Here is a 576,716-nt window from a genome sequence, read left to right as displayed (position 1 = left end):
TACTTTGGAAAGTTCAACATAAATGAATCAACAAATGAATGAATGAATGAATGGTCACTTTAAATGCTTTTTATTAAGTGCTTACTATGTGCAATGCCCTGTGCTAGGTCCTGGAGACACCAAGAGAAAAACAAGACATTTCCTTCTCTCAAGGAGTTCACATTTTATTACAGGTTGATTGTGGGGTTCCCCAACCTGTGGGGGCCACACAGGAAGGGGTTCTCCTTTGTGGTAGGACCCGAGGAGAGATAGGGAATCTGAGAACCAGGGTGAAGAATGACAGACACAGACAAATCAGTGTTTAAATAGGGCAGGCAAACCCCTATGATATTCTCCTTGGAAGGAAAATATAAGAATTATGGAACACGAGGTAGAGGAGGAGATTAAGGTAGAGAATATAAAGCTGAGAGGGGCTAGAGCCTCGGGTGAGGAGAAGGTTTACTAGAGAGAGAGAGAGAGAGAGAGGGGTTCCTAGAGCAGAGTGAAGATTCAAGAGAAGAGTCATGGGGCTGCCCTCTGTTTTTATTCCTGAGAGATCAGGGAGGTGCTTTCAAGCACGTAGCAATCACGATACAAAGCATAGACAATTAAGATTGGGTGGCAATGTGAAGGTGGTACCTTTTGGGCATGTACCTTTCAACCCTCGATTTCTCAGAGGACTCTGAGCCAAAATGTTAATGAGTTTGTCTTAGGCAACAGGCCGCATGGCTAGGTCAAGATTTCACTCACAAATATCAAAGTATCACCTTGTATCTGAAGACACAGTAACCATACAATCATTTATGTTTCATAGATGTGAATATGCTTGGAATGCTACATTGATAATACATAAAGGAAATTTCTGCTCATTCTTAAATTCTCAGGGCAAATATTTACACATCAAAAATGGACAAATACCACAAATTGGGGCTTAATTCATTGTTTTGTTGACTTATGGGTTTAAGAAAGTGATGGAGGGGGCAGCTGGGTAGCTCAGTGGATTGAGAGCCAGGCCTAGAGACGGGAGGACTTAGGTTCAAATCTGGCCTCAGACACTTCCTAGCTTTGTGACCCTGGGCAAGTCACTTGACCCCCATTGCCTAGCCCTTACCACTCTTCTGCCTTGGAGCCAATACACAGTATTCACTCCAAGACAGAAGGTAAGGGTTTAAAAAAAAAAAAAGAAAGTGATGGAGAACATTTTAATAAATCAGATTAGGCTTAAAAGTGTCCTTAGGGTGAAGCAGCAAAGCAAGTGGGTAGTAACACATCTTTAATGTCATTTCCATCGTTCCTGATATTGAGTCATTTGACAGTGCCAAGGACTTTGGAAGAAGTGCCAACAAACAATATGACTTAAACTTTAATACTTTGATAGCTCTGTGGTTTCATTGGTTTGGGAACACATAACTGCAAAGAGTCCAAAGTCTGGTAGAAGGGGAAGGGGAAATTTCAGTACTCAGTGCCTATACACCATGGAGGGATGAATCAGGGAAGCATCTTCCCACAGCCATTTCCTTCCTCTTCTTTCTTCTTCTTTCTGGCCTCCAACACTTCTTTAACAACACCAGCCTAAGAGGGTATCTCTATGCCATGTGCTCATACAGATTGTCCTAAAACAGACAGAGTTTTCTAGGTCCCAAAATGTGGGAGTTTGGGCAGAATTCCAGGTGGACTCATTCAATGGGCTGCTCATCCAGTTGTATGCCTTAATAATAACTAACATTTAGATAGTACTTTAAAATTTGCAAAGTTCTTTACAAATATTATTTTACTTGATCCTTATATCAAACCTGGTAGATAGATGTTATTGTTCTATTTTTATAACTGAGGTACACAGACTTTAAGTGATTTGTCCAGGGTAACATGGCTAATAAGTGCCTACGGTCATATTTAAACTCTTGGTCTAGCCTGATTCCAGACCCAGTTCTCTATCTACCAAGCCACCTAGTCTGGTCAACTTGTTTTTAATTCTCTTTTTTCGCCCATAACAGATATATAAGCAAGATTGCATTTTGCTGTAGATTTCACTGAGATAAGAATCCTGGGGTTCAGGGCTTGATGCAAATAACAGTGTAATCGGTGAATAGGAGCATCAAGAGGACCTTGACATCAACAGGAAATCCTTCTATTTAGACTCTGCAGGAAATCTTCCTTCATAACAGAAAACATCTTAGCTATTTCTCAGTCCTCATAACTTCATGATCTTTTTGTAATGTCTGACTGTTAACCACTCCCTCTTCCTGGATACTCTGTTTTCCCTCTTTTTCCTGACATTGCTTCCTGAATTCTGTTTCTCTTTCTACCTCTCTAACCAATCCTTTTTCAGTATTTTCAAGATCATTATTCATGCCTTGCTCTTAGTTTATGGATACTTTGGGAATTTATGAAGAATCATTTACTTCTGAACCCTTTATACTCTACTCTCTCCTTTGCTTACCTCATCACTTTCCATAGATTAAACTATAATCTCTGTTCACGATTGAGCCATAAATCCTTTCTTCTTTCCTGGGCTGGAGCCCTACTTCTCCAATTGCCGGGTAAACATATCCACTTGAATGTTCAAAGGGACTCTCAAATCAAATATGTCTAAAGCAGTACTTATTTTCTTCATTCCTAAACCTACCATTCTCCCTAAATTTTCTTTTCTTTCTTTTTTTTTAAGACCCTTAGGTTCTGTCTCAGACTCAATGCCATAAGGACTAAACAATTGGGGTTAAGTGACTTGCCCAGAGTCACACAGCAAGGAAGTGTCTGGGGCCAGATATAAGCCCATAGAGTCCCATCTCTAGTCATGACTCATTATCCATTAAGCTGCCCTGACCCCTGTTTTTGTCAAGAGCAATACCATTCTTCCAGTCACCCAGCTTCCTATCCTAGGCATCTTCACTCTCACTTATCTCTCATTTCCAATTAGTTGGCAAGTCTGATTAAGTCCAAAGCATAGTCCCCTTCTTTCTATTTATATGACCACTACTTATTCAGATCTTCATCACATCTGGGCCACATAAATGGATCATATATATTTCATCTCCACCCACCCACCCTTTCTCCACAGTTGCCAAGCTTAAGTAAGTTTGATCCATTACTCTCCTGCTCAAGAAGTTCCAGTGACTCCCTATTATTTCTAGATTAATATACAAATTCAATATTTGCATTTTAAATTTTTTTTTAATTTTGCATTTAGAGTCTTCTCTACGACCTAGAACATACTTGTCTCTCTCAGTGAAGCATATTCATCTTTTTCTAAGATCTACTTGCTCTTCCTTCACACAAAATTCTGTCTCTCACTCTCTGCCTTTCTACAGACCATCCACCTTACCTGAAATGCACCCTTTCCTTCCCTTTACCTTTTCAAGTCTCTAGTTCAGGTGCCACCTTCTAAATAAGACTTCTTGATTCCTCATTTTAATGCTTCCCTGAAATTACTTTGTATTTCTTTTGTAAACATTTTGAATTTATATATTTTTTGACATTTTGTTTCCCCTAAGCATAAAGTAAGTTCCTTAAGGGCTGGAATTTTTATATTTGTATCCCCAACACTGGAAGATAGTATGTATTCATTCAACAAATGCTTGTTAAAGCTTGGTCAGGGAGAAGAAATGAGAAAAAGCAACTATCTTCTTTTGCCACATAAGTGGAGCACTGAGTCTAAACCATTGTGTGGACCAGCTTTATTGATGGATTGGCTAGTTTTACTTTATTCTCCTTTTTCTTTTGTTTTGTTTTTCAAACTCTTACTTTCTTAGAATTTATATTAAGCATTAGTTTCAAGGCATGAGAATGGTAAGTGCCAGGCAACTCAGGTTAAGTGACTTGGCCAGGATCGCACAGCTAGGAAGTGTCTGAGGCCAGATTTGAACCCAGGAACTCTTGTCCCTAGGCCTGGCTTTCTATCCACTAAGCTACCTAGCTGACCTTCTTTAATTCTTTGTTAAAAGAGATGAGTAAGTTGGATAAGGGAAGAAATATACTGTTAGTTAAATAAAGGTGATATAAAAACAAAAGATATTAACTATTAAAAAATAAATACATATTTTAAAAGCCAGAATTATATCTTCCCCGTCTATAAAAAGAAGGATTGCATTAGATGGCCTTTAAGGTCCCTTACAGCTCTATCTATAATCTTGTGATTCTCAAGATACAACCCACCACAGGCACAGAGGACTGGATATGTGACAGGTTAGAAGGAATATTTAGATGGTTGGGTTGTGGTTTGGTTACTTACTAGTGAATATCATCATTCCCTATGGGCTTGTATGTGAATCCTGTCATTTCCATTAATTTGTAAATAAAACTGTTCATGTTTTGAACCTTGTTAGCCTCTGTGCTTGTAAGGAGAATTGATGATTGTATCGTAGGGAGGGGAAGAGATAATATAGAAGCGGAGGTCCCCAGATCACCTGGGTTAGCAACAACTAGCCTGAAAAGTGAGAAGTCCTCAAAGTGTCCTGTGCCCTTGATAACAAGAAGGTGCCCCAACCTGATGATTACATATGCATATAGTATATGCAGCAATAGCAACAATAGTAAGGGCTTTTCAGTTCATTTAACCTAAGAGCCCAACACTGCATGCAAAAATATAAAAGCTAATTTGGGGGAATATAAAACCCAGAAAAAAGACTCTGACAAGTCATGTTTCCTAGTTATTGATTCATAGAATATGGTTAGCATAGAAACATACATTGAGTTATATTTCCTTTTTTTTCACTCCCTGAAGTGCATGTTGGACACCAAAATACTTGGTGGATAATTGAGAAAATCTTATTACGAAAGATTCCATTTACAGAAGGCATCTCATACCCCATTGGATGGCCAGTACCAATATTTTTTTGAACTGATGATAGTTCTCTATAATAAATAATCCTGTACAACAAAGGTTTTTTTCTGGTACCTGCCACCTATATATCAGCCTCTATTTCTAAATAAAATGCCTGATTGCTTGCTGTTGTACTGTAGGCAAAAGGAAGAGAGAGATCTGAATTCTAGCTCTTCCAAGCTCCACCTATTTTCTGTGAGCCTTAATTAACCTTGTCTCTTCCTTCTCAAACGGATAAATTACCTCTTCTTTTTTCTCTTTCCTCAATCAAATACATTTAATTTCCTCATGAGGGAAAAAACCACAGCTTTCAAGGCAACCCAAAAGTTTTAAAGGGAATTGGGTAAGGATGAAAAGAAATGCACGGTGCTTCTATTATTCCCTAATTGAGCTCAGAGCACTTCTTATTTGAGCATCAACTCTGATTTACCTCCTGTAGATTGGAAGGAAGGGTCCAGATGGGTCTTACTCAAATGAAAACTACTTAGAACCATTTAAAACCATTAGGACCATTAGCTCTGGCTTGAGCTAAGTACACTGCACAGTTCCATGGGGAACTTCTGGTGTCTCCAAAGTCTGAATGTTATACAAATAGTTTCTAATAGGTTTGATTGTTTTGTTTGGGGCACATGCATCCTCTATGAAAATGTATTGACACCAGTTCATTTTGAATGGTCTTAAATGGTTTGGTGTGGAACTAAGCTGGCCATTTGTAGGTAGTTTCCATATTGCATTGCCATTACAAATTAAAATTCTATTGCAACAAAACAATTTGAATGCATCTGAAGATTGACCATTAAGCATCCCTTAGTATACCTAGATTCCTTTCATGTCTAACATTGGCCCAGAAATGCAATGAGAGCCCAGGTACTGATCAGCACCTTTACTGTTGCAGGATTCCCTGACCTGTAGCCCTCAGGGAAATAGAGTGACTTTGGGAGTCTTTGAGATCAACAAAAAGTCCTAAACCTGGAATAGGAAAAAGAAGGTCCCAAGAACCTGTAGTTGCCTAGGGAGTTCACTTCTTTCTGAGGTCAGGGTTTGGGAATGTTGTCTGGGAGACTCTCCTGGGAACCTCAAATCAACTGACTGTGTCCTTTTGGCCAGAGGGCCTCTCTTGCAATTTTTGAATACTTGACATAAACTCTTTGTCATCATTTCCTGAGAATAAGTATTCACATTTAATGAGTATTTACAGTAACTGCAATAATGAAATAGGAAAGAATGACAATAAATAAATAAAAAGCAGGGCAGCTGAATGGCTCAGTTGATTGAGAGCTAGGCCTAGAAATGGGAGATTCTGGGTTCAAATTTTACTTCAGATGCTTCCCACCTGTGTGACCCTGGGCAAGTCACTTAATTCCCATTGCCTAGCCTTTATCTTTCTTATCCCTTAGAACAAATTCTCAGTATTGACTCTAAGACAGAGGGTAAGGATTTAAAACAAACAAACAAATAAATAAATAAATAAAAAGGAAACTGAATACTGTGTTGATCTCTCTTGACCTGAAAGAAGTAGCAGGAGATTGTACTTTGTTCCCTTCTTTGTAGAGGTGGATGACTATGCATATGGAGCACTGCATATCATTAAACTTGATTTTATTTGTTTTGCTGAACTACAGGATTTTTTTAGTGTGTCTTTTTTTTTTAAACCCTTACCTTCTCTCTTGGAACCAATACTCTGTACTCCCTATTGGTTCCAAGGCAGAAGAGTGTAAGGGCTAGGCAATGGGGAATAAGTGACTTGCCCAGGGTCACCCAGCTGAGAAGTATCTGAGGTCAAATTTGAACCCAAGACTTCCCATCTCTAGGCCTGGCTCTCAATCCACTGAGATACCCAGCTGCCCCCTTTGTCTTTTCTTATAATTTATTATAAGGGATGACTCTGGTTAGGGGAGAAGCAAAAAAGAGTTCAGCTCTCAACCTGCTGTTAATTTTCACCACAACCACTACCCCCATTGGGTGAAAAATAAAAAAAGGAAAGCTTTCATAACAAGTGTTCACAGTCAAACAAAACAAATTCCTGCATTGATCAATTCCAAAAAAATAGAATGTGGAGAAGCACTAGCCCTAAGCTAGAGATGGACCTTGCAGACGAAAAATATGAGATCTGGGGGCTCCGGGGAGAATGTTTCTGTTCTATATTTTGAGGAACTTGTCATTTGAGGCAAAAAAAAAAAACCTATTTGTGAAGAAGAGAAAACCTTCTAGGCAAGGGTCAGGAAAAAGCAGACAATTCATAATGTTACAAAAACAGAAAGGATTCCCTGCCCCCATCCTTACAGAAAGTTATTGTTTTTTGTTTCGTCTCCAAGTTTAAGGCCTGGGTATGTTTCTGCTTCTGCCTTTTTTGATAAGAAAGCTGTCTCAAGGAAAGTTCACAGGCTTAAAATGAAAAGAATCATGGTGGGCCTATTCAATCTCCTTTTGCTAAGATAAGGAGTTGAGCTAACAGTGAGGAGCAGAGAAGCTTTCCTACAAGGTGTGCCATTTGGAACCAAGCCTGGCCTCAGCCAGCAGTGCCCTGGGAACTTGAAATAATGGAAACAAAAGAAACTATGTGCAAGTGAGATGAATGGCCCAAAGGTCACATGGAAGCAAACACACCATAATCCAGAGGTGTGAATAGTTTTCAATCAATCGACAAACATTTATTTCATATTTCCTATGTACCTACAATTATGCTAAGCTCTAGGGTTACAAAAAGATGCACAAGTCAGACTCTGCCTTCAAGTTGCTCACAGTCTAATGGGTTAGACTATTAGAGGAGTCTAATAGGGAAGACAACATGTAAACAATATATAAAGAGACAATATACAAAGCAAGCTCTGTACAAGATAAATAGGAAATGATTAATAGAGGGACGGCATTGAATTAAGAAAAGTTAGAGAAGACTTCCTGTAGAAGCACCTACTGTGTGCAGGCATTCTGCCAAGCACTGGAGATACAGGACTAAAGTGAAATATTTTTGAGCTTCCATTCTAACGAGGAAATGAGACGGAGACAAAAAGAGGAGGATGGAGGGATGGATGGATGGATGAGTGGATGGATGGGGAGATGGATGGATAGCTATGAATATATATGTGAGTTCATATGTGAATACACATATTCATAATGTTTATTATACATGTATGTTTGTAGGTAGAAAACACATGGAAATTAGATAAAAGGTAACCTTTGGAGGGGGGAAACCAGAAAAGGCCTCCCTGCAGATGACGACCCCTTAAGCAGAATTTTGAAGGCAAAAATGGAAATAGAATTCCAAGCAAGGAAGCAAGAGATAGAGGTCGATGTTTGCAGAATAGCCCGTACATAGTACAAGGCATGGTTTGCCCCTTCCCGATGTACATCCTAGCCATGCATATTCCCTATGTACGAGCCTCTCTATGTGTATGTAACTATGTTCACTCTTCTCACTGATGATATTATATATGGGATAGGATACCCCATATTTAAGAGGGAATTATTTTATTTCTTCTTTTCTTACTATGGGATTTCATCAAATGCATTTACCTTAATTGTATGGGAAGCAACTAGGTGGCTCATTGTATTGAGGGCCAGGCCTAGAGATGGGAGGTCCTGAGTTCAAATCTGTCCTCAGACACTTCCTAGCTATGTGACCCTGGGCAAGTTGTCTAGTCCTTACTGCTCTTTTGACTTAGAACCAATACACAGTATTGATTCCAAGATGGAAAGTAAGGGTTTTGGTGGTTTTGTTTTGTTTTGTTTTAATTTAAAAATAACCTAATTGAATCCTCTGGTTCTCTTGTAAAGATAAATATAGTAGTAGGGATATTAAGGGTAAAATTAGTGTTGTTGACTGAATATATTATACTAGTGATCGCCAGGGATTAAAATTCAATCCCAATAAAATACTCAAGTCAGTTTGGGATTTTTATAGTGGTTTAATTACAATAGTAGGAAGAAATTAAGAAAAAGAGGAATTGGACTGCTCTGGCAAGCCAGATAGGAGTTGGAGATCAAGGAAAGGAGGAAAAGAGGAATCAGTCACCTCACCAAGGTTGCTCAGGGAAGACGCCTCACCTAACCCACACTACAACTTCTCCCAGTCACCTCACTGGCAAGCCACAAACACCAAACCACTGCCAGGAGTTCCCAATCTCCAATTGGAGAGAGGAAGTGAAGCAAATCATATAGACCGTTATTTACATCACTTCTTACATCTCACATGTACCAATGGTACATGAAGCAGGTTAATAATCTATGGCATTGATTTACTTTAAAAATACATCCAAAAAGACACAAGATATACAGAAGATTCCTCCATTCCAAAATACATCCCAAAAGATGCAAAATGCCAGTTTTTGAGATATCTACACCTTATGCCAAATCAATATTGCCTCTTAAAACTACTATTATCACTACTGCCACCATTATCCCTACTGTCACTATCCCTACTGTGATAACTAAATCTGATGACAAGGATGCTGATATGGTATGAGGCCCCTTTATACACAGCCTCTGGGCCCTTAGATATTCTCACTGGTTTTGAGCAATCAATTATGCAAATCATGGCTCAAACTTCCTATTCACAAACCACAAATCGAATAGCAAAATATCTAATTAAGAGAGAATAACAAAGGAAGGCATATTGAAAAATAGCCAAACAACAGAAGGAAAAAACCACCACTCTAAGGTACTTCATGTTACCAGTGGTCAAAATGGATTCCAGTATCAGCACTTAGATTTCCATAGTCCCTTGGGACTAGATTAACTCCAGCTGTTGTGACAGAGGCTGGCACTAGAGAAAAAGTACCAGGCTGAAGAATATGTGAAATTGATCACCTCCATAGAGGTGGGGCCTAGGAGTTTGGAATCTTGAGGGGGAGAAGACTCTGGCTGGAGAGGTGAGCAGCGAGGCATTCAGTCCAGAGAGGTGGATTAAAACTTTCTCCTGAGGGTTACCCATCTTTCCTGATGGTGACTGGAAATCTTTCCCCCCAACACTTCCCAATTGAAGGGACTTTCTGAAGAGAAACCTGAGCACACTTTACCTCAGTTCCTATTGCCCAGGGGTGAGTCAACCTGACTTTCTCTCAGGGGGCTCAGGCTGCCAAGGTCTGAGTCCCCCCCCAAACTTGAGGACGGAGAGGAAAAAGGTTTAGATAGAGACAGGGACCCCCTTTTCCCACATTCCTTTCCCATTTTTCCCTGCCTGTTATTCCTTTTGTATTACCTGATTGAGTTGACATTAAAAGTTATCTGTTCCCCAAGTTGAGTGTGCGTGAACAGATCTAGGGGAGACCCTTTGATCTCTAGTAGTGGAGGGGGGATAAGAGGGACAAGAGCAAATTGGGGAGAGCAGCCTTAGCTAAAGAGGGAAGGCAGAAGGGGGGAAATCTTCAAACCCCCCTCCTCTCTCTGAGCCAACCCTAAACATTAGCTGTCTCCCCTGTACCCCACTTTGAGAAGGGAGGGGTCTCCTCCCTTTTCCCCTCTCTATACTGAAAGACTGAACCTCTATTCGGGGTACAACTTAATCCCCCCCTTTTTTAATACATTGTCAGTCATTCTAAGCAGAGTTGATCTCCTAAGTTCCTATATATTATCGTCTCTGAATCACAATCCCTATCATAGACTCTAGAACAATAAATCACTTGTTCAGTAAACTGTGTCCCACAACATCAAACTTCTCTGATTTGACTCTCCATTGAAGTCCATTCCAGGACTCCACAAACATGGGACCTAATCACCTTTCCATGTCAGATTACTTCAATCTCCCCTTCTAAAATGCTAGTCTCTTTACCTCCTTACACAATTTCAGTTTTCTAACATGAGTCATAAAACTTTTTGATATCCTATGGCTTCCCTCTATGAAAAGGTTCCATGGTCTCATCATTAGAGACACCTGAAACTATGCTGGAGAACTACATTGTAGAAAAAGTCTTTTGTGCTCATATAATAATAAAAAGCTTTTACCAAAAAAAAAAAAGCCAATCTCCATTTTCAAAAGTTTTTTCTATCTTTAAGGATTATTGTATGGCCAACACTGAGTGCCATTTTCCCATTAACCTTACAACTTTCAAAATAATGTAAAGTTTAGAAGGCAGAAGGCTAAATTAAAATCTAGCACATAGGAATGTGTCTTTGCATTTGACTTTTAAATTATGTCACTTCTAGATTTTTACTCTTGGGAATTTAGTCACTGCAATGTTTACCCCCCACAAAAAAAATCATAATTTCAACACTGTAGGCACTCTCTCCACTGGTATAAATGTGTGTCCATCCATTCTTTAATAGCCTGTTTTATGAATTACTATGATCAAAAACTTCATCATTTTGTGGCAATCCTCAGGCAATCACAGATAAGCTGGTCCTCTGTTGACTGAGGCACAAAATGGCCCCCATTGAAAATAAAAAAATAATGGATTCCTTAACCAAGAATGCAGTACACCCAAGGACAACTGGATTTATATATATATGTGTGTGTGTGTGTGTGTGTGTGTGTGTGTGTTTACATGGAAATATTTGTCAGGAGTTAGGCAGATCTATTCAAGGGGATTTTAAACTGAAAAAGGGAGAGGAAGGAGAAAACTACTCATGGCATCCATTCATGAAATCACAGTCCTATTTCCTCACCTGCAGGGCTGGACGAGGCTCTGGCCCTCCTGCAATAGAGGAGTGCCTAGAACCTATTACCAGACACTTTTAGCACCCTGAAATATATAGCTATGGCTTTACTCACAATTTTTCCCTCTATGTACTTTTGTGAGACTTTATTCTCAGCATTAAACAATATCAAATCCAACAAAAGAAACAGATTGACAGATGACATTACTAGTACTTGCTTGGGCTTGAAGTGTACAAAATATCAACCTTCAATTGAAGATTTAGTCAATGAAATTCAGCAACAAAAAAGTCACTAAAAGGCAGGTTTATTTAAAGAATTCCCCCTCTACCTCACTTATGTTAGTTCATGGCACCCCACACAAGTTAAATAATATCAAGATCAACAAAAGAAACTGACTGACAGATGAACAAAAAAGTCACTAAGCAGGTAAGCTAAATAATTAATTTAATTAATTAAAATCAAATAAATTTTGATTTATTAAATACAGTTATATATTACAATTATACATTTTGTTATTTAAACTATAAATATCATGAAATTATTGTTTTTCTTGAAATGACATGCCACCCAAGTTATGCTCAGGTTTTTGGCGAATTTTGACACACCAAGATCAAAAGGTTGCCCATCACTGGAATAGAAGCAGAGCCTAATAGTGATGAGGGGCAAGGCTTCAATTATCTAGACATCTCATATAGATTTTTACCTGCCAAAAGTGGAGCAACTAATGAATTCTTGGCTTTCCCTAATTATAACAATAGCTTTATCATTCATATGGTGGAAGAAGTGAAGGGGAATTCCTATTCTGGACTTGATTCTGATCAACAAAGAAAAACTAATTGCTGAAATGGAAAAAAGGAACCTTTGAGAGGAGTGGCTGTTCTATCATAGAACAATGTGATATGCAAGCTAGATTTGGGGAGAACATATTTCAGAGTTCAGGGAATAGGATAATTAAGATATCATGTCTTTAAAATCTTGGGAGAGATGAGACCCTCTTCTCAAATGAAATTTTAGACAGAAATAAATCAAGTGAGTTGGCAAAGAAGTTCTATTGAGGAAAAAGGGAACATCAAAGAAAGTATAGGAGTGTTGTAGCTGAGGTTAGATGGAATGATAAAAGATAACAAGAAAAAGGCATGACTATAGTCTATAGTCACACAATTATTATTTTTCTATTTTTCTCTGCTAAGAATTATTTTTGGTCTAGAAAGGACAGAACAAAAATGACTAATTGAGAGTTGAAACCCAAGATAAATAAGGAGATAATTAAAAAGAACTCAATGGCACTTGATAAAATCAGGTCACTTAGTCCAGATAAACAATATCCTTAGGTTGTAAAAGAACTGGAAGATGTGATATCTAAGTCATTTTCATTTATCTTTGATTGACAATAGAGTTGTGAGAAGTTCTGTAGGACTAGAAAATAAATATTGCCCTGATTTTCTTAAGAGGAAAGAAAATAGAATTTATAAATGAATGAGTGCATTCATTCATGTATGCATAAATAAAAAGTATTTACGGGGACTTCTGGGTAAACATGGCTGCAATCTAGATGCCACTCACTTCTTCTCCCCGGCACCAAACGAAATAGACTACTTCAAAGGAGCATAAAAATCACCTTTGGAGGAACGGAGGGGCTCACCAGTACCCCCAAAGAGGTGAAGGTACGTGGGGTTTGAACATTTCCACACTATAAGAAAGAGGAAAAGCTTGCAAAGAAACGTGAACTGAGCCGCCCTTCCCCCCCCTCCACCTCCCCAACCAAACCAGAGTGAGCTATCAGAGCGCTCATTGGGACAGCGAGTGAGTGGGGAATGACTCTGTCTGCGGGGGCACACCACGGTCCTTGGGATCTGGGGACTGCCAGGAAACAATGTCTCAGGGCAGTTTCACGAGAGATTCCTGCGCTGAGCACAGAGCTGAACTCTGGGCAGTTGCACTGAGCACCTGGGTGGAGCTAAACATCAGGGGCAGACCACGCGCTGAATATCAGGGCGGAGCTGAACTCCTGGGCTGTTGGGCTGAGAGCAGGGGCCCGCGCTCTAAGAAACCTCGGAGGCTGGGAAGAACTAGTCTGAGGCAACCTAAATTCACAGAAAACCCACCCGTATCACCCAGACCCCAAACCAAAAAGGAAAGGGGAATGGCTCGCACGGCCCAAAATCAAGCATCCAAGAAGAAAGGGGGAAAAAGGTGACTATTGAAAACTTTTATGGTGGGAGTACCCAAGGAAAAGAAGAGAATGAGGATGAAATCCAAAAAAAAAATCAGAACATGCCTCCCAAAATGGAAACTATCAACAAGCTCTGGAAGATCTCAAACTGGAGCTTACCCAAAAGATGGAAATCTTCTGGTAAGAAAAATGGGAGAAAGAGATCAGTAGTCTGATAGACAAGACTTCACAACTGGAGAAAGAGCTAGAAGCATCCAATAGAAGGGCAAACAAAGCTGAAAAGCAAAACCAGTCCCTAACGACCAGAATTAAGCAACTAGAAGAAAGTGAGATCATAAAACAGCAAGAATCAATAAAGCAAAGCCAAAAAATTAATGAATTAGAAGAAAACATAAAATATCTCACTGAAAAGGTCACAGACTTGGAAAAACAGAGGAAGAAGAGACAACCTCCGAATTATCAGTCTCCCTGAAAAACCAGAGATAAACAATAACCTCGATGCTATTCTACAGGAGATTATAGAAGAAAATTGCCCACATGTTCTGGAGCAAGGGGGCAAAATAGAAATAGAAAGGGTTCATAGAACACCCTCTATACTAAATCCCCAAAAGACAACCCCCAGGAATGTAATTGCCAAATTCAAGAGCTTCCAAGAAAAGGAGAAAATCCTACAAGAAGCCAAGAAGAGGAGCTTCAGATATAGGGGGGCTCCCATAAGGATCACACATGACTTAGCGGCTAACACACTAAGAGACCACAAAGCATGGAACACAATATTTAGAAAGGCAAGAGAGCTTGGTCTCCAACCAAGAATCAACTACCCAGCAAAACTGACTATATACTTCCAGGGGAAAGTATGGGCATTCAACAAAATAGAAGATTTCCAAGCATTTGCTAAGAAAAGACCAGAACTTAGCGGAAAATTTGATATCCAAGCACAGAAAGCAAGAGAAACATGAAAAGGTAAATATGAAAGAAAGGGAAAAGGAGATAAATCTTATCTTTTTCTTTAAGCCAAACTCTCTTCTATAAGGTCTACATTTACATCAAATTATATATATTAATATGTGGGGAAAATGTTTTGTGTAACTTGTATGCATCATAAGAGTAGTTAGAAGAAACATGCATAGGGAAAGATTGGGGCATCGAGAAGATTTGGTGAAAGTGGGGGCAAAGAAAGGAAAAGGGAGGGGGGAATCGTCAATAATACTAAAATTTAATTCAAGAAATGGGGGGGGGACTAAATAGAATAATCTTTCCCATATAAAGATACACATGGGAAGGTGAGGGGAAGAACTCTCATATGAGAAGGAGAGGAAGAGAGCGTGAAGTGGAATTACTTAAACCTTACTCTCAGTGAAATCAAATCTGAGAGGGAAGAACATCTAGATCCAGTGGGATCCTGAATTCTATCTTATCCAACAGGGTAAGAAAGAAAGAAAAATTAAGGAGGGGGAGGGGGAAGGGAGTATAAAAAGGGAGGGAAGGAGAGAGGGGAGGGGAAGGGAGCATAAAAATGGAGGGGCTAGAAAGGGAAGCACATCAAGGGAGGGGACTAGGGGGACTGGCCTAAAGTAAATCATTGGTTCAAAAGGATATAGCTAAAGAAGAAAGGTCAGAACTAGGGGAAGATATCAAAATGCCAGGGAATCCACAAGTAACAATCATAACTTTGAACGTGAATGGGATGAACTCACCCATAAAACGTAGACAAATAGCAGATTGGATCAGAACCCAAAGCCCTACCATTTGTTGTCTTCAAGAAACACATATGAGGCGGGTTGATACTCACAAGGTTAGAATTAAAGGTTGGAATAAGACCTTTTGGGCCTCAACTGATAGAAAGAAGGCAGGAGTTCCAATCATGATATCTGACAAAGCCAAAGTAAAAATATACCTGATCAAAAGGGATAGGGAAGGTAAATATATTCTGTTAAAAGGGAGTATAGACAATGAGGAATTATCACTAATCAACATGTATGCACCAAATGGTATAGCATCCAAATTTTTAATGGAAAAACTAGGAGAATTGAAGGAGGAAATAGACAGTAAAACCATATTAGTGGGAGACTTGAACCAATCACTATCAAATTTAGATAAATCAAACCATAAATAAACCATAAAAAAAAAACAAAAAATAAACAAGAAAGAGGTAAAAGAGGTGAATGAAATCTTAGAAAAATTAGAGTTAATAGACACATGGAGAAAAATAAATAGGGACAAAAAGGAATACACCTTCTTTTCAGCACCACATGGCACATTCACAAAAATAGATCATACACTAGGTCACAGAAACATGGCACTCAAATGCAGAAAAGCAGAAATAATAAATGCAGCCTTTTCAGATCACAAGGCAATAAAAATATTGATCGGTAAGGGTACATGGAGAGCCAAATCAAAAATTAATTGGAAATTAAATAATATGATACTCCAAAATCTGTTAGTTAGAGAAGAAATCATAGAAACAATTAATAATTTCGTTGAGCAAAATGACAATGGCAAGACATCCTTTCAAACCTTATGGGATGCAGCCAAGGCAGTACTTAGAGGAAAATTCATATCCCTGAGTGCATATATTAACAAATCAGGGAGGGCAGAGATCAAGGAATTGGAAATGCAAATCAAAAAACTTGAGAACGAACAAATTAAAACCCCCCAGAAGAAAACTAAACTAGAGATCCTAAAAATTAAGGGAGAAATTAATAAAATCGAAAGTTATAGAACTATTGAGCTAATAAACAAGACTAGAAGCTGGTACTTTGAAAAAACAGACAAAATAGACAAAGTACTGGTCAATCTAATTAAAAAAAGGAAAGAATAAAGACAAATTAACAGCATCAAGGATGAAAAGGGGATCTCACCTCCAATGAAGAGGAAATTAAGGTAATCATTAAAAACGATTTTGCCCAACTATATGGCAATAAATATACCAACCTAGGTGATATGGATGAATATTTACAAAAATATAAATTGCCTAGACTAACAGAAGAAGAAATAGATTTCTTAAATAATCCCATATCAGAAAAAGAAATTCAACAGGCCATCAAAGAACTTCCTAAGAAAAAATCCCCAGGGCCTGATGGATTCACCAGTGAATTCTATCAAAGATTCAAAGAACAGCTAACTCCAATACTGTACAAACTATTTGACATAATAAGCAAAGAGGGAGTTCTACCAAATTCCTTTTATGACACAAACATGGTACTAATTCCAAAGCCAGGCAGGCCAAAAACAGAAAAAGAAAATTATAGACCAATCTCCCTAATGAATACAGATGCAAAAATCTTAAATAGGATACTAGCAAAAAGATTCCAGCAAGTGATCAGAAGGGTCATCCACCATGATCAAGTAGGATTTATACCAGGGATGCAAGGCTGGTTCAATATTAGGAAAACCATCCACATAATTGACCACATCAACAAGCAAACCAATAAAACTCACATGATTATTTCAATAGACACAGAAAAAGCATTTGATAAAATACAACACCCATTCCTATTAAAAACACTAGAAAGCATAGGAATAGAAGGGCCGTTCCTAAAAATAATAAACAGTATATATCTAAAACTATCAACTGATATCATCTGCAATGGGGATAAACTAGATCCATTCCCATTAAGATCAAGAGTGAAACAAGGATGCCCATTATCACCTCTATTATTTGACATTGTACTAGAATCACTAGCAGTAGCAATTAGAGAAGAAAAAGAAATTGAAGGCATTAAAATAGGCAAGGAGGAGACCAAATTATCCCTCTTTGTAGATGACATGATGGTCTACTTAAAGAATCCTAGAGATTCAACCAAAAAGCTAATCGAAATAGTCAACAACTTTAGCAAAGTTGCAGGATACAAAATAAACCCACATAAGTCATCAGCATTTCTATATAATTCCAACACAGCTCAGTAGCAAGAACTAGAAAGAGAAATCCAATTCAAAATTACCTTAGACAAAATAAAATACTTAGGAATCTATCTCCCGAGACAAACACAGGAAATATATGAACACAACTACAAAACACTTTCCACACAACTAAAACTAGACTTGAACAATTGGAAAAACATTTAACTGCTCATGGGTAGGACGAGCCAATATAATAAAAATGACCATCCTACCCAAACTCATCTATCTATTTAGTGCCATACCCATGGAACTTCCAAAAAAATTTTTACTGATTTAGAAAAAACCATAACAAAGTTCATTTGGAAGAACAAAGGATCAAGGATATCAAGGGAAATAACGAAAAAAAATACAAAGGAAGGGGGCCTGCAGTCCCAGATCTCAGACTATATTATAAAGCAGCGGTCATCAAAACAATTTGGTACTGGCTAAGAGACAGAAAGGAGGATCAGTGGAATAAACTTGGGGTAAGTGACCTCAGCAAGACACTATATGAAAAACCTAAAGATCCCAGCTTTTGGGACAAAAATCCACTATTTCATAAAAACTGCTGGGAAAATTGGAGGACAGCGTAGGAACGATTAGGTTTAGATCAACACCTCACACCCTACACCAAGATAAATTCAAAATGGGTGAATGATTTGAACATAAAGAAGGAAACTATAAGAAAATTAGGTTAACACAGAATAGTATACATGTCAAACCTTTTGGAAGGGAAAGACTTTAAAACCAAGCAAGACTTAGAAAGAGTCACAAAATGCAAAATAAATAATCTGGAATACATCAAATTATAAAGTTTTTGTATAAACAAAACTAATGTAACCAAAATCAGAAGGGAAGCAACAAATTGGGAAACAATCTTCATAAAAACCTCTGACAAAGGTTTAATTATTCAAATTTACAAAGAGCTAAATCATTTGTACAAAAAATCAAGCCATTCTCCAATTGATAAATGGGCAAGGGACATGAACAGGCAGTTCTCAGCCAAAGAAATCAAAACTATTAATAAGCACATGAAAAAGTGTTCTAAATGTCTTATAATCAGAGAGATGCAAATCAAAACAACTCTGAGGTATCACCTCACACCTAGCAGATTGGCTAACATGTCAGCAAAGGAAAGTAATGAATGCTGGAGGGGATGTGGCAAAGTAGGGACATTAATTCATTGCTGGTGGAGTTGTGAATTGATCCAACCATTCTGGAGGGCAATTTGGAACTATGCCCAAAGGGTGATAAAAGACTGTCTGCCCTTTGATCCAGCTATAGCACTGCTGGGTTTGTACCCCAAAGAGATAATAAGGAAAAAGACTTGTACAAGAATGTTCATAGCTGCACTCTTTGTGGTGGCCAAAAATTGGAAAACGAGGGGATGCCCTTCAATTGGGGAATGGCTGAAAAAATTGTAGTATATGTTGGTGATGGAATACTATTGTGCTAAAAGGAATAATAAAGTAGAGGAATTCCATGGAGACTGGAACAACCTCCAAGAAGTGATGCAGAGCGAAAGGAGCAGAACCAGGAAATCATTATACACAGAGACTGATACATTGTGGTACAATCGAAGGTAATGGACTTCTCCGTTAGTGTCAATGCAATATCCCTGAACAATATGCAGGGATCTAAAAAATAATATCCATAAGCAGAGGATAAACTGTGGGAGTAAAAACAATGAGGAAGAGCAACTGCTTGACTACAGGGGTGGAGGTGATATGACTGAGGAGAGACTCTAAATGAACACTCTAATGCAAATACCAACAACATGGAAATGGGTTCAAAACAAGAACACATGTGAAACCCAGTGGAATTGTGCGTCGGCTATGGGAGAGGGAAAGGTGGTAGGAAGGGGGGGAGGAAAAGAAAATGATCTTTGTTTCCAGTGAATAATGTTTGGAAATGACCAAATAAAATAATGTTTAAAATTTTTTTTAAGTATTTACTAAGTAGGGAGGAAAGGGACAAGCATTTATTAAGTACCTACTATGTGACAGGCACTGTGCTAAGTACTTTACAAACATTATCTAGTTATATAATATTGTGTACTATTCATATGCCAATGATCTTGACTTTGATCTTGGCAAAGTATTAGAACATGTTATTAAAGAGATGATTATTGAACATCTTGAAAAGGAAGCAGCATTCACAAAGAGACTTCATATCTCATTCAAGAACATGGTATACCAGGGGGCAGCTGGATAGTTCAGTGGACTGAGATCCAGGCCTAGAGATGGGAGGTCCTAGGTTCAAATGTGCCCTCAGGTACTTCACAGCTGTGTGACCCTGGGCAAGTCACTTAACCCCCATTGCCTAGCCCTTACCACTCTTCTGCCTTGGTCCAATACACATTATTGATTCCAAGATGGAAGGTAAGGGTTTAAAAAAAAAAAGAACATGGTATACCTGACCAACATCATTTCGTTTTTTATAAGATTATCAGTATAGTAGATCAGAGTTTTGTTGTAGATGTAGTTTTCAACATCTACATGTGGATTTTTAGAAAACATATTAAAGTCACCTATACTCTTTTTGAAGACAAGATGGAAAGATATAGCCTAGGTCATCATATAATTAAGCAGATTTTTAACTGATTTAATGACTAAACCCAAAGAATGACATCATTAATATATTGATGTCAATATGATCTTTTGTAGAGTAATACAGAGGCTTATGTTTGACCCTATGTTGTTTAATATTAATAAGTGTAGTAGTGGTTACTCATTCCATTGACTACCTGTATGTAATTACCTAGTAATGCCTTGAGTTATGTTTTTTCATCCTAGTCCCTCCTCAGGAACAATCTTACTCTATCTCCTTCCCTCCCTCTCCACTTGCTAAAGATTAGATCCTCCACATACCATTTGCCCTGGCCTCTACGTGAACCCTGAAGATGGACTGCCCATGGAGAGATAAACCATACATTGAGTCTAGGAGCAGATTTGTTAGCATACACATTCAGCCAACTCCTATTTGGAAAGAGGAAGAACATAATACAACTTGCTTCTCTCTCCTAGATAGCACTCACATTTTATTAATTCACAATGACAAAATCTATTGATTTATATACCCATGCAACTGACCAAACCAAAAAGGGAGATGAGTCTACATCTGCTCATCAGTCTGGGGATCTTTCCTAAATGATCAGATCAATATGGAGTCAGCATGAGGATGCATAGTTCAAGAGAAGAACCCCTTGAGAACCAATCAAATACTGTTACAACAAGTGATCTGGACTGGCTGTTACTGTCTTCAGGGATCAGTTTTCCTAAGTGAGACTAATGGCCAAAAAGGAGATGCCAACCTGGCTGACATCAGGACAGCGTCCTGCCTAATACTGAGCAGATTTGATATCAGTGAAGCTGGCAGTATACCTTCAGGCTAAATATCTACAGTTTCCCAGATGGAAGGAAGCTTAAGCTTTGGTACAACAATCCTGAATATTGAATCTGCCACTTTCAGAGCCACTGGGAATGGATCTTGGCAACAGATCCTTCAACAAGCATCTCTAGCCTCATTAGTCTCTCTCATTATGTCATTTTTAGCACTTTGTAATTTGAACCTGAGCACTGTTTAGCTGATCTAATACTGCTAATACAAGTGGCTTTTAAATTAAAAACTAGGACATTCTTAGATAATATATTTGTCAAATTTTCATGTAACCAAGCTAGAGAAATCAGATTCAGTCTTATGCATTGTTCATTGAGGGAAAGGGATTTTTCCCCCATCTTTGTATCTCTCATATCTAAGATAGCAACTGGCATATAATGAATGACTAATAAATCCTTGTTGAGTTAAACTGAATAGAAAATATATTGGATACAAAAGGATTTATATAGGATCAACCATTGGGATCAGTCCCAAAAGATGAACATTTGATAGTGATTGTCAGAAGGCCTACTCTAATGTCAGCATTCCTCTTAGTTCAGGTTTAATGTTGGAACAAAATGAATCACTCAAAAGTCACTGAGCATTTAACCCAAGGAGGTTTACTTTGCCCTAACACAAGAAGGATTTCTAGCAAGGATACAGTGGCACTTAGCTTCCCTGGAAGTAGCCTCCTTCATCTCCATATGGAGATGCATCTGTCTGCTCAGCAAGACAGGGCAATTTTACTTAAGGAGATTTCAGAAATCCACCAAGTCCAAAGGGTCTAGACTCTGCATAGCTAGGACTTTTTTTATGCCCTTAGATGACCAGAAAACTGTGTCAGGGAAACTGAGGTCTAGCAAGCCCCAGGGACAGTTTTATCATAGACCTACTCTGTAGTAGGTAGGTTGGGGAAGTGGGATAAAAGTAGGATAGAAGTTTCCTCAGGAAAGCTGGAGTCAATCATTAGGTCTAAAAGCTTTGACTTCTTTCAAGCAAAATTTCTTTACGTTGTTGGTGAGATAAAGAAAATTATATCAGAGAAATATTTGTCCTATCACAGTGATTAATGTAAAATCTTAGATCTGCATTTTAAAAAGCACAAGACAGGGAAGGTGTGGCCAAATAATTCTTCATCTGAAAAATAAGGAGGATGAGGAGAATGGATTGCAAACTCAAGATATGTAAACAGTGTGAAAAAGAAACCAAAAAAACAATGTGATCTTAGATAACACTAAGACAAGGAGGGTGTTTCAACCAAGAAAAACTATACTATACCCTAATCAGACCCCCTAGAATATTGGGTTCAGTTCCAGACACCACCCTATAAAAAGGTCATTGTTAAGTAGGGTGACCAGAACAGTGAAGGGCCTTGAGATCATACCATATGAGAATTAATTGCATGCTTAGATGTTTAGCCTGAAGCATAGATCATAGGAGAGAAAGTTTAAAGGACTGTTTGTTAGGAGGTTGCGGGAGAGGGAATTATAGCCCTTGTCAAATATTTATCTTCCTTGACTCTAGAACATGGTGAGTGAAATTTGAAGAGAGGGAGATTTACATCTGAGGTAAAAGAGAAACTTTCCAACAATTAGAGGTGCCAAAAGTGGAATTGGACTGGCTTGGGAGCCAGGAGTTCTTATTAAAGCTCTTTAAGCAGAAGCCAAATAGCCCCTTGTTGGGTTCTAAGTATAGGAGATTTGGTATATGTTAGACAAGATGGCCCATGAGGTTCCTTCTAACTCTGAGATTCTTGATTCTAAAATTCTGTCCTATCAAGTTTGGTGGCAACCATCAGTGTTCCCTCAACAACCCAACCATCAGAATGTGATGAGGCTTCAATATAGGACTTTTGTGTCAATTTTAAGAAGATATAAGATATTAGTAAACAGAATCAAAGAGATATTATGCCTATTTTTAATAAAAAGATGGAAAACCAGTTTTAGAATGTAATTGCACTCAAGTAATTTAGAAACATTTTCAGATTCCTGTGCTATTTTAAAAGGAATTTATAATCCAGCCTCCCTTTTCAGGCTGGAATTCTTAAGACTGTCACAAAGTCTCTCAATACAAAGCCAAAATATCTGGATAAAAAGATAAAATTCAGTCAATCATCCATCAGCTTACTCAGGTATATTTAACAGCTGGTGGTTTCCTGACATAAACTAGAGTATCTGGACTAATTGATTTTATTTTTGACTCTTTAGTTAGATGTTTCATCCCCAAAACATTCATAATAAAATCAAACTGTTGTATGGATTTTCTTTTATACTTCATTGCCTTAAAGAAGCAAGAATGGTGATGTTGCTAAGTAGATATGGTGATCATAATTCAGTTTGGTCATTTGATGACATTTTTGTGGCTGAAAAAAAAGAATGGACAAGTATAAGAAGTAATGGATATGATGGGAGCAGGGATGGGAGCCTGGGGAAAAATATGCAGAGGCAGAAAAGAAATTCATCACAAAAAAGGGTAAAATCTTTTTTGGTTTCCTAGCAACATAATTTCTTTAGATTTCTCAGTTATTTGTAATTGCTGCATTTACTATTTAAGTCAGGGTAAGAAAAAGATTTTTAAAGGATGACTTTGTAATCAATTTAGTGGTAATTTTCAATTATCTACCCCTGTGTTATCCACAATAAATATTTTCATTTGGAAATCTTGCTTCCAACTTCTTCTTGGAATACATCATCAACTCTGCCTTTTAATTAAATCCTTTGCTAAGGATATCATCTTCCCTTTTCTTCTTCTCATATGAAATATACAGACTAAAAGGAACCCAAAGGGGAAAACCCTTTAAACCAGATTATACAATCATAAACTTAGAAAAGACCTACAAAATCATTTAGCCCAACCTCTAAATTTTACATATGAATAAACTGAGACCCAAAGAAGGTAACTTGCCCACAGTCACACAGGTGGTAAATACTAGAACTGACATTTCAACTAAAAGGTCTTTTAAATCCAATGTTCTTTCTGGTTTTATTAGGAAAAAGAGTTAAGCGGGATAGACATTGATTCTGGTACAAATATGAGGCTAGTAATGAGAAGATTAGATTAATTCTGTATCATTTCTTATTGATTCTATTTATGATTAATTAGTTATGTCCTGTAACTGACCAAGTTATGATTCTTTGTCTCGTAACTTATTCAGAAATTCAGTTGATCTGTAACAGGTTAAGTTCAGAAATTCCACTCTCTTGCTAATCAGTCTTCAGTTGTGTTCTTTGTTATAATTTTATAAAAATGGAGCTGGGTCTCCATCCCAAGGTCTTTAGCTAAATTGAGGCAGTCACTGACTCATTCTATTGTTGAACTAATAAAATGTCATCTTTCTCAGAGAAAATGTGCCTCAGTTTCCCTTTGTTGAAATACCTTTGTTGAAATTCACTTGCAACAGTAGAAAGAAGTCATGTATTACCAAAGAGCCACAAGACAAATACTCCCAAACATTAATTAAACAGACCCTAACAACATATTGCCAATTTGGCTTCTTGTTCCTCTCAACCTTCTCTGCCTCCAAGGCAAATGTCTAAGAGTAGCACATGAGATTCCTGAATGCTGCCTCTGGTTCAAGACACATCCTAAGTAAAGGTTAGAATCCCTAAAACCATAGCTGAAGGGCCCTTTTATCAAGATAATCAGGGGGTAGCCAATTGGCTCATTGGCTAGAGAGCCAGGCCTGGAGTTGGGAAGACTTGGGTTCAAATTTGACTTCAGACTTAGCTGTATGACCTTGGCCAAGTCACTTAATGCTAATTGCTCCTCTTTTGCCTTCGTATTAATTCTAAGGCAAAATATGATTAAAAAAAAAGATGAGCACACATTAGTTCAAAGGAAAAAGATATTTAGTCAAATGGCACAGAAAATTGTGATATGAACAGATTTTTCTCCCTCTCTCATATTAATATAAGCAGAGTGCATATGTGATGAGAATATATGAGACAGCATGGAAAAGGACACAGGATTTTGAGTCCAAGGACCTGAGTTCAGTTCCTTCTTCTGTCACTCACTATTTGTGTCAGCCTCTCTGCACTTTCGATTTCTCATCTATAAATTTAAGGAATTGAATACAATGTCTTCCAAAGTCCTTTCCATCTCCAAATATAAGATTCTATTTACTGCCACAGAACATGATGAAGGGGCGTACATGATTGAAAGAGTATACACAAAGAGTCAAATGTAACCAGGATATATACACACAGCTAAAGGTGACTCACACCTCCTCCAATACTGCAGAGTTCCCATTGTCCTCTGGTCATTTCATCATGCTACTATCTTCTGGATGCCATGTCTCTGCTATCTGCTGGGCACTGTGTCAGCTCCACTGGAATGTCTCTGTTGGTCTCTATATACATTGTTCATTCCACTAACATCTGCTGTTCTTTAGCCCCTTCAGGATATCTGCTATTCTCTGCTACCATCTACTAATATACTGTGCAGTGATATGTTAGCGCTGGCTCAGACTGGAATTGCAAAGAAAATCAGCAAACACTACAAATCAAGGTTTCATTTGTCATTTAGTTGATTGTCTAGCCTCAAGAAAGTAATAGAGAAAATGTTAATAGTGCCAATTAAATTTAAAAGGGTGTTATGGATATATGATGAAGTTTTTTTCTTCTTCCACAGAGCTGATTATTATTTACCTGCACACCCTTGGTACAGTTTCTCTTAACAAGGTAGACTATTGTTTCTCTTATGTAACTAGCTTTAAACTCTGACAAACAATAGCCCAGGATTAATTTCTTTTGATCACTCTTCTACTGCAGATCACAGTCCTTGACCCCAGGCAACTATATGACTTGAGATTAGAAAGTTTATTTGAATTCCTGTAAAATCCTGATATCTTCTCAAATCACATGGAAGACAACACCCAACAGCAAGGTCTCTTGAAAAATGTTTATCTTTCACCAAAGCTGGAAGAGGAATAAATTCTATCTATAAAACTATTGGGGCTCAGGGAGCACTTTAGAATAGGGATTCCAAGAGTTCATATAGAATAGAGATGGGGGAGAACAACAAAACCAACAGGGAACTCTGAGAGGCCAGAGGGACTAGGCTTTCCCCAGCATTCTTTAATGCTACTGGTTAGCTACAATTAAAGCTGGAGACAAAAGCAGAAGGACTAGGTAGAGCCAGCAGAATAATTGAAATCTTTCTTAAATCTTCCTTTATACATTTCCATTTTTGTCATTTCTTCCTGCCAGCTATTGACTCCTTGATCTTTAATAAATATTTCTGATGAGGAAACACTCAATGGTAATTCTATATGAGCATTTCACTTCAATAATTTCTCTAGAGAAGAATTTCTTACATTCATTAGTCACTGTCTGGTAAGGACTATGGATCCCTTCTTAGAATGATGCTTTTAAAGGTATAGAAAAAAAATTATAAAGGGAACCTAGTTTTTTGAAATGCAGTTATCAAAATATTTTTTAATTCCATAGATCCAGGCTAATAATTCCTGCTCTAGAGTGATCCTGTCCCACCCTGCAAGTAGTTATAGAAATAGAAAGAATTTATTCTTCTCACAACCTTGGTGAAAGATAAGCTCTTTCCTGGAGAACTTAAAAGAAAGAGTCTTTGCAAAAATCCTCAAAGACATCAGTTTGCTTAGCACACCACAGTAATGAAGAAGCTATATAAACCCCTCCTTCTTGTCAGGCACCTTTAAACACCTTTAGCCAGGATAGGGGCTTCCAAATAGTCTAACACAATAATGGAAAACTGAAGAAATTAATTCCAGTAGTCAGGCTTGGAGCATCCTATGTGGATGTCTCAGTATTCCTCTCTTCTGGACCAACACAGATTTGCTCCATCACTGTAGCTAATGAGACCTAGGGACACAAGGTTTCTTCTAGCCTTGACTATTTTGAGTAATATCACTCCTACTCATTCAACCCCATAAAATGCTAGGAAAGGTGTGTTTTGATGCAAAGAATGGGTGGAATATGATGATCCCACCTATGGTAGGAAATTGGCAATGTTTTCCTCCTTTTCCAGGAGTAACAGGGGGTGAGATTTGCCCTACCTTGAATCATTACCCTCCAAGCATCTAGAAGAATTTGATGGCACCAAGTTCATGCCAATGCCTGAGAAGCCCTCCTCATTCCACAAATAAGATTCTCGAAACCAAGGTACAGGCACTTACCCTTCAACAGGAATCCTTCAGCAGGAACCTTTTTTTCCAGCCCACAGAAAAGAAATTTCTCCCTCCCAGTGTGGTTCCTCAAGAGGAAAGAATATCATGGGAGTTCTCTTCCATATTATTATGTTTCTCTATTCTTTGACTCAGCTAATCCCTTGGGGTCTAGCTTGTTCTCAAAGGAGTCTCAGAAGTCTGAGAGAGGAAATGATCTATCTCTAGTAAGGAGGAGCGAGAAGTTGGGCAAAGGGTGAAATGAAGTGGCTAGACAGTTGGCCAGCTCTTCCTTACTTGGTCATTCATAGTATAATTATCTTACCTGAAATGGGAATTCCCAAAATATTAGACACTTTAACTTGAAAATATAAGAATTAAAGACACTGCACAAGTAATGCTAATTGGCTAGCTTGGAGATTTTTGGTTGGGCACTCTGGGGAGATCTCATTTTGTGAGATCAGAGGTTCTTAACCTGGGGTCCGTAAAGTATATTTGTATATACTTTATCTATTTATTTTAATATATTTTTAAACATTTACTATCTAACCAAGTATTGGTTCCAAGAGAGAAAGAATGATAAAGGCTAGGCAGTTGAGATTAAGTGGTTTACCCCTAGTCACACAGCTAGGAAGTGTCTGAGGTCTGACTTGAACCCAGGACCTCCAGTTTCCAGGTCTGACTCTCTAGCCACTGTGCCACCTAGGTGCCATTATTTTATCATATTTTGAAATTATGAGTTCCAAATTCTCCCCCTTCCTCGAATTCCTTCCTGCCCATTGAGAAGACAAGCCTATAGCCTGTCAGTAGTATTTGAACTAATACATTTCTCAGTACATAAGCCTTCAGTATAAAACTATTGTTACTTGTCAGTCCCAGCCCTTCAATTAGTATCTAAACCAGCATCACAGCAGTAGAAGACACGGAGGAAATAAAGCAAGGAGATTCAACAAAGATAGCAGTAGGAGAAAAGAAATTCAGAGTTTTCATAACTTTTTTAAATGGCTGTGGGAAATTTAGTTTTAATTCTCCTCTACTTTTTTCCATCATCCCAGAAAAAGGGGTATTAGCTTTCCCTATGTATTTTACATCTGGAAATCAAATAGAGAACAGATGGAGACAATCCATGGGAGCTCTTTGACATCTTCCTCCTGCCAACATCTTGGAAAATTAAGTTGTCTAGACAAGGCTAGGTAGGGCTTTGCATTTTTGAAAAACAAATCCCTTTATAGAAAACTGAGCCAGAATGTTCTATGAAAAGTGATTTTGCACTGTGATTATTATTGAAAAGATCTTTATCACCTCCATGCACCATCTTTTTATTCTCATTACAGCCACATGTTGTTAAAATATCCTTTGTTTTGCCCAGAGCAAAACTATAAAAGGGTGCTTAGCAGGAGAACTCATTCAGACTCAAGTTGAAAAAAATAGCATAGATTTTTCTCTTTAGCAAACAGAATCCTAGAAGAACTCAAGAGGTGAACTGATTCTCTTGCCTTTGGATCACTAAAAATCTCTGGTAAAGATCAATAAAACTGACATGTACATATTTAAGGGTTCTAACAACAGGTTTTTAAAAAATTATCGCGGTTATCATATGGAACACTCATTCTTATCCAGACAAGATGGAAGAAAGATAGCCCTGTGCTGAGTGCTATACACATGGAGGGAGTCCTGAATCCTGATTGGTTAAGAGAATACTGGGACAACTGGTGGCTACAATAATTGGTAATTCATAGTACACTTACCTTATCTGAAATGTTATTTCCCAAAATATTAACGTGTAACTATAAGAACTAAAGATACTTCACAAATAGTGCTAATTAGCTAGCTTGGAGATTTTGGGTTGGGCATTCTGGGAAGATTTCAATTTGTGAAATCAGAGTTTCTCTGGTTACAGTGACACTTTGAGGGACTTTAGCTTATAACAGTAGAGTGGTTTTACTTTTCTTCCCAAAACCCATGTAAATATCCATCTAATATATATTCTGGCTCAGATTAGCAATGCCTTTTTAGTCTCAGAAATTTTCAGAAATTGAGGTGAAAGATGGAGAGTAAAGGATGAAAGAAAGAGTGGAGTGTAAGGGAGAGAAGAGCAAGGAGAAAAGGAAAAACAGATAATCTTGGGATCTTCCTTAACAGGAAGAAAAATAAAAGTACTCCATAGATCAATTTCTAGAAACTCTGAGCATGTCACTTTAGCTTTTACATCTGCCAGCTCCATATACAATTTATAACTACCTTTCACAGGGTGCTGCTGGGTAGCTCAGTGGATTGAGAGCCAGGCCTAGAGATGGGAGGTCCTAGGTTCAAATCTGGCCTCAGACACTTCCCAGCTGTGTGACCCTGGGCAAGTCATTTGACCCCCATTGCCTAGCCCTTACCACTTACATAGTATTGACTCCAAGACAAGAAGGTAAGGGTTAAAAAAAAAAAGCTACCTTTCACAAGTGATTTTTTTCAGTGAAACCATTGTTACAAGAAAAATTTTTCTAAGACAATTTGGTGTCAAATAGTACAAACACTGAGCAAAATTCTGAAGTAAGTGATGCTTTCCTTTAGCTTCTTTTTACTCCATTTAGTGTTGTAGTTCAGTCATTTCAGTTGTGTTCTACTCTTTGTTGACTCCATTTGGGGTTGTTTTTGTGGGGGTTTTGGCAAAGCTACTACAGTGGTTTGTCATTCCTTCTCCAGCTCATTTTGCAGATAAGGAAACTGAAGCAAATAGAGTTAAGTGACTTGCCCAGGGTAACACAGCTAGTAAGTGTTTGAGGTCACATTTGAACTCAGGTCTTCCTGATTCCAGGTTCAGTTCACTGGGTCACCTAGCTGCTTCATTCAGTGTAATTCCACTCCTCCCTCTCCCCCCCCCCATGTTATTTGCATTTTAATAGGGCATGTCAGACAGAAAAATTTCCTACATACAAGAGAATTCATTTCTAATGGTGGAACTTCAGGGCCCACAATAGTTAGTCAGGGGAAGATTGAGCAGATGGCTCTGTCCATCCCCTCTTGAAAAACACTGGGCGCTCCAATCAATGTCTCAGTATTAATAAATCATAATTCACCCTCCCCAAAGTCATAAATGCAGACTTAGTTGGAGGAAACATAAGAATTTAAATCTGTTTCATTGTCATTCCAACAAAACATGACAGATTGTGGTTAAGCTTTGGATGGAATTACTACCCACATATTGGGGTTTCTTCTCTCCTGTGCCTAAAATGACTTTGTGGTATAGGTCACAATAGTAGGGTATCATTAGGGCGAACAATTCCCTACTGTCGGATGGAAGATTTTCCAAGCCCCAGACAAAGGCTCATCATAATGATGCTTTGTTGATCTGGTTAAAACTAAATTTCCAAAGAGGAATCATTTAGTAGAGAAAATACTTTCTCCTGTCTGTTCAAATTATAGTCTTTAGAATAGGGGGAAATGTCAAAAAAAAAATTAAATGCCTGACATAGCACAAGAACAAGTAGGATTTTCAGCATTCTGGAAAGTTGTGACAGAGACCTCTTTCCTCTAACTCTCCCCCTCACCCATCTATTACTCACAGAAGAAAATAAGAGTGCTTTCTGGGCAGGTCACTTTAAAAAATAGTGAACAAAAACAAATGAGAATTGAAAAATAAAGGAATAAAATAAAAAATGAATGAAAATAAATATAAATTTAAAATAATTAAATCTATCAAAGAAACCTAAAAACAGGGTGAGAGGACATCCAAGCCAAGGTACACGGCCCTACCCCCTTGTCTTATTTTAGCTCAATTCAACAAATATTTATTAAGTGCCCATCACTGAGTTCAGTGGGGGGGGGGGGAACAATAAAAAGTCAGTCTCTATCCTCAAGGAATTGGGGTTTTACTGGAGGAAAACAACATGTACACTAAGTCTATATAAAACCTATACCAAGTAAATACAACGCAATTCTTTGAAAGTACTAATAAGTAGGAAAATAGCAATAGCCAGCATTTCATAGAGCTAGAAGGTTTACAAAGTGCTTTTCTGCAAACCTCACAACAACCCTCCGTGGAGGATGCTATTATGATTTACAGATAAGGAAACTGAGGCACAGAGGTTAAACAATTTGCCCAGGGTCACCTAGTCTCAGGTATGATTTGAACTCACGCCTTCCTGACTTCAAGTCAGGCATATGATGCAATGAGCCACCTACCTATTTAAGGAATCAGAAAAGTCCTCCTACAAGGGGCACTTGAGAAAGTTTCCAAGACATTGAAGAATTCCAAGAGGTAAGAAGGGAGAGAATTCTAGACAAAGGAAATTAATGAAGAACTATTAGATAAGAAAAAGTTTCTTCATTTTTTATTATTATTCTCTTTCCTTCACAACTAATATTCTGAGGGGAGAAGAGGAGGAAGGAGAAGCAGTGCAGGGAAGAGATAAGGAGGGAAGGGGAACATTGTTCTCCTTGCCTTTCTTGCTATGGGGCAACAATAGTACTACCTTGTCAAATTATTTTTTCAGCTAAAATTTCATTACCACAAAGCACTTTGAATACCCAAGGAGTTCATTTGAAAAGGATTTAGAGGGGCAGCTAGGGGGCACAGAGGAAAGAACTTCAGGACTGGAGATGGGAGGTCTTAGATTCAAATCTGTCCTCAGACACTTCCTAGCTGTGTGATCCTGGGCAAGTCACTTATCCCTATTTGCCTAGCCCTTGCCCTTCTGTCTTAGGGTTGTTACTAAGACAGAAAGAAGGGGTTTAAAAAAGGAAAGAAAAGCATTTGGCCTAAGGAAATAGTTTTGATTTTTACAGCCCAGGAGGGTGTCATTTTCCTGATGCTGGTATAGTTTATGCCATGGTACCACTGGGGCTCCCTCAGGGCTTGAATTTCTACCTAAGAATGTTTTAGTAGGAGTCTTCACACTGCCAAAAAAAAAAAAGAAGAAGAAGAAGAAGATGAGGTGCCCTTAGTTTGATCCAAACATATAAGAAAGTAATAAGAAATAATTCAATAATAAGAAAAGAAAGTACCTGTCTAATCTCTTTCTCCAATACAGATATGGTTTTGATATCTAAACCAGGGAGAGACCACAAAGAGAAATAAAACTATAGCCTAATAACTCTAATGAATATTGATGCAAAAATCTGAAATAAAATATTAGCAAAAGGACTATAACATAATAGAAAGTTTATACACTATTACTAGGTTGGGTTTATACTGGGAGCACAGCAATGTTGGTTCAATGTGAGGAAGATTATGAATATAATTAACCAAGGTAATAATATAAATTATGTAAAAACTATATGATTATTTTGATAGGCACTGAAAAGGCTTTTTGGCAAAATCCAATACTGATTTCAATTAAAAATTTTAGAAATCGTGAGGAAAAAAATGAATCTTTCCTTAGGATAATATAGTATCTAAATCCAAGAGCAAATATTATAGATAAGTGAAAAGTTAGACATCTTTCCAATAAGATTTCTCACTCCAATCCATTCTCTATTCAGCCATCAAAATGATTTTCCAAAAACTTGTCCAATCATTTCTATTCTTTTCAAAAAACTCCAGTGGTTCCCAATCACCTCCAGGGTCAAATACAAAATGTTCTGTTTGGCATTGGGCCAGGTGGCACAGTGGATAAAGTGCTGGGCCGGAGTCAGGAAGACTCATCTTCCTTAATTCAAATTTGGGCAAATCACGTAACTGTATTTAACTCTGTTTTCTCATCTATAGAATGAGTTGGAAAAGAAAAGGGCAAACCATTCCTATACCTCTGCCAAGAAAACCCCAAATGAGGTCACAGAGTCAGATATGACTAAAAACAACTGAAAAAAAACCCTCTGTTTGGCATTCAAACCCTTTCACAAACTAGGTCCCTCCTACTTTTCCACTCTTTCTTATACTTTACTTGCCTACACACTCTTTTCTATCTAATTGTACTGATCTTCTGGCTATTCCACAAACAAGACACACCATCTCAGCTCTAGATATTTTCTTTGACTGTCTTCTATGCCTAGAATGATCTCCCTCCTCAATCCCATCTTTTGACGTCTCTATCTTCCTTTAAATCCCCATAGAACTAAGCTTCAAAGGGAAACAAGTTGGGGGGAATTTTAATAACAAATTTCCCTGATAGAGGTCCAATTTCTCAAATTTATAGAGAACTAAGACAAATTCATAAGAATACAAATCATTCACCAATTAAACAAGCAATTTTCAGATGAAACATCAAAACTATCCATAATCATATAAAAAATATTCTAAGTCATTCTTAATTAGAGAAATGCAAATTAAAACAACTCTGATGTACCACCTCTCACTTATTATATTGGCCAATATGAAGGTAAAGGAAGTAATAAACTGGAGGGAATGTGGCAAAATTGGGACACTAAATTCATTGTTGGTGGAGTTGTAAACTGATCTGACCAATCTGGAAGGTGAAAGGGTGGAGCCAAGATGGCAGCTTAGTAGCAGAAAAAGCTGAAACCTCTCTGACTATTCTTCCAAACTGATCTTTAGAAGATACCTCAAAATAATAAGAGTTAAAGCGGGACAAAATGAGAGGGTAGGAAGAGAGAGGTGATTTTCATTGGATAAGGGGGGAATCAGAAGCAAAACTACAAAGAGAGGAGTGCTGGCCAACCACCAACCCACACCAGATTCAAAACTTGGGCATGGGCTTACTTTGGGAGCCCAGGATGTAACCTGCACAAGCAAAAGAGAACCTAGACCCTACCCCTTTGAGGTCCTGGGCCCTCACACAAGTCCACAGTGATGTCTTGAAGTCCATAGTGCTGGGCTCTTGAAAGTCTCCACAGCAGTGAAGACAGGCCCAGCGCAAATGTCAGCAGAGGAGAAAGAATTGGCAAGCAGCTTTTGTAGTTCCCAGTCAACAGACAAAAAAAAAGGCTAGAAAGATGAATAAATAGCAAAAGAAACATTTAACCCTTGAAAATTTCTATGAAGAAAAAGAGTAAAGAACAGGACCAACAGGAGATGATGAAATACAAGCAACCACATGCAACATTCCCCCCCCCCAAAAAAAATGGGAATTGGTCACAAGCTCTGGAAGAACTCAAAAAGGAATTCAAAAATCAAATAAGACAGGTTGAAGAAAAATGGGGAAAAGAAATTAAAATAATGCAAAAAGAAAATAACAGGTTAAAAAGCAAAATTGGTCAACTGGAAAAAGAGGTACAAAAATCCAATGAAGAAAAGAGTGTCATGAAAAGTAGAATTAGCCAAATGGAAAAGGAGGATCAAAAGGTCATGGAAAAAATTCAGTCATTAAAAATTAGAATTGGGCAAATAGAAGCTAATGATTTTACAAGACATCAAGAAACAATAAAAACAAAATCAAAAGAATGAAAAAATAGAAGAAATTATGAAATAGCTAATTTAAAAAACAATTGATCAAGAAAATAGACATAGGAGAGACAATTTGTGAATTTTGGACTACCTAAAAGTCATGACCAAAAAATAAATAAATAAATGAATGAAAGCCTAGACATCATATTTCAAGAAATTATCCAAGAAACTTCCCTAATAATCTTGAATAAGAAGATAAAATAGAAATGGAAAAAATCCACAGATCACCTCCTGCAATAAATTCCCAAATGACAACTTCCAGGAATGTTATAACCAAGTTCAAGAGCTTCCAGATCACAGAGAAACAAATCAGATATCATGGAGTCCCAGTCAGGATAACACAGAATCTGGCAACTTCCACATTAAAGAACCAGAAGGCTTGGAATATGATATTTCAGAAAGGCAAGGGAACTCAGAGTTTACAACCAAATATAACCATGTCAGGGGAAAGTATGATAATTTCATAAAAATAGAAGATTTCCAACCATTCTTGAAGAAAAGACCAGACTTACACAGAAAATTTGATGTCCAAATACAAAGTTCAAGAGAAGCATAAAAATGTAAATAAGAAAGCAAAAAATGTTAAGGGGAGCAGCTGAGCATCTCAGTCAATTGAGATTCATGCCTGGAAATAGGAGGTCCTGGGTTCAAATATGACCTCAGACTCTTCCTAGCTATGTGACATACTGGGGAAGTAACTTAATCCCCATTTCCTAGCCCTTACTACTCATCTACCTCAGAACAGATTGGTTCTAAGACAGAAGGCAAGGGTATATATCCCAAAGAGATTAAAAAAAAATAGATGGAGGGGAAAAAAGGGCCTAATGTTTAGGACCAAAAGGGCAAAAATATTTACTGCAGCTCTTTTTGTGGTAGCAAAGAATTGGGAATTATGGGATTGTCTGTCAATTGGGGGATGCCTAAACAAGTTGTGGTATATGATTATGATTGAATACTATTGTGCTATAAGAAATGAGAAGTAGGATAATTTTGGAAAAATTTGTAAAGATTTACATGAACTGGCACAAAATGAACAGAACCAGAACACTGTACTCAGTGATAGCAATATTTTTTGATAAACAACTGTAAATAACCTATTTATTCTCAGCATTGCAGTGATCCAAGACAATCCCAGAAACTCATGATGAAAAATGCCATCTACCCTGCTTACCATCTCAAGGAGGGAGGAAAGAGGGAGAGAGGGAAAGTGGGAAGGAAGGAAAGAATTCCGAACTCAACATTTTAAAAAATTAACGTTAAAAATTGTTTTTACAAGTAATTGGGAAATAGTAAAATATTATTTTTAAGAAACAGCTGAAATAACTAGTCAGTCAACTGGCAGAAATCAGGTTTAGACCAGTATTTCATATTATAAACCAAGATAAACTCAAGATGTACTCATGTCATCAATAAAAAAGATTACATCATAAACAAATTAGAGGAGCAAAGAAGAAATTACCTTTGGGATCTATGAATCAAAGAATGAATGCCTGAACAGATTAGAGAGGATCACACAAGATAAAATGGACTTGATTATATCAAATTTTAAAACTTTTGCATGAGCAAATCTATTATAATAAAAACTGGAAGGTAAACTGATAATTATAATAAAAATCTTTGCAACAACTTTTTCTGATAAAGGTCTCATATCTGAGACATATAAGGAACTGATTCAAAGTTTTAGGACCAAGAGTCATTATCCAGTAGATAATGATCAAAGGACATGGTCAGTTTTCAAAGGAAGAAATCCAAGCTATCAATAATCATAGGGAAAATGTTCTAAGTCACTAATAAGCAGAGAAGTGCACATTAAAAGAAGTCTGAGGTTCCACCCCACACCTTTCAGACTGTCAAAGATGACCAAAAAGGAAAATGACAAATATTGGAGTGGCTGTGAGAAAATGGGTACATTAATACACTTTTGATAGAGCTGTGTAATTCAACCATTCTAGAAAACAATTTGACGCTATTCCTGGAAAGTTACCAAACTGTTCATACACTTTGATGAAGCTGTCATTGCTAGGCTTATATCCCCAAAGGAATTAAATAAAGAGGAAAATGATCTCTATGTACAAAAATATTTATGGCAACTCTTTTCATGGTAGCCAAAAATCACAAACAAATGGTTGATGTAGGAATTTGTTTAGCCATATTGTGTAGATAAGTTTTAAAGTGTTTGAGTTTTTTGGTTGTTGGTTTTTTAATTTGCTCGGTGGAAGAAAGTTAATAATTTTTAAAAACCTTATTTCTAAAAAGTAAAATAATGAACTATTTTTTAAACGAAAGAGATTTAAGGATCACAGTGACCACAAGCTAAACATATGAGTCAATAGTGTGTGTAACTACATGACGACAAATGTCCATATGAATAGGGACTGGATGGGTGATTTCATTGGTGTAGGGAGCCCCTGGAGAAAGCTTCCTGGAGAAGAAACCACCTTTATCAGTACAGACTAAAGCCTTCTTTTCACTTCATAGTCTCAGGCCTTTGCATTGAAGGTGAATAATTTGCAGGTGCACTTGCACTCATGTCTTCCTGCTTCTCAAGCTGGCTTTATCTAGTATTTCAGGCTGCTGGTATAAAACTGAAAATTTTAGTCACCCATCTTAGTGTTTCCAAATATCTGGATGTTTGGCATCTAAATGAGTCGCCTTTTTTTCCACAGTTTTCATCCAATTAAATCCTGTATCAAAAATTCAAGCCTGATCCTAAGACATATAAAAAGGAACATGGTATCATTATGTATAATTTGGTAAGAGCTTCACTATTGTCCATCTGTAAGCAGCTCAGGAATATTTCCAAGCTGTGTTTACATGATGCCAAACATCTGGGTAAAAACTAAAAAAATAATCAATTTGAATTGGAAATAAAACAGAAGTACAAAACCACAGCACATCTGCACTTGGAATTCTCAATGTGATCTGAACTTCATAGCTCAAGAATGGCATGGAGGGGCTAGAAGAGGTCCCGAGAAAACAACCAAAATGATCTAAGCAATAAAGATAGCCTTTTTTTTTTTTTAAGGACTTCTAGTATGCTCAGAAGGGATGGGATAGGATCACAGATAAAGAGCTAGAAGGGACCTTAGAGGCCAACTGATCTTACATTTTCATTTTACAGATGAGGAGAGGGAGACCCAAGGAGATTAAAAGATTGTTCAAGGAGTCTCACATAGTTGAACTCAAGTTCTCTAACTCAAGAGGTTATTTCCACTGTACTATAATGTCCCTCAAATTGGCTATGGCAGGGTTAGTGTGGACTAGCTTTAGTGTGTCACCTTCCAACTTTAGGCATGTATCAACCTGCATGGCCTCAATTTCCTCACCCCAAAAATAAGGGTATCTGATTAAATAATCTCTAAAGGAACCACTGGTATTTTGAACACATTCATCAAGTTAGGGGAGAGAGGAAGGGACTAATGTATGCTGTTAGACATGGAATCAGGAAGAAATAAGTTCGATTCTTATTTCTGTTACTAATTTGTATGACTAAAAGCAGATCACTTCACTTTCTTGAGCCTCAATTTCCTCATCTGTAAAATGGAGATAATAATATCTGTAGTAGTTAACTCAGGGTTATGTTGAAGCACCATTTATATATACACATCAGCTTTTAGTAAACTAGAATTAAGGGACATTCCTTTCAACTCTGATTTTGCCTTAACTCCATAAACATTTGTTGATACCCATTATGATCAGAAGCAGGGTTAAGTCTGAGGGCTATATGAATTAGCTCAATTTTAAAATAATTTAATAGATAATTCTTAGAGAATTGCCTGAGGTTTAGCAAAGATGTGACTTATCCTTCATCACAAAGTTAAGTGTCAGAGGGAAGATTTGAACCCATATCTTCCTGACTCCAGATCTACCACTCTATTCACTAAGCCACATTGGTGATTATTATTCAGCCGTTGTGCCTTACTTTTCATGATTCCACCTGGGGTTTTCTTGGCAAAGATACTAGAGTGGCTTGTCATTTCTTTCTCCAATGGATTAAGGCAAATGGAGGTTAAATGATTTGCCATGCTAAGGTCAAATTTGAACTCAGATCCTCCTTACTCCAGCCTCAACTGAGTTCTCTAGCTGTATTGGTGCTACAAAGATGAAAATTAAATAGTACTTGCCTTTGAAGAACTTGTATCTCCTGGAAATGTTATATTCTCCTGATGCCACCAAATGGTGCCTGGATAGAGTATTGGGAAGATGAGTTCAAACCTGACCTCATACACTTTCTAGCTGATGACTTTGGGTAAGTCACATAGGCTTTGTTTGCTTCAGTTTTCTCAACTATAAAATGGGGATAATTATAACACCTACTTCTCAGGCTGGTTGGGAGGAGCAAATGAGATATTTGTAAAGTGCTGATCTTGGGGCTTCACATGTAGTAAACATTTAGTAAATGCCTATTTCCTACTTTCTTGGAAGATATAACATGCACACAGATAACTAAATGCCAGGTCATTTGAGGAGAGACAAAATGCTAATCACTAGAGAGATTAGGAAAAAATTCTAGTAGGAGACATTGTCTAAGTTGAGCCCTAAAATAAACTAAAGATTCTGAAATGTGGAGATAAGGAAAGAACTCGTTCTAAGGGATGATCCAAGAGGAGAGGACATGTACAACTTGAAAAATAGCAAGGAGAACAGACTGGCTAGAATGTAGAGTGTATGTATATAAAGGGGAGTAAAAACACAAGTAAAACTAGTCCGGAAAGTTGCAGGGAGCCAGATAGTAGACAGCTTGCAAATATCTAGCAGAGGAGTTTATATTTTTCCATAAGGCAGATGGGATCCACAGACAATTTTTGAGGAGGAGAATGACAAAATCCTACAATGCTTTCAGAATATTTATTTGGCAGCTGGATAAAAGATGGAGGTCCAGGCCTCCATCCCTTTTTTCTCTCACTTGTCTTATTGTAATTGCCAAGTTGTGTTGTAAAAGGTTTGTAATTCTGCTTCCAAATTCTTCCCTGACCACTCTATCCTTCACCCAGCTGCCTTGCTTCCTTCCCCCTACCTTTCAGAATCCTTAGTTTCCTTCAAGGCTTAGCTCAAATGTAGACTCTTACTGGCTATTATGAAAGGGAATTCTTTATTCTTTTGTCTATGTTGAGCTAATCAACCAAAAACTTAAAAACACCCTTACCTAACACTAAGTAAGGGAGTTCACATTCACTTAATGGGAGAGCTCCACCCTTTTTACTCAGTCAGAAACTTGTGAATCCTTTGATAAGAGGTTATACTTTCAGAGGCTGAGAGGTATGGATCCCAAATTTGTGAATCCTATGATCAGAGTTGACACCTTCAGAGGCTTTTGATAAGAGTTGATACCTTCAGAGGATGAGAGGTGTGAATCCCACAGACACTGTCCCATGGGCAGGGCTAGACAATTTGGAAATTGTGATTGGCCCCTGTGAAGAGGGGAAGGAACAAGAAGTCACCATAAAAAGCAAGCCCTGAACTCCCTCAGAGGAGATTGTCTATGAGAAGATAGTCTAAAGAGATTGTCTTCTGGAATATGTAATTAGAAAATCTTGAACCCTTGGATTCCATCTCCCAGAATTCTTTTCTTGTCCTAAGAATCCTTTTCCCTTCATTCACATTAGTGTCATTATGTAAGGCAAATGAAGGAAAAGGGATTCTTGGGACAAGAAAAGAATTCTGGGAGATGGAATCCAAGGGTTCAAGATTTTCTAATTACACAGGAGATAGTCTTCTGACTGGGTAGAGTCTTCAAGGGAGCTTCGCTGGAGACTGTGGCTTGGATCGTGGGCTTGGAGGTTGTTTTCTATTTAGACTCTGACTCCTGTACTACTTTGTTGAGTTAATGAAAGGCTGACTCCTTTCCTAGTTTCCTAAGAGACTAGCTTCCATCCTGGAGGAGGCCACGTGGTTACTCACCACCAGCCTTCCTGGTTGAGAGCTAATTAATCTCTGCCTGGATTAAGCAGACCTGGAGTAAATATTTAGATTGATAAATAGATAACTTCTCTCTCCCCCTCACATTTCTCTTCTTTATTGTTTCCTCTCTATTTGTAAATCAATTTCTGACATCACAAAATTATTGGTTTGGAACTTGAAGAAACCTTGGAAGTCAACTAGTTTAACCCCCTTATTTTACAGATGAGGAAATTGAAGTTCAATGAGAATAAGTGACTTGGGGTCAGGTCAGAGCTGGCGTTTACTGTTTTGGAAGTAAAATCAAAATGACTAACCAAATGATGATATGTTAGGGGGTAGGGAGGGGGACTTACAAGAATGACCCCAAGGTTACAAACCTGGATGACTAGAGGGAAGGTAGTGCCCACAACATAAATAGGGAAGCTTGAAGAATGGATAGGTTGAAGTAAGAAAATAATGAATTTTACTTTGGACATATTGAGTTTCAGATGCCAATGAAATATTTGGATGGAAATATTCAATAAGATGCTGGCTAGGCAGTCTGGTTGCTCAGGAAAGAGATTTGGCTGATTCAGGATGGATTTGGAATTGGAGTTTAGAGAAATCTGATAATCAGTCATCTGTGGAACAATGATAATTGGAGTCATGGGATCTGATGAGATGCTGAGAAAGAACAGAGAGAAAAAAAGAGACCCCGGATAAAGCCTTGGGTAACACCTAAAATTAGTGAGTAGGAAATAGGTGATAATCTAGAAAAGAAGATCAGAAAGCATCAGTGAGATTAAAAAAAAAAAAGAACCAAGAGGACTTTGCCAAGAAAATGATGGGAAAATTGGTATCTAGGAAGCAGATAGGCCATGGGGAAGAAATGATAACATCAGAAGCTACATTGAGGGGGAGCAGCTGGGTGGTTCAGTGGATAGAAAGCCTTCAGTCTGGAGACAGGGGGTGCTGGGTTCAAATTTGACCTCAGGCACTTCTTAGTTATGTGACCCTGGGCAAGTCAATTAACTTCCATAGCCCAGCCCTTACCACTCCTCTCTTAGAACCAATACATAATATTAATTCAAAGATGAAAGGAAAGGATTTTTTTTTAAAGCTACATTGAAGTCAAGTTGTTATACTGAACATGTTTATAACTTGGGTTATATTGAAAGCCCTATTGTCCCTGTAGTCATCCAAGTTTGTAACTTTGATATGTAATTCTTTATAAGTCCCCCCTCCCTCACCCCTGACATCCAATGGACTGATTAGTCATTTTGAATCTATTTGCAAAACAGCAAACACCAGCTCTGACCTTATCCAAGGTATTTACACACATATAGCAAATGAACAATGAGTTAAGCCTAGAATTATTCAGGAAGAGAGCAAATTGAATTACCTTTGGAAAATTGTAAAACTCCCTTAATGACTCCAAATCTCTCCCCGAAACAAAGGCTCATTTTAAAAATCCATATATTTTACAGAAGTTATTCCATGGCTAAGAGTCATGAAAGACAACAGTCTCTGAAGAACTGAGAGTAACCATCAGTCAGAGAACAATGAAAAGATATATGGTGATCATGGAGCTACCATAACATGTAAGATGGAATGACGAAAGAGAACAGAAGTAAAGGGCATCATCTAAGAAATGCATAATTTTTTTCAAAAGTTGTATTGGTCACAAATGAGAGGGAAGAAGGCTTCTCTTCCATGTGCTCCACTAACAAATATCTTTGTGAAGTCAATAGAAATCCAGGAAGGCCACCAGTTCATTCCACCTCCATGATATCACCAAATCATTTGAATACTTGAGTAATGCCATTCTCCCATTGGACAAAGGATCAAAGCAGATAAACAAAGGAAGTAGCAAAGGGAGACTTAATAATCATTTCAAAAATCATTCTAACTCATTAAGATGCAGAGAGATGCAAACTAAAACAACTTTGAGGTTTCATCTGACACAAAGCAAATTGGCAAGGATCATTAAAAACAGTGAAATTCAGTGTTGGATGTGATTGTGAAAAAAGTTATACTATTATACTGTTGATGAAGTTGTTAATTGGTGCAAACATTTTGTAAAGCAACCTGGCAATATATAATAAAAGCTAGAAAACTTCTCACACCCTTTGACCCAACTACCAAGACGATATTCTAAAGGTGTTATTTGAATCTGGGGAAAAAAGCAAATGGAGCAAAAAATATTTGTAGGTGCTATTTCATTTTGTATTTATATCCCTAGCACCTTACACAGTGTCTTGCACATAGTACATACTGAACAAATGCTTTTTGGATTGAATCAAATTAAACTGAATTTATAGTGCTTTTATTATATGTAATAATGAAAAATAAGGAATAGTTTCTATGTAAAGGGATTGGGAATTGGCTGCAAAGATTGTGGTAGAGCACTATAATAAAATATCATCATGGCATTAAAATGACAAATGTGAAAAATGCAGAGAAACATAAAGAGCTGTGATGTAAAACAAAGGAATAAAAAATCAGGGCCAGATACATTGATTATAAATATATAAAAACATGACCAATAGGGACACATCAATAAAAAGATGCTATAATTTTGTTAAAGTTTATGTATACAATTCTTTTTACTTTTAGTAAATTAGAAGTCATTTTATGTTTTTTTGTTATCTATGTTTTTCCTGATTTTGTTTATTTTGTTGATGGGTATTAAATTTGTATTTTAAGATTTTTAAAGCAATGGGACAGCTCAGTGAATTGAGAGCCAGGCCTAGAGATGGGAGGTCCTAGCTTCAAATCTGGTCTCAGACACTCTCCAGCTATGTGACCCTGGGCAAGTCACTTAGCCCCCATTGCCTAGCCCTTACCACTCTTCTGCCTTAAAACCAATAGATAGTAGTAAGGGTTTTTACAAAGAAAAAAAAAGATTTTAAAGCTCCATGATGTTGGTATTCTTACTCATTGCTAATATACACTCATATACATATATGTATTTATGTATGCATGTATATCTATGTCCTTGACAATGTGGTAGTTGATGGTCTTTAAGAACAACAGTGACCAAAAAAAAAAATTATCATTGGTAATGAGACTCTCTAGACCTAGTTAGCCTGGTCTTCTTATGATAGACATAGATTCTACCATTGAGTTCATCTATACTCTTAGCTTCTCCACCATGGTAGGAAATTGTCATACAAGACCATAAGGAAGCAGTACCTCAAGGACACTGCACATCTAGCACAGAACTAATTGTGTTTTGTGAATCTTAAAAACTACTCAGACTATACTTTAGAAGATTTTATTTAGCTATTTCCTTATTGTAACAATGGAGATACTTGGTCTAACAAGAATCAGGGATGTCTTGGGAACTTTACATTACTCCACCCATACTTAGACATATTTTAGGGAAAGATAAAGTTGTAAACTCCTGATGGAACAATGAAGGTACTTAACTCATACCTTATAGTGAAGCTAGAATGGTAAGCTAGGTCTATTTTTACATCTAATACAAAAAGGTGTTAAGTACCTGTAAAGGTTAAATTAACCACAAAAAGGTCAAGTAACTCACAAAAGGAAAACAACAAAGAGATGTGAAGTACTCAGAAGATATAATCTAACCAGAGAAGGTGAGAACTAAAGAGTGGTGAGAACTAAGAATGGGCAGTCCTGGAAAAAAAGTGTCTACTGAGATTGGTAGACATAAAAATTTAGGGGAGGTGACATAAGAGAAAATTCTCTTTAAAAGAAGGCTAAAAGTCAGTTCAGAGTAGTGATTCTGAACTCAGTTCAGGAGATTGAGTTCAGTGGAGGACTGGAACCCAGCTTGGAGATGGTCTTGTGGTGAGTGATAAGACTGACTCCCTTTCCCTTAGGCTCAGGGAGGCCACTTTGGCCAAGACCTTTAACTACTGCCTTCTCTCTCTCTCTCTCTCTCTCTCTCTCTCTCTCTCTCTCTCTCTCTCTCTCTCTCTCTCTCTCTCTCTCTCTCTCTCTCTCTCTCTCTCTCTCCTCCCTTAATTCCTTCTCTCTATATTAATTAAATTCTCTATAATTCCCAGCTGACTTGGGTATTTTATTATTGGGGAATTTTCCCTGGAGATTTAAGTTAAATTTAAGTCAAATTTAAGTCAGATTTAAGTCAAAACACTAAAATTATCTTTATAGTTTTCAGTCTGGTCAGGAAAAATAAACACATCACAGGGACTTATGAGCTATGCTAGAGTGGATATGGACGCACAGAATACCTTGAACCTGAAGTAGCCTTGTCTAGAGGTCCTACATGCAAGCAGAAGGAATGCCACCTAGGTGCTGCTGCTGCTGCTACATACACACACACACACACACACACACACACACACACATACACACACACACATCTAGAGATATATAATGTCTTTAATGTTTTTTAAAGGATGGGACAAATTTTAAGTCAAGACTTAAAGCACATAAATTTCCATAAAGGAAATGAGAAGTCAACTTAGAAAGAAGGAATGAGAACAAAGGCACTTTCAAAGAGAGAAATCCAGACATGTATGAAAATTAAGGCAACTGGAATGGATCCCTAAAAGGAACTGTGTTGGTTCTTACTGTGAAATATAGTTGTAAAATAAAGTATAGACAATTGATAGAAAATATTAGATATTGGGCCAATGAGTTTAGAAGAAGATACTATATCTACTTCAACCTTTTCATTTTACAGATGAGTGAGGAAATTGGTCCAAAACTACACAGCAAATTAATGGCAAAACTAATACAGGTCTTCTGACTCCCTGTCTAATGACTCTCCACAATACCACATTTCTTTTCTGTGCTTATCATTACTAGGATTAGCTATAGGAAGCCGCAGTGGGTTTCCAGAAGAAATAATATCACAGTAAAAATATGTCAGGAAGATTTCACTAATATTTGTGGGTAAAGGATGGATTTGAATTGGAAAGAGACCTATGATAGAAAGACAAGCTCAGCAGAACTTTTGCAATACTCTAGATGCAAAGTAATGAAAACATGAGCCAGGGTTATGGCTGTGGATATGGAAAGGAAAAGAAAACACCAAGAGAAACTGGGGAAGAAGAAGTAGTAGGACTTGATGATTAATGGATGGGGAAGAAGAGTAGAGATAAGTAAAAAATAACCTCAAGACTATGAACTTGAAGGACTAGGAGAATATTAATGTCATAATGACAGTCATTTTTCAGTCATGTCCAATGCTTCATGTCCCCATTTGGGGTTTTCTTGGCAAAGATATTGGAGGGGTTTACCATTTTCTTCTCCAACTCATTTTATTAATGATGAAACTGAAGCAAGCAAGGTGAAGTGACTTGTCCAGAGTCACAAAGCTAGTGAGTATCTGAGGCCAGATGCAAACTCAAGAAAATGAGAGATACTTTCATAAGTGGAGATTTTGAACCTTTGACTTCATTCCCCAGACGCCCTTAGTATTTCTCAAAATTCCCTATACTCTCTTCTATGTCTCCACATGGGTGAGATCACATTATTGGTATTTAACTAGATAGATGTAACTCCTCCTGTGCTTTTTTTTTTTAACTTGTCCAGGCTGAATTCAGGTACTTCCTTTTACTTTAGTTATTAGTAATAAAATGATTAAAATATAATACTTGGTTATTTATTATTAATTTTAATCTTTACAGACTCCAAGTCTGGCACTCTATCCACTGAACCATCTAGCTTCCTCCTATAGTGACAGAGAGGTTCAAAAGCAGAACTTAGTGAGAGGCAGCAGGGTTGATGGAGGAAAGCCAACCTCAAGCATAGGAAGTCTCAGGGTCAAGTCCTGCCTCTGAAACATACTAATTGTGGGATCGTGGCCAAGTCCCTTAACTTCTCAGTGATCTAGAACTACAAGTTGCAAAGAAAGAGCTGACCTTTGTTTGAAGAAAGTCTTCTGAGCTTATAGGTTCCTTATGGTAATGAAATCACAGATCCTCAAAGAAAACCAGACTTTTGGGAGCCTGGAAGAAGACACCTGGTAGGCTGGTGTGATGACAGTAGAAAAGGTTAGTTCTGATTTCTAAGATCACTTTCTTTCTCTTTCAGTAATTTCTTCTCTCCTGCACACCACACCTTCCAACAACAATAGTATCTGTATTGGTGGTGGGGAAAGAGTAGAAACCCTCCCATTTTAATAGAATTGGAAATGAACCTTAATACAATTGCAATAAGAGCCATTTGGTTCATAGACTGGAAAGCTATTAAGAAAAATGAAAGGTCTGGATTATAGCCCACTAAAGAATATATAGAGAACTGGGATTCTTAAATGGAAAGGGAGCAACCAAGAATTTAGAAGGATCAAAGAATGCAATTTTGCTAAAAGGAAATACGATGATGATATGTCTACTCTCCAAGCCAAGAGATCATCCCAACAGGATCACAGACACAAGTATTATTTTGCAATGATGATATAAAAAGAGACTCGAATAAAGTAGTGTCAGGGAACTTTTAGATATAATGTAATGGGAAAAGTTTTAATATCAGCTACAAATCTGAATGGAAGTCAAGAACATGAGTTTTTGAGAAGGTGGAAATTCCCCTCTGAAATAATATCAGAATGATAGGTTGACCTGAAATAAATTTGAGATCTGGGGCTAGAGAAAGACTGGTATTTAAGAATTATTGGGATTTGGGAGGGTTGGTCAGGATATTCTGATGTTGTTGTTCAGCCATGTCTGATTCTTGATGACCCCTTTATGAGGTTTTCTGGGCAAAAATACTGGAGTTGTTTGCCATTCCTTCTCCAGCTCATTTTACACATGAGGACCTGAGGCAAACAGGGTGAAATGAATTGTCTTTTAAATAGCTGAGGCTAGATTTGAATTCGGGTCTTCTTGACTCCAGATCTGGCACTCTACCAACTGTGCCACCTGCCTGCCTGCCTACTCTGATATTCATCTTCAGAACCAATACCCCAAAGAAGTCTAAGGATCTACAGTAAGGTATTCAGTATAGTCCTCTGTTCCACAAGAGTGGTCCACTCTGCAGTAAGCCACAACTTTCTTCTTTTTTTCTTCTTCTTTTTTTTTATTGTGAACTTAACTTTAAATATCAACAAGACCAATTTGCAACAGTATATTTGAATATATAATATATATAATAATGTGTTAGTTATTTTGTGTCTCATTTAGCTATATTTTTGTTCATTTGTAATATACATCAATATCTATATACAAACCTATAGATATAGATATAAAACTTTTATATTGTTACAGTGTATATTCTGTCTTGGTTCTTTCTCCACCTCACATTATTCCATATAAGTCTTTCTAGATTTCTGTTCCAAGTCTTCTCTCTCCTCAAATCCCCTATGCTACCCTTTCCTCTCATCTTCTCAGAAGACTTCACCTATACTTTATTATGAAAATAGATCCCACTTACCTGTGAGGTTCCTATCTTATCCCTTTCTCTGCATCTCAAAATTGCATGAGGTCATTTCCTAGTCTCTCTTCCTTTACTTCAGTATCTAATGAAGAAGTGGCCCTTCTCCTTACCAAGGCCAATCCCTCTACTTGGCACTTTGATTCCACCCCTTTTCTTCTATGTTAGCCCTCTTCTCTCTAATCTTTCATTTATCTACTGGCTATTCTCTGTCATCTACAAATATGCCTGCATCCCCCCATTCTTTAAAAAAAAAATGAAAAACAACTAAATCTTCATTTGGCCTTACCATTTCCTTAAGCTATCAGTGGATATCTCTTTTACCTTGTATAGTCTAACTCCCAGGAAAAGCTGTCTACATTCATTTTATCCACTTTTTCTCTCACTCACTTCTCATCACTTTCAAGTCTGGCTTTTGGCCTTAGCACTCAACTGAAACTGGTCTGCAAAGTTACCAATGATCCTGTATGTAACAACAACCAAAACCTGAAATGTCTTCTTTTTCCATCACCTGCATTACTAAATATATCCCTCTTCCTCCTCCCAGAGAACCAACCCTTAAAATAAAGTATAACCCAAGTCCCACCCATTGGGATGGGAGTCTCTCCTCACTGATGGTGATCACTGCCCGTCACCTGTGTGAGAGCAGAGTAGAGTTGGCTAGTGCTGGAAAGGGAAAGTTCTTGGTTTTCTTTCAATCATTTGAGTTTCTTCAAGTTCTACAGTCACTTTGAGCACTTCTCACTTCCAGCTTTGAGTAAGAAGATGAAAGATACCAAACCCTCTTCAGGTTGCTGAAAGAAAAGACTCTGAAGAAAGGGACATGAGAGGAGCTGGCACTCTTCATTTTATGTCTTTATTCAAATGACTCTCTCTCTCTCTCTTTGTTGAACTAAGTTACTTCACTCCCAATGGGAGAGCTCCTGTATTCTATATTGTCTGATATCTATTCTCCTATGCACACTTTCTCTGATATCTGCTTTGCTATGATTTGGATATAGAGGTTTCTTTGCCACTTCTTATATATGTTCATTGTGGAATTGATATTTGCTGGGAGGAGAATCAAACTTTAGATATGAAGCTTCAGTTATCTTCCCCCCCAATGTATGAAAACAATAATCAGAAGTTTAGCATCAACCTGAAAACTACATCTCCTAAATTGATAGTATTTAAAGTAGCAGATAGATATAATTCTAGCCTCATACTTCTTCTCTGAAGATATTATTGTGATGAAAGCCAGCACAAGCTTGCCCAAGAAACTGGACCTAGTGAAGGCTCCAGAGAAGAAAGCCAAGAAAAAGCAAATTGGTAGCAAGAATCAGGCTCTTCATCATAGACCCTGCTTGACTGTCTGGTCCTGTGGCCCTGATATCTCTGATACTCCAGGATGTTTGTAGATACACATGTGGTGAGAGCTTTATTAGAGGAAAAGAAATGTGTTTCTCTTCAGTCAGGGATTTCCCTGTCATCTCTCCTTTTCCACCACAAACTCTCCAGCCTCAGTTTGACCAAAATGGTCTACAGAAGCCTGCAGCTTCTCAAATCACCTGAAGAGTATAATGGGAAAAAGTAGAGGCCTTCTCAGTGTGAACCTGAAAAAATTCTCAGACCCTACTTCATAAGGTTTGGTGAAGACCATTTCCCACTTTAAACAATGAAGGGACTTAGATCAGGAATGTGAGACCTCTACTCCACCCCTACTTAAGCATACTTTAGGGGAAGAAACTCCTTGCTGAACAATGAAAAATACTTAAACCCATACTTATAGTAAGGCAAAAGTTCTTAAGCTGTGCCTATTTTTAGATCTAATACAAAAGGGTGCTAAGTACCTATAAAGGTCAGGCAACTTGTGAACTTGCAAAAGGCAAAGAGGTGAGAACTTACTCAGGTGTGAATTACTCAAAAGTTTAGACTACTTAGGTGTGAATTAAGAATGGTCTGTCCTTTGGAAAACGTCTACTGTGATTGGTAGATGTAAGAACTTAGGGGAGGTGACATAGGAGAAAATTCACTTTAAAAGGAGCTCAGAAAGGGAGCTGAGGACAGTCAGCTGGGAAAAGCTGAATTGGAGGAGGCAACTGGTGTCTCTCTGAACACTAGAATCTTGCTTGGGACAAATCTTGTGGTGAGTGGATTGAAGACTGACTGATCTCTCTCTCTTAAGGCTGGCCTAAGCTGGCCTAACCTTTTTTCTCATTATTTCCTTTCTCTCTCTCTCTCTCTCTCTCTCGCTCTCTTTCATTAATTCCTCATTTGTATTAATTAAAATCTCTATAAAACCCAGCTGACTTGGGTATATTTAATATTTGGGAATTTTTCCCTGGTGACCACCTTATATTTGATTTAAAACAAGTCACTGTCTTGAAACCATATTTTCTGTGGTCACAATTTAAGCCAACCACTCTTATCTGCCACAGTTTATAACCCCCACTATTTTAATCTCTACATCAGGGAGGACTGAACATCTCCCCGCCTGACAGGAGCATGGTACTGTCTGCAGCAGCTCCCAGAATCACTTCAGCCTACTTTGTTTTGTTATCTCTCCTTCCTTACACCCTCTCTGAGTCCCACATCCTTTACCTAGCTTGAAGAAATAAAAAGGAAACAGTTGATCTTTAAAGAAAAAAAGGTACCTTCTGATTGCCTTCCAGGCAGGAATTAAAGAATTTAAAATATATAAATGCATATACATATATGAAAATATAAAATATAAAAGAAAAATAGAGAAGAGGCTAGAAATGACCATTCTGCCTCCTTCTGTCACACAGTACCTTCATGCTACATGTCAGGGATAGCCCTCACTACAAAAGAATAAAAAAGAGGAAGGGAGTAGAGAAGAGAATGGTTCAACAAATCTAACCAATATCTTGAAAAATCCTGACTTTATATGCAGTATCCAGACCCATAGTCTTCTACCCCCGCCAAAGAAGTAAGGGAGGGGCTTACTCCTCTCTTCATTGAGGTCAAGGCTGGTAGTTATCATTTCATGGCATTTGCTTTTAGTCATTTTGTTGTTGTTTCCATTTACATTGCAGGGGTCAGTGGATATACTGTTTTCCTCATACTGCTTATTTTATTTCAAGTCAACCCATATGTCCATGCATGTACCATATACACCAAAGAGATCAAAGAAAGTCAAGTGCAACATAAATAAAAATACTTGTAGAGGCAACTTTTGCTAGAGCAACACTCTGGAAATTAAGGACATCTCCAACAATTGGGAAATGGCTAGAAACACATGTTTGTGTTTATATGTATGTATGTAAAATAGAATATGATTGTGCTGCAAGAAATGAAGGGATGATTTCAGACAAACCTAAGAAGACATGTGAATTGATAAAAACTGAAGTGAGCAAAACTAGGAAAATGACTTAGGCTACAAAAAAACCTTTTTGAGAATAACAATAAGGAAAGACTTAAGAACTCTAGACAGTAAATACAGTGACCCACCATGATTCCAGAGGCCTGATGATGAAACTATGGTTACAGAAAAATGATAAATTCAAGGTGAAGAATGTGCCCCACATTTTCAAACACAGCAAGGGGAGAAATTGGTTTTGTTCTATGCATATTTGCTACAAAGGTATTTTTTTTTATTTCTCAGCGGAGAAAAAAGCTGAAAGCTGGCTCTCTCAAAAAAAAAGGAGGAGGAGGAGGGGTCATTGGAGTATTTTTAAACACAAAGAAGAGAGCAGGAGTCCAGAAAGAAACACAAACAAGTAGAATAGCTTTGAAAGTTACATGTTGTAAGGGGTAAATTTAGGGTTGAGACAACATAAAAATTATTGGTCACCAGGGATTTAATTTAAGAAATTAAATTAAATGAAGCACTCAAGTCAGAATGGAATTTTATGTGATTTAATTACAATAGGAGGAAGAAACTAAGAAAGAGAGAGAGGGAAAAGAGTTAATTTAAACTGCTCCAGCTCAGGCTAAGCCAGACAGGAGTTCAAGGCCTTGGCCAAGGGGGCCTCCCCTGAGAGCAAAGGGAAAAGGGAGTCAGTCTTATCACTCACCACATGACCATCTCAAGGAAGCTGTCTGAGGGAGCTCCTCCAGGCTCAAGTTCCAGGATCAAACTGGCACCCAGTCTCCTCATATGAAGTGATGAGAACTCCAAAAGCAGTTCTCTACATCACTTCCTGTGTCTCACATGTGCCAATGGTAGTTCAAGCTTGGCTTAGGACAGCCCAGGGGACAGTCAGTTTTTTCTGATTTGTCACTTGTTAGCACATGCCAGTGTAGTGTGGGTGTATACATTCCTGGGTGCTAGACTAAGCAAGATGGAGAAAAATCTAAAAATCACAATGTTGCATTTCTTGTTGTCTAGTCATTTTCAGTCATAGCTAACTCTTTATAAATCTATTTAGAGTTTTCTTGGCAAAGATTCTAGAGAGATTTGCCATTTCTTTCTTCAGCTCATTTTACAAAGAGGAAACTGAGGCAAACAGGGTTAAGTGACTTGCCCAGGGTCACACAGTTATTAAGTGTCTGAGGTCAGAATGAACTCAGGAAGGTGAGTCTTCCTGACTCTATCCACTGTACCACCTAGCTGCCCATATTGAATTTATTATATACTTAAAAGGGTAACTAAGGTGTACATGACATGGCATAAATCTGAAAGTAAAATCCTATTTTTCTGTTCTACTTTGAATGTGGAAGTGCTCATTTTATTTGTTATTTATTATGTTCGGAATAAAAATATAAAATCAAAATAGAGCTTGGAAAAGCAAAAATTTACAGATATACCTTACATGTTTCTTTGTAGTCATTTTATTCATTTCTCATAAAGCAATAATATTCCATTACACTTATAGACCACAAATTATTTAACCATTCTTCAAATAATATATATCTTCTTTGTTTCAAGTTCTTTGCTACTAGAAAAACTACTATCATAAATATTTATATGTATATGAAATACTTCTCTTTTGTTATCATTGGCCTCCTTCTGGCATTAGCCTAGAAGTAGGGTCTCTGGGTAGAAGGATATGAACATTTTAGTCAGTTTCTTAACATTTAAAAAAAATGCTTTCCAGAATGGTTGGACCAATTCAGAGTCCCATTTGTGGGCATGTTTTTCCACAATCCTTCCAATACTAATTCCATCATCTATCATCTTTGCCAATTTGTTGAGTGAGAAATGAAACCTCAGAGCTGATTTGATTTACATTTCTCTTATAAAGAGATCGTTGAAGCATTATTTCATGTGGTTGCCATTAGATTTCAATTACTCTTTTGAAAACGGTTTGTTCCTGCCCTTTCTCCAATTATCTTTGGTCTTAGATACCTCTTAGATACATGGGTTATAACTGGTAGGGGTATACAGGGTGTTCAGAGAAGACTAGTACCTGTGGTCAGAGGGTTTGCCAAGTTCTTTTCAGATTATTTCCTCCTTTTCCTCCACCTGTCACCTAGATCTCACCCATGGCTCCAAGAAGCGGTAGCATGCTCAGTGGCCTCACCCAGGCAACCCACTTCATCTGAAAGGCTAAAACATTTGAGAGTAACCCACAGGCCTCAAATCTGTTAGCAAATTAGGGGCAAATGAGAACAATATGTTCCAAAAGCCATGAAAGCATTAGAAGAGGATGCTTCAGGGCCCTTAGAACTCAGTCAGACTTTGAAGATGCCAAGGTCATCCACTGCATTCTGAACCATCACCAGTCATTTTGACCTTTATCTTGCTGCTGGGTTTTGATGACTCTGGAAGATAGGGTGAGGCTGACAATTTTGTGCTACTTTGCCTCCCTTAAATCCAATTTATGCATAAGGCAAGACACCATCAGTGTTATCCTTTTCAAGTAATTACTACTTTGCAATATCTTTTGAGATTTAGAAATGCCTTTCTCCCTTTAGTCCTATATTTTTTCATTGTTTTCCTTGATAATTTAGATCTTTTGTTTCACCAAATAATTTTGTTATTGTTCTGTTTTTGTCAATAAAAGATCTCCTTTTATGTTTGTTTGTTTGTAGTGTGTAGTTTGAATGTTATAGTACTAAATCTATAAATCAGTTTAGATAATGATGTCATTTTTATTATATTGGCATGATGCAGTCATAAGTACTGAATATTCTTCTAACTATTTAAAAGTCTTGAAGAGCATTTTGTAAACATATCTTTACAGGTTAATGATCTAAGTGCCAAATCTGATGACCTCTTCTCACTCTTCATTCTTTTTGAACAGAATTTTATATTACTGACTAACTTCTACTCTCAGATACTCTTTTCTAGGTTTCCAAAATGCTGCACACCTTGGTTCATTTATCACTTCTCTGACAACTCCATCTTGATCTTCTTTGCTACATCTTCATCTAAATCCTGTCCTCTAACTGTGTGTGTGTGTGTATCTGGCTCTTTCCTGGGACTTCTATTTCTTCACTATCTCTTCACTACTCATCAGCTCTCTATGGTTCATTGATCATCTTTGCATAGATAACTTCCAGATTTATATATTCAGTCCTATTTCCTCTTCCGACCTATCATCCCATATCATCAGCTGCCTATTATACATTTAAAACTGAATATCTTATAGGTATCTCAAACTCAATATAGCCAAAAGAAAACTTATTATCTTTCCCCAAAACCTCAGCCATCTTCTGAACTTCTCTACTTCTGTCAAAGGTACCACTATCCTTCCAGTCACTCAAATTCATTGCCTTCTTATTATCTTAGACTTTTTGCTATCACCCAATATACCCAAAACTCTCCCCTTTCCAATCCACGATCCAACAGCTGCCAAAGTAAGATTCCTAAAGCCCAGATCTGACTATGTTACTACTCTGCTCAGTAAACACCAGTGGCCCCCTATCATCCCAAGAATCAAAAGCAAACTTGTCTATTTGACATGTGAAACATCACATTCTGGCTTCAACCTTCTTTGTTAGGCTTATCATACTTTGTTGTTGCTCAACCAGGTCCAATTCTTCATGACTTCATTTAGAGTTTTCTTGGCAAAGATACTGGACTGTGATGCTATTTCCTACTTTAGTTCACTCTACAGATAAGGAAACTGAGGCAAATGGGGTTATGTGACTTGCCCAAGGTCACACAGCTAGTAAATCTCAGAGACTGGATTTAAACTCAGGTCTTCCTGACTCCAGGTCATGTATTCTGTCTAGTGCACCTCTGAGTTGTCTATTAAACTCTACTCTCCTTCCAGCACTTTATGACCAAGATCAATTAACTTTGCTATTCTTCACACATGACATTTCTTCTCCTATCATTATGCCTTTGCCTGGACATTCCTCTGTGCCTGGTATACTCTCCCTTTTCTCCTCTATCTCTTCTAAACCTTAGCTGCCCCTTTAAGGTCTCAGCTCCAATACCACCTTCTCCTACATGAAGCCTTTCCTGGTCTCCCCAACTACTAGTGCTTCTTCCTCCCAAAAATCATCTTGAATTTATTTTGCGTATACTTTTTGTACTTGTCTCCTACCATAAAATATAAAGTTCTTTGAAGTGAGAGATCATTTCATATATGCCTTTGCATCTCAAGTGCCTGATTCGTAATGGGTACTTAATAATTGCTTCCTAATTAATTGATTCCTCATAGTTCTCACACTATATCATGCTGTGTGTTTATGTGTGTTTAGTGTTTAGGATCACTGGGCCTGGAGTCCAGAAGAACTGAATGCAAAGCCTTAGACACATTCTTCCTGTGGGACCTTGGGCAAGTCACTTAAACATTGCATGCCAAGGAGACAGCTAAGTGGCTCGGTAGATAGCGTACTGGACATGGAATCAGAAAGATGGCTCCTATCTAGCCTTAGATACTGCCTATCTGTGTGAACCTGGACAAGTCACTTAACCTCTGATTGTCTAACAAAAAGATTACCTGGATTCACTGGAGAAGGAAATGGCAAAGCACTCCAGTATGCTTGCCAAAAACAAACAAACAAAACCATGGATAGTGATGGTCCACAGGGTCACTAAGAGTCAGACACAGTTGAATACCAACAATAAAATACTATTATTCTGATATACCACCATGTATTTAGCCATTACCTGATTATTGAACATTTCTGTTCTTTTCAGTGTTTTTTCTATAACAAATAATACTGCTATAAATATCTTTGAGCATGCTATAATTCCATCATCCCTGATGTCACTGACACATCTTCTCTAAAGGTACAAACTGTAACTGATACATCTTTGCTCATCCTGTGACATTCTTGTCCACATCCTTTCCCAAGTTTCCCTCACAAATGATCGGACGATCTTCCCTACATGCTGGAAGCCTGCCTTGAGGTTTCTTAATGCATAAAGGATGCCACTATAGTGCTTGGACTATCCATCTATCCATCATCAGCTAGCTATATGATCTGCTCAACTCCTTTCCTGAACATACCTTTGTTTGATAATACCTTTTATCGGAGTTGTGCTGGTAAATATTTAACAACTAGCTTTCAAAAAAATATATGGTTTACTTTTTTTTTTTAACTCTTACATTCCATCTTAGAATCAACACTGTGTATTGGTTCAAGTGACTTGCCCAGGGTCACAGCTAGGAAGTGTCTGAGGCCACATTTGAACTAGGACTTCCTGTCTCTAGGCCTGGCTCTCAATCCACTGAGCCACCCAACTGCCCCAACACAGTATACTTTTAAGTTTACTCTGCATTAACATTTTTCCATGACTTGCTTAAATCTAAACAATCAACAAAACAATAAATCAGGCCTAATTTGAGTCATTTTTTAATTTCTGAGGTATAAATTCTCACACTTAGCAATCATCTCCCACAAGAGGGATATAATGGCTTCAGCACCACCACCACTTCTGCCTTTTATATTACTTTTGTGTGGTCACTACAGACTCCTAAACCTTACTCTATATCTCTTCAGTGACCTTGGGCTCACTTACAATTTAGATTCCTTAGAGATCATGTTTTATTTCATGGCCTTAGAACATCACCAGAAAAATATCTATTTTTTTTAAAGTGAGAAGGGAGAGATTTCTGTGGCAAGAAGTTTGGAATCACTGAAAATATTGTATAGTTTCCTAAATGCAACTCAGTCCATTCTCTTATTCAACTTCAAGCCCATATGATTTGTCTGTAATAAATATCCAAGATATTTATTCTAATTAATTAATTCAATGGTCTGTCCAACTAATTGCATCCTATGATCTAGATGATACATACTCTTCATTCATTTTGTTTTTCTCAATGAATTTTAGGCCAGTGTCTTTTGAATGGCCATAGATCTCCTTGAGGATTTTATATACTCCTCTGGGACTTGATGCAATCAGCACAATGTCATCTGCAAATAGGACTCTAAAGGGAACCTCGCCATTTATAGGGGATCTCTGTTCCATTTGATTTCTGCACAGTATGTTTAACATAGATATGTATATATACATGTATCATATGCACACATATGTGTATTTATATATAACACAGGTTATACTGACCCCCCTATCTGAAGGCCAGAGAGGTCACATTTCAGCTCTTTCATAGTTTTGGGGTACTCCTAAGGATGTCAGAGGTGTCTATGTTCTCTGTAAATGGTTCCAGCCTCCACTGGTGGTGTTTCTCTAATTGTAGAGGGAGACCCCTTCCACCCGAGTTCCATTTAGCCAGCTAGAGCAACTCTTACACTGAAATCTTTACTTCAAAAGGTACAATCACATATGTTCAAACTTACTGTCCTAACAGGTGGGCATTGTGCCCCAACATTGTGACATGTGACATAATGCCTCTCTCCCCATTTCACCACCTCTGTCTCTAGGAACAGGAAAAGGCTTAGGTTCAGAGTTTAGCCCAGTTACAAAGAAGCACAATCCCATTTCCAAGTAAAAAACTCCCTTGGATCTCTAGGCACCTTGGCTTCCCAAGGCTTCCATGACAGGCTAGCTGGTTTCACCATTCCACCTGGAATCTTAGCTTCATTGCCATGGTTCAGTCTCAGGTCCAATGAGCTTTGCTGCCTACACCTCAAACCATAAGAGGCAAACCAAACAAAAACAAACACTCCCTGGCCCATTTCCCAGACCTGACAGATGTAAGAAGTCTTTAACACCCATTCCATATATGGCGGCCATGTTATGAGGGAACTGGAATCTTCACCCTCTGTACCAGCAGGAAAAAGAGGAAGAAAAAGAACAGTTGTCCAAGGCTTGCCAGTATTAAAGACCCTGCCTGTTGTAATTACACAGCCTGTCACAGGAAGCCCTCACCCAGGTAGTAGGGAAAAAAGTTTGCCTTCATGTTAAAAGATCTGGGCATTTGCAGGCAAACCCTCTTAAAAGCATCTCCATGTTAGGAGATCTGGGTATGTCTAGGCAAACCCAGGTTACACACATAAAATATTTTTTTCCCTAATACTCTCCAAATGTTTTACCACTAATTGGATCATTGGGTCAAATGTTATGATTATTCCAAAACTTTTGACTATAAACATCTCCTACAAGTTTTCTTTTTCTTTTTTTTCCCCAAAGGGGAGATAAAGTGAGTAGGAAAGAAAGCAAATAGTTTTTCATTCATTGAAAATTTTTGAATTTTAAAAAAAAGCAAATTCCTCTACATTCTTGAACTTTTAAAGTAGCATCCATTCCACCTCCCTTAATAGAATAGATAAGGTAAACATTACTTATTAAGAATACATATGCATATGAGAAGATCCCGGAACACAAGAGAAGAAATATAGTACAGTAGATTATACAAAAGGATCAATGAAGGGTGGAAAGGAGGAATGTAGGAATTTTTTCCTGAGAATATACTACTGCACCTGGGCTACCTACACACACCAAGATTCTTCCCTCCAGGCCAATATACAACAAAAGGATTCCCTTCTATATATCAACCCTTAAAATAGGTAACTATACTTCTATCTCTCCTTAATCTTTTCCTAGCCACATGAACTTGCTCAATTCCTCCTCTGACTTGGCTTCCTAACACCTCCTCATCCTGAAACTCTAGTTTGTTAATATTCATTCCCTTAAAACTGAACACAATAAAATAATGATAACTAACATTTACATACTGCTTTAAAGTTTATAAAGTACTTAGTAATTGCTATCTGATTTGCACCTCCTAACAACCCTGGAAGGAAGGTATTCTTATTATCACCATTTTACATATAGGGAAACTGAGGTAGAGAGTGGTTAGGTGACTTGTCCAGGGTCAAGTATCTCAAGTTATATTTGAACTCTGGTCTTTCTGATTCCAAATCCAACATTATGTTCATTGCACCAACTACTACTCTCAACATCTTCAGACATTATTTAGATATTAAATTGGGACTGCTACTTCGTGCTATACTCACATTAATATATTGGTGCCTTTTAGCAACGGCATCAACCTATTAGTTCATATTAAACACTTTTATTCAGCTAAAACTCCCAAATCTTTCCCACTTGAACTGCTACTAAGTCATTTTGTCCATACCCTACACCTTGGTAATTCATTTGCCATCGAAATGGGAATTATGCATTTGTCCCCGATGAATTCCATATGTTAATTTTGGTAAAATATTCTTGTCTATCAAGATAATGTTGTATATTAGGTCCTAGATGACATAGAAGTTGAAATACTGAGAATCAGGAAGTTCTGTGTTTGAATCCTATCTCAGATGCTTGCTTGTGTGATCCTAGGCAAATCATCTAACCTATCTCAGGTTCCTTATTTATTAAATAGGTATAATAATAGTACATGTTTCATAGGACTATTTGGAGGATCAGATGAAACAATCTGTGCAAAGTACTTGCAAACTTTAAGGCACAATTTCTTAATATCTTAAGTCAATATCATATAAGTCAATATGAGGCACTATATCTTAATATCTTAAGATATCTAAATACCACACAAAACAGGAAGTTGAATACCTTAAACTATCTGTTAGCTATTATTATTATTACAGCTTTATATCATTGGCAAATTTAGTAAGAATGCCATCAAAAATCATTATTCAAATCAGATATAAAGTTGTTGAACATTAACAAAGTTGAAGATCGAACCCTGTAGTACTCCAAAAGAACTGGCCTCCAGGTTAGTAGACCATTATCAAATGAATATTTGGAAAGATAATACTTCCAAAATATTCTAGATATTTGTAAATGATTTATAAAATTTGTACTATGTACCTGGACACATGGTAGGAGATTAATAAATGCTTATTTTCTTCTCTCTCCCCCCATTAATCTCCATTAATGCTAGTCTTCTGGTATGGTTGTCTCTCCAGGTATCATCCACCTAAAAAAGTAGAATCATCAGGCCAATCTACATTTGCCATCTTGTCTATAAGAACATCAAGGATGACTTTGTCACATTCATTGCTGAAATCAATTCTATTGAAATAGCATCATCAAAATATTTTAAAACAAGTTCTCAGACCTTAAATTAAGAAATCCCAAGAGATGTTATTCCCGACGAATATATAGATGATCTATTGTAACACCTCTCATACCAATCTCAACCATTGTTGTGGGGCTCAAACAAGATAATACACATTAAGAGCTTGCCTTTGGAGCTCCTTAGGTCATTATCACATTTTCCAGTCATGGTCTCCAGTTCCTCAAACCTTTGTTGCTATAGGGTCTTAACCTCAGCTTTGTTCCTTGGGGTCATCTCGTCCAGCACTTTGACCTTGGATGACCAGGTCCAGGCAGCAGTCTGTTATTGTCTGCAGTGGATTCATCATGAAGAAATCATGATAACTGAACCAGATTTTTAATAAGATTAGGAATAAAATTAATAATGGCAGCATTTATACAGTACCATATGTACATGCATAGACATATACATACATGTGTATGAATCATTAATAAAGAGACCTGTGGATCACTAATGAAGGGAAATCCCAATGAGGAAATCTCCTTTACCAATGAAGATAGGCACTGGCTCTGCAGTTGAACTCTTGGAGAATATATCATCTAATTCAAAAGCTATCAATGATCTCTTAATGTCAAATTGAATGGCCACTTCTTGATGCTGATCCTTCTAGACTTCTCTGTAGCTCTTAACACTGCCAATCACCCTCTTCTTCTGGACATTTTCCCCTCTTTAGATTTTTGTGAAACTTTTCTCCTTCTCCTCCTATCTGTCTGCTCCTTCTCAGCTTCCTTCTCTGGATCTTCTTCCAGGTTCCATCCACTAATCAAAGGCATCTCCTAAGGGTCTATTGAGGAACCTCTTGCCTTCCCTTTCCTTCCCTTTCCTTCCCCATTGGTTCCCCCATGGATTCAGTTGTCCTCTTTATACAGACGATTCTCAGATCTGTTTATCTACTCCAATCTCTCTTCTGACCTCCAGAATTGCATAACAAATTACCTTTCAGAAATTTCAAACAGAATGATCCAAAGACATCTTGAACTATATATATAAAACCATCCACAGAGGGATAAAATGTGCCTCTTTGGGGCCGGGGAGTGTTGCTTCAACCTGCACAACCAGTTTGTTGGAGCTGCTAAGTAGCACCTTGGATAGAGAACCAGGCCTGGCATTGGGCTGACCCAGGTTCAATTCAAATCAGATCTCAGATCCTTCCTAGCTGTGTGACCCTGGGCAACTCACAACTCCAATTGCTTAGCCCTTACTGCTCTTCTCCCTTGGAACCAGTACTTAATATCAATTCTAAGACAGAAGATAATAATTTCTTTAAAAAGAAACCAACCAACAACCTGGAAATCTGGGAAGGTTTTCACAGGGGAGGGAACAATTGAGCTCAGGCTTGAAGCAAGATTGGTTCTGAGAAGCAGGGATGAGAAGGGTGGCTACTATAAACATGGAAGTTAATCTTAGTGAATTCACAGAGGCAGGAGAAAGTGTTAAGAGTTTGAGGGACAATTATCAGGAAGTTCAGTCTGGCTGGAACATAGGGTTCTCTAAAGGACCATATAAATTTATATCCTTCTCTGTTAATTTGTGTAAGCCCCCTCCCTGACTACTGGGTCAGAGAATAGGGCTTGTTCTTGAAAAACCTATCATTAGCAGAAATGTCTTCACTTATGTAACAATGACCTTGTTGGATACTAATCCTTTTCTTGGCTTTCTCTTGAGAAGAAAGAATGAGCTCAATTTTTTTCTATCACATTAAGCAACATGTTCCCTGAAAAAAGAGAGGGAGGACCCATCTCTGTGCCCTGTCTCCAAGACTGTCTCCTGGATACTATTATCCCTTTGGAATCAACATATAGCCAATTAAAGTGGAGAAAGAGTGTAACTATGCAAAAAAAATAGTGCTTCCCCCTTTTTCTTCAGCTACTTTCAGAGTCCTGATTCTGGGGTAGAAACAAAGGCAGTTTAGTCAGGTAGATAAGATAGAAACAAAGAAAGCTGCCCATTACTAGACTGTCAAAAATAAACTAAGCTGGCTTCCCCTTGGACTGCCACTTTACCCTGGTGCTGGGCCTTAAGCTAGGAAGACCCATGTTCACATCTGACTTCTGACACTTATGTCCCTGGACAAGTCACTTAACCTTTGTCTGCCTTAGTTTCTACATCTATGAAATAGGAACAATAAAAGCACCTACTTCCCAGAGTTGCCATGAGAATCAAAAGAGATACTAACTGTAAAATGTCTAATCCTGTATGCACAGGGAAGATCTGGAGATGGAAGGGGCTTTATCAGTCATCTAATCCAATCCCCTCCTTTTACAAAGGAGGAAACTGAGACTTAATGATGTCAGGTGACTTGCCCAATGATGCATCTGCATTAAGCATCAGAGACTGGTTTGTAAACCAGGCTTCTGACTCTAGATCCAATAATCTGTCCATTGTTCTCAGTAAACTTCCCCATGAAGTATAGAAATCTTCTCTCTAGGACTTAAAATCCCCGAGAAAGGAATAATTGTGAAGAGAGAGAAGGGAGAAGCTGGGTTTCTCAGTGATTAGAGAGCCAGGCTTAGAGATGGGTTCAAATCTCAACTCAGACACTTCCTAGATGGGTGACCCCGGGCAAATCACTTAACCCCAATTGCCTGATCCTTTCCACTCTTGGAACTACTACTTAATATATACTTAATATAAGATGGAAAGTAAGGATGAGAGAGAGACAGAGACAGAGAGAGAGAGGGAGAGAGAGAGAGGGGGGAGGGAGAAAGAGGGGATGGGGGGCCAGGGAAAGAGGGGGGAGGGAAGGAGGAAGGGAGAGAGGAAGAGAGAGAGAGAGAGCCTCTTACTTTAACATATGCATATACAATTTCTGAGATTGCTGATGACTCATGGCAGCCACCAAGTGGGAGAGTCAGGACAAATGAATAATGAAAATGGTTTGGATGAACTAAATATTACTGTGTTGGGAGCAATGGCTCTTGTTTATTATTTGTGTTTCTAAACACCTTACAAATAGATATACTTCTCTTGCTTAGCTGCTGTTTTCCTTTAAAATATGATTTAATCAGGATAAAAAGCTACAGGAATACTTAAATATCTATGTGTCTGTTAGTAGAGTTGTGAATTAGTTGTGAATTCAGGAGAACAATTTAAAACTATTCCCCAAGGACTACAAAAGTGTGCATACTCTTTGATCCAGTAATACCACAACCATCAAAGAGATCAAAAAGAAAAAGGTCCTGCATTTTTATATCAGGTATTGTTGTGGTAGTGAGGAATTGGATATTGAGGAGATGTCCATCAGTTGGGGAATGCCTGACCAAGTTGTGGTATATGATCATGATGGAATTACCACTCTGCTCTATAAGATGATAAAGGGGATGGTTTCAGAAAAAGCTAGGAAAACTTATATGAACTGATGCAAAATGTGGTGAGCTGAATCAAGAGAACACTGTACACAATAAGAGCAATATTGTAATAATGACCAAATGTGAAACATTTAACTACTCATGAAAAGTATTATCCACCTCAAGAAAGAAAACTGATGAACTCTTGAGTACAGATTGAAGTATACTCTTTTCACTATTTTTATTTTTCTTATTTTCTATGTGTGTTTTATTCATAACATAGCTAATATGGGGATGTTTTTAATGATTTCACACATGTGATAAATATCATTTTGCTTGCCTTCTCAAGGGGTGGGGAAAGGACAAAGGAGAGAATTGGGAACTCAAATTTTTAAAAAATTAATCTTTAAAATTTTTAATGTAACTGGGAAATATTAAATGAAATAAAAATATTTTTGAGAATTAAAAATAGCCTCCTGGGATTTGTTCTTAAGGGTTTAAAGAGACCTCACCACCTGGACTTGAGCAATTTTTAGAAGAATGATGACTATCTCCTCCAGTGATTCTTGGATACTATTTTAGGAACTTCCTTCTTGCACACAGATTTTTCCATGGTGAGGATACTGATAAGGTGTTTTCCCCCAATGTTCCTCATTTCTTTGCATAATTGAAACACACATACACATGCCAATAACCGTTTCCTTTTTGCCTAAATCTCTCATGACAACGGACTATGAATGTCACATAGGAACCAGCAACAGCAGCCTTATTTGGTTAAGATTTTAGTCTTTATTGTTCATCTCCATATTCCTGGTTGCTATTATGTGTCTACTCTGTTATACTGAAATTAGTGATCATGGCACTTACAAATCACGAAAATAATTTGACATAAATTAGCTAACACTTGCTCAATAGATTTTTTAGGCTCCTTGGCCATTTCCCACAGACCCTAGCCCAGTGCTTTCACCATAATAGGTGCTTAGTAAATAAACAATGATTGATTGCTGTTGCAGTAAATGTGCTCTCTTCTTATTCTCTTTACCTTGATATGTGTTCCAGTAAATGTGGTTCCCTGTTGGCTCATTCACTGCTACATTTTGAATTAACGTCTTTGTGGCATTTCTGCATCTCTCTATCATTCAGTTTAGATTAAGCCATTGCTTTCTGAAATGCAAATCCACAGAATGTTAGGAAATGAAACCTCAACAAGAAAAGAAATGTTTCTATATGTCTTGACTATTAGATATTTGAGAAAACACTAGGGAAAATTGCTTTGCAAACTGTAAAATATTTGTATATTATTCCTAGTCCATAATACTATGTGCCTGGCACATAAGTGGATTCTTAAATGTTTGTTGACTAATGTTTCTATACATGTATAGTTATTGAAGCTAAAAATCAAACTGTTCAGAAAGGTCATTACTTAACCCCCACTGCCTAGCCCTTACCACTCTTCTGCCTTGGAGCCAACACACAGTATTGATTCTAAGATGCAAGTAAGGGTTTAAGGAAGGGGGGAAAAGGCCATTATCAAAATGATCTGGGTTCAAATTCTATGTTGGCTGTGTTACTCTGAAGCTTTGGTTTCTTTACCTGTGAGAGATTGAATACCTGAATGGAAAGGCATTTATTAAATGCTTAAATGCTAAACACAAAGGTACCTCTCCTAAAGGAATGTACTTAAAATACATTTTTAAAAACCCTTACTTCCTGTCTTAGAATCAATATTGAGAATTTGTTCTTTTTTAAAAAACTCTTACCTTCTGTCTTAGAATCAATACTGTGTATTGGCTCCAAGGCAGAAGAGTGGTAAGGGCTAGGCAATGGGGCTTAAGTGACTTGCCCAGGGTCACACAGCTAAAAAGTGTCTGAGGTCAAATTTGAACCCACAACCTCCCATCTCTAGGTCTGGCTCTTAATCCATTGAGCCACCTAGCTGCCCCCAGAAATGTACATTTTAATGGGGAAGGCCACACTTAATAGAAGTGGGAGCCTGAGAGAGGTATTTTGTTTTAGAAAAATGGTGAGTGAAGTCACTGGGGAATAGAATGATTCATCCTTTCCAGGACAGTATTAACCAGATTCTGGTATATACAGGAGGGACAGGCAGGCTCCAGAAGGAAGATGGGGGTGAGGGGAGCAGGGATAGAATGGAGCATGGGGGGAGGGGAGGGGAACAAAGAACTCATGGACTACATAAGACATTTACCAATGAAAGGAGGGAGTGTTTGAGGGGCCAAAAGGATATAATATACCTCCAAGGTGTATAAATATCTATTTTACTGTGCAGTTGAGGCACAAATGTGGTAAAGTTTGTAAAACATTCTGCCAACTTTAAAATACTATAATAAATGACAGCTATCATTATGATCTGTGTTGGGACTGTCTTTTGCCTCTCTTTGTATCCCCAGAACTTATCATAGTGCCTGTATCTAGTGGCCACTTAATAAATGTTAATTGACTGATGCATGCATGGAGAGCAAATTTCGGTTATTTGAATGTTTACCTAATAGAGCCTTTAACTACTAATTCTGGCATCCTCAGAAAGCAAACCAAAACATTCCCTCAAATTAATAAACTCATTTTTTTAGAAGATAAGTCTCCCCATCTCTCCCCAAGGGAGAGACACAACACAGCAAGACTGAAGAGATCTGTGTGGGAATGAGGAATAAGACAAAGCAATACAACTGATAGCTTCCTATTTTATCTAATTATTCAAGATAATTAAATGCAATCCTACCCTATAGGAGAGCAATGAGCATCCTCAAATTTCAGAGCCATGGACAAGTCCCTAATGGCCCCATTTTAGCTCCCTACTTCACAGCATCCCTCTCTCTCTTTCCTAACTCCTCTCTGATTCTGTCACTTCTGAAAAGTACTCCTTTCTGAGGCCAGGCAGAGTGATGAGATTTGAAGGAAACCAACAAGCTTCCCTCTCAAACTGTTACTGTGATTCAAAAAAAAAAATTTTTTTTTTACTTAAAGCATTGAAAACCCTTTAAAAATACATTTCTTTTATCTAGAGTGCCAACACCTTATGTCTCCATCATCCAATGTCACCCCATTAAAGATTTGTTTGTTAAATTACTTAGGAAGTTTCGCAACAAGCCCTTGAGGTCAAGTGAGTTTCAATGAGAGAATGGAGAGCCGGAAAGGTCTGGTGGAAGTTTTGTAGAGGCAGACTTCCTCAAATCAAGAAAGAACTTTCTAATAATTAGAGCTGTCCAAGGATAGCCTGAGGTGCCTAGGGAAGCAATGAGTTACCTGTCATTATTTTTTTTAATCCTTTTCTTCCATCTTGGAATCAATACTATGTATTAGTTCCAAAGCAGAAGGGTGGTATCGGCTAGACAATAGAGGTTAAGTGACTTGCCCAGGGTCACACAGTTAGGAAGTGTCTAGGACTAGATTTGAACCCAGGACCTCCCATCTCTGAGCCTGGCTCTCAATCCCCTGAGCCACCTAGCAGCCTACCCTACCCCCTTCCCCTTCCTCCAATCTCCCACCCCACCCCTATCATTTTAAGTATTCAAACACAAGGTGAGTCAGAGTTGAGGAATATTTTTAAAAGAATTTCAGTATTAGAAGAGAGGTTGAAGGACTAACTATATAAAATCACTTTCAATTCTATACTTCAATGGCACTGTCACATAATGATAATAACTAGCATTTGCATAGTTCTTTGAGGTTGCAAGGTATTTTAGAAGGGAAGGGAATAAGTATTTATTAAGCATTTAATATGTGGCAAGCACTATGAGAAATGCTTTGCAAATATTACCTTATTTTATCTTCACAACAATCTTATGATTGTTGTTATTATTATCTCCATTTTACAGTTGAGTAAACAGAAGCTAAGTGACTTGTCCAGGGTCACACAGCTACAAAATGTCAGAGGCTTGATCCCAACTCAGTGATAACTTTACATATTATCTTATTTGATCTTCACAACTATTCTGTTAGGCAGGTGCTATTATTATCATTTTACAGCTGAGGAAATTGAGTCTGAGAGAGGTTAAAGTATATGTCCAGCATCACACAGCTATTAAGTATGGAGGCACTCCCCACAAATTGAAGAGAAGAAATGGTGCAGATAATTCAAAAGAGGGTTATGCAAAAGTCACTGGTTTGGCTTTAGGGTGCATTATATGGTTCCATTTTCTAATTACTTTTTTGCCAAAGCCAATAAACAATTTAGTTTGCATTTCTAAGCACCCTGATGGCCATTAGCAACTTTCATAGATCTAAGCAATCAGCAAATAATTTTTTTGATGCTGACAACCCTCTTGTAAGACAAATATGTTTTGGTTAAAGAATTAGTAAGACATGCGTAAGGAAATGTCCTATAAGAAGGACCTTTCAAAAAGCAAACCTCTCTCTGTGTAGCACCAAGTTAAAGTAACCAAGAAAAGAGTGAACTTGGCTCTGGACTTATGTTTAGATGGTAGGGAAAACAGACCAGAGCTTATGTAAATACTGAAACTAGCAAAAATGCTCTATATGCGTTCAACAAATATTTGTTGAATTGAATTAAATTGAATAATTCGGCAAAATGGAAGTTCCCTGAGATTAGGAACATTTTCTTTCGTCTTTGCATTCTATGAGTTTAGGAAGTGTGCACACAGTATGCACCTTTTCTTTTTTAAAGGACATAGTGGATAGAATACTGGATCGAGTCAGAAAGATCTGCTTCCAACACTTACTAGCAGTGTGACCCTGGAAAATTCAATTAACCTATCTGTGCCTCAGTGTCCTCATTCCTAAAATGAGGGGGTTAAACCTGATAATCTCTAAATTTCCATCCGGGTCTAATTGTGATCCTGTCGAATAGACTTAAATTTCTTGAGGGCAGAATTTATTTCGTTACTGCCTTCATACCTCCAGGGTCTCTAGCACAATGTCTGGCACACAGCAGACATTTGATAAATGAATACATCCGTGCTGTACCCTCTCACAAGATACTCATCCACCTCCCGACTCTAATCTTTTTTTGTTTTTAATCCTTACCTACTGTCTTAGAATCGATACAAATATAGATTCCAAGACAGAAGAGCAGTAAGGGCGAGACTATAAAGGTTAAGTGGCTTGCCCAAGGTCACATAGCTAGGAAATGTTTGAATTCAAATTTGAACCCAGGACCTCCCAAGTCCAGCCCTGGCTCTCTATCTACTAAGCCACCTAGCTACCGCACCCCAACCCCCAAGATTCCGGACCTTTTCACTGGCCCCATAGCTAGTATTCTCTCCCTTAGCCCCCTCCCCCCTTTTTGGCTGAATATGAAAGGGAAGGGGAAAAAAGACAAGCTTTTAGAGCATAGCAGAGTTGACCGCGTTAATCATTTATTCGCAAGAATCTGGTGCTGTATTGATCAACTTTTTTTGTCCCCAGGTAAAGGGACCCTTTCTTTCCACGTAAGGACTCAGCTCAGGAGGGGTTGTTAAGTTTCTCCATTTGCTTCCACTTCGGAAAGCATCTGACATCCAGGCTGCCGGCTTAACAGTCACATTCACCCGGCTATCCTGGGACCCACAGATCTCTCACTGGGGGCAAGGGGAGAACAGGGATGAGATGGGCCAGAGGGAGAAGTGTATTTTCCATAAGAGCCTCTTACAGACCTGGCTCGGAAATTGGGAAGCGGCGGTTTCGGCAGAAGCCACCGCTCTGCCCTGCCAAGCAGCAACTTCAGCTAAAAGCAGCGGGCAGACGCGAGGAGGGGCCCAAGAGGAGGGCAGCGCTTCTGGGATATTTAATGTAAGTCTTGCAACAGGCTTCAAAGAACGTTGCTCTCTCCTCCCCGCCTCCCAACCCCCCCCACACACACACACACATCCCCCCCACATCCCCCGAGCCCCAACCCCCTCTCTCTTTCCTGTTGCGTCCCAGCCCTCCGCCCCACGTTCTTCTTTCGCTGGCACGGACTGACCCAGAGCTGCTCAGCTCTGCTCAGCTCTGCCGTGCTGTGCCCCGAGCTGCGCTGCGCTGCGCTGTGCTGCGTAGCTCCGCTCCAGAGAGCCCAGCAGCGAAGGCACGGAACTGGGGAGCCCCAGCCCTGCGCTCACTTGGATTCCGGGGCCGCTCCCCTCCTAAGCCGCAGGCGCTGCCGCCTCCGCCTCTGCCGTCTCCTCCTCCTCGGGAGCTGTGCGCACAGCAGAGGCACCCGCCGGGACGCCCTCAGCCAGCCAGACGGTCGGCCAGGCGGACCGGTAGACGGAGCCCCCGCAGGAGGGCGAGCGGCCGGAGGAAGCGCGCTTGGAGACCGGCCCGCAGCATGGATTCGGATTCCGGGGAGCTGAGCGAGGGCGAGCCAGTCTCCGCTGCAGGTAAGCCAGAAGTGGTAGAGGTTGCTAAGGGGAGGAGGGGATAGAAAGAAGGGGGAAGGAGGCGAGGAGAGAAATCGCAGGGATTTCTCTAGCAGAGGGACTGGCTCACCGAAGCCGGAATTAGTTCTGTAAGATAGAATTTTTAACCAGATGGTTGCGTGTGTGTGTGCGTGCGCGTGTGCGGGTTTGCATCCCTCTTGGCTCACAACCAACTTATTTAGTTGTAGAATGTGGCAGGGGTGCCAGTGTGGAGAGGTGTGCACTGGGCTAGGGATTACCCATGTCTTGCTTTGGACTCTTCTTCCCCTGGAAGCAGGAGGGTGGGGGGAATGTTTGGGAAATACTTGTAATGTGCTGCATCGAGGATTGCAAAATATCTGCCCTTTGAATTTTCTTTCCAAATGCTGGCTTAAAAAGCTCACCCCACCACCACCATTACCCCCCACCCCGGGCAGAAGGGCTAGGGCAGGTGACTCAAATCTGAAGTCAGAAAGGATCAGAGTTTGGAGCAATGCTGTAGGGAATGACAGTAGGGAAGTCCAAAGCCTTGTATATTGTGGCTTCTATAAATTGTTTTAAAAAAATATCCGTCTAACTCGAGTTCTGAGCTTCGGTCTATCCCAAAGCTACAAGCTGGTGCAAAAGATATAAGTGAGCACTTGTGAAGGAAGAGGAAGATGTGGAGAGGGGAGGGGGGGGAGGGGAGCAGGGAAGGAACAGACTGGGCTGAGCTATGTAAAAGCTGTGGAGGGATTGTTATCCATCCCTTTACCCCTCCCAAAGTGCTGAACAGGATGAATTAGTAAGTAACCAGCATCCTCTGGTGATCTGCTGACCATTCACCCTTTCCTGTCCACCCACAGTCGTTATCGTCTAAACCTCAATTCACTCTTCTAAATCAATCCCCATCTCTTCCCATCTACATGACCATCCTCCCACGCTCTAACTCTCCAAATCATGCTCTCTTTCACCTAGTCTACCCACGTATTCTGAGTATGAGAATATGTAGAGATCTTCAGCCCAGAGAGACTAGGACAAAAGACAGAGAATAGAAAAATCGGAGTCTCCCATAAGTCCAGGCTCCCGTTGATGTGTGACCAGGAAGATGCCTCAAGAGACCATTAGTCCTACATCAATGGACTACCTCCCAATATAAAACCTTAAACTCTCACTCCCTCAAAAGGGAAACCTTAATACTGTGGCAGGTCCCCCAAGCCCCTCCTGTTATAGACACAGAGTCCTGGGCTGGTTCAAGCTAAGAGTTAAATTAGGATCCAAAGGGATGATCCAGGGAAGACCGGGTGCCTAACAACCCCCTACTTTATCTCTGGTCCCCACACATGTGAGAGATGGAATCGAGCAGGACACCTCCCTGGAGATTCCTAGTATCTGAGTGCTGCTTGCTTTTGTATTTGATCTATATCTGTGCCACTGTGCATATATTTGTACTGAGGCATGACCATAAATTGAGATCCATCCTCATATTTAAAAGAATCTATCTCTTTACTTCATAGTCACACCTTGTATTTGGGTATATCTTTGTATGGGCCATTATGTTAGGGGATGTATGTATTTTAGGGATTCAGGAGAAGGTAGAGGGAGGAAAAAAAAAACAGGATGAGACTTAAGAGTGTTCTTCCAACCAAAGGAAAAATGGGGTGAAAGCACTGTATCTGGAGTCAGGACCTACATTTGAAATTCACCTCTGTTCTTATTTTTTGTGTGACCTTGGGCAAATCCCATTACTGACCTTTTCTTCTTCTATTAAAGGGGGAGAAGGATAGGAATGGTTGGATTAGGTGAAGTCCAAGGGCCCATCTAGCTCTAAAATCCTGTAATTTAATCAGCAAATCCTAACATTTTTCTTTCAGTCCCTAGTCCATTGAATATCTGGGCCTTTTGGCAGAAGAGGTAGTGGAAGAAGAGGAAAAGGGGGAGTGGGATCAGAAAATGAAAAAAGGGAGAGAGAAAGAAGATGAAGGGACTGGAAAGGAAAGGGTGGAGAGGTAGTCTAGATACCTAATAAGAATTCAGAAAGAGGCAGAAGACAGTTCCTGCCCTCAAGGAGTGAAGAGCTTTAAAACCAAGGTACAGAATGACTCTTTTTTGTAGGTTATGAACCTTATTGTCAAGGTCTCAGCTGATCATTAACAAACTCATTTGGGGGTTAGAGTTGGACTTCTGTCAAACATATTAATTATTTGCTTGAATTGCTTACAGTCATTGAGAATATACTTTATCCTCTTAGAGAACAAGTATACAACAGAATCCAAGCATTGGAAAGTACCTCGGAAGTCATCTCATTTAACTTGTACCGGAAAGCATGACTCCTCTAGATAACATTACTGATAAATGAATGGTCATCCACCAATAGCACGGAACTAGCTCCTTCCTAAAGCATCCTGTTCCACTTTTGGACAGCTCTAATTACTTTTTGTTTGTTTATTGAGTAAAAAATTGCCTCCTGGCAACTTCTGCCCACTGGTTCTGTCAAGCCATAAAAAAAAAAAATCTATTTCTTATTTCACATGATAACCCTTCACATATTTGTGAAGATAGTAATCACATCTTCTTCCAAGTTATCTCTTCTTCAAGTTGGATATGCCCAGTTCTCAAAATAGAACATCTTGTGACAAAATTTCAAGTCATCCTGTAGCTTGATTGCAATGCTCTTCACTCCTTGAGGGCAGGAACTGCCTTTTGCCTCTTTTTGTTTTCTCTTTGGATAGCTTAGTGCCTAGCACACAGACATTGCTAAATGAGTGTTCATTGACTGACTATGTACTGTCCCTTTTGAATGAGAAGCATCATAGTATAGTGAGTAGAAAGGACTTTGGAGACAGGTTCTGGGTTTAAATCCTACCTGCAACAAATACAAATCACTTAGCCTGTTGGTGCCTCAAGCAACTAACTACCTAAAATTATCAGTTACTGATTGTCAGTCTGCATCTTTGGAGGGAATTTCCACATTGAGATGTACACACACACACACACACACACACACACACACCCCTTCCTCCTCCCCCTCCAAAAGAAACCCATAAAATAAAATATGTCTAAAAAGATTTTTTTAACAGCCATAAAACAAACAGCTGTGAACTGTTCACATGCTTTGTGAGGACAGTTTTCATAAAGCAAACATAGAGTCTTAATTTAACAAATGATTATCCTTTAAACTGAATTTTTAAAAAGATCAAATTAATGAATTTGCTAATAAGTGTTCTCTGTTTATAAAGTATAGAATCATACATTTATAACTGAAAGGATGCTTTGAGGTCATCTAATTTAACTTCTTTTGTAAGATGAGAAACTAGCCCTCATTGTAACTTTATGTCTTTAGTGGGCTTATGGCCATTTGTACATATGATTATATGTATGTATGTCTGGCCACACATTTTTGTAGGTTATGAACCTTACTGTATTGCCTTGAGTACTTACCTGAATTATCTATGTCATCAGTTGAGTATACATGTGAGACAAAGTATGGGTCCCCTGGTGAGTGCATTCATCAATGTGTGTGTAATTTTTCACACTCCATGTCAGTAGCTCTCAAATTTTACTATGAAGATTACCTTCCTTTAATCCAATATACTATTCTTTTCAAAACCATCTAAAGGTTTTGTTGTTTTTTGTTTTTTTTTAACTTTCCATCTTCCCTTTTTTAGTGAGTTTGGGGAGGGGATATTTTATTTGTATATCATCTTCATTTCAGATTGTATCCCTTTTCCCAGGACCTCCTACAATCAGGCCTCATAATAAAGACTGAAAGGGGGGAGGAAGAGGAGGAAAAGGAGAAGGAGAGGGAAGGAGGAGGAGAAAAAATGAGGAGGAGAATGAGAAGTTGTTGTTGAATAAAAGAAAACAAATTGACAGTGTGTGACAGTATATGCAATATTACATATCCAGAATCCTCACCTCTGCAGAAAAGGAAGAGGGGTGCATTTGTTTTGACAAAGGTGAGTCAAAATATCCATAGTTCACTGACTCTTCTTTCATGTCCCTCCTCTCTGAGTATCTTCTATTCCCTAGTGCAGTAACCTTTTAGAGACAGAGTACCAGGCCCTACTCCCATCCCACCCCTAGACCAAGCACCATACCCACCTACCTCCACTGAGTGCCTGGGGCAGTGTACCCCACCCACCTTTACCCCACACAGGGGAGGGAGAAAGCACTCCCATTGGGCTGCTGGGCAGAGGGGCAGGTGCTATTAAAAAATGTGCTCAGGCATGGTGGAGAGGGGGAAGGGAGCAGTTGTGCCTGAGTCCCTCTGCCTTTCTAGTGAGGAACTGGTTGGGGAGAAGGGGAGAGCAGGCCCACAGAGAGCCCTCTGCATGCCATCTTTGGCACCCATGCCATAGGCTCGCTATCACTGCCCTAGTGTCTGTCATACAAATTTCATGTCCTGGGACTCCCTGCATCTTTAAGAAGGACTTAAAATTTTAATTTGGCATCATGTGCTATTTATCTTTCAGGAAACAGGATATTTCATAGAATTATATCCTTTTAATTAGAGGAGATCTAACACCATCAAATTCAACTCCTTTATACAAAAGTGGAAACTGAGGGTCATCAAAGAAATGAAGTGACCTGCCCAGAGTCACCTAGCTAGAAAGTGTCTGAGACAGGATTAAAACTGGTCTTCAAGCACAGAGCTTTATCTCCTATGCTTGTCATTTGGCTTCCTTTAGAGCACTTTTGTATAATCCTGAAGTTTTATAGCTTCTATGATTAGGAAAAAGCCAGGGTTTGTGGAACACTGGAGTCCTTCCAGAGACCCAACTTGGCAGTCTTCCTACCAGCAAACCCACCATTAACCTCTCAGACATGCTAGAGATTTTTAGCTTTGGGATGATTGAGAATTTTTCCTGAGAAGCAACTGAAGAATCAATATTAATGATCTCAGCTCCTTTTCTGGCTCAGAAGGATGCTATAATGTACCCCACCCCTAGCTGAGGGAAGAAGAGTGTCCCCTCAAACCACACCCCTCCCAGATTTTTCCAGGCAATCAAACATATAGCCCATTGGCTCGGCACCATCTGCTCTTTCCTACAGTGGCTGAGATGGCAAATTGGATACACTGAAAATCAGGGTATAGAAAACCTTTAATGCTGAGGCTCTGTTTGTAGGCAAGTTAGGGAGCAGAATGGTTATAGCAATGACTACTATTCCTGCCCTTACTCCACCTCAAGTCACCTACTTCAAGCTTGGCCATATGACCCAACAAGAACAAAGTGAAGAACCAGTTCTTTACCTGTTTTGGTATTGGGGGAATATAGTATTGGCTTAGTGGTTTGCATGCTATACTTTGGGTCAGGAAGGCCTGAATTCAAGTCCCACCTTAGTCAATTAGTAGCTTTGTGTCTCTGGGCAAGTCATTTAAGCTTCATTCCCCCCCCCCCCCCAATTATTTAAAATTATAAGTTATAGAACTGTTGTCCATATACATAGAAAGAGTTGCTTCACCAGCAATTTATAAAGGCCAATTAAGTCACAAGACCTCAAAAAAGTAACAGGTAATCAATGAATTCTAGGCAGGATCATATGGATTTGGAGTCATAGGACCTAGGTTTGAATTCTGGCTCTCCTGTTGAACTGCCTCAGTGACCCTGGACAAGTTACTCAGGCTCTGGATCTTAGTTTCCTCTTATGTAAAATGAAAGAGTTGGATTGACAGATTTCTAAAGACCTTTCCAGGTCTCAACCCGGTCATCCTAGGAAACACTTATTAGGTGTCTTATCCACTGATGCTATGCTAAATACTATTTGAGAGAAATACTACTCAATAGATTATTTGTATGAGAGATGTGATGATGAAGTGATTTGTTATAGAGAAACATGGGGGACAATTTTATGAACTGGTTCAGATCCTCCAAAATACTAATATGCACAATGGCCACAAGAATGGAAGTGAAAAGATAATTAAAAGAAAGACAAACAGCAAATGGAAAATCAATAAAGGACACCAAAAATAGGAAATGAAATGTGCCTACTGCATCATGATGGTGAGGTGGGGGACTAATAGGGCAGAATATTATACATGCAATGTCAAATGCAGTCAAAGTATCAGTTGGTTTTGCATAATTGTCATACTTTGTCTCATCTGGAGAGAGGAGGGAGGGATTTTTTTTTCTTTCTGTTACCAGAAATGGTTGTGATAAAGACGAATGCATCAGTTAAATGTTTTTTAAAACCTAGTTATGAAGAGATAAAACTAACACATCTGAGATAAGAGCATAGTGCTAGCTCTGGAGGCGGAGAAGATCAGTTTGGATTAGGGTTCAAAAAGCTAGAAGGGACCTCAGAGACCATCTAGTCCAACCCCTTCATTTAACATTTAAGAGGAATTGGGTGAAGCACCAGGAGATTAGGAGATGTACCTAAGGTCACCCTTAGATAGCAGTTGTCAGGAAGGATTTGAACCTAGATCTTCTGACTCTAGAACCAGTGTGCTCTTTTCATGGTGCCACCATGGGGTCCCTTGGTTGTCAGAGATGACTCTAAGGAAATGGGGACTTAAATGGGATTTGGAGAGGTAAAGGAAGAGGAGATGTGAATATCTTTAATAAAGGTAGAAGTACAGGTAATTATATGTATAAGAGGCAGTAAACAGACTAGCCTGACTGAAGCAGGGTGTGTTCCTGGGAGTAGGGTAGAAACTGGACCTGTGTTTTGATTGGTATTGAGAACTTTCCATGCCATATTTCTTTCAGCAACATGCTATAAATTCACTTTGATCAAATATGTCTCTTGAATGAGCCATCAAATACCTTTACACACACACACTCAACGAATATTAAACTCTGCATCATATACAGGGTTTTTTTAATGTACTTAAATCTGCAGTTACTAATGTCAACTTATCAGTAAGGACAGGGACTGGCCCTGTGATTTCATTAGTATAGGAAACTCCGACAAAAACAAGTTAATACTTTTCTCTGCAATGTGTAATCTTCAGGAATTGCCTAGAGCAGTGATGTCAAACTCAAATAGAAACAAGCCAGCAAGCTATACATTAGAACCCCATGGGTAGTGTAGACTTCAAAAACTACATATTGGGGCATCTAGATAGCACAGTGGAAACAATACCAGGCCTGGAGTTAGGGGGATACCTCCTAACTGTGCTACCCTGGGCAGATCACTTAACCCCAACTGGCGAGCCCTTGTCCTTCTGTCTTAGATTGTTACTAGGACAGAAGGTAAAGGTTTTAATCCTATCTCCCAAGGGGGTTGTAAGACACACATGAGATAACTGTAAAGCATTTAGCACAGTGCCTGGCATAGTAAGTTTATATAAATGTTAGCTATCATCATCATCATCATCATTATTATTACTATCATCACCATCAATAGTAGTACTACTAGTAGTAATAGTTCATCTGGACTAAAGCAAAGATATCATATAAACCAAATTAAAATATAATTGGGAAATATTTAATCAAATAAACAAAAGTACAATAAAACACAGATCACATTACATTTTAAAACGAAGTCTTGGAATTCAAGTTGTCCAGGTCACCAGCATTACATGTCAGAAAGCCTTGAACATGGGTCTTCCTGGTTTCAAGACCAATTCTACATCCACTCTGCCATACCGCCTTTCTCCAGAGAATAGCTCAGTAGATTAGATGGAAGCCTGGTCATAGAGGGTCTTGAAGCCCAAGCAGGCAAGCAAGCATTTATTCAGCACCTGCTATGTGAAACACTTTGGATATACAGATTAAAACAAAACTGGCCTCACTCTCAAGGAAGTTGTATTCTATCAGGGAAAACAATGTATTTATAGATACAAAAGTATCTGAGTAGTTATAAAAGATATCCAAGGTTATTTCAGAGCAGCAGTAGCTCAAGATCCCAAGAGGATCTTCAAATGGGGACTCCTGCCTGAGATTTGAAGAAAGTTAGGGGTTCTAAGAGGCAAAAGTAAAGGAATACAGTACATTCCAGGCATTTCTGCCATGTCCAATTCTTCATGACTCCATTTGGGGTTTTCTTGTCAGAGATCCTAGAGAGGTTTGCTATTTTCTTCTCTAGATCATTTTACACATGAGGAAACACAAACAGTGTTAAGTGAGTTGCCCAGATTTAAACAACTAGTTAATATCTGAGGTCAAATTTGAACGCAGGTCATCTTGACTCCAGATCCAGTGCCATCCACTGTGCTACCAAGATGCCCCATCCTAGGCATAGGGACAGTTTTTGTGCAAACGTTCAAAAGAGAGAGTAAAGAGGAGTCATATATAAGCTTAGGAAGTTGGAACCTGGCCAAGGAATTTGTATTTTATGTGGTAGGCAAAAAGAAAGCCACTGGAGGTTCTTGAGCTGGGAAGAAACAAGGTGGAAGTATTTTAGGGAAACTAGTCTGGCAGCAGTACATGGGAGAAGGGCACAGACAGAAGACAGAAGCTATTGCAATCATCCAGGCATGAGATGATGACGGCCTGAGCCACAGAGATAGCATGAGGATGGAGGAGAAAAGGCAGATTTCAAAGGAAGAGGTTTCAAAGGATTGACTGACAGGATATGGTGACAAATTGAATGTAGGGGATGAAGGAGACGGAAGAACTAAAGGTGATTTTGAAGATTTTAAGCCTAGGAGGATGACAGTACTTCTGACAGCAATGGGAATGATCAATTCCATTTCCGTTGTGTTAAGCTTCTGGTGATAGCAAAACATCTGAGGTGGAGGTGTCTTGTAGGCTGTTGGAAAAAAATATGAAGTACAGCTGAGATGTCTGGCCAAATGATCACAATGAAGGCATCCACAGAGTCGAAGGATAGGATTATCAGCCCACACACTTCCATAACCTATAGGGATTCTCCCCACAACAATCCCAGAAAGAAAGTCATTGTTTCCCCCATTTCTAAAGTGGGGAAATTGAAGCCCAGAGAGGTAAAAATGAATGAATGAGGAATTGGAAAACTAATGAGAAGAGCACACAATAATCCCCATGGTGAGTGCTGTTAGGGAGAAAAAACTCTTCACAAACAGGGGCAGCTTACTTTCCTGGTCTTTACTACATATAAAGGTAGAAGTACAGGCAATTATTGCTCCTCACACATTGATCAGTTTGTCAGTGTTTCACTTTTGGCAAAAATCCTGGAACAGTTTGTCATTTCCTTCCCCTTCTCATTTTACAGATGAGGAAACTGAGGCAAAGAGGCTTAAGGGGCTTGCCTGGGTTCATAGAGCTAGGAAGTTTCTGAGTTCAGATTCAGATTTGAATTCAGGTCTGCCCAAATCCAGAGCCATCATTCTATCCACTGTGACACCTAGCTTCCCATTCTAGGCATAGGTATAACCTTTCTACGAAGGTGCTTAGCAATTAATACACAGTAGGTACTTAGTAATAATACTATTTATTATCATTACATTATTATATTTCATATTATAAATAAATAATAATAAGTGCTTATTGATCATCTTCATTGTTTTGTACAGGCCAGTTCCCTTATCTGGAATGAAATGTACTCTCCTCACCTCTACCTCTTAGAATTCCTTATTTCTTTACAAACTCTGCTTGAGTGATACTTCCTCCTAGAGGCCTTTTAAAACTTCCCAGATGCTAATGTCTCCCCATTCCCAATTATCTTGAACAACTTTCTAGATGGAGGGTAGTGATGGTGAACCTTTTAGAAACAGAGTGCCAGGCCCTGCCCCCACCCCCAGACCAAGTGCCATGCCCAACCCCCACCCAGAGACCAAGTACCACACCCACCCTTCAACCCTCCTGCCACCCCAACTTGCCCCAGGAAAGGGAGGGAGGAATTACTCCCACTGGACTGCTGGGCAGAGGGGCCGGTAATGAGAGGCCTGCATGGGGAGGGGGGAAGGAGAGTGGCCCTAGCACTCTGCTCCCCTCCAGCTCTGCTCCCCTCCTGCTATGTACCATGCTGGGAGCTATGCTCCCCTCAAACCTAATTCCTCCAACCCCACGTCAGGAATCACCTTCCCCACAAACTCGACAGGCTGCCGTCTACACTGCACCCTCACACAGCATGTTGCTCCTTCCCCACCCCAGCACCTTACCCCAGACCAGGGAGGGAGGAAGCACTCTCATAGGGCTTCTGGTAGAGGAATGGGAGAAGTCAGGAATGTCCTCAGGGGCATGGAGATGTGGAGGGGAACAGCTCCTCCTGGAGTCCCCCTGGCTTTCTATTTATGAACTCTGTCAGGCAACTGCAGGTGTGCCTACAGAGAGAGCTCTGCATGCCCTTTTTTGGCATCCATGCCATAGGTTCACCACACTGATAGAGGGTGTCCCAAAAAGTCTTAATGCCATAGTTGCTTTTGTTTGTTAAGTTTGTGTGCTAGATATATAGATAGATAGACTGTTTTGTTGAAAAAAGGAATGTCACATGATGCTACAGACTATTTTGTTTTTGCCTTTGCATCATAATGCCTAGTATACAGTAAATAAAAAATAAATAAAACTGATTGAGATACAAAGAAGAAACAAAGATTGAGAATAACAGCTGAAGCCAGATAGAATTGCAGGACAGCTTGAGTCTATGATGGACTCTGTCCACCTCTGACTTTTTCTCCAGAATTTCTATGGAAAAGAAAAAAGCAAACAAGGGGAGATGATGGAACACTAGGATTTCTTAGAAGGTTAGTATAGTAAAAGAGTTTAGAATTACCAAGAAGGCAACATTCATTCACATATCTGAGCAAGGATTCTTGGGTACGGATGAGATTCAGTGGAATGAATGAGTAAAAAATAATGGGAGATGCTGAATGACAGACTGAAGGCCTAAATGAAGAAATTGGATGGATACTGAGCAAGAATGGGAGAGAAAACAAATAAGGAGGTTTGTATAGGAATGTATAGTATAGGAATATGTACTGAATTAAGTTATCAAAGAGCCTTATGGTGACCAGAAGTTTTTAACTCTCTTAGTGTCCTTTTGGCAGTCTAGTAGAGTCTCAGAATAGTATCTTAAAATGCATAAAATAAAATATGTATCATTACAAAGGAAACCAATTATATTGAAATATTATCAAGATATTTTTTAAAATGAAGGTTTAAAGACCCCACATTAAAAAGCCCTACGCTGGAGAGAGTGGAACTGTCATGGTGGTTGCTGGTGAGTGATTTAGGTTTGTGGAGGTAGAAAACAACCTCCTTTACTGCCTGGATACTTTTACTTCTCTGTCTCTCCAAAATCCTACCCAAACTTTAAGGCCTTCTTCTAGCTCAGATTATCTCATTCTTAAATGCATCATCTTTTTTTCTACTTTTGCTCATTCTGTTCACCCACCCCATCTCTAGCCTACATTCTCTCCCTTTTCTCTTCTATTATTCAAGATCTAAACCAAGTCCTAATGGCATAATAGAATGTTTGCTGCCCTTAGAGTCAGAGGACCTGGGTTCAAATTTAGACTCTGTATGATGGCAGTCAAGTCACAGCCTCTCTGAGCCTCATTTTCTCATCTAGATGACTTCTAAAATCTCTTCCATTTCTAGGTTTATAATCCTATGATAAATTCCATCTTTTCTCTAAAACCTTACCCACTTTTTAGTCATTGTTGATCCGCCCCTCCCCCAGTTCTATTTCTCTTAGCATCTAGCTAGCTCATTTTGATATAAAGAATGACCAATTCAATCTAGCCTACTAAATGATCCTGAAGAGACCAGGTTTGGAACAATTTTTCTGCTAATAAATGGCCAAGCAATCATCCTATGAATGGATTGTCTGATTAGGTATGTAGAAGAGTTCTTTGTCCCCATCAAAATTCCCCACAGAATTTTGGAGGCTAAGAGAACGAGATGTTAATATTTCAAAGCCATATTAGTATTTTTTAAACAATTTTTATGAATGGTTTTCAGGGAGAAAAATAAAGCAAAAGAATTAAAACTATTTTGAGCTTTCTACTTTATCTATTGGCCTACATATGTAAATCTTGACTTTCAAGTGCAAATCCAAAAGGGAATAGAGGGCAGAAGGAGCATTCATTTCCTTCCACATATGTCTCTTGAACATTTCCTATGGGTATATCACTGTGGGAATTATAGAAGGAAAGATGTGATTCTTTCCCCACCAAGTTTGCAGACTAGTTGGGTAGAGAAGACAGATATAGACAGTGCTGTTATACACAGAGCAAAGAGAAATTACTGCTCAATCAAAGAAAATTTCCTGAAATATCATGTCTGTTGCAGATAATATATCAAGTCAAGTTAAATCAGTGCTTTCCCTGACTTCCAGGCCACTTCTAAACCTCACTATCTCCCTTCTCTAACTATACCACCTTCTTTAAATCATTAAGTAGTATTGCCTGACTCCACTAAGATCATAAATTTGGATCCAGAAGGGTCATTAAAAGCCTTTTATTCATTTTTTAGGGATGAGAAAACTGAGGCCTACAGAATCGAAGTGACTTATGAAAGGTCATGCAGTGAGGCAGAAAGGTGTCTCAATAGATAGAGAGCCAGGTCTGGAGACTCCAGGGTTCAAATCTGGCCTCAGGTACTCCTTAACCATGCTACCCTGGGCCAAGTCACTTAACCTCATTTCCTTAGCCCCTGACCTTCTGTTTTAGAGTTGTTACTAAGGCAGAAAGTAAGAGTTTAAAAAGGAAGGAAGGAAGGAAGGAAGGAAGGAAGGAAGGAAGGAAGGAAGGAAGGAAGGAAGGAAGGAAGGAAGGAAGGAAGGAAGGAAGGAAGGAAGGAAGGAAGGAAGGAAGGAAGGAAGGAAGGAAGGAAGGAAGGAAAAGGGAAGGAGGAGAGGAAAGAGAAAGGGGGGAGGAAGGAAGATAAGAAAATCATACAGGTAGTAGACTCAGGTTTTGAACCCAGTCTTCTTTGGTTTTTTAGAATTAAACCCTTTTGACCATTCTCTGATGCTGAATATTCTACTCTCTTGACATCAGAAACGATACATATCTCTTGATTCCCCTAAACTTTCTGTCCATTTTTTCTCATCATTTCCCCCAATTCTTCAAAGTATATATTCTTTTATATTCTTTTTTTGTCCTTTCTAATATTCTCATTGTTGCAAACATTTATTCTCATTCAATTGTTTATGTAAAGACAGCTTCCAAAATAAACTTTCAAGAAGACAGACATTTATTCGTGCCTAGTTATTAAATGAAAAGCATGGTACTAGTTGCAAAGGATTCAAAGACATATACAAAAGAATCCTGGCTTTCCAAGAGCTTACATTTTATTTGAGCTAACATCTCAATCTCTAGCTTTGACCTTCCTTCAGAGTTCCTAACCTGCACCTCTTAATTGTCCTCAGGCTACTGCCACCAAGATGTGCCATTAGCATCTCTAAAGTCAGCATGTCCAAAACAAAACTATTCCTTCCTTGACCTCTTCCTTCTCCTAATTTTATTCCTTCTGTCAAAGGCACTTAATTCTTTTAGGAAACTTTGGGATTACCTTTCACTCTTCCTTCACTTATCCAAAAGGAGATTCTACCTCCATGGCATCTTTTCTGTTTCTGGACCTTCTTTACTGATACTAGTTGAGAGCCCTCATTACCACCTGCTTGTGCTTACAATAGCTTCCTAGTAAGTCTTCCTGCCCTCTTTCCTTCCCTTCATGCCACTGCTGGCATAAAGGATATCTTCCTCCCCTTATCTCTCTCCCACAACAACAATAAAAACAACAAGCAAACAAACAGAAAGACCCCTCACAACAAACACATCCAGTCCAGCAAAACAAGTTCCCACATTGGCCATTTCCAAAAGTGCAGATCTCAGTCTGGATTTTTAAGCCCATTGCCTCTCTGGTAGGAGGTGTGGGTGGTGTGATTCATCTTCAGTAAAGTTCTGTGCTTTTCTACCTTAATGCCTTTATTCACTCTTCTTATGCCTGGAATGTTCTCCCTCCCCCTCTTCACCTGTTGAATTCTTACCCATTCTTTAAAGCTCAGCCCACTCACTACCTCCTTCTTGAAGCCTTTCTTGATCCTAGATTAGTAATGAGTTTCCCTCTCAGATCTCATGTGGCACTTTGTTGTGTATGTACTACTTGTAATATTTTTTTATAGTCATCTGCATGTTTTGGGATCCTATGATTTCAAACTAGAAAGGACTGCAGGATAACCTACTCTTCTCTCATTAGAGATACCATATTTCTTGGTTCTCCTAAACTATTCCTTCTCATCCTGTCTTAGCAGAAGAGCAGTAAGGGATAGGCATTTGGAGTTAAGTGACTTGCCCAGAGTCACACAGCTAGGAAGCAGCTGAGGCTACATTTGAACCCAGGTCCTCCTTACTCCAGGTCTGGCTGTCTTAGCTACCCCTCCCAATCATTTTATAACATGTATACTCTACCATTCTGTCCTTGGCCTTCTCTCAACATACCCTCTTGTAACAAATTCATTTACTCTCTCATTCAGTTATTTCTGTAAGGGTATCTTCTATATTAAGCTCTAGTTCAAAATCTTCTTTCTACTTACTGTGCTGTCTTCCCTCCTAAACTGTAAACATCATCAGGGCAGGGGCAATGACTTTTCTCCCTCAACACCTAGCATAGTGCTTTACATAGAGTCAATGGATGGATGGATGAATGATTGAAGATGGCACAGTTAAGAGCCAGTGAAGAGGGATGCTTACCTAGGGTGAAGGTGTTTGTTGAAAGGTAGTGGAAGATGAGGGCTATTAGGATCAAAAAATAGATGAGAACATATTCAGAACACGGAATCTTAACCTTTTTTGTGTTGTGGACCCCTTTGGCAGCCTGCTGGACTCTTCTGAACAAAATAATGTTTTTAAGTGCACAAAATTCACACGATTACTAAGGCAGATGTATATTGAAATATAGTCAGGGATGTGCTGGTAAATATTTAACAACTTCCCCTTCAAAAAAATATATCTATATGTAGGAAGTGCTTTTAACTTTAATCTGCATTATTAATATATTCCCCATCTCTTTCTTAAGTCTAGACAGTCACCAAAATAGTAATCAAACCTTGATTTATAGTGATTGCTGATTTCTGAGATATAAATGGTCCACTGAAAATTTAACAATTGGTTCCCATCTTGTACAGCATGCTCTTGAATACAACTACATTTTTAAATTTTTTTAATTAAAAAATGGTTCACGGACCCCAGGTTAGAAAGCCTCTAATACAGATATAAAAGATGCTTCAGAGGTCATGTAGTCCAGACCCTTCATTTTATAGATTATGAAACTGAGTCATTAGAGATATGTTGTTGTTCAGTCATTTCAGTTGTGTCCTACTCTTTCTTACGCCAATGGATTTTTTTTTATTTTAAATTTAATTGAAATTTTTTTTCATGGTTACATTATATCTCCCTCCCCTCTTCCCTCCTCCCTCCTAGAATTGACAAGCAGTCCCAGTGGGTTACACATATTATTATCAAAGGATGTTTTCTTGGCAGAGATACTGAATGGTTTGCCATTTCCTTCACCAGTTCATCTGACAGATAAGGAAACTGAAGTGGACATGGTTAAGTGATTTACTCAAGGTCACACAGCTAGTAAATATTTGAGGTCAGATTTGAACTCATGAGGGTGAGTCTTCTTGATTCCAAGGCCAGTGCTCTATTCACCATGGCACCTGAGGAAGGTCACTCAGGTAGTAAATGTCAGAGGAAGGATTTGAACCTAGAGTGCTCCAACTACAGAATAAATATTCTCTCTATTGTACCACACTTGTTATCAGTATACTCTAGACATTCCACCATATAGACTTGGCTGTGCCTTGTCATATATGTTGTATTTCTTTCTTTCTTTTATTTTTCATTCTCTTTTAAAAATTTAAAAGCCTACCACCTGCTCTCTGAAGCATTAGGAAAACTACATTGTCATTACTTTTCACTTTATTCGTTCATTCAGCCATTTCTTTTTTTGTTTTCGAGTTACTCTTACCTCCTATTCCAATATCTATGTAAATCTCTACAAATCCACCACTTACATGATTTTATTTGATTTTTCAGTCTCTTGTCTTCTCTACCTCTTTATGTAAAAATACTTGTGTAGGTGGGTGTTTGGTCTGTTTTCAGTCCCAGTATAGAAGTGAAAATGATGAAGATCCTAGAAAACATATTTCCCTCAACAACTCAATTAAAGAGACTTTCTAAGGCAAATAAAGTCCTTTCCCCACATATATCAAAGTATGCTAAATTAAAAATACCTTTTTAAAATGGCATATGAAATGCTCTTTTTAGGCAGCTGCATGGAATAAATTCTGAGGCCTCTTTAGGAAAATGTAAAGCACTTCTTGGGTTTCTCCAGCATCATAGGCTGGAAATAAATTTGAGCCTGTTAATGGAAAATCTACTAGTGTGTGGACTGTTTAAGAAGAAGGGAAAAAAAAGGACCAGCTTGGCAGCACAAAAAGTGCTAGACACACCCTAATACAAACCAGCATTTTGTAACTCAGTTCTCACTCAAGGAAAAAAAAAATCCATACTTCAGTTGTATCCAAATTTTTAAAAGTTGCTGAAAAGCCATGGAGACAGCCCCTAGTCTCTGGGTAAAATATCATCAGTAAAATATGCCTCTTCTACTCAATTCTTTTTTAGCCCCTCCAGGAAAACGGTTTATGGTGAGTTTATCTTGTAAGACTAAACCAGCAATGGTAGCAGCTTGTATTTACATGGCAAGGCAGTCAAATTGATACCTCTGGCTTTCTAAAATGCAGGCCTAGGGAATCTCTATAATAAACCTCTAGCTCTCTCAATCCACACCTAATAGATTATAATTACAGGATAAACTTTTTTTTTAAATAGAAAGAAGTAAGCAGATTGGGTTCTCTGAGCTGATTAACGCTACGCAACTGCAGATTCTTCTCCTGCTTTGCTAATTTTTGACCCTCACCCTCACCTTGTCCTGGATCCCTTTCTGTCTAGACAGAACTAAGGAAGTCAGGGATCAGAGACAGGCTAGGGTGAGGTTTGGAGGAAGCCGGGAAGTTGTAGCAGAAGAACAGGCAGGACAAGACAGAGCGGTAATGGGAAAGACCCAGGAAGCAGCTGACACAGACTCTCGTCTTGGCCATGTGGTTAACTAGCTGGATGAGCTTGCACAAACCTCAGAATTGGCATTAGTTTAATTCTAATTTAGAAATTTAGGTCTCTCATCCTTTATCGCCAGCCTCTGCTGCTTTAAGGAAGGAAAGGCAGGCAGTATGATACAGTGTGAAGAGAGATCTTTTATGCCTTGACAAATGTGCTTCTGTAGTCAGTAATACTAGCACCAGGAGTGCTAGAGTCCTCAGCAATGCAAGCAGCAGAAGGAGACGAGTATTGGAGGGAGTGGCAGCCTTGGCCCTGGCCCTGGTTCCTATAACTGTGGCAGCCAGAGTATGGCTATTGGACAGGACGCTCAATCTGGAAGAGTCGCCGTGGGCCAGAGTCTCTGATGCTGATGATTTGCATTTTCTTGGGGAAATCACTTGAACCTCCCTGGGCCTCGGTTTCCTCTTTCATAAAATAAGAGAGGTAGTCTAGATTAGAAGTGTCAAGTATGCAGCCCACAACACTCCAGAACCAGATTGAAATATAACTGGGAAATACTTAATAAATTAAATCTATAAACATATAAATATTTAATAAATATGTAAAATAAGTAAAATATAATAAAACTTAGATAACATCAGATTTTTACAACTAAATCGGTATGTAACTATAGGGATCCTTATGTATAGATTAGTGTGGCCCCAACTTCTAGCTGGCCTCTGAAGACCCTTTTCCATCTCTAAAACTACGATGACCTCTACTAAGAGTGAACTCACAACCAATGGTCCATGACAGGCCATTTAGTTTTTTGGATATATCTAATCCTGAAGCCTTTTTTGTGTCATATACCCCTTTGTCAATAATATTTTTTTTAGATATAAAATAAAAAGGAATTCAAAGGAAACTAATTTTTTTAAACCTTTACCTTTGTCTTGGAATCAATACTGTGTATTGGTTCCAAGGCAGAAGAGTGGTAAGGGCCAGGCAATCGGGGTTGAGTGACTTGCCCAGGGTCACACAGCTAGGAATTGTCTGAGACCAGGTTTGAACCCAGGACCTCCTGTCTGTAGGCCTGGCTCTCAATCCACTGAGCTACTCAAGGAAACTAATTATTTTGAAATAAATGTGCTTTTCCCCCCCATCTAAATTCATGGACTTCCCTCCCCAGAAATCTTTCTTTGAATCCCTTGACTCAGGTTAAAAACCTTTGTTCTAGGGCAGCTAGGTGGCAGAGTGGATAAAGTGCCAGGCCTGAATTCTACAGGGTCTGAGTTCAAGTCTGGCTTCAGACACTTCCTACCTTGGTGATGCACCCCCACTCTTGCCCCTCTGCCTTAAGAATTGTTACTAATACAGAAAGTAAGGGATCTAAGGGGGGGGGGGGGGGGGGAAGAACGTTTGTTCCAATCATTAGGATACCTACCATTGACTTTAATCCCATTATTCCTGGTTCTACCCTTTGGGGCTAAACAAAACAAATCTAATGTCTCTTCACCTCAGAACCCTTCAAGTGACCCAACTTTTAAATATAGGAAACCTTCGAGCTCCAGTTCTGCCGCTGACCTCTTCTGGCCTCAGTTGCCTCATTTATAAAAAATGAGACAGTTGTACTGGGTGGTTTCTAAGGTCTCCTCTACTTTAACAGTTTGTGAGTTCTATGAGATAGGCATATATAATCAAAACCTCCAAAATGGGGATTATATTTACTTCATTTTTCTCAAAAAATCCTGCTTTCTGTCTTAGTATCAATTCTAAGACAGAAGAGCCAGAAGAGCTAGGCAATCAGAGTTAAGTGACTTGCCCCAGGGTCACACAGCTAGGAAGTATCTGAAGCTAAATTTGAACCCAGTTCCTCCAGGCTCTAGGCCTGGCACTCTATTCACTGTACTTCCTGGCTGAGTTCTTGAGAATTTTTAAAGACTTAGAGCCATGCCAAGTACCTCTTTCTTTAAGTATCCTTCATTGTGCTTATGGCATAGGGCTCCCAGCAAGGTCTAGAAATCCAAAGAGATCCCCAAATTACTCTGGAGAAACAAAAATCTAATGTCTTCTACTTCAGATTTTCTGCTTCTCACCTCACGGTCCCAAGCCACAGGCAAAGGCTCTCTCATCAACTGTCACTCCACCATGCCAGACACTACAAATATGAGATCTGTGAGCATCCAGATAATGGATTTGCCCCCTTCAAAAGTGCTTCAGCAAAATTTGGATCTCCTGTCAATGAAGAAAATGAATTACTACAGAGGATACGTAATAGGTGCTATAAACAACACATTACACATTCATCCCTTTCCTGCTCTTTGGAATTCAAATTGATTGAGATCCAAAACTGTCATCATAAAATTCAAATTTCAATAAGAAACATTAAATGGAACATTCAGTAACACATAATGCCGTCTGCTTAATTGTCTCTCGTCCAGAAGCACCTTCTGGCTTCCTCTTCATCATTTGTTCAGCTCAGGAAAATGGTAACAGCTAATGATTTATCCTTCCTTCTAGTAAAACTAGCTAAAATGAGAGGTTAACTTATTTTGTTGTGGTAGTTTCCAGGGGCAGAGGGTTCTGACCTGTGATTTCATCCCAACAACTCTGAGTTTGGAAAACTTCCCACTATTGCAAATCAGATAACCATTTTGTAATTTGTCTTAGAAAGTAGTTCCCTGCCTTCGAGAATTAAATTTTTTGTCCATGGTCATAGTATAGATAGAATGTGTCAGAGGCAGAACTCGAATCCAGATCTTTTTTAAAAAATCCTTACCTTCTATTTTAGTATCAATTCCAAAACAGAAGAGCAACAAGAGCTAGGCGATCAGGATTAAGTGACTTGCCCAGGGACACAGTTTGGAAGTGTTTGAGGCCAGATACAAACCCATGTCCTCCCCCAGATCTTTTTTATTCAGAGGAAGACTATATACTGTCTATGCCCACATTCTTTCTTCACTTATTATGTAATAATCTGAAATTAGAAAATGGTATAGCCTTTCAGTGTCAATAAGTCTTCTGGGTCTATAAGTATATATTATATTTTGAAATATGTTTTGTTTCTCTTTTGTAATAAAGGACAGGCATTGGTCCAGTTTACTGTTTAAAATTTCATATCCTGATTCCATATATAAGACTTTTAAAAGTGAACTATTTTGGCATTATTCTATTCAATTAATCCAAACCCAAAGTAGTGCATTAACAAGTTTTTATTCCTACCACTAATACAGTGCCTAGAATTTGTTCACTGTCTGATGGAGACAGGATTTTTAGACAATACTAAAGTGGGGAATTATTATATAGGAGTTGCCAGAAAGGAGTCAGGCCACTTCAGAGAATGAAAAATGTCTCTTGTGATTGCTTGCCTGTCCTGGGTGCTAAAATATCATGGAAGAGGGAAGGTGAGTGAATGAACAGGCTATGAAGGAGTTGAGCCACTGCTGAATTGCTTGTGGAATTAGAAATTTATAATGTGGGTTGATGAGATCCCCCAACAACCTAGATGATTGATGCTGTTTGTTGGGGCTACAGTAGGCAGGAAAGAGTCTGGAGCAAAGTGGAGAAAGGGTTCAAAGTCAGGAGAAGGGCTTTCTCTTGATTGTTAGAGGGCTTGGTGAAATTGCCCAGAAGAAAAGGTTTTGTGCTCAGAAAGATGTTTATACATGCCTCAGACAGGTGGAGGTTGGACGTCCAAGGAGGAGATAGGTAGGATATAGTCTTTGCTTTTAAGGAAGGAAGGTTTAAGCGCAAACCAGAAAGCCATGATCAGGAGAGCAGAAAGTGTGTTCGATTTTTTTAATTTTGTCAGGATAAATTTGCATTGGTTTTCATTACCAGAGAGAGGGATTTTTTTTTTTGAGAGAAAGAGGAGAGAGAGGATGTTACTTCCATCCTCAAAGAGAAAAATGTCTTTACCTTTGAGCCAAGTGTTGAAGGAGGAATCTGTATCTGAATAGATGGTTGGAACACAGAGAACTGGGAATGAAGAGACCTCTCCATCTTAGAATTTATGTGATAGAGAAAAGGAAAGTGGGAGTAGTATTCTCCTAGATGTAGAGAGAAGAGATTTTAATGTGCTCAAAGAATAGGTAAGATCTCATGGACTAAAATTCCACTCGGGAAGTCAGCCCAGAATGATTGGGAAAGTTTCAAGAATCAGATGCTGAACCCACAGAAAGAAACTATTTTCAAAGAAAATTGAAAGGAGCAGTCATTCTAAGGGTTTTTTAAAAACATATACAGAAGATGAAAACATGGATAAGTCAAGGAAGATAAAACATAACTCTTTAAGAAAAGTTCTTAAGTTAAGAATGAGCTGAAACAGGGGAGAAAAGTTAAGAATAACAAAAAGGGTTTCATAAGTTATGTTGGGGTCAAGGGGAGGAGTATTAAGGAATGGATAAAACCAATGCTCAAGAAGATGGAATGATAACTCATGTCAGAGATCTGACAAGGAGAGTGATCTTAGTTGGCAGAAAAAATAAAATTAGAATTTTTAAACAAGAGATTAATCCTGAAGATAAAACAGAATACAGTTGGATACAGGACAGGGCCTGGAGTCAGGAAGACCTCAGTTCAACTCTGGTCTGAGACCAGTACTAGCTGTGTGACTTTGAGTAAGTTACTTAGCCCTGTTTATCTCAGTTTCCTCATCTGTCAAATAAACTGGAGAAGGAAATGGCAAACCAATCCAAGAATATCCCAAATGGTATCATAAATAGTCAGACCCAACTAAACTGACAGAATGGCATTTATATAGCACTTTAAGGTCTACAAAGCACTTTATAAACATTATTTCATTTCATCTTCATAACAACCCTGCAAAATAGGTGCTATTATTATCCCTGTTTTACAGTTGAGAAAACTAAGACATACAGAAGTTGAATGACTTGTTCAGGGTCACAGAACTAATAAGATAACGAGGTTAATTTTGACCTCAGGTCTTCCTAATGCCACATCCAGGATATGTCTCATTGGGCTAAATCAAATAAGATAATTTTGGTTGAGGGAGAAGAGACACATTGGGTGGACAGAGGAGGATCCAGACTTGTGATTCCATCAGTGTTGGGGACTCCCTAAGTAGAAACTCCTTCCCCTAATTCAGATCAACCCCAGTTCTGTCCTATAATTGCTGAAAGTTGCCCAGGTCTCTGAAAGGTTAATTGACTTTCCTATGGTCACACAGCCAGTATATATCAGAGACAATACTTGAACCTGCACTTTCTAGACTTTTGATGAAATTTACTAGAGTTAAATTCAGAAAAATCAACTTGACAAGTCCAAGATGAAGGAAGCCTGGCTAAAATAAAAATTCATCTAAAAAATATGGGGGCTTTTATGAACTACAAGTGTAATATGAGTCAAAAGTGTGAAATGGCAGCCAACAAAGTCAGCGCGATCTTGGGCTGCATTGGTGTAGCATCCAGAATGAGGAAGGTGATAGTCATGCAGTAGTCATGCCCCCATTCAAACAATATCTGCAGTATTATGATTATTTCTTAGTATAATATTTTAGGAAGGAAGTTGGCCTAGGCTAGAAAGAAGATAATCAGGATGATACAGGGCTTCATAATTAAAACATCTGAGGATTAATTGAAGAATCTGAAAATGTAATTTCCAGGACCTCTTTTACTAATCAACTCCCAAGATTCTTTTCAGAATCATAACCTATGAGTCCCCTACCATTGTATTTATTATTTTAATCAGCCAGAAGATATGGTTAAAAAAGGCATTATTACACACTGGGAATCAAGTGTCTGTTTTGAGAAGTCCTCAGAGCTGCCTGATCCTCTCTCTACCTTTCTAGGGAATGCTTTGGTTAGTAAGCTTCTCCCCTGTGGAAAAGGGACAAAGCACTTTCAGCCAGAATTTCCTGCCTGTTCAGTACTTCCTAAGCCCTACTTGTAGTCTTCAGTTGAGGCTCTGTCTTCAGGGTCACTTGTTGTTCTATGGGCCATCCACTGGAAGTGCTGTGGTCAGTAGACCTCTCTCCCCAGGAGGAGAGGGCAGTAGCTCCTTCAGCCCACCCCCTTAGCCAGGATGCAGCAGATGCTCCCAGATAAGATCATATTACCTCTTTGAATGGCTTTTTACCCATTGGTACTCATATTTTACTTAATATCCAAAATTTCAAAACAAGACTTCTCTTGAACAAACTGAAAAACTCCTCAGAATGTTTGTTAAAGATCAAGCTTACGGGGAACCTAGGTGGCTCAGTAGATTGAAAATCAGGCCTAGAAATAGGAGGACTTGGACTAAAATCTGACCTTAGACACTTCCTAGCTATGTGACTCTGGGCAAGTCACTTAACCCCCATTGCCTAGCCCTTACCACTCTTCTTTCTGCCTTGGAATCAATATATAGTATTGATTCTAAGACAGGAGGCAAAGGTTTTTTTTTTTTAAATAAAAGCAAAATGTCTAACTTAAAGTCTATATTTCAAGGAAAGTTCTCAAAAAAGCTCTGATCCTATTAAAGGGACAGTATCAAAATCCCACACCTCTGATTTTGAGTCCTGAGCCCCTGGGGTACACTTGCAATACAAATCTCTTATCCAATGTCCCAAACAAGTGATCTAGCATTGAATGGCCTTTGATGACCTCCAATTACAGAGACGTGACTGCTCAAGACAGTGATCAAGACAGCTCTGATTATCAGGAGAGTCTTCCTTGTATGGAACTGAACCACCATAGATCCTAAGCCAAAGGCATTGTGCTCCTATACCATTGGAACCTCAGAATAAATAGAGTATGTATCAGGCCCATCCTCTACCTGGGCTATGAATTTACATACCGAACTTCAGTCCGACATTATTCATTCAATTACTACGTATTACTGCTGTCTCCCCCAATGCTTCCATTTCCTCTCTTCTCACTCACTTTTCAACCTTGTCCAGCCTGGCTTCTGGACTCCAAACTCAACTGAAATTGCCCTCTCCAAAGTTATCAGTGATCTCTCAATTGCCAAATCTAATGGTCTTTTTTTTCCCCCCGTTCTTATGCTTTTTGAACTCTCTCCTGCACTTAATTCTATTGACTACCCTTTCCTCCTAGGCATTCTCCCTTATGAACTTTTATGACATTGCTCTTCTGGTTCTTCTCCTTCCTATCTAACCACTCTTCAGTTTGCTTTGATGGTTCATCATTCATATTACCCCCTCTTCCACCATCCCCAAATAAACTGTAGATGTTCCCCTAGGTTCTGTCCAAGGGCCACTAATCTCTCTATGTATTCTCTTGGTGACTTCAATTAGTTCAACATGGGTGGTTTAATAATGTTTTTGCCAGTTATTCTCACAGATCATTAGAATATGAATAAGACAGAATTGTATGTTTCTATTTGTATTCCCAGTACTTAGCACAAGCCCAGCTCAGGAGCAGAACTGGAGCAGTCCGGGTTGTTTTTACACTGGCTATCCTACATGCCAGGAATGCACTCCTTTCTCACTTCCACCATCTCATGGAATCTCTCTTTTCCTTCAAGGTGTAGCTCAAGCATCACTTCCTACCTGAAGCCTTTACTTAACCCCCCTGAACTGCTAATCCCCCCTCTCCCAAACTACCTTGTAGTTAACTACTTTGTATTTATTCTTTTATATTTATTGTATCATATAATTTTATCTCCTTGTCATCACTCTCATTATATAAGCTCATCATGTGTAGAAATGGGGTCATTCGTTGTATTTACTCTTTCATGTAGTAACTGGCATATAATAGATGCTTAATAAATACCTGTTGATCAGTTATTTGATGCCCAACTTGACCTACCTGCTAATTTAGTATCTCATTCCCTGGTGTTTGGAGAGAACAGTTACCATACTCCATCATAGTAGCCTAAAGGATAGGAGCTCTATTTAATCAGTACTTGCCCAGTGCTATTGGTAGAAAACTAAATTCTTCTCTTGATCCTCAAATGAAAAGTTTCCATCTTCCCTGCTTTCACTCCCCACACTTCAGTCCCCTTAGCCAGCTCTTATTCTACTTCTCTCTTCCATGGTGCCCTTTGGAGTACCCCTATTTCAGCATCAATAAATTTCCTTTGATTCTGGACACTCTTCTTACAGCTTTCTTGCCTTCTCAGAGAGAAACCAGATTTTTCCTAAGACACTGCCTCCCTAGCTAATCGTCTCCAATATAGGGTATCCCCTAATACACTGGGCCATGAGAAGGGGGATTAGGTATGCATACCCATTGTCCTCACAATTTCTAGATTCTCTGCCACTATGATTCATCTATCTCTCCTCCTTTAATATTCTTCCATCTATATCACCTTGGCTAGATCCTTTTTGAAGTTGTGAACCCACTTTCAGGTTCTTTTCACTTCTTCCTCATTGAGTTCAATATCTAACTTGTAGTGGTCCTCTCCACATTTACATTTAAGGACTTCAGTATATACATAAATGTTCCCTCAAACAACTTGTCTTCACAGTTCATCAGCCTCCTCAGTTCCCATGACCTGTTCACTCCACCACAACCACCCAATGAGATAATTTTACTCTGGATTCACCCATCACTCATTACTGTTATACCTCTGTGATCCCCGACTCTGAAATTCCTCTCTTTCTCCTCTCATAACTTTATCGCCTTCCATCTCTCTTACTACTCTAGTTCTCATAAATTTATACCTGGTTTCACTGCAACTTAGAGTACTCTTTTTTAAAAGAGAATTACTCTTTTTTTTTTAATATCATAGACCCCTTTGACATTTCTGGTGAAGCCTATAAATCCCTTCTCCGAATAATGTTTTCAAATGCACAAAATAGATAAGACTACATAGGAAACCAATTATATTGGAATATAATTATCAGACTTTTTTTTTTTTAGAAGTTCACAGACCCCAGGATAAGAACCCATGCTTTAATCTCTCCAACCTAAATCATCTTCACTTTCTTCCCTTCGGAGATCTCGTAGCTATCTAATTCACTTATATTTCTCCCATTGCCCTTTTATCCTATTGTTACTCACCTTTTGCCCAATCTTAACCCTCACCATCTGAACTCCAGTTCATTTACTACTGAACATTGCTAGAGGACATCACACAACTGTACTGATTAGATCCAATACATATTGATGTTAGCAAACTTCAAATCTGGTCTCTCACAGGTACATGTCAAATTCAGTAACCATGGAAAACCTACTTAGCCTCTTTGAGTCTCAATTTCCCTACCTGGAAAATGGAGACAATAATACTTTCAGTACTAGCTTTCAGAATTGTTGTGGAAAGCACTTTAAAGTTTACAATGTACAAATGGGAGCAACGTTTACTTGTTATTTTCCCAAAGTCATACTGGTAGTCAGGTTGGACTAGAATCTGAGTCTCCTGCATTCTTATTCAATACATCTTGCTCTCTTCCTCTCCCTCCACTCACCTTGCCCAATCACAGAGCATCAAGGATAAGAGAATCATTGCTGGAGCTGACAAACCTGGTTCTCATTTGTCAATGTAGTTTTCTTGAATTTTCTAAAACTTTAAAGGAAACAGTCATTGTGAGAGAGAGTAGTAGCCACTATGAGATCAATAGAAGATGTACTTGTCCCTCCTGTTCCTTTTGATGTCCCACTCTCTCCTATTCCCCATTCTAAGGACTTCAGAACAGCCTAGGCGACAAACTCCTGTGAAAAGAGAATCCGTGTCCGAAAAGGGATTGTGACTAGGAGTGTTTGTGAGGGAGTGTGTACTGATAAGGATACTGATGGGGCTTTTGTTTGAATTGTACTTGAGTGTTTATTGAGTCTGTGTCTGGAAGCTTTATCTTGATGCCATCAGGGATCCTAAGGAAGGGATAAATGACGATAAAATCTGTAGTCTGACCACAGACAGTTCCATAGATGCAGGGAACTGCTTGTGGGGTGGGAAGAGGTGGGGCAAAGGAGAACAGCCAATTTTTAGGTATAGCCTCGGTGAATGATAGTTAATTCCATAGAAACTTTAGTATAGCTGAATTCTGTATTCTACCATTAATGATTTAGTTAACATGCAAAGCCAGGTGAGAAAGTATCATAATTAACTTTAAATTGAGAATTTAAGGACAAGCCTAGTCCAGGAGGAGGACTAGAACAATCTAGATTATGATGCCCAAGTATAAATATCTTCCCCTTGGGTGTTCTGTTCTCACTCACACAAGATAACCTGGAGAGAACTTTTTTTTTTTTCTCCACAAACAAGAGTGGCTGAAGTTAGAAGGACAACAAGATCCAGTGGTGAGTCTTTCAGGGACAATACAAGATAGTCTCCTTTTTAGCAGGCACTTTAGCCCAGATCATACCTTTAATAGAAGGGCACCCAAAGGACAGACAAGTGGAAAAATCAATAATTAAGTATGGAGACAGCTAGCTGGATCTTGAATGATAGTAGGAGACACATCGTGACTTGCCTGCCTAAATACAAAGGGAGCAAACTTGAGGATGAGGGATGGAGCCAGTGATCAAGGGACATGTGGGAGGATCCAATGATAAATGGAATTTGTGGAGGATAATACACTTAGGTGCTTAGCATCGAAGGCCACACAGGTTATATCCTAAAATCTTGTTAGCTTCAAACTCATGACCTAAGAGGCAGACAGAGTTCTGAAGCCTAAATGTCTGGATGAGCCAAAGATACAAAGGAAAATGTTTTAGAAAGAATCACAGGAAACTAGATGCCAGATAATATAAGAATCTTTTGGGGTTTCGGTAGAGCTTATATAGGAAAGCTAGGCCCTCAATACCAGGCTTCTAGTAATTTAAGAATTTTTTTAAAGGTGGCAGAACAAATTTTAAACTATTAAAATACAGTGAAAGTGACTATGAAAGCACAAACAGGAGATTTGTAGAAACCCTCAATCACATGGTTAGGAGGTAATTTGGCAGTGTAGTTGAGGAGTGCACAAAATAGGCACACTGGGGCTTATGAAACTCATTTGCCTTCCTTCTCCCCTATACAACTGAGAAGCTCTAGAAAATATTCACATTTCTCTTTTTAGATTCTAAAAAGAAAATGGATGCCTTGAATAATCAATAGCAAATAAAGATTGATATAATTAGTATTGCAGAAATGAAGTCAAAGACAAATAAATGGGACACTGTGTGGCCTTCAGAGCACAGACTGGTTGACAAGGCATAGTAGTAGAATGGATACAGTGCTGGACTTGGCATTAGTCAGACCTGAGTTCTAATCTTGCCTCCAGCACTTAAAAATTGTGAGATCCTGGGCAATTCATTTGATTTCTTTGAGACTGATTTTCCTCATCTGTAAAATGAGGAAGTTGGGACTTCTAAAGCCCCTTCCAAATCCAAATTTATGATACTTGATGAAAGGAGAGACTATGGTATACCATGATAATACTACTACTACTAATAATAATAATAATAATAAAGTCTTATTTTAATAAAAGAGTCACAGAATAGTTAGATGCAGGAGCATCTAGGCATCTATGTAGCACAGTAGATAGAGTACCAGTCCTGGGTTCAAATTTGACAGATACAAAGACAGAAGAGAGAGAGAGAGAAAGAGAGAGAGAGAGAGAGAGAGAGAGAGAGAGAGAGAGAGAGAGAGAGAGAGAGAGAGAGAGAGAGAAGGAAGGAGGAGAAAAAGAAAAAAAGTTAGAGTCAGAGAGGTATAGTAAAAAGAGCTGGGAAGTAAGAGACTTGTTCTTACCCCACCATGGCTACCATGAGTGTGTGACCTTCAGTGAATTACCTCTCTCAGCCCTGGTTTCCTCAAAATTAACTGCCTCCTTTAACTGCCATTTCTGTGCATCAACTATGCAATGTGCTGAATTCCTACAAAACTTCATTCTTATTTCTTTCTATCTCATGTTCTAGTTCTGTGTGTATATGTCATCTCTCCCTGAATAGCTTGTTAAGTTCCTTGATGGCAAAGTTCCTTTTTTTCTCCATAGCTCTTTATCCTCTGTAGGCTCTCAGTAAATATTTGAATCCAATGGAATTGACCATTGATTTTCACAACAAAATGATCCCAAAAGAACTGCAAGATCCCAAACTTTCTTCTAAATTACCAAAAACAAACTGATATTTGTTCAATAATGCCCCTTCAGTATAAGGACATATTTTACCCTATTTCACTTAAATAATATTCACTGATGTAGAAATTCATGGTCACCAGGAAGGAATCAAATATTTATTAAGCAGCTGTTGTGTCTAGGTACCATTAGGTGTCAAAGACCATATTCTAAATCATGGAAATTGCTGAGATGTCATTTAGCCAACACATATTCAGTCAACAAGCTAGCCCTATGCTAGATTTTCTAGGAATACAGAAACAGTAAAAGAAATGACCCCTACTTTCATGGGATTTCGTTATGTCTATGTAGAGAAATAAGGATGAGACAGGTGAACAATTATGGACCAAACTAAAAAATATTGTGAGCCCAACTGAAGCTTACAGAACTGCAGTATAGACTGGAGCAGCCCAGAAAGAGTGGATGGGGAAGGTTAGAATTTGGGTAGGCAGAGGGGAGGGAATATTCCAAGTATGATTGGAGTGGAAAACAGTATGAACAAAGTACAGCATCTTGTTCTAATTTAATTTTTTCCCTTTCTCTGTAGGCCCTGACTTATTTAGCTCAAAGAACCTTGCCCTTCAAGCACAGAAGAAAATTCTGAGCAAACTAGCTAGTAAAACTGTGGCCAACATGCTTATTGATGACACCAGCAGTGAGATCTTTGATGAGCTCTATAAAGTCACCAAAGAACACACCCGAAACAAGAAGGAAGCCCACAAGATCATGAAAGACTTAATTAAGGTGGCTATAAAAATTGGGATTCTCTACCGAAATAATCAGTTCAACCAAGAGGAGATGGAGATTGTGGAGAAACTCAGGAAGAAGCTAAATCAGACGGCCATGACCATCGTGAGTTTCTATGAGGTAGAGTACACTTTTGATAAGAACGTGCTTTCCCAACTCCTGAATGAGTGTAAAGCCCTGGTGCATGAACTAGTGGGGAGGCACCTGACTCCCAGGACCCATGGGCGCATCAACCATGTCTTCAATCACTTTGCAGATGTGGAATTCCTCTCTGCCCTCTATAGCTTGGATGGAGAGTGCCGGCTCAACCTCAAAAAGATCTGTGATGGAATCAACAAATTGCTGGAGGAAAAAATTCTCTGAATATTTTTTCCTCTATTTTCTCTTTCCTGATTTAAAATGACAGTCACTGAGTGTCTCTGATGAGAAACAGCAGCAACAGTAATATCAACAATGAAACAAAAACCCTGTAAAGTGTATCAATTTTCTGTCTCATTCATCTAGCGTCTGCTAGCTTCGTTCCAAGTCCAGGTGTACTCCCTGAGCTCCCTGATGTTGGATTTTTAATGTACATCTGATTGTTTGCAAGTGCTTGACATAAATGGCATCTCAGAGACTTGTTAAAGACAGTTGATGACATATCCCAGGCAGGGGGAACTACTCTGTTGAACGGCAGCATAATCAAGAAAGATTACCAATTTAGCTTTTTCAAGGGCATGAGAGGTGATTTGTTTAGGAGAGAAAGAAGGAAAGAAGAAAGTATAAACTGTTTTCTAAATGTCTTCTTCCAGGTGTGCTGATTTTTAAAAGTAATAATAATAACCTATAAGTTTAAGGAAATACAGCCTCCCTACATAGGAAAACGTACTCCCTACCCTCACCCCACCCCCAAGCAACACGATGAATGTAACACAAATCAGGGATCTACTATGAGAAGGAAATTTGCCTTTATTATTTTGGATAGGTTAGGGGGAGGCATTAAGGGATCAGGAAGAGTTTTTTCTATTTCAGATGTCGCAGAACTCCATGGGGGACAATTTCCTGGGAGTATGTCAATAGTCTCTAATAAGAGGTAATTTTCCTTCTATTACTACTCCTGAGAGATACACACATCTCATGTCTGCATGTGTGCAATCAGCTATGGTTCAAGGATACTCTGCCTGAACCAGGCACACAACCAGTAAGGGTTTATAACGATGCATAGGTGAAAATCAAACAGGAGGAATCCCTTTACTTCCTTCTTGACCTTCTCAAGTTTCAAAGCACCATTTTTTTTTGGTCCATTAAACTGAAGAACCCTTTGAACAAAGGAGGAGATTGTGATTATGATTCAGAAACAAAACCATCTGCCATGAGATGCTTTCCTAAAATAAGAACAGTGGAAATGACAAGAGAGGAATCCAGACGTCAGAACGCATGCCTCATACTCTATTCCCTTGAACAAGAATGATCGTACTGCCTCAGACTGTAGTCTGAACCAGCCCTTTAGCCAGTCTCGGACTGCAGAACCCATGCATGGTTAGATGATTTGTGGGAGGTCATGGCTGCAACATCAGCCAAAACAGCTACAGCCCAGATGCCAACCAGTCAAACTTGAATTGCTCACGTTGTCAAAGTCAATTAAACACTTCAGTGAAAAACAGCATCGTGTCCTCTGCAGGTGTTGATTTTTTTCTTTTTTAACCGGGAGAGAATGTCAGCCTCTAGAAAACAATTTTTTAAACTGATATGGGGGTAAAAGGGGAGAGGTAATGGAATTATTGATGAATTCTTCATGTTCCCATGCTCTCAAGAACTGTCATGACCTTTAATCATAATGGGAGCAAAGGGCTATGAAGTCCAGCTAGCCTGGCATCCATGGAAGCTGCAGGGAACAGGCTCCTAGCCTTTCCCATTGCACCTGCTTCCAATTTCTGCTTCACCAATGACCTGACAGCTGGGATAGTCCCATTTGAATGCCTGACTTGGTGATCCTAAAAATGCCACACAACTATCTGGGTGATCTTGAGCAAGTCACAACCTCTCTGGACCTCAAGTTTTGTCAACCATAAACTAAGAGGTTGAACTAGAGGTCTTTTCTAACTCTTAAACATTCCATTACTAACAACAGCAATCTCTGGACCATTCCTCATTGATAGAGGGCTAGCCCATACTTTAAAATAATAGTACAAGATATGTCCAAGCCTTTGTTTATTATTCAAAATAATGAGAAAAGCCAAATTCCACATTAGGACATAGACTTTTACTTAACAAGAGGACCAGATGGGGCAGTTAGGTGGCTCAATAGACAGCCAGGCCTAGAGATGAGAGGTCCTGGGTTCAAATCAGGCCTTAGACACTTCCTAGCTTTGTGATCCCATGCAAGTCACTTTTTGTCTTTATAAAAAAAGATTAAGAAGTATATGAAGATCCAAGGAAACAGCCAATTGCCTAGCCTGTATTGCTCTTCTGCCTTGGAACCAATACTTAGAATCAATTCCAAGACAGAAGGTAGAGGTTGTTAAAAACAAAACAAAAACAATAGGACCAGACCATCTAAAAACATAGAACTGGCTGTTTCCTTGGATCTTCATATACTTCTTAATCTTTTTTTATAAAGACAAAAATCAAAACTAAGAAGGGCTGACATAAGAAGAATTATTTTTTGGTATGTAATTTATTTGGTATGAGAACTCCTGTTTATTCATCTGCACAATTTTTAGGTCCTTCTTTACCAATGCCATAGAAGGACTCTAGGAGGTTCATTACGTCTCATTTTCAGATAAGAACATCGAGACCCAGGAAGTATAAGAGACTTATCTAAGATGGTACTGGTAAAAAAGCATCAAAGGCCAAATTTTGAACCCTTATCCCCTTACTCTGCAAACACTCAAACCATTTTCCTTGGTACCATCCTGCTTAATCTTAGAGGATTGCCTGGAGAGAAAGCAAATGAATCGTCCATGATTGCTAAATTGTATATCAAGAAGTATGGCTTAAGAATCAGGAATACCTGGTTCCGTGGCTAGTCTTCCATTCATTATTCCATATATTTTCTCAGGGGAATTATTTCTTACCTAGAAAGTCAAGAGAACCAACCTATAAACTGAATAAACCTACAAGGGGTTTCCTTCTTTTTTTTTTTTAAACCCTTACCTTCCATCTTGGAGTCAATACTGTGTATTGGCTCCAAGGCAGAAGAGTGGTAAGGGCTAGGCAATGGGGGTCAAGTGACTTGCCCAGGGTCACACAGCTAGGAAGTGTCTGAGATCAGATTTGAACCCAGGACTTCCCGTCTCTAGGCCTGGCTCTCAATCCACTGAGCTACCCAGCTGCCCCCTAAGGGGTTTCCTTCTAAAGGTTTCTGACAACCTAATCTCTTATTAACAAGTCAGAAACCCAGGCTTAGTTGACAAGATTCTTCCTTTTATAGATGGGAAGGGATCCCAGGTGGTGGGCATTCAAAACTGGTACATGGCAAGATGCTCTCACTGTTAGAGAACAGTTGATATTCTCCTCTCCCCAAGGATATACCGCAGGGCACATTTAAGAAAACCAGAGCCCTTTTTGGTGAAAATCATTACCTATCCTAAGAATCCCAAGTGATTTGATTATGTGTCTATAAATCTCACTACTTCTTCCTGAGGAATATCTGGCTCCCCACCAGTTAAGATAACCCACATTTCTATAGTGCTTTCTTTAAGAAAGATGTGTCAAACTCAGGCAGCAGCAGGTATACTCAACCAGAACCAGATTAAAATGTAATTGAATCTAGATAGCACATCTACATGGTGCAGTGGATTGAGACCCAGCCTGGAAACAGGAGATCCTGTGTCCAAATCTGGCCTCACATACTTCCTAGCTGTGTGACCCTGGGTAAGTCATTTAACCTTGATTGCCTAGCCCTTGCCACTCCTCTGCCTTGGTTTCAGTATTTAGTATCAATTTAAAGATAGAAGATAAGGTTGTTGTTGTTTTTTAATGTGATTGAGAGATATGTAACAAAATAAATAAAAATACAATATAAATAATATTAATTTTTGGTTTTCTGGATCAAAATGCAGCTCGCAGAGATCCATTTCTACATAAGTTTGACATTACTGCTTTAAGGCAATTTAGTGCAATGAATAGAGAACTGATCATGGAGCCAAGAAGTCCTGGATTAACCGACTCACTAAATTAATTTGGGAAAGTTACTTAATCTCTCAGGGTTCTAGGCAATTTGATTTTAAGACTATAAATCAAAGAGAAGATCCCAAATGCATTCACAGAAACAGTTGAAAAAAATTGATAGACATTTTTAAAACACACACACATAATTATACCCAAGTCAAAAACCTCACTTTCCTTCTATGGAACAACAGCTCCATAGTGACTGGAAAGGAAGGAGGAAGAGAGAAATAAAACAGAACTTAAAAAGGAACAATTCCTGAACCAAATGAGACCATCAATCACCAGCCAGCTAATGTGGTATAATAGTGATCAAGTTATTGATTTTGGGGGTCCTAAAATATATGAATTCTTTATATCAACAATGAAGTCATAGGCCTAGTCTTTGTCCTGTAATTTAATTGGAGGTTTACAAAGTTATTTTCTTACCAAGATTATTGTACGCATTGTATACTGTAGAAAACCAAAATGCAAAACTTGAAATGACTTGCACAACTAGTAAATAGCAAAACTAGGATTAAAACCCAAATTTCTGATTTTTAATTAAATTTTAATTTTCAATTAATAAGTATTAGTTTCTCTCCTTCCTTTACTAAAAAAAAAGATCAAAGAAAAGGGGGAAGGACATATGTAAAAATATATTTGAACAGTTCTTTTTGTGGAAGCACCAATTGGAAAACTGTTAGACAAATTATGGTTTATAAATGTGATGGAATATCATTATGCCATTAGAAATAACAAAAGAGGTGGTTTCAAACAAACCTGGGAATATTTCTGTGAACTGATGAAGAAGAAAGTGAGCAGAACCCAGATAATAATTCATACTCTAACAACATTGTAAACTTGAACAGCTTTGAAAAACTTCAGAATTTTAACCTCAGGTTTCTTGACTCCAAGTCAATAATCTTTCCAATATACCAAACTGTCTCCAAACACTTCTCCACTCACACCTCCTAAATCTAGTTCTTAGTTTGCCTCCTCCCTGTCAAGTTTCCATCTATCTGGCTAGTAACTTCATTAATTTACCTTTGTCACTACAAAAATAAACAAAAACCTGGTAGCTTTAATTACCATATTCAACACTTCCTTGGGTGGTCCTGTAGGAGAGGGATTAGCCTTTTTCTGCTTTCTCTTTATGTAAATAAACTCTGAAGCTCAAAGGTCCAAAGTAGTATGACTAATCATTGAATGATCTAAGACAGGGTTCTTCATCTTTTTTGGACTCCTCAGAATGTTTTTAAATGAATAAAAAATGCATAGTATTACAAAAGAAATAAATTGTATTAAAATACAGTTATCAAAATACTTTTAAAAAAATGGAAATTCATGGGCCCCACTTAAGACCTGATAATCTAGGACAGAGATGGCAAATCTATGGCATGGGTACCAAAGATGGCAAGCAGAGAGAACCCCACACACACACAGTTCATTACTAGAAAGGCAGAGGGACTCTGGAGGAACTGCTCCCCTCCCCTCCTCAACTGTCTAATGACATCCATTTTTTCACATCACCCACCTCTCTGCACAGCAGCCCAATGGGATAGTTTCCTCCCTGTGTGGGGTAAGGGTGGGGTGGGGTATAGCATTCAGTCTCTGGGGTGGGGAGGGAGGATCACAGCACTCAGTATAGGGGGTGGGGTAGGGTGGGGTCTGGCACTCTGTCTCTAAAAGGTTCTCCATCACTGATCTTGAATCCAGGGATCCAAATCCATGCATTGTAAGAAGTGAACCTTTAAGTTCAAAATGCAATGTGAAGTCAAGAAATGCATGAAGAACAGCAAGATAATTTCCTAAAAGAGTCTGTAATTGTGTAATATAAGCAGCAGCCATGAATCCATCAATCCACTGAGCACCAGAACCTGGAAAAACACTGGGTCGGCTGTTTTAATGAACCAGAAATTGTCTGTTATAAAAGAAAACTTTACTTGATTTGATTGTATTTAATAGCTAAATTTGGTGCAACTATTAATATAATGAAAGCAACATCTCATTATATTTGTATTATATTTGCAGTTATAAAGTAATTTGCCAAACATCTCAATTGATTGAATGTTCCACTTTTAAATGGAATTCACTGATAGATGACAACTTCCACTCCCATCTCACATTCATCCTAGAAGAAAATGGCAGACATTTCAGTCTTTTGACTTGGGCACATCCATTCTTTAATAAGTTGAGTCAAAATTTATGTAAAAAGCAAAAGAAGAAATTAACATTAGTTTTCTAAGAAACAGACCATTCTTATGGTGATTTCTGGCCCTTTATCAACATTACAAAAATTCCTAAATCTTCTATCTGAATAAACCATTATCCCTAAATAAGATGGTTTCATTAAGACTTGCTTTTCATAGAGCAAGAAAATCTCAATTATCCCCAAATAATAAAAGCACCAATCTCTGATGGTATTCTTCCAAATATCATTCTAGAATGACAGAGCATCTTTTGGTACATTCATGAATTTTTTTCATTTGTTGGAGAAATCACCATCAACATTCTGAACTTGAGTTTCATGCTCTGAACAGAAGTTCATGGTAGGCCTGGGTTAGAAAGCAAATAGTGAATTATCTGCTCCATCATGTATGAAGACTGAACTTTTGTCTTCTTTTTTTTCTTATCATCTTTCTGTCCTTCTCCCTTTGTTCACCACCTCCCCTGTTCACATGTAGCTCTACTATCCTGAGGTTTCTGTAGGAGATGAAGGCTACAGCCTACATTCACACACCCTTTGGCGGATAGCACTAAAACCATCTGTGACTAGTCTAAGGAGTCATTTAAACACAGAGGCTTTTATCGCAATGGGTCCAACCAACTAAATTCTATATTGTAGGTCCAAGCAGTGTCACCAGTAAGTATCCCGGACTTTTGCTTACACAGGTGGACTGGCTTTAAACATTCCTGGAGCTCCCTAGGCCCCTGGCTCAGGTTAGTCAGCTGTTCAGTGACCTGGAAATGCTCTGGCATTCCCCCAAACTAAATAAAACAGTTGCCTGGGACACAATTTACAGTTTTACAGTTGCTGCTTTTTTTTTTCCATTTGTCATCTTTCAAATATGTAAGTGCCTACTAAATTAACTATTTAGATAATATCCACTAAAATTAATGAATTGCGTTGGTTAAAGTTGCTAAATATATTCCTTAGAACCTATAACAAACACATCTAGCTACAGGGTATATAAAAATTGAGCTCCCCTAAGCATTTTTTGTACTCACTGTCCCAGTCCCTGCAATATAATTCCAAAGTGTTATGTGTTGGGCACTCTGCTAGGAACTTGGTAAAACACACTCTCCCTTCTCCCACTCAAAAAAAAAAAAGGTGCCCAATCCTTGCTCTCAAGGAGCTTACATTCCATCAGGATAAGACAACATGGACCTTGGCCTTATAAAGGTAATTTCTGCTCATTTCTGGGAAGCTGGAAAGACTGGGAAGCCACTCTGTGCACAGGCAGATCTAGAACGGAGGGGAAGGTGATGCTCTGCATTTACAGACCTAAGTCTCAGTCCCTTGAGGTCTTCCATTGGTCTGTACCAGTGTAAGAAAGAAGGCAGGCCCAAGAAGACTAGAGATTAAGGTAGTGAAAATCAGAAGAGAAGAACGGTTCGGGTATGGAGGTTTATCTCAGGGCTCAACAGTCTCCTGGGAATGGGGACTGAGGAGATAAGGAGTGGGGAGCAGTCAAAAGGGTTTCTCTTAGCTAAGTGCTTCCTGAGGAGAATGGAAATATAGCTCTCCATCATCTCAGGGACAAGTAGCAGGTGAAGATGTGATGTTTGGAGAAAGGTAGCTTAGAGATTAGTTCCTTGGTGTCTTGAGAGGAGGAAGGGCAGGTTAATTGAGAGTAACATGGGAAAGAAAGTTCCACATATGAGGGCTGGGGTTGAAGTGCAAGACTGAACCAGGTGCTCAGCTTGAGAAAGGAGGCAAAATTGCCTGGGGACTGATATAACAACCACCAGGATATAGATAGAGTGACAGAAGAGGAAGAGTGAACTTCCAAGAAGTTGCTAAGATGGTATCATAGAGAGGATCTAAAAGCAGAAATGAAATGCAAGGAGCATACATACCTTCTTCTCCTGATCTACTGTGACAGGGAAACATGAAAGAAGGCACATTTGGTATTGCAGAGAGTGGTCAGGGTTTTAGCTACTCTTGGGAGGAACCGGTTTTCTCTAAAAGCAAGAAGATGAGAAGAGGAAGGTGTTTAAGAAAAAGGGAAATTTAACAGGAGAATTGGAGTTCCAGAAGGCACAAAGGCAGGGAAGAGCAGAGCTGGAAGGAAGACTTGGAAAGTGATAGCAGGAAAAGGGAATTTTCATCTAGTCTAAAAGAGAAATGCTTACCTAGGGCAGATGACATTTTTTTCCCACCTTCTATCTTTCTCCAACAAACAATTTGCCCCAGGGGATAGAACTCCTAGTTAAACCTTGGCTTGGACTTCCATTGCTGTGGAATTATTAGGAATAATGTCTGTTCTCAGTGCCCTTTCCAGACCTATTCCAGAGTCAGAGGAAGGAGTGACAAGTCCTAGGATTCACTCCCACCTTTGTTTCTCTGGCAAAGATGACATCACTGGCTGCAGGGTTCTGGGACCTTGGAAGTAGGATGCTGCCCTTGGTCATCAGCAGGAAATGGCTCTTTATCATCCTAGACAGGGACATTTATTACTCCACAATCTCACACACCTCAGAAATGTTCCATTTTCCCTTACGTGAAACCAGCTCTGGGCCCTAGTTCAGATTAGCTGGCTGTTCAGTGACCTGGAAATAGTTAGGAGTTTTCCCAAACTGAACAAAACTGTTACCTGAGACACAACAGTGCCCTTATTCATCTGTAAGTACCCATATCCACAATCACAATCACACACACACACACACACACACACACACACACACACACACACACACAAACATGGCCTCCAATCCAACAGAATATTTAGGGAGTTAGTTTGAGAGAAGAAAAAGTTCAATCTTACGTTTCTCCTAGCTGCTGAATCTAAAGAATACACCTGTTGCCCCCTCAGCCTTAATCCAAGACCTGGCACATGGTGGAATCTAGCTTTATTTTCTTATAGTGTCATCAATCCCATTAGCAGTCTGATGAAGCCTCTTTCCCAGAATACTATATTAATACATAAAACAAAATAGATAAGATTACAAAGGAAATGAATTATATTAAAATATAATTATCAAGATGCAATAATAATAATCCCTATCAAATTCATTTTAAGTTTGTTTCATTAAAATACTCAGGTAACTCCCTCCCTAGTCTTTTATTTGTTTTGTTTTGAAACCCTTACCTTTTGTCTTGGCGTCAATTCTAAGAACAAGGAATGGCAAGGAGTAGGCAATCAGTTAAGTGACTTGCCCAGGCTCATACAACTAGTGTCTTGAGACCACATTTGAACTCGGGTCTTCCTGACTCAAAGCCCTAGTAATCTATCCACTGCACCAGTCTTACTAGTGCAGGATACAAAGATAAAAGCCAACACGGTTCTGCCCTCAAGAAGCTTACAGTCTAAGAGAGAGAATACAACACTATGCAAATAAGTGCAATCCAAAGTAAAATAAGAAAGAGCAAAAGAGAAATCGAGTGGGGAAGAAAAAGTAGAGCTTTCTAATAATGTGATTTATCTCCCAGGAAAAATCACACTAATTCTTAGGATTGATTTTAGGTATGGAGCTTAGGAACTTTAGGTATAATTCTCTACTATCGCTAACTAACTTTACTCCTTAACCCACAAAAAAAAAAAGGCAGGCTTGAGGAGTGGTATTTGGAGTAAGGATATGATGATATTGATGAAGATACATAGAACAAACAACAAATGCAGCTAGCTAGATAAATGATAGACTGACAATAGACAGAAAGAGAGGGATAAAGAGGGAGAGAGGGAGAGAGAGGAGAAAGGGAGAAAAGGGAGAGGAGAAAGAGAGACAAAGAGAGAGAGAGATACAGACAGAGACATACAGAGACAGACATACAGAGGGAGAGAGAGAGAGAGAGAGGAGAGAAGAAAGAGGGAGAGAGGAGGAGAGAGGAGAGAGGGAGGAAAAGGGAGAGGAGAGAGAGAGAAAGAGAGAGACAGAGATACAGACAGACATACAGAGACAGAAACAGACAGAGAGAGGGAGAGTGGAGAGAAGGAGAAAGAAGGAGACAGGAGAGAGGGAGAAAAAGGGAGAGGAGAGACAAAGAGAGATAGAGATACAGAGAGACACAGAGTCAGAGAGAGACAGAGACAGAGAGATATATTCTCATAGAGAACAAGTTTCTATGGCCAAAAATATTCCTCATGTGGTATCCAGGTAATGAGCTTCATTAAGCTTAGCTAGTTGGTCCTTAAATGACAATCTATTGCCGGGCCAGTTCTCAAATCCTTTTTAGTTTTTCTTTCTTTTTTTCCATAACCTTTACTTTTTGTCTTAGTACCTACTCTAAGTTCTAAGGCTAGGCAAATGAGACTAAGTGATTTATTTACCCAAGGTCACACAGCTAGAAAATGCCTTTTCAGCTTGATAAGACCTGTCAGTTCTTGTATCATATAGTGTAGAATGTGAAGTCTGGGTTTGAATCCTGTCTCCAATATTTTCTAGCTAGATTGTCTTGGGCAAGTCAGTTAAGCTCTCAAAGGCTGTTTCCTCACCAATAAAATGGGAATAATAATAATAATAATGATTACACTACATATCTCACAAGGTTGTTGTGAAGGAAGTGCTTTGCAAAGCTTAGTGTTACATAAATGTGAGCTACTACTTATTATAATCATTACTGCTTAAACTGTTTTAATACTGAAAGTATCTTAATAACAATGCCATGGCTCATTTTAGCCCATCCAAGGAAATTATGAAAACATTAGGCAGTTGGGTCTCATAGTGGTAGAGTGGCTAGACTTGGAGTCCAGAAGACCTGAGTTCAAATCCTATCTCAGGCTTAGTAGTTGTGTGACCCTGGGCAAGTATCTTATCCTTTCAGCCTCAATTTCTTCATCTGTAAAGGGAAGATAATAATAGCCCCTATTTCATAATTTGCCATGAGAACCAAAAGTGATCTTTTCTTTATAAAATTTAAAGCATCATACAAATATTAGCCCTTTGAGCCCTCCCAACCCTTTGTAAGCAGTCTATACTAAATTTTCAACAGGTTTATTAAGAATTTGCATTTGCATTTGATTTTATTACTATACAAATTTGGTTTTATTACTGCATACTTATTAGCTATGTGACCCTGGCAAATTATTTAATCTGTTTGCCAGTTTCCTGATCTGTTAAATGAGGATAATATTAGCACCTACTTCTCAGGTCGATGTAAGGAATGAGATAATAATTGTAATGCACTTAGTACTGTACCTGACACATAATAAGCATTCTGTAAATGTTGGCTATCATTATTTATTATTATGTTATTATTATATATTTATTATATTTATTATTTTGGCAGGAAAAATAAAATAATAAGAGCCCATCTCTCAAAAAGTACCTATTCCTTCTCTCAAGAGGTTCAGTCACCTGCCACCCAAAACTCATGGCACCAGTTCGGTTCTTGCCTTGTACACAGTTCCCAGAATAGGTCCAGTGTCCATTTTGCTTTTTTCTTCACCATTAACCTGCTCCTTCTCTAAAAGATCAGCTCACTTCCTTGCTCCAAAATCCATTGCTTTTATCTTGGTTCCATGTTGCTCTCACCCAACCTTTACATTCCAACAGTTCCCAGCTTGACCCAGGACTCCCATCAACACTCCCACCAGCAATCAGCACCATTACTGACTCCCATCCTTCAGTGAGGGCCCAGGCCCTGTTCTGGCCACTCCGGCCAGAAAGGGAGGGATTGACCTAATTCCTTTAAGGTCTTTTTGGCATGCTTCCTCTTGGCACATGCCTGCTACCTAATGGGAATAATAGCAAGCATTTATATGGTGCTTTAAAGTTTCCAAAACATTGATTATTTTCTGGACCACACAACCACCCTGGGAAGTGGGTACTACAATAGGTACAACTATTATTGTTGTCTTTTCTGTTGTGATTCAGTTGTGTCCAATCCTTTATGATCCCACACTATCCATGGGAGTTTTCTCAGCAGATATTGGTTTGCCATGTCCTTCTCCAGTGGATTAAAGCAGAGGTTAAGTGACTTGCCCAAGCTCATATAGCTAGTAAGTGTCTGAGACAGAATTAAACTCAGGTCTTCTTGTCTCCAGATCCAACACTCTATCCATGGAGCCATCTAGAGACCTCTGTTGTCTGATGAATAAACTGAGGCTCAGGGAGGTTAAGTGACAGACCCACTAATAAATGTCAACAATATCTATCAAGAATAACCTTTGTAATCCCAAGGTCACAGTAAAGCATTAGAATAGGCTTCTAGTGTGGAGGCCTCCTATGAGGCAGGTAGGCAGCCCAATCAGGAAGATCAGAGTTCAAATCCAGCCTCCAAACACTTACTCTGTGATTTGGGGCAAGTTATTGAACCTCCATTTGCCACAGTTCTTTCATCTGTAAAATGGGGATGATTGTGATGCCTACCTTTCGAGGTTGTAAGGAAATGAGATAATAGCTGTAAAGCACTTAGTACAGAGCCTGGCACCTGGCACACACTATATAACCATTATCTATTACTACTTTGTATTACAACTTTTGGTAATTGAGTCAACTAATATTGGTGGGAGGCATCTGCCTACATACACTGAGCTCTGAAAGTATACAAACCACAGATGTCTGATTTTCCAGTTTATTAGACATTGGGCCCTTTTTGCCTTTCAGATTACAAGGCAACAGAAATCCTCAGTTTCAAATATCAAATTTAGAAGTTACTCTTTTATTCTCCCCTCCCCTCCAAAGGTTTGCTTATGTATTAATGATCTGTCAGCCTGAGGCAGGTTAGCTGGCTGGTTGATGGTCTGGGAACAGAGGAGCACTGGCCTTGGGGCCATGAAGATCTTAATTTGTTATTATTCATAGTTATTAACTTAGTAGTTCTGTGAGCCTGAACAAGTTATTTAACCTGAGCAAGTCACGGCATCTAAGTCTCAGAATTGTTGTGAGAAACAAAGATGATATGTATTTTTATATTAGTGCTTGGTAAACCTGAAAGCACTATGTAAATATTTTATTATTATTATTTATTATTATTATTAGACTACTACAAGCTGCAAGATTTGGAGTCTTGGAAGGAAATGTCTGTTAATTAAGTATTTTTCTCAAACCTCCCCTTCCCCACGTTATGTAATGCCCAGAAGTAAAAAATCCCACTTGAGGAATAGGATTTCCCATCCTAACCCCAGCTGAAATATAAACAAGTTGATTCTCCCTCTCTCACTTTATTTCTATTAGTGAGACTTTGGACTCTTCCACTAGAAAAAGCTTTGGTCCCTTTCCAAGTCTCTTGCCTCAGCACAATAACTGCAAGACCTCAGTTCAATGTGTTTGAAAAAGCAGTGTGTTTGTGGCATGTGAATAAGGGTGCCGGCCTTGGGAATGGTTTCGGGTCCTCATTACTCAGAGGCAATGCTTCTTCTTCCTCCTTGCATAGATGTACCTCTGCCCTAGCAGTGGGGTTTTGGAGTAAAGGAATTTTGACTCTTCTCTGTGACTGTGTTTGTCATCTATGACATTATAAGCTTCTCCAAGGGAAGACTCATGTCCTCTTCCTTTGTGAGCCCTCCTCCCCTGTGGAACCAGGATGTCCTCACTGTAAGCCAGTGATGGTGAACCTTCCAGAGACCAAGTACCCAAAACACAACCCTCACACTGCATGGGAGCTGCCCACCTTACCCCAGACAGGAGAGGGAGGAAGCACTCCCATTGGGCTGCTGGGTAGAGAGATGAATGATGTGAGAAATGTCCTCAGGAGCTCATAGAGAGGAGGAGGGGAGCAGCCCCCTCTGGCACACATGCCATAGGTTCACCAGCATGGCTGTGTAAGCCTTCCTTCCCCAGGTACAGATGGCAACCCCATTAAATCTCATCCTGCTAGATTAGGAGCCTGGACTTAGGAAAACAGCCCAAATCCTTCCTCCAACAATTACTAGAAGTCACATAGCCTCTTTGATCTTAACATCAGTTTTGTCATTTATAAACTAAGGAAGTGCATATGGAGCTAGCCACTGAGCCAAGAAAGAAAAACTGACTCAAGTCCCACCTCTAATAGATACTGGCTGTGGGACCCTGGGAAAGTCACTTTAGGCAACTCTCTGAGACTATACATTGTAGAGAAGATGCTGCCAAAATTGGAAGAAACTTTCTTCATCTGGAAGTTCCAATAGCAGTGAAAAATAATAATAATAAAGAATTTACATAATATCTACTATGTGATAATCATTGTGTTCAGTGCTTCACAAAATTCACATTTGCTCCTCATGACAACCCCAGGAAAGGTAGTTGCTATTATTATACCCATTTTATAGATAAGGAAACAGAGATAGACAGTAGTTAAATGATTTGCCCAGAGTCATAGTGTCTGAAATCAAACTTGAGCTCACATCTTCCTGACTCTAAGCCATAGGTCCACCAACAATGTGCTAGTATGCCTTTCTTCCCATGACCACTACAACACAAATCACTTTTTTTCCCCCTTTAAAGTTTATGGAGTCATTGGATCTTCCTGCTCAGTAGGCAAAAGGGGAAATGGCTCAGTTGTCTTCAAAGGCACAAGAGTGCTGAGTCACACACTGCTGACAGGAAGCAGCCAGATTGTTTGTCACCCTCCAAGCACCCAGCCTTTCCAGTGCTAAGTCATACGTGTGAGATCTGCCAGAAATAGGAAGGTCAGCTTGGTGCATGCTCTGTTAAACCCCATTACCTAGATCCAGGCCATTTATTAAAATGTTAAACAGCACAGCATAGATCATAGATCCCTGAGGCTCTTCTCAAGAGGCATCAAACCATTAAAATTTTTGTGTGCAGCCATTGAAATGATTCTGAATCCCAACACACTAAAAGATCAAGATACTCTTACATTGGGCAGGGCTTTGGTAGAAGGGGGGGAGGAGAAAGTTTGATGTCACCAATAAGATTTGAACCTACAGCATGACACTAATACAGTCCCTTGTCCCACTGAAGCCAAACTAAAATAGGAAAGGATCTTTGCTAGCCACAAATTGACTTAGAAAACTACAAATTAGAATTGTGTCCTATTGTATTTTTATTTATTTTGTTAAACATTCCCCAATTACAGGTATCCCTTCCTTTCACATTACAAGAGTCAGGGATGCAGCTTCACAATCTAGAAAATCCTCACAAAATATTTTGGCCCTACAGTTAATTTTTTATACTGACCCACAATATATAAAAACCACAATGGGGAAGATTGCAGTGTGGAAAGGATACCTGTACATTTTAGCTTGGTTCCACAACACTCAGGAGTAAGAGTTTGAAACTTCAACCTCTTACCACTGTTCCATTCTGACTCTGGTTTGTCCAAATGTATGATAGAAACAAGGAACTGTTTCCTCTTCTTTCCACAGTCTCTTGATTCATCACGTAACTTCAGTCTCCAGGAAGAAACACCAGAAAATTGAAAACACAGGAGTCTCCTTAATCCTATAGATTGTTCTCCTAATCTATATTTCCCCTCAACTAAAATAGCAATAGAGTCTACTACCTAAGAAAGTTCTTTTCTATTTTATTTTGTACCCTAATGTAGTGGTCTGAAGTCCAAAGTGATGGATAAACAAACACTTTATATTACTTTATGAATTAAAAAACACCTATCTCCATTTCCTATGTTCAGTTCCTACCAATTTCATTGCTTAAATGAAAGTCTCATGACTCAAAATCAGTAGTCCTTTTGTTAATCAGTATCCCAATGTTTGTCTTACTTCTCTCTTTTTTCACTTTTACCTTATATGCAAAAGAGCTGAGGTATCGTAATCCTCTGTACCTCTAAAGTTGTTTAACACATACCTGGCCCAGTGGAACTTTCCTGAGGCTGGCGTTAGTAGATAATAGGCAATATGGGAAGTCTCTAAGAGCAGGAAGTCAACAGATTGACCAAGGAAAGGAAAAACCTGCCAATTTTGAAAATGGAGCAGGTAAAAACTTCTGTGAGATCAGTCCCAAGAGTGCTGACTGTACTTTCAGACTGGGTAAGCTAGACCAAGATTCAAATTTTTTTTAAAATTAAACTAAATAAATAAAATCTTGAATGTGGCCTACCATTCCTTTTATATCATTATAGTCATGTTTTTTTTAGTTTTTTGACAAATGAAATTTCTTTCCTTACCTCTTTAAATATCAAACTATTTACAAATAAATATCATCATTTTAGATCTTTCACAAAGTAATTTGGGTCATTATATTTATATCATGGTTCATTTTCTCTCCAAAACTACTAAACTCTCATCAGAAAACGGTTTCTTCATACACTTATTGGTCATTATTATTAAAAAGTTATTTTCCTATTCCTTTTATATATCAAAATTTTTATCCCAAACACAGCAATTTGAGAGACAGCGGGTAGGAAGGAAAGAAGTAAACATATTAAGCATCTACTCTGTGGCAGGCATTGTGCTCAAAACTTTACAAATCTTTTCTTTTAAAATGTCAGGGTTTTTTTTATTAAATGTTAGAAAATTTAAAAAAAAAAAACCACAATCCTGAGTGACAGTTGCTATTATTATACCTATTTTACAGTTTAAGAAACTGAGAGGCATGGACTCTAAAGAGACTTACCCAGGGTCCTAGAGCTAGTAAGAGTCTGAGATCAAATTTGAATACAAAACTTCCTGATCCTACACCCAGCTCTGAATCTGGATATAGTAGAAAGACTTGGTCTTACAGTCAAAAAATCTGACGCCTACACCTGTCACTTTCTCTACCCACTTGAATTACAATTACTTTGCATTTATTTTTTAGAATACATGTTTTTCCAAAAAGAATCTAAGCATTTTGTAGAGTGTCTTTTTTTTTCCCCTTTCCTTCCCTTCTCCCTTTCCTCCTCCCTCCCTTCCTTCTTTCCTTCTTTCCTTCCTTCATTTTTTGTCTTTGCATAAACAGTTTTAGTACTATGCTTGGTACTAGTGAGCACTTAATAAATGAATGCTGGGAACTGCTAGGTGTGGCTCAGTGGACAGAATACCAGACCTGGAGTCAGGAGGACCCAATCTGACCTCAGATACTTCTCAGCTGTGTGACCCTGGGCATGTTACTTACACCCCATTTGCCTAGTCCTTGTCCAGCTGTCTTAGAGTTGTTACTAGGACATAAAGTGAAGGTTTAAAAAAGTAATAAAATAAACGAATGCTGACTAAAAGTCACAAACTGTATGAGCCTCAGTTTCCTTATGGGGGTAATATTTAAACCACTTGCCTCACTCACTATGTTGTCAAGAAGGTGCTATAATAGCTAATAATTGCTAATACTTATATGGTGCTTTAAGGTTTGCAAAATACTTTACACATATCTTATTTTAAACTATATAAATATTAGTTATTGTTAAATAAAATGAGATATTGTTAAATAAGATAGGATAAATATGTTCACACAGCAATCTTCATTTTGTGTCCCAGAGGGTCTGAAAAAGAGCCTCCCCAACTCTACCATCTTGGTGGTATTTCTTAAAAAATCAATAAACATCGTTAGCTAGGCTTTCAGAATTTGTTTGCTTAACTGGTTATTGCTAGTTGGATCAATCTGACTTCTTTTAGAATCAATTTCCATGTTTACCTCTTCTCTGTAACATAGTAGATAAGTTTTAGAACGTGGCCTGGGGCAGGATTTGAACTTGGGTTTTTTTTTCCGTTTTTTTTTTTTATTGAAACCTTCCATCTTGGATTCAATACTGTGTCTTGGTTCCAAGGCAAAAGAGTAGTAAGGACTAGGTAATGGTGGTTAAATGACTTGCTCAGGATCACACAGGTAGGAAGTCTCTGGGGCTAGATTTGAACCCAAGACCTCCTATTTCTCGACCTGGCTCTCAATTCACTGAGCCACCTACCTGACCTCAAAACTTGGGATTTCTTGACTCCAGATCCAGCAACCTCCCCAATATACCAGGCTGCTTCCCTTCCCCAGATCTCTCTGAGAGGGTCAATACTACACACATTGAACATAGTTCTCATGTTTTAATTATGGGAGTAACTTAGTAGTAAAAGATATTTTCAGTTCCCATTTAAATAAAGAACAGCGACTTAACACCATAAGGGTCTATGTATATAAAGACTTAAGCTCTAGTATTTTAGGCTACAGCCAAATGCCATTTATTTATACATTGAGGAAGCACTAAACTGAAAGAAGCATATTTTTAAGGAATTTGTCCTACTTGTATACCTTGTTTTTAACCATCCTTTTTGTGCAGGTGACAATAAAATGTCCAACATCACTCTAACACAATACATGGCACATGAGTGTCACAAACAATAAATCCTTGTTGACTGAGTCACCCATAAAACAATTTGATATAGTCACAACATTTGTGGATTCATTCTCAAAAATGTTGGACTCATTTTTAACTATTTTCATTCTATTTACACATTTTTCTTCGAGTTTATAGTTTGGGTACTGATTTGGCTAAATCATGGCTGTTATCCTTTATTCAAGGATATGGAATTATCTCATCACAAAACAGTTATGAAGTTGCAACTTCTATAATACTAATAGAATTTAAACTATTCCCAATTGCAAATAAGCACATGATAGAACTAGGAAGAACTTTAGAAATTACTGTTGAACAGAGGAGGAAATTACGAGGAGGCAGAGACCAAGTGATTTGCCCAGTTAGTTGTTTAATAAGTTCATTATTTATCCAGTTAGTGGCAGAGCCAGGACTAGGTATTGGGTCTCTTATCATGACACTGATGGTACTTAAAGCATTTCAATGAATTATAGTCATGCTAGGTTTTATTTTGGAAAATGACTTAGGTGTCTACTATATGGCAGACACTATGGTAGGTGCTGGGAGTACAAAGGAATCACAAAAATATTGGAATCCTATAACCTGAGACACTGAATTTCCCTGTCCCATTCCACAGAGGAGTTTTAGAATCCCCCTAAAGTCAGGCAGTCATTAAACATTAGTAAGTACCTACTATGTGGCAGGCAGTGGATTGACTCTGGAGGCTGTCAAGACCATATTTTCAAATATGCCCCTTATCTGGTCTGACAGTGGGTTCCATTTGGACCTAGATTAGAAAGCGCAGCTGACAAAGTGCTTTCACAAGTGTGGTTCTTGAAGCTACATGTCACTTTTGCCTCTTTTTCCACTCCTGTCCTTGGCCAATTTAAAAAATAAACTTATTAATGACCTACTTATTCTTTACAAGGCACTGACCAGCATTGCTTATCCTCTCTACCATCTAGGTCTGACCCCCAACTCCCTTCTTTTTCTTTCCTCTGCCAATTCCTGGGTTCAGTCCTGTCTCTTCACAGGCATAGAGACAGCCTCCCTTCTTGGGATACCCAAGAGGTACTGCTATGCAAAGGTCAGACTTATCTTCTTCTGTTCTAATTTCAGAGTATTGGTCTTTCCACTTCTTATTTTGAACATACCTGATACCCAGTGTAGTAAGGGAAAGTAGAAGTTGCAAGAAAGATTGGCAGGTCTTAAGACTTAGAATCTTTTATGAGCTGGTTGGGTCAAAGTTCCAAAGGGGCAGTTTTCCAACTGACTCAGTCTAGAGCTGAAAGTGAAGAAGTAAGATGTGTTGCTGAGACTCCCTGAACAAACCACCTATCAAGCAACTGGCCTTGGAGGATCAACTGGCTGAGGGTGAGAGGAAAATCTCCAGTCTTACTGGTGGACAGATTGACTGGGGGGAAAGACCTCTACCTTGCTGGGACCATCTGAGGATACCACAACTTGGATTCCTGATATCTCACCAACCACTGACTCTGTGTGTGTGAGATTCTGAGTTTACTGTGGGATTTATTCTTAATAGTCTTTAGTTAAGATAGTTAGACAATGTAAGCTTAGATAATTATAGTGGGTAAAAAGTCAGATGCTATCCTTCTCCTTATTCCTTTCCCAACATCTTCCCTTTCTCTGTTAATAAACTCAAGTTATATAAATGTGATTTTCCCTTGTGTATAAACCCTTTCCCCTTTCCTAAAATCCCCATAAAAGTTTGGCCAGCCAGCTAGGTTAAGAAACCTCAGGAAATTAGGTTTATATAGGAAAACAGTTGAGTTTTATATAAGGAAAATCAGTTACAGGCTGGAAGATTTAATCTTGCACTCAGCAAGTGGAACATTCCATGGGTGAGGGGAGGTGTGGAACTCTGAAACTCTAACTGAGCTGGGAGAGGCATTTAATCTTTAAAGCCCTCTGCCACATGGGCTAGGTGGCCATATTGGAATTTTTTTTTTGAAAATTTTTAAAAAATTTTTTCCCTTTCCTTAATTGTATATATATATAAAGTGATCACAGTGAATTACAACAACACTAACTCCATTAACAATGAATGTAAGCATGTCTAGGGACATGTTAATGGATCTTTTGTTTGTTCTGTGGGAGTGTATTCTGCACATCCCATATATTGTGTTCATCCTATTCCCCAAAGTATGTTATATGGTTTTAGACTACAAGTGGATGAAATCATGTATGTCACTGACTATGGAAACTGTCTTGTCCCATGTCCCCATACTATATATTTATCTATATGTTGTATATAAGCGTAGAGTGTTGGTATTTATTATTGGCAACTGGTTCAAAGATACAATGGTATGGGTTATGAAGGATTCTGAACTTAAGCAAATGGTCATAATCATGAAGCAACAACTGAACCAGATGGAATTGTATATAAAAAACAAAAGGTTTATGAATACTGAATATGGTTGTGGGGTAAAAGAAAATAATGCTACAACTGGAAATCTAAATAGATTACAGAAGTAAGAGGCTGAAGGGATGGAACCTTTTCCCTACTTAGAGATCTCCCAGTAGTTTCAAGGGATGAGATATTCCAGGTGAAAAATGCATAAGAGATTTACACCAGAAGACTTAGAATCCATAAAAAAGAGAACACCTGCCTTTGTCAAAGAACCTAATAAAGTAATTAAAGAAATGAGAAGAGCCATTGATTTGTTTGATCCTGATTACAATGATTTTGCCCTACTAATGAAAGAACTGTTGACAAAAAAGGAAAGAAAGAAGTTCATAGATGAAACTAGGCAGGATCCCTTGTTAACACCATGGCCGGAACATTATAATGATACTGACATGAACAAGAAGGCCCAATATGACATGATGAAAGAATCCAGGCAGGCAATATAAGAGGTTATGGGTAGATATGCTAAGAGACCAAATGCATGATCTAAGTTTGAAGGTATAAAGCAAAAGGCAACTGAAACACCAACTTCATTCCTTGACCATATCACTAAAGCTGCTGAGACATACCTGAACATGGATGTTCCGGAAGAGGGAATAATAGCACATATAAAAAGAATCTTTGTGGACAATTCTATCCCTAAGATAAAATAATTACCCTGATTGGGAGGAGATGGAATTGGAAGATATTAGAAGGAAGGCTACATACTTATGCACAGATACTGAGGATAAATATGAGGAGAGATATACAGTTATAGAAGATCCTAAAAGAAAATTAAAGGAAGCAAAAGGAAAAGCTAGAGAAAGTGAGATTAAAGAAGTTAAGGCAGCAGCATTAAGATCTATGAAACCTAACAACAACTACTACAAGCCTATGGATAGAAGATCTGGTCCCCAGTGTTGATTCCTCTGCAATAGAATTGGTCATTTTGTCAGGGAATGTAGATACATAGGTCAGTTTTCCAGACAATTGAACAGGTATGGAGGATTTAGTAGGCAGAATAATGCAAATGTCAGAATGCCTGCTGTCAGAAAGCTCAAGCACCAGATCTGAGCACCATGCAGGGGATTGTATTTTAATAAAAATTCAAGATTTAAAATTCTGTTCGGGAAAGATCTTCAAGGAAAGAAGCTTGCTAACTCCTAAATCCAGAGAATGAACTGTTGCAGAAAGATGCCAGAAAACCTACACTACATCAAGAAGATCCAGAATGAACTTTGGGTGTGGTTGATTGAACTGAAGTTTGATTGAACATTTATTTGAATGTTTACTCTTATGCCAAAAGGGGACTGCCCCCTATTGATTTTTGTCAATGCGCCCAGCAAAACATTGGTTTTGCTGTCTCTCTCTTCCTCCCTTCTATTTCTCTCTTATCTCTACCTATCGTAGTTTTCTCTTAGAAAGGTAAAATTTTGTATTCACCGCAGTCAGAAGAATTTAGAGGTGCAGGATGATTATGTTTAGTGATCAATTGGGAAGACTAGTCCCCCAATCATCATCAGGAGGGATTGTGAATTTTAGATTTACTCTACCCTGCTTAGTTTAAAAAACAGGAATGTCTACACCTCTACTTAAGGATTAAGTGTTGAGAAGAATGGCCTATGACAGACATGTGCTAGCAAATGACAAATTAGAAACAACTGACAGACCCCCTAGGCTGCCTTAAGTCAAGCTTAAGCTACCATTGGTACATGTGAGATGCAGGAAGTGATGTAAAAAACGGTCTATATATTGCACGTCACTTCCTCTTTCTCTGGGGTCTTTTTGTGGAGAGGTGGCTCTGGCTCTCGTTGGGCAGCAGAGGCGGTGACTTGGAGAGGCTTAGTAAAATGGTTCAGGTGAGGCATCTTCCCTGAGCTCTCTCAGAGTTTAGGCTGATTCCTTTTTTTCCTTTACCTTTCCTAAAAACACCATCCTCCTAGGTGGCCCCTCATCTCGGAGGAGGCCTCATGGCGAAGGTCTCTGAACTCCCCTTGGCTCAGTCTAGGTCGGAGAAATCTTATACCCCCCTTAACTCTCTCTTCTTTTTAATTCTTTCCCTCTATATTAATTAAACCACCATAAAATTCCCAAACTGACTTGAGTATTTTTATTGGGATTTGAATTAATCCCTGGTGACCATAAGTATAATGTTAGTCAAAATCCCCTAAATTTACCCCTTACAGTTTGGAGCAAGGCCTAAATATAGTCAGGTTGTTAAGGGTGATCAGAACAAGGGAGCATGTTCCTTATGAAGGTTTACCCAGTGTTCTTCTGTACTTAAATAAAGGGATAATGAATTGAGAGTAAATTAAAGTGATTGTAATGTTAATAAGATTAATGAAGGCATAGATGAAGTGAATGAATCAAAGGATACTATAATTAGTGTTAATAAGTATAAGGAAAAAGAATATTGTGATGTAAAATTAGTAGAAAATAAATAGTGAAGAATATAAACTGGATAATGATAATGTGATTGTAATGAGAACCATGATACCAAGGTAGAAAGTATAAGGATCAAAGGGAGGTGTGATAAAGCTGATGATGGAGTTAAAGATGTAAGATCATGGGAATATCATGTAGTTCAAGCAGATATAAATTTGGATAGACAGGAAATGACTGAACTTTGTACTGATGTTACTGTGCTTGCACCAGCATTAGAAACATTTCAACCTCCAAACAGTACAGAACCATATGTATCTGTTACTATAGGTGATCAGATTTATCAGCTTCTGGTTGATACTGGAGCCAGTAAATCAGTTTTACAAAGTCTTCCTAACAATTGTAGAGTGATTGGTACAATAGAAGCGATAGGAGAGACTGGAAAACCAGAGAGAGTAGCTAAATTACAACCTAAAATGATTACTTTAGGACCTAAAGTAAAGAGATTCCCAAACTTTTTACACAGGGGCCAGTTCACTGTCCCTCAGACCATTGGAGGGCCGGACTATAAAAAAAACTATGAACAAATTTGTATACTGCTGTCTGGGATAGCAGAGGCTGCAGCATTGGCTATAATGGGCCTGTCACACCTTGCACAGCCTATTACCACCACCACTATACTGGGCAGCAGTATACATAGTGCGGAATCCTCTCCCCCAGATCGCTGATCACCATGCTGATGTCTTCCATTGTGCAGCCACATAATCCTTTGCGCCATGCAAAGGATTATGTCACCGGAATGTGAGCGACACCTCACTTTGCGGTGCTGCCACATACAGTGCTCCTCTCACTGACCACCAATGAAAGAGGTACCCCTTCTGGAAGTGCGGTGGGGGCTGGATAAATGGCCTCAGGGGGCCACATGTGGCCCAAGGGCCATAGTTTGGGGGCCCCTGCTTTATGTCCTTTATCTAGGGAGCATTCATTTCTTTGTATGCCAGATTGTCCCATGAATCTTTTAGGTAGGGATTTATTATGTAAATTATAAGCAGCAATCCAATGTACTTATATATATATATATATATATATATCATTACATCTACCAGAAGAATCTCTGAAAGCTTTTCCATTGCTGTTCTTAGATTCAGTCAGTACAGAGGATGACTTAGATTCAATCTATCCTATACCTGAGGATATCCCTGAAGGTTTATGGTCAAAGTCTTCTACAGATGTAGGTCTATTGAAAACAGCTACTCCAATAAAGGGTGAGGACTAAGAAAGGACCAGTTCCTTGTGTACCTCAATATCCCTTAAGTAAAGAAGCAATAGGGGGTATCATACCAATCACTGAATCCTTAATCCAATAAGAGATAATACCTTGCTTCTCAGAATATGACACCTATACTTCTAATCAAAAAGCCAAAGTTAGATCAAAATGGCAAAGTGGTATTTAGATTCATACAGAATTTAAGAGCTGTAAATGATTATGTGATAAAGACACATCCTATTGTACCAAGTCCCACTGCTATAATTTCTTCCATTCCAAGTCAGGCAAGATATTTCACCATGGTAGATTTATGCTCAGTGTTTTTCTCAATACCAATTCACAAGGATTCTCAAAAGATCTTTGCTTTTACTTGTGTGAAGATTGGATTTGGCACTCCCCTGATTGTAACAATGAAGGTACTTAGCTCTTCCTCTATTGTGAAGATTAAATTGTAATCCCCTGTCTATTTTTAGATTTTAATCCCCAAAGTGTAAACCCAGTACTCAAAGTAGATCTACCCATTTTAACCACAAAAAGGTATGAACCAACTACAGAAAGCTGTGAAATAACCACAAAAAGGTATGAACACCCATTTCATACATTGAGTGGGAGGTCTTTGACCCAAGTATGAAAGAGTGGGCAGTCCTAGAGAGGAGCGTCTGCTGTGATTGGTAGACATAAAATTTAGAGGAGTTGACACAAGAGAAAAAGGTCTTTAAATAGTGGAAACAGAGACAAACAGAAATGATCAATCACTTGGGTTTAGAGTTGGAGGAACGGTCACTCAGAGTTGGACTACAAGACAGTCACTCGGCTTGGACTCAGACTGGGAGTGAAGACAGTCACTCGGAGCTGGAGGGAAGAGAGACACTTGAGGAGAGACTGGAAGACAGATACTCAGACTTGGAGTAAAGACACTTGGATGTGGAACTTGACCCCTGGAGGAGCTCCTGCAGTATACCTCAGACTGCTTTCCTTTTAGATGGTCACCGTGGAAAGGCTGACTTCTTTCCTTGCCCTTTCTGGAGGTGTGAACCTCCAAGAAAAGCCCATAATCTTGAGACTCCTTACCCCTGACTGGTGCCTTAAATTTCTAACTGGTTCAGAGGAAGCAGGAGCTTTCTCTCTTTTTTCTCCCCTTTTCTCTCTTCCTTAATATCTTCCCTCTATTGTAAAATAAACTGCCATAAATTCCATTTACTTGAGTAATTCATTTTTGGATTTAGTAATTAAATGCCTGGTGACCACCAATTTAATATCAGTCCAACCATAATAAATTTAACACTTGGGAAAAAAACCAAGTGGACAAGGATTCATCTTCCACAAGGGTTCATGGACTCACTGAGCCAGTTTTCATAAATTTTAAATAGAGATCTAAGAACCATAACATTCAAGGAAAGTAAATTAATGCATTTTGTGGATGATATTCTCCTTGCATTCTCAAATGCTTAAGTTTGTCTCAGAGATAGCAAGATTCTTTTGATAGAATTATATAAACAGGGCATAAAATCTCCAAGGCAAAATTACTGTGGGTTTTGTCTCAAGTGCAATATTTTGGATTTGTGTTATCAGAGGGTTCCAGAAGTATCACACAGAAAAAGAATAGCAGATAGTTAGAAACAAATTGCTCCTAAAACCAAAAAGAAACTCAGAGCTGTTCTTGGAACAACTAGTTTCTGTAGGCAATGAATACATGGGTATAGTGAATTAACAAAATGTCTAACAGACTTAGCCAGGAATATAGAACCAGAACCTCTGAAACTAAAACATGAACCTCTACAAGCCTTAAGTAATCTTAAAGAAGCCATTTTAACTACTCCTGCTTTGGGTATCCTGGACTATACAAAACCATTCCAACTGTTTGTAAATGAAACTAAGGGTATTGCTTCTGGTGTACTGACACAGACTTAAGGACAAAGTTATCTTCCAATTGGATATTATAGTTGTCAGCTTGATCCAATAGCTGCTGGTACAGTTCCTTGTTTAAGGGGTGTAGCAGTTATAGCTGTGTTAGTCCAGAAGTCAGCATATTTAGTTTTGGGATATCCATTGACTGTATATTGTTCACATCAAATGAGGAAATTTTGTGCTCAAGCATATCCCGATCAATGAATATCTAAGTATGAAATTATATTCCTAGGTACTGAGAACATCCAGTTAAAGAGGTATAGTGTATTAAATCCAGCTATACTTCTTCCTGATTTACCAAAGAATGATGAACCATTACATGTGTGTGTAGAAATAGTAGATCTAGTGGATATGCTTAGGATAGATTTGAAAGACACTCCTATTGAAAATCCAGACTTGGTGTTATTCACTGATGGATTTCCATATTTGTGTAATGGAATTAGATGTACAGGTGCTGCAGTGGTCACAGAATTTTGAGATACTGTGGTATGACTCATTACCTAGTAACCTTAGTGCTCAAGGAGCAGAGTTGGTTGCTTTGAAGCAAGCACGTCTTCTAGCTGAGGGTAAAAGTGAAAATATTTATACAGACGCTTGTTATGTATTTTCTGTATGTCATGCTACAGAACAGATCTGGAAACAATGAGGTTTTATTTTTGCATTGGGAAAATCAATTGCTCATGCAGAAATAATAACTGAGTTGTTGGATGCTATCCAAAAACCTAAACAGCTAGTGGTGATCCATTGTAGAAGTCATACTTATAGCAAAGATTCAGTCTCTAAAGAAAATCATAGAGCTAATATAACTGAAAAATTTGTTGCCAGGAACGTTCCAGTGTATGTAATGAATTTGTCAACTATGGAATCTGATGATCTAGAAAAAGCTTATGTAGACTCAGAAATTCAAAAGTGGAAGGAGAAATTTGGAGCAAGGAAAGAACATGGGATATGGGGTTGCAGACACTGGAAAACTGCTGTTACCAAAAATTTATATACCTATTTATGTCAAGCCATCCACACAGAAGGTCATTTTGTTACTCAAGCTGTAATTGACTTTGTAAAGAGGCAATGGGTAGCTCCTGGAATTAGTACTGTAGCAAATAAGATCTGTACAAGCTGTTCTGTTTGCCAAAAATTCAACCAAGGGGCATTCAGACAGAAAGGTTTAGGTGGTAGACCTTTAGCATACTGTCCATTTGAGAGTCTGCAAAATGATTACATCAGCATGCCAAAAGCCAAAAGATACGAGTTTTGTCTGGTAATTGTGGACAGATTTACTAAGTTGCCTGAAGCATTTCCATCAAATACAAATACAGCTACCTTTGTGGTAAAAGTGTTGATTAAGGAAATTATTCCTAGATTTGGAGTACCACTTACCATAGACTCTGATAATGGATCTCATTTCACCCAAGATATCTTGAAAAGAGTCTATGAGAATCTAGGAATAACACCCAAATATCATGTTCCTTGGGGAAAATCTGTGCTGAAACTTATCTAAAATGCCCAGATATTCTTCCCATAGCTTTGTTTTACCTATGTACAAGACCAAGAGCAGAGTTATATTTTTCATCTTATGAAATGCTCTTTGGACATCCTCCACTACAGGCAAAGACTTGTAAGAAAGTCTATACATCTCTCTTGGGAGGAGATTGTCAACTTGCTTCTAACTTAAGTGCTTTACAACAATGACTTAAAGAATTACATGAAATGAGAGTATTTATCCAATATGGTCCACTGGATTATTCTCTCCATGATTTCCAACCAGGAGATATGTTATATGTGAAAAATTTTGCTAAAACAGCATCACAAGAGAGTTGGGTAGGACCTTATACTACTATGTTAGTTTCTCCATCTTCTGTAAAAATTTTAGGTAGAGATTCATGGTGTATCATTGTTCACACATAAAATTAGCACATGGTATTAATAATGAAAATGTACAAATAATTGAGGAAGAAAATGAAGAAGAGCTTGTAAAAAGTGAGAATCATCAGTCAAATTGAATCTGCAGTCAGAAAGATCAGTAAGGAGAGGACCTTTCCAGTGGAAGAGGACAATGCAAATCAAGAGAAGAATTCAGAAATTAATGGACATTGTTAAAAGACTGAAAACTTATAAAGGCAAAAACTTTGAGGAAATTTATAATGAAGAGAATCAAGTAATTAATGGACTAATGGATTAAAAACATATTATAACACAAAACAACATAGCATATATTTCCAAATATTCATAAATACATTTACTACTATGGAGTTGAAGAGGAAGAATTCTTCAATTAAGATAAGAGAAGGAAAGATATGGTAGATATGGTAAGTATATTACATGCAACAATAACATAACACTAAAGTAACAGTAACACTGACATAACACTAGCAAAATAACATAACAAACACAAAAACACAAGTACATGAATATGGTTAGGTTACATTGATTCACTATTTCAATAAGTGAAACAATGTATAGCTAGGGTACTAACAATGTTATAAATAACTATAAATTAGTTAGTTACTAACAAAAAATAGATACTTAGTTTAGTATAGGAATATAGGTAGGAGAATTTTGCAGATAGGGATTTAGATAGGATTGTATTTAAGATAGGTAATATAAGGTAAGATACTGAATTACAAAATGCATTACAATGTGCATTAAAACATACATTATATAACACAAATGACATATAACACCACATATCAATCAAAATTGTAAATACATATGTAAGTAGTGTGTATAATAGGATTGTAAAATTAATTATATTATAGTGAGTATGTGTATATGCAACATATATGTATCATATAGGTAAACATGAATTATATAGTCATATCATATATATGTTGTGTGTTATATGTGTACATGTAAATTTTATATAAATAGATCATTTATGTTTAATTTTATCCATTGTTACATGTATTTTGCATAAGTGTGTTTAATGTTTTGGTTTAATTTCCTTTGTAAAACTTATGCAATGTTGGGTTTATTGTATTTTAAAAAATTTTTTCTCTAAATTTGCTGTTATGCATTATAATAGTAGTAGAATGTCCTGTATTAGTTGATAAGAGTAGTATTTATGAGTTTAATGTTTACGTGAAAGTTGTGTTTTATCTTTTGCTTTTTATGTTATTTGCTTGTTGTGCTTTTGCATATGTTTGTTCTGTGTTTGAAATTTGTAATTGTTCATTATTTAATTCCCCTTTTTCCTTTCCTTGATAAATCCCAAGAATTGGATAGTATTAGATAGGTTAAGATAGTAGAGTATAGGTTGTTTGTTATTTTTGGGTAGATATTTTAGTTAAAGTAATATGTAAGTAAGTTAGTCAGTACACAAATGCCAAAATTGTGTTTTCAACACTATTTAGGCTTTGTGAAAAGGGGGTACTGTAGCAAGGGAATGTAGAAGTTGCAAGAAAGATTGGCAGTTCTTAAGATGTAGAATCTTTTATAAGCTGGTTGGGTCAAAGTTCCAAAGGGGCAGTTTTCCAACTGACTCAGTCTAGAGCTGAAAGTGAAGAAGTAAGATGTGTTGCTGAGATTCCCTGAACAAACCACCTATCAAGCAACTGGCCTTGGAGGATCAACTGGCTGAGGGTGAGAGGAAAATCTCCAGTCTTCCTGGTGGACAGATTGACTGGGGAAAAGACCTCTACCTTGCTGGGACCATCTGAGGATACCACAACTTGGATTCCTGATATCTCACCAACCACTGACTCTGTGTGTGTGAGATTCTGGGTTTACTGTGGGATTTATTCTTAATAGTCTTTAGTTAAGATAGTTAGACAATGTAAGCTTAGATAATTAAATATAGTGGGTAAAAAGTCAGATGCTATCCTTCTCCTTATTCCTTTCCCAACATCTTCCCCTTCTCTGTTAATAAACTCAAATTATTTAAATGTGATTTTCCCTTGTGTATAAACCCTTTCCCCTTTCGTAAAATCCCCATAACACCAGACCCAGAATCTGTCTGCTGTCCCTTCTTCCTTAGTCTCAATATCTTACTTATTTTGATTGCCACTGCCCATTGTCCTCAATAGGCTGGGGCGCAAGGGTTATTGCTGTAAACCCTCAGTTAAAGTAGGAGAGAGGGGGTCCAGGACCTGGATTAAGTGGGATAGGGAGGGTCATGTGAGCAAATGAAAGAAAATTAAAAACAAAAAAGAAAAGAACCTCTTTGTTCTAAAATATTTAAAGTAGTTCTCTTTGAGGTGGCAAAGAACTGAAAAGTGAAAGGATGCCCATCAATTGCAGAATGACTGAACAAGTTGTGGCATATAGTTGTGATGGAACACTATGGCACCATATGCCACCATAAGAAACAACAAGTAGGTTATTTTTTTTTAAAGCAGGGTAAGAATCCATGAAAGTGAACTGAACAGAATCAAGAGAATATTCTATACAATAAAAATATTGTTTGAAGAATGGCTTGTGTGTCTACCTCCAGAAAAAGAACTGATATAATAGAAAGAAAGCAAGACATAGTTTTATATATACATATATCTTTTTGCTAAATGATGCTTTCTCTAGTGGAGAGGGAGGGAGGAGGGAAAATACTTTTTTTGTGTACCAAACAAATAAAGAAGCACACAGACTGGAAAAGCAACAAATAGAGACAAACCAAGAATTAGTGTGATGAATGAGACACAGAAAAGAACATACAAAATGAGAGAAAGGAGAGTCCAGGAGGTAGAAAGAGAAGAAAAAAGAACTCTGAAGAAAAGACAAGAGCTTTATTCTGTCAGTAGCCACTGACGCATCCAAAGTGAAAGGCCAAAGCTAAAAAAATAAACAAATAGGCAGGATTTTGTTGTTGTTTTTTAGAACGAAGTCCCCTTTCAAAGCACTATTTGTTCAAGCATTTGGACTCTAGAGGAATAGAAACTAACCTGAAAATAATATGTGGATGGATAAAATAATTTTAAAATATTCACTATTTTTAAAAAATAAATTAAAGATCTATGTTAAGACTAAACAAGAGAGTGCTACAAAGTATTAGGTTTGAATCTAGTCTCTGTCACTACATATAATTCAGAACCTCTCAGTCACAGCTTCTCATCTTTTTTTTTGTAATCTTTATCATTTGTCTTAGAATCAATGCTAAGTATCAGTTCCAAGGCAGAAGAGCAGTAAGGGCTAGGCAAAAAGAGGATGAGTAACTTGCCCAGGATCATACAACTAAGAAATATTTGAGGTCAAATTTAAACCCATGACCTCCCATCTCTAGGCTTGGGGCTCATCTTTAGAGGAGAGGGAAAGAGTAGACTAAAATGACATCTAATGCCCCCTTCCAGACCAAACCATTGGTCTAATGAACATCCAATATAATCTGCTAATTTTATAGAGGGGAAGACAAACTAGCATTGGTGAAATAATTTTCCCATGTGGCCAGAAAATGGTAGAGGTGAAAGAACTCAGATTTCCTCAGTTCTCAAACATTTTTTAAGCTGATGCTTTGAACCATGTCTGGTAATAGAAATAGTAATAATAATAGCTAACATCTCCATAGCTCTTACTATGGGCCAGGAACTGAACTAAGTGCTTTGTAATATATCTCATTTAATCCTCACAACAGCCTGGGAGATAATATTTTACTATCTACCTAATATTTGTTGTAGGTTTTTATCTACCGAATTATCTACCTACATATTTTATTATCTATTATTATCCACACTTTACAGATGATAAAACTGAAACAAACAGAGGTGAAGTGACTTGCTCAGGGTCACACAGCCAGGAAATATCTGGAGCCACAACTGAACTCAGATCTTCCTGACTTCAGGTCCAGTGCCCTATCCACTACACAACCTAGCCCCCCCCAAAAAAAAAACAACCCCTGAACACTACTCCCACCCCAGAAAAAAACCCTGATGTAATCTCTGATTTCATCAAGTTTATATTCTAATAGGGAATACAATATGTAACTATCTAGGAACATGTAAGATACATACATGTAGCGAATAAAATGGTCATTGGAAAGGGGAAAGTATTAGTATTTTGGGAGACTGGGAAAGACAGGATTTGATCTGAGTCTTGATGGAAACCAGGAAAACCAAGAGGCAGAAATTAATGTGGGCAGAGTTCCCAACATGGGAGATGCCCAGTACAAAGGCTCAAAGATGGCAGAAGAAGTACTGAGTTCAAAGAACTGCTAGTGTTCTGACTCTCAGTCCTTTCTATTTCATCGCTCTGCTCCAAGTTATCATCACAGAATCATTACATGGAATCTGAAACAACATATTCGTGCAAAATTTTTTAGAAGATTTTTATAAATAGATTAAAGAGCCTATCCCAGGAGGAAGAGTGGCCTCACACAAGCAGAAGAGGAAACCACTTGTGTGACATTTGAAGGACAAGAAACACAGAATATCTCATTCCCCTAAACTCGGGTTAAAAGACAGCATGATTCTTGTTAAATTCTTGTTAAACTAGGAGATTCTTAATAAAATATAAATACTTCAGGGAGGGAGTAACACATTAATCCCTGGGCAGTCATTAATACCTCAAACAGATTGGTTTACTGAGTTAAGAGACTGTCCCCTTGAATGACAGACAGCAATCTGTGGAAGAACTGATCATCAGGCATGTACATTTTGATGGTAAGGCCAGAGGAGTGAGATAAGCTTGAGATATGAATTACCACCCACCAAAAGGAGGCCCAGCTTTATCCAAATAGGAGTGAGGGGTAAGTTCTGGGTTCTGAGAACAGAGAACAGAAAGGAAGGTCTAAAGAAAATCTTTATCCACTTCTTAATTTTTCCCACAATTGGACATACTTCTGGAGTTCCATGATAGATTATTTAGAATGATTTATAGTAAATCAGTACTCAGTCTAGAGCTCTTTAAAGCATGAAAGAGATGTTTAATTCATTTTCCATTAAAAAAAAACCAAATAGGGGAAAAAAGGAAGAGAAAAAAATTAGTTGTATAATCTAATATCTGAAATTTTCTCATAGCTAAAATGATTCATTTTTTAATAGCAATGAATATTTATGATTAAATTTTATAATGCTTTTGTAGGGCCTGAAGAGACTCCAAATTTCTGATTTTATCACTGTACAGAACTGCCTATATGGAATTTTCCTCCACCACTACAGATCAACAACTCCTATGTAATTTATAGTGTTATAGAATTGTGTGTGGCATTTAGAAGTTACGTGATTTTGCTCAGAGTCCCATAGTCAGTAGGTGTCTGTGGCAGGACCCACAACCAGATTTTGATGGCTCCAAGCAGGTCGTTTATCTACGATGCAATGCTGCCTCTAAAAATAAGTACTTATCTTTAAAAACTTATTTTGTTAAAAATAATTCAACACAGGAGCATCTGGGTAGCTCAGTGGATTGAGAGCCAGGCCTACAGACGGGAGGTCCTAGGTTCAAAATGGCCTCAGACACTTCCCAGCTGTGAGACCCTGGGCAAGTTACTTGACCCCTATTGCCTAGCTCTTACCACTCTTCTGCTTTGGAACCAATACACAGTATTGATTCTAAGACGGAAGGTAAGGGTTTAAAAAAAAATTGAACATGTTTTGTTGCTTTAAAATATCTAGAATACCTAATCTGGTTGTTTTAATTAAAGCAAACAATTTAAGTATTTGTTTATGCTGATGATTATCCTCTTCCTAATACAGCATGGCAAAAATACCCATAAATAGCCAACTACCCACAATTAAGTTATTGAATTGAAGATGATTCATCATGTAGGGCCTTCATAAGTATGTGTTCCAACTAGTTTGGTAAACACAATAACTAAATCATTGTTCAATTTCATTCTCTAGATGCAAAATTAATTTTTAAAAATGCAAATATATAATAATTCTTAGGTTGCCAGTTGCCTAGTACTCTGCCTCGTACTTCCTATTTCTCTCACTACCATACCATACCCTACACTCAAGACTCTCTATTGAAAATAAAACCTAGATGTGAGCACAGCTGCTCACAATTTAGAAAAGCTACATAGCCTTAATCATTGCTGGATTCATAATGGTAAACATTGTATAGAGGATACTAACAACTAGACCATGAATCACAAATGCATCCTCAAGTACCACTATGGCCATATAACTATAGGAATGCACTACCATGGGCTTCCAGATTTTATACTGGTCCACACTCACCATTTTCTCTTACACCAAAATCATACTCAGAATATAACGATATGGACTCCAACTTCTGAATTTCTCCTTACTTACTGACCACAATCACTCTCTCCTTCCATGCTCTAGGACTCACTAAGACCAGACTGGCTTTTGACTGCTCCTCATTACATACTCTAGTCCTTTACCTATGTTCTGATGCCCTAATTTCTCCTGCAGAACTACAATCATTCCATTTCCTAACTCCCTAAACTGGAAAGAGATTTAGAAAGGACTCTTACATTTATGGCAATTTCAACATCTTCCTGACTCCAGGCCTGGTGCTCTATCCACTGCACCAGCTAGCTACCCTAATATATTAGTAATGCATTGATTTGGATAAAAAAGTTACTAGATGTGACCCCAGATCTGCTATTACAACCCTGGGCAAATCATTTCATTTCTTTGAGTCTTTAACATCTCTCAGTTCTTTTCTATCCATACATCTATGATCCCTAATAATAGCATCTACCTCACAGGGCTGTTGTGCCAAATGAGACAATCTATGTAAAGTGCTTTGAAAACCTCAAAGCATTACATAAATGCTAGCCATCTCCTCACTTAACTTGAAGGTCAACTATATATTAATCATTTTGCTCTATCCTGCTTACCCCAGAAATCATCCTCTTTGGCAACTAAAAACCACAACCCAAAAACAAAGCAAAGAGTTCATTAGTTCTGTTTTTTCCTCATCACTCATTGTCTTTGTGCTATCACCACTGAGCAAGGGCCTTAGTCTTTCTTTGATCTTCCCTTTGCTTCCAACATGGATTTTTTAAGGCAGAGACTTAATTAATGATGTTTCTCTCTTTGTTTTGTTCTTATTCATTTGGACATTTAGAGCAATACATTTCTTTCGAAGCACCAGGTTGGCAGTTTCCCATACTTTGATGTGTGGTAGTTCTGTTCTGGTCATTTTCAAAATATTTTGTTACTGTTTTGATTTCCTTCATGATCAAGACAATATTTAAGATGGTAAAACATTTTATTGTGATGTTATCTTTTTCCCCTTTTATTTAAAATATTTTTCCATGGTTACATGATTCATGATCCCCCTTCCCACTCTTTCCTCCCCCCTTCCAAAGCCAACAAGCAGTTCAATGTTTTCTAAGAATGTAGAATTTCTACCTTTCTGTTTTTACTAAGTGCATCAGTTTTGCAAATGATAAAACCAACTCCTCTCTTCTATTCACTTCCCCAAGAATAGTAAGCCATCTTCACAATACCTTTTATGTCATACAGTTTTGTTTATATTGAGAAAAGTCAACAGGGAGAAAGCATTTTATTTAAGTCCTTGTTTGTCCAACATAGATTTTGCACTTAGAATACCAAGTTAAATTAGTATTTTTTCCAATAGTCTAAAAGTTGTGTAACTATTTATGAAAGCAGAAGATGCCAAAATTGATCAAATGGGAAACAGAAAGCATGAAATAATCAACCAATAACAGAAGAAATGGAAAGACACAAATCAATTATCCCTTAAAAGGGCACCTAATCCTGATGAATACACTCTAGAACTTTTTAAAATTTCAAACAAGATAAGGACCAACAAAGAAACCACAGGCCAATTTCACTCATGAGCATAAGCATAAAAGTAAATAAAATCTTAGCAAACAGAATGCAATAACATAGTGGATCCACTAGAATTTATCCTAGGAAATGCAGGAGAGGCTATCAATATAATACATTGCAATAACAGAAAAACAATTTAAAACTATTATCTTAAAGGGCTGCTCAAGAGACACCATAGCATAATGAAAAAAGGGATGGTCTTCAATTCAGAAAGACATGGGACACATCAAGCCTAGGGAGAAGTAGAATATGGTTAGATGCTTACTTGATGAAAATTGTTATACTCTTTACATTTTGGCCCCCTGGGGCAAAGCCCCTGTCACCCTCCCATACAGCTCAGCTAGATTCATCCTCTTATTCTAGTCTATTGAGATCTTTTTCACAGTCTTCCAATATATTAGGTATATGTTAACTAGGACAGATTTAGGGTTGTGAGGGTTACCTGAATTTGATCCCATGTCTGCTACTTAACTACTTTGGGTAAGTCTTCCAATATATTAGGTATATGTTAACTAGGACAGATTTAGGGTTGTGAGGGTTACCTGAATTTGATCCCATGTCTGCTACTTAACTACTTTGGGTAAGTCATTTATCCTCTCAATATCCTTGGCCACTCTCTAAGATGATGATGTCAAGTTTCAGGGAAGGTACTGATTTGTAATGGTAAAAGTATTTCCTCATCATTTTACCAATATCAATTAAATCATAGCTCCAGTCCCCATTCCTATAATTGACAAGATATTTGATCATCTTGATGACACATGTAAAACCCAGAGGAATTGTGTTTCGGCTACAGGAAGGGGGGATTGGGAAAGAACATGAATCTTGTAATTATGGAAAAATATTCTAAATTAATTAATTAAATAAAATTTTCAAAACAAAAAAGATATTTGATCATCTAAACTCTGGAGAGATTGCTTGATTTAGATTAGGTACTGAAAGCCTCTCTGGGCTACTCTGCTAGTATTATTAGGCCAATGGCCCATGGGCTCAAATTTGAAGCTTTCTTACTGGTCTTTGGATTTTCCCCTTCTTCTTGGAGGTGAATCTTCTTTTGAAATTTGAAAAGAGCCTTGCCAGTCACCAAAGTGCTCTCAGGGTAAGTGGCTGTGTCTTCTGCTCTACTTTTAGCCTAGCATAACATGTCCATGGGATGGTCTTTACTCTGTAGCCCTTTACATCTGTGATCTGCTCAAAATATGATCTGTAAAAATTCCCAGAATAACAGAAATACCTTGCTAGATCCTGTTCTATAATATTCCAAACATGCATTTGACCTGAAATAACTGCCTTAGAGTAATTTGATAGTATATACAAGTTTTGCTTTGTTTTTTAGAAGTCTTAAGTACTCTTCCCTCTTATAGAAGTAAAGAATTCGAGAACTAGAAGGGATTTTAATGGCAATCTAGTCAAACACCAAAGGAATAGCCACTATAACATACCAGACAAGTGTCATCCACCTCCTGCTTAAATACTTCAAAGAGAGAACCTCCAAATCCTTGGAGGCAGACTATTCCATTTTTGGACAGCTCTAATTATTAGAAAGTTTTCCCTCATATCAAGCTCTTTAAATTCCAAACAGTCTCTTGATTTGTACCAAGAAAAAAGTACTGAAGTATCCTTTCTGAACATAAGAAAGAAAAATATATTCAAAATTTTTAAATGATGCATTAGAACTTTTAATAATAGTTACAAGAAACAAAAAGTAAATAAAAGGCATAAATAAAGGAAAAAATTAAAATTCAGTTTTCATAGATAATATAATTGTGTCATAGAAAACTAAAAGAAATGAATTGTAAAATGGTAATGGGTCTAGCAAGATATGGGAAACTCAGACTAATGACATCCTTATACACTGGTGACCTAGCTAGAAAATATAATTTTAAAAGATTTATTGACAGCAATAAAATATTAAAATTTTGTTTATTAATTTGATCCAAGGGACTTAGTAAATATGTATTTTCCCTAAAAGGAAAAAAAATAAAATAAAGCACTGATAAGTTCTCCAGGCCTGTTTTCCTATCTTTAAGTAAATAATAATAGTTAGCATTTATATAGTGCTTTTAGGTTTGCAAAAAGCTCTAAATATATAATCTCATTTGTTCCTCAAACCTTATGAGGCAACCAGTGTTATTTTCCTCACTTTTCAACTGAAGAACTGAGACCTAGAGAAAGTAAAGGGTTTGCTCATGTTTATCCACTTTCTGTGTTTCTGAAGCAAGATCTGTACTTACGACTTCCTGATTCCAAGTCCACTTCTCTACCTACTGTGCCACAAACGAATGAGTTGTATTAGATGATCTCAAAAGCCTATGATCCTAAATGGCAGGCTGTATATTGGTCCTGACTGGGAAAAACTAAAAATACTAGAGATTAAAATACTTGATTAAGTCAAAATGTAGAATGTATATGATATCAATTAAAGTGCTAATAAGATAGTTTCTAGAACTTCACAAACTGAGTAAAATTCATCTGGAAGAATAAACAAATACAAATATTAAAAGTATTTTTAAAATATTCATGTTAGATTAAAATACTTAAAAGTATAAATTATAAAAACTATATATTGAATTCAAAATATGAGAAAAGGAATTGTTGTTACTAGGCAGAGGAGGAATAACATGTTTGCTTCTCAAACTACATCTCCCAGAAGTCGCCTTCAGCACACTCAGTTTAAAAGAGTACTGGAAATTTTGGATAGTGGGTGAAATCTTAGAAGATAAGAGTCAGGAAAAAGCTAGGAGTGTGAAAACGGAAGCTAGTGAAATTAAAGGACTGGCAACAGGATGAAAGACAATTGACAGGGTAAAAGAGGGCAACAGTACAGAAATGGACAACTAGAAACAGAGAGATGGAGAAAGTAGAGCCACTGGAAGCTCTGGTGCCCAAAGAATCAAGGCCTGCCACCTGCTGTTCCAAAACCAAGAGGTGATTGAATAGACACTATTCTAGCAGTCTAACACCCAGATGTGAATTTAAATGCTTTTTTTTTCTGAAGGAATGTGATGTATGAGTATTGCATGGGACCATGAATCACCAGTTGTCTTTTGGTGGTAATGGTGAGGAGGTGGCAGCAATTTGAGTGTGGGTACTACTCAGTAGCTCACTAATTTCCTTTTTTTACTCTACTTCGTGATTTAATAAAATGTTTTATTGGATTTATGTACTTGGCACTTGCTTAGCAATGAAGTGAACACCCAGGTTGGGAGCTTGTAAGCTGTGGATTTAAATAGCTGATCAACTCCAAAACAGTATCCAGAACCCAGGAAGTGGTAGTCTTAATGTAGTAAGAGGTAGGGGGAAGGAAAGCATACATAACTATACTATAAAAGAGAATTTAAATCTTTTTAGAGATTTAAATTGTTATACACATATACATATACATATAGATAAACATATACATATGTGAATGTATATGTGTATAAATTACTTTTTCTATTCACCAGAAGTGGTACTGAATTTTTTAGTTGAGAAATGTATGGTTAGAAAAGGAGATAGGGTACTCATGTAGCAAGAATAAGAAATAATGCAGTGCTAACAAATGCTGGTACCTACAGTGAATTAAGAGCTCAAGTAGGTAGGGTCAATCTTGTATGGAATATTTATGGGAGATCATGAATAAAATGAGATGTGGATGAGTTATAATCTATAAAATTAGAAGAGGTACACATTGAGTGAAATATTGAAACATAATGTGTTTGAAACAAAATAAAAAACTGTCACCCTCTGAAATAAAAGCTAACACAACTCAACATAAATTGAATGAGATTAGAGCTTAGATGAATTTCAGGGAATCAATTATCTAAAATGCAACATTATCCACTGCTCAATCAATAAGCATTTATGAAGTGCCATGCCAGGCACTAAGGAAATAAAACTGAAATGGTGCCTGCCCTCAAGGAGCTTACATTCTATTAGGGAAGAGGCATGTATACATGTATGTGTGTGCATATGTAAATATGCACACACATGTATCACATATATTTAGATAGATGATAGATAATTGAATAGGGAGGCAAGTTTTAGAGGAGGTGCTAACAGCTGGGTGAGCTACATAAACTTCATCTAGAAGATAGCAACTGAGCAGAGATGTGAGGGAAACAAGATAGAGATGAGATGGGAGTGCATGCTAGGTATGAGGGCACAGCTAGTGGGAAAGTACTGTTGGGAGATAATGTCCTGTGTGAGAAACAGTTAGAAGGTTGGTTTGGCTGGACAATAGTGTTGGTAAGTGTAAAACAAAAAGTAATAAATAATAAAGCTAAAAAGGTAGATTGAGGGCAAGGGTGAAGGACTTTAAAAGCTCAATAGAGGGCCTTATATTCATTTCTAGAAGCAACAAGGAGTCACTGGAGTTTGTTGAGCACAGAAATTATATAGTCAGACCTGTGCTTCAGGAAAACCAGTTTGGCAAGTGATCCATAAGTAATGTGTGCATCTTAAACTAACAGAGGAGGGCCTGCATATAGTCTAAAAAAAACGGAATATCAGAGAATAAGAATTTGCTGGCGTTGAGAATTTCACCATGATAGGCAGTAACATTCCTGATCAGTGGATAGCAATATTTGTCACTCAATCAAATAAATCAAAATAATTAGAAGCTATTATATAATATGAGGGTAGTATTCTTTTAAGATTTCTCAGTTCCTTCTACCCAGTGTGTAATTATTAATTTAGTGTTTCAAGTAGACTTCAAGAGAATTTGCTGACCAGTCAACCTATGATTATGATTATGTTGGTAATCTCCATAATTTAATAAATTGAAATTCTAGTTTATTAATCAGTTTTTTATGAGTTTGGTTACCAATAATTATTTCAGCTCAGAGCCATATCACCTCTGTATAAGCTGAAAAAATCAAATTTCAGAATCTGAAATGTTTAGGACAAGATTCTGATCCTGTGGCGACCCTGCCATGAACTGTCAATTTATAAGGCCTAGTATGTGGGTGAGTTTCCTAGGTCTTTGTCTTTTTTTTATTTTTAAACTTTATCTTGAAATCTGAACTTATGTATCAAAAAAAACAATTTCTATGCACAAAGCAGGATACAAAAAGATTTTATATGAACCCACGAATTTCACAGAGATTGCACTTTTTAAATGTATATGATGAATTCCACACATTCCTCTAAAAACTGTACTGTTTGTCTGTTCTTTTTGTATTCTTTGGTATATTAAAAAACATGTTTCAGCGGCATCACAATTGCTAAAATCCTAGCACCACATTTAACTTAGAGACAAAAGGGGATATTTTAAGTGCCACATAAGGATTGATTTGTGTTTGGTCTATTCTAGTCTTCATAGTTTCCATTTCTTAAGTAATATTTATCACTTTCTCATCTGAGCTACTTATTCTTCTTCCAAATCTTCTAAGAACCACTCAGTAGTATTAAAACGACTGTAGTATTAAAAAAATTTTTTTGATACATTTTGGATTTCAAGCTATTTTCCTCCCTTCCTTTCAACCCTATACTAAAAGAGGCCAATATTTGACACTTATAAATGTGAAACCATCTAATACATAGAGTGTACCTTGGTACTCATCATTAATTTATTCTAAAAGGTAGACTGAGACCCTAAAAGTTTGAGTACCAAATGAATTTTTCCCATATGGAATAATGTAAATTGAACTAATTATTCCAGATACTTAGAAAACCCAGATTTCATAAGGAATTTTATGCTTTAAAGGAGCTGTATTTTACTAAATAAATATTATATAATTATATATTTATGTAGAAATATATAATTACATAAATATAATACTAATACTATGTAAACATAAATAAAAAATAAGAATTAAATAAAATAAAATAATTTTAACTTATCTTCACCTGTATTGAGAGTTGTTCACAGCCTAAGGGGGCAGTGGGGAAGAGAAATATTTTATTATCTGGAAGAGGAATCCCCTTCCATAATGTTTGAGGGCAACTGTCCTTCTGGAGTTCTTCCTCTTTCTGTCCCTTATCATCATGGAGTCCTCCTTGAGATTCACTTCTAAGCTTCAAAAGAAACCTATCCAATGATGTTTGGTTTTGTCCTCCTTTCAAAATTCCTTTAAAGTGGGAAATAAACAAAAGATCAAGAATATCAAGGGAAATAATGAAAAAAAAATGTGAAGGAAGGTGGCCTAGCAATACCAGATCTTAAACTGTATTATAAAGCAGTGATCATCAAAATCATATGGTACTGGCTAAGAGACAGAAGGGAGGATCAGTGGAACAGATTTGGGGTAAGTGACCTTAGCAAGACAGTGTAGGATAAACCCAAAGATTTTGGGACAAAACCCCCTATTTGACAAGAACTGCTGGAAAAATTGGAAAATAGTATGAGATTAGGTTTAGATCAACATCTCACACCATATACCAAGAAGGAAACAATAAGTAAATTAGGTGAACACAAAATAGTATACTTGTCAGCTCTTTGGGAAAGGAAAGATTTTAAGACCAAGCAAGAGTTAGAAAAAATTACAAAATGCAAAATAGATAATTTTGATTACATTAAATTAAAAAGGTTTTGTACAAAGAAAACTAATGCATCCAAAATTAGAAGGGAAGCAACAAATTGGGAAACAATCTTCATTACAAAAACCTCTGACAAAGGTTCAATTACTTAAATTTACAAAGAGCTAAATCAATTGTACAAAAAAATCAAGCCATTCCCCAGTTGATAAATGGGCAAGGGAAATGAATAGGCAATTTTCAGATAAAGAAATCAAAACTATTAATAAGCACATGAAAAAATGTTCTAAATTTTTTATAATCAGAGAAATGCAAATCAAGGTATCACCTCACACCTAGCAGATTGGCTAACATGACAGCAAAGGAAATTAATGTTGTGGAGGGGATGTGGCAAAATTGGGACATTAATGCATTGCTGGTGGAGTTGTGAATTGATCCAACCATTCTGGAAGGCAATTTGGAACTATGCCCAAAGGGTACTAAAAGACTGTCTGCCCTTTGATCCAGCCATAGCACTGCTGGGTTTGTACCCCAAAGAGATAATAAGGAAAAAGACTTGTACAAGAATATTCATAGCAGCACTCTTTGTGGTGGCAAAAAATTGGAAAACGAGGGGATGCCCTTCAATTTGGGAATGGCTGAACAAATTGTGGCATATTTTGGTGATGGAATACTATTGTGCTCAAAGGAACAATAAAGTGGAGGAATTTCATGGGAACTGGAATGACCTCCAGGAATTGATGCAGAGTGAAAGGAGCAGAACCAGGAAAACATTTTACACAGAGACTGATACACTGTGGCACAATCGAATGTAATGGACTTCTCTACTAGTTGGAGGGACATATGAGAAAGAATGCTATCCACATCCAGAGGAAGAACTGTGGGAAAAGAAACACAGAAGAAAAACAACAGCTTGATCACATGGGTCGGTGGGGCTATGATTGGGAAAATGGACTCTAAAAGATCACCTTAGTGCAAATATTAATAAGGAAATGGATCTTGATCAATGGCACATGTTAAACTCAGGGGAACTGTGCGTCAGATACAGGAGACAGGTGGAGGGAGGGGAGGGAAGTAACATGAGTCTTGTAACCATGGAAAATTATTCTAAATCATCTAATTAAATAAAATTTTAAAAAATAAAATAAAATAAAGTAACAAGCTAAAAAAAATAAAAATTAAAAAATAAAGTGGAAAATAGTCTTGTCACTTAACAAATTTACAATTCTCTTTGTTAAAGCTTCATGATAGTGACTTTTTCAACAAAGTATTTCACTTCCACCCATTTTGCTCACATTTCTTTGATTAATGAAGTGGACATCCTTCTTTGTCTGCTCCTCCCCTGAAGAAAACTCCCCCTCCCTCCACTAAGTTGTTGTTGCTCCCTTTGAAGTTTATGCAGCTCCTCAATGTTGAGCTCTTCTTTATGTTCCTGAACTAACATGTAATCCTTTATTTCAGCTGGAGCAAGCATATGCTTCCTGAAATCTCAACGCCAACAAGTTCTAGCAAGCGCCAAGTGCCAAGCAAACCTCAAATATCATGACAACTTTTTTTCATCAAAATGCTTTGAATACCATATTCAAAGAGTTCTAAAACTATCTGACTATACTTCCATATCAGTTTTCTCTCTGGAGGTGGATAGCATCTTTCCTTATAGGTCCTTTACATCTGGTTTGAATAATCATATAACTCAGAATATTTTAGTTATTCACAGTTACTCTTCAAACAATATTGCTGTTACTGTATACAATGTTCTCTTGGTTCTGCTCATTTAGTTCTTTGTTATTTCATTCAAGTCTTTCCAGGTTTTCTTTTTTTTTTTTAAACCATTACATCTTCCATCTCAGAATTAATACTATATATTAGTTCTAAGGTAGAAGAGGATATGAACTGGCAGTTTGGGGAAGAAGAAATCAGTGTTCATACAATCATCTAAGAAGATGCTCTGAATTATTATTGTTGGAGAGATACAAATTGGAACAGTTCTGAGATACTATCTCACACTTATCAGATTAGCTAAAATGAGAGAAGGGGAAGATGACAAATATAGGAGGGGATATAGATATAGGGATATAGAACAATAAGGACACTAAAACACTTTTGATGGAACTAGCTGGACATAGTAGAACTATGAACTAGCTGGTCTAACCTCTTTGGAGAGCAATCTGAGTATAAAACTGTGAATACTCTGACCCAGCTACTGACCCTGCAACAATTAGGCTTATGTCCCAAGGAGAACAGGGAAAACAGGAAAAAAGCCTATATGCTCTAAAATATTTATAGCAACTCTCTGCAGTGGCAGAGAACTGGAAATTGGGAGAAAATTTTACAAAGTTCTCTACATATTTAAGAAAATCTTAGGACAAATCTTGCTGGATTGAGAGACAGGCCTAGAGAAAGGAGGTGCTGGGTTCAAATTTGACCTTAAACACTTCCTAGCTGTGTGTCCTGGGCAAGTTACTTAACCCCTATCAGCACTTACCACTCTTCTATCTTGGATCCAATACACAGTACTGATTCCAAGACAGAAGGTAAGGGTTTAAAAAAAATCTAAAAAAGATTTTTTTTACATTTTCTACTTCCTTTCTATTCTTAGCTACATTAGTTTTATTTGTACTAAAATTTTTTAATATAATCAAAATTATCTATTCAATATCCCATAATACTATCTCTTATTTATTCTCACAAATTTTTCTGCCCATAAATCTGAGGGATAATGTTCCATTTTCTTCTCTTTTTTAAATTTTTTATTATATACTTCATCATTATCAAAAAACATTTAAATAAACAATTGTATAAAAATATGCAAAACTACCAACTCCATATTGTTTATAAATAAGTAAATTATATATGTGTGCTAATATAAACATCCTCTGCTTTTGAGTTCCCTTTGGATTTGTTTTACTTTGATACTTTTTCCCCTTGATTTTGTGTCTGTTTTTTAAAATGCAATCCTAGTATGTATTATTCTTATTCTCTTCCTTTCATTTCTTCAAGAATTTCTCTTTTCTTTGTATTTCCAATATTTGTCATTTCTAATAACATATTACATTCAAATATCACAATCTATTCAGTCATTTCTCCCAATCATGACATTTGTATTATCCAAACAAAGTGTCAATAAATATTTTCAGCCACACACAGCTTTTAACCTTCTCAGTAATGCCTTTAGGGCCTAATCCTAGTACTGGGATCCCTAGGTCAATGAGCATGAACAGCTTTATAGCTCTTAATGTATATTTCCATCTTGTTTTATATATATATATATATATATGTATATATATATATGTATATATATATGTATATATATATACATATATATATATATATATATATATATATATATATATATATATAAACAATTCACAGCTGCTCTAGCAATGAAATATTAGGCCTGTTTCTCCATGTTTCTGTAAGCATTTAATTTAATCAATTTAGCCCATTCTCAGTTAGCATATGTTCCCAGGTCCATATTTAGCTAGACAGGTCTTTAGGCAGCAGACACAATCGATTGCCAGGACCATACTATTTTCACATCAAGTCTTTCCAGCTTGGTCATACCCAGTGGAACTTTTGTTCCAATGGTACAACTCCTCAAGAATGGATGATTACCTCCAGAGTATGAATATTAAAGATTTTTGCAGAATATTTGTGCTCTTTAAGCCATTGTTGTTCCAACAGAAACTAAATTTGGATTATGTATATGCTCAGGCACATATCTACTATTAATCTTATGTAGTTATGTGGAGATTCTCCAGATAACTATCACTCTTGTTGCCTTGGGAAGTCATGAAATCCCCCTTGTCCAATTCTAATTTCTAATGAGTTATTTTCTTCTGTGAATTTCTGAATCTCTTTTTCTATTTGCATCTTTTTTTTCCATAATGTTACTGATTTTTTTTGCATTTTTTCCCTAAATTTTCCTCAGCATCTCTCATTTGTTTTTTTGAGGTCTTTTGAAAGATCTTCCAAAAGTGTTTTTTGAGCTTGTGATCATTTGATGTTTTTCTTTGCTATTTTAGAAGTATTTTTATTTCACATTTCTCTGAGTCTGAACCACAATCTTCTCTGCCCCCTAAATAGCTATCAATATTTTTCTTTCTTTCTTTCTCCTTTCCTTATTCACTTTATTTTTTCAATTTTTGTGGCCAGGCCAATAAGATTATTAGCTTTATGCAAGACTCAGACTCTTTTCCCAGGATGTGAGGGATGGTGCCTCAGGCGTTAGGAATTTTTGTTTATTTCCTGCACCCTATTTAGTTCTCATTTCAATAATCCAGGGTCATATGTAATCCCTGGTCCCACCAGCTCAAATTAAAATCTGTGATTGACCTCAGCTGTTCCAATCAGAGCCCCCAAGCTGTTCTACCACTGCAAGAAGACAGCTTACTTCTCCCCTGTGATGGTGGTCAGGGACTCCACTCTCCTGTGGATGACTACAGTTGATAGGGCTCTAACACCTCAACAACAGCCCTCACTAGTATGTACTCCTTCCTCACTCTTTCTCTCCTGAAGCTGCCACCTGGGATAGAACAGGTATCTGGTTGGTGCCCTTGGGCCCCTGAAGTTCCTCTGTAGTCAACAGTTAACCCCCAGCTTTGGGTGAGTGGAAATCTCTAGGGCTAAGGCTATATGACCTACCCAGATGCTCACAGGCCTTGCTGCCTATTGACTCCATCAACATCTGCCACTGGGATGTAACCTCAAAAGTCCAGCAGACAATCTGAGACTACTGGTCCTATCCCCAAAGTCGGCCACTTGTTTGTTGTTAGCACTATCTGTTGAGACTGAGGCCAGCAAGACCTTTCTTCTCTTTGTCCTTGGCTGCTCAGCTTCACTTATGACTCTTATCTGGTTTTACCTCTTTTAGCATTGATTCTATGGAGTTATTTTTATTAACTTGTGGGCCAATTCAGAAAGTAAGGTACTCTCATGCCTCCATCATCTTCACAATCCCCTCCTCTCTCCAATTAATTTTTTTAAATTTTATAGTATTTTATTTGATCATTTCCATGCATTATTCATTAAAGACAAAGATCATTTTCTTTTCCTCTCTCCCACCCCCCGTTCTTGATTCAAACCCATTGCCATGTTGTTAATATTTGCATTAGAGTGTTCGTTTAGAGTCTCTCCTCTGTCATGTCCCCTCAGCCACTGTAGTCAGGCAGTTGCTTTTCCTTGGTGTTTCTACTCCCTCAGTTTGTCCTCTGCTTATGGATAGTGTTTTTTCTCCTATATCCCTGCAGATTGTTCAGGGACATTACACTGCCACTAATGGAGAAGTCCATTACGTTCAATTATACCACAGTGTGTTTGTCTCTGTGTACAATGTTCTCCTGGTTCTGCTCCTCTCGCTCTGCATCACTTCCTGGAGGTCGTTCCAGTCTCCATGGAATTCCTCCACTTTATTATTCCTTTTTGCACAGTAATATTCCATCACCAACATATACCACAATTTGTTCAGCCATTCCCCAATTGATGGGCATCCCCTCGTTTTCCAATTTTTGGCCACCACAAAGAGCGCAGCTGTGAATATTTTTGTACAAGTCTTTTTGTCCATTCCAATTAATTTTTAATCTGCTTCCACAGTCATTTCTTAAGTGTAATTTTTATTGTATCATGATCTGAAAAGGATGCATTTAATATTTCTATTTTTCTTCATTTTTAACTATCAAGTTTTCATGGCCTAATATATGGTCAATTCTTGTAAAGGTATCATGTACTTCTAAGAAAAAGGAAAATTCCTTTCTATTCTCATTCAATCTTTCCACAAGTCTATTATATCTAGGTAATCTAAGATTCTTTTCATCCCCTTGACTTATTTTTTGGGTTAGATTTATCTAGTTTTGAGAAGGGAAGGTTGAAATTTCCCACTCATAGTTTTACTATTTGTTTCTTCTTATAATTCATTTAGTTGGTTTTTTTTTTTAATTTCATTGCTACTGTTGATGGATCAAGTGATTTTGGAGGGCAGTTTGGAATTATACACAGAGAATTATAAAACTGTATATTTATATTTATATATATGTATATTTCCTTGATCTCAAGGAAAGAGAAAAAGAGCCCCTATGTTCCAAATATTTATAGCTGCTCTCTTTGTCATGGCAAAGAATTGGACACTGAAGGAATGCCCATCAATTGGGGAATGAATGAACAAATTGTGGTATGTGATTGTGATGAAATACTACCACACCATAAAAAAAACAATGAACAGACTGATTTTTTTTTAAAAACTTGGGAAGAACTACACAAGATAATGAATGTGAAATGATGAGAAAAAGATTATACATAGCCAGAGAATTAATGCTAGAAGAATAAACTGTGAATGCTACCTCCATAAAGGGAAGAGAAAGGTGAAATATTAAAGACTTAATTTATATGTACATTTTGGCCTCTAAACTCTATTTTTTGTGATGCAGGGAGGGACTGGGATGCTTGTGGATGGGATTTATTATATAGATATGAAGAAAAGTAAGCTGGACATTTAGGAAACTTGTGGTTTCATTTGTATATTTTTCTTTGTATATTGAAATACTTATTTCATGTGGTTTTGTAAAATTTGGAATAAAAAAATTTGGCTGCTATAGCATTTGGTGAATATGTTTAGTATTAATTTTGTTTCATTATCTACTAAACCTTTCAAATCTTTCAACATAGTTTCCCAGCTTATCTCTTTTAATTAAATCTATTTTAGCTTTAACTGTATCTGGGATCATGATTGCTACCTCTGGCTTTTTGTTGTTTGTTTTTTTTTTAATCAGCTAAAGCATAATAAATTTAATGCCAGTCAGTAATTTTTACTCTATGTGCTTCTCTCATTTTAAAATGCATTTCTTGTAAAAAACATATTGTTGGGTTCTAGGTTTTGATTTATTTTGCTATCCATTTCCATTTTAGGATGAGTTCATCCCATTTACATTCAAAGTTAAAATTATTAGTTGTGTATTTCCCTGCATTCCATTTTTCCTGTTTATTCTTCTCCCAGGTCCAATGAGAAAAAGGGTCCCATACTATCCAGCCTCCATTCTATCTTCCCCTCCACTGTAAGTGTTTTTCCATTCATGCCTCTTTTGTATGAGGCAATTCACTCCACTTTCACTCTCCCTACTGAATTTATAGCAGCTCTCTGTGTCGTGGCATTTGCCCAAGTGTGGTCTCTACTCCTCTGGTTCATGCCTTCATCTGTGAGTAACCTCAGGTACTCTTCTTTGCCCCTGAACCACAATGATGGACCCCAGTACCTCTGCTACCATAGAAGTACTTGCCCACCATGATCCCTCATTTAACTGTAAGCATCAGTTTGCCTTTCTGTCCTAGAACCAAAACCAGGGACTCTGTTCTCCTCCAAGTGACCACAACCAGTGGTCATTTATGCCCTTCTGCAATTGCCTCACTGGCACAATCCATATCAGTTTGCTCCTCTCACTTGCTGCCATAGACTTTATTTTTCTAAACATACTTTAACAAGTATTTTTAATCTGTCCTCCCCACCAACTAGGGGAAAACAAATCAGAAACATAAAGCCTTCTGGCAAAACAAATTCCCACACTAACCATGTCCAAAAATAAATATCTCTACATTCCAAGTCCATTACTTTGTGTCAGAAGGTGAGTGAGGTATTTCATGTTCTTTTGGAATCGTGGTTAATCATTTATAGATCAGAATTCTAGTCTTTCAAAGTTGCTTTTCTTTATAATGATATCACTGTATGAATCATTCTCTTTCTGCTCATTTCATTGTGCATCAGTTTCCTCTGATTTTCCCAGTTTCCTCTGATGTAGTTCATCACTTCTAAAGGCACAATACTATTTCATCACATTCATATACTACTATGATGGGGAGAGTATTCCTCAACAGGGCAGCCCTTCACTTGTGGTAAAGAATGTTATCCATCTCCAGAGAAGGAACTATTGGAGTTGGAATGAAGAACAAAGCATACTATTTTTTCACTTTAGTTCATTTGTGTTTTTATTTGGGGGGTTTGGTTTTATATGAGTATTCTCTTACAATAATGAACAACATGGACATATGTTTTGCATGATAATACATGTATAATCCAGATCAAATTGCTTAGCATTGCCAGAAGTGGGGAGGGAAGGGAAGAAGAGATTGGATCTTATAATTTCAGAAGATGTATGAGGAAAATTGTTTTAACATGTAATTGGGAAAATAAAATGTTTAAAAAAATAGGACACCCCCTCTCCTTCATTTCCAGTTTTTAGCCATCACAAAAAGAACTGCTATAAATATTTTTCTACAAAGATATTCTTTTCCTCTTTCCTTGATTTCTTTGGAGTATAGACCTAGTAGTGCTATAATGGATTGAAAGGATAAGCAGTTTGGCAACATTCTGGGCATAATTCCAAATCGTTATCTGAATTACTCTATCAACCTCTTTAATTCTGGGTTTGGGTTTTTGTGTAAGATCTAGGCTCTGGGGGGCAGCTGGGTAGCTCAGTGAATTGAGAGCTAGCCCTAGAGACGGGAGGTCCTAGGTTCAAATCTGGCCTCAGACACTTCCCAGCTGTGTGACCCTGGGCAAGTCACTTGACCCCCATTGCCTACCCTTACCACTCTTCTGCCTTGGAGCCAATACACAGTATTGACTCCAAGACGGAAGGTAAGGGTTTAAAAAAAAAAAAAAGATCTAGGCTCTGCCCTCTACTACCCTTTTGGGTGAGGGGGTTGGCCTTGCTTGGTTTTACCCTGGAACTCCTAGTTCTTACACCGACTTTCAGCTCCTAAGATTGGTCTCCCTTGTTCTTTGAGGTTTGGTATTAGTTTTACAGCAATCTCTGGCATCTTATAAGTTAGAATATTTGGGCCTTTAGAGACTCTGAGCCTGGGTTGTCCTAATCCATGTTAGGTATTTTATTGGTCCTTCCTGGTTGCTGAGGGTTGCTATTCGTGGGAGCTTTCAAGGTTTGACTTTCTGACCATCCCGTTTTCCCAACTCTTGTGCCTTCTGACAAAGTAGGTCCTAATTCTGGTCAAATTGGCATTTATGTTGCTTGAAGAGCCCTCTTATTGTCCAGGCATTTATTCAATTCAGGGTGGAAGATGTTACTTATTGTTAATGGATTTCTTGATTATTATTCTATCTGATATGAATTTCAAGCGTGTTTTTGGAACAGGTGAGAGGAGTTGGGTATAGCTGGCCTCTCATTCAGATAGCCATCCTGATCAAAGTGCAAGTGGTGTTATGTATGTGTGTGTGTGTGTGTGTGTGTGTGTGTGTGTGTGTGTGTGTGTAAGAAGGGTGAAAAATTAGCAGAGAAGGAGCCTATGGACAGGGAGAAATTTAAGGTGAAGAGAGAGGAAATAATGGGAGCAATCTTCTGAAGAAGAGAGTACTTAGGATCAAAGATGCCTATACAGGGTTCAGCCTTGGCAAGAAGAGCTACCTCTTTATTCATGTTAGGAGTGAAGAAGATTGGGTAGGGTGTGTTGGGGAGGACAACATATCTGAGTGGCGTAAGATAAGGAAGAGAGAGGTCAAGAGGGAACTCACTGAAAATGATCTAATTTTTCTTCCCTAAAATATGAGATGGAGTTCTCTATTGAGAAGGTGAGAGGAATGGCTGCCATGGGAGGCTTCAAAAGAAATAAGATTAGAATTATCACTGTGGAAAGTGGGATAGCAAATTACTTACGGAATGGAATGACTAATGCTGCAGTGAGGGCCTAGTTGAGAGAGATTAGGTAATATTTGTAGCAAATCCCATTGGTGTGGCTCCTGTCAGTAGCATGTGAACAAGAGCAAAGGGAAAGGTATGGGTTTGCCATATGAGAATCAAGGGAGAGAAAGAGATTTGAGAGCAGAGAACAGCATGGAGTTGAACTATTGGGATTGATCCTTCAAAATGAATACAATTAATTTAAAGCAGGAGTATTAGCTCATAGAGTAATAAAGGAGGAAGGGATTGGAGTTTCTGATGAGGAAAAGAAGTAAGTTCAAGAATGGTAAGACAAAGGAAGAGATGAAATAGAAGGTTCTGATCTGATAAAGGTTTCTGGAGTTAGCGTTTATTGAAGTGGCAGAAAAAATATATATACATGCAAGTTTTGCTTTTACTGACAAAATGTAAGCACTACCTGAGACAGAGAAGCAATGTATATTATTGTTCATCATCTCACTTTTCTTGAAAGTTGTTTCTCTCTCTCTGTTAGTTCTTTTACTCCTGTATTCGTTTTCTGGCATTATTTTAATATTGGTTGGAGGGGATCATGACCTTGAGCTTCCGTGCTTTACTCCACCATCTTGGTTCTGCCCCCAGAAGTCTGTTCATCATCTCAAAGAGAATTTTACTGACTGCTTCTTGGTTGAAGGTGTCTTAATCTCACCCAATATAAATATAGTTTTAAATCGTATCACTAAGTTCATTATGCTTTAGTCTTCAATTAGTCTAGTCTCCAAGTAATCTGTTCCTTCTACCCATTCTTCTACTGCCTTCCCCACCTAGTTATCTAATTGAATAACATTTTCCCCATGTAACTGAGTAATGTGAATGCACATTCTATTTGAGAAATGCTTTATTTTATGCCCCTTGATCTAAAAATCCCAATCCTATTATCTCCCTCATGTACTACCATTCATTCTGGATCAGTTGAGTCATTTGATGTGTTGCTTGCTCTATGTATATATTTATTCACTCACTTTTATGTGTTCTAAATGATGAAAGATAAAATTAGAATATTGTATATATTAAATTTCCATAGTCCCAAATTCCAGATCAGGAAACAGTTTGAGTAACTTAACTAATACAATTGTCTCCTTTATCTATCACATTTGTTTTCTACAGGTTCTCTCTGTACTAACCTCTACCACTACCATCACCAAAGCCACTAGAGCTTCTCTATGATGAATTCTGAGTGGATGCTCTCCTAAGATGACTGATTATATACCTTGCAGCCTTTTTTTTATGTTCTTGCTCAGCTCCCCAGGAACTCAATCTTGGCAAATAATACTAAAAAGGCTATAAGCATTCAACATAGTGTGGTATGAATTTTTGACTCAAATTCATCTCACCTAAAAAGAACTATAAATGGTGGAGTAGTTGTTGGATAAGCTTGAGTCTATCAGTTCAGAAGTCCTTTCTGTCCTTATTTCCACTAAATTCTATCTCAAATGAAGACTACTGTCTCATCTCAATTTTGCACTGTTTCAATGAGCCCGATGAAATAAAAGGATGGGGAATCATGGAATTACTGAAGCAAATGAGCCTAGATATATACTGGTGCCATCTCCAGGTCACTATAGTTTCCCATTGGTCTTCCTAATGGATGTGGAGAGTTCAAAATCCATTAAAGCTATCTAGTACTACAGGAAGAAAGCTACTACTTGGGCCAAACAAAGTATTGCTTATTCAAACCCTGAAAATCAATGCTGAGTTTCCAAGTGCCATTAGGCATCCTCAGTGACCAGACTGGGAAGATTTGTAGGAGGAAGCAGTAATATACCAAATGATTCCTAAAGGATCTTCATAGGATCAAGATTTAGAGCTGGGAGGTATTTCAGAATTCACTTTGTCCAACTTCCTCAATTTACAGATAGAAGTGAGGCCAGGCCCAGATGATCAAGTAGATAATAAATCCCAGTGCTAATAATCTAAATACTGATTTCTAATCAAGTATTCTTTTTACTATACTTTCAATATAATTTGATTTATATATTCTTGCTTCTTTGAACATAATGACACTAAATAACTCAAAGTGAACTTTATCCCATTATTTGAAGAGGGAACATGGGAATTAAATTAGTCTAAATTATCTTCTCTATGGTCAGGGAATAATAAGTAACTAGCCTTACTATCTTACCATTGCATTGGTAGAGGAAGTAAGTTATTTCCACTCTTTTTTTGTCAATACCACTAGATTTACTGTAATATTTGCTTGTTATTTAACTGCTTACAAATTAATGAATGCACAGACAAGAAACAGGTAATACGGACAATTTTATATCATTAAACATTTAATTGAATTCTTCCAAATTATAGAACCCAACTCCAAAACATGAAAATTACTGCCTGTACTATTCATTTTCACTTTCTTTCTCCAAAGTTTAACACAATAAAATACTTATAGACAAATTAGTTCAGTGCACTTTCAATAACTCACTGGCTGATAACAATGAGACAAAAATGGCTTTTATCCATGAAATACAAACAAGATAGTTCAACATTTTCAACATATTAACATTAAATAAAATAGGGTAAGGGGAATAAAACACTGTCTTTCCACCACACAGACATTTTCCTAGACGACATTAAGTATTTGAGGCAGAGTTTAGCAACATCTGATATCCTAACCAGAAGTTGGCATGCTACCACCTAAAACCTCCACTTTACAATCCCTACTCCTTCCCTACCTCTACAGCTCACCCTTACTGTATACATCTGCTATGATAGCAAAACATTCCCTTCTATATCCATCCCTCCACTGATGACCATACCATGTTCCTTCCATCACCATCACTGACCTAGAATTTTCACTACCTGTCCTTTCTTCACTCTAGTCATGCATTTCCAGAAGAGGCCCAATGTGAATATTCAAGATGAAGAATATTCATACTCTTGAGCTTCCCTGCCACCATTACTGGCCCAGAATTCTTAAGTGTTGTCCCTAAACCTACCACAGAAAATTGACTACAGCAATGAGATTGGTTCCACAAGTCAAATGTGATATCAGTCTCATCCCACTATGGTCAAAATGAATATAATGTAAAGAGGATGATCCCTGATTTAGAATTTCAACATTCAATAAGAATGATCAAGCATCATGTGTACTGTTATTGAATGCTTTAAAATCTACTAAGTTTTGTTCATACGCTGTATTTGTAACATTTGGTTTTGAAATAACATATGTAAAAAAATTTAATTATTGAAAATGTTACCGTAAAAGTCTCACAGCAGTGCTACAGTGATTAGATTCAGCTGTTTCATGAGAGAAAGCAAGTCTCCAATGGCAGAACTTCAAACAGCAGAAACAATGGTGTGAGAAACCCTGTTTGTATAACCTTCCGATCACTGGTTTCTGTACTTTACTACTGCTACAACAATTGATGGAATAAAGGGAAGATATACCTCCTTATAAATGAGGGGAGAAGAAATAGGCTTGAAATGTTCCCTATGAATGGGCCACTTAAAATTCCTCTTTGATAAGTACTTTAAACAATGATCCCAAATGGGCTCAAGAGCATAAGCTTATCCCTAGCAAGTGGAGGAAGTTCAAGTTGCCATTTGGCACGATATGCTTTTGCTCTGTGACAAAGGAATGTTCCTTCTCTACTATAGCTGTAGCAGCAGCAGAAGTAGCATGAAAGGTAGGAATAGAGTGGAGCCTTAGGGGAAGTGGCTTTGCCACTGTTGCCTCATATTCCCAGGAGCAACATATCACTGCCCTCTTTCCCCATGCCCAGACATGCGTGGAAGGGATATGGGTGGTCTCCCTCATCATAGCATGGAAAGTTCATTATGGAGAAGATTCTTTTGTCCTTTAATACTTTGCTATAAGCAGGATTCTACTGTATGATAAGATAAAAGAGGGCATAATAAAGTGTTAAATTTAAAGAAACAAGGAACTTAAAATTAGTTAAGAGAAAATAGCGTTTGCTGCTTGGAAGGCATACTCTAGAGCAATGATGGCGAACCTTTTAAAGACTAAGTGCCCAAAATGCAACCCTCATGGCTCATGTGAGCCCTCCATCTTATCCTAGACAAAAGAGGAAGCACTCCTATTGGGCTGATGGGCAGAGGGGCATGTGATGAGAGAAATGTCCTCAGTTGAGCATAGAGAAAGGGAGGGGAGCATCACCTTCCAGAATGCAAGTCATAAATTCAGCAACACAGCTCTAGAGCATACATACACACACCCAATTAAATATATCAGATCTAAGAAAATTTTCATCAGCTATGATTAGGAGCTTTTGACTTAGGTGAGTGACCATATAAATGAAATAATTAGCTAACTGCCATCTATGAGGTAAAATGTTATTACCTGAAGAATCTCCAGTGAACTATTTGAAAAATGAAATAATAACTTATGGAAGTACTTAAGACTATAAAATACTAACTCATTTTTTAACAGTAATTTACAAACTTATAATTTTGGTAACATTCTTCAGTTTAATGTTAAGCTTCTCTTACAGGTAGAAGTTAAAGTTTTGATAATGACTCTTACAGAGGTTGCTATCTACCTATGTGACAGTGGAGGGAAAAAGACCCCAACAGTTAGAAAATGTCATGTTTTACTGTAGTGCCTGTACAAATCACCTGTGTTGTTCTTAAGTTATATGTGTTCAAATTGTATCAAGCATGGATGCTTGGATTTTACTCTTAAAGCTAAATTAGCTTAAATTTCATAAGTAGTAAATAATGCCAAGATCTTTGCTGTAAATGAGATGTTTATAGACATATGTTCTTGTAGTATGCCCAATTAAGGATTTCTTTTATTTTTAAAAATATAGTCTGCATTATGATTAACTTTCAGATAAAAAAAGTAACTGTGAGAGTTACATTTTATAGTCAGTCAACTCTCAGTCCTACATTTTTCTGAATTAAATGTAACCAAGTTAAGGTCAAGATGACTTCCTCTTGTCAATCAACATGCTTCTGGACCTCCATCACCAAGATAGCTGGTGTGAGCTCAAAGAATGCAAACTAATTTTAATACTAGTCTAAGAAAAACATAATTGGGAAGATTAATCAGACAAGGCATTTCAAAACCAAATATTAATTATACTTGGGATTATCCATTTACTTCTCTTTCCTTTAGAGCAGATAACAGACTTAATCTAATCTATGAATCCACTGGTCCTAGAGTAAATGTGCTAACTAGAAAATTGCTTATTACAAAATAAAAATTTTCAGTTTTTCTACTCTAGGTTATGTTAAATCATTAACAGTTTTAAAATACTAACATAGTTAGGTCACTTTTGTGGGACACAAACACTATACAATCCTGAGCAAAGTGATAAAGGTACAGTTTCTTGGTGCTCTTTCTTTTCTAAAAAGTCCTTTAGTAAACACAAAAGTCAAAAACCAAATTATTCTTCTTTTCATTAGATGTACCATAAGTGCATTTTACTTTGGTAAATAATTTTATCTATGTAAACCTTTATAGTAGAAAACAAGCAAAGTTTTCATCAAGATTCCTCCAGCACCTTTTGACACTGATACAGTAAATAATCTGGGAGAGTGGAGCAAGAAGATCTGAACCACAGAGCTACTATTCCTGCGTAGGCCCGTAAGTGTAGTAAGCAAGGGATTGATGGAAGGAGCTGACAAGCCAATATTCCTTCATTTCCTAGGACAAAAACAAAAATGATACATTCTCAATCTCAATCAATTCAGCAATATAATAATCCAAAATATGTGATATGAAACAAAGTTCAAGTATACCATTAAGGGTTCACTTGAATTCACATAAGTGCCTTCTGCAATCCCAAGCAACAGTTCTTTATTAAGCATCTCCCCTGGGCAGGGCACTTGGCTAGTTGCCTAATGCTTTATTCATCAAACATTAAAACCCTAATTTTATTTTCAAGAAGAAAAACCATGATGGAAAATGACCCAAGATAAATGTCATTGATGTAAAACAGAAACTGTACATGTGGTGGTTAAATGTGACACCAATACTTTTAATTATTTTACTGCAAAGAAACCATGAATTCACTAATGCTATATTGCTTCCATTAATCATATCACAACTCTTCTAACATGTGGTCAATGATCTATGAGATTAGCTATGGTCAAAGAAAAGTATACCCTTTGGTCAACATGGTAATAATCTTTTTGTATATTTTGCCACAATAATAAAAATGTGTCATTATAATGTTCACTTCAACATTTATGTCTATTTCTCTTATTCTGATGATAAAAAAATTAGAACAATAAAATAATAAAAAGCTTAAAATAGATTATGTAAATAACACTAAATCGAATTTTTCCACAAATAAAGACAATAAAATAATTAGTAGCAAAATAAAAACAAAATGCTTACTAACAAAAGTAATAATACTCCAGTTACTATTCTACAAGAAAATATTCAAAGTTTAGTGTAATAACATTCTTAATGTAACTTTTTTTAAAAAGGCACTTGTAAATATGCCATGGGGTCCTCCTGACAGAAAGATGACCCAAGTTGCAAATTAAGAAATATATTTTCAGACACAAGTAATATGGAAATTAATTTTTCTGGTCTCATTTGTTGTAAAAGTTTTATTTTTCTTTTTTCTCAGTGAATAAAAGGAAAGTTCAGAGAGGAGGGCTAGGGATAAAATTGCCCTACCACCACCAAAAAAAGGGGGAAAAGTCATTAAAACATTTTTTTAGATTTTTTAAATAAAAATTTTAATAATTTTTTAAAGTTTATGGAAGAGAACAGAATGAAAGCCAGAAGGAATCACAGACAAGCAGGACAGCTTTGAAAACAACTTATACTTATCATATATTTTTTTTAAACGCAATTTCATGTACAATGCCCTCTTTCTGTTCCCCTTTATATATGGATGTGCTCACCTTAGTTGTTGAATTTTTAAAATGGAAATATAAAAACAAATATAAATGGAGTCATTGACACTATTTAACATAATTTTTCAAGTTTATAATAATTGCTAACAAATCAATATGCTTTTAAGATACTTCAAAACTGATACATTATATATCTATTTCTTCTAAAATATGAATTGAAAAGCCATAAAAGTATGTCTCTGTTTACTAAAAGCTTACCAATTCTAAATAAATCAATAAATTGAAGAGCTCCAGCTCGCTATTAGTGATCTATGATGAATTATGGTAATATATAAGTACCATGATGATATTTGTGTTAGGAACAGAATTATAGGTGCTTTTAACATGTGGCATGAGAGTATAAAGGTTAAAGAAAAGGCATTATAATTGTAAGGTTGGTTTTTAAAAATAATTCTACAAACCTATAATATCAACAATGTGCAGTCTTAGTTTCTGTTGCAGGGTCTTCAGGGCAAAAGGTAGATTAGCTTGAGAATCTGGCATCTTTACATTTTGTTTCACATCATTTCCAGAGGATAGCCAAAGTTTGCCAAAGTCTTCAGTACAAATCTTCATTGGTCTGAAATTATTTTTTAAGTTAGTACATATTTTAAAAAATTAAATGATTGCATAGTGGAGTTATGAATTGATCCAAACATTCTGGATGGCAATTTGGAACTATGCCTAAAGGGCTTTAAAAGACTGTCTGCCCTTTGATTCAGTCATACCACTGCTGCACTTCTACTCCAAAGAGATAATAAGGAAAAAGGCTTGTACAAAAATATTTATAGCTGTGCTCTTCGTAGTAGCAAAAAAATTGGAAAATGAGGGGATGCCCTTCAATTGGGGAACAGCTGAACAAATTGTGGTATCTGTTGGTGATGGAATACTGTGTTGAATATTGTGATGGAATATTGTGCTGAAACGAATAATGAACTGAAACGAATAATGAACTGAAGAAATTCCAAGTGAACTGGAATGACCTCCAGGAAGTGATGCAGAGTGAAAGGAGCAGAACCAGAAGAACATTATACACAGACTGATACACTGTAACACAATCGAATGTAATAGACTTCTCTACTGGCAGCAATGCAATGATCCAGGACAATTCTGAGGTACTTAAGAGAAAGAATGCTATCCACATCCAGAGGAAAAACTGTGGGAGTAGAAATGCATAAGAAAAACAACTGCTTGATCACATGGGTTGATGCAGATATGATTGGAGATATAGACTCTAAATGATCACCCTAGGGCAAATATCAATAATATGGAAATAGGTTTTGATCAATGACACATGGAAAACCCAGTGGAATTGCACGTCAACTACAGGAAGGTGTGGGGGGGGGGGAGGGGAGGGAAAGAACATGAAATCTTGTAACCATGAAAAAATTGTCTTAATTAAGCAATTAAATAAAATTTTAATAATTTTAAAAATTAAAAAATGTATATTCTAAACACAAAGACCTTTAAAACCTTTCAAAGGTCACTGATAAAAATTAAAATGAGGAGCTTCCGGTCAAGATGGCGGCTTAGAGAAAGCTAAAGTTCAGATCTCCTGAAACCCTTCCTTACCGATCTCAAACCGAATGCTCCTAGGACACCGAAATTCAAAATGATCAACAGCATAGACCCCGGGAGTCCTCCTCCTGGACCTGGACCTGGATCAAAAGGTACGGCTCCCCCCAAAAGCCAGAACCAGAGACCACTCGGACCTAAGGGGCAGGCAGAAGGAAGGTCCTAGGACCCATCCCCCCCAACCCAGAGCGCCAGAGTCCGAGGCAGCAGAGGCAACCTCAGAGCCCCACGGCCTGCTATTCTGAAGGCCACATCCTGAAAACAACCTAACCCAGTTGAGGGGGCACCCAGACAGCAGGGAAACAGAGAGGGACAGGGGAGCTCGTAACCCCCTGGGAGGAGCCCTCGGGGCTCCGGGAAGCCGCGGCCCCTCCCCCTCAGAGAGCAGGGACATATGGAACAACAGCAACCCGCAGGGCTGGCAAAAGGGCCTTGGGAGCCTGCTATTCTGAAGGCCACATCCTGAAAACAACCTGACCCAGTCGAGGGGGCACCCAGACAACAGGGAAACAGAGAGACGGGGGAGATCCTAACCCCCTGGCTGGATCCTTCCATCAGAATCTCAGTTCAACCCAGGGAAAGCTATTCTTCTTATCAGGAGCCCTCGCCATAAGCTCAAGGAAGGCGCGGCCCCTCCCCCTCAGAGAGCAGGGTCTTCAGAAACAACAGTAACCCTCAGGGCTGGCAAAAGGACCCCAGGGCTGGCTATTCAGAAGGCCGCTAGCTGAAAACAACCTGACCCAGTCGAGGGGGCACCCAGACAGCAGGGAAACAGAGAGACGGGGGGAGCTTATAACCCCCTGGCTGGATTCCTCCATCCCAGTCTCAGGTCCCTGCCTCAGGGTACACTCAATTCAACCTAGGGACACACCAGCAATTCCTGGCTTCCCCAGGAAGACAGAACAACAACTTCATAGAAAGGACAATCTGCCTGGGGCTAAAACCTCTGAACACCAGACAGAGATAAGAAAAGCTAATCCTCCCCACTCAGATAGAGATGGCAAACTACACTGAAGCACAAAAGCCCCCAAATTCCAAAAGAAACAAGAAGAAGGGGGCAACTTTGGACATATTTTTATGGAGCAAAAATACAAAACACAGAGGAGACAGAAGAGGAAACACAAGCAAATGCTCCAAAACCTTCCAAAGGAAATGGAAACTCTCCACAAACCCATGAAGAATTTGAATCAGAAATGATAAAAAAGATGGAAGCCTTCTGGGAGGAAAAGTGGGAAATAATGCAAAAGAAATTCACGCATCTACAAAACCAGTATGACCAAACTGAAAAGGAAAACCAGGCCTTAAAACAAGAACTAATAAAACAAAACCAAAAGGCCAAGAAATTAGAAGAGAACATAAAATATCTCACTGACAAGGTGACAGATTTGGAAAATAGAGGGAGAAGAGATAATTTAAGAATAATTGGACTTCCAGAAAAGCCAGAAATAAACAGCAAACTCGACATCGTAATACAAGATATAATTAAAGAAAATTGCCCAGAGATTCTAGAACAAGGGGGCAATACAGCCACTGACAGAGCTCACAGAACACCCTCTACACTAAACCCCCAAAAGACAACTCCCAGGAATGTAATCGCCAAATTCCAAAGCTCTCAAACAAAAGAAAAAATCCTACAAGAACCCAGAAAAAAACAATTTAGATATGAAGGAATGCCAATCAGGGTCACACAAGACCTTGCAAGTTCCACTCTGAATGATCGTAAGGCATGGAACATGATTTTCAGAAAGGCAAGAGAGCTGGGTCTTCAACCAAGAAACAGCTATCCAACAAAACTGACTATATACTTCCAAGCGAAAGTATGGGCATTCAACAAAATAGAAGATTTCCAAGTTTTTGCAATGAAAAGACCAGAGCTCTGTGGAAAGTTCGATATCGAAAATCAAAGAGCATGGAATACCTGAAAAGATAAATATGAAGGAAAGGGAAAAGGAGAAAAATCTTATCTTCTTCTTTTACTCAAACTCTCCTTTATAAGGACTACATTTATATCAATCTATGTATACTAACACGTGGGGAAAATGTAATGTGTGAATAGGGGGAAAAGAAAGACCAACTAGAATAATCTTTCTCACACAAAGATTCACACGGGAAGGGGAGGGAAAGAAAACTCTTATAAGAAAGAGAGGAAGAGAGTTTTTACTTAAACCTTACTCTCAGGGAAATCAACTCTGAGAGGGAAGAACATCCAGATCCATTGGGATCTTGAATTCTATCTTACCCAATAAGGGTAGGGAGAAGGGAAAACCAAGGGGGGAGGGGGGGAGGGAAAACAAAAGGGGAGGGAAAGAGAGGGGGGGAGGAGGAGGGACTAAAAAGGGAAACATATCAAGGGAGGGGACAAGGGGGACTGATTTAAAGTAAATCACTGGACTAAAAGGTAGAGCCGAAGAAAAAAAGGTTAGAATTAGGAAAGGTTATCAAAATGCCAGGGAGTCCACAAATGACAGTCATAACTTTGAACGTGAATGGGATGAACTCACCCATAAAACGTAGACGAATAGCAGAATGGATTAGAATCCAAAACCCTACCATATGTTGTCTTCAAGAAACACACATGAGGCGGGTTGACACCCACAAGGTCAGAATTAAAGGATGGAGTAAGACCTTCTGGGCCTCAACTGACAGAAAGAAGGCAGGAGTGGTAATCATGATATCTGATAAAGCCAAAGCAAAAATAGACCTGATCAAAAGGGATAGGGAAGGTAATTATATTTTGTTAAAAGGGACTTTAGATAATGAGGAAATATCACTAATCAACATGTATGCACCAAATAATATAGCACCCAAATTGCTAATGGAGAAACTAGGAGAATTGAAGGAAGAAATAGACAGTAAAACGATATTAGTGGGAGACTTAAACCAACCATTATCAAATTTAGATAAATCAAATAAAAAAATAAATAAGAAAGAGGTAAAAGAAGTGAATGAAATCTTAGAAAAATTAGAATTAATAGACATATGAAGAAAAATAAATAGGGATGAAAAGGAATACACCTTCTTCTCAGCACCACATGGCACATTCACAAAAATTGACTATACATTAGGTCATAGAAACATAGCACACAAATACAGAAAAGCAGAAATAATAAATGTAGCCTTCTCAGATCACAAGGCAATAAAAATAATGATCAGTAATGGTACATGGAAAACCAAATCAAAAACTAACTGGAAATTAAACAATATGATACTCCAAAATCGTTTAGTTAGAAGAAATCATAGAAACAATTAATAATTTCATCGAGGAAAATGACAATGACGAGACATCCTTTCAAACCTTTTGGGATGCAGCCAAAGCGGTAATCAGAGGTAAATTCATATCCCTGAGTGCATATATTAACAAACTAGGGAGAGCAGAGATCAATCAATTGGAAATGCAAATAAAAAAACTCGAAAGCGATCAAATTAAAAACTCCCAGCAGAAAACCAAACTTGAAATCCTAAAAATTAAGGGAGAAATTAATAAAATCAAAAGTGATAGAACTATTGATTTAATAAATAAGACTAGAAGCTGGTACTTTGAAAAAACAAACAAAACAGACAAAGTACTGGTCAATCTAATTTAAAAAAGGAAGGAAGGAAAGCAAATTAACAGCATCAAAGATGAAAAGGGGGACATCACCTCCTATGAAGAGGAAATTATGGCAATCATTAAAAATTACTTTGCCCAATTATATGGCAATAAATACACCAATTTAGGTGATAAGGATGAATATATACAAAAATACAAACTGCCTAGACTAACAGAAGAAGAAATAGAATTCTTAAATAATCCCATATCAGAAAATGAAATCCAACAAGCCATCAAAGAACTTCCTAAGAAAAAATTCCCAGGGCCCGATGGATTCACCAGTGAATTCTATCAAACATTCAGAGAACAGTTAATCCCAATACTATACAAACTATTTGACATAATAAGCAAAGAGGTAGTTCTACCAAACTCCTTTTATGACACAAACATGGTACTGATTCCAAAACCAGGCAGGTCAAAAACAGAGAAAGAAAACTATAGACCAATCTCCCTAATGAATATAGATGCAAAAATCTTAAATAGGATACTAGCAAAAAGACTCCAGCAAGTGATCAAAAGGGTCATCCACCATGATCAAGTAGGATTTATACCAGGGATGCAGGTCTGGTTCAATATTAGGAAAACCATCCACATAATTGACCACATCAACAAGCAAACCAATAAGAACCACATGATTATCTCAATAGATGCAGAAAAAGCCTTTGATAAAATACAACACCCATTTCTATTAAAAACACTAGAAAGCATAGGAATAGCAGGGTCATTCCTAAAAATAATAAACAGTATATACCTAAAACCATCAGCTAATATCATCTGCAATGGGGATAAACTAGATGCATTCCCAATAAGATCAGGAGTGAAACAAGGATGCCCATTATCACCTCTACTATTTGACATTGTACTAGAAACACTAGCAGTAGCAATTAGAGAAGAAAAAGAAATTGAAGGCATCAAAATAGGAAGGAGGAGACCAAGTTATCACTCTTTGCAGATGACATGATGGTCTACTTAAAGAATCCTAGAGATTCAACCAAAAAGCTAATTGAAATAATCAACAACTTTAGCAAAGTTGCAGGATACAAAATAAACCCACATAAGTCATCAGCTTTTCTAAATATCTCCAACACAGCTCAGCAGCAAAAACTAGAAAGAGAAATCCCATTCAAAATCACCTTAGACAAAATAAAATACCTAGGAATCTATCTCCCGAGACAAATACAGGAACTATATGAACACAACTACAAAACACTCGCCACACAACTAAAACTAGACTTGAGCAATTGGAAAAACATTAACTGCTCATGGATAGGACGAGCCAATATAATAAAAATGACCATCCTACCCAAACTTATTTATCTATTTAGTGCCATACCCATTGAACTCCCAAAATATTTCTTTACTGATTAGAAAAAAACCATAACAAAATTCATTTGGAAGAACAAAAGATCAAGGATATCCAGGGAAATAATGAAAAAGAAAACACATATGATGGGGGCCTTGCAGTCCCAGACCTTAAACTATATTACAAAGCAGCAGTCATCAAAACAATTTGGTACTGGCTAAGAGACAGAAAGGAAGATCAGTGGAATAGACTGGGGGAAAGCGACCTCAGCAAGACAGTATACGATAAACCCAAAGATCCCAGCTTTTGGGACAAAAATCCACTATTTGATAAAAACTGCTGGGAAAACTGGAAGACAGTGTGGGAGAGATTAGGTTTGGATCAACACCTCACACTGTAAACCTCAAAATTCCTTAGACTTATAAATGTTGGAAATTTCACCATTGGGATATTTCATACTTGGAAAATTTCTTACTGATAGTCTATTGGAATGGGAACTCCATTGGCATGGGAGGTTCCTTCTCTTCCCTTCTTAAGATTACTTTAGGACAGAAACCCTTTGCTGAACAATGGAAAGGACTTTGACCTATGCTTAAGCATAGAACAGGAATTTCTTTGAGTCTTGATTGATTTTAGAATTGATACAATGGAGATACTTGGAATAAATCTCCACCCTATTCAGTCCTAATAGGATTGAGTAAGGGCTGCAGCCTAGATCAAAATTTAATTATTCCAATCTCTACCATACTCAAGTTAACAGGATTTAGAAAGGGCTGGAACAAAGGAGTAAAGATTTAATCATTTGAAAAATATGACCTTCAACAGACATGTGCAAAAGCAGAAACCTCTGGGCGGTCCTGGGTTAAGCGAGAGCCTCCATTGACAGGGAAATTGATGAAGAGTGATTGGTAGATGTGAGGACTGAGGGGAGGCAACTTGGATGGTGTCCTTAAAGATAGGAGGGTCTGGAGAGGGGGAGAGGATGGAGTTTTTGGTCAGGGTGGTTCCTGGGCTCTGAGGAAGCTTGCTCTGAAGGAAGCTGAAAGTGGGGGCCTCTGAGACTGTTTCTCCATTTTGGACACGTGAGTGAAAGGGACTGATCTCTTTTCTTTGCCCCAGCTATCTAAGGGCTTGGGCCTTTTGGCCCAGCCTAAACAGAGGGGGTATTTAAGCCCTATTCCCTTCTCTCCCCTTTCTCTCTCTATATATATCTCTAATTCCTTTCTTGCTCCTATTGTAATTAAACTCCAAAAAGGCTGACGGCTGACTTGAGTTTTTCATTTAGGAATTACATAGCTGATTCCTTGGCGACCTTAAATTAATATATATCAGTCTTTTAAAGTGATTCCCTTGTAACATTGTGGCTGACCACACGGGAGTCTAAAGAATCCTCTCAATAAAACTTTTTCCTTGCCTTTTTACTATACTGTTTCACCACTTAGTCCTTTTTTTTAAAAAAAAAAAAAACTTGGCTTAAAGACACAGCTGCTAGAACACGTGAGTATAAAAAACTTTTTCTCTTTTCTCCTTAAGTTAAATTGGAATCAGCAGTTTTTTCTTTTTCTTCCCTTTAATCTTAAGGGACAGCTGGGTAGCTCAGCGGATTGAGAGCCAGCCCTAGAGGCAGAAGGTCCTGGGTTCAAATCGGACCTCAGATACTTCCCAGCTGTGTGACTCTGATAGACAGAAAACAGCTGTTTTTAAATCTCAGCAACAGGACTCTAAAGTCCTGGCTGGAAGAACTGTTTCTAAATATCCTTTCCCTTAAGGAACAACTTCCTGGATTAAAAAAAAAAAAAACCCTGTGGAAAGTTTGTTGCTTTGCCCTGCTCCCCACGTGTTTTGTGAAATTACAAAATATACATATAAAAATGAGTACTACATTCTTTGACAATTATATGGCAGCTGAAGAAGTAGGGGCATTGAGGAATGAAGGATACCTCCAAATTTTTATATTAATAGGTACTGTCATTTTTGTACTCCTCAATACTATATTTAGAGATGAAAAAATAAAAAATATTGAGGATAAAATAAAACAAAATGAGGATAAAATAAAACAAAATGAGGATAAAATAAAACAAAATGAGGATAAAATAAAACAAAATGAGGATAAAATAGAAAATATTGAGGATAAAATAGAAAATATTGAGGATAAAATAGAAAAAATTGAGGATACAATAGAAAAAATTGAGGATACAATAGAAAAAATTGAGGATAAAATAGGAAATATTGAGAATAAAATAGAAAAACTTGAGGATAAAATAGGAAATATTGAGAATAAAATAGGAAATATTGAGGATAAAATGGGAGATATGGAAGATAAAATAGGAAAAATTGAGGATAAAATGCAAGCCCAATTAGAAGATCTAAAATGTTTCTTACAGGATCAATGGGCAAACACCCACTCTACCAGAAACAGACCTGTTTCTGAACCTTTGAATGAGGAAATTTCCTTCCCTGAAATAGAGATGGAAAACACCTTCCCTATAGCCCAGTTAACAGACTGCTTCTCTCGTGCAGTGCAAATCTTGTCTGAATTTAATCCCCAAAACCCTTCCCCTGCAATCCCAGCTTCTCATGTTCCTTCTCCTACAGAAAACCAAATTCCAATGCAAGGGAGATCTTGTCCTCCTAGAGAAACCTGTCCTTGTCAAACTGACCCACAGGTGCAAAATTCAACTAGAGGCCTGTTTCCTCTAAGAGAAGTACCTGAAATAGGACGAAATGGGGATGTGGTGACTTTAAGACATAGGATACCGTTTACTCCCCAAGAAATAAATGAATTTACACGAAATATCCCCACATATGAACAAGATCCTTTTCTAGTAACAAAAAAGATGGGAGACATATTTTTTCAATATAATCCGTCTTACAAGGACGTTGAGAGCTTACTACAGGCTTTTTTAAGTGAACGTGAAAAAAATAAAATAATTGCTCATGTCAACAAAACCCGGGGGCGTAATGCAGCACATTGGCCATCTCAGGATCCCGAATGGGACTATAATAATCCTGAGGACTATCTACAACTATACCGTTGTAGAGAGGCCATCCTCACAGCCATGAAGGAATGTGCGGACAGTACAGATAAGTGGATGGAACTGGAAAAAATTAAGCAAAAGGAAAACGAAACACCCTCCAGATTTATGGACAGAATTATCGAGTTTGGGGACAGATACTTAGATTGGGACTTAAATAAAGAGAATAGTTTAAGACAAGTTAGAAGAATCTTTGTAAATAATTCATGCAAAGTAATTAAAAATTATTTTAAAACACAATGCCCAAGATGGTCAGATATGGACCTTGAAGAATTGCGAAAAACAGCTATATATGTTTTTAAGGGAAACGAAGAAAAGGAGAAAGAGAATAATGATGACATGGAGGAAATGAAGAAAAAAATGAGATGTGTAATAGATAGGATAACTAAATTAGAAAGTGGGCATGATAATGAACCAACGACAATTGCCCCTCTCCAGAAATCCAATTATCAATCCATTACTTGCCACTTCTGTGAGAAGAAGGGCCACAAAATGATGGAATGTAGAACCTTTCTTAAGATGTTTGGAAGGAATACACAGTTTAATAATGGTTTTAGAAATAATAACTATAGAAATTATGATAATGGTTATAGAAACCAAAATTCTAGAAATTATAATAATGACTATGGAAATAACTATAATGAATATAGAAATAAGAGCTTTAGAAACCAGAATTATAGAAATAGGAATTGGGAATTTAATGACAATGCTCAAATTGAAGAAAATTTTAATGATTATACTCAACAATATATGAGAAATGGCGCTCGTCCAAAAATTACTCGAGGTACTAATGACCCTCAGAGAGGTGCCCTTCAGGGGGGTGCCCAAGGAATATCCCAAACACAATGATGGTGCCCGGGGGGGGCTGGGGCACAGGAATCAGAGGATACAACCTTTGATTTCCCAGACCCTGATGTCCTACTACCCGTTGTCCCTATCCACTGCCCTCCCCATACTAATGAACCCCATGTTACCTTAAAAGTGGGTAACACCTATTATGATTGTCTATTAGACACCGGAGCTTCCTGGTCTGTATTAAAGAGAACACCTGATTTACAATGTTATTCTATTGGCTCAGAGAATGTAATGGGAGTATCAGGAATAGCCCAAAGAGTTAAAAGACTTCCTCCTAGAATGGTGTCTGTAGGACCCCTAGAGGTACAACACTCCTTCCTTTTGATGCCTGACTCCCCTTTAAATTTGCTGGGGAGGGACCTTCTATGCAAACTCAGAGCCACAATAACCTGCTCCCCAGATGGCTCATTATCATTAGAAGTACCAGAGGAATCTTTAAATTTACTCCCTGTACTTCTCTCTGAAAACCAGGAGGCAAAAGAACCTTCCATTTTTGAAATACCTAAAGATATACCGGAGTCCCTTTGGGCCACATCTTCTTCTGATGTAGGCTTACTTAAATCTGCTGTTCCTGTGCAGATAAAAACTAAATCTAGCCCACCTCCTTCTATCCCTCAGTATCCCCTCTCAAAGGAGGCAATTGAGGGTATTACACCAGTTATTAACTCATTAATAGAACAGGGAATAATAATCCCTTGCAAATCTGAATACAACACGCCCATCCTGCCAATTAAAAAACCAAAAAAAGGACCCGATGGCAAGCACATCTATAGATTCGTACAGGATCTAAGGGCAGTGAATAATCATGTTATAAAGAGACACTCCGTAGTTTCTAACATACATACTATTATTTCATCTATTCCTAGCACAGCTACATACTTTACAGTAGTAGACTTGTGTTCAGCTTTCTTTTCCATACCAATACATGAAAACTCCAGGCATATTTTTGCTTTCACCTGGAAGGGCTCACAATATACCTGGTGTCGGCTGCCACAGGGTTATGTCGAAAGTCCGAGCTTATTTGAGCAAATTTTGAGCCAAGACACAGACAATATAACATTTAAAAATAGCAAATTAATCAAATATGTAGATGATCTACTCTTGGCTTCAACAGATGCAGAAACATGTCAAGAAGATAGCAAACACCTTCTTTTGGAATTGCACAAAAGAGGACATAAAATCTCTAAGGATAAAGTTCAATGGTGTCTCCAAAAAGTAGAATATTTGGGATTCATCTTGACTGCGGGTGCTCGTTATATTTCTCCAAAACGAATTGAGAACATTCAAAAATTGAGTGCTCCTACCACTAAGAAACAGCTGAGAGCAATTTTAGGAGCAACAGGGTTTTGTAGACAATGGATTCCTTGCTATGGGGAAATCACTAAACCCCTTATAGCATTAACAAAGGATTCAGTTCCTGAACCCCTCAAATTAGAGCCTGAACACTTGTCAGCTCTAACAGATCTGAAAAAGGCTATCATGTCTGCCCCTGCTCTAGGCATCCCAGATTACAACAAGCCATTTACTTTATATGTGCATGAGCGAAGAGGAGTAGCCTCTGGTGTGTTAACTCAGACTTTGGGACCTTCTCAGCGCCCAATTGCTTATTATTCTGCCCAACTAGACCCAGTAGCAGCAGGAGCACCACCATGCCTTAGAGGAGTAGCTGCTACAGCCTTACTAGTAACAAAAACCGTTGATTTAGTATTGGGATGTCCATTAACAATAATGTGCCCACATGAGATTGAAGCATTATTGGTAAAACATAGAACACAGGCATTCTCGGATCAGAGAATTACAAGGTATGAAATAACCTTATTAAATAGTGAAAATATTACCTTGAAACGCTGTTCAACTCTTAACCCTGCCACCTTGCTTCCAGATTTACCCACTTCAGGAGAACCACTACATAACTGTGAAACATTAGTGTCCATGGCAGAAAAGCCTCGAGATAATCTCTTGGACACTCCCTTAGACAATGCAGATCTGATTTTATTTACCGATGGTTCCTCTTTTATGAGGGATGGCATACGTTACACTGGAGCTGCCGTAGTCTCAGAATTTGCCACTGAATGGTCAGCTTCACTACCTTCTAACATTAGCGCTCAAGGAGCAGAACTCATAGCTCTAAAACAAGCTTGTATAATTGCCAAGGATAAAAAGGCAACTATTTATACAGATTCTAGATATGCTTTCGGCATTTGTCACTCAGTCGGGATGCTATGGCTCCAAAGAGGATTTTTAACCTCAGCTGGAAAATCCATAGCTAATGCAGAAATTATTAATGAAGTTCTTTCTGCTCTCAAACTGCCTAAAGCCCTAGCTGTAGTTCATTGCTCTGCCCATACAGGTGGCTCTGACCCTGTCTCTAGAGGAAATGACCGAGCAGATGCCGCTGCAAAACTAGCAGCCATAGAAGGACCTGGATTAATTTTAACATTAACAACCACTGATAATTTAAATTTATCACTCTCCTATAATGAAAAGGAAGTGGAAAAATGGAAACAAAAATTTAAAGCAAAACAAATTAATGGAGTATGGGTGTCATCTGAAGGAAAACCCCTGCTCCCTAGAAGTTTCTATAACCAAATTTGCCAATCTATTCATAAAAATGGTCATTTTGGCACCCAGGGCATCGTGGACTCTGTCAAGAGAGTATGGATAGCCCCTGGTATAACTACTGTAGCCTCTAAAGTATGTTCAGCCTGCCCTATTTGCCAGGCATATAACCAACATGCATATCGTGGAAAAGCCTTTGGGGGACGTCCTCTGGCTTACACACCTTTTGAACATCTACAGATAGATTTCATTACAATGCCAAAAGCTGGACGTTATAAATTTTGTCTAGTAATTGTAGATCAACTAACCAGATGGCCGGAAGCATTTCCTACGACCCGAGCCACAGCAGATTTTGTTGCAAAGATACTTTTAAAAGAAATTATTCCTCGTTTTGGCCTACCAGCACGTATTGACTCCGATAGAGGGAGTCATTTTACCGATTCTGTCTTAAATCAAATATATTCTTGCTTGGGGATAACTCCAAAATTCCATGTTCCATATCACCCCCAGAGCTCAGGCCAAGTGGAGAGGATGAATAAAGAACTTAAGACTATGATTGGCAAATTATGCACTGAGACCCATTTAAAATGGCCTGAAATTCTCCCTCTGGCCCTATTTTATCTTAGAAGCAGGCCTAGAGGAGACTTACATATTTCACCATTTGAGATGCTTTTTGGACATCCGCCTATACAGGCTAAGCCTTTCTCCCCGGCTTATACATCGCTATTAGGGGGAGATATTACTATTGCTTCCTATATACAGGAGTTACAGCACAAACTACGTGAACTTCATGAATCTGGAGCTGCAGTACAAGCTGGACCATTAGACTTTTCTCTGCATGACCTGAACCCAGGAGATAAAGTTTATATCAAGAATTTCAAGCGAACTGGAGCAACTGAACCTTCCTGGGAAGGACCATTCCAAATATTATTAACTACTCCAACATCTATAAAGATTGGAGAAAGAGACTCTTGGATTCACTGCTCACATGTGAAGAAAGCATCTTCTGCTGAGACTGATTGACTCTATCCTATCATATGAATTGTGACTCTATCTTATCATATGAATTGGAGATAATAATCCATAGACAAATGGATGTTTTTTTTTCAAGAATATATTGAATTACTGATTTTTTTTCCTTATTTTTTCTTATTTCTTTTTATTTTTTGATCAGAATATTTGATTTTTTTTTCATTTTTGTACTGAAGGTACACATAATTAATATTAATATTTTTTTCCCTGCAGTAATACAAGTTAATATATATACTCTTGCTATAATATCAATATATGCCTAAAAGCTTTAAACTATGGGAACCTGCCATTTATTGATAAAATATTATAGGACTGTGATTAATGTTTGTGTCTGATTCCAGGAAAAGGGATAAAAACAAGGAGCACAGACTAAACCTGAATAGTGCCAATAGAGCACACATGAAATATTAAAGTGAGACTCAAGGTTGCGACGCTTAACTTATGTTTAAGTCGTAGGACTTCCTTGTATCTACACTCCTTTTGAAGTACTCAAACAAGTACAAAGCTTGATTATCATGCTGGCTCCCTATATCTCTGAAGGAAAAAAATCAGACAAGGGAATGACATTTCCCCATCAAAATAGAATTCTAATTCTTTCCTTCTTATATTATGGCAACTTCCTGTAGTCTTGGCTACAAATGGCTAAGTGAAATATTACTGCATTCTGTCCTACATACTTGTGGGATAGAAATTACTTTAAACTGGACCTATACAAGGTCTATTTTGAATTTTTCTTATGTTTTTGATTATTTTTCTATTTTTTTGATAATTGACACATACACCCCCATAACTGAACATTGCATTCTGAGCTAAACTTGATATATTTTTTTTTTAATACTTACTTCAGGGGGGATTGTATTTTAATTTAAAATCTAAGAATTTTTGAATTTTTTTTGTTTGAGATTTTATTTTTATAAAAATCCAAGACTTTTGTTTAAGATTTTACTTTTATAAAAAATTCAAAGATTTTGATTTTGTTCAAGAAAAGATCTTCAAGAAAGAAGCTTGAAACTTTTATATCCAGAGAATGAACTGTTGCAGAAAGATGCCAAAAACCTACACTTCATCAAGAAGATCAAGAATGAACTTTGGATGTGATTGATTGGACTGAACTTTTTATTGAACATTTATTGTAACATTTATGCCAAAAGGGACTGCCCCTAATTTGGCTTTCTGTCAATGCGCCTAGCAAACATTGGTTTTGCTTTCTTTTCTTTTCTATTTCCTCTCTCACTATTCTAATTTCTCTTAGAAAATTGAATATTGTGTATATCTTTAGTTAGAAGTGAATTTAGAACTACAAAATGATTATGTTAAATGATCAATGGGGAGACTAGTCTCCCAATGATCATCAGGGGGGATTGTAAACCTCAAAATTCCTTAGACTTATAAATGTTGGAAATTTCACCATTGGGATATTTCATACTTGGAAAATTTCTTACTGATAGTCTATTGGAATGGGAACTCCATTGGCATGGGAGGTTCCTTCTCTTCCCTTCTTAAGATTACTTTAGGACAGAAACCCTTTGCTGAACAATGGAAAGGACTTTGACCTATGCTTAAGCATAGAACAGGAATTTCTTTGAGTCTTGATTGATTTTAGAATTGATACAATGGAGATACTTGGAATAAATCTCCACCCTATTCAGTCCTAATAGGATTGAGTAAGGGCTGCAGCCTAGATCAAAATTTAATTATTCCAATCTCTACCATACTCAAGTTAACAGGATTTAGAAAGGGCTGGAACAAAGGAGTAAAGATTTAATCATTTGAAAAATATGACCTTCAACAGACATGTGCAAAAGCAGAAACCTCTGGGCGGTCCTGGGTTAAGCGAGAGCCTCCATTGACAGGGAAATTGATGAAGAGTGATTGGTAGATGTGAGGACTGAGGGGAGGCAACTTGGATGGTGTCCTTAAAGATAGGAGGGTCTGGAGAGGGGGAGAGGATGGAGTTTTTGGTCAGGGTGGTTCCTGGGCTCTGAGGAAGCTTGCTCTGAAGGAAGCTGAAAGTGGGGGCCTCTGAGACTGTTTCTCCATTTTGGACACGTGAGTGAAAGGGACTGATCTCTTTTCTTTGCCCCAGCTATCTAAGGGCTTGGGCCTTTTGGCCCAGCCTAAACAGAGGGGGTATTTAAGCCCTATTCCCTTCTCTCCCCTTTCTCTCTCTATATATATCTCTAATTCCTTTCTTGCTCCTATTGTAATTAAACTCCAAAAAGGCTGACGGCTGACTTGAGTTTTTCATTTAGGAATTACATAGCTGATTCCTTGGCGACCTTAAATTAATATATATCAGTCTTTTAAAGTGATTCCCTTGTAACAACACCCTACACCAAGATAAATTCAAAATGGGTGAATGACTTAATCATAAAGAAGGAAACCATAAGTAAATTGGGTAAACACAGAATAGTATACATGTCAGACCTTTGGGAGGGCAAAGACTTTAAAACCAAGCAAGACATAGAAAGAATCACAAAATGTAAAATAAATAATTTTGACTACATCAAATTAAAAAGCTTTGGTACAAACAAAACCAATGTAACTAAAACCAGAAGGAAAACAACAAATTGGGAAAAAATCTTCATAGAAACCTCTGACAAAGGTTTAATTACTCGAAATTTATAAAGAGCTAAATCAATTGTACAAAAAATCAAGCCATTCTCCAATTGATAAATGGGCAAGGGACATGAATAGGCAGTTCTCAGATAAAGAAATCAAAACTATTAATAAGCACATGAAAAAGTGTTCTAGACCTTTTATAATCAGAGATGCAAATCAAAACAACTCTGAGGTATCACCTCACACCTAGCAGATTGGCTAACATGATAGCAAAGGAAAGTAATGAATGCTGGAGGCGATGTGGCAAAGTAGGGACATTAATTCATTGCTGGTGGAGTTGTGAACTGATCCAACCATTTTGGAGGGCAATTTGGAACTATGCCCAAAGGGTGACAAAAGAATATCTACCATTTGATCCAGCCATAGCACTGCTGGGTGTGTACCCCAAAGAGATAATGGACAAAAAGACTTGTACAAAAATATTCATAGCTGCGCTCTTTGTTTTGGCCAAAAATTGGAAAACGAGGGGATGCCCATCAATTGGGGAATGGCTGAGCAAATTGTGGTATATGTTGGTGATGGAATACTATTGTGCTAAAAGGAATAATAACGTGGAGGAATTCCATGGAGACTGGAACGACCTCCAGGAAGTGATGCAGATTGAAAGGTGCAGAACCAGGAGAACATTGTACACAGAGACTAATACACTGTGGTATAATCGAATGTAATAGACTTCTCCATTAGGGGCGGTGTAATGTCCCTGAACAATCTGCAGGGATCTAGGAGAAAAAACACTATTCATAAGCAGAGGATAAACTGTGGGAGTAGAAACACCGAGCGCGGTTGAGGGGACATGATGCAAATACTAACAACATGGCAATGGGTTTGAATCAAGACATATGTGATACCCAGTGGAATCACACGTCGGCTACTGGGAGTGGGGGGGGGGGTAAGAAAAGAAAATGATCTTTGTCTTTAATGAATAATGCTTGGAAATGATCAAATAAAATATTATAAAATTAAAAAAATTAAAATGAATATCTTAACAATCACTATAAAAGAAAGGCAATCTTGCTCCTATTAAATTAATAGTAAGACAGGAACTATATGAACACAACTACAAAACACTCGCCACACAACTAAAACTAGACTTGAACAAATGGAAAAACATTAACTGCTCATGGATAGGACGAGCCAATATAATAAAAATGACCATCCTACCCAAACTTATTTATCTATTTAGTGCCATACCCATTGAACTACCAAAATACTTCTTCACTGATTTAGAAAAAACCATAACAAAGTTCATTTGGAAGAACAAAAGATCAAGGATATCCAGGGAAATAATGAAAAAAAAACACATACGATGGGGGCCTTGCAGTCCCTGACCTAAAACTATATTACAAAGCAGCAGTCATCAAAACAATTTGGTACTGGCTAAGAAACAGAAAGGAAGATCAGTGGAATAGACTGGGGGAAAGCGACCTCAGCAAGACAGTATACGATAAACCCAAAGATCCCAGCTTTTGGGACAAAAATCCACTATTTGATAAAAACTGCTGGGAAAATTGGAAGACAGTGTGGGAGAGACTAGGAATAGATCAACACCTCACACCCTACACCAAGATAAATTCAAAATGGGTGAGTGACTTAAACATAAAGAAGGAAACCATAAGTAAATTGGGTAAACACAGAATAGTATACATGTCAGACCTTTGGGAGGGGAAAGGCTTTAAAACCAAGCAAGACATAGAAAGAATCACAAAATGTAAAATAAATAATTTTGACTACATCAAACTAAAAAGCTTTTGTACAAACAGAACCAATATAACTAAAATCAGAAGGGAAACAACAAATTGGGAAAAAATCTTCATAGAAACCTCTGACAAAGGTTTAATTACTCATATTTATAATGAGCTAAATCAATTGTACAAAAAATCAAGCCATTCTCCAATTGATAAATGGGCAAGGGAAATGGATAGGCAGTTCTCAGATAAAGAAATCAAAACTATTAACAAGAACATGAAGAAGTGCTCTACATCTCTTATAATCAGAGAGATGCAAATCAAAACAACTCTGAGGTATCACCTCACACCTAGCAGATTGGCTAACATTACAGCAAAGGAAAGTAATGAATGCTGGAGGGGATGTGGCAAAGTAGGGACATTAATTCATTGCTGGTGGAGTTGTGAATTGATCCAACCATTCTGGAGGGCAATTTGGAACTATGCCCAAAGGGCGACAAAAGAATATCTACCCTTTGACCCAGCCATAGCACTGCTGGGTCTGTACCCCAAAGAGATAATGGACAAAAAGACTTGTACAAAAATATTCATAGCTGCGCTCTTTGTGGTGGCCCAAAACTGGAAAACGAGGGGATGCCCATCAATTGGGGAATGGCTGAACAAACTGTGGTATATGTTGGTGATGGAGTACTATTGTGCTAAAAGGAATAATAAAGTGGAGAAGTTCTATGGAGACTGGAACAACCTCCAGGAAGTGATGCAGAGCGAGAGGAGCAGAACCAGGAGAACATTGTACACAGAGACTAATACACTATGGTATAATCGAACGTAATGGACTTCTCCATTAGTGGTGGTGTAATGTCCCTGAACAACTTGCAGGGATCCAGGAGAAAAAAACACCATTCATAAGCAAAGGATAAACTATGGGAGTGGAAACACCGAGGAAAAGCAACTGCCTGAATACAGAGGTTGAGGGGACATGACAGAGGACAGACTCTAAATGAACACTCTAGTGCAAATACTATCAACAAAGCAATGGGTTCAAATCAAGAAAACATCTAATGCCCAGTGGACTTACGCGTCGGCTATGGGGGGTGGGGGGGAGGAAAAGAAAATGATCTTTAACGAATAATGCTTGGAAATGATCAAATAAAATATATTTATAAAAAAAAAGAAAAAAAAGAAAAAAATAAATTAATAGTAAGAAGATATAATTTCAACTTTCAATTTGATGTAAAATAATACTGGCACTAGGATATGTGCTATTCAACTCCAAATCTACAGTTCACATTCCTTGTTGATAAGTCCTCCTCAGTGAATAAAATATTTTACCTCTTAATTCTATAATAATAATAACTGATCAATGATTTCATCAGTGCAGGAATCCCCCTTATTCATATACAACAACCTTAGTAAACAGTCTTCCTGAGTTGCTGTGCCAAAACAATTCATCATTTGTTAAACAACTTTCAGATGCTAAACTTCTCTAAAATGAGTTAGGCCTGTGCCTTGAATAACAAACATAAAATCCACTTCCAGTTCTCTGCTGCAAGCCTATCAAGCTTAAAAAGATTTGTCAATTTATACCCAACTGAACCCAAGTTTATTTCAGTTTCTCAATTAAAAATGTGTGATTTTTAAACTATTTATGATTAATGCTATATCTTTGAAATGTTTTCATTCAGATGTACTTTGATTTTTGTAATGAAAAACAACAATATATATACATAAATATGGGGTCTACCAAGGATTAGGTAAAAAGCAAATGAGAACTTTAATAAAGTTAATAAAAAAATAAATGACCCTTATAACAAATATTTTACTTATTCTGTTAATGTTTGCTATTCTCTGATGTATCCTCATAGACAAAGACTATGAGTTCCTTAAAGTCATTATCTTATCATTTTCTTTCCCTCACAGGTCTAATCGAGATAAGAAGTATTACATACAAGTTTACCATAACATTTTAAGAGGGAGAGAGCAGAGGGGCAATGTAAAAATTGAGCACAACTCTAAGTGTGAGGCTTCTTAAAGATTTTGTTGTAATTTTTTAAATAGAATCCCTTATATAAATTATCAGCATTTCTATGTATTACCAATTAAGTTCTGAAACAAGGGATTTCAAGAGAAATTCCATTTAACATAACTCTAGATAATAGACGTGATAATGGACATCCTTGTTTCACTCCTGATCTTATTGAAAAGGCTTCTAGTTTATCCCCATTGCAGATGATGTTTGCTGATGGTTTTAGATATATACTGTTTATTATTTTTAGGAAAGGCCCTTCTATTTCTATGCTTTCGAGTGTTTTTCAGTAGGAATGAGTATTGTATTTTGTCAAAAGCTTTTTCTGCATATATTGATGTAATCATGTGATTTTTTGTTGGTTTGCTTGTTGATGCAGTCAATTATGAGGATGGTTTTCCTAATATTGAACCATCCTTGCATTCCTGGTGTAAATCCCACCTGATCATAATGAATAACCCTCGTGATTACTTGCTGGAGTCTTTTTGCTAGTATCCTATTTAAGATTTTTGCATCTATGTTCATTTGGGAGATTGGTCTACAGTTTTCTTTCTGTTTTTGACCTGACTGGCTTTGGAATCAGTACCATATTTGTGTTATAGAAGGAATTTGGTAGAACTCCTTCTTTGCTTATTCTGTCAAATAATTTGTATAATACTGGGATTAGATGTTCTTTGAATGTTTTATAGAATTCATTTGTGAATCTATCTGGTCCTGGGGGTTTTTTCTTAGGGAGTTCTTTGATGGCTTGTTCAATTTCTTTTTCTGATATGGGGTTATTTAGGTATTCTATTTCTTCTTCTGTTAATCTAAGCAATTTATATTTTTGTAAATATTCATCCATATCACCTAAATTGCCATATTTATTGCCATGTAATTGGACATAATAGTTTTTAATGATTGCCTTAATTTCCTCTTCATTAGAGGTGATGTAATAGAAATGTTAATCTCTGTTGCAGTGACTGATGTACTCTGGCTTGGGATTAGGAGCTGCTAAGTGTGGGGATAGAAGTACTTTGAGAGACACTGAGAGATGCTGCTACAGAGATAGAGGGATGCTGCTACAGGTGAATGCTCTGGGGTCTGCCTACTGATCTCTATTGATTGGCTGACAGATCAATCTATTTCCTAACCTCCTCCTACCCTCTTCCTCCCTCACTCCCTCCCTTAACCACACACTTCTTGAAGTCTTTGGCTTCCTCCCTTTCCCCCTGAGTTGACTATAAAGATACCTCAGGTAAGGGGTTTATTGGGAAACAACAGGATGGGAAACTGAGGAAAGAGGGATGAGGGTTTCCCTAAACTATAATGAGGGATTTGAGGGTTTGGGAAATCAGTTCAGTCACAGCTGTGACTCTAAGACAGAGGGACAATCAGAGAGATGGAGGACAACAGTTAAAATCTTCTTCTTCACAAAGCCACCAAGGACTCTCAGCCTAATTTCAGAAGCCCCCCCTCAAAAGTCCTTCAGTCTGGGGAAAAAGTTAACAAGATCAGTTCAAAGCTTCTCTCCTTCAGCCAGCCACTCTTGGTCAGAAAAATCCAGAGAGCCAAAGTCTTCTTTCTTCGTCAGTCAACCCCCAGAGAGAGAAACCAAGTCCCAGTCTCTCCCATGGTCAGCTTCAACTCCCAGATAGTCAAAGTCTCCTTTCTTGGTCAGTCAAACCCTAGAGAGAGAGATAGAACCAAATCCTCCCCCTGGCCAGCTCAACTGCCTCCTCTGGGAGCATTCCTTTTGTAAACTTCTCCTTGATTGACAGACAGATAATCACCTTGGTCTGCATGCAGGCTTGTCCTGTTCTCCTTGATTTTGCAGATCAGGTCCCCTGCTTGTTTCTTGCACGCTTGGCTTGCAAATCCTCTCTCTCTCCATGCCTCTACCACAGTGAGGTCTCCCTTTTCATCTTGGATACTGTCAATTTTGTTTTCTTCTTTCCTTTTTAAAATTAGATTGACCAGTACTTTGCCTGTTTATTTGTTTTTTTTTTCAAAGTACCAGCTTCTAGTCTTATTTATTAAATCAATAGTTCTTTGACTTTCAATTTTATTAATTTCTCCTTTAATTTTTAGGACCTCTAATTTAGTTTTCATCTGAGGATTTTTAATTTGTTCACTTTCTAATTGTTTAAGTTGCATGCCCAGTTCATTGATCTCTGCTCTCACTAGTTTGTTAATATATGAACTCAAGGATATAAATTTCCCCCTGAGTACTGCTTTGTCTGCATCCCATTGTAATTTTCTTCAATGAAATTAATAATTGTTTCTATGATTTGTGCTTTAACTAACTAATTTTGGAGAATCATATTATTTAATTTCCAATTAATTTTTTATTTGCCTCTCCATGTACCCTTACTAATTATTATTTTTATTGCATTATGATCTGAAAAGGTTGCATTTATTATTTCTGCTCTTTTGCCATGTTTTTATGCCCTAGTATATGGTCAATCTTTGTGAATGTACCATGTGCTGCTGAAAAGGTGTATTCCTTTTTGTTACTATTTATTTTTCTCCACATATCTACTAACTAATTTTTCTAACATTGTACTAGAAACACTAGCAATAACAATTAGAGAAGAAAAAGAAATTGAAGGTATTAAAATAGGCAATGAGGAGACCAAGCTATCACTCTATGCAGATGATATGATGGTCTACTTAAAGAATCCTAGAGAACCAATAAAAAGCTAGTGGAAATAATCAACAATTTTAGCAAAGTTGCAGGATACAAAATAAACCCGCATAAGTCATTAGCACTTCTATATATTTCCAACACATCTCAGCAGCAAGAATTAGAAAGAGAAATTCCATTTAAAATCACCCTAGACAATATAAAATACTTAGAAATCTACCTGTCAAGACAAACACAGGAACTGTATGAACACAACTACAAAACACTTTCCACACATTTAAAACTAGATCTAAATAACTGTAAAAACATCAATTGCTCTAGGGTAGGATGAGCTAACATAATAAAAATGACAATCCTACCCAAATTTATTTACTTATTTAGTGCCATACCCATCGAACTACCAAGAAACTTTTTTACTGAATTAGAAAAAAACAGAACAAAGTTCGTTTGGAAGAACAAAAGATCAAGGATATCAAGGGAAATAATGAAAAAAAAGTGAAGGAAGGTGGCCTAGCATTACCAGATCTCAACCTATACTATAAAGCAGTGGTCATCAAAACAATATGGTACTGGCTAAGAGACAGAAAAGAGGATCAGTGGAATAGACTTAGGGTAAGTGACCTCAGCAAGACGGTCTATGATAAGTCCAAAGATCCCAGCTTTTGGGACCAAAATCCACTATTTGAAAAAAAACTGCTGGGAAAATTGGAAGACAGTATGGGAGAGATTAGGTTTGGATCAACATCTCACACCCTATACCAAGATAAACTCAGAATGGGTGAATGACTTGAATATAAAGAAAGAAATTATAAGTAAGTTAGATGAACACAGAATAGTATACATGTCAGATGTTTGGGAAAGGAAAGATTTTAAAACCAAGCAAGAGTTAGAAAAAAAATCACAAAATGTAAAATAAATAATTTTGGTTACATCAAATTAAAAAGTTTTTGTACAAACAAAACTAATGCAACCAAAATTAGAAGGGAAGCAACAAATTGGGAAACAATCTTCATAACAGAAGAGCTAAATCAATTGTACAAAAAAAATCAAGCTATTCTCCAATTGGTAAATGGGCAAAGGACATGAATAGGCAATTTTCAGTTAAAGAAATCAAAACTATTAATAAGCACATGAAAAGGTGTTCTAAATCTCTTATAATCAGAGAAATGCAAATCAAAACAACTCTGAGGTATCACCTCACACCTAGCAGATTGGCTAACATGACAGCAAAGGAAAGTAATGAATGCTGGAGGGGATGTGGCAAAGTAGGGACATTAATTCATTGCTGGTGGAGTTGTGAATTGATCCAACCACTCTGGAGGGCAATTTGGAACTATGCCCAAAGGGTGATAAAAGACTATCTGCCCTTTGATCCAGCCATAGTACTTCTGGGTTTGTACCCCAAAGAGATAATAAGGAAAAAAGATATGTATAAGAATATTCATAGCTGTGCTCTTTGTGGTGGCAAAAAATTGGAAAATGAAGGATGCCCCTCAATTGGGTAATGGCTGAACAAATTGTGGTATATGTTGGTGATGGAATACTATTGTGTTCAAAGGAATAATGAACTGGAGGAATTCCATGTGAACTGGAACGACCTCCAGGAACTGATGCAGAGTGAAAGGAACAGAACCAGGAGAACATTGTACACAGAGACTAATACACTGTGGTACAAGGGAATGTAATGGACTTCTCTATTAGTAGCAATGCAATGATCCAGAACAACTCTAAGGGATTTATGAGAAAGAACACTATCTACATTCAGAGGAAAAACTGTGGGAGTAGAAACACAGAAGAAAAAAAACTACTTGATCACCTGGGTTGATGGAGATACCATAGGGAATGTAGACTCTAAATGATCTAGTGCAAACACCAACAACTTGGAAATAGGTTTTGATCAAGGATACATGTAAAACCCAGTGGAATTGCGCATTGGCTATGGGAGGCGGTGGAGGAAGTGGAGGGAAAGAATACGATTCTTGTAACCATAGGAAAATATTCTAAATTGACTAATTAAATAAAATTTAAATTAAATAAAATAACTCTAGACAATATAAAATATCTACTTGCCAAGTCAAATCCAGGAACTATATGAACACAATTACAAAACATTTTTCACACAAATAAAGCCATATCTCAACAACTGTAAAGATGTTAATTGCTCATGGGAAGGCCATGCCAATATTATAAAAATGACAATTCTACCAAAATTAATTTACTTATTCAGAGCCATACCAATAAAACTACCAAAAAATTATTTTGTCAAAAAAAGATTCATGTGGAAGAACAAAAAGTCATGGGAATTAATGAAAAAAAAGTGAAGGTACCAGATCTCAAACTGGTCGATGATCATCAAAGCAATGATTATCAAAACAATGATACTGGCTAAAAAAATAGAATGGTGTTACTGAATAGATTAGGTATACAATATACAGTTGTAAATATGATGTTTGATAAATACAAAGATCCAAACTTTGAGGATAAGAACTCACTATTTGACAAAAATTGCTGAGAAAAGTGGAAAACAGTATGGTAGAAACTAGGTATAGACCAATATCTCACACCCTATACCAAGATAATGTAAAATGAGTATATGACTTAGACAGAAAGGGTGATACCATGAGTAAATTAAGGGAGTATGAAATAGTTTGTGTCAGATCTATGGCTACGGGAAGACTAGAGATGGGAGGTCCTGGGTTCATATCTGGCCTCAGATACTTCCCAGATGTGTGACCTTGGGCAAGTCACTTAACCTTCATTGCCTAGCCCTTACCACTCTTCTGCCTTGGAACCAATACACAGTATTGATTCCAAGACAAAAGGTAAGAGTTTTTTTTTAAAAGTACAATATTTTTTCCCCAGTTACATGGTGAAGGAATAAATAAGGGATAGAGTAAATTTCATGGACTAGCTTTAAGAAGAAAGGGGGAGAATTTGGATACATGCCCTGGGAGAAGATTCTGACAAGGAGAAAAGGATCTTGGGAGTTTTGACTGTTTTTAACTGTCTCTCTCTGGATCTGGCTTTGAATGAGCTGGAAAGAGGATCTTTGCTCTGGCAAATCCTAATCTTGTGAAAGGGTTAGTGATTCCTGGGTTTGAGAGTTTGTCTTGGAGTATACTACTTTTTCCCTGAAGTACAGAGACCATCTGCCTGAGATCCATCAGTCAGAAATCCCCTTGGTGACAGTAAACCCCAGGGTTTGGTCATCTGGGACCATGGGTATACCTAGGAACAACCTCAGGCTTTAGATAAGGGCTCAAATACAACTGTGAGTCCTTCTTCATTATCTTTTTGATAATCCATACATAGAGTAGCTTAAGTGAATTCTCAAGAAGAAGAAATAATTCACTGTGAGCTGAAAGAGGTTGGGTGGAGATTAGATCTATAGCTTTAGGAACTTACCTATCATTTTCCCTTTACTCCTATTACAAAAAAATGAACTTTGTTTCTAGAGCCTAAGGGATTTTGTGCTTTACTGACCCTGAAGAGGTCCCTAGGTGGGTGATTATCATCCCCCATCCATCTAGGAAGGATTTTTGTTTCATTGGAATAATAATTAACATACAATTTACAAAATGATATTCAGAAAGTCTTCTCCCCTCCCTCCCTCCCTTCCTTCTCTCCTCCCTGAGATGGTAAGACATTTAATATAGGTTATATATGTATGATCATCCAAAACATATTTCCATATTGGTCATGTTGTGAGAGAACACTAATATAAAACACAAACCCCAAAATAAAACCATAGAAATAAAGTGAAAATAGTATGCTTTGATCTGCTTTCATACTCCATTAGTTCTTTCACGATAGGCAGATAGAATTTTTTATCATAAGCCCTTCAGCACTGTCTTGGATTGTGCTAAAAGAAATGATAACCAGGAATGATTTCGGAAAAGCTTGGAAAGCTTTACACAAACTGATATAAAGTAAACTGAACAGAACCAGAACATTGTACTTAGTAACAGCAATAGAGAATAGTGAATTTACTTTATAGCTTCCCACATTACCCAGAACAGTATTCTGAACACAATGGATGTTCAGTAAAAACTATTTTTTCTTGCTGATGATAAAAAAATTAAATATTCTTTAAGAAGAGATGTTACCATAAGAATTAGTTGGATCAAAGTACATTTAAAAAGATAAATGAATTATACATCAAGAAAAAAGAAACTTGAGAAATCTCACATTTAACCAAATCCAGTTAAACTGCTATCACAAATGGTGAGAAAACAATTACCTAATGAAATCCAATAGTGATATGGTTAACGAAAATTCTAGCTGAATACATGGATCCTCTTCCATCTGATATTTAACATAACCAGAAAGACCCTCCTCTGTAAAAGGTTTTTCCATCTGTACACAATGTTGGATGCTTGTGGTACTTTCTGCTTCTATTACAGGAAAAGAAAAGCCAGGATGCTCAAGAATCTGTAAAGCAACATAAGAAAGACTGTACTGAAAATCTTGAAAGAAAAAAAATTAACAGAACTCAACATGGGATAACTACCATTTTCTTTTTTTTAAAGATTTGAAATTTCCCCTCTATAAGAAGCAAAAAATAATTAAGAGAAAATGGTATGCGAATTAAATCCCATAATAAAAAGCGCTAATGCAACCAAAATTTTTGTAAAAGATTATCCAATGGTTTATTTATTCCAAGCAATATTCAAAATAAACCAAAAAAGCCTAGGTCAACCCTGCAATCATTCTAATATAACTTGTTCTATAAAATCATTCAAATTCTATTATAAATTCCAATTTGTTGTAATAGAATATTAGTATTGATTACATTTGTTGTTTGCTAGAACCAAAGTATAAACAAAAAATGACACCCCGTTATTTGATGCAAAGAAATAAATAAGCAAATTAAAAGTGCCCTGAACACTACTAAGGAAAGAGATGGTATCATTTATACATTTTTATCTCTCAGTGAAGGAAATCAGTATTTAGTGGTGACTATTATGTGCCAGGTACTTTGTTAAGGGCTTTACAAATATTATCTCATTTGATCCTCCTAACAACCTTGGGAGGTAGAGTTATTTTCTCCACTTTATAGTTCAGGAAACTGAGGCAACAGGAGTTAAATAACTTGTCCAGGTTCACACAGTTAGCAAACATCTGTGGCTAGATGTGAACTCATACCCTTCTTCCTCCAGGCCCAGTGCTCTATCAACTAGCTTCCTCAGCCACTTTTCTCCCCAAATTCCTAAATTTTAATGTATATTTTATTATTTTAGTAAATAGCTTGGATGTTTTCCCAGGTTTTTTCATAATAAAAGGTAGGGATGTCTGAAAGTAATTATTAAAGAGATACTAACAATTTAAAACTCATTTTAATACACTTTCCCCAGTTAACCTTTGATTAAGTCATTCATTTCTCTTATTGGGTCATCTGGCCTAACATTTTCACCTTCTTCAAAGTATGGGAATTCTTTTTTTCTTTTTCTTTTTTTTGTAGAGGGCTAAGAGTTGGTAGTTAAGAGTAAGTTTGTGAGCTAGTACTATGATTAAAAAAAATACTAATAAGCAAAAAGCATTTTTTTTAAAGATAGAAAAGATGCACCATCAATTTTCTTACCTTGAAATTTTCTGTAGATGTAATTTCTAAATTCATACTCTTCAGTTCCAAATTACTCTTGTTAGCAACCATCCAGACCAGCAATAAAGAGTCATCTTTCCAAATTTTGCAAGAAGATACTGTTATCATTTCATTGTTACAGAGTTCCACTAGATCTGAATGTACATGTTCATTTAGTTCTTCCAATAAGGAAGACGTCAAAGAGATTTCAGTGGCAGATGAGGAAAGAGTAGGTTGAGGAGGGTGAAAAATCTCCATGCTATTATCTTCAAATAAAGAAGATGGAGACAGGTTGCAAACTGAGAGATTCTCGACCAAATCCAATTCAGTGAGTGAATCAGATTTTAAGCTTGATTCCAAAAATTCTGAACCAAGAGAACATTTCTTTAATCCTGTGTCTCCTTTGTCTTGAAAATTGTTCAAATGATTATTATCTTCATAAGGTGCATTTGACAAAGGACTGAAAGAAGAGCAGTTAATATTATGTGCACTAGTTACTTTTCTATTTTTGGTGTCATTAACTTTTGATTTCCTTCTGAACTTGTGAGAAACAGTATCTGTTTTTCCCAGCTGCAGAAAAAAGAAAGAAGAAATTATTCTAGTGATCATGAGTTTTGACATATTCTAGCAAAATAATGACCTAAATTCTAGGCAGGTTCCAACGAACAATTTCATTAGCCTTCTGGGATTCTGCACTGCAAAGGAGAAACTACAAAAATCAGATTACATAAAATTAATAACCCCAGAAATTTATTCTTGCGATTGCACAACTTTGAACAACTTACTAAATTTCATTTTTTATTTTCAACTATACATATCATAAAGTCAACCTTAACCTAAACTTGAAAATTTCTTCAATTCTAAAATACTAGACTATGGCGCTTGACAACAGCCCTCTTCCCTGCTACAAACTGAAGAGCTGGCTAACATGGACTTAGTGAAGGATATCCTCTGCATTTTTGTATAGGATATGGCATTGCTTACATCTGGTTTACAAAGCTCCAGTTAAAGGCATGGCAGAAACCAGGCTAGTGATGCAAATCAGTAGGTTGTAGGAAATGAATAAAAATTCCCAGAATCCAAATAATGACAAAAAAGGAATCTGAAGGAATAACAGTGTGAAGTTATTCTAATTATGATTAAAACATATATTATCTTTGATTTTTTAAAATATGACATAAGATAGATTAGAAATTAGCATAAAAATTGTGCCCAAACAGAATCAATGTTAATACTGAAACTCAAATAAAATATAACTAATGTAAATGAAGAATCTAACATTTAAAAAACGAAATGTGTGTATGCCAATAATCTAAGACAATTCTGAAGGTCTTGTGACGAAAAATGCTATCCGTCTCCAGAGAAAGGACTGATGAAGCCTGAATGCAAATCAAATGCATTCTTCTTAAACTTTATTTTTCTTGGGTATGGGAGGGGGAAATCTGTGTTTTCTTTCACATGGCTAATATGGAAATGTTTTAAATGACTACACATGTATAATCTATATAAAATTGTTTGCCTTCTCAAGGGGAGTAGGAAAGAGGAAGCGAACTTAGAACTAAAAAAACACATTTTTAATGAATGTTAAAAATTGTTATTCCATGTAATTAGAGAAAAATATATTTTAAAATTTCCCCCAAAAGTATGTAGTTATGCATGCATTTACAGATAAATCCATATATACATAATTAGACAATATGATAAAACAATGAAAAAGGACTTGGACCTTGAGATTAAGAAAAGACATACATTTGAAACTTGGCTAAGACAAATGACCTGTGAAAAGTCATTAAGTGACTAGAGTATTCTGGAGTATTTTCATCTATAAAATGGAAATACATGTACTACCTAGATTACAGGGTTATTGTTAGCACCTAGAAAAACCTTAAATACCATATGTAAATATAAACTATCCATATGCAGCATTCATAGAACACGTGACCCACCTGGCCCATGTTCAGAGCAAATTAATGAAGATTTCTCATTACCTCTAGGATCTTGATCCTTCAATCATTCTCTCCCTAGTACTTAATTTTTTTTAATTTAATTTTTTTTTTCAGTTCCGAATTCTTTCCTTCCCACCTCCCTCCCCAATTCGAGGGAAAGTAAGAAAAACAAAACTTGTTCCTTGGCACTATCCTATCCTGATTCTCCTCCTATCTATCTGACCACATGTTCTCAGTCTCCTTTTTTGGATCACTATTCAGGGCACACCCAGCAAACCATGGATATCCCCCAGGATTGTGTCTCTTCTATACTATTTCACTTGGTAAACTCATTAGTTTCCATGGATTCAATACCTATGAGTCTCATATGTATCCTAACCTCCTCACTGCTAACTTCCAGACTTGCATCACCAATTGCCTATCAGACATCTCAAATTGAATGGACATCTTAAACTCAACAAGTTCAAAACTGATCTCATTATCTTTCTCCCCCAAACCTCTCCCCTTCTGAATTTCCCTGTTAGTGCTATGGAAGGCTCCACCATACTCCCAGTCACCCAGGCTTGAAAGAGGCGTCCCACCACACCCACGGACTGTTGTCAAGACTAACAATTTGACCTTTGTACTAGTTCTCCTATATGCCTCCTTCTTTCCTCAGACATTGCTACTACATTGGCCCAAGCCCTCATTACCTTAGACCTGGACGATTACAACATGCTATTAGTTGGTTCTCCACATTTTTCTAGCCAGTTCCTCCACTCAGCTGTAAAAGTGATCTTCCTGAAACACAACCTATTATACAGGCTGCCCACCAGGGAGCAGCTGGGTAGCTCAGTGGATTGAGAGCCAGGTCTAGAGACTGGAGTTCCTAGGTTCAAATCTGGCGCTTCCCAGCTGTGTGACTCTGGGCAAGTCACTTGACCCCCATTTCCTAGCCCTTACCACTCTTCTGCCTTGGAGCCAGATGGAAGGTAAGGGTCATTTAATTAATTTAATTAATTAAGTAATAAATTAATTTAATTAAATTTAAGAAATACAGGCTACCCACCACCCCCAATTCAATAGACTATCATAGTTCCCTATCAACTCCAGAATCAAATATAAAATCTTGCTTGTCATTAAAAGTCCTTCATAATCTGATCTCTTGTCCCAGCTTTCGGGTCCTCTTATCATTTACTTTCCATTGTGTAATTCAGTGACAATGGTCTCTGCTGTTCACTGAATAAGACATGCCTGACTTTGGGCAATTTTACTGGCTGTCTCTCACAACAAGTACTTAATAAATGCTTAGTAACTGACCATTAATAAGGTCAGGTCTCTCACATTTTTTTTAAACCTCTACCTTCCCTCTTAGAATAAATACTAAGTATTGGTTCGGTTCCAAGGCAGAAGGGCGGTAAAGGCTAGGCAATTAGGGTTAAATGACTTACCTAGGATCATACAGCTAAAAGTGTCCAGGGGCCAGATCTGAACCCAGGACATCATCTCCAGGCCTGGCTCTCTAACCATTGAGACACCTAGTTGTCCTAGGTCTCCCCTTAAAAAAGTATTCCCCTCATCCTTCTATCCCACTAAATCATAGTTTTCTTTTATTCCCTTCACCACAAAATTTCTTAAGGAATGATTTTACATTCAGTGACTCCAATTCCCCCACATATTACCATTCTCAACCCATAGACAATCTGGGTTCTATCTCTATCACTCACTATACTGAAAATACTTTATCACAGGTAACTAATAATCATAAGTGCCAAATCCAACTGTTACATTTACCAATGCTGATCAAAATTTTCTCCTTCTTGTCACTTGCCCATCCTTCAGTTTCCGTGACACTCAATTTCTTCTGATTTTCTAGCTACCTTCTCTAGTCATTTTTTGTCTCCCTGACTTTTTAATATTTTAATATTAAATTTAATATTAATATTTAATTTACTTTAATATTAAATTAAAATAAATGTTAATATTTTAAAGTTCTCTAAGGGTATTTCCTCAGGTCTCTTTGTTCTTCTCTGCTTACTCTCAGCTATCTTATTCACTCCACTGGCTTCAACTATTACTCTTAGGTGGATAACTGACTTGAAATTTTTTATTTCTTTTTTAAATTAAGTTTATTTATTTAATTAATTTTTGATGTTTTTTCATGGTTACATGATTCATGTTCTTTCCCTTCCCTTCTCTCACCCTCCTCCCATAGTCAACAAGCAATTCCACTGGGTTTTACATGTGTCATTGATCAAGACCTACTTCCATATTATTAATACTAAATTTTTATTTCTAAGTCTAACCTTTCTTTTGAGTTCCAAAACTACATTTTCAGCTATCAACAGGGTATCTTCATCTCTCCCTTAACACACACACATCCCATTTACAGCTAAAATTCAACAAGTCTAAGGCAGAATTTACCTTTGTTCCAAAACTTGTTCCTTCTCCTGACTTTCCTATTTCTATAAATGATTAAGGCCATTTGCTGGTTATCCATATTCAAAACCTGGGTGTTATCTTTGATTCTCCTTTTGCTTATTACCTATATCCAATCAGTTGTCAGGTTCTATTGTTTCTACGTCCATACTCTCTCTCATATATGTTCCCTCTTCTCTATCCCCACTGCTACCATCATTGTAAAGGCCTACTCATAATTTGCCTAGACTTTTTTCATGTTAAATATAACATTTTATTTTTTTTAATTAATTTACTTATTTAGAATTTTTTTCCATGGTTACATGATTCAAGATCTTTCCCCTTCCTTCCCTCCCTGAGCTGACAAGCAATTCCACTGGGTTATATATGTATCATTGTTCAAAATCTGCTTCTGTATTATTCATATTTGAAATAGAGTGATCTATTAATGCCAAAACCCCAATCATATCCTAATCATATCCCCATCAAACCATGTGATCAATTATATGTTTTTCTTCTGCATTTCTGTTCCCACAGTTCTTTCTTTGGATGTGGATAGTGTTCTTTCTCATAAATTCCTCTGAATTAGACTGATACACTGTGGCCCAACTGAATATAATGGACTTCTCTACTAGCAGCAATGTAATGATCCAGGACAATTCTGAGGGACTTATGCGAAAGAACACTATCCACATCCAGAGAAAGAACTGTGGGAGTAGAAACACAGAAGAAAAATATTTGCTTGATCACATAGTTCGATGGGGATATGATTGGGGATGTAGACTCTAAATGATCACTCTACTGAAAATATTAACAATATGAAAATAGGTTTTGATCAGTGTTACATGTAAAATCCAGTGGAATAGTTCATTGGCTACAGGATTGGGGAGGGAGGAGGGGAGGGAAAGAACATGAATCATGGAATCATGGAAAAATACTCTAAATTAATTAACCAATTAATTGAAAAATAAGTTCCTTTGGATCGTCCTGGATCATTACATTACTGCTAGTAGAAAAGTTTGTTACATTCATTGTATCACAGTGTATCAGTCTCTGTGTACAATGTTCTCCAGATTCTGTTCCTTCTGCTCTGCTTCAATTCCTGGAGGTCGTTCCAGTTCATATGGAATTCCTCCAGTTCATTATTCCTTTCAGCACAATACTATTCCATCGTCATCAGATACCACAATTTGGTCAGCCATTCCCCAATTGATGAACATCCCCTCATCTTCCCAATTTTTTTGCCACTATAAAATGTGGAGCTATAAATATCTTTGTACATACATTTTTCCTTGTTATCTCTTTGGGGTACAAACCCAGCAGCAGTATGGCTGTATCAAAGGGTATTGCCTAGACTTTTATAATCAATTCCTAACAGATATTCTCACTCTGCTCTATTCCTCTCTAGTATATATTTCAAAATGCTGCCATCTTAACCTTTCTTATTAAAAGGTACTCATGGGCCTACTTTACATAAAAATATTCAATGGCTACATAATAAAATTTATCTTGTCTAAATGATAAAAAATCCAAAAGGCTTTCCATATTCTGGTATTACCTACCCTCCCAATTCTATGTCAAATTATCCATTCCAAACACTCTAAACTTCAACTAAACTGGACTCTACCACATACCTATGTTGCACTTTCCTAACTGTGCTTTTGCTAACTCTAGTTACTATATCTAGTCTGTGCTCTCTTCCTACCCCATCTCTGTCTTTTGAAATCATGCCTAGCCTTTAAAACTTAAACTAGAATGACATCACTTTCATATTCTTCCTTAAGTAGTCTCATTAGAAACAATCTTTCCCTATTGGAGTCATAAAACATTCTGCTTGTACTTCTCATGCATCTAGATTTTATTCTGTATTGTAAGTATTTGTGAATGTGCTATATGCCCCAACTACACTATAAACTCCAAGGTCAGGACTACATTTTATTTTTCTTTTACTCCCTTCTAGCATCTAATACAATGCTCTAAAATGTAAATGTTTGCAATTCTGAGGGATTTATGAGAAAGAACACTATCCACAATCAGAGGAAGAACTGAGTTAGTAAAAACACAGAAGAAAAACAATTGCTTGATCACATGGGTCAAAGGGGATTTGATTGGGGATGTGGATCATCCTAGTGCAAACACCAAAAACTTGGAAATAGGTTTTGATCAAGAAAACATGTAAAACCCAGTGGAATTGTGTGTCAGCTACAGGAAGGGGTGGGGAAGGGGAGGGAAGGAACATGATTCTTATAACCAGGGGAAAATGTTCTAAATGGACTAATTAAATAAAATTTAAAAATAAATAAAAATAAAAAATAAAGAGGGCTCAGAAATCCAATAAAATAAAATAAAATGTAAATGTTTGGTGAATTCCTTGACTTGTATCTAGGGATGCTGGAGTAATGGAATAAATGGGTAATGTAACAAGTTTAACTATAATCTTTTTAGAAATAATACTTTTTGTGCCCATACCAATTGCCTCATTGATTCTAAATCCACAAGAAAATCTTGGCAGTCTGCTGGACAACAAACTAGAGCTGGCCAGAGATGGGAGGTCCTGGGTTCAAATCTGATCTCAGACACTTCCTACCTGTGTGACTCTGAGCAAGTCACTTAACCCCCACTGCCCTTACCTCTCTTCTGCCTTGGAACCAATATACACTACTGATTGATTCTAAGACAGAATGTAAGGAATCAAAAAAAAAAATAGAGCTTGGGTGAATCTACAAATTAAACTGCAATTCACACATTATTCTCCTGGGGATCTGGTCAGCATGGCTTTATCTATTAGAGTCGGATTATATTTGGTATAACTGACAGGTGAATGCTTAGACCAATAGAACTGAGTGAGCAGTCTCTGGGACTATATGATTTACACTTACATGACAAAATTAGATAATATTTGTAAAGTGCTTAGGACAGCCCAGCACAACACAGGAGCTTAACAAATGCTTGTTCCCTTCCCTTTTCCTATTACAACTCACCCTATCTAGATGGTTGCAACTTGAAGAGCATGGGGGGAAAAATCTCTCTCACCAAAAATAACTCATCAATGGCCTAACTTGGGGCTTGAAATTTCCACAGTTACTCACTTCTCCTTTGTGTTAAAGCACTGAAAGTAGTTGTTATTTGCAGATGTTATGTGGAATAACATTAAGCCATTTATCATCTATTAATACTTTAGTTTGAAACAAGTTTGTAAAATCCCTAGCAGTGAGAAAGACCCTAAGGATGCAACATTGGCAACTTTTTTTTTTTTTTAAGGAGGGGCAGATGAAGGGAGAAAAAAAGCTGGCACTGCAAGTTACTGCCTAGTCCCTAACAGAACACAACAGGGTACTATTTATCTCAGGAGGGGCATCATGTGGATAACAGAACTGCAGAGAGTGGCTGATAGAAAGGAAAATACCAGAAGGGGAATGGTGGGAAAGGTAATAAAAAAACTGTTTAGATTAAAATTCTTCTTGAAGCAGGCCCTCCACTTCACCATCTAGACAAGTCAGCCCTAACTGGGGATAAGGTCATTCTCTCAGATGCACAGTCTTTGTTTCCCATTCCAACACATTTTTTTTTAATGGTACAGAAAAACAAATTATTGAACTAAGTAGGGAAGTGTTGGTGAGAAGCACCAATTCAAGTCATGTCAAACAAGCATTTATTAAGCACCTAATATGTGTCAAACACTGTGCAATTCTCTATTCAGACTAGAAATAAACCTAGAAAATCAAAGATTTCCTCCCTTTACAGCCCCATGTTATACTGTTTTAAATATGGAAAGCACTGGGCTAAAAAGGAATAGTAATCAAACCTACAGACAAAAGGTGCTGGTTCAAGTCTGGCTTCAGACATTTCCTAGCTGTGTGACCTTGGGCACTTAACCTCAATTGCTTAGCCTTTAAAAAACTCCTCTGCCTTGGAACTGATATTCAGTATTGATTCTATGGCAGAAAGTAAAGGTTAAAAAAAAAAAGAAAGGAAGAGTAATAATAACATTGTCCATTCACATAGACGTTGTACTTTTTTAAGTTTACAAAGTGTTCTTTCAAAATAATCCTGTGAAGTAGCTAGAGCAAATATTATCACCACACCTATTTACAGATCAGAAACTGAGGCTCAAAAAGATTCAAGTACCTTGCCAATTTGCCTTATCATATCTAATAAGTGATAGAATTGGGCTTCAAACCAAGGGCTCAGGACTCTGACTCCATTTCTCCATCTACTACACCATCTACCTCCAAGTGCCTTGACTGATTGTTCACATTTAATTAAGTTTACAGTCTTGCTTTTTGAGAGTTCTTTGTGTTTTTCTTTAAGACAGTACTTGAGTAAATTCTTACTTTTATCAGTTGATAAGATTATATGATGTGCTTATCTTGACTTTAACCTCAAAGTACTACACAGCTACCATTGTTCAGCCATGATTCATTTGTTAGCATAGGTTTAGGGCGAACGTATGTAAAAGTCTTGTGAAAATGCCTCTAGTTGAATGGTAAGCAGTGCCAGGCTCTCTTAAAAATCCCTACATTGCTTCCTTTGCAGACAATAGTCAATGATCTTGTGGTATTAAGCAAATTGATTAGAAGCTCAATGAGGCAAGATTGTAGGCCTTCAGTTCCTAACATGAGGCAAAAATATGACCTAACCTTACACTGGACCTGGTTACTCCTTCTGCTACTACAAGCAGCTCCTTTCTTCTTCCTGGTCACACAGGGTCCTCAAATACTATTTACTCTTTTCAGGGTCTTCTCCAATAGCGAGTCCCCTCTTCTGCTATTGTTCTTCACATTGCCTAATGTCCAATTTTATTCCAACTTTACTATCTCTCTCATTTTCCTTAGCATCAACTTTTATTTCAATGTCCCAGATGGCATGTCAGTATTTGTGTCCCTCCATCATTGTTCTACAGAATGATGTTTCTGTCCAAAACACAGATAATATCAATATATAAAGAAATATGACAGACTACTTACCAAACTGACTGCACTTTCTGATCCCAGCCCAACAAATAATGTTGAAGCCAGACGCTGTTTTTCTGCCTCTTCCTCTGAATGATGAAGGGCCTGGGATTGCTCTTTCTTTATCATCATCTGATCCACATTCTCCATTAAGGTACTGTCCTGAGGAACAGGTTGAAGCTCAGGATTGTTTTTGGCTTTGTTTTCCTTTTTAGGAAGATAGCCTTCTTTTCCCCACAATTTTTTCACACCTTCCAGCTTCAGGCTATTTGTCCTAAGGAAATTGATAATGAACCAAGTCAATTCAGGACCAAAGAATTACTTTCTTAAGATATTCTTCCAAAAGTAACTCTGTTCTTGCATTTTTCTGGAAGTAACTTAGCACTAATGGCACAAAGTGTAAGTGATGCCACATAGCTGGAATAAGATTCAAGATTCTAGACATCATGACTGTGTGTATACCCTCATTTTAATGCATAAATATATTACCAGAGGTTTCAAAACTAAGATGTCACTGCTGACATTTCAGAAGTATTTCATTTGTTACTTCTAAATGGATCTTCAATAGACAATGGATTCAGTTTCAATTTATCATATTAATGATCTCTAAATCAACACTTGAGAAATAGTGCATGGCAGAAAAAAAAGATGGCGCTGGAGTCAAGAAGACATGGGCTTGAATCTTGCCTCTAACACATATCTGTGTAACTACAGACAAACCACTCGATCCTGGTATGCCAAGAATTCTGTGGCTATAAGTTATAAACAATGACCGATTTTCATTAATGAAGACCACACTAGGAGTCCCCTATACCAATGAAAGCATAGAACTAGGCCAAAACCAAAACCACCTCATATTAATAAAGAAATCCTGTAGAGAAACAAAAAAACCTTTTCTAAATGTGCTGCTTATTTGAAGGATTAGTTTTAGTTCACAATTTTCTTAATATAAACTAAATAATATATTAACTACCATATATGCATTTTGAATGAAATGACTGAGGATCAATATCTAAAATAAATATAACATTAAAATTAAAAAAATGTTAAATAAACTATTAAGAAAGAGATACTCAGAAAGGAAGAATAATAGTGATTCTTCAGGAAATCTTTGATACATCTCTTTGCCAGGAAGAAAAGTGATAAAGCAACAGTGAAAATATTGTTATTCTTTTCCTGCTTATTAACCCCAGGCTAGCAAAAGTAACCAAGTTCTAACTCTACACACTCCACGGTAAAGCTAAATTGAGGAACAGGACTTGGTATTGTCCCTACTTAGCTCTCCTAGGACAAAAATAATAGAATAAATGAATGTAGACATTACAGTTTGTTGGTTGGCATTACAACAATACTCTTCTTTTCTTGATATAGGTACATCACTTTTGGCTATGATGATCATCCTCGAAACCTAATAGATAGTTGATATATAGTAAATACTTACTGATTAATTGATTATAATATTTCCAATCCTAGTAGATGATTCTACCTCACTTATAGCTTTAAAAAAATATGGAGGGCATATAGAACTGGTGGCCTTGGACAATATATGCTCCACACAAATATTTTACTATGAGCTTCTAGTCCACACATATAGATTTGAATAGACTAGAACTAGGAGATCTCAGAGCCACCAGGGCTAAAAAGAGTATAAGGAAGCCAATCCCAAATTTGGCTGGATTTAACTAGTTAATCAAAAGGATGTAGAACTTGTTCAGTCAGTCCTCAACTGGATATCCCCTCAATTTCCAGTTCTTTGCCTCCACAAAGAGAGCGGCTACAAATATTTTGGAATACATAGTTTCTTTTCCTTTCTTTGATCTCCTTGGGAAACAGACCCAACAATGGCATCGATAGGTCTCAGGATAGCCACAGTTTTATAACTCTCTAGGCATAATTCCAAATTCTTCTCCAAAATGATCAGATCAATTCCACCATCAGTGTATGTATCCCCAACTTTTCTACATCCCCTCCAACATTTGTCATTTTGCCCTTTTGTTATTTTAGCCAGGCTGATGGTGTACAAGATGATATCTCAGAATTGCTTGTGGATCCAGAGAAAGAAGTGTTGGAGTAGGAATGTAGATGAAAGATTTATCACTTGTTTATTTGAATATATGTTTTGGGGTTTGGTTTTATAAGATTATTTACTTACAAAAATTAATAACATATATAACAAAATTCATTTGGAAGAATAAAAGATCAAGAATATCAAGGGAAATAATGAAAAAAATGTGAAGGATGGGGGCCTGGCAGTACCAGATCTTTAACTGTACTATAAAGCAGTGATCATCAAAACCATATGGTACTGGCTGAGACAGAAGGGAGGATAAGTGGAATAGAGTTGGGGCAAATGACCTCAGCAAGACAGTGTATGATAAACCCAAAGATCTCAGTTTTGGGGACAAAAACCCACTATTTGATAAAAACTGCTGGGAAAATTGGAAAATAGTATGGGAGAGATTAGGTTCAGATCAAGATCTCACACCCTACACAAAGATAAACTCGGAATAGGTGAATGACTTGAATATAAAGAAGGAAGCTATAAAGTAAATTAGGTGAACGTAGAATAGTATACCTGTCAAATCTATGGGAAAGGAAAGATTTTAAGACTAAGCAAGAGACAGAGAATATTACAAAATGTAAAATGAATACTTTTGATAACATTAAATTAAAAAAATTTTGTGCGGACAAAACCAATGCAACCAAAATTAGAAGGGAAGCAAAAAATTGGAGAAAAAATATTTATAACAAAAACCTCTGACAAATTCTAATTACTCTATTTATTCTAATTACTCAAATTTATAAGTAGCTAATCAATTGTACCAAAAATTCAAGCAATTCCCCAATTGATAGATGGGCAAGGGACACGAATGGGCAATTTTCAGATAAAGAAATCAAAACTATCAATAAGCACATGAAAAAGTATTCTAAATATCTTATAATTAGAGAAATACATATCAAAACAACTCTGTGGTATCACCTCACACCTAGCAGATTGGCTAACATGACAGCAAAGGAAAGTAATGAAGCTGGAGGGGATGTGGCAAAATTGGGGCATTAATGCATTTCTAATGGACTTGTGAATTGATACAACCATTCTGGAAGGCAATTTGGAACTTTGCCCAAGGGGCTTTAAAAGACTGCCTGACCTTTGATTCAGCCAAACCACTGCTGGTTTATACCCCAAAGAGATCATAAAGAAAAAGATTTGTACAGAAATATTTATAGCCTCACTCTTTGTGGTGGCAAAAAATTGGAAAATGAGGGGATGCCCTTCAATTGGGGAATGGCTGAACAAATTGTGGTATCTGTTGGTGATGGAATGCTATTGCACTAAAAGGAATAATAAAGTGGAGGAATTCCATGGAGACTGGAACAACCTCAGGAAGTGATGCAGAGTGAAAGGAGCAGAACCAGGAGAACATTATACACAGAGATGGATACACTGTGGCACAATTGAAAGTAATGGGCTTCTTTACTACCAGCAATGCAATGATCCAGGACAATTCTGAGGGACTTATGAAAAAGAACACTATCCACACCCAGAGAAAGAACTGTGGGAGTAGAAACAGAGAAGAAAAATATTTTCTTGAACACAAGGCTCAATGGGGATAAGATTGGGGATGTAGACTATAAAGGATCACTCTAGTGCAAATATTAATAATATGGAAATAGGTCTTGATCAATGACACATGTAAAACTCAGTGGAATTGCTTGTTGGCTATGGGAGGGGGGGTGAGAGGAGAGGAGAGAAAGAATAGGAATCATGTAACCATGGAAAAATATTCTAAATTAATTAAACTTTTAAAAAAATTAATAATACGGAAATATGTTTTGAGTGATAATACATGTATAATGCAGATTGAATTGCTTGCCAACTCCAGGAGGGAGAGAGAAGAAGGAAGGGGAACAATATAGATCATATAATTTTAGAAAACTTATGTGAAAATTTGTTATTACATGTAATTTTCAATAAAATTTTTTTAAATGAAAACAAACAAAAAAATTGTTGGTAGAACTGTAAACTGATCCAACTATTTTGAAGAACAATTTGGAATTATATCTAGAAAGTTATAAAACTGATTTGGAGATGCCCATCATTTAGGAAATGGCTAAACAAATTGTGGCATATGACCTGTGATGGAATAAGAAAAGAGGAACAGATTAATTTTTTTTAAACTTGTAAAGAGCTACATGAGAGAATTAAGAGTGAAATAAGTAGAACCAAGAAAGTATTATATACAGCTATAGATTTTATATTTGAAGAATAACTTGTAAGTGTTCACCTCCAGACAATGAATAGAGAAATAGAAACACAAAAGACATAATCTTTACATTTTGCTGGATGATGTCTTCAATGTTGTGGGAAAGGGAGAAAGAGGATAAAAATAAATATATATATATATTTTTTTAAAAGAGAGGCAATAATAAAAAGAGGTTCCAAATGAATTTTAAAAGTCTGATTTATTAACCTATAATTTTATTAAAAAGGAATAAGATGAAAACTGTTGAGTTTATTCATCATTGCATCACAATTATATTATTTCTGATAAGTGATAAGTGGTTGTTGGCTACATTCATTTATAATAGTGTATCACGGGTCTCTGGAATCTGGACTGGTTCTACTTAGCATGATATCACCCACACATCTAATATTCTGCTTAGATTCAAAAAAGTTCAAGCAACAACAAAGGAGTTAATAAAGTTTTTTCTTAAGACTGTCAAAATGGGAAAATACCTAAGAAGCAGATCAATAACTATTTGTATTTATTTTTTAAAGCCCTTACCTTTCACCTTAGAATCAATACTGTGGATCAGTTCTAAGGCAGAAGTGTGTTAAGGGCTAGGCAATGGGGGTTAAGTGACTTGCCCAAGGTCACACAGCTAGGAAGTGTCTGAATCCAGATTTGAACTCAGGACCTCACATCCCTGGGCCTGACTCTCAATCCACTAAGCCACCTAACTGCCTTCTTAATAACTACTTTTTAAAAGCTTTTTCTCCTACAGATTTCATCTAGAGATATATTATCTATCACCTTCATCTATCTTATAGAAATCCCAGAAAAGAGATGTATATATTTCAACTATTGGCAAGTAGGGTGGCAGAGTAGAGCACTGAACCTGCCAAAAGACTGGTGTTTGAACTCCAGCTCTTCCACTACCTCACTGTGTGCCTTTACATGTCACTTAATCTCTGTATGTCTCAGTTTTGTAAAGGTTAAAATTATGGTTGAGATTGAACGTAATAATTATATTTGGTCACCAAGGATTTTATTTATAAAAATCCTTAATGAAATACCCAAGTCAGCTGGAAATTTTATAATGATTTCATTGATAGTGGAGATTAAGGAGGAAGAAGGAAAGGAGTAGGTTCCCCCCACTCTCACCCCCACCCCCACCCCATCAGCCTGGCTAGAGATTAGGAGATAAGGTTTTGGAGTATGAAGGAGGAAGGAGTCAGCTTGGACTCCAAAAGGAAAGGGCTAAGCCAAGATGACTGAACCTGAAATCAGTTCCAGGGCAAAACTCACCACCAAACCCAGACAAAATAACTGCGACCACTCTAAGATTTTCAGACCACCTAGCACGTTGCTAGCCAGAGTCGCCTCTCCAGGGAAAGAGGAAGAGAGAGGAAGTGACATGCCTTATATGAACAGTTTTACGTCACTTTCCTGCGTCTCATTTGTACTAATGATCACTTAGCTTAATTTAGGACAGCCCAGGGGTCTGTCCGTTTTTCTGCACATCTTTCTGCACATTTCCTCAGAAAATTAAATCTTGAGTTTGATGCAGACCTTCCTAATCTTGTTAAACTAAGAAGGGTGGAAAAATGTAGAGTTTTCAAGACCTGATTCTCTTATTCCAAGTATCTCCATTGTTACTGATCAGGAAATAGCTAAACCAGATCTTCTAAAGTACAGTCTGATTAGGGTGTAATAGTTTTTAAATTTACATTCCCCCCCCCTGAGGAAGACTAGTCTCTGATGGGTCTTATAAACATACCAGCTATGAAATTACAATAGTTAGAGATAAGGGGGAAATGGGATAGGGAGAGGGGGAGAGAGAGAGAGATAGAAGGAGAGAGGGAGAGAGGGAGAGAGGGGGAGAGGGGGAGAGGGAGAGAGAGAGAGAGAGAGAGAGAGAGAGAGAGAGAGAGAGAGAGAGAGAGAGAGAGAGAGAGAGAGAGAGAGAAACCAATGTTTTGCTGGGTGCATTGACAAAAGCCAATTAGGGAGCAGTCCCCTTTGGCATAAGAGTGTACATTCAAAATAAATGTTCAATCAACCTTCAGTTCAATCAACCAAACCCCAAGGTTCATTCTGGATCTTCCTGTAGTGTAGGTTTCCTGGCATCTTTCTGCAACAGTTCATTCTCTGAATTTAGGAGCTGGCAAGTTTCTTCCTTAAAGATCTTTCTCGAACAAAAATTTAAAAATCTTGGATTTTTATTAAAATAGTTTCCTGATCTGTAATGAGTATAAAGCTCAGAGACTGGCCATATGTCTATTATCTTCCTAACTTAAATTTGGAAAGGCTTATTTGTAGGCCAAATGAAGGGATTAATTTTTTTGCCACAACAATATAAAGTACTTACTAAGTCACAGAATAACTGTCATCTTTGTCAGTAGAAAGAGCGCCGCCTACACTATCCAAATCATAAGGCCCCAAGTACTAAGTGAGCAAAATAAAAATAACATTTTGAATTATCTATTTCATAGGTTTCAAGAAAAAAGAACTCTGTATACCTTCATGGGTTAATGTAAATTAATCAATTTTAATAGATTATCTCCCAAGCTGATTGTGTAAAGTATTCTATAAAAGTGGATTGCTTGTTATTATTATTGTTATTATTACTACTCCTCCTCCTCTTTCCCTTTGATCTTCTCCCCTTGGGCAAAATTCCATAAATGAAGCTTAAACATTCTCCTACAAACTTGGTTTTTATTATCACTGTCTACTGGAACCAAAAGGGAGAGGGAAAGAGATAAAGAAGCAATGTTTTTTTCTCTAAGGTTGCTTTAACTTCACCAAAATCCAGATAAGAGCCCTTCACCTCTCTTATTGATTATTCAGAAAAAACATAGGAGCTGAGACCCTGAAGAATGCAAAGTAAGAAATATCTGAAATCCAAACTCAAGAACACAAACCACTAAAGCACTTGCCATTAGAAAACAGCTTGACAGATATGAGTGTTAGACCAGCATCTTATACCACATAGGATACAAACAGATATGTGATCCAAATATAAAAGTTTTTATCAGAAAAAAATGTTTAGAGAACAAAAGGAAGAAGCATTTGCAGTTAAAAGAAAAAAGTTCAAATTACACAAGGGATAGAAATTATTATTATTATTTTTTAAACCCTTACTTTCTGTCTTGGAGTCAATACTGTGTATTGGCTCCAAGGCAGAAGAGTGGTAAGGGCTAGGCAATGGGGGTCAAGTGACTTGCCCAGGGTCACACAACTGGGAAGTGTCTGAGGCCAGATTTGAACCTAGGACTTCCCATCTCTGGGCCTGACTCTCAATCCACTGAGCCACCCAGCTGCCCCCTGATAGAAATTATTATAAAAGATAGAATATAGCCTTGATTACATAAACTTTTATAAAATTCTACACAAAAACCAATGAACCTAAAATAGAGAATTGGGGAAAGTCTCTACATCAAATATCTTTTTTAAAAGTCTAGTATCTGAAGCATATAAAGAACTGACACAAAGTATGTATATGGAATGTACAAATGCCAAAGGTCAATGCTCTATAAATGGTCCAAGGATAGAAACAAATAGTTTTCAGAAGAAAAGCAAATAATAACCATAAGAAAAAATGTTCCAGTTCCTATCCTTAGCTAAAAAGAATGTAAGTTCCTTTTTTTTTTTTAAACCCTTACCTTCCATCTTGGAATCAATACTGTGTATTGGTTCCAAGGCAGAAGAGTGGTATGGGCTAGGCAATGGGGATTAAGTGACTTGCACAGGGTCACACAGCTGGGAAGTGTTTGAGGGCAGATTTGAATCCAGGAGGTCCTGTCTCTAGGCCTGGCTCACAATACACTGAGTTACCCAGCTGCCCCCAGAATGTAAGTTCCTTGAAGATTAAAGACTGTTCAGTTTTTTGTTTTTTTTTTTACTTCCAATGCCTAAAATAGTGCCATATACAGTAGGAGTGTAATGAGAAATAAGTCTCTAGTCATGAAAACTGAAAATTTAACTCTAAGATTTTGTTTCATATCTATTGAGTTGAAAAAAATTATAAAAGATAGCAATAGGCAAGGTTCGTAGGGTTGTAGGAAGACAGTACATTAATAAACTACTGGTAGAACTGGTAGGATCAATCCAACCATTCCTCAAAACAATTTGAAATTATTACGCAAAGGTAACTAAAGTGTTTCAATGTGGCCATCTGATTTAACAATCTCGCTATTGGACATAAAAACCACAAAGAAGTTAAAAACAGAAAGATTCCATATATATATATCAAAATACTCATAGAATCACTATGTCAAGTATTATCCCTCTATCCTCTCAAAAAATGTTAACAAAATAAACACAGACTGAGAAATAGGTGAACTAACCATGTATATAAATGTAAAAGAATATTTATTCCATTACTAAGAAATGGCAAATGTAGAGAATAACAAGTATAAAGAAAAACACATAAAAAAAAGACTTGTATAAAACACCATAGAGCAAAGAATGCAGAACCAAAAAAAAGTACTCAATACTTACAAAAAGAAAAATCATATACAAAAAAACTCTCACAAATTTCAATTATCCTGTTTGCCGAGTACAAAAAATAAAGTACACCTCTCAGTATAGAGTTGAGAAACCACAGGTGCAGAGTAATTAAAATACTATTGTTTTATTGATCAGTTTTGTTTAATTCTTTTTCTTTATGAGGGAGAATTCACCATTCACAGGACAGTTAATTTTGGCAAATATGATATAAGAAAATAATTAAATAAAAGTTATAAAGAAAATATTTAAAAGAAAAAAGGAAACTAAGAAGGAAGAAAGAAGCTTCTCTGTGAAATTATCTTGTATGCCTCACCTTCTAAATATAGCACATGAACTTTCTTAAGCTACCTTTCCCATGAGTAGTAAATATGTGTTAGTAGCCCTTATAAAAATACTTCAAGGTATTCAGTCCCAAATCCAATCCCACATCATGCAAAATCTGTTTTATGAATCTAAGTTAATTCATACTTAGGAATGGTGGGTTGCTATCCATTTTCTCCCTCTTCTCTCTGCTTCTTGGTACTTTAGCTAGCCCTTTCTACAATTACCACTCACATTCTTGACTCATTCTTCCAGACCAAATCTACTGGCCTCTGGCCTAGTTGAGTTGGCAATGCATAGTAAAGGAATTGGTAGTAGCAGTAGAGAAGAAAAAGGTATATACACAATTGGAATTTCTACTACTGTATTTAGTATATCATGATTCCATGTAACATATCTATTTTTTATAAGTATTTCATTCAAAGAATATCTATATGATTTAACAACTTTTGAATCACAATAATATTTAATCAACTATATAAGGCTTATACATCCAAAAAAAGCACTGACCTACAGAGTGGTAACCTTAGAAAAGGGGTTTCATAATCTGTGGTCAGTGAAATTGTTGCTGTTATTTTTATCCTTTAATAAATGTATTTTAATAAAATTGGTTTCCTTTATAATCCTATATATTTTACCATTTTAAAATATTATTATAAAAAGGGATCTAAAAGTTCATTAGGGGTTCTATTAAAGGGGTCTAAAACACGCAGAAAATTTTAAGAACCCATGCCCTGGAAGTTATACTCATGTTAATGATAGAGTCATTGCTTAAAGCACTGAAATGTGCTTTTAGAGCAAATTTACAAACCACATAAGAAAATATATTTCATTACTTTACAATCACATTTTGTTTTTAAGCTTGTTAAAACAGTACTTCCTAGTAATCATCCACCTTATTCATCAGAATGGGATCTGAATGACATTAGGATATCTCTAAAAATCAAATTCTAACACCTTCTACCATCCAACCCCACAAACTTGTACTTACTTGCAAAAGAAATACAGCATGATACAATAGGAAGATATTGGGTGTGAATATCAAAAAACTTGGGTTAGTTGTATGATCCTGGCCAAGTCATAATCTTTATCTAATCCTTAAATTAGGGATAATGCTATTTGCACTGATTACTTCAAAGGTTATTATGAGGAAAGCACTTTACAAGACTTAAAATGCTATAAAAATGTGAATTATCAGTATTATTATTCAAAAAAGAATATGCCAAAGGCTCAAGGCAATTAGGAAAAAAGACTTTGAAAACATTTTAGACACCAACACACATCGTAATTGTTTTAAAGACTACCTAAGTGATTTATCAATTAAAAAGTTATATTCTCCCTAGCTATGTGACCCTAGGCAAGTCACATAACCCTGTTTGCCTAGCCCTTGCCCTTTCTTCTTAGAGTTATTACTAAGACTGAAAGTAAAAAAATTTTAAAGTCATACTACTGATTTCATTTCATACATATACTATACTGCACTGAAATGAGATGTTATACATGTTAAAAAAATCAACTTTCTAATGATTTATATTCCAAGGACATTATTAAGTCATTAAAATGAAATGAGCTATAACAGATGTTACTATCCTTTTGGAAATTATTTGAAGACCAAGGAAATTATGTGAATAGAATTCATTCTAAACCCATTAAAATACACCAAGAAAATAAACAAGTGGAAAACAAATGGCACACCAGAAGAAAGACATTTAAACATTTACATGTTCTCACCTAGCATCTAATTTCAACAAGAAAGGAACTTACTCCTTCTGTCCTGTTTCAGCACTATTTCCGGATACATCAGAACTAAGAGAGATGCCAGCTGGAGACTGCCGTCCAGTGTAACCAGATGAAGACATATTTGAAGAAAAGGACAGTCCATATGGTTCAAAATTGAGAACTGAAATTTTAAAAAGACAACAGGGAATCACATTTAAAAACAAACCAAAAAGGGGGGGGGGGGGCAAATTTATTTTTCACTGTTTAGAGAATTAAATTCTTGGTACTGACAGATTCCTTCAATAGAAAAAGTAATTCAGGACCATAGGCTACAGTAGTAGTTCTCAAAATTTTTTTGTCTTAAAACCCATTTAATTATTAAAAATTGAGTAATTCCCAAAGAGCTTTTGCTTATAAGATTTAAAGCTATTAATACTTACTATGTTAGAAATTAATACTAGTAATCTTAACCTGAACAATCAGTATTATTTGACCTCTAAGAGGGTCTTGGGGATCTCAGGAAACCCCAGACCACACTTTGAGAACCACTGGGCTACAAGATGCTGTAAGAAAAGAATATGCAAAAAAAGAGGAAGATGCAAAAGAAGGAAATCTGATCCAGTAAAGCAAGAAGCAGCCCACATGGGGGAGGGGCAGAAAGGAAGAGACCCAAGATTCCAGGATGAGAGCAGAGGCTGAGTAGAACTCAAAACTGCCACTTCAACTCATTCCTGAGTTGAGAGCCTGACAAGAGAATCTCAAAGGCTGGAGATCTCTCTCTCTCTGGACACCAACTGCTTCCTGGTGATCCTTGGAAGTCTTTTGCTCATCTCAAACATTGTAGATTGGACTTTGAAAGAAGCCATCTAGAGAGGATTTTCCCCACCTCTCTATTCCTAGCTCAAGAGTAGGAACAACCAGTAGTTGACCAGAAGAGGGGTCAAGACTAAGGGCCTGGACTCCCGAGATTTGGGGGAGGGGGATTAGTAGCTAGTCTCTAGGAACTCCTACTACCCACTTTCCTTACCCAACTTTCAATTTCCCTTCCTTGTGTGGTTCTCTATTAAAGTGTTATTAGTTAGATCAAGTCTGCCTACTTTCTGACCAAAGAAGGGGACTGAAGATTTGGGGAGAATCATACCTCTCCCCAAAGAGGAGGACTAGCTCAAGACCAGGACTGAGGAGTGAATTCAGATCTTAAAGAGGAAAGTGGTAGCTGGGGTACTGGGAGGATCCAGAGGCAGAAAAATCTTTCCTGCCTCTCAACAATAACTAAGATCAAAAAGGGAGACAGTGGGTCATTTCCTTAAAGCCCTCTCCTCCAGTCCTTAACCTCCACCTCCCAACACCATTCTCTGAGGAGACATATTCTGTCCCTCAGGAAGACAAACTTGGGCTGTCTTTACCAAGGGGAAAAGAGGGGAAGGCCAACCTCTTCTTCCCTCTCATTCTCTCAATCCTTTCTCTTTCTCCCCAATTTTACCAGTGTAGGTGGATGTAACCTCCCTTATTGGCCTATATTACAATACATGATACATGCTATTTCTTTCTAATCTTTCTAATACAAGCTATTTCTAATCTTTCTAATACAAGCTATTCCTTTCTGACTTAGAATATTCTTGCATCCAGAAGTCATAGTCAAGAAGAACTCTGAAAGTTACATGTTGAATTTATTATATATTATTTTAAAAGAAAAAGTAAGTTCTACCTAATAAAGTTTGTCTCACATGCAATCTTCTCCTTATCTACAATAACAGAAATGTTCATATTTTTTGGTATTTAAGTTCAGAATTTAAAAAAAAATGAAAACTTCTTTTATTAAACCATCAATTACACATTACAAATGGCCAACATATAGTTCTTCTCCACATGAATGTGCAAGGGGTAAATTTAGGGGTTTTTGACTGAATATATTATACTAGTGGTTGCCAGGGATTTAATTCAATCCAAATAAAAATACTCAAGTCAGTTTGGGAATTTTGTAGTGGTTTAATTAATATAGAGGGAAGAAATTAAGAAGAAGAGAAAGAGGAAAAAGGTATAAGATTTCTCCTGCCTAGCCTAAGCTAAGGGAAGTTCAGAGACCTCAGCCACCAGGTCTCCTCTGAGATGAGGGGCCTCCTAGGAGGATAGTGTTTTAGGAAGTAAAGGGAAAAAAAAAAAGGAATTAGCCTAAAGTCCAAGAGAGCTCAGGGAAGATGCCTCACCGGACCCACACTACTGAGTTTCTCCCAGTCACCTCACCAAGGACCCTCGCCACCAAACCCAGACAAAAGCTGCAAGCACACCAAAATGCCAAGATGCTGCCACAAGCCGCACTCCTGCTGAACCCAATGTCTCCACGAGAGAGACTCAGAACTCAATGCCTCTGCTGCCAAAGAGAGCAGAGAGAGGAAGTGACACAAATATAGACTTTTCTTTACATCACTTCCTGCATCTCACATGCACCAATGGCAGCTTAAGCTTGACCTAGAACAGCCCAGGGGGTCTGTCAGTTGTTTTCTCATTTGTCACTTGCTTGCACATGTCTGTCATCGGCCATACCTCCTCAACACTTAATCCTTAAGTAGGGGTGTTTAACATTCCTGTTTGTTAGGATTTTTAAAACTAATCAGGGCATAGAAAATCTAAAATTCACAAATGGCAAAGTCTCCAGTATAAAACTTCATCTCCAAACTAAACTAATAGTAGAGCATTTCTGTGTACCAATACTGAAGTCGCTCTTTTCCCTATACTATTATGTAAAGTTGCTAGGGGTTTTTTTTTTCCATGAATATGAAAATAAATATTCTTCGTGTTTTATTAGGTCCTTCCACCAGGCTTCCTTGAACTTCCTATAATCTTCAGTATCTCCCTATTCTATTGATACTTAACATAACCAGGGTCACATACGTAGTAGATTCAGGATTCAAAGCTAAGTATTCCTGATTAGGTTTTACATCCTTGTAAGTCTAGTCCTCTTTCCTCAACTAATAAAATTCTTTTCAACACAGAAGTTATCCATTCCTAAAGAACTCCTAAATATTTCTTTACCAAATGGATTCCTTCCTGTTCTTTATATATAGTATAGTAAAAAGTTTAATTTAGAATAAATCAGACAACTTCTCTCATCATCCTTTATCTTGTAATTTAATTACCAAACATGATCTTTCAGCCACATTGATGAATTCAAGAGCCTTGTCAAGTTTAAACTCATTTGCTAAAACTCAACAATCCTAGTAAGTACTGGTTTGGGGACCTAAAAAGCAAAATTTAACCCCTTCCTTTTACTGGATTATTTTCTAGGGTCAAAAATCTATTGTGACTTCATTTTGCTCATTTCTGACCTTCATTGTATAATCATCTATGTATGTTATTATAAGAGCCAGTAATCTTTTATTAATGTTCTGTTCAAAGTAAACCATGGCAGGGATGCTGGATAGTTCAGTGGATTGAGAGCCAAGGCCTAGAGACAGGAGGTCCTAGATTCAAAGCTGGCCTCAGATACTTCCCATCTGTGTGACCCTGGGCAAGTCATTTAACCCCCACTGCCTAGCCCTTACCACTCTTCTGCCTTGGAATGAATACACAGTATTGATTCCAAGATGGAAGGTAAGGTTTTTTTTTTTTTAAGTAAACAATGGTCCTAGTTAATTTTCCAAAGTACAAATCTACGTAATTGTTTTGCTTATACCATGGTCTCAATTTATATGGTAGCTTGAGGAAAAGAACCAGATGCAATTTTTGGCAAAATTCATTGTCCTGTGTTTTCCTAACCTGGCATTCATTAATCAACAACAAAAACACAATCTGTTGGGCATCTACTATAGGCAGGACACAAACAGGTGGCGTTCTTTTTGTTTTAACTAACTTTTTTTCAATTAATAAGTATTATTTCTTCTCTCTCCAAGTCCTACATCAGTCATATTCACAAATGTCATTTGCATATTATCACTTCTCTGTCAGAATTTACAGAAAGAATCTGTAATTATGGTTGGCCATTGCACTATCAGAAATCTTCAGTCTTTCAAATTTGTTTGACATCACAACTTTTTAAAATATAAATCATTCTCTTGATTATGCTCATTTCACCCTACATCAGTTCATTCCAAGTCTTTCCAGGTTTTTCAGAAATGCATTTTGCACTCTAGACAATATAAAATATTTGGGAATTTATCTGCCAAGGCAAATTCAGGAATTATATGGACACAACTACAAATAAAACTAGATCTAAATAACTGGAAAAAGATTAATTGCTCATGGGTAGGATGAGCTAATATAATAAAAATGACAATCCTACCTAAACTAATTTACTTATTCAATGTCATACCTATCAAACTACCAAAAATATTTTTCGTACAATTACAAAAAATTATAACAAAATTCATCTGGAAGAAAAGATCAAGAATGGGAACTAATAAAAAAAATGTGAGGGATGTGGACCTATTAGTACCAGATCTTAAGCTGTACTATAAAGCAGTGATCATCGAAACAATATAGTACTGGCTAAGAGATTAATGCGTGGATTAGTGGAATAGACTAGAGGTAAATGACCTCAGCAAGCTGATGTTCAAAAAACCCAAAGATCCCAGTTTGGGGGTGGGGGGTGGGGAAAAGCTCACTATTTGATAAAAACTGCTGGGAAAATTGGAAAACATTATGGGAAAAATTAGTTTTAGATCAACATCTCACATCCCATACCAAGATAAATCCAAAATGGGTAAATTTAAAGAGTGAAATCATAAATAAATCAGGTGAACATAGAATAGTATACCTTTCAGATCTATGGGAAAGGAAGGAATTTAAGAACAAGCAAGAGATAAGAGAACAGTACAAGATATAAAATGAATAACTTTGGTTAAATTAAAAGGTTTTTGTACAAACAAAACCAATGCAACCAAAATTAGAAGGGAAGCAACAAACTGGGAAAAAATTTTTATAACATAATTCTCTGAAATGTCTAATTTCCCAAATATGTAAGGAACTAAGTCAAATTTATAAGAAATCAAGCCATTCTCCAATTGACAAATGGTCAAGAAATATGAATAGGCTGTTTTCAGATGAAGAAATCAAAACTATCAATAATCGCATGTAAAAATGTGTTTTAAATCCCTCCTGATTAAAGAAATGAAAATCAAAACAACTCTGTGGTACCATTTCACACCTAGCAGATTGGCCAATGTGATAGTAAAGGAAAATAATAAATGTTGGAGGGGATGTGGTAAAATTGGGACACTAATGCATTGCTGGTGGAGTTGTGGAGTTGTGAATTGATCCAACCATTCTGGAAGGCAATTTGGAATTATATCCAAAGGGCTATAAAAAAATGTATGCCCTTTGATCCAGCAATACCACTACTAGGTTTGTACCCCTAAAGAGACAATAAAAAAGGGTTGTACAAAAATATTCATATCCATGCTCTTTGTGGTGGCAAAAATTTGGAAACCAAAGGGGTATCCCTCAATTGGGGAATGGCTTAACAAGTTGTAGTATGTGATGGTGATGGAATACTATATGAACTATAAAGACCTCCTTGAATTGATGCATAATGAAAGGAGCAGAACCAGAACATTGCACACAGAGATTGTAACATTGTGGAATGATCAAATGTAATCAAATTTGCTACTAATAGCAATGCAATGATTTAAGACAATCTTGGTGGACTTATGAGAAAGAATGCTATCCACATCAAGAGAAAGAACTGTTGGAGTAGAAAAGAAAAACATGTAATTTATCACTTATTTATATCAGTATAGGATTTGTGGTTTTAGTTTTAAAAGATTATAACAAAAATGAATAATATAGAAATAGATATCAAGTAATAATACATGTATAATGCAATGATTATAACGGGATGGGGGAAGGGAAGAGGGAAGAGACCATGAATCATGTAACCATGGAAAAATATCTATAAATAAATAAAAATAAAGACTGAAAGCTATGTCCTGGGGATCCTAAAAGTGACTAAATGCTCAATATAAATAGCTTAAAGCATGGATTCCTCTCTACACTTCAGTCTCTTGTTTCTAGTATCCATACCATAAATGTCATATAAAAAAATTCAGGTTAGTAGGAGAAGTACTACACACACACTCCTAGACTTAAAACAATTTTTTTTAATTGGCAAGATGAGTAGAAGTGAAAGGGAGAAAATTTTACACAGAGTTGAAATGGAATGCTGGAGAAGTAGAAGTGACAGACAGGAGCAGTTGGAATGTTCAGGGGCAGGACTATGGGGAACCAACGAACTCTGGGGTCAGTTCAGTTTTGAACCCTGGAGTGAAGCAGCTCCCATTCCCATGTCAGGATTGGAAACCCACCATTTCCTGAGGATTTCCCAATCATATCTGATGCCCATAGTTACTGTGAACTGATTCTGCCTCTCTGTTAATACAAGACCTGTGTGGACTGACTGGACATTCAGTTGCCTGAGAGGGTTTACCCTGAAGGGCAGGCTGAGCCAATCCTGAAGACTGAAACATCTCCCTCCATGCCAGCACTCCTATAGACATTTGCGGTATCTTTAATACTAGATTAGGTTAGCCAGCATAGGAATACAAGAAGACAGAAAAGATTTCCAAGCTGGTCCTGGCTGTTGGCCAAATCCAAAGGACCTTCTTCAGTCTATGCTTTAGCTAAGGGGAACTCCTGTTTACCTCTTCCCTAATCTCACCCTTGTTATCCTATCCCAAATATATAGCTGTTGTTCATAATTAGCAGTCAGATCTTTAAAGGAAGAAGAAAGAGGACTGGTGGGAGAAGGGTTATTGGGAGGAAGATCTCTATTAGATCCACATTATGCCAAGTCCTGGATCAGAAGCCATTGATCTTCCTTCAGCAAGGGGTTTGGCCAGAAGGGACAGGGGGGGTTGGGGGGAGGGAAGTTTTCACAAAATTTCCTGACATTTCTCCACTCCTGTGGTGTTCCCAATCTGGTTCAGACTTCTGCATTTACCCGTGCCTCCACCTTACCAGTAAAGGACAGAGGGTAGCCATCAGCTCTTTGTCCGGGCAAGGAGGAAATACCCTTGGGGGTTAGCTCACTAGACATTCTGACTAACCAGCTTACCATCATCCCAGGGGCCCCTTCCTTTCCCTTTTAACATAAGGTATAACAAATTAAAACTGTCAAATACTTGCAGTGAACCTAAAATACAGGTAAGCATCCTTTGTAGCATCCCTCACTGAAGTCACTATGAAAATATATATTGGAGAATAGACAAATTGGGTCTCTTGTCAAAATTACACATTTACATAAAAATGTTAGAGAATATTTGAGGGGATGATCTTATTTCTGCAAAGCAAATCACCATGATAAATGTTTACAGATATGGGGTTATATCCCTCCTACCTACAAATATGACTTAAATCTGAAGTCTCCCTTACTGCCCCAGAAGAAAACTGTTGTTATTGTTCCTGCTAGTGCTGCTGTTGCTGCTTTTCAGTCATATAAAATCATATCTAGCTCCTCATGACCCTATTTGGAGTATTCTTAGCAAAGATGCTGAAGTAGTTTGCCATTTTATCCTCCAGTTCATTTTTTACAGATAAGGAAACTGAGGCAAAAAGGGCTGGGACTTTCCCAGGGCCAGATTAGAACAGAAAGACTTATCATCCTGACACCAGGCCAGGCCTCTATTCACTATGCCACCTCATTGCCTAGAACAAATGCAAAGAGTTATTATCTCTGGGTCCTGAGACTATGTAACCAAAATGAACTGAATCAAGGAACTAAATCATGGACCATGAAAAGTCATTCTGTTATACTTGTGGGCTGTTTAGTTGGTGGCTAGAATCAAGACAAATGTCCTTTTCCTATCTAGAGTACATACATAAAGTGACCTCTCAATGCCTTGAATAAAGCTTTAGAAAGTACACTTGGCAGAATGACTGCTTAATTCTCGTGGTAAGAGGGTACAGCTTTTAGAAAGAATTCTAGAAAAGCTTAAGAATAGTTTTATAACTACCGGAAATATCCTGAAGTATAACAGGCCTATAATTTCTTCAACAAGTTGGGGAACATGAAGCCTACTAAGAAATTACATAATCCAAAGAAGAGTACTTAAACTAAGCTTTTGCTTTCAGGATGACATGCAACAATGAGATAGTCATTTGGGAAAATGAAAGAATAAGAGGTCACAAGTATAAGAACAGAAATAGGAACAGCAAAAACAATGAAAATTGCCAAAAAATTTTATGAGAAACAATGAACAAACCAAAATTGACATAAGGATTTTGATAGTTAACAATTACTTATTAATAATTTGCTTTGTGCCAGGCACTGTATTAACTGCCGAGAATAATTAAATCAATTATTAAAATGGTAATCTAATGATTAAATTAATATCTAAAGTCTAAGAAAAAATGGAGAAAATTCATACCAAAATAGTATATCTGAAACTGCATCAAAAACCACATACACAAAAGACTATGTACAAATGGAGACAAAGAAATGCAATTAAGAAATGTTAAGGGAATTGGATGCAGTAATTTTCAAACTTAATACAAAAATTTTTAATGGAAAACAGAATGGAAAAATTTTAAATTTTAATAAATAAAATGAAAAAATTACGAGTATAGCATTTAGAACTAGAAGAAAAGATCCACATCATCTACTCCAGCCTGTTCATTTTTAGTAGAAGAAATTAAATCCCAAAGTGACACAGACAGAATCTAAGGGTTGAAAGCGATCTCTGAAATCATATAACCTTATAAGGCACATCTCTAGAAGACAGCTAAGCGGCTCAGTAGATTGACAACCAGACCTAGGGAAAGAAGGTCCTGGGTTCCAACCTGACCTCACACCCTTCCCCGCTCTTCCCAGCTGTATGACTTTGGACAAGTCACTTAACCACCTCCACCCCCACACTGCCTAGCCCTTACTGCTCTCTTGCCTCAGAATCAATATAATGTACTGGTTCTAAGGCAGAAGATAAGTTTTGGGGTTTTTTTTTTAAAGGAGACATATCTGGCAATATTTTTGTTGTCAGAGTAGTCATCTAACATATCTCTATATATCTCTGAAGGACCTGCACGATGGAAAATGGACTCCAGTTACTCCTTATCATCTGCTGACCAGTAATGAAGACAGGTCTACAAGTGGCCTCTAACCTTCAAGGAAAAGAGTCAGGGAAGAGAGAAGGAGGAAGAAAAAGAGTGGGGGAGGGGGAAGATAGAAACGGAGAATGAATAAGATAAAAGAGAAGGAGAGGGGATACAGGGAGAGAAAAACAGGCAGAGAAGGGGTTGAGAGTAAGAAGATGCCCAGAATGGAACAGAATACCCTGGGTTGAGTGTGGCAGAAAACAATAACCTACTTAACTCTTTTTGTCTTAATGCAGTACAAAATCATACTATTACCTTTTCTGATTGCTATAGTACACTGTTGGGCATACTGATAGTCCTTGTCACTGAAACCTCTAGATCTTGTTCCTTGAAATTGTCTTGAAAATTATTAAGTTAATTTTTTTTAGCCCAAAGTAAAGGGCTTTATAATTATCACCATTAAAATAAAACATGGGATCTTGTCCAATCTTCTTGCCAAAAGAAATCTTTCTAGATCTCAATTCTCTTATTCAGCACATTAGTTATTCTTCCCAGCTTTGTGGCCTCTGCAATTTTTATAAGTGTACATCTGTGCTTTTATCAAAATCACCAAGAAAGAGCTGAACAGTGTAGGACACAGGATGTCTTCCTAGACATAATTACAAAGATACTCAAATTATTAACATTAAATAAAACATAAATCAGGTAGACATATTTGAAGGTTTATCAACTTCACAGAGGTAACCAACAAAGATCAAGTTGAAGAGAGCTTCCCTAGCAATAGTGAGTTCCTCCAAGTATTCTTCTGTTTGCAAATGATATCATGCTGATTGTATAAAGTCTTATAATACTTCAAAATAATATTCATGAGCACTCAAGAGACTAGCCTAATAATCCATATAGATAAATAAAATGGATGAAGAATTCCTATTAACATGTATGTGAAAGGGCAGCTCACTGAGTTAGGCCATCAAAACATGTCTTCAACAGGTACTACAGATATGCAACGAGAAAGAAGAGAATAAGCTAGAGTAGTGCTGGCAAACCTTTTAGAGACTGCAAGGGCCAGAACTGCACCTTCAGGCCACCTGTGAGCCCGCCTGCATTACAACTGGGCTGTGGGACAGAGGGGCACAGCATGTGAAAATTGTCATTAAGCATGTTGGAGAGGGGGAACAGAGCAGTCCCTCTGGCATGCCAAGATACGTGTGCCATGCCTTTGCCAACATGGAGCTAGACCCTCTGGCATGCCAAAATACGTGTGCCATGCCTTTGCCAACATGGAGCTAGAGTGCATTTGGTGAAATACACAACACTTTTAACAATTTCAAGTAGTTCCAGGACACAAAAATCCATATTCTGGAGATGCTCTGTGGGCATGAACTTTGAAATGAATCAAATGGGACTAAAGAGATGGGCATAAGTAGATTTAGTACATGAAGAAAAATAACTTGTGCCAAAAAAGTAAGTAAAAGAGAAATCCAGGGAATATAAAGTCACAAAAGGAAGTAGGTTGCAGATCTTATATAAAAAGTTTATGGGAAGATGCAGAATGAAAAGGCATGAATGGATTGTGATCTGTACCTGTGAAGGAAGTAATCATGAATCTAGTAGTCTAGAGTCTGGGGATATGATAAAAAATCAATGTATACATAGAATGTATACCTTCAAAGATCCTTTTACCTCAAAGGGATATGACATGTATATAAATATAAATATAAATATAAATATATATATATATATATATATATATATATATATGATACAAGATAGATAATGGAAGAGCAAAGGAAAGGTCCAGACAAAGTGCTATGAGAAACTTGCAGAGTTAAAACCACTTTTAGGTGGGGGAGGGGGGGATAGAGAAGGGATGGGGGGGGGGGGGGTCAGAGAAGGCTTCATGAAAGAAATAGATCTAAATTAATCCATAAAAGAAGAAAAGAATTTGGACAAGAAGAAAAGCAGACTGAAAAAACATAATCTAGAACATCAAGTATAGGAAGAGGAGAAACATAAAAAGAGGCTACAAATGTAGGCTGGCATCAGATTGTGGAATGTCTTAAATGACAGACTGAGAAGTCTGAATTTAATTTTATGGGGAATTAGAAACCATTAAAAGGTTTTTGGCAGACAACTGTCATGGTCATAGATGATAGCTAGAGGCAGTTAAGTTGCACAGTAGACAAAGCATGAGGTCAGGAGTTAGGAAGACCTGAATCCAAATCCTGCTTCATATACTCACTAGCTATGTGCCCTGGGGCAAGTCACTTAACCACTGTCTGACTCAGTTTTCTCAACTGTAAAAAAAAAAATAATAAAAGCACCTACCTCAACAGGGTTGTTGTGAGGATCAAATTAGAGAAGATTTATAAAGTGCTTCGCACAGTGCCTGGCATACAGTAGGCAATATATAAATGCTTATTCATTTCCTTCCCATACCTTCAAACCTGTGCATTTGTAAGATTATTTTGGCAACTAGATAAAGGATGGGGAACAACTGGAGACAAGGAAACCAATTATGGGCCTATTACAATGGTCCCAGTAGAGTTGATAAGGGCCTAAACTAGGTAACAGTATGAATAAATAGGAGAAGCTTGATGGGAGAAATACTACAGAGATGAGAACATAGCTTAAGTGACATTATGTAGGGAATGAGAACAAGGAAAAAGGCTGAGAGGATTCCAAGGTTTCAAGCCTAAGTGAATATAAGGTTGTGGTGCCATAAATAAAAAATAGGAGGAGGAGGGGCATTTTAAAGGAATTAATCAGTTCACAGTAGAACATATTGAGTTTGAGGTACTATCAGCACATCCAAGTGGGACTGCCCAACAAACAATTAGAAATGTTTTATACTGGGGCTGAAGAGAGAGATTGAGCCTGGATATATATGCATAGAAGTGATAATCAAAGCAATAAGAATGAATACAATTTCCAAAAAATATAGAAAGAATATACAGAGAGACGAGAAAGATCATAAAGAAGAGACCCTGGGGAGATACCCACACCTGGAAAGAGAAAGGAAAGGAATTAAAGAAAAATTAAAACAGGTAGACAGAAGGAGAATTTGGAGAAAGAACTGAAGAAGTCAAGTAGAAAGTATCTATAAGGGATAGGGGGAAGCAGAAGGCATCAACAACACCAAATGGTGCAGAAAAGTCAAGGATGATGAGCACCTAAGAAAAGGTCATTGGACATGACAATTAAGATGTCATTAGTAATTTTGGAGAAATTAATGTCAGGAGAGTAGCAGGAAGAGAAGCCAGATTACAGGGAGCTACAGAGAAAATGGGCAGTCAGAAAGAAACAGTCAAATCACACTACTCTTTCTAGAAGATTAGCAGCAAAGGGAAAGATTATAAAAGACCAAAAGATAAGCAGGGTCAAGTAAATTTTTGTTTTTAGGACAAGAGAGACTCAAATAGGTCTTTAGGATGTGAGTAATAAGTTAGTAGAGAAGGAAATTTTAAAGATATATGCAGCCACAAAGGACAAGATATAGGACAACAGTTTAAGTAGTAGGCAGGATTTTATTTTTTAAAGAACAGAGGAGATTCAAGTGTGTCTGTAACAAATGAGTCAGCTGATTAAAAAAAAAAAGATTTTGAAGATCTATGAGAGTGGAAGGTGAGGGGTGAGACATATGATTGGTAGTTATGAATGAGATCAAGAGCACTAGTAGCTAAGTTATACTACTGGGTTTATACCCCAAGGAGGTTAGTAAAAAAAAGTTCTACTTATGGAAATAAAAATTTGGAAGCAGATTATGTACCTGTAGGGGAAATTTCCATTAGGGAATGGTTGTATGAATTATTATATATGATCACAATATAAAGTTACTGTACCATAAAAAAAGAACACAAATTCAAAGAAATATGAGCAAACTAGAATGAACAGATGAAGAATAAAGGAAGCAGAACCAAAAACACAATTTACACAATGACTACAATAATGTAAATGGCAACAGCGCTAAAAATAGAATTCAGGACAAATACTGAGCCCAATGATGACTCTAGATGACTGATAATCAAAACACACTTCCTCTCTGTTAAGAAATGCTAAACCATAAGCATTGAAACTTACATGTCCTGTTAATTGCAAACATCAGACAGCATTTTGCTTAGCTCTTTTTTTAAAGGGACAGTACTTAGTAGAGATCATTTTTGTGAAGTTATTTCTACATTAAGGTAAAATGTATCAATTTTTAAAAAACTGGAAGGATTAGCCTTGGCAAGGAGGAGAGCCATTTCATACTATGACACTAAAGAAGATGGGTAAAGTCAGAGAAGTTATGAAGCAGAGAGGAGGATAAGTATGGAATCTTAGAGGCTCTGAGTCAATCTTCTTGATAAAGCAGAATAAGTAAGGTTCATTGGCTGAGAGGAATGCTGGGATTTGATCTTGAGAAGCAAAAAGGTTAAGAACAGCTGCTACAATGGGAGTTAACAGGATTCACAATACATGTGAAGAGTAAGTTAAAAATCCTGAAAGTTTTACTAAGTTTTTTGTGAAGAAAGTAATAAGTAAATTATATTCTCCTCAATAAGCCTGCATTGTTTTGCTATTGCTCCTCATTAAGAAGGCAGCTAGGTGGTGCAATGGACAGAGTGCTGGACTTGCAGCCAGGAAGACAAGTTCAAATCTGGCCTCAAACACTTATTAGCTGTGTGACCCAAGGCAAATCATTTAGCCTCTATTTGCCTCAGTTTCCTCATTTGTAAAACAGAGATAACGATAACACCTATGTTATAGGTCAACTGTGAAGATCAAATGATTATATTTGTAAAGCACTTCACTACATAAATACCAGTTATTAATATGTTCTTGCTTGTCATTCATCCTTCATCACAGGGTTACATCTTAACTTACTCTTGATTTGGATTTAACTCAGCCTCATCTTCTCTTCTTGAATCATCCAAGTCTAGTGGCAAGACAAAGTCAGATTAGTGGACCATATAACCTGTGATGCAGTGAGTGGCCTTGGCAGTTTCAATGCCTGACCAAGTTCTAAACACTTCACAGCACCTGCTGAAGCTACCTTCATGGTCTTGAGAACAAAATGTTCTCACCCACCCATTTTACAGAGTAGGTTGCCACATGCTTGAGGTAAATATTCCCTTAACTCACCAAGGGGTTTGAAGCCTGTTGATTGCCCTCAACCTGGATTAGCCTGTCTACCAAGATGTTTTTGCCATATTAATACAGATATAATCCAGATCTAATTCCTTACCTACTCTGAGAGGAGAGTGGGAAGAGAGGCAAGGAAGGAGACAATTTGGATCTTATAATTTGGGAAAGCATCTGCTGAAAATTGTTATTATGCCAGGATGTGGCCACTGCACATGCTACAGCTTCTAGGTGCCCCAAGTGACACTGGATGAGAGGTGAACACCAAAAGGTACATAAGTAGCCCTGAAAGGGCTCAGCAAGCCCTCACACCAAAGGTGCTAGCCCTCCTAGAACACCACATAAAGCTAATGAGTTACCAGTCTACAACATACAAATGTGGTCAAAACAATCAATAAATTACTAAGTTACATGAAGATGCTTCCACATGTAATACTGTCTTTGTTTTACAGAATGAGGTAAAATAGACAATTCTTAGTTCAAAGCTTTTCTCAGAAGGACCCACCTTATTCATCTGTTAATTTCTGAACTTCCCCCTTTTCTATATATAGCCACCAAGAGGCCTTCTTGGGAACACATTCTAACTGACTACCATCCCTATTCCATACATAGCAGTCGAGATGTTTGTCATTTGCCAGATTATTTAAAGTTATACTTCAATGTCTTTAATCAAGTCTATCATCTATTGAAGGCAAGGAGGGTCACATCACTTTAATTCTTCATAAGTACCTGGAAGGGCATCCATGCTGTCAAACAATTCCCATTCACATTAAAGAATATCATTTTTTAAATTTTCTTTTAAACCCTTACCTTTCATCTTAGAATCAATATTGTGTATTGGTTCCAAGGCGTAAGAGCAGTAAGGGCTAGACAATGGGGATTAAGTGACTTGCCCACGGTCACACAGCTAGGAAGTGTCTGAGGCCAGATTTGGACGTAGGGCCTCCTGTCTCCAGGACTGGCTCTCAATCCATTGAGCCACTTAGCTTCCCCTAAGAATGCCACAAATAACTTGTGGAATTTTGAAGTTGGAAGATACCTCAGAATTTATCTAATTCAATCTCCCAATCGATACCATAATCTCTACAAAAGGAAGAATCTCTCCCTTAAGAGGCTGAGATGGTAGCTAGAACCAGGAAGGCCTGAGTTCAAATCCAAATTCAGTCATTTACAATCTATGTGACTCTAGACAAGCCCCTTAATCTCTGTCTGCCTCAGTTTCCTCCACTAAAAAATGGATATAAAAATCAAATGAGGTAATATTTGTAAAAAGCACTTAGCCAGGTGCCTGGCAAATAGTAGGAGCTATACAAATGCTCTCTAATTTATTTCTTTCTATATCATCCTTAACAGATGCTCATCTATTTTCTGTCTATTCAGGGACAGGTTGCTGTTTAAGAAATATGACATATGATCTGGACATGCTTAAAAGCACTGGTATGTAGGGGAAAAAAGAGAAAAACTGGCTAAAAATCATAAAAAGGAAAAGACAGAGAATAGAGAAGAGAAGAACAGGTTAAGGTTATTTTATTATCATGAGTTGAGAGAGTACATCCAATGTAGATGGGTGTTACTGTTATAAGGCAGGAAGGCTGGAAAATAATAGGAGGTCATGAGGGATGTCAGAAGGAGGTCTGGAAGGGAGCCAAGATAAAGAAGGTAGTTCAAAAATGAAGATATGGCTAGCAGATCAGAATGTATGCAGAGTGTGAATAAAAGAGTCAATAAGGCACAAGGAACAAACAAGACAAAAGTATAAAGCAATAATACTAAGAGGAATAGTACCATACTTATTGATATACCAGCAAGAAGTAGAAGGCAAAAGAATTGACTAAGTCTTAGTTACATAAGCAGTAGATGAGCAATAAAAAAGTAGAAAGGGAAGAAAAAAATAGTCAGGATGTATCTAATATCATAAATATCATAGAATTTTAGAGATGAAGGGACCTTGGATGTCAACTAGTACAAAATCTTCATTTTATACATAGATTAACTGAGGTCCTTGACAATAGTAATCAGAGAATGGAGGAAATAATAGAAAAGAGGGAAAGTAAATGAGACAGATTTACCCATAAAAACAAAGTTCACATAAGGTACACACAGAAAACAATGTTGGAGGATATAAAATAGAAGGAATAATGTATAAGGAAGCTGTGGTCAATTTTAATGTTTCTAATCATATAAAATAGAAAATACAAATGTACTATACCTAACAAAACACCCTTTAAAATTTATTAAAATTATAGCTTTTAATAAGTAATTAGTAGTTTTGTAATAAGTAATCTATAATGATATTTGAGTAACCCTAAAAACCTAAAATATCAATCCCCCAGGATTGGTCTGGATTAGATTGGGTTCAAGAGGCTAACCTGATCTAGATTCCGGGTGCTCCCCTATATTTCAGTGTTGTGAGCCAGAGGCAACGTATATGCCCACATAACAAACAGGTAACAAATGCTATGACTATGGGCATTCCTTTTGCTCACGGCTTTCCACCCATAGCTACATGTGTCAGAACACTTAGCTACTATCTACACATCAAAACAAATGCATTTTCAGAAAAGGTCAAACATATTCATTTCAGTAGTCAAATCTGGGATTCTGACAAACAGTGACTAAGCAAATGAAACACATCTGGGTGGTTTTGGTCATAGTTATTTTTGAACTTCAATTTATCCAGCTCAAAGAATTACTCATATAATTTGTTATTCATATAAATTGAATATAGATAATCACTTATTCTCTGGAGGAAAAAGTACTGGCCTGGAAGTCAGAAGACCTGAGTTTTAATCTTGGCTTTATTGACTATTCCTATTTTTGGTCATACAATCATACACCTAAGGGGAAAGGACCTACTTGAACAAAAAAAAAGATTTACATGTGTATGTGTGTGCATGTGTATATATGTATATAGAATATGTGTGTGTGTATGTGTGTGACCTCTTTTTGTGGTAGCAAAGAATTGGAAAGTGAGGGGATATCCATCACCAAAATAGCTGAACAAGTTGTGGTTTATGTTGGTGATGGAATACTATTGTGCTATAAGAAATAATAAACAGGGGGGCAGCTGGGTAACTCAGTGTATTGTGAGCCAGGCCTAGAGACAGGACCTCCTAGATTCAAATCTGGCCTCAGATACTTCCCAGCTGTGTGACCCTGGGCAAGTCACTTAACCCCCATTGCCTAGCCCTTACCACTCTTCTGCTTCTGCCTTGGAACCAATAAACAGTATTAATTCCAAGATGGATGGTATGGGTTTAAAAAAAAAAAAGAAATGATAAATAGGATGATTTTAGAAAAAACTGGAAAGATTTCCACGAATTGATACAGAGAGAAACAAACAGAACTAAGAGAACATTGTACACAGTAACAGCAATATTGTACGATGATCAACTGTGAAAACTTGACTACTTTTGGCAATGTAATGATCTGGAACAATTATGAAGAACCTATGACAAGGAATCTCCTGGAGATAGATAATTTTATGCAGATCAGAGTATACTATCCTTCATATCAATTTTCTTTTGAGCTGCATTTTGGGGTTTTGCTTTTATGAGTGTGCTCTTACAACAATTACCAATAAGAAGTTATTTTTGCATAATATATGTACGGCCCAGATCAAATTGCTTACCATCTCCAGGTGGAAGGGAGGGACTGCTTGGATTTATAATTTTGGAAAGCTTATGAAAATTATTATTACATGTAGTTGGGAAATCAAAATATCGTTGAATTTAAAAAAAAATACAACTCAGGGGCAGCTGGATAGCTAAATGGATTGAGAGCCAGGCCTAGAGATAGAAGGTCCTAGGTTCAAATCTGGCCTCAGCACTTCCCAGCTGTGTGACCCTGGGCAAGTCACTTAACCCTCATTGCCTAGCCCTTACTGCTCTTTCTCCCTTGGAACCAATACATAATATTGATTCCAAGACGGAAGGTAAGGGTGTAAAAAAAATACAACTCATATGATAATAGGCCTTGAGAAAGTCACAAATTCTTTGGCTCTAAGTTTCTTCTTCTAAAAGGAAATAAAAACTGCTTCACTAGGTCATTCTCATGGTTCACTCAACTTAATGGTTTTTCTGATAGTAGTCACAAGAGATATGGGCACTAATCACTAAGAAGAGTTACAGCTTCCCTCAAAAGCTCATTATGGACAAATCATCTAAAATTTCCCTAAATCTCTCAAGCATTTATAATCCTGGTACATAGTAGGAGCTTAGTAAATGTTTACTGAATTGAACAAAATAGTATGATGACTCCCTAATCTGGTGTACCCAGAGTTACCTATGCATCATTTCTTCTTTTTTTTTTTAATTCTTACCTTCCATCTTAGAATCAATACTGTGTATTGGTTCCAAGGCTTAGTAAGAGCAGTAAGGGCTATGCAATGGGGGTTAAGTGACTTGCCCAGGGTCACATAGCTAGGAAGTGTCTGGGGCTACATTTGAACCTAGGACCTCCCATCTCTAGGCCTGGCTCTAAGCTACCAAACTGAGCTACCCAACTACCACTCTATGCATCATTTCTTTAGAGATGCAATATGTCAGTCTTTTGGCACAGGAAACATTTATCTATAATGATTTCACAATTTTTTTCTAAACTTCATGATAGATACATGCTATGCCAATGAATTATCTATATTCTACCCTCTATATGTGGTCCTGTGATTCACACACTTCTGAGACAGCATGTTTTATTTCTATATATGTATTTAGGACATGCAATATAAAGCGAAACGCTTATAGCAAAATAAAAAATATTAAATTTTTGCAGCTGCTTAATATGATTAAAGGTAATGTCAAATTGAAAGGTGGGTTCTCCAAAGGTTTGGTCCTATAAAAACTAACAAACTATAATCACCTTTTCCCTGAGAAAGCTTTTCTTCTTGTCGCTGATGGTGAGGTTTATATGGTGCTGCTCCCTGATCCAGTCCTTCAGCCACAAAACCATCCAGGAAAGATAAAGAAGCATCTACCTATAATAAATGGACAATAAAATTAGGAATCTCTTTGAAAACAAAGCATGCAGGGAATAACCCTTTAAGTTAAGTAATTTAATTTTATATGGCAATGAAAAAATAAAGTCATTTTATGTTAATGAAATACTATTCATATAATACATATCATAATAATTATAAATAATAATTCATAGAATAAAATACATAATTCATATAAATAAAATATAATTCTATTAATTTTTTTATTAGAGTGAAATGAAATCTAAATTCCAAAACAACTGCCCAAATTAGTGATCTCTTAAGAAATCTGGTCAAAGAAAACAGTAATTAATACAACAGTTATGAATGTGATTAGCCTCAGCAAAGCCAATGAAAAAAACAGAACTGCTTACAACAGCACATTTAAGGCATGGTAGTATCAGCTTAATTATGCCATTTGAATTCAAAAAGCTCTCACTCACTTTTTTTTTTTAAACCTTACCTTCTGCCTTAGAATTTAATGCCTTAGAATACTAAGTATCAGTTCCAAGACAGAAGAGCAGTAAAGGCTAGGCAATTGGGTTAAGAGACTTGCCTAAGATTCCACAGCTAGGAAGTGTCTGAGGCCAAATTTGAACCCAGAATCTCCCCTATTCAGGCCTGGAACTCTTCTCTACTGAGCCACCTAGTTGCTCCTCTCACTCAATTTTAATTCTAGTAGTAATCAAAAGGTAGATCAGAAGTAAAAAAGAAAAGGAACTAGAGACAGTGAAAAAAGTATACAAGAGAAAAAGAAAAGTGGAAAGAAAAGAAAGCAGTACACAAGAGGATTATCCAAGTAGCCAGTCTGCCTAACCTCCAATCCAGATTAATATGACAATAGTACCAATCATCTAAAAGTGGATAACTGTCAAATCATTTATATTTTACCTTTTTCAACTTAATTTTAAATGACAGGATTCAGAGCTGGAAGTAACCACAGGGATCATTTAATTCATCCCCTTCATATCATAGATAATAGAACATAGGCCCAGAGGGGTTCCAAGTGATCTGTCCAAAGTTAAAAAAGCAATAGGCACCAGGGTTCAGGCTTGAACCACGGGCTTCTGATTCTGAATGTAGAGCAAAAGTTATATTATACTAGTTCCTCTGATATCAACAAGAGAAAGTTGATGAAGTAAAAGAACTGACTCTTCTGCTTCTTTTGTACCCTGAAAAATGTCAATGCTGTGTGAGTGCACTGAAACAATAAATGAAAAATGAACCTGACTGGGTCTCTAATTTACTTTCTTCTTCCAAATCCTTTGTTTGGCTTAATTTACAAAAACCTGAATATAAATTCCTTCTCTTTGAGAATTTTTGATTCAGACCAAAATTAGGAAAAGGTTAGAGAGGTAATTAAAAGTTTTTGTTTAAAAGACCTGAAGGGAGCAGCTGAGTAGCACAATGGTTTGGGAGGCAGGCCTAGAGACAGGTCTTAGGTTCAAATCTGGCCTCAGACACTTCCCAGCTGTGTGACCCTGGGCAAGTCACTTAACCCCCATTGCCTAGTCCTTACCACTCTTCTGCCTTGGAACCAATACACAGTAATGACTCTAAGACAGAAGGTAAGAGTTTTAATAAATAAAAGACCTGAAGAGAGAAAAGGAAATGTGATTCCCCTTGATAAAGTCTCTAATGGGGAATACCTAGTACAAAGAAAGTAGATAATACATGAAATGTATTAAGTAGATAATCAAGAAAATGCTGTATAATCTTGAACATTTAACCATTTCTGATCTCCCTACAACCTAATTACCTTGATGATAAATCTAGGAGGTTTCCAGCTGTTCATTCCTCAGTATGTTCTGCATCTATTGGTTGAGATCTATTAATTATTATAGATATAATTATACATAATCATAACATAATTAATGTTATGAGCTCCACTCCCCCCCAATTTCCCAAACACTTTGCTAACAACTAACAATTTCCCAAACAACTTGACTAAGAACTTAGAGAAACATCTTGTTATATTTTAAAATATTATCATCTTAATGTAGTAAAGATGTCTTACCACTAAATCTTCACAACTTTTATCAACTAGAAATAAGTTCTTCATAAGTTCCACATTCTCCTGCAAATGTTTTAATTCAAAAGCATGTTGTCTCATACAAGTGTCCAGAGATACACTGAATTCCTGTATTATTTTCTCAACTGTCTTAGAGGAGAGTGCTTGAGGTGTCAACTTTGTCACTGCAGCCATGATCCAGGTTTTTGTTTCTGAAGTAGTAGATTTATTCATAAGCAACCTGTAGAGCTTTGTTAAAACCATCTCTGGTGTTCCCTTATCTAAAAGGTAGGAATATTCCCCTAATACCTGTGAGTAATACACAAAGAAATGATTACATACATATATCAAGATATACAGCACATAAATCTGTGTAAACAAATCAATATTCTGATCCTTATAATTGACATTAGACGCTTTCCAATAGTGAAAACTGTCTTAAAACTGATTTCACTAGCATCTTTTAATGTAGAATATGGTAAGGAATAGAACTAAATGTTGAACATTTTCAGACATCAATATATTCTATACCTAATAGCACATCATTAAAAGATTGCTCTTTCCAGACTAATAAGTTCTGGTTACTAATTTTATCAGAACATTTATATTTCCTTCATATTCTAGGAAACATACACACACATACACACACACACACACACATTAATAATCTGTTATTTAACTGGAACAGACAAGCAATACAGAGTACAATTTCTTTTACTTAAAAAGTTGCTATAGTAAAAAAAATATCACCCTGCAGCCAATTTGGTGACAAGTCTCTGACCTTGGCTAAGCCTAGATCTCAAAAATTAATATGTAGTCTGTCACTGGATCTCTTGGTTACACTACAACTATTATTCTTATAAAGAATTTAGTCCATTTATGACAGGTAGAATTTCCCCTGGACCAGAAACAACCCCCTAGGTTGACATTTCGTTGATTCAGAGATTATAGAGTATTTGCATATTTCTAATCTAGCGCCATCAGGGTGAGGTAAAGGAGAATGGTTTAGTGAGACAGAAAAATATAAAAAGGAAGAAAAAATGGCCTTTTCTTCTTCAAGAACTTCCTCTTGTGCACCCCAATGGACCCAACCCTCAATTTGGAAAAACTTGAAATTTTCTATATTTCTTTAATAATTAATAAAAATTTAAAACTAGATGTTTATATTGTGAGGGCATTTGGTCCCTCAAAATGTAATAATTATAGGTAATGTAAAAAAAATCAACAAAAATGCATAATCAAACTATGTAATGAATCAAACTTCCACCAATTTACTCTATAGAGCCTTAAAAATAATAAAAGGCCAAAAATCTCAAGGGAAATAATGAAAAAAGTAGGAAAAAAGGGGGTAAGGTAGTACCAGATCTTAAACTATACTACAAAGGAATAATGATCAAAATAATTTGATGCTGGTTTTGAAATAGTAAATAGAATGTAGTACGCACACAATACCCAGGAGCAAATATGAGCACAGTAAAACTAGTTTTTTATAAACTCAAAGATCTTAATTAACTATTGGGGTAAAAAGTCAATATTTAACAAAAACCCTTAGGAAATCTAAAAGTAAATTAAATTAACAGATTTGTAATTATCTGAGTAAGCTATACTTTTTAATTGAATATAACAAATATTTTATGGAGAAAAAATTAACAAATTGATCTGAGACCTATAAATGAATGACGCCAAAAAAATAAGAATTGCATGAGGATTTTTTTTAATGGTCATTCCCCTCTTCAACCCCCTCACATTTATGTCTATGGTTTCAAATTTTCCAAAAATGTTACACCTCAATCTGATATATACATAATTAAATATAACAATGATCTACAAATACACAAAAACACATACTCCAATATGCCCCTACAACAGTTATTATACACAAAGAAGTTCACAGAAATTCAAATACTTATTGATAATGGTATAGATAATTCCATGAATTGAAGGTATCAAACTTTTCCATCTGTAAAAACCCAAGTGTTGTACTGGAGAAAGATTAAAATATAATTGGGAAGGAGGCAGCTGGGTAGCTCACTGGATTGAGAGCCAGGCCTAGAGATGGGAGATCCTAGGTTTAAATTTGGCCTCAAACACTTCCCAGCTGTGTGATCCTGAAAAAGTCACTTAACCCCTATTGCCAGGAACTAGAAGGAGAAAGAAGTGAATGGAGAAATTAAGAGTTAGACTGTGGGCACAGTGGAAAAAAAATGGATGATACCTGAAAGTAGCAGGGCATTGAGGTTAGGATAGCAAGCATATGCAGCTGGTATTCCATAGTTACCATAATAACCAATGCTATAAAAATTTTAAGAGTAATAGGCATAGGGGCAGGTAATGGCTCAGTAGATAGAGCCAGGCCTAGAGATGGGAGGTCCCAAGTTCAAACCTGGCCTCAGATACTTCCTAGCTGTGAGACCCTTGGCAAATCATTTAACTCCAATTGCCTAGCCCTTATTGCTCTTCTTCTTTGGAACCAATACCTAGTATCATTTCTAAGACAGAAGGTATGGGTTATAAAAATTTAATTTTTAAAAGAGATGAATAGGAGTGATCTATAATGTACTTTGCTCACCCAGCTCATGACCTGAAGAAATCTCTGTGGATAAAATGCATTTTCTATCTCTAGTAAACTAAGATAAGACTGGACTGCATAGAGTCTTAGCTGTTTGTCTTCGTTTTCATCATCAAAACCTATAAAGAAATAAGACACCGTTTATATTGCCACTGAACCACATGTGGATGTTGTAATGAAATATATTTAATTGTTAATTTCCTTCTTTATAAAAAATTACCGACCTTCTGCCAGGAGTCTCAAAAAATTATTAGGGATATCAGGATGCATAACATCTCCTCCCACTGAAAATACAGCATTCATCGTCTGGATAAACCATTCATTATCGGGAGCATATGTAGCCACAACGTTAAGAAAACATGTATTTCACAACACAACTTACTGAAATGATCTTTTCTTCTGGAATCTTTTCAAAGAAACTGGTAGCAGGTGTATATTTATTTAACTCAGAGAACAATCTCAAATACAAACAATGAGTTAGTGTATCAGTATCTAAGGTGGTTTCTTGAACACAAAAGATACTCAGTTATACTTGTTGAAAGAAAAAAATATTAAAATGAATTCATTACCTTAAGACTTAAAGATTAAATCCCATATATATCATAAAAGCCAAATATTATAGCCTATTGATTTAGGGACATGTCCACTCAGAGGTACAGAGTCTTTAGACTCACCTTTTTTCTTTTAGATTTAAAATAATTTCAGCTTTAAAAACAACAAAATCTCCTTTGTCCTCGTTATAGGCAAAATTGTCCCATTATTGATATTTCAAAAGGAAAATGGAAGTGGATAATAGAAGAATCATGTTCCAAATTGAATGTTACTATTAGGGTATCTAAGGATTATCCTAATGGAAAGGACCTTTCAAAGTCCTGTGGTGGGTGGGAATTTTGCCCAATGGATTTCAGAATAACAGAAATGAAAGACAGAATAAGATCAGTTTAGATACATGTTGAAAATCTTTGAGCCTAAATGAATGCCCATTCAAAAAAGCTTTACTTTGCTGCCATTGCCAGCAAAAAATCCTTGAAAAACAAAAAATAAAAGTTACTGCTGACATCCTGAACTTATATCCATTAACACTTAATGTGCCTATACTTCACTTCTAAGAATAAAAATATTTAATCACTTCAAATATGAAGGTAATATGTTGTTCATGCCCCAAGAAAAGGATATTTCTCAGCCAGCTCAGCTATTTTGCCAACTAAACTGATGATGATGTATTCTTCTTTGCTCTGCTGCAAATATTCAAGCATTTTCTGGACAATAACACTTACATTCTGTGCATTAGTAATTCTATAAAGAAGTTCCAATGTCTATTTAAGGAATAGAAATAAAAATATTATTATGAAACTTCATATTCAATTCACTTATGAGTAGATAATTAGCATCAAGTATCACACTGGACTATTAAAATTAATCAGATCATATTAGTTTATAACATAGTTATGTCTTTTCCTCTTGTGTGTATAATCTCCTTTTTTTGGATTATCCACAAATTCTCCAATACATTCTATTCAGTGAATGCATACTAACTCATAACAGTCTAAACAAAACATTGTTAAAAAGCTAAAAACATAGCCAAACCATTTAAATATATGTCTGTGTACATACATATATATATATACATACACTGTACTGCATTTTAATAATGTATGTCATATCAACTCTATACTGGACTAGGAACATCTCAATTTAGATAATTAAGAGCAGAAATATCTAAATTAAAGGTTTTTCTAAATTCTAAAAAAAAATTTCAAACTTTAAAGATTTTTTCCAAAAATTTAAAGATAACTATCCTGAATCTTATTTTTACATATATATGTGTTTGGTAGCCTAAATTATAAATTCACTATTAGAAATATTGCCTCCTACTTTCCCATTGCACTTTAAATTTATACTTCCTGAAAGAATGAAAACTAATGCTTTAAGAAGATAACTAGAGAGCCAGGCCTAGATGGGAGGTCCTAGGTTCAAATCTGGCCTCAGACACTTCCCAGCTGTGAGACCCTGGGCAAGTCACTTGACCCCCATTGCCTAGCCCTTACCACTCTTCTGCCTTGGAGCCAATCAATACACAGTATTGACTCCAAGATGGAAGGTAAGGGTTTAAAAAAAGAAAAAGATAACTAGAAAGACAAATATTTTTCTTCTCCTCCCCAAAAAAGATACACTATAATGTATAGTTTATGGTTAAGGCCAAAAAGTACCAGGAAAGGAGTTTCATGGTTAGAGTTCATTGATGTTCCATCTCCTTCCTGAACCAAAACAATAAAGGGGCATAAGCCCATGGTCCACAAGGAGAGAAAGCACGGGGCTATTTGCTCAGGTCCTATGAAGGGCTCTCTAACCAGCAAAGTTCCCAGACATAAGCATAATACCATTGGATTATTTCCAGAGATTATTTCCTTTATTTTAGGAGGTCATTATTCATCTCAGAAATCTCTGTGGCAACCAGTTTGTTTACATACTCAAAAGAGAATGTGCACATAACCCAACTGCCTATCTTGTCAAAACTAATCTTTTTAATGTAGTTATGACAGGATCAAGGATTTTTAGTCCTCATCACTATTTCTAGTAGGCCATAAATCCTCTTGAAAATTTAACTTCCTGGGATTTTTTTGTCGGTGCAATTATTATAAGAATACTAACTCCACTTTCTGCCACCTAACCTATCCCATTTTGATGTATTGGCTTAAAGTATATGTTATCTAAGAACTTATAATTACATAAATAAGAGACATTTTTAAGTAATGTGCACCAAATTTGTTTCCAACGTTAGCAATCTTCTTAGTTTGATATTTCAGTTTTCCCTTTGACACTTTCAGTCCAATAAGTAAATGCCACTGAAAAATCTGATAAAAATTAGTCACTGGCCAATTCTTTTTTAACCAGCCAATTCTAAAAAGTGAACTTATAGGCAGTAGCTGGGTAGATTCTGTGGATTGAAAGCCAGGCCTAGGGATTGAAGGCCCTAAATTCAAATCTGGCCTCAGATACTTCCTAGCTATTATGAATCTTAAAATTTCTCAGACTCTACCCTGGAACATTTGGTTAAGGCTATTCCCCATTTTAAACAATAAAGGTACTTGGTCAGGAATGTATTGAGAACTTTACATTACTCCACCCATACTTGGGCATACTTTAGGGGAAGATAAAGTTGTAAACTCCTGATGGAACAATGAGAAAAGTCCCCAACCCATACTTATAGTGAGGCAAAAACCCTTAAGCTACGTCTATTTTTAGATCTAATACAAAAGGGTGCTAAGTACCTATGAAGGTCAAATTAATCACTAAAAGGTCAAGCAACTTACAAAGGGCAAGCTTAGCAAAGAGGTGTGAAGTATTCAGAAGATATAATCTATCCAGAGAAGGTGAGAACTAAAGAGTGGTGAAAACTAAGAATGGACAGTCCTAGGAAAAGCGTCTACTGTGATCGGTAGACATGAAAAATTTAGGGGAGGTGACAGAAGAGAAAATTGTCTTTAAAAGGAAGGAGTTTAGGCCTCTGTAGTAGTTGAGTTTGGAAGATGAAAAGGAGCTGGTCTCTCTGAACACTAGAACTTGCTTGGAATGATCTTGTAGTGAGTGATTATAGACTGATTTCATTTCTCTCTTAAAGAGAAAGGCCTAGGCCCTAGCCTTTTTCCTATTTCCTCTTACTCTGTCTCTTTCCCTTTCCTTAATTCCTTCATTCGTATTAATTAAAATCTCCATAAAACCCAGCTGACTTGGGTATTACATATTTGGGAATTTTTCTCATGGTGACCACTTATTTTTTATTTTAAATCAAGACACTAAAATTTATCTTTACAGTTTGGGCAATTCAAAGTCTTGAAACCCACATTTCCATGGTCACACTATGTGACCCGGAGCAAGTCACTTAAACCCTCATTGATGAGCCCTTACCACTCTTCTGTCTTGGAACCAATACAAAGTATTGATTCTAAGGTGGAAGGTTAACCGTTAAAAAAAAATTTTTTTAAAAGAAAACACTTCCAAGATGGCTCTCTTGGAAAAAACCTTGCTTTATCTTGCATAGATGGGTCTGGAAGTAACATTTACTATTATTCTTAATTTGCCTTTCTATAAAACATGGCCAACATGCAGAAACCAACCCATTTTGCAAACAGACTACCCTATCTGAAAATTGGCAAGTGCTCCCCAAAGAATCAAGCAGATAAGAATATGAAAATGAAAAAAGGAAAACTTTGTTTTTAAGGAATCTTTTTACTTGTCCAAAAATAACGCATTTAACTCAAAATGTAAAAAAAATATATTTTTTAAATTTGGTTATTTTTAAAACATTTTAAATGAATTCACTATTTAATCAGAGGTCTTGGTTCTTTTTTCTTCTCCATCAAAATTTCATTAATATTAAATGTTAATAAACAAGTTTTTCTCTATATTTGGCCTAGTCCCACCTGCCAATCTGCAGAAAACTGCCCATTTGCAGGTTGAATAGTTTCTGCACATGGATCTAAACATATGTTTATAAAGACACTCAAACACATATACATATATACTACACACACACATAATATACATGCACATTTAAAAGCACTTTTACATAGGGCAGAGATGAAAGGGAAATAAAAATAAACACCTTCCTTCCAAGGAGTTCAAATCACTTTATGGATATTTTAATTTGTTCTCTCATCCCTGTTTAAGAAGTCAAGCAAAGATTAACTTCTTTTGACAAAAGAAAAAAAAAACAAGAAAAAAAATTATTTGACCTAGATTACTTTACAAATCCAAGGCAGAGGTGTGGTCTCCTAACTATTAATCCAGTGCTCTTCCCCCCCAAAAAAGGGAGGGGAAAGATTATTTTTAAATTAACTCAACAGGTAACTACATCTTAGCATTCAAAAGTATAATTCTAATACACTCCTGCTGCTACTGTTTCTTTTTTTTTTTAATATTCTTCACTGATTGAAAAGGAAAAACATTAGTGCCCAGTGCTGTTACTGAATGCTCAAAGGTTAGAAGTTTTCCCAGCATTTGAATAACAGTGAGAAGAGCTAAAGATATGGTAACACCTCACAAACACTACTCAAAATACCAATTTACCTCTCTTTTAATAATGGGATCAGGATGGTCTAAGCATTCAATTATTGTCATCTGGTGCTGAAGTGCCAGATTGGGATCCTGCTGGATAACATAGGTAAGAGCCTTTAGTCCTAGAAAAAAAGTTACAATCTACAAAGTGATTTGAAACAAATATGTACAAAATTTTACAGACTTTTAAAAAAGTACTGCTGAACTAATTAGCTGTCTTACCTAAATATTTGAGATTTATCTTTGGAGACAAAACAAATTTTCCTATGCATCTAGCAGCCTTCTCAAGCAATTCAGGTTTAGGATAGATGGTATAAATTGTATGCACACATTCAAATAAAATAGCTAGAAAGAGATAATCAAATGGCAATTAAAAAACAAACATAAGAATACATAATAAAGCATACATAATTTAAAAAGCTTATTAATCTAACTGATGGAAGGTCAGACTTTTATATATTAGTAAAAAAAATAATGTTACTATTTTCAGTTACATGCTCAGCCTCAAGAAGACTTGGGCTACCTCTAACAGATGCTGACTCTGTCACAGGTATCTGACCTCTCAGTAGCCCTGTATATGACAGGGCAATTTTTCTATTCACATTAGAAAAAACTTTCTCACAAGAGAGATCCCTACAACACAATCTTGTGGTGATGAAGAAGAGTGCAGTTAATAAGGCTAGTGATCTTAGTAACAAATATACAGAGTCCATCATCAGGATTTAAATTTAGTCACATACAATCACTAAAACCAGGTGAACATTATGCTTCCTGAGTAGTCTCAAGAATTTACAAAAGCTTCAGTTACAAAGTAATAGAATTAAATCTATATCAACAATTAATACTGTCTTTACTTCTGACTCCAACATGCAAGCTTTTTCTGGCCATAGATAGACCTTGAACTTTTGCAGATCAAACCAGAAATGTCATGTTTTAATCACAATTTCCTCAAAAATGCATTATTTTTGTCTACTTCCTTTAAATGATCAAAAGACTTTGCTATTTCTGTTCATCACTCAAAACACATAGCTTGAATTTTTAAAGAAACTCATTGGATGCCCAAGTTTTATAATTAATTCATTCAACAAATACTTACTGAGATACTAATATGTGCAAAGCACTATAGAGGTATAAAGAACAGTAAGACATGATTCATGTCTTTACAGAGTTCAACAGGGGAAAAAAAGTGTTTTGGACCTGTTGATAAGAAAGAGATCTATCATATAATTAATTCATTCAACAAAAACTTACTGAGATACTAATATGTGCAAAGCACTATAGAGGTATAAAGAACAGTAAGACATGATTCATGTCTTTACAGAGTTCAACAGGGGAAAAAAAGTGTTTTGGACCTGTTGATAAGAAAGAGATCTATCATGATATTAAAAAAGAGAAAGAAAAAAATTCTCCCCACTACTTATATAATGATAAGAATTTCATTTTAAAACATATGGCTATTTTTTCTACCTATTTAAATAAATTTTTTTTTTTCCTAGCAAATGAGAAGTAAAAGTAGACTATCAACCCACAAAGTGTATTGACTACCATTACAGAAGTAAATTTATGTGTTTCTATTTCATAAATTGCAATGATTTTATTCTTTGTATCTGTTTATCTTCTAAAAGTCAAGGACCTGGTTTGAATAATCATCTAGCCTAGTACCACATTGAATTGTGTGCTTAATAAAATGCTTTAGTGAAGAGATGATGAATACTGATTATAGATTTCACAGGTTCATATATCTAGAGTTAGAAGGGCCCTTAGGGCTTATCAAATCCAGTCCCTTCATTTTACAGATGAGGAGGACAATGAGGCCCTGAAAGGATAAGTGATTCGCCTAAGATGACTCAGGTAAAAAAGCAAAGCAAGATTCAAATTATTGTCCTGTGGTTCCAACTTCAATGCTCTCTACACTGTTTAAGCTGCCTGACATACATACAGTCTATTAAGTAGTCAGTATTCACATTTACCAAGAGATCGCTCAAAGAAGTTCTATTTTTTGGTCAAAGCAACTCATGGAACTGTGTTTTGCGGCATGGAGGGGACTGTACTCTACATTAGTGAAAGAATCCATACCACTAAAACTATGAACCCCTTTTAAAGTATGCAATTTCCTAACATCTTTCTACCTTCTGTCACAATATTAAGAATTAAATTATTAGGTTGTAAACTGCTTGAGTGAAGCACTCTGTGGTTCTTCATTTTTGTATCCCCAACACTTAGCACAGGTGTGCTTTACACATTGTAGGCATTCAATAAGTGTTTGCTGATTTGTAAGTAAAATCTATGGCATTTAAAGAATAGCTATAATATTAAGAGGCATATCTGGCTTCTATTATATTGTTATGTTACTAAATGTTACCACATATATTTACTTACCATATGTGATATTGTGACTTAACTCAGCTCTTCTTAAGGACTCATCAAGAACATCATATGTTAATTCACTTGTCCTGTTTAAAAAACAATTTATTTACAATACAGTATAAAAGTTCTAACCAATAAAACATAGTTTCAAAACATACTTCAAAATCTTTGATGGATATATTAAGTATAGGGAAAAAATTAAGTCTAACTAAGGTGAAAGTAATTTGTCCTCTCTAGGCCTATGACCTAATTTGAAAGGCTTGCGTTAGATGATCTCTCAAGTCCTTCCTATCTCTATCATTGTATAAATCAATGAATTCCTTAGGTTTCTTTTTAGCAAAAAAATCAGTACTTCTTAATTTCTAATGTAAAATAATTTTCATTTATTCTTTATTATGTATAGGTGAAATTTATTGTTTTATCAATATTGACTAGTAGATAAAATGGCTTTTATAAATTAATAATCTTTACTATTACATTTAACTGTTAAATCAAGTTTTTTAAAATTTGGTGTTAACACATAACTTCTTTTTGTAATAAAATCACTCTAGATATACATTCAGAACCATACTCAAGTTTTACTGTAAGGTTATTGGAATTAGTCTGGGCAGGGTTCAATTTAGATGTAAAGTAATTTAGATGGTCCAGGGAGATGCCTTGAAACATTACCCCTTTTCCCTACTAGCACCTAGGTATTGTAGCCCAATTTTAGTTAACATGATTATTTTAGAAGTGCTTCTGTTAAGTTTTCACAATTATCTTCTATTGCAACAATAAAACCCCACTTCTCCTGTGACTTTTATGGTCAATGTCTAATAACAATGAACTTTGCAGAGACTGGCTAAAGTTGGTTTTATATATAAATAGTGATTGATACAATGTCAGAACTTAGAACAATATGACTAGTAGAATAAGATGAAATTGAATAAGAAAAATTACCAACTTCTACACTAGAATTCACAGAAATCAGCTGCACAAGAATAAGACAGGTCAATCACACTTAGAGAGCAGGTCTTGAGTAAAAGATCTATTTTCTGAATTTCCTGCAGTTCCATAAGAGTCAATGATGTGATGCCAGTTCCAATAACGAAAGCACCGTATCTAGAATGAAGGGGGGTTCAAAGTCCTGCTGTCCTCCACTCTGGTCAGACCATATCCAAAGTACTGTGATCTCTTCTGGGCACAGCATTTTAGAAAGATCATTATCAAATCAGAGTGTCCTCCAGAGAAGGGTGACCAGAATGATGAAATAACTGAAGAAGATGCGAAATGAGAATCTACTGAAGAAACTAGAAATATTTACTGCAGAGAATATGGAGAGGAGAAGAAGCAAGCTGCCTTCAAGGAGTTAAACAGCTATCACTGAAAGAGGGCTAAGACTTGTTCTTTGTGGCCCTGGAACTTATAAACAGGATCACTAGATATTCATTACAAAGAGGTAGATTCAGGCTTCATCCAAGGAAACACTTCCTAACAAGGCTGTTTCAGGATACAGTGGGCTTCCTCAGAACACAGTTGACTGTCCTCGAGTAGAAATCTTCTAAGGAAGGCTAGATAACAACTATTTAGGAGGGCAAGGAATCCTTGTTCAAATATAGGGCAGATGAGATGGTCTCTGAGCAAATCTTTCAAGTCTGAGATTCTATAAAATAAACTGTGCCAGGCAAAAGACCAGAGAAAAAGGACTACTAAATAATGCAGAAATTTACCAGAAATATAGCATACTGATAAAGAAGTATCTGGCAGAAAGAGATGGCTTCCACAGAAAAAATGGTTCAAATAATTAAGAGATCCAGAGAGTCACAAAGAGTGAACAAAATAAGACACACTGTAACAAATAGAAGTTTCATCCCTAAGATTCTCTGAAAAAAAAAAAATTCTTGGGTATATCCTGAAAAGTGCCACATTCTTAGGCTACATTCATTCAGATTTAGAAAGGTATTTTAAAATAAGAGCCACATCTACCTTAAGAAATATATTTGTTTTCACTGCTTTAAAACAAACAATATACAGGAGGGGAAAAGGTTCATGTTCATTTGGGTTTTACTCAATTCTTATGAATGGAGTATAATGTCTAGTAAATGAAAAAAAACACCACATAGAATTAGAGGTAGGTGTACATGTGTAAGACTGAAATGCATAAAAATATCCTAAACAGATAATGACATGTATTACAAGGATATTAAAAGTGATACATTTATTTTCTCTTAATTATTATTTTTATCTGTGATTTTATTATCTAATAATCTGGCAATATCCTGGGTCAAATCCTATATTCTAAATAAAGGGTTAGCAAAGCACAGCCCAATAACTGTTTTTATACACTCTGACCAACTGAGTATGATTTTACATTTTTACTTTACAGAACAAAAATAAGTAGTGAGATTTGGCCCACTCGTCCTAGTTTGGTTGACACCTGCTATAAACAATTATTACACAAAATAAAATCCAAATATTGTATTATAGGATATTATAAGAAAGGTTGCTAATGCCAAAATAATTAAGAGATTCTACTATAATTCTTATTAAGACTGAAATAATAAATACCTAAGTTACTCCTTCAATAATAACCTGAGAGGCTATTAACTTTCACATGCCAAGAGAATGCTACAGATTCCTGAAATAACCACTATTTTCACACTATATTTATACCATGAAACACCTTTATAGAATTCCTTAAAATAAGCTTAAGGCAGAATTATTTAATTTGTAAGTCTGAACCATAGACTCTAGTTTCCACATCAAAGAAACATTAGGTGTTAACATCACAAACATTAGGGAAAAAAAATAGAATACTATAAAGGTAGCTTTTTCCTGGGCATTCTTTCAAGTGGATGGAGGCCAACAAGAGGAGGAATTCCCACAAGGTAATTAGTGAGGACATTCCTGAAAACAGTAAACTAGAAAGAAGCCACATTTCAAAGCAAAGAATCTTTAACAAATATGTCCCTATGCAAAAAAGTTTTTACCTTTGAGGAAAAACTTTAAATCAAATTAACAATTATTTGCTAGACACTCATTATGGGCAAGGCAATATCCTAAGCACTGTGGAGGATATAAAGAAATTTAAGATACAACTCCTGCCCTCAAACAGCTTAAAGTACTATGTACTTAGGGAACTTGATGTATACTCATGAAACACCAACTAACAACAAAAAAAGTATGTTATAAGTACTAAATAAATAGTATAAACACTAAGTTCTCCTGAAATGTAGAATAAATTTTCATAGAACCAGAGATCCCTATAAATTGAATGGAGATTTGAAATAGGTCTTTGAGGCTAGACAGAATTCAGACAAGCAGAAAAGGAAAAAAAGAGAACATAAGTAATAATGAAGTAACTGAAGGAATTTATATATTCCCCAAAGTAGTTCTTTTAACACTATTAAGTCACTGAGACACCAAGAAAAAAAAGAATCATTATGAAACTACTAATTGCTCTGAGTTTTGTGGTTCTTCCTATTGCAAATGTTTAAACTTTTGTCATTGATCTATATCTTTTGTTAATCACTTTTATTTCTAAGATATCCTTCCCTCCTCCCCTATCCAGCAAACCATCTATTGTTTATTCCCGATTTTTAAAAAAGCAAAATCATGTAGGAAAATTTACCTTGGATCATCTTTTCCTAGAAGTCCTAATATCCTCAAAAGCTGAATTTGTAGCCAAGGTGCTGGTACACTGTGGTAATTGAAATCCACTGGGAGTTTTCCTCCCACTACTTGCTTCAAAATTGTTACAAAACTTCCTGTCAAGTCTTTATATGCAGATGGATTCTCCTATACCAAGAGAGGAAAGAAAACTTCTTTTAAGCAAAGAAACTTATTAAAATATGAAATGAATACAATTTGTATGCCTTAAGAAAACTGATCAACTTCATAATTCAAGTTCATATATTTGAATATAATTTGCATCTAATAAAGTAGTACTCCAATTTTGCACATTTCCTTTCTTCCATAACAACAAAGGGAAACAAAGAGAGCTCCTAAGACTTCCCAGATTTATGATGAGTCAACCACAAGGATAGCCCTAACATCAGTCAACAGTTCAAAAGTTTTTGTAAGACTATATAAATCAGTTGGAAGCCTTGGCTATCAGTCATTATAATAAAACTGTATTGGTAGAGAACTAGAATACTTAAATTAACAGTAATAATTTTACTTTTGGAATGCAAATCAAATTGGGTTTCCTCTGAATTCTATTTGAAAAAGCAATTCAATGTGGCTTTTTCACCTAAAGTTTAAATAGTCACTGACTTCTTAAAGATAAAGCCAATATGAATGTTCAAATATTTAAGTGTGGTGGGGTCTGGACAGCCTCACTGAAAAAAGCTGCCACTTTTTACAAAGCATGTCTAGAGATTAAAACATAAAACTTAAAGTCAATATATAATCATTAAATGGTATACACCATAAGGCTATAACAAAGTACTAAGGAAGCCATATTATAAAAAAATAAATCTTTCTTCACTACTAGAAAACAATTAAAAGGATATGTTTTGGTCTAGACCTATGATGTCATCAGTGTAGTAAACTACAGGTGAAGAAAGTCATCCTACCAATGAAGATCTGGAACTTACCTCTCCAATTTATGCTATAAGACAGCTGCCAGAGGGGCTAAAAGATTAAATGACTTCCTATTTTCAGAAAGCTTGTATTTAATAGATGAAATATGAAAGCAAATCCCTTACTCTCAAACTAGAACTTAATTTCCTATACTCTGAGGCTTCTCAAAGTACACTGTTGTTGTTGTTGCCTTTTAGTCATTTTTCTATCGTGTCCAATTCTTTTTGTGACATCTTTTGGTGTTTTCTTGGCAAAAATACAAGAGTATTTTGGCATTTTCTTCTCTGGCTCATTTTACAGATGATAAAACTGAGGCAAATAGGGTCACACATCAAGTAAGTGTCTGAGGCCAGTTTTGAACTCAGGAAGATGAGTCTTCCTGACAACCAGCCAGCACTCTATCCAGTGCACCACCTGGCAGCCCTCAAAAGTTTGTACTGATTCATAATACATTCAACCCTAAGTATTCCATTATAACTAGGCAATATGTATTGCCACCCCCGGATAAAGCAAGGCACATTCCAAGATTGAAAACCTTGCCTGCAAAAATATTAGGTACTCTAATAATTCTTACCTATAAAGGAAGCCAATTAAACTTCATACATTGTCTATAAACACACATAAAAAATTATTTACTACACATGTTACCTACTGTATTAATCTACAAAATCCCTAGGGATTATCTATACCAGACATATGTAGTTGGCTGCCACCAGAGCCTCTCTTAGGCCCACCTTCTTTTCTGAACATCTTCCACCTCCTTTCTCCAGCCCCAGATACTTAGTATACTCATACTGCCCTTCAGCTATGCAAACTATGCCAAGAGCATTCAATTTGTATTAATATGTTTATAGATCTCATATAGAGATATAAATAGGACTTAAACTTCTCAAGACGATTAATATCTCAAAAGAGGACTTCATCAATCCAAATATAACTCTAATTAATAGAATATGTGTGGGAGATATGTTTTGATCAGGAAGTTTTTAGTGATTCTTGCCATTCCAGGATTACTATTCACTTAGATTATCTAATAGGAAGGAAAGTAAATGGAATCAGTTTTGCAGACAAACACTTATAGTATCTCTATTTTTGCTCACCTTTCCAAGTGGCCCTATACCTCAGAAAGCTTAGTAAATAGAACATCATCAAGCACATATTGGCCTTCTGTGGCTAATGAATATTTCATACTGAACACTGAAATATTTAAAATTTTTAACCATTCTTTAATACTACATTTTGTAATTAACCTCTGTAATACATCTGGTATTTCCAATAATCTACAAATTAAAATAATTACATTAAAATTTTAGAGAAATAAAAATGAACAATAGCTAGCATTTACATAGGAGTTTTAAGGTGTGCAATGCACTTTACATATATTATCTTATTTGATTCTTGCAACTTTCTGGTGAGGTAGGTACTAATTGTTATCCCCATTTTATAGATCAAGAGTAAGTGTCACACACTTAAATCAAATGTCTGAGGTCAGAGCAGAATTCAGGACTTCCTGACTCTAAGACCAACACACAATCAGAGTACTATTTAGCTGCCTAAATGATTTTAATATTATATTTTACTAAAACTTTTTATTAAATAATAATTCCTCATTAAACTAAACAACAAAAAAGTAAACAGCTTAGGCTAACAACTAATTTTCAACTCACCTTAATCATTCGAAGGTAAATGTGCAGAGAAGCAGCCATGACTCCAACATCCCTGTCACAAAGTGCTTTCCTAAATTTAACGTGAATATGCTGTACTTGATTGGGAGCAATAAGATGGAATTTGTACAATGCCTGAACAGCTTTTCTTCGTATAATTTCCCTGATGATAAAAAAATAAAATTAATTTTAAAATGCATGGTCAGGAAACCCCATTAAAAGATTCTTAACATGTACAAAATGTAGTCATCGCACTATGTTAGACAATGGGAAAGTTACAAAGAACATAAAATACCTAGAAACAAGAATCTGGAGCTAATAATGCAAACATAAATATAGGATTATAGCAAAAATAAGTTTTTAATCTACTATTGCCACAGGATTAGAACTTTAAAGAGCTGTGATTGTCAATATAGATACAACATAGCTATATCCTCCAACAATGAAGCTCATGACCCTTCTACCACCTAGTAGAAAGTTTTCAAGGATTTCTGGAGCCAAAAATTTCATCACTCCGTAACAAATCTAGGGATGAGAATTTTTCATCTGTCTTAGTCTTTGATTCCAGTTCCATTTAGGTTAATGGAAGAGTATAATAAAGATAATTATAATGATGAAACTGACATGTGTAAAGCAGTTTAGGGTTTGCAAAGCACTTTACATTCACTCATTTGATCCTTCACAACAGGCCTATAAAATAGAGGATATTATTACTCCCATTTGATAGCTGAGAAATCAGAAAACGGAAGGTGGCACATTACTAAGAAATGTTCAAGAAGGGATGTAAGCACATGGACTCTCCACTCAAAGTAATGCCCAAGTCCCAGACTTAAAGAAAAAGAAAGTTAAATTGGAGATTATAAAAAAAATTGATATATTATAGTGAAATGAGCTGTGAAACAAATTCTAACTATTAAAATGAGATTAAGGATAAAGAGGAAACAGAAGACAGTAAACAAAAGTGAAGTCCATAACAGTGAAACTCAATTACTAAGTATGTTGGGTAAGCTAGTGATATCAAGCCAGGCCCCTTCAGCATGGTCAGCCTAAAAGGATTTGTCTTTTGTTTTGTCTTAAATCTTCAGGTTATCTTAATCTTAAATCTATAGGATATTCCCAATGAGGAAACTCCCTTTATCAAGGCAGATCAGTAGTAAAGCTCTGCAACTCATTGTCTCAGGAATACTTAAGGCACTAGGTCATATAGCAAGAAAGTATTTGAAGGAAGACCTGGAACCTAGGTCTTCCTGACTCCCAGGACAGTTTCCTACTTAGTAGCACAGCATAATGCAAAGGAAAAAGGCCTTAAAGCCAGGAAGACAAAAATGAACAATATGAAAATATATTTGGTATGATAATACATGTATAAACCAGATCTAATCACCTGCCAGCACCAGGAGGGGAAAGGAAAGGGAAGGAGGAAGCTAAGTTTGATCTTATGACTTAGGAAAACTTGTATGGAAATTTGTTATTTCATGTAATTGGTTAAAAAAAATGGAAGACCTGGGCTGAAATCTCACCATTTAACACATACTAATCACATGACTGGCAGTAAAGTAACTTAAACACTTTATGGTCTCTCAGGAAACTCTCTAAGACTAAGTTAAAGAAGAAAGGTTGACATGCATTGGGAGAAAGATGTTTCCTTCCCTGGAGTTTCCTGCACTGATGAAATCATAGCCCAGTCCCTCTCTCCTCTATCAGGCTACCTCTCTACTCTAAAATACTGTATCACAACAGCACAAGAGCCTTCCTCTCACATGATAGATATAGGTGGAGAAAAGGAGCAGGAACTTTCTTATACCAGTGGTTGTGAGTTCAGACAAAAGGGCTTGAATAACAGATCTGATCCTCAATACTAAACTTGAGGTAATTTTTTTTTTAAATCCTTACCTTCCATCTTGAAATCAATAATGTGTATTGGTTCTAAGGCAAAAGAGTGGCAAGGACTATGCAATGGGGATTAAATGACTTGCTCAGAGTCATAGAGCTAGGAAGTATCTAAGGCCACATTTGAACCCAGGATCTCCCATCTCCAGGCCTGGCTCTCGATCCATTGAGCCACCAAGCTGCCACCTTCAGGTCATGATAATTAATATGAGAAAAAACATTATCAAAGATTAAAAGACACAAAATCAGTTCATTCAGATAAATTCAGCAAGGCAAAAAATATAGGCCTCAACATTAAAAGATAACCTTTAACTTAAGAGACTAAAGACAATTCTGTCCCAGGAACAATGTGGTTCCTCAGAGGTGAGGGCACATTCCTCAGCCCTCCATCACAACTGGATTTCTTTATCTTGACCAATAGGCTAAAATAGCAAAGTTAATAAAATCTGCCAACATTTTGCATAAAAGGAATATAGCAATATATATTCTGGAAAATTACCAAACTGGGCTACCTGCTAAATTACCTGTTAGGCTCTTGGCTTTATCTTCTGGGATTATGAAGGTGCTGACCCATCATATCACTAGGCTGAGAGTAGTGACTAAGTCCCTCAACAATGTCAAGTACTACTGCTACAGCTTATCCTGTTCTCATCTACCAGTTATCAGTGATAACAACTTGCTTATTTTAAATTCCAGCTCCTATCTGAGTAATGAGAAAGGAAATCAAGAAAAGAAAGCTATATTAGGTATTGTGGAGTAAAAGAAAAGTAGAGGCAGAACTGTGAAAGAGGCTGAAAAAAGAAAGACTATTTCTCAACTCAAAATTGAAGCTCAAAGTAGAAACTCCTATTTTTGAAATCAAAACTTCTCTCTGACATATCCATTGTGACAGCTGGGTAACTAAATATTCCATTTTACCTCTGAATTTATTAAGATCTGGAAAGGAAATTAAGGATAACCACAAAAAAGAAATTTCTTCCTAGATCCTTCTTTTCTACCCCACCATGCCTTAAGAAATTAAATTCTAGTGTGACCCTGGGCAAGTCACTTGACCCCCATTGCCTAGCCCTTACCACTCTTCTGCCTTGGAGCCAATACACAGTATTGACTCCAAGACGGAAGGTAAGGGTTTAAAAAAAAAATTAAATTCTATTTGCTATAAAATAATGCATATCCTTTGATCAAATAATATCACTACTAGGCCTATATCCCAGAGATCAGAAAAAAAGGAGAAAGGACCTACTTGTACAAAAATATTTACATATGTTCTTTTTTATAATGGCAAAGAATTGGAAATTAAAGGGATATCCATCAATTGGGTAACAGCTGAACAAACTATGGTGCATGATGGCAATGGAATACTACTATGGTATAAGAAATGATGAATAGGATGATTTCAGAAAAAGCTAGAAAGACCTTCATGAACTGATGCAGAGTAAAATAAGCAGAACCAGGAAAATATTGTACACAGTAACAGCAATATTGTAGAATGATTGACTGTGGTAGACAGCTATTATCAGTGTAAATCTTGAAATCTCTCAGACTTGTGAATGTTAAAAATTTCCCCATCGGGGAATTCTTAATTGGAACAAATTCCCTACTGAGAAACATTCCCCATTTTGATGTGAGAACTCGCCAGGATCAGAAATTGGAGGACCTCTACTCCAATCGTACTTAAGACTTCTTTAGGGGAAAAAACTTCTTGCTGTGGGAGGACCCCTACTCTACCTGTACTTAAGACTGCTTTAGGGGAAAAAAACTCCTTGCTAAACAATGAAAGTACTTGGACCCACGCTTATACTAAGGCAAGGAGTTCTTTGAGCCAGGCCTGTTTTTAGAATTGATACAATGGGATGCTAGGTACCTAAAAGGGGCAGGCAAGTTTTCTCTTGATGAGATTAGTTGACTCAGCTGTGTTTTCTCTCATTCAGACTTACTGAGGAGATTTGGTAGACACAGAAGCATTTTTTCTGATTCAGACTTACTGAGGAGATTGGTCGACTTAGCAGGAATTTAGATGGGCAGTCCTTTGGAAAGCGTCTACAGTGATTGGTAGATGTAGGGACTTAGGGGAGGTGACATGGGAGAAAAACCCCTATATAAGAAAAAGCAGAATCTCTTGAGGAGAGATCCTTTTGGAGAATTCCTTTTGGAGGATCTCTGATGAGGACTGCTTGGGAAGAATCTCTTGAGAGAGGCTCTGGAGAAGGGAAGCTCTTGGAGGACAATCTCTAAGGAGGTCTCGCTGGAGCTCTCTCTGGTGAAGTCAGCTGAGATGGAGCTGGCCTGGTGTTACTAGAATCCTTGTTTAGTCAGACCTTGTGGTGAGTGTTAAAAAAACTGACTGATTTCTCTCTTAAGACTCAGGTCTAGGCCATATTGGCTTGAGGCCCTTCATACTTATTCCTTTCTTACTCTCTCTCTCTTTCTTTGATTACTCATTGTATTGTTAATTAAAATCTCTATAAAACCCAATTGACTTGGGTATTTGAATAATTGGGAATATTTCCCTGGCGACCACCTTATATTTGATTTAAAAACCAAGACACTGTAGTGAAACATATTTCTGCGGTCAAATTTACTCACCCTCTCTTATATCTATCACAATTTATATCTTCCACTATTTTAATCACTACAGTTTAAGACCTCAATCATTTTAAATCTCACATCAGCAATGCAAAGATCCAGGACAATTCTAAGGAACTTATGTCAAAGAATGCTATCCACCTCCAAAGAAGGAATTATTGGGAGTTGGAATGCAGATGATAGCATATAACTTCCACTTGTTTATTTGTGTTTATATTTTCGTAGTTTGGTTTTATAAGATTGCTCACTTACAAAAATAAACAATATGAAGATATGTTTTGCACATATAACCCACATCAAATTATCTTCCAGCACCAGAAGGGAGAAGGGAAGGAAGGGAGGGAGGGAGGGAGATAAGTTCAATCATGTAATTGGTAAAAATAAAAAATTTTAAATGAATAATAATAAAAAAAGAATTCAATTCATCAACTTTAGAATATATATTAAGAATGTGAAAAGCACTATGGTGAATGCTAGAAATATAAGAACAAAAATGACACTGTTCCCACTTTCAAGGTACTTACAGTCTATTGGGAAACTAGAATTGGTATTCTAAGACTATTTATGTAGCTTGTATTTTCTGAAAAAGTAACAAATTTGGACAATAAGAAGACAGCCAATAGAAGGCCTATGGTAAAGGAATAATAGATCAAGAAAGTATAATTGAGATTAGAATGGAAAGAATCCAAAAGAAAAAAATGTTGGTCATAATTCTGATACCCCTAGTATTTGTTTTATGGCACTAATAGAATTCTTTTTCTATGAAAAGAAAAGCAGTTTAAGGAAAAATACTTGCACAAAAATCTTTATAGCTGCACTCTTTGTGGTGTAAAAAAACTGGAAAATGGAGGTGTGTCCATCAATTGGGGAACAGCTGAACAAATTGTGGTATCTGATGGTGATGGAATACTATTGTGCTGAAAGGAATAATGAACTGGAGGAATTCCATGTGAACTGAAAAGACATCCAGGAATTGATCAGAGTGAAAGGAGCAGAATCAGAACATTGTACACAAAGACTGATGATACATTATGGCACAATTGAATGTAATAGACTTTTCTGCTAGCAGCAATGCAATGATCCAGGACAATTCTGAGGGACTTATGAGAAAACACTATCCACATCAAGAGAAAGAATTGTGGGAGCAGAAACATGGAAGAAAAACAACTACTTGATCACATGAGATATGATTGGAGCTGTTGACTTTAAATGATCACTCTACTGAAAATAGTAATAATATGGAAATGGGTTTTGAACAATGATACATGTAAAAGCCAGTGGAATTGCTCATTGGCTCTGGGAGGGGGAAGGAAAGAAAATGAATCATGTAACCATGGGAAAATATTCTAAATTAGTTAATTAAAAAAAATTTTTTTAAGAGAAGCCGTTTAGTATTGAGCCCCTAGGACTGTTGGAGTTTTGTATTACTGTCATTAGTAGTAATGAGGACTGAAAGAAAGCACAAATTTCTTGTCACAGCTTAAAACATTCCAAAGCACAACCCTTAGTGACAGTACCAGATGGAGAATCAGGAAACCATGTCATCCTAGTTCAGAATTGGTGAAACATTGCTATGGATACAAAACAACTAGTCCCAACCTTGCCTTAAATTCTTCTTGAGTAGTCTGGCTCCCCCTGGCCTTCCCAAGTTTTCAAGCTCTAGAGGAATAAGCAATGGCTTTCACAACAATAGTACTTTCCGAAGTTCAAAAAGTAGTAGATAGGGAGGTGGGGGGGATGTAAAAGAAGTTGAATCACAGTGGGAAGGTTACAAATATCAATTAAAAGTTAATGTATCTTTCAGTTCTCAACCTTGTGAGATGTATCATTGATAAGTCAATAATCATGGTCATTGGAAAGCTTTTTAAGGAACAATCACATGGTATTATTATCAAGGCAAACAAAAGTAATGTTAATTAAACTTCTTTACCTAGTGCTCTAATCTAATTACAAACTTGATGCTAGCACAATTTTACCTTGCCAGTTTAAAATATTTTTTTAGCCCTATTCTAGATAATATGCAACACTACTAATATAAATGATTAATACCATTCTGGGTGATAGTAAGATAAACTTCTTAATTTTATGCAAATTAAAAATAAGGCATTAAATATAAGGTACCAGAGGGGCAGATAATCTTTTCTCTGAGAAGATTCACATTTTCAGATGTCCTTTAAAAAGTGTTGTTACAAGAAAGAAACACTGGGAAACATCATTTCAAGAAGCATAAAAGAAATAAGGTCTTAATGGCTACAATATTCATTAACAAAGATGTGATGGAAAATTGAAAGATTTTAGAGCCTAGCAAGGAAAGTTATTTTGGAAATAATAAAAATGTATTATAAATGAAAAGTGTTTCCAAACTTAAGAAAAGATAATATGAGGCCTAGACTAATTAAAAAAAAATCTTGGCCTCAAAATGAAAAAAGATTCAAATAAAAAGTTTGAGTTAAAGATGCACAAGAGAAGAGTGAAAGACCATGTCCTAATGTTTACTCTGATATATTTCTTTGGAATAGATGGGAGTGGGGGGGAGGCAGGAGTGGAATGCAGCTTTGATATAAAATAAGACATCATCAAAATAAAAATACCTTTTTTTTTTTAAACCCTTACCTTCTGTCTTGGAGTCAATACTGTGTATTGGCTCCAAGGCAGAAGTGTGGTAAAGGGCTAGGCAATGGGGGTCAAGTGACTTGCCCAGGGTCACACAGCTGGGAAGTATCTGAGGCCACATTTGAACCCAGACAGAACTCCTGTCTCTAGGCCTGGCTCTCAATCCACTGAGCTACCCAGCTGCCCCCACCATTCATTTTTATAGCACTGTACTTTTTCAAAATCTTTTCCATTTTCTCAATTAAGCTTCTATGCAACTCTGAGGCAGTGAAGGTAGGTACAATCTCCTTTTTACTGATGAATAGATTGAAGGAAAGCCTTTACTTAGGATAGAGGACTGTGCTTTGGAAAATTTCTACATTATGTTGGTGTCTGGCATCAACCACAATCACTGTCAAATTCTTACAGAATCTTTGAATCTCTAATTACAGTGCATCCTCCATCACTGACACCACTTAAAGTTATGATAAACTTTTATAAATTGAAGAGAAAGAAAAGATTAAACTATCTTTGGAAACTCATTTAAGATAAGTATCTAAACAATGAATTGACTTACTTAGAATGTTGTAGCTTCTCCTCTATAAGTGGAAGAACAGCAGGAATCATTTCTCGAGGAAAGATCTGACTGACGATCGTAAGTGCCATGCATACTTCAACCAGGTTTGTGCTCTGCAAGTCCTATTAAGATTATTAATCAAAGGAAATTATAATCATTGCAAATTTGGAAACCCTAGGTCTTAAATGAAGCTTAGTTCAAAATCATGTGAATCCTATAATTTTAATGATTTTCTGTTGATTGGTCTTAATTCATAATTCATTCATTTCATGCAAGTTTACTGGAAGCTTTTATAGGAATTTGCCATTTTATTTGCTTTAACAAAATCAAAACATAATTAGGCTACAGCTGAAAAGAAAGGAGATTGTCCTTCCCTTCCAATACTGACCAAAGTAGTATCTTCTGATTAAGACTGTGGCTGATAGTTCTTTTGAGTAAAAGTACCTTTTATAAGCAAAAAAAAATCTATAGAATCCACAATATAATAGCAGTTGAATGAGAAAACACAGGCTAATGAAAAGCTACTCTATATTGAAGAAAAAGCATATGTGACAGCTCTTAAAACAACTCAGACTAAGAACTTCAGTAGAGTAGCCAATTAAAAAAATTTAATTCCAAAGGTCTTGGAGGGAGAAAACTCCCTATTGGGAAAAAAATGAAAAACCAGTATTATATAACTTCCTACAGAAAACTCATTTTTTTCCAGTTTTTTAGTTTGTAGTAAATAAAGAACAAAATGATTGTGTTTAATCAGCATATGTATTTTAGGGCTCCTTTGCAATAAGTCTCTGGTCCCCTCAGGGTTTAGGAAGGGAGACATTATTCTAAATAATTTTCTAAACCAAAGGCAAAGATTATTTTACTACTTTCCTTTCCACATAGAAATTGAGTGTCAAACTTTGACTCAGTATTCCTAGCATTTAGAATATTTGGAAAAAATGTAGAAGAATTCAAAAACTATTTTAAATTAAGGTTAAATATTAAGGCACTGAGATTCCAGAGTTGTACACTGGAGTTATCTTGAATCTGTAGTTAACATTTTGAGCAAGTCTAGTTTCCTGCCTAAACATAATACTCACTAGAGAATTCTGATCTGTTTTGTTTTTTCCTAAATCCTAAATCTAAAATGCATGGTAATTTTACATTAAGGCTTGTTTTATAGGGATAGTGTTTTTCCTTAGGACAACACTTCACACACAATACAAGTGATTTGGGGGATGGGGATTAAAAGAGAAAATGCTGTGTATTTTTTTAACATTCTCTATATACTTCTCCTGCCTACCTTTAGATAGATGTGTTAATGAAATTTCAAATGGCCAAAAGACAGAAAGCAGGTGGAAGTAGGACAGATAATCCACAGGCTGGATAAAAAAAGAACTTTCATCAAAAAAAAAGTTATTTTTACAATTAGCACTGTATGTAAGAGGAGTTGAAACAAAACTATCTCCCAATTCCTGGGGTTTTACTAACCAATTCAAATCTACCACTATGCTGAATTATAGCCTGGAGCCCATCAAATAGACCAGCCTACATGAATAATACTTTAAAGGCACAATAAAATAGCTCTCACGTACTCAGAAGCAGACTAAAGAGTTTATAGGTTTTCTAAGGCCATCTATTTTATCTCCTATTTACTGCTTATTACCCATCACAAGGTATACATAAGAAAGATATATAGAGAAAATTCAAACTAATCAATTATGAATCAGCAGCAGTTTATTAAAAAAAAGGTTTAGAGGGGACAAAGTAGTAGCTAAAATAAAGGGATTTCAATTACCCAATAAATCTCTTTTCCCCCATTAAAAAAGATAATGGGGGGAGGAGGGCAGCTGGGTGGCTTGGTGGATTGAAAGCCAGGCCTAGAGATGGGAGATCCTAGGTTCAAATGTGGCCTCAGACACTTCCCAGCTGTGTGACCCTGGGCAAGTCACTTGACCCCCATTACCTAGCCCTTACCACTCTTCTTAGCTCCAAGACAGAAGGTAAGGGTTTAAATATATATATATATATTTCTATCAAACATTACCATAGCAGAGAAGTCTTCAAAATCTTTCCAGTTTAAAAAAAAAAAGACTAGACTAGCTTTTTTTTTTTTTTTAAATAAAACCCTTACCTTCTGTCTTGGAGTCAATACTGTGTATTGGCTCCAAGGCAGAAGAGTGGTAAGGGCTAGGCAATGGGGGTCAAGTGACTTGCCCAGGGTCACACAGCTAGGAAGTGGCTGAGGCCAGATTTGAACCTAGGACCTCCCATCTCTAGGCCTGATTCTCAATCCACTGAGCTACCCAGCTGCCCCCTAGACTAGCTTTTATGCTAGTCTTGAGAACACACAAGTACTTATCTATTCTGTAATTGGGATAGTGATAGTGGAGTTATTTCTACATATTTCCTTCCAACCAGTACACATATTTCCTGACTTTTATTCAAAAGCAAATGAGAATTAGATGAGAGTAGGGGTAGAATCCAGTAATTAGAAAATATGGACCAAATCTCATTCTCCTTCTCCTGAATTTATCTTCATTCAAAAAGCCATCTCTCATCAGGAGAAATCTCATATACTTGCTGGGGACTCAAATCATAATGATATTGCCCAAACTGGCTATGTAAATAGTACCTTTACAACCGTATTCACAAGGAGAAGCAACAGTTCATGGTTTTCATGTAGAAATAAAGAAACTGCCAAATAACCTACAAAAGACAATAAGAAAAAAAAAACCCTTCATCACTGCTCTCCAAAAATAAATCAAAATGGTTACATAAAGCAATGTATGCCAGATTTCAAGTATTAGTGATTCAAGTTGGGAGTCAAATATGAAATAAATATATCATTTTCTAAGATCCAAAGAATTTTTTTGTCAAAAAGATGAATGAATATCCTCCTTTAATAGCTCACATTTACAAAGCACTTTAAGATTCACTTTAAACTCACATTTACAAAATACTTTTTCACACTTTATGAGGTGGGTCAATATTATAAACCCCATCTTACATATAAGGAAACTATATAGAGGACAATCAAGGTTCAAGGATTTGTCCAAGATTAAACAGCTGGTCAGTACTAGGGTTTGCACTCAAACACTGGTTCTGTCTCCCAATCTCATGTTCTTTTCACTACACTCTAACTGGTCTGTCTTTGATATTTATGTTGTCTACCATTATAGCATGTGTCTGAAAAGGAGACCTAAAATTTAGTGGCTTTTCAAAGGTTCCCAAAATAGTCTACTTAAATTATGGTAAGGTATGAACTAATAAAATCGTTGGAAAAACTGAAAGAAATTTTATAGTGACTGTTGAACAAACTAATATGATGTCACTCAAATTTTTAACTTATAGAATTCAAAAATTAGACAGGTAAAACAAAACAATTCTACCAACATAATCCAAAAGGGAAAATGTCATGGTAGAAAACAGGCTGGAATCCAGAGTCTGCTTCTTAACACATAGAAGCACCTTACCAAGCCATTCAGGGACCAACAAAGAAACACAGAAAGAATTTGAGGTTAGTTGTCTAATCCAATCACTCATTTCACAGAAAAGGAAATTAAAGAGAAGTCAGGTGCTTGGTCTAAGGTCAAACAAGCAGTAAGGGGCAGAGACAGGATTCTAACCTAGTCCATATAGCTCCAAACATTTCACTCTTTCTACTAAACTATGCTAACATCATTCTTTATCTGTAAAATGGAGGAGCTGGGCTAGATGGCCTCTAAATGTCCATTCCATCTCTCAATCTATGATCCCATAAATCCTATGACTTATATTATTTTACTTCTGCCACTCTACCCAAATGGACTAGTTACCAGACTGCCTCATGGTCAACTTCCATTGACCATCATCCTCAGTTCCCTTTCATCCCTTGTAATACTCCAGGATTGTCTTTATCTTTTAATTATCTGACATTCTTAATAAATATCAAAAAAACAAGAAAGAATAGACATAGCAAACACTCTGATTTCATTACAAACTAGGAGCTGTACCTAGAAAATGGGTAGCATTTGCCCTGACATGAAAAAAGAAAAGCAAAGATATCCAGAGCCCAGGATAGAGGCTAAGACTCCAGGGATGCCAGAACTGAGGAGCAGTGAAAACTGTAGAAAGGAGTCAGTCAATAAACATTTATTAAGTGCCTACTTTGTGCCACATACTATGCTAAGCACTGGGAATACAAAGAAAGGCAAATGACAATTCCTACCCTTAAGAAACTCACAATCTAAAATGGGGGGAAGACAACACATAAAAAGAAGTTGGAAAAGAAGAAGAGGAGAAGGGAAAGAAGGGAAGATGCCCAGCTAAAGGTATGAAATCATGCAGCCAAGTAGGAAATGAAGACGTGTCAGACCTAAAATAGAGGATCTGGGAGGAACTCTCTGAAATCCACCCTCCAATCTCTCCCATAAGAAGGAAGAGAGAGGCACAAGGGTAAGGGGTAAGGAGGTGAGAGCTTCAGAGTTGATTCAGTTTTGAAGGAAAATTAGTTTATGGAGACAACAATAAAGTCAGGTGAGCAGGTAGGTAGAAAATGAAGGTCAAACAGGTTCTCCCCAAGAAGGCCTATGAAGCAAATCTCAAGTCTTCTCAGACTAACTGAAAACTCACCTCTACTCAACCTGAACACCACCTTACTCAACCCATCATTGTAAAGCCTGTGATGGAATAAGGTCAATTAGTGAAGGTAGAGAAACCTTGGTATGCCTTAGATAAGGGAAAGAGGCAATATTGCTGGTTATTTGCTATGTAACTGTTGGCTTGGACTATGCATTTCTTTCTTTAGTAAGCAAATAGGAGTAAATGGCATGATACCTCCAATCATCTCTCTAATAATCAATGGAAACTTGTTTCTTAAGGAAGCAGGTCAGTCACAAGCCATGAAGTTACACTGAAGGTCAAGACAAAAAACACAACCAGAGCTGTCCACAATAACTATAAATTAACCATCGACAATTATTTATCAAGTACCTACTATATCCAGGACACTGTGATGGGCACTGCATTAGATAGGTCCTGAAAAATCTTACAATATGAAGAAGACATACAAAGATAACAAACAATATTTAGAACTTTGAAGCAGGTAGTCATCTAATTCCTCTACTGTTTAAGATTAAGTGATCCCTCTGCTAAACTCCTATAATACCACTCCACTCTACTTCCCCAATCCCAAGCATCCTGTTTCACAATTTTTAATGCAAACTGAAAGTCCGTACTGCCTCCTCTTGATATTTTATCCTTATTCTGATCAGTCCTAATCCTCTTCAAGTTCACTACAACCCAATTTGTCCATATCCTAGTACACTTCATTCTGCCTTTTGGAACTCTCATTCTATCTTCAAAATCCCATCCATATCCATGATTTATTTCAGCCAACACTAGTTTTTCCATTTTCTCACTTTTACTGGAATCAGATTTTCCTCCCAAAGCTATTTCCAATGGAAGTCACTTCTCCCACCATCCCCTAACTTATAAGGCCATGCATGACCTTTGCACTGGTGTTCTCAAATCATCTCTTAATAACCTTTTCATTTCAAGCAAAGTTTAGAAGGTTCTCCTTGTTTTAATCCATTGCTGTCCTATGGGCTACTTTCTCCATTTTAAAAACGTCTGTAGCACCTGATTCACAGAGACTATCTCTCCAAGCCAACCTCCTGTTGATTCCTAAAATAACAACCTCCAGTTTCAACTCCCTCCTATTCTCCCACTTCAACATCATCTCTTTGCTTCATGTGCTTTTGTTTAAAACTCAACTCCATGATTCTGACAAATTAATTCTTCACTAGTCATCATTTTCTTTGATTTCTCTGCAACATCTGAAACTACTGGTCATACCTTTTCCTTTTGGATACTCCTTCTCTTGACCTCAAACACCATATTCTCCTAGCTCTATTTAACTCTGTCTCAGCTCCTTTCTATCACCTTTTCTATCTTCTCATGTTCTTCCTGACTCCTTAATTAAGGTGTGAGTAAACCAAATCTACACTTTTAGCCCTCATCTCTCCTCTCTCTAGTCCTTCTTTCTTGACGATATTCAGTCCTGTGTCTACAACTAACACATCTAGATAGATGAATTCCAAATTCTTAGTTCCAGCGTTACCTCTTTTCTGAGCTACAAACATACATGCTTAGAGTGCATGTCCTACCTGGATATTCCACTCATACCTCAAAAACAAAATGTTCAAATTCAATATCAATCTTACCCCTTAAACCTGCTTCCCCTTCTATATCACTATTTTTGCCAGGGACACCAACACTATTCACCCCAAGTTCCCATGTTCAAAATCTTCCTATTACCATTTTTTTTCTCCTCCTCTAATATCTAAGAAATTACCAAGTTTTGCCAGGACCTCTGCAATATTCCTTACATCTTGTTGCTCTTCTTTGGTCTTGGTGCCACCATCTTAGTACAGATCTTCAGAACCATGCATTGAGACTAGTGTAATAAATCTCTAACAGTTCTCCTTACCTCTAAACTCTGCCATACTTATTGTATAGACCATTCCCATACTCTTTTTTTTTTTGTTATACCTATACCTTCTGTCTTAGAATCAATACTGTGTATTGGTTTCAAGGCAGAAAAGTGATAAAGGCTAGGCAATGGGGGTCAAGTGACTTGCCCAGGGTCACCAAGGTAGGAAGTGTCTGAGGACAGATTTGAACCTAGGATCTCCCATATCTAGGCCTGGCTCTCAATCCACTGAACCATCCAGCTGTACTTCCATACTCTTCTTTATATTCATATTTGGTTATGTCTCTCCTATATTCAAGGTTCTTCAAAGATTCCCATGTAAGTTCAAATTCTTATGCCTAGCATTCAAGGCATTCCAAAATATGGCACTATCAGACCAGAGCACAGACCAAGAAAGCAAACATACCTCTCCTTAGATCATAAAACCTTGGAATAAGTGAAAACTTAGAGATCACCACAACTAGCTCTGAAAACAACTGCACAAAATATTGCACTACCTTCCCTTACTTGTCTTATTGAATATTACTCCCCACCACAAACTTTACAAACTAATCAAATGTAGCAATTCTCTATCCTCGAAACATAGTTTCAAACCTCTATATTTTTGCTCAGTGTTCCCTATTGTTGTTTCCAAACCCCTTATTTTACAGACAAATAAATTGAAACCCAGAAAAGTTAAGTGATTCACCCAAGGTCACACAGGTAATAAGTAGCAGACAGTCCTTGAAATGTCCTTCATCCCCTGTACCAATTGAGTTTGTTAGCCATCTTTTAAAGATGAATTCAAGGGGCAGTTAGGTGGCACAGCAGATAAGAGAGCCATATCTGGATTTTGAAGGAGCTGGGTTTAAATCTGGCCTTAGACACTTCCTACCTGGGTGACCCTGGGCAAGTCACTTAACCCCATTTGTCTATCCCACTCCCTTCTGTCTTAGAGTTGTTGATAAGACAGAAAATAAAGGGTTAAGAAAAAAAAAGATGAATTTAATACAGTTCCTCAGAATCACAGAATTCCCAATTCCCATTCAAAGTATCCTTAGCAATCATAGGATCATATATATATATATATATATATATATATATATATATATATATATAACTGGAATGAATCTTTTTTTTTCCTTCTTGCTAGAATGGATCTTAAGAAATTGTCTAGAACACGGGACCTTAACCTGAAATCCATGCACTTGTTTTTTAATATTCTGATAAGCATATTTCAGTATAATTGGTTTCCTTTGTAATCCTATTCATCTTATTTTATGCCTTGATAAACATTATTTAGTGGAGTTCATAAGTTTTACTAAAATGCTAAGTAGTCTGTGACAAAAAATGGTTAAGAGCCCCAGGTCTGATCCAACCTCTATTTTATAGGCAAGGAAACTTAGGCCCCAGAGAAGTTTGTGATTCATCCAAAGTTACACAGGTAGTAAATGGCAAAGCTAGTACCTGACCTCAAATTCTCTAATGCCAAAGTCAGTGCTCTTTCCATTGTCTCCCTATAAGGGACCACCCACTCTAATACCTGAAAAAAGAAAGCACACCTAAAAAATAATTATCCACTCTTTGCTTAAAGACCACAAATGAGAGAAAACACACTATCTCCTGAAGCATGCTTGGATAATTCTAAGTATGAGTAGGTTTTTCCTTACATGAAGTCTTACTCTGACTGCAATTTTCAATTGTCTTTTGGGGTCATGAAGAATAACTCTAACACTCCTGTCACATGTCAATACTTCAAATACATGAAGATAGTCATTATTTCCCCATAAGTCATCTCTTCACCAGACAAAACACCCCAATTCCTTCAACCAATGCTCATATGGCATGATACTGTGGGTCTTCAACATTCTGGCTGCTTTTCTATGGATATTCTCCCACTTATCAAGGTTATTCCTCAAATATGGAATACAATACTCTAAGTGTTGTCTTACCAAAGCAGAATATAGCAATATATTACTTCCCTTGCCTTGTGTTTTATGCCACTCTTATTAAAGCTTAAGATCAAATCAAATTTTGTGGCTTGCCATATCACAGTTTTCTTATACTGAGCTTGATTTTGTTTTAAACCAAGTATAAGACATTCAGCACTATTAAATTTTATTTTGGAAGATTTGGACCAATATTCTAGCCTGTCAAAACTTTTTGGATTCTGATTCTGTCATCCAGCAATAGCTATCTCTCTAACTTAGCTTTGTCATCTATCAATTCGATATGGGTGGAAACTATAGTTCTGTCATCATTAATAAAAATGTTAAAAAACACAGGAATAATATTAACACAAATGTTAAACAATATAAATGTCAGTTTCCTCATCTACAAAGTGGATATAATAATGGCACCTATCTCATACCTGATGAAGATAAATGAAATTATAGATCTCATTTGCTTTCCAACTCTAAAGTGATACATGAATGTGAGTAGTTGAGAAGCAGTCTATAATGTACAGTGTATATGGCTCTACTAAAGACATAAACCATGCCTGCTTTGATTCAACAGATATCTATCAATTTAAATATTAAAATACAGAAATTTACAAACATACCAACTCTCTTCTCTAAGAGGTTTCCTTGTTGTGCCAACTTGATAGCATGTATATAGCCAAAGGAAGATTCATACCCAAGCATTTCACAATATATAAGTCTCACCATACATTCTTTCATCAATCTCTGAAAAAAAAAATTAGTGTTTATAAAATATAACTTATAATGTTCTTTTATGACCAATCTACAATAGTCACTTAGAATGATAATGGCAAATACAGAGCCAAGACCTGCTACAAGATAACTATGTATATGTACAAGAATTTTATTGATGGTACAATGTTTTATTAAGGAAGTATGGTAACATTAAAGCATATAATTGTATATAAATGTAATTTATGTGTATAATATATGTATATAGTAAATGTATATAAATGTAATTACATATAAATATAATTAGCTGAATACTGAGTTAAAATTCTCATTACAGTCACATTTTTAAAATGCTCAAATATTCTAGCATTAAAATAAGTGCATTTATGAGGAAAGTATTAAAATATATTTAGTTATGAGTCCAAATGCATCCTTCTTCTGCCTCACCCTCAAGCCCTACATCCATGTATTATGCTCAAATGGCTTGACTATTAGATTCTATCCATCCAAATAACCATTTTCTCAATTTTTAAATTAATTTTCCTATTGAAAAGAAAATATTCTAACCAGCTGGCAAGCATTTAATCAATTCAACAGCTACATTTCTCACTTTAAATTAGTAACATGGTATTCTAATTTGTACTGCGCCAGTGCTTCATCATGGCTTAGTGACTCCGGGATCTCAAAAGCTCTACCAGTAGAACACAAGTTCTGCTAGTATCTACCATGTTGGAAGGGATTGGAAAGGGGCCCTTGAAACAAATTAAATCTGATTTCCAACTTTCAAAATAGCTAATGACAGAAAGGCATATCTCTGGCCATAAGGTGATGAATTCTGAACATAGTAACACAAGAAATAAATAAAAATGAAAAATGGTTCAGGCATGAGCAACTCCTTTCTGCTTCTGCAGGGATATTAGCAGAGGGGCAGGAAAGGAGACTGAAAATGTGAAAAATCACCAAAGTTTTAGACTATCAATAAACTTTTGACAGTTGGTGGTTTAAATGTAAAATGCTTGACCAATGGCCAAAGAGTGGAAATATTGTTAGAGGAGATAAAGTAAATCGATTGTGATATTCTTGCTATAAATGAAAGCAGGACATAGCAACTAAATAGAAGGTTGGCTCAGAGGTTTTCCTTTGAAGACCAAGAAATTGGGGAAGGAGGTTTTATTGTATACACAGAGGCAACAGAAAGCATTATTTCATAGAATATTTGGTCACCATATATTGCAGTACTGATGATAAATATTTGCAAAAAGATCATCATGAAAATTACTGCAACTAATGCAAGAACACTGTCTGCTATGGGTAAAGTGGTTGAGAAATTCTAGGAAGAACTTAAGAAAAGCTCCCAAATGAAACCAAACATACATCCTGAATCTTGGTGATGTCAGTGGAAAACTGGGACAAAGGTAAGGATGCAAGAAATATCTGACACAGCAAGATTCAGAAGGAAAGAGTCCCCAAATTGGAAGGTTACATTGAAGTTTCATGCCTCTCTTTTTTTTTTTTTAAACCCTTACCTTCAGTCTTGGAATTAATACTGTGTATTGGTTCCAAGACAGAAGAGTGATTAGGGCTAGGCAATGGAGGTTAAGTGACTTGCCCAGGGTCACACAGCTGAGAAATATCTGAGGCTAGACTTGAACCTAGGGCCTCCAGTCTCTAGACCTGGCTCTCAATCCACTGAGCCACCCAGCTGCCCCCCACCCCCACCCCCACCCATGCCTCTTTATACCATGAACACTTTCTTCTAAAATGGAACTGGCATCTGTTGCATGCAGAAAATACCCAATGGAGATGAAAAGACTTGCTACTGATTAAGAATCATCGTTTAGTCAGCTTTCTATGTAGTCAAACCATCAACTCTTCTGAAATAAGATAAGGAATTAGCTTTTTAAAAAGCCAAAGAAGAAGAATGGCAAATGATATAATGTACAACTGAAACAATTTAATCTTGAACTATTTAAACAAATAATTGATGTTCAAGAATGGAAAACAGACAATAGAAATGAAATTAACACAAATTATGATCATTTCAACCAGAAGTTTAACCAATGTATACTAAGAATTCAGAAAGCCCTTAAGTCAGCACATATTTGACTAGTTGCCAAAAGCACACCTAAGAAAATATGCTCATTTGCAAATGCTGACAGTATCTTCTAAAAAATCAGTGAAGGGTAAAAGCAATTTAAAGAAAGCTTGACAAGATATACAATAAAGCAAATGTCATTCCAAATGCATTTAAGAATTAAAATGGAAGTAGGACAACAAACAGAAAGAAAAATGAAAAAGATCTGTATTCTCCATTACAGATAGTAAGACTACCACATATGATACCTAATAAAATTTACAAAAGTGCCTGTAGAGGAGGCAGAAATGGCACTTAAACAGAATAAAAATGAGGAAAACAGCCAGTTTAGACGAAGCATTTATTGAAGAGTCCTGAAGGTAAGACAACTGTGACACTGTTGACAGACCAAATTTCAAGCTTTCTGAAGGATGAAAAGATGCCAAAAGCATGGAATGTTCACCTCAATACTGAAAAATGGTAATCAAGAAAACATCATTAACTACTGACCTATAGGTCTATTCTCACATCTATACAATATATTTATGAGAGTCATCTATATACAAACCAAGGGCATCCTTGATGAAGGAACTGTAGGGAAAAAGGGGGGCTTTCATGATTTTTAACTGAATCAATCTAGAGGACATATGATCTCACTGTGCTTATTTGTTGGTTATACAAAAGCAATGATTCCATAAAACAAAACAAAGCCCTACAGGCTCTTTTATAAAACAAGGTGTCTCCCCCATCTATATATCACAAACATTCAAGATGCAAAGGATAATAATAGCTGTAGAGTAAGTCCAATCACTCACTTTACATATAAGAAAACTAAGGCACAAAGGGGTTGAGCAACTTTCCTGGTATCACATATCTGTAAATGTCTGAGGTAAGATTTGAACCCAGGTATTCCTGATAACAAATTCAGTGCTCTATCCACTATACCATGCTTCTGAGTCCTTAGAAAGATGTGCTCATCAAAGGTATAAGCAAAAGGTCTTTTGGAGAAGGGATTCCCTATGGATGGTAAAGTACTTCAGATGTTCCTTTTTGTAAATAACATTGTCTCTACTGCATCAAGCCCCAGAATACCATAGAAGAGATCTATAGGATCTTTGTTTGGCCTGTCTGCTCACATAGATAAAACCAAGTATAAGAAGAATGTCTACTGGCTAGATTAAAATATGCTTTTGGTTGAACAGCATATAGAACTTATCCAAAAGTAAATATATCTGAAACAGATAGCATAGATGGACCACAAACTGGGCCAAGAATTGAACAAAAGGAGAATCAACTGTACTCCTTTCAGGAAAATGAAAAGTTCTTTTACTGACAAAGTCTCACATGAAAGCAAAGGCCCATCTTTTGAATACTAATATTCTACCTATCTTGCCTATGGAAAGATGTATGGTGAGTGTGAGCAGGCTTCAACATATAACCATTAAAGGACTCTAAAGAATAGGAGCAAAAGGTAGCATCAAGGAATTATATGATAGGAAGAGCAGAGACTGGGTCACATGGAAAGAACAAGGGATGGCATGTGGAACATCCAGAATGCTCCAGGGGAACCCTTTCAATGTCTCATCAAAAAAGACACATAGGGTTCATCTTAATTGATGAACAAGGTGCTAGATATAGTTCTAATTTCCTATCATCACTAATGGATAGTATAAAATACAAAAGAATATTAAAAATCTTTTGAAATAACTTTTCAACCTTACCAACGTAGTGCCAGGTGCAGAAACAGTTGCCTTCAGATTAGCCAGTTCCTGCTGAATTAATTTCTCTTCCTCCTATAAAAATTAAACATGTTATTATTAAACATTAATAATAATAATAATAATAAATAATAATAACTAGAATTTACATAGCACTTTAAGGTTGGCAAAGCACATTACATGTTATCTCATTTGGTCCTCAATAACCCATGAGGTAGATACTATTATTATTCTCATTTTATTCATATGAAAACTGAGCCTGAGAGATTAAGTGACTTGCCTAGATTTACACAGCTAGTAAAGGCTCTATCATTTGAACTCAGGTCTTAGGATCACAGAACAACACCAAGGGACCTAGAAGAAAGAATGCTATCCACATCCAGAAAAAGAACTATGGGAGTAGAAATATAGAAGAAAAACATATGATTGGTCACATGGTTGGATGGGTGCATGACTGGGGATTTTGGCTTTAAATAATCACTTTATTGCAAATAGAAATAATATGGAAACAGGTTTTGAACAATCATACATGTATAAACCAGTGGAATTGTTTGTCACCTCCAGGAGTGGGGAAGGAAGAGGGGAGGGAAAGAATACATGAATCATGTAACCATGGAAAAATACTCTAAATAAATAAATTTTTTAAAAAATATTAAAAAAAATAAATAAATCACAGGATCACTTTCTTTTTATTTCCTAATAATGAAGCACTGAGAAGTGCTGAAATTGTTTTTGATGATAAATAATGAATTATAATACTATTTTTTGAATCGGTTATTTTGATAAATTTGAAGCTTGATGGCCAGATTATTTGCAATAAATATGAATAAGGGCACAAAAAGTATTCAGTTCCCATAATATCTCAGGGATGATATGACAATTTTACAGAGGAGGCTATGGGTATGCACTATGTCCTAACACTCTTTATATTACTGACCACCATCAAACTCAGTAGTGGATAACCTAAACCTGATAAACCATTCTCATCTTCACCCAAATCCCTACTACCCCTCATGACATTATCAAGGTTAAATGAGTTTAATGATAAAGAATGGACAATGGAAAATAGTGAAAGAATTTCTTTCCTTTACCTGTTTCTCTAAATATGTTGCTACATATAAATACTGAAATGGCTTAGTGCAGTTAAGGAAAGAAAAGAGAAAACAATGGAGAATCTGAGGTAAGATTTTCCTGTTTATATAATTTTCACAAATACCTTTTGCTTTTACAAGTTATTTATGGATATTGTAAATCTTGGAATTTCTCAGACTTGTGAATGTTAAAAATTTCCACATTGAGGAATCCTCCATTGGAACAAATTCCCTACTGGAAACATTCCCCATTTTGATGTGAGAACTCGCCAGGATCAGAAATGGGAGGACCTCTACTCCACCCGTACTTAAGACTGCTTTAGGGGAGAAAATTCCTTGCTAAACAATGAAAGTACTTGGACCCATGCTTATGATGAGGCAGGGAGTTCTTTGAGCCATGCCTGTTTTTGATACAATGGGATGCTAGGTACCTATAAAGGTCGGGCAGGTTTTCTCTTGATGGGATTAGTCGACTCAGCTGTGTTTTCTCTGGTTCAGACTTACTGAGGGGATTAGTCAACACAGCAGTGTTTTCTCTGGTTCAGACTTACTGAGGGGATTAGTCGACTTAGCTGGAATTCAATGGGCTGTCTTTTAGAAAACATATACGGTGATTGGTAGATGGAAGAACTTAGGGGAGGTGACATAGGGAAAAAAACCCTATATAAGAAAAGGAATCTCTTGAGCAAGGGATCCTTGGAGCCTTGGAGATAGATCCTTTTGGAGGAGGCCCTCTGAAGATCTCTTTAGAAGAAGTCCCTTGGGAGGCTGACTCTGGCTGGAACTCCCTCTGGGGGAAACTCTGTTCCCCAGATATCCTTGCTTAAGACAAATCTTGTGGTGAGTGATAACTGACTGGTTTCTCTCTTAAGGCTTAGGCCTGGGTTGGCCAGGCCTGCCCTGGGCCAACCTATTCTTTTCTCATTAAGTCCTTTTCTCTCTCCTTCTCCTTTTCTTTAATTCCACATTTGTATTATTAATTAAATTCTCTATAAAACCCAGTTGACTTGGGCATATTCATAATTTGGGAATATATTCCCTGGCGACCACCTTATATTTGATTTAAAAACCAAGACACTGTAGTGAAACATATTTCCTGCGGTCAAAATTTACTCATCCTCTCTTATATCTATCACAAATTATATCTTCCACCATTTTAACTCACTACAGTTTATGGCAGACAACTATTTTAACTATAACAATATAAATCCAGCACTGAATCTTCCCTTATAAGCAAAAACAAACAAACAAACAAACCAGATAAGCAGAACCAACTAATATCATGACCATATATTTGATAGCATGTGAAACATTTCCTAAGCATATGTACTTCCTTGCCTTGGAGAGGAAGAGGTACTGTCCTCTGGGATTCAAATCAATGATTACAATTACTCAGAGTTCACTTCCTTTTAGTTTTCTTTTTGTTCTCCTGGTACTGCTTACTTCATGCTACATCAATTCATAAGTGTTTCCACACTAATTATATGAGAATTCTCTAAATTCTTCATATTCATCATTCTTTTCAGCATCATAATATTCAATATGCTCTTCTAAAATTTGTTCAGCCATTCCCAATTGATGGGCACCTACTTTGTTTCCAAGTTTTTGATATCACAAGTACAGTAATTAATTATATTTTGGTATTTATAGGATCTTTCTTTCTCTTTTTTGACGTCTTTGGGATACATGTCCAGGAATGAGATCCTGGGATCCCATCAGTATATACAGATCCATCACTTTAATAATTCAAAAAATTTTTTCAGAACTGTTAAATTTGGACTTTAAAAATCTTAAATTTTGCCAAATGTTTTAATATGTTTTTATATATCCCCATGTTATCTCTTACCCTACCTAAATGAGCCATCTCTTATTCAAAACAAAAAAATTTTAGGACTAAAAAAGATGAATAAAATGTGACTACATCTACATGCTATTATGTCTAGAAAAGAAGTTGATTCATTTTCTCAACTCTTCTCTAGGGCTAAGCTTGTCACTAAAATTAAATGAGCTTTTAAAAAAATGTTTCTTTAATACTATCTCCCTCCCATTTTCCTAAGGCATATCCCCAAAGCATATACACTGGTAGCTGTCTTTAATATAAGTTTCTTCCAGACTAACTTGTGATTTCAATTCACTTCAGAGAATCTGAAAGCAGATGCTTTATTATCCTTCCTTCTCTTATATGGCCTGCCTATCTTGTGTTATGGTCAATATTAATGTTAGTTTTAGAGTCTAGAAGACTTGAGTTTTATTCATCATACTAAACTAGGTGGGTGACCATGGGTAAATCAGTTAATTTCTCTCAGTCTCATTTTTTTTTCATCTGTAATATGAAGGGATTGAATTTTGACCACTAAGGTATTCCAGCTCTAAAGTTAAGATATCTGAAGTTAAAATTTCCAGTCATCCATTTCTTATATATCCTTTATGCCACTTGTCTATAGATCACTGCTAAGGAGCCACTATAGCCTAAACATTTGTCTTTTGGGTCACCTGTAACTTTGACTCATTGGAGAATGTGGTGTTCTAAGATTTACACTGAAAGAACACCAGTGTTTAAAAAAAAAAGATGGGGTTCTATACTGTGGAACAGCTGGGAACATTAAAAGCACTTTACAATTTCCCCAAAATAATCTAGCCCACACTTTTCCTCCTACTCAATTTTGGTCCCAATTCACTGTCTATCTGGTAATACTTTTTACACTCACCCAGTTCCCAAACCCTCAATAGCCCTTGTAACAAATACCCATTATCAAGCAAACCAAACTGCCACTTTAGCCATTTCCAACAATTTATCTCATTCTCTATCAGGTAGTGGAAAGCATTCTTCTTCATTGAAACTCTATAATCATTGTCACTGCATTCATCAGTGTTCTTAAGTCTTTTAAAATCTGTTATTTTTTTAATGCCATAAATTGTTCTCCTGGTTTTATTCACATCATCCTCCCTTGGTTCATATAACATTTCTTGTGTTTCTCTGAAACAGTACCATTCAACTTTTCTCATACCACAGTAGCATTCCACTATGTTCACTATGCTTTGTTTAACCATTACCCAACTTAAGTCACACCCATAGTTCCCAGTTCTTTGACACCAGTACTATCATACACATATGCACTGATTTACCAATTCAATGAACTGGCCATCCAACTCTATGGCCTAGTCTAGACAATATACATTTTTCCTTCATTTAATCCTTCTTTATGAATTATAAAATGCCAAACTCTTTCAAGTAATCATGGACTTCATTAAGGAGGCCTGTAATATTCTGGGGGTTTTGATACTATCAGCACAATGTGATCCATAAAGGGGTGCATCTTTTAGGACCTCAACATCGCCACTGAACCCCTATCCCACTTGAACCCTATATATAGATATAGATATAAATATTTAAAAGTCTATACATATATATGTGTGTGTGTATATATATATATATATATATATATAGAGAGAGAGAGAGAGAGAGAGAGAGAGAGAGAGAGAGAGAGAGGCACACACACACAGAGACACACAGAGAATCTCTCATATATATATATATATATATATATATACACACATAAAATCCTATACAGAACTTCCACAAAAATAGCAAATATCTTTGGTGAGAAAGCATCTCCCTGTTTTGTGCTTTGTTTCCTAATAGTATTAGCTTAAAATAGTTACCAGTCATTACATTTATAAAGAATAACGTATGCATAAACAAATTTGTGCCAGAAGAAAACTCTAAAGGTTATATTTTGCTCTACAGAGCCTATTCTTTTTTTTTGTTAACAACAAATGCAGAAGGATATAATGTTTTCTCCACTTTGAGAAGGGTCAGTACAAAATGAGATAGCATTAAACAATTGAGTAAAGAGCAATAATTCACTACAGACATCAACTCCTTAAATAATGATTTTGGGGTGTGAAACAGACCCCTTCTAATTAATGTCCTTTCTAGACCTTTTTTAATAGTTACTACAACATTCCTTCAGTGACAGCATTACTTTAATAATGAAACAAATTTTTTAGCAAAATAATTTTTTAGTTTACAAATGCCTAAGACTTGGTTCAAAATTGTACAACTTACATTTAGTACTTATCAGTCTTTTTTGCACTTAGTAAATAAACTATACCTGTCCACTGTTGTAGAAACTTCAGTTGGCTGTTTCTCAGCAAATTTCAAGATCCAATATCCTTTCATTTTATTTACCTAAAAAGTCACTAGATGGCTTAAAAGATCCCTTAACTAAGTGCTCCATACATTATTATATGTGACAATTTACAACAGATCACCTCTCACCTGAGGTAGTCTAATGGACATCCTTGGTTCCTCTATCCCCTGACCAACTCATCTCTCAGGTAGCAGCCAAAACAAATCTCTAATGCAAAGGTCTGACCTCAATACTCTTCTGTTCAAAAAATATTCATTGGTTCCCTATTACAAAATAAAAAGTATATTACTTAATCTGTCATTTAAGGTCCTCTACAATCTAGCTCCAACCTACTCTTACAGACATATCTGACATTATTCCCCACTTTCACACATTTATTTTATGTTCCAGTAAAATAAACCATTAACTGTTCCCCAATTTTATCCTGGGATCATAATAATGCTTTAATACCTACCAAATACCTACTAAGATATAATCAGATGGCCATAATTACACATTAGAAGCCCATTATCTTCTACAAACTAAAAGATCAATCATAATACCACAAAGACCTCAGAATATCTGTGAGAATACAAATAAACTGTATTAGAACTGGAAAATCACCACAAACAAAGCTGTTACCTACAATCCCCCAGAGACCGAATATTGATCTGAAAAAAAAATGTATAAATGATATTTTAATAACTATAGTCATACTGAATACTCCAAACTATGTAGAATTAAAAAAATTTCAAAATATTGATACCTAGCAAAAGAAATAATAATTATTTACAAACAGTATGAAAACACAACATCTCTATCTACTATCTTGTCTATTACTGTATTTGCCCCAAAGATACTTTCAGTCAGCCTAACGATGAACTTCCAAAATTTTTGTTCAAATTGCAAGTTACTCTAGTCATTTGCACAATGGTTCACAGAACAATGCACAAAAAGAATAGCAAAATAGCAATGACCTTTCCTATCTGAACTTTAATGAATGAAGATGAAAATAAAAATGATTATTAATAAATAATAATAGCTGATATTTATAATTTTTTTATTTACAAAGTATTTTGCAAATATTATCTCTTTTGGTCCTCACGACACTGGAAGATTCATGCTCAACGTACATTTGGTAGCTAGGTATTGCAAATAGGTAAGCATGCTGACTTGGAAAACCTGAGTTCAAATTCTGTCCAGAAACTTACAAGCTGTGTGGCTCTAAAGTCGCTCAACATCTCTCAACATCATTTTTTCCCCATCTGTAAAATGAGGATAATAAGAATACCTACTTCACAGGATTATTGTGAAAACATATAAGTATGTATGTGCAACAGTTTGGTAACCTTAAAGCACTTTATAAAAGTTATTAAATGTACAATGTTTATATATTTGTGTATATATTCATGTATGTTATTTGGTCTAGATTTGTGATTTCACTGGTATAAGAAACCCTCAAATACCAATACAGATGAAACTATTCTCCAATTTACAATCTTGGATTTTCTTGGAGTATTGCAAGGGTAAATAATTTATCCAGGGTCATAGAGACAATTTATATTTGAGACAGGACTTGAAGCAGGTCTTCCTAAGTGAAAGTCTAGCACTCTATTCACTATATCACAAGGCTTCCCATCTTTGCAAAGAAGACTCTCTGCCCTCATCTTCTTTTCCTAATGACATCTAAGATGCCACTTACACTAAGAAGTCTTCCCTGATCTATAGCCTTCTCCCAAATGAAAACAATCTCCTCCTCCTCAAATTTTCCTACTTCACTTTACTTCTCTCCTTAGAATCAGGAAATAAAGAACACTGGACTTATGAATCCAGGAGCCCTGAATTCAAAATCTGTATCAAGTGCTTATCATTTACAAATCACTTAATCTTCCTCAGCCTCATTTCAACTAAATTCATTAACCATATATTAAGTGCCAACAAAGTCCCAGGCACTGTGCTAAGCAATAAGAATAGAAATAAGGGGAATGGAGGGTGGGGGAAGAGATAATACTTACCCTCATGGTCAGGATCTAAAGGGGAAGACAACTCACAAAAGGAAGGTGAAAGGGGGAAGGGGAGGGTGAATTGTTGCCACAGACATCTGAGTTAACTCATCTATAAAAATTGGGAAAATAGCACCTACCTCACAGGGTTGTTGTGAGGATCAGTAAGATGACACATCTAAAATTCCTTGTAAACCTTAAAGTGGTATATACATGATAGCTTTTATTATCAAGTCGTACTTTCCTCTATAAGTCAATTGTGAGTATATATATATATATATATATATATATATATATATACACACACACCCATACTCTCCAGAAGACCTTAAACCCTTTTAGAGTAGGCATTTTGTCAGTTTTGTGGGCCCTTAAAAAACATTCCTCAAATTTCAAGAGAGGAGTCAGTCAACTAGCAATTAGGGAGCACCGAGTCCAAATCCTGTCTCAGGCCCATACAATCTAAGTCACAAAATCTTTTTCAGCCTCATTTCAATTCAATTCAGTGACTTTTATTAAGCATCTACCAAGTGCTAAGCGTAAACAAAGGGGAGGAGAAAAGGTCGAACGGTCCCCGCCTCGGAAGAAGCTCAGAATCAAAAGTCACTAGAGTAAAAACTAGGACGTCCCTGCCAAGGGAGCACTATGACCATCCCACTCCACGAGCTGAGGGCCCTGCCCTGGCCGAAGAGGAGAGATCATTAGGTGTGGTGAATGAGCCTTATCAGAGGGGGATCCTGGGAGGGGTTTTGGGTGAGGAGGGATTCCGAGTGATGCTGTCCAGGCTGAGGGGTATCCCCGGAGGGCCTTCACTAAAGGGGTACCCGAAGGGCGCAGCCATAGCTAGGTAGTGTCTCTGGGGGGCCCTGGCTGAGGGGGTTACCCAGAGCCCTCCGATTGAAGGCTATTCCGGAGGGGCCCAAGCTAAAGGAGGGGGCCCTAAATGGAGATCCCGAGGAGCCACCCCCTCGCCCCACCTCCCCTTCAAGGCCACCTACGTGTTTGGACGTGAGTGCGGTGATACTACGGATAAGGCTGCCCAGCCGAGAGGAAACGGACACCCTGGGCACGCCGGAGCCTCCAGCCGCCTGATGCTGCAGAAACAGGCCCGGCAGCGCCGTCAGGGTCTTCTCCACAATATCGCTCATCGCAGCCCACTAGCTTCCTTCCTCATCCCGGAAGGCCCAGCGTGCCCAGGACCTGGCACGCACTTCCTGTTTATTTGAAGAAGAAAACTTTATCCTGGCCTTCGAAGTGAACATTAACATTTTCGCTCGTCCGCCACAGGGGGACGCTAGAATCCAGAGAAAACTCTCACTGGCTGTAAATTATAAATTTGAGAAAGTATTACCTTTCAGATCCCCATCAGGCAGCCATGCCCAGGGAGCCAGCGTGGCCTCTCACGCCTCCCGGGAAAACGTCCATAAAAACCATCCCACTTAAGCTTCCCTTTCACTCAGGAAGACCTGCTTCACTCCACTCATTCCCCCAAAGAAAAAACCCAGAATAATAACATTTAGATAGCGCTTTAAGGCTCACTTTACCTACATTATCTTGTTTGATCCTTTAAAAGGTGAGGTGTGTCACAGATATTATTTTTGGTTTTATATTATTATTACTATATATATTATTGTATTATTTTATATTTTACAGATGAGAAGATTGAGGCTATAAAACCAGATATTCTTAATTACATATAGACACATTTACCCTTTCTGCCTCATTGCTATCTTCCCTTATTTCCCCCAAATTCCCAAAGCCCATATCTCTACCTCCAATCCACTAGTTTACCTATGTTGTACTTCACTTAACTTTGGACGTGTACATTTCTATGCTATCCTTGGGCAGAGCACTTCCAAATATCCTCATATCAGTAACAGGATTTTTCATATAAAATAACCTATGCCATTTTAAAACACTTTTAGGGGGACAATGGAAATCCATGGATTGTAAACTCTTGCATATCTGGGTCTTTTGTTGTTGAACTCACACTAGCACTGGACTAGACACACAGGTGTTTAGATTAGCTTTTTTTTTTTTCCGTGAATGAATAGATAAGTGAATATGTGAATCTGTAAGTTAGTGGATGAGGCAGAAATCATGAGCTTATGGGGGGGGGGGGGGAGGGGAGAAATCCATTGGGAAAAAATGTATCGAAGCATGTAGTACAGTGGAAGGAGAAATGGCTTTAAGGTCAGATAGCCTGAGTATGAAAAGCAGCCCCATCATGATCTTTGTGTCCTTGGATAAGCCCATTTAATTTTTGGAGGACTCTGTTCCTTCATCTGTATAATGGAGGGTTTGGCATAGATGACCTCTAAAATCCTTTGCAGCTCTAAATCCAAATCTAAAACCATGGTCCTGTAAATGAGAAAGAGCTGATGACATTGATTAAAGGTCAGGAAAGGGAAAAGGTGATAAAGAGAAAACAAAGTACATTCTGAATTGTTTTCAGCTTGAAAGATTAGGGGAAGTGGCAGTAATAGCAGCAATAATTCCAGACAGCCTCCTACATACTCCCTACCTCCTCCTAAGCACCTGACTAGGACAAATGCAGCCTCCCCACTCCCAAGGTGAACTAAAAGGATGACCTTCAAAAGTCCAGGAAACCCTCTCTTTCCAAGTCTGGAATGTTTTCCAGGTGATCACTGCAACCCAGGAATGCCTCTAGGATCTAGATATCTGGCCCTGAAATCATTCCTTATTTCTGCCTCCATGACTTCCACAATTTCTGCTTCTCAAAATTCTCCTCTCTCTGACCCAATACCTTCCTTTGGGCTTGTTTTCCCACTTCTGATACAAAAATCATCTCTCCCCAGAAGTTCTCTATTTCCTACCTAATAAAGATGGGAAGTGGAATAATAAAGCAGAAAGAATATTGAAATGGGAGGCCAGAAACCCTGGTTCTAATCTCAGCTTTTCCATTAACTAGCCATTGGACCTTGGACAAGTAATTGTCTTTAAGCTCAGTTTATTGATATGTAAAATAAAGAGATGGGGCTGGGTCTACAAAATTTGAAATTCAACTATTGCAAATTGTGACATATTCTGACTTCTTTGGAGCCTCATGTACCACCTGAAGACAGGGTGGGGAGTTTGGGGCAGAGTCATGAACAGATGACTTCATGAGAAGCAGGGCACCACACCACAGTGGAGACCCTAAGACAAGGGCAAGAGACTCCTGGGGAGACTAGTAGATGGGGTGGACTAAGAGAAACTCACCTAAACTCATTTTCTGGTAGCTTTCTATTTTAACTGATTATTCTTGCCTGCCAGGTGCTAGGCTCCATTGTTTCTCTACTTCTAAAAGACTGACAAGTTCTGCCTCAATTTGGTGCCTTGGGATAAAGACCCAGTGGTCCCTCCCTCGTTACAGCTCTATTTAAAGGCAAGAAGTAGAAGAGAATCAGAACTTCCCTTAGAAAGATTTATTTCCTCCCATATAAGAAAAAGACAAAGGGAATTGGGTGATGGAGAGGGAGGGTAATGAAAAGATATCCTTTCTAGACACATAAAGAGGGCAAAATAGTAAGGAAAAGACTAGAGGAGAAGCTGTTGTTAATGAAGGATTGTTCCTTCATTCATGTAGTCTTTCCTCCCAGTCTTACCTCATCTGACCTCCCCACCCATATACTTCTTAATGGAGATAAAATGCCGGAGAAAATCTCTAACACTTTTACTCAAGGTAAAATTCTTCCCCAAATCCAGAAAATAAAATGAAGGACTCAGTCAAAGGACTTTCAGGAGAACAAAGGGTGATCATCTTCTCTAGAATGGCAAATGGATTGACTCCAGTTGGAAGTCCAAGGCAGGCAAAATGAAAAGAATTACTCTCACCTTATTGGGATTTCACACCTCCCAAGGAACTGATCCAAAATACAAAAAACTTCTCTCTGACATGGCATTTACAGCATATTATAGACAGGCAAACTGTTCCCCAACATCTTAGCACACTGAAGTCAGACCTGAGTCAGTGCTATGAAATAACTATAATGTCTGTTATATATGCTAAATAGTATTCAAGTCTTTGAATATGTTCCGGGTTAACTGATGTTTTTTTTTTCCCCAAAAAAAATGGTTTACCTAATAGAAGATGCCTGTCTGATTCTCATTCCATTTCCTTTAGTCTCCCCATCATGACTATTCTCCAACCATCTCTACCCCACTGAAAAACTAGGATGCCTCTCCTGGCTTACCCCAACTCTTTTTGCTTATACTAGTAAAGTTTATATATATATTATATTATATATGTATATATATGCATATTATATTATATATGTATATATATATATATAATTTAAAAGATATTAAATCTCAGAGACTTTAAATTTTCTTCCTCCACCCTCAGATTCTCTTAGTTTATGGACTAGATATCACCTAGTCCAAAACCTTCATTTTACAGATGAGTTCTACTAAGATAGAATGAAGATAACTGGTTTTGCCAAGGTCACACAGCTAGGGGTAGAATCCAACTATGAATCTAGGACTCCTATCCCTGAAACTAGGATCTTTTCCTTTACAATTATGTTCATGAGCCTAGAGTTGAAAGAAATCTTAGAGGTCATTGAGTCAATCCCTTCATTTTGCAGAGAAGGAAATTAATGCTCAAAGTTGCCCAAGGCCACCCAGAAAATAAGTGGCACTCTTTGCCTGGAATTTTAAATATAATCCTTAATTATCAGGGGGCTCTGCTGCCTACTAACCTAATTCTATTGAACAGGAAGGTTCAGATACTTTTCCAGTCTCCTACTCACCCTAGCAGGTAGATATTTATTTCACCCCACAACTGGAGAAGTGTCAGATTCTCCTTGTCTCACAGTTAGTAGACTATTTTCTATCCCCCCAAACTTGTTTCTCACTAGATACAAGTGCTCTATCTAAGGAGGATGAATCTGCCCAATCAGAATCATCCATGAATCCTCATCCTATTACAAAACCCCAGTTCTTCCTTGTACAAATTTCTCTGAGCCAGAGTCATCTGAATTTGACATAATAATAACATAACAATAACTATAATTTATTACACTTTAATGTTTCCAAAGTACTTTGTTGTTCAGTCATTTTCCACTGTCTGACTCCTCATGATCCCATTTGTGGTTTTCTTGGCAAAGATGCTGGAGGAGTTTGCCATTTACTTCTCTAGGTCATTTGATAGACAAAGCAACTGAGGTAAACAGGGTTGAGTCATCCAGGTAGTAGATGTCCATGTAAGGCCAGATTTTGAACTCTGGAACATGAGTCTTCCTGACTCTGAGCTGGCAAGCTATCCACTGAGCCACCTAGATGCCCCCAGGCTCTTTAGATATGACAACTGATTTGATCCTCTCAACAACTCTGGGAGGTCAATGCTATTAATCTCTATTTCAGAGATAAGGAAACTGAAGTACAGAGAACTTAAATGGCTTGCCTATGGTCACCCAGAATCTGAAGCAGGATTCCATCTCAGGCCTCCCTGACTCCAACTGCCACGCTCTCTCTACTTTATCACTTATTATGATGAGTTACTTCCCCATAGGAACAGACAAAATGTGCTCAACTATATATTATGTTCTCCTCTTGGTAAAGGACCAATAAATTAATAAATAACAGAAGATCTACTGCCTTTCCTAGACCAAAGCCATTTTTTAGATCCTTGCCTTCTGTCTTAGAATATTGGTTCGAAGGCAGAAGAGCCATGAGGGAGAGGCAATTGGGTTTAAGTGATCATAGTCATATAGCTAGGAAGTTTCTGAGATCATTTTTGAACCCAAGATCTCCCATCTCCAAGCTTGGCTCTCTCTCTCCACTGAACCACCTACCTACCCCTGATCCAAGCCATTTAAAAAAAAAAATACATGCCACTCTGAATCTAGGCTCTAATATAAGAACTATCTAATTATTTGTTCAATCTCCCTCCTTAATGCCTTTGAGCTAGCCAAAAAGTATGGACTTTAGACTACAAATTGCAACTTGTGTTTGACTCATGCATTCCCTAGAGCTTGTCACTCCCAGAAGACCCAGGAACACAGCACATGGGGCCAACAGTCAGAACTCTTAACAACTGGTCTTATTCTGATCCTTATCTGATCATTCAGGGGGAGTAAATCCAATGTCATTCAATGGTAAGGAAAAAAAGCCACTGCCGCCACATCGCCTTGACATCTCTCTGTCTTTGAGTCCTTTACTTGGTAGTGATTCTAATCTCACTACTTACTACATTGTCACTTCTTATCACATTTTTAGCCCACCATAAGCCAAATATCACCACTCCACAAATCTGGGGGAAACAGACAGAGAATCCTATGCTTCCCAGGATTTTCTGATGGTAGGACTTTCTGTTTAATTCCTATTTGTCTAGGGTTTTCATGCTCTGAAATGCCAAGATTACTTCTCTTTGAAACCTAGGGCACCAGATTAGAGCTTCAGTGAAGAAGCATCATATACAATGCACAACTTTGGAATTGATAGATGGGTTCCCTCTGCAGGCAGAAAGGATCAGTACAATAGGGAAACGTCTAGAATAGACAAGTTCCCCTTGGGGTTTTTTTGTACCTACCTATATACCAAACTTGGCACCTAAGAGGCACCATGGTACTGGTACTGGGCCTGAAGTCAGGAAGACTTATCTTCCTGAGTTCAGATCTGGCCTCAGACTCTAGCTGTGTTTGGGCACGTTGCTTAACTCCATTTGCCTCAGTTTGCTGATCTGTAAAATGAGCTGGAGAAAGAAATGGCAAGTCACTCCAGCATCTTTGCCCAGAAAAACCACAAATGAGGTCATGAAGAGTTGGACATATCTAAAAAAAGATTCAACAACAAAAATATGCCAAACTCCTTTTCAGTTTTCCCCTAAGTTTTATATAATAATGAATCCCTTCCTCACTAATTAAGAGTCCTTGATTTATCTCAAATATTTTATTCCTAATCTGATTTGTGGGTCAACTTTTCTATTTTTTAGCAAAAATCTAACTTGATAACTGCCACTCAGATAGGTTGGGATCTGATACTTCAGAACCCCCTTTCCTTCTCACTTTTTTTATTTTTCCTTTAGATTCTTAACCTTGTATTCCTCTAGAGGGTTTTCATTATTCATTTTTTCCTAGCTCTATAAATTAACTCTTTTGTAATTTGATTGGTATTCTCTGGGTCTTTAAATTAAGTTAGGTAACACTGTCTTTTTTTATTATATTGGCATGATCGTGACAATTAGTACCTCTAGAGTTATTTCTGTCTTCCTTTATTTCTATAAAGAAGATTATAGTTTAATTCATATAATTTTATGTCTTAGCAGATGAATTCCCAATTATTTTATACATTCCATAGTTATTATTAATGTAATTTCTTTCTTCTCTCTTCTATCTGGGTTTTAGTAACAATCTATAGAATGGCTGTTTTTTGACTCACTTTCTTTTCATGCCACAAAGATATTCAGTTGAACATGACAGGCTGCCCATTGGTTATGCCTTACTTTCTTCATATGACCAGCCCATTCTCTCCTGATATCAGACAACCTTAACACATATTCATCATTATTCAGGCCCTGACTTATCCTATCATTATTATCTTCTAACCCTCCTTCCTTTAATCAGATTTATAGCCTGGGATGTGCCAGAGCCAGTTCTAACCACCTTCAGAGCCAATTGTTAAATTCTCAGTGTGAGCATTTCCACATCAGAAATCTAACCCTTCAAATGTCGGCTTTATTCACTGTTTTGTTAATAGTCTAGTCTTAAGCACGTGTTAATAACACAGATTATACTTTAAAATGCATGTGCATACATTATTCCAGTTGTTAAACAGTGTGTATCACCAGCACACCCTTGCTTATAGTCTCCCCTGGGGACAGGGAAGCCTACATTATAAGATATACTTAAGTCACAAGGCCTGAACACTGACACACACTTTCTAACCCTCACCTTTCTTAAAAGGAACAACTCAATTTAGCAACCCTCTAAAAGCATGTAATTCAGGGCCCATGGTAGAGTTGGAACCCGATCACAAAGAAAAATCTATTACACAATTCTGGTGTAAGATGTGAAGCCAGCTATTCTGTTTATAGCCTTATACCTGAAACCCCACCCAGAAGCAAGCAGAACTGGCTCAGTTTTGCCTTGGGAGGTATACTATCTCTCGGTTATGCACCTGTATGCTATGTAATAGAACAAGTACATTCCCACTTTTAAGTTCCTCATCCAAGGCAACACATACACACACACACACAAACACACATTCTGGTCGGCATTTAACAGCAGTAGACACATGGAAGGCACTTTTTTTTGTAATATTTAATCTGATGGGGGGAAAGGGGTATTAGAAGCAATTTTATAATTTTTTTGTTTTATTTTGCTTTGTTTTTAAAGTCAACCTTAAAAAACCTTAAAAAAGAAAGGCAAACTCATAGTGATAGTGATTTGTGGCCAACACTAAAAAATATTTGAACCCCAAAACCATGAGCTAAATAAACCATTAAGCAGAAAACTTGAGTATTCCCACAGGCATACTCTATAAATTGGCTGATCTTTGATGGGCATTAAATGTAGGACAGACATGTCCCATTTAATGTATAATGAGCAGACTGGAGCTTTGGAACATGTTTGTATTTGCCCTTCCTGGTGGTCTATAAAGAGCATGTACAAATATTTGCCTTCCTAATTCCAATCCAAGATGTGGAACTTGAGAAGCATATTTCCAGTCTCATACACAACTAAAAGGACTGATGCTATGCAATGGTTAAAAGTCTTCTGATTGGCTAGAATGGAAAGTACCATTGACTTAAGAGGTGCTGGGTCAGAAATGAGTTCACAAACAAAAGGGATGACCTAATGTTCTCTGGATTGCTTTTTCTTCCTGGAGGCATGTGAGGCAAGAATTGCCCTGGGTTGCTGGATGGGGAAGTAGTTGAATTTCCCCCACCTGGCTACCTTGTTTCTGTGAGCAATGCTGTCTCTGTTTCTTTTGTTTGTTCTTTCATTTTGCCTTTTCATTTTGCAAGTTTATAAGCTTCCATCCAGAGGTCTCCCAGGTGATCTGTCAGGTGGAGCAACAGAAGCTGATGCCAGAGGAACCACCTGCAGGCAGGTGTAGAAAGACAGTCACCTAAGGCTGGTATGTGGCTATGTTTCCATCACAGAAGGATTCACCACAGAATTTCTTTAATTTGGCAAGGTACATTATCAAATTTAGAGAGAAATCATGATATTATGGAAAGTCAGTCAATTAACAATTATTAAACACCAACTAAGGTCCAGGCTTTATGCTAAGTGCTAACAATACACAAAGGGACAAAGACTTTCCTGTTCTCAAGTTGCTTAGAATCCAATAGGTTTGAGGACAGCTAAGTGGTTCAATGGATAGAGAGGTAGGCCTAAAGATGGCCCTGGGTTCAAAACTGGCCTCAGATACTTTCTAACTATGTGACTGTGGGCAAGTCATTTAACCCCCATTGCCTAGTCCTTCCTTCTCTTCTGCCTTGGGACCAATACATAGTATTGATTCTAAGACAGAAGTCAAGGTCTTTTTTTTTTTTAATAAAAGAAGCTAATGGGGGAGACCATATGCAAGTAATTATTTATGCATACAAATATACAGGATAAAAATTGGAGATAATCAACAGAGGGAAGGAGGGCAACTAATCTTAAGGATGAGCTCCATATTTTGAGTCAGGGGACCTAGTTTCAAATCCTACCTCTATTACTATCTATCTAACCCTGATCATGTCACTTATCCTCTCTAGCCTCAGTTTTCTCATCGTATAATGAAGTTATTGAACTAGTTGACTTTTACAGCTCTAAATCTGTGATAATAGTATTTTGTTTTTCTTTATTAGTCAAGAAGATTAAAACAAAAAAAAATCCCTGAAAGATAAATGACAGTAGCTATTGGTTAATGAAAATTAATTAAAACTGATCTTCTTGGAAAAACAATTTAAGTTAATGAGAAAATTTACTCCCCAAAATTAATTTAGATACTACTATAGAGAAATGTATTTTGGCTTAGTGAGATACATATAAAACCCCTGGAGATCCCTTGATTAACAATTAGGCAATGAATTAAATACATCAGTGGTAACTGATAAAATGAAGGCTTGAACTAAATAACTCCAAAGATCTCATTGAGATCTGATGTTCTATGATACATAGTTCTATTTTATGGATCCCATCCATACCCACCCATCCTGTACAGTTCTTGACTATTCCCTCCCATAAGATCATGACAATGGATTGACCTGAAACATTAGAGATCTTCCTCAAATTCTCTTATCATCTCAAGGATAAAGGATGATCTGGACAGTTCACCAGTTGTTGCTCCCTCTCATCACTTGAAAAAGCCTATCTTCTTTTTTTATCATATATTCCTTTTTTTTTTCCCCAACCCTTACCTTCTGTCTTAGAAGCAATACCAAGTATCAATTCCAAAGTAGAAGAGCATTAAGAGTTAGACAGTCAGTTAATCGACTTGCCCAGGGTCACAGAGTGAGGAAATGTCTGAGGTCAGATTTGAACTCGGGACCTCTCATCTCCAACCTGTCTCTCTATCAACTGAGCTACCTAGCTGTCCCTCATACATTTCTTTCATAACATCCTTTATGTAACTTCTGCATAATGAGTTTTCATGTGTTTCAGCCTGCTCTCACTTACCATACATCTATTACCTTTTAAGTGACCTTCAGTTGTAGTTCTTTAGAGATGGTATTGCTCCATGTTTCCCAATCAAATTATTTCTAATATAGGAGTAATATGGAGGAGATGAACATTCAGAGGTCAAAAAGGGGTGTTTAAAATAATGCCAGAAGAACATTAATATTAAAAAGATGAACTTTTGTTTCAGAGAGAAACTTGGTCAACTCACTTGTATTGGCAATATATTAAAAATATGCCTTGCAATCCCAAATGTTTGCAACACAATAGTGGCAATAATGTTCCATCTTAAAATTGCATACCCTTAGGGTACTTGAATTGAAGACTATATCTGAATAGTTGCTTCAGTTTACTAGTAATTGCATTACTTTAATAAATAGCAAACAAATTGCTGTGGTGGCATTCATATGGAAGGTGATGGCAATATTCATTGAAAACAGGAGTTCTTAAACTTTTCTGTATCATGGCAGTCTGGTGAAGGCTAGGTACTCCTCAGAATAATATTTTACAATATATAAAATAAAATACATAGAATTACAAAGGAAAGAAATCACAACAAATTACAGTTAACAAAATAATATTTTTAAAAGTCAGACCCTGAATTAACCACTGATTTAGAAGAATCCTCAAAAGAATATGAATTCCTTGAAAGCAGAAATGATTTTATTTTTATCTTTGTATATCTGATGCCTACCTCAATAACTGCAAATAGTAAGTGTTTAATAAATGTTTGTTACAACTCTGAGGTATCACCTCACACCTAGCAGATTGGCTAACATGACAGCTATGGAAAGTAATAAATATCGGAGGGGATGTGGCAAAGTAGGGACATTAATTCATTGCTGGTGGAGTTGTGAATTGATCCAACCATTCTGGAGGGCAATTTGGAACTATGCCCAAAGGGCGATAAAAGAATGTCTGCCCTTTGATCTAGCCATAGCACTGCTGGGTTTGTACCCAAAAGAGATAATGGACAAAAAGACCTGTACAAGAATATTCATAGCTGCGCTCTTTATGGTGGCCAAAAATTGGAAAATGAGGGGATGCCCTTCAATTGGAGAATGGCTGAACAAATTGTGGTATATGTTGGTGATGGAATACTATTGTGCTAAAAGGAATAATAAAGTGGAGGAATTCCATGGAGACTGGAACGACCTCCAGGAAGTGATGCAGAGCGAGAGGAGCAGAACCAGGAAAACATTGTACACAGAGACTGATACACTATGGTACAATCTAAGGTGATGGACTTCTCCATTAGTATCAATGCAATGTCCCTGAACAATCTGCAGGGATCTAAAAATTACTACCCACAAGCAGAGGATAAACTGTGGGAGTAAAAACACCGATGAAAAGCAACTGCTTGACTACAGGGGTGGAGGAGATAAGACTGAGGAGAGACTCTAAATGAACACTACAATGCAAATTCCAACAACAGGGAAATGGGTTCGAGTCAAGAACACATGTGATAACCAGTGGAATCATGCGTCGGCTATGGGAGAAGGAAAGGCGGGGGGGGGGGGGGGGGGGGGGGGGGGGGGGGAGGAAAAGAAAATGATATTTGTTTCCAGTGAATAATGTATGAAAACGACCAAATAAAATGTTTAAAAACTAAAAAAATAAAATAAAATAAATAAATGTTTGTTAATTAATTTAACACATTTTTTAGGAAGCACTAATGATAATCTATGAGACTATGAGGAAGTTCCTACTGCTTTTATTTCTATTTCGTATTGAATTGCCAGGAATACCTGCATTCAAGCTCCACTTCTGATACATCCCCCTGCAGTCACTTAAGTTCTCTCAGTGACCTAGGCAACTCTAGAAGAGTATAGAGGAAACACTCATCTGCACCCATAAAATACAAAACAAGAAAAGGAAACACACACACACACACACACACACACACACACACACACACACACACACACACACACGAAAGGGAACGCTAGATAGAAGTAAAAGAGAAAAGTTATAGCCCCAAGTCCATGGCTTTTGAAATTGAAGTTCCAGATCCCTTGGGTGATGATAGCCGAAATCACCAGCACCAAATGCCAAGGAGACTTAGAGATTGTATTGTTCTTGGGGAGGTGGTCCCTGATTTTAACACAGTGACCCCAATCCAGATACTGTCCTGGGTTAATCAGAGGGACAAGGGCCTCCATTTACCACTATTTTCTTTCTTTGTAAAGAAGATGAAATCTGACTGATTATGATTTCATTCTAAACCTGAAAATTCAACTAGAAAGAGCCAAGTGAGGCCCTGTGGTCTTTTGGGGGGGAAGGGGCGTACCTAATACTGAAGCCAAAAGAAACTGCCCTAACCAAGACTGTTCCAGGCTGACACATGCTATTTTTCTACTCTCCCTTGGTGACTCAGACATTCAGTTCACAGAAACTTTTGCCTGTGTTTCCTTCCTTTGTTTTGACTGCTAGCCAGAAGACAGAATCTACAGCCTGTTTTCCCATTCCAGCCATTAGGTCAAGCCTGGTAAGAACCCCAGGCAGAAAAAGATCCAACTTCTTAACAACAAACACTAATACATTCTCTATCTAACCCAAAGATCTTCATGACCACTTATTCCAAGTAATATTCAACACAAGGAGGGTTCAGTCCAATAAAAGTATTTGGACACGCCCTTGGAACTCCTTTTAATAGGATTTGACCTGTATTACCTTCTTTTCCCAATGGAGCTTGAGAAGTAAGTGGTTGAAAAACAGTGCCCCTTCCATAGTTTGAGAATATTTTCCCACACTTAATTTAAAAAAAATATTCAGTTCCCAGGAAAACTTTGTAAGGACTTTTCCCAATAGCCCATCCTATCCAGTACAAGAGAGGGAAATTGGCTCCAGATTAAACCAGCAGGAAATCATGGAAGTTTTCTAAATATTCAGATAGGCAATGATCCAGAACACTGCAGGCCTTAGAGATGAATCAAGTTAGGAGGGATAAAAATAATAATTGAAAGGTATGAAAAAGAAAAGAAGAGTGGCTGTTACCTAATGGAATATAGGGTGGTCTCAGGGTATAAGATTTAGAGTCAAGTTTCTAAGATCTGTTCTAGGTCTCCAATCTCCTGATGATAACCTATTTATTTCTATCCATGGATTTCTCCCTGCTCCAATCTAAGCAATAACTTATTATGTGGGTGGGAGAGAGGGGACTGCTACTTTGTAGGAACCTAATTAAATTCAAAATCATTAATTATGCATCCACTGTACTGGGCATGATGTCAAGCATTGAGTTACAAGGGCAAAAACGAAATAAACCTTACCCTCAAAGAGTTTGCAGTCTGGAAGGTTGTAAAATCTTCCCAACCCTAGGAGGTAGGTGCTATTATTATCCTTTTATTACAGATGAGAAAAGTAAAGGAGAAATTAAATGATTTGTTCATAGTCACATAGCTGGTACTATACTAAATACTATACTATACTAGGATTATATTTGAACTCAGGGTTTTGTGGCTCCAGAGTCCTCTTAACTGTTTCACCTGGCTTTCCTCACTTCTCTTTTAGCTTTCTTGCATCTGGAAGTATTTGTACTAAATAGTAGCTCCTCTAACCATGCAGATTTAAAGAATCTTCTACACTCTCCAGATTGTAAACTCTTTGAGGACAAGGATTATTTTGTTTCTGTCTTTGTACCCTACTACTTAACACATTGCCAAGGGCATAGTGGGTGTATGTAATGTATAATAACCTAATAAATAATAAATGACATTGAATTGAATTAAATTCCTATTACATAATAGTCCTCTCTCTCCCACCTACATAATAAGTTTTTGCTTATGATAGGAGGGAAAAGAAATCTATAGATGGAAATAAGTAATCTGTCATCAAGAGACTATAGATCTAGGATTAGGCTAGGTGGAGGTAGTATGGTCATAAAGCAAGGGAGGGAGGGAGGAAAGGAAGAAGGGAGAAAGAAAGGAAGAAAAGAAGCAAGGAAGCAAAGAAATATGAGCAAGGAAATAATAAATAAAGATTCAAAGGGAAAGTGAAAGAAAGTGAGTGGGTATATGTAATATATAATAATGTATTAAATAATAAATAACTTCAAATTGAATTCAATTCTTACAACGTAACAGTCATTTCTCCCCATATGCCAAAATGGCCAAAATAGGATAACTGAACAAAGGTTAGAAATGTCATTAGGAAGAAGGTCAACTGGAGCTAAAGTTGGTGCCTAGGAATCTGGGGAAGGTAAACAGCCTCCAAATCAGTCACTGCAAATAGGGATTAGAGACCAGGCACTAGGGAATCAATTCCTTTTCACTCAATACTCACAGTGAGTAGGAATTTCCTATTTTACCTATGTATAAGACCAAGCAGTCTGACAAAGATGAAAAGAAGAGCTCCTTTAAATGATGCCTAGAAAAAGTAGCTATGGAGTTGTACCCCCAAAGCTATTAAACTTTGCCTACCTTTTGACCCAGAGTTACTACTACTACATCTATACCCCCAAAGGGATCAAAGAAGGAGTAAAAAAGATCCATATGTATGCAAATTTTTCTAGTAACTCTTTTTTGTGGTGGCAAAAAATTGGAAACCAAAGGGCTTTCCCTCAAGTGGGGAATGGCTGAATAAATCAAGTATGTTATTGGAATGGAATATGATGGTGTAATAAGAAATGATGATGAAAAGATTTCACAGAAACATAGGAAGAATTATATGAACTGATACAGAGTGAAATGAGAAGAATGATTTATTCAATAAAAAACAATATTGTAGACAAACAACTTTGAATTCACAATTCCAGAGGATCCATGATAAAACATGCTGTACAATAACTGAGAGGTGATAGACTCAGAGTGTAGACTGAAACATATCTTTTTGGGGGGATGTGACCAACATGGGAATTTGTTTTGTTTGACTATATACTTTGTAAAAGGGTTTTTCACTTTTTCTTTTTTTCTCGGTTGGGAATGAGGGACACAGTATGAAGGAAAGTAGGCAGATTTTTAGTGATTGGAAAAACAAAATTTAATTTTAAAAAATGAATGGCTGGAAAGGAGTGATTTTACAGAAGTGTCTGTGGACTATATGTTCAATAGATCCACTGGGATAGAGCTCTGGGTGGGTTTCTGTATCCTCCCTAAGGAAATGTCTCTTGGTGGTTTGAGAAATTATGTTATGTGAAGCTTATGACTAAATTCTGAGTTTGTATATGGGTTTGGGTTGTGAGGCTAGTTTCTTTTGAATACTTAAATAATGCTAATGAGGGAAAATCCTAAAATAAGGAACTGATCCTATTCCTATTCCTTCCCTTTTTTATTAAAGAATTGACTTCATATTGATTTCTATGTATTTAAAAAATATTTGGTATAAAAGTTGCATCTTGATTCCAAACATGATTCTGGCCGCTGTATAAAAGAATAAGATTAAAAGTATCTACACTTACTCTAGTGTGCTATGTCTAGGATGAACGTAATAATTTCCCAGAATATTACATCTTATTCCCAAGCAATAATGCACCTTTTCTAATCTTAAAATACAATTCAATTCAATAAGGATTTATTAAGTACCTATTATGTGCCAGGTACTGAGTTAGGTCAAATAACAAGTAATGCTAATGATAACAGGCCAGGTACTTCTGCTGGACAAAGGTAAAAACTAGTCAGAACAGATATCTTCTCATATCCCTTCTTCAAGATTTTGCTTATTCTTTGTAACCCCATACAGAAAAGACTGGTACCTCTGGTGGGAGGGCTTGCAAAACCCTTTTTGTCTAGAGATGCTTTCCTTCTTTGGTGTCCACCTGCCACCTAGCTCTCTCCCATGGCTCCAAGAAGGGGTAGCATGCTCAGCAGCCACAGCCTCTTGAGTAACCTTGGCAGTTAATCTAAACCAGATGGAGGGTAACCAATGGGCCACAAACCCATTGATGAACTGGGGGGGGGGTGTCTGCCCCCAACACAATGGACAGATAAAAACAATTGTTCTACCAACCATGAAGGTGGCAGAAGCAGGTGATGTGGAGTGCTTGGAGCTTGGTTAGATGTAAAAGAAGCCAAGATCATCCATTGCACCCTAAACCAATAGCAATCACCTTGACTTTTGTCTTGCCACTGGACTTCTTTGACTAGAAGAAAAAGTAAGACTGATAACTTTATGCTATCCTGCCTTATTTAAATCCAATTTGTGCTTGATTCAAATATCATCACCAGTGATTGTCATTTTGGTCTTCTTTGAGTATGGAGGGCAACTACCAACCACCTCTTTGTAAATTGCAATATTTACTTTGGGTTGCTCTGTGGTTATTGTGCTTTCCATTTATATTGTTGTAGTAATTGTATATACTATTTTTTTTGTCTCTCCTTACATCACTCTGTATCATCAGTTCATTGTCTTTCCATGCTGCTCTGTACTTATTCATCATTTCTTATGGCTGAGTACTATTCCATTATATTAATGTATTTGTTTAACTATTCCCTAGTGGAAGGACAACTACTTGGTTTCCAGTTCTTTGCTATCATAAAAAGTATTGCTATAAATATTTAATTAGATATAGAAACTATCTTACTATTATTGACCTCCTTAAGGTATATGCCTAGTAGTGGAATCTCTAAGTCAAAGGATATGAGACAATTTAGTCATTATTTTTGCATAATTTCAAATTGCTTTCCCCAAATGTTTGTACTGATTCACAACTCCACTAACAATGTACTAGTGTGTGCCTACCTTTCCATAATATCCCTAACACGGATTATTCCCATATTTTGTCATCTTAGGGCATAAATACTTAACTTGGGGTACAAAGAAGCTTAAAGGACATATGGATACATTTCACAGGATCTTCAAGCTTAGATGGTAATTCTTTGTATTTTCTTTTATGGATTTAAAAACATTACTCTGAGAGACAGCTAAGTAGCACAGTGGAAGAGAGTCAAGCCTGCAGTTGGGAAGATCTCTCAGACACTTCTTAGCTGTGTGACCCTGGGCAAGTCACTTAACCCCCATTTTTCTAGCCCTTACCACTCTTCTGCCTTGGAATAGTTAATTAGTGTTGATTCTAAGACCGAAGGTAAGAGTTAAAAAAATAAATAAAAACATTACTCTGCCAGAGGCAGTCCTATTACATAAAAAAGTTAAGAATTCTTAAACTACTAAGAAAAGAAAAGGCCTTGTATAGAAGGTGACATTTGAACAAAGCTTTGAAGGAAGCTAGGAATTTTAAGATGTAAAGGTGAAGAGAATGAACACTGAGAGATGAGTCAGTCAACAAACATTTATTACACATTTACTATATGCCAGGTATTGTGCTAAGTCTCAGGAGTAGAAAAAAAGATAAAAACATAGTCCCTATCCTCAAGGAGGGAAAGGAGGGAGAGAAGAAGCAAGTAATTATGTACATGTAAAATACAGACAGTGTAAAAAAGGTGCAATTTCAGAGGGATGGTTTGTATAATTTGAAAATCAACACTAGGAGGGCAGCTAGGTGGCTCAGTGGATTGAGAGCCAGGCCTATTGATGGGTGGTCCTGAGCATAGTGGCATGACTCTGGGCAAGTCACTTAACCCCCATTGCCCAGCCCTTACCATTCTTCTCCCTTGGAACCAATACACAGTATTAATTTTAATATGGAAGATAAGAATTAAAAAAAAAAACAAAGTTAAGTTTGATGATATTCAAGTGAGGAAAACAGACACAGAAGAAGGAGCCCAGGTTTAGTTGTTCTATCCCTTTAGTAATTCAAAGGTTAAGAAACCTTCAGGTTTTTGTGTTGTTTTTCCCAGGAGATGAAATGAGAGAGTTATCCTCTACTCCCTTTGCCTGGAGGCAGTATGGATTCATGAAGAGCCAGATGTAGTAACTGAGTTGGTTTGTTTTTTCCCTTTTCTCCCCAATTTTATGAGTGGGATTCATTGTTCTGCCCTGAAAGTCAGAGAGCTAGTTTTTAAGAAAGTGTCTCTTGTTTGCATGCTTGTGTGTCTTTATCATCTCTAATGAGGAGGAAATAAGCATTTATTTGTGAAATGCTTACTACAAGCCAGTCAATGGGGTAAGCACTTTTTATCTCTTGATGGGAAGTGACCTTTCACAAGTCTGTGAAAAAAATACTTATCTTAATCATCCCCCTTATCTACTACCACTTTGTGCCTTTCCTTCACTCCATAACACACGAGTGCATCCAGTCCTCTCAGGAAGAATCAGAATCCTACCTAGAAAGATTCTAATCGGCTTTTCCCTCAGCCTAAATTAAACTAGAATAGCCTAATTACAATCCAAACTGATCTTGCTTTTGGCCAGTCCTTCCAATATTATTACACTTCAAGAGGGCAACATGAGAATGGGGACATTTTACAGTACAGAACACAAATCCCCAGAGAACAAGGATATTGCTCAAGGATACAAAGGTAGCAAGCGGCAGTTCTAATTTGTTATTATTGTTGTTGTTGTTGTTGTTTTTAATTTAAACTCTTACCTTTTTGTCTTAAAATTGATAACTAAGTGTCACTTCCAAGACAGAAGAGTGGTAAGGACTAAGCAATGGGGGTTAAGTGTCCAGGGTCACACAGCTGGGAAGTATCTGAGGTCACATTTGAACCCAGGACTTCCCATCTCCAGGCCTGGCACTCTATCCACTAAGCCACCTAGCTGACCCTGACCACTTTTAGTATTAAGCTGGCCAACATTATCAACTCTTACTTGGAGAGACTTTGCTATGTCATAGAAGGATTAATAGTGATGACATTGCACCTCTTAGAGATGAGCTGAGAAATTAGAAAATGGCAGCAGTATTCCGAATCCCAAGTGGGTACCCACATAGCTGACTTCCAAACCAAGTGACTTGAGGAAAAGGAGGGAGGGGATGTCAGTAGAAAACTCCTGCTATTACTTTTAAGAAGGTAGAGAAGGAAGTGGTCAGTGTCCCAGGTTCTGATGATTGTAGGAAACGTAGGGTTCCCAGACACAACCATTTGGGAGTGAAGAAACTCCCTAATTCTCCTTGCTTGTGAAAAGAGAAAAAAAGAACCAGGAATCTAATGGAGATCATAGGAGATTCTTAGAATATCCTATAGAGGGGATAAACACACAGAGAATTTTGTCTGCAAAAGTTTCCCTATTGCCAGGCCTAGAGATAGGAGGTCCTGGGTTCAGTTTTGACCTCGGATACTTCCTAGCTGTGCAAGTCATTTCCCAGGCAAGTCACTTAACTCCTATTGCCTAGCCCTTATCACTCTTGTGCCTTGGAACCAAGACTCAGTATTAACTCTAAGACAGGTTTTTGGTTTTTTTAAATTCATCAATGACTATTTCCATTTCTTTTTTCCTCTCTTCCTTCTTCAGCCATTAGAATTGACTCAGAAATGTAAGAGATGTACAACACCAAGAAAGAGAGGAAAAAGGGGAAACATGCTGATTTAGAGAGTCTTGAAGCCCAGTAATTTACTCAAAGATAAACAAGTTTCCTTCTGAATCTTAAAAGAATATCTAACCAAATATTTCAGGAGGGCCTTTCTCCTTGGTATTAAATTTTTTCAGAATAAGCTATATGTTGGTGGTTGGCAGATGATGGTTCAGTGGATTGAGAGCCAGGCTTAGAGCTGGAAGGTCCTGAGTTCAAATCTGTCCTCAGATACTTCCTGGCTCTGACCCTGAACAAGTCACAAGCCCTTACCCCAATAAATATTATTGATTCTAAAATGGAAGGTTAAAAAAATGCTACAAGGGATCAAACCTTGAGTTAGTATTGGTTTTGACAGTAGTACCTCAGGATATTTGGCAGAAGACATGATGATTCTCTTTTTCAGCCTCAAACATTTTGGAAGGTTTAGCAGATAGGTGGCTCAGTGCATAAAAAAAACCGTTCTGGAGTTGGAAGAACCTGGGTTAAGATCTGAGCTCAGAAATTTCCTAGTTGTGTGACCCTGAGCAAGTCGCTGACCCCCAATCGCCTCTGCCTTGGAACCAAGGCAATATCAATTCTAAGACAGAAAGTAAGAGCTTTAAAAAAAAGTTTAGGAATGGTACTCCCAAGGCGTCCCTTGGGAGTTTCTTTAGTACTCTATTTTGGATCTCCTTGAATTTATCTAAACCCTCCTGGAGCCTCTTTATATTTTTAGTTTATGTCACCTCTCAGAGTATTCAGTTCCAATACCCAAGAGAATAAGGACTCTTTTCTTCATAATGTAATCTTGGGATGACAGCCTAGTTCTACACCTTTGCTCTTTGGCAATAACTCAGCTCTTAATATTTTTATATAACTGATTAGCATAAAAATATACTTTCTGCCTTACTAAAAGTGTAACAATCTCAGGCAATTTAGAAATACGTAATTTAGTCAAAGAATCCAGCAGGGCACGGCTTAATGTCGAAGTCTTAGCTTCTGTTCTTAGCCATCATTCCTGAACAAGCTGGCGTTCTCATTTAGCCTTTGTCCTTGAAGTGAGGTCAAATCCTAGATTTGGAGTTGGAAAGACCTTCCTTAGTACTTCAAACACAGCTCCCCCTTTTACTGATGGGAAAACGGAGGGACAAATAGGTTAAGTGATGAAACCATGGTCATATAGGTGGCTTGGACTGAATCTATTTTCTTTGACTAGGCTGTGAGTATGATTTCCAAATCAAGGTTAAAACTATCCTCTCTTCCATCCTTTGATATTTCGGGCTCACAGTTTACATCCCTGAATTCCTTGTTGAGTCATTCCTTGCCTAATCATTGCAAGAAGTCATTTTCCCTTATATTCTTTAACCTGGGAAAATTTCTATAGTGGTTTTTCCCTAATTAAAACAACTTTGTAATTAAAAGCCCTGATTACGTCTCCAGACCCTGAGAAGAACAGGGTGAAAATATACAGAATGGTCCTTCCACTAAAATTGCTTATTGGGGGAGGGGGAAGGCAGCTGGGTGGCTCAGTATATTGAGAGCCAGGCCCAGACTTATGAGTTCAGACACTTGCTAGTTGTGTGACCCTGGGAAAGTCACTACCCCCATTGCCTAGTCCTTTACCATTCTTCTGCCTTAAAACCAATACCCAGTATTGACAGAAAGTAAGAGTTTAAAAAAATGAAATAGCTTATGGTCTAGGCATAGAAACAGAATTCACAGATATCTAACTATTAGAGAGCAAAATCGTGTTAAAACTGCATGAATTCAGAGAAGCAGTGTGGACTAGAGTTGTTAGTGAAGGCTTCGTGAAGGAAGAATTTAAGCTGGAAGATATAGTGGGTCTGGAGTCAGGAAGACTTGAGTTCAAATTTAGACTCAAAGACTTCCTACCTGTGTGACCTTGGCAAATCACAACTTCTATCTACCTCAATTTCCTCAACTATAAAATGGGTATGATTATAGTACCTACTTCCCAGGATTACTGTGAGGATCAAAGGAAATAACATTTGTAAAGCACTTAATATAGTGCCTAGCAAATAGTAGGCACTTAAAGATTTGTTCTCTCCCTCCTTTGTAACTGGAACATAAGTTCTTTCAGGTCCTCACAAATTAAAAAGAACTTGAGTATTAATTTGAATCATATGTTCATGATCCAGCTTAACTATGTTCAGAGCCCTTCACAACACTGACCACAGGGTGATGATATTTTCAACCATAATTCTTAAAGATACTTTACCAAGTGATGGAGGGACGGGGTCACCATTTGTATCAGAGGAGGCAGGATCCATGTAGATGAAAACACAGATCTTTGGATTTATAATTATTATCTATTGGATTCACAGGAGCTTAAAGTTAGATGAGTCAGACTTCCCTATTCATACCTGAAGCTAGACCTGATTCAGAGAGGTCCAGTGAGGGAGAAATCACTATGTCATGAATTAACGCTCTCCAATTGAGGCAATTTGAATTATTAGAATGCTTTTCTTTAAATCAAGCTGCTATTTCTCTTATTTATTAGTCTTACTTTACCTCCTAAAATAGTTCAAGGTGACTTTCCTATGCCTCCTACATTAAATGTTCTGATGGCCAAACATCCCCAGTTCTCCAGACAATCCCCGTTCCACATTTGGAAATATATCAATTTCGCCGTCTTTTTTAAATGTAGTATCCAGAATTGAACGCCTCCAATCGTTTGACCAGGACTAAATTGTCCCTCCTCTAAATTCTCTTTAAAGTTTTCTAAAGCCCTCCTGGGCCAGATGCTGGCATACTATTTGATAGTTTGCAATTTCGCCAGCTCTTGCTGATTTGAAAGTTGAGTATCTCTTCTCAAAAGACACAGTGACGTCAATGATATCCAGAACTGAACACAATACTCCAGATGTAGTTTGACCAGAGTAATTATCTTTTTTCTTTTGGATACTGTGTCTCTCAATGCAGCCCAAGAGAGTGTTTGAGGGGTTGCAAAGTAATATTCTTGACATAATATCCTATCTCTGTCCTTAATGTCTTTGACTTTCGCAAGCCACTTGACCTCTCTCAGACTCAGTTTCCTCATCTGCAAAATGAGAGTTGGGCTATAAGTTTCCTTCCAGCTCTATATCTATGATCCTATGTCTCATACTGAGTTTGCAGTCCAGTAAAAAGCCCAAGGTTTTTTCCACAGAAATTGCTCTCCAGCCAAACCTTTCCCATCCTATATTTGTATGGTCAGGTTGTTTTGTTTTGTTGTAATCAGAGCTATAGGGCTTTATAGTCATCTATTCAATTGGATCTCATTATATTTGTACACACACTCTTGCCTGTCAATAATCTTTTGGATCTTGCTAACTAATCATCCCAGCTTTGTTTCATCTACAAATCTGAGCAACATGGCATCTGAGTCACTGAGACAGTGTCCTGACAACCCAGTGTCCTGGGACACTAACCTAGAGGTCTTCCACCAAACTGTTATTGATCCATTTATACTTACTCTTTAGGTGTAGTCATTCAACCCATTCTAACTATACTGTCACCTAGTTCATGTCTTCCTGTATTATTCAGAGAGATAGCAAGGAAGACTTTGCCAAATGATTTGGAAGCTTTGGCATGATTTGTTGGTTAGCTCTTAATAATTATAGCTTCACTTTACAAATACAAACTCTCCTACTAAGGCTGTGGCATCAAACTCAGATAGAAATGGGAGTCAATAAAATGTATTGACTTATAAATCTACTTATTGGGCAGATAGGTGGCTCAGTAGATAGGGAGTTAAACCTGGAGACAAGAGGTCCTGGGTTCAAATATGGCCTCAGACACTTCCTAGCTGTATAATTCCTGGCCAAATCAATTGATCCCAGTTGTCAAGCCCTTACCAATCTTCTACTTTGGAACTGATACTTAATATCAATTCTAAGACAGAAGGTAAGGGTTTTTTAAAATAACATAAAAACCACTTATTAACATCATCTATGTTTAATATTATTCTTAGTTCCCTATTCAATTTTAATCTGGTTTGGGCAGCTCTCAAAAGTTTTGTGGGTCGCATTTGCTTGTGGCCTATATTTGATATCACTAAAGTGTGTGAAGTCATAAGTATTTTGTTTTGGTGGAAAATGTACCCAAAGAGATGAAATAAATGATTGTCTTAAGTATCAGTATTAATAAGTACCAACATGATGAAAGATACTGTATAGAAAAATGTTAAAGGTCTATAATTTTGTCTACAAAAGGGACTACCATAACATAGTTCAAAACATGTGTCTGACTTAGTAAATAGATCCTGGGGAGCTGCTTGAGACACAGAGAGATTCAGTAGTTTGCCTAGGATCACATAGCTATGAAATGTTAGAAGTGGATTTTGGACTCTGGACTTTAAAAAAAAATTAGCGTTTTATTGTTGCCCCTCCTTTTTTTTACTATCATTCCCCCATCACCACCACGTCTGCCTCCAACTAACAGAATTCTCCCTTGCATAAAAACTATACCCATGCAAAATAAACCAACTCTGGCCATCTCTGACACATCCACAGACTTCTGCCCCTATGCCAAGAGTCAGGAAGCTTACTTCAGCATCATTGAACTCAGTGACTCCTGACTCTAAGACCTAACATCATGCCAAACTGCTTCCTGCTGTACATAATACAGTGTCCAAATAGAGTGACTATACATAAAATTTGTGCCTAAAGGAAAACAGCTTTGTTAAATCAACTGTTAAATGGACAAGTATCTGGGAACACATTTATTTCATAGGAGTTTTAATTTGATAGAATGAGTAGCTACAAGAACATGGCCATGTTAACAGGGGCTATTGACCAAGATATGGAAATGAACTCATTACACAGAACATGATGTTTTAACAGCGTTCATTAAGGACACAATTCTACTTTTATTTTATTACTCCTGTATAATGACTGATAGGAGATAATTTGGTTCCCTTGTTTTTAGGTTTCCTATGATTTTTTGTTCTACTGTTACTTTTTGAAATATTTGGGTCTTGTCCCCAAAAAAAGAGACCCACTTTTCCAAAACATAGGTGATCAAGTTTGTTTTTAATCATTGTGGGGATGCAGCTGAGTTGCTCGTGGATAGAGAGCCAGGCCTAGAGATGTGAGGTCCTGGGTTCAAATCTGACCTCAGACCTTTCCTAGCTGTGTGACCTTGGGCAAGTCACTTAACCCCCATTACCTAGCCCTTACTGCTCTTCTGCCTTAGAATCAATATACAGTATTGATTCTATGACAGAAGATAAAGGTTTAAAAATCATTATGGAAATAAATAAAATGAAATAATTAAACATATACAATAAGGAATAAAATATTAGAATCACTGAATAACAGAATAAAGAATAAAAAGAAGTAAATAAAAAAGAATTTTTAAAAGATAACAGAATAAAGAAGCTCAGAGCTTGGAGGTACCACAGAAGTCATGTTGTCCAACTTGTTCTTGACTTGTTGTCCCTTCAACTACACCAATAAATAAGTGGTCATTAAACCTTTGCTTGAAGTGAAAAGGAACCCCCTAACTATGCTGGCAGCCAATTCTACTCTGAGATAACTCTAATTGTTAAGAAGTCTTTTTGTCAAATTTCAATAGTAATTGTCTAATACTCTGGGTCAAAGCAGAATAAATTTAACTTCTCTGCCACATGATGATCTTCCTGTACTCAAAGATAGCTAGCATATCCTGCTAAATCAAGGATTCTTAATCTGGGGCCCAGGTAGTTTGGTTTGGTTCGATTTTGTTTGATTTTTATTTTGATCACTGCCTTTCATTGTAAGTGGCTTCTTTTGTAATCCTATGTGTTTGGTTTTATGCATTTATAAACATTTTTCTGAAAAGGGGTTCATAGACTTCAATGGACTGCCAAAAGGATGCATGACACACACCCACAAAAAAAAAAAAAAGATTAAGATTGCTCGCCCTCAATTGTAGATTCTCCAGGCTAAAAATTCCCAGCTCCTTCAACCACTGCCCTAATAGCATGATCTCAAGACGCTTCACCATCTTAGCTATTCTCTTGTGGATATTTTCCACCTTATCAATTTTCTTTCTCAAAGGAACTAAAAATAATCCAGATGTGGTCTGATCAGAAAAGAGGACAAGTGAGGCATTTGCCTTTCCTTTCTGGTTACTATGCCTCTCAATGCTGTCTAACATAATATTCACTTTCAAGTTGCCAGATTATACCACTGATTCATTAAACTTGTCACCCACTAAATTCCCCAGATTTTTTCCCATATGAATAGCATATGGGAATATGAACAGGCGCCTACTCATTCCTCTTCCATATTTTACTTGTGAATTTGATTTTCTGAACCTAACTGTAAGACTTTATATATTTGCATGTGATATTTCATCCCATTAGGTTTGGCCCAACATTCTAGCTTATCAATATCTACCTGAATTCTAATTCTTTTATTTAATGTATTAGCTATCTGTCCCAGATTTACCATTTAGCAAGAAATTAGTGAATTAACAAATAACAAATGAGTTTAAAAATTTTTGTTATGCATCTCCTTCCATGTCTCTCTAAAATTGTCACATCCTAGGGGCAGCTAGGTGTCTCAGTAGATTGAGAGCCAGGCCTAGACATGGGAGGTCCTGGGTTCAAATCTGACCTCAGACACTTTCCAGCTGTGTGACCCTGGGCAAGTCACTTAACCCCCATTGCCTTAGCCCTTACCACTCTTCTGCCTTGAAATCCAATACACAGTATCAATTCTAAGATGGAAGGGAAGGGTTTAAAAATAAAATAAAATTGTTACATCCAGATTATTTATTCATTACTTTCTTTCTATATTCTTTCCTTCTTCTTCCTTGTCCATGTCCTTTTGTTATGTAAATGAGAAAAAGCAATACCTAATTATGATGAGAGTTGATCCAAAGTAATGAACTGATCTTTTGGAGGTGGCCAAGAATTGGAAATTGAGGGATGTTCATCAATCAGAAAATGACTGAACAAATTGTGATATATGATCAAATCCAGACTTGAACCCAGGACTTTCCATCTCTAGACCTGACTTTCAATCCACTGAGCCACCTAACTACACTCAGTGGACCTTTTCATAGACTTCAAGTTGATATTTTCTTAAATTTTTAAACAATGGACTCAAGTCCTGGTTCTCAATATTAGTTATGTGGCCTTTGGCAAACCACTGAACTTCTCTCTGCTTGTTTCCTCATTGGAAATAAGGGTAATAATAGTTGCCTTACTGACTTCAAGTTGTTATAAAATTCAGGGCATCTAGATGGCTCAATGGATAGAGTGCCAGACCTAGAATTAGGAGGACCTCAGTTCAAATCTGGCCTCAGCCACTTCCTAACTGTCACCCTGTGCTAAATAGGAGTTATTATTAGGACTACATTAGTATATAATGATGATTATGATTCCTATGTGATAGCATCACATATAGTGAAAAACATAAATATAAAAATTTTTTGTGATAATACAAAATTCAAAGCTCATTTCTATGTGGAGATGAAATAGTTTATAGGGGCACTTTTATGGGATCATAGAATCACAGAGTTGGAAGGATGCTTAGAAATTATCTTATCTAATCTATTCTTGGATAGGTCCCTCCTCTCTAACATCCCTAAAAAGCAGTCATCCAGTCTGCATTAGAAGGTCACTGTTGAGGAAGAACCTACAGCCTCTTGAGATAACTAATTCTACTCTCATTGTTAGGAAGTTTTAGAGATTTTTTTAAAACATTAAATCTAGAGCTCCCTCTTTTCTTTTTGTACTATATAATAAGCCTACATCTGCTTCTCCCTACCATCTGCTCATTGATTCTACCTATTCTGGGGCCAAAAAGAACAAATTAATTCTTCTTCCACATGACCACCTTTTAAATACTTGAAGACCACTATCATGTCTGCAAATAATCTGTGATCTCATTTAATTTGCTTGTACCACCAGTGACATAGATCATAACACAGCTTTTTTGACTTTCAGGTTGTACTATTATCTTATTGTGCTTGTAAACCACTAGGACCCCCTAATATTTTTTCACATAAACTTGTCTATCCATCTGAGACTTGTGTAATTGGTTGGATTTTTTTAACCTAAATTTATCCTTTGTATCTTTTCCTAAGTAAGATGACCAACTTGATCATTTGACCAATGGTTAAATCAAGATGATTGATTACACATTCATTCTTCATACTAAATATAATACATTCCAACTGGTTCATAAATCTAATTTTTTTTGATAATGAGGAAATAGGGATGAGAAGTCTTGGGTTCAAATATGGCTTCAGATACTTCCAGATGTGTGACCCTGGATAAGTCATTTAACTCAAATTACCTAGCCCTTACTCATCTTCTGCCTTAGAATGGTTCTAAGGCAGAAGATAAGAGTTTTTAAAAAATAATGAGGAAATAAGAAAAAAGGACAATAATATATCTTTCTTAACTGTGGAGAAAAAAAGATTTTTTTTTAAATCAGTCAAACAGGGGACAGCAAAGTAGCTCAGTGGATTGAGAGCCAGGCCTGGAGACTGGAAATCCTGGTTTCAAATGTGACCTCAAACATTTCCTGGCTGTGTGACACTGGGCATGTCACTTAACCCCCATTATCTAGTGGCTAGCAGTAATTTACTGCTCTTCTGTCTTGGAACCAAAACATAGTTTTGATACTAAGATAGAAGGTAAAGTTTTTTGGTTTCTTTGGGGTTGTTTTTTTTTTAATGAGGAAATAGGGGGGAAAGAGCAATAATATATCTTTCTTAATTGTGGAGAAAAATAACTTTTTAAAAATTAATCAAACAATTAGGAAAACTATTGGAGACAATTTACATAATAAAAAGTGTTTACACAGCAACTAAGAATAGCTCTAAAATCAAAAGAAAAGAATGGAAAATTTGCAAAAAGTAATTCAGAGTAATATCTGATATCCAGGATATCTTTATATCAAATTAATAATATATTATCACTAGTGGAACTATAGTCAAAAGATATGAACAGATAATTTATAAAGGAAGAAATATAAAATTAATAGCTACATGAGAAGATATTTAAATTAGTTAATAATTAGAAAACTGAATCAATATAACTTTAGAAGACTATTTTTTGCCTACCAGAAGAGCAAAAGAAAAAATTGTATACAAATCTGGTATTGGCAGGATTGTAGGGAAATAAACACTCTACTATGTTGATATGATTACAGACTAGTATAGCATTTTTAAAGAGGCATATGGCAATAAATATGTAAGAAATGTCCCAAAACAAAACTGTTCATACCTAATGATCCAGTGATTCTATTGTTTCCACTTGATTCTTTTTTTTTTTCAGCTGAAGCTGTGATTTCATTGATGGAAACTCCCAGTTAGGAACTTCCTCTAGCAATGTAGATAGTCACCTCCTCTCTTATAATCTTTTTTTTATTTTTATTATCATGCAAAACACACTTCTATATTGGTAATTGTTGTAGGAGCACACTGGTACAACCCAAAAGTCCAAAATAAAACCATAAATACACTGATGTGAAAAATAGTATGCTTTGATCCACATCTATCTGACTCCAACAGTTCTTTCTCTGGAAGTGGATAGCATTCCCCATCATCAATTTTCCAGAATTGTCCCAGATCAATGCAGTTGAATACTGTAATGCCACAAAAATGACTAACACATGCAAGGTCACATAGAAAGAGCTATATGAAGAGATACATAAAGTAAACAGCAGAACCAGAACTCTGCATCCATTGATTACAGCTATGTTAAAAATGAAATAAAGGCTTTTCTCACTCTCTTTCCCTTTCCCTCTACTCCCAAGTGCTGCTCTGGCTGAAATAGATTTATAAATAATTCTAGTACCATTGCTGCCTACCTACATGGTCATCTACTGGGTACTCATTAATCAAGATAAGATGTTTTCCAACATCTAAAAGGTCCTGGAGATCAAGAAATGGGCATTATTTAGAGGTGCAGGAAAGATGGTCAGCAGAATACCCTTTGGTGAGAATGCCTCAATTGAATGTCCTAAGGACAAAGGAATAGGTGCCATTATACTTCCTGGAGTTGATATAGTAATGGTGAAAGTAGCTTTACAAAAGAATTTTACTAAAAAACACATCAAGAATGAAATGAAATCTATCAAAGGCAAACTTGAAGAAAAGAAACCAAATAAAGTCTTTTAAGAAGAAGGCTGCAGAACAAATCAAATATCTCTGTTGATGTAAAAAACTCCCAGATCTTTATAGGTGAAATCAACCCAGGCATCATGGTGACTTACTTTGGATTTCTGAGAAGATGGTAGGCTCCATTTATGATTTCCATTAAGGATGGCTTAGAAATGGAGAAATATTAAGAAGTTTAGCTCATTACTTTTTTTGTAAAGATATTTTATTTTACCAAGTACATGTAATAATAATTTTCCACACATTTTTTCTGAAGTTATATGATCCAAATTTTCTGCCTTCCTCCCTTCCCTCCCCTTCCTGAATTTGATCTGTCTAATTCATATATTATCAAGCAAAATGTATTTCCATATTGTGCCAAACCTCTCTCTTCAAGCTCCCAATTTCACCTTGATCCTACTCCCTCTTTTTTGATCATAGAATTATTTAGAGTTTGATGGGTCTTCAAAGATCATCTAGTTTAATCCCTGATTTCATTGCTATCTACCTGGTGGGAAAATCTGGCCATCTGTAATGAGTTTACTCATCTCACCTATTATAAAAATGGATTGGAACCCAGGACTTCAATCCCCACAAGCCTTTGCTCCACTTCCCCAGAATGCCTTGTAATCTCACCTGGGCTGAGATCGGGAAGGTATTTAACCTGATTGCAAAAGCTTTTGTGGGCTCTTTTTTGGACTTCCGTTTTGGGGCAGACATGGCTCTTTCCATAATGTAGGTGAGGTCTTATCTAGGCCTCTCTGGCCTAGGCACATTTTCCTTATCCTGTATTTTCTTTAATCCTTAATCTTCAATAAACCTCTAAAAATATAATACTCCTTGCAGAGAGAAACTAATTTCTACCTGCCTCAGTCTCCCCATATCCCTAAATTTTAATCTTTACACTATTCCACACTTGGATCCTTCTATACAGTACTTTTGAAAAGATCTTATAAGTACAGGGCTGATTCCAAGAGGATAAGAAGCGAGTTCAATTTAATGGCAGGGTTGGTTTGTTTGTTTTAAAATATTCAATTAAAGTGTCCCTGCTTTGATGCATTATAGCTTAAGATAGTATTAGTTTTTTCAAAGTTTGTATTATACCATTACATTGATCTAGAACCTATAAATCCCTTCAGACATTTTCTTCATCTTCATCTACCCTTTTAATGTTCAAGTCCTAAAGGGTAAAGTGGGCTTCATCTTTACCAAGACTAATTGATCCTGTCCCCTCTTGTTTTCTTTAATCATTTATCTTATCAATCATTTCCCTTGTCTCCCTTGAGGTTCTTCCATGATTAGGTCTCCTCTAACACAAGGTAATCAGCAGGTGCTACTTAGAAAGAAAAAAAAATGCACTGAGAGATATTTACTCCCTTCTTTAGTGGAAAGGAAGTAAAGCTGAATGCCTCATCATGGCAGGCAGACAACCTAGGTTCCTGGGTTTTGTCCCTTAGATTCCTGGGCTTTTGTCCTTGACCTTGATCAGCTTTCTGGGAAGAAGCCTTTGAGGAGGGAGAGGCTTTGAAGAGAGGCACTATCAGGATTGACTGAGTACCCTATTTTAATCATTTCTACAATCCTCCACTTTTGGCTATTCCATTCCATTCCAAGTTCAAATGATCCAAAGGCTTCCTCTTCAGCTGTCCTATTGGTTTCTTCCCAGAAACCTCTTTAAGGTCAAGGACAAGCTCCCCCAAACCTCATGCACACTAAGTAGTCTACTTGTTATAGCAATGATTCCATAGGAAAGACAAGTCCAGATCACACCTACATGTACCCCTAATAGTCCCTATAGTACCATATCCAACTCTCCAATATACATCTCTACTTGAGTATCCCAATGGCATGCAAATTCAACATGTCCAAAACTGATCCTAAAATCTCTTCCTGTAAGCCAACCCCTTTTCTAAACTACTCTGCTTATATTAATGTTACTACCATTCTCATGGATACCCAATTTTGAAATCTCAATCATCTCTAACTCTTCCCTCAACTAATCATTTGCCAGACCCTGTAGATTCTCTGTCCTCATCTCCCATAGCCGTCTATTTCTCTCTATTTACACAGCCACTACCCTAATTCAAGTTTTCATTTTCAATCCCTATGGCAGCATTGGTGAACCTTTTTCTAGTTTGAGTGCCCAGAGGGCAAAGTCAAGCTGTCTGTGAGTCCCTGCATTACCAGAGAGAGCTGAGGGAGGAAGTGCTTGCTTTGAGCAGCTGGACAGAGCGTTGGGGCATGCAAAAAGCATCCTCAGGAGCTGGGAAGAGGGGGAATGAAGCATCTCCTGGAGTGTGGCTCTGCACTTATGCCATGTCTTTGCCAACACTGCCCTAGAGGGTTATTATAGTCTTCAATTTAGTATCCCTGACTCTAGTCTTTTTTTTCTCTTGCCAAACCCTCCCTTACACAGCTGTGAAAGCTTCACCCAGTCTTCCTAAGCATAGGTCTAAGTATGTTATCCTCTTTTTCAAAAATTTTGAGTGGCTCCCTACTACCTTAAGGGCAAAATGGAAATTCCTTCACCTGACATCTGAAACTTTCAATAATCTGGCTCCAGTCTACATTTCTGACCTATTTTTCAGTACTCACCTTTGTACATTCTAGATCCCTTCATACAAACTGAACTATTAGATATTCCCCAAATTCAGCATTCCAAAACTCAACTCTGAGATTTCTTACAGTCCTAGTATGCTTGAATTATACTCTATTCATATCTTTCCCTTCAAAATTCCTTAACTTTCTTGTTGAGTTTAACTCAGACTCTGGGGCTATCTAAAATAACAATGATATTGATAACAATAAAATAACAACATTGATAATAATGATGATAATAATAACAATAAAAGTTGCCTGTGAAGATTCCTCAAAGCCCCAAGCTAATAGTGTTCTCTGCTTTTCCTCTAATATTTATGTAGTATTTGTTCTACTGAGTCTTTGGTGGTAAATGTTTAACAACTAACTCTAAGAAAACACAGGACATACTTTAAAGTTCAATCTGCATTATTAACATTTTCTCCATCTCTTTCTTAATCAACAAAATAATAAACAAAGCCTTCATCTGTAGTATTTGCCAGTTTCCAAGGCATAAATGATCCCATTGGAAATGTAGCCATCTGTTCTCTCAAGCTTATGGGAAACAGCTCTAACATGCCTTTGATACTGTCTCTTTTGCCCCACTTCATGCATTAACCAGTATCATATTCATCTTTTTGCATTTCAAATCCCCCTAGTAAAATGTAAACTTCTTGAGGGTTATATTTTTAATAACCTGAGAATCTATCACTGTATAGTAGTAATACTACTTAATAAACTTATTTTTTTTTAATTCTTACTTTTTTGTCCAAGTGACAACTCTAAGACAGAAGAGCAAGTGCTAGACAAATGGGGTTAAGTGACTTGCCCAGGGTCACACAGCTAGGAAATATCTGAGTTCAGATTTGAACCCAGGTCCTCCCAACCCCAGGATGACAACGAAGCCTCAGGCTATTATACCAGGAACACTTTCTTTGGGACAAAAACAATTAATAGATGATGGCCATAGTTAACAGAAGATCACATGATAAATAATGAATTGTACTTGATTATATTTTGATAAATCAAAAAAGACTTTTTTATGTGGGAGTTACTATAGAGTCAGCTATGATTGAATACAGTCAGATTATTGAATCATCAGATCAGAATTAATAAAAAGAAGGAATAATAATGAGGAAAAGAAAAAATTGCATAACTGAAACAACCTGAACAAGTAATTGATAATCAGAAAAGGAAAATGGAAAATTAAAAATGATGACCTCAACTGCTAATGATTTTACTTTGAATTTTAACCAATGTAAATTAATGGATACTACAAGGAGACCAAAAAAGTACAGAAAACATATTAGTCAGCAAACATCTGACTTACTTGCCAGAGAAAGTGAGGGCTGCCAAAGGCAATATTGAGCTAAAACATAAACTCATTTGTAAATCTTAAAAATAAGAATGATGGACAATTATGGGCAGCATTGTCTCAAAATCAGGGAGAAGCAACAAAGGATAAAAACTAATTTAAAGAAAGTTTGGCAAGATTTCTAGTTAAACAAAGTCATCCCAGGGGCATTTAAGGATGAAATGGGAAGGACAACAAACAGAAGAAAAATGAAGAAAAAAAATTGTAAAAATAATCATAACAAACTATTTTCTCCATCAAGGACAGTGAAACCTCTACACATGGACCCTAATGTCACAGTCCTGAATGTGTTTATAGAGGAGGAAGCCATGAAGGAAATGGCCCTAAAGAATAAAAATGGGGAAAGCAAGTGGCCTGGATGAATTGTAGAGAGGGGGCAGTTATGTTAGAAGGGTATTGAGGGGCTGAATTACAAGAAATATGAAGGAGAAGAATTCAAAGGCATGGAAAAAATCTCGGGCCTTATTAAATTAATAAAAGACAACAGAATGAATATCAATAGATAAAACCAATATGTTTATTCTCTCATATGTATATGTAATTATAATAAGATTCATTTATACACAAATGAAGGGCTTTCTCAATAAGGAGATTAAAAGGAAAAAGACAGTTTTCTTGAGCCATATTCAACAAGGGACCATGACTTTATTATTTAACAATTAACTGACAGAGAATATAAATTCTTCAAGGGGTTGGTTTTGCCCCTTGCTTTCCCTTTCCCATTTACCACAGTCACTTCCATCCAGACCCCATCTAATGAGTTTAAGCACAAAACAAGTATTTGAATTTGGTAGAACAAAACACAGCTTTAAATCCATTTTTACAAGGAAATTTTCATCCAGTCATCAAAATCTTCAAGATTCTTTGGAAAACATAACAAATATAATCTTGTTCAATAACCCTCTGATCATAGATAACAAGAAAGATATGGGGGGAGGTAGAGAAAGATACAGGAAAGGGAGTTGTAGCTCACTAAAGTGGTCCTCTGCTATGATGGAGGAAATGATGTAATGGCACAAAGTGTCAATTGAAGAGGAATCCCATATGGTTGAAGAAGGCTTCCAGATTTCAGATAATATTGTGTTTATTAAACCAATGCCCAGAATATTTCAGAGCCTCCTAGAGGAGATCTATAATCACGAAAAGGATTTTGAACTCACCATTTAGAAAAGAAAAACAGAGTGGATGATCTATTACTCTGATTACAACATGCATATGTAGTCTATCACTATATTTAGGACAAACAGATTAGGTGAACAGGTTGGACCCAGAGTTAAACAGAAGGGGAATAAGATGGGTACCATTAGGAAATTTCTATGTTCCTTTATTGATCTCACTTCCCATGAAAACAAAGGCCTATCTTTTAATAAAAACAGTCTACCACTTTTCTACATGGAATTGAGACTTGGAATACTATAATCTCTGAAGAATTAGAAGAGAATATAGTTAGTTAAAAATAAATATCATTTACAGGGAAATAGGGAAGCTTATAGTAGGTATAAGAAAGCTATATAACATAGTTTATGAAGAACTTTGTACACAGAGACTGATACACTGTGGTAAATTCAAATGTAATGGACTTCTCTACTAGTGGCAATGCAATGATCCAGAACTATTTGGAGGGACTTATGAGAAAGAGCACTATTCACATCCAGAGGAAGAACTGTGGGAGTAGAAACACAGAAGAAAAACAACCACTTGATCACATGGGTCGGTGGGTCTATGACTGGGAAAGTGAACTCTAAAAGGTCACCCTAGTGCAAATATTAATAATAAGGAAATGGGTCTTGATCAATGGCACATGTTAAACCCAGTGGAATTGTGTGTCATATATGGGAGGGGTGTGGGGAGAGGAAGGGAAGGAACATGAGTCTTGTAACCAGGGAAAATTATTCTAAATCATCTAATTAAATAATTTTTTTTAAAAACTTCAAAAAAGAAGAATAAAAGATATCACCAAGGAGTTATAATTCTAGAAGAAAACATGAATCATTTATGTGTTAAAAGTGAGGGATAACAAATGGACTTCTAGGATCTGCTCCCCTTTCAAAGCGACAAGAAAATAAAGAAGGTTTCTAGCACAGTAGATAAATAATCTATAGTGAATTTATGGAAGGATGTGGGAAAATGTCACAAGATAAAGAGGCATGAATGGGTCAAAATCTGTATTTGTAGAAGGAACTTGGGGACTAATAAGATCATAGATCCATTTGAGTATTAACATGTGAATGACAATAGCGAAAAAGCTTTTGAGTCTGAAGAGACCGTGTATTGGAGTAGGACAAAATTCCAAACATCTGGTTTGGCTTGGAAATGCCAGTCACATTGACTATATCATAGAATCATAGGCTTCTTGAACCTTCCCCTGTCTCCTTGCTCAGACCCAAACTAGGGAGGTGCAAATGCTCTTCAGGGTGTTGGCCTTTTCTCCTTGGCTTCCTTTGGCTATCTGCCCCAGTCACCTTCCCACACTTCCAGACACCATTTGGTGGTGGTAAACCTGCTGCCCCTGTATAAGCATCCCCTTGGCTCTCCTTTGCACTTTTTTCTAACTCCCAGGCAAAGTACTCCACAAAGGTCAGTCATTTGGAAAGAGCAACATGGCGACCAACTCAAGATTTTAACTCAGCTCTTTCTGACTCTAGATCCAGCACTATCAACTGTCATCTAACTGATATATAGCCTGAAAGTGATCTATTATATGTTGTCTCTCAATTAGTCTGTGAAGCCTCTGAAGGCCAGTATTATTTCTATTTTTCTATGTGTATTCCCAAAGCTTAGCGCAGTGCTTGACATTTTGCAACATTATTATTGTCCTCTTCATCATCATGAACAAGCATTATTAAGCACTTCTCATATGCCAAGTCCTGTGCTAAGCACTTGAGATATAAAGAAGAGAAAAAATAGAGTACATGCCCACGAGATTCACATTCTAACAGGGGAGACTGCATACAAACAGCTGGGTTCAAAGAAGATCTGGGGTGTAAAGGGCAGGTAAGCTTGAAGCAAGGGCACTAGCAGTTGTACAGAATCAGAAAGGCCTCTTGCAGAAGCTGAGATTTGTGATGAATCTAGAAGGAAGGTAATAGAAATGAGGAGGGAGAATATTCCAGGTATGTGAGACAGTCAATGAAAAGGCCCAGCCAGAGTCAGGAAACTGAATATTATGTGTGAAGATCTGAAAGGACAGCTAGGTAGCGCAGTGGATAGAGGACCGGGCCTGGAGTTAGGAGGACCTGGCTTCAAATGTGGCCTCAAACACTTCCCACTTCTGTAACCCTGGAAAAGTCACTTAATTTTGATTGTCTAGTCCTTGCCACTCTTCTGTCTTAGAACCCATTCTAAGATAGAAGGTAAAGGTTTGAAAAAAAACCTAGTCACTGGACCTTAGGGTATATGAAGGAGAGTAAAGTGTAAGATGGGAAAGGTAGGAAAGGGTCAAATTGTGGAGAGCTTTAAAAGCCAAATGGAGAGTTCAAATCTGTCTTCAGATACTTACTAGCTGTGAGACCCTGGACAAGTCACTTAACCCCATTTGCCTAGCCACTCTTCTTCCCCCCCCCCCCCACTCTTCTGCCTTGGAACCAATCCATTCTATATCAATCAACCAAACCAATTGATTCTAAAACAAAGGCAAGGGCTTTAAAAAAATTGCCAAAAGGAGAAATTTATATTCTATTCTTACAAAATACATTTTCTTTCATTCATTCATTATCTAGTCCAACTCTAGTTTTATAACTGAGGAAATCAAGATCTAGAGAGATAATTGATCTGGCCAAGGTCACAAAGTTAGTTAGTGAAAGAGCTGGCCCTGGGATTCAAATTTCCCAACTCCCATTTCACTGTTCTTTTCACTCACTAGCTCACTTAAAAAAAAAAACGATACAAACCGAGTCTTTCAGCCATCAAACAGTACTCAATGTGCATAGTTAGTTGATGGTGATGGATTGTTGTTAACTTTTAACCTTAAATTCATCAAAAGTCAAATGTAATTGCTGTGTACCTAAAAGTCTATGCTAATGAAAAACACCTACTCTGCTAATATCCATGCAAATGGCAAGTGAATAAGACTTGGAAGTCTACCAGCCATGGGAGAGACCCCCTGGGCAAACTTGTGGGAGAATATGAACTAAGAACCACACAGGATAAGCAAGCATAAATGAGTTACAACTTGAATCACTGAAAGGAATACTACTCACAGTGATGAGATCACAAAGCATTCTAATTTTGAAAGGTCTGGTTTTGAACTTTTAAATAAACCTACAGCTAAAAAACAAAATCCAAAGAGCTTAAAAATCCAAGGTCACACAGTGAGTTTTGTGAGGCAAAACTAGGTCGAATCAGGTCAACTGATTCCTTATCTGTTATTTTTTCCATTACAACATACTGGCACTCTGCATGAGGTAACATACAACTTTATCAATGAGCTAAATGGAATGGCTGAGACTTAAGAATATGGGAGGGAGGAAGGAAGGAAGGAAGGAAGGAAGGAAGGAAGGAAGGAAGGAAGGAAGGAAGGAAGGAAGGAAGGAAGGAAGGAAGGAAGGAAGGAAGGAAGGAGGGAGGGAGGGGAGGAGGGAGGGAGCGAGGGAGGGGAGAAGGGAGGGAGGGAGGAAGGAAGGAAGGAAGGAAGGAAGGAAGGAAGGAAGGAAGGAAGGAAGGAAGGAAGGAAGGAAGGAAGGAAGGAAGGAAGGAAGGGAGGGAGGGAGGGAGGAAGGGAGGGAGGAAGGGAGGAAGGGAGGAAGGGAGGAAGGGAGGAAGGAAGGAAGGAAGGAAGGAAGGAAGGAAGGAAGGAAGGGAGGAAGGGAGGAAGGAAGGGAGGGAGGGAGGGAGGAAGGAAGGAAGGAAGGAAGGAAGGAAGGAAGGAAGGAAGGAAGGAAGGAAGGAAGGAAGGAAGGAAGGAAGGAAGGAAGGAAGGAAGGAAGGAAGGAAGGAAGGAAGGGAGGGAGGGAGGGAGGGAGGGAGGAAGAAAGGAAGGGAGGGAGGGAGGAAGGAAGGAAGGAAGGAAGGAAGGAAGGAAGGAAGGAAGGAAGGAAGGAAGGAAGGAAGGAAGGAAGGAAGGAAGGAAGGAAGGAAGGAAGGAAGGGAGGGAGGGAGGGAGGGAGGGAGGGAGGGAGGAAGAGAGGAAGGGAGGGAGGGAGGAAGGAAGGAAGGAAGGAAGGAAGGAAGGAAGGAAGGAAGGAAGGAAGGAAGGAAGGAAGGGAGGAAGGAAGGAAGGGAGGGAGGGAGGGAGGGAGGGAGGGAGGGAGGGAGGGAGGGAGGGAGGAAGGAAGGAAGGAAGGAAGGAAGGAAGGAAGGAAGGAAGGAAGGAAGGAAGGAAGGAAGGAAGGAAGGAAGGAAGGAAGGAAGGAAGGAAGGGAGGAAGGGAGGGAGGGAGGGAGGGAGGAAGGAAGGAAGGAAGGAAGGAAGGAAGGAAGGAAGGAAGGAAGGAAGGAAGGAAGGAAGGAAGGAAGGAAGGAAGGAAGGAAGGAAGGAAGGAAGGAAGGAAGGAAGGAAGGAAGGAAGGAAGGAAGGAAGACTGGGTTGTTAAGGAATAGGTTGATTCAACTGAGAATTTATAGAAGCTTTTTGTAGCACAATTGGGCAATATGGAGTAAATACTGCAAAAATCATCATACCATCTGATCTAATAATTCCATTGTTTGGAACATAACCTAAAGATGTTTTAAGGAATTAAAAAAAGGGAGCAGCTAGATGGTTCACTGGATTGAGAACAAGGCCTAGAGACAGGAGGTCCTAGATTGAAATGTGACCTCAGACACTTCCTAGCTATGTGACCCTGGGCAAGTTATTTAATCCCACTCTTCTGCCTTGTAACCAATACATAGTATTGATTCTAAGATGAAAGGTAAGGGTTTAAAAAAGAGAGAGAGATCTCTTCAAAGAATTTTCATAGCAACTTTGTACTATACCAGTAGTAATAGTGCCTGTATTTGTTTTTTTGTTTGTTTGAAAACCCTTACCTTTCATCTTGGAGTCAATACTGTGTATTGGTTCCAAGGTAGGAGAGTGGTAAGGGCTAGGCAATGGGAGTTAAGTGACTTGCCCAGGGTCACACAGCTGGGAAGTGCCTGAGGCCGCATTTGAACCCAGGACCTCCCATCTCTAGGCCTGGCTCTCAATCCACTGAGCTACCCAGCTGCCCCCTCTGTATTTTAAAAAATGTACTTAAAAAAAAAAAACCTTACCTTCTGTTTTAGAATTGACACTAAGAATTGATACTAAGTATTGATTCCAAGGCAGAAGAACAGTAAGGGCTAGGCAACTGGGGAAAAGTGACTTGCCCAGGGTCACACAGCTAGAGAGTGTCCAAGGTCAAGTTTGAACCCAAGACCTCCTGTCTCCAGATCTGGCTCTCAATCTACTGTGCCACTTACCCACCCAAACCCCTCCACCCCCCCTACCCCCCTGCCTCCCCACTTTTAGAACCAGGATTTTTTTTCAGGGTGGTTTTAAAAGAATAAAAAGACTTTCTTCATCCTTTCTATTGTTGTACAATATTTATTCTTCCTGTTCTTTCATCTTTCTCTCTTCTGTGTATTTCTTTTAGACATGTACCAATACTTTATGGTCACACATATCATGTGAGCAGATAATTATTGCCTATCAACAAACTTATGCCCTGCATATTACAATCTTAAAAGTGAGCATAAAAAGGAGGAAGGCTTGTGTCCAAAGGTCAGAAATGCATTCTCCATATTTTATAAAATGTCTCTCTTTTACCCTTTACCTACATCCATCGCCCCATAAGGTCTTTACAGAAATTTCAGGCAAAATTTAGTCAGGTTGAGTTACATCAATGACATGAAAACCCATAATTCAGTTTTGTATTTTTATTAATCAATTTCACAAACATATCAAGCATCTAAAATGTGTTAGGCATAAAGGCAGAGTGGATAGCTTGGCATCAGGAAGACCTGGGTTCAAATCTCACTGAAAATTTATTGGCTGACCTCCTGGCAAATCACCTAATCTTCCTACATACTTCAAGCAACTTCTTAAACATTATCTATTTCATAATAACCAACAGAGAGCCTTCTCATACTAGGACTATACCACAGAGATAAAAACCACCGATTCTACACTATTCAAGGATATATACGGCACCATGCTAAGTGCTGAGAGAGGAAGCACAAAACAAACATGATAGAGCTGACCAAAGAGTTGGCTAGAATGTAGATCATATGCAGAAAGGTAGCCTGAGAGGAGGCATTAAAGTAAGTTGGCACCACGTTTGTAGGACCTTAGATACAAATTGGAGTTCATTTTTGTCCTTTATGAAAGAAAAGGTCACTAAAGATTCTTGAATAAGGAAGTAACAGGGTTGAACTTGAAGGCACTTAGTTGACACAGTGGATAGAGCTCTAGGCCTGGAGTCAAGAAGACCCAGGTTGAAATCTTGGACATTTACAAAATGTGATGTCCTGGGCAAGTCACTTAACCTCTGCCTAAGTTTCTTCTATTGTAACATAGGGATAATAATAGCACCTACTTTATAAAGTTGTTGTGAGGATCAAATGAGATCACCTTTGAAAAGTATTTAGCGATGCAACTAGGTAGATCAGCTGATAGTGAGTCAGGTCTGGAGTTGGGAGGTCCTGGGTTCAAATTTGAACTCAGACACTTCCTAGCTATATGACCCTGGGCATGTAGCTTCAATCCAACTGCCTACGTCTTGCCACTCTTTTGTCTTAGAATTAATTAATTATAAGACATCCTTAGAATTAATTCTAAGACAGAAGGTAAGGGTTTAAAAAAAAAAGAGTGGGTATGAGGTGTTTTAAAAGGCATCAGGCAGAGATTCTAGCAGACAATTGGAAGAATGTGGCTACAGTTCCAAGAAGAGAATAAATCTATCAACAGCAAACATTTATTAAGAGCTTATTGTGTTTCACACACTGTAATATAGACATGCAGACAAAAGCAAAATAGTTCTTGTTCTCATGGAAATGTTATTTTAATAGGAGAAAATATGTTCCTTTTAAGTTTAGGCAAGATACAAATGTAACAGGGAACTTTGATGAATTGGGTCCCCATCACACACCTCATGAAGTTAAAAGATGTAAGGAACAACTAATGGAGACAATGAGCATCTCCTTGACACTTTCTCCTTTTTTTTTTTTAATTCTTACTTTCTGTCTTAAAATCAATACTAAGTATCGGTTCCAAGGTAGAAGAACAGTAAAGGCTAGGGAGGTGGGGTGAAGTGACTTGCCCAAGGTCACATAGTTGTGACTTGCCCAAGGTCACATAGTTAGGAAGTATCTGAAGCCACATTTGCACCCAGGACCTTTTCTCCAGGCTTGGCTCTTATCACTGAGCCACTTAGATACCTCAAAACTCTATAGCCTTGGATTTTCATGATTCCTCTTTCTCCCGCTTCTCCTCCAACCTATCAGGCCTCTCCTTCTCAGTCTTCTTTACTGGATATTTGTCTTAATAACTATGGGTATCCAACAGGACACTTTTTTCTCTGTTTTTTTGGAGCAACATACAGTACATAGAGTGCTGGAGACAGGAAGACTCAACTTCCTGAGTTCAAATCTGGCCTCAGACACTTAATAGCTATTTGACTCTGGGCAAGTCACTTCACTCATCTTTTGCCTTTCCTCATCTATAAAATGATCTAGAAAAGGAAATGACAAACCAGTAGAGCATATTTGCCAAGAAAACTCCAAATGGAGCCCCAAAGAGTTGGACACAATTGAAACAAATAAACACCATGCCATTTCACTTGGTGATCTCATTGGCTCCTATAGATTCAATTAAATCTCTACTTAATCATCTCTGGTTTCTCTGCTGGCCTCCAGTTTATATCTCCAACTGCCTATAGAACCTTTCAAACTCCATGTCTTGTAGTCATCTTAAACTCAAATTGTCCAAAACTGAACTCATTATCTCTCCCCATAACTCCTCCTCACAACATAATTTTCTTATTACTGTTAAGGATACCATCACCCTCTCAGTGACCAAGACTCCCAACCAAGGTGTCATTCTCTACTCCTTCCTCTCTCATAACCAATCTGTTGCCAAGGCCCATGATTTCATCTTTTTAACATCTCTCATATATGCCCTTTTCTTCTCTGACACTACTCCTATCTTGGTACAGCTCCTTGTCTCCTCACCCCTGGACTCCTGCTGTATCCCACTGTAACCCACAGGTCCCTGTTTTAAGTCTTTCTCCTGTCCAACCTGTCTTCCACTCATGATCTTCATAAAGGGAAAATCTGACCATGTCAAACCCCTAATAAATAAAATACAATGACTCCTTATCACCTCTGGCATTCAAAATCCTTCATAACATGCCCCCATCCTAACTTCCAGTTTTCTACATTCTATAACTCTCATGCACTTGGATCCAGTGACCTTGGTCTTCTTGTTGTTCCTCAAACAAGATACCCATCTATCTAGCTCCAGGAATTCCATGCCAGGAATGCTCTCTCTCCTTATGGCTGCTTTCTGATTTCCCTAGCTTCCTTCAAATCCCAAATAAAATCTTACCTTTTATAGGAAACCTTTCCTGGTCCCCCTTAATTTGAATGTCAATCATTTCCAATTTATCTTGTATATATCTTGTTGGTACCAAGAGAGTGGGACTGTTTCTGTGCATCGACTTTTCCACTTAAATCTCCTTCATGCACAAGTGTTTTTGTGCACACTCATCTACATCACAGATGAAAGCACACAAAGACAATCGTCATCCTCGGTTACCGAGAGACTACTACTACACAGTTGTTTGTATGTCTACCCCATTAGACTGTGAGCTTCTTGAGAGCAGAACTTGTTTTTTAACCTGTCTTTGTATCCCTTTGGGCTACATATGGGTATATCTAATGTAAGCTGATCGTTTTTTACTGAGTAAGGCAGATCTCACATCTCTCCCATAATCTTGCTTTCCTATTTATTCTATGATGGGAGGAATTCTTTGGGTGAGGCATAAAAGAATGAGGACAGCAACCAAGAGACTGATTTGAGCTTCTAATTCTAAATTCAAATATAGAAATAATTCCATATATATTAAAAATAAATCTAATATTTTGTAACAAGTTCTCTTTAGACTTTGAGAAACCAATGTAAAAGAAGAAAAAAAGCTTACATTTCTTTATTCCCTTAGGAAGAATGGGGAAAGTTCTTCAACCAACTTGATGGACTAAATAGAATGGCTAGTCATTTTTCGACTAAAAAATTAGCCATCCTCCTGGGCCTTTAAAAGTCCCACCAAACTCTGAAAAGGGAGAGTCATCTATGGCAGTCAAGAAGAGAGCCAGATTTGGAGGAAGAAGCCAACTTTGAGAGGGAATCATTCCTTACCCTTTCCCTTTTGTCTCTTGAAGATCACAGTAACAGAAGGAAAGTTTCTCCCCATCTCCCACCTTTTTAGTGTTGAGGTCTTGTTGAGGAACAATTCACTAGTAGGAGATGCTACACAGCTAGAAAACAGGTTGAGAAAGATAACCCTGACATTTGGAAGTTGACCTTTGATGAATAGAAACCCTACAGAGCCCAGCTAAACAAACTCCCCAACAGAGAATCAAGGAGCACAATAGGAGGATATCATACTGAAGAGAAAAGTCTTCAGGAACCTGCAGCTTTGGATGTGTTAGTTCTTTGGCTGTTTGTGTTTCCTGTGTGGAATACAGAAGCTTCTAAGTGGCATGATGAATAGAGCTCTGGATTTGTAGTGAGGAAAATCTAAATTAAAATCTGACTTCAGACATTTGGTTTCTTTATGAACCTTGGAAAGACACTTAGCCTCTATCTGCCTCGATTTCCTCAAGTGTAAAATAGGGATAATAATATCTACTTGCCATGGTTATATTAAGGATCAAATGAGATGCACTTAGCACAACATTTGGTACATGGGAGGTGCTTTGTAACTGCTTGTTTCTTTCCTTCTTTCCTTGGTAACTTAATTGGAATTCCTGAATGAGGAACTTTCCTCTAACAACATCATTTTGTCACCTTGCAAAGTTCTCTATAGACATCTCATTTTATTCTAACAATAACTCTGGGAGGTAAATAAAATTATCATCTCAATTTTACAGTTGAGGAAACTAAAGCAGAGGTTAAATGATTTGCCTAAGATCACACAACTAGCACAGGTCTAAGGATGGATTTGAACTCAGATTTTCCTGACTCCAAATCCAACACTCCATCCACTGTGCCATTTAGCAACCTTATAGTGCTAATTACCTAGAACACAAAGTTAAGTGACTTGTCCATGGTCACACACCCAGTACATGTAAAAGGTAGGACTTGAACCCTGGTCTTACTGATTAGTTCTCTATTAACTATACTGTACTATTTCTCTCCTGTTACAAAGAAATATTAAAAAGTGTTATTTTTAAATTCTGCTGAATTTTTCGATAGATTTATCAAACACATTTTTAGGAGGAAAAAAAATATCCTGATGTGCTTCCATGCCAAAGGAGATTTTGAGGATACTCTTACTACATCCCGAATTGCTGGGCAAAAGAAGGAAGACTATGAATCTACTAGGCAGCATGATCTTAGAATCTACCCTTCTGGCAGAAAGACCTTCTTTCCCCCAGATTTCTTTCCTTCTTTTCTTCTTTCCATAGATTCTGATGGGCAACTAGGTGGCACAGTAGATAGAGTGGCAGATCTGGATTCAGGAAGACATTCTCCTGAGTTCAAATCTGACATCAGACATTGACTAGCTATGTGATTCTGGCCAAGGTGCTTAACCTTTTTTGTCTCACTTACCTCATTTGTAAATTGGGCTGGGAAAGGAGATGGCAAGACCATTCTAGTGTCTTTGCTAACAAAACCCCAAATGGAGTTATGAAAGAAGAGTCAAACAACTGAAAACAACTCAACAGCACTATCTTTGAGAATTGCCTTGTGGGTAACTCCTCATTTTGAGAGTTCAGGCACTTGACCTTCTAGGGAGAGAAGGGTTCTGGATTCAGTACACTTTTAGAAAGAAAAGAGTCTACATGTATTCTGCCTAGATAGCTCTTACTTGGTGTGATGACGTGTTTGAAAGCATGTTTTCTTTTCAGGGGTAGCCTAAAGTGGAAAATGGTTACTGTGAGTATGGGGAAGGCTCTTTAGGGTTCTGTGGGAAGAATAAGACTCACCAAGTCCACAGAGCTGCCCCAACAGCCCCAAGTTCAGTTTGAGAGCTTTATGCTTTTTTGTATTTGTTGAGCTCTGTGAGAGTCTTAACTCAGCTCCTGTGGAATGAAACAAAGGCTGTCCCATAACCAATTTTTCTTTTAAAAGACCCCACTAAGGGCTATATATTATTGTCCATTTCCATGTTAAGAAATCAAAAGACAGTCTTACTAGTGCAGACGAAGAAAGAGAGGGTGCACGTCATTAGGAGGTCTCTTAATATCTAGATTTGTCTTTGTGTATGCTAGTGTTCTTTATTTTTTTCTCCTTAATTTACAAAGGGCTCCCTTATCTCAGACATTCTGGTGCTTACTTGGAATTTTCTAAGTAATGTAACCTGTTAGAGTTCTGGATAGCTGTAACTTAAAACCTAAGGTGAGGCAGCATCCTAGCAAAATACATATTCTGCCAGGAATTATTGCTCAATTGCCTTAATTGAGGCACTCTCTCCTCAGAATGGCCTGAGGGGATTGGATGACAGCTGCCTTCTAATCAGTTTGTTTCACCTGCCTAAAGACTAGCTTAAAATGATTGCTTTCCAAATACAGTGACACAGCAATTTATTTCCTGAGGAGCAATTCAACAGACTCCCAGCCTAAAATGTTTACCTGGCAGTTCTAAACAGCTTTTTAAGTACAATTGACTGCCCACAGAAGGAACAAAAATGACTCTAAAGAGGTCATGTAGGGTTTTGGCCTCAACAAAGCCCAGAATTAAATATCTACCCTAAGATCCTGCATATCCAGATAGAGTCTTTACTGGAAGAAATTTTGAAAGCTTACTCTCCCTGTCTTTGGGCTAGACTGCATAAAACACATCCACTAAAAATATGTATATCTGCCCTTTTAAAATATGTCTGGGAAAATCTGGCTTCAGACACTTCCTAATTATGTGACCCTGGGCAAGTCACTTGACCCCTTTTGCCTACCCCTTGCCACCCTTCTATCTTACAATTGATACTAAGACAGAAGGTAAGGATTATGAAAACAACCCAAAAAACCCTAAAATATTTCTGGTATAATAGCCTCATGTTTAAGGATTTTTTCTTTTATTGGCCCATGCCTGTAGACCCCCTTTGGGTCTAATCTCCAGCTGATGTTCAGAATTTGAGTCATTTGGGAAATAAGTACCCAAGATTCATGGTACTCTGTGGAGCTGAACTTCCAAAGCTCACGAGCCCCTAGTGACGCATTTGCCTTCAGAGTCAGCAATGCACAATTAGCTCAAAGAAAAGGAATTGACTGAAATGGTATGATGTGAACAATAATACCAAAACATTTCTTTCTGAAACTGGAAGGATACTTTCCCAGAAAAATGCACAGCAGCCAGTGCCAAGAGTGGACACATGCCTAGAGTACATACACTAGTAGACAAGCATGCATATAAACATATAACATATAAAAATATAAAGCAAGGCACCTCTGGCCTACAGCATTGCAAAGCCTGAATGTCCTCTTTTTTTCTGGTGCCTTCATGCTGTTTCCTCAGGTAAATAATTTATTCACTTGGGGTCCTTGAGGTTTCTACTCTTCCCTGTCAATTATTTTCTGTGGATTCTCTGGGTTTGCTTTCTATTGGGAACAGAAACCCCTACTGCAATGGTATCAAATTCAATTAGAAATGGATCTCTATAGACCTATATATTAACTTAGAAAACCACAAATTAATATTACCTATGATTTATTAAATTTTAATTTATTGTGTTAGAAAATATCTCATTTACATTCTTGATTAGAAAAATGCAAATTAAAACAACTCTGAGGTACCACCTCACATCTATCAGATTGGCCAATATGGCAGTAAAGGAATATGGTAAATGTTGGAGGGAATGTGGCAAAATTGGGACACTAATGCATTATTGGTGGAGTTTGTGAACTGATCCAACAATTCTGACTACAAAACTGTGCATACCCTTTGATTTAATAATAGTATTACTTGGTCTATATCCCAAAGAGATAATTAAAAAGGGGAAAGGACCTAAGCAACACATTCTAGAGGAGGCGAAGTCAAGATAGTGGCTTAGAGACAGCAAAAGTTCAGACCTCCACAAACCCTTCCTCAAGGAATCAAAAACACAAAGCTTCGAGGGGACTGAAAACCAAATCTAACAACAGGACAGAGCTAGGGAACCCTCCTGCTGGAATCAACTTAGAAGGTACACCCCCAAAAAATACTGAGCTCTAGAACACTTGGGTTTAAGGGGAAGGAAGAAGGAAGGTCACCGGACCCCACCCCCACCTAAAGTGCTGAGCCTTGAGTGGTGGCTGGAATTTCTGGGCAGACAAGGGCACTAGTCCAGAGGGAGCATCGTGCTGGTACATCTGTGCCAGGCTCAGGGTGTTGAACACAGGCGACATAGAGGCAGCTGGAGGAGAAGCACAAAGCAGGCAGCCTAGTCACAGCCAAGACACTCCATCTCGCAGCCCCCAGCCTTCTTGAGGTTTTGGCCTCAGGGCACATCCAGCTTTGCAGATCAACTCCACCATGGCTCAATCTTTTTTTTTTAAACCCTTACTTTCTGTCTTGGAGTCAATACTGTGTATTGGCTCCAAGGCAGAAGAGTGGTAAGGGCTAGGCAATGGGGGTCAAGTGACTTGCCCAGGGTCACATAGCTGGGAAGTGGCTGAGGCCAGATTTGAACCTAGGACCTCCCATCTCTAGGCCTGGCTCTCAATCCACTGAACTACCCAGCTGCCCCCTCCCCCCCCCTCCCCCCGCTCAATCTTATCAATAGAGCAGACAAGAAGCCTTCATAGGGCAGGGAAGCTCAAGCTCCAACACCTCTCCCCCATAGACTAATCTGAGAGCCTTATTAACTAATCTTCAAGGGCAAAGGCTGCCACAAACTATAGGCAAGTGAGAATCCCAACTCCTTTTCAGCTTCTGCTGCCAGCTGGGGAAGATCTGACCTCAAGGCTCATGAATACCATTAGCCTAATCTGGTCAATCAGCAGAGCAGAAAAGAAGCTCCTTCAGGACAGAACAGCCCAAACCCACAGAATCAGCACATAATGAGAGGAGCAAGGCTACAGGCAATTACAGGGGGGAAATAAGAGGGGGAAATATGAGTAAACAACAGAAAAAGAAAAAAGAAATTACAATCAATAGCTTCTATCCAGGCAATGAAGAAAGAGCAAATGGAACAGAGGAAGATCAAGGAACACCAAGCAAAAACACAGAAACTCTAGCGAATTGGACACAGGCTTTGGAGAAACTCAAATTACCATTCAAAAAAACAATTAAGAGAGTCTGAAGACAACAGGGAAAATAACATAAAAAAACAAAATGAGTCATCTGAAAACAGAAAATAGTATCTTGAAAGCCAAAATTAACTAGCTTGAAAATGAGGCAAAGGAGATGAACGATCAAAAGGAGAAGGATGACCAAAAATCCAGGGATGAAATTCAGTCTTTAAAAACTAGAATCCAATACCTAGAAGCAAATGACTTCACAAGGAAGCAGGAAACTATAAAACAAAATCAAAAGAATGAAAAAAAAATTTGAGGAAAATATGAAACAGCTCATCCACAAAACAGAAAATCTAGAAAGCAGGCTGAGGAGAGACAACTTAAGAATCATTGGACTACCAGAAGATCATGACAAAAGAAAAAGCCTGGACATCATTCTACAGGAAATTATCCAAGAAAACTGCCCCAACATTCTAGAGCAAGAGGAAAAAGTGGAGATTGAAAGAATCCACAAATCACCCCCTCTACTTAATCCTCAATTGACAACACCTAGGAATGTTATAGCCAAATTCAAGAACTACCAGACCAAGGAAAAAATAATACAAGTTGCTAAGAAGAAGTCATTCATATACCATGAAACCACAGTTAGGATAATACAGGATCTGGATGCATCTACACTGAAGAACCAAAAGGTGTGAAATATAATATTCCAGAAAGCAAGGGAACTAGGTCTACAACCACAAAGCAACTACCCAACACAACTGACTATATTCTTGAAGGGGAAAGTATGGTCATTTAATAAAATACAAGACTTTCAAGCATTCATAAAGAAAAGACCAGACTTGAATAGAAAATTTGATGCCCAAACACAGAACTCAAGAGAATCACCAAAAGGTAATTTAAGAAAGGGGAAAAACCAAAAGAACAAAAAAAAACTTTTTTTAAGGGACCCAATAAGTTTAAATGATTTGCATACCTACAAGAAAAGAGAATATTGGTAACTCTTAAAAATTGTTATTATCACCTGGGTAGCTAGAAGAATTATACTTAGAGGGAACAGTGACAAACTGTATAGGATGAAATTCCAAGACATTCTCTCTATCGGGTGTGTGTGTGTGTGTGTGTGTGTGTGTGTGTGTGTTTGTGTGTGTGTGTGTAAAAAACAGAGGTTAATACTAAGAGAAATGGGAAAAGAGACAAAATGGGGTAAATGTATATGTCATAAAGAAGCTCATGACTGGAGTGGGGTAGAACACCAATACACAGGAAGGGTAAAGAGGTTGGAGACAGGAAATACTTCATTCTTACATGCATTGAAATTAACTCAAAGAGGGAAGAACAATCAGATCCATTGGGGCAGAGAACTGATTCATGCCCTATAGAGAAGTAGAAGGGTAACAAATGGACTGGTGGGGAGGGAAGTAATACAATGGAGGGAGATTGTGAGGAGTAGATTAAAAAGACCCTAAAGAAAAATAAGAGGGGAATAAGAGGGTGAGAAGGGAGGCAAAATAAGGGTGGGAAATAGGGGGACTGATTAAAAACAAAACACTGGTGTAGAAGGAAATAGTGAAAGATGAAAGGGTAGGACTAAGAGTGGAAATCAAAATGTTGGGAAATACACAGCTGGTAATCATAACTCTGAATGTGAATGGAATGAACTCACCCATAAAAATGAAGCAAAAAGCAGGTTGGATTAGAAACCAAAATCCTACCATATGTACTCTACAAGAAACACACATGAGGAAAGTAGACACACACAGAGTAAAGGTAAGTGGATGGAACAAAATCTATTGGGCATCAACTGAGAAAAAAAAGGCAGGACTCATAATCATAATATCTGACAAAGCCAAAGTAAAAATAGATCTACTTAAAAGAGATAGGGAAGGTAATAAAAAGGCAGTATAGACAATGAGGAAATATCAGTATTCAACATGTATGCACCAAATGGTATAGTATCCAAATTTCTAAAGGAGAAACTAATGGAGCTTAAGGAGGAAATAGATAGTAAAACCATACTAGTGGGAGATCTGAACCTACCTCTATCAGATCTAGATAAATCAAATAAAAAAATAAATAAGAAAGAGATAAAAGATGTGAATGAAATCTTAGAAAAATTAGTTAGATATGTGGAGAAAAATAAATAGGGACAAAAAGGAATATACATTCTTTTCAGCAGTACATGGTACATTCACAAAATTGGCCATGTACTAGGGCATAAAAACATTGCAAACAAGTGCAAAAGAGCAGAAATAATAAATGCCAACCTTTTCAGATCATAATGCAATAAAAATAATAATTAGTAATGGTACATTGAGAGGAAAATCAAAAAATAATTAGAAATTTAATAATATGATTCTCCAAAATTGGTTAGTTAAAGCACCAATCATAGAAATAATTAATAATTTCCAAAGAAAATTACAACAAAGAGAAATCCTTTCAAAATATGGCACATATTATCAAATTAGGGAGGGCAGAGGTCAATGAATTGGGTGTGCAAATTAAAAAACTAGAAAGTGAACAAATTTAAAATTCTCAGGTGAAAACTAAATTAGAGATCCCAAATATTAAAGGGAAAGTTAACAAAATTGAAAGTAAAAGAAATATTGAACTAATAAATAAGACTAGAACCTGGTACTTTGAAAAAAAAAAAACAAATAAAATAGACAAGTATTGGTCAATCTAATTTAAAAAAGGAAAGAAAAAGAAATTGAACAAGCCATCAAAGAACTCCCTAAAAAAAGTCCCCAGGACCAGATGGATTCACAAATGAATTCTATCAAACATTCAAAGAACAACTAATCACAATACTATAGAAACTTTTTTGACAGAATAAGCAAAAGAAGGAGTTCTACCAAATTCCTTTAATGACACAAATATGTTTCTGATACCAAAGCCAGGCAGGTCAAAAATAGAGAAAGAAAACTACAGATCAATCTCCCTAATGAACATAGATGCAAAAATCTTAAATAGAATACTAACAAAAAGACTCCAGCAAGTGATCATAAGGGTTATTCATTATGATCAGGTGGAATTTATACCAGGAATGCAAGGATGGCTCAATATTAGGAAAACCATCCACATAATTGACCATATCAACAAGCAAACCAACAAAAATCACATGATTATCTCAATAGATGAAGAAAAAACCTTTGACAAAATACAATAGTCATTCCTATTGAAAACACTAGAAAGTATAGGAATAGAAGGGCCTTTCCAAAAAATAATAAAAGTATATCTCTAAAACCATCAGCAAGCATCTTCTGCAGTAGGGATAAAGTAGAAGCATTCCCAATAAGATCAGAAGTGAAACAAGGATGCCCATTATTTAATATTGTATTAGAAACACTAGCAGTAACAATTAAAGAAGAAAAAGAAATTGAAGGTATTAAAATAGGCAATGAGGAGACCAAGATATCACTCTTTGCAGATCATTTGATGGTCTACTTAAAGAATCCTAGAGAATCAACTAAAAAGCTAATGGAAATAATCAACAACTTTAGCAAAGTTGCAGGAAACAAAATAAATCCACATAAGTCATCAACATTTCTATATATTTCCAACACATCTCAGCAGCAAGAATTAGAAAAAGAAATTCCATTTACAATCACCCTAGACAATATAAAATACCTGGGAATCTATCTGCCAAGACAAACACAGGAACACAACTACAAAACACTGAAGATTATTTCAGAAAAAGCTGGAAAATCTGTTTTAAAAATCCTATTACTACTTGCTTTCTCATGATATCATAAGGAGCCAAAAATAGTATGTAGACAATTACTAAAAATTAAAAATTATAGATATCACAATTATTGCTGTCATCAGTCTTTATTTTCTATAAGTGGGGGAAGGAAGAGGCAGGAGGTTTTGAGAAGAGACAAATTTGCATGATTTGGAGCCACTAGTAGTGGTAGTCTCTCGGTGATCGAGAATGACTATTGTCTTTGTGCAGTTTCATCTACAGTGTACCCTCATGTGTCTTTGCAGTCCAAAGGCTGAGGCGCAGAGTTTGTGGCACATGGGGCATGGGGCGCCAATTGTTACGGGAGGTGCGGTTGTGGCCTGTTGTCGGCGTTCACGCGCAGCGGCAAGACGTCGACGTTGCTCCTCTTCAAAGGTGGTGGCGGCATGGTGAATGTGGGTTTGCCAGCTGCTTCTGTCCGAGGCAGCGAGTTCTAGTTGCTTTGGTGTAATGCCAGCCCACTTCAAGTTGGACTTTAGCTGATCCTTGAATCTTTTCTTTGGTCGGCCTTGTTTCCTGAGTCCAGCTGACAGTTCGCCATAGAATACCTGTCTTGGTATTCGCTGTGGGTCCATGCGGATGACGTGTCCAGACCATCGTAGCTGGGTTTTAAGGACCATGTCTTCGATGCTGGTGGAGTTGGCTCTGTCGAGGACTTCCTGGTTGGTGATTTGGTCCTGCCATCGGATCCTCATGATTGACCGGAGAGAGCTTTGGTAGAATTGCTCCAGCTGTTTCATGTGCTTCCGGTACAGTGTCCATGTCTCGCAGCCATACAGGAGCGACCTGAGGACCACTGCGTTGTACACTTTGAGCTTCGTCGCAGCGCTTACATGCTGTGTTGGAGGACTTTGGAGCGCAGCCGCCCGAGTGCCTGGCTGGCCTTTTGGATCCTGGCATTAATCTCGTGGTCTAGGGACCCGTCGTTGGCGATGGTGCTGCCCAGGTACTTGAAAGTGTTGACATTAGAAAGCTGCATGCTGTCAATTGTAATGCACGGCTGGTTAGAGTAAGTGTAGTAATGATTTGGAGCCATTACACTTCTCTTAAAGTATACATTGAGCTAAGGAAGTATCTACACATGATATTTGATTTCTTATCATGACTTTGACTATCTATGTGACATTAAACAAGTCATTTAAGTTTTTTAAAAAGCTGGAAAGATCTGCAAAAACTGGTACAGAGTGAAATAAGCAGAACTGGGAGAACATTGTACACAATAATAGCAATATTGTATGATGATTATCTGTGTACACTTGGCTATTCTCATAAATATGGTTTATTCCTCCATATTTTCAGGGACCATGTTGTTGTTCAGTCAACTCTTCATGGCCTCATTTTCTTAATATTCTTTCTCTGTTTTTTGATTAACCAAAAAATTGAGCTTTGACAAAATGGGGAATAGAGTAATTTCAGAGTAAAATCAATTATTAAGTGATACAGTATAATTCTAACTTCCTCACCTAAGCACTGCTTTTCTCATCCTTTTATAAACTATGAGGGCTAACCCATTCTTTTAAGGAGTGTAATGTAATGATCACCTCAAATAAATTCACTCCTTTTCATCTGTTTAAGTTTACTGACATTCCAGTTGTTGATCTTTAATCTTTCCATCTCCTGTTTGACCACTTCCAGTTTACTTTCATAGATCTTACATTCCAAGTTCTGGGCAATATTTGTCTTTACAGCATTGGATATATCTGAAGATGAGCTTACTTTCTCTTTGGCCCAGCCACTCCATTCTTTCTGGAGCTATTTGTAGCTGTACTCTGCTCTGCCCCAGTAGCATAATGAATACCTTCTAACCTGAGGGGCCTATATTCTGGTGTCACCTTTTTTCTTTACAAAGATACTCAAATGATTTGTCATTTCCTTCTCCATTGGATCACATTTTGTCAGAACACTTCAATCTCACCTGTACGTCTTGGGTAAATCTGCATAGCATTGCTCATAGTTTCATTGAACTTGCAAGCCCTTACACCATGACAAGACAGTGATCCAAAGGGTGGAAGAGACCATGGTATGTGTATATATATAGATATATAGATATATAGATATATAGATATGTCTGTGAGACATAGTAGTAAAGTGGATGAGCCCCTAGTCTTGGAATGAGGAAAATGTTGGTTCAAATGCAATCTCATGTGCCAAGAAGGACTGACTGATCTGATAACTCAATTATATGACAGTGGACATACTGAGCTATATCTGAGGCAAGTGGCACAGTGATGCAGAGAAAGTTTTGGGGGTCATTCCTCAGGGAAATGATCAAAAACTGGCTTCCTACAGCAGGGACATGGAATGCTGGTGGTACCACAAATGATTACAGACCATTGACTGGCATCTTTTACTAGACTAAGTAGTGTACATTAATGACAAATTTTTATGTAGCAGTCCAGCCCATAGGTATTATGGAGAGACAAGGATTGTGAATGGGCACATGGCCATTCTGCGCATGGCAATGAACTCTGTTCCCAGCGTGGCTGGAGTTAGGGCGCGAAACCTTGCTTCCCTTTGTCTCACTCACCTGAGGTTAAAAACTCCACCTTCACCTTGTTGTAATTTGCAATTATCCAATGGCAATACACTATGTAACTCATCTATATGTATTGAGGCATTATGTAACTTATCAATATGTATTGAGTTCATTTGCGTATCAAAAAGAATAAATTGGGAATCCGTGGCCAGCTCCTCTTTCCTTGGACGATCTCACAGGTTTGCTCAACACTCTTTCCACCTTTCTCTCTCCTCTCTATCTTTACCTGAGGCCTGGCCTTTGGCCAGGTGTCTCTCTTTCTTTTCCAATGCTAATACCTAGCATTCTCTAATTCTCTCTATTAGTCTCCATTCATTCTCCCAGCTGAACTATATCATCCTCTGACCAGTGCAGTGTTAAATTGGGATCTCTGGATGGAATATAGCCTTTCAGTGACGTCCATTGATCAGAGCATGGCTGCGGCTCCAAAATATTAATAATAACTGATTACTGACTCATTATTGACATCTCAAAGGTTGGATCTTTCACACCCTTCGCGGGATCCAAAACTTCTATCCCTTTTCTATTTTCCTACCATAAGGCTTCCCGCTGGCCAGGAGGCTTTATTCTGGCGCCCAACGTGGGGCGCCAGATAAAGCTTCCTGAGGCGAGAGAAGCTTTAAGGTAGGAAGATAGAGGAAGGATAGAAGTTTTGGATACCGCGACGGGGGTGGCGGAGCCAAATTAGAGATATGAGGTGGCAGGAATGAGTCAGAAATACAGGCCTTATTAATTATCAGTGAGCCACAGCAAAACTCCGATCAGTGGACTACTCAGAAGGCTTGTACCTGTCCAGTGATCTAAACTTAATACCACACAGGTCGAAGAGATGATAGAGAAAAGAAAGTGCCTGGCCGAAGGCCAGGTCCCAGGTGAGAGAGATAGAGAAGGAATGGAATTAAAGATGGAGCTTGGCCAGAGGCCAAGCTCCAGCAAGGACAGACATCAGTGGGAGCTGAGATCCAAGAGGAAGAGAGGGAAGAGAGAAGGCGGAGCTTGCTGTGGCTGTATTTAATCTCTTTGATATGCAAATATACACAATACATAGGGATGATTATCATTGGTTAATGACAAAGTATAGGTGTGTTTTCTCTTAACCAGGTGAACACAAAGAAACTTGTTTTCCCACCTAACCTGGGGGAAGCTGGGGTCAAGGGTCAGAGGTTTTCCTAGCCAAGCGCAAGACCAGCATGCTCTCTTCTAAGACAATCTGTACATACTAACTGTTTCCCTTGCCCATATCTAGGGGTGGACTGCTACATTTTAAAAGGTGTTTAGGTTGTAAATTCATTCTGAAAGCTTAGAGATGGAGGATTTAGGGGTAGGGAACTATCATGCAGTCTGACATAAATGTGATGTGGGAAAATGGGAACACTAATGCACTATTGGTGAAACTTTGAATTGATCCAATAATTTTTTGTAGATCAATCTGGAATTATGCCCCAAAAGTTATAAAACTGTGTATACCCTTTGACCCAGAAATACCACCATTAGGTTTGTTTCCTAAGGTGAACAGAGAAAAGGAAAAGAACCTACATGTTCTAAAATGCGTATAGCATCTCTTTGTGGTGGCAAAAAACTAGAAATTGAAAGGATTTCCATCAAATGGGGGATAGTTAAGCAAGTTGTGGCATATAGTTATGATGGAATACTATTGTACCATAAGAAATAAGCATGTTAACCTAAAAAAAAAATAGAAAGACCTACATGAAATTATAAGGAGCAGAACGAAGAGAATATTATGTACAGCATTAGAAATATTGATCAAAGAATGATTTGTGCATGTCCATCTCCAGAGAAAGAACTGATAAATAGAAACAAGCAAGACATAGTTTTTATATATACATTTTGTCAAATGATACCTTCTCTAGTGCAAGGAAGGTTGAAAGGGAGGGAGATAGCTGAGAAATATAAAGTAATAATTTTTTTTAAAAAAAGAAAAGAAATCTGGAGTAGACATCAAGGAACTCAGTTTCTTAATAAACATCTTTGATATATCACTTGTATAGGAATAACTAAACCTCCCTTTGAAACATACTGGTTGCTTGGATATTGATCACAGGGAATAACTATCAGAACAGATTGCATTGTGCTGGATTTCACAGTGATATGTAGAATTTTAAAAACAATTAGCTGTCTTTCTGCTGCCCCACTCCAAAAAAGAAAATTCTACCTCAGGGTCATACTAACTGTGTGATTCAAATCAAGACATTTAATTTCTCTGGGTTTCTGCTTCCTTATTTGTAAAATTAGAGGGTTGGACTTGATGACCTCTAAAGTTCTATGCAATTCTAAATTTATGATCCTACAAAGTTTAAAAAAAGGAAATATCTATGTTGATGAATATATATAATTGAAGTAACTGCAATTTTTTCCCTATGGATTTCCCCCCTACCAAAAGGAATCACAATGATCCTATCCTAAAGGCCTAGATAATGGACTTTAAGAGATACTAAGGGGAAAATATTCAGCATAAGAGTTACTATTTAGTAAATAGTTTTTCACCTTAGCAAAACAGATCCTCAAACATCTGCCATTATGGACTATCACCATGCCTATAACTTACAAGTCAATAACAATTAATAAATTGCTCAAGGCCACAAAGGTAGAAAGTACCAGAACCTGAATTTGAACCCAGGATGCCAGACTCCAAAGCCATTATTCATTCCCCTATACCACATAGAAGCAACATGCATCTTCTTAGTTTATAGTGAAGGGGACATGTTTGCCCAGGCACATCTGCAAATTAAAAAGCAAATCTGCAAATTAAAGAGGGGAAGATAGGGAGTTTAAACAAATATACTTGGAGCCAAACAAGTCAAGGGGACAAAAAAAAAACATTGGATTCTTCAATACAAGGATTTCATTCATTTATTATCCCTAACAAGTATGAGAAAAGATAAAATTTATTTAAGAAAACTTTGTATCTCGTGACAAAGAATAGTAAGTTTGGCTCCCATTGGGTTTGCCCATTTCATGCTTCATGGATTTGGCCTCTGGTTCTGCTTATCTCTCCACACAAGCTACAAAAATTTCAATTCTAGTGACTTATTCATATTCAATATTACTTCCTCCTTCCAATAATAAGCAAGATTAGAGAATTTACAGCAATGATTCCCAAACTTCATTTGGTGGCATCCAAGACTCTAGTTTTTCTCAACTATCCTAAAATTCTCAGGGTAACTAGGTGGCTCAATGGATAGATAGCTAGATCTTAGACAGAAGGTCCTGGATTCAAATCTGGCCTCAGACATTTCCTAATTGTGTGACTCTGGGCAAGTCACTTATTCCCAATTGTCTACTCCTCTTGTGCTCTTAGAATTGATACTTAGGATTGATTAAAAGATAGAAATTAAGGGTTTATTATTTTTTTAAGTATCCTAAAATTCTCAGTGTTAAATTAATTTAAATTCCCATTATTTTTTTAAATAAGTAAATGAAATTATGAGGAATTAAATGAGCAGAATCAAAACAATATAAACAGTAACACAAATATTGATTGAAGAATAACTTGTGTATGTACACCTCCAGAGAAAGAATTAACGATTAGAAATAAACAAGACACAGTTTTACATGTACATGTATCTTTTTGTCAAATGATGCCTTCTGTAATGTGGGGAGAAAAGAGGAAGAAGGGAAAGAGTTGCCTGACCAGTTGTAAACTGGTCAAACCATTCTGAAAAGCATGGGAAGACTTATATGAATCATTAAAGAATGAAACAAATAAAACCAGAAAAACAATATACACAATGAACATAAAAAATTTTAATGGAAAGGATAAGCAAGTGAAACTGAACAGTATAATTTTAACAACCAGATTTGGCCCCAGGGAAGAAATTAAAAAATGAATTTGACTTATTTCTCATTTCTTTGCAGAGGTAGAGAAATAGAGAGGTGTTATGCTACATATAGTATCAAACAATGCTTTGGTATGATTGTTTTGATGAATCGGGGGGTTTTCCCTTTTTTTTAATTCTTTGTTATATGCAATTAATCTCTGGGTAGGAGATAGGGGAAATATAGATTTAGAAGTGAATGAAATATTAAAAACAAAGACATCAATAAAAATTATAAATGAATAAAAAAATCATGATTTAAAGCAAGGGAACCTTAAAAGCCATTGAGTACAATCCCTCATTCTACAGATAAGGACACAGGCACAAAGATGTTAAGTGACTTGTCTAGGATCATACAGCTGGGCTATATCTGAAGAATGATTTTAATCTAGGTCCTCCTGATGTCAAACCCAATGCCCTATCAAATATACCATACAAACTATTCATCTAGCACTGTTGAAAGGAGGAGAAAATTGTTCACAAGCTGTCGCAACTCTAAAAGTTTGGAAATCACTCAGAGTTATAATCTTAAAGACAGACTATGACCATGAAGTTCACATAATCCAACCGTTATAGATTCCCTAGTCAACATACTTCAGTAGTCATTCAGCCTTTGTTTGAGGCCCTCCAGTGAGGGAGTTCCCATGATCTATCAAGGCATACAATTTAATTTTTAAACAAATACAATTATCACTCTAGTTAAGATAAAATACCTAGCAATCTACTTGCCAAGACAAATTCAGGAATTATATGAACATAACTACAAAACACTCTTTACACAAATAAAACTAGATCTAAATAATTAGAAAAGCACCAATTGTTCATGGATTGGAGGAGCTTGTATAATAAAAATGACAATCCTACCTAAATTAATTTACTTATTCAGTGCTATACCTATCAAACTACCAAAGAAAATTTTTATAGAATTAGAAAAAATTATTACAAAGTTCATCAGAACAAAAGATCAAGAACATCAAGGGGATGAGTGGGAAAAAATGTGAAGGATGGAGGCCAAGTGTTACCAGATCTCAACCTATACTATAAAGCAGTGATCATCAAAACAAAATGGTACTGACTTATTGATAGAAGGATGGATCAATGGACTAGAATAGACTTGGGGTAAATTACAGCAGCAAGATAGTGTTCAATAAATGCAAAGGTCCTAGCTTTTGGGACAAGAACCAACTATTTGACAAAAACTGCTGGGAGAATAGGAAAACAGTATGGGAGAAATTAGGTTTATATAACATCTAACACCCTATACCAAGATTAACTCAGAATGGGTAAATGACTTAAATATAAAGAGGGAAATCATGAATAAATTAGGTGAACACATAATAGTATACCTGTCAGATCTATAAGAAAGGAAGGAATTTAAGATCAAGCAGGAGATAGAGAACACTACAAAATGTAAAATTAATAATTTTGCCAATATTCAGTTTAAAAATTTCTATGCAAACTAAGTTAATGCAACCAAAATTAGAAGGGAAGCAACAAATTGGGGGAAATTTTTATAATATAAACCCCTGACAAAAGTCTAATCTTTCAAATTTATAATGCAACCAAAATTAGAAGGAAAGCAACAAATTGGGGGGGAAATTTTATAACAAAAACGCCTGACAAAAGTCTAATCTTTCAAATTTATAAGGAGCTAAGTCAATTGTACAAAAAATCAAACCATTCCCCAATTGACAAATGGTCAAGGGACATGAACAGGTAGTTTTCAGATAAAGAAATCAAAACTATCAATAAGCACATGAAAAAGTATTCTAAATCTCTCATAGAGAAATGAAAATGAAAATAACACTGAGATACCACCTCACAAGCTAATAGATTGGCCAATATAACAGTAGAGGAAAATAATAAATGTTGGAGGGGTTGTGGCAAAATCAGGACACTAACGCATTGCTGGTGGAGTTGTGAATTAATCTAGTCATTATGGAAGGCAATTTGGAATTATACACAAAGGGCTTTAAAAGAATACATACTTTTTGATCCAACAATACTGCTATTAGTTTCATACTCCAAAGAGAATAATAAGGAAAAATACTTGTACAAAAATATTAATAGCTGTGCTCTTTGTGGTGGCAAAAAAAAATTTGGAAAATGAGAGGCTGTCCCTTGATTGGGAAATGGCTGAACAAATTGTGGGATCTGATGGTGATGGGATACTACTATGCAGTAAGGATTGATGATGTTTTTGTCATGATACTACTTTATTCAATAACACACAATGACTGCCTTTTCCAGTCTCCTCAGCCTACCTTCCATGACCTTCAGAAATTTGTTCCCCCATACATGTTCCTAGCTAGCTTGCAAGTTCTCCGTGGCTCTCCAAAGCACTTAGCTGGCATAGTTCTCAGTATATTAAAGACCTTCAACAAATACTTTAATGAATACTATCTTAAGAGACAATGAACCATAGTAAAGCTATAGTCCAAAAGGATACTAGTGCCTTAGTTCAATTCAAAAAGTATCTTTGAAATGCCTAGAATTGTGCTTGGAATTTCATAAATCCATTGGGGGGAAAAAAAAAACCTTTTGTTTAGCCAGAGAGAACTTACTTGACCCCTTTCAAACAAAAGAGTTAATGACAGAATCTGGTAGAAAATGAGATATTTGAAGTGAGGGATATCAAACTCTGAAGGTATTTAAAAGTTGACCTCAAGAACCTCAGAACTGCTGGTGTGTTCATTATGCCCTGAGAAACACAGGTTTGCAGTAATATATATTATGGTTTTCTTTATCTAGGCTGTTAGAAACCTTCTAATTAAGGAGATAATGGGAAAGTCTAAGCAAAGCCAAATGAGGCCAGGCTCACCTCAGACTTGAGAAATTTAAACTTAGGATGTCTAGACCCCAAAGTCATTTACATTAGCTTAACCCTGAAGACTCTGATTTGGTTTTCACCACTTACAGGGATAGAAAATGGAAAGCCCATATTAAAAAATGCCCCCTCTTTTTATTCAGCCCCAACCCAAGCTATGTGTGTGTCTAATTATAGCTTGGGGTATAATTTTACTTTTTGACTGTTTATGAGTTCTGAAGGACATGTCTAGGCAAATCATTAGGGAACCCCAAGATTTTCTTTCACTTTTTTTTGTCAATTCTATGGCTTCTACTGAAATTTCCAGGGCATGAAGTTATGTCCTTATCTTAGACACAGGTCTGGCGTTTCTGACCAGTTTGTGCCAAGTTGAAAAGATGCATTTCAAACTTAGCTAGAGAAGTTGTAGTAATAGTTTTTCCATCTAGGACTGAATACTCATGGTGTCGTGGTAGTTGTCTCTCTGCCTTTTTATGCTCAGTATAATAAGAATAAAACCTGGCATTGATATAGCACTTTAAACACTTTTGCAAAGCACTTTATACATATTACCCCATTTTATCCTTAGAACAACACTAGGAGGCAGGTCTTATTAATGTTCCCATTTTACAAATGAGGAAATCAAAGCAGTAAAAGTTGTGTTTTAAACTTGTCTAGGAAAGTTGAAGAAACAATAGTTTTAGTCCAAGATTAGACAGTCACTGTGGTTATCTGTCTGCTTTTTTATGATAAATATAAAATAATAGTAGCACTTATATAGCACTTGGATATTTGTAAAGTACTTCTTTCATTTTATCATATTTTAGCCTATTCATTTTATAATATTCTTTCATTTTTACCTTTACAACAAGCCTGAGATAGATGCTATTATTATCTCCATTAACAAATAAGGAAACACAGTAAACAGATATTAAGCAGTTTGCCCAGGGTCACACAACAGTAGTAGGTGTCTAAGGCCAGATTTGAAGTCATGTATTTTTGACTCTAGGCCCATGACTCTCTCTTAGCTGCTGTTGATCAATACCCTTAACCAGAGTCACTAAAGTGCCCACCAGTAAGAATTTCTCATGAACTATAAAGTCGTGAAAATTAAATGTAAGCTGTATTAAAACTTTGTACTCACTTCCAAAGCTATGTATTTCTGTACTACATGAAATCTAAAGGTTATTATAAAAGCTCACTCCCCATAGCTATATCATAGTAGAAAGAAACCACAAAGAAACATAAACTTTAGTACTAATATGTGTTTGTTTTTATTTAAAACCTCATGTTCTGTCTTAGAATAGATACTGAGTGTCAGTTCCAAAGCAGAGCAATAAGGGTTATATAAGGAGTTAAGTGACTTGCCCAGGTTAACACAGCTAAGAAGTGTCTGAGGACAAATTTGAACCTAGAACCTCCTATCTTTAGGCCTCTATCTCTATCCACTGAATCACCTAGATGCCCCAGTAATTAATATGTGCTATTGAAGTCTTCCCCTCAAAGGTATTAGAGAAGGGTTTTATTCATCAGGTAGAGAGATGAATGAGTCAGGTAACCTGTAAAGTCCTTTCATTTTCTATACCTCCCTGTCTTCTTAAGGTCTCTAAAACACTTTCAAAATGTTTATTCTCAAACTTTCTTGGTCCAAAGACCATTCCAACAAGGTAAAAATATTTCCTGGACTATACCAATGCCTGTTCTTTTTCAGAAACAGACAGACAGACAGACAGACAGAGGCAGAGTGAGAGAGAGGGAAGGAAGGCAAAAGGGAGGGAGGAAGGGAGGGAGAGAGAGAAAGGGAGGAATGGTGAGGGAAAAAGAGAGAGAGAGACAGAGAGAGAGAGAGACAGACAGACAGACAGACAGACAGAGAGAGACAGAGAAAGACAGAGAGAGAGAGAGAGAGAGAGAGAGAGAGAGAGAGAGAGAGAGAGAGAGAGAGAGAGAGAGAGAGAGAGAGAGAGAGAATCATCAGGATTAATGCAAAGAATGGTGCCTTTTTGATGAGAAACCAATGAGGTAATGTCTGGTTCTAAGTTTCAGTATGTCATTCTCATGTCTGATCCTATGGTGTCATAATCAGGTCTTCCTCTGCTTTCAGACTCATAAGCATTTTGAGAATACTTTCTCAGAGTTGTATATCCTTAGCTACAACAGCATTAACAGACATCTTTAGTGTTACAGTAGAGGATCTAGCACACGTGGACTTTACATATGATCTATCAAGGTTTCCTCCTTGAATCCTACTTAGTGACACATTTTAACAAATCCCAACAGACTGTCCCTTTAAAAAAAGAAAGAAAAGAAACTCAGCACTGCTAGTGTATCCCATATATACAAGAAGATTTATGTACTATTCAAATTCTTCTTATAGTTCCAGGAAATAGTTCTCAAATTCCTCACAGAAGTCCTCTTTATCTATGCTCTAAATTCTACCCCAATCTGCCAGAATTTGACTTCCTTTGAGTGATGTTTTTTTTTTATAATTGTAGTCATGATGAATACAATTCTCTTGATTCTGATTATTTCACTCTGTATCAGTTCATAAGTCTGTCCATTTTTCTCTTCTCATATTCATCATCTCTTATGGCTCAATAATATATCACTGAGACAGGGCAGCTGGGTGGCATAGGGATAGAGTCCTGGCTTGGAGTGAGAATAGAATTGAGTTGAAATTTGGCACCAGACACTAACTGGCTATGTAACCTTAGGTAGGTCATTTAATCTTTTTCAGCCTCCGTTTCTTCATCTAAAGATGGATTAATTAAAAGAGGGATAATAATAGCACCCACTTCACATTTATTGTGAGGTTCAAATGAGATAAAAAATTAATAAAGATTTATTAAGCATCTTCTATGTGCTAGCCATTCTGTTAAGAACTGAGAATACAAAAAGAAGGAAAAGCCTTAAGGAGTTTACAATTTAGTGGGGGATATATCATGAAAACAAAAAATTAAAAAGCAAAATATATAAAGGATAAATAACAAATAATCTACACTGGAATTAAGAGAGATTGGGAAAGGCTTCCTATAGAAGGTGGGACCTAAAGGAAACTTTTAATGACTTGGGAAGAGAAGCTGAGGCCTCACTAAAATCCAATTTGCCTACAATTCAAGACATCAGCATGTGAATGTGATCACTCCTCTTTGAAAATGATGAACAATAATAGGTAGAATGAGGGAATTTGACTAGAGAAGGAATTTTTAACCTGAAGTTCAAAAACTTTTTAAAAATTTAACTATTTCAATATAATTTATTTCCTTTATAATCTTATGTATACTAATAATAATTGCATCTACATAGCAAAAAAAAAAACACGCACACACAAATAAATAAATAGTCAAGGAAACCAGGAAGCTCAGTAGGTGGAGTTGAGGAGGGAAAGCATTCCAGGCCAGTGGGCAGTCAGAGAGAATGTCAGGAATGCAGAGATGGAGTGTCTTTTTCTTGGAACAGTCAAAAGACCAGTGTCATTGATTCAAAGGGTACATGCTGGCAATAAAGTGTAGGAAGTGTAACAGTTAAAAATTTAGGAAACTGAGGCAGAGGCAGGTAGAAATTAGTTTCTCTCTGCAAGTAGTATTATATCTTTATGAGGTTTATTAAAGGTTAAGGATTAAAGAAAATACAGAATAAGAAAGCACATGCCTAGGCCAGAGAGGCCTAGACAGGATAACCTCACATCATGGAAGAGATGCGTCTGCTCCAAAATGGAAGTCCAAAAGAGCCAAAAGCCTTTCTAATCACGATAAATACTTCATCTCGCTCTCAGCCCAGGTGAGATTACAAGGCATTTTGGGGAACTGGAGCAAGGAATTCTGGGGATTGAAGTCCTGGATTCGAGTCTATTTTTACAGAAGACTGGAAAGATAGGAGGGGACTAGTTTATGAAAAGCTTTGAATGCCCAAAAGAGCAATTGTATTGATCCTAGAGGCCTTAATACATGTAACAGATGTAAAATGCGTTGCAACTCTTCAAGTACTCTATATAAGTGATATTATTATTATAATTCCTAATCAAGATATTCTTATAATCCATAATATAATGATTATATTTTACATATAATGACAGTTTTTTAGTCATGGATTTTTTTCTAGTAAATGGACACTTTGTTTCCAGGTCTATACTACCATTAAAAAGTACCACATTGATTATTTTAGGAGATGTTAGACCTAGTTTGTGCCTTTGACCTTGTTAGGGTACTGTAAAAATTAAAATCAATATATAATAACTCCAAGTATTAAATGTTATTACATTTATTAATAATCATTAGAAGCAAATGAATAAAAAGGTAATTACCTAACAAAATAAAACCATGTGCCCAAGCTAATCTACCTGCTCAAAAGGGCCTGCTCTACCAAAGCTGTGATAGGAAGGAAAGAGAGCTAGACACAGAACTCCACCCAATTTTCTCCTGTCTATGTCAGCACATAACAATAGGAAGTAAGTAGGCTCCTGGGAATTGTAGTTTTGTTGATAATCCTAGTTTTTAGGGTAACAAATTCCAATTTCACAATTCCTCCCTGAGATCCTTTGGAAGACTAATGGATCTTGTAAACATAACCAACTTATAAATTATAATAAATTGTGGATAAAAGGGAAAGAGAGCAAAACCAATGATTACTAGACATTGATAAAAAGCCAGTTGGGGGGAAGTCTCTTTCAGCATAAGAGTATACATACAAAACAAATGCATTCAACCCCCCACAGTTCAAATCATCACATCATAAAGTTTACTCTAGATCTTCTGGTACAGCATGTGGTCTCTGCAGGCATCTTCAAGGCACCTTCTCCAAACAGCTCACTTCCTGGATTCACGGAGGTATCAAGTTTCTTATCCTAAAATTCCTCTCAAAAGAATTTAAACTTTTCATTATAGGATAATAATATATTCCCCCCTGAGGAGGATGGTGACAAACACAGGAATCACTTATGGGTGCATGGCTGAATTATGAGGTATATGAATCAGTTGGCAAAAGAAAATTAAAAACATCCAAATAAGTCCAAATAAAAGAGAAAAAATAGCTTGTGGATGAAATATAAAATGTCAAAGTCTTATGTCTAAAAAATTTAAGTACAGTAAAAATAAACCTATAGCAGGTCCTTGAATCAGGACCCAGTTAAAGTGATTTATGTCCCATAAACCTGTAGTATCAATTATGTACCCAATTAGCAGCCAGGACTACAGAAAGTTTGCCACACTATGAAAGACAGAAAAGGGATTAGATTTCAGCAGCAAATTGGGAAATAGCATTCATTGGTCTGATTTTACCTTTTATTTTAGGGATACTGGAGTCAGGGTGGCAGCCAAAGTGAGGTGCTTGATAGAATATGGGACGGGGAAGACCTGCCTCTGATGTATACCAAACAGCTGCAACCTCAAACCCCAAATAAGTTCAAGTCTTATTGTTTTGGATCGAAAATGTCATCAATCCCATCAGGATTGGTTGGTCTCTTTGACCTTGTGCTCAATTGACACTATGCAGGTTAGCTTTGTTCTTCTTTAGCACCTTGCAGTGGCTCTTTTTGTAGTCCCTTCTCCTGGAATCAGATAGAATCATTAAGCAAAGTCCCATTATTTTAAGAATAAGTGGGGTGTATATGCTTCTGGTGATTAAATCTAAAAATGGACAGGGGAGAATTAATCCTATCTTCACAGTACACTGTACGTCTTTGGTACTAAACTCCATACAGCTCACTGACTCCAAAGGTATGATGACTTAAACATATCTAGCCACTGCCATTACTGAAGCCCCATTACTGATAATAATGTCTAGTCATCTTTTTCACTGAATAATTGTGTTCCCTTTAAAAGGACTTTTTTTAAAAGTGACTGAATTTTGGGGGCAGCTGCATAGTGTGAATAAGGGAATTGTCAAAAGCAAAGAAAATCTGAAATTTGAAGAAGATGCTTCAGGGTGGGCAAATGGAACCTTCATAGGACCTGCAGGGAATGGGGGAGTTCCATGAGGATTCAAGGGCAGTTGGAGCCAGAAAGATTTTTTCTTCTTATCTAGGACTCTGAGGACTTATCTAGGACTCTGACTAATGCACAGTATTGATATGAAGATGGAAGGTAAGGTTTAAAAAAGAATGCCTGAATAGTAAAAACCCTTTAATCTGGTGGTTTCGCTATGGAAAATATGCCTAGAATGCTCCAAAAGGTAAAGGAGATGAGCAAAAGTCACATATATACCAAAATAATCACAGCCACCTTTTTTAATAGTGAGAAAGTAGAGTCAAAGAAAATGCCTATCTATTGGAGAATGGATGAGCAAATTATAATGGAGTAATATTGTGATGCCAGAACTGCTGTAGATGAAGAACTCCAACACAGGAAGGCTCATATGAACTAATATAGAAGGAAGAAAGCCAGAAAAAAAATGTATATGAAGATTACAACAACATAAATGAAAATAAAACTAAGAAACCAAAATTCAAATTATATGTAATGTCTAATCTTGATTCCAAAAAACAAAGAATGAAATACACTTCTCTCATCTTAATGGTGGACTGTGAGTGTAGTCTGCCTAGGTAACACAGCCTCTATTTTAGTTTGTTTCACTTAATTATTCTCACTGTTAGGAAATCTTGTAACTCTCAAAACTAGGCATTCTCAAATTTGGGATTACTAATTGGGTCCTTCAAGGCAGAGAAAGACCACTCTCACATACTCTAATCTCTGACCCATGCTGAGAAAGAAAAAGAGAAATGAGATTAGAAAATTGATGTCTAAAGAACCACAAACTACCTGAGCAAGTACATACCACTTTTTTGGGCTTCTGCAAGTCCTCATTTCTGCCCCATAGAAGAGAAGAGAGAGGAATCCCTTTCCTAAACCCTAACCTTGCTTCATTCACATTTGAGTCTTCTCCCCTCCAGTTTCTCCAACATCCTAGATGACATCCTAGGCAACTTGGTGATCAGATATTTACTAGCCATATGACTAGAATAAGTTATTTAACCTTATTTGGCTCATTTTCCATAAATATAAAAGGAGGTAAGATATTATTTATAATTTTAAAATTTTGCAAAACAAAATTTGTAACCAAGAAGTAACAATTTATTTCCTTTCCTTTAAATATTGTTAAATGCTAAGAATTTTACTAAATGCACCAGACATTTATTAAGCACCTGCTACGTGCCAGTCAGGAGTATAATAATCAATTAGCTAATCAATAAACATATTAAGTATCTACTGTGTGTTAGGTAGAGACAGAGTGATATAGTGGATAAATTTGCCTTTGATCCGGGAAAATCTGTGTTCACATCCCAAATATAGCATAAAACAGACTGTATGACTTTAGTCAAGTCTGCCTAAGTCAAGTCTAAGACCAGTGGTAGAGGGACTTTCCTTACCTGAAATTCCCTACACCAATGAGATGAGAGATCCAGTCCCTATCTCTGTGTGTGAGACATTGTGGTAGGTGCAAGTGATATATAAATAACAAATAATTCTTGACTTCAGGGAATTTACAGTCAATCATACATGTTACATATGTGTGTATACAAAAATATGTAAAATAAATGCATACATAGTAGGTAATTTTTAGGGTGGGGGGACTACAACTCCAGCAAGAACAGGAAAGATATAATATAGAAGGTGATGCTTGAGCTGAGTTTTGAAGGAAGATGAAGTATTACGAGGCAGGAGTTAGAAGGGAATACATTCTAGGGGGCAACTGGGTAGCTCAGTGGATTGAGAGCCAGGCCTAGAGATGGGAGGTCCTGGGTTCAAATCTGGCCTAAGACACTTCCCAGCTGTGAGACCCTGGGCAAGTCACTTGACCCCCCATTGCCTAGCCTTTACCACTCTTCTGCCTTGGAGCCAATACACAGTATTGACTCCAAGATGGAAGGTAAGGGTTTCAAAAAAAAAAAAGGAAAGAAAAGAAGGGAATACATTCTAAGCAAGGTGAACAGCCTATATATACAAAGGCAAAGAGGAGGAAAATGGAATCCTATTCATGAGGAACAGCTTGATCAGTTGTCTAGACTACTGAATGTGTGGAGGGAAATAATTTATAACAAGACTGGAAAGGTAGGTTGTACCTTGGTTTGGTAGGAGTTTTAAATGTCAAAGGGTGAAGTTTTGTGGAATCTAGAGGTAATAGGGAGACATCTGAGTTTATTGAGTAGGGGAATGACACAGTCAGACCTATGCTTTAAGAAAATCACTTTTATAGCTCTGTGGAGGATGGATTAAGGAAAGGAGAGTCTTAAGCCTGGGAAATCAATTCTGAGGCCAAAGTTAAAGATCTGAGGTTGGATGATGGTTGTTCAAATGGAGAGAAGAAGACAGATTTGAAAGATATGGTAGATGAAATAATTGTTTGGGTGTGGGATGAGGGAGAGAATGGACCTAAAGAATGACACTGAGGTTGTAAAGCTGGGTTCCTGGGAGGATGGATGGTGGTGCCCTTTACATAAATTGGGAAGCTCAGAAGTGGGATAGGTTTAGGGGAGATATAATTAATTCATCATAGCATATTTGTGTTTAAAATGCTTATGACATCCTGATTGAAAGACTTAATAAGCAGTTGTCAATGTAGGATGGGAGCTCAGGAGAGAGATTTGAGGTGGCTATATAGATCTCTGAGTCATTAGCATAGAGATAATAATTAAAGTCATAAGATCTGATGAGATCATCAAGAGGAGAGAGAGAGAGAAGGAAGTCCAGGGCATAACCTTTGAACACACCACAGGTAAGGGAAAGGAATCACCATGTGTATAGCACCTACTAAATGCTAAGCACTATGCTAAATGTTTTTTTTAATATTATCTCATTTGATTATCACAAACAATCCTGGTAAGTAGATACCATTATTATTCCCATTTTGTAGTTGAGGAAATTGAGACGGAGGTTAAGTGATTTGCCCAAGATCTTATAGCTGCTAAGGGTCTAAAGAAGGATTTTAACTCAGTTTTTCCTGATTCCAGATCTGCATTATATCCACTGTGCCTCCAGTTGCCTCCTTAAGGAATAAGATGTAGATGGCAATTCAGCAAAGGAAATTTCAAAGTAGCAGTCAGGAAAGGGAAGGACTAAGAGAAAGCAAATCCACAAAATTGCAGAGAAATGTTCCTAGGAGGACAGGTTGGTCCATTGGGTCAAGTGCTAGAGAGTGGTCAAGAGTGATGAGGAAAGAAAAAGCCATATTTGGCAAATTCGAGATCACTGGAAAACTTTAGCATTTTTCTTTAGCATGATAAAATAAAAAATCAAATTGTAAAGAGTTTAGAAGAAGTGGAGTCAATAATAAGAGCAAACAGCTTCTTCTGGGAATTTGGCTTTGAAAGGGAGGGCAGATTAAGAATGATAGTTTGAGGGAATAATAAAGTTTAGTGAAGATTTTTTAAGGATAGGCAGGCCTGGATGACTTTTTCGGTATCAGGAAAGGAATCAGTAGCTAGAAAGATATTGAAAATTAGGGAGAGAAAAGGGAGAAGGGAGAAGGGAGAAGAAGAAAGAAGAACTCTTTTCTCGGGCTTCCTTAATCTTAGTGTTTTTCTTCTGAGGTTATCTCCATTTCATCCTGGATATATCTTGTTTGTACATAATTGTTTGAATATTGTCTCCTTCATTAGATTGTAATCTCCTTGAAGGGAGAAACAGTTTTTGCCTCCTTTGTGTCCTCATGGCTTAGCATGACAACTGTTATATAGCAGGCATTTGATAAATCTTGACTGATTTATTGGAAGTCAAGAAGCCCTGGGTTCAAATTTGTCTTCAGGTACTTAGTGTCTCTGAAACACTATGTGACCCTGGATAAGTCTGTTGCCTCCATAAAATAAGGATCATAATTAAATCAAATGAGATAATATTTGCAAATCATTTCTCATAGTGCCTGGCACAGAGTAATTTTTTTTTTCTTATGCCCTTTTGGGGCAAAAGAGCTGTAAGAGTTAGACAATTGAGGTTAAGTGACTTGCCCAGTTAGAAAGTATCTGAGGCTAGATTTGAACCCAGGTTCTCCCAACTCCAGGCCTAGTGGCACATGGTAAGCCATTAAGAAATGTTCCTTCCCTCTCATCTTCTCCATTGGTAAATTCCTTTCAGGGCCTCCTTTATGGGGAGGAACCCAGATTATCCATGTTTAATTTCCCTCCAACTGTGTTTCTGACTCTAAAGACTTTGGTACCATGCTCCTCCCTATGTACATTTTTATCTTGCCCTTCCTCCATTTTAAATTATTTTTTGTGTCTTCCCTCATTAGACTATAAGCTTCTTGGGGCAGCTAACTAGTTCAGTGGATAGAAATCCAGGTTTGGAGACAAGAGGTCCTGGGTTCAAATCTAGTCTCAGATACATCCTGACTGCATAACCCTGGGCAAGTCACTTACCCCCAATTATCCAGATCTTACCATTCTTTCCCTTGGAATCAATACTTAGTATTGATTCTAAGACAGAAGATAAAAAAAGAATATAAACTCCCTTTAGGCAAAGATTTTGTTCTTTCTCTTTGTAACTTTAATGCTTAACTCAATGTTCATCACATCATAAGTACTTGATAAATGCTTGTTAGTCACTTACCCAATCTTTAAGCTTCATTAGAACACAAAGCACTTTTTCCAATGCTGCTGATCAAGCAATTTATATTTAACCTTAGCTAAATACTAGCTCATCAAAAAGCCAAGCTTTGGTTAATCTGGTTTCTATGAAGAAGCATAGCTAACCCAATTTGTCACCATCAAAACCTCAATCAATTACTCCATTGCTGTACACACAGATGCCTGAACTTTCTGAGCTCATATGGTTATTTATTCAAGAAAAGATACACAAAAGAAGTAGCACTACTAGCCAAAAGGACAGCATCACCAAACTACCAGAGTGAAGAATTCCATCCTTCCCCATTCCTACCTGGAGGCACATTTTACCACCTTACTCTCTTATAAACAAGAGAGAAGAGCTTGAAACTATTTCTTCTTTTGACACCTATAGCACCCTGACACCCTGCTGCTGTCACAGGGTGGAGGTAGGAGGTGCAGAGAATCAGTAGAACCACTTGAGGTTTTTCACATCACAGTAAAACACTAAGCCCTTTTAGCAAAAGATCATTACATAACCAGAAAAAGCCCAGAGTCCCACATAATCAGTCATATGCAGGCAGAAGAATATCTATACATGCCCTATACAACCCACTTTATTCACAGACGCTCTAACAGGTGGTGTGGAATACATGACGGGCTTGAAATTTATGAAGCTCTATCCACCCACTTCTGGCTTGCTCACTTTCTATCTGCTATTCATCGAAAGCAGAAGTTCATTGGACAATTAACTAATTAACCAGCTGAGAGAATATAGAAGTACTTGGCCACCAGATGGTTCTCCAACTAGTAAATCTACTCCCCATCCTACCACTTTCTCTCTCTCTCAGATGTGATCCCTGAGTGTGGTGGTAGCTAGCTCTCAGGGTTCAATAGAAGTCTAAGAATATTGTCTAGAATATACTCCCCAGAAAGGCCAAAAATACAAAGTCTTTCTATTCTATGAACCCCTATCCATGGTTATATTCCTTCCTCTTCATTCAGGATCCAAAGATTTAACAATTTAACAGCTATGTGATTTAGTGCAACCATCAGGTAGCATCCAAATCCAAACAAAGTGAAAAAGTCTTCTGAATTGCAACTTGGTTCAATTGTCCTTTTCACTAATTCCTTCATCCAAATGTTGATGTTGTCTGCTCATTTTTCCTACCTTTAAAGATAGATAGATGGATAGATAGATAGATAGATAGATAGATAGATAGATAGATAGATAGATAGATAGATATAGATAGAGAGGTTAGGGTACCCTCTTAAACTTCAGTCCTTGTGGAACCAGAAATGCATTAGAAAAATATATGATCGACCACATAGTGTGATAGGAATGTGATTAGGGTTTTGATGTTAAAGAATCACTCTACTGCAAATATGAATAATATGGAAATGGGTTTTGAACAATGATACATGTACAACTCAGTGGAACTGCTTGTTGGCTTTGAGAGGGGGGAAGAGAAGGTGGGGCGAGGGGATCATAAATCATGTAAGCATGCAAAAATATTCTAAATTTTTAAAAGTTTAAAAATAATACTAATAAATAAATAAATAAATAAACTTCAGTCCTTCCTTGATGCTACCCTTAGGCTTTATTTCTGGGTTTCTGCCTCCAAATGTTGAAAGGAAAGGGAGAAGGCAGCTAGGTAGAACAGTGGATATAGTACCAAGACTAGAGTCAGGAGGAACTGGGTCCATCTTTGGCCTCTGACCCTTCCTAGCTATGTGATTCTGGGCAAGTCACTTACCCCAAGTTGCCTAGTCCTAATTATTTTAGAATTGTATCAATTCTAGGACAAAAGTTTGGGGTTTGGAAGGAAACAAGGAAGAAGGGAAGGAAGGAAGGAAGGAAGGAAGAAGGGAAGGAAGGAAGGAAGGAAAGAATGAAGGAAGAAAGGAAGGAAAGAAGGAAGGAAGGGAGGGAGGGAGGGAGGGAGGGAGGGAGGGAGGGAGGAAGGAAGGAAGGAAGGAAGGAAGGGAGGAAGGAAGGAAGGAAAGAAGGAAGGAGAGGAAAAATACCTAGTTATATTTTCCATTATCTCACCAGGTCTGCATTTTATATCATAGCATGCTCCTCCTACCACTGTCAGTCCATTTCTTCCCATCTTTCTTAGGTTCACAACTTTCCAGGCTCTTCACAGAGTCCCATAGTGCTCCAGAAGCTATTTCAGACCTTGCTTTGTGCTTCTGCCTTACTTGCCTGCCAAGGTATCAGTGCCAGGCACCCTCCTCTCCAGAGATGCCCAGAAAAAAAATCCAAAATGGAGTTTGGATGGATTTTTCTTGGATCGTGGCCTAGAAAGTAGCCAAGGGACAGGGCCAAGATCCAAAATCCATCCATTTTCCCATTTATTCAATAATAGACTCAGGGATATTTGTATGGGAACAAGGCTGTAATGGTAAGTAAATATAAAATATAAACAAAATTAATACAAAGTAGTTGAGTTGAAAAATACTAACAAATGAGAGAATTAGGAAAGGTCTTTAGTAGGAGGTGGTATTTGCTTTGAGCCTTGAAGGGAGTGAGGGATTCCAAAAGGAAAAGGTAAGGAAAGACAATCTGTACAAAGGCACAATTGAGTCAAGTCATTTCACTGAAGTGAAAAGTGCTAGCTCATCAGATAATTAACTAATTAACTAGTTGAGGGGGCGTAGAATTATTTGGCCACCAGATGGTTCTGACCAGTAAATAACTTTAAATAACCTAGTCTCCCTTCCACTTGATTTCTCTAAGCCGTGTGTGGTAACAGCTGGCTCCCGGAGTCAATAGAGGTTTAAGAAACTGATCTGGAATATGTCTGATCTCAAAATATTTTTAAAAAATAGTATTCAATGTTTTCCACTATGCAGTTTAAAGGGATCACAGATTTAAAGCTGGAATGCAGCCATGGAGCCTAACCCCTCATTTTACAGATGAGGAAACCTAGGGACAGCAAAGTTTAGTGATTGGCCCATGATGACAAAGCGAGTAAGTGTCTAAGAGTATCAGACTTATGTGAAGGAGCAGCTAGGTGATATAGTGGATAGAATGTGAGTCCTGGAGTCAGAACCTGAGTGTTCATATCTAGCCTCAGACATTTACTAGCTGTGTGACTCTGGGTAAGTCACTTAACTTTTTTTTCTCAGCTTCTTTATCTGTAAAATGACTGAAGAAGAAAATGGCAAACTACTCCATTATTTTTTCCAAGAAAACACTGAATGGGATCGTGAAAAGTTGAAAATGACTGAACAGCAACCCTGTCTATAGTGTCTATTATTCAAAAGGGATGTTTTGAATGAGCAAGTATTTGTTATTATAGTATGCTATATGCAAACTTCAATATTCCAAAAGATCAATTTACTATTTGAGGTGGGCAATGGATACTCTCTTCAACCATAGGGGATGAAAACTATTCATCCTATATTCTTGTCATCCCATATACTGGAGACTTTCCTGTGCATTAGTGATTTCTCACTGCAGATAGTCTATCCAAATATGGTGCTTTTTAAATGACCATGCCAGGTAGAAGAAGAGGCATTTTTTTTACTCTGAGCATGATGATATTAACTTTTTTTTTTTAAGCCCTTATCTTCTGCCTTAGAATCAGCACTGTATATTGGTTCCAAGGCAGAAGAGTGGTAAGGGATAGGCAATGGGGGTTAAGTGACTTGCCCAGGGTCACACAGCTGAGAAGTGTATAAGGTCAGATTTGAACCCAGGACCTAATGTCTTTAGGCCTGGATCTCAATCTGCTGAGCCATCTAGCTGCCCCATGATATTATTGATTTTTAAAAGCAAACAAATATCTTTTTTCTGCTATGGTCTGAGCTACTCTTTGTTAGCATCAGTAGAAGTTCCTCTGTAGTTTCTGAAATTTTTGAATTTTCCCAGACCAACAGTACAAACTATAAAATATTCTTTTAAAGAACTTTTTCTTTAACTTTGCTCTTAAATCTTCAGTTGGTTTTTTTTTCCCTTTCCATTATTCCCTGTGTAAACTGACTTCCACCCAAGCCTTAAGCATTTTGCATGCCACCACTATGGAAGGGAAACTGACATCTGATTAGCTGAGACAATGATGATCGTGACATATGATAAGTAAAGGATTTATTGAGTTAGTTCCAGAGATCCTTTGGGAGAGACACATGGATATAAGAAACACCTGCAAGGAGGAAAGATTAAATTCAAAATGGTCTCTAATAGACATGTAAAATCATAAAAAATATCATCTTTCCTTTCCTCTCTCCCTATCCCCTACCTCAGCCCTTAAAGATGTGTTGAAGAAAAGAATTTGATCAGAAATCTGAAGTTTAGTTCTGCCATTTATAACTTGTGTGACCTTACGCAAGACACTAAAACTCCATGCCTTAGTTTATTCAATTGTAAAAATGAGAGAATTTAATTAATTTACTTCTAAAGCCCCTCCCAGCTCTATTTTATAATCCTGTGATACATGTTGGGGAAGTTTCCATTGATTCGGAGAAGGAAAATAACTTTTATGGTGACCATAAAAATGTAAAGAAAAGAACATTGGAAAACTTCAGAATTCTGACTGGTAAAAATCCACTCATGGCTTCAGAGGACCAAAGAGCCTATATTTCAACAAAGAGGCAACGAATTATAGGTGTAGAATGTGGCATACATTTTCAGATTTAGTCAATGTAATGCCTTTTTTTTCTATTTGTTACACAAGAGGTTTCTAAGTGGGAGTTATGACCAAAAGACTATCAAACTGTGTATCTCCTTTAACCTAAAAATGCCACCACTAGCTCTGTATCCTAAAGAAAATGAATAAAAGGAAAAGGGCCTATATATACAAAAATATTTACATTTTTTGTGGTGACAAAGAATTGAAAGTTGAAAAGATATCTATGTAGCTCAGTGGATGAAGAGCTGGGCCCGTAATAAAGAAGATCAGAGTTTAAATCTGACCTCAGATACTTATTAGGTGTGTGATCCTGAGCAAATCACTTAACCTCTCAATGCTTTAATCCACTGAAGAAGGAAACAATGAAGGGATTGTTTCAGAAAACTCCTGGAAAAACTTATATGGACTGATGAAAAGTGAGATTTGCAGAACCTGGAAAACATTATACAAAGGAACAAGAATATTACAGTGATAATTAACTATACACACCTTAACTATTCTAGTCAATTCAATGATCCCAGATAATTCTAAAGACTCATGACAAAAAATGCTATCTATATTCAGAGAGTGAACTAATTAACTCTGAGTGCAGATTAAAACATACTATTTTTACTTTATTTTTCTTGCTTTTTGTTTTTTGCAACTTGGCTAATATGGAAATGTGTTTTATATGACTTCACAGGTATAAGTGATATCATACTCTTTGCCTTCTCAGTGGGTGAGGAAGGAGTTGGAGGGAGGAAGAGAATTTGGAACTCAACATTTTTTTTTTAAATGAGTGTTAAGTCAAATATTTTTTTTAAAGGGAGGATTCTAGGGCTAGAGATAGGGAGCCACTGGTAAGGGGAATGAGAGAGAGAGAGAGACAAACATCATCAGTAAAAAAATTCAAAATATTTCATCTGCTACAAAAATCAAACTTTTATAGAAGAAATCCCACTAAAGACTAGGATCTTTTCTTGGAGGCTGTCCATAAATTTTCATTTTTTTGTAATCACTTCAAAGATACTGGCACCACAACTTCAGAAATCATCAATTTTTTAACCTTTCTGCTTTTGTATTTTAGGATTTAAATCAACAATTCTTACAGATCCTTTAATAGTTCATTTATTTAGGGTACAGGGAGAGGCAGAGCTATTTAAGCTTGGATATTCTGAGAGTATCTGTCAAAGCTTAACAGTTGCAGCTGTCCAAGATCAGTCAAACACACAGTATAACTTGGCAAAGGAAAATGTTCAGGGAGAGGGAAAGAAGAGAAGAAAAGAAAAAAAGAGAGAGAAGGAAAGAGATAAGAAGTCCTGCCTCTCCCATGCTTGACCATTGAACACTCTTTCTTGGTTTTCTCAGACCAAAGTGTCAACCCCACCTTTTATAACCTCTCCTTAATACTTAAGCTTAGAACCCCAAGGGGAAAGGATGTTGCCAACCCCACTACACCTTGTTCCCCAATATCTATTCTATACCAGGACTCCAGAAATATTGTCCTCTTCCTCAGTTATAACTACAGGTTGCTCGAGACCACCCAACTTTAGACTACTATTTTTGGAGGATCTGTTCCAGATTCAGAAGTTTGAGGGCAAAAATATTCATTTTTGTGTCCCTTCCAATTTTTATCTCCCTTGGTCATCAAAGTCCAGTTGATGGAATTTCAACAGTTTACCATTTAATTAACTTGAAGATATGATTTCTTCTCCCCAGTTTATTTAATGGTAGAGTTACTGTCAATAGGCTAAAGGAATAGAAAGGCTTCTTAAAGCTACCCCAGGAATTCTGATGTTTATAAATGTTAGACATTGGCAAGAGAGTAGGCTGTCAATTTTGCTGGCAGTATAGACCCTCTAGAGGACTTTGTTCCTAGAGTATAGTGACAACACAGATGGTAATGAATCTGTGTTAATATCTTTTCATTGAAAAAAATCATATCCATCTTTAGTGGTACATATAAGAGTCTGAGAAAACTGCTCTAGGAAATTTAGCATTTTAATCTTACTTTTTCCTAGTTCAATCTGACACAGTTTCAAAGTTTTTCATACATATTTGGCCTGAAAATTCCATAAAAGACTAAGTATAATCAACAGACCCTAACACCCATAACTCTTAGCTTGATGCATTGTATCCATGAAGTAGTGTTCGTTGGAGAATTTTTGATGATTAAACAGAATCCAAGTTTAGAATGAAACGGTTTCATGTTCTACTAGAGATAACAAGGACAGCAGATATATAAAGTGAAGTGGATTGGAGTGAAAACTTCCTAGATTCAAATCCTGAGTCTGACATTGACTATGATAACATTGTCAAATCATAAACTTGTAGCCTCAGTTTCTTAATCTATAAAAAGGGATGACTTGAACCAAGTGACTTTTAAGCTTCTAACTGGCTCTAAATCTCTGATCTTATGATATTCCAAATAGAAGTAAAGAATGTCAGCAGAGAGCATTTGATATATATCCTTAATAAACCCTTTTAACAGCGCAATGAACCTTTCTGATTCTGCTTAGTTCTATGTTGGTGCCTTTGACCTCTGAATTACACACTTCTTCAGTTAATAGTTTCAAATCAACCTAAATTCTTTGAGGTTCTTTGAGACACTATCCAATAAATTTCTATCTTTAAAAACTCCTTCCATTGTCTCAGTCTAGTCAAGGATTAACTACCTCTCAATTCCAATAACCTCAAATTGCTTGTAAACGTAAATAGTTTGGTTCAATGTGGGCTCAGTAATACTTGGGTAGAAAAGATTCTAAAGTCTGCAGACTTCTTGATCTAACTTCATTGCTATTGTATCAAAAATCAAACTTGCCCTTGGAGAGTGGTAAATGAATACTTTAACAAAAATTAAGGGTTTGGAAGGAGCTTACCCTCTAATTGTCTGTCTTATCACCACTGTGGTAACTTAAATATAACTCACTAACCATAGTGTTCTTAGCCTATTTAAACATTCAATTTAAAATCCGTTATCCAACAGTATAATTCACAAAGAATGTAAAAAGATTTACTATGTAGTAAATAATGACATCAGAAACAGGCTCATTTGGGAGCAAGTTACTCATGGCTCTACTCTTCAGTCAGTTCAATCATTTTTTTTTTGCTTTTTTTGAAAATTTCCTTTAAAAAAATCCATTCCAGACCAGCATGTTGATAGAGCTAAAATAAAAGAGTTCACAGAAATCTATACATCCTTTTACAATAGTGCCATGAAAATATAATTATAGTCAATAGTCATGGTTTTAGCATAATAGAATTTTAAAGCCTTGGAGATTAAGTAACTGAATGATTAAATCACCATAAGTATTAGGTAAAAGGATCTTGTGAGAGGTAGGAAAGTGTTATGATCCTAAGAATCATGTGAAACTTTAAAACCACTGAACCAGAGAATTCAAGAGCTGGAAGAAGCCTAAGAGATCACAGGATTACAGACTTATAGAAACTTACTAATAGGAAAGGAACTAAAAGGTCATGTAATCCAATCTCTTTTTTTAGTAGCAACATCTTGCACACTATCTAATTCAATTCAATAAGCATTTATTAAATACCTACTTCCTCTAAATACTATACTGAATAAGTCACTAAGATGGTCATTAATAGCCTTTCCTAGAAAAAAATCTAGTGAGAGAAATCTACCATTTTAAGAGCCATCCATTCCACCTTTGGAGAGCTCTGATGTTAGGAAATTTTTCTTCACATCAAGCCTAAATCTCTCCTTCTCTCCCTCTCTCCCTCCTCTGTCTTTCTTCTCTCTCTCTCTCTCTCTCTCTCTCTCTCTCTCTCTCTCTCTCTCTCTCTCTCTCTCTGTCTTTCTGTCTCTCTTACTCTCTCTGTCTCTGTCTTTTTTCTGTCTCTCCATTTTCTACCATTGCCATTAATTTTGCCCTCAAAATCTATGATCAAGATTGATCCCTTGTTTTTTGGGATCAGGGAACCTAAAAGACTCCAATTTAATCATCCCAGTCCCTTAAACTTATCGATCCTCATGGATTTTGAGTCTCCCTGACCATACTGACTGTCCTCTACTGAACAATGGGCTGTACACCACGTTGTCAATATACTTCATAAAGTGTGGTGCCCGAAACTTAATACTCTATTTCATATATAATCTAATCAGAGCAGATCAACTCTCTTCCTTCATTAGGGACACCATTGCTCTCTTACTGCAGCCTAAGATCTCATTAACTTTTTTTTTTCAATCTTTATCTTCTGTCTTAGAATCTCTACTGAGTATTGGTTCAAAGACAGAAGACTGGTAAGGGCTAGATAATTGGGGTTAAGGGCCACACAGCTAGGAAGTGTCTGAAGTCACATTTGAACCCAAAACCTCCTGTTGCCAGGCATGGCTCTCATCTTCACTAAGCCACCTAGCTATTCCTCTCATTAACTTTTTTATTATCATGGCACATCATTGATATTTACTGAGCTTTAGTTCACTGAAACTGTGGGAAGCTTATGACTTCTCAGCCTCCTTCTTCAATTGCTGACAGATGGGCAATGTGAAATCAGTGAAAGTTTTTCTGCTGGAAACAAGGAAAGGGGGATGATAGATGTAAAAAGATATTTTAGGGATTTCAGACTGGGAATATGATGTGGTTCTGGAGGCTGGGAGAAGAGTTATGACATTACTGTAATAGCCTAGGGCAGTAATGGCAAACCTTTTAGAGAGGAAGTACTCAAACTGCATCCTCATGCTGCATGTGAGCCACATCCTTAACCCTGACAGGAGAGGGAGGAAGTGCTCTCATTGGGCTGCTGGGCAGAGGAGTGGGTCATGTGAGAAATGTCCTCAGGTGCAGTGGAGAGGGGAGGGGAGCAGTCCCTCTGGCACACATGCCATAGGTTTGCCAATATAGGTCTAAGGAAATTTAGAGAAAGGCAAAAACATAATTTTTTTCTAAGCTCTTACTTCTGACCATTACTTTGAGGATTTTTGTTACGTTTATTTGAATTTATTCTATGATCTCTTCAGTGTGGCCATGCCTTCCACTACCAGAAGATTGCTAAACTTAGAGAGGCTGGGCCTCATATGTCAGGCACTCAAATTATCACTAGGTCTATACTTAAAACTTTTTCAGATTCTTGAGGTGTGCAAAGTATAATGTAACACTGAAACAGGTTTTGAAGACATCATAACATTATGTGATTTATTTGCGGGGGAGAGTAAAAACATGAACAAAATTAATGTTGAATTATTTTAATTTTATAATAAAATTTGCCTCATATTAAAACCATAACCAATTCATCATTTGGTCTCTGACTCCTTTCCAAAGATCCATGTATGGGGCAATTAGGTAACACAATGGATAGAGTGCCAGATCTGGAGTTGGGAGGACTTGGGTTTCAATCGGCCCTCAGATAGTTCCTAGTTGTGAGACCCTGGGAAAATCACTTAACCTTTTTTTTTACCCAGCCCTTGCTGTTGGTCTTGGAATTGAACCTAAGACAGAAGGTGAGTTTTTGTTTTTGTTTTAAAAATCCAAGTACTATTTTGGAAAGTCTCATCAAATGTCTCTGATTTATGCCTTCCTCCAAGGAAGCTATAAGAACATCAATATAAAGCTTATTTTCTTCTTCTAAAAAGGTCCACATGGGGGGCAACTGAGTAGCTCAGTGAATTGAGAGCCAGGACTAAAGATGGGAGGTTCTAGGTTCAAATCTGAGCCTCAGACACTTCCCAGCTGTGTGACCCTGGGCAAGTCACTTAACCCCACTGCCTAGCCCTTACCACTCTTCTGCCTTGGAGCCAATACATAGTATTAGTACATAGTACATGTACACACACATCATTTCCTTTTTTTTAAGCCCTTAACTTCTGTCTTAGAATCCAAGTATTGATTCCAGGACAGAAGAGTGATTAGAGCTGGGCAATGGGGGTCAAGTAACTTGCCCAGGGTCACACAGCTAGGAAGTGTCTAAGGTCAGATTTGAACCCAGGATCTCCCATCCCAAGCCTGTCTCTCAACTCCACTAGCCTCCTAGCTGCCTCCCACATCATTTCTTTGCAGAGGGGAGACTATAAGTGTGCAACTACATAAAATGTCAGACTTTTTAAATGTGTAAATTAGTTTTACTGAATATTTTTCCTTTTTTATTCTTTATTACAAATGATGAGGGGTCAGCTGGGTGGTTCAGTGGATTGAGAGCCAGGCTTAGAGATGGGAGGTCCTAGGTTCAAATCTGACCTCAGACACTTCCCAGCTGTGTGACCCTGGGCAAGTCACTTAGCCCCCATTGCCTAGCCCTTACCATTCTTCTACCTTGGAGCCAATACACTGTATTGACTCCAAGATGGAAAGTAAAGGTTTTTTTTTTTTTTTAATCATGATTCTATGAGAGTGAGAAGAAGGAGAGATATATTGGGAAATAAGATTATGTAAAAAATTTAAAAATATATATAAAGGACCCTCACTTTCCTTTCAAGTGCTCATACAAAACAGTTCATAAAAACAAATTCACACCAAGATCTTTGTAATAAAAACAAAAACAACAAACTTTTTCCTTTGTTATTATACGTAATTGGTAAAAAAAATTAAAACTTTTTTTAAATTAACTTTTTTCCTTCTCTCAGAGACCTATATAAATTAGAAGAACCTACAATAAAATACTCTCAGAGTTGATAAGGAATCAATCAATCCCTCTTCTTGGCAGATTCCACATCTCCCATTGGTAAAAAACTAGGACTTGCTAAGAGTTAACTCCTCCCCCCCATCCCCCCCAGGAGCAGCACAATCCACATTGCTCTGTACCAGCAAAAGGATAGAGTCTAGATTTGCTTCTTCATATCCTGGATATGTGCTTCACTACCTCTTAGTCCATTTGTCTATTTATTTCTATCTCTGTCTCTCTATATCTATACACATACAGAAATATACATACATACATACATACAAACTGATACATGCACTCCAAGCTCCTCACTGTAATGTTCTCCCTTGAGGGTTCGTCTCTCTTGTCCCTTTCTTTTTTCAAGACTCGTCTTTCTATGGAGGTCTGGAATGTATGTAAAGTATGTATGCTGATCCAACAAGCCACAGTCCTCTCCCTTCCTATTAAACATGCTAACATTGTCTTAGAAGTGTGCTTACTCTTAGTCTTGTCTTTGTCTAGCCCAGGCTTCTCAGGACATGTAATTCCTAGGGCATTTATAGGACGGCCTCAACAATTACATGTTGCCTAGTTTCTGTTTCTTCTTTCACTTCAGATATTGTTTTATGGCTGGAAGCAAGACTTTTCTTGGCCATATGCTTCAGATATCCTCTGTGAACAAGGTGGGGGTAGAGGGCAACATCCAAATCAAAGGAGAAGAGCTTACCTGAATGTTGGCTATGAAACATAGAATATTTTTTCATAAATGCAATTCTGAGTTTCAAAATGAACAACAAAACAATTAACTTTAATGTAAAAGACCTATTCCATCAGCAATGAACAATGTTATCTCAGTCCAGGGATGGGAGGATAGAAGAGAAACATTTGTCTACCTAGGGCAGGAGGATGAACTAATGAAATTCTAAATAATAAGAGGACAAATAAGAAATTACTATATTTAGTTTCACAATAAAACTTCTATTTTGTTTGCAAGTGACTTTTTTAAGTCTAACTCTTCCATGAAATAAAGTTAAACATTAAGTGAAATAACTAGTCCTGTCCCTGGAGGAAGGATAAAGGATGAGTATTCCTTTCTATGTGGAAGGAAAAGTCTACAAATTTTGTAAAACATGATGGGGTTATCATGTCAGTTGCTTTTGTTTAATTATTTTTAAATTGAATTTTGTATTTTCAGTTGTCAAGGTCTTTTCTTCTCATCTCTCATCATGCTCTAAAAAGAAGACAAAGAGAAACAGACGCCTTATATGAAATATGCGTAGTCAAACAAAACAAATTTCCATATTTGCCGTTCTCTGAAATATGTGTTTCATTGTGCATATTAATCCATTACCTCTTTGTCAAGAGGTAGCTAGCATTCTTAATCATATTTTCATCAATGTTCTTAAGTTTTTCAAAATTTTTCAATTCAAAATTATAATTTTGATGTTATAGTGGGAATTGTTCTTGTTCTACTCCTTTCACCTTGCTTCAGTTTGTGCATGTCTTCCCAGATTTCTCTGAAACCAATTAATTGGCACTCCCTTTGTTTTTACTTCTTTGTCATGATAAAAAATAGAGCTACTATAAATGTTTTTGTACATATTAGAGCTTTCCTTCTTTCTTTGATCTCTTTGGGGTTATCAGGTCTAGCAGAGTGGTATCACTGAGTCAGAGGATATGCACAGTTAGTAAATTTGGATCTCACCATCCCCTATTAACTCTGTGCCTTGCTCTTTTTCTCCATAGAAATTTTCCAAAGCTAGGTGTTGTTGTTTTTTTGCTGTTTGCTCATTTTCCCAGGTTTTTGTTTTTTGGGGTTTTTTTTTGCCTCTGGACTGGTAGTTTTGAAAGTTGATGAATCTGTCTCCTCTGTTGATTGCTTGCAGGACTCAGGACTCCAAGTTATTTTGGCCTGCGGTAAGGGCTTCACCACAGTGCAGGTTTGAAAGGGCCAAGCACTATAGACTTCCAGACCTAACTAGGGCTGGTGCCAGGGCCTGGGATTTCATGGAGTTGGGTCTGGGACATGGGGTGCTCTGTTGTTGCTGTAGGCAGTGTCCTGGGATCCCCAAGTTGGCCTATGCCCAAGTTCAGAACCTGGCACAATGGGGGGCTTGAGGGGGTGGCGAGGTGGTCAGCCAGCATTCTTCTGGGTGCAGTTTTGCTTCTGGTTCCCCCTTATCCCCTGAAAATTGACTCTGTCAACCTTTCAAACTGTGTTCAGTAGGAAAGCCTCCTCACTCCATCTTGCTGTTGGTTTTATACTCCTGTCTTTTTAGGTGCTTTTAAAAGACTGGTTTGGAAGAATTATCAGAGTGGTTTCAGATTTCACTGCTATGGAGTCAACACCTTGACTCTGCCCTTACAATTAGTAACTTTGGGAGCAAGGTTTGAAATTGTTTTCCAAAATGGCAAGACCAAATTGTAGTTCTACCAACCAAGAATGTGTCTATTTTCCCACCACCCTTCCAACATTTGTATTTTCCATTTTTTGTTAACTTTACCAATCTGATGACTGTGGGATGGAACATTAATTTGCATTTCTCTAGTTATTAGTGTTTTGGAGCGATTTTTCATGTGGTTATAGATGCTTTGGATTTCTTCCCTTTAGATATGCCTACCTTTTATCAGTTGGCCAATGGTTCTTATTCTTACTGTTACAGACAACTATTCTGTTGCCATAAACTGTGACAGCGAAAATATGGATTCAAGACTTTGAATTGCCAAAAGCATAAAGATAATTTTTAGTGTCTTGATTCAAATCAAAAATAAGTGGTCGCCATGGGAAAAATTCCCAAATATTCAGCTGGGTTTTATGGAGATTTTAACTAATCCAAATGAAGGAATTAAAGAATGGGAGAGAGACAAAGTAAGAGGAAATAATAGGAAGGCTAGGGCATAGGCCAAAGGCCTAGGCCTTTCTTTTAAGAGAAGAAACTAAGTCAGTCTTTAATCACTTACCACAAGATTTTTCCAAGCAAAATTCTAGTGTTCAGAGAGACCCTCCAGTTCAGCTCCTGAGCTCAACTAAGTTCAGCCACCAAGAGAGCCTCCAATTCAGCTTCCTAAGCTGAACTATTCTAAACTCTCTTGAACTGGTTCAGACAGCTCCTTTTTAAAGAGAATTTTCTCCTATGTCACCTCCCCTAAATTTTCACATCTACCAATCACAGTAGATCGTTTCCAAAGGACTGACCATTCTTAATTCACATCTGGTTATCACCTTCTCTGATAGACTAAAACTTCTGAGTATTTCACACCTCTTTGCTAAGGTTGTCCTTTGCAAGTTGCCTGACCTTTTAGTGATTAATTTGACCTTCATAGGTACTTAGCACCCTTTTGTATTAGATCTAAAAATAGACCTAGCTTAAGGGCTTTTGGCCTCACTATAAGTATGAGTTAAGTACCTTCATTGTTCACTAAGGAGTTTTACAACTTTATCTTCCCCCAAAGTATGCCTAAGTATGGGTGGAGTAATTTTAAAGTTCCCAATACATTCCTGATCAAGTACCTCCATTGTTTAAATGGGAATAGCCTTAACCAAATGTTTTAAAGTAGAGTTTGAGCAGTTTTAAGATTCACATTACAAAATTTAATTGATTCCTCATGTATCTTGGAAATGAGATCTTTATTGTAGAAAATGTCTTAAGAGATTTCTTTCCTTAGTTAATGGTCCCTTCTAAATTTAGCTTTATTTGGATTTGTTTCTGTAAAAACTTTAAAAAAAACTCCTTTCTTTCTATCTTGGAATTGATACTAAGTTTCAGTTCCAAGGCAGAAGAGTGGTAAAGGTTTGCAGTTGGGTCCAGAGTCATAGGGAGGAAGTGTCAGAGGCCAAATTTGAACCCAGGACCTCTCATTTCCTGCCTTGGCTCCCTATATACACCGTGCTACCTAACTGCCCCTGTGTAAAAAAAAAAAATTTAATGTTACAGAATCAGAACTGTCCACTTTATCTGCTATTATTCTTTCTATTCTTTGTTTGGTCATGAACTCCTCTTATCCAGAGATCTAAAAGGTAATTAATTCTTCTTCTAATTTAGTTATGATGTGTTTTTTTATATCTACGTCATTTTTCCAATTGGAACTTAATTTAATTTATCATAGGTAGTATTGGTCTAAATCTAATTTTGATCTGATTGCTGTCCAGTTTTCCCAGAAGTTTTTTTTAATCAATTAATGAGTCCTTAACACTAAGCTGCTATGTTTGCATCTAACTATTTTCCTTAGTTAAAAGTGTAGTATGTGTGAGGGTGTGTGTGTGTGTGTGTGTGTGTGTGTGTGTGTGTGTGTATGTTTCACTATGCTTTCCCAAACAGTCTACAAATACACTTATTTTATATTTAAGAGCCATATGGTATTTGAGGAAAGAGCATTTGGTGCTGAAAGTTTAGAATTATAGTAAAAGAGAATGTGTTGAGGATTCATTTTAATTAGAATCAATAATTTGAAAAAAAACAGATAAAGAATGTAAAGAGAAATAGGTTTCTTCCTAGAACTATTTAGCATTAATTAGAAATATTATAAAGAGAATCCTGTGTAGACAATGAGGTTTTGAAAGTTTTCAGTGCATTTTAGAGGGACTGCTACCTGGTAAGGACTAAAAAGAGCAAAAAAAAAAAGTAAAAAAACGTATTTCCTAAGAGACTCATTAACTCATTTTGAGAAGAATTGTGAAAATATTTGATAAATTTTAATCAGTGTCATTAGTAAACTGAATGGCTGAATTGTGTTCCCAGAAATGAAGAAAAGTCATCTGATATTATAGTGAAAATGAAGTCACTCTAGCTATTGTCTTTCTTATAGCCGAATATTATAAGTAATTATATAGGTTTTATAATTTAAATTTTAATAAATTATATATTCAATAGCCTTTATAACTACTTAATCATAAGAAATTAAATTATTTAGTAGTAAGTGAAACTACTATTGGGAAAGGAGGTTTCTCTATTTTATTCAATAAGTAATATTTAATGAATCGGGGTTAGAGTTCCCCTAAATTGATTAATGACAAAAATGTTATCATCTTTAACTGATAAGAAAATATTCAAACATTCTACTGAATTCTTCATGAACTCAAGATAATAAAATTTTAAGGGAATTAATTTAATGACAGGCTGAGGAATGACTTGCAAGCAAGTGTGGTAAGCCCTATAATTTTCACTATGCAAGGAAAGATTCATTTAGAATTTGGGTAAGAAGGGGAGAATATATGGAAATAACCAGGATATAAAGACAAATTGACAACAATAAAATTTGATATTTCAATTATGTATGTATTCTTCATTTATTTTTTTATTGAACTGCCAACATACATGTTGAATTTATTTAATCCATCAACACTGTACATCAGAAAACATTTCATTTCCACCTTATAACTGGAAGATACAGTAGAGATCACCTAGTTCAAACCTCAGATTTTACAGATTAGGAAACTGAGGCCCAAAGAGCTGGAATAAATTGGAAAGATCATTTAGAAAGTAGGCGAGCTAGGATTTCAATCTGGATCCTCTAACTCAAAACCATCATTATATATACTGTACTACATTAGTGGTAATGGCAAAACTTGGATCTGGGTTTTCTAACTTCAAATCCAAGACTTTTCTATTAAACTGTCTTCTCTGCCTCATCCCCCTTCAACTCCCTTTTAATGTCTTTATTTCTTTATTTTGTCATCTTAGAAGTATAAATCTGGAGCCAGTCTTATGAATGACAATCCATACATCCTTGACTTAGTGAATAGTAAGTAAAAAAAAAAAGTTGGCCTAACAGTTTCATATTGTTTTCTTTCAAAACCTTCGAATGGATTGTCAGTGGGTCTATTCAGTTTGAAAATTAGGCCTAGAACAAAGAGAATATTTCCTACAATTGTGCTAATGAATCTAACCTGTTTCCTTGAAAAATTATTTTGCAAAGGAAAACTTGTACTCACTTGCACTGTCTTTTGTCTCTGCCTGTTTGTCTCTGTCTTTATGTCTTTGCTTCTGTCTCTGTCTTTGTGTGTCTGTTTGTCTGTCAGTCTCTTTCTCCAACCCCCCCTCCCCAAAATCTGACTTCATTGAATCTCTGCTGTCATCTTTGCATCTCCAAAGGCATTTTTGCACCATGATTATCAGTCTGATTCTCTAATTGTCTTTTCCCCTCTGGTTTATTTAAGAAACCATTTATTATTGGCCCTAGAATTCTTCTAAGGCACTCCTCAAATTCTTTTTTGGCCGACTTAATTTTTAGTTTAAACTGGTCAGGCTATCTATTGTGGGCTTCCTTATCATCCTCAATTCCCATGTTTAAAAAGACACCTTTACTTTTCTCTCCACAATAATTTCTTTCACTTTACCAGTGAACCATCTGGATTTTTTAAGATGTCTTTTTTCTTTCATCTGTGGCACACATTTCCTGTTCTTCCAATAAAATATTTTAATATTCGCTCTGTTTCCTGTGGATTATTTACTTTTATAAATATTCCTTTCATTCCCTCCCTAAATAATGGCTCCATTTTATGAGTTCTCAGTACTGAAAATGAGTAATCGTTAATTTTTTAGGCTTTTCATCTTACAGTAGGACCATAAGTTTTAGTTTTGGGACAAAACTTCAGAGATATTGAAATTATCCTGGTGTTGTCTGTTATATGTTTTTTCACCTAATTCTTATCTTTTAAATCACAGGATTTAAAGTTTGGAAGAAAGCTTAAATGTTATCTCATATACTACCTTAAAAAAAAAAAGCTATAGGGCAGCTAGTTGGCTCAGTGGATTGAGAGCCAGGTCCAGAGAGAGAAGGTCCTGGGTTCAAGTATGACCTCAGACACCTCCTAGTTGTGTAACCCTGGAAAAGTCACTTAACCCCCATTGCCTAACTCTTACTACTCTTCTGCCTTGGGACCAATACATGGTATTAATTCCAAGCTGGAAGGGTTAGGGTTAAAAAATATATATCTTATTTTTATTTATGTCATATATATAAATATATGTATACATGTTCATTTATTAATATATCCTTTCCTTATGCAGTGAGACATTCCCCAAAATAAAGACTTTGAAAACAATGAGAAAAAAGTCAATTCAACCAAACTAACCAATATATTGATTCTCTGGTTATATATGTAACATTCCACACCAGTAATCTCTACCTTTTCAATAAAAGGGGAGAACTATGTTTTCTCAACTCTTCTCAAGAATGAACTTGGTCCTTATAGTTACACAGCATTCAGTTACATTAAAAACATCCTTTCCAAACCCCTCATTTTATAAATAAGGAAACTATGACCTAAAAAGAGTGTGTGTGTGTGTGTGTGTGTGTGTGTGCACGCGTGCTTAAAACAGGTATAATGATCACTATGTGCTATGGTAAGGCACTATACTGAGTGATTTTTGCAAATGTCAAGTTGTTGATACAGCAACTTTAGGAGGTAGATGCTATTATTGCAATTTTACAGATAGAAAAACAGAGGCAAATAAGAAGTTAAGTGATTTGCCCAGGGTTGGAGAGCTAGTGTCTGAGGTCAAATGTGAACTGTCTTCTTGCCTCCAGGTCTGGTACTCACTCCACTACACAGTCTAGTCATACATGGTTTGTAGTATAAAGAATGAAACCTAAATCCTCTGACTTCCAAATTAGTATGTGTATGTATTTTTTAATACAGTGGAGTAGAAACAAACAGTACATATGAAGCATTCTAACAGTCTTTGGTTTAATATTGTTGCTTCTTCAGTTTATTAGACATTGCCAGCTCAATGTCATGGCCATTACTGCTTTCCAGTGTAACCTTATTATCTTATTTTTTGTTGTTGTAATAGCAAGAAAACCTCTTCCCACAGAGATCTCACAGTACTTTCTTTCTCAAGTAGGCTTTTCAGGTTAGTAAGTTTGTTTCACACTTAATATTCCTCACATAAAGTGCTACATTCCTTGATTTCTACTCATCCACAGCCTTCTTGTAGCACTTAGAGCCTTGCAACAATGAGTCCTTTTGGTTATCCTTCCAACAAGTCTCTGGGATACCAAATCAAATCAACTGTGGCTGTCACCTTATCTTTTTAGACATGGAAAGATAGGACTAACTTTTAATATACTTTTCATATTCTGGTTAGACTTTTCTGCCACTTCCTACATTTGCCAAATGTCTAATTAGGTGGACCAATAATTTTTTTTCATCTCATTTATTTCTGACATGACACAACTACCACTTGATCAAATTGGTTGAATAACCTGATCCAAAATGCAAAAATGAATGGAGCTTCCCAGTGCAGCATATAAGGAGCAGCAGATGAAATGACTGAGGAAACAAAGATCTGATGTTCTGAGCATATCAGTTTAATAAGCAATGCATGTAAACTGCCTAATAAATCGGGACCAAGTCCCTTCCCTAGAATAGGTCTTGACCTCAAAAACGGAGAGACAGGCTTTTATATATTGTAAATAATTAATCAACTAAGACCAATTAATTAAAAGGAAACATACATTAAGTAATCTGATTTCTAATTGGATAATCAAAGATAAAGGACTTTTCATGTTGGGAGGGGGAGGGTGAAAAAATATAATTGCCTGAATTCAAGAAATGTGTTCCACCCCTCTCCCAAGTATCTGTAAACAATCAATCAAAGAAACATGGAAACAATAACTGATTAATCAATATGGGGCCAGTTTTCAGATAAGACATATAAGTTGCTTAAGATGTACAATTATGAGAAAACATCTTATATCAATTTTAGCATCTGACTGAGTTTCTGAAGGTCAGCATATCATAGGTCCTTGGTTAAGGGTTTCTAGCCAGCAGGTACAGGTGGTTTGATTTCACAGCTATGCAGAACCAGGTACAAACAATGCAATAAAGTTTTCTTCCATTTCCAATAATTGAATAAACTTTGCTCATAAGGCAAAATTTGGACTAGGCCTATAATTAAATAGAAAGGGAACTAAACTAGCTCCAGAACTGAGTCACAAGATGGAATCAATCAATTCCCAAAATTAATCACTTACTGTCCTAATCTCCTCAGTGCTTTCAATTTTCTAACCAGTACCTCCAACGACCTGTCCTTGGTCTTGGGTTTTTTGATAGTTAATAGTTTATAGACTAGAATTAGGAAGGGACCAAATATCAATCAATCATTCAATTGATCAATATTTATGAAGCACCTACTATGTGCCAGGAAGTGTGCTAAGTGGTAGAGATAGAGATGTGAAAAAAGAAAGACAATTCCTTCTTTCAAGGAGTTTATAATCTAATCAGGAAAGGAAATAGACAAGAGGAAGCTGCAAAGTGGGAAGGAGAAAGGAGGGAAGGAAAGGAGGAGGAGAAGGTACCAAAGAAGAGATATGATTTAGTTAGTCAGAGAAGTCCCAAAGTAGTACAATCAGGTAAGAAATGAGGAATGAACTGAGCTCTTTATTCTCTTTGTGACTCTGGTCAAGTAACTTCTCCAGTTTGAGCTTTAGTTCCTAGATGGGTATAAAATGAGAGGATGAGGTTATGTAGTCTTTAAAATTCCATATAGCTCTAAATCTATGATCTTGTGAAAAATGTGCAAAGCACTTTTCATCTAAAATTTTTAACATCTCACTGCCATTACCATCAGATTCTCTTCTCTTGGAGGATTAGTTAGAAAGGATCTTGGAGAATAAGTGGGAAAGAGAGGTCCCATTTCTTACTCTGGTTACCTTCTTTCCTTCAGGTTCTCTCTTCTTGGCATTCCAAGAACTGAAATGGCACTCTTCCATATGACCTCTAAGTTTCATCACTATACTTCTCTTTGTCTCTCAACTCCCACCTATTTATAGAAAACAATCCAGTTCTGTGAAGGTAGGGAGTTCCTAAGATCGCACTGCACCTGGAACAATAAACTGAGTAACCTCTACCCTATGGTAGGTCTGGAACCTACATTCTTAGCACACAGTAAGTTGATTATGATTTTGAGTTATTAGCTTGTTTTGCCAGTAATCATTATGCTAACAAGCAGTTTACAACTCTAAGGACAGCTGAACTATTTGGACAAGGAAACAACAATATTTGGAGACAGTGACCCTAAGGACTACCAGATTCTCTCTTACTCTGAGGCTACCTGAAGGCAACAAGGAAAAGCACAGAAACAACTACTAGGCATATACGCTCCAAAAGAGGTCAATGACAAAAGGAAAAGGATCATATTTTCAAAAATATTTATAGCAGTGCTTTTTCATGATAGCCAAAGAACTAGAAACAGAGTTGATGCTCATGAATTATGGAAAAGATGAATAAATTTCAGCATATGAATATAAAAGGCATAATTCTCTCTCTGAACTACCCCCACCCATTTGCATTTACAGGATTGGTTCTCCACAGGAGATGACTAACCCAAGTCCAAGATACAAGTAGCTCAAGGCAAAGGCATTTACAGAAATAGCATAGAATAATAAAAATTACAAAATACATCCTTCATAAACCTAAGGTATAGTCTCCCACAAATACACATAGTGGAAGAATGGATGCATATATAGAATTCACAAGTAGAGAGGTGCATACATAGGGAACTCAAGTGTCTAAGACAACTCATACATTTGGCACCAAAGAATCACATCTTCCTATTTCTTTTATCACTAGTGTCCTCATGCTTTGTCCCGCCAGCTTTTCTTGACAGCTCAACCTGACTCCTCAGCTGGATTCTGAGTATTTTCTCCATTGAGTGTAATGTCTCCTGCTGAGTAAGTTGCTATAAGATACCATTGCCTAATGGAGTAAGAGGAAATGCAAAGGAGAAAGAATGCCATTTTGCATTCTAAAAGAAGTATAAAGGGAAAGCTATAGCTGTAGTTCTTCTGTATCTGACTCTCTTCTCAACTGCCGGAGACCACTGTATTCTCAGAATTTGATTATACTTTTTAAATGCAAATAGGAACATAATTTGTCCTTAAACTAGCCACCACCAATTTGATTGAGAAACTTCTTCATATCTCCTACTGGAGTGCAAACACTTCTTTACACTCTTCCACCAAAGTCTGGAAGGGATAAACTCATTACAAGATAGGAATGGGCCACTCCCAATTTTATAAAACTATCCTTTGTAAATAGGTCAGCCAGAATGTGAACCTCCCAAGGTTTAAGCCCTTTATAGGCCTGTTAATCCATGATAACATGGTCTCTGTTGTCTCCTACTTGTATCCTTTAATTATATCAAGTGGATTAACAGGATATAAGTGGTCAAGGAACCCTTGACCAACCCCCTACTAAATACAATATTATTCTGCCATAAGTGTGTAAGTGATTCAACATAGTAGGAATCCTAGTGTTGCTGTCTACACCCAGGTACAATAGTTTTATTCTTTTTTTTACTTTATTTTACACATAAGATTTCCATAGTTATATGATTCACGTTGTCTCCCTCCATTCTCAAACTTCAATTGACTCCATTAAAAACAAATAATTTTTAAACAAGAATCCCTTCTACAAGTGATCAGCTGACCTTTGCTTTAAGACATCAAGCAAAGGAGAATATACTACGACTTTTTTTTTTTAACCCATATCTTCCATCTTGGAAGTAATACTCCCATCTCCAGGCCTAGCTCCCTAATCACTGAGTCACCTAGCTACCCTGAATCAACTACCTCTTGAAATAGCCCATTCTAGTTTTGGAGAGCTCTTTTGGAAAGATTGGGGATATTTTTCCTCCTAAAAGAAAACCTAAATTTGCTTCTCTGCAGCCTCCTCCCCTTCTTCCTAGCTCTATTATCTGGAACTCAAAAGAAATTGAATCCTTATTTAGTTTAGTTACCTCTTGACAGTTTTTGTATCTCCCTTGCATCTTTTCTTCTCCAGATTAACCAACTCCATTTCTTTTAACCCATTCTCATGTGCCATAGACTCAAGGTTCTTTGTCATCCTGATTACTCTCTTCTGAATATTTTCCACTTTATGAATGTCCCTCCTAAACTATGGTGCTCATAACTGAACACAGTGCTCTATACATGAATTGATAACTTGAAAAATTAGTAGTAGTATAATAGTCCAAATTACCTGAGGTTGCTTGCCTTTAGCCTTAACCTCCAGAAAAAGAGCATGATTCTATATTATCCAGTGAGAGATTATAATATGGAAGTTTCTCTGCCAATTGATTCTCTCCTTGAAACACCTAATCCAATAGTCCCCTCAGTTTCTCTCTGGCAGATGCATAAGGAGCCTCCCAAAAGGCATTACCACTTTTCACCCAAGGTGCTCAGTCTGCAGGTTTATACTATCCCCACAGACAGCAACTCAGAATATAAAGTTTCATAAGTTCATAGAAAGTGTCCTGAACATTTAAAGATTATGACATATGGACTTCTCTATCTGGCCCAAGAGGCTTCAAGTGGTTTATCTCCATCTCAAGTTACTTGTAGTAATGATCCTGGAGACTATGTGTGAATTCTGGGGCAAAATAAAGTTTCGAAGTACACATACCAAAGTTGGATACAATCAGGTATTTAGTTTGGCTCAGAATTTAGCTAGTCTCCCAAGAATACTTTTTTTTTTTAATTCTTTTTTGTGAATATCTTTTGTTTTTAGTTTATGTGATGCTGATGTGAGCACTGGCGCCAGCCCAGAGGAACAGTGTTTATGGGATCCACCTCTTATCCTCTGAAGGTGTCAACTCTTTTTTTTTTTTTTTAATTAAAACCCTTACCTTCCCTCTTGGAGTCAATACTGTGTATTGGCTCCAAGGCAGAAGAATGGTAAGGGCTAGGCAACTGGGGTTAAGTGACTTTCCCAGGGTCACACAGCTGGGAAGTGTCTGAGGTCAGATTTGAGCCTAGGACCTCCCATCTCTATGCCTGATTCTCAATCCACTGAACCACCCAGTTGCCCCCTAAGGTGTCAACTCTTACCAAAGGATTTACACATTTCAGATTGATTGGGTTAAAAGAGTGGAGCTCTCCAAGTAAGTAACTTGTGAATTCTCTTACTTGATGGCTAACAAAGTGTTAAGTAGGGATTAAATAGGGATTAAGTAGGGGTTTCTTAACTGATTAACTAAAAATAGACAAAGAGAATAAAGAATTCCCTTTCACATATCTGTGACCCAAAAAATGCCTAAAGTACTTGGAGAGCCTCAGAAGGAAAGAGCCCAATTTCCCAGGGTACAGAGTATAAGTAATTCTGGTGGCAAATGCCTGGGGAAGGAAGTATAGGAAACAGGATGGTAAAGAAAGGTTCCTTTTTAAAATTTTGATTGGTGGCCCAGAATTCAGATTTACATCATCAGTACATAAAACATAGCTTTCCTTCATCCCCCCATATTCTTTATCATGTTGCCTATAATTGTTTAGTCTTTTGGACAATAGGAACAGAAAAGGAACTAGAAGAATAAAGGAAAGAAAATATTTTAAAAAGAAGTGAAAAAGACTGAGAAGAAGCCTTTTTTAAAAGAAATTAGCTAGGGGCAGCTAGGTAGCTCAGTAGATTGAGCGTCAGACCTATAGAGGAGATCCTGGGTTCAAATCTTGACTCAGATACTACCTAGCTATGTGACCCTGGGAAAGTCAATTAACTCCTATTGCCTAGCCCTTACCACTCTTCTGCCTTGGAACCAATAAACAGTATTGGTTTCAAAAGAGAAAGTGAAGTTTAAAAAAGAAATTAGCTAGATGATTGATCTGTTTGCCACAGAAAGCAGAACTTAGCATATCACACAATTCTTTCTCTTCTTCCATTCTCCAGAGAGAGAGACAGAGAGAGAGAGAGAGAGAGAGAAACATCGTGTGCTTGGCTGGCTAGCTCTCTCAGCGGCCTGTTTCTTGAGCTGGTTTCACAAATTATAGTACTTTACCAGCTGTTTAACATATAACACTGGAATTTCCTGTACTTTTCCAGATATTTACTGACAAACCATTGGACTAGTCTAAGACCCAAGAGTGTATTATAATAAAACAAATTGTTTTCTTATTTCAAGAATGATACTCTATCATTCATTTCATGAGGTTAAACTTTTAATTAACAGTATACACATAGAAGATGTTATTAAGTATTTGTTGAATTAAATTCAAATATCTGTTGGACAAGATAGTCTCTAAAGTTTTTACCAATTCTGACATTTGTTAGTTTTTTAAGCTTATATAGTGTTCCGAATATTTAAAAAGTAAGACATATGGACTTAAAATCTATCTGGCCCAAATGGCTTCAAGAGGTTTATCTCAGTCTCAAGTTACTTATGGTAATGATTCTGAAGGCTCTGGGTTGATTCTAGGGCAAAATAAAGTTTTTAAGTATAAACATCGAGCTCAGATAGTTTCTGGTTTAGTTTGAATCAAAATTTACCTAGTCTCCCAAAAATACTTTTTTAAGATAGAGATTTGTGGATGTCTTTTGTTTTTAGTCTATGTCCTGCCAATAAGCACTGACATCTTATATACAAATCACCTAGATTTCTCACTTTATGCTAGTTTGTTCCCCCTCCCAGAGAAGTATTTTTATAAATAAAGAATAACAGGAATAAGGGAAAGGAAAGGAAAGGAAAGGAAAGGAAAGGAAAGGAAAGGAAAGGAAAGGAAAGGAAAGGAAAGGAAAGGAAAGGAAAGGAAAGGAAAGGAAAGGAAAGGAAAGGAAAGGAAAGGAAAGGAAAGGAAAGGAAAGGAAAGGAAAGGAAAGGAAAGGAAAGGAAAGGAAAGGAAAGGAAAGGAAAGGAAAGGAAAGGAAAGGAAAGGAAAGGAAAGGAAAGGAAAGGAAAGGAAAGGAAAGGAAAGGAAAGGAAAGGAAAGGAAAGGAAAGGAAAGGAAAGGAAAGGAAAGGAAAGGAAAGGAAAGGAAAGGAAAGGAAAGGAAAGGAAAGGAAAGGAAAGGAAAGGAAAGGAAAGGAAAGGAAAGGAAAGGAAAGGAAAGGAAAGGAAAGGAAAAAGAGAAAAAAGTCAGCAAAACCAATCAAAACACTGAAAAAAATTCTAATATTATATACAATGTTCCATACTCATAGGCCCTCCCCTACAAGTGTGGGAGCAGTATCCTAACACTTTCCCTCATGCAAATGTGCTAATTTTCCCTTTTAAAAGTATTAAAAATATCCTAAAGATTCCATTGGCTCTGGGAACTTTAGTCTCCGGCTTCTGACTTCACTTCCTGGTTCCCCACCCCTAGTGCAAACGACTCTGAGGAGGTCCTGACTGTCTCTGATGTTTGTTGAACCACAATGGGTAATTTAGGCAAGGGAACTTTGCTCAGCTAAATGAATTTAGAGTTGTACTCAGTGTATTTCTTTGCATAAACTTCTCCGGCTATGGCTAAGTAAATCTGTTGTTAATCTTTCATTGAATAACCTAAAGTATCTAATTTTATGGCAATATAAAATATAAAATACCTGGCCCAGAACAGGATAACCTATTTCTGCAAAGAAATATCTTCTCATTCTCCCCAACCCCCAGAACATTTTTACTTGGGGATAAACCAAAACTGATCTAAAATCAGATCAACTACCAGAGATTAGGGGATCAGGAATTTAAGGGAAAGGAGTCTCACTAATTTTTTAAGTATCACTATATAGAAGTAATGCATATTTTATTATAGGTCTGTTATTTTCAGAGGATATCATGGAATCAATCATCCCTCCCTTTGATGCTAATTTAGATGTAGAGATGGAAGGTTTTTCTGCCACCAAAATACAGCACCAATGTAAAAGCTAAGCATAATAAAAACAGGGATTTAGGTTCGATGAGTTGAGAACACAATCCTACCTCTCTAATTTAATTATAATTCTGTCTTGAATTCATTTACATGCTAAGCCAGAGAGGATCTTGGGAGAGTCTAACCCTTAGAAAGAGAATCATTTGACAGAAAGGAGTTGAAAATAAAAGACAGTCCAGGAAGTAGCTAAGGATAAAAGTACATTTCCTGGCTTTGGTTAGGGTTGTGAGCTTTGGTTAACTGGTTGTTAAGCCTTTGACTAAAGAACTACGAGTATACCCTTTTCAGGGAGATGTTCTAGTCACTGGACCCTAGCAAAGGAATGCTAAATAGAATGATTTTAGACTAAAAAATTATATCTTTAAGTCTTTTCTTTTCTATTCCCTAACACTGTCAATAGAGATTATAATCCCTCAAATCCAGACAATTCATTTAATTAGATATTCCCAATGCTTAACATGGAAATGAATTTGATGAAGAATGAAAGATAAACTAAGTAATCAGTTATTACTCTCCATCTAACTGGTCCAAATTCTGGAATTTTTTTACCCATATCAGCAGTAAAACTACTGTTTCAATGCTATATTTTGACTAGCAAAAAAAAAAAATCTGTCTGCCTGCACAGTCCCTTAAGGAATGCTCTTTATTGTGATAAATTAGTTTAATTGTTTCAAACTATGAATTACTTTATTCTTTTATGGCACTTTAAAAATTAAATATTGGTTAGCTTCATTTAGTGAGGGTGCCATATGTGCTAATATTACTATGTATCACATTCATTATTTTTATCAATGAAATTTAGAGGATGATATATGTTTTCACTAATTCATTAGAAGACTGAAGTGCCTGTGTCTCTGACAGTCAGCAATCACTTTATTGCTTAATAAAGTAAACATTCTCAGTAAACATGTTAGGTAAACAAATTAGCAAGCATTTATGAAATCTTCACTCTGTGCTAGGCACTGGAGATATAGAGGAGGGTAAAAATCAGTCCACCTTCTCAAGGCACTTGCAGTCCAGTTCAAGAGACAACATGCAAACAACTATGTACAAATAACATATAGATGGGAAAAAAGAGATAATCACAGAGAAAGAACTGGCATTCAGGGGGGTTAAGGAAGGATGCTTTGCAGAAGGGGGGGAGATTTTAGCTGGGACATGAAAGAAGTAAGAGAAGCCAGGAGATGATGAGAAAATAGAGTATTCAAGGCATGGGAAAAGAGGCAGTGAAAATGCACAGTCAGGACATAAGACTGTCTTGTGTGACAGAGTCCTTGAATGGTCATTGTTACAGGATGGTAGAGAACATGGAGAGGAGCCATATGGAAAAAGCCTGGAAACATTGGGGGAGGCCAGGGTATGAAGGCTTTAAAAGCTAAACAGAGGATTTTACATTTGATGCTGAAGTAATAGGAAGCCAATGGAATTTGTTGAATGAAGCAGAAGTCAAGGCAGATGGAGATATGTCAGACCTACTCTTTAGGAAGGACAATTTAAAACTGAGTGGAGGATGGATTTTAAAAGGATTACTGTTATTCAAATTTAGCATTGCATCTCCCACCTCCATGCCTTTGCACAGGCTTAGAATTAAATCTTTCATCACTTCTGCCTCTTAAACTCCTTAGTTTCTTTTCCTGCTCAAGAGTTAACTCCTCTTACCTAAATGGTAGTATGGAGGAAGAGTCAAGATGGTGTAGTGAAGGCAGGAACTTACCTAAGTTCTCCCAAATTCTCTTTCAAAAAACTTTAAAATAATACCTCAAAACAAATCCTGGAACAGTAAAACCACCAAAAGGATGGGGTAAAATAATATTACAGTCCAAAACAACTTAGAAGATCAATAGGAAATGTCTGTCTCACTGGGATCAGAGTGGAGCATAGTCCAACACAGACAACACCTGAGCAAGTCAGCAACAGGCCAAGCTAGCAGCAAAGTCGGAGCAAATCAGCACAAACCTGGGGAGACTAGGAGGATAGTGGTGAGCAATTTCCAGAGCTCTAAGCCAACACAGTAAGGGATCTGGGAAACTGGTCAGAAGGAGATTACAAGAGACACTTTGTTGGTCCTGGGTGCTGGACTTTGTTTCATTACCCATGTCATGATCCTAGAGTAAAGAAAAGCACTAGAACACTAGAGCACGCAGCTAAGGGAAGCAGGGATCCTGCTCACAGTTCCAGGATAGAAAAATGTGCTTGTGGTTGCTCTCAAAGCAGAAGACAGGCCAAGAAAGCAGTGAACATGCCTCTACTTAGATAATACTATCTTGGAAGAAATGAAAACTTATTAATCTCAAGAATTATCTCTGAAAATGGTAGCATGATAAAGCTTAGAACATTTTCCCCTCTACCTCAGGAGCAGATCCCAACTTCAACATTAGGCCAAAAGTCAAGAAATGGGCTGGGAAAATGAGCACAACAACAGCAAAAAGAACCTGACCATACAAAGTTACTATGGTAATAGGGACTATCAAACTCAGAAGAGGATAGCAATGTCAAAATGGCTTTAAGCAAAGCATCAAAGAAAAATGTGAATTGGTCTCAGGCCCAGAAAGAATTCCTGGGAGAGATTTTTTTTTTTTAAGGATTTTAGAAATCACATAAGAGAGAAGAGCCAAAATGGGGGGGGGGGGGGGGAAGGTAATAAGAGTGAGGTAAGAGAATAATGAAAAAAAGAATTGGCAGTCTGGTAAAGAAAGCACACCCGCACACAAAAGAAAATCTAGACAAAAATAATTGAAGAAAATTACTTCTTAAAAAAAGTAAAATTGGCCAAATGAAAAGGAGATGAAAAAGTTCACTGAACAAAATAATTCATTAAAAATTTGAATTCAGTTAGTTAAAGCTAATAACTTCATGAGATATCAAGAAACCTAAATGTTAGTGTTTCTTTATCCTCAAATTGCATCGTACTTATCTATATACATCTTGTATTCTTCAGTAGACTTGAAAGCTTCTTAGGTACACTAGGAACTTAATAAATGCTTGTTGAAATAAATGAAATTGAATTGCACTGCCTTGCTTTTATCTTTTATTTTCTCTTGCTGTCTTGCTCACTAGACAAACTTCAAGATAACTTTGGTCCCATCACTTTTAGGGAATTTTTTTAAAAAAACTAAAGTCAAACTGTCTGTTCTTGAGAAGATAGTGCTGTGATTCTAGCTAAAATAATAGCTTCTTGCTTCCAATGCTTCAAGAATCTTCTTATAGGACGATCATCTTCATTCTTGTGTAAGTGCCAAACATTACATTTTCTCTCTTAATTTTATTTTTTTTAAATTCTTACTTTCTGTCTTAGAAGTAATACTAAGCATTGGTTCCAAGGCAGAATTGTAGTATAGGATAGGCAATGGGGGTTAAGTGACTTGCCCAGGGTCACACAGCTAGGAAGTATCTGAGGGCAGATTTGAATTGAGTATCTCCCATCCCCACGTATGGCTCTCTATCTCCTGAACCATCTAACCACCCCACCTGTATTTGCCTTCCCTCTGAGATTACCTCCAATTTATTCTGTATATATATTTTGTATATAAGGTTGTATATCATCTTCCTCATTAAACTGTGACCTCTTTGATAATAAGGATTGGTTAGGTTTTTCTCCTTATCCCTAGCACTTATCCCAGTGTCTGGTATATAATAAATGTTTTGCTGGCTGACTTTTGTAATTACCATTGAGTTTAGAATTTTAATTTATAGCACCAGATTAAGCAACTAAATTTCATAGAACTTTGGTCATTTTAGAAGATTCAGAAATGAACAACTTTGGGGGCAGCTGGGTAGCTCAGTGGATTGAGAGCTAGGCCTAGAGATGGGAGGTCCTAGGTTCAAATCTGGTCTCAGACACTTCCCAGCTGTGTGACCCTGGACAAGTCACTTACCCCCCATTGCCTATACCTTACCACTCTTCTGCCTTGGAGCCAATGCACAGTATTGACTCCAAGACAGAAGGTAAGGGTTTAAAAAAAAAAGAAATGAACAATTTGTCTGGGAAATGAGAATACACACCCTACAAAAATGCAGTACAGTGAAATAATAGATTTTTACTGGGACAATTAGGTAGCTCAGTGGATAGAGAATCAGACCTGGAGATGGGAGATTCTGGGTTCAAATGTGACCTCAGATACTTTCTGGCTATGTGTCCCTGGATAAATTACTTAACCACATTTGCCTAGCCCTTAACCACTCTTCTGGGCTTGGAATCAATACTTAATATCAATTCTAAGACAGAAGATTAGGGTTTTTAAATAATAATAATAGATTTTATTTTATCATAGGTGGGCCCTTCTGAGGTCGTTTAATTCAGCAATTTAACTCTCTCCTTTCACAGAGGAGCAAAGTGAAGACCAGAGAGGCAAGGTAACTTGTCCAAGGTCACATAGCCAGTTGGCAGGCCCAGGATTTAGAATCAGCTTCTCTGACTCCAGAGGCAGGATTGTCCATTTCCGGACAACTAAATATCATTTCATCTTCTTACCATCTTTCCAAAGTCACAGCAGAATTGCTGTGTAAACTGAGATGTATCAAGCTTTCCTTTTCATTGCTACTAAGTTGCTGTTCCTTTATTTCAAACAGGTCCTTCTCTCACTTGGAGGAGTCCAAGTTGTTATTTAATAGCCTGCCAGTAAATGGTGGTAATTATCTTGGCATCCCTACAGCTAAAATTGCTGAACTTAGCTCTTTTATAGTCCTGGTCGACCTACTGAAGATGCCTCTATTTAAAACAATAATAAAAGCAAGAACAACAAAAACAGCACTTAGTATTTAAGAGTTAATGACTAAGGTGTTGAGTCTATAAATAAATCTAACTCATGAGTTCTCAAAGTAGCTTTGGGAATGGAAAAAAAAGGATGCCCATAAATGGAAAGGAATGTTTACACAGGAGCATAACTGTTGGCAAGTTGGGTGTTTAGGGTTTGTTTTTTTTTCCTTTTCTTAAGATTAACCTTGAGAATTCTGGGATTTAATCCATTATGCTATGAAGACCATTATAGTGTTTTAATTTTTAACCAGCTAGGAGGGAAAAGAGTTCATAGTAATTGATACATCAAAGCAAACTTATCAAAACTAGATTTTGAAATGCTCCTGTTGTGGCTGAATTTACAACTATACACTTTTATCATTTTAGGTAACATGTCTAGACAACCTTTCCCCAGTCCTCCTCTACACAAATGCTTATCAGAATTAAATGTGGTGTTAGACTGTATACTTAAGTAAGGTAGGTGTAGGAGTGAAGACAAGTGTTAAATAAAATATATGCTGTCTGAAGTAATTCTAAATATTTGTATAAGTGCTTTCACAGGTTAACAACAGTTCATTGAGAATAATGTGCAAAATGGGCACCTAATTTCAATGGCATTTTTAGAGATCCTATCTAAGTATTTACCCTAAAGGAACAGAATGGCTTTATTGCTTTTGCTTTCTTCTCTCTTTTAAAAACTACATTTGTATGCATGCAGGTGTTACAGCCAGGCAGTGGCTGGTTTTAAATTGCCTTGGGGTTTGCATTTTAGCTAGGCATGAATTATCTAGATACATAGACTTCTATGTTCATGTTAGATAAGAAGAGGACCCAAACCCCCATGTGAGGCAAATACTAGCACTTATCTTGCCTTCCAGGGCAGAGTCTGCAACACCAAAACTTTAGAAAAGAGTCAAAAAATAGCCACTAGATTTTACCCTATCCTAAATCCAGTTTGTGTAAATGACTGAATCAAATGTGTAATTAAGACTTGCACAAGAAGTCTGATTACTAAAATATGTATTTATAGGCGAAATATGTTTTCCAACTATGACTGCCAAGCTGAAGAGGAGGCAGGGGATTTGAATTATCAGACCTAGCTCTGCCACTAGGCAACTATATACAGTCTTGGACATGATCACTTCCCTAAGGCTTAGTTTCCTCAGTGGTAAAATGAGTGAAATTGAACTAGGATGGTCTTTAAAATCCCTCCCGACCCTAATATTCTTGTGAAACTTTAAAGCATTCCGAAAACTTCAAAGAACTATTTAAGTGTTAGTTATTATGATTATGATATAAAAGGTACATTCTAATGCTGTTAGTCACCTGAAGTTAGCAAAACTACCCAAAGATATTTACTTAATAGCCATGTTATATTATTTTAACTGTAGATGGGGAAAAATATATCATTCTTAGTCATTTAAAAATTTATTTTCTTCTTGTCTGTCCTCACTTCCTAACTTGGAAGTAAAATATAAAAAAATATAAGGAAGGAGTAGGTAGGTGAGTCAGTTGATTGAGAGCCAAGCCTGGAGAAAGGAGCCCTGGATTCAACTTTGGCCTCAGACACTTTCTGTGTGACCCTGCGCAAGTCACTTAATCCCAATTGTTTGGCCCTTTTCACTCTTCTGCTTTAGGACCAATACACAGTATTCATTCTAAGATGGAAGATGGGAGTTTTGTGTTTGTTTGTTTTTTAAATAGAGAGAGAGAAGAAGGTGATGGTGGAGATGAAAACTGGGGAGGAGGATTTCATTAACTGGGAGACATGACAAGCAAGTTCGCAAATATCTGACTAAATCTCTACAGTCAGGACCTAAGACAGAATTGGCAGCCACCTACACATTGTTATTTCAAGGACACCAAGAAGGCCTTCTCTATGGATTTGGCCTGTTAATTCTGAAATTAAATTCTGAAATTAAAACTCTATTTCTTCACACCAAAATCTTTTCCTCTGTTAAAATATAAGCAGGGGGGAGGGGGACGGGGGGGGGGGGGCAGTTAGGTGGCTCAGTGGATTGAGAACCAGACTCAGAGCTGAAGTTCAAATGTGATCTGAGAGTCTTTGTAGCTGTGTGACCCAGGGCAAGTCACTTAACCCCCATTACCTAGGCCTTACCACTTTCTGCCTTGGAACCAATACATAGTTTTGATCCCAAGACAGAAGGTAAGGGTTTAACAAAATAAAATAAAACAAAAGAGCCCCTGAGATAGTTAAAATTTAAGTTCTAATACTCATTTCCAAATTAATGAATAATTTTTTTGGATCTTTTCAGGAAAGCTGCTTTGATGGAAGGGAGAGAAAAAGAAAAAAAAGTAGGATGAGAATACAGGATCTTTATGAGAGCAAGTAAAAAGCAAATAATCAGGGGCAGCTGGGTAGCTGGGTAGCTCAGTGGATTGAGAACCAGGCCTAGAGATGGGAGGTCCTAGGTTCAAATCTGGCCTCAGACACTTCCCAGCTGTGTGACCCTGGGCAACTCACTTGACCCCCATTGCCTAGCCCTTACCACTCTTCTGCCTTGGAGCCAATACACAGTATTGACTCCAAGAGGGAAGGTAAGGGTTTAAAAAAAAAAAGTAAATAATGAAGAGGCTAAAGAAGTACTTGGTAAATTAAACAGTGCATACCCTTTCACCCAGGGATACTGCAAATAGGCCTAAATCCTAAAGAGATCAAAGAAAAAGGGGAAAGACTCATATGTACAAAAATAATTTGGAAATTTTTTTATGGCTTCAAAGAATAGGAATCCAAGGGGGTGCCCATCAATTAGGAATGGAATATTACTGTGCTGTAAGAAATGATGAAGGGGGGGTGTTTTCAGAGAAATCTGGCAGGGCTCATGTGAACTGATGCAAAGTAAAGTAAGCAGAGCCAGGAGAACAATTTGTAAAATCACGATATTATACAAACAAGTAACTTTGAAATGCTGAGGAACTCTAATCAAAGCAATGACCAAACATAATTCCAGAGGACTAAGAATGAAAAATGTTAAGTACTTCCTGATAAAGAGTGTTGATACAAATTGATAATTTTTTTTTAATGAGGCCAATGAGAGAATTCATTGTGCTTGACTTAATGTGTTTGTTAATAGAGCTTTATTTATTTATTTATTTTCAATTTGCTTTCTCAGTATGGTGGGGAAAGAATGTGAACCTGAAGATAAAATAAAATTGAACTTTTTTTTAAAGTACCTTTACAATTTTATATACAGCCAGCCCTGCCTATATGGTATGAATACTGGAGCATATCCAAAGATGTTGATTTAAGACTCATCTGCCTGAAATGAGTATAGGAAATTCAATGTAGGAGTAAGAGCTGGACTAGAAGGCAGAGAGTCTGTATTCTAAATCCTGGCTAACTGGCTATATCCTTATAGGTACATCATTTACTCTTTCTGGATCTCAGTTTCCCCTCAATAAGATATGATGGGTGGCACAATCAAATGTAATGGACTTCTCTACTAGCAGCAATGCAATGATCCAAAACTATTCGGAGGGACATATGAGAAAAAATCTACATCCAAAGGAAGAACTGTGGGAGCAGAAACACAGAAGAAAAACAACTGCTTGATCACATGGGTTGATGGGGATATGTTTGGGGATGCAGACTCTAAACAATCACCCTAGTGCAAATATCAATAATATGGAAATGGGTCTTGATCAATGACACATGTAAAACCCAGTAGAATTGGGTGTCAGCTATGGGAGGGGGGCGGTTGGAGGGAGGGAGAGAAAGAACATGAATCATATAACCATGGAAAAATATTCTTAATTAATTAATTAATTAAACTTTTAAAAAAATTAAAAAATCAGATATGATGGGGAAGAAGCAAAAGAAAATTTCAAGGCCTTTCTAAACACTAATTTCTATGACACCTCAACTTGGCAGGCCTCTTATTCTTGATTCTGGGTGGGTCATATCTCCAAAAAGGTCTTGAATATGATTTAGGTTCAGTGTAAAGTAATTTTAATTGTCCTATTGAGACAAACAAGAAACATAACAATGTGTAGTTACTAGATTTAGAGTTGGAATTCCCTTCCTTCCATTTTATAGATAAGACAACTGATGCACAGAGAGCCCAAGTCATTTGCCCAGAGTCACCTAGTAGCTAGCAAGAATCTAAACCTAGATATTAATGATTCCAAATCTTGAACACTATCCACTACACTTATTGTTTAGAAGTTTTTGTGCAATATAAAGCTTGGGATTCCTTTTCTATAGAACAGGGCTAGTTAAGATAGTGTTACCCTCTAGCTTTATACACTCCATGGCATTTTTTTTTTAACCATTACCTTCCAGCTTAGAATTAATTAATGCTGTGTAATGGTTCCAAGGCAAAAGAGCAGTAATGGCTAGGCAATGAGGGATAAGTGACTTGTCCAGGGTCACACAGCTAGGAAGTGTTTGATTTCAACTTTGAACCCAGTTCTTCCCCACTCCAGGACTGTTATTCTAGCTACTGTGCAATCTACCTGCCCCTACTCCATGGCATTTTGAGGCTATTATCTCTAGCCATCCTAGACAACTTGGACATTGTAAAGACCAACTTCCTTTTTAATTCTGCTTTCTAGACCCATTTCTAGGTCTCTTACTCTGTAAATGAATCAGGAAACAGCAAATCTGTAACTTGTAAGAAAATGGGAAGTGGTTTTCACTGAGGCCAATTTAATAGTGGGTTGGGAAAGTTCCCACTCCCAGTTCCATTCCTCATACTCCTAAGCAGTTCTTGATCCTCAATGGGGAGAGTAAGTTTCTGAAGCTCCTTAGCACAGGAGAATAAGTCATTTAAATAAGTCCCAATAGCCTTTTAACTCTGCCCCTTCTTAAGGGGAAAAAGTGATTCTTCTTCAATTTGAGTTTCTTAACTTTTTGGTTTGTTGCAGAGTATATTGACTAGGAAACTAGATTTGCAGTAAGAAAACCTGGATTAGAACTCTAGCTCTGCCAACTTAAAATGATTTTACCCCTGAGCCTCAGTTTCTTCACCTGGGAAATGAGGGGGCCAGATATACAAGATGATTTTAAAAGTCTCCTTAAGGAGGCAAGCAGGTAGACACTTCCCACCTGTGTGACCCTGGGCAAGTCATTTAATCCCTTTTGCCTAGCACTTTCCCTTCTGTCTGGAAGAAAGTAAGGACTGTTTGGTTTTTAAAAATGTCTTTTCAAGCACAATATCTCCTAAGTTAGACTTAGTTATTACTCAAGCTTAATCTTTTATATTAAAAAAAGTAAAATATCCATAGACCTCAGGTGTTTCTCAAACTTCTTGTTCTCAGGACCTCTTTAAATCCTTAAAAATTATTGAAGACCCCAAATAGCTTTTGTTTATGTGGGTTCCTTCTATCAATAATAAATTTCTAAAAACATTTATGTCAACTTGAAATCTGGAGACCCCAAGTTTGCCCTTTGTCCCATGAGAGTTCACCTAGAGGGAGGGCTCAAACTTGACATTACAGACTGAACAATAGACCTTAAATTGATAATACCAGCTTAGGTGGAGCTAGGAGACCTAATCCAATTTTAAGTATCCTTTTAGTCTTAGAAGTTTCCTCCATTGTATCAGAAAGATCTGAGTTCAAATTCAGCCTCAGATACCAGCTAGCAGTGTGACCCTTGGCAAATCATTTAACCCATAATTGCCTCAGTTCTTCATGGTGACACCTTTGGAGAAGGAAATGGCAAATCACTCTAGTATCTTTGCCAAGAAAACCCCATGGACAAAATCTATATTTGTAGAGTTAGATGTGACTGAACAACAACATAGGTTTGATTAAAATAGGATGCAGAAACTTTTTCTTTTTTCTTTGTCTCCCCAGTGCCTCTAACCTTCCATTGATGAGATGTAACAAATGTTTGTTGAAATGAATTCATTAATGAGAATCAGCTGAATTCATGATCCAGAAATGATAAGCATCAGCCTGAGGGCTCCTGTTCTCTAAGTGCTCTACTTTGCAGATTTCCTCATACTAGCAAACTACTAGAATGGCCATTATCTAAACTTTGAATCTCTCCTGGCACAATTGTCCATTAACAACAGCAGCAGCAGCATTTATATAGTGGCTGCTATGTGCCAGGCACTGTGCTAAGCACTTTACAAATATTACCTCATTTGATCTTCACAATGACCCTATGATGTAGGTTCTATTATTATCCCCATTTTGCCATTGAGGAAATTAAGATGACATACCCAGAGTCACATAAGTGTCTGAGATCAAATTTGAACTGTCTTCCCTGACTTCAAACTTAGCTCTATCCACCGTGCATCCCAGTGGTTTGGGGGATTGAATAAATGGTGATCCCCCCTCCCCACCACAGATCTCTTAGTACTGATATATATCCTTTAGGTTCTAGCCTCAGCAACCAGAGGAGCTCCCATTAACAACACCTTCTTACTACACTTCCAGCCAGTTTCAGGGGTAGAGGTGAGTCTTGTATATTGTCCCCATTTTTTCAAATGAGGAAAATGAGGTTCAAAATGATTGTCTTGTTCAATATCACACCGAGGGTCACAATAACAATTGGTATTGAAAAACACTAAAGCTTCTTTAGATTCCTTCTCCTTTGATACTTAACAATAAGCCAGTGAACTGTGTGCTTTAGTAGTAGTCTCTCGGCAACAGAGGATGACGGTTGTCTTTGTGCGTTTTCATCTATGGTGTATAGAGGAGTGTGCACAAAGACACTTGTGTGTGAAGGAGATTTAAGTGGAAAAATCGATGCACAGAGACAGTCCCACTCTCTTGGCGTTGGAAGCCTGGGTCCAGTGGCACGAAAAGTCGTTACACCTGTAGACTTCCTCAGCTACATTGGATGGCCTTGTTGTCTTTTGTGCTCCAACATTCCCTAAGCACTCCACAGTGCTTTGCTGCCTCGCCCTCTCAGCCGTTGAACCTTCTTGTTGGTTTCTTCCGTCTGTTCCGCTGAAGCAGTCTTCACATGCTGGGTGAGCAAAGCCCTGGTTCACCAGGGGTCCACGACGACCCGATGGCTACCCTCACAAGGTTTGGCCAGCCTGTCGAAGCCGTGCCCAGGGTATGGCCGCTGTAGCATGCTAGCAGCTACTGGGAGCCACAAGTGAGAGCTGAGTGTCAGGTGGGGGTCAGAGGCTGGAGAGCTGCCCTAGGAGGGCACGACAAGCCTTCCATACCAGAGATACTACTCCCCCCCCCCCCAGCACCCCATACACCCCATTGGAAATTGCTAAACTCAGATCCCACTAGAGACTCTAGTCAACTAACATTTATTAAGTGCCTATTATAGCAAACACTGAGCTAAGCAGTGGGGATACAAAGGCGAGAAAACAGTTCTTGCTTTCAAGATCACAGGCAAATAACCATATACAAACTATTTCTATTGGCTTGTAAGAATATTAGTATTCTCATTTGACATCTGAGGAAAGTGAAGGTCAGAGCCAGGAAGTGACTTGGTCAAGGTCACGCAGCCAGCACACACATACACACACACATACACACAGACCGAGATATGAGGGTGCAAAGCGGTCCAAAAGGGGAGGCCAGAGAAAAGGCTGGGGGCGGGGTACAACTCCCAGCCCCACCCACCCTCTCCAGGACCCGCCCATTCATGCTGGGGGACGCCCACAGGGCGTAGCCACGCGTGGGGACTTTCCTCTAGTCCCCCCCCCATCCACCCCCGCCCCGCCCCCGCTGGACACGTCGGGGCGGAAGTCGAGCTTGGCTCCTTGGCTGGCGCCCTGGCTGAAGGCGCCCTCCTGGGTTCGAGCCGGAAGGAAGTGAAGTGGACCGGGCAGGAGCGAACCTCCTCCTCGCCGGGTCCGAGTGGCAGCCAGGGTTTCTGGAACAGGCGCTCTAGGGGTTGAGGAGGATGGGGACGAACAGGCGGCTCCTGCCGGCCGCAATCGCCCTGATTTGGGGCTTTCTGCTACCTATGGTAAGGGAGCGGCTACTGGGGCAGCGGGCGGGGCGTCCAGTGTGGTCGGGGGCAGCCTCGGAGGTCTGGCTCCCTCCCATTTGGGCCTCCCTTAACCGAGCCCTAGGGCGTGGCTGAGGATATCCCTAGGTTTTCCTTCCTTCCCTCCTCCCCCCTCTTCCCTTCTTCCCCTCCGCCCATCCTGCCATGCATTCCCCTCCTCCCCAGATTCTCTTTCCCGCATTCTACTCTACCCCTCTTCTCCTCCCCTCTCTTCTATCCACCTTCCCCTTTCTCCTACTTCTCTCCTTATATTTCCCTCCATCTCTTATTCCCCCATCTTCCTCTCTTCGCTCTCCACTTTCCGCCTTTGGTATGCCACTTTACTTGCTGTCCCCTGGAATGCCTTATTCCTCTGGTAAGGTGTAGATGGAGCTTCCCTTCCCTCCCATCCACCTCCCCCCCATTTCCCCTGATTCTTGCTTTCCACACCAGTTCTTTTCTGAGTTATTTCAAGCGGTGATTTATTACCCTCTGGTTTGTGAAGACTTGCCCGTCTGGGAATAACTTTAATATCATCCCTCCATCCTGCCCCAACAATGTGGCATTCCCAGTGTTTTAACTTCCATACACATTAATGGAGACTTGGAGGTGGGGAGGATTCCTCTTCGTAAAGTGGTATATTAGACTTCTGAGGGCTCTACCGCGCGTCATTTCGGACACTTCCCCTTTTATATAGCTTAAAGGAAACCAAATCACAGCGTGGAGCTTCAGTTCAAGCTTGAAATTTTCACAAAGCTAGCAAGATGATTTCACTTTTGTTTTATGGTGTCGTTTCACCTTGACGTTTCAGAAGTTTACTGCAGTGTCACCTTAAATAGGCTATGTGATCGTAGTAAATTTAAAGCTAGGAGAAAGGATATCTAAACCAACCCTCTTTAGGTTAGCATTTAAATGTGACCGCAAATCTTGGAGAAAACTTTTTTCCTGGATACTGTTTTACGAATTTTTAAAATACCCAAATCCATATTGATCATGCTTGGTCTAGCAAACACCTGTGAAAGGTTATATTTAAGAGTCTATTGCAGTAAAGATTCATCATTAATAAATTAAATTCTACCAGTTTATCCTTGTAAGTATTCCGTGCTGTACAGGAAATATAAATGAAATGAACTATCTTAAAGTCTTGGGGGAGGGAATACTAAAATGGATTTATGATTTTGTTGATTTGAATGGTCCTTTTAATGGTGTAGATCACAACCCATACCTACTGGCCCATCCAATGTAATTCTTGTCTGGCAGTAAATTCTACAATTGGTTGGTGCCTCCAAAGTGCTAGTGACCTCCCTTTCTTCTTGAGGGTACTCAGGCTCTTTGGAGGTATTTATCATCACTAAGTCATTAGCTAATCTTTTTCTAACATTAATTTCCCTGTGACATCCCTTTCACTCTAATTTTTTAATTTTGTTCCTAATGTTATTGCAACCTACTCACATCCCTGATGTCCCTCTCAATTCTCTTTTATGTGCTACTCAAGTTTAATTCTTTGGAGACTGTAATGCTCCATTATTTGAAAACATATAAAAAGACTACTAGAAGAATATTGGTATAAAAAAATAGGGGTTTTTATTTTGGGAAGATCTTTAGGATCATTAGTGAGTGTGTATATATATATACATATATATATATACACATGCATATGTTTATACATATAGTCTTTAGGAAGCTGGCAATTTAGTGAGAGGGACTAAGTTCTTGAAAACTAATATAGTTTAAAAGTATCTAGAAAATATGTAATTTTCCTGTTTTCTCTAGTTCTTGACACCTTCTACAGTACTTTATACCATTTCATGTAATCCTGATAGGCTTTTAAAAATTTTATTTAGAATATCTTTTTTAAAAAAATAAAATACATTTACAGTTTTTCCTAACACAGAAAGTCTCCCCAGATACCCTTAACTCAATTTCCTATAAAACATTTGAATTCGATTTTCCTTCCCATTTTGCTATTTGTGCCTCAGAGCCCAATAGGCTGCATATCTCACTTTCTATCCTCTTATGCATTTCTAGTTTTTTATGCTTTTCACTGTATTTGCTTGGTTTCAATTAGACTTTTATGACTTATTTGAAATATATCCTTTCTTCCCTACCTTTGACACCTTTATTTCTCCTCTTCTGCTCTCTATTGCCTTTCTCTTAGACTCCTTCCTGAATTCCTGTGCTTTGTAGGGTCTTTTTCCCCCTTATTATATTTCTTCAATAAGTTTCTTGTCCTTCACTTTAACTTTTTCCTTTTACTTCCTCTAGCTACTCTGCCCTCTCTTTGTTCTTATTCTGTAAAAGGAGGGTAAAGGAAGGAAAGGAGATTAGCATTTATATAGCACCTACTAGGACTTTTTACAAATTATCTCATTGGATCCTCACAAAAACCCTAAGAGATAGGTTTTAATATTAGCCCTGTTTTACAGTTGAGGAAACTGAGGCAAACAGAAGTTAAGTGACTTGCCTAGGATCACACAGCTAGTAAGTGCCTGAAGCTGAATGTGAACACAGGGCTTCCCAACTTCAGGTCCAGGAGGCTATCCACTATGAAATTCAAACAAAGTGGTTCTTTGAAGTAAGTTCATCCTATGAATCTTTGCCCAGCAGGTACCATTTTCTCCCTGCTTTCTGTTTACTGGGTGTGTGTGTGTGTGTGTGTGTGTGTGTGTGTGTGTGTGTGTGTGTGTTTTATTTTAAACCCCTAACGTTAAGCTTAGAATTAATGCTACATGCTTTATACTGCTCTTTTTATACTATATACTTTTATACTGCTCTTGAGGATTTCACAGTCCAATAGGGGAGACAGTAGGCAAATAACTATGTACAATCAAGCTAAATGCAAGATAAATTGGGAAATAATCAATAGAGAGAGAGCACTAGAAGTAAGAAGGATCAGGAAAGACTTCCTTTAGACAAATTTTATCTGGGACTTAAAGGAAGTTGATGAGAAAGGAGAGTATTCTTGGACAGTAAGAATTACAGTGCCACTGGTTTGGATTGCAGACAATGTCGGGGGTTGGGGTGGGGAATAAGACTGGAAAAGGAAGGTCAGGCTTTGAAGGACTTCGAACATCTGAGTACTGTACAACCCCCTTATCCAAGGTTTAGTTATTCAGGTGTCAATCCCAAGACTCTGGTGGGCTCTTCTGCTTTCACCTTGTTTTGCTTTTTATGAGTTTTTGTTTTGTCTTCTTTGGGGTGGGCCTGGAACACCCAACTGAGGAATAGGTATGGGGAGAGAGAACGCATATATATAGGTGGTCAGTAAATGTTCATTTATATCTCCAGTTTCAGTCATCTTTGGTAGATCTTGGAATGTATCTGCCCCTAAATAAAGAGAACTCTTGTATTTTGCCTTTAGATTCTGGAGGTCATAAGAAGGTACTGAAGGGTACTGAGGTGTAAGCTGTAACATGGTTAGGAAGGAACCATAAACTCAAGATAATTCATGAAGAGAAAAAAATTACTAAACTATACTTAAAGAATAGGCCTTCTGACCAATAAATTAAATTCAGCAAGCATTTATTAAGCAGTTAGGAGTTACAGGGCAGTGAGGATACAAAGACAAGAGTCAAACGGTCTTGGCCTTCAGGAAATTGATATTCTGCTTATGGAGACAACATTTTGTACATTATTAAATTAATTCAAGTTTCAAGATGGGTACTAAAAAATGGCAGGAATCAAGCATTAAAATCCCATTATATAATAAGATATTGTTAGGCTCTGAGAATACAATTACAAAAGTCATACAGTCCCTGCCTTCGGTTATTTGTTGATAACCAGTTTTTTGTGTTGTTTTTTTTAATCTGGGGAGAAAGGAGACATACCTGATATGGAAGTCAGCTTATGCAAAGGTATGGAAATAGAATGTGGTGTTCAAAAATGAGAAAGTAGAAAAGTGAAGCTAAAATCTTGAGTTGTTCCAAGTCTAGAAAGGTAGGCAGGAGCCAGATTTTATAGGCTTTCAATTGCTAAACTAGAAAGTTTGTATTTTATTCTAGTGGCAGTGAAGCCTGGGCAGAGTAGGTAGGCATTGGGAAGGGGCGATGTGACTTGGTCTGACCTGTGCAGTAGAAAGATTATTTTGTTAATTGTATAAAGCATGGATTAAAAATAAAAGAGGTTGGAAGGAGAGAGACTAGTTAGGAAGCTATTGTAAAACTAGAAGCAAAAAAGCCTTAATCTGAACTAAAGTAATGGCCCTATGAATGGAAATAAAGGACTGATTTTAGAGCTGTAATGGAGGTAGAATCTGCAAGACTAATTAGATACTTAGAGAAAGGGAAAAGGTGAGACTGAGTCTTAAGTTTGGAAGGATGATGCCAACCTCAGTAGGAATAAGGAATTTAGATTTTTCAGAAGAAATAAGGAATTAATTTCTGAATGGAAATTAATTCAGTTTTGGATCTGTTGAGTTCAAGAAATTTTTGTATGATTTCTTAAAATGTTTTCTAAGAACTCTTTGTGATTAACAATTCTGATAAATATCTGACATCTAAAATCCTTTAAAAAAACTCTTTACTTTCGGTCTTAGTATTCATTCTAAGACAAAAGAGCAGCAAGGGCTAGGCAATCAAGTCACACGGAATCACACATTTAGGAAGAATCTGAGATCAGTTTGAAATCAAATCATCTTGATTCCATTCTGACTCTAGACCTGGCACTCTACTGTGCTCACTAGCTGCCCCACATCTAATGACTAAAAGGAATTGACACAAATTCCTAAGGCTAGAATCTATTTCTAAGAGACTCAAATCATTATAAACTGATCCCTGAAGAGGTCAGCCCAAGGCATTGCTGTAGTCAAAATGACCAAGAAAATAGTGACTATTGCCAAAAATGGCATTACAAATAAAAAAGCTTACCCTTATACAAAAATCATGATTCTTCTCATTCAACTTCACCACACCAAAGATAAAATAGAACTAATTAGAGGAGATTGATATGATTAAAGGTATGGAAGATTATGATGATAGTCATAAAAATATTAGGACTCTTAAATCTGAAAAGATGAAGACTGAGAAGATCATAGGTCCAAAGTCTATAAAATTGTTAATGGTCTGTATGTGGTGAAGCAGGCCCAAAGATAAAATAGAACTAGTTAGAGGAGATTGATTTGATTAAAGGTATGGAAGATTACTCTATGATGATAGTCATAAAAATATTAGGACTCTTAAGTCTGAAAAGATGAAGACTGAGAAGATCATAGGTCTATAAAATTGTGAATGGTCTGTATATTGTGAAGCAGGCCTTAGTCAGCAAATCTAAGAATTAATTAAGTGAGGAGAGGATGAGTATACACAATTAAAGACAGTATCAAGGGAACAGTGTCAAGGAAACATTCAGGTATACTTGGGGCACTGCAGTGGGATATATTTAAGACAATAGAGGAAAAGAGTTCTTGTCCTGGCCTTTTAACTACCAGACATGTAAAATTAGTCTAGTCAGTTTACCATACTAGTTTTTAGTTTCTTTCTCTGAAAAAAATGAGAGGATAAACTAGATAGTCTCTGAGATCCATTTCAGCCCTAATACTTAATGAGCATATTAATTAAAAAGCAATTTTTAAAAGAAAACTGTACAGTGTGAAAATATTTACACATTTTTCAAAAGTTCCTACAGCTCATTGTAGCCTTGTCACCCATGAATTTACTCATGAAAATTAGTATATTTTAGAGGAAATTTGGATGTCTGAGAGTGAAATTGTGTTTTTTTTTTCTTTTGACTTAGTCTCTCTTCATCATCAAATGCTGTGGACCATCTTCTTGTTGCCTTCTCTTAGATTCAGTTTGTAAAGGTTAAAATTATGGTTGAGACTGAAAATCTAAATTTAAGTGGTTGCCAGGGGAAATCTCAAATAATAAAATACCCAAGTCAGCTGGAATTTTTTATGGTGATTTAATTGATAGTGGAGGAGATTAAGGAGAAGGAAGAAGTAGAAGGAGTAGTTTTTTTCTCTCCCTCTCCCCCCACCTGGCTAGTATTGGGTGGGGAGATCAGGAGATAAGGAAGTAAGGTTTTGGAGTATGAAGGAGGAAGGAGTCAGCTGGAACTCCAGAAAAAGAAGGGCTAAACCCAGATGCCCGAACCTGAATCAGCTCAAGGCAAACTCACCACCACCACTCCAAGGTGACCAAAACGCCTAGCACACTGCCAGCCAGAGTTGCCTCTCCAGGGAAAGAGGGCGAAGAGAGCCAGTGAGTGCCTTATATAGATGGTTTTATGTCACTTTCCTGCATCTCATCTGTACCAATGATCCTTAGCTTGACTTAGGTCAGCCCAGGGGTCTGTCTGCTTTTTCTGCACATGTCTGTTGCCTTTTTCTCAGATACTTAATCTTTGAGTTTGGTGCAGACCTTCCTAATCTTGTTAAACTAAGGAGGGTGGAGAAAATGTGGACTTCCCAAGACCTAATTCTATTATTCCAAGTATCTCTATTGTTATTGATTAGGAAATAGCTAAATCAAATCTTCTAAAGTACAGTCTAATTAGGGTGAAATAGCTTTAAAATTCACAAGCCCCCTGAGGCCCGAGGAAGACTAGTCTCTCAGATGGGTCTTGTAAACATCCCAACTATGAAATTACAATAGTTAGGAAGGAATAGAAAAGAGAGAAAGCAAAACCAATGTTTTGCTAGGCGCATTGACAAAAAGCCAAATTAGAGGCAATCCCCTTTGTCATAAAAGTGTACATTTACAATAAATGTTCAATCAAACTTCAGTTCAATCAGCCACATCCAAAGGTTCATTCTGGATCTTCCTGTAGTGTAGGTTTTCTGGCATCTTTCTGTAATAGTTCATTCTTTAGATTCAGGAGTTAGCAAGCTTCTTCCTTGAAGATCTTTCTCAAGCAAAAAAAATGTCAAAATCTTGGATTTTTATTAAAATACAACCCACCCACCCCCCTGAAATGGATGTTTAAAAAAATCTAGTTCATCTCAGGATGCATTGTTGAGTTGTGGGGGTGTATGAGTCAGTTATTAAAAGAATTGAAAGGCAATAAAAACAAAACAAAAACAAAAATATAAAGAAAAAATGGAAGAAAGTTAAACTTTTGGGAGAAAGAAGAAAAAAATTCAAAATCAGAATCAAAATGCCAAAATCTATGTATATAAAATGTTGAGTAAGCCAGAATAAATTCATAATAGGCCCTTGTACAAGTCCAATTTAAAGTAATTTCTATCCCATAAGTCTGTAGGACAGAATGCAGTAAAATTTCACTTACCCATTTGCAGCCAAGACTACCGGAAGTTGTCATACTATAAGAAGGAAAGGAACTATAATTCTATTTTGATAGGGAAGCATCATTCCCTGGTCTGATTTTTTTGTCGTTCTCAGGAATATAGGGAGCCAGCATGATAGTCAAATTTTGGTACTTGTATGAGTACTTCACAAAGAGTGTAGATACAAGGAAGTCCTAGGACTTAACATATGTCAAGCATCGCAACTTCAAATCTCACACTAGTATTTCCTGTGTGCTCTTTTTGGCACTATTTCAGGTTAAGTCTGTGCTCCTTGTTTTTATCCTTTTTTCTGGGATCAGACACAAACATCAATCACAGTCCCATAACAATTTATCAATAAATGGCAGGTTCCCATAGTTTAAAGCTTTTGGGTATGCATTGATATTATAGCAAGTATATATATATAATATGTTTCTTTCTCTTTAATGGTACTATCCCATCTTCTTACTCATATCAATATACCCTAAATGTCTGATCTTGGTCCTCTTCTTTCTTTCTTTAAAAAAAAAAATCTTTAAAAAAATATTTGGTTTTACCAATTATATATAATAACAATTTTCCACACAAGTTTTCTAAAGTTTTAAGAGTCAAATTGTCTCCCTCTCCCCCTCCCTCCCCACTCCTGGAGACAGTAAGCAATTTGATCTGGATTAAACATGTATCATCATGAAAACCTATCTCCATATTGTTCATTGCTGTAAGAGAATACTCATATACCTAGTAAACTAAAGTGAAAAATCATATGCTTTGATCTACATTCCAACTCCAATAGTTCTTCTTCTGGAGGTGGATAGCATTGTTTGTCATAAATCCCTCAGAATTGTCTTGGATCATTCTATTGCTGAGAGTAGCTAAGTCTTTTGCAGTTGATCATCTCATAATATTGCTGTTACTATGTACAATGTTCTTTTGGTTCTGCTTATTTCAGTCTCCATCAGTTAATGAAATCATCCTGTTCATCATTCCTTACAGCACAATAGTATTCCATCACCATCATATATCACATTGTGCTCAGCCATTCCCCAAATGATGAGGGATTGATTGAGAGCATCCCCTCAATTTCTAATTGTTTGCCACCACAAAAAAAGGGCTACTATAAATATTTTTATACAAGTAGGTCCTTTCAAAGGGTATGCAAGTTTTATATTCCTTTGGGCACAGTTCCAAATTGTCCTCCAGAATGGTTGAATCAGTTCAATATTCTACCAACAATGCATTAATGTCCCAATTTTGCCACATCTACTCCAACATTTATCATTTTCCTTTACTGTCATATTGGCCAATCTGATAGGAAGAGATGATACCTCAGACTAGTTTTAATTTGGAGATTCTCTAATCAAGAAAGATTTAGAACATTTTTTCATATGATTATTGACAGCTTTGATTTTTATTTCTTCAACTGAAAACTGCTTATTTATATTCTTTTACCATTTGTCAGTTGGGGAATGAATGACGAGTATGCTTATAAATTTGACCAACGTCTCTTTATATTTGAGAAATGAGACCTTTATAAGAGAAATTTATTAAAAAATTTTTCTAGTTTCTTGTTTCTGTTCTAACATTGGTTGCATTGGCTTTGTTCGTATAAAAATATTTTTAACTTAATAGTCAAACTTATTCATTTTTGGCCATAAATTCTTCCCTTCTCCATGGATCTGACAAATAAACTCTTTTCCCCTAATTTACTTATGGTATCACCTTTCAAGTCTAAATCATATACTGGCCCTGTTCTTTCTATCTAGTCTTTGTTGGAAATCTCATCACTTTACAATCACTCTCATGTAGAAAAGTTCCAATCTATAACTTCTTTCCTAACTTCCCCATGAATTTCAAGTCTCCTATTTCTTTTCTTTTTTTTTTAACCCTTACCTTCTGTCTTAGAATCAATACTGTGTATTGGCTCTAAGGCAGAAGAATGGTAAGGGCTAGGCATAGGGATTAAGTGACTTGCCCAGGGTCACACAGCTGAGAAGTGTCTGAGGCCAGATTTGAACCTAGGACCTCCCATCTCTAGACCTCTCAATCCACCGAGTGACCCAGCTGCCTCTGAAGTCTCCTCTTTCTAAATGCCTTGTAGCTATAACCATCTAAATATTCTGCTGATGTTGCCGCTTTAAACTTAGGCATCTAAATCTAATTATTCATCTCTATCCCCACATCTACAATTCTACCTTATTTTGGTTTCTATTTCTGTTAGTGATATCACCATCCTCCTAGTGAACCAAATTTGTAACTTTGGAGTCGTTTTTTATTCTTTCCTCTTCCTTACCTTGGGAATCCAATCATTTGCCAGACTAGACTTACTTTCATATTTGTTTACCCAACACTTAGTTTAAGGCTTTGTACATAGTAAGCACTTAATAAATACCTCTTTCATTCATTTATTCATTCATTCTACCTTCATTATAACTCTTTAAGTTTACCCTCTTTTTTTTTTTGCACTGTAGCCACTCTAGTTGAGGCCCTTATTGTGTGTGTGTGTGTGTGTGTGTGTGTGTGTGTGTTTTCCTATATACTACTATACTACCATTCTAATGGGTTGTTTTTTGTTTTGTTTTGCTTCTAGGCTAATCTTGTTTTCAGTCCATTTTTTATCTAATGGATAGAGTGCTGCATAGAAAATCAGGAAGGCTAGGTTTAACTGCCCCTGCCACGAACTATTCATGTGATTTTCATCAAGTCATTTTAACTCTTCTGGGCCTCAGTAAAATGAAAGACTTGGAGAAGATCTCTAAGGTGCCTTTCTGCTCAAAGTCCTATGATCTTTCATATCATTACCTAAATAATCTTTCTAATGTACCACTCCTCCATTTAAATTCAGTGACCTTCTAATGCCTACATGGAATAGCTCCTGACCCAAGCATTTAAGGTCCTTTACATGCTAGCTCCAACTTATCTTTCTCACCTTATTTCTTGCTATTCCTCTTAGTATAATCTCTATACTCTCCCCCCCCCCCCTCTTAATTCCAACCTACCTAGAGTACTCCTCATTGATTTACCCCTTTCCATCCTTCCAAAGTACCAAATGAATACTCATCTCCCCATCACCATTTACCTATTGCATTACTCTTTAGGGAACAACTCAAGTGCCATCTCCATAAATCCTTGCCCTGTAACTCATCCTTCTTTCTCTGTCTCCAGCCTATTAGTTGAAAGTAATTTCTTCCTCCTACCTTTTCTAAACACTTTGCTATAGACCTTTTTGTACTTACACTCTCTTTTCTATCATAGTTATTTGTATCTATGTACTTCCCCTCATTAAACAGTAAGCTTGAAAGCAGGGTCTCTTGCATCCACCTTTGTGTCTCCAGTGCCTAACACATGGCCTTGCATATAAAAAACATTTAATGAAAGTTTGTGAATTGAATGGCAGGTAAGTCGGCCATGCTCCCAGTTATCTTTGTACCACATGTCTCTTAGTTATATAATATAGGGTACTTAGATATGCTAGCTTCTTTCTTGAATTCATCTTCTGTGAATTATTAGGACCCTTTATTGCTTTTTCTTCCTACATGGTATTCTCTATGGCATCTAGATGGGTGAATATACATATGTACTTTTCTCTATCTCCCCTCCTGCCCCCCTGCTTTTTTTTTTTTTTGCTTAGAGCCATATTTCTAAGATTCTACGCAAATATATTTTTACCAGCTCGTGATAGGTATACTCTTATCTCTAGTCACAAATTTATTATTCCTATATTTTAAGTCAAAGTCCAGAAATCCAAATTCTTTTCTGTTCTTTGGTACCATCTTCTAAACAAACTAATCTTCCTCACTGGGGACCAAGATATCAATGTATGATAATTATTAAAGGAAAACAGAGGAAAAAAAAAAGATGTTATCTGTGGGTATTTAAAATACTTAAATAATAATAATGTAGAGTGTGATTGTAAGGAATGTATCCCGTCCTTGCTAATGCCAGCAGCAGAGGGCTACCATTCCAAAACTCCTGGAAGCCCTGATGAGATCTGTTGAACAGGCAGTGCCCAATTGGAAATTTTAATGAAGGAACCCTAAGGACTGTTCCTGCCATCCTGTTCCTCTTCAGGAGCTGATGTCAACTCCTAATCTCTTCTTGTGCTTGGATATCTTATGTCTTCATGAACTGATCACCAGCATCCCCATACCTATTTGTGATTTAATCTTTAAAAGCCCTGCTCACGGCCCCCTAAGGGGGTGGTTAGCTAGTATCTGAGATGAGATTCAAACTAAGGTCTTATGAATCTAAGTTCAGTTCTCTGTCCAGTATGTTGAGAAACAGCCACTATTTATATGGTGCATTAAAATTTTCACAATACTTTCTTTGTGAGGGTCCTATAAGATAGGTGGTACATGTAACAAACTGGTAGTGTCTGAGATGGAATTTGAACCCAGGTTTCCAGGCTTCAACTCCAGTAATTTTTCTACTTTGAGGGAAGTAAACTCTTTATTTTTAAATCTATGGTAGAGAAGGAAAGAATAACCCAGTATAGTCCGATATGTACTGTAGATTTGGGGAGAGTATTTCAGAGAATCAAGAGAAAGGATCCCATGGCCTTGAATTTTATAGGAGAAGAAATAAGCTCAAGAGGGATAAGAGCTCTCAAATGAAATTTTGGGGACAGAAAGGTAATTCTGTTGAAGAAGAAAAAAGTTGTCTAAAGACATAAATGTGAATACCTAGGGAACTCAGACTAATTTCAATATTAAAATGACATCAAAAATGGGATTCAAAGGTAAAGGAAGGTGAATACAGAAGTGCAGTACTATTCTGTATAAATTGTGTCAGAAATCCTTAAGTTCAGAATGAAATGAGAATTGTGTAGGATACTAAAGAAAAGAAAAGGGCTTGTATATTGAACAAAAGAAGATTTTTTAAAAAAAGAGGAAATGATTGTCCCTTGGGGTAGATGAGATGATAGCAGATAATGGAAGGAAGATAGAACTGTTTTAATTCCTACTTTGTTTCTCTTTTCTCTGCCAAAGAGAATTATCTGTGGACTGGAAAGGACAAAGCGAAAATAGCTAAAAGTGACTTGATGGCCTGGTTAAAGCTGCCCTTATGAGTTCAAGTCATCAGATAAACTGATTAACCAGTTGATGGAACTGACAAATATAATTCTTAATACTCTGTCAGCAGGAGATGGGAGAGGTGATATAAAACTACAGAACTAATTTTCTCTGGTTCCTGACAAAAAATCTGGAACCAATCATTAAAGGGATAGAATAACTACAAAAAGAAGCCATGATCACAAAGAGCTAACATAGCTTCATCACAATAGGCCACTTTAGATAAGGAGTGTTGTAGCTGTAGTTTATCTGGACATTAACAAAATGTCTGATGAAGCTATGCTATTTTTGTAGAAAAGATGGTGAGAAATAAGCTAGAAAGTAGTATGTTTAGGTGTATTCAGGATCAATTGAATGACTGGTCCCAAAGTGTAGTCATTATTAATATATTGAAGTCACTAGGGAGAGAAGTTGCCAGTGTTCTCTTCTTGGCTCGGTGCTATTTATACAAGTCAATGCTAAAAATGTTAAAGGCATAAATGTCTTGCTTTTCAAATTTACAAATAATACTAAACTGGGAAGGAGAGATAACATTCGATGAAAAGATAGAAAAATATTTTGATAGGCTAGAATTTGAGACTGAATCTAATATGAATAAATTTAGTAAAGGTAAATATAATATCTTCACTTGTTAGAGAAAAATGGAAAAGAAAACATCCAAGACAGCAGAGATGTGTGCCAAGAATATGAAGTGAATCAGACAATGCAATTTAAAAAAAAAACAACTTAACCTTCTATCATACAGTCAATCCTGTGTTTTGGTTCCAAGGCAGAAAAGTGGTAAAGGATAGATAATGGAGGTTAAGTGACTTGGCCAGAGTCACACCGCTAGGTAGTGTCTTGAGGCCAGATTTGAACCTAGGACCTCCCATCTATAGGCCTGACTCTCAATCTACTGAGCCACCCAGCTTCCCCCAAACAGTGCAGTTTTAGTCTATATTAGGAGAGGCACATCCAAAATTATCCCAGAAAATCTGAGCATCACATTTAAAAAGAGCATTTGATAAGCTGAAGAGAAAGTTATCTAGAGAAAAGTTACTAAGATAGGGCAAAGCCTCTTAGTTATATGAAAATTGGTTGAAGGAACTGAGTATTTAGTCTAGAGATTAAAAAGACTCAGGATATATAGATATATAGTCATCTTCATGTGCTTGAAGGGCTCTCAAAAGGTAGAGGTATTAGTTTGATCTCCTTAAAATCTGAGGACTGGGAGCAATGGATAGAAGTGTACAGAAGTTGATTTCAACTTTATGTAAAGTTTATCAATAATTAGAGCTCTCCTAAAGTGGAGTGAGCTGCCCCTGTAGATAGCATGCTTCGATTCACTTAAAACCTTCAAACAAAGATTTAATGGTCGCTTGTTAGCATTATGGTAGAATGGATTCTTTGTCAGTTAAAAATCAAACCTTCTAACTCTGAGATTCTATAATGATAAGATGTGTACATTTTCCTGAGTGTAGGGAACAGCTCTTAAACTTCTCTTGTGTTTCTTAGAATACATAACAGAATAGGTATCTATAAATATGTGATAGGAAGGTCAGGGAGCAATCATCAAATAACTTTTGTCCCTCTTTCCAATTTACACTACTTTGTAAACTGAGATTAAAATTGATGATGTACCTAGTGTCTATAATTGGTATTGGAGTGTGGAAGGGTAGATATTCCCATTACATTTTATTTAATGCCTACGAGATAACAAAAATTTTAAATGGTTAGAAGTGAAATATAGTCAGTGTTGGGAGTAATGAATTTATCATATTATTGGAGTCATCTTCCCCAGAAGTTTACCAACACCATATATAGATGTATCTGCATAAAAGATTGTGTATGCGTCATAAAAAAAAAAAAGTTTGTGCATGAATCCATCTGATTATCCATCTCTGGACTCTGAGAATTTTCTCTAACTGTTCTTTATGCCTGCAGTACTCTCTCTTCTCTGTCTCTTTACAGGAAGCCCTACTTAATCCCTCATCATTCTAGTACTTTCCCTCTTTTAATTCTTATTTATTCTATATATAATTTGTTTTATATGTAGTTAAATGAATGTAAACTCTCAATTCAGGAACAATATTTTGCTTCTTCTTGTTCCCTATCACTTAACTCAGTTCCTGGCACATAGTAAGCACATAATAAATGTTTATTGGTTGATCGTGTTTATAGTTTTAAAATATCCCACAAATAGGCAAATCCCTTCAAAATCTTTTCTTGAGGAAATGTGGTTATGTAATGTAAAGGCTAAACTTGTATATAAACACTGTTCAATAAGTCTCGAGTCATTACTAAACAAAATTGTTCATGTAGAATTTTTTGTTCTTAGACAGTTGCTCAGGAAGGAATCATACATGCACATGGAAATGGAACATTATCATCTAAGGACTACTGCATGCTATATAATCCATATTGGAAAGCTCTTCCCCCTACACTAGAAAATTCAGTAAGTAGATAATCTATATGAAAATGAAGATACTGAGATTAAACTTGGATTTTATAATATGAATATGATTTTGCTTTTTTCATTTACATTGCTATAATAAGCTACAGCCTGTGGAACCATCAGGTTGGGAGCTTCTTATAATAATTATAATTCTTAGGAATGAATTAGGATCAAATATATCTCATTTGCAAGTCTGAAGTATCAAAATGCTACTTGTTTCTTGTTAAGGAGGACTTTTTGGAGGGAGGGGTGTATTACTTACCATGGGAACTAAAAGTATTTCTTACATTTGCAGACTTCACTTAGTCTGGAAAACCTGACCTCACCACTCTGCAACTTTTCGGATATTCCTTCCACTGGAATAAAGAACAAAGCAGTTGCAGTATCATGGGGCACTTGTGAATTTCTGGAAAAAGCCAGGATTGCCCAGAGAGGAGGTGCTAAAGCATTATTGATTGCTAATGGCAGTTTACTTGTAAGTATAAATGGCCTTAAAAAATAAGCAAAACGCAAAACCAGAAAAGCAATATCAGAAAAATGACTACTGCAACATAAGGTTAAAGAACAAAAGAACAGTTTATCAGTTGGCATTTATTAAGCACTTACTATATCCTTATATTATACCAAGTGTGAGGATTCCAATTAAGGGAAAGGCTCTAGTGACTGAGGCTGGGGAAACCAGAAAAGGCTTTTTGCAGAAGACTCCTTTTAGAAAATACTGTATTACTTTGACCTACAAGAGAGATTTGAAAACATACCTTGCTTCCTTCTTTGTGGAAGGTGGTAGGCTCTGGATGTGTAATACTATATATGCTGTCAGACTTAGTTGATGTGTTGATTTATCTTGCTTAATTGCCTTTTTCTTTTCATCTTCGTTTTAAGTGATGGCTTTCTAGGTGGAGAGAGAAAAGAGATATATTAGGAAATAACCATAAAATAAAGCAAAAGTACTATAAGCATGATTGTTTATGTAAAGTATTTTGTAACTCAATATTTCATTTTTTAAAATACATTTTATTGACATCTTTTAATTTTAAATCATTCTTATTTTTAGAAGACCCTCTTCTCATCAGATCATACCCTTTCTCATACCAGAACAATTAATGGAATAAAAAAACAATTGAGGGGGCAGCTCGGTGGCTCAGTGGATTGAGAGCCAGGCCTAGAGACAGGAGGTCCTGGGTTCAAATTTGGCCTCAGACACTTCCAACTGTGTGACCCTGGGCAAGTCACTTAACCTCCATTGCCTAGCCCTTACTGCTCTTCTTTTTACTTTAGTAACTTGGTGTTTATATTGTTAAAATGTATGCACATGTTAATAATCAAATTGGAAAAATTACTTATAGTTTCAGTAGTTTTGTTTTGAAAGTTCAAGTACAACCTCATGTCCAGAGAATATAAAATATTTCTCTGCTTTGTAAAAGGCTTTTGCTAAGCTTTTTCATCCCCTACTGTAGTCATACGGTAGAGATCATACTCCATATTATTTTGGTACATAAGAATTTTGATAATTCCAAAATATATTTGTCTCTAAAGACTTTTGAGGATTACAAAATTCTTAGATACAATAAAAATTATGTTCTATATTATTATGGTATCTAATGACCATTACTCTAAAGTCATTGACTATAAAGTTTATCAAAAGCTGAAATCATTACTGTATGTGATATAAATAATTTTTTTGCCACAAGAGAATTTGAAGTTACTTTTCTATTTCATTTTTCAAAGAAAAGTATCATGTACATAAAATTTTATTAATGTCTATTAAGAAATAACAAAACAATAGTGTGGCATTCAAATCATAAAACATTTTTGCTTAATGATTTTTAATAAATGTTTTTCATCATATTTTTAAAATACATTTTCTCTTTTAGTTTCCTCCATCAGGAAACATATCTGAATTTCAAGATATGAAAATAATAATTGCATTTATGAGTAAAAAAGACTTGAGAGATATGCAGCAGGTAAGTTATATTTTAATGTATATTTTTAATGCCATTGAAGTCTAATTTCAGTAGTTCTTTTTTCCAATTCTCTGATAATGCAGTCATTGAGGTAATCTGATATAACATAATGAAGGCAGTTGGATGTCTCAGTGAATAAAACACTAGACATGGAACCAGGAAAACTTGACTTTTGATCCAGGTTGTTGTGTAGATAAATTTTTAAAATGCTTTTCAAATCTTGAAGTGCTATATAAATGCTAGATATTATTACTGTTATTAATGGCTTTGTGATGCTGATCTTTCTTGGTTCTCCTCTGATCTGTCTAGCTGCTCCTCAGTCATCTTTTGCTGGTTCTTCATCTGTGTCATGTCCACTAACTGGGTATCCTCCAAGGCTATGTCCTACGTCCTCTTCTTTTCAGTCTTAATATTATCGTCTCACTCAGTAATCTCATCAGCTCCTATGGGTTCAGTTATCATCTCTAAACCAATGATTTCCAGAGCTATATATCTACCCCTAGTCTGTCTACAGAGGTATAGTTAAGCGTCTCCAGTAACCTCTTGGACATTTCCAACTCAGTGTATTCCAAAGACATTTCAAACTCAGTGTTACCAAAGCAGAAGTCCCTTTCCTCCCACTGTAGTCCTTTATAGCTCTCAAGGGTACTACGATATTACCTCACTACTCCATAAGTTTCAGTGGCCCCATTACTTCCAGTAGCAAACATAAGTTTATCTTCATAACCCAGGACCCTTCTATATTTTTAGCTTTCTTCTATCTCCCTCTCTTCTCCATACTCTTTTATCTTGTTACATTGCCCTGCCAGCAGTTCCTCACCTGACAGGCCTGTCATGTGTAAAGCCTTCTCCAGCCTTTGATTTACTATTCCTTATGCCTACAATGCTCTAGCCTGTCACTTCTTCTGCTTCTTTTATCTTATTTTCCTTGAGGTTCAGTTCAAATCCCATTTTCTGTGGAGTCCTATTCTCATCTCCCTAGTTGCTAATGTCTTCATCTACACTATACCTTGAAAGGACCTACTTTCTTAGGTGTTTTCTACCCCCTTCAAGTGTACACTCCTTTCTGCTTCTCTTTTTATACCTAGCATTTCTAGATTTGATACCCTATGACTTCCCTCTTTAGCAACTTTTTGACCAACTTTTCTTAGAACAATTTTAAGACCTTCATTTTGTCCTGACCATGACATGCTATTCCTGGTCTTCTTGGATAATGTGTGGTGTATGAATAAGTGACAGCTGTATTATCAAGTCATGAATTTTGAGATGATTGTCTTCTCAGTTTTAATGAACTGGAAAAGACTGGCAGTGAAAAAGCATGGTATTCAGGTAGTATAGAACCTATGTTTCACAAAGAGGGAGAAATTGTCTAAGACGGAGGGAAGGGAAATTCCAAACATTTCCCAGATCTTGAACATTCCTGAAAGGTAAGGGGACATGTCATGGTTTTGACTGAAGGAGACAATAATGCTGTTGATGATCCAGGGCTATCTAAGCAACGATTCTAGCTACAGAAGAAAGTTGTAGTAGGATGAGCAAGAGGATTTGTTCCTTATGTTGGAAATGTCAATAATCCTTATGAATGACTTTATAAATAAATTTAAATATGCAATCCTTTTTTTTTTACTATGCTCATTTATATTGATTCATTGATAGTATGATGTCTGCCTTATAGCTCCTGAGGAAGTTTTTATGCTTTTTCTTAGAAAACTTTTGGAATAGATCCCAGGAAACATAGATTTAAATGTTTTTAGGTTGCATTGATTTGAATTAGTTTATATATATATCAACTGCAGAATGTGGGTGATTATGTGGTGGGTGCATGTTCACTCTATGTATATACATACAGAGGGAATTTTAGCAACAGGGTTTTTTTAATATGTTCTCATATAACTTTAGCATTTTTGTATATCAGTGAATTTTCTATATTGAAAAGTTGAGTCAGTCCTTAGTGTTTGCGTGTTAAAGCTAAGCTTCACTTCTGAAGTAACACAGAACTCTGCAAATAATGCTCTTACCCTGGATGAGTTTGAAATTTTGCCATTCCTCTTGATAATATGGATGACACCATCCCCTTAGGAGTATCATATTGAGGGCATTATAAGTCTTAGCTTTTCAAAACTTTGAATAAAAGACTTTGCCCATTAAGGAGGAAAAAAACAGTTTTAATTGTAACTTTTTCCCTTTCATTTTATGAATTGCTTCTTCCTTTGCTTTTTATTTCTTCCTTGGCTACTATTTTGTCAAAATATAGTAAAACATGGAGAAAAGTAACTGTTCCTTAACATGTGTGACCAGACATTGCGACTACAATAGCCACCTAATCTGATTAATTTTTAGTGGCAGTGGTCAAACCTGGTATCTGCCCTGGGGCATTGAACTGTAATGAAGTAATTGTGTTATTATTGTGTGAACTTGTTCATCTATTCGTTGACAGGGGGCTGGAAACTTTTAACAGCTTTGAAGGGAACTCATTAACTTTTGGGAACTCTTCTTAAATTCCTTAATATTTATGCCTTTCCTCTGAGACTCCCTCCAAGTTATCCTGTATAATATCCTGCATCCTCTAAATCGATATCCCTGTTGATACAAGTAATCCCTTCTGAGACCTATTCTTCCCAGTTGAAATATAGGACCATTTTAAAAAATGTAAGAACACAGGCATAGACCTGAGTAGTGTCTGATATTGGGACTAGGAGAAGATTGACCTGGAGAGATAAATTTTAACAACTATTTTAATACATCACACAAATATAATTATATCCCAAAGAAGTGGCAGTTATCTACTACTGTTTTAATTCATAAGAAATGTAATCGGAATCTGTCTTCCAACTGAACACCCATATTCCTAGATAACACTTTGGGTAAGATCTGTTCCTCCATCCTATTAAAGACTTAATGATTGGAGTTTGAGGACTGAATGTATTAACAGGAATCAAAAGGATTTCCTGCCTGGTGATGTCTTCAAAGAATATAATCTCCAGGTGCAGTCCAACTTGGATGAAGCCAAACAAAAAGAAAATGTGTGCGGTGTTCTGAATCAATGCGTCTGATACTTTTGGTTAATAAGTAGATTAACAAGGTTCAGTAATATAGTATAATAAAGTACATTTCATATACTGTCTGACTCCAGTTATATGCTCTACTTTTATACTTCATATAATCCTATTTCACATAGATTGGTTAAAGACATCAGTCTCAGAAATAACTGAGGTTCAGGTAATTTTGACTGACAGTTCCAAGACCTGGAGAGGCCATTAGACCAGTTCTAGTTATTTTGACAATAAAACCTATGCCACCATTATCTTGGATACTACCAAACCCTTTAAAAATAGAGCTGGCAAAATCAAGAAATAACACATAGTTTGAGTCAGCTTCTGACTCAAGAAGGCTACATTGACAGTTGGGCCTTTGGGAAGATGGGATATATCACACGGCATTATCTAAATTAAAGGTCAACTCTAGGTACAGAGACTTGATGAAGAAACTGATGGTGAAGAGACTACATTAGATAGAGTAGGGATATAAAAGTAGAGCATATAACTGTAGTCAGACAGTACATAAAATGTACTTTATTATAATACATTATTGAACTTGTTAATCTACTTATTGACATTAAATAAGGGCAGGAAACCTTAACTATTTTGAAAGAAACTGCATGAACTTTGAGAACTCTTTCCTCAATGTTTGTGCCTTTTTCCTATTTTATGTAAATTGTTTTTTAAGAAATTGAATATGAGGGGGCAGCTGGGTAGCTCAGTGGATTGAGAGCCAGGCCAAGAGACGGGAAGTCCTGGGTTCAAATCTGGCTTCAGACACTTCCTAGCTGTGTGACCCTGGGCAAGTCACTTGACCCCCATTGCCTAGCCCTTACCACTCTTCTGCCTTGGAGCCAATACACAGTATTGACTCCAAGATGGAAGGTAAGGGTTAAAAAAAAAAAATTGAATATGTGGTACTATAAATTGTAAACTTTAAAAAATATATCATTGATACTCTTTTTTAACCTCACTGACATTTTCCAATAATATATACACAGTCTTATCTCTCCATTGTAACAAATTAGAATATTAATCAAGCAAAATAACAAATTTGCTATCTCTGAAAGAGAATTCCTTATTCCTTATCCATAGTACCCTGTCTCTACATGAAAAAAGGATATGTGTTTTTTGTTGTTTTTTTTTCTTTTGACAGGAGGCATACTTTACAAAAGTCAGGTCTCTGAAGTCTCATTTGTTCACTGTATTGGTAATCTTCAGTCTTTAAGTACTTCTAATCATATTATTGTGTTTATCTAAATCTACACTCTCAAGTTTAGATCAAGCAATACATTTGGTACACTTAGCTAAAGAAAACATACATGGCTTCCCTCAGAGAATTTATCATGCCTACCAATAGCTTAGGTTTGATATTCCAGTCGCTTAAGTCTAGTATCAGTCACAGAGTCCATTCTAGATTGAAGCATAAAGTGTTGTTTCCATACTTGTGTAATAGAAAGTGTTTATTATCATTTTTTAAATTGGATTTTTTTCTAGACTCTTGGAAATAATATTACTGTGAACCTGTATTCTCCACCATGGCCTAATTTTGACTATACTATGGTAGTCATCTTTATAATTGCTGTATCAACTGTGGCCTTAGGAGGTTACTGGAGTGGCATCAGCGAATTGTAAGTTGTATTCAACTTTTGTGTATTTTAAAGAAGGGGGTGAAAAGAAATGCTTTTTTTTTTTTTACAAACTAATTTTTTCTTAAACTTGCTTAGAATTGATACTAAGCAAGCTGAAGAACAATAAGGGCTATGTAATTGGGATTAAGTAACTTATCTAGGATCACACAGTCTGAGGCCAGATATGAAACCAAGTCCCTCCAACTCCAGGCCTGGTGCTCATAGATTGGGCTGTCTAGTGCCCTGACAAACTAATTTTTAAAGATCAACTGAGCTAATTAGAGCAGGATATGGTTTAGATTAGACCAAAGTTTTAATTCAAACCAACAAGCATTTACTGAGCTCTTACTATATGCCAAGTACTGTGCTAAGCCCTGAAAATAAATAAAGCAAAAGATATAATTCTTCCTGTTAAAGAACTTACATTCTAAGAGGAGAAGACAAAACCTAAAAGCAAGCTGAAAAAAGGAGGTAGTATTGTGGGGGCATCATAGAGAAAGAAATCTGAAGAAGAATAAGCATGGCTGTCCTGGGCACTTCTTTAAAATGAAGATTCTGGGAGAAACTTAGAAGAAGTGGCCACAGGGACAGAGAGGTCTTCCAGTATTTAAGTTACTGGGGAGTAGCAGAGAAAGAATTACAAAGAGTCAGGAGAAGGAGTCCAGAGAGAATGAATAATAACAGGATATTGACTTCTACCCAGTCCTTTTATGATTTCTTCCAAAAAAGAAAAGAAGCATAAGATAGTCTTCTTTAAGAATTGTAAAGAATTTTATATTCATTGTCTTATTTTTACTTCATAATAACCCTGTGAGGTGTACCTACTATAGCTATTATCTTCATTTATGAATTACAAAACTTAGGCTGATGTGCCCATGGTCACACAATTATCAAGTATCCACAGTTAGATCATAGTTGCCATATATTTTTAAAGATAGCTACATTTAACTAGGTGAACATATGGAGTCTATATCATCATTTAAGATATCCTTTTTTTACTTGTTCAAGTGTTTGTGAATACTAAAAATTGCATTAAATTAATGGGAAAATCTTACTAAAAAAATGAAGTTAAAACAAATATTGATTTGGAAAGAGTAATGACTGTTTTTAGTAACAGCTGCTTATGTTTTCCTTATTTTTAAAAACCCATTGTATGAAAGAATTGAAAAATTTATATATTTGAAGACAAAATGTTTATATAACATGTTCAAGGATGTTGCTCTAGTATTTAAATTGATTGTATTGATTCATCAAGTTTTAGATTTTGTAGTTTCCACAATATTCATATTATTTTGTTAATTATTATCTTTATGTTGTTTATTTTGATATCAGTAGTACTTTTTTCTAGGCTATCTTGAGAGTGTTTGAAATAATTATTTTTCTACTAAAATTGCTGCTCTACAGATTCTAATATACACTTATTCTTATTTTTATTTATTTTTTAACTGAAAAAAAAAATTTAATTAATTAATTTGGAGTATTTTTCCATGGTTACATGATTCCTATTCTTTCCCTCCCTTCCCCTCATAGTTGATATGCAATTCCACTGGGTTGTACATGTGTCATTGATCAAGACCTATTTCCATATTATAGATAATTGCATTAGGGTGATCATTTAGGGTCTACATCCCTAATCATATCCCCATCAACCCATGTGCTCAAGCATGGGTTGTTTTTCTTCTGTGTTTCTACTCCCACAGTTCTTTCTCCTGATGTGGATAGTGTTCTTTCTCATAAGTCCCTAAGAATTGTCCTGGATCATTACATTGCTGCTAGTAGAGAAGTCCATTACATTCAATTGTACCACAGTGTATCAGTCTCTGTGTTCTGCTCCTTTCACTCTGCATCAATTCCTAGAGGTCTTTCCAGTTCACATAAAATTCCTCCAGTTCATTATTCCTTTGAGCACAATAGTATTCCATCAATGTTGTGGGATGGGCCAGCCTCCCACGGGGGATGGGGTCTTGGAGGTGGGATGGTGTCAATGGAATTATGAAAGGGACATAGCTTTCTATTCAACCTGCAGCATAGGTTTCACAATATAAATTGTTCCACTTTGGCTGAGGCTTGGCTTTATTTTATATCCTCATGATCACACATCTACTTGGCACATAGTTTCATTCTCAACATACATTATTCCATAGAACCTAACAACAGATGCAAAGCCTAAGGAGATAATCAACAAAACATTGTTGCTAAGTATAGGGTCAGAGGGTAGAATCAACATGACTCAATAGGTTGGGGAATTCAGAGCACAGATTTGCCAGTTTTTATGCCTAAAAAAGAGGGTCCTACCTAAATGAGTATATAAGAATCCTTAGGTTTAACTTTGTAAGTGGGATCTCCTGGTAATATTCTGGGGGGACAGAGTGAGACATCTGTATTAACCCTGCAAGCATGTTGCTCTCATCTGTTTTTCCCAGGGCTAAGTAAGAAAAATAATCATAGCAATTACAATAATAAGGGGATGTTAATAAGGAAATTCACTTGGGGGGGGTTTAGTGGATGTTTCCATCCTTTCTGGGGGCTGCTTTGTTGACCCCGGTTTCCATGTGTAACTGTGTCAAACAGCGTGGTCTTTGATGGTTCTTGGCACATCACCAACATATACCACAATTTGTTCAGCCATTCCCCAATCAGAGAGTATCCCCTCATTTTCCCGTTTTTGTTTTTTTTTTTTTTGGCACCACAAAGAGCATGGCTATAAATATTTTTTGTACACTTACTTTTACTCACTTTAAAAATCATTTTCTCAGAGGGAGCTAGGGGGTTCAGTAGGTTGAGCACTAGGCCTAGAGATGACAGGTCTTGGGTTCAAATGTGACCATATTTCTTAGCTATGTGACCCTGGGCAAGCTACTTAACCCCAGTTGTCTTGCCCTTACCTCTCTTCTGCCTTGGAACTAGGTATTGATTCCAGGAAAGAAGTAAATTTAAAAAATTTACTTTCTTTTTTCTCTGCCTAGAAACATATTTGAATATATCATTCATGGAGTCTTTCATAAATTTATGGGCAGTGTTTGGCTCCTAAACAGAAGAAAGCTACCTAGGCTTCTCAGGAACTTATTCAGAATACATATAGTCATAAAGAACATTAAGATACATAATTGTCAAGATCTTTCATCAAAACATACAAAGAAAGCTGTCATAAGGAATACAGTGAAAGTTTTTAAAATACACAAGACAGAAAACAAATTGTGTAGCTCCCTTGGGAGAAAACACCCTTTTACAGTGGGGTCTATAGTAAGTTTATAGACTATTAAAGTTAGGAAGGGAGGAAGAATGGTTTAGAGTAATCATGGCGAACCTTTCAGAGATAGAGTGTGCCTGTCCCACTCAGAGGCAGAGTACCACGCCATGCCTCCCCCATCTCATGCCCCTTAAGCCCCCACCCTTACCCTAGACAGGGAAGGAAGAAAGAGTTCCCATTGAGCAGCTGGGAGGGGGAAAGGGGCAGGTGATGAGAGGCACTTGTGGAAAAGGAGAGGAGAGTGGCCCCAGTTCTCCACTCCTCTCCAGTTCTGCCCTCCTCCAGCTATGTGCGCTATACTGTGAGCTATGCTCCTCTCCAACCCTGCCACAGGAATCACCTTTCTCACATCTCAACAGGCTGCTGTCTACAACACAGACCCTCACTTCGTATGTGAGCCACTCCACCCCTCTCCTTACCCTCTACTAGGCAGAGGGGTGGGGGAAATGAGGAATGTCCTCAAGCACATGGAGAGGGGGAGGGGAACAGCTCTCTCTGGAGACCCTGTGACTTTCTAGTAATGAACTCTGGTGGGCAACTGCAGGCAAGCCCACAAAGAGGGCTCCCCCACCCCACTCAATGCCAGGTGTACCCTGCCCCACCCCCATTACCCCACACAGGGGAGGAAGGAAGCACTCCCATTGGGCTGCTGGATGGAGGGAGGAAATGAGGAATGTCCTCAGAGAGTGTAGAGAGGGGGAGGGGAGTGGCCCAAGCTCTCTGCTCCCCTCCATCTCTGCTGTACCCACCTGTGAGCCATCCACATTACCCCCTGTGCATTCCCAGTGGCTGCTGGGCAGAGGGGCAGGGGATGTGAAAAAATGTCATCAGGCACAGTGGAGAAGGGGAGGGGAGCAGCTCCGCCCGAGTCCCTCTGCCTTTCTAGTTAGGAACTCTGTGGGGAAGGAGGCCAAATGCCCACAGAGAGCAGCACTCTGTGTTCCATCTTTGGCACCTGTGCCATATGTTCTCCATCACTTGCCCTACTCAATAGCCTACTGCTGCTTTCTGTTAACTCTAGGAACAAAAGCAATCTTCTGTATCTGGCATTGAAAGCCCTTCACATTCCATAACCTTCCTTTCCAACCTTGTATATATATATATTGTTCTCTTTTACATACTCTGTCATACAGCCAACAAGCTTTGCTCTTCCCTACACACAACCTTCCATTTTCTCTCTGTATGCCTTTACATAGGCTGTCCCCCATTTCTGGAATATAATCAAACTTTTGCAAGCTCTTTGAATACCAAATTTCCTTTGAAGTTCAGCTCAAATGCCATCTTCTACCTGAACACATTTCTGATGCCTCCCACCTTAAGTACTAGTACCTCCATGCCAAAATTACCTTTTAAAAAATGTTGTATATACATATTGTCTCTCCCAATAGAATGTAAACTCCTTATAGAAAGAAACTGTTTCATTTTGTCTTTTTATACCCAGTGCCTGGCACATAGTATATTCTTAATAAATGCTTATTGATTTATTGTTTGACCAGGTATAAGATTTTCCTAGAAAACAGAAATATAAACCATATAAGGATTTCTATTTAGCAAGTAAATGGAGAGGAGAAAAAAAAAGGATTGGGGGTCTATTGAGTTGCAAAAAATGTGTTGAGAACCAGATCAAAATCAAAGATTGTTCTTTCAAATGGAGGATATTTAGTTATTTTAGGAACTGAAGGTAAAAGATCCCTGGTTCCATGTGGAGACTTCTTTAGGATGGATTGTTGAAGTACCACAATAAATAAATCCTAGCCTTCAAGCATAATACTTTCAAAGCTAATTGTGTGAAAGAAACGATCTTAGTTCTTTCTGTGCAGATGACTATTTTAAAAGCTGATTTAAGCCTGGTTTTCTTGTTTATTAGTTTTAATTTAAAGATAAATTGCAATCTTAAATGTAACTTTAAGGCAAATATTGTAAAATATAAATATATATTATTGCCCTCCACAAGATTGCCTTGTGTTCTCTAGTTTACTGAAAATAATTACCAAAAATCTTATTGAAGGCATTTGTACCTGGACGGTATTGTAAATGTAATTTTTTGAAAGTGTTCATTGTTTTAAAAAATGACTTTTAAAATATTTGTCTGCAGTGAAAGTTGTCAGGAGTTAGAAATCTTTTTCTATTCAGCTAATACCACCATTTTCAAATCTCTTAAAACATTATTTTCTGCCATTTAGTACAGCTCCATAATTGGGACAGCAGGAGTATCTATTGAGAGACTTCTAAGAGCCTACCTAACTATACTAGAGGCAGAGATTATAAAAATGATGATAAGCCAGCTCAGTCGGTGATTTTTAAATGGCAAAATTGCTTGTTAGTAAAGTACCAGACACATTTATAATTAAATAAGAATTGGACAGTTTAATTGAGAGCAATTTAACTGTAATTTTTTTTCCTTGTGAGATCTGGATAACTTGTCAGAATATGCAATTAATAAATGGAAATTTAATTTAAAATTTTTTGTATTACAATGAGAAAATGCAATTGTCTAAGAATCACAATTTGGTTAGTTCATATGCAGAAAAGTTAGAGGGAACACCAGTTCATAATATGGCTAGGGTCAGATACAGAATCTATGAGAGGCTGAACTGAATGCATGAAAAGTAGATTTACGTGAAGATTGTTGTTGTTTTAAATTATTCATATGAATGTGTTACTATGTTTCATCTATTTTGCTATGAAATCTAATTTCTTTTCTCCATTCCTCAAAATATACATAAATTTGTTCTCAAATGCTTTTTAAAAATTCTCTTTCTTGATATGGTTGGTGACAGAAGTTTAGACTTTAAAATATCTGCCTATATGAGATATTTTTATGAAAAAAGATTTGATTATACATTAATTTCCATCAATACATTAAAGAATTTTTATTTTTTCTGCGTGGGAATACCTTAATAGACACAGATTGCCATCTATCTCCAGTTTATATTCTTAGAGAGTTGCTATAGGCTCAAAAATGTTAAATTATTTGCCTATGGTTAGAAGCTAATAAATATTAGAAATAGGATGGTCTTTCTGACTCCCAAGTCCAGAAAATATCCATTGTCACATAACAGCTCTAGTTCATTTACAGAGCTTCAAAATAGGTTTTTTTATTCAGAAAGTAGAGAAATGACATATATTGCTTTAAGAATGGTCTTTTCAGTCCAAACCTTTTTCAACTAGATCCAGTTCTTATACCTGCAATTCTGCATTGTCTTACTATTAGGTAAAGGTGATAGAGTTCTTGTATCAGAAATCACCACAAATCCTTCAAGTATTTGTGTGAATTCTTAACCAACAAAAACAATTTGAGGTTCTTTTCTACAGGCATACCTGAGAAATAGTTTGGGTTTGACTCTAGACCATCACAGTAATACAAGTCACAGAATTTTTTCATTTCCCAGTACATATAAAAGTTCTGTTTATACTATACTGTAGTCTGTTAAGAGTATAATAGCATTATGTCTTTAAAAAAACAATGTACAGACCTTAATTTAAAAATATTTTAAGGGAGTAGCTGGGTAGCTCAGTGGATTGAGAGCCAGGCCTAGAGACCAGAGGTCCTAGGTTCAAATCTGACCTTAGACACTTCCCAGCTGTGTGACCCTGAGCAAGTCACTTAACCCCCATTGCCTAACCCTTACCACTCTTCTGCCTTGGAACCAATACACAGTAATGATTCCAAGATGGAAGGTAAGGGTTTAAAAAAAATACTTTAATACTAAAAACACTATTCATCATATGAGCCTTTAAACAAGTCATAATTGTTTTACTGATGGAGGGTCTTGCCTTGATGCTGATGACTGCTGACTGATCAAATTGATGATTGTTAAAGGTTGGATTTGCTGTGGCAATTTCTTAAAATAAGAAAGCAATGAAATTTACCATATCTATTGATTTTTCCTTTCATGTAAGATTTCTCATGTAGCATGTGATGCTGTTTGATAGCATTTTATTCACAATAGAACTTCTTTCAAAATCAGAGCCAATTCTCTCAAACCCTGCCACTGCTTTATGATGAAGTTTATATAATATTCTTCAGTATTGTTGTATCTAAGGGAATAGGAAGGTTCAAAGAGAGGGAGAGAGATAGGAGAGCAGCTGGTTGGTGAAGCAGTCACCGCACATAATATATCTTTTGTTTGCTGTCTTATATGGTTGAGGTTCATAGTGCCCCCAAACAATTACAATAATAACATCAAAGATCAATGATCAGAGATCATCACAACAGATTTAATAACAATGAAAAACTTTTAAATGCTAGGAGAATCACCAACATGTAACACGGAGATGTTATATAAACTTACGCTGTTAGGGAAATGGTGTTAATATACTTGTTAGAGGCAGGGTTGCCACAAACCTTCAGCTCATAAAAACAACACTACAATATCTATGAAGCACAATAAAATGATGTCTATATTGTTGTACAGGAAGACCATGAAAGTAGTAAAGAAAGAGAAATAAAATAGGAAGACTATTTAACTTTGAATTTAAATATGGAGTTAACTGACTAATTAGCTGGGTTGTACCCACAAATAAGTCAGAGGTTTAGCAGAGCTCATATTTTGAAAATTTTAATTCTCTCTCTTTTTTTTTAAATCCTTACCTTCTGTCACAGAATCAGTACTGTGTATTGGTTCTAAAGTAGAAGAGAGGTAAGGGCTAGACAGTGGGAGTTAAGTGACTTGCCCAGGGTCACACAGCTAGGCAATGTCTGAGGTCAGATTTTAACACAGGACCTCCTGCCTCAAGGCCTGACTCTCAATCCAGTGAGCCACTGAGCTGCTCTGGATGTCTTTTTCCATTAAATTTTCCACCATAGCTTTCTGTGGTCCTGTTCTTCCTCTGTTCTTTATCCCTTCATATCCCACTGCACCCCAACTGGTATCTCCAGGGATCATTCCAGGCAAAATTATATAGGAGATGATATTAATGTTCACTCTTATCAGTCTGCTCAACCATATAAGAGCTCTGAGAGGTCTTTGATTCTGCAAGTATTTGTGTAAATGTTGGACAGAAAGAGTTTGACTGAGGCTCTTATGTGTGTTTTTACAGGGAAGATATGAAGGCAGTGACAAACGCTGAAGAAAGAGAAACAAAAAAGAAGGAAGACTCTGTAACTTTCACTCCACTTACAGTTATAATCTTTGTGGTTGGCTGTTGTGTTATAATTATTTTACTTTATTTCTTCTACAAATGGTTAGGTAAGAAATTAGCTTTATTATATTTTTTACTTTGGGTATATATTATCTTAACACTTCTATGTGCTTCCTTTGTTCTTTAAATTAATATTTTTTATTATGAAAACTTGGTTAATTTATTTAGCTAAGTTTAGCTTTTTATGCTCAACCAGATTTTTAGATTCTTCCACTCTTATTAATTTAGATGATGCTGCAGACCTCATTCTTGGCAGGGCAGAAGTACTTGCTATGGTATAACTAATTTTTCTTCTCTGCAGATAGAGCATAGTTGTACAATATCTAAAACAGTGGTCTTAAGGTTTTTTTGGTGCATGCAATAGAAGGATCACAAATATTATTTCTTCCATCTACTTTTTAAAACGCTAATGTTAGTGTTACTTAAAATTTATTTTAAAATAATTTTCCCTGTTTTTTAACTTTCTATCATTAATTTTACTTTTGATAGCTGAAGTGAAAGCTAGAATGATCCTTTCTAAAGAATAGCCTTTTGGAAATTTGCCAGTATTGCTTTTGTAGTAGCTTAACAATGGCCAAAAGTGTACAACAGCAAAAAGAGAGAAATAGGGGGAAAGGAACATTCATGAAGACCATCCAAAAACCTATGCCAAGCTACTGTTTGAAAAGTATGGGCCTAAAACTGGGATTAAGAACCTCATACCTCACATTTTGATTCAGTTGCTTAATTTCATCTGCTCTGTGGCAAATATTTAAAAATCTCATAAACTTTCATAGCTGTACTTCAGCTTTTTTTTTAACAGCTTTTTAATTGAATTCACTATCTTGATTCATCCCTTTTTTTCCCTGGCCCACTGATACTGTTCTAGCCCTCTTTTCTCTCATAAACTCTCATACCTGTCCCCCTGTCTCCTTTTTTTCTCTTCTAATCCTTCCTTTACACAGCTATCAAAGTAATACTAGTAGATCTGATCACCTTATTTTTCCAGTGGTTCACCATTTCCTATTGAGATAAAATACAAACTCCTTAGCCTGACATTCATAATCCTTTATAATATAATTTCAGTCTACTTTTTTCCTTATTTAATATTACTTTTATTCAGAAATTCTGTATTCCAGGCAAACTAGACTGTTAGCTATTTCTTGATTTCATCTTTTCCATCTGTATTCATTGCACACACCATCCTTCTGCTATTTCCCCTTCCCCACTGCACCTTTCTGCTTCAGACATATACACACAACCTGGAAAAGAGTTTTTCCACATCTCCAGCTATTTAAACTCTTCCCTGTAAAATCTTAGGCCAGTTGCCACCTCTTCATCCAAGCCTTTGATCTCTCTACCTACCTTGAGCTAATAGTGACTCCTTCCTCTAATTTTTCTTGAATCCAACCTCCCAGGTTCCTGTATTAGTTAACTTATATATATCTCATCCTCATCTTAGATTTATTTCCAGTACCTAGTATAATGTACTGCACACAGTAGACCCTTAGTATTTGTTGCTGAATCACCTTATGGGGTAGCCACTACTCTTTCTGCATTTCACTGGCTCTAGCCTCTTTTTCCTTGTCCTCATCTCTTAAACAACAAAATGGCTTCACTATATCACCAAAATTTCAAAATGTCTGTACAATAAATTATTTATCATTTTGAATTATTGAGAGGTGAAAAAAATCAATCTTTTAAGCTTAGTCATTTTTATCATAAAACTTTTATTAATAATTTTAAATAAAAATACATAAATATAACACATCAATAACTATATTTGAACTCTTAGAGAAATGTTCTTTAATACAATAGATCAAGCTATATCTTATGAACTTTAAAACTACCTACAGAAATTGCTGATATGCTGTTATTAGATTATTAGATGTTTGTTTATATCAAACAAGCAGGATAAAGAAATTCATTCTTCCCATTCTTGGACTTGCTTTATAATTGCGTTAGCTTAAGTTTTAAGATGAGAAGTTGTTTTCAAACTACTGGCATTCAGGTAACTCTTCATTCCTAGTATAGACCCCAAATAAGCATACAGTCGAAGACACTATCATATTGCTGTCTAGTCATTCTAATTGAATGTTCTTTGACTATCTATTTAAGGTAGGTTTAAAAAACAAATCAACTGAAATATGGTATTTGCAGAGAAATTATATGCCATACAACAGCATTTTCCTGGAATTTTCCTGTTTTTATTAAATATTTCTCTTTTCTTTTCTAGTCTATGTTATGATCTCAATTTTCTGCTTGGCATCTTCAATGAGTTTATACAACTGTCTTGCACCACTGATTAGGAAAATACCATGTGGACACTGCAGGTATGAATTTCTTCTGGGCATTTAGCTATTTAAGCTATATGCAAAAATAGTAGAAATGTGAAAATTGTCATAAACTCAAACATTTTTTTTAACAATTGCTTTATTGAAAAGAAACTAGTGGATTTTGCAGCAACTTTAGTCCTGAACTACTGTTATTGTATTTGTTTTGACTCTGTTATGTTTTCATTGAGACCCTACCTTACCATCACTACTTCCAATTACCTTGCAAGCTAATTTCTCTCCAATTGTTTTTGTTTTCCTTTAGGATTACATGTGGCAGCAAAAGCCTTGAAGTAAGACTTCTCTTTCTTTCGGCATTTTGCATATCCGTGGCTGTTGTTTGGGCTGTATTTCGAAATGATGACAGGTAGGAAATTAATTTTTATTACTTTAGATTAGAGTCAGATTGTCACACATTTCACTCAGTTAATCATCTACTAAGCTGAGGAATTTATGGCTTTTGTCCTAGAATATCTTGGTCTTTAACCAGTTTTCTGGAAAAACAAAGTCAAACAGTTTTCAGGTTGATTGATTTGGACTCAAATGTACAAAGACATTTGAAATCGATTTCATGTTTAAATGTAGGCTTAACAGCAAAAATGGTGAAGATTGTTTAATGAATTATTAACATTTTTAAAGATAGAAATTGATGGATCTAAAACTTTTTAGACAATTTTAAAATAAAATGCTCTTGTTGACTTATAATTTAGGAATATTATTTTGCAAGTCTGCAGTAGAAAAATTATTTTAAAATTTACATTTAAAAAAGAAATTTAACATTATTACATCTATTTCTCACCATAACAACCAATATCATTGTGTTAGTAAGTATAGAAAATAGTTTTCTTATTTTTTTAAACAAAAATGATAAACAATCATACGATCATAAATTTACAGCTAGAAGAGATCCTAAGATCCATCATATAAATGAATTCTCCCAGATCATACAATTAATGTGTAAAGCAAGATTTGAATCCAAGTCTTCAAAATGCCAATTCCAACACTCTACTACACCATGCTACCTCATTTGTCACACCACAGGGATTTAAGCCCTGGGCCCTCTTCCTTTTTTTTCTTTACAGTGTCATTTATTCCCAAGACTTCATTTAGTAACTCCATGACAATAACTTTCCAATATTCTAATTCTTCTGAGTTCATTTTCAGTTGCCTTCTAGATATCTTCTCTCTGACCTTGCTGGTATTCCAAGTTTAACATATTCAAAGTGAATTCATCTCTACCCAAAAACCTACTCATTCTTTTAAATTCTCCATTTATATTTATGGTACCAGTATCCCTCCAGTCACCTTTGAAACATCCTTCACTTGTTCTAGTCCTTTATTACCTACATATAATCATTTTTAAAGTCCTTTTTCCTTGCTTTCAAATCCAACTTTGCCCACTCTGGTTCAGGAGTCCACCACCATCTTTGCTTGGCATAATTGTAATGCCTTTTTGAGTAGATTTTCTGCCACCAGTCTCTCTTGTTTCCAATATAGTCTTCATATGGCTGCAGAGATAATTTTCAAATCATGTTACTTCTCAACCCCAAACCTTTCATTAGCTTCCCATTAAAGTTTGGCTCCAATCTACTATTCCAGTCTTATCTCACATTACTTCTCTTCACAGTCTCTAGTCAAATCTGAACACTTACCATTACCTTCTCTCATCTCTGTGACTATTCACATGCCTGGAATGGACTTCCCTCATCCATCTCCTCACTCCTGAGATCCTTCATTCCCTCAAGAGTAACTCAAGTATGCTCTTCTTCATAAAGCTTTTCCTACTTTTGCTCCCCCCTTCTCTTTGAAAAAGAGCCTTCTCCACTGATTTCTCATGATACCTTTGGCTTTTCCTTTGGCACATTCTGCCTTGTATTATAGTGATTTGTGTTTATGCTTTATTCCTCCTCTTAAATTATAAACTTCCTGAGAATTTAGTCTTGTTTTTAGTTTATCTTTTTATTCCAATTCTTTTAGCCTTAGTAGTAGGTACTTAATATTTATTGGGTTGCACTTGCTAAGCATAGACATTGTTAGCCCTTTATTTTGTGAGGATTCATTTTAAAATGACTGTGATTTTAAAAAATGTCTGATTTCAGGTGGGCTTGGATTTTACAAGATATCTTGGGAATGGCTTTCTGTCTGAATCTAATTAAGACATTGAAATTACCCAACTTCAAGGTAAAGTATACTGTTGACCTGTTCAAACAAAAACTAGTTATGTAAATGAATAATAAGAAAGAATGAATAATTCTTGCAAAGTGTGTTATGTTTACAAAGTACTTTTTATGTATTACCTTACTTGATTCTTACAAGAACCCCTGTGAAGTCCGTTATATAAAGTATTATCTCTCCCACTTTACATTTGTGAACATCTCATGCAGTTTATTGAGGGATCTGAGCCTTGAACCTAAGCCTTCTAACTCTCAGACTAGTACTCTTTCTACCCCACAATACTGCCTGTTTGAATAATAACATACTTAATAACCTTGTAAAAAAGTGGTTAATTTAACAAAGGACCTTTCTTTGACTTGGTGAAAATTCAAAGAAATGAAAGTGGTAGAAAGGAAAACAATTTTTTGCCTTATAAGACAAAATCAGAAATAGGGATTGTATGAATTATTTTTTTATAAATCTACAGATATGTGATTTTCTCAGGATACTTTCAATTCTTTCTTTGGATGTGAGAGACTTAGACTCTAATTTTTTTTTTCTTTCTCTGGTAGGCATGTGTAATTCTTCTAGTTCTTCTTCTCATCTATGATGTATTCTTTGTATTCATAACACCATTCATCACAAAGGTATGTTAATATTTCTGAAATTTGTGCTTAACATTCTGAGAAATATGACATTTATTATGTCCATTAGATTGTTCATTCTTGGGAATTTTGCCATGTAATTGAGATCTATATACTCTTATGAATCTCCTCCGTCATTTTGAAATATTTTAAGAATTCTTACTTTTGAAGTTAAAGCCCTTTAATAGAAAGTATAACTGTACTTTTTGTGCGTTCTTAACTAAAAAAAATGTCTCTAGTTTGAGATACTCAAAGGCCTGGTACTTGCTTTTTTTCCCTTCATCCCTCATTCTGAAACTTAAGAGAAGCTGTTATCATTACTTGAGCACTCCTTTCCTCTCTACTCTCTATTCTCACTCACCTTCTTGCTCTGTATTTCTTTCTCTTTACTAGCATCTTCACTTTTATACCACAGTGAAAAGACTATGAATGTGAATGGCGTGGAGTGGGGGGCAGGAGAAATAACACTTATATAGCACTATAGTTCATGAAATACATTGTCTCATTTCATCCTTAAACTGCCCTATGAAATAGTCAGTGCAAATATGGTTAAAAGCGAAGTAACTTCCCTACCATCTCAATAGCTGGTCTACATAAACATAAAATTAGTTCTATGACTTATACTATAAATTTTTATTTTAATTCCTGCCTTATAGAACATACTATAAGCCCTACTAAATCCTTTCCATCTACTGGTTTATTTCATTTTGCATGCATTTATAAGAAGCAAAAAATACCTTTGTTGTGTCAGGTTCCAAATAGCAAAGCTATTTCAATATCTGGCCAATAGTGCTTTATTGAATCTTCATAACACAATATAGTAAATGAATACTCTGGTATGATATTTACTCTACAAAGGAATATCTTATGTTTTGTTATGTTAATTCAGTGTTCAAGATAACCTCTGTGTGTGTATATACATATGTGTTTATGCATACATATACACATATATACAGAGAGAGAGAGAGAGAGAACACAAGTATGCATGGGAAAGCTGAGCTCTTTATGGTTATTGTGTTCTGCTTTATACCAATAAGCAGTTATCCTTCAGGTACCATCACTTCTCTTTACCTCAACTATATTACTCATTTCTGTAAGAAACACCCACCAAACACACACCAAAAATAAAAACAGAAGCATTCAGAAAAAGATTAAAGATATGTGACTTCTAAGGCCCTTTCCTTAGAGACTTTTAGGTTTAGAAACCTATTTGTAGGACCTTGTTTAACCTGAACTCATCACATGTAAATTCGGGCATGTATGATTGGTAGTAAAAAAATATTAAGGTGGAAAAGTGCATAAAATAACTATTTTTTAATTATACACTAAATCCATGGCATAAAATCTTACAGCAGTTTTCCCAGTCACTCTCATCCTCATTCTGAGAAGCATTAGTGTAATTCATTACATTGTTTTGTGCCCAACATTAGCTCCTGCACCAGTCTTTGTCCTGAGTGTGCTTACATATATCAAGTCATGTACATGTCAGTCCAGTGCTTTTCTTTGTTTCATTAACACTGTTTAGTTATTAATAATAGTAAATGATAGCAAAGCACAAGTATAATAATGCTGGTAGCTCTGATAAGCCTAAGAAAAGTTATAAAGTGCCTAGGTATGTTCATATCAGAAATACTTATTAAATAATGGAGTTCACTATTAAATATGATTTTCAGCTTATGCAAAGGGTGTTAGAACATACTGCTCACATCAGATGAGGTTCTGCTGTAATCATATGCCCTGAGAAGGAAAGACATATATGACTATTGCCTTTTCTTTCAACTCTAAAATTTTTTTCACTTTTTTGCTTCATTCTTAGACCCAAGAGACTAGATTAGATATGTTGACTAGCAGTATTCATTATAACAAAATTGCAAAGCAACAACAAAAAAGAATGGTATTAAAGTATGCTTCATTACATAGCCATTCATTTAATCTCAGACAATTTCATTCCTAACTTTTCCATTTTTGCTATTATACTTAGAAGGTTAGAACCATGGAAGTGCTAACCATGTCCATGAGCCCAATAGGTTAATAGCAGGTAGGCAAATAGTTATAGAAGTAGGAATAGAAGATTGCATGTTATTTAGAGCATATAGAAGTGTTAATATCCTTAACTTTGGGGTATCAATAATTCTTTAGCAAATGAATCACAGTTATCTCTCCATTAAATGGAAATTTGATCATGATATAGAAATATGATTTAAGAAATTGCCTTAACATCTCTTCATTTTGTCACTATCTCCTTTAATGACCTAGAAGTTCATTAATAAGCTTTTATTAGATACTTCGTATCTGCCAGGCACTGTGCTAATTCACAGGGATATAAAGAACAAAAATGGTTTTTACCCTTAAGGAACTCATCTTCTAATGAATGAGGAAACTCTGGGACCATACAAGATACAGAATGAGTTATGTGGAAGGTAACCTCAAAAGGGAAAGCACCTGGCAAGACCAGGAAAGGTTTCCTGCAGAAGATCAGATTTGAACTGGGGCTTGAGAGAAGCCAGGCAAACTAAAACGTGAAGATGTGAAGTGCATTCAAGGAATAGCGGAGAGCCCATTGCAGAGGCAGGTAGTTAGGAGATGAACTATCATGTACATGTAAATAGATTGCTGTAGTTGAATCAGGGAGTGAAATATAAGACTGGAAGAGTAGGAAGAAAGCAAATTCTAAAGGACTTTAAATTCCATTTAGAAGACTTTGAATTTGATCCTGCAGTTAATAGAAAAACACCACTAGAGTTTGTTTGTTTGTTTGTTTGTTTGTTTTTGTGAAAGAAGAGTAAGTGACATGGTAAAACCTATGCTTTAAAAAAATCACTTTGTTGGGGCAGCTAGGTGGCTCAGCGGATTGAGAGTTAGGCCCAGAAACAGGAAATCCTGGGTTCGATTGTGATCTCCAACACTTCCTAGCTGTGTGACCCTGGGCAAGTCATTTAATCCCCACTGTCTAGCCCTTACATCTCTTCTACCTGGGAACAAATATTTAGTATTGATTCTAAGACAGAAGTTAAGGGTTTGGGAGAAAAAAAATCACTTTGGCTGCTAAATGAAGATGAATTAGAATAGGGAGACTGCTGAGATAGAGACCAAATAAAAGCCCTATTGCTATCATATGGCTGAGATATAATGCAGAAACCAAAGTGGTAGGACCTACTGAAAAACTTTTAGCAGTAGTTATTTAATTGGGACTATGCATATATAGAATTAGTCTGGTAACCATTATGATTAGATGGATTGAAGTAAGGCAAGAATGACCTTTTAAGGGGGTAGCCAGACCAGATTGCCCAGTGGATAGAGAGCTAGGCCTGGAGATGGGAGGTTCTGGTTTCAAATGTGACTTCAGACATTTCTTAGTTGTGTGACCTTGGGCAAGTCACTTAATTCCAATTGCCTAGCCTTTACCACTATGCCTTGGAACCAATACCTAGTATCTATTCTAAGACAGAAAGTAAAAGTTTTTTTAAAAGAACACCTGTTAAGAGACCTGGATCTCTAGCCCAGGCATTTAGTAATAAAGGCTTTTACTAGAGTGGTAGTAATCAGAATAGAGGAGGAGGTAGATTCCAGTGGTGATCTACAAGAAGTATGAACAGGAAGTGTAAATTGATTAGATATAAGAGATGAAGGAGGTAGAAAGTAAAAAATAATAGTAAGTTTTAGATGAAGAAGATTCAGAACATCATGGTTCCCCTGACAAATAGTGAAGTAATAAATAGGGCAGGTTTCAAAAGGAAAATAAATTCATTTTTTACTGGCTGATTTTGAGAATCTAGTGAATCCAGATAGAGAAAGCCTATGGAAGTTGGAAATCATTGTGTTTTAAATCTGGACTTAGAAATAATGTAGTCTAAATTCTTCATTTTTACACATAAGGAAATAGACCCAGAAATATGAATTGATTTATCAAATAACTTGGTTAAGTCATCATATAAGTAATAACTAGCAGAGCTAGGATTCAAAATGAAGAAAAAAGGAGAATGGGTGACAATGCAAAGGGTTTTTGTTGGTTGGAGGAGAGACATTTGATGAAAGAAGCTTTGGATGCCCCTAGTTTTCTTTTTTTTTTAAATATTTTTATGGATATTTCCTGTTTTATGTCATCATAGTATCCCATGTATTCCTCTCCCTTCTCTTAGAGAGCTATTGCATTTGACAAATGAGATTTTTTTTTTTGAGATAGACAGAGACAGAAAGAGACAGAGACAGAGAGAGATAGAGACAAAGAGAGAGAGACAAGAGACAGAGACAGAGAGAATCCCTAGCTTCTTAGTGAAGTAAGGTAAGCTGTGCTCTGATTCTCTGATTGTGGAAAAATCATGGCCATGATCACTAAGTTGACAATTTCATTGCTCTTGCTACCCTACTCAGGCACAAAAAAGCCTTTGAAAAAACACAGTTCATTTCCTCTTCCACCAAGGAAACAAAATTAAGAGGCGATAGACCTTTATCATCAGTTTTGTTTTTAATAACTGTTTACCTTCATAACCTATTTTGCTTTGAGATAAAACACCTTTGATATCTATATTCCATAGTACCCTCAGTTCAGTGATTGAGGAGTATTTACCATTTCCATGCTGAGCTCTACCTCCAGGAAATGTTTTCACAAAAATTTATTTTGCTTTCCTCCCCCTTGTATGCCCCTTTCATAGAAAACTAAGTAAAACAGGAGGGAGAGAATACTAATTCTCAGCTTGGAGGGTGGAAATGGACAGTTGAAGATGAGCAGCTTTCAAGATCAGGAGACTTAAAGAGCTTTCCAATTCTTCTTGGGCTGCTTCTTTGTTCAACAAATATTAGTCTCTCTGTTACATGTAATATCCAGTATTCAGTGTTCAGAGTGTCATTTAATTGTTATGTGATATAGTTTCATTAATTTATGATGAGTATTGTGACTATCCAGAAAACCATATCCCCACATATTCAAATAAAAGTACAAATATGAAGTCCTTTAGCCAAATATGAAAGATTTTATAATTCTCATTGTTCACTATTCGTGAAGATAATGAAGATTGACTGTGACTATTAGAATTACATGTTAGTATAGAATAAACAGTTCTTTGGTTTACTTTGTTAAAATGTGTGCATTTTATTAAATGTCACTTACCAATGTTTTATCAACACCCTTGTAAGGCAGAGGAAGTGTGCTAGCCATTTTTTATATGTGTTACATGACTACATTCTATTTGGTTCTCCATGAATATTGAATTGGGAAATGGCATTTTGCAGCTTATTTTGAAACATCTTGTGCTAATTATTCATTCAACAAATATTAACTAGTGCTTTGTGCTGAGCACTGTGCTAGGTACTCAGAAAGTTCTTGTACAGTGGTAAACTGTTAAATCATTTAGAGAATTCAACTTTGTTCTTTTCCACTAAATAGAATGGTGAAAGTATCATGATTGAAGTTGCAGCTGGACCTTTTGGAAGCAATGAAAAGGTAGGATATGTTACACAGAAATGCATATTCATAGTGAGTGTGTGTGCACAAATCAATTTTGCTACATATTCATAGTGTCTGCAATTAATAATTTTGTCTTCTCATTTAATTCAATGAGCATGTAGTGCATATTAAGGTATAATTTTTTTCTTACAAAATATAGCCATTTTTTTAGTCATTTAAAATCATTAAATACCTATTGACTTGGGTTTCATCCTAGAATGGTGGAAACTTGGTGGAAGCCACTGCTCAGCCCTCAGCTCCCCATGAGAAAGTAAGGATTGTATTTCAGATATGTTCACTGGACTCTAAATCACATCCTCTGAGACAAGATTCTTCTTTGGGGGCAAAAACTGATGGCCAAAATAAAGTCTGTTGTTTCAAGACCTGAGTCATATTGTTGGTCATTGAAGCTAGACAGTGGGACTATTGGATTAGTAGGAGTAATCAATCCTATGTGTGTGTTGGGTTTCATTTTTCTAAAGCTACATAATCTGCTTCTTTCAAGCTTTGTAAATCATGTGTGCGTGTGTATGTGTGTGTGTTCAATGTGTGTCCTCTGATTTCAAATTCTTTTAAAATATCGATTAAAATGGGCATAATAGTTCAAATGTCAATACCTTGCTTATTAAATGATATAATTCAAGATTCAGGTTAGGCTTATTGTCAGCATTTCCTCCTGCAGTTGCCAGTGGTTATCAAGGTACCAAGACTCATATATTTCTCAGCAATGAGTGTATGTCTAGCACCTGTTTCAATACTGGGTTTTGGAGACATCATTGTTCCAGGTGAGCAGTAGTCTATAATAATTTTTTAATTTGCTTTTAATATGTGGGTGTTAAACTCATTTTTCCATATTTTCCTTGAATTTTAGTGTTACATTGTTACTCTGAGTTTTATAAAGAAGATATTGTTCCCAAAGTTGCCTGTAAAACAAATTATATTTTTTAATTTCTATTTTAAAATGTAAGATGACTTAGAAGAGGCAGAGTTGGAAGAACCAGGGCAGGATAATAAGAGGTATGTTTGAAGAGTAGTTGCATGATTGGATTATTGAAATAGTCTCCACTTAAGATATGAGATAGGATATTTCTCTTTCCAATTGCTCCTATAACTCTTCCTGACTCATAAAGGACAGTGCTCTCAGCCATATAGGGGATACATAGTTTTAGGGCAACAGATCGCATCTCTTGAGAGCAGTCTTCCATGTTTGATCATGGGCAGTCTAGGCAGCAAATGCCTATGAGGGAAGCTAGACCAATAGAAGTTACTAGCTGTTTTATAATCCCTTTCATCTTAAAAAGAAACAGTCCTATTTAACTTCTCAGCATGGCTGGTAAAAGAAAGATGGTGGTACTACTTTATGGAAGCTGACACAGTATGGTCTTGCTTAGCATAGCTCCTGGCATGGCTGCTTGGCAGTTCCCTTTTTATGCAATTGAAAAAGTAGGAAATGACTTCAAATTCCAAAAATACACATTTGCTAAAAATTCATAGCTTAATTCTAAAATTTAATCTCATTTTAAAAAGATAGAATATTGTTTTTCTTGAAGGTGTAGAAATGTGATTAAACAATTGAAATAATAGAAAACAACAAACTGTAGTAAGCCCTACTCTTTCTAAACAGGGATCAGAAATAATAAAGGTGAACTTTTTCTTCTATGAATTCAGGCAATAGAAAGAAATTATTTTTGACTAAGTGAAATAGCCTACCACTTATGTATGTGATATGTACTTTAGTGAATTGTTCACTTGTGTATATAAATATTTACTAATGCAGTTCTGAGAATTCTTTTTGGATGGAATTTTGCAAATGATCTCTTTCACAAGATTTTAGAAGAAACTGGTTATTTTTGTACATCTGTAAAACTAGAGTTGATTAAAGTTTTAGAAACTTTCTTGTAGGGGGCAGCTGGGTGGCTCAGTGGATTGAGAGTCAGGCCTAGAGATGGGAGGTCCTAGGTTCAAATCTGGCCTCAGACACTTCCCAGCTGTGTGACCCTGGGCAAGTCACTTGACCCCCATTGCCTATACCTTACCACTCTTCTGCCTTGGAGCCAATACATAGTATTGGCTCCAAGACAGAAGGTAATGGTTTAAAAAAAAAAAAGAAAGAAACTTTCTTGTATTATTAGGGAAATAGGCTTTTTATCATGTAATTTAAATTTATCATATAATCTATGATCATATGACAAACCTATGAGAATGAGATTTAATTCTCCTCTAATCAAAGATTAGCCATAGTCATAGTTAATACAATAGAAATTAAAATATTCTGAAATCAAAAGAAGAGGACAAAGTTCTAGAAAGCCAGTGGAGAGAAGACCCACTTAATCTTAGAATTAATGGTTTCAGTTTTGTTAAATTTATATATCCTCTTTTATTCCAGAAAGTTCAAGATTCCTTACTGGCAGTATATTACTGAAATGAATACATGATTTGACTGATCTTTAAAGATTTTCCCACCCTTAATAAATTAATCTTACTGGACTTTTTTAGGTCTTCTGGTTGCTTATTGTCGAAGATTTGATATTCATGTTGGTTCTTCTATCTACTATGCTTCCTGTGTAATTGGTAAATTATTTTATTTCTCTTTTGGATTCATAATTGGTAGGCAAATAGAGCACAAATCTGGGAATCTGATTGCTAAGAGACATATAGTTCTCACTTTGCTCATAACTAGCTGAGTGAATATATGCAAATCAACTATTTGTTCTATACTACTTATCAGTCAATGGGAGATTACAATATTTGCTTTACCTAATTCACAAGGTTTTTGAAAGGGCAAAATTAGACTGAAAAACATTAATTAGTATAAAGCAAAAAATTAGATTTTAGAGAGCAGCTTTTGAAAGCAAGAAGTTCTATTTCAAGTCCTGTTTCTTAACAGATGAACTGACTGTGTGACCCCAGGATAATAACTTCACTTTTTTCTGGGCAACTTTCTAGCTATTAATTGATAGAACAGATATACCTCTTCTTAGGTAAAAAGGAGTTTCCCATTTGTGAATTCCTTGTGTCAAAGAAATCACAGGTTACACTGAATCTACCACTTACTACCCTTCCCTGCCCCTCTCCCCCCAGCAGTAGATTTGAAATCAAAAGAAGATTCATACAGATGTAAAGTATAATAGCTCATTCATCAGGAATTCTCTTGCCCTAGAACTGCAATTTTCCTAGTGCACATGCAACTACCAGGAAGTAATCATAAAGGCTTATGAGCAACCATCCAAGATATCACAAAATACATGCCTTTTACTCATAGAACAGCCCCTCTACTCCTCACTCAGAGCCTTTTGGCTCACATCAGGTGCAGCTCTAATAAACTTCCTGGTCTGGTTTCTTAGCTCATAACAAATCAAAACAAGCCAAAAAAGGAGTTTTATTATAGGCATACTTAATTATAGAAATGATAATCAATAGTCTCATAGTTAGAACAGGAAAACTTTTCTTTTTAAAAAAATAAAGGGAAATGAAAAAATCAAACCAAAAATATTTAAACATATAGGCTTAAGTCAAGCAATTCTATATATTTCAGTAATCTTTAAAGGTTTGTTTCTGCTCTAACATTCTGTAATTGTATGTTCAAAATGGTTACTTTGGATCATCCAAAACGGGTTAGCTATTTCTCATTGTATACCCTGTTTAAGAAATCAAGAAAGTCTATAGTAGTACTTTTTAACTATCCAAAGGTTTTGATACAAAGTATTGTCACTCAGTAGAATGATTACATTTTAGTCATTTGGACTATGGAACAATTCCTTCTCTGATGATGTCAGATAGCTGAAACATTATTAATATTATTTTTTATCACAGATGAATAATTAAACTAATAATGTGCACACACTAATCAGTTTCTTAACTTTTGAGAGATTGTGGAGTTGGTGTTCAGAAAGTATTAATAGGACAATCTTAAAACTGTAAAAAAAAGAAGCTGATTTGCCAGAGTCTTCTTCATATTGCTTCATATTGTTTAAACATACAATCTTAAGTAATTTAAAAAATTTCAGGACAAGTGCCTGTCAATGACTAGTACTTAACATTCTTCCTTTTGCAGCCTATGCTGTGGGCATGGTGCTCACTTTTATAGTTCTTGTGCTGATGAAGCAGGGGCAGCCAGCTCTTCTCTACTTAGTACCTTGCACACTTATTACTGTTGTGATTGTTGCTTGGAGACGAAAGGAGGTTAAGAAGATCTGGAAAGGCAGTAACTACCAGGTATGTACTTATATTTCTGTGTTGATAATTCCTCTTACCTTTATGACTAGTTAACTTACTTAGTTGACAAGTCACTGCTGTCTTGCCTACTTTAGTGTATCATGAAGACATTCTAGAAATGGAATCAGTCTTGTGGTACCTGCCTACCAGCCACATTGTCCATTTCTAACATTTTCTGCTCTATACCTAAAGCCAAAAGCACAAATACTACAAGATCCTTTGAAAAACCATGCCTATGGAAAGAAGATAAAGATTAGGAATGGAACCACTTCAGAAAACAAAAGCCACTTCAAGTTCCTAAAAACATATTCAGACATTCAAAGGCATGATTTGGGAAAAATATAATGTTCCTTAAAAATTAACTTTCAATCTTAAATAACCAAAGCATTAACTTTATATAACTTGCTAACTACTCTTGAATTCTTAGAGGTACTGATAAAAATGTTTTTGGATGAGAATGGCATGGTAAATATAAGAAACCAGCCTTGGAATCTGGAAAACCTGGGTTTAAGTTCTGCCTTTGATACATATTGACTGTGGGCAAATCACCTAATTTCTCTACCCTAGGCAACTCTCTAAAACTTTGAGTTGCCAAGCAGGTATATGCCAATTTTGATAAGAAGGAGTTTCCTTACCAGGAATTTCTAACAGTAATGAATCATAAGTTTAGTTAAAAGAGAGCGACAGAGACAGGACAGTCGTGACAAATTTAAATGGGATATATTAACTGGCCTGTAAATTTCTAGGGCAGAGAAAATTTCATTATTTAGAAATTGTTTATGTTGAGTGTTGGGCTGTCTCTTCATCAAAACTAGATTCCAGGTTCACAGAAGCTGAGTCCTTCCCTTCCTCTACCACCCCACCCCCACCCTGGTCTCACTCACACAATGTTTACAAGTATAGCACTGAAAATAGTTGAGAAACTCTAGATAGAAGCTCTTTGCTATTGAGGTCAAAGTCATGGCTTTGGTCCATGTTTTGATGAGTTTGTTCCAAGCCCAGTGAGATACACTGTCAGTCAGTCAGTAAATTTTTATTAAGCGACTACTATATGCCATGCACTTTGTGAAGCACTGGAGATACAGATATGAAAAAAAGAAACACATTTCCTGCCCTCAAGAAGCTCATAATCTAATGGAAGAAGACTAAACTTAAAAGGAAGCTGAAGAGCAAAAGAGGAGGGAAGTAAGAAAAGATATCTAGCATGAAATAAAGTCAGAGAAGTCCCAGAGAAGTAGATAAGAAATAAGGGGATGTGCCGAGCTAAACACTTCTTAGAGAATTGCACAAGATCCTCAGTCCATATCACATCCATTGCAAAATCCATTATGAATAATTGGGAAAACTCTCATTACTTCTCACTCAGGTTTTCTGAAATCTCTTTTACTGAAGTCTCCATGGGACTTCAGAGAAGATATTATTTCCAGATGCCTCACTGGGGTTAAGACATATCTATACCCTGTGGAAAGTCAAAATTATTAAATAAAATGTTTTATAAGTTTTAAAAGCTAGAACATATATTTCCCTGGCATTGATTTACTTTAATATCCTAGTATCACCTTACATAATAAATTTTACCTTTATATCAATTTTGTACAAAGTGGAGAAATTTAGTATAAAGTGGAGAAACAATTTGATCTAATAATGTTTTAAAAGATTACGATCAAGTTTCTAGTAGCTCAAATTCTTTTCAAAGTATAACCACTTTGAAAAAGACCAGTTTACCAAAGAATAATATTTTATTGGCTTAAAAATAAACAATGAAAGAATTGGATTATATCTTGTCTTTGGGTTTCTTAGATATCCTCAATAAATAAAATGTCACACTGTCATAAAGTGAAAATGATGAATAACAGCCCAGATGTTTCATTAGTCTCTATGAAATTCTACCTAAAAAGGCCTCTATTGTGTTGGGTTAATGTTCTTTGTAATTGTAATCAAATCAACAATGCTATTACTTTTAGAAAAGGTTTGTACAATTGATTGTACAGATCTTTTCACTAGATTCCCTATGGTAGGCTCAGCCTGATTCAAGTCAGTTAATAAAAGGAAGTTACCTTTACTCTGATATGGAAAGGACTCTCCGCAAGGACACAATGTTGATTCACTTAAGTGCAGCTTCTGTGCTGGCTCCTCACCCTGTTCAATTTCTGCCTTCTCATGGAATGGGGTTTGTACTTTAGGCCATTAGGAAGCTATACAAAGCAAGAGCCTTAGTTTCCAGAATCAGTTTAGTTTCAAGGAGTATTTCTGCCTGGAAAGGAAAAACTAGCCTAGTCTGAGTAGCATTACCACACCCCACCACCTGGTGGCAAAGTTCTAATAGTCCCTTAGAGGATTTTTCACAACTTCAGTGGTTTTAGAGCCTTCATTAGACAGCTGGCATTTTAGGGATACTAGAAGCACTGGGAGAAGACATTAGTGAAGACAAAAGAAAAACTGAAAGACAAAAAAGCACACAGACACACAAATAATGTAATGACCCCATGGAGGAGTGACTATGGAAGTGAATGAAGACCAGAAATTCCAAGTTTCTTCTTTTCTCCTCCCCCATCCTAAGAAGGACCAAGTCCTAGATCTTAATAATCTAGGCCATGTGGTGGGTGATACCAAATCTTTGCAGTTCACAGTGAGACTCCCAGTGGAAAGCGGTGATGATGAACAGGAACAACACCAAGAACAGCAAGGCCACAACACAGATGATGATGCTTCTGGCAAAGTCACTGATCCCCATCTTGGGTCAGGGTCATCTCTATAAAGGTAGCTAAGAGATTGTGCATGCAGCCTGACCCAATGTTAGGGTCAATATTAAGAATCATCCTGTACCACTTCCTGTTCCTGTTCCTTGGTCTACCAACCAGGAATTGGGAGTTCTGTTAGGGAGAAGGGGCATATGAGGAATACCAAATATGTGTCCCTTGAGAGGCTTCTGTTCCTCCCCTCTTCCAATGGACTTAAGTAGTCAATTTTAACACTAGATCTCCCAACACCTCCCAACAATGCTATTCCTTCATTCTCTGAGCCACTAAAGAGAAGGAATTGGCCAGTGACAGAAATTACTGTATTGATAGCAATATGGAAGAGTCCTATCAGTTCCAGATTACAGTAAGAAAAGGGCTTCATGAGGCCTGCCTTTGCTGTGGCACAAACCAGTGCCCACCCTATTGCCTGCTCTGCTTTTGCTGCCATCTATTCCATTGCTTGGGGTGCTGTGTCCTGGGACAGGCTAAGTGCTGCTGTACATGCTGCTACTCCTAAGGCCTCAGGGCTGCTACTTTATGCCAGAGCCATGCACTACCACAGGCGCTACCTCTCCTAGAGCCTGAGTTTTACTGTGTTGGACCAGAGAAAACACTGTTGAGGGGGATTATGCTTTCCCCTCCTATTCTGGGACATGTGCTAGGATTCCCTCTTCAGGAACCCCTAAGCTATTCCTAACTGGGAGTCCTAGAGAAAAAGAAAGTTATGGTTCACAGGAACAAGAATGGAAGCAATCTATTCTTTTACTCATTTCAAACTGTCTTCAACAAATCAGCTGCTATACATAAAACACATATCTCAAATTCTGGAAAGATCACTAGGTTGCTGTAAAAGATCAAGCTTTATCCTTTCATATGTCTCCCCAGTACTTTTAAGCAGAGGATACCAATAAAGTTCAGCAAATGCCATGTAAAAATCCTGAAGATGTTCCTTCAGAATAGTTCTCAGACAGTTCTCACATCCCATTCTTTAGCATGTATAAGGTCTACCACAGCTGCCAAATATAAGAACTATACAAATTCATCAAATGGTTGTTTATAGCATTTATCATTATCAGTGCATGTTTCATAGAGACACAAAGCACATTCACATTTGCCTCTTAACTTCTGAACATCCATAGTCAGTTTACTCTCTTATCCTACTGAAGCAATAGAGCTGTCTCACATTCTGCAGGCACTGCCATCCTAAATAAGCAAAATCTTCTGGGGCTCGCCTTTTTCCCACTTGAGCAAAACCATTCCAGTCTAACCTGGCAGCTCATGGACTGTTCAGCAGTTAATAAAAAGAAGTTTAATTAGCCACAGCTTTGAAAGAACCTCAGTAAGGAATCAACATTAATTCTCTTGGGAGCAGTTTCTCTGCCTCCTTGTTGGCCATGCTGGCCCACCATTCTAATCTGAGAGAGCAACTATTGCCTCTTGGTTTCCTGGTTTTGTATACTTAGCTTCCACTGTCTCAAAGATGGTTTCAATATCTTGTCAAGAAAATCTAGCCTACATGGCAGATAATACTCTGGGAAAGATTTGTATCCTCTAGGGCTTATCACAGTGCCTGGCATATAATAAGTGCTTAGTGAATGGTTTGTTCATTTATTCATTCATTTGAAAGATTAATAAGGACTTGAACAAGATGAGGCTGTCATCTAAACCAGTAGAGGAAATGAGGTAACTGATACATCAAAGGATCATTATTATTTAAGGTCATGTTGAAAACAACAGTTTATAGGAAGACTTGCTTTGACTTTTAAGATAATTTCCTATAGACTCTTCCATAATTAAGTGTCTCATTTATCTTCCAAGTCTTATGACATATCTCTGCTTGGAAGGGAATTGGATAAAAGCAGCCACATTTGGGCCCTACTTCTGCTGATATTGCATCCCTGTTTATAAATGTGGAAGCCATGAATCAAGAATTCCAGTGTTTTAGTAAAAAAAAAACCTTGAAGTTTGATAAAAAATTATTCATGGATATTGGACCTAAGACCTATTCTAATTATCAGACATGTGTGAGCATCCATTATAGAGATTTTACTGATAGAGAAATGAATATGTCTTCCATAGATTATCTTTTTTTCACAAGTTGAAATTGATACCTTCCACCTACTTATTCTGTACTACAGTAAGCTCTTTCTAAGAGATTGGTCTGAGTTAATAAAAACTTAATTTATAAAATTTTTTAAAATATAAAATTAATAGCTCCAAGAATGGTAGCCATCATATACACCTTAATCTGTGTCAAAGCAGATTAATGATTCACGCATAGCTTTCAAAAATTATTCCTAAAGTCCTTAAAAAGGGTTAATTAAACCACAATTCAAAATGAAATAGGAAATTATGAATGTGAATGCTTTTCAGTTATCTAATATTCCCTTCTCTCTTCAAAATATGAATCAGACCCAGAATCTCTTGACTTCATCCCTTTTCCCTATTTTAGAATAAAAATATTTGGAAGAGAAGTTAGAGGAATGTTTTTTTCTAGGAATAGCAATTATCAAAGTGCTAATATTAATATTTTGTGAAGAAGCTGAATGGCCCCACAGACATTTCTGGCATTTTTTAATAAATAGAAGAGCTGTCCTAAAAGGAATATACTCTTACTTGGGTGAAAATGTTGTTGCATCATAGATTAACATCTGCCAGTAGGTCATAGTTGGCTGGTACATATTGAAATTCATACTTCGTCAGAGAGAATGAATGGGAAAATGTTCCAGGTTTTTCAAAGAGAAAAGGATGTTCAACTTGATTCATATATACTCCACTCTCAGCTTTTATTCTGTCATATGAATTCTTAAACTCACCTTTGTAATTCTGTTTTTTAACCACTCTCTTTAAGATGGCAGGAATAATTTGCTCCACACTATGTCATACTGATGACCTACACAGACTAGCAATATGTTTCTGCCATCATAGTCAATTTTCATATAGCATTATTTTCATTATATTATTCTACTGCACAAAACAGTAGTCTCCCAACACCTTTCAGATCAACTTCAAAATCCTTGCCCTGCATTCACAGCCCACAGCCCACATTAATTACAAAATAAATGACCTTTTGTGGCCAAGTAATAGCAGAAGAGATTCACCCTCAAAGAGGTATCTTATGTGAGATGTTTATGAGATATACAAGAAAGAATTCTTCAAGACCCAAAACCCTTCAGGATACAAGGCATACACCAAAATGACATACTGCTGTATTTAAAAATCATTGAATATCAGTAATATTTTACCACTTCGTAAGCATTCTTAAAGATATTAAACACAATAGAGAGCTAAATGTGAATGACAGCTACTACTTGATTTATTTTATCATTCTCAGTTTTCTCCATTATGTAGTCTTTCTATTAGTTACTCAACCAATCAAAAGTATTTATTAAGTATCTGCTATGTGCCAAACACCGTGCTAGAAATACAAATACAAAGAATGAAGTAATCACTACTCTTAAAGAATTCATATTCTAATAGGGAGAAAACTAGATGTGTGCATAAATACAAACCTGTTTATCTTTTAATATGCCAAATTGTCACATGTGATTATATATGAAGGCACATTTTAAACTTCGAACCAGAGGTTTATACCACTTCTAATTTGTGGCCTTTATTCCCTATGAGTTTTTTTTTTTAACTTAAGCTGTTTTAAAATGAAATATAAGGCTATCCAAAATAAAATTAATTAAACATGCAAATCAAATTTGATAGCATATTCATTTAATCTGTTATTGCTCTGGACTTAGGCTGTTGGCTTGTCTCCCTTGATGAAGTCAAAACTAAATGAAGTGAGAGAATTTTTACTTTTGTTTCTGGATTTGGTAATGTCATGAATAGTATGGCAAACTTAACATGAATAGTCTGGCAAACAAAAGCAGACTTTTGCTTACATTTGTGTGCTTATAGCAGGAAAGGTCTGCTTTAAAAAGTTAGGGATTTATTCCTTAATCTTGTGTCTTAATGCTAACTGGTCTTTTCCAAACAGAAATAGTAAATTATTACAGAAAAAAATTCAGACTCATTAAAGCATTCTTAACTTGAAAAAAGTAAATTACACATTGTTTATGTGTGTGTGTGTATGAGCTGCTATCTGTTTCTGAATATAAAAGAATTCTTTTTGTGTTTCATTTATTTGATTTAACTCAATCCTTGTTTCTGACTAACAAATATATAATGATATGTTTTCTTTTGAAAAATTTGTGGTTTGCTTGATGGACTGAAAGCTATAAAGGATTTTAAAGAATTATTTTATTTTTGTAGTAAAAATTTCCAATCCTGAAACACTAGGTTTTAAAACCTCAATTATTCTTATCTGAAAGGGAAATAACTTTATAGCTGGCTAGCATCCTACAATCCATCCATTTTGGCTCTGCTAAATGTCACAAGTACCTATATTATTTTTAGAAGTCACAAGTTGAAACTAACAAGTGATAATATAAAAGCACTCAGGGACAGTCTTTTCAACCTTGATATCAGTATCTTTTCAGTTATATCATTTTATTGAATATTTAATTGCCTAACTTGGAGAAATGGAGAAAGCTCCATTTATAAATAGAGATAGCTACCTGCAAATGGTCAAATCAATACTCAAGGTAAGAAGATCTCCAATTTGAGCTAGCCCATTTACAAATAATTTTTGCATTTTTTCTGTCTGCATGTTCATTAGTTTTATTGTGTCTTATTTATTTATTTATTTATTATTGTGTTTTATTTATTGTGTTTTTGAAGATATTTGAAGATTTTAAAAATACTGTTTCCCTTTGTAAAATTTATAAGCTATTCAGATTTATTAAAAGTTTAGCATTTGTATTTTAATCTGAATGTTTTCTTTTTATTGGAAAGATTTTTTTTTAATCTTTGTCTTCTAGCTTATAATTGATACTTAGTATTTGTTCCAAGGCAGAAGGGCAATAGGAGCTAAGCAATGGGGTTTAAGTGACTTACCCAGGGTCACACAGCTGGGAAGTTTCTGAGACCAGATTTGAACCCAAGACTTCCTGTCTCTAGGCCTAGTTCTCTATCCACTGACCCACCTGGCTGCCCACTATTGGAAAGATTTTAAGGGTTAAGGAGGCATTTCTATAAACTCATTTAAAAACATTTAATTTTAGAAGGTAAGATGGGGGGAGGGAGGGTCACATTTTGAAAGAAGCATGTGGTGAATTCAAAGAGAAGAAGGGTGACTCATCAATAAATATCCCCCAACCTCTGTACTCTTATTTCTCAAGTCCATGCCTTTGAATGTGTCCTTCATATCCAGAATGTATTCTCTTCTTAACTACAACTCTTGGCAAAAGCGACACTTTCCAGTCCTAAAGGCTTCACATGATATCTTAGGATCTAGGGGCTTTCCACTTAGAAACTGAGGAATATAGAAATTTTAAAATGTTTTCTTTTGTGTTTAGATGATGGAAAACATGGACTATGGAACTAATGAAGAAAATATTGTAACAACCCGTCAACAAACTGTTGAACAGTGATTTTGGGTGGATCTGCAATAATATGTTATATACATTTTTCTACAAAGAGACAATGAAGTTTGATTTTTTAAAATAAGAATTTTGAAAGGGAAATCTGAAAGAACATTCAATAATTTGTAATGCTTGCAAAATATGTATTTTTTTATGAGCTGATACAAAGAAGTACAGCATAAATAATTAAAATGTACTTTAAGAGCCAAAATATTAGTTGTGCCTTCACATTAAATAAAAGCATATTGTCTGTGCAATTTTCAAATGCAATGTATACAGAATACTTTTTTTTCTGAAAGCATTTCTTGCTCCTGGGCCTCTGGTTAAACACTTCTTCTGGATTGAATTTGGTTCTATGACTAATGACAAATGGCTATTTTTGTCACAGTGAGCCTCTGAACAGATTATACTATTAAAGAATCATACAGATATTTTTATCAGTCCATATATATGTAGAAATAACTAAAATATAAAAGACAGTAGTTCTCTTTTTTTTTTTTAATGAATAATTGACCCTCTCAAGTAAGCAGGGAATAGAATCTTAATTTGGGGAATATGGAGAAGATGTTATTTTTTATATAACATAAAGGAACTTTACAATTGGGAGCCAAATTAAGGGTTATTTTACACATCTTATTGTAACCTTTTTTTGCAATAGCAGATATTAAGAAAATAGAGGACTAAAATTTTAATTGCTAGCACCAAAATTTAATTTCTGATTTCCAATGGTTTACCATTTCTTGATGTGGTAGCTTTCATCTTTTCATTAACATTAGATTTGGCTTAAATGGGTGTAATCAGGTAGTGGTAAAATGGTAGCCTGTGTGATATAATGGGAAGAACATGAACTTGTCAAGAACTTGGTTTTAGTCCTTGTCATTAACTTCTGCTTTTGTTTCTTCTCCTGTGTAAAAGTTAGATTAGATGAACTCTGAAGTCCCTGCCTACTCTAATATTCAGTGATTTAAGGCTCATCAAATTAGGAATCTGGCAGTTAATTCAAAGACATAAATCCTGATAGAGGACAGTGAGTCAAAATCACCTTTATACCTTTTTTTTCCTTTTTTGCTCTTCTTGTGAATTCTTAAACAATGAAAGAAACACAAAATTGATTTTGCAATTGCCAAGATATTACAGTTCAGTAAATAATTTTGAAAATATGTGTGGCTATAATCTTCCATTTTTAAGGACAAAATTTACTTACCAGAAGTTATGGCTAATATTTCTCTTTATCAAAGATCAGACATATGACACAGACAAAATTTGGACCATGAGGGAATTTCGTTCTTTGGTTTAATGTTTAACTTTGCTTAAGTAAATTACCAATGGAAAAGAGGCTAAAATAATTAAACATAGCATATTAAAACAATTCCCTTTGGGCCCTCTGAATACTTGAGCCCTTAGTTTTGCTTAGAATTTAAGGCCATAGTATTTAAGAATCAAAGGGAACCTTAAGAATTGTCTGGTCTTGTCCTCTTCAGTTTGAAAATGTATAAACTAAAGTCCAGAGAGTTTGTAAGCCAAATTAACACTAGTTATTGACCTAATTGGGACCAAAACCTAGGCTTTTGTAGGTTCTCACTGAATGAATGCCTTATTTGAGACAAAAAAATAAGAAATAAAGAAAAATTAAGAAGGAAAGTTTCATATTGCAAATCCAGTTTATTTGGGAGATTCTCATAGTGAAAGAGTGAATGATGAATTAAATTGCTTTAAAAAGGTTCACCTATATTTTGACATACATCAGTAAGATTTTTCATTTAGTAGATTCTTTTGAAAAAATGCCCTTTCATCTAAACTGACAGTTGAAGCCTTAAAAACATGATTATCCTTTTCTACTTTATTAAATTAACCCAAAATAGCATGAGATTTTGTCTGTTGCATATGCCTTAAAATAAAGATTCCATTTCATATCATTGAAAAAATAATTACTTAAATATGTTTAATTTAATAATCTTTCTGCTTCTTGAAATATAACAAATTTTCCAGTTCGAAAATGAGCTTCTTTGATACAATTTTCTTATTTCTAAGCATTGCTTTATTGCTGCTTTCAGTGGTAAAACTTATTTTTAGTTAAAACTATTGAAAGAACTCAACTTATTCATAACTTTCATAGATTTAATGTGTTGTTTAAAAAGTTATATTGGTCAGTGCAAGAACTGAAATATAACAGTTAAGATAAAAGTTAAACAAGTTTTTAACTTTGTAACTTTAAAGTATCTATAATAAAATTACCTAATCACCAAAAACAAAGTCCAAAACAATCTCAAATGAGTAAAAATTGCTTCACATTTTTTTCTCCTATTAGTTTCAGAAGAAAAAGTTTCCTTTTTTGTTTTTCTCATAAAACAATAAATTTGCATCCTTAACACAGTAGAACAAATTATAACTAATATGAGATATGTAAAACTGCTTGTAGATTATAGAATATTCCTTCTATGTGGAATATGTAAATATATGTGTGTGTTTGTATACATATAACTTTTATTTATTTAGATTCAGATGCTACTAATATGTGAGGCTACTAAGGTTGGAGAAAGGATCTCAACATTCCTCTGCATTTGAGTTTTCCTATTCAAATTATGGAATGTGTACCTGAGAAACTTTTAAATTTTCTGATTCTCTTTTCCCCAAGTTACATAAACTTAACCTTTTAAATTATTATTTAGAGTGTAAGTTCTTTGGCTTTTTTTAAGTGAAAATTTTGGTCTCTCTAACGGTTGGTCTTTGGACATAGAGGTCTAAGGGAAGTGGACTTGTTTAAAGAGAAAATAACCAAGCTTTGCAAACTCACACAAAAGGTGTTTGATAGATATTCATTGAATTGAATTCTGGTTTCTTCATTGGAAAAAAATCATATTTCTGAATATCAAACTTTTTTTATCAGTGTGTGTGTATATATGCTTAATTAGTGAAACTTCTTTCCCAATGTTAGCCAATGAGATTTTTTTAAAGGATGCTTTTCATTCTAGTGGAAGGCATTAGATTAGGAATATTTTCTAGTTCTCATGAACACTGACTGTAATTATGTGACACTGGGCAAGTTTGTGTTACACAAACACAGCTTTTGACCAATTTAGGTCAGATCGATCAGCTTTGTTATTTTTGCCCATACAATGCCAAATCATTCGCTTGCGGTGTTAATGTTTAACTTTTTCTTTTGCATTTTGTGGATGCTCAGCCCTCTGACAATTTATGTAAAATTACTGTCCTTTTTACCAAATAGAAAAATCATAAAAGAAAAATGCACAATAGTATCTCCACTTACATACTTCTTTATAGTTTTCAAAATACTTCCCTCAAAACCACCATATAAATGTCATATATAAAATCACTTTGAGTTTCTCAAACAACAAAAAAATACAAATTGAAGATACCTAAATTGAATTGCTAAACTTTTTGTAATTTGTACATTTAATATTATGCAGTATTACTTGAGTAAACATTCTTCATTACTACTTAGCTTTAAAGCCATCCTTATAATATTTCCATTATTTAGGACAAAGGTTTTTATTTCTGTGGAAAAAGCTGGCAGTGATGAAATGAGACATTCAGAAAAAAAGTTTTCATCTAACACCCAAAAGCCAACCATTATTAGTTGTGAAGAAGGAACATTTGCAATAAATAATGAAAAATTGTAGAAAATGTAACCATGAATTATTAACTCCTTTTGAAAGCCACTAAACGACTTGCAGTTATCTTCAAGGGTAAACATTGTTAAAAGTTAAGGCTCTTTACTAACCTGAAAACGAAGCAGTTTGTTAGCGATATCTCTACTTAACTTTTACTATCAAAGTGGCCCAAAATATTATTCAGTTCAAATGTACAGAAAAAGACTTATCTGTAAAAATCTTATTTTTTAAATAGCAAATAGTTGTATTTTCATTTCCTAAATGATTCATTTAGTGTGGCATTTATTTTTTAATAATTTAATGGAACTGAAAGGAATATTTATGATTTGCATTTTAGTGTTTGTATTAACCTAAAACTTAACATTATAAGCTTTCTTTTGCAGAAACATGTTAAAATTAATTTCAAGTTTTTTCAATTAAGACAATTATGCATTATGCTTTGAATTACCATTGTGATGTACAAATACTGACAAGATAAAATAATATTTTAAATGTATTTTATGAAATTTGGTATTAAATACATTTTCTTTTAAAAATTATTGTGGTTCTTTTATATTTTGAATTATGGGAAAAAATAGCAACTGAGACCTATTAGAATGGTGCTGCCCTCACATAATCACCAGTTATAGAAGAGACCTCCACTGCCGTTTAATCCAACCCATATATAAAAGGGTTCTTACACAAATATCAATCTGCACTATAATACACCTGACAAGTAGTCTTCCAGCCTGTGCTTAGAGACCGTTAAGAAGTAGAAACTCCATACAGCTCATTCTCTTTTTGGACAGCTCCAATTGTCAATGGATTTGAAAGATTTTCCTGACATCAAACTTAAGTTTTCCTCTACAACTTGCAGCCATTATTTCTGCTTTTGTTCCCTTGGGCCAAATAAAAGTCTAGTTCCTCTTCCTCTTGATAGCACTTTAAGTACCTGAGAAGATAACTATCAGATCCTACTTGAGTCTTGCCTTTTCCAGGCTTAACATCACATATTTGTTCAAAAGATCTTCATAAGACATGGACTCAAGGCCCTTCACACTTCTAGTTACCTTTTCCTAGAGACTCCAGATTATCAATGTCTTTAAAACTGTAACAAAGATATTTAAATAGGTCCAAAATCATTTCTGATGGATTACTTTGACAGTGGCTTTAATGAAAATTTTAATTGAATTGGACTGTGTTGATATTTACATTTCAGAAATTATCAAAGAAAAAATCCCCAGGTCCAGATGGATTCACAGATGAATTCTATCAAACATTCAAAGAACAACTAATCCCAATATTATACAAACTATTTGACAGAATAACCAAAGAAGGAGTTCTACCAAATTCATTTTACAACACAAACATGGTACTGATCCCAAAGCCAGGCAGGTCAAAAACAGAGAAAGAAAACTATAGACCAATTTCCCTAGTGAATATAGATGCAAAAATCTTAAATAGGATACTAGCAAAAAGACTCCAGCAAGTCATCACAAGGGTTATCCACTACGATCAGGTAGGGTTCATACCAGGAATGCAAGGATGATTCAATATTAGGAAAACCATCCTCATAATTGACCATATTAACAAGCAAACTGACAAAATCACGTGATTATCTCAATAGATGCAGAAAAAGCCTTTGACAAAATACAACACTCATTCCTATTGAAAACACTAGAAAGTATAGGAATAGAAGGGTCTTTCCTAAAAATAATAAACAATATATATCTCAAACCATCAGCAAACATCATCTGCAATGGGGATAAACTAGAAGCCTTCCCAATATGATCAGGAGTGAAACAAGGATGTCCATTATCACCCCTATTATTTAGCATGGTACTAGAAACACTAGCAATACCAATTAGAGAAGAAAAAGAAATTGAAGGTATTGTAATAGACAATGAGGAGACCAAGCTATCACTCTTTGCCGATGATATGATGGTTTACTTAAAAAATCCTAGAGAATCAATCAAAAAGCTAGCTGAAATGATCAACTTTAGCAAAGTTACAGTATACAAAATAAACCTGCATAAGTCATCAGCATTTCTATACATCTCCAACCCATTTCAGCAGCAAGAATTAGAAAGAGATTCCATTTAAAATCACCCTAGAAAATATAAAATACTTAGGAATGTATCTGCTGAGTCAAACACAGGAACTATATGAACACAACTACAAAACACCCTCCACACAATTAAAACCAGATCTAAACAACTGGAAAAACATTGATTATTCATGGGTGGGATGAGCTAACAATAAAAATGACAATCCTACCCAAATTAATTTACTTATTTAGTGCCATACCCATTGAACTACCAAAAAACTTTTTTTACTGAATTGGGAAAAAAACATAACAAAGTTCATTTGGAAGAACAAAAGATCAAGGATATCCAGGGAAATAATGAAAAAAAAAATACAAAGGAAAGTGGCCTTGCAGTCCCAGATCTCAAACTATACTATAAAGCAGTGGTCATCAAAACAATTTGGTACTGGCTAAGAGACAGAAAGGAGGATCAGTGGAATAGATTTGGGGTAAATGACCTCAGTAAGACTGTCTATGATAAGCCCAAAGATTCCAGCTTTTGGGACCAAAACTCACTATTTAATAAAAAAAAAAACTGCTGGGAAAATTGGAATTGTATGAGAGAGATTAGGTTTGGATTAACATCTCATACCCTACACCAAGAAAATCTCAGAATGGGTGAATGACCTGAATATAAAAAAGGAAAGTATAAGCAATTAGGCAAACACAGAATAGTATACATGTCAGACCTTTGGGAAGGGAAAGATTTTTAAACCAAGCAAGACTTAGAAAGAGTCACAAAATGTAAAATAAATAATTCTGACTACATCAAATTAAAAAGTTTTTGTACAAACAAAACCAATGTAACTAAAATCAGAAGGGAAGCAACAAACTGGGAAACAATCTTTATAAAAACCTCTGACAAAGGTTTAATTACTCAAATTTACAAAGAGCTAAATCAATTATACAAAAAATCAAGCCATTCTCCAATTGATAAATGGGCAAGGGACATGAACAGGCAGTTCTCAGCCAAAGAAATCAAAACTATTAATAAGCACATGAAAAAGTGCTCTAAATCTCTTATAATCAGAGAGATGCAAATCAAAACAACTCTGAGGTATCACCTCACACCTAGCAGATTGGCTAACATGACAGCAAAGGAAAGTAATGAATGTTGGAGGGGATGTGGCAAAGTGGGGACATTAATTCATTGCTGGTGGAGTTGTGAATTGATCCAACCATTCTGGAGAACAATTTGGAACTATGCCCAAAGGGCGATAAAAGACTGTCTGCCCTTTGATCCAGCCATAGTACTGCTGGGTTTGTACCCCAAAGAGATAATAAGGAAAAAGACTTGTACAAGAATATTCATAGCTGTGCTCTTTGTGGTGGCCAAAAATTGGAAAATATGGGGATGCCCTTCAATTGGGGAATGGCTGAACAAATTGTGGTATATGCTGGTGATGGAATACTATTGTGCTCAAAGGAATAATAAAGTGGAGGAATTCCATGGAGACTGGAACAACCTCCAGGAAGTGATGCAGAGCGAGAGGAGCAGAACCAGGAGAACATTGTACACAGAGACTAATACACTGTGGTACCTTTGAATGTAATGGACTTCTCCATTAGTGGCAATGCAGTTATACTGAACAACTTGGAGGGATCTATGAGAAAAAAAACACTATCCACATTCAGAGGAAAAACTGTGGGAGTAAAAACACGGAAGAAAAACAACTGCTTGATTACATGGCTCGATGGGGATATGGTTGGAGATGTAGACTCTAAATGAACATTCTAGTGCCCACATCAACAACATGGAAATGGGTTCTGATCAAGGACACGACACAAGTAATACTCAATGAAATTGTGAGTTGGCTGCAGGAAGGGTGAGAGGAGGGGAGAGAGGGAAACAATGTAATTATTGTAACCAAGGAATAATGTTCTAAATTGACTAAATAAACTTATTCAAATGGGGAAAAAAAGAAAAAAATTATCAAGTTAAAACGTATTCTTGGTTGTAGTTAATAAATATGTCTTAGTTGTTTCCACATGTTAAACTATTCCCACCACCCAGAATGTTCTCTTTCTGTCTATCCAAATCATACTTACCCTTAAAAATCTCATTTCAAGACCCACTTGTTCATGAAACTGATTTCTCTTCATATTAGTGCTTTGTGTCCTGCCCTCACTTAATCTGTACCACACATTTTAGTATTCTTTTTTTTAACCTGGATTCTTAGTTGTATGGGTATATGGTATATATGTTTGTTCTCACCTGAGAAGGTAAACTTCAGGATAAGAATTATGCCATATATAGTTTAGTGTGTTCCTGTATCTTCCATATCTTCCATATCTTCATGAAAACAAGATGAATATCTCTTGAGTATAGCCAAGCTTTGTTTATTTTATACTTTATCTATTTACATTTATATTTGTTTTAAAATTTGGATTTTTCAATTGGGGAATGGCTGAACAAATTGTGGTATATGTTGGTGATGGAATACTATTGTGCTCAAAGGAATAATAAAGTGGAGGATTTCCATGTGAACTGGAACAACCTCCAGGAAGTGATGCAGAGCGAGAGGAGCAGAACCAGGAGAACATTGTACACAGAGACAAACACACTGTGGTATCATCGAACGTAATGGACTTCTCCATTAGTGGTGGTGTAATGTCCCTGCACAATCTGCAGGGATCAAGGAGAAAAAAACACTATCCAAAAGCAGAGGACAAACTGAGGGAATAGAAACACCAAGGAAAAGCAACTGCCTGACTACAATGGCTGAGGGGACATGACAGAGGAAAGACTCGGAGCGAACACTCTGATGCAAATACTAACAACATGGCAATGGGTTCAAGTCAAGAACACATATGATACCAGTGGAATCACACTTCGGCCACGGGGGGTGGAAGGGAGGAAAAGAAAATGATCTTTGTCTTTAATGAAAAATGCATGGAAATGATCAAATAAAATACTATAAAATTAAAAAAATAAATAAATAAATGTTGGAGAGGATGTGGCAAAATTGGGACACTAAGGCTTTGCTGGTGGAGTTGTGAATTGATCCAACCATTCTGGAAGGTAATTTGGAATTATGCCCAAAGGGCATTAAAAGACTGTCTTCCCTTTGATCCAACAACATCACTGCTAGGTTTATACCCCAAAGAGACAATAAGTAAGAAGACTTGTACAAAAATATTTATAGATGCATTCTTTGTGGTGGCAAAAAAAATTGGAAAATGAAGCCCTTCAATAGGGGAATGGCTGAAGAAATTGTGGTATATGTTGGTGATGGAATACTAGAGAATTTCATGTGAACTGGAACGACCTCCAGGAATTGATGCAGAATGAGAGGAGCAGAACCAGGAGAACATTGTATACAGAGACTGATGACACTGTGGCACAATTGAACATAATGAACTACTCTGCTAGCAGCAGTGCAATGATACAGTATAATTCTGAGGGACTTATAAGAAAGAATGCTATCCACATCCATAGAAAGAACTATGGGAGTAGAAACATAGAAGGAAAATATTTCCTTGATCACATGGGTTGATGGGGATATGATTGGGGATATAGACTCTAAATGATCACTATTTTATAAATATTAATAATATGGAAATAGGTCTTGATCAATGGTACATGTAAAACTCAGTTTAATTGCTTCTTGGCTACAAGGGGGGGGAGGAGGAAAGGTAAAGACTATGAATCATGTAACCATGGGAAAATATTCTAAATTAATTAACTAAATAAATTTAAAATAAAAAAAATAAATAAAAATAAAAAAAAATAAAAAAAAATTTGGATTTTTCCTTGAACTAGGCTGTAATTTTAAAATGTACTTTCGTGATTAAATGAAGTATAGTCTAGAATTATAGGTAATGATATTTGCATTGAAAATTTTAAACTTTCTCTATTATCCTCTAGAAACCTTATTTCTAACTAATATTTTCCATATAGTGGACATTCACTAAATATTTTTAGAATTTAGGGGGCAGCTGGATAGCTCAGTGGATTGAGAGCCAGGCCTGGATGGGAGGTCCTGGGTTCAAATCTGCCCTCAGACACTTCCCAGCTGTGTGACCCTGAGCAAGTCACTTGACCCCCATTGCCTAGCCCTGACCACTCTTCTGCCTAGGAACCAATACACAGTATTGATTCCATGACAGAAAGTAAGGGTTAAAAAAAAATAGAATTTAACCTTTTCCTCTTAAATGCTCTGAACAGGCTCAGCAATAAGCTATATAGATTTTTTCCTTTGAGGAAATGAAAATTTTATAACATGTCAAATTGCTTTCATTTTTTTATTTTAAAAAACCACCACCATATTTCTCTTGAGCTGACTTAGCTTTTCCCCTTGTCTGGAGCATGGAAATAGAGACTAGATGGTATCTTTGAATTCCTTTCCAGATTTTTCAGTTTATGGAACAAGATAAAAGGGGGTAGGGAGAATTCTATTAAAGGTGACTTCAAATGACAGAATCAACAACTTATTCAAATGTGGAAGGCTTCCAAGTCATTTGTTTATACAATACAGAAAAGGTACTTATATTAGGATTCTGATTCATTTACATTTTACCTTAACCATTTGGATTTTAGTTGATTAATGCTCTGCCAATCATCCTGTCCCAGGAGGGAAGTTATATCATGAAAATTCAACACTATAGCCAACCTGCTGATGAGCCTTTCCAAATTTTACTAGGCTGGTCATTGGTCAAAAGGCACTCAGTCCCTTCACGAGCCCTTATTTGTAGCCTTTCCAATGTGATAGAATTGCCAGAGTTTTTGGAGTAGGGATAATGTGGGTCGTGTAAAACATTCTGCAAACTAGTGCTTAAATTGAGAGGTTTATAATAAGGTTATAGGTTCATCATAAGGTTAACTACCAAGTATAATTTGGGGGACTCACACCAGGTTATCAAGATTCCCTATAAAGGCATGAGAGAAAAACCCTGCTAATTAAACCAGAACTATATGCCCCCCAAAATTCCTTCTATTATGATTTCATCTAGGAAGGGAAAGCATTTTTTTTAATCTTCACATAGAAAACAGGTCTATGATACTTCATTGATTTATTACTTTCAAAATCCTGGGAATTTTTGCAAATTTGATGCACAGTTTCTTGAACCATCAAATTTTGCCTCAGTGTGTGTATCTGAAATTCATATATGAATGTATAGTAGATCTATAAAACCTGTATATAAAAATTGCTACCATGAGAAAAGGTTATCCTTAATATTGGATATTATATAACTTAATTATTAGAAGTCAGTTGGTCTATTATACTTATAATATGTTTGGGAGTTTTACTGGATTTTTGTGCATGCTGTAATTAGTTTTTAATTACGATGAGTTGTATTAGACTTAAGACTAGCTGAATGTTGTCCCCTTAGGACCTTCATGAAAACAAGATGAATATCTCTTGAGTATAGCCAAGCTTTGTTTATTTTTATACTGTATCTATTTACATTTATATTTGTTTTAAAATTTGGGGTTTTCCTTGAACTAGGCTGTAATTTTAAAATGCATTTTGGTGATTAAATGAAGTATAGTCTAGAATTATAGGTAATGATATTTGCATTGAAAAATTTAAACTTTCTCTGTTATCCTCTAGAAACCTTATTTCTAACTAATATTTTATATAATTATAAATGACACAAACAGATTTTAAACAAACTAGGGTTGGAGGTAGAAAGTGTGAAGCTAGAGAATCATGTTAAAAATATACTTACCTGTTTATATGAACTGATGCAGAAAGAGTACACAATTACTACACTGATGTAAATAGAAAGAACCCCAAACCAGAAGCTGAATATTCCTCCCAAATAAGCTTTCAAGCTTATGCCTGAGAGAAAGAAATGAGAAAATGTACCTCCTTCCTTCATTAGAGAAATAGGGCATTATGGGAGTAGAACATTGCATGTAATATAAAACTCAATTTATGTGTTGATTAGGTTTGCTGAATTGGCTTCCATTTCTCCCCTTTTAAAAAAGTATTAAAGATGTCCCATTGAATAGGGAAAGGAAAGATATTCAAAAATGAAGATAATATAAAAAATTTTTAAGTAAAAATATTTTAAGAGAAAATGCATTTACTTATATAACTTTATATGACTTACCTTCTCAAGTTTTTCAGAAAACATTGAGGTGAATAATAGTAATTCATTATGAAATGGCATTGATTGGTTATTTTAAAGCATGCAGCAGTAAGGAAAAAGTGCCACAGTATAGTCATGCCATGTTATTATCTTTAATCATCCAAAAGTGTTTAGGTCGCAAAACATGCAATTTGGGTAAATATTCTAATTTGAGTTCTCTCCAGTTCCCAAACTATGGTGATAAGCAAAGTAGTACTTCTATCTCAGGCTGAGAATTTGGGAGTTAGTGCTTATATAAATACCATCAGACTTTGTCTGCTAGGTCTATGGAGCTCATGTTTTGAGAACAAATATCTCATCTTTCTACATGCTCTCTTAGAAAAATATTGCTCTGGATAATTGAGTGCAGGTTACAGAACCAAAACAAGTTCCAGTGAAGAAAAACAGCCCTTTTGGTGGGGGGCTGGAGGGCTTGGAGGGTGGGGAAGGGGTCGCTACATTTGGCTCTAGGTTACCTCTACTCCTTTTGTCCAGCTTCGTTAATTCCATTCATTATATCCTCACATTTTCTTTAAAGGAGTTAATTTAGTTTTTAATTTGGTCAACCCAGTAATAAAGCCCTTCATCAACACAAAAGTTTAGCTCCATTCAAAGGGGAATTGCTCTCTATGGATACTGGTAAATCACTGTAGTTATGTCATAATCTAGCACCCTGGGGCTACTTAATAAATATTTATCATGTTTTGAGCCTTAAATTAGCTGTTTATGATGATAAGTTTTCTTCAAGAATGCACTAGTAGGAAAGATAGATTATAAAATATTCAAACTAAATGTGTAGAAGAAAGCTACATGTATCATTTTCCTCCTGCATGTATTTCTTTTATCTTTCAATATTTTATTTTTTTCTCAATTACATGTGAAAACAATTTTTGACAGTTTTCTAAATTTTGTGTTCCAAATTCTCTCCCTCCTTCCTCTTTCAAACATTAAGCAATTTGATAGAGGTTATCCATCTCGCATATATTTCTCCACGTATGATCTCTCCTGTCCAACTTAAGGAAAAAATATTCCTTATGAGCAAGAACCAGTAATCTGAATGCTTACCTTCCTTTTGCAAACCTTAGGATCCTACTTAAAGGTTAATTATTAGTATTATTAGAGCTTCTCCTCTACATCAGGTGTCAATTGAGATTATATTTCCAAGAGGTTTTTTCCATGAATCCATCAAGAAAAGTATCTAAATTAAATCCTACCAAAGTATTTAATGTTTACTTGGCTCCTCATTCCTTTGTTTCTAAAATACCCCTTTCTTTTGAATTAGGGAGAATTCACCTTTTTTTAGGTAACATTTTTCAGAGATGATTAATTACCTTAGAAATTTGAATTTGGGGATTTTTGTTGGATGTAATATATAATGAGTTCAGATAAATTTGTTAAAAGGACAAATAAGTACTTATGCTTCAAATCTTGAATCTTCAGTAAATCCTACTTAACAAGCTCACCTTACCATCATTCTACTCTCTCTGAAACACAGTCCAAAGATTATAGCATTTTTTCCAAAGGAAACTTCACAGCTCTTGAAGCACTTGAATGTGTTTTTGTAATAATTCACAATAACTTTTTGGAAACTATCCTGGCAATCTGAGAGAACCATTACTAATTTCATTAGAGCTTATCCATAAAAAGCAAATGGACTGCTTTGCCAGGTAGTGAATTTCCCATCACTAGAAATCTTCTAGTTCGCCATTTGTCCAGATTTGTTGTAGAAGGATTTCTCTTTCATGTGTGGATTGTACTAGATGGTCTCTGAGGCTCCTTCCAACTCAAGTTCAGATGTTAAGTTTCTTCTATTTCAAGGTACTATGTTGGAGTTTAAAAAGATGAAAAATGACATGGTACCTGCCCAAGGAAATTTATAAGTTAATAGGGAAGATAGATATAATGTATAAGGAAATAAGAATGTTACAAACTACAATGTGATAAAAGCAAAAGGAAAGATTTAGACAAGTTTCTCTAAGAAATTTCGAGGAAGAAGAGTAGATCCCTTTCAACTGGGAAAATCACAGAGAGCTTTTTGAAGAAGATGACATTTATTTCTAGAAGGAAAAGAAGGATTTCCACAGGTGAAAATGTGGAAGGAGTGTGCTCCACTCACAAAGGACGTATTGTGATAAAGGACCATTAGCCAGTTTGGCTGGAACACATAATTTGTAAAGAATGTCAAAGAAAGCCAGAAAGGTAAGTTGGGCACAAATGGTTGAAGGCTTCAAGTAATAGGCTTATGAATTTTAATTTTATCTAATAAAAAAAGACCTGAAGGTTTTTGACCAAAGGATGGAAATGGTCATTCCTGTACAGTAGGAAAATTATTTTGGCAGCTATGAAGAATGGATTGGAAAGGAGAAAAACTGCATTGTAGAAGTCCAAGAGAGAAGTGATGAACTTGTGTGACATCAGTGTGAGTGTAAAGAAGAGGACAAATATGAGAGAAATTACCAAATTACCAGGACAGACTGGACTTAGCAACTGACCGAATATTGGAAGTGAGTGAAGAAACATGACATCAAAATTTCAAGGCTGAGTGATTATGAAAATAGTGATACCATCAGTAGGAATAGGGAAATGTGGAGGAAAGGTAAATTTTGGAAAGATGATGGTGAATTCACTTTTGAACATGAGTTTGTGGTGCTATCAGAATATTCAGATGGATGTGTCTTTTTTCTTTGCATTTGGATTTTTTATTTTAATAACAAATTCCCACAAGTTTTCCAAAATTATATGATCCATATTGTCTCCCTCCTTTCTTCCCACCCCCACCCCAGCGGACTGACAAACAATTCAATCTGGGTAATACATGGATTACCATGCAGAACACATTTCCATATTATTCATTTTTATAAGAAATAATCTTATAAAATCAAAACAGATAGATGTATCTATCGGACAGTTACAAATGCAAAAATTGAGTTCAGCAGAGAAATTTGGGCAAAATGTATTCTTTGGAATTCTTCTGTTTAGAGATGGTAAATGAAATCATGGGAGTGGATAAGGTCCTTGACGGGAAGAGTGTGGGAAAAGGAGAGTCATGGATGGGGGAATCTACAGTTAAGTGTCAGGAAGAGAAAACCAAATTTTGTGAAGGAGACTGAGAACAGATAGGAGAATCAGGTTGGATAGAGCTACAATAGAGATAATATTAAAAAGAAGGAGTACTTTTCTCTTTGTTGTGAGGGGTGACTCAGAACAGTTCAGGAAGGGTTATGTTGAAAAATGTAATATAAATACAAATTAGCAATAAAAATTATTTTACATTTTTAAAAAGTAGTTAAAAACATCAAATGTTACCGAAAGATCAAGGAATTTGGGCTGAAAAGAGTTGATGATTTTACAATTAAGAGGTTCAATTAGCAGTTTTGAAGAGAATTTTTATAGTGCTCTATTATAGATAAATGAGCATATATGTGAAAATATAGCCACATAGTTCTAGAAGTTTAGTTGAAAGAGAAAAAATGGTGGAGTCTAATAACAAGTGGAACTAGCAGAATTAAAAGAAAGGTTTTTAAGATCAGCACCTGTCTTTAGGTAGAAGGAAAAGGATTCAGAAAGGAGGGAGAAATTAGAGATGAAAAGAGAAATCAGAGCAGTGCAATAGTACACTGGCTTCAGATTCACTTCATCTCATCAGTCTAGGTTTTAGTATCTTCTAAAATGAAGGGATTGTTATTAGTGGAATTGTTTTTCAACTCCAGGAGTGGGGAGGGAAGAGGGGAGGGAGACAACATGAATCATGTAACCTTGGAAAACTTATGTGTAAATTTGTTACTGAAATAAAATTTTAAAAATGTTTTAATAAGATAAAATGAAGGGATTATGCCACTAAATGATCTCTTGGCCCTTATTCAATCCTATAAAAAAGAGGGGAATAACTGACAAGGCAAAATCTCAAGGGAGAAGGAAGGGAAATAATTAGTCTTGGCAAGGAGGAAGACTCTTCCTCTATGACCAAAAAAAAAAAAAATCAGAAAGGGGCTGTTTAGGTGTGGAGAAGATTAGATCGTAGCGATAATCCTGGTCAAATAGGAAGGAAATGAGATAATCTAGTGGAAGAAATTGGAAGGAGTGTAGATAGAGCTGAGAACTTAAGGGAAGAAGATGTGTGGAAAAACTACCATGGAAAATGTGATGAGTCAATTAGAGCTGAAATTATAGCCCCCTTGATATTTGATAGCATGAATTTGTAGTCAGCATAGTTCCATGACTTCCTCTAGCAGCACTGAAAGAGCAAGAGTTTCCTCCAGCAGGAATAATAGTAAAGAAAGCAGGAATGACTAAGGGGACAAAATAGCAAAAGGGCAAGGGAACAGATTTTTAAAAGGTAGACAGTTATTTGTTGAAATGGTCCACTATGTGGTCCAGACTAGTGAGCAGCTAGATGGCTCAGTGGATTGAGAGCCAGACCCAGAGACGGGAGGTCCTGGATTCAAATTTGACCTCAAACATTTCCTAAATAGTAGGTAAGATAAAAAAAAGAAAAAAGAAAAAAAACTAGGGGGCAGCTGGGTAGCTCAGTGGATTGAGAGTTAGGCTTAGAAATGGGAGGTCCTAGGTTCAAATCTGGCCTCAGACACTTCCCAGCTGTGTGACCCTGGGCAAGTCACTTGACCCCCATTGCCTAGCCCTTACCACTCTTCTGCCTTGGAGTCAATACACAGTATTGACTCCAAGATGGAAGCTAAGGGTTTAAAAAAAAAAGCAAACTAAACTAAACAGGGGTAAGAGACTGAGAGATCAGAGAAGTGATAAAGAATAAGAAGTAAAATCAGTAGTGCTTATTTCTTTTCCTCTAATTATAATAGTAATAATAGTCAGCATTTACATAGTCTTTTAAGATTTAAGTGCATTAAGATAATACACTTTACAAATATTTTCTAATTTGATCCTTACAACAACTGGGTAAGGCAGGTGTTATTATTTTCACTTTACAGATAAGGAACATAGGTTAAGGGACTTGCTCTGGACCACATAACTAGTATCTAAGGCAGAATTTGAACTTGGGTCTCTTCTTCTGCCAATTAGCTCTTTTTTCTATGTAAGCTCTACTTTGTCTGAAATTTTACAATTTTCAAAAAATTACTAATTTAAGATTTTACATCATTATAGCATAAGCTGTAGGACTAGTTTTTGTTTGGTCAGGGTTCATTTGAATCTCCATGGTGTCTGGCATAAAGTACCTAATAAATAGAGGATGGCTAATTTATTTAGTCCCTAAAACAAGGGATACATTAATACCAAATGAGTAACCTTTCACACATTGTATAGCCACAATACCTATGTTATGGTTAAAAGAAATTGCTCTTCAAATGTGAAATTTCATGTGATTTGAGATAGAAGCAACATAATCAAGTTAAAAATAGTTGCTAGGGTGACAGTCATTCCCCTGGCATCCCTAAAATCATACCACAACTATTCATTAGCCCAATTCTAAAGCAATAGACGTTTAGTAGGCATAATGTGACTTTATGGGTGCCACAAGAACTCCTTTTATGCTAGGAAGGTGGAGATGTTTGTAACCTAAGGCTCAAAATAGCAGTGCCTATAAAATAATACATTCCCCAACCAAAGTTCCAAAGTGTATATCTGTCGGTTGTTGGAACTCAGAATGCACTTTCCCTTCGACACAATGCTTTAAATAGTATCTAGCCTCGCTCACAAATTATTTCCAAATCTAGGATATAATTGATTGGATTTAATACTAATTTATTTAATACTAAGTCCTAAAATATGAGCCCCAGAAGAAGTGGGACTTACTAGAGGTACAGCAGAAACAAGTCCCCTTCTGGGTCTAATGCCGCCCCTCGGCAATATTTTGAAATAAAGTTCAGCTCTGACACCCTCTTATCCCTTTACAGCCTTTTCCTGCCCCCCTTCAGTAGTGCTCTCCTTCCCAGGCCTCCAGAGCTGCCACATTATCTTAAACCTCAAGTCCAAGTTTGCCTTACCCTTGGGGGCATAAAGCATAGTAGCACAAGCTCACATATTTGCCCATTAGTGAACAACACCAGCATTTACTTATTATTAGGACACACTAGCTACAAGGTGAGTTAGTTAATGTCACGTATTATATATATGTACCACTTGCATCAGACTCAGTCATGGCCCAAAGAATCCAGGGGTGTTTGGGGGATCCTCTCTCAGAGAGTCCATAACTCCTACTGTAAAAATTGAATCTCTAATAATAATATTATATTTAAGAGATTTATTAATGATCATTAGAAATCAAGGAATAAAGAAGATGTAAAATTAAACCCATGTGCCCATGGCTGATTAGCCCATTTAAAATCCCTGCACTTAGCTTACCACTATACTTGCTACATCATTGCAAAGGAGAAGTGTGGGAGGCGTTACTGCCAGTTAAATACCAATTGTGATCTCGCCAATGTGGAAACTGGGGAGAGATTATAGGGAATTCTGGGAAATACCAAGGACTTTTGGGGAATGAAATCTAGGGTTCAAAATCTCCATTAATACACTTCCCAGGGAAAACTGTAAAATCCCATATGTCTAATTCCCCACGACATCCTGAGACTCTCTTCCCCACAGGCAAACAGTTCATGTTACCTAGGTAATTTTATTACAATGATGAAAGCCAATTAGAACTCCTATAATAAGTAACTCTTAGACCCAAAGAGGCATATGATTGATCAGAATCACTTTGAGTCCTCCTTATGGTAGGAAAAGAGCATAGAACTGGGCTCAAACCCAGAAAGGCCATGGTTCAAGCCACCCCTGGGTATAGATTGGAAAGTGAAGTCATTTAACATTCAGGACTCTGAGTAACTCTCTAAGACTATAAATTACAAAGAAAATGCAAATATATCTGATTAGAGGGAGTTTTCTCACTGAGGAATTCCTTATCCCAATTAAATTTCAGGTCTATCCCTTCACCCAATGGTAAGAAAAGTACTTCCCTAAATAGACTTTCATAGCCCGCTTAAAAGCAAGAATGAAGGGGGCAGCTGGGTAGCTCATTTGATTGAGAGCCAGGCCTAGAGGCAGGAGGTCTTAGGTTCAAATCTGTCCTCAGACACTTCCCAGCTGTGTGACCCTGAGCAAGTCACTTGACACCCATTGCCTAACCCTTACCACTCTTCTGCCTTGGAACCAATACACACTATTGATTCCAACAAGGAAGGTTAGGTTAAAAAAAAAAACAGGAATAAGGGAAGGACTGAAATGGCATCTCTTTACTCTCTCCCATTCCATTTTTCAGGCCTTCTAGGATACATTCTCCCAGTTTTGGAGGCAAAATTGACAAAATCTTCAAATCCTTTAATCTGTGAAAGCTGCTACCTTATAAGTGAAGATCAAAAAGCCCTCCAGTCTTTCACCAGAAAATCCTTCTGAGCCTTCTCCTTGTCTCCCATTTGCTTTGCCTTTAATCCCTTCCCCTTTGTACTTCTCAGCCTTTCCCATCTGTCAGATCCATGCAAAACCCCAAAAGGGTTGCTTCCCCCTTCCTTCCTTCCTTCCTTCCTTCCTTCCTTCCTTCCTTCCTTCCTTCCTTCCTTCCTTCCTTCCTTCCTTCCTTCCTTCCTTTCCTTCTTTGTTTCTTTCCTCCTTTCTTTCTTTCTTTCTTTCTTTCTTTCTTTCTTTCTTTCTTTCTTTCTTTCTTTCTTTCTTTCTTTCTTTCTTTCTTTCTTTCTTTCTTTCTTTCTTTCTTTCTTTCTTTCTTTCTTTCTTTCTTTCCTACCTTCTTTCTTTCCTACCTTCTTTCTTTCCTGCCTTCTTTCTTCATTCATTCATTCACTTAAAAGCCTTTACCTTCTCTCTTAGTATCAATTCTAAGATAAATGAGTGGCAATCAAGGTTAAGTGATTCACTAAGGGTCACACAGCTAGGGAGTGTGTGAGGTCATATTTGAACCCATGTCCTCCTGACTTCAGGCCTATCCCTCTACTATGCTACCTAGCTGCCCTTCACCCAATCGCTTTAATGGTAATGGGAGTGGAAAACGACACATGGCCCAACATTTCTGTCAACCCAATTTTTTTTAAGTACAGGTTTTCAGAGCCTGCAAACTATACCAAATGCCATATGTAAGGTTCGTGCAAAATGTTTTCACAGTTGGTACATGATATGCAGTAATATACTCATAATACACTTGGATATGTCACTCATGTATAATAACTCACATCCAGGTTATATGTTATATGTTATATGTACTACAACATTCAAGTGCCTTCTTCCCTAGTCTGCAGAATTCTCCCTCTGCCAGTAGATCCTATTTAGATGCCATTCCTTTTCATCATCTCTCAGAATGCCTACTTAGTCACTTGCAGGATAGGAACAGAAGTCCTGAACTTCTGCTGTACCTTGCTGAACTTCCTAAATAACCCCTCCATCCTCTGGAGAAAGAATTGTTGGAATAGAAGTGCTGATGAAAACATGATTTTTCACTTGGTTATTTGGGTATCTGATTTGAGATTTTGGTTGTAAAAGATTACTCCATTACAAAAATGAATGATATGGGAGGGGATTTGAGTGATAATACATGTATAACTCAATGGATTGCTTGTCAGCTCCAGAAGGGAAGAGAGAAGAGGGAAGCAAGACAAGAATCATGTAACCATGGTAAAAATTTTAAAAATAAAATTAAAATTAAAATAATAAAACTAGACTCTCTAGCTACTACTATTGGGCAGAAGCTCCTTTTGGACACATTATCCAGTGGCCCAAATTCTGTCTCCACAGACAGCTGAGGGATATAAGGGCTCTATGCTGCTCCGAATCAGGTAAGAAACCCAGGACCTCCCATCCTCAAACCTGGCTCTCCCCTTCTTTTCTTTTCCAGAACAGGTGGTCCCTTTAGGTGAGGGCAGCCCTAATGGCACTCCATAATCTCTTAGTGGTAAACTCAAATCCAATCTCACCTTCCTCAGAATCCTGAATCAGGCCATCTCCTCACTGATTCTCCTCAGAAGATAGTAGACCAGTTGCAGTCGGTTGTTGAGGCCCTCTTAGGGGCTCAGTTCTTCAACTTTTCTATATACTTACATTCCTGTTCACATGACAAGCCACTCACTAGATGTGGACAGCAAGTGATGGGAGAATGTACTTTCCTTGGGGGGCCCCTCTGTTTCCCACTGCTGGGTTACAGATTGGTTGACATTCTGGAATTTCAATTAACTGATATGGTTGTAGCTTTCCATTCATTGGTCGGTATCTTGTGCTTTCCAAGAATACTGAGCTTACATAGCTAGGCACTGTGGACTCTCAGCTGGAATTCCTGATAGTGGACTCAAGCCTTGTAGAATTGTTTATTCTCTTTCAGTGTTTTTCTTTGCTGAATGTCTAACCAGATGAAAAGGTCTTTGTCAATCATTCAGTGTTGTGACATCTTAGTTATAGGTCTCTAGAGGTCCCATCTTCCCAAGTTCCAAAGTATAGGTCAATGTTCTGGTGAGATTCCCAAATATCAACACCCATAAAGTTTACCCTCTGGCATTATTCCCTCTGGAGCCATATGAGAGGCAACAGGGCAGAGTGAATAGCGTCAGCTCTGTAACCCAGGCAATTCATTTAACCCCCTCAGTGCTTTAGACACCTCTTGAAGACTATAAATTGCAGACAAGCTGCTGGCATGGTAAAAGAAATTTTTTCACATGGGAGTTTGCTACATCCTTGAAATGACAGGTTCTGTTCCTATCCTCTATCATGAGCATGGGCCAGAATGTCCAAGGGTAACTGCATCAAAACTGTTCTCTGGCCTGAATGTTCCAGAAGAGTTATGGTGTCACTTAAGATGTCATTTTGGTGACCTGCCTGGGAATCTTTTTGGAAGGGTGGCAAGGAATAATTATTTATACATTTCTTCGCTGCTGCCAAATCAAGTAACTTGTCCTGAAAATGCTTCAAGGCAATCCTTTTACAACTATAATTGTTTTACTGACTCCTTCACTACAAGACTTTCTGCACTTTTTTATCCGTCTACCAACCAACTATGGCTCCCCTGCCTCCAATCCTCTCAACTGAAAACTTTATCTCCTACTTCATGGGGAAAAAATTGAGATTATTCCCCAAGAGCTCCCTCTTCTCTCCTGTCTCACATCATTTAAACAATTTCCCCACTAGAAACACTTTAAACCCTGGAACATAAAAACAGGTGGTCTCTTTACTTGCCAAGACAAATTCTTCCACCCTCATAAGTGCATTCATTCTATCCCTTTTCCAACAAATCGACCCATACTACGATTCCCATTTTTTCACTAGTCTTCCATTTCTCTTCTATTTCCCTTCTGCCTACAAACACACCCACATCTCAAAAGATCTTCACTTGATGCATCCATCCTCATTAGTTATTATTCTATACTATCCCCACTTTCACAGCTAAATTCCTTGAAGAAATTGTCTATAGTCAATACTTCTGCTTCCTCTCCTCTCACTCTTGACTAAACTCTACAGTTTGACTTCCAACCTCATCATTCAACTGAAACTGCTGTCTTTAGTTACCAATAAACTTTTTAAAAAAAATTCTTAACTTTGGTGTTAGAAATGATAATAAGTATCAGTTCCAAGGCAAAAGACTGGTAAAGACTAGACAACTGGGATTAAATGGCTTGCCCAAAGTCACACAGCTAGGAAGTATTTGAGGCCAGTTTTGAACCCAGGATCTCCCATTTCCAGGCCTGGCTCTCAATCCACTGACCAATAAATTCCTAAATGGCAAGTCTAATGATCTTTTTTCAACTTCATCCTTCTCTGAAGCCTTTCACACTGTCAAGCATCCTGTTTTCTTTGTTAATCTCTTCTCTAGGTTTTCATGACATTGCTCTTTCCCGGTTCTCTACCTGTCAGATTGATCCTTCTCGGGCTCATTTGCTGGATCTTCATCTAGGTCACTCCCACTAATTGTGGGTATCCCATAGGAATCCTGTGCTCTCTTCTCTTTTCCTGCTATATTATTTCACTAAGTGATCTCATTATCTTCTATGGATTCAACTATCATCTCTATGCAGATGATTCTCAGATCTATTTATCTAATCTAAATCATCCTAGACACAGAAGACTTTCATAACTAGGAAGTTCTGGGGACAGCAAGGTGGCTTGAGGGATTGAGAGCCAGACCTACAGATAAGAGGTCTTGTGTTCAGATCTGGCCTCAGACACTTCCTAGCTGTGTGTCACCCAGTGTGACCTTGGGTAAGTCACTAAACCCTCCTTGCCCAACCCTTACCACTCTTCTGCCTTAGAATCAATACACAGTATTGGTAAGGTTTGGTAAGAGTTTCCAAAAACCTTTGTAAAGTGGTACGGGTTTAAAAAAATACTAGGAAGCCTTAGGTAGCACTAATTTCCTTGATATTCTTTGAAAAGGATCTGCTACTATTCAATTCAATTCAACAAATATTTAAGTCCCTACTATACTCAAGGCATTGGGCTAGGCATCGGGATATAAAAGCACAGGCTGAATGCTTAAATGCTTTTCCTACTCCTTCATACCTCTTAGAATCTCCAACTGCCTTTAACATTCAATTCAAACGCTATCTATAAAAGACCTTTCCTTACTTCCTACATTTCTTAGTTCCTTTCTCTTCCCACTCTACCCTCAAGATTTTTTTTGGTATTTATTTTATATGCATCTTATAGTTGTTTATCTCACAATTTTACAAATTTAGAGCTAAAAGGAAACTCAGAGATCATTAAGTTCAACACCCTTTTTAGATGCAGAAATCCAGGGTAGTAAGTGACCTGTCTAAGATTACAAAAGTGGAAGAGCTGAAACTTGAACCTAGGTCCTCTGTTACCAGACACAAAACTCTTTCCCAGAAGTATTCTATCCTATGTGCCATGTAGGAGAACATTAGTAGAATAAGAACTTCTAGAGCAGAGGTCCCCAAACTTTTTACACAGGGGCCAGTTCACTGTCCCTCAGACCATTTGAGAGCCAGACTAGAAAAAAAAAACTATGAACAAATCTGTATACCGCTGTCTGGGATAGCGTAGGCTGCAGCGCTGGCTGTGATGGGCCTGTCACACCTTGCACAGGCTCATCACTCCCACCACTATACTGGGCAGCAGTATACACAGTGCGGAATCCACTCCCCCAGATCACTGCTCACCATGCTGACATCTTCCATTGGGCAGCCATATAATTCTTTTCCCGGCTCCTCATTCTCATTCAGTTACTCTCGGAACAAGGCACCACACAAAGGATTATGTCACCAGAAGTAGTACTGTACGTGAGCAACACTGCGCTTTGTGGCACCTCCTACTCACTGACCATCAATGAAAGAGGTGCCCCTTCTGGAAGTGCAGTGGGGACTGGATAAATGGCCTTGGGGGCCGCATATGGCCCTTAAGCCATAGTTTGGGGATCCCTGTGGGTAGAGACTATTTCATCTTTATATCCTACCGTAGCATCTAACATAATACATAGTAGGTGATATTAAGGATAATTTTAGTGTTGTGACCTAAACTATATTAATTATTGGTCGCCATAAATATCCCAAATAAAAAAAATACACAAGTCAGCTGGAAAGTTATGGTGATTTAATTAATATAGCGAAAAGAAATTAAGAAGAAGGGAGAAGGAAAGGGTGTAGGATTTTTCCCACCTGGCTTGTGTCAGGGGGAAGATTAGAGGCTCTAAGAAGATAAAGTTTTTGGAGAGGAAAGAAGGAAGGAATAATCCTGAACTCCAAGAAGGCTCAGCCAAGATGCCTGAACCTGAATTAGCTCAAGGGCAAACTCACCACCAAAACCCAGACAAATAGCTGCCACCACGCCAAGATGTCAGAATGCTTAGCGCGCTGCCAGCCAGAGCCACCTCTCCAGGGAATGAGACAGATGACAGGAAGCCCCCAGAAAAAAAACCTAGACGATTCTACCTCCCTTTCCTGTGTTTCCTCCACACCAATTGTAGCCTAAGCTTGACTTAGGACAGCCCTGGTGTTTGTCAGCTGTTTCTGATCTGTCAAGTTCTCTATCAAAGGCCATCCGCCTAAACACTCAATCTTCAAGCATGGTTACAGACATTCCCAATTTTGTCAGACAAAGTAAGGTGGAATAATGCAAAGTTCCTAAGACATCCCTGAATTTGTTAGGCTAAGCATCTTCATTGTTACAAATCAGGAGATAGGAAAATCCAATCTTTACAGTGATTAATAAATCCTAACATTCTAAGACAGAATAATAGGTGTTTTTTTTTAAGTTCTTATTAAATTGAATTTTTTTTTTTAAAGGCCTGCTTCCTCTTTGTGGTGGCAAAAAAATTGGAAAATGAGGGGATGTCCTTTGATTAGGGAATGACTAAACAAATTGTGATACTGTTGGTGATGGAATACTATTATGCTAAAAGGAATAATGAACTGGAGGAATTCCATGTGAACTGGAATGACCTCCAGGAATTGATGCAGAGTGAAAGGAGCAGAACCATGAGAACATTGTACACAGAGACAGATACACTGTGGTACAATCAAATGTAATAGATTCCTCTCCTGTCAGCAATGCAATGATACAGGACAGTTCTGAGGGACTTATGAGAAATAACACTATCCACACCCAGAGAAAGAACTCTGGGAGCAGAAACACAGAAGAAAAACAACTGCTTGATCACATGGGTCGATGGGGATATGATTAGGGATATAGACTCTAAAATGATCACCCTAATGAAAATATTAATAATATGGAAATAGGTCTTGATCAGTGACACATGTAAAACCTAGTGGAATTGCCCATTGGCTATGGGAAGGAGGTCGGAGAAGGGGAAGGAAAGAACATGAGTCATGTAATCATGGGAAAATATTCTTAATTAATTAAAATTAAAAATAAAATAAAATAAAAAGGCCCACTTCAAAGAGTTTACATTCTATTCAATCTTCTTGTTGTTCAATTGTTTCAATCATGTTCCCAACTTTTCATCACCGTATTTGGAATTTTTTTTAAACTTTATTTTATTTTAATAACAAATTTCCACATCAGTTTTCCGAAGTTATATGATTCATGTTGTCTCTCTCCCTTCTTCCCTCCCTCCTTCTAAAGTTGATAAGCAATGCAATCTGGATTATAAATATATTTTCATGCAAAACTTATTTCCAAATTATTAATTTTTAAGAGAATAATCTTATAAAACCAAAACCCCAAATCATATACCCAAATAAACAAGTGATAAATCATATGTTTTCTTCTGCATTTCTATTCCAAAAGTTCTTTCTCTAGATTTTTTTTCATTAGACCCTCAGAATTGTCCTGGATCATTGTATTTCTGTTAGTAGCAAACAAAGTCTATCACATTTGGTCATTCCACAATATTTCAGTTACTGTGTATAATATTCTCCTGGTTCTGCTTATTTCACTCTGTATCAGTTCATATAGGTCTTTCCAGTTCTTTCTGAAATCATCTTGTTCATCATTCTTTATAGTACAACAGTATTCCAACACCAGCATATGCCACATTTTGTTCAGTCATTTCCCAACTGAGACATTCCTTTAGTTCCCATTTGGAATTTTATTGGCAAAGATACTGGATTGGTTTGCCATTTCCTTCTCCAGTTCATTTTACAGATGAAGAAACTGAGACAAACAGGGTTGAGTGATTTGCCCAGATCTCACAGCTAGTAAATTTTGGGCCAAGATTTAAACTTGGGTCCTCCTGACTCCAGGACCAACAATCTCTCTATTGTACCACAAAAGTGATTAAATTTGAGGGCTGAGTACAGCAGGTCTTTCGATCTCCATTTCTGACGATTTCTTCAATTGCTATTGTTTAGTTGTTTCAGTCATACATGACTCTTTGTGACCCCATTTTGGGGTTTTCTTGGCAAAGATACTTATGTGGCTTACCATTTCCTTTTCCGGTCCAGAGGAAGAACTGAGACAAAGAGGGTTTAAGTGATTTGCCAGCGCTCACACAGCAAGATCGTGTCTGATATGGGAATTGAACTCACAAATATGTCTTCTTAATTCCAAGCCTAGTACTCTATCTACTCTACCACCTAGCTACGCCTATATTCAATCTAATTCTGTGTTAATAAGTTCAACCTTCAACTATTTGAATAAAAGTAGTTTGTCTTCCCATAAGCTAAGTAGACCTGATTCTCTAGATATCATATTCCTTTCTTTTGGCCAGCGGTGTAATCTGCTATATCATCAGCCTGACACTGATCTCACTGCCAGTCATCACTATTCAACCTGGGTTTGGAGGATTGGCTCAGGGCTATGTAGTTTTCCACTGTGGTATAGTTTCTGGAGAAAATCCCAGATCCTCTCCTACACTTTCCCGTGCCAGAGGCCCAACCCCCTTTGAGTTACGTATTTCCTCCTCCCCCTCCATAGGAATCACTGTCCTCTAAGGTAGGAGGAACAGAACATCTAAGTCTATATGGCTTCTTCCTGGCCTAGCCTGTTCATTGAATTCATGGTGAGCCAGGGCAATGATCGATCTCTGATTGACAGCGTGCAATTTGGCACCTCTTAGCGTTTAAACCAATGAAGTAAAATGTGTACCTGCAACTGCATTCTACTCATCAGTGTTGGTCCAATTAAGAGTAAAAAGATTCAGTCTCTAAATAGAAGAGGGATCTCATTCACTGACTCCTAACTAGAAGATTCAACAGGCTTCTAGTGATCATCACTTTCCTTGGTCAAAACTGCTTCCAGTGCAACCTGGCTAGCATTTGAACGTAATGCAGAGGGCTTATTTGGATGTACAAACACCAACACTAGTGAGTGTTGGGGGGTATTTAATTGTATAGTTAAAGATTTGGTCACATTTTCATTCCTATAATCTTCAGAGTATACCAAGAACTACTCCCTTTGATTGGGATATTATCCTCATACTTCCCTTCTTGATATCCAGAGATGAAATCATTGTGGGGTTTTCAGTCTGAACAAATCTCTAATTAAAAACAAAACAACACTCCAGAAATGTCCTCAGTTCACAGTAATTCTTTGGATGTGGCCAGAGAGTAAGTGAAAAGCAAAAATCTAATGAATACAATATGTCTATATTTGGGTACGTCTTAAATTTTAGCCTCCCCATGCATTGCATTAACTGACACTAAATCTTGTTAATAGATCTTCCCTTTATCATGTCTATATAGGGACAAACTACTTATCCCATATTGATTTGTATTGTATGTTGATATTCTTGGTGTCCCTTAACCCCAATTGCCCAGCCCTTACTGCTTTCTGCCTTGGAACTGATACTGACTCTAAAACAAAAGGTAAGGAGTTAAGTTAAATTTTAAAAGAAGAGAAGATAGGAGAGAGATCAAAGACACAATTAGGGGAGCTAACTTTGGCCAAGAAAAAGTTCATTTCTTCCTCAGAGACAAATAAAAGAGGAGAGAATTAAGGATTATATTGAGACAATACAAAGTAGAGAATTGAGGAAGTAAGAGGCTATCAATATTCTGAATATGATATCATGGTTAATATATGTAGATATAGTTAGACATGTACATATAGGGGGCAGCTGGGTAGCTCAGTGGATTGAGAGTCAGGCCTAGAGATGGGAGGTCCCAGGTTCAAATCTGGCCTCAGACACTTCCCAGCTGTGTGACCCTGGGCAAGTCACTTGACCCCCATTGCCTAGCTCTTACCACTCTTCTGCCTTGGAGCCAATACAGAGTATTGACTCCAAGATGGAAGGTAAGGGTTTAAAAAAAAAACCCCAAAACATGTACATATATCTGCACACATATAGATATACATTTGTATATATTTGTACATATTCACTTTATAGTTATGCTAGGTTATATATTTTATACATACATCTCCCCCATTAGAATATTAGCTCTTTGCGAGTAGGGCTTGTTTCACTCTTTGTATTTGTGTTCCTATGCTTGACACATTGTGAGCCCTCAATAAATGCTTATTGATTAATTAATCTTTCTTTATCATTAGATGAAACCAAACAGCAAGAACTATTAAGAAAAAGAGGATGATTTCTATAGAAGAAATCAATTTTAATTCAATTAATCATTTACTGTGTGCCAGGAATACACACAATACCCAAATGGGAAAGGAAAGACAAGAAGCAGTTCTTCCAGAAAGCACCTGCTATGCCCATACTTCACCCTGTGGTCTCCTCTATAAACCCAAGCAGCTAAATGGCATAGCTGTCCCTGACTGCCAGTCTTTTTCTCTGTACTTCTTCTGGGCTTATTTTCAACACACAGAGGGGTAAGAATCAGACTCTCTTATCTTGGTTCAACTTCACCCAAGGTCAGATCATCCTCTGAGTCCTTTCTCTTCCCTCTGGCCCCACTAGACTATTACATCTACTGCCATATCCCCCACCTATCCCACCCTAAACTAACCTTTTTTTTTTTGACCCATATTGAATAATTCCTGACTATGTGCCAGGCACTGGAAATCAAAAATACAAATGACATAGACTCTGCTTTCATGGAATTTAAAATCAGTTAAAAGGCAGGATAAATGTAAAGACACATGATACAAAGGAGAGTGAGATAAGTACCCCAAAAATGCTAGGAGAATGAGAGGGGAGAAAAATTGCTTTTACCTAAGGAGAAGGGGGTTTCCCAAAAAGATTCATGAAGGAAATAACATCTGAATTTGACCTTCCAAGAAGGGAGGAACTTCAAAAGGTAGAGAGGAGGAAAGTATATTCTAGGTATGAGGTTGGGTATGAGAAAAGTCACAGAGAAGGCAAGAAGAAAATGAGGGCATAGAGTCCCAATTTGTTCAGAAAGCAAAATGCATAAAGGTTGGAAAAATAAACTGGAGACAACTTGTGTAGAGTCTTGAATGTCAGGATCAGAAATTTGTCATTTGCTTTATAGATAATGGGGAGCTCCTGAAGGGTTTTTAGTAGCGAAGTAAACCAACTAGAGTTGGAGGAATAATGATAGGGATCAGATCTATCAGCTGAGAGGTTAGGGCTTGTTTAGTCTTAGTAGAGCCATATCTCCCTTAGGGAATAAGCTCTATTAGGGATAAATGCTTACTCCCAAGCTAAATTTAGCCTTATAAACCAGAATTGCAGAATTTGAGAGCTGGAAAGGACCTCAGCAGTACTCTAGTCCAACTCATACACAAAAAGTATTACCTCCTATAATATATCAGACAAATGGTCAGCCAGCTTCTGCTTGAAGACCTCCAATGAAGAGAAATGGACCTAATTGTTAGGAACTTTTTCTTGACATTAAGCCTAATGTTGACTCTTTTAAAAAATATTTTTTATTTATTTTGTTAAGCATTTCCCAATTACATGTAAAAAAATTTTAGCAATTATTTTTTTAAATGTTGACTTCCAAATTCTCTCCCTCCTAGCCCTCTCCCTAACTTGAGAAGGATGCAATTTAATCTCACTTATACATGTGAAGTCATGCAAATCATTTTTCCATATTAGCTATGTTGCACAAGAATATGTGGACAAAAAAATAAAACAAGAAAAATAAGAAAGTTAAAAAACCCATAACTTTGTCTCTTTGCAACTTCAACACACTACTTCCCAGTTCTGGCCTCAGGAGTCAAACAATACATCTAATTCTACCACATGAAAGCCCTTCAGATACTTGCAGACAGCTATAATTCCACCATCATCACCTCCCACTCTTCTCTTCTCTTCTGTAGACCAAACATGCCCCGTTCCTTCAACTTATCCTCAAATGACATGGATTTAAAGTCCTTCACCATTCTGCCTTTTTCTGGACCCTGTCCAGATTATCCATGTCCTTCTTAAACTACGGTATCCAGAACTGAACATAATACTCCAGAAAAAGTCTGACCAGGATAGGATTCAAAGTAGGGGGATTGTGAGGCTCAAATAAGTTAATGGATTGAAGGGATTTTGCAAACCCTAAAGTTCTGTGCTAATGCCACTTTTTATTATTATTAGCCAACATTCACCAGGCCTTCCATCTGATCATGACTTCATTCCCTGAGCCTTCTACTGAGCAAGCTCAAGCAGTATTTATAGAATAATACAGAGGTGTCTGGGTAAATGTGTGACTGAGTTCTCCAGGGGAAAGAAAAATGTTTATGCATATACATTTTAAGTTTAATTGGCATTATTCATACTTTCTTAAGTCAAGAAAACAACAATAATTAAGCCCTCATTTGTAGCTTATTAATTTCTAAGGTATAATGGTTACCCTGAAACTTTATCAATAGGCTCTCACAAGCCACTTAGATATGGCTCTAGCTTATCTCTAGTTCAGAGACTGTCATCTTTGTAGTCTTAGAAGTCATGCCTATCTTTAAAAACAAAAACAAAAACAACCCTTACTGTCTTAGTAACAACTCTAAGACAAAAAAAAAGAGCAAGGACTAAGCAAAAAGGGTTGAATGACTTGCCTAGGATTGTACAGCTAGGAAGTGTCTAAATCTGAATTTGAACCCAGGTCCTCCTGACTCCACACCTGATATTCTATCCCCTGTGCCACCTAGCTGCCCCTTGTCATGACCCTCTTAAGATAGATCAAATTCTTTTGGCTTCTACATTACCTTGCTGACAGATATTTAATTGAATGTTCACTAAAATCCCCAGATCTTTTTCAGGACCACTTCTAACCACCCTCAATCTATTTATAAACTGATTTTTTCCCTTTACTACTCAAGTGTAATACTTTATTTTTTTCCCCTTGTGCTTATTAGTAGACAAGACTTTCTCCATAGTATGGAGTCCATACTCTTTTTATTTATATATACCATTTTTCTTTTATTAACAAGTTCACCTTATCTCTTCTCCCACCTCTCCCAACCCATTAAGAAAGAAAAACACACATAGTCAATCAAAACAAATTCCCCGCATTGGACATATCCAAAATATGTTTCAATTTGTACCTGAACTCCATCACCTTTCCATTAGAAGGTGGGTAGCGCGTTTCATAGGAGTCATCTGGAATTTTGATTGGCCATTGCTTTGTTTAGAGTTCCTAGGTCTTTTTAAATTACTTGTCTTTACAATTTTTTTATTGTATAAATTTTTCTCCTTGTTTCATTCTGAATCTGTTCTTATATCTTCTAAGATTTTTCTGAAATTTTCCAAACTTTCTTAGAGTATAAAAATATTCTATTACATTCATATACTATAATTTGTTCAACTATTCTCCAATTGTTGATCACCTCCTTAGTTTTCAGAAACTTTATATGTTTAGAAGAAGCTAATACCTAATGGAGGAACTTAAAGGAAGAAACCATGTACCTTTTGTCAGTAAAGGACTTCCCCAAGAATATTGACCCTACTGCTTCACATAACAAGAGGCAGTTAAGGAGCATATTTCCTAGTCTCGATCTATCAATCTAATTTACCTAATCTTATCTAAATTAAGAAGGAAAGTATTCTACTTGAACTAATATATTAAAATACCTGAATGACTGCTAACCACTTATACCTCCCAGAGCTATTTGCATTTTTTTTAAACCCTTACCTTCCATCTTAGAATTAATACTGTGTATTGATTGATTCTAAGGCAGAAGAGTGGTAAAGGCTAAGCAATGGGGGTCAAGTCACACATCTAGGAAGTGTCTGAGGCCAGATTTGAACACAGGACCTCCTGTCTCTGGGCCTGGCTCTCAATCCACTGAGATACCTAGCTGCCCCCTATTTGTATTTTTTAAAAGAGAAAGCAAGCTAATCCAAATGAATCTCTAGATGCTGGAATTTCAAAGATTATAATAAAGTGAATTTAATAAAAATTCAAACTAAATGGAGAATATTCTAGATGATTAATGAGTATGAAGGGAGGCAAAATGAATGTAGAGGGAGATTACTATCAATTTGGAAAATCAGCTTTCCCTGGGATTTTCCCCTTGATGTCAACTCTAACCTAATCTTCATCTTCTCAACTTTTCTCCTCTTATTTCTGTGTTTTTTTTTTTTTAAGTGCTCTGTCAGGTATTTTACCTAGTACATCACAGTCATTTTCTACCTACTCATTCCAGCCTGAACATTTCCTTTAGACAAAAAAAAACCAGGGGGCAGCTGGGTAGCTCAGTGGATTGAGAGCCAGCCCTCGAGATGGGAGGTCCTAGGTTCAAATCTGGCCTCAGACACTTCCCAGTTGTGTGACCCTGGGCAAGTCACTTGACCCCCATTGCCTAGCCCTTACCACTCTTCTGCCTTGGAGCCAATACACAGTATTGACTCCAAGATGGAAGGTAAGGGTTTAAAAAAAAAATTAAGTAAAAACTTACATAGGGACTGTTTGACTATGTATATAATATTCTTTTCTAGTAGTCCCCCAGTTCTCTACCAAGAGATATGTTTCATGTTCATCTGTTCTCTAGGACCTTCCTTGGTTTTTTGGTTATTCAAGGTTTTACTTGTTTTTGTGATTTATTAATTTACATCATTATGGTCAATGTGTGTATTGTTCCCTTGTTTCTGCTTACTTCCCTTTCTATCAGTTAATACATATATTATTGTGTTTCTCTGAATTTCTCATAGCTGCTATTTCTCATGGCAAATTAATGTTTTATTACAGTCATACGCCATACTTCTTTCAACCATTCCTCAGTCCACAGGTTTTTCTTTATTCTGAACACAAAGATTCACTGAAAATTCCAAGTTTCTTTTTACAGTGGTTCTCAGAGCAATGTCAGTAGGTCTATAATAGTAGATAAGTGAAAGGGTTTAGTAACAAGTGGAAATGATGGTCATATTTATTTATTTATTTGAAAATTTTATTTAATTGATTTAGAATATTTTTCCATGTTTATATGATTCATGTTCTTTCCCTCGAAGATCTATTTCTGTATTATTAATATTTTCACTAGGGTGATCCTTTAGAGTCTACATCCCCAATCATATCCCCACCTACTCATGTGATCAAGCAATTGTTTTTCTTCTGTGTTTCTACTCCTACAGTTCTTTCTCTGCATGTGGATAGTGTTCTTCCTCATAGGTCCCTCAAAATTGTCCTGGATTATTGCATTGGTGCTAGTAAAGAGATCCAATACATTCGATTGTGCCATAGTGTATCAGTCTCTGTGTACAATGTTCTCCTGGTTCTGCTCCTTTCACTCTGCAACAATTCCTGGAGGTCATGGCAATTCACATAGAATTCCTCTAGTTTGTTATTTCTTTTTTCTTTTTTCTTTTATTTTATTTAGTCAATTTGGAATATTTTTCCTTGGTTACAAGAATCATATTCTTTCCCTCCCCTCCCCCAACCCCTCCCGTAGTCAAAAAGCAATTCCACTGGGTTTTACATGTGTCCTTGATCAAAACTTATTTCCATATTATTATGCTTGCACTGGGGTGATCATTTAGAGTCTACATCCCCAATCATATCCCCATCAACCCATGTGATCAAGCAGTTGTTTTTCTTCTGTGTTTCTGTTCCACAGTTTTGCCTCTGAATATGGATAGTGTTCTTTCTCATAAATCCCTCCAAAATGTTCTGGATCATTGCATTGTTGCTAGTAGAGAAGTCTATTACATTCAATTGTGCCACAGTGTATTCATTGCTGAGTATAAGATTCTCCTGGTTCTGCTCCTTTCACTTTGCATCAATTCCTAGAGGTCATTCCAGTTCACATGGAATTCCTCCACTTTATTATTCCTTTTAGCACAATAGTATTCCATCACCAACATAAACCACAATTTGTTCAGCCATTCCCCAACTGAAGGGCATCCCCTCATTTTCCAATTTTTTTCCCACCACAAAGAGTGCAGCTATGAATATTCCTGTACCGGTCTTTTTCCTTATTATCTATTTGGGGTACAAACCCAGCAGTGCTATGACTGGATCAAAGGGCAGACAGTCTTTTAGCACCCTTTGGGCATAGTTCCGAATTGCTATCCAGAATGTTTGGATCAATTCACAACTCCACCAGCAATGCATTAATATCCCAACTTTGCCACATCCCCGCCAACATTCATTACTTTCCATTGCTGTCATGTTAGCCAATCTGCTAGGTATGAGGTGATACCTCAGGGTTGTTTTGATTTGTATCTCTCTGATTATAAGAGATTTGGAACACTTTTATGTACTGATTGATAGTTTTGATTCTTTATCTGAAAATTGCCTATTCAGGTCCCTTGCCCATTTATCCATTGGGGAATGGCTTACTTTTTCATACAATTGATTTAGCTCCTTATAAATTTGAGTAATTAAACCTTTATCAGAGTTTCTGTTATAAAAATTGTTTTCCCAGTTTGTTTCTTCCCTTCTAATTTTGATTGCATTGGTTTTCTTTGTACAAAACCTTTTTAATTTGATTTAATCAAAATAATTTATTTTATATTTTGTAATATTTTCTAACTCTTACTTGGTCTTAAAAGCTTTTCTTTCCCATATATCTGACAGGTATACTATTTTATGTTCACCTAATTTACTTATAGTTTCCTTCTTCATATTCAAGTCATTCACCCATTCTCAATTTATATTGGTGTAGAGTTTGAGGTGTTGATCTAAATCTAATCTCTACCATACTATTTTCTAATTTTCCCAATAGCTTTTGTCAAATAGTGAATTTTTGTCCCAAAAGCTGGGCTCTTTGGATTTATCATACATACACCATTTTGCTGAGGTCATTTACCCCAAGTCTGTTCCACTGATCATCCCTTCTGGCTCTTAACCAGTACCATATTGCTTTGATGACCACTGCTTTATAGTACAGTTTAAAATCTGGTACTGCTAGGACCCCCAACCCCCTTTCACATTTTTTTCATTATTTCCTTTGATATTCTTGATCTTTTGTTTTTCCAAATGTTAGCTTGTCCTACCCATGAGCAATTTATGTTTTTCCACTTGTTTAGATCTAGTTTTAATTTGTGGAAAGTGTTTTATAGTTGTGTTTGTATAATTTCCATGTTTGTCTTGGCAGATAGATTCCCAAGTATTTTATATTGTTTAGGGTAATTTTAAGTGGAATTTCTCTTTCTAACTCTTGCTGCTAGGATGTGTTAGAAATACATAGAAATGCTGATGATTTATGTGGATTTATTTTGTAACCTGCAACTTTGCTGAAGTTGATAATTTCCACTACCTTTTTAATTGAATCTCTAGGATTCTTTAAGGAGACTTTTATACCATCTGCAAAAAGTGATCGCTTGGTCTCCTCACTATCTATTTTAATACCTTCAATTTCTTTTTCTTCTCTAATTGATACTGCTAGTGTTTCTAGTACCATGTCAAATAATAGAGGTGATAATGGGCATCCTTGTTTCACTCCTGATCTTATTGGGAAGGCTTCTAGTTTATCTCCATTGCAGATGATGTTTGCTGATGGTTTTAGATATATACTGTTTATTATTTTTAAGAAAGGCCCTTCTATTCCTATGCTTTCTAGTGTTTTCAATAGGAATGAGTATTGTATTTTGTCAAAAGCTTTTTCTGCATATAGTGATGTAATCATGTGATTTTTGTTGGTTTGCTTGTTGATATGGTCAATTATGTGGATGGTTTCCTAATATTGAATCATCCTTTCATTTCTGGTATAAATCCCACCTGATCATAATGAATAACCCTTGTGATCACTTGCTGGAGTCTTTTTGCTATTATCCTATTTAAGATTTTTGCATCTATGTTCATTAAGGAGATTGGTCTATAGTTTTCTTTCTCCATTTTTGACCTGCCTGGCTTGAGAATCAGTACCATATTTATGTCATAAAAGGAATTTGGTAGAACTCCTTCTTTATTATGTCAAATAGTTTATATAATATTGGGATTAATTTTTCTTTGAATGTTTGATAGAATTCATTTGTGAATCCATCAGGCCCTGGGGATTTTTTCTTAGGGAGTTCTTTGATGGCTTGTTCAATTTCTTTTTCCAATATGGGATTATTTAAGTATTCTATTTCTTGTTCTGTTAATCTAGGCAATTTATATTTTTGTAAATATTCCTCCATATCACCTAGATTGCTGTATTTATTGCCATAAAATTGGGCAAAATAGTTTTCAATGATTGCTTTAATTTCCTCTTCATTATAGATGAGGTCACCCTTTTCATCTTTGATACAGTTAATTTGATTTTCTTCTTCCATTTTTTAAATTAAATTAACCAGTACTTTATCAATTTTATTTTATTTCTTTTTTCAAAGTACCAGCTTCTAGTCTTATTTATTAGTTCAATAGTTCTTTCACTTTCAATTTTGTTAATTTCTCCTTTAATTTTTAGGATTTCTAATTTAGTTTTTATCTGGGGATTTTTAATTTGTTCTCTCTAGTTTTTTAATTTACTTACCCAATTCATTGGCCTCTGCCCTGCCTAATTTGTTAATATATGCACTCAAGGATATAAATTTCCCCCTAAGTACTGTTTTGGCTGTATCCCATTGATTTTGATATGATGTTTCATCATTGTCATTCTCTTCAATGAAATTATTAATTGTTTCTATGATTTGTTCTTTAACTGATTTTGGAGAATCATATTATTTAATTTCCAATTAATTTTTTGTTTGCCTCTCCATGTACCCTTGCTAATTATTATTTTTATTGCATTATGATCTGAAAAGGTTGCATTTATTATTTCTACTTTTTTTGCATTTGTTTTCCATGGTTTTATGCCCTAGTACATGGTCAATCTTTGTAAATGTACCATGTGCTGCTGAAAAGAAGGTGTTTTCCTTTTTGTCCCCATTTATTTTTCTCCATATATCCATTAACTCCAAATTTTCCAAGATTTCATTCACATTTCTTACCTCCTTCTTGTTTATTTTTTGGTTTGATTTATCTAGATCTGATAGAGGTAGGTTCAGGTACCCCCAGTATAATTTTACTATTTATTTCCTTCTTAAGCTCCAATAGTTTCTCCTTTAGAAATTTGAATGCTATACCATTTGATGCATACATGTTGAGTACAGATATTTCTTCATTGTCTATATTGCCTTTTATCAGGATGTAATTACCTTCCCTATCTCTTTTAATCAGATCTATTTTTACTTTGGCTTTGTCAGATATCATGACTACAACTCCTGCTTTCTTTTTCTTAGTTGATGTGCAATAGATTTTGCTCCAGCCTTTTACCTTTCCCCTGTGAGTGTCTACCTGCCTCATGTGTGTTTCTTGTAGACAACATGTGGTGGGATTTTGGTTTCTAATCCAATCTGTTATTTGCTTCTGATTTATGGGTGATTTCATCCCATTTACATTCAGAGTTATGATTACCATCTGTGTATTCCTCATCATTTTGATCTCCTCTCCAAGTTCTGTTGTTTCTTCTTTCACTATTTCCTTCTATACCAGTATTTTGCTTTTAATCAGTCCCCTTTAATCCCCACTCTTATTTAACTTCCCTTTCTACCACCTCCCTTCTTATTCCCCTCTTATTTTTCCTTAGGGAAATTCTCTCTATTCCTTTCCTTAGGGAAATTCTATTAAATTCTCTCCCCCTTCTCTGTCCTCCATTTTTATAATCCCTGCCCGACTCCCCCCCCCCCCTTTGTTTTTCCCTCTTAACTTTCTTGTAGGGTAAGATAGATTTCACTACCCCAATGTATCTAGATGCTCTTCTCTCTTGGAATTGATTCCACTGATAGTAAAGTTTAAGTATTGCTTATAAGCACTCTCTTCCTCTCCTTCTTATAATAGTATTCTTCCTCTCCCCCTTCCATGCACCTCTTTAAATGGTATAGATTATCCTATTTTTCTTATTTCTTCAAGTTTCTCTTGATGCCATCTGCTATTCCACCCCACCTCTTTCTTTTTTTTTAATATCTTCTTAAACCACTCAGTACCCCAACCTGTCATATATATTTAAAAGATGTTTAAGTTAAGTTGTTATAAGTCAGGGACTGTCTCCATTACAAATAAGTAATCTTCTGTTGCTTCCTTTAACTTGGAAAAAAAAAGAATTCACTCTCCTAATACTACAGGGACACTTTAAGGAATAAATAAGCTTTTTAGTAAAGAAATATAACTTTGACCTAAGTAGAATTAGGAAGTCATATACTTCGGTTCAAAAACTGATTGTACAAGTATAGAATAAAGGAGACCTAGTGTAAATGCAATTCACTTGTAAAACCTAGGGGTTTTAGTAGACTATAAGTTCAATTAGCTAACAGTGTGACATAATGTCATGGTTACACAACTTCCTCTATTTACTCATGGTGGGAATTTTACATTATTATGTTATATTTAGAATGTTAGTTATATTGTAAAACTGAAATGGAATTTTACCTCTGTGAAGGACCACTTTCCTGATAAAAGGACACCTAAACAATGAGTCATCAAAATTTAAAAGAAAAAAAAATCCTAGAGGGAAGTAGATGGGTCTGTTGTAATACCCTATTAAATCTTATTTGTAGAGCCTCAGGTATGCCCTACATTCCAGTTGGGCAAATGGGTTAAAAGTTGAAATATCTAGAAATCAAAATTTGAGAGGTCCAAAAAAGAAACACTAGCTTTGAAACCTGAAAAACAAGTTGCTATTTGAAGACCTTCAGGGAGGTCATGCTCAGACCATCACAAGGAATTGTGGTAGTTAGTTACCTGGCAAAGAACTGGGAGCATAACTAGCTTGGACACTGGAGATTGCCCTGAGCCTAGGGGGAAAATGTCTGGGGAACTATGATCCTTGTGGAGGGGGTCAAGTGATGAAAAGAAGCATAAGTTAAATACAATATAAATATATGTAGATTAAAGGAATAGAGTAGAGATGAAATAATTGTTAGTGCTGGGATGGATGTTGTTGTTTTTGTTGGGGGACAGGTTCAGTGTAGTTCAGAATTGCTGGTAAAAGGGAATACTGTGAGGGTAGATGACTAAAGTATTTGTATGTAGAAGAATAAGTTTAGCAGAGCTGAGAGAGCTATGGCAGTTACTATGGAGATGTTGTTATGGATAATAAGTTCTTGGAGGATAAGTCATTTTGGCATAAATCCTCTTAGAGGTGGCAGGCTTCCTAAGGATAGAAAGGTTCGTAAAATAATTGTGGTTATTGGAGTTGATTTATTTTATACATTTGCAAGGGACTTTAGTTATTAAAGAGAAGTTGAGGGTTAGGAATATGGTGAGTGTAGTGGTAACATACATTACTAGATTAAGAAGGGTTAATGTGGAATAGATTGAAATGATAATGGCTATTCATCCAATGTGGGCAATTGATGAATAGGCTGGATTTTTAAAAAATGTGTTTGGTTTAAGACTTCTTATCCTCCTAAAATAGTGGATAAGATGGCTAAAAGCATGAGATCTGATATGTTTAGTGATAGTTAAATTTGGCATAAGATTGAGATCGGGGCTTACTTCTGGAGCTCAGAGCTCAGAAGTGAAATGGAGCAAGTCCTAATTTTATAGCTAAAGCTAGTGTTATTAGTATTGATGCTTATTATTTGGAGACTTGGAATAAGGTTCATTGGTTGGTTATTCAGGCATTACAGATTGTTGCAAATGTGATTATTATTGATGCAGTGGCCTGGCTTGGGAAATAGTTGGTTGTAGATTGGATGGTTCATATGTGGTGTGGATAGGTTATTATAGGGATAATGGCTATGGTGTTGACTTCAAGGTCTATTCAGGCAGTCAGTCAGTAGTTGTTAATTAGTGTGATAGATATTCCAAGGAATAGGCTGAGATAATTATTAGGACATATGGGAATGTTAGTATGGGAAGGATCTAAACCAATATTTTCAGGGTATGGGTCCAATAGTTTACTTAGTTATTCTTTTATTAGGATGTAGTACAAAGGAAACAGAGAATTTTGAGTTCTTATATGTAGGTTCAACTTCTATTGTTCTAGAAATATTATTTATCCTATCAAGATAATTCTTTTATCAGACATATTTCTTATATTTAAGGGGGGATACTTGATAGTACAATTGGGATGGTGATAAATCATAAGCAAAGTGTTAGTGTGATTGGTAGAATGTTTTTTATATTAAGTATATTGTTGGTCATCATGGAATTGAGGGTATGATGCTTGAATTCATAAGAAGGCTACTGTTAATATTGTTTTGATTATGAAAGTTGTGTTTAAATAGGGGAAATTGTAATTAATAGATGTCCTTAAGAATAGGATAGTTTTATGGTATTTATTGCAATGATATTGATATATTCTTCAAGGAAGAATATGAGATTCTATGAAATAAAATGATTCTATGATCCTATGAAAATAAAAAAGGAGGGGGCATTTAAGTGGGTTGTCTTTACTGAAACAGAGAAATTAGAAGTAAAGTTAGCAAATAGAGAGAAAACTTGATATGTAAGATAGTATCAGTGATGCAAAGGTACAGAATTGACAATTGTTCCAAAAAAGGGAAATAAATAAAGCACTTATTAAATGCTTACTATAAATCATTTAATTATTTGATTGATAAAAGATTCAAAGGATATGTATTTCAGAATAGATCCAAAAGGGAAATAACTAGAAAAAAACTTTTATCAAGTATTTACTATCTTAAAGGCACAACACAGAGGTCTGAGGCAATATATACAAGTAAGTAGTCAATTCTTACTTTCAAGATTTCTAAATTCTAAAGGCAAATTGGGCAGGGGAGCTGGAAAAAGGAATGGTGGATTGTGGTTTATATGACTTCAAAAATTTGTTATTTTATCAGCATTAATATTTTCTTCACTAATCTGGCTGTTCTTCCCTCTCTGAGACAATTCCAATTAGCCTATGATTTAAGTATTACCTCTCACCACCCTTATCCTCCCCACACTGTGCCTCTTTATGGGATATAATTTACCCTATCTTACTTCTCCCTTCCCATTTCTCTTAGTATAATTCTCTTTTTTACCCCTAGTTTTTTTTGACATATTATCCTAAATAGCTTACTACTACAACCTCTATGTATACTTCTAACTATTATGATAATGATAATTTTTTAAAGTTACAGATATCTTCTTTCCATATAGGAATATAAACAATTTGACCTTAATGAAGCCCTTAAATTTTTTTTTCTCTTTCTTATTTACCTTTTTATGCTTCTCTTGAATTTTGTATTTGGACATCAAACTTTCTGTTTAAGTCTGGTCTTTTCTTCAGGAATGCTTAGAAACCTTCTATTTTATTAAATGACAATAGTTTCCCCTGAAAGAATATAGTCAGTTTTGATAGGTAGGTGATTCTTGGTTGTAAACTTAGTTCCCTTGCCTTCCGGGAATATCATATTCCAAGCTTTCCAGTTCTTCAATGTGGAAGGTGCTAGATCTTGTGTAATCCTGACTGGGGTTCCATGATATCTGAATTGTTTCTTTCTGGCTACATGCAGTATTTTCTCATTGGACTGGGAGCTCTTGAAATTACCTAACATTCCTGGGAGTTGTTGGGGATTTATTACAGGAAGTGATCTGTCTTTCTTTCTATGTTTATTTTACCCTTTTGTTTGAGAACATCAGGGCAGTTTTCTTGGATAATTTCTTGTAATATGATCAGTCTAGATTTTTTTTAATTTGTCATGACTTTCAGGTAGTTCAATAATTCTTAAATTGTCTACCCTGGATCTATTTTCCAAGTCAGTTGTTTTATTCAATGAGATATGTAGCATTTAAAAGAGTGGAAGACATAAACGGTAATAATTAAAATGGTTGATGTTGTAAACTGTAGTGAGTTAAAACGGTGGAAGATATAAATTGTGATAGATATAAGAGAGGGTGAGTAAATTTGACTGCAGAAAATATGTTTCACTACAGTGTCTTGGTTTTTTAATCAAATATAAGGTGGTCGCCAGGGAATATATTCCCAAATTATGAATATGCCCAAGTCAACTGGGTTTTATAGAGAATTTAATTAATAATACAATGAGTAATCAAAGAAAGAGAGAGAGAGAGAAAAAAGTATAAGTATGAAGGGGCCTTAAGCCAACATGGCCTAGACCTGAGTCTTAAGAGAGAGAGATCAGTCAGTCAGTCTTTTATCACTCACTGCAAGGTCTGTCTAAGCAAGGATTTCTGGGGAACAGAGTCTCCCCAGAGGGAGTTCCAGCCAGAGTCAGCCTCCCAAAGGACTTCTTCTCAAGAGATCTTCAAAGGGCCTCCTCCAAAAGGACCTATCTCCAAGGACTCAAGGATCTCCAATGAAATCCCTTGCTCCAGAGATTCCTTTTCTTATATAGGGTTTTTTTTCCCTATGCCACCTCCCCTAAGTTCCTCCATCTACCAATCACCATTGATGTTTTCTAAAAGACAGCCCATCTGAATTCCAGCTAAGTCGACTAATCCCCTCAGTAAATCTGAACCAGAGAAAACACTGCTGTGTCGACTAATCCCATCAAGAGAAAACCTGCCCAACCTTTATAGGTACCTAGCATCCCATTGTATCAATTCTAAAAACAGGCATGGCTCAAAGAACTCCTTGCCCTATTATAAGCATGGGTCCAAGTACTTTCATTGTTTAGCAAGGAGTTTTCTCCCCTAAAGCAGTCTTAAGTACGGGTGGAATAGAGGTCCTCCCATAGCAAGGATTTTTCTCCCCTAAAGCAGTCTTAAGTATGGGTGGAATAGAGGTCCTCCCATTTCTGATCCTGGCGAGTTCTCACATCAAAATGGGGAATGTTTCCAGTAAGGAATTTGTTCCGATGGAGGATTCCTCAATGTGGAAATTTTTAACATTCACAAGTCTGAGAAATTTCAAGATTTACAAATATTTCATGTTTTCTTCTATTTTTTTCATTCTTTTGATTTTGTTTTACTGTTCCTTGATGTCTTATGAAGACATTAGCTTCTATTTACCTAATTCTAATTTTTAAAAGATTAAATTTCTACCATGACTTTTAATCCTCATTTTCCATTTTGTCCATTCTACTTTTCTTGACATTCTTTTCTTCATTGGATTTTTGTGCCTCTTTTTCCAGTTGACCAGTTTTGTTTTTTAAGCTGTTATTTTCTCTTCCCCATTTTTCTTTAACCTGCCTTATTTGATATTTGAATTCCTTTTTTGAGTTCTTCCAGAGATGAGACCAATTTCTGTTTTGTTGTTGTTGTTGTTGTTGTTTTGCTTGTAGTTGCTTGGATTTCCTCATCTCTTGTTGATTTTGCTCTTTGCTCTTTTTTCCATAGAAATTTTCAAGAGTTATGTGCTTTTTCTGTTTCCTCATTTTTCCATCCTTTTGGGTTTTTTGTCTTTGGACTGGGAATTCTGCAAGCTGCTTGCTGATTCTCTCTCCTCTGCTGATTTGCAGGATTAGGCAGGGTAAGCTAATTTGTCCTAAGGCTAAGTCTTTAATGCAGCCAGTCATAGAAGCTTGAATATGCCCAGCCAGATGTACTTCTGGTCCTTGCTTTGGGTTGGTGCCAGGATCTGGGACTTTAAGAGGTGGGTTTGAGGTGCTCTTATGCTGGTATAGCACCCATCCCGAGATCCTGAAATTAGCCTACATGCAATCACAGAACACAGAGTGGTAGAAAGGGGAGGTGGTTGGTCAGCCCACCTCTGTGTGCAGTTTTGCTTCTGGTTCCCCCTTATCCCATGAAAATTAACTCTCTCTGCCTACCTTTCAAGTTGTGTTCAGTGGGAGAGCCCTGTGACTCCTTGCTGTTGGGTTTGGATTCCTGTCTTTTCAAAGCACTTTTTAAAGATTGGTATGGAGGGAGAATCAGTAGTTTCAGCTTTTGGTGCTACTAAGCCACCATCTTGACTCTACCCCTCAATTTTCTTCACTAATGAGGATAAAAACTTCTCTACTAGTTAAACTTAAAGTTGCTATTGCTAAAAGAAATTTTACCACTTGGTAGCCACACTTTTAATGATAATCCTCTCCACTTAGTCTGGTACTTGGATGATTCACATTCCTTTACTGAGCCTTGGTACAATGTCTTTCGATCTAATTATGATCTGGCAATACTTGTATTCTATCTATATAACCTTGAGATATCATCTCTATACCAGAATGAAGTATCAGATTTGGACTTTGGAAATAAATACTCTAGTTTAAATAGGGTATTTCAAATAATAAAAGCTCTAGGCTAGGAAGATTAATCTAGTAGCAACATGTGGGATTATATTGGAGAACTTTTGGGGAGGTATATTTTTATTATTTACTTCTTTGGGTACATGTCTCTCCCTTCCCAATTTCCCCCACACCAAGGAAAATGTAATATCTTTAAACGCAGGGTCTATTTCATTTATATAATTTTATTTCCAGCACTTAGTAGAGAATATGGAATATAGTTAATAAATTTTTGTTGAATAATAAACAATAAATAAAAATGCTTAATACTTTCTTGTTGAACTTAATTGAACAGAGTGAGAAAATACTAGGTCACTAGAGGAACACTTAAATCCAGGTTTATTGTGACGAAGGCCTCAGCAATGGCAGTATTCAACACTAAATGGATTGATCATGGAGTTGTTTTGCTGCCATTTGGACAATTATCTGGGATAGAAGTAGTACTAATCTAAATGCAGGAAACAGTTTAGCCAAGCATAGGCCAGGGCAAAGTCAATAGGATAGGTTGTAACTACAGATACAACAAAATATATGAAATTAAACACTCATCAAGTCAGTCATTCTGCAGCAATTAGGTAGATGATAACATAGAGTCTTAAAAAAAGGCTAATGAAGTCTGAAGTCTAAGCAATCAAAATTCCAGTCAGGGAATCTGTAAATTCAGGAAATAGAACAAAAAAGGTAAGTCCAAAGGGCAATCTCAAAGACAGCTCAGAGTTTGGATAGGTACTATAAAAATTGGATTACCCAAAAGCTGCCTCTATGTTTCTGTTTTCTAAAATAAAGTAGCCCTTCCATGGAAGGCTCTTCCTTTGTTAGTAAGAGTCCTTGCCTTTCTCTGACCTTAAACTTTGACTTCCAGTGTTAACGTAGACAGGGTTCTTTCTGCAGGACATTTCTGAGATCTTGCACAAGGAATCTGAACTAAGGGAGAAGGGGAAGGTTGGTTGGCTCCATTGAGAACAAGGACCTGAGCTTAATTGGGACCCTAGAATCCTATTGGGGGAAAAAAAAAATATATATATATATATATGTAGTTTATCACCTCACACTGGTACTATTGTTATAGCCTGCAGGTAGGTCTGCTTTCCTCAAGGCTCTTCCAAATCTAATCCATCTTCCATTCAGCCATTAAAGTTATCTTCCTAAAGCACAGGCCTGATCATGTCAACCCCAATCCCTACTGAATAAACTCTAGCCATTGCCTGTTGCTTCCAGGATAAAGTGCAAAATACTCTCTTTGGCATACAAAGTACTTTAAAACCTATCTACCTCTTTCCTAAATAGTCCTTTCTACTTTACTCTTTAGCACATATTCTTCTGTCTAGGCAATATTGGTCTCCTGCTGTTCCACAATCAAGACAAACCATCTCTAGGCTGTGGGCATTTTCTCTAGCTGTCTTCCACACCTCCACTTCTTTTCTGCTTATTGGCTTCCGTGGCTTCCTTTTAGTCCCAACTAAAATCACATCTTTTACTGGAAGCCTTACTGAACTCCCTTAATTCCAATGACTTCTCTCTGTTAATAATTTCTTATTCATTCCATATATAGTTTGCTTTGTATATGTTTGTTTATATGTTGTTTCTCCCATAAGATTGTAAATTCCTTAAAGGCAGGGATTATCTTTTGCCTCTTTATGTATCCCCAGCATTTAGGACAGTGTCTGGTACTTAATAAGGGCTTAATCAATATTTATTAATGGATTGATTTTGCTAAAGTATTTTTTTCTCTTTTCTTTAAAAATTCTTTGTTTTAAGGGATGATTCACTAGTTACAACAGACGGCAGAAAAAGGAAATTATATTAAAAAACAAAACAGAAGCTTTCAGCAATTTTTTTTCAAAAAAGGAAAAATTAACTAAATTCTTTGTTTACACATGGGAAGTAAAGAAAGGAGAGGAGCCAAAAATAATTGCAAGGTTCTGAGCCTCTTGGACTAAATGGTGATACCATGAGAAAAGAAAGAAATTAGGAGGCTCTTGGAAGGGAAATAATCTAGGATATATTTTATTTTAGAAATGCTATGCTTAAGGAATGACAATGAAATAGAAATTTTAAAAAAGATTTTGGATTTCTATTGCTTAATATATGTAATGTGGGTCTAGTGCCTGAACATGGATCACATTTTGAGGGTGTTTCCCCACATGGAGACTGAGGAGTCTGTTTCTGGGAAAGTCTGAAGATGTGAAATGGAAAGGTCTGGAGAAATCAAAGTATGCAGAGATAATCTGTAACTAGTTTCAGTATGCTAATCACATGGTTAGTAAAAGCGTTTTTGGATTGGCTAAAACCAGAGCTAGTGGCATCTTCAAAAAGACTTGAGTCAGACTCAGCTTGGTCTTCTTGGCCATTTTCCCTTGAGTTGTGCTTTTGAAGTATCTTTTGGACTCCGTTGCTAACAGCATCAGGTGAGAGATGACAGGGTAAGTGGAGAGGCCCCAGGTGACCTTGTGGATGCATGTCTGAGTTCTTTGCCTGCCTCACAGTTTGCTCTTCCATTTTAGCTAAGAGAACAGCATCCTATAATCCCAGAATCTGGATTTTTGTTTCCAGCTCATCCTGGATCAAGGAGTGACCTTTAGAAATGCCTTTGGGACAAAACCAAGATCCCTAAGATAAGGATTCATCCAGCCACCTCATGGCATCTAGTTATAAACTTGGTGGGGCCCAAAGTTATATAGGAACTATGCTAGCAATGAGCCCACTCTCCTCAGAGAAAGAGGTAGAGTAAGTAGGAGGGTGTCCCTAAAATTTTAGGGGGATAATTTGTACCATTGTTTTTGGTGAAATAAATATTCCTTTTATAAGCTAATTGACGATAAGTGGTTACATGGACTTGAGGTGCTTATGTCTGTTAGGAAAGGTACAGGAAACTTAACTGGTGAGGGCTTAAGTCTCTGGCTATAAAGAAGAAATATCCTAAGCCCTTGGGGTATCTTAGAAGCCTGAAGAGATATGTAGCCTGCCTGTCTGTTGTACCATGAGCCAGAGGAAACTGGCTACATATATAAAAATTAAATGCCTTAGCCTGGCATTCAAATCCCTAACCTAATGCCAACCCACTGTGTATCTAGTTTCATCTATTTCCCTTTCTGCCTCAGATGGACTTGACTGATTAAAATGACTTACTCACCATTCTCGTTTTATCTGCCCAACTCTAAGTTGAGGCCTAACAAATTACACTTTTCTGTGAAGTCTTGACTGGTTACCTCAAACAAAATGGATCTCTCTCTACAAGAAATTCTGGTTTTTGGGTGACACAAAACCAGAAGACAGTTAGGTTGTATATCTGCTTTATCTCCTGACAGATTATAAACTTCTTCAGGGCAGAGACTGTCAGTTTCTTATACATCTCTGTATCTCTTACAATGTCTGGCATGGTAGGCACTCCAATAAATATTTAAATAAGTGAATGAATGATTTTTGCTGCCTCCAGAACAATTTTAAGCTTGTTTTGTCCTATTATACAGTAAGGTTTTTGTTTGCCTTCTCTGGTCTTTCCTTTCAAACTCTCTTCTTCTGCAGACTGAAAAATATCTTCTAGTGTAAATTCTTAAATGCGGTGAATGGAAGCATCCGGCTTTATTTGGTTCCTCAGTTTGTAAAGAATGGCTTTAGTCCAAGCAGGATTTAAGGGCCAGAGATGATTGATAGGTGCATCTGTTTACTGTGGGGTAATGGTTGCCTGAGGCTCTCATAGGGCTGTTTTTTTTCTCTGTAATACAGCCAAGATTGTCTTCCAAATGTGACTGTCCAACTACTGCTGAACTAAGAATCTAGCTTTCCTTTTCAAATTCTATTGAGAGGAAAGGGGCTATTACTGACTGTAAGTACTTCTCAAACAAAATCAAAATATATTGCACGTTATAATATAATTTGAAATTTAATCCTGTACCAAACAAATTGCCAAGAAAGGTTCTGCATATTTTAAAGTATATATGCTTTTTGTAACATAAATGTTGTTTGTATATAGGATAACTGAAGAGGGTATAAATGTTATTTTATATGGATCAAAGTAAAGTTGTTTATTTTGGTGATTCTTTTGCAGAGTTAGGATAACCTCATTCTTTCTATCTCCTTCCTACGTTCTCCTTAAAAAGCTAAATTCTCTGATTTACTGAGTAAAAGCCAGTCAGAGCTTAAACATTACCAAAACAAAGTGTTGAGGGCAGGGATAGTAAGAAGCAGGAATGTGTTTAGTGTGGGCAGTTAAACAAGAGAAAGGAATCTGGCAATCAAGCAAGAAATAAGTATTAAGTGCTTATTATATACTTGGCAATGGAGTCATAAGTACAAAGAATAAAACAATCCCTCAGTGAAAGAGCTTACATTCTAATTGAGTAGAAAAAATACATAAATATGTATTCAGCATAAAGTGAATGTGTATGTATATGTGCAAAGTAGTCAAGAACAAGATGATTTTAGAGGAAGAACTATAACAGTTAAAGGGACTAGGAATGACTTCCATGTAGTAGATGGTGCTTGATCTGAGTCATAAAGGAGAACGACTCTAAAGGACCTAAGAGCAAACCATGAGGTAGGCAAAGAACTCAGATATGCATCCACAAGGTCACCTGGGGCCTCTCCACTTAGCCTGTCATCTCTCACTTGATGCTGTTAGACATTTTTTTAGAAGGCAGAATTTTAGTTGGAACTTAAGCTAGAGAAGTCAGTAGGTAGAGATAAGGAAGGAGAGCATTACATTCTCTCACTGAGAAAATGCTTGGAGTTGAGAGACAAAGTACTGTATCTTATTCATGGAGGTCAGTGTCCCTGGATTAAAGACTAGGGAGCAGGATGTAAGAAGACTGCAAAGGTAGGAGATAAGAGAATGTAAATATAAAACGCTATGAATGTAAAAGAAGGAAGATTTGGCAACTCATTGAAGGTGTGAGATGAAGGAGAAGGCCATTCTGAGATTTCTACAACAATTTTAGGGCCAGAATTTAACTTTATGCTTCTGGACTAACATGTTTGCCAACAACCATGTATTTCTACATTAGTGGCTAGATTGAAAAAAAGAAAGACTGCTCTCAAGGGCTTTAATTTGGATAAATTTGACATATACACAAGAAATAAAATTAATCTTTGATTATATTACAAACTAGAGAACAGTATGGAAATAGCATTGTATGTGTCAACCTTGAAAAACACAGAACCACCAAAGTACTTAGAAAGAATAAATCTTTAATCAGGTGAAGGAAGACAATGCTCTCTGATTGGCCACTGCACAGAGTCAAGTGCTAAATGCTACTCAAGAGTCAAAGCTCTAGGACTCTGGGAATAATGTCTCTGCGAAAAAAGCATCCCAAAAGGAGATGTTCCAATTAACTGAAAAACTTGGGGTCTTATATACTTTTTGAGGAAATAAAGGACAGGAAGATTCAGTTGAATGGCTTTTCAATGGACACAAGGGAAGGACCACCCAAGAGAGGTCATTTTGATATAATAGAAGAAACTTCTAAGAAAAAAGGGCATTTAAGATTTGATTATATCTACTAATTCTATCTAAGCTGAGATCATTGAGTACCTTTTTTTTTTTTAAAAAACCCTTACCTTCTGCCTTAGAAACTAGCTGCCTGCAGCCACAAATAAATATATTTGTGGGTGGACACCTGAGAAGGAGATTGGAATCTGAGGGAAAATGAGTGAGACAGAGAGAGAGAGAGAGAGAGAGAGAGAGAGAGAGAGAGAGAGAGAGAGAGAGAGAGAGAGAGAGTCAAAGAAAAGGAGTTTAAAAACATGGGTTCCATTGTGTGTGCTTCTCTGATGGTATTGAGAGAGAGGGATCTGCACGAGTCTCCAAACTTTTATAGGAGAATTTAGGAATGTGAAGTGGGAGGTAACTAATGATTATGTGGCATGGTATAGGTTTTAACTTTGGCTTAATTGACAATCACATAATCACAGAGGAGAAGGTTAATCAAACAGGTGACTTGGTAAGGAATCTGGTCTGTCAAGGTAGGAGCTAGGACCCTGTGGTAGCTAATGTCCAGCCCAGGAATTCTGACTTTTGAATTGTAGGTTTGGAGAGTGGTCAGAATGAATAGAAAACCAATTAAATACAATGATCAAGAAATAATATGAGCTGAGTCTGGTACATGAGCACATAGGTTACAATATTAATACATCAATAATACTTTCAAGATGATAATGTACCTGGGATGCTTCAGAAACAATATTAAGTGTTGGTTAGGCAATGGGAATTAAGTGACTTGCCCACGGTCACATAGTAGATGAGGTCAGATTTGAACCTAGGGCCTCCCATCTTTAGGCCTGACTCTCAATCCACTGAGCTACCCAACTGCCCCTCATTGGGTACTTTAAGGTTTATTGTTCAGTCTAAGACAAAGTCAATCTGGGATTTCTCTTAAGGCAAGTTCCCGAGGGTCAAGGGCAAACTTGGGGGTTCCATAAAAAAAGCTGACACATGGCATTTTTGCAGTACAATTATTTTGACTAGAGTAGAATGGTTGGAAATAATGAGAAATGAAACAGTAGAGATGGGGTGAAAGTTGACTGGAAAACCTTTAACTTCAGGTTCAGTTATTTAGACTTTACACTGAATGTTTGAGAACCTATTGAAATTTTTTTAACAGATTGAAAATATTTACTGGGAAGATTATTCAGGAGCATATGAGTGGGTGGAGCCAGAGGAGCCAGAGGAAAAAGTGAGGAGATCATTGAAAAAATATTCAGCACCTTCTTTGTCCACAGTACTGGATAGGCTATAACCTTCCTGAAGTTTATAGTCTAGTAAGGTGATGACACATCATCAATATAGAAGGTTTGGAGTTCCTGGCTCCACCCTCCCATCAGACAGAGGGTGGTGATGGGGTGGAGTACCTAGGCTGATGGATTCTTTAATAGGATGATTATGTTTAACCCAACAATGAGCTTCCTGGAGCATGGTGGAAAAGTCAGAGAAGTCCCAAAGTAGTGTAGCCAGATGAGAAAAGAGAGGAGGGAAGACGCATAGAGTGGAAGTAGGTCCTGGATTGATTGACTCTTTAAGGTGACTAATGGTTTTCCCTATTTTCTTCAATTTTGCAAAAAGACTCACAGTTAGCTCCTGCTCTTGTTTTGACTGTATAGAGCAGTGATGGCATCTTTGTGATTGGCATCCATCTTTGGCTGCAAAATATGTTGTCAACCTAATTTTGATACTGAACATCTGGTGATGGCCATGTATGGAGTCACCTCTTGGGTTGTAGAAAAAGTGTTTGCTGTGATCAGTGAGTTATCTTGATAAAATTCTATTAATCTCTGCCCTATTTCATTTTGTATTCTAAGGCCAAATTTGCCTGTTATTCCAAACTAGTCCTATTACTTCCTTGAAAATAGTGGGAGAAGAAATGGAAGCAGTTACATTCTTGGGCTCAAAGATCATTGCAAATTTGTACAGCAAATTAAAAAGGAGAGACATCACCTTGCTGACAAAGGTCTGTATAATCAAGATTATGGTTTCCTCTGGAGCAATACTGGCTATCAGACCCAGCCTATAAGGAAAGTTTAAATCCTTTAGTTACACAATGAGAAGACAGGACTCACTGGAAAAGACCTTGATGTTGGGAAAGATTGATGGTGAAAGGAAAAGAAGACAGGAGAGGATTAACCTGACAGTGTCATAGAAAAAACAAACAGAACTAGAGGCCAGATTTCAAGAGATAGTAAAGGCTAGAAGAGCCTGCTGCTATGGTCCATGGGGTTAGGAAGAGACTGATAGAACTGAATAATAACTTAGGTGACTGGAAGAAGGGTGGTTGCACTGGATAAGAGGAAACCCGACTAGGGGCCGTTGGACACACACCCCGCAGTCGGGAGGGGCAAGCAGGTCAGGTCCTTAACGAGGGGGACCAAAAGGTCCTTAGTCCTTAGACTTCAGCTCCAGCTCAGTTCTGGGAGGCACTAAGTAGACGCTGATAAGAAGACAAAACCAGGCTGTATCTCAGCAGCCTTAGGGGGCGGCTTTAACTGTCATCTTTCTGGGTTCTCGTCTCCCCACTTAGGATTCGAGTCACCCCCAACCACAGCGTCTCCTTCAGACACTTGTGCCCAAAGTGAAGAGTAAAGTACCCAACTCAGAACATAGGAATCAAGAAGCCAGACCTACGGTGGGCGGCGGGTCACGTGACCCGCGGGCTCGAGGCGGCGGCGGCGCGCATGACGCGTCCCTCACGTGGTGTGTCTCCGACTCCGTCGGGCGGCGGAGGCGGGCGCGGGCGCGTCCCTGTGGCCAGTCATCCGCAGGAGTTGGTCGCACAATTATGAAAGACTCGGCTTCTGCTGCTGCTGCTTCTAGCACCGGAGCTGAGTTAGTTCTGAGGAGGTATCCTTGGGCTGTTCTTGTCCGGCGGCTTTTGCTGCCGCCTTCGGAGACGCTTCCCGATAGATGGCTGCAGGCCGCGGAGGAGGAGGTGGTGGAGTTGCTGCCCTTCCGGAGTCCGCCCCATGAGGAGAATGGTACGGGACCCACACAGGCCCCGCCAGAGGGGGGGCGGTAGGGCTGACGGTGAATCGTTCCGGTGGACCGCTGGGAAGGGGAGGACTGGAGCGCCGAAAACCGAATAGCGGGCCGGTCCAGGGAACTGGGGCTTGGCCGCGGGAAGTCGCTGAGCTAGGCTGGAGGGCTGGGGTGCGAGCAGGACCGGCACCAGCCCTAGCGCGTGGACCACCTGGGCAGGGACCCCAGCGCGTGAGCCCTCGAGATAGTGGCGGCAGAAAGGCACCTAGCTGAAGTCAGCAGCCCCGGCGCTACTACTGTTCCAGTCCCCTTTCCACCCCCCAACCTTCGCATCCCGGGGAAGCATGGCTGTTTGCCCCCCCCCCTTTTCCCCTCAGCGCCAGCTGCAGGCAGATGTGTGAGCCAAGCTTGGAGCTGAGGCCACGGGGGAAGGTGCTAGGGAGGGAGGCGGGGAGAGAGTGGGACAAAAAAGGACTTGAGGGCAATTGGACTCGGAGAGGCACTTATCCAACTGCGCAGCGGTGCCCCGGCGATTTTCCTTCGCAGGTAGTGTGGGGTTTCTTAGTGTTTATGACGAGTTCTTTTTGGAAATGGGAGCTAGCTCTAGATTCAGATTTTTTTTTTTTAATTTGCATGACTTAAGTCATCTTACGAGGTTACTGCCGAAGGGACCACTAGGTGATGTTGTGTGTTGCCGAGAAGCCGAACCGTCTTCTTTGCCCTAGAGGGCGAGTTGCGTTCTAAACAGAAAGTGCGGAGTGAGTGAATGGAGAGGGAGAAGAGGTGCATTGCAGTAATTTGAGAGTGTAGTTTTTTGATGCTTGAAGGCAGATGTGAACAATTTCTTTGCTAGTGACTTGGACCCGCATTCAAGTGTTGGATACTTCTTATGAGTATGTTTATTACGTTGCATGTAACATCGTGTTTTATATTTGTGTAAGTAGCTGTGCTTCTGCTGAACTTGAAGCTATTTTAAGTGGTGTAAAATCTTGTTATAAAGGGACTTAACTCTTATACAGGGCTCAGATGTCTCATTCATCTTTAGTTACCTTTTAGTTACTTTAATTTCTTCTTTTTTTTTTAACTCTTACCTTGTCTTAGAATCGATACTAAATATCGGTTGCAAGACAGAAGAACGGTAAAGGCTAGGCAATTGGGATTAAGCGACTTGCCCAGCATCATACAGCTAGGAAGTGTCTGAGGTCAAAATTGAACCCAGACCCTCCGGGCTCCAGGCCAAGCTGTCTATTTATTGAGCCACTTAGCTGCCCTCAGTTACTTTAATTTGGAAAATAGTGGTAGTCAACTTTTTTTTTTTTGGTCAGATACATGAATAAGGTTGACTAAAGAGTCTGAATTTTACAGTTTGGATTTGTTGGTCACTCAGGAAGACTGATTTGATCTCTTTTTTTCCTCATCAAAATTGCATTAGTTTTATTTTATATTCCCTTTATACTTTGCAGAACTCATATACTTATAGGTTTCCTTTTTTTGAAGGAGGAATTTTGACTAAAAATTTTTTGTTGTGACCTGCATGTGAAAACTGAAATGGGAATTTGGCATTGATAGTAATTTCATTCATCTTCAGAGTAGCATCTATAAAGGGGGAAAAAAACACCTTTCCTGATAGTAGGTAAAGATATTCCCAAATAGAGTCTTCTGATCATAACAAGTTCATAATATATTGCAAATCAATGGGAACTTTTCCCTCAAAATTTAGGACTAATTGTCTCCAAAAACTTCTCTTGCTTCTACTGCCTTCCTTTAATTTATCTCCCAGAGACCTCTTTTTCTCTATATATCCCACCCCCAGTAATCTGTGCATTTTCTTTTCTTATTGAAACTTAATATATTCTCATCTTCGATTTTTAACATCTTATTTTTTCTGGAGATATTTTTTGAATTGAGAAAAGAAAGACTTTTTATCTTTGAGAGGGAACACTGTTGAAAACAGTTTTCTTTGATTTTTCCTGAGTATTTAGTAGGAACTTCCTAAAAGTTACTTAATGTATATTGTGACTTTAAAAAGTTTACCTGAATGTGTCTTGAATATATTATTAGAAATCATAGTTCCTATTTTTAACAAGTTTTTGAGGTTAAAATACATTATCCTTAAGGACAATAGCCTTTACTTTGAAAATTGAAACCATAAAACTTTAAAACTACTTTTTAAAAGTATATATTAGATTGGAATTAGATCTGATTTTTAAAAGTTGATTTTTTAATCCATTTTTTTCTACTGGAAAAATTTGATATTTTTATTAATTTAAGTTCTGGCTATTGCCCACTCCACCCCTACTGCCACTCCCCTTTAGCCAACTAGAATATATTGAATTAACTAATGTTTTATTTCACCAGCCAGAGGTTAGTGATAGGAAACTATTTAGAATATATATATTTCCTCCCCCCCCTCCCAAATATACAGGTTAGTGTTTACTTTGAAGAGTGGTTTATTTCCTCACCTTTTCTTGTCATTCTCTTTACCATCCTAGTAAATTACAAGAGTCTCATTTTTAAAAAGTCCCCACCTTAGGTTTCCTCCCTTTTTTTGTAATATTTTTGCCTATAGACAAAAAATGAGAAGAATTGATCATAGAAAGAACTTAAATTTTACTTGAACCATTTATAGTGATTTGAACTGAATAAAATGTTTAATGTGGAGGATGTTTTAAATTAATTTACCCCATATTCACTAATTTTAGAAAATGAATTTATTTTTATTTTGAAATAATTTGTTTTTTTGAAATAATTTTATGCCTCCATAAAATAATTGGTTTTATTTTTGAATTGTTTTAAATTCTCAAATTCTTTTTTTTCTTTCTTTTTCCATTTTTTAATTGCCATGCAAAATACATTTTCATATTGGTCATTGTTGTAAGAGCAAAGTCATACATAACCAAAACCCCAAAATAAAACAAAAAATACACTGATGTGAAAGATTACTCCAACAGATCTTTTCTGAGGTGGATAGCATTCCTTGTCATAAGTCTTTCGGGATTGTCCCAGATCATTGCATTGCTGAGAGTAACCAAGTTTTCACAGATAATCATTGTCCAATATTGCTGTTATGATGTGCAATGCTCTTCCAGTTTTGTGTATTTCACTCTGCATCAGTTTCTGCACATCTTTCCAGCTTTTTTTAAAATATACTTGCTTTTGGGAGTAATTCCAAATTGCCCCCAAGAATGGTTTGATCAGTTTACAACTCCACCAACAATGCATTAGTGTCCTAATTTTGCCACTCCCTCCCCCAACATTTACCACTTTCCTTTATTGCCATATTGATCAATCTGTTAGGTATGAGGTGGTACCTCAGCGTTGTTTTAATTTGCATTTATGTAATCAAGAGTAATTTAGAGAACATTTTTTTCCATATAATTGTTGGTGGCTTTGATTTCTTCATCTGAAAATTGCTTGTTCAAATTTTTTTGACCATTTATCATTTGGAGAATGACTTGTATTCTTATAAATTAAATTACAAATCTTTTAAAAGATTCTGATTGTTGACCTTTTATAAAAATATGCAAATATTTTAATAATTAATCCTCAGACTACTTAGAGACAATTTAAAGAGACCTAAATTTTCTTCACATCCTATAAATCTATAAAGAAATAAATGAAGAGAATGTTATATCCAGGAGAAAACAGAAAAGAAGGAAAGCTTTGAAAGTTTTGTTGGGATTTATTGTATAGATATGAAGAAAAGTAAGCTAAACATATAAGAGATTTGTGATATCATTTGTGTACAGTCTTTCTTTGGTTACAGAAATACTCATTTTATTTGTTTTTGTAAGGAAATTAAAATTAAAATGTTAAAAAAATAAAAACAGTAAATCGGCCTATACAGTCCTGAAATAGGGCATAATAAAAATCAATTCAAAGATTGGTTTAAAAAACAACAAAACACCAAAATCCTGTAAACTTATAAGTAGGTTACCTAACCTTTATGAACTTTAGTTTCCTCCTTAACAAAACTAGTATGATAAGAATACATGTCCTGTCTACTCTTGAATTGTTATTTTTATAATACTAATATGCCATACCTATTAAAATAGTCTATTCTTTTCCAACTACATACCTGTTTGAAATTGATTTTCTTCATTTACTTCAACCAGGACAACTATCTCAACAAATTTAAAGGCAAAACAGGAAAATTCAGCTGTCTTCTGTCAAGCTGGACATTAAAGAGATGTGCAAAAATATGAAAAACAGTGCCACTCTTCTCACTAAATTTCATTTTGGAAAATTTAGTTGGTGGTGTTTTTTTTTTCCCCCATGAAATATGTAGGCTTATAATTCTCTCTTGCCATTTCCCATGCTCAAACTTTTTCCCTCCTCTGCTCCAAATACTGACTTCCCTTGAATCCCAATTAAAACTTTACTGTCTGTAGGAAGCCTTTTCCAATCCCTCTTAATTCTAATGCCTTCCTTCTGTTAATTATTTCCTATTTAATCTTGTAAATGCTTACTTTTTATATTTGTGAATGTTTTCTCCCCTTTTTAGATTGTAAGTTTTTTTAAGGCAGAGACTGTCTTGCTTCTTTTTGTATTAGCATTGCTTGGCTCATAGTAGGTGCATTATTGATTATTATTATATTAATAAATACACTTTTAAAACCATATCAATTTTTATTTCCAATATAGTAAATATTGATAAATGGAATCTGTATAAACAGAAGTTCTTTGGGGTACTCAATAATTTTATTGATTATAAAAGGGTCTTGACTAAAAGATTTTGAGAATACCAAAGCAAATAAATGTAAATGTGAGCCTAAAAGAAGACGTAATAAAATTTTGGAAGGGAAAAAAGCCCCTTCCCCCCCATTATCATTGGTTTATAACTTCAGTTAATGCCATCAAGAGGGAAGAAAGGAACAAACATTTATTAAGTTCCTACTGTGTGCCAGGCACTTGATTATCTCATTTGATCATTGAGAACAACTAATAGAGTCTTTAGGTCTCTTTCCTAATCAGGGTGGCACAGTGGTTAAAACCAATAGGTCTGGAGTGAAAAACTTGAATTTGACTCCAACTTCATTACATGATTTGACTGTCTGACCCTCAGCAAGTCACTTGGCCTTTGCCTTAGTTTCCTCAGCTATAAAATAGCCCCTATCTTCTAGGGTTGTTGTGAGGATCAAATGAAGTATTTGTAAAAAGCACTTATCACAGGGCCTGGCACATAATAGGTAGTAGGTGTTTAATAAATTCATGTTTCTTTTTCTTCTTCCCTGTAAAATTATCAGGGATCCTATTTTTATACTGGAAGAGACCTAGCTGGCCTTTTGGTCCAGTTTTTTGCCAAAAGAGTTTAAGTGATTTGCCCAAGATTACCTGAGGTAGAAAGTATTGGAGAGGAAATTTAAACTTGCTGAAGTCAGTGACCTTTTCACTGAACCATGCTGATAGATTAGAACAGTGGTGTCAAACTCAAATAGAAACTGGAGTAGCTGCTAATCTGTACTTAAAGATTCTTACAGGCCACATTTGACTTAGTTCTAAAATGAAATGTTATCTATGTTTTATTATATTTTTATTTTGTTAAATATTTGCCAGTTTCATTTTATTCTGGTTCAGGTAACATTCAGGAAAGTTCTTTGACACCTCTGGGTTAGATCATGCCCAAGATTCTTTCCAGATCTAAAATTCTTATTCTATTTTTAGAATGTAGCTAACCACAGACTAGCAGAACCTATGACTTATGTGTCATTTGTAAAATTAAGTTTATTAATTTTATTAATATTGTTTAATTGTTTTTTCCTGGTAACCAGACAGAATCCTGTGCCTGACTGTTAAGAGTTAAACATAGACTGAAGTAAAGAGATAAGAGGAACACCAACTGGAAAAGCCCAACATTCTTGAAAATTTTAATATAATGTTAGAGGTGAAGAGCTCTACAAATCTTACTGAGTAAAACACAGTATAATATTTATGTTTGTGAGGATGAGTTTTCTTTATCTTTAGTCAAAGTTAAATTATTTCCCATAAAAGGAAGTGTACTGTGTAACACATTTTAAACTTCCTTAAAAACAATCCTTACCTTTTATTTTTTCAAATATGATTTTGTTTTAAAAATATTTTTCTATGGTTACATGATTCATATTTTATTCCCTCCCTCTTTCCCTCCCTGCTCCCGGAGCTGTCAAGCAATTCCACTGGGTTATACAGGTATTATCACTCAAAACCTATTTAATATTATTCATTTTTTGTAATTGACTAATCTTCTAAAACCAGAACCCAAATCATATACCCATATAAACAAGTGATCAATCATATGTTTTTCTTCTAAATTTCTAGATGTGGCTAGCTAGCATTCTTTCTCATAAGAATTGTCCTGGATCAATGCTATGAAGATTAAATTAACTCTCCCCTGCCCATTTTTAGATTTAATCACAAGAAGTGTATACGCCCCACTTATACTTAAGTGGGGGAGGTCTGTGACCCATGTGTGCGATTGTGGGTGACAAATCAGAATCGACTGACTGTCCCTTGGGAAATCCTAAGCAAAGCCTTAGCTATAATTGATACAGGTAAAATGGAAGGAAGTCAGAGGAAGTGATGAAAAAGAATGATCTTTAAAAATGTCAAGAACTTCCCATGAAGGTCTCTTTTCGTCTTTCGTCCTCAACTTGACTTTGGAGGAGCTCTGACTGAGGATCTCAGACTGCTTCTACTTTCCTTAAAACTACCAAGCAGGGTGAGTGAAAAAGGCTAACTCCTTTCCTGGGTTTTCTGAAGGGACTAGCCTCAGGAGAGACCTACCCTATTGAGAGGGGCTTTGTGCATCCCCAGGTGCATTGCTCCTGGGGTTAAGGCTTAAGGCAAACCCTCTGGCTAAGGGATAATTAGCCCTGCCTGATTTGAGCCAGGGGCCAGAACAAATTCCTTAGTATGTAGGCTAGATATCTTACCCTATCCTCTCTCTGATTTTCTTACTTTCATACTTTCTATGTTTTATAAATAAGTCTCTTTGGAATTTGAGTAAATTCCTGGCAACCCTACTCCTAAATAATATAATCCAACCTTTTCTATTAACTCCTTACATTTCTACCCCTTACAATGCATTGCTATTAGTAACACAGTCTATTACATTTGATTATCTAACTGTGTTTGTTACTGTGTATAATGTTCTCCTGGTTCTGCTAATTTCACTCCATATCAATTAGTGTAAGCACTTCCAGTTCTTACAGAAATCATCCAGTTGGTTAATCATTCCTTATAGCACAATAGTATCCCATTATCATCATGCACTACAATTCATTTAACCACTCCCCAACTGAGGGACATCCCCTCATCTTCCAATTTTTTGCCACCACAAAAAGCATGGCTATTAATATTTTTGTATAGATCCATTACCATCTTAGCTTCTAGTTTAGAATTTTATCTGTTCCAAGGCAAAAGGACAGTAAGGGCTTCTCAGTTGCAGTTAAGTGACTTGCCCAGGGTCACATAGCTAGGAAGTGTCTGAGGCCAGATTTGAACCCAGGATCTACTGTCTAGTCCTGGCTCTCTATCTACTGAGACACATAGCTGTTTATATTTCTCTTATAGGATACTTGAATGCTATCTAAAACCATAAGCCTGCCTAGTCTTTCTAGTAGCAACAGAAATGGTCATGCTTTCTAGTTCACATGGAAGAGGAAGAGGGAGAGTTGGACATATGCTTCTTTTCCTGGAACTGTACAGTTAGAAGTACTTGTACTCTTTGCCCCCTGCATCTCTGCCCCCTAAAGATAGGGTTTTTACCACAAAGTCAGTTGACTCTTTTTCTCTGAAATCCCTGGGGCTGGGAGGTAGTGGACATACTTGAGCATCCCTTTCCCCAAACATAGTATATTTTAGGCTTGAGATCCATATCATGATGATAAAAGTAGATCCTTTTAAGTCCTCAGAGAATTAGAAATCACAGGGCAGGACAGAAAAAGCAAGTAAGAATAATCTATCTCTTAGCCTCTGAGTTGTAAAAAACCTGACTTCCTATACAGTGATTCCCCTTTACCTATTGTTCCAGAGACCCTCAAGATAGGTCAAAATCCGTGAAGTAGTGGCATTATATTTATTATATTTATTTTCTTATTTATATATATATTTAAAACTTTATAAACCCACCCCACTCTTCTATAAACCTTTTCCATACCCTTATTAACCTATAGTCACTGAGCCAATAAACACCTAGGATACAGAGCATAGTGCTGTTATTGGTTGCCTTTCATTCTATCAAATACAGCCAATAGCACAAGTTGTAGTGGGGTACTGCATTTCCATTGTGTACAGTAAGGTATTCATCTGCAAAATCCCAGGATATAGTAGAAACTCCACATTGCAGAATTAGATTTAAAAAAAAAAAAACAACAAAACCTGCAATACAGTGAAGCCATGGTAAGTGAACCATAATATAGTGAGGGACAACTGTTCTTGTTTACTATTCTAAACTTCTCCATTTTTTACTGGGTTACCCTTAACTTGATATGAGGTCTAGCAGTTTGTCTTTATCTTGTGTTTCCTTGTTCACATGGTGCCAAACTTAAGACATGAAAGGCATCTTAGAGGGCATCAAATCCAGTACCTTCATTTTGCAGATGAAGAAACAGGTCTAGAAAGATGGAGTGATTTGTCTTTGGTCACATAGTTAAAATGTAACAATCATTAAAGAGCAGACCTGGGATTTGAACTCAAGCCATCTACTTACTTCATTGAGTATTTTACTAAGCACCTACAATGTGCCAGACACAGAGCTTGGCACTAGAGAAGCACTGAAAACAATTTCTGTCCTCAAAGAGCTTAATATGGTACTAGATTCCAAACGTAGTGCTTTTTATCTATCCTGCTACCTGTTCCTTTCCCAGCTTTCAAAATGTTTTCTCAAAACTTTTTTTCCCCCCACTTTTTAGGAGGAAATTTAAAAAAAAATTCCCTGTGTGGCATGCAGCAGTTCTGTATAATTAATTTTCATCATAAACCTCTAAAAAGACTTTGTACTGATAAGAGGTAACATCCATATAAGTGACATTTTGGATCCATTGAAGGACATATAAATACATAAAAACCAAATTTTTTAGTGTGGAAGACATCACTTAATTTATTTTCTGACCAAGATACTGATTCTTTTGTTGCAAGTTACAATTTCTCTGAACTTGTTTCTACATCTGTGAAATGGTGATATTACTATCACTGCTGAGAATTGCTGTGAAGAAAATGTTTTTGAAATGTAAAGTGGTATCTTAATTACTTTTAATGAATATTATTTTTGTATCACATTTCTAAATATATCCCTTCCCAGAATCTACCCAGTGCATCTTCCCTTGTAGCATAGATTAACGAAGAAAAGGAAAAAGATATATCAATTCAGTAAACATCCAACACATCCAATAATCTGATATTATTCCACATATAGAATCCCTCATCTCTGCAGTGAAGGGAGATTTATTTTCTCAGATATTCTTCTTGGGCCAGTTTTGATATAATCACATAATATTCAAGTTCTTTTCATTCTTTCAGTTTATGTTATTGTCTTGATGTATGCATATTATTTCCTGGTTATGATTTCTTTGATCTTGTCATTTATACAGTTCTTCCCATGCTTATTTGAATTCTTCCTATTTGTTTCCAAATGGCATAGTATTCTGCTGTATAGTTAGAAATTCTTGAATCTCAAAAAAAAACAACAACAACCTACGTTACCGAAAATTCTTTTCTGTATTACCTAGAATCTATTTCTCTTTTCCTATATCCTCGGGTTTTGCATGATTGTATTTAAGTGGCTGTAACTCCTCCTCCCTCTCTCTTTCTCTTTGACCTGCAACCTGCCTGAGTTCAGGCAGTTCTTTTGCTTTAGTTATTATTAATAAAACTATAAAATATAATACTTATATATTAATTTTAATCTTCACATTTTTGGCTAACCTACAAAGGGATAGAATTCTCAAATATTTTCAAGAGAGGTTTTCAGTTAGTAAGTTTTTCACCAGCCACCCAGCCCTCCTGTCTTCACACCATCACAGCCACTGCTGCTCCATCCTCTGCCTGCTGGTACCTTCGCTGCCACTGTTTTCCTACTTCCTGCCTCCCTGCCCCGCTGCTCCTGGCACACCCTTGCACACATCCAGTGTGTTGCTCTGCTACTGCCTTCCACTGCTAACTCTAAGTTGAGGGTATAAATGTATAAAATCTTTCCACCCTAATCTCTTTCCACATCCCACATGGGTTTTTCTAACCTGCCACAGCCATTTTTACCTTGGAGAAAAGAAACCCCACCCCTTCTAGTTTTCAAGCAGATGTTTTTTTTTTCCTTAAGCTGATCCTGGACTCAGTTTAGATGGGTGTTACTAAAGGTTTTTGACAGGGAGTCAACATCAGTGGATTATAAGCCTATTTTTTTTCTCCTCTCTTGACTCAAAACACCAAACCAAAGCCCCATTCCTTCATATGCAAATAGGGAAGAGAGCACAGAAGAATAGCTCTTAAAAACCCTTAAAAAAGTCTCTTTACCTTCAGTCAGGGTCTCCTTTTATTTAAGGAGTAAACTTGTTACAAAGCATGGCTCACTATGAAAGAGCAGTGCATTACCTATCTCAAGCAGCTCAAAGTTTTGGAGTGTCTTCACACTACTGTTCCTGGGTACAAGGATCCTTGCTTTTAGCTTGAATAATTCTGAGATTCAGAGGGGAGATTCATCTTCCTACACACTTTTGGCATTTGGGCCTGCCCAACCTCTACAATACATACATTTTGAAATCCCTCAATACTATGTTCAGTGCAGAATTCTCCCTCACTATGATGAACTTCAGAGCTCTGACAAAAGAAATGTGAATGGATGATAAATACTGGAGGAGGGGAAGGAAACTTAAAGAGATATGGAAGTTTATTGCTAACTATTTTGAGTTTATTCTCCTATAATATAGAACAAGTCTATTGGATTGATGAAAAAGATTTTGACTGCATTGCCTGCCTGTAACTTGTCTTTTCCTAATATTATTATATTTACTGAATGCTGTAAGGTTTACATTTTTTTTTTAGTTTATCTGTATTAATCTAATCAATATCTTTCTGTTAGGCTGAATCATTCTAAGCTACTCTGTTTTTGCCTTTATTGATCTTTAATTTGTACCTTTACCTTTGCTGAAGAACAAAATATCATTGTATTATGCCCATGAACATCTTGCCCAAAACCCTTGCCACTAGATCCATCAAAGGTCACATGTTGCCTTAATTAATTGTCACATAGATGATGATGGATGGATTTCAACAAAACTGGTTAAATTGTATGTAACATTTGGAGTATTTTATGAGCTCAAAATTTAAATGGTAATTCTAAGGGGTCTTCAGAAATAATTTTAGATACCTAGTGGTTTCTGAATGGATGATATTTATTTAATATTTATATATTATAAAGAATGTTGTATTAAAGGTAAAAAGTTTATATAAAGTGGGAAGTCAAAAAGAGATTCTGTACATGCATAATAATTTAACTCTTAAGTTTAATTTATTTCCACCAGAACAATCTAGATTTCTTGGTGATGTTCTGGACCAAATAAGATTTACTTAGTTTAAAAATATATTTGCCAAAGTCAAAAGTTTTGCTATATCTGTAAAAATTATGACAAATAGCCATCAGTTCATAGGTTTTTAAAGATGCCACACAGCAACTCATATGAAATATGATAGTGGATTTGTTTGCTATTATCATTAACTGGGTTATTATGAATTTTGGGGACTTTGATACTTCTTTGAATGTGCATTATCTTCTGTGATTCTGTATTAATGTTTTATTTTGAAAATCATTTGTACTCACACAGTGGTTCATGGCCAAGTTAAAAAGGAAATAGATCTCATTTTTTGGTCAGGAACCTTTGTATTCTATCTCTTTGGCGGCCACAGTGTGTCACTGATTGTAAGCTATACATTTTTTATTTTAAAAAATTTTTTATTATTGTTTTTCCTTGTGTGTGCAATATAGCATTTGAGTTTTTTTTCCTCTCCTTTTTGTATTTCAAGCACATGTCAATAGTATTGAGAAGATTTTTCTTTAATTTTTTTGATTTTGCAGTAATACAAGTTTAAAATACAATTGTTCTCATATTAATGCATACTCAAAAAACTTTAGACTATAAAAATGATGCCACTGATTGTTTAAAAAAAGTTATGGGACTTTGCTTAATGATTCTGTCTGATTCCAGAAGAAGGGAATAACAAAAAGAGCCACTGTACAATACACAGAAGCACAGAGTACCTGCATAGTGCCTGTGGAGCACAAGGTCAAAGAGACCAGATTCCAGTGGGATTGATGTAATTTTGAGACAAGACAAGAGGACTTGAACTTGTTTAGGGTTCAAGGTTGCAGCTATTTTGACATATGTCAGAGGCTGAACTTCTTCTGAGCCACATTCTATCAAGCACCTCCTTTTTGCTGCTATTCTGGCTCCCATTTGATGCTGAAATCTAGTCCCTTTTCTGTCTTTTATAGTGTGGCAAACTTTCTGTAGTCCTGGCTACTGATTGGGTAAGTGCATAATTGATTAAATAATTTTAATTGGACCCTGATTCAAGGACCTGTTATAGATTTGTTTTTCCTTTACTTAGGTTTTTCTAAACATAAGACTTTTACATTTTGTATTTCATCCACAAGTTATTCTTCTCTTTTTTTAGATTTTTTTTGATGTTTTTTTAAATTTTCTTTTGCAAACTGATTCATATAACTCAGCCATGCATCCCTGAGTGATCCCTGTGTTTATTATTATTCACCTCAGGTGGGCCAAATTATTGTTGTGAACTTTGATTTGAATTTGAGCAATTTTAGTATAAGAAACTTGCTACTTCCCGGAATCTAGAAGGCGCCATGAAGATGCCTTCGGAAACCACACACTGTACCAGAAGATCCAGAGTGAATTTTGGAATGTGAATTAAACTGTGAGGGGGTTCGAAATGCCTTTGTTTTGAATGTATACTCTTATGCTAAAGGGGACTGACCCAAAATTGGCTTTTCCTTAACCTTGTAATCATTAGTTTTGTTCTTTTTCCCTTTTATTCCCAAATTATTGTAATTTAAAAGTTGATTATGTTAAATGATCAATTTGAGAGATAAGTCTCCCAAATGATCATCGGGGGAATGTATGGTTAGAAATTATTGAACCTCCAAAAAAATCCCACATTACTCAAAATTCTTTTCTGTATTACCTAGAATCCTTTTCCCTTTTTCTGTGTCCTTGTGGTTTGCGTGATTGTATTTAAATAGCTGTAATTCCTCCCTCTCTCTCTCTCTGACCTGCAACCCGGCTAAGTTCAGACAGTTCTTTTGCTTTAATTATTATTGATAAAACTTTATAAAATATGATACTTAATTATTGTACATTAATTTTAATCTTTACTCTGCATTTTGTTAAGCCAACCCCTAATAGATGGGCACCAACTTTTTAGCCATTTTTTTTTGTTACTTAAAAAAGCTATGCAATAAATATTTTCCTATATATGTGACCATTCTTTCTGTCTTTGGCTTCCTTGGCATATACCATAATTACAAATTGCTTTCCAGAAATTATTGGATTAATTTGTAGCTCTAACAATAGTACATTTTGCCCATCTTTCATCTTTTGTCATCCTTGCCAATTTGCTGGGTGGGTGAAATCTTAAGAGGTGTTTTAACTTGCATTTTCTCTTATTATCCTCTCTTTTGGCTTAACCAGTAAGAGAAATGACACTTCATCATTTCATGGAAATTTTATTTCACCAGCTACTGAGATGTGATATGAGATAAATCCATATTAAGATCAATAAAGTATTTGTCTCATATTTTGAATCATAATGGAGTTTTTTCTTTTTCTTTTGGCATATTTTTCATAGTGGTAGCTAAAATCCGGAAATTTATTTTCAGATGGAATTTCAGATGTATTGGCTTCATAATTTGAGAGTTGATACTCTTATGGGTAACTACTACTATAAATGAATGTATTCTACATAATTATTGTTTCTCTATGTGCAAGTAGATTTCTAAATTTAATTTGGGGGTAGATTAAAACAATATTTTATTTTTAGAGATCTTTTGATGCCTTCCCCCATCATTTATTTCCTGATATTAATTTCTCCCCTCACTGAATCTTTGTTTGGAACAAGAAACAGTTAAGCAAAATTAAATGGCCAGATAGAGATGTAGTTTTTCACACCATTAGTCCCTTGCCCCTTCTCAAAGCAGGAACTGTGTTTCACTATATTCTAGTATGGTAATTGGTTATTTAAATGAGTCTGAGTTTGCCTGACTTTTAGTGTCTTTTTCTTTCCTCCTCTTTCCTCCCTTCTTTGTTTCTTTGATTATTATGTATAGTTTCTTGGTTCTATATTCTTTTACTTTGTACACATCTTCCAATGTTTCTCGGAATTCCTCAATTTGTAATGTTTTATGGCACAGCAATATCTCATTATGTTAATATAACAATTTATTCAACCATATTCCAACTGATAGAGACCTACTTCATTTACAGTAATTTGCTCCTATAAAAAATGCTGTTATGTATATTTTGATATATATATGCAACCTTTCTTTGATGTCCTTGGATTAAAGTAGGATACTTTGCAAATACTTTAATTTCTAAATTGGTTTATTAGTGTGATTGGGTATATAGGTATGTATAATTTCCCATACATTGTTAAGGTAAATTTTAGGGTTGAGACTGAATATATTATTTAATGGTCACTAGGGATTTAAATTCTAAATCCCAATGAAATACCCAAGTCAGAATAGAATTTTATGGTGGTTTATTTACAATAGAAGGAAGAAATTAAGAATGAGAGAGAAAGAGTAAAAGGGAAGAACTGCTCTGGCCTGGCTTGAGCCAGGGGGAATTCAGGGGACTTAGCCAAGGGGCCTTCCCAGAAGATTAAATCTAGCTTTGCTTCCAGCCATGAGGCCTCCTTCAAGATGAGGGCCTCTTTGGAGGCTGGTGCCTTCAGAAAGGTCAAGGGAAATTCTTGAGAAGTCAGCCTTAACACTCACCACGTGGTCACCTAAGGGAAGCAGTCTCAGGACCCACACTCCACCAAATCAAGTTCCACTGCCAAAGACTGCAAAAGCCCCTCTCACAGGAAGTGATGCGAAATATAAAGGCAGTTCTTTACATCACTTCTGTGTCTCACATGTACCAATGGTGGCTTAAACTTGGCTTAGGACAGCCCAGGGGGTCAGTCAGTTGTTTCTGATTTGTCACTTGCTAGTACATGCAGGTCACAGACCATCCTCCCCCACACTTAATCCTTAAATGGAGGTGTATACATTCTTGGTTGCTAAAATTCTAAAGACTAAGCAGGGTGGAGTAAATCTAAAATTCACAATCTGCCCCCCCATGATGATTGGGAGACTAGTCTCCCCAAATGACCACTAAACTAATCATCTTGTACCTCTAAATCTTCTAACTACAGGTGCATACAAAATTTCACCTTGTAAGAGGAAACTACTCTTTGCGATGAGGGGAATAGAAGAGAGAGACAGAAAACTCAGTCTTTTTGCTGGGCACATTGACAAAAACCAATTGGGGGCAGTCCCCTTTTGGCATAAGAGTATACATTCAAAATAAATGTTCAGTCAACCACACCCCAAAGTTCATTCTGGATCTTCTTGATGTAGTGTAGGTTTTTCAGACATCTTTCTGCAAACAGTTCACTCTTTATATTTTAGGAGTTAGCAAGCTTCTTTCCTTGAAGATTTTTCTCGAACAAAAAATTTAAAATTTGGATTTTATGAAAATACAATATATATAGTATATATATAATTTCCCAAACTATGCCAAATGCAGGAGGGAGGAGACTTTGAAAAAAGAATGCATAAATTTTGGGTAATGGATAAGAGACAGGATGTAGTAGTTATGCAGCTACCATGGGAAAGGCAAACATAGGCTTAATTGTTTGTTTATGAACCCCTAAAATAATTTTATTCTGCTTTTATCAGCATTTATTAAATTATTAAATTCTTTAGTAAATAAAAAATAATATTCATTCAGTCTTATTCTTCTGTTGCTTGAACTAATAGAGGCAAAGATAAGGTATATTCATGAATAAATTATAATACAAGCTATCATGTTGGTTCTAGGGAGGGAAAAAAGTTCTAGCTGAGGGACCCTGAAAACATTTGTAATTTGAAAATATTGAAGCAATCCAGTGGACACTCAAATCTCATTTTTGAAAACTGTTTTCCATTTCTCTTCTCTCCTCTTCTAGGAGTGTTTGCTCTCCTCTTGCCAAAGCTAACTTTAACTTCTGTACCTTTGAATTCATTTACTCTGGTCCAGTGACTTCTTTTTTTCAGTAATTTTCGTTCCTCTCTATTCAGTCATACCTCTCAGCCTGTAAACATGCTCATCTCCCTCTCTTGAACCTGCTGCCCTATTCAATATTTCCTTCCCACCTCAATCCCCAACTTCTAGAGACTAATCCATATTTTCAATCTCTACTTTCCCTACCACTCACAATAGTTTTTTGCAGTCTGACTTCTATCTATACTACTAAAATAGTTTTCTCCGTGGTGACTAATAGTCAAGTTATCATTAGGTTTTTTTTTCTGATTCATAATTCAAACTCACATTTACATGATGTTTCTGAGGTTTTTAAAGTAATTTAATCCTAACAACTGTGTGAGATGGTAAGATAGTGTCAGTTGGACTGATAGAGTTTTAACCCAAGAGACAATGAAACTGGAGTAAGGTAATATAGCAAAGCTTTAATGGAGGAAAGAAGTGGTGAGGGTGGAGTCAGATGCCAGTAGAGGTGGCTACGGAGTCCCACCGGGTGGGGAAAGATGTAAAATCTTAAAGATTTGGAGGACAAAGGAGCTGTAGGGAACAAGGCAACTTGGATCAATTTCATTGTTTTGTGGGGTGGGGTGGGGGGAGGCAGGGAGTGTGGTACTCAGGAATGAATATGCCTGATCAGCCTTTCAGGATGCAGTTAGGTACTGTTATGCATTTGTCGCATGTCTGACAGACTGAGGAATGGAAAATCTTGGTATTGTGCCATGCAGGTATTGGTGGAACTTTTTGTCCTAAAGTCTGTCATTCCCATCTTTTTCTTTATATAAAGTGGAGGAAAGAAGAAAAAAAGAACAAAGCAAAAAAGGAAGGGGGAGGGGTTGGAGAGAGTCTGAAGAGAATTGTTTCAGGGGTAATAAAACTTGGGTCACCTCTATTGGTTGTCTCTGGGGAAGGTGAGCTACTTAGATTAACTTTATTGAATGCTCCTGAGAGAGGTGGAGATTCCTGATCTCTTGGGGTAGGGGAGGTATGGGAAAGTCCTGTTGCCTAGCTGGGGTTTCTCAGTCTCTAGGTTTATCGTTCCCACCTTTTTCTTTGTTAAAAAAAAAAATCAGGGTGGAATATGGTAGAGGTTTTTTTTTGAAGAGGGGGGCCTTGAGTCCAAGGGAATATGGGTGTTGTTCTTTGCTTATCAGATTGCTTCCTGGTGAGGAGGAACAGTGTGGGTCATTGATGATTCTCTCACAGTCCTGTCTCCAGCTACCCACAGGAATTGCTATTGATGATGTCTGAAAGACCTCAAAACGAGAACATTGTGGGCAGTTGAACTGGCTACTGAGGTAATTGTTTGGTGTAGGAATTGAGTGAAGAGTTTAAGTACAGTGGGTCCTATCATCAGGAGGATTATTAGGAGGAACAAGGGCATTAGAAAAGGAAGTATATATAGGGTAGCCATGATGAACCAGTCCCCAGGAGTTATGACTTTGTGATAATTCCTTCAAGTGTGAGACTCAGTCTCTCAGGATTTGGCTGCATCCCTCACTACCCCAGATTTATTGATAAAGAAACAGAATTGTTCATTCAGTAAGTTTCTAGAGGGATAGAGAAGAACTGGTTCAGGGTGTAATCGGTAGCCTTAGGAACAATGGATAAGCCCAGGGGCAAGTAGAGTAGCCTTTTTGGAGCTGATAGGAGTAGCAGCTTTTACCTCAAATGGCAAATCTCACCTCACCAATTGCAGTTTAGAGCTGAAAAATATCCAGGGTTCACTATACAATGAAGAGATTTGATTTTACAACTTTTACTTGATTCTCTTCTCCAATAAGTTAGAATTCATCCTTATATAAAGACCAATTATTAGAAATCATTGCTGTATTATAAAGACATGTGCATTATCAGTAATTCAATTCCATTGTTTACAAAATTTCATTACCCGAACAAACTTTTTGTTTTGCAGAGCTAGTGACTGTTCACACAGACCAAAAGTTACAGCTAAAGGAAAACGTACAAGGGGTTTCCTTCCCCCCCAGATAATGATTACCAATTTTCCTTCTCAACATTTTCCCATGCCTTTTTGAATCTCACCATTGAATAGTGGATCTGATAGGTTTTTTTTTTTCCTCATTCTACTTGTAGGAAGGAAACAAGATTAAGTTCTACTATAGTGGTTAAAGTATCTGGAAGTTCTTTCCAATTCATTTATCTTCTTTCATTGAGTCAGAAAAAGGGTTAATAATTTTTCAGGGAGTTAAATTTCCACTAAAATTACCTTGATTAATGATGACTTCAATTCCTAGTTGCTTCTAATTCTGAGAGAAGAGGAAAATGCTTGGTTGGTTTCTCTTAGTTGTAAAATATTCATACCTTTTACCTTCAGATCCTTTGCTTAAAGTTGATTAAAAATTTCTGTCTTAACTCTTAACAATCCTACTTGCTTCACAATCCAAATAAACTTCACTCTGATAGATGTTCCATCAAATAGGAGTTGGCTAGATAGCAACAATACACATTGCTGGGAGCAGCTGGGTAGGTCAGTGGATTGAGAGCCAGGCCTAGAGATGGGAGGAGTGTCTGACCTCAGACACTTCCCAGCTGTGTGACCCTGGGGAAGTCACTTAACCCGCATTGCCTAGCCCTTACCACTCTTCTGCCAATACACAGTATTAATTCCAAGATGGAAGGTAAGGGTTTAAAAAAAAAACCAAAACAATACACATTTGCCTATACTGAATTCTGATATATTCAGAACCTGAAAACTTTCTAAGTTCAGCACAATTAAGAATTAAGATGTTACTTACAGTTGAGAAATTAAGCATGTGATCCCCACATCTATAGGATGGAGGCAGAAGAGGAAGAAGGTGAAAAGGAAGGGTATAAGGCAGGAGAAAAGGAGGGAACAGAGGGAGAGGGATCAAAGGAAACAGGAGACTGATGAGTCAGGGCCAGAGCTGCTGTTGCTGAGGTGTATGTGTGTGGGGTCTTGAGGGTGGGGGGTGGAGGAATGATATGAGACCAGTTAGAGGGAGGAAATGGGACTGGAGTCAATGGTGCTGAGGGACCAGAGCTAGGGGGTGAGGGTTTGTTTTAGTTTCTTCCTGAAGAAGGAGGTTCTGGGAGCTGCCTTGTCGCTATCTTGCCATGGAGTGTCCAAAAGACTTGGACATAGGGAATCTATTATCATTTATTGGTCCGCTGGAGGAAATTGTCACAGTCAGTCAGATTTATATCATCAGCTATTTGTAATTTTTTTTCAGATTTTTAAGTAAGCAGGCCAAGGGAGACAAATGGGGAGAGGCAGAAAGGGTAAGTCCAAGAATCTTGGTCCTTGCTGTGCCAAGAGGAATGTCCTCTTGGGAAGAAGATTAGCCCAAAGGTGAGACAGAGTGATTCTCCTTCTCCCAGGCATTTCTGAGGAGTGGGAGTCTGGGACAAAAAACAAGAGTGATTCAGATTGAACGTTCAGATTTTTGAGGGCTGAGGCCATGGACTTTCCTGGAAAATTGGAGGTCAGTGTCACCGAGTATGAGAGAAGATAGGAGTTAGACTACCCACAGATATGAGCAGTGTTGAGTGATTGCTTGCCAGAGGTTAGGGATACAGTTTGAGAGAAGAAGAGAAAAATAGGGTCAAAGAGTCAAGGAGGGAGGGAGAGAGAAAAAAATAATCTCCAAAAGTCTCAGAAGTTCTCTAGGTGGAACCTGGGGGTGACTAGGCCTGGCCTGAGTTTGGGTGGCTGAGCCACAGCTGACCGGCTCTCAGGTTTTGGCACTGTGTGTCAGTCAGACTGATGGGGGGGATTCAACCCAAGAGAATGAGACCAGAGTAAGGTAATATAGCAAAGCTTTAATGGAGGAAAGAAGTGGCAAGGAGGAATTTGATGCCAGGTGGGGAAAGATGTAGGGTCTCAAAGGATTGGAAGACAAAGGGAGTACAGGGAATAAGGCAAGTTGGATCAATTTAATTGATTGTTTTCCAGGGGTATTGGGGGGGACAGGGAAAGTGATTCTCAGGAATGGAAAGTCTCAATGTTCAGCCATGCAGGATGTAGTTAGGTATATGTTTATTTGTCTCAGGTCTGACAGACTGAGGAACAGAAAGTTCTTGTGTTCTCCCATGCAGGTTTGGTGAGGCTTTTTGTTCTAAGGTCTGTCAGATAGGTAGGTCATAATCTTTCTTGACTTCTGCAGCATTTGACATTGGACCATTTTCTGAATATTTTTTTCCCCTTGATTTCTACAATTTACTTTCTTTGTTTTTCTTTTTTGACTTTTTCATCTCTTCATGCCTAAATGTTTGTCACCTAAGGTCCCTTGACTCCCATAACTTCAGTTATTACTTCTCTGCATATGACTCCCACTTCTTATCTCTACCACCAATTAAGGTAGGAATCAATTATGAAACATCTTAAAATCTCTAGATATTGGAATCTATGTTACAGATCCAATGACCTATATTATCACTACATTTTTCCTGAATTCTATCCTGCATCTAAGTATATATTCCACTTACTCTGTATGTACCTTGTATATACCTAATATATGTGTGTGTATGCATGCATGCATGTGGCAGTTTCCCTCTGTAGAATGTAATTTTATTAAGAGGGAGACTTTTCATTATATTCCTAGAGCTAAACATTTGCTTATTGAACATCTCTCTGTATCTAGCACAAAGTAAGCATTTAATAAATATTGAAAGGTATAATAATCTTCTATATTCATGTACCATAATTTTTTCTAAACAGTTTCAATGTCATTGCCTTGTAGAAAGATCTTTCCCTTTTTTTCTCTTGTACCTCACCTTTGGAAGTATCAATTCCTGCCAGAGATGAAGTGGATAAAGGTATTACTCCATGGTAGAAATTTTCCTGTCCCTGATTGGGCAGTGCATTACTACCCTTATGCCATTCCCTCTTTTTGTCCCTCCTTTTGCCATCTCACCCATTCTTATATAGGCCTTCTTCATGAGAGATTATAGTAGTTATTTCCTCTATATTATTGAATTTTGTTTTGACTATTTCTTCACATTTTCTATGAAACTTATCCTTCTGGATTTCAGTTTTCTCATGAACTTATTCCCTTTCTTTTAAGACAGGATGTTCTCCATAGAGGCACAATATACTCTTTAGAGGTAGTGGTCCCTTTGAGCACCAAAATCTTATAAGATCCCTTTTTCTCATTATAGACACAATTTCTGTGGGAGTTTTTATTTGGTGGGATCTGTTCCCACCTCTGAATCAAGATTCCTCCTTTTCATTTTCAATCCATTTCTTTGCTATCTCATTCATTCATTCATATGTTGGCCTTGTTTCCAAGAGCCTACAGCCTATTTTCTCTGCCCTCCCCCCCCCCCCCCCCCCCGTTTCCTTTTTATATGTCATCTCCTGTTCCCTCCCTATCTCACACTACCAAAAACACAGATTCACCTATAGATGGAGTGTTATGAAGCTGTGTTTCAAGGCTATTCCTTCACCATTGTGAAGATAATATTTGTGTAAAACACTTAGTATATAGTACCTAACACATAATTGGCTATTATTAGGGTAATACAGAGAGAATGGAAAGGTAGTGTCAGAGGGAAAGGAACTATCAGTTGGTAGAAGTCAGAAAGGCATTATGTGTAGAAAGTAATATTTGAGCTGAGTCTTGAAGGAAGGCAGGGATTCTAAGAGGCAGAGGTGAGAAGGATGAACTTTCTAGGCAAGAACAACTAATGCAAAGGCACAGAGACTCTACATGAAGCATTAGTTGGGTGTAAAGTACATCTCATAGGCAAGTATGGCTTAATGTTAGTGTTTAGATGAGAATAAAGTATAAGAAGACTATAGGAAGGGGCATGGCCATGAAGAACTTTAAATGCCAAATAAAGGAGTTAATACTTGATATCATGGGTAAGATGAAGTCTTTGAAGAGTTTTTAATAGGGTAGGAGGATGGCATGGCTACATTTTTGCTTCAAAATTGAGTAGAAATGAGATAGATGTCTTACCTTTTGGAATAGTCCACATGAGATATGATAAGGACATCATTCTCAAATCTTCATTCTCATTTGAATCACATATCCAAATCCATTGCCAAATCTTATCATTTTTTCTTCACATCTCCTATATGTTCCCTTTTCTCTGCTCATAAAACTGCAACCCTAATTTAGTTCTTTAGCACCTCCTACCTGGACTAGTGCAAAAACTTAACTGTTCTCTGTCAAATCATCCCTCCAATCCATCCTTTGTTTAGCTTCCAAGGTGATTTTTTTTTTTAAGTCTAGCTCTGATCATGTTCTTCTCTTGTTCATTGAGCTCCAGTGCTTCCCTGTCATCTTCAAGATCAAATATAAAGCCCTCTGGTTTGGCTTGTGAAGAGTTCTTCACAGCTTGGCCCCTTCCTAACTTTCCAGTCTTTATGCATGTTACTCCTGTCAGCCCTCCAAGATCTAGTGACATTGGTTAATTTCTATTTCCTGAAACAATACTCCATCTCCTGTCTCCCATGCCTATAAATGGTCTACCCAATTTTGTCTCTTATCTTCCCCTCTTCCTTCAAGACACAACTTAAATCCCACTTTCTGCAGGAGACCTTTATAGGTACTCCCTTAGCTATTCATATCTTCCCCTTTCAGATTAGTTTATCTGTTTCTATACAGGATTGCTTTTTGTGTACCTAATTATTTGTATGTCTCACTCATTAGAATGTCAACTTCTTGGGTACAAGGACTGGGTTTTTTTGTTTGTTTTGTTTTATTTTTGCCCTTCTTTGTATCTCAAGTGCTTAGTGTTAATGTCTTAGCCCACTTAGTAAGTGCTTAATAAATGTTTGTTGATTACAGTGTGATTAGAGAGAAGAAGAGAAATGGAGAAAAATAAGGTTTTGTGACTGATGCTCTGGGAGTCAGCCAACAAACATTTATCAAGTATTTAATATGTTCCAGGACTATGGTAAGGACTTAGAATATAAATACAATAAGAGAAGTACAATTTCTTCCCTCAAGAATTTTAAATTCCAGTGGGGAAGATTATACATAAATGGAAGCTGAAAGAGGATGGGGTGGGGGGGGGGGGGAAGGTCCAAAGCATAAAGACATGATGAAATCAAGAGGAGTGCAGACTGTTGGTAAGTGAAGGAATGTCTGGTCCTTTCTTAAATGGAAAATCGGGGAAGAGTCCTTCATTTGATATAGAGGCCTCAGAGGCAGAGGATATTTCTGAAGTGTGAGTTCAGGGGTTGACATTATCTTTCAGGATGAAGGGGTTCATTCCTGTGGCATGAAGAAGAATTCCAGAAGCTGGTAGGAAATGTTTTTATAGTTTGGGGAGTATAGGTACTGAGGTGGTGCAGCAGATAGGGCTTGGAAGTCAAGAAGATCTGAATTCAAGTTTGGTCTCAGACATGTGCTGGTTGTGTGACTGGGTAAGCCACTTAACCTCTTTTTGCACTAGTTTCCTCAGATATCAAATGGAGATAATAACAGCAACTATCTTTTAGGGTTATTATGAGAATCAATGAGATAATATTGGCAAAGTACTTAGCACTATGCCAGATACTATATAAATGCTAGTCTTTTCCCACCTCTTCTCTTTGTACTATATAGTAGATTTGTCAATCACTACCCTTAATAAGTTGATATAGTTATTCAACAAATATTTATATAAAAGCAGAAATTGTATATGTGGTAGCAATAAAATGATATGTTAATATTTTCTTTCGATATAGGATATTTTTGTTTTTGATGACAGATATATTTACTGTGATTCTTTGAAATCTTAGATGTGGACTAATTGATAATTAGGTTTCAGTCAGGCTCCACATTGACGTGGGGCTAAACTAGAGTTCAATATAAAAACTTAAAAATAAAAATTGTAACTTTCTAACATTAAATCTCTACAATTATCATTAACATGGGGACTAATTTTCCTATTTCATATGTCCCTTCACTTTAGAATGATCCTTTCTTGCAAAGTGTTAGCATTTAGAATTAATATTTTAAGCTTTTTTGTTAGGATGACTTAACTAACTGAATATTTCTCTAATTTGCTTTCTGAGTTAATGTGATTGTTCTATTTCTTTTAATTAAGGAGAGTATTGATTTCTAAGGTTATTTTTGGATTAGAAGATTTAATTTGGATTTAGTTTGAATCAGTTTGGAAAATTGTAGCATTAGATACATGTAAATTGGAATACATGTAAGTTTTTTGGAAAAGACTATAAAATGACCAAGCTAGGACTTCTTAGGTCTTCCTACTTTCTGTAAATAATTTCCTCTCATAGAAAACTACTTCTGGAATTCTTCATTCTTACAAGTTTTTATGCATGTAAATTAACCAAGCCTATAGTGTTTCAAAGGGTACACAATTTTGAACATATCGTCAGGAGGCATATAGTAACTTCCTTGTTCAGATTCTGTAGTGATCAAATTCTTTCTAGTTTCAGTTTTCTGAACCTAGTTTTTCTGGTTTTTCTATCTATAAATGCGGGACAGTTAGAGAGGGATGAGATCTGTGCCTTAAAGTACCTTATTTCAGAGTAGTTACTTTATTGCTTAGTTTTATTTGAATTTTATAGGTTAAAATAACCTATAGTTTTTGTTAAAGAACCTTTTAGTTAGTTCTTTGTATCTTTTTCTGCTATTCCAACTAAAAAGTCTATTTAGAAAATTAATCTCTACTTTGATACTTGCATGGGTCTATGATCATTTCTTCTACTTGTGCAGAAGTGCCTTTAAGAACCCATCAGCACCTGTGCAACTCTCACATTCTCCCCCCACCCCATCGGCCTTTAGTAGAATCCACTTAACATTCTGAAGACTTTTCTTTTAGATTAAGGGTTCTTAATCTGTTGTTTTTTAAAAAAGATTGTTACTTGTATTTCAGTATAATTGATTTTCTTTGTAATTTGTTGTGATTTATGCATATAAAAAAATTCTTAGAAATGAGATCCATAGGTTTTACCATGCTGCCAGAGGGATCCATGGCACAAAAAAAGAGCTAAGAGCTTTGGTAGATAGTGTGAATAGAATTTTAGTGAGATCTGATTTCTCAAAAGTTGTTGTAGAATGTTTACATCCACCTCTTCATTGCCCATTGGATCTATAGATTGGGATATTGATTATAGAAAGGGTAGAAGATAATACGTAATCTGTAGATCAAAATTCTTTTTGTATAGTGTAGTAAAAGTCATTTATTAAGCTCTTAGGTTCAGGACCCTGCTAGGCAATGGAGGAAATACAAAATATAGATAAGAGCCTGTCCTTGTGGAGCTTACTATTTATAGGATGTACTAAAATAATACAAGTTAGTTAGGGAGATGCAAAAGGAAGTGCTAGGGATGCCTATTATCACTTATATTATTCAATAGAGTGTTAGAAATGCTTGCAATTTTTAAAAAAGAAGAAGAAATCAAAGGAAACAGAATGGGCAAGGTATAGACAATATGATGGCATACTTGGAAAATCCTAGAGATTCCACTAAAAATTACTACATATTCCCAACAAAGTTCTTCAAGAAGAACTAGTAAGACACATTTAATTTAAAATAATTGTAGAGGGGTTAGGTAGGTGAGTTTGAGAGTCAAGAGACAAATCTAGCCTTAAGATGTTTCCTAGGTGTATGATCTTACGAGGCAGGTTACCTGGCCCTTACCACTCTTCTTTTTACCTGGAACTGATTCTAAAATGGAAGGTAATATTTTTGGTTTTTTTTTAATTAACAAATAAAACAACAATAGACAATATAAATAACTAGGATATGCCTGCCAAGACTAACCCAGAAACTCCATAAACATAATTACAAAACACTTTTTCTACAAATAGTCATATTTAAATAAAAGAAAAGATATTGTTAGTGAATGAGCAGAGTCAGTGTAATGAAAATGACAATTCTTCTAAAACTAATCTATTTAGTGCCATCTTGGTTAAAATATCAAACAATTATTTTATTGAGCTAGAAAAAATAAAATTCATTTGGAAGAACAAAAGGTCAAGACTAACAAAGGAATTAATTTTTAAAAATATAAAGGAGAAAGGTTTAGTGGTACCAGTACATTTTATAAGGTGGTAATTATCAAAACTATCTGGTACAGGCTAAGGAATAGAATGGTGAATAAATATTAAGGATCTAAGATTTTGGAATAAGAATGCTATTTGGTAAAAATTGCTGTGAAAACTGGAAAGTAGTCTAGCAGAAACTAGGTGTAGACTAACATACTATTTTCTAAGATGAAGTAAAAATGGATGGATGATCTAAATATAAAGGGAGATATAATTAGTAAAGAGAAGAATTTATGAATAAATAAGAAATAGTCTTCAAATAAAATCAATATAATTCAGATAAAAACTAATGAGATTAGAAGGAAATCAGAAAATGAGGTGTATGTGGGGGGGATTTTCATAGTCAGTTTTTTAGGTAAAGGCCTTATATCTCAAATTTTTAGAGATAGAATATGGGTTATTCCCCAATTGATAAGTGATCAAAGGATATGAATGAGCAGTTTTTGGAAAAAGAAATCAAAGCTATATAATATAGTTATATGAAAACATGCCTTAAATCATTTGTTGATTAGAGAAATGCAAATTAAAACAACTCTGAGGGTAGCATGTTATACTTATCAGATTGACTAAACTGATGGAAGAGGAAAATGACATGCTATAGGTGATGTAGAAAAATCAGAACACTAATTTACTGTTGGTGTAATTGTGAACTAATCCAGTCATTCTGGAGAGCAATTTGGAATTGTCCAAAGAGTTACAAAATTGTATATGTCCTTTGACATATACAATATGTGGGGTTTTCCTTAATGGACTTTCCTGACCAGCAGGGTCCCACAAGGGAAGGGGCTCACCTTTGTGATGGGACCCGAGGAGAGGTAGGAACCGAGAACCAGGGTGGAGAATGAAAGACACGGACAAATCAGTGATTGGATAGGGCAGGCAACCCTATGATTTTCCTTAAGGCGGAAAATGAGGATAATGGAATACAAGGTGGTTGAGAAGATTAAAATAGAGAATACAGGCCGAGATGGTCACAGCCTCGGGGAAGGAGAAGGTCAAGAAGAGAGAGACATAGTCATAGAGGAGCCCAGTGGAGCTCCATGGAAGGGAGAAAGGCCAAGAGGAAGTTCATGGGATTGCCTCTGAATTTATTCATGTCCTGCTTGGGCGGTACTCCCAAGCACGTAGTAACCACATCACAAAGTATAGACAATTAAGATTGGGTGGCAAGGTAGAGGGAACACCTTTGGGCGTGTAGATTGCAAACCGCGCTTTCCCGGGGAATTGACTCCGAGCATGCTAATGAGTTTGTCTTAGCCAAGGGCCACATGGCCAGTTCAAGGTTACATTCACAAGCCTCATTGGTATAACCTTATGCTTGGAGACACAGTAATCATACAGTCATCTATATTTCATAGATGTGAATATGCTTGGGATGCTACACAATATGTCAAAAGACATATTCAGCCTTTTCAAAATGAAGAGGGGAAAAGGAAAACATATATTCTAAAATATTTGTAACAATTCTCTTTGTGGTGGCAAAGAACTGGAAATTGAGGAGATGCCCATCAATTGGGGAATGGCTGAACAAGTTGTGGCATATATTGCTTTTTTGTTTCCAGTTTTAAAAATTATATACTTTAGGGGGCAGCTGGGTAGCTCAGTGGATTGAGAGCCAGGCCTAGAGATGGGAGGTCCTGGGTTCAAATCTGGCCTCAGACACTTCCTAGCTGTGTGACTCTGGGCAAGTCACTTGACCTCCATTGCCTAGCCCTTACCACTCTTCTGCCTTGGAACCAATACACAGTATTGATTCAAAGACGGAAGGTAAGGGTTTAAAAAAATTTTTTTATATACTTTACCACCACCACAAAAATTTTTTTAAATAAACAAATTGCATTAAAAAATTATGTGCTAAACCTCAAACTCCACATTGTTTACTATTGGCAAAAAATGATGTATATGCAGTAATATAAACATCCTCTGCTTTTGAGTCCCTTTGGATTTGTTTTTCTGTGTTTGTAAGAAATAACAAGGCCAAGAGAATTTTTTTTTAAACCCTTACTTTCCATCTTAGCATCAATACTATGTATTAGTTTCAAGGCAGAAGAGCATTAAGGGCTAGGCAATGGGGGTTAAGTGACTTACCCTTCGTCACACAGCTAGGAAGTGGCTGTGAACCTAGGATCACCCATTTCTGGACCTGGCTCTCAAACCACTGAGCCTACCTAGTTGTCCCTTGGGCTGTATTTTTAAGGTTGCTGGTTCCGTGCAGCTTGGAAATAGAAAGTATTGGTCATGCATCCATCTTCAGAGAAAGAACTGATAAGAATAATCTTTTAAAACCCAAACCCCAAATCATATACCTATATAAACAGGTGATAAATCGTGTTTTCTTCCATGTTTCTACTCCAATAGTTCTTTCTCTAGCTTTGGACAGCATTCTTTCTCATAAGTCTCTCAAAATTGTCCTGGATCATTGCATTGCTATTAGTAGCAAAGTCTTATTACATTTGATTATCCCACAGTGTTTCAGTTACTGTGCATAATGCTCTTCTGGTTTTTTTTTTCCACTCAGGATCAGTTCATAGGTCTTTACAGTTCTTAAAGAAATCAACCAATTCATCATTCCTTATAGCACAGTAGTATTCCATCACCAGCATATACCACAATTTTTTAGCCATTCCCCAATTGAGGGACATCTCATTTTCCAATTTTTTGGCATCAAAAAAAGCACAGCTATAAATATTTTTGTATAAAGAAGGCCATCCCCATTTTTAAAATCTCTTTTGGATACGAACCTAGTAGTGGTATGGCTGGATCAAAGGGCATTCATTCTTTTAAAACCCTTTGGACATAATTCAAAATTGCCTAGCAGAATGGTTAGATCAATTTGCAACTCTACCAGCAATGCATTATTGTCCCAATTTTGCCACATCTCCCCCAACACTTACCATTTTCCTATACTTTCATATTGGCCAATCTTCTAGGTATAAGGTGGTATCTTAGAATTGCTTTGATTTGCATTTCTCTAACTAGGACATATTTAGAACATTTTTTCATATGATTATTGATAGTTTTGATTTCTTCATCTGAAAACTGCCTATTTATATTCCTTGACCATTTATCAATTGGGGAATGACTTGATTGCTCATAAATTTGACTTAGTTCTTTGTCAGAGAAATTTGTCATAAAATTTTCCCTTGTTTGTTGCTTCCCTTCTAATCTTGGTTGCATTGGTTTTGTTTGTATAAAACCTTTTAAATTTATCAAAATTATTCGTTTTACATCTTGTAATGTTCTCTATCTCTTGTTTGGTTTTAAATTCTTCCCTTCTCCATAGATCTGACAGGTAGATTATTCTATGTTTACCTAATTTACTTGTAATATTCTTTAACTTGTCATTTACCCATTTTGAACTTATCTTGGTATAGGGTGTGAGAGAGTGAACTAAACCTAATTTTTGCCATACTGTATTCCAAGTTTTCCCCTATTGGATGTGGGCTCAAATAGATTGAAGGCCCAGAGTAAGTAGGCCTCAGGTTTGTGTAGAGTTGTTTAACCCCTCCTCCCCTCAATACCTTCTGCCTTAAAGTTGATATTGAATATCAATTCCAAGGCAAAAGAGAAGTATGGGCTAGGCAATTGGGGTTAAGTGACTTGTCCAGGGTCACACAGCTAGGAAGTGTCTTGAGGCCAGATTTGAAACCAAGTCCTCCTAACTCCAGGTCAGGCACTCTGTCTTCTGTGTTACCTAGCTGCCCCTGCATAATTTTCAGATGAAGGGTCTGCAGGATCAATAGTAGCAAAGGGAGCTCCCTAGATGAACCAGGAAAGCTACTTATAGAATTATAACCTTGTCTCATCAAGCAAGCTTTTGGTATAGTTTCAGCAATTGGTTCTAATTAGAAATGGAAGTTTTGTCTGCGTTGTGTAACTAGAGTCATACCTGGGAACATTGGGTTGTAGACTCCTGGCTACTCATATAACAAAGAAAAACAGTAAAAGAGTATTTCTTATGATACCTTGGATCTATCAGGTGCAACTTAGTGTTTTGTTTTGTTTTAGTGAATGTCAGCCTTATTCAAACACTGTAATGACCAAGATGCCCCTCTTGTCTGTGTCCATTTTGTACATCTGAACTCTTCCTTCCTTACTTTTTTTACATAATTTCCTTTCACTTTCCTTTCTTTTCTTCTCTTTTAAACTATGTCACTGAAAAATGCCACTTGATTTTTTGACAATATTGTGGTTGTGGCATATTTTAATATTTCCAACTAGGAATTGATAATGTTTTGTTTACAAGAAACACACTGAAAATGAGAGACAAACATAAATGCAAGGTGAGAAGCTGGAGCAGACTATATTATGTCTCATCCAGAGAAGGCAGGAGTAGCAGTCATGATATCACAGAGTTGGGGCTAAAGTGGATATAATTAGAATGTACAGGGTTAATATATTTTTGGGGAGTACAGGGAGCTACTTTGGATAATGAAACATTGTCAGTATTGGACCTTTATACACCAAGTGTTATAGCTCCCAGATTTTTAAAGGAAAAACTAAATGAGATACAGATGGAAAGAGATAAAATAATAATAGGAGCTGACTTTAATTTCCCCCTTTCAGAGATAAATGTAATGAAAAAATAAATAAGTTAAATAAGATAGATAGTTGGAGAGCCCCACATACCTATATGAAGTTAGTAATAGAGTATACACAATCCAAATATAGTTTCTGGTGAGACAATAATGGCTTAACATAAATATGATGCCAAAGTCTTACTTTAGTACTCATTTTACCGTGGAGGTAATTCTGCATTCCTGAGTGATTGTGACAAAAGTTCCACTGGGTATGACCAAGTTGGAAAGACTTGTTTTTGGAAAGATTATGGTCCTGGCAATAGATTGTGTCTGTTGCCTAACGGCAGAGCTAACTAAATATAGTCCTGGTCATTTATGTTAACTGAGAACCAAGATGGGCCAAACTGATCAAATTAAATGCTGATAACATGGAGAAACAGGTCTAATAATTGTTAGAGCAATGGTAGGATTTTTGGGTTTTTTTTTTTTTAGAAAACAAGATATAGGTATACATTAAAAATTGTAAAGCTGTTTATGCTCACTGATCTAGGAATTCCATTACTAGGGTCAGGCCCAAAGGGCCTTTACCCAATGAGAGGGTAAAGAACTGAATATGTATAAAACTGTTCCTGAAAATTTTGTTTATTTTGACAAAATAACTGGAAAATAACATAAATGCAATTATTAGAAGAAATAGCTAGATAGATTGTGATATTTGAATGTAATTGATTGTATTGTGTTATTACAAATAACAAATATTGGAAATAAAACAAAAATAAAGGGAATATGCAAAGAGATGAGAAGAGAATAAGAATAATACCTACCATGATTACATTTTTAAAAGTCACAAAATGAAGAGTAAAAAGAATTCAAGTAAAACAAATCCAAAGGAAACTCAAAAGCAGAGGATATTATATTGTCTTACAAATATAATTTACACATTTTAAAATAAATTGTAAACAGTGTGCAGTTTGTAGTTTTGCACTCATTTATTTATTTATTTGTTTGTTTTTATAGCCCATACCTTCCATCTTGGAATCGCTTCCAAGACAGAAGAATAGTAAGGGCTGTAAGGGTAATTTAGGGTCGTGACCTAATCTAAATTTATTTTTTGTTCGCCAGGGGATATCCCAAATAAAATACCCAAGTCAGTTTGGAAATATATGGTGGTTTAATCAATATATAGGAAAGAAATCAAGGAGAAGAGAGAGGGATAAAATATAGGATTTCTCCCACCTGGCCTGTGCCAGGGGGAGTTCAAAGTCCTCTACCACGAGGTCTTTGAAGATTAGAGGCTTTCTCTAAGAGGATAGTGTTTGGAAGGTAAAGGAGAAAAAAATCAGCCTAAACTCTGAGAGATCTCAGAGAAGACGCCTCACCTGAACTAGGTTACTAGGTTTCCTCCATCCAGTATGGTATCAAGGAAAACTCACCGCTAAACCCAGACAATAGCAGCCACCACGCCAAGATGCTGACACGCTCAGCAAGCTGCTGCCAGCCACCTCTCTGCCGTCAAAGAGGCCAGAGAGAGGAAGTGACGCGAAATATATAGACGATTTTACATCACTTTCCTGCGTCTCACATGTACCAATGATATCTTAGGCTTGACTTAGGACAGCCCAGGGGTCTGTCAGTTGTTTCTGATTCGTCATTTGCTAGCCAATGTCTGTCATAGGCCATCCTCCTAAATACTTAATCCTTAAAGTATGGGTGTAGACATTCCTGATTTTGTTAGACTAAGTAGGGTGGAGTAATCTAAAGTTCATAGGGCTATGCAGTGAGGGTTAATTGACTTGCCCAGGGTCACACAGCTGGGATTCACATTTATATATTAGTTTAGTTAAATGTTTTTTGGTGGTGATGGTGAAGTATATAAAAATAAATCTTTGGTTCCATGATTTTTACAAAACAGAAAAGTTTTCAATGTGTATGTGAAATAAGCCAGCATTCTCAATATACTTAAGCCTATTTTATATATTTGCAGTACATGTATGACCCATGAGAATAGTACTGAACCAAAGATTTGGGGATAAGTAGTGAAATTGTTAGAATGCTTTTGGGCAGCTTGTTGAATAAATATCAAATCAATAATGAATTATCCTTTAAACTAGATTTTTTTTAGCACTTTTTTTTTGAGCTTCTCAGTCCATGGTTTTTTTTCCTTGAAAGTGCTTTTAGATTTTTAAAAAAGATTCAAGCTGTTATTTAACATATAATTCATCTATATTAATGTTCTCATTGGTGTTGTTATTTTTAAATAATAGGTATATAATGCCATAGGTTTTTGAGAAGAGTTGTATAAGGTTCCTTGTAGTAAATTCATGCAGTACTGTGAAATATTTAATCCAATAACTGTGTACCCTATCTGGCCATGCCACTTTCCAGTTTTACAGAAAAGCTTTTAGTGTACTTTAGTTTTATTATTGATTGAACTTAGATTTTCATTGTGCTGGACTTCTTGAGATCTTATAGAATACCAGAATTTTTTCTGCATTAGTTTTCTTTGATTTCCTTAGTTCTTGGTTGAATAATAGTTTATTTATTTTTTAAATGGGGTTTTGACTCCTGATATCACTTTAACCTTGTGACTCGTCTTAAATTTGCAGATTCTGATATACTTTCATTTTGGGGATTTTATTCTGTTTTCTAAAGAAACTTGAATGCCAGATTTCTTGCTTCAGTTATGTTTTCCAGTTAGGTGTTGAGCTTTTTTTTGCCTTTACTGTAGGTAGCTCTTCAAAAGCTCTCAGCAGTTGCTTCTGTGGAGGTGGTATTTATCCTTAGTGGTATTTTTTATTGCGTTTTGATTCCTTGTCTTACTTAAAGTTCAATGAAAGCTCTTGCCATTTTTAATATATTAGCTTGAAACCTTACCAATGAGCAATTAGTATTTTTTCCAGTTGTTTAGACCCGACTTTGTGAGAAAAGTGTTTTGTAATTGTGTTCCTATATTGTCATGGCAAGTGGACTCCCAGATATTTTAGAGTGTCTAGAGTTATTTTAAAAGGAATTTATCTTGCTGCTGGACTTGGTTGGTAATTTATAGAAATGCTGATGACCTATATGGGTTTATTTGTATCCTGCGACTAAGTTTTTAAAGTATTCTGAAGTATACCATCTGCAAAGAATGGTAGTTTAGTTTCCTCATTGCCTACTTTAATTCCTTTAATTTCTTTTTCTTCTCTTATTGCTAAAGTTAGTATTTCTAGTATAATATTAAATAATAGTGGTGATAATGGGCATCCTTGCACCCTGGTCTTATTGGGAAGGCTTATACCTTATCTTTATCGCAGATGCTACTTGCTGATGGTTTTAGGTAGATTTGACTTATTTTGAGGAAAAGCCCATTTATTCCTATGCTTTCTCATGCTTTTACTAGGAATTGGTGTTATATTTTATCAAAGGCCTTTTCTTTATCTATTGATATAATAATATGATTTGTTAGTTTTGTTATTGATATGGTATCAATGATAGTTTTTCTAATATTAAATCAGCCCTGTTCCTGGAATAAATCCCACCTGTTCATAGTGAGTGATTCTTATGATATATTGAAAGTCTGTCTCTGTTTTTTCTCTTCTGGCCTAGGTATCAGCATAATATTTGTCATAAAAGGAATTTGACAAGATATCCTCTTTGTCAATTTTCCCAAATAGTTTATATGGTATTGGAATAACTTTTCTTTAAAGTGTGATAAAATTCACCTGTGGATCCATCTGACCCTGTGGAATTTTTCTTAGGAAGTTCATTGATGACTTGTTCAATTTCTTTTACTGAGATAGGATTACTTAAATATTCTATTTCCTCTTTTATTAATCTGGGCAATTTATATTTTTTGGAAAAATTAATCAATTTCACTTAGATTGTCAGATTTTTTTTGTCATTTAATTGGACAAAATAGCTCCTAATGAATGATTGCTTTAATTTCCTTTTCATTGGGTGTGAATTAACTTTTCATTTTTTATACTAGTAATTTGATTTTCTTCTTTCCTTTTTTAAAAATCAAAGTAATCAATGCTATGTTTATTTTGTTTTTTCATAAGCCAACTCCTAACCTTACTTATTAATTCAATAGTTCTCTTATTTTCAATTTTGTTTATTTCTCTTTTGCTTTTTGGGATTTCCAACTTGGTGTTTAATTGGGGAGAAGAGGTTAATCAGTAGCAGTCTTTATAACAGCAAATTGGAAACACAGTAGAAAGGTACCCAAAAGGGTGTGATATCAGAATATAGTGGAGTATTATTATAAGAAACAGTGAATATGAAGAATGCAGAGAAGCATGAAATTTCTATGAATTGATATAGAGAGTGAAATAAACAAAACCAGGAAAATATGCACAATGACATCAGTGTAACTGGAAAGAAAAAGATACAAATTCTAAATTGAATGGTTTGTAACTGTGACCAAACTTACCCCCTAAGAAGTGGTGAGAATGTACCCTCCCTCTCTCCAAATGTAGGGGACAATTGTTATGGAATACTGCATATACTACTGTATATTTGTTGATTTTTTTTTTTGGTCACTCACTAAGTGACATAATGGAAAAAATCCTGACCTTGGGAGTCAGAAAAACCTATATTTTAATCATGCCTCAGCTACTTAATAACTCGTTCTGTGATTCTGGGCAAATTACTTAACTTTTCATTTTCCCCATCTGTAAAATAGCAATAATACTAACATCACAAAGTTGTTGTGAGGATCAAATGAGATAATGTATGTGAAGGGCCTTGTAAACCTTGAAATGATATGTAAATGTTATCTACATTATTTTTTTAACCGAACTTTTTTTTGTTATATATTTTTCATGAAAGTCTTTAAATGCCAAGCCATGGAATTTATAATTTTTCTTAGAGACAGTGGTGAACCACTCAAGATTCTTGAAGAGGGAGTAATGTAATGATTTTAAGAAGAATGTTGAGGGTAGATTTCAGAAGGGAGCTACTGGATTCTTGGAGATAAATGAGGAGACTTGCAAAAGTCTATATGAAGAGTTATGTCTTAAACTAGCATAATTGACCGTGTGAGTTGAAAAGGAATGATGTGTGGAGTATCAATAAGATTGAGTAATTGTTTGGATATGAGATTGAGTGTGAAGATTTGAAGATTTCCAAGATTATATAGTAAGTTAGGCCTGAAAAGGAGATAGTATCATTTGGAAGGGGAGTATGATGAATTCTGTTTAGTATAAATTTGGAAGTAAACTTTTATTTAAAGGACTGAATTAATTCCTTCTCTTGTTCATTTGTGGTTCCTAAATACTTTAAACTCTTTGACTTACAGTATTTTTTTTCTTTGATTTAGAAGTTCTGGATTTGGCTATGACATTCCTAGTAGTTTTAATTTTGGTATGTATTTTAGGAGATTACCATTGTAGTCCTTGTTTTTCTACTTCTTGTTCTAAGAGATCTAGGTGGTTTTATTTTTATTATTTATTGAATTTTTATATGTGGGCTCTTCTTGTTCTATTTCCCAGGTTAATTATTTTTGATATGAGATCCGTTTTCTTCCATTTTTTTTTTCATTCGACTTTTAATATTTTTTTATTTTCTCAAGGAGTTATCTCATTTTTCTGCTTTGGGTAATAATACTTTGCTGAATCTAGAATTTCCAAATTCCTGATAGATAATACTCTTTGGATTTGAGGATGAGAAGTCAAAATTCCTAGGAATTCTCAGGCATACCCGAAACCATAAGTTTTTCTGTAGTTTTTTATATTTTATTTTATTATCACATAGTAGGTACTTGTTCAGTCATTTCAGTTGTAATTGACTTCATGAAAACACCATTTGGGATTTTCTTGGCAAAGATACTGGAGTGGCTTGCCTCTTTTTTCTCCAGTTTGTTTTACAAATGAGGAAACTAAGGCAAATAGGGATAAGTGACTTGCCCAGTATCACACCCCAGTGGGTTTGAATACATAAAGGTGAGTCTTCCTGATTCTATTCATCATTTGTTTTTCATATGTCCTATATTTATTTGTCAGCAAATTTGTACCCTCATAAAATGTTAGCTTCTTGAAAGCAGTTTTATCTCAGCTTTGTATTTACATCCCCAATATCTAACACAGCATCTAGCTCATATAGTAGGGTGGCCCCAAAGTCTATTTGTCTATTAAATTTTTGTCTATTAAAAAACTACACTAAGACTTTGGACCCACCCAATAGATAGACAATACTTTTTTGCTAATTGGATTTATTAAATATGTGTAAATTGCAGTTTTGCATTTAGTAGCTTCCATGAACTCTCAATTACATATTTTCAGAGAATTATACTTCTCAATGAAATTCAAGAAGCATTTGTTAAGCATCCACTATGTATGAGGATTCTGCTAGGTTAGGAAGACAAAAATGAAAGTGTCTGGCCTTAAGCAAAGGCTATAGAGGCTAGAGATGGAATGAATTTTTAACATTTGTTTTCAAAATTTTGAGTTCCAAATTCTCTACCTGTCTTTTCCCTTTTCTGAAACAGTAATTAATTTGATCTAGCATGTGGATTACATAGAGTGGAAGAAGTCATGTGAATTTAGGCTAGAAAGATAGGCTGTTGTCAGATCATGAAGGACTTCACATACCATGGGGTGGGGGAAGGCCATTGATTATTCTTGTATAGGGAAATGAATTTGTCGGTTATATAGAGTCTCATGATTGGAGAAAAGTTAAGAGCCTAGAGAAAGGTAGACAGATTAGAAAGTTATTGTGTAGCTTTGGGGTGTTGTAATTAGGTTTTTAACTTGGTTGGTGTCTGTGAGAATACAAAAAGGGATGTGTCCCAAAGATATTGTAGAAGTAGAAACTGAGACAGCAATTGATTTGATATGGATATGGGTATGAACTAGAAGGGAAAATGGAACAGTGATTTTGAAACAGTGATTGGGAGGGATATGAGGAGGGATATGAGTTTGGGAGAATTACCAAGTTCAGTTTTACACATGTTGAATTTGAGATGCTTAAGGAGAATTCTATCAGACATTTGGTTATTCAGGACTATGGCATGAGAAATATGAGGGCTAAATTTGTTGATTTAGCAGTCACTTGCACAGAAAAAATGAAGTCGGGACATAGATAAACAAGCCTTTATTTTGCTTTTACTATATACTAGGCACTTAACCAATTTTTGGGGATACAAGACATGCAAAAAGAAATGGCAATAGTTCTAACCTCACAAAGTTGTTGTGAGGATCAAATGAGATAATATATGTAAAGGGCTTTGTGAACTTTGAAATGATACGTAAATGCTGTCTACATTATTTTTTTATCTACCTTTTTTTGTTACATCTTTTTCACGAAAGGCTTTAAATGCCAAGCCAAAGAATTTATAGGTCCTATCCTCAAGAAGCTTACCTTTTCATAGGAAGACGACACATGAAAAATAGTTGGTGGAAGGAATAGATAAGATGTAGAAATAATTGGAATCCTATGAATTAGTGAAATGACCACCAAAAAAGGTGGAGAGTCGAAAGGTCCTAGGACTGTGCCTTGGCATATATTCACACAGGCATTATTCTTTCCCCTCACCTCAACCCCCCCAAAAGATAACCAGGAAAGAGCAATGTTGAGAAAAACAAAGGCAGGAGAAACACTGAGAAGACAGCCATCAACTTTGTCAAATGCTACAAAGAGTTCAACAAAGATGAAAAACTTACAAAAAGCATTAGCAATTAGTTGTTGGTTTCTTTGAATAAAGCAGCTTTGGTTGAGTAATGGGCTCTGAAATCATATCGTATGTGGAAAATGATGTGAGGAATTATAGGGTATAAGTGTAGGTTGGCTTTTTAATAGAAATTGAACTACAATAATATTTTCAAAATAAAGGTTTTTTAGGGGATGAAAGCAAGTAGATGAAGGAAGATTGAAGAAAGATGGAGAAAGGAGATGGGCAAAGTGCCAGACGCCTCATAGAGACAGTAGGAATTGGTATCAAGAATTTGAATTCAAGGGTTATTTTTTATACTATATATATAAGTAAGTTGTCACATCTTAAGATTTCTGCCTCATTAACATCTCTCATCTGCCCCCCCCCCCCTCCACTTACATAGGCACCAGCTTAATTCAGACTCTTATCACTTGTCACATGTGGACTCATAATTGATTTCCCTACCCTTCCTTTTTAGAATCCATTTTAGTTCATCCTCTACTCAGTAACCATAGTCAGTTTTCTAAATTGCATCTCTGACCTTGCAAGTCTCTTGCTCAGTAAACTTTAGTGACTCTCTAATATGTTTAAAAACAGTATTTTCTACCTCCCCCCCGCCCATATTGCCAGGATAGCCAGCCTTCTTTCTCTTTTTTTACACGTTACTCCATTTAAAATACTCTACAATTCAGTCAAACTGGCTTTCTTAAAAATGCTCAAACATGGCATTACATTTTTTGCCTCTGCTTTTGCTATATTACCTTCCATCTCTCCCCTTTCTCCCTCCAAACTTAGCACAGTGATTGGTATTTAATAAATATGTTAACTGATTAATTGGCAAGGGAAGGGGCTGCCTCTTTATCACAAAGGAGAATAGAATGGAGTGGGATCTTGAGGGGGATTTTTTTTTGAGAAGAGGACATTTAAAAAAAATTTTTTAGTCATTAAATTTAGAATATTTTCCCATGACTTCTCCATTAGCGGCAATGCAGTGATCCTGAACAACTCTGAGCAATTTACAAGAAAGAACACTATCCACATTCATAGGAAAAACTGTGGGAGTAGAAACACAGAAGAAAAACAACTGCTTTTCCATGATTACATGGGTCGAAGGGGATATGAATGGGAATGTAGACTCTAAATGATCATCCTAGTGCAAACATCAACAACATGTAAATAGGTTCTGATCAAGGACATATGTAATACCCGGTGGAATTGCGTGTTGGCTACGGGAATGGTGGGTGGAGGGGAGGGAGGGAAAGAATATGATTCTTTTAACCAAAGAATAATGTTCTAAATTGATGAGATAAAATTAAAACAAAAAAAAGAATATTTTCCCATGGTTATATATGGTTCATGTTCTTTCCCTCCCGTCTTACCCCCCCCCCCCCCCCCCGCACCTCCCACCCCCCCCAGAGCTGACAAGCAATTCCACTGTGTTTTACATGTACCGTTTTTCAAAACCCATTTCCATATCATTAATATTTGGAATAGTGATCATTCAAAGTCAGCATCCCCACAGTCATATCCCCATTGAACCATGTGATCAATCATGTTTTTCTTCTGCATTTCTACTTCCACAATTCTTTCTCATAAGTCCTTTGGGGGGGGGGGTTGAAATGTAGACTTTAGAGAGAAAAGAGAACTTGAGAAGTTATCTTTTTTCGCCCTTATAAGAAAGGCATTTCTTTGCTGAGAATTGGAGTTATCTTATTGTGTAGGTTCCCTTGAGAATACAGTAGTTTGGAACATATACTGGTAGAAAATATGATAGAAAATCTAGAAAGTAAATAAATTGCCCTACAGCCATAAGTGACTAGTTGAGTTTTTAGTGTATAAATTTACATTGTACTTCTTTAGCAGGGTGTGTGAGTTACTTTGTCACCATCAATTTTATAGGAACAGAAAAGGCTAGTCTTGAAAAAACTAAGGTAGGTGTTTAGAACGTCATAAATGAAGATAGAGAAGGGTAATTAAGAATAGAGGATATAAGGGTTGAACTAGAAGGGTTGAACTATAGGGTCAAGATTTTGAAGGAAGGAAGTCCATGCCAAATGTCTGGGAGAACAGGGAGAGAGAGCGCAGTAGCTGGAGTCAGGAAGAGAATCCGTGTTAAGTACAGTAAAAGCAAGGCAGAAGATGAGAAAAGTGAAGAATAAGATGATGTGGTCACAGATGATCATCATAGAGTTTAAACAGTTAAAGATATTAGTGAAATCAAGTCAAGGTCATAAACATTCTTAATGTGTGCCTGAGTTGGCATGAAGGCATGGTACAAATCATAGATTTAGATTGATGAAATAAGGAGGTTTGGAGTGTTGGAAGAAGACAACATTATGGAATTTGAAGTTCTTTAGGATAGAGAAAGGGTGGAGAGGAAGATAGAGGCAGGTGCCAAGGTCAAGATGGAGAATTGTGTTGGGGAGGATGAGATACAGTGCATCCATTCTTGGAGAGAGGATGGACAAGGTGGGGAATCAGATTTCTATTTATGCAAGAACTATGAAAGAAAGGGATCCTAATAGAAGGGGCAGTTTCCTTATAATATGAGTCTTCCAGAGGGCAAAGAAGTATAGGACTTTGGGAGGTCATAGGGCTGAGATGAAAGGGGATAGAGGGATTGGGGAGGAAATTTTTTCATCTAGTCTAAAAGTTCTTAACCTTTTTTGCATCATGTATATACTTTTGGAATCTGGTTCCAATTTTTTAATTATTATTTTAAATGCATAAGTACATAGAACTATAGATAAAACCACTTATCAAAATATTTTTAAAAACAAATTTATGGATCTCCTGAAATCTGTCTAAAGATCTCTTAAGGGTTCCTGGACCTTAGGTAAGGATCTTCTAATTTAAGTTGTAAGATTAAAAATTAATATCCAATATTCCCAATATTATTTTTATAAGATTTATTAATAATCACTTGAAGTGGGGGCAGCTGGGTAGCTCAGTGTGTTGAGAGCTAGGCCTAGAGACGGGAGGTCCTAGGTTCAAATCTGACCTCAGACACTTCCCAGTTGTGTGACCCTGGGCAAGTCACTTGACCCCCATTGCCTAGCCCTTACCACTCTTCTGCCTTGGAGCCAATACACAGTATTGACTCCAAGACGGAAGGTAAGGGTTTAAAAAAAAAAATCACTTGAAGTAGAGGAGTTTGAGGGAGAAGAGAGGAAAAGGGCAGAGTTACAGAAAGTTTTATCTACCCAATGTAAGGACGTAACATGGGGATGAAAGGAAAGAGATTCTGGGAGATGAAGTCCAAGGATACAAAATTCTAGTTACACAAAGTGTTCTTCAAAGCTGTATCATAAGGATTTCAACAAAGCAGAGAATTCTTTTTTTTTTTTTAACCCATACCTTCCATCTTGGAGTCAATACTGTGTATTGGCGCTAGGCAATGGGGTCAAGTGACTTGCCCAGGGTCCCACACTTGGGAAGTGTCTGAGGTCAGATTTGAACCTAGGACCTCCCATCTCTAGGCCTGGCTCTCAATCTACTGAGCTACCCAGCTGCCCCCAGAGAATTCTTATTTTAAGATAAGGAATAATTTTTTCTTAACATATTTATAAAGAACCTCCTAATACTATTTCCTGTTTAGTCTAGTTTGTAACAAACTAGTTTTCTTTTTTAAAATTTTAATACTTAAAATTAAAAACTGAGTCTAAACTGCTTGACTTTCACTTAAGCATAATTTGTTCACTGTTACCCTGTCCATAGATATTCTCATTATTTTAGTTAGTCATTTAAATAAGTTACATGTTCAGTTCTAATATCTGATCTTGGTCTGTTATTACCTTGACATGTGATATGCCATGAGACTGAGCGGTGATAAATTCTCACTTGACTATTAACCCTGCTTCCTAGGTTTCTGAGCAATAGCTTAGAGGCAGAAATTCCAAACAAATCTCTTTATCTTCTCACTTCATGCCATCTATATGCAGTGAATCTCATTAATTAATAAATAAACTAATTCAATAATTGAAATCACTAATCTGACCTTATTATAATTTCCTTTCTTCACCTTTTTTATTGCAAGTCACAGCTTTATTTTTTAGTGCCATCATGAAAAGGTGTTTAAAATAAAATATTGAGAAATTTCTGATTTTGACAAGTTAAATTTTTTGCCCCCCAATTTTAAGTTGTTTACATAGGACTATTATTTTCAAATTCCTATTCATAGTTTGGCTCTTTCAGGTATATTGATCCTTGTTTCTCCCTTTTGTGACATCAGAAGAAATGCAAACAAACCATTGTGGAATAAAGACTTAGGATCAGAAAACATCATATGAGCTTTTATTTAGCAGCATTTGACTTTTATGCCTTTAAGAAGGATGTAAAAGTTCTAGATTTGTAGATGACATGATAATAATGGAAGTTCTAGGGGATGGGCTGAGAAAATGGGATATTGAAGAAAAGATAGTCATGAATGCAATTTGGGTAATTTAAGAAGGTAAAGTAATGGTAATAAAATGAATAAGGACTTTCTGGGCTGGATCATCTCTCTCCCCATCCCCCCCCCCAAGTTAGGCAATTCCTATCTCACATAATTTTTAAGGAATTATTTTAAGTGAACTTTTGCACCTCCTTTTCCAGTTCTACCTTTTATGGAGTTCATTTCCAAAGGGAATTTTTGTACATCTTTTTCCATGTGACCAATTCTGATTTTTTTCTGCCTCTTTTTCCCATTTGGCCTGTTCTGCTTTTTAGGTGGTCTTTTCTTTAATATTTTTGTGTCTCCTTTACCAAGATGATGATTCTTTCCATGATTTTCTTGCATCATTCATTTCTTTTCCCAATTTTTTCTCTCACTTATTTGATATTTTAAAAAAACAAACACTTTTTGAACTCTTCCAGGAATTCTTTGGGGCGGGGAAGGAAGATGTTGGCTGAAACCAATGAAAATTTTTCTTTATGTAGCTGTTTTGACTTTGAGGTCTTCTGAGTTTGTTTTAATTTTCTCTGTCCCTACAGGAACTTTCTAGGTTTAACTTCTTTTTTGTTGCTGTTGTTTGCTTATTTTTGCAGCCTATTTCTTGACTTTTAATTTAATGTTAAAGTTGCAGACTTCAGATTTTTTTTGTGCTGCTGTTTTTAGAGGTAGTTCACAGGGCAAGGGTCTGTAAGTTTTCCGTTCTTCCAGGCTGATATAATTTAAGGAGAGAGGCATTGACATTTCTCCTGACCTATGCTGTGGTCACAAACATCCGTTTCCACCCTGGAACTGTAACCAGAGGCTCTACTCCTACTACTATTCTTCTTTGCCCTGGGACTGCAACCCAGAACCATTTGGGCAGATGCAACAGAGACCTGCATTCAGTGCTAGCAAAGGATTCTCTGTTTATCATTTTCTGACCAGTTGTCCAACTTCCTTACAATCTGTGAGCTGAGACTCCAGAAACCTCCACCACTGACTCAGTGGACCCAAAGACTTGTTGATTGCTTGCCAGACACAGCCTGTGCTAGACTCTGCTACACTCTCACCCTTGTGAGACATCTTTTCAGACAACTTTCTAAATTGCCTTGGGCAGGAAAGTTGTCTCATCCCATCCTTTTGTTGGTTCAGCTGCTCCAGAATTCATTTTGAAGCATTATTTTTAAGTTGTTTGGAGCAGGGTTTGGGAGAGCTCAGTGGTATCCCTGCCCTTACTTTGTCATCTTGACTCTGCCATATTCACCATTTTTATAGCTTATTAGAAATCTTAGAAGCTCATAATTGCATGTAAACCTAACATGCCATTGAACTCCAAACAATAGTTATTACTTTCTTCTTTTTTTCCCCCTATCATATCTTGGTCTTTTATCATAATAACTTGCAAAGAAGCATGAAACCTATCATGATAAGTGGTGATATGGAGTCCCTGGGATTCCTTGAGCTTTAAAATCACTATAATAATTTTTAAAAACCTTATTTTCTATCTTAGAATCAAATCAATATTGTGTATTGGTTCCAAGGCAGAAGAATGATATGGACTAGGGCAGTGATGGTGAACCTTTTAGAGGGTGGGTGATATGAAAAATGTCCTCAGGTGCTCATGGAAAGGGGGAGGGAAGCAGCCTGGCTCCGCTGCATGCCCCTGGTTTTCTAATAACAAAATCTGGTGAACTTTGTGCTGGGGTAGTGTCAGGTGTGCTCACAGAGAGGGCTCTGAGTGCCCCTTCTAACACATGTTCCATAAGTTTGCCACTATGGGTTTAGGGGATGGAGGTTAAGCGATTTACTTAGGTTCACACAGCTAGATACTTGTCTGAGGTTAAATTTAAATCCAGGACCTCATATCTTTAGACCTGTCTCTTAATCCACTGAGTCACCTAGCTGCCTCTCATTATAATACTTGATACAGTTTTGTGCTTCTTTACCTGGATACCTGGGTGCATTTGTGTAGGGCATTTAATGGTGAGGAGTAAGGGCTGCTTCCCTTCCATCTCAGAATTTGTAGTAGAAGAAAAAAAAATCAAAGAATGCCTGACATTTTCCTATAAATTAAAAAAAGGGTTAGGATTCCATGGACAAAATTCTCCAAGAGAAATTAACCTAGGAAGAGGGGATAGCATATTATCCAGCATGAGTTTGTAAAGTCTTAGGACTTTACAATTTGAAACAATTCTGATGATGAAAATGCTGATTTGTCTAGAAAGATTTATGTCTACATGATGTCTACATTAACTAACTTAAAAAAATTTTTTTAAGAATTTAGAAGAGAGAAAAAATGAATACAGATGTATGGCATGACCCCATGAAAATATTGTTAGGAGTACAAAAGCTTAGAATGAGCCAAGAGGCAGCAAGGAAAGCTAAGTTCAAGTGGGTTTATTTTTTTAGCTATTTTGAGGCAAAAGAGATTAAAGAAGAGACAGAATTTCTGCTTGTGGGAAAGTATAACAAACAATAAAGAGAAGAAAGTGCTGTTCAATCATTAATTTGGTATTTTATATTTTCTTTAATTTTTTCATTCTTCTGATTTTGTTTGATAGACTCTTGCTACCTTTGTGAAGTCATTTGCTTCTAATTGTTGGATTCTGATTTTTAAAAACTGAATTTCATCCATGGCTTTTGGTATCCTTTTCTTTTTTCTGTTTTTCTTTGTAGGTCATCTTTCACTATCTTTGCCTCATTTTCTGGCTTTTATGAAACTATTTTCTTGTTTTAGCTCATGTACCTGTTTTCAGATAACTTATTTTGCTTTTTAAGTTCTTTTCCCAATTTTCTTCAACCTCTCTTGATTTTTGAATTGTGTTTTGAGTTCTTTCAGAGTTTTTGCTTGGTTTTCCTTGGTCCTCTGTTCCATTTGTTCTTTATTCATTACCTGGATAGAAGCTGTTGATTGTAATTTCTTTTTTCTTTTTCTGTTGTTTACTCATATTTTTCCTCCTTTCCTGTCATTGTCTATATTCTTGCTCCTATGTTTATTTGCTGGATCTGTGGGTTTGGGCTATTCTCTCCTAATGGGGCTTCTTCTTTGCTTTGCTGATTAACTGGATTAGGCTGATAGAGCTGACTTGTTGTATTAATGAGCCCTAATGCCAGCTCTTCCCCAACTTCTAGCTGAAGGTGAAGGTGAAGGTGAAAGTGTAGAGGATGAAGGTACCCTCCTCCTCCTCTTTTCCTTTCTGTCAGCCACCTCCCTGTCAGTTGCCAGGTCAGAGCCCTGAGCTTCCCATGGTGGTACCAAGGTACTCTGTCACTATTGCAGCCTTTGCCCTGGGATTCCCGTCAGCCATATTCTAACTACAGGTCTCAGTGCAGTAGATGGGGGGGGGGGGGGTGTTGGAGATTGAGCTTCCCCTGCCCTCTGAAGTCTTCTTATCTGCACTATTGCTAGCCTGGATTCAGCCAGCAAAGCTGATCTGCAGAGCTGGATGTACTCTGAGGCCAAAACCTCCAGAGGCAGAGGTCCAAGATGGAAGAGTGGTGACTGAAGGCTGGGACCAGGCTGGTCTCTCTGCCCCTCTCCTCCAGCTGCCTCCCTGCCAGCTGTGGTCAGAGCCCTGAGCCTCACATAGCTTTGGTAGTCAGTCCTTATTGGTTTCATTTTCTCTGCCATAGAGAACAGTTGTAAAAGTTAAGCAAAAATGACAGTTGGAAGTTAATATCCAATGTAAGGAGGGAGCTAGAAAGCATCTCATTGTCCTGGATGAATTCACTTGACTCAAATGAATTGAAAACAATTTAAAAACAAAATTTTTTTTTAATTTAATAATTTTTAAAATATGTGATTTCCAAGCTACTGCCAGTTATCCTTAAAAGATTGTGTGAAGTCATTCTTCCCCCACAGATAAGCTAGTGAGAAAGGTAGGACTTGGGTTTATGTGTGGTTGGAATGTGTTTGTTAATCCTGGTTTTGCTGTATGGGAGTACCTACATCATTTCACAGATCCATATTTATGCTGTCACCAGCTGCCTATTGGACTTGTCCTAGTGGATATTCCAGAAGGCACCTCAAACTTGGCATATCCAAAATAAATCATTCCCAAACTCTCCTTTCCTTTCAGGCTCCCAGGTTCATAGGTTTGGCATTAACCTTAATACCATATTCCATTTCTAACGTAGTGTCTTATTTTGCCTCCATTATTCCTCACTTGATTCTATCTGTAAGCTCCTTGTGGGCAGAGAATTTGCACCTCTTTTAGTGTCCTTCGAGGTTAGCACATTGCCTGGCATTTAATAGGCACTTAATAAGTGTTTATTGATTGATTTCCAATTGATTTAAGAAGACAGAGAAAGCGAATCCAATTTAGAGGAATTTTAGAGGTAGGAAGGTACAATAATGCTATAATGAGGGTACAGTTAGGGCCAAATCATGAAAGAAGCTAAATAAATGAGAGTTTACATTTTAATGTAGAGGCAATAGGGAAACCACTAGAGTTCAGATAGTGAGTAGAGGTATAACAAACAAGGTCTTGGTTTAAGGGACATTACTTGGACAGCTGTGTGGAAGAAGGACATGAGAGGAGTGAGAAGCTTGAGTCAGGGAGACTGAAGCCATTGCAATAATCTAAGGAAGAGTTATTGAGGGCTGAACCTAAGATGACAGTTGTGTGAAGAAAGATAAAATTTTCTATGTAAGCAATCCTGTGAAATGGCAAGACTTGGCAAATGATCAAACAGGTGGGCTGAGAGAAAGTGAGGAGTCTAGGTTATGAACTTGGGACAGCAGATGAATGGTAGTATCTTCTGCATGAATTAAAGAAGTTTGGAAGAGGGATGATTTTGAAAACAAGATTTCTGTTTTGAAAATTAACTGATTGAATAATGTAGGGTAATAGGGTAATAATTTTTGTTATTTTCAAAGATTGTTTTCAAAGGTTATGCGAAAAATGGTTTATAAACCCTAATGTGCATGTTAGCCATTATCTTTTATCCATTTCTAATCACCTGCCTTCTTTTCTCTCTGCTTTTCTCTCTTTTTAAAAAATTTTAAAAAGTTTTAAAGTTACCTTTACCTTCCCTCTTAAAATCAATATTGTGTCTTGATTCCAAGGCAGAAGAGCAGTAAGGAATAGGCAGTGAGGTTAAGCAGCTTTCCCAGGGTCATACAGCTAGGAAGTGTCTAAGGCCAGATTTGAATCCTGGACCTCCCTCATCTCTAGAACTGACTCTCAACCCACTGAGCCATCTTGTTGCCCCGTCTCTGCTTTTATAATGATCGACATCACCACCTACTGATTAGGCATTTTGAAGATGATGTCTCACCAGATCCAAATTCCTTAATTCTGTAAAAAATAAATTTAGGACTCTGGTCCTTATTTTTCATAAAATTTATTAGTATTTACTTAGATAGGAAAAGGCAGAGAGGAAAAAGCCTATTCTAGCTAACCACGTAGGTGGTCTTAATACGGCTCCCTCACAGGCACCTCCTTCTTATTGGCTGGTCACTGCAGGAAAAAAAAAAAGAGTACTTCCTGGATCCCCTCTTTCATTCCCTGTACATCAATTTCAGAATCATTTCTGGATCAAGTGCCTAGGTCACCTTCCCATGACCCACATTTGGTAGTGTTGGTGACACAAATTCATGTAGACTTTGTTATAATTAAAATAGTGGATGCCTTAAACTGTGGCAGTTAAAAGAGTTGAAGCTATAAACTGTAGTAAGTAAAATAGTAGAAGATATAAATTATAGTAGATATAAGAGTGGGTGAGTAAATTGTGACCGCAGAAAATATGTTTCACTACAGTGTTTTGTTTTTAAAATCAAGTATAAGGTGGTCACCAGGGAAATATTCCCAATTATGAATATACCCAAGTCAACTGGGTTTTATAGAGAATTTTAATTAATAATACAATGAGGAATCAAAGAAAGAGTAAGAAAGGAATAAGTATGAAGGGCCTTAAGCCAACATGGCCTAGACCTGAGTCTTGAGAGAGAGATCAGTCAGTCAGTCTTTTATCACTCACCACAAGGTCTGTCTAAGCAAGGAGTCTAGTGACAGAGTCTCCTCAGAGAGTTCCAGCCAGAGTCCTCCTCAAAGAGCCTTCCAGCCAGAGACTGTTTCAAAGGGCCTCTCTCAAGAGCCTCCAGAGGGACAGAGTCCCCTCAGAGGAGCTCCAGCAAGACCTCCTTAGAGATTGTCCTCCAAGAGCTTCCCTTCTTCCAGAGCCTCTCTCAAGAGATTCTTCAAAAGGATTTTCCTCAAGAGATCCTCATAAGAGCTTCTCCAAAAAGGATTTCTCATAAGAGCCCCTTCCAAAAGGATTTCTTCCTTATATAGGGGGTTTTCTCCTATGTCTCCTCCCCTAAGTCCTTACATCTACCAATCACAGTAGATGTTTTCCAAAGGACAACCCATTCTAAAAACACTGCTGGGTCGACTAATCCCTTTAGTAAGTTTGTACCAGAAAAAACTTCTGAATAAGTTTTCACCTCTTTGCTCCTGGCAAGTTTACAAGTTGCCTGACCTTTAATAGGTACTTAGCACCCCTTTGTATTACTTCTAAAAATAGGCATGGCTTAAAGAACTTTTTGCCTCACTATAAGTATGGGCCCAGGTATCCTCATTGTTTAGCATAGTTTTTTTCCCTCATAGTTTTTTCCCCTAAAGCAGTCCTAAGTACTGGTGGAGTAGAGGTCCTCCCATTTCTGATCCAAGTAAAGTTCTCACATCCAAATGTGGAATGTTCCCAGTAGGGAATTGTTCCAATTGAGAATTCCCCGATGGGGAAATTTTTAACATTCACAAGTCTGAGAAATTTCAAGATTTACAACTTATGAAGATGTATGCCATCTGTGTTATCCAGAAGAGGGAGGGAAGGGGAGAATTTTCCTCACCCAATTCTAAAACAAAACTTTTATCTTCCTTCCTCACTCCCATTTTCACAAACGTCTAATTCCTGAAAGCAGTGATGGTGAACCATTTAGAGATGGAGTGCCAGGGCACACACGCACGCTCACACACACACACCTCACCCAGTGTCCTCCACCCCACCCCCCAACAGGGGAGGGAAGAAGTGCTCCCTTTTGGCTGCTGGGCAGATGGGTAGGTAATGAGAGATGCCTATGGAAAGAGGGAGGAGAGTGGCCCTAGCTCTCTGCTCCCCTCCAGCTATATACCATGCTATGAGCTATGCTCCCCTCAAACCTAGCTCCTCTCCAACTCCACTATGGGAATCACCTTCCCCACAGACTCAACAGGCTGCCATTTGTGATGCACGCTCACACAGAATGTGAAGCTGTGCCTCTTTCCCACCAAGTGCCTTACCCCTATGGGAAGAAGTGCTCCCATTGGGCTACTGGGCAGAGGGGTGGGTGAAGTGAGGAATGTTCTCAGGCACATGGAGAGAGGGAGGAGAACAGCTCTATTTGTAGTTCTTCTGGATTGCTAGTAATGAACTTTTGGCAGGCGACTGCAGGTGTGGTGTGTCCACAGAGAGGGCTCTGTGCACCTTTTTCTTGCCATAGGTTAGCCATTACTTCCCTAAAGGATGTTTTTAACTAGCCTTGCCATCATCTAGATTTATGACTTCAGGGTCACTGCTAATTTTCCCTCACTCATAGCATCTCTTGCATTTATCCCCATTCACTCCCCTCATTTGACCACTACTGTAGTTAAGGCATTCTTTACCTTTTCTCTGGACTGTGAGCAATAGCATCTTAACTATCTTTCTATATCAAATCTCCTCACTTCAATCTATTCCCCAAATAACTGCCAAAGTGAGTCCTCTGCTTAGCATTAAAAACTTTTCTTTACCTCTTTATCTCTTGTCTCAATATACAGTTATTCTTGTTCTCCCATTGTTCATGAGAGCCAAACTGAAAGACGTTGATATACTTATCTATTCACAGACTATTTTCCCATGTCTGGAATGTACTTTCAGGATTTCTTTAAAAACTCAGCTCAAGTCCCACTTTCTACAAAAACCTTTGCTGTACCTCCCTCCTAAAAAAAAAAAATAGCTTGGGGTGTGTGTGTGTGTGTGTGTGTGTGTGTGTGTGTTACTCAGTAAACATTTATCAAGCACCTTGTATGTACCAAGCACTGTACAAAGTTCTGGAGAGTTATAAAGAAAGACAAAAATAGCCAAGCAGCTCAGTCTAATGGAGGAGGCAACAGGCAAGCAACTATGTACAGGCAAGTTAATAGATAAATTAGAAGTTCTCAATAGGAAAGTAATTAGAATTAAGGGGATTAGGAAAGGCTTCCTATAGAAGGTGAGGTTTTAGTTGATACTTAAATGAAGTCAAGAGAAGCCAGAAGGTGAAGACAAGGAGAGAGAAAAGCCAGTATAACATACCTGGAGTTTGGTAGATGGAGTGTCTTATATGAGGAATTTCAAATAGGTCTGTGTCATTGTATCACAAGAGTATATGGGAGTGTAGATTTAAGGCATAAGAAGTCTGGATAGGTGTGTACAAAGGGGACATTATGAAGAAAATTGAAAGCCAAACAGGATTTTATATTTAATTCTGGGGATGATAGGGAGAATATTGATTAGGAATATGGGGTGATAATGTTAGTCTTTCACTTTTTAGGAAGATCACTTTGATAGCTAAGTGGAGGATGGATTGGAGTGGGGAGAAATTTATAGTAGAGACACCCCCAACCCCTCTGGACTGTTGCAATAGTGCAGACATGAAGTTATGAGAGGCCTACATCAGGGTGGTAACAGTGTCAGAAAGGGAGGGCATATGAGAAGTGTTAAAAAAGATAAAATTAACAGCTGTAGGCAGTAGATTAGATAAGATAGGGTGAGAGTGAGAAGCTGAAGATGAGACCTAGTGAGCCTGGGTAACTGGGAATATGGATGGTGGTACTCTCAGTGTGGAATAGAGGTAATGAATTCCGTTTAAAACATGTCAATTCATCAAGTTCTGAATGTCTACCAGGCAGTTGGAAATGTGAGACTGGAGACCAGTGAGAGGTTAGAGCTGAATAAATGATTTGAGAATTATCAACATAGTTGTAAGTAATTAAATCTGTAGGAACTGATACTAGATCATGAAGTAAAATAGTATATAGGGAAAAGAGGGCTCAGAATAGAGCCCTGTGGGATATCTAAATTAGCAGGGTTAGTGATAGATTAAAATCCAGCAAAAGTCTGAGAAGAAAGTAGACCTTTGCTAGTTATACATAGATATACAACTCTGTCGATAGTGTCAAAGCTGGTGCCAGAAATATTTGTTGATTAACTGACTTTATTTTTCTAAACTGAAAAAACTCAGTATTGTTATGCTGGTCTCATAGTAATGTTTCCCTTCCTGTTTTCCATCTTTCCCCACAATTCCTTTACACATTTTTGTTTTCCTTCTTGAAGTTTACTTTGTTTTGTGTTTATAATTGGAACCTCTCACATAATAAAGAGTAATTGCTGATATTGTGGTGTGGGTATTAAGATTGTATCTAATTCTGTATTTCTGTGGTTCTTTGTTTTCTAAGGTCCCCAAAATGACTAGTACACTTTACTTCTTTTTAAAGACATTCATACAGCCTTATTGTTTCTTTTCTTTTTGTCAAATTTTGGCTTTCGAACAGAATTAACCTTTCGTTCTGATTTTCTGACTTAATTTTTTAAACACTCGACAATATTGCTTTCTAATACAATATTTTAGAATCTTAAGAATTTACTTTTTATTCCTCCATCTTATTATATTCAATGATCATAATAATGATTTTCAAGAAAATTACTTACAACTTCTTGAAAAATTTATTTATACATTTTCTCAGAGTGTGAAGAATCAATATACAATCTTAGGATACATTGAAAACCATTTGGTGGAGAAGAATTAGACAATTGCCACTCTTATTCTTGAAAAAAATTTGCAAGCAAAGAATTTTAAATAAAATGTGGAAATAAATAAGGGCAAAGTGCATTTTAAGATGAATTTCAGCATATTTAAACAGTGAGGAACAAGGATCAAGACAAATTTGTTCACAAAAAGGAGGATTCCTGTAAATGTATAAAGCTCTTCTTCCAGTTCCTTCATCCTTGCCCTTCTTCCCATTATTTATAAATATTCCATGATTTAAAACAATGAATGAATAAATGAATATTTCTCTATTCAATCATAACTTTTGATCATTTCATTTCCCCCTATGACTTAATCATTCTAAGCCTATTCTCCAAACTCATCTTAATCTCCAGTCACTTTACAGCACCTTTTCAAGCCATTATCCCTGCTGAGACTTCACTTTCCTCTCTTTCCAATCTTGACACCATAATTAACTAGTTCAAAGCCCTTTATTCTGGAAATCTTGCTCCTTGGCCTATCATCATCTCTCATTCCTTTCCAGACTTCCTGGATTATCAAACTAGAGGAAGTCATACAACTGAATTTATTTGGTCAATTGCAGTTTTGTATCAAGAAGGTAGTTATTTTTCCTCTAATGTAATTATCTGTCCTATTTCAATTAGAGGATATTCCAGAACTTTTTTTTTATCTCTTCAGGCCTCTCATATATCCACATACTCTTTAGCTGAGGACACCACCTTTTATATTATTAAAAAAATAAAACCCCAAAACTTTTTATATACCCTTTTCTTCATATCGGAGTTCCTTGCCACGTAAAGCTACTCTCTCCTCCTTTACTTCAGCCTCTGATGAGACAGCTCTTTTCCTTGGCAAAGCCAGCTCCTCTACTTGTGCCCCCTGGTCCTATCCCCTCCCCATCTTATGCTGTAGATTGCAACTGCAATCTCTCCTTATCTGCTGGTTCCTTCTTTTTTTCTGTAAAACATGCCATATCGTCAAACAAACACCCTATATTTCTCTGCTTCTCAGTAAAAGGCCTAGGAAAATCTATTTACAGGTTTGCCTGTTCTTCCTATCCTCCTTTTAACTCTTTGAAATTTGGCCTCCAGTCTCATTACTCAACTTAAAAGTATTTTTTAAACAATTTCATTTATTCTTAACACCTACAACCCTTTTAGAGTCATAATTTAGAAAATATGGTTCATTGCTATTGTTTCATAAAATTTATCTTCTTTTTTTAGTCCCAGAAATCCTGGATAGAAAATACTTTGACCAAGAGGGAATGCGTTTATATTATACCAAGTTCAAAGGACCCTCACAGGTAAGCAAGCTATTGTTTTTTTCAATAAACTTCTAAAATATTTAAGCAAATTTCTGATGCTTTTATCTTTATTTTCAACCACTCTATCTCCCCATGATAATTATACTGCATCATCTTTCTATTTTGGAGGATCTCTTAAGGGAAGAACAATAGGTGGCAAAAAAAATGGTTTCTTTCTAAATCTAATACTTACGAGCATAAAGCACTCTGCTATAAAATGTTTACTTCCCTTAACTCACTGTAAATTGACTTCCCTACCATGTCAAAAAAGAGTCATAAATGTCTTATATATCCTTTATTTAGTTTTGCTTAACACGCATCCCTCCCTTAATCTACTCTCTTGGTAATCCTTTAATTTACTCCTCCTGTCTTTCCCTTCTTTCTTTTCCCTTTCTGCTTCTCTGTTAAGTGTAACACATTTCTCTATGTGTATGTATTCACTTGACCATTTCAGATGAGAATGAGGTTCAGATTCAGCCATTCCTCTCCACTTTGTCCTATTTGTTAATTTATGTATCTACTTTCACAACTGATTGTAATTTTCCCCTCATGTTCCTTCCACTTTCCTAGAATATTCCTCTTCCCTTCTCTTTTTTCTTAAGATCGTGAAACCAAACCAAACCACTCCTGGGCTTTATATAATTAAATTTCTTCTTTTATTACCTTGATGATGATAGGGTTCAGAAGGGACACATATCATCTTCTTATAATGGAATACGAATAGTTTATCCTTGTTTAGTCCTTTATCGTTTTTCATTCCTGTTTACTTTTATATGTTTCTTTCTCTTCATACCTGTGTTTCAATATCAAAGTTTATATTTATCTCTGGTCTTTCCATCAAGAACACTTGAAAAGGTTTATTTCATTAAAGATCCTTTTTTCCCCTGTAGGATTATATTCAATTTTGCTGGGTAAGTTATTCTTTGCTTTAAGCTTGTATGTGTGATTCTTACTGTGGCGCTTCAGTACTTGAATTCTTTCTTTCAGCCTTTTTGTAGTCTTTTTTTCTTTGACCAGGAAGCTTTGGATTTTGGCTGTAATGTTCCTGGGAGTTTTCATTTTAGCATTTGTATCAGGATATGACTGACGGATTTTTTTCCATTTTCACTATGTTCCAGGTTCTAAGAGATCTGATCAGTTTTAAGATTTTTTTGGAATACAATGTCTAGGCACTTTTTTTTTTGGGTCATAGCTTTCAGGTAGTAGTACAATGGCTTAAATTTTTTTCTCTGTAATCTGCTTTCCAAGTCATTTTTGTTATGAGATAGCTTACCTTTCTCCCTCTCCCTCTCCCCCTCCCCCCCCCCCCCCATTTTGACTTTGTTTTCATACTTGTTTCCTCATGAAATCGTTGATTTCTCTTTGGTCCATTTGAATTTTCAGGGAGCTTGTTTCTAGGTAAAGGTTTTGTACCTCTTCTGCCAACAGTTAATTCTCTTGCTAATTCTTTGTTCTATAGCTCATTTTTTCCTCCAATTTCCCCCCTAGTTTTCTCATTTCATTTATAAAGATTTTAAAGTCTTGTTTCATTGTTTTTATTTGTAGAATTTGAAGAGCTGCTAAAATGAAGGAAAATAACTTGCATAAATTGAGTAGGGAGTAAAGGAGGAGAAATTTTAATAGTTTTTTGAGGAAGTGGCAAAGACTTAGAAAAGAGTTGTCTTTTGTATAAACATAATGGTGTTCTTTCAGCAATTCTCTAAAGGAGTAAATCAAACTCAAATAGAAAGGAATCTCTTCAGGGTACATATTGACTTAAAGACTACAAATTAACATTATCTATGTTTTTATTTATATTATTAAACATTTCTCAGTTATATGTTGATCTGTTTGTGGCCTCATTTGAATTTGATTCCTCTGTTCTAAAGCAGTGGAGTAAGAAATCCTTATTTCTGTGGATAGATGACCAATTTAATGTTCCTTGTATATTTGAATTTTTTCTTAGATAATAGGATTTCATTAGTCATATGCTATAAGTATAGATGCAAATATTATAATGTCCATAAATGTTATTAACTCTGTATAAACTTAAGTAACATGTCTTATATTCCGTAAATTCCCAATTTGTTGCTTTGGTTGATGCTCATGAGGCTTTACTGTGGCCTCCTTCTACCTGAAGTGGACAGATTTTTTCATCTGCATAATTACACTTTTTTTTTTCTTTTTGTGAGTATTAGAGAGTAGACACTTTGAAATTTGAGTATTTGATTCCATTAGCCCTAGAAATGAGCTCCTGAAAACATAATTGTTTATATTTTACTTGTAGAGAGTCATTTGCCAAAAACAGTTTTTTAAAAAAACACCTTAAGTTGTGCTATTTTTAAATAAAATATGTTACTATTCATAGTTTAAAACATGATTACCTAACGGAAGGATTGTCAGGTTACTTTAAGAAGCAAATCTTTTCAGTTAGTTAAAAATAAAATAAGATTTATATTCAACTTTTAATAAAGAGCTATTAGGAGTTTAGTTGAAACACAACTTTTCTCTTGACATTTTATGGAAAAGGGCAGCTAAGTGGTTCAGTGGATAGAAAATGTAGGGACTGGAGTTCAAATGTGGCCTCAGGTACTGTGTGACCTGGGGAAGTCACTTAACTTTTCTTTTAGAAGACATTTTATGGAGAGTTATATATAAATAATTTTCATTGTTATTTTAAAATGAAGTATATTAATTTTATTTTACAGATGCCTTCCAGGATGTCAGATTTGTCAGCAACTTGTCAGGTAAGTTAGACTTTTTTCTAGATGAATATTATGGCTTCATTATTTCAGAGGCTTTTGAGCAGGTGAGTACCTTCAAAAAAATGGAAATTCAAGTAGTCCTTAGAATGAAAAAAATTGCAACTTCACAACTGACACAGTTTCATATAACTAAAGCTTTATAAAAATGTTTTACAGGCGCTGCTGGGTAGCTCAGTGGATTGAGAGCCAGACCTAGAGACAGGAGGTCCTGGGTTCAAATCTGGCCTCAGACACTTCTCAGCTGTGTGACTCTGGGCAAATCATTTAACCCCTATTGCCTAGCCCTGACCACTATTCTGCCTTGGAACCAATACACAGTATTGATTCCAAGATGAAAGGTAAAGGTTTAATAAACAAAAATGAAATAGGAGACTTGAAATTTATGGGGAAGTTAGGAAAGAAGTTATAGATTGGAATTTGGCTGTTAGCATTTGACATTCTAAAATTCTGCTATGTACTGAGAAAATAGGGACAAAAAAGGAAGTAATCTCTGTCCTATTGGGACATCCAAATAAATGTAGTCATAATTTGAGGAAAAATCAAGCACTAAAATATGAGGAAAACATGAGGAAAAATTTCTTGGATAACGTGTTAAAAATTAAATTAGTCTCTAGTAATAGAAATATTTTATTTTATGAGGTTTATTAAAGATTATTCAAAATCAAGGATATAAAATAATAAACCACGTGCCTAGAGCTGATTAGCCCATTCACAGCCTACTTACTACATGTTGCAATGTCCACGTAGAGGAAGAGAGCTCTTGGGAGGCAGATAGCCTGTTAAATACTCAATTGTGATTGTGGAGACTCAGGTGCGATTATAGGGAATTCTGGGAAGTACCAAGGACTTCTGGGGATTGAAGTCTGGGGTTCAAATCTCCATTTTACATTATCCCGCCTGAGGAAGACTAGATTCTCCGCTGGGGCTTGTAAACATACTAACTTTTAAATTAAAATAATTTGGGGATAAAAGGGAAAGAGAAGAAAACCAAAGATTGCTAGACACATTGACAAAAAGCCAGTTAGGGGGCAGTCCCCTTTGGCATGAAAGTATACATATAAATAAATGTTCAATCAACCACACCCAAAGCTCAATCTTGGTCTTCTGGTGCACAGCTTGTGGTCTGTGGAGGCATCTTCGTGGTGCCTTCTCCAAACAGTTTAGTTTCTGGATTCGGAGCGGTTGCATGTTTCTTTACCTAAAATTTCTCTCAAAAAGAATTTAAACTTTTCAATTTAAAATAATAATAATTATACACTCCCCCCCTGAAGATGGTGATTGAAAAACACAGGGATCATTTAGGGATGCATGGCTGAGTTATAAGGTATATGAATCAACTGGCAAAGAAAAATAAAAAACATCAGAAAAATCCAAATAAAAAAAAGATAATTTCTGGATGAAATATAGACTAATGAAGTCTTATGTGTAAAAAATTCTAAGTAAAGTAAAAATAAATCTATAACAGGTCCTTGAATCAGGGTCTAATTAAAATGATATAAGCAAATAAGCATTTACCCTGTCAGTATCCAGGACTATAGAAAGTTGCCATGGTATGAAAGACAGAAAAGGGACTAGATTATAGGAGCCAGATGCGAGCCAAATTTGAGATACTCATCTGTAAGTATTTTCACAAAGAGTGTGGATACAAGGAAGGCCCACGCCTTAATGTATGTTAAACGTCGCAACCTCGAGTCTTCATACTAGGTTCAAGTCCTTTGTATTGGCTTAGAATTTTCATCAACCCCACTGGGATTGGTTAGTCTCTTTGACCTTGTGCTTGATTGACACTGTGCAGGTTAACTTTGTGCTTCTTTGGCCCTGTGCAACGGCTCTTTTTGTATCATCTTCTCCTGGAATCAGACAGAATCATTAAAGTCCCATAATTTTTTTAAAACAATTAGTGGCATCATTTTTATAGTCTCCAGCTTTTGGGGCATGCATTGACATTATAGCAAATGTATTTTAAAACTTATATTAATGCTAAATCAAAAAAGTTAAAGAAAATCTTAATACTGGTGACATGTGCTTCAAATATAAAAAGAGAGAGAAAAAATAAGAAACTGAAATAGTATATATTGCCCATGCAACAAAAATATTATAATAAAAGTTTTTAAATTCAAAAATATAGCTTATAATAATTAACACATTGTGTCCGCTAAGAAAATATAGAACACAGGTTTTCTCACCAAAAATGAGATCCATTTCCTCTTCATATCTGGCCATGATCCACTGTGAGTTGAGTACAAGCAAATGATTTTTACAAAGTAACAGTTTTTTTAATAAAGAACAGTAGTTCAAAATATGTAGTATCAATATCCCCAAAATTCTCAATAGCCCAATTAATTACAATAGCAATAAAACACACTATCATTTTTTATGAAGTCTGCTGTATGACATTTAAAGAAAATGAATACTTGTCACAATTTTTCAGGTGTAGCAATGTTTCAGCCTTGGCAAACATATTTTTAAACAAAGTAAAACTCATTCGGGTCTAGAACATCATCAAGAAATCTAGATATCATTAAAAAAAATGTGGCAGAGGAGTCTACAAAGAGCCCAAACCTCTGTACTGTTGATGTTGGGTAAAATGAGCTGAAGAGTTATAAATGAGAGATGCTCCTCTTTTGGGAGTCATCCAGGGGTACTTATGCCCTGGGATTAACTTCCCAGCTCCTTTGGTATGAGACTGTGATGTCCCATCCATTCACATTTTTATAAATGTGGGAGGTGGGGATTATAATTGTATTTCACTTAAGCTACTAAAATGGACCTTATCAGAGTTGTTGAAAAAAAAAATCCTAAAAAGCATGTCTAAAGACCCCTTAAAATAAATTTGAGATATTTAGCTCATTAAATTTTCTAACGGTTGTTATACAATTGTAAACAATTCTGATGAAGTCCATCTATCCTCTTTGTGACAATTTACAAAGTCAAAAATAGGCAAAGCTGTTTTTATGTGGACTTATTCAATAATATTTGCTCAGTATAGGTATAGGGGGAAAGCAAACAGAATATAACAGTAGTTAAAACCCAGTACATTAAAATGATTCAGTGTAACAATAGTATTGAATGCATTAATATATGAACTTACAACCAACAAAATTAAATCTTCAAACAATCAGCAAAATGCAATAAAATACAGAGATTTTCATAAAACATTGGAGTCTGAAAAGCCTTAAAAAATAACCTCTAGTCTCTTTGAAGTTCATTTGTTTTTCTTTTTATCCATTTAGATGCCTATTGTCAGAAGGCAGAAGATTGGTAAGGGATAGGCAATGGGGGTCAAGTGACCCACCCAGGGCCACACAGCTAGGAAGTGTCTGAAGCCAGATTTTAACTCAGGACCTCCCGTCTCTAGGCCTGGCTCTCAATCCACTGAGCCACTGAGCTGCCTCCCCATAGTGAGGGTGGGTTTTTGGAATCTCAAATTGGGCCAAAGAGTTGCAGGGAGATGGATTTTCCCCCTGAATCTGAGGTGAGATAAATAACAGAATCAGTGCACTCAAAAGATACCCTTTGAAATAAGCCATGCTTATAACTTCCTGTTTGGAAAAGTCTCCTCCTTCTCCTTGTTCTCCCCTCTGTGGTCCCCTGCCCCCTGCTATGTAGAGGCTAATTGTAGCCTAAGGAAAGAACACCCCTGTTTTTACCAGCTGGTTTGTGAGTCCTGAAGAAATTTGGGCAGCTACCAGCAGCCTGGGTCCTGTCTGGGCCTGGGACGATGAGTGATCTGGCTTGGAGGCCAGAGTTGCTGGAGCCAGGTGGGTGGGGACTGAGAGAGTGATCTGAATCAAGAAGGTCTGGAGTGGATGGCTGGAATGAGCTGAATCAGAAACAGCTTTGTGAGGGTAGGTTGGGTAGGGTGAAAAGCCTTTGCAAGAGAAACGTGCTTAAAAAATTATCTAGGCTATATTTTTTTTAAAAATTGAGAAGTTCTCATCCAAATCTTGTGGTTGCCAAAACTGTAAAAATTAAATTAATCTCTAGTAATAGAAATATTATGTTTTATGAGGTTTATTAGAGATTATTAGAAATCAAGGATACAAAATAATAAACCACATGCCTAGGGCTGATTAGCCAATTCACAGCCTACTTACTACATGTTGCAATGTCCGAGTAGAGGAAGAAAGCTCTTGGGAGGCAGAGAGCCCATTAAATACTCAATTGTGATCTTGCCCAGGTGGAGACCCAGGTGCGATTATAGGGAATTCTGGGAAGTACCAAGGACTTCTAGGGATTGAAGTCTGGGGATCAGATCTCCATTTTACACTTGACAGATGAACCTTGGTAGAGTTTTGAAGCAGATATGAAGTTGGATTGTATCCCAGGCATGAGATACAAGTTGTATAAATGCCTGGCATTGTATTCACATGCAGTACTACCATTTGGCTATAATGTTTCATACATCAATGGGAATAATGTTAAGTGAGGTTTGATAACTAGGTTGAATCCAGAATGTGTATGGTTTCATATGTAGAGCTAAAGATTTTTGGATGATGGGTTGGAAGAGTTGAGAGACAAAAAGCACAGATTCTGTTTCTGTTAGGAATCTGTAATTGTAATCTAGGCAACATGTGATGAGGGCCTGAATTAGAGTGGTGACCCTGTAGGTAGATCAAAGTAGACAGATGTAAAGAGGTATTGTGGTATATATAAAAAAGAGATATTGTGGACAGAATATTGATGGACTTTGTCATCTGATTGGGTACAGAGGGTTTGTTTTTTTTTTTAAACCCTTACCTTCCATATTGGAGTCAATACTGTGTATTGGCTCCAAGGCAGAAGAGTGGTAAGGGCTAGGCAATGGGGGTCAAGTGACTTGCCCAGGGTCACACAGCTAGGAAGTGTCTGAGGCCAGATTTGAACCTAGGATCTCCTGTCTCTAGGCCTGGCTCTCAATCCTCTGAGCTACCCAGTTGCCCCCTGGGTACAGAGGTTTTGGAAGAACCGGGAGTCTACAGTGAATCTGAGGTTATTATCCTGAGATATTGGGAAGGATGGTGATGTTCTCACTAGAAAAAGAGATATTTGCCTTAATCAGGGAAAATAAATTCTGTTTTAAATACAGTAATTTTAGATACTTTGTAAGAATTCATGAGGGCCCCTCTTTTCTTAGAAAAGTAGTAATAGTAAGTATGACGATATGCCAAGAGACTAGTATGCTACAGGTTGGGAGGGGTTTAAGTGGTCACTATGGAGAATGTGAGAATAGCAAGTCAATCAGGAAAGAATAAAAGGATTGTTTTGTAGCAAAAAGAGCTCAATTGAATTTATATAACATGAATTTCAGATGGACCCATTTTCCTCAGTGGCACAATTACTTAAATCAGCTCTGGACTAGAAGAAGGAAGGTAATAGTAGATCTGGCAGGACAAGATAGCAAAGGAAAGAAATGATAACTTGATTGAGACTTTGAAGGGAATTGAAGTCAGAGCAGTGGGGAATAACTAGGATTGATAGAGAGAATAAGAATGAATCATGGTGAAAATGAAGGACTCATTTCAAGTGGAGTAAAGTAGAGAACAATATGGAATAAAGAATTTTTGTTTAGAGAAAATTTCAGACATTAGATGCATGGACATAACATAGTTTGGAGTGATGATAGTTTTGTAGGGCTTGAAGTAACGTTGAAATATATATGGGAATTGAGTTTGATTAACTTTTTAATTTAACAAATTAATCATGTGTTCACTAAGTAGGACTATTGATATTTACTTTTTTAGTTTGTCATATAATGGGAGATCAGGATTGGATGTCTTTTCCTCACACGAATCTCAAAAACAAACTACTTTCCTTATTTTTTCTTTTTTGTTGTAATTGAAAATTTTGATGATGTGTTCTAGCATAAGCCTAAGTGATTTAAAAATCATTATGCATTTACATGACTTGGCAATTTTTAAAATTCCTCATGCTGTTTATTTTTAATCTAGGGCTTAGTCTACATTCTAAAAATTGATTCATTTTTTACCAATTACATGTAATAAATTTTGTGTTTTTTAAAAGAATAGTTTCCGAGTTAAATAGGAACATTTACAATTTACTTAAAAGATATATAATGCCTTGAAAATATACTGTCAATTTTTTTTCATTCTCTTTATTGCTTTGTTAGTGTGTTAAAACCCAATATCTCTATGGGTTTCGGTGAATTCTTATGAAGTAATAAGGAAAATGTTTAATTGAATTTCTTTTAGATAATGCTGGTCAATAAAATAATTTCTTTTTTTCCATAGGTGCTTCTGTGGTCGCTTGGTCAGGCAACATGCTTGTTTTACTGCAAGTCTTGCTATGAAGTACTCAGATGTGAAATTGGGTGAACATCTAAATCAAGAGATAGAAGAGTGGTCAGTGGAAAAACACACAGAACAGAGCCCCACTGATTCTTATGGTGTCATTAATTTTCAAGGAGGTTCTCATTCCTATAGAGCTAAGGTATATGCCATTATATTAATAATTACATGAAATAGTTAAAGGACAGAATACCCTGATCAGGGAAATCTTACATAAAATTATCCTCTTCAACAATCATGTATTTACTCTTTTCTATATACAGAACATTATAGGGATAACTAGGAAAAATGCAGAGGTAACAATGCTATAGCATCAAAATAATACAAAATAGAACATAAGATGAGAAGTAGAAACATTGACCATTTCCTGAGTTTACCTAGAACTTGTAGGGTTTTAAAAAAAGAAATATTGAAAAATGCTTTTAAAACAACTTTAGTAATAAAACATTTATAAATCATTTTCTTTTGTTATACTTCAGTTCCGTGGTGTCTGAAATTAGTAGATAGTCTGCTGCCTAGGATTATTTTTTTTAACTTAGTGACTTTAACTGTAATAGGCATTGGACTTGTATTAAAACAATCTTAGAATTATTTTGCAACTTTTTTTTGGTGTGAGCTAACAATAAATAAAATGTTGCCAAATAGTTATCATCTTTCAAGGAGTCAGAAGTACCCATTGAGATAACTATATGCCACATCTTTTCTTGGTTTCTTTCTTCCCAACATTACTTGTATAATTCTTGATCTTGAACAAGAAACTATCACAAGTGAAAGGAAACAGTGTTGGGACAAAAATAATCTTTTTAATAAGATAACATGATACTTAAAAATTTGGAATCCTGATCATTCACCAGCATGTACTAGTTCATAATGATGTGAATATTTTAGATTAGAAAGCCTGTTTCTTTCTCCTTTGGAAAAAAAATTTAATTATGAAATAATGTGCTATATAAACCTCAACATTAATTGTTTTATCTCCTTCCATACTTTAGTATGTGAGACTGTCATATGACACCAAACCTGAAATCATTCTGCAACTTATGCTTAAAGAGTGGCAAATGGAATTGCCCAAACTAGTTATTTCCGTACATGGTGGGATGCAGAAATTTGAACTTCATCCACGAATTAAGCAGTTGCTTGGCAAAGGTCTTATTAAAGCTGCAGTAACAACCGGAGCCTGGATTCTAACTGGAGGAGTGAATACAGGTTTGTGCTAGGTTACATAAAATTTTAAGTTTTAAATGTGTTTTTATATTAAATTTTTTATATTTTATCTTAAATAGTTAAGTGTCTGGTGAGCTTTAACACCACCACCAGAAACTCAGCATGTTACTTAAGCTGTGCTCCCTTTGATATCTTTTCTTCAACTTAAAATAGTTTAATAAAATTAATGCTTTGTAAATGGATTTTAAAAGTATTTTAGCATTGAAAAATGTAATGCTTCTAATTATAATGATAATCTCAATTGACTTATTTTTTTAAATAAAATATATGTTTATTGATTATAACAGGTTTAATGATTATGTCAGTATTACAACTGATAAGGAGATATAGGTCTCTGTGATTGTTGGTACTTGGAATGACCTGAGCTGCATCAAGCAGTTTAATAAGTAGGATTTTAGAAGACTATTATTCAGCCCCTCTCTTAAATATCCCAAGATATTTTTTATTTGTGATAGCTGATTAAGAAGTGGTCTGTCAACCTATCCCACCCCCTTTCTATTAGGCAGACAGGGCATACATGCTAGAGAAAACTTTCTCCCCTTTATTTATTAACCAAATTCTGTTAAAAAAAAAAAGATATTCCTTGGGACTCCCAATGACAAAGAAAATGCAGAAAGCAGTAGACTAAATGTTATTTTTGATCCAGATCCCAGAAACAGGAATACAAAATAATTCTCCCCAGTATATAGGAATTAATACCATACATGAAAAATAAATTTTCACATAGTTAAGATAAATTGGTGGAAAGTTGCTATTGCCAATAACAGCTTTTAATCTTTCCAAAACCTTTTCTAACCATTATTTTATTGTAGTCTAATAATAGTTCTGTGAAATGAGTAGGGAATTTTTCCTTATTTTATGTATGAGACTGTTAAGGCACATAACCAGAGTTATATAAGTTAAGCTGAGGCTGGAATTCAGGTCAACTATTTTCCACGAGGCACAGTACTAGTTAAATTATGTATATTTTATGAACCTATATATCTGTTTATAAACTGTTCTACCTCTTTTCTTTTTTAAAGAATCAACTCAAATTATATACCGATTGAATATATGTGTGAAGATTGATTGAATAGAATATAAACCTGAATGATTAAGTTTAAAATCTGAATGGCTTCCATTTGATGGAGAAGGTGATGAGTTTGATGTGTCTGAAAGATATCTATATGATATCAAATTGATATTAAAGTTTCTTTGAATGGGCAATTTTCCACCTCATATTTAAGCTTCTAATGTACAGGCTTCCATATGCTCTAGTACACAATACTCAGTCTAATAATTCTAAACATAGTTTTCAATTTGGTTGAATTCCCTCAATCCCCACTCCATTACCAAAGTTTCACCATTTAAATACTTAATAGAAAGGCAGTGAAAACATAAATTTATTTTAGTATCCTAAGTAAAAGAGGAAAAGGTAAATTCATTATAAATTTAGCCTAATATGAAAACAAATGCAAATTATTTTTCAATTAAATTTTGGATTAAAAATATGCTCCACTATTTTATAATAGGTTCTGCTGATGTTTAGTTTGCCTTTGTTATTGAATATTATCTAAAGTACACAAATTTAAAACATATAGAGATGAAATCTTTGTGTATACAGTGAAATTAAAGAATGATATGGCTCTTTCCTTTAGAGATCTTTGCAGTTTGCAAATCAGTGGGGGCAAAGAGTAAAGCGAAGCATTAGATTTATTTAAATATGGTTAAATGAACCATTCTACAAATTACTTGAAGCAATCTAAAGAATGTGTAAAAATTCCATTGCAGTATAGTAGAACTCCTTTAAAAAGAACTGGATCACTCAGGTTATCAAAAGTTAGTTTTACTTGCCTCTTATATACTGCAGTAGGCCATTTAGTTTAATGGGGAAAAAACCAATTGACCTGGATTTGAGTATCTTAAGTTTTCTGATATGTGACCTTTGGCAAATCACAATCTCTCAGCCTTTGTTTTCTCATTTTTAAAATAAGGTTAATGATACTTGTACTTCCTATTTAGGTTTTGTAATGGGAAAAGTATTCTTCTAATTGTGATGTCAAATTCATATTCATATTCATATATATATATATGATATTATTTTATATGTTAACATTTTAAAATAAGCCCCTTAAAATTTTGAACACATAGAACACTAATAATATATAATAATCTTTTAAAAATAAAACATTGTGTGCACAGGTGTGGCAAAACATGTTGGTGATGCCCTCAAAGAACATGCTTCTAGATCATCTCGAAAGATTTGCACTATCGGAATAGCACCATGGGGAGTTATTGAAAATAGAAACGATCTTGTTGGAAGAGATGTAAGAGAATTTCATTATTTGCTTTTTAAAGATTTGTAATAATTTGTTTTATAATAATTTTATAATTATATAATATATTAATAATAATTCCTAGATTTATCAGTAATGATTTTGACAGAAAAACTTTTTTTCTTGGTGTGCGCTAAACCGGAATCTTGTGAGTTATTTGATGTTGGTAAATTTTAAAACTTAAACAAGAAGTCTGTAGACAATAAATGTTTATTAAATACCTACTAAGTTCTAGGCACTATATTCTAAATGCTAGGGATATACACTCTCCTTCCCCCAAATAAGGAGGATAGGCAAAAAAGAAAGGTAATTTCTGACCTCAAGGAGCATATAATCTAATGGAGAAGACAACACTTAGAAGGAAGCTGGGTGGGAGAGCAGTGCCACTAGGTGACTCAGTGGATTGAGAGTCAGGCCTAAAGTTGGGAAACCTTTGCTTCAGATCTTCTCAACTTCCTAACTGTGTGTGACCCTGGGCTAGTCACTTAACCTTCATTGGCTAGCTCTTACCCAGTATTGATTCTAAGACAGAAGATAAGGATTGTTGTTATTTTTGAGGAATCTAGGGAGGTGGAGGATGGTCAAGAAGAGTAGGGAGGAACCTGATATGAAGGCATGATGGAATATTCCATCATATAAGTAGTATATAAGTAGTAGAATAAGTAGTATATAGCCAGGTAGAAAATATGAGCCCTGAGCCCCCACCTTAAGTGGAGGTTTTGAAATTCGTTACCCTGCCCTCCATAAAGTGGGGCGTAAGGTAGTGATGGAGTTTGAGAAGCAAAACTGAATCAGTCTTGCAGGATGATGAGATATTTAGTGATGATATTTCTGAGGTATGGTGAAGAAGTCAGATATCCCAAAGTAGTGCAACCATATGGGACACAAGGAAAGATCTTAAGAAAATAATTAGTAAAGTAGTTTCTGAGTTTTACAAATTCTGTTTGATGACTACAGAATCACTTTTAGCATTTAAGTTCTCTGCAACATTATTAAATTATCACTTTTTATCAGTGAATATTTTTCATTTCTCTTATGAAAGTAAAAGGAGAATGCACTAACTGGGAGAAAGAATCAAATGTTAAGTACTCATTGCCATGTTACTTCATCATTGTTGAAGACAAACTGCCATTCTTTAAATGATTATTAATCTGGTCAATATCACTAGATATGCAGCCCTGGATAAGACACTTATTCTCTGAGTTTTGGCTTCCTCATTTGTAAAATATGGATCCTGACAGTATCTAACTAGATGGTTGTTGAAGACCAAATGAGATAACATATTTGTAGTCCTTTATTGCCGTAGGCCATCATACTCTGACTGACTGACAAGGTCCCAGTCCGAGGAAGGAAGGTCAGCAAACCAGACCCCAGAATGAGAGCCCCCTCATGATCCCCCTTTGTGACTTCTTTCTCCAAACTTTCCCCTCTAGTAGACTTGTTATGATTATTATTCTCTCCCCAATTCAGGAGAAATAACATGAGAGTAAATACTTGTAGAATCAATAAATATATATCCTACTTTAAGCCCCCTAGGTTATTACCCCCAAAAGACTGCAATTATAGAATAAAAGCCCAATGATTACTGCCCATGACCCCTCCTTTCTCAAGCACAAGATATTCTCCAAGGCCCTACAATAAACACCAGCTGAAAGGTTGAGTACTATAATGAATCTTGTCCTACAGTTACTACATTCGAATGAATTTGTTGGAACAGAAGCCAAGCAGCATCGCTAGGCATTTCAAAGTAACACAAGAAAAACAGAACTTGTAAATTGAGGAAAACCCCAAAATTGGTCTGCCTAAAGTCTTCACACCTAGGTATGAATATGTTTTGTTGTTCATCTCCCAAGCAATTATTATGATGGATAGTGAAAGCTGACCAAAAGCACAATGATCCTCTCAGCACATCAGAAGTGTGTTGTTTAGGTGATTTGATAATATCCAATAAAACTGTAGAATGTCACATACATAGATAATTGATTATGCGTGTGAACCAAAAACCTATATAATAAATGTACCACGGTGCTATGGCAGAGCACTGTGTGTGATGCCTGCATACATGGGCTGAATGCACAGTGTCTCTCATCTCATTTATCCGACTGGATAAATGGGCTTGGGCAAACAACCCTGGGTTCTCAGAGAGGCTGCTGGATGACCTCGAGGTCCGTCCAGCAGCCTCTCTGAGCTTTATAGACTTTAAATGCACCATAACAGTGCTAGTCACCTGTCTTCATCATCATCATCATCATCATCATCATCGTCATCTCATGAAATGCTTGAATTTTAGAGCAAGGAATGTCTTTCAAGATCATTCATACCTTCTGTATAAAGGTATGTCCCATAGTGCAAATAATGAATCCTGCGAAGTGATCACATTATTTGAATGTGTGAATAGTTTTTCAGGCTGGAGCTGTTTTTTTTTATTTAATGTAGTTAAAACTTTTTAATAGTGTGAATTTGAATATGTGTAACCACTCCTAGAGATTTATTACTCCCAACTAATCAGGATACAGTAATACATAGATTTTTAATTTTATTTATATTTGGGTATATCAGTGGATCTTTGAAGTCATAGATGTGAGATTAAGTGGTATATAGTTTTACATACATAAAAACTTAAAATTTATGGAAACTTAAGTACCATACAGGAAAAAGTGTCACACAAATAATAGGTTATAGAAACAGTTTTTGAATTCAGGAACTCTGACTTCAAATCCAGTGCCCTTATGATGAGCAGTAGGTAGGCTTTAGATACTATGGGTTTTTGATGAGAATAATGTCATAAACAGATAATCTAAGGAAACTGTGGAGTTAGGAAGATCTTTCATCAGCCTACTACATTAATCTAGCAGACTAGGTTACTAATATAGACCTTTCTTTACCAGTGTGATAGCAGTTGTTTTAAGGGGGAAATTAAAAAACAACAACACCACAATAGTTGGTAAAGCTGTAATAAGGAATGAGCTTGTTTAGGAGAGAATATACAAAGACAGGATGGGAGAATGTATGAGATAGAACCTTGGGGTTCCCCAATTTATAGAATCAATAGGATGACATAAAACCAACAAAAGAGACATAAGAAATAGCCAGACAGATTAATGGAAATTGGAAAAATCTATGTTACAGAAGGCAAGAGAAGAGAGCCCCAAAAGGAGGGGTTGGCCATCAGTGTCAAATGCAATGAGTCTGAAGCTTTAAAAAAATCAGTTGGGTTTTGTGATTAGGAAAACATCAAATTTTGAGAGATCAATTTCAATAAAGTACTTTTGAAAGAGACAGTGGGCATTAAAGGGAGGAAAGTTTCCTAGGTAGGCAACTTTTTCATGAAATTTAGTGTGAAGGATAGGGTAAGATGATTGGGCAGAGGAAGACCTTTTTAGAATAGGAGAGACTTAAATATGTGGTCAGATGAGATGAGTCATTCTACAATGAGAAGTGTTAAAGATGTGCAACAGTCATTTCTTTCTAATGTCTTGGTCCTAAAGGATACAGAAGGAGTAAGGATCTACCTTCTATCATCAAATATTCATTGCTTACCATATACTAAGCACTGGACTTTTAAAGGAGCTATATTCTATCTAGCAGGGAAGAGAATATGTATTTTTCCACATAAATATATAGAAGAAAGTATATAAATACATTCAAGTCATAGAGGGTATACAGTGCAAAGGCTCAAAGACAGGAGATGGAGTTTCATTCACTAGGAATAGCAAGTAAGCCTGTATAGTTGGATTGAAGAATGTATGAAATAAAATAAAGCATATAGTCTGGAGAGGTAGGAACAGGTCAAGTTGTAAAAAAGTCAAATGCCAAATAAAAGACTTTATATTTGAATATAGAGGCAAACAGTAGAGTTTATTGAGTAGATGGTGTCATGATCAGCTCTACACTTAAAGCAGATCACTTCAGCAATTGAGTGGAGGATGGATTGTTTGGGGAGAAGTTTGAGGCAGAGACCAGTTATAGTAGAAGGCTATTGCAACAATCACAATGAGAGGTAACTAGGATCTGATCTATGTTTATAGTCTTGAATATAGAGAAATTTACAAGAAATGTTGTGAAGATAGAAAAAAATTAAAAAATTTTTTTTTCATTTCCCAAAGATTGAGATAGTTGATAAATCATGCTACCTGTTTACTGACTGAAAGGTGAAATATTTTTTGTATTAGACAGAATTAGACAATTTTAGATGAAAAATATATTTGTCTTGCTTGACAATACTTATTATAACAATTATTGTTTCCTTTTTTCCTTTAAATTTGCTTGGAACTGAGGAGAATGAAGAAGGGAAGGAAGTAATATCAAACTAATGAGACTATTTCTCAAAGAAAAGAAAAAAGTTCATTAAAGCATTTTTAAACACACACACACACACACACACACACACGAGAACAGAAGTCGATAGGGAAATATTTACAAGCAAGACAGTTTTGAAAGCAATTTGTTGAATAATTGGGAAATATCGCTGCTTAAGTTCAACTTTAATGTTTATTGAATTGTTGAAAAAAATGCTGAATTTTATTATATACAAGGCAGCTAAATGGCAGAGTAGATAGAGTATTGTGCAGTCAGGGAGGGAGGCCTGAATTAAAATCTTTCCTCAGACAGTTTTTGGCTTTGTGACCCTAGGCAAGTCACTGGTCTCTCTTGGCCTCAATTTCCTCACCTGTAAAATTGAGATATTAACACTTACCTCATAAATTGTTGTGAGATCAAATGATCCAATATGTAATACCTTGTAAGCATTAAAGATCTTTATAAGTGCCCAGTCTTAGTATTTACCTTTATAAATAGTAGGCTTCACATAATAAGAGATTTATCATTTCAACTATAGTTTTTATATTTTACTTCATATGTGGAATTTTTTCTGGTGTTCTTAAATTTGAGAATAATTTTTAATTCTACACAAACATGAAGTAATATTACTCTCGTAAAAGAATTTCAGAGTTCTTGGATTTGGAGATTTGGAGTGAGGGGCAAGATCAAGGGTTCCCATCTCTAAGATTAATTAATAGGAATTGAATAAATTGAGCAACTTGGAAATCAGAGTATTTCGTGAGGTAAATTGTAGCCAGAATTGGAAAGATTGGCCAGGAAACATTGTTGTCTGGAGGAAGCTAGGTCTCAGTGAATGTCAAAAAATGAAAGAAGCAGTTGACAAAAGTAGTTTAATAAGATGAGATGGAATTGGCTCTCTGGACATACATTCCAAAGTGCACAGTGATAGAAGTAGACATTTCTCTAGAGGAACTTTGTGGTGGGATTAGGTTTGAAGCAATTGGGATTAAAGGATCCAGTATCTGGGGTTGGAAAAAGTTGTGTTTGTTCTTCAGCTAGCTGGACTTCAGAATTAGGGGAATGAGGCAATTAAAAGGGATAGGAGATATCACTTTTAAGCATTGAAGAAAGAGTTCAGACAGAAAATCGGATGACTAGAAGACTGTTGAGGGAGGAAGGCATAAGATTAGGTTCAAGGTTATCTCTTGAGACACAACTTAATGTGTGGTGGTGGAGTTTGGGGGCCCAGTTAGGAGGCAGAAGATGAAAATGAGTAAAAATATGAGCTATACCTGTTATGGACTCAGGAGAACTTGTAAACCCTGGTCAGGGGAAAAGAGGCATTTTTCTTTTTGAAAGATGCATTGGATAATGATAAGTAGTTTTGAGGAATAAGTATGAGGGATTTACTTTTTAGGGGATCTCATCTTCCAAGTGAAGAATGAGGCTACATTATTCACTGCATTAGGCGGGTTGGGTGCACTTAGGAGCTGGAAGGGAGAGGGAAAATTTTGGAACAGTGGTCATAAAGGTAGACTAGATAAATGTACGGTTAAATGACTTGGACTATTAGGCTATTCTTTTTTTTTTAATAGTATTTTATTTGATCGTTTCCAAGCATTATTCATTAAAGACCAAGATCATTTTCTTCCCCCCCCCCCCACCCCCCATAGCCAACGCGTGATTCCACTGGGTGTCACATGTGTTCTTTATTTGAACCCATTTCCATGTTGTTAATATTTGCATTAGAGTTTCGTTTAGAGTCTCTCCTCTGTCATGTCCCCTCAACCGCTATAGTCAGGCAGTTGCTTTTCCTCAGTGTTTCTATTCCCATAGTTTATCCTTTGCTTATGAATAGTGTTTTTTCTCCTAGATCCCTGCAGATTGTTCAGGGATATTACACCACTACTAATGGAGAAGTCCATTACATTCGATTATACCACAGTGTATTAGTCTCTGTGTACAATGTTCTCCTGGTTCTGCTCCTTTCGCTCTGCATCACTTCCTGGAGGTTGTTCCAGTCTCCATGGAATTCCTCCACTTTATTATTCCTTTGAGCACAATAGTATTCCATCACCAACATATACCACAATTTGCTCAGCCATTCCCCAATTGATGGGCATCCCCTCGTTTTCCAGTTTTTGGCCACCACAAAGAGCGCAGCTATGAATATTTTTGTACAAGTCTTTTTGTCCATTATCTCTTTGGGGTACAGACCCAGCAGTGCTATGGCTGGATCAAAGGGTAGACATTCTTTTGTTGCCCTTTGGGCATAGTTCCAAATTGCCCTCCAGAATGGATGGATCAGTTCACAACTCCAACAGCAATGAATTAATGTCCCTACTTTTCCACATCCCCTCCAGCATTTATTACTTTCCTTTGCTATCATGCTAGCCAATCTGCTTGGTGTGAGGAAGCTATTCTTTTTAATGTAACTAAAATACACGCATGGAGGTTTCTGCAATTCTAGAGCATAGTTATATATTAGAGCAGTGACGGCAAGCCTATGGCATGGGTGCAAAAGATGGCACATAGAGTGTTCTCTATGGGCACTAAGCCACCACCCCCCTCCTTCCCTCCCCACCCCAACCCCACCCCCTAGAGGTTGTTACTAGAAAGACATAGGGACTCAGGCAGAACTCCTCATCTCCACCCCTCCATTGTGCCTGATGACATTTTTTCACATCCCCCTGCCCCTCTACCCAGCACCCCAATGGGAGCACTTTCTCCCTCCCCTATGTGGAGTAAGGGTGGCAGGGCATACCCAGCATGGGCGAGGCACTACAGTTGGTTGGGGTGGGGCAGGTACAACACTGAATCTGTGGGGGGCTGGCACTCCATCTTTAAAAGATTCACCATTACTGTACTAGAGATTACATTTTTCCCTTTTAGTGCTACAATTTCTTAACCTCTTGGATTTTTCTCTCCTTAAACTCTATAAATATTTGCACAGTATAAGGTGTCTCTCCTTATACTGTGCAAATATTGTGTGTGTACACACACACACACACACACACACACACAGAGCCCACCTTGTTTATGAGGTTGACTTGCTAAGTATAATAATCAGTATGAAAAGGAAAGCGATGGTAGCTTGAACGCTAAGTTGAATTTGGTGTTTTTTAGGGTTTTTCTCTCATTGTGATTATCCTAGATAGTTTGATTTCATATTTATATTAATTCACTTACAAGGAGATCTATTCAATAGCAGAGAAAAAGAATTGATTGTTTATTTGCTTATTAAATTTTTTACTATAATTCTTTTGTGTCATGTATCATCTTTAGGTGGTTGCCCCTTATCAAACTTTATTGAACCCTTTGAGTAAATTGAATGTTTTGAATAATCTCCATTCCCATTTCATATTGGTGGATGATGGCACTGTTGGAAAGTATGGTGCAGAAGTGAGATTGAGACGAGAACTAGAGAAGGCAATCAATCAACAAAGAATTCATGCTAGTAAGTAGTTATCATTCCATGCAATATCAGATATTAATAGCTTAACTACTCAAAATACTTAGAGAATTTTATCACGTGTACTTCAAAAATACCTGGAAATATTATGGATACCATTAGAAAAGGATACATTTAGGTATTTATTTTATGTATGTTTTTATTAGGCTATATAGTTAAACTTACACACTATTATTGAGAAAAAATATATATAATGTAAGGAAAATGTATGCCATATTTGCCATTAGTTTTGAGCTAACTATTGTGAAAGAATTGAATTATGACTTCAGTTTGATAACTGAACTTAATTTTTCTTAATGTTTTAAAAAAGGAATTGGCCAAGGAGTTCCTGTTGTGGCTCTCATTTTTGAAGGTGGACCCAATGTTATCCTTACAGTTCTGGAATATCTTCAAGAAAGTCCTCCTGTCCCAGTGGTGGTTTGTGAAGGTACAGGCCGAGCTGCGGACATACTGGCTCACGTTCATAAGCAAACAGAAAAAGGCGGGTAAGAAAAGCTTTTCGGATGGGGGAAAGGTAGCATTAAGTTTGTTGAGAGAATTTGGATCTATTTTAGTGTTAAAAGATTAAAAATAGTAATGTTTTTAGTGCTACTGTTATCACAATATATATTCATTTTGCAAAATATGGGAAATGTTATTAACTCATATCTTTTAAAAATGTTTAAAATTTTAGTTAGAGGAGAGTTACTCAGCTAAATAATTATTCATAACTTGAAGTATGGGATTCTTTCCTGTGCTGCCCCCTAACTCCAAAGATAGAAATTCACCCAATCTGTGCAAAATAGGATGTTAGTCTTGAATGATTTCTGGCTGTTTGCCACCTGACTACATGGAAAGAGAATTTAGTAGTTACTCAACTCTTTGGTCATCTTTGTTTTAGAAATCTTCCTGATGCAGCAGAACCTGACATCATTTCAACCATCAAAAAAACATTCAATTTTGGCCAGAGTGAGGCTGTTCATTTATTTCAAACATTGATGGAATGCATGAAAAAGAAAGAACTCGTAAGTGGATTTCAGTAGAGAAAGCTTATTCTTTCTATTAAAACTCATTCTGAATCAGAGGGATAGATTTTGAAGCTTTTGCTTTGATTCCCCCTCTCCATACTTGCTTTTTCCTTTTATAAAAAAAATTGAATAATTTATGTGATAAAAGCTCTAACTTCCAATTGTAGCCTTTAGACGTTTTGTTGGATCTGTGTTTTTTATCAGTGTTTTACTACATCTTCTGTTGATAACAATCCCTCTTCCCTTCCTATCTTGTTTGTCTTTCTGTAAATTCTCCATGGAACACCTATCCAATTCCCTGGAAAAATTCTTTTATTTATTTAATTAACTGATTTTTACTAACTTAAGAGTATTAGTGTAATCAGTCCACCTCCTTTATATATAGGTAATATATTTCCTAGAGAAGGTTTTATGCCATTTCTGGTACAAAAGTCAATTCTTCAATATTACTTTTAACTTCATTCTTCTGAAATCAAGGCATGATTCACAACCATTTACCCTGATGAAGTAGAAAGAGAACCATCTTCAGAATCAAGAAGACCTGATTTTAAGTTTTATTTTTGACACAAAAGTGAATCTGTAATAGTGGACAAGACACTTAACATCTCAGTGCTTCTGACAACTGTCTAAGAGCATAAGTTGTAGAGCAGATGCCAATCAACATTGATATTAGGCATTTTAATTCCTGGGAGTCTCTGCTTCCACTAAAGTCACAAATCTGGATCCCTTTTTCTTGTTTTTGTCTCCTCCCTCCCCCCTTCCCCCCCATTGTGCAACTTTTACTATTGAAAGTTTTAATAGGAATTTTCCAAATGCAGTCCAGCCTAATCTATTTCTTTTCAGTTCTGGTCCAAACTCATTGTCTTATCTGTAGCCCTCTCTATTCATCTGTTTGTACCTGTCTTTCTAAATGGTGCAATGGATACAGTTCTGGGCCTGGAGTCAGGAGGATCTGGGTCAATGTACATTTTTCATCCATCTGTCTTTATGACCAAGCCATTTTTTTTAAATGACTGTTGATCTCACTAAGGAGATACTATAGTGTCTGGACTTCAGTATAGATACCAGATGTCTTTTAACTAGAATATCTGGAGACTTTTATCATAGATAGGAAATCTTTCTGTTAGGTGTTTATGTAGGACAGCCCCCATGAAACTATTGAATACCTTATTTAAACCAGCTTCGCTGCTTTTTAAAAATTAATAAACAGAAATATCTCATTATCTCTATCTCTTCATTGTGAAATTTGTCAAAATTTACTTCAAGGTCTGCTCTAAGTAAATTCTGTTTGAAACCTTTATGTTTCTTTCTCATGCTTTCCTCAGTGAAATCATTACATGGAGAGTCCATTCTCAGAGAAGGCAAGTCTTCATCATCTTTGACCAGAACTGTTTTCAGTAGTTTTAAAATTGGACTCCTTGCTTCAAATGGCTTCTCTAACCCTAACCTTAAATTCTCTACTCACTATTGCCAAAGTGAATTTCCTCCAGGCTTTTCCTGTCATGCCATACGTAATAAATTCTGTTGCTTCCTATTACCTCCAACATCAAACATAAAACATTATTTCCATCCTGCTTCTTCCTATTCTTTCACTGCTTTAATAAAGTACTTCTATATTCCATAAATCAGCCAACTTGTCTCCTTACTATCTCATAGACAGTGTTTTATCTCCTTTTCCATGTCTTTTCACTTTCTTCTGTGCCTATAATGAGCTCCCTCAGTACTTCCAACTTCTTTAAGACTCATCTGAAACACCACTTCCTTTAAGAGAGCGTTCCTATATCTCCACTGCTACCTTCCCATCTAAAGCTACCTGTCATTTATTACTTGTTTGCAGTGGCTCTGTGTGTGTGTGTTCCTACCCTTGAGACATGATAGGTCCTTACCAAATAAGTGTTTGTTGATTGACAAGACATGAGATAATTATTTATCTCCTTTTCATCTATGTCTCTATTTCTGCCTCTGTCCTCTCTCTGTTATAAAAAAGACAAAAAGTCTTTGTTAAAATAATATCTGTATCTGTATCTTTTCCTATTTGAAATCTTACTCACTTTTGATATCTTGAAAATCAGCCTCCTGTTGGATTTATAATCCAACAGAGATGTTGGATAATAGATTATAGGTGTAGAGATATTTTCCTGACATGTTTAAACTACTGGTTGGTTAAGCTTAATTTTACTTCTCTTTCATGATGGAGGATTCTACTAGTAATTGGGTGGGAGCAGTCCTTGAAGTTAGCATAATTTTTTTTGCTTTTATTTATTTTGCTTTTTTATATTGTTCATTTTTATAAGTGAATAATCTTATAAAAGGAAAATCCCAAAGCATAAACCCAAATGAACAATTGAAAAATCATATACTTTCATATTTATTTCAACTCCCAAAAGTTCTTTCTCTGGAGGTGAATAGCATTCTTTGTTCTAAGTTGCTCAGAATTGTCATGGATCAGGGGAAGCTGGGTAGTTCAGTGGATTGAGAACCAGGCCTAGAGACGGGAGGTCCTAAGTTCAAATCTGGCCTCAGACACTTCCTAGCTGTGTGACCCTGGGCAAGTCACTTGACCCCCATTGCCTAGCCCTTACCACTCTTCTGCCTTGGAGCCAATACACAGTATTGACTCCAGGACGGAAGGTAAGAGTTTAAAAAAAAAAAAAGAATTGTCATGGAGCTTCGTATTGCTGAGAATAGCTAAGTATTACGTTTGATCCACAATATTGTTGTTACTGTGTACAATGTTTTCCTGGTTCTGCTTATTTCACTCTGTATCAGTCAATGAAGGTCTTTCTAGCTCTTTCTGAAATCATCCTGTTTATCATTCCTTCTAGCACACTAGTATTCCATTGCCATCATCCACCACAATTTGTTCAGCCATTCCCCAGGTGATGGACATCCGTTCAATTTCCAATTCTTTGCCACCATAAAAAAGCAGCTATAAATATTTTTGTACAAGTAGTTCTCTTCCCACCTTCCCTTTTTTCTTATCTCTTTGGGATATAGACCCAGTAGTGTTATTACTACATCAAAGGGTATGCATTGTTTTATAGCTCTTTAGGCATAGCAAATTGCCCTCCAAGAATGGTTGGATCAGTTCACAGCTCTTCCAACAATGTGTTAATGTCCCAATTTTGCCATATCTCCTCCAACATTTATCATTATTCTTTACTATCATATTGGCCAGTCTGATAGGTGTGAGATGGTACCTCAGAGTTGTTTTGATTTGCATTTCTCTAATCAAAAGGGATTTAGAATGTTTTTCATATGATTATTGATAGCTTTGATTTCTTCATCTGAAGATTGCTTATTCTTATCCTTTGACCATTTGTCAATAGAATGACTTGTATTCTTATAAATTTGATTTAGTTCTTTATATATTTGAGAAATGAGGCCTTTATCAGAGAAATTTGTTTTTACTTTTTTCTTAGTTTTTTCTCTTCTAGTAGTATAATTTCTTTATTTTTATTTTTATTTTTTTTAAACCCTTACCTTCCATCTTGTAGTCAATACTGTGTATTGGCTCCAAGGCAGAAGAGTGGTAAGGGCTAGGCAATGAGGGTCAAGTGACTTGCCCAGGGTCACACAGCTAGGAAGTGTCTGAGGCCAGATTTGAATTTAGGACCTCCCGTCTCTAGGCCTGGTTCTCAATCCACTGAACTACCCAGCTGCCCCCTAGTAGTATAATTTTTAAAAATGAGTAGTAACATAAAAAAATTAACCTCCACAAAAGATTTCTTCTATCTGTATTTGGTCTCATTCAGCAGATCTTTCTGATTTGTGTGCTCCTTGACTTCCTACCTCCATTTAGTTTTTCTTCTTTTTTTAGTTTACCTTCTATTACTCTTCTTTATATTTGTGTTTATATTAGAATCCCTCTAGTACAGTGTAAGCTTCTTGATTGTGTCACTTTGCACCTCCAGCAGTGATACACTAGTGTGCCTGTCTCCCAAAGCATCTCCAACATTGACTATTGCATTTTTTGTCATTCTCCCCTCCCCTCCTCCATTTTCAGGATGTCAAGTAAAAACTTCAGGGTTGTTTTGATTTGCACTTTCTCTTACTCTTCTAGGTGATTTGTGGTGTTTTTTCATGTGATTGTCAAAACTTTGCAGTAAGTTTGAGAACTGTTGTTCATATCCTTTGGCCATTTATTTATTGGGAAATGGCTTAATCATGAATGTTTACTAATTGTTTTCCTTATCAGAAAAGTTTGATACAAAGGTTTTTTTCCCATTTGATCACTTCCCTTCTTAATCTAGATACATTGATCTTGTCATTATATACAAATTTTCATTTTCAAGTAATGAAGTTATTTTATCTTTTGTAATTGACCCTGTCTTTTGTTTAATTAAGAATATATCTCTTATCCAGAGCTGTGAGAAGTACATGATGATCTGTTTATGTTCTGATTTTTTTTGTATGATCTTTCATATTAACATAATGTATTCATTTATTTGGGAATGGTGTGTCAGGTGTTTGTCTAAGCATAATTTCTGCTAGACTACTTTCTAGTTTTTATAAATAGGAATTTTTCCCAAGGTAACTTATGTTTTCCATTTAATCACACATTGATTTATGGAGATCTTTGTTTCTGAATATACCCTTTCTAGGCTGTTCTAGTGAACTCTCTGTTCTTTTAACCAGTACTATATGGTTTTGATGACTGCTCTTTTATAATTTAGTTTGATATCTATTTGAAATAATAGTATTGATATTGGAAACTACGGAGTGTCTCTTTATAACATGATTGTTCACAGCCCTCAAATCCTTCACGAATCTATAGAGGTGTTTGCCATCAGGCCCTCTTTTTGTTTTTTTAACGGGCAGGATGGATGTGTTGTATTCAGATTTACAAGGGATTATTATTTCCTGTGAAATTAATGAGTTAATTACTGGGGTAATTCCCTCAATTGCCTCTTTTGAGAGGGGATACTGAGGAATGGAAGGAGGTGGGCTAAGTTTAGTTTTTATCTGCATAGGAACAGCCGACTTAAGTAAGCCTACATCGTAAGATGTGGCCCAAAGAGACTCCGGTATATCTTCAGGTATTGCAAAGGTGGGATGCTCTTTTTTCTCGTGACTCTGAGAGAATTACAGGGAGTAAATTTAAAGATTCCTCTGGTACTTCCAATGATAAGGAACCATCTGGGGAGCAGGTTATTGTGGCTCTGAGTTTGCATAGAAGGTCCCTCCCCAGCAAATTTAAAGGAGAGTCAGGCATCAAAAGGAAGGAATGTTGTACCTCTAGGGGTCCTATAGGCACCTTTCTAGGAGGAAGTCTTTTAACTCTTTGGGTTATTCTTGATACTCCCATTACATTCTCTGAGCCAACAGAATAACATTGTAAATCAGGTGTTCTCTTTAATACAGACCAGGAAGCTCCAGTGTCTAATAGAGAATTATAATAGGTGTTACCCTCCTTTAAAGTAACATGGGGTTCATTAGTATGGGGGGGTAGTGGATAGGGACAACAGGTAGTAGGACATCAGGGTCCGGAAAATCAAAAGTTGTATCCTCTGATTCCTGTGCCCCAGCCCCCCCCCCCCCACACACACACCTTCATTGTGTTTGGGAAGTTCCTTGGGCACCCCCCTGAAAAGTGCTCCCCTGAGGGGCATTTGCGCCTTCAGTATTTTTTGGACGAGCACCATTTTTCATATTTTGTTGTGGAGTTATTTCATTTGAGTTATCATTTTCCCAATATCCATTCCTATAGTCATCATTCCTAAAGTTGTGGTTTTCATTGTCATAATTATATTTATTTCTATAATTATCACTTCTGTAGTTGTTATTAAACTGAGTATTCCTTCTTATAATCTTGAGAAAAGCTCAACACTCTACCGTATTGTGGCCCTTCTTCCCACAGAAGTGGCAAGTAATGGCCTTTATTACCTTTCTTTATTTACCTACTTTTATTCTTTTCTTTAATCTTACTGCTATTACTAGAATTTCCAAAATTATATCACATAATAGTGGGGAGATTCAGCATCCTTGCTTCATTCCTATAGTTATTAAAAAAAGGTTATAGTGTAATTCCCGTTTTATATGATGCTCACTTTTGGTATTAGATTGATCTTTTTTATATGAAGATAGAATCATCTCCCTTTGGTATTTCTAATATAATTAATCAGCAACCTTTAGTTTAATCAATAAACTGAAAACACTCCTACTTAACTCTTGACCAGTCACTAGGTGGAAGTGTTCACAAGTCAAAAACTCTCACCTCCAAAGGGGACTGCCCAGCCCTGGATAGGGCTAAGCAGTTTGGAAGCTGTGATTGGTTCCTGTCAAGGGGAGAAGAGACAGGAAGTGATGTGGGAAAAGGACTATAAAAAGGCCATGGCTTCCTGGATTCAGGGCTTCTTCTTTTCTCTTGGGATCTTCTGGTTGGAGTCATGCCTGCCTTAGTTCTTCAGTGAGGAAACCCTCTCTGCTTATTGGTGCTTCAGTTGGACATTCTGTTCAGAGTAGGTTCTGGTGATATTGTTAGAGGTCTTAGCCTCATGCGTACTGAAGGTTCTTGGGGGATTCTTCAGCATCTCCTGGCTCTTAGGATTTTGGTTTCCCAATTAGGACTTTGGATTCTGGTGAGATTCGCTTTCAGATTCACATTTGCCTTCTGGAGACATCAGGATTAAACTCAGGGTTTTTGTTGCTAGGCAGTACTTTCTGTCTCTTTATCTACATTTTTCCACTTTTTGTAAATAAAGCTGCTAAAAGTCTTTTTGACTTAAGCTGTAATATATTTAAATCAGTGACCACAATATTACTTTAGAATTCTCATATGTAGCATAAAGCCTAATCTTAAATTCTTATATTTATAATATTTTTACAAGTTCCTGTATGCTTATAAACAGTACTGCACTTTTTCAAAGGCTTTTTCTTTATCTGTTGAGTTGATCATATAGTTTTGGATGTTTTCTTTAATATGGTAATTATGTTAATGTCCTAATGTTGCACCATTCTTGGTATGAATCTCACTTCATTATGAGTAATTTCTTGGCTAAATACCTCTTATGTTTTTGATGGGATTTTGTTTGAAACTTGGAATCATTGTTCATTAATTATATTTATCTATAGTTTTCTTTACCTGCTTTTTTATTTTTTAACCTTTACCTTCTGTCTTGGAATTAATACTGTGTATTGGTTCAAGGCAGAAGAGTAGTAAGGGTTAAGCAATAGGGGTTAATTGACTTGCCCAGGATCACACAGCTAGGAAGTGTCAGTCTAGATTCAAACCCAGGACCTCCCATCTCTGGACCTCGCTCTCAATCCACTGAGCCACCCAGCTGCCCCCTCTTTCCCTGCTCACAAGAAATCTTATTTGTCACAAAATATTCTGGTTAATTTCTTTTAAAATTTGATAGAATTTTCCTTTGAATTCATCAGGGTCAGGAATTCTTTCCTTTAGTAGTTTATAGCTAGATCTATTTCATTTTCTGAGATTGAATTATTTGAGATCTCTATCTCATATTCTGACAGTATTTTCTCCTCTATCTCTTGTTTTCTGATTATTCTTTTTAAAAATTTCTTCTGGTTTTGTTATGATCTGCTTTTTATTGATTTGATATTCAGCTCTCTTTTTAATCAAATGAGTTATGGACTTATGAATTTTATTACTTTTTTCAAATAACCAGCTTTTTATTTATAATTTCTGTATTTCTCCTTTTATAGGTTTGTTTATTTTTTAATTTTAAAAAATGCAAATTGAGTTCATTAATCTTTTCTTTTTCTGTTTTATTAATGATTGTAATGATATGATTTTCCCCTGGAGGACTGCTTTAGCTGTATCCCAGACATTTTGATAAATAGTTTTATCATCATTTTCTTTTACATAGTTACTAATTGTTTCTATGATTAAAAAAAAAAAAACACCTTACCTTCTGTCTTAGAGTCAATACCCTGTATTGGTTCCTAGGTAGAAGAGTGGTAAAGGCTAAGCAATGAGGGTTAAGTGACTTGCCCAGTGTTACATAGCAAGTATTCATCTGAAGCCAGATTTGAATCTGGGATCTCCCATCTCTAGCCCTAGGTCTCAATCCATTGAGCCACCCCCTGCCCCACCCCCACTACCAATTTGTTCACACATTTTAAGATTTTATTGTTAAGTGTCCATTTGGGTCTGTATCTTTTGTTTGTGGTCCTTGAATCAATTTTTGTTCTCCTAGCATTGTTACCAATAAGGGATCCATTGAGTATTTCTGCCTTTTCAACTTTTGCTTGCAATATTTTTGTTCCCTCGCACACGGTCAATTTTTGTAAACGTTACATATAATGTAGGAAAATATGTATATTTTTTGTTGTCTTATTTAGATGACACCACAGGCCTTTTAAGATTTATCCAGAACTAATGAAGAGATATTGAAATCTCCTATCACTGTGTTATTACTTTTCTTTTAAGCCTTAGCTTCTGTCTTAGTATCATTTCAAAGACAGAAAGCACCATGGTGTAGACAGTTGGGCTTAAATGACTTGTTTGAGGCTAAAGTTGGATGTGGAATTGCTTTCTCTGCCTTCTTGAGCTCAGATGTTTCCTTTTTGAATTTGAATGCTAAGGCATCTGGAGCATATAAGATTATTGCTGATATTAGTTTATTGTTTGTGATTCCTTTCAGTGTAATATAATTTCCTTATTTATCCCTTTTTATTTTTTAAATGTTCATTTTTGCTTTGTGGGATAACATGATGGCAACTCCTGATTTTTTGAAAATTTTACTTAATATGTAGTAAAATTTCCCCCATCTACTCAGTTTTATTTTGTGTCTTTTAAAATGTTTCTTGTAACAAATTGTAGAAGTTTGTTCTCTTATTAAATCTTATCACTTTTATTAAATTGGACTATTTAATCCTTTCACATACCTTCAGAACACACTATTCCATTCCATTCTCCTGGTTGGTGCAGAATAGTCTTGTGTTAATGAAATGTCCTTTCATTTATATTTGAAGATCTTTCTCTTGATTGTTTGTAAGACTTGTTCCTGGATTGACTTGTTAAATTTAATCACTATGCATTTTAGAATTTGTTGCATTTGGGTCCCCCTCCCCTATGGACTATATATGAATCTTTTCAATTGAAATTTCATTTCCTACATTTAGAAGACCTGAGCAATTCTCTTTTGTTATTTCCTTGATTATGGTGATAAGGTTTTTTTGGTCGCTTTGTTCTTCTTTCACATTCCTTAGGTAGGTTGTCTTTACATGTCATGTTGTTGAGATCTGAGTTTCACTTGCATGGTGAGCATGTTTTCTTGTTTTTTGTTTCTCTTCTAGATTACCCTTCACTTCTGTGTATTTATATTCCCACTATATTGTTTTTTCTTTTGTTTCTTTGATGAGCCTTTCATTGTACGTTTTAAATGATAGAGGTGATAATGAGCATCCTTGTTTCACTCCTGATCTTATCGGGAAGTCTTCTAATTTTCCAGTTTGTTCTTTTGAAACAAATAAACAATTTTTGTGATCAAGTAAAATAAATCTAACTTAAAATTTTAAATATTTTATTAACCAAGCCATCATTTATTTCCTATCCCTATTTCCCATCCCCACGTAATTAATAAAAAAATAAAAACAAAAACTTCCTTAACAATCAAAACACATTTCTACATTGGCCATGCCCCCAAATATATTTTTCATTTTCCATTTTGGAATTATCAGTTATTTTGGACATTATTAATGTGCTTCATCTTTGGTCTTCTGGAATCACAATTTTGTCATTGCATTGATCAGAGTTGTGATGTTTTTCAGAGTTGTTTCTATTTAAAATGTCTTTGTAAAAATTGCCCTCTCAATTCATCTCACTTCACTCTTACCAGTTCATAAAAATCTTTACAGTTTCCTCTGAAACAGGCTCTTTCATCATTTCCTATGGGGCAATTTAATTTCATTAAATTTGTATTTCATAATTTGTTTAACCATTCCCCGATAAGAGGCCACACTATAAATTTCTACTTTTTTGCTATAGCATAAAGAACTGCTAAAAATATTTTCATGTATCTGGTTCTAGATCTAGTAATTGTTACTATAGTGGAGAGTTATAGTGGAAAGGATTGTGACTTTTGAACATAATTTTAAGTTGCTTTACAGAATGGAACAATTCACAGCACTACTTGCAGTTCATTATTAGTATGCCTATCCTTCCAGAGCCTCTCCAGCAATTGCCATTTTACTTTTTTAAGATCTTTTTCAATCTGATAAGTAAGTTTTGGAACCTCAGAGTTGTTTTGATTTTCATTTCCCTAATTACTAACAATTTTGAGGATTTTTTCATATTTCATTGATAGCTTGAATTTCTTCCTGTGAAAACTGCCTATTTTATCATCTTCAACCATTTATTTAAAAATTTATCTGATTAGTTTATCTTTAAAATGTTATAGAATCTTTCTCATTGTAGGAAAATTAATTTTTATTCCTGGATCTCAGTTTCTTCCTTTATAGAGTAATGGAATTGACTTAGATGGTCTCTTAGGTTCCTTTCTCATCTCTAAATCTTATGAACTAGAGATCTTTTTTGTATTTAAAAAAAATTTCTTACCATTAATCCCTTAAGACTTTTTAAAAAAGGAATTCTTTGAATAATTATCAAAAAGTTATAATTGTTATTTTTTAAAGAGCAGTTAAGATGTCTAGACTTAACCAATATGCAGTATAATTTGATATTCACAAGGTTAAAGCTTATATTTTTGCCTTCATGTACAACATGCTTAGCATGGTGGTTTGTATGTCATAGCCACTAAGTGGTTTTGGTTTCATTTTGGTCTAAGATTTAGATGTCACCCCATATAGATTCTGATTATATTTAATACTGAGCATTTCTAGGGAGATTAGTATGAATTTTTTCAAAGGTACAAGAATAACTCAAATTCAACTCTACATTCTAGGAAATATATCAATTCTTGAGATAGAGCACATTAAATGGTCATTTACCTTATGTCGGTGAGATTACATAAACTCCCTTGAAGTCTTACCATAATTGCATCTTTGTGTTTTTTGAATGAGTATATCCTGGTGTTTTTTTTTTAAGTGGTGTTAAAATGCAAATTTCCACTGACATAATTTTATTTCTCACTTAAACTAACATAACTGATTGCTTGGTATAGTGAAGATTAAAATGAATAGAAATGCACATATTACTCTTTTGCAACAGATAACTGTTTTCCATATTGGATCAGATGAACATCAAGATATAGATGTTGCTATACTGACAGCACTGCTGAAAGGTAAGATCTGAAAACTTTGTATAAAAAAGGTGTCTGAATTCTGTACTATGTAACATTTCCTTCATTTAAAAAATAAAATCTATCCCTATCCACCCCTTCTCATCCCCCATTTCTATTCCCCTCTCCCCTAATGAATCATGCCTTGTAAAAATGGAATTTTTACACCAGCAAAACATTAACAGTGACAACATATGCCATATTTCACAATAAAAGATTTGTTTACTTCTGCAAAGACTAAGGAAGTTTCTTTTCTTATTTTTATTCTAGGACAAGCTTAGTCATTATAATTGTATGAAAAATGATTATTGTATTTGAAGACACATGTTTTCTTTATCCAGCTAATTCTTTT

General features: G+C 36.7%; 4 protein-coding genes and 1 pseudogene across 15 annotated transcripts in view; 4 read left to right on the top strand and 1 right to left on the bottom strand.

Moving 5' to 3' along the window:
• Window positions 1-68,481: 68,481 nt before the first annotated feature.
• On the top strand, window positions 68,482-100,781 carry TNFAIP8L3 (TNF alpha induced protein 8 like 3). Its single transcript, XM_056810193.1, has 2 exons — window positions 68,482-69,479; window positions 98,940-100,781. Exons 1-2 carry the CDS (start codon window positions 69,428-69,430, stop codon window positions 99,500-99,502), a joined length of 615 nt encoding a protein of 204 aa, XP_056666171.1. The 5' UTR covers window positions 68,482-69,427; the 3' UTR covers window positions 99,503-100,781.
• A 52,892-nt stretch (window positions 100,782-153,673) lies between these two features.
• On the bottom strand, window positions 153,674-457,752 carry AP4E1 (adaptor related protein complex 4 subunit epsilon 1). 7 transcript variants are annotated; one of them, XM_056810189.1, is made up of 22 exons: window positions 457,571-457,752; window positions 399,652-399,785; window positions 264,669-264,740; window positions 260,783-260,906; window positions 254,401-254,474; window positions 251,787-251,908; window positions 244,145-244,304; window positions 241,525-241,691; window positions 237,927-238,000; window positions 235,770-235,892; window positions 235,560-235,669; window positions 231,666-231,805; window positions 230,714-230,826; window positions 230,490-230,608; window positions 227,927-228,229; window positions 225,795-225,909; window positions 206,832-206,967; window positions 196,027-196,285; window positions 186,717-187,286; window positions 185,376-185,566; window positions 158,651-158,808; window positions 153,674-157,023 (listed from the first exon to the last, which is right to left on the bottom strand). In XM_056810189.1, the coding sequence occupies exons 4-22, from the start codon at window positions 260,898-260,900 to the stop codon at window positions 156,863-156,865; spliced, it is 3,213 nt and encodes a 1,070-aa protein (XP_056666167.1). In that variant the 5' UTR covers window positions 260,901-260,906; window positions 264,669-264,740; window positions 399,652-399,785; window positions 457,571-457,752; the 3' UTR covers window positions 153,674-156,862. The 7 variants fall into 7 exon arrangements, with proteins under 7 accessions (XP_056666167.1, XP_056666169.1, XP_001380589.1 ...); XM_056810191.1 differs by lacking the exon at window positions 260,783-260,906 and having other exon boundaries at window positions 457,571-457,749; XM_001380552.4 differs by lacking the exons at window positions 399,652-399,785; window positions 457,571-457,752 and adding an exon at window positions 272,891-273,103.
• SPPL2A (signal peptide peptidase like 2A) lies at window positions 383,847-441,072 on the top strand. Of its 4 annotated transcripts, XM_007479944.3 has the most exons (17): window positions 383,889-384,147; window positions 398,777-398,893; window positions 399,189-399,368; window positions 400,768-400,857; window positions 405,393-405,526; window positions 413,820-413,968; window positions 416,137-416,233; window positions 416,499-416,600; window positions 418,333-418,414; window positions 418,960-419,034; window positions 424,415-424,471; window positions 424,692-424,745; window positions 425,157-425,259; window positions 426,971-427,045; window positions 428,529-428,689; window positions 431,313-431,449; window positions 436,839-441,072. In XM_007479944.3, the coding sequence occupies exons 1-16, from the start codon at window positions 384,082-384,084 to the stop codon at window positions 431,445-431,447; spliced, it is 1,677 nt and encodes a 558-aa protein (XP_007480006.1). In that variant the 5' UTR covers window positions 383,889-384,081; the 3' UTR covers window positions 431,448-431,449; window positions 436,839-441,072. The 4 variants fall into 4 exon arrangements, 3 of the variants coding, with proteins under 3 accessions (XP_007480009.1, XP_007480006.1, XP_007480008.1); XR_008914878.1 differs by lacking the exon at window positions 424,692-424,745 and having other exon boundaries at window positions 431,313-436,025; XM_007479946.3 differs by lacking the exon at window positions 431,313-431,449 and having other exon boundaries at window positions 383,890-384,147.
• Window positions 400,865-405,381, top strand: LOC130456268 (signal peptidase complex catalytic subunit SEC11A-like; annotated as a pseudogene).
• A 31,880-nt stretch (window positions 457,753-489,632) lies between the features above and the next one.
• Window positions 489,633-576,716, top strand: part of TRPM7 (transient receptor potential cation channel subfamily M member 7) — a 165,922-nt gene continuing 78,838 nt past the window's right edge. For 2 of the 3 annotated variants that reach the window (XM_007479943.3, XM_056810187.1), the window contains exons 1-10: window positions 489,658-489,909; window positions 543,748-543,827; window positions 546,515-546,553; window positions 552,802-553,000; window positions 553,851-554,064; window positions 556,264-556,388; window positions 563,964-564,135; window positions 564,461-564,635; window positions 565,031-565,154; window positions 576,295-576,367. In XM_007479943.3, the coding sequence (XP_007480005.1) occupies window positions 489,898-489,909; window positions 543,748-543,827; window positions 546,515-546,553; window positions 552,802-553,000; window positions 553,851-554,064; window positions 556,264-556,388; window positions 563,964-564,135; window positions 564,461-564,635; window positions 565,031-565,154; window positions 576,295-576,367 (1,213 nt within the window). In that variant the 5' untranslated portion in view covers window positions 489,658-489,897. Of the gene's footprint in view, window positions 489,910-543,747; window positions 543,828-546,514; window positions 546,554-552,801; window positions 553,001-553,850; window positions 554,065-556,263; window positions 556,389-563,963; window positions 564,136-564,460; window positions 564,636-565,030; window positions 565,155-576,294; window positions 576,368-576,716 lie in introns of all 3 variants that reach the window. The other variant, XM_007479942.3, reaches the window with a different exon arrangement.

The sequence above is a fragment of the Monodelphis domestica genome, chromosome 1, assembly GCF_027887165.1.
Source record: "Monodelphis domestica isolate mMonDom1 chromosome 1, mMonDom1.pri, whole genome shotgun sequence".
In the NCBI taxonomy this organism is placed as follows: domain Eukaryota; kingdom Metazoa; phylum Chordata; class Mammalia; order Didelphimorphia; family Didelphidae; genus Monodelphis; species Monodelphis domestica.
The sequence above is the reverse complement of the archived record's forward strand: the minus strand, read 5'-3'. Positions and strand labels throughout refer to the sequence as shown.

Bases quoted from the DNA above. Each gene is read 5' to 3' on its own strand.
- TNFAIP8L3 (XM_056810193.1), top strand. From the start codon at position 69,428: ATGGATTCGGATTCCGGGGAGCTGAGCGAGGGCGAGCCAGTCTCCGCT. The intron at 69,480-98,939 runs GTAAGCCAGAAG...CTTTCTCTGTAG, and splicing joins CGAGCCAGTCTCCGCTGCAG to GCCCTGACTTATTTAGCTCA.
- AP4E1 (XM_001380552.4), bottom strand. From the start codon at position 273,040: ATGAGCGATATTGTGGAGAAGACCCTGACGGCGCTGCCGGGCCTGTTT. The intron at 241,692-244,144 runs GTGAGTTGAAAA...CTCTTGGTATAG, and splicing joins TTTACCTTCGAATGATTAAG to GAGAATCCATCTGCATATAA. The intron at 235,893-237,926 runs GTAAGTAAATAT...ATCTCTTTCTAG, and splicing joins AAGTCACAATATCACATATG to CTATTTTATTTGAATGTGTG.
- SPPL2A (XM_007479944.3), top strand. From the start codon at position 384,082: ATGGGGACGAACAGGCGGCTCCTGCCGGCCGCAATCGCCCTGATTTGG. The intron at 398,894-399,188 runs GTAAGTAGATAA...TTACATTTGCAG, and splicing joins CCCCTACACTAGAAAATTCA to ACTTCACTTAGTCTGGAAAA. The intron at 418,415-418,959 runs GTAAAGTATACT...TTTCTCTGGTAG, and splicing joins TGAAATTACCCAACTTCAAG to GCATGTGTAATTCTTCTAGT.